Here is a 555,999-nt window from a genome sequence, read left to right as displayed (position 1 = left end):
GTAGTCTGCTTCTCTGATTGGTGGGAATCGTTGATCAATTACAGCACTAGCAACGGTTGTTACTACGACCTGGTGCACTATGCGTAATTGTAGCCGAGTGAGTATCGCTCGGGGTCACATTCCTCTGCCTTGGCTATTTAATGCGCACCTGATATTTACTGCTCATATTGCTGTTGTGTGCAAATAAACGGTTTATGTCCGGATGTCATGGCTCGGCCACGGCTAAGAATTGAATGCGTGTGCCGTGTATAAAGCTGTGACACACCGACCACACATGTAGCAAACAGTTACATCAGGTTAAACGATCCACGTTGAGGTTGACTACGGTTGGTGGTGGACAAAGTGACCGATCCTCCGTTATAGGGGTAGATATAACACACTTTTAAAAACAATGAATTATTATAGTAATACATTGTCTAGAATGTTTGGGAAAATATGTTCATAGTTTCTCAAAATTGGATCATGTTTGGACATAAACATTAATGTTTTCCTCAATTATATATGTTTTTATTGGTGTTTTTGTTAAAATGATTACCTTTCTCACTAGCTACATTTGGTTTATTTGTACATTTGTATTTTTAGATAGATAGATAGATAGAATTTTTTATTTGGAACGTACCAATGAAATCTTGAGTAAAGTCCAAAAATAACAATAACAAAACAAGACAAAACATTCAGAACAACAAAAACTTTCAGTACTAAAACATATCAAGAATATAGAAAATAAATTTTGCAAAAATGCTAAGAATGAAAAAATCATTACTTGAAAAAATAATAGGAAATAATTCATCCATGCTAAAATCTTCCAGCTTTGGGGCATAGATGTATAAAGCTGCAAGGAATCTAGATCTTTGTTCTTTGATTTGACAATTATTACAATATAAAATGTAATGTTTCTCATCCCCTACTTCATTCCATTCATGGAGATTACATAGCCTGTTTTCCTTCAAAATGCCTTTATGTCTACCGGATTCAATGGGAAGAAAATGTGCAGAAGTTCTAAATTTAGTATAAGCTATTCTATGATTTTTATTTTTAATTTTTTTCTAAATAATGTTCAAATTCAAATTTTTTTTAGCACACCTGTAAAAGTCAAGCTTACAATTGTTCAACAAATTGTTTTTCCACTTCATACGGTACAAACATTTGAGCTTCTCTTTAAAAATATCACAAAAATTATACTGATGTGGGTCTGAATTAGTTAGATCTGTTATGACTAGTAATTTTTGTATAAAGTTAAGCCATGGGTCATGCACAAGAGTTTTGGATTCTTCATAGGCTGCATCAATGATAGAATTGTTTTGTTTTTTTTTACATACTAGTCTTTGATAATATTTCATAACTGAAACACAAATATCCAATATAAGTGGATATTGACCTAATTCACCTCTACATGGGTCATTAGATGCCTTCCTGTGCACACCCAGAACTCTTTTACAGAATTTAATATGAAGTTTTTCTGGAATTAATTTATCTAAGAAAAGTTTTGTTTCAAAATTGCAATTGTCAACTGTACATTTATTTTTACCAGACCCCTTGTAGATGTTCAGCATAACCCCTCCCCACACATCAGCCCCATATAAAGCTGTGGGTTTAATAATAGAGTATATATATATATTCATATATTTATATATATTCATAGCATTATGTGGTCGCGATCTTGACTCTCCAAATATCGATGTAATCTATCACGCCAATGAACTCGACGGTGCTGTCTGTTTATCCACCTTTTCATATTCGTATTTGCTTTATTAGTACATAATTTGTTGACAGTTTAGTATCAGATTCGTTGACCCCACTGAGAACTTTCGTTGCGCGTGACCTCGACCTTGAGTCATATCGTTGACACAGGCCAATTAATTTACTCTATGAGGGTACCACTTTCGGGCATAGATGCATATTCACCGTCTTTATTACCGTGACACCAACAGGTTTCATTGTATCACTAAATTTCACGTCTGGACTGTATGACAACACGTGGGGGTAAATGTACAAATGTTAATGTTTCAGTTTCTTTAAATGTGCATGTGAAATGCCCATCAACACATTAATTTTATTGGTTTCTGTTGCCCTTGAATGGGCATTTGAAAAAAAAATATAATCAAGTAAATTTTTTCGAGCTGTTTCCCCCTTGCCTTTCCTGTCGCAATCTACTGTTTTCGGACTACCGACTTCTCCCGACGTGAACGTCAGACAAAGGCCGTACTTACTCAGATATATAAACTATAATGATATTCATATTATATCTTCATATAATAAGTGAATTTGAACATATGCTATCAAGTGTTTTACACGTATTTTAAATCTCCTTATATATTTTAATAAAATATTTATTCAGGTGCCATTTTTAAAGTATTCTGTTACAACATACATTTAATCTGACGACCCCTTTTTTGTTCAATTATTATTATACCACACCATTTGGTTCAGATTATGTTAATTATATGCATTGATGTAGAACTACAGTCAGGTTTATGCATAATGTTAATTGAGGAGAATACCATATGACTGGTACAATGACAAAATAATTTAATGATTCTGCAATTACTACTGACACAGTATGTTCAACCGTCGCACTAACTGACAAGTGATGGTACATGTTGGTCGGTTACGCAATATAGAGACACAAATAAATAAATAAATAAATAAATAAATAAATAAATAAACAAACAAACAAACAAACAAACAAACAAAAAACAACACAAAAAAAACAAAAAAACAAACAACAGACAGACAGACAGACAGACAGACAGACAGACAGACAGACAGACAGACAGACAGACGGACGGACGGACGGACGGACGGACGAAGGAATGAATGAATGAATGAATGAATGAATGGATGAATGAATGAATGAATGAATGAATGAATGACATTGACTACTCCGAGAATGGCAGCTGCAATTTTAATTTGTCTTGCTACTTTCACCGACATATGGATATGTCTTCACGTGACTTGACATTTAGCGAACATTTTCTCATTCATGCCAAAATACAGCCTATAACACTTCAATCATCTTTTTCTTTATCGATTATCATTGTTTATTATTTTATTTGAAACTGACGAAGGGCATATTCGAGTAGCGACATCCGAACGTGATGGTTATTGGTGTACTCAAGGACACCGCGCTTTATGCTCACACCGTCACTCGGTAATCGAGTTGAATGACCCCTCGAGACGCGGAAGTCAGCACTCATTCGTCTCTTTCAATGCATATTTGCATTATGTCGTTCTAATTTTAAATTTTCTACTACGTGTGTACGATTCACGCAATAATGACGTCACTGGTCATGACAAGTAAAACTAGGATGCCAAACCCCAGGCATCCAATAAGATTGGCCGCTGTACTCTGTTTAATGACGTCATTCAGTTTCCATTGATTGACAGAAGTGGTTTAAATGCCAACTTGAAGGTTTCAATCCCGAGCAATATTATCACACGGTATTGCGACTAATGATTAAATCATAATGTATTTTCATGAAAATATTGAGAGTTTTATCGTTTCAGTTTACTAAAAAGCAGTGCTATTTATTTGTTATCCACAGCACTGTCTCCGGCATCAGCAGTAAGGTCACTAAAATATACATGACAGGCACAAGATAAGGGCTAACAAAACAAGTAAACAAAAAGGAATTTTATTTATAATATATAAGTATAGTTGTCAAGGTTACTCCTTTCGTACATCTCTAACATAACTCTAAAACAATTATATAACTACAAAACCATTTTCCCAAACTAGTATCACATTGTGATACGTTAAAACATAATTGTATCTTTACTTCATTGATTTTAAGAATGTGAAATAATGAAACCAAAGTGTACCAGCTTTGAAAACCAGCATATTACACTTTCATATCAGAACATTTTGAGGTTGGAAACATTGGGCTCACAAAATCAGATAAGGAATACTTGTCATAAAAGGTGAGCAACATTTTCTCTTGAAACAGGTTAAGGGTCGGCTATTTGAAATGGAGGAGGGGAATTATGTCTCAAGGAAAGGACATTTTCATGACAAAGATTCCATATTTGACTTGAATTTTGCTCACCATTTACCCACCCTAGATAGATTATTGCCATTCCCTATTGTCTGGCGTAATCAAAGATAATTCAGTGCTCGTCTATTTGCAAACAGTCGAATCACACTTCTGGACCAAAATAGACCGAACAGTCGAATCACACTTCTGGACCAAATTAGACCGAACATTGCTAAATGCCGCTTTGACTAGACTGCTCCTCTAACTTCATGTAATTTTGAAAGTTATAAAATTCGGATTTCTCTGTGTCTTTTCTATTGGAGTCCCGAGCCCCGATGCTATTTTAATAGATTCAAACTTGAGGCGATTCTTGGAACGTGATCACAATGTTACGTTCTTCCACAGTCCCCAAACAACGTTGAGGGGATTGAGGTTCTTCTGATACCAACCACGGGCACATAGCGGGACGAGGACAAAGTCATTCGACATAAAGTTCTGTTTTAGTGCAGCATGTACAAACAAATGGATTTTCCCCGTAGTCATGTAAATACTAGTAACGTACATATGTACCAGTATTTCACCGTGTGTGCCGTCACGATAACAATAGTGTTCCTCTTCGGTCCGGATGTTTGCAAAGTATTATTAAATCGATACAGATATCTGGCATTTATGCGGAAATTGATGGAACATAAAAATGCCACATCTTCCAGATTTATTTGCCCAAACTCAGTACATATGATGGAATCAAATACAAATATAACCAGTATTACATCATTTGTATTTGGTTTCCATTCAGTCTCACCGCAAGTCCAAACCACGGTTCAGACGAGTAGTACACACTGTATAGGAGATAGAAGTCAACTAAAAACCCACGAAAAAGAATCATAATAATAGAAGCCACTATCAGGTTAATGTGTTGGTTCTTTGTCAAAGACCCTAGTCATGTATTATGTATTTGTGTGTACATCTTTTGCAGGTGTCTATGACAAGACGAACAGACAAGCCCAAACTCACAAGAATAACGCAATAAACACTAGTTTTTGAAAAATTACAAAATAATTAAGTGATTTTTTAATGAAATTAGTTCATAAACTGAAACCTGGATGTATATCTTGATATATCCGTTGTAAAATATAATCGTGGACATACTGCCATTATTTAATAAAGGGGAATTTGTCCTCCCGGTTGTCTCATGTTTTATAGTACATGCATTTATAGAGGAAATTCGTGAGGCGATAACGAGGCAAGCACGACGTTGAAATCAGTTATGTATTTGTTCTGATTTGTAGTAACACGTTACAATGCAACTTTTATTTTTGTGATAAATCTCCTGGGAGTGTAACATACAAGTTAGTTATAAGGGACATGCATGCGTGTTCTGAATTTCGCGGAGAGAGTGGCATGTCCGCTAAAACTAGAAAACTGAGAGGTAGTTTTTAAAACAAGAAAGTTTTAGGTAGTGAAGGACGTTCTTGTTTCGGTAGTTCCACCTAAACTACGGTTACTAAACGGAAAGTAGACATCAAATCCACATGCACAGAGGCGTTCGAACGGAATACGAGACAGAAAAAAAAAAGTTAGCTTAGGTAAATAGTAAAGTCAGTATTTTCTCTGAAAGACCGAATTTTATCAAAATAGAGGGGGGGGGGTAAATTTTATTTAAAAATCAGTGGAAAAGGGTTGTTTTTTTTATTTTGCACAATACTCGTATCAATACTCCTACCTATTGCCCCCGGCCCAGACCATTCGTAACTGTGTAATCACTATCGTCCATGCGGGAGCGATAATACGGTACAAATGGTGTTGGTAGAGAAACCACGAAAGTAAAAGATTATAGCTCCATGAACATCAATCTTAATAAAAAATTGCCACAAACAAATTTGTGAAACAGTATAGACCCCATCATATACTAACAATAATGACAGGGCGGCTCATAAGAAAGTTGACATTCGATATTGCGTTGGTAGTTGGAGACAATATAGCGCCACCAAGTGTCGACATTCAGAGCTTCTCAATAAGGTACCGTAACAATTACCAGTACCGGTATTGCCTTTCCATTTAGATTTTAACGGCACGTCAAACTTAGCCCGATTCGAAACGAGTTTCTCCCTCTATTTTATAAGCACCGCAGTAGATCATTTGAATTTCAGCGCCACATTGATGAGGTACCCCCCCCCCCCCCATGTCAAGAGAAACCACCAAAACAATCCTTCAAATACGACTTATGCAAACCAGGTACAAAATGTAATTAATATGCACATATTTTAATGTAAAACTTACAAGGTCTGCACAATGTCACAGCATCTACATGGATTAGAACTTGCGATATCAATGGAAAAGCTGAAAAATTATGAATTATTACACAAATTTTGTACCGGGTATTTAATATGCACCAATTTAAACAAAAACTAATCAGGTCAGTGCATTGTCCTAGAGCATCTATGTATCTAGTTTCATTGAAATGTGATGATTAGTTGATTTTACGATGCAACATCATCCACTTAGAATTTTAAACAAATATTAAACTTCAACTCAAGCCTGGAGCCCTTGTGTTTATGTGTATTTCAACATCAGAATGATTGCACTCCACTTGTGCATTCCAACATGGCCGAGTAGTTTCCACCATTCAGATCATAGCAGGATTCATGATCTCTATTCTCTGTAGAGATCATACATAGCCAAAGCCAAACTAAGCTAACCAACCAACCAACCAACCATAGTGACTGACTCGTTACCTGCAGGCAATGATAAACTACTGGCTTCATAAAATCAGTCTAGGTCTATTTAAGTTTACATATACAAAAGACACTAACACATGAATTCAATGTTTTAATTTATTATTGTACACAGTTTATATTGGAAACAATCCTGACAAGTTGGGAGTTATTACAGTGGTAATTATGAATGCAGACTACATAAATTATCATATGATTATTTACCATTGAAAGTAGCCATTATTCATATTAAATAGCATAAATAGAATAAACGCTTAATATGGATTTAGCAGACAGATGTAAAGCGGCATAATGTACTAATTGGTTTGATTTTGTTAAATGATTGGAGACTTACTTTTCTTCACAGTATACAGTATCAATACGCAGCAGACCAAAAATAGGTTAGTACAAATATTAGACTGATGGTAGGTAAAAATGTGCAACTATGAGAGTTGAACAACTTATATTACTGTATATACATATCTTTTTATTATTTATACAAATAAATGGTTGTAGTGCAAAAACATATCCAAATTAAAACTGTTGACTTTCCAAATGAAACCAAAAACTGCAAAAGCATTTTCCTAAGTTTCACAAGCAATTTTATTTTATCAAATTCATTGGTTAACGAGATTTAACAAAATCTTCTCCCTTTTTGATGTTTTTCATTAACTCTGGTAATGCTTCTTCAATGATTTTCCTCTCATAGTCTGATACTTCACCCAGACCAAGATTCCTCTCAAGTCCTTTGGGCTGTAAAGAAATAGATTTCAGTTCAAGAGTATTTCTAACACTAATACATGTCTATGTACAAACAAAGTAAGCAAATAACACCGAAAAAACGGCAAGGTAAATACTACTTCAAATTATAGTAAACATGTACTGCGTGCATGACTCAAACCGGTGTTCACGTACGGCACTTAATCGCCTAGCTTCACGCCACTACACGTCTTCCCCTTGGCCTTGCCGTTTATTCCGTGTTATCTGCATACTTTACTTTCTATGTCTACAGCAACTATGACTTTACAATTATTTTTCAGTAGTTATGTACAAACAAGCATATCCATTTCTATTATACATTGCAAAGTCCTGGAGTTGCTTGTTGCATACATTACTATTAGTGGCTTAGATGCACACATAGCACGTGTAATAGATGTACACGGTTTACTGGCTGGTTTAAAGTGTACACGTACACTATAGGATAGATAGGATAGGATAGGATAGGATAGGATAGGATGGCATAGTATGTCTTGACATAATTTAGCGAGGTACTGACTTTTCCATTATAATATCCCATAATCATTGTATATATGCAAGGTAACATGCTCAGTAGTACAAAATTTGAATTCCCCAAGCTAGCCTAGCTATTAGTGGTAAAGCAAACTTACCCCTAACAGAAGTGGTGTAGAGAAATAGGTGGCTTTTGTGACATCAGACTTGACAAATCCGCATTCGATCACTCCTTCTTTACCATTCAAAGCTTCTAACAACTGATGAAATAACATGTATCTTATTAATTTTCAATGAACTGTGCATTTCATGAAGGTATGAATTTGTTTTATGGACATTTATAAAACAGTTACCCTGGAAGATCTTCATGCTCCATTAAATTACAAAGACAATGTTGCCATTAGCTATATTCTGTAAGCCATTTAGATAATGCCCACTCATTGACTATACATCCTAAATGCGTGTTGATTGGTCTAGTGGTTAACAAACATCAGTTGTATTTTATAAAACATCTTATATCAAACAAATGCATGCCTTCATGAAATGCATAGTACAGTAGCATTACCACAGGTTATGATATCAAACTGATACACCTTCCTAATAAATTAAAGTACTGAAATGGCAGAGACAGGTTACACTACTGATACACACTAAAATACAACCATCATTTTCTTGAAAATTAAGCTGATGACACCAAGTCAATATCCTTATGCCCTAGAGTGAATAAATTCTGGGTATTTTTATTTATGAGTAGGCTACTACCTTAAGGAAAGGTGTATACTGCTCTATTACGAGTGCATCTCTGATAGCAGCACATATGAACTAACCGTTGCATGTGTTGTTTTCTGGATCATTATAATTTGCCAAATTTTGACCAAAGATGTCACTTATACTACTAATACAGTAAATAGGATACCACTTTGCCAACTTTGCTTATTATTATTAAAGCAGGGGAGTTGCTAAAAGATAATAGGCCCCTAGGGCTGGCAGCACATTGCCAAACCATACCCCTTATTGCAGGCGCACTGTAAATTTAGTATCCCCTAGAGCAGACATATTGAAAAAAACACACCCCCCTATTGCAAACATATATTAAGAACATCCTACTCCTATTGCAAGCATTCTCTGCTGTTTTTTTCCACTCAAGTGGGTCGTGATCAACTCAAGTAAGCTATGGCCAAGGGCGGTGTATGGGAGTGGTTGTTGCAAGTGTTGTTGGGCCTACAGCGGGCACAGCAACCGTGCAAGTTCATTCCTGGGGGTATATTGCAGACATTAGAACTTTATTTGCCTCCCGAGCGGGACCACTTTAGAAGGTGAAAAACACCTACTTTCACTGCAAAATTTAGGACGCACATGGGGTAGTAACAGCATATAAAATGACACCCCCCCAGGTGTCGCCTACGCATGCGTCAGGTGGCCATAGCGTGCCAGTGTTTACAAACAAGCGTCTACCCTCAAGCCTTTGCGTTCTTAGTGCGTGTATCATGCGCAGGTGACGACCCCCTCGCTTTAATGCTAGTATTAGAAAATTAACAATGCATGTAATTTCCAATGCAGAAAGGTAAAAACTATTTGTGGCTTACGAGAACCTTCATCCATGTGTGCTGTCAAATAATGTTACCATTTAAATAAATCGTATCGTCAAATGTAAACAGAATCAAAATACAACTCACCGAACAAGCAAATCTAGCTCCAGCATATGCCATAGACAAAGTAGCAGAACCCTAAAAATACAAGCATAGAATTACAAATTTAGGTATGCTATGCAGATTCACCATATGTAAAATCCTGTTGCAAGGCATAGAAATACAAAATCTGAGTTTATACAGAAGACAAACTTTTTCCAGAGCACAATTTTCCCCATCTGAGTGGTTGTCCCATTTAGCATAACGAATTTTATAACCAACAATAGTTTTGTAAAATATTATCTTTGTAATTTGCCTCCTCCTGTGGTATTTATGAACATCTACTTAACTTAAATAGCTTACTAGCCCCAGTAAATGTACACAGACATGTAACACGCAAGATACTCACCGCTCCAGCTTTAGCATTAACCACCTCAGTTCCAGCATTCTGAATACGGTTTGTTAGTTTCTCCAATTCATCTTGAGGGTAAGAAACTTTTGGGCTACACTGTAATTAAACACAGCAGATGAATCAAGAAATACACAGATCAGAGTTGCCCAGACTGATGTGAGGGGAACCAGACTGATGTGAGGGGAACCAGTGTGAAAAAGAAAGTGACATGCATCAATGGTAGAAATGCTTGCACAAGAATAGTTGCTATTTGGCAGATTTAAATCAGGAAATTTTAAGTCTCCTTTTTCAGACTTTGTCCAAATGGTGAGAGTAACAACAAGAATGAAACACTATATGGACAGAGCAGTGTGTAGCCAAAGGTACATTCCTCTGTTACCTACGGGCAAACGCTGGTAGGATCGTCTGTTGTAAACTAAACAACCTTCAAAACACAACACAGGTTTCCCAGCTCTTTATTTGCAAAATATCAAACAAACACTACAGATTTTGTTTACTGGTACCTGTAATATCAACTAAATATTAGTGATGTGTGAATAACCAACGTACCTGTGAAATAAGTGGTACTATAGTAATCCCTGAATGACCACCCACCACAGGGCATGATGTCTTTGATACATCCAGACCTTTACCCTCGGCAATAAATGTATTAGAACGAACAATATCCAGTGTTGTCACACCAAATATCTTTTTAGGATCATACACACCAGCTTTCTTGAATACTTCTGAAGTGATAGGAACAGTTGAATTGACCTGCAAAAAGGATGCATCCAGTTGTGATTTACCGAGTTTATAGACAGTACTGTATTTACTTTATTACTAGAGCATGCACTTGTATTAATTACAGAAATTGTGTTTATGCATAGAATAAGTAATATTTTAATGGTTCATGTGACAAAATTATATTGGTTGGTTTCACAATACACATGTAAACCCTAAATTACCATAGAAGGGACGCTGTTAATCTCTGGGATTGCACCATAGAACACTGTACATTACATAGTGCATTACTCCAACTGTAACACACATCTTCAACATGGACTGAGCTCCATTTTATTAGACTATTTGTACAGCAAAGTGCATACTTACAGGATTGGATATTATACATATCATGGCTTCTGGACAGTGTTTGGCACAACCTTCAGCTAATGTCTGTACAATTGAAGCATTGGTGTTGAATAAATCATCCCTAGTCATACCTTAAATACAAACATAAGAACACACACTATGAGAATCTATTAAATCTCATAGACATAAAATTTCATTATCGCTGACTACCGTAAATTCACACTACAAGGATGTACAATGTATGATAAGGATAAGCTACTGAGAATGTTGCAGTTTTGTACTTTACTATGGAGAAATGAAATGTCAGCATTTATATGCTCTTGTTTTGGTAACAATTCATGTATCAAGTTCTATACACTGAACTAAACATCTTTGACTGCAAGACCACCTAGCATGTGCAAGTCTATACTGGCAAAATGGTGAAATTTGAGATATAAGCAGAATTGGGCAAGAAATGCTGATTTTTGTTGAACAAAGTGAACCATCTTGATTGCAGATACGTTTTGGAACAAATGCAGATAGAGCCTTTTACAGAATAGTAAATTTTATTGTTTTTAGTGCTAGATAACTTCATATGAGTGTATATTTACCAGGTTTCCTTGGCACGCCAGCAGGGATAACTACAACTTCACATCCATCCAACGCAGCACCTAATTCATCATTACCAGTGTGTCCAGTCACTTTGGCTCTTGTCTCAATATGACTCAAGTCAGCAGCTACACCAGGAGTATGCACGATATCAAACAATGATAAATGACTTATAAGGGGGCTTTGTTTAAGTAGTAAGGACATTGGTTGTCCAATGCCACCAGATGCTCCCAACACAGCTACTTTACGGTTAGCCTAGAAGTGAAATAATATATTTTAGTATATCTAGCATGATAACATAAATAGAAATAACAATGTATCTGGAGTACTGAAAACTGTATGTGTCATGGAGAGTACAAGTCACTATACAGTGTGCATGCATCAGTGGCAAACCAGTGGTGACTTGTGCAAGTGCAATCTTTTTGCAAAATGTAAAAAAAACCAACATTTTTGCTAAAACTGTTGTAAATAGGTTACTTAAATTCTTCAAGGTAATCTAAATGAAAATAGCCAGAATTCATCAATTAGACTTTGGGATCACCTATTTTTACACCTATGACTCGCATTTTAATGAATGGTGGCCATTTTTGTCAGTATTTTCACACAATGCCATAATAGTACTGAACTCATTCGACAGAGCGTAAATGCTTGACTGAGCCCCCCCCCCCCCACACTTTTGGGGTATTCCTATTTTTTGAATCACGTTCATCTAAGCACCCTTCCCTACAAAATGCCCCAAAGTCTAGTCATAAAACCTGTTCTTTGAGCAGTGATTGATTTTTTCCAAATAACAATATCAAAACTTATATATTACAGTGTATATATCAACCATGAATACCATACGAATATGTAACCATGTGCAAACTACGCTTTGACAATGACCTGTTAACAAGCGTGAAAAATGGTAATTACTTCATTTTATATTCAGTTTACCTTTCAAAAGTGTTTGTATGTAATGAAATATGAATAAATGAATACAGTTGTTCAATGCACACAGGGCCTACAAAATCTTTTGAAAGTAGTTTTCATGGAGCTCCTTATTTAGTTCTATGGTTGCACTAAAAAGCGGGTCGTCATTATTGTGCTTTTTTGAATGACCTACACAATGTAGTTATCGCACAATACAACATGAAAAAAAGGTGCCAACAAATTAAAAAACAAAACAAAAACTTTGTGATACGATAATTGTTGTATCATAGCTACTTGGAACTACCCTAATTATTGCTTGTAGTTATATTTTTATATACTGTATTTGCTCTATTGGAAGCACGTTAGAAGTGCTTCTTGTAAAAATATAGGACAAAGACAAGTCTATGGACAAAATAAAAACTATTTGAATGATTTGGCATGCAATAGACAATTTTATCTTTACATGTACTTGTATTGAAGAAATGAAATGGCTGCTATTTTCACGCCTAAAATTATCCATTGATACATAAATATTATTAATTTTTATGTTTCTAAGTATAAATAATTATTTTAAGTGAAAAAATGTGTTTTTAACTCAGTCTACGGAAACTTTATTTTTGTGTATTTTAATACGAGGCTCCTCATTAGCTTCTCAATTGCATACAGAAATTCCCCTTATGACGTCAGAAGGGGAAGTCGCTGGGCAGCTTGCATTGCCGATACGTGTAAATAAGGCAAATTTCTTGTGCTGTTTTCTCGTCTTTGACTAAATTGCCACTTATGTACTTGTTCGTCGAGGAAGAATGGACCATAATGAACACATAGTATCAAGTTTGTTGCATGGGGTTGAGTCAGATGCGAAATATGTCCGGTCTGGTGTCGCTAGTCACCGTGGTCGTCACCGTCACCGGAGCACGTTTGTACACTGTCGCTGGACAAAATAGAATTTGACGTCGGAATTATCTCGTTATTTAGCAGGTTACTAGGCACGTCACTACACTGTTTTATTTCATCGATCGTCTGAGTAAAACTTTCAAAATTTATCATAAAAGAGAACATATTTTGACATTCTAAACATTAGACTATAGTGAAAAACGACAAATCACAGTTACTAAATAACTGACAGCCGCGTGGAAATAAATTGACATTTTGTTGAAATAGGTGAACGCGTCGGGTCATGACGAGGGCAAGTGCGTTAAAAACAACGTTTAATTGGATAAAAAAAATATTCGAGATCGACACACATACAGATAAATTCAGAGTGGATTCGAGTTAGCGTGATCCATGGCATGATTGTCATAATTATAACATCATATTAAAACTTTATTTGGTGGAAACACATTGACCAAGCCCGGATTCTTATTTCATAAATTATTACACAGATCAAGCTGCAAGCATGGAGGTAAAAAGAAAACAGATGTGAATTCGACATTCAACACCAATCACCAAACAATTCAGAAACTTTTAGCCAGTCCCTTTATAGATAGAGGGACTGTGCTTTAGCCTTCGAATATGAAAACAATTAGCAGTGTGTAAGGCTGTGTAATTTCCTGTTTGTTCGACGCTTCGTTTTCGTGTCACTGTCAAAATTATTGCTACCTTTTTACTTAACAGGGACTAAATGGTCTCTATAAAACGATCGCAAAAAAAGTCAACTCATTTGAAACACTTGCCGGACGTCTCTCTCTCTTCTGAAATCCGCCTCGGTGATCATGGGCTGGTCCGTAATCTATTTCTTTCAAAAGTGTTGTGCCAGGTTTACGTTGTTGGCGTTTCCCTTTAAACCTAGTTGTTTTTTTCATGGACGAGGACAGTTTTTCCAAAAAAAAAAAGAATCTTAGGCTAAGTGGCTTTCGTCCACTGATGTCGCACCTTCGGATCGATTAGAAACGTGTGAATACTTGCACTATGACTTGATACGTTTCACTGCAATTGCCCACAACACAACATCTAAAAACTCCCTCTCAAAAAAATAAAATAGACAAAAAAATAGAAAAAACACCGACCGAAAAATGTATATCGTTTAAAAGTATACTGAATGACCAGTGTTATTACAGCTCAGGGATATGACTTCCTCTCACATTTTGTCATTTGGTGGCGCACTTTCGGCGAGAGTCTGAAATCCGGAAACAGTTGACCGTTTCAGGATAGGTGGGCTTGGCTACAACACGTGAAATATCCCAAATTTACTTGGATACGAGTAATCATTTTCAGCAAAAAAATCAATAACTGTCCATTTCAGTGGAACACAGATCTAAAATAGGAAACGTGAGGATGGGCATTGCACCGGCACTTTACCTTTAAGCCACTAATATCCTCAGCACATGGGAGTTCTTTCTAAGCTTTCTTTGATTTATAAGTGTTCTAATTTTAAGCTCGCATTTCTGTAGTGATGCATTTCACTGTATTGTAGCAGGATTTTTTTATTTTGTGCTAGTGCTAAGTGGGCATGTTCTGTATAATGTATTGAGTCTTCTTGTTCAGTATAACCATTTTGAGATTTACAGCAATTCCAGGCACTGATTTGACGCTGGAGTAGTGCTAGATGTTGATAACTTACTACATTAGGTTACACACTTTGTTTTCAAATTTACAGAAGTTGTTAGAAATAATGCAGACAGCACGTCTGCAATTTGAAGCACACCGGAAGAAAGCTCCGCCCATAAAAGTGGCGGTACATTAGTTTTGAATTTCTCCTCCAATAAACGATCGAGACTCTCAACTTAGTTTCGTACTTTAATTTGAGTCGCATGTTATTTCAGTGAGAGGGGCGCATAAAGTGGTGGCACTGTAAAGAACGTTATTTTACGGAACCAGCTGATCGACTGATCATGACAGAATTATTGATCAAGGTGCATTATTCCTATTATGCCAAAGAAATATCAGTTATTCAATTATTAGTTCTCGACGATGAGAACCAAAAGGTTGATGTGCCACCAAATAATCGCTTTAAAAAGCTTATCACTGGCAACACACGATCACACGTCCGGGGAGGGTGGCCGCCGTACACAAGTAATTTTTGTTGAATTTCCTGTCTGTAAATGCGCGGTCGCAATATGTTATAATATTCGACATAGTCTATAACGTTGTCAGTTTCCTTAGGATACTCTCGGTGGTAACAAACCGTTTGACGATATTATAAGCTGTCTGTTTTGAATCATCATTTCGATCTCCAATCTCAGCAAATGACAGTCCACGAAAAATCGACAACTCTTGTTCTCACTTCAACTGTTATTTTTTAACTCCTTGCTTCTCCATCTTAGACAAATATAGATTTGTAGACACGCAATCGACACGATGACTGACCGTAACCAAAAATGAATGAAAGACAGACGCGTATCAAACTCTAGGTGTACCTGACTTTGTAGCAAAAATAGAAAACATTGTGGCACAGATCTAGAAGCCGTACCTACACATGAATTGGTGACGTCACAAAATACACGACCTTCAATCGGGGTAGTTTCTTCGGTATATACGAATTGGTATATACAAATTACAATAAAGATACTTAAGACATTACACATAAGGTAAAACAAATCACATGACAATATAATGATAATAACCGTAATAAATCCTAGCTTAACAGTTGAACAGAACGCTCATATAGTCGGTCGGGTCACGCCGAGGGTCACGCACTGTGCTGCAAAATGGCCGTGTGGTTGAAACTGGGTCATGGCGTGATGGGTGAGGAAGACATCATTAAACACTCTCAAAATCACAATAAAACGGGGAAGTGGTTGCATATTACGGTGTAGCCAACATGGGAAATAAAAAAACGCCCAATACAAACGACATGGGTTCGAATCACACTAGATACACACTCACCAGAACTGAAGCAATCAGAAGCCAGCAATCGTTTTGGCTTTTCCGTTCAACTCATCGGAACACTGGCGTAGTTAGAAAAATGAACACAACTTAACGACCAACGTCGTGGCATGGTACACAAGCGTGCCATCAAAATAAAACAAAATTAGCTTGAAAAGACAGTGGGTTTGAGTCCCGCTCAGAGCTACCGTAAAAACGTAAATCAAATAAACTGAAATCTCTTAAACCGTAAACAAGTAAACAAAGAACGTCGCGAAAAAATAATAAACCTCACAAAACTCCACCATACAAAACTGAATGAATAAATAAAATAATTACGCCTTAAACTGGACGACGCGCAATTTGTTCAACAGTTTCCAGATTGTGACAAGAGATAAACAAGACCCAAGTCAAGGTAAGTTTTGTTAAAGTGTTGATGGCGTTCCCTATATTATGAAAACAATTCAGGCAACAGACGAATATCTTCTGTGGTGTTGTGGAATTTATACTGTGTCTGCGGAATTGTTGATTGAGGGTTCGAAGCCAGCAGTTAACATTTTGTTAGAAAGTTTCACAATTGAATCAAATATCCAATGATACCAGTATATTTATTTCATTATTTTAACAACTTGCAATGGTGGAAGTTGGTCAAACACGAGTTCTTACACCTAAATAAATACCAAATATTTGTCAACACATTTATTTTCTCAATTTAACAACCTTGTACATGTAGTTGTAGAGATGGAAATTAATTAAACAACAGGTATTTACTCACAAGTATAATGGTCAATATTTGTCCATACATTCATTCTGTCAATTTAAGAACTTGTCATTGTTGGAATTAATCAAATGAGAGTTGTCTACACCAAAATAAGTTTCAAATACTTGTCCATACATTTATTCTCTCAATTTAACAACTTGTAATGGTGTAAAATAATTAAACGAGAGTTGTCTACACCAAAATAAATCTCAAATATTTGTCCACACATTTATTCTCTCAATTTAACAATTTGTAATTTGTGGAAGTAAATTAAATGCGACTTTTCTACACTAAAATAAGTCTAAAATATTTGTCCACACATTTAGTCTCAATTTAACAACTTATAATGGTGTAAAATAACAACGAGAGTTGTTTAATCAGTTGACATCAATGCAACTTACCTGCAGACAGTGCACAACACAGTATCATTATTGACCAATTATAAACGGGAACGTGTCTTGGCATTAGGGTTAGGGTCGGGTCAGGTATGGGCAACACAAATGGCAAACACCCAATTGGCAAGATGTACACCAACGGGTTATGGCATGCATATAGTTTACACAAGTAAAAACACAAAATTGGCAATTTTTTTGACAATTGTAACTTAATAATAGGAATATGTTGTATTTCTATATATAGACACACTATATAGTCTTATCAAATGCAAACACATCCAGTCAATCAATTGTGGTCTTGTCTCAGGAGGACCCGGGTTCAATTCTCATGCCAGCCAGTTTTTTTTCGCAAACACTAATTTGCAATAAAGCTAAATATGAAAACAAATCATTCATTTGCATGACTACCCATATGGTTCAGTGGATATGTACAGTGTAGGCAATGTGAGAGATCGCTGGTTCGAATCCAGTACGGTTAGTACGATTTTTGAATGCTAGTGAAAACATTGATCCTATAAGCAGGACTTAAATCCTATCATTTGTGTTAAGACACTTGTGGTACAGTGGACAAGTTCGAATCACAGACAGGACACTCCTACAAGACAAGATATGAAAGAAAAAAAAAACATAAACAGCAACTTCTGTATATCAAGAACTCAAGTCAGAAAAACAGAACACAAGAAACTACCTCACATGGAAGCCAGTAGAAGTCGTCGAAGTACGAACACAGTTGAAAAAATTGCATAAAGTGTAGGTACTCGTTCTGGAGTCCTGCCAACATTGTGGGCAATATCTGTCAATCATTCCTCTGATTTATAGCCGATGTTTATATTTCTAGTTACAACTTCTGTAAATTTGAAAACAAAGTGTGTAACCTATTGTAGTAAGTTATCAACATCTAGCACTACTTCAGCGTCAAATCAGTGCCTGGAATTGCTGAAATAAATGAATGCAATAAAACTTCCGACACAAATTTGTCCCTAGTTGCTGTTATAAAAAAAAATAACTATTTCAGTACAGGAAAAATGTGCTAGTATACTCGTTTAACTTCCGCTCCCCACACAAACCCCTCTTTCTCTGCACCAGAGCATCTCATGTTGGTTAACCCTTTGCCAAAGCCCCTCAACTATGCCCTAGTTTAGTTTAGCTTAGCCTGGATTAGCCTGGCTTAGCAGTCGGTAAAGGAAGGTAATAGTGATATAAGTATCTTAAACCCTCGAGAAACATGTATGGTGATCGTAAATTAAAATATTACTCGCTGCCGACATAACAGACATGTGATGTGGTATGCGACGCGAGAACCGGCGTCTGCTCATGTCAGACAGTGCACGTGCACGAATAGTCGATTACTCCGTATTTTCACTCACCCTGGCAGTCGACGAAAAGTTCCTGGCAACAATACATAACGCAGAAATGTTGTTTGGTTTCGCCACTCGTGAAAACATTATGATTAATCTTGAAATGGCAGATTTACTACACGTTGCATAAAAACTCAAAGACAGTCCCAGAGAAAAGTAGCGACCTTTCGACCTCAGTGTACAGTTACTGACATGCGCAGTTTCGTCGGCTGCTGTACCCAGGGTGCAATGCGCAAGACGTCGTCTCCAGGAACTACATCACTTTGGCGGATGCTTACAAAAAATAAGGAAATTGTTTCAATTAGTAATATAAGCTATGGACTCAAATTGTTAACCCATTTTTCCACTTATTGTTTTTTTATTCAACAAGGGCATCATGAAATATGGTTTGATTTTTACAGGTATTCAAATATTTGTCTGCAAAGTACTACATCTTTTTTGATGGGGAAGGATATTGTATTTAGGAAATGTGTTGCTCGGCACTGTTGCTGATCACAACCTGCATCGAGGGAGAGAGGGTTGTTTATTGCGTGTATAAGGCCGAAAGGCGTTGTTATTCTACTCACGGGGTTTTAATATAGCTAATATTATAATCCAGGAAATTCTTTAAAAATGGCCGGGATAATTATGTGTGAACCGACCGAACTGTACAACATTTTACAGCAACAGACAACATATCCGAACCTCAGCGATCCAAACTACCTGTTATTGATCGGTATGTGTGTACTTATATATCTCCTTACCATAATAAAGACACGTCTTCTCGTATGTCTGTAATATTATTGTATAGATATTGATAACGTGTCCACCCGCTAGTATGATCTTCCCCAAATGTACAGATAAATTAATAAATATTGCGTCAGTTCATTGATTGATGTGACATACACCGGTGTTTTATCATTTGAGAAAACACGTTTGTGACTGCAATTATTGATCGCACCATTCCATGATCGCACGTCTGTAATTTGAATGGGCATGTTTGTTTTGTGTATAAAGGTTTTGATGTTGTGGAAAACAGAGTGTATATTCATCACAATGAGCGATGAACTCGAAGTCATTAGGTTTTGCAATATGTGACTTTTGTGTACAGCCCAGATAGCATGCAAAGACATTTGCACTGACCTTCGAAAACTGACCCTTCTGTCAGTGGTGGCTGGATGGTCGTATATTGAATAAGAAGGCCAAGCAACAGGACTCTACTCAAGACTAGCTTTTGTGATATTGTTCTTGCACAATCATGAGTGGATCATTTTCCACTAACTAAATATGACATAAAATATTACTGTCCATAATAACTTTGGTCCACATTCAGATAAATGTTTATAAATCACAAATGACAGTTGAAAACTATTTGACCAATCAGAGTGATAAATTTCATGTCACCTTGTTGTCTGCCATCAGGTATCTGCACGCTATATGGAATGAAACACCATGAGGGAAAATTTGATTGTAGCTAATTCATAACACGAGACAGTCGGGATAAATACATTATAACCAGCTTGAGCTTTTAAAAACAAATTGTTAATTATATATGAAATTGTTTAAAATGTAATTGCATGGGTTTCTATGTATTATGTTTTTCATCATATCTATAAAATTTGGCTGGTGTCATAAGCTGAAAATATGATATAATGTCATTACATGGTGTCTATTGTTGTTGCAAATTTGAATGAATTGACATATTACATGTAATACTGTGTTTTAAATGAGATGGTATTTTTCCCATTAATGCATCACATTTTAGTCAAATTGTGTTAAAAGTATATACAGTAGATGCCAAAATTGTGCTCGAACTTTTTTAAAAAACGTTTTAATATTGTGAGAATCTGAATATTATTATTATACAATCTAGAGCACAAATGAATTAAATTAAAAATTTGCTATCATGTGATGCTTCTTTCTTATTGGTAATAATATTAGAATTATTGTCATATAACGAGTACCGGGTATGTCATATATTTGCTCTGCAACTTCTAAAAAGGAACATAGATTAAAGTGGGAGGGTTGTCACCTGCGCTCGCGTGGGAATTGAGTCCCATGTGACGATAACAACACAAGCTAAAAATGCAAAGGCTCATGGGTAGATGCTTGTTTGTAAACAATGATACGCTATGACCATCTGAAGCATGCGCAGGCGACGACTCCCCCGCTTTAATTTACAAAGAAAAAGCATGAGATCCATTTTGATAACAATTTATTTACAATGAATCAAACATAATGTATATATACATGGTTGTATTTCAGATTCAAGGAAAGTAAACGAGTACAATGAAAGTCATGTTATAACATCAAAAAATGCACCAACAGTAAGTGTACATATTATTTTAACCTTAAATTGCATTTGTCACATGCCAAGTGCATTTTTTAAAATTTGTTTATTTCATTATTTATTTTCTGTATCTCTGTTACAACATGGATAAATGATTTCTACATTCTTTTCTAAATTCAAAATTGTTTTATATCTCTTGCCCCTGCTAAGGATAAAATAGGTGTAGCCACATTGACTAATGCTAATTATTTTTTATTTTAATATCGAATTTCAAATTAGATTAGACATTTCGCAAATGAGGCAAAATGGAAAAATCATGAATCATGTCAGAAAAAATTGTGCTACTGAAACATATAATTTATAGCAAGCAATGTTTTTCTTACGTTTAATTTATTTTCTGTGGATGATGACATGCTTTTAAATGATGCCAATTTTTCAGTATATTTTGTGTACAGTCCAGAGAACCACAGAGACCTTTGCACTGTCCTTTGCAAACTGATCATTCTGTCGAAGCCAACTCTAGTATCCAGTGGTGTATTTATTTGCCTATTCTAGTAGAAATCAACCGAATGCATGTGTTTGCTTTGGTTTTATTTTGGGGGTTTTATGTAATTTAACATGCATTTGTTTTTTAATATTTCTTTTGTATCACTGTATTTTTGAATAATATTCAAGAATCTATCTTAGCAATTCATTTAGAGATTGCAACATTGTGTGTGTATTAAATCCCACAATGAATGAAGGTTGATTTATCAGAATACAGCGTATTTATTTATTTCATAATCACAGACAAAGGATGGTGAATTCCTCGTACCATATGATGCAGAGTTAGAGTGTAAAACCCATGTGGTAGTAATTGATAATAACACTAGAAGTTTGAGAGAAGATGGTAAGTATGCATTTTGACTGTAGGAGTATAAACAATATGTATACTGGATTTGCTCTATTAGAAATGCTTCTCTCATTGAAACACAAATAAAGTAATAATTAAAAAAGACTTAAGTTTTACCATAAGCAAAGCATAGACCATCTACCCAGTACGTAATAAAGCAAATACGGTAAGCCAAAAATGTCTGTCTACACAGATTGTACTGTAGAATACTTTATTTTATGATTGGAATTTATTTTCGCTGAAGGGATGATTCCGTGAAAATAAAATCCAGCGAATATACTTTTTTTCCTATATTTCACATTAAACTCATCAAAAATCAGTGAAAATAAATTCCATACACAACGCCCAAAAAGCCTTTTCAGCGAAAATTAATTCCAGCGAAAATAAAGTATTCCACAGTATGAAATGCGGATACTAGTATACTGTAAAACATGTTGAAATAGCTGGATACAAATTTAGGGAATTTGACTCCATGCATGAATTACATGTAACTGAATCTTATAAATTTAGCTAAAGTGCCAACTATCTCATTGTGAGAATATACTTTCTTTAAAATCAGCAATATTACAGATTTGTTAAATTAGGTAAAGTAACATGCTAGCTAAAAACACATGTTTTACAGTATGCACAATATATTAACGTCACATTTAAATACTCTGATATGGAAGTGATCGATGACATTACTGGTATATGTATTGACAGCTTACACTCCAGAATGTCAACTAAACCCAATTTCATCGCCACAACTGTACTTAAGAAATATGAGGAAAAATATATGGAAAGAATATAAATTTTATTTAGATTCTTCTATGAATTTCAAACTGCAAACTCAGCACATTTGTAACATTTCGTATCTGAGAGCATACTTTTCACCAGAGGCAACCAATGCTGTATTTTTTCCAAAATTGTATTGTGACTTCCAATAGCATATTGATTCATGCTTTTAACGAGGCTTTTGCTCTCAACCAGACAGACTTAAAACATCTCTTTAATCGATTCCCTGATTACAATTTTTTCCTACAATGCAAGTACCAGTATATATGGCTTTTGTATTAATTAAATGAACCAGAAATACATTAAATATAACAGTTTCTGTCTGCTGTTCTTTCTCATTCCTAGGACTTGCCTTAGATTGTGGACACATCATGTCTGAAATGGGCAGTAAAAATCCAGTCAAGGTCCTTCGAGGAGGATATGAAGATTTCTCAGCACTCTATCCATTCCTCAGAACTCAGAAAATCATTTATATGCCGCAAGAACTAGATGCACTGAAAACATACCCCATTGAAGTACTTCCGGGTCAAGTGTACCTTGGCAATCTAGAACAGTCATGCAGTGCTGTTGTACAGAAAGACTTAAAGATCAAAGCAAGGATTAACGTTACATTACAAAATGACCAATTGTAAGTTAAAAGTGTTCCTTAGTTTTTTATGTTCATCAATGTAGTGTATGGGCTGCATATAATGTTAGATAAACATAAAAACAGAAGACCAGGGAATTTTTTTAATCGGTTAATATATTTTTTTATTCGTTAAATTATTATTTCTAAGTGTAATTAATTGTAATTGTGAAGTGTGGAATTTATACAAAAAAATAGACCAGCAGATTTAACCTGTGACAGGTAATTGCAGAAGTTACAAGACCCACCTGTTCTAGACCGCCAGTTTTAACTTGTGACAGGTAGTTGCAGAAATTACCATACCCACCTGTCCTAGACCAGCAGATTTTACCTGTGACAGGTGGTTGCAGACATTACCAAACCCACCTGTCCTAGACCAGCAGATTTTACCTGGGACAGGTGGTTGCAGAAATTACCATACCCCACCTGTCCTAGACCAGCAGATTTTACCTGTGACAGGTGGTTGCAGAAATTACCAGACCCACCTGTCCTAGACCAGCTGATTTTACTTGTGACAGGTAGTTGCATAAATTACCAGACCCACCTGTCCTAGACCAGCAGATTTTACCTGTGACAGATGGTTGCAGAAATTACCATACCCACCTGTCCTAGACCAGCAGATTTTACCTGTGACAGGTAGTTGCAGAAATTACCAGACCCACCTGTCCTAGACCAGCAGATTTTACCTGTGATAGATGGTTGCAGAAATTACCAGACCCACCTGTCCTAGACCAGCAGATTTTACCTGTGATAGGTGGTTGCAGAAATTACCAGACCCACCTGTCCTAGACCAGCAGATTTTACCTGTGACAGGTAGTTGCAGAAATTACCATACCCACCTGTCCTAGACCAGCAGATTTTACCTGTGACAGGTAGTTGCAGAAATTACCAAACCCATCTGTCCTAGACCACTAGATTTTACCTGTGACAGGTAGTTGCAGAAATTACCATACCCACCTGTCCTAGACCAGCAGATTTTACCTGTGACAGGTGGTTGCAGACATTACCAGATCCACCTGTCCTAGACCAGCAGATTTTACCTGTGACAGATGGTTGCAGAAATTACCATACCCACCTGTCCTAGACCAGCAGATTTTACCTGTGACAGGTGGTTGCAGACATTACCAAACCCACCTGTCCTAGACCAGCAGATTTTACCTGGGACAGGTGGTTGCAGAAATTACCATACCCCACCTGTCCTAGACCAGCAGATTTTACCTGTGACAGGTGGTTGCAGAAATTACCAGACCCACCTGTCCTAGACCAGCAGATTTTACCTGTGACAGATGGTTGCAGAAATTACCAGACCCACCTGTCCTAGACCAGCAGATTTTACCTGTGACAGATGGTTGCAGAAATTACCAGACCCACCTGTCCTAGACCACCAGATTTTACCTGTGACAGGTGGTTGCAGAAATTACCAGACCCACCTGTCCTAGACCAGCAGATTTTACCTGTGACAGGTAGTTGCAGAAATTACCATACCCACCTGTCCTAGACCAGCAGATTTTACCTGTGACAGGTAGTTGCAGAAATTACCAAACCCATCTGTCCTAGACCACTAGATTTTACCTGTGACAGCTAGTTGCAGAAATTATCATACCCACCTGTCCTAGACCAGCAGATTTTACCTGTGACAGGTAGTTGCAGACATTACCAGATCCACCTGTCCTGGACCAGCAGATTTTACCAGTGACAGGTGGTTGCAGACATTATGAGATCCACCTGTCCTAGACCAGCAGATTTTACCTGTGACAGGTAGTTGCATACATTACCAGATCCACCTCTCCTAGACCAGCAGATTTTACCTGTGACAGGTAGTTGCAGAAATTACCATACCCACCTGTCATAGAACAGCAGATTTTACTTGTGATAGGTAGTTGCAGAAATTACCAGACCCACCTGTTCTAGACCAGCAGATTTTACCTGTGACAGGTAGTTGCAGAAATTACCAGACCCACCTGTCCTAGACCACTAGATTTTACCTGTGACAGGTAGTTGCAGAAATTACCATACCCACCTGTCCTAGACCAGCAGATTTTACCTGTGACAGGTAGTTGCATACATTACCAGATCCACCTCTCATAGAACAGCAGATTTTACCTGTGACAGGTAGCTGCAGAAATTACCATACCCACCTGTCCTAGACCAGCAGATTTTACCTGTGACAGGTGGTTGCAGAAATTACCAGACCCACCTGTCCTAGACCAGCAGATTTTACCTGTGACAGGTAGTTGCAGAAATTACCAGATCCACCTGTCCTAGACCAGCAGATTTTACCTGTGACAGATGGTTGCAGAAATTACCATACCCACCTGTCCTAGACCAGCAGATTTTACCTGTGACAGGTGGTTGCAGACATTACCAGATCCACCTGTCCTAGCCCAGCAGATTTTACCTGTGACAGGTGGTTGCAGACATTACCAGATCCACCTGTCCTAGACCAGCAGATTTTACCTGTGACAGGTGGTTGCAGACATTACCAGATCCACCTGTCCTAGACCAGCAGATTTTACCTGTGACAGGTAGTTGCAGACATTACCAGATCCACCTGTCCTAGACCAGCAGATTTTACCTGTGACAGGTGGTTGCAGACATTACCAGATCCACCTGTCCTAGACCAGCAGATTTTACCTGTGACAGATGGTTGCAGAAATTACCAGACCCACCTGTCTTAGGCCAGCAGATTTTACCTGTGACAGGTAGTTGCAGAAATTACCAGATCCACCTGTCCTAGACCAGCAGATTTTACCTGTGACAGGTAGTTGCAGACATTACCAGATCCACCTGTCCTAGACCAGCAGATTTTATCTGTGACAGGTAGTTGCAGAAATTACCAGACCCACCTGTCCTAGACCAGCAGATTTTACCTGTGACAGGTAGCTGCAGAAATTACCATACCCACCTGTCCTAGACCAGCAGATTTTACCTGTGACAGGTACCAGTTGCAGAAATTACCAGACCCACCTGTCCTAAACCAGCAGATTTTACCTGTGACAGGTAGCTGCAGAAATTACCATACCCACCTGTCCTAGACCAGCAGATTTTACCTATGACAGGTACCAGTTGCAGAAATTACCATACCCACCTGTCCTAGACCAGCAGATTTTACCTATGACAGGTACCAGTTGCAGAAATTACCAGACCCACCTGTCCTAGACCAGCAGATTTTACCTGTGACAGGTGGTTGCAGAAATTACCAAACCCACCTGTCCTAGAACAGCAGATTTTACCTGTGACAGGTGGTTGAAGAAATTACCGGACCCACCTGTCTTAGGCCAGCAGATTTTACCTGTGACAGGTAGTTGCAGAAATTACCAGACCCACCTGTCCTAGACCAGCAGATTTTACCTGTGACAGATGGTTGCAGGTGTGTCACTGACATGACAATGTGAATTACCGACTGTCACTTGTACATTTACTAATCTGCGTTGTTTTCCTTTATTACAGTTTTTCACCAGAAGACACTGACAATTTATTGCACATACCAGTCCCTGATGACGATGAATCAGACCTTTTTTCAAAATTTGAAGCGGCTTGTCAGTTCATTGGTAAGAAATGTGCTCGAATTTACAAAACATCCCTGTTGTTTCACATGATTAATATTTCAAGGAGATAATGCCCCATGTTTTATTAGCAACAATCCAACTATGATAAACTGTAGGTTTACTGGCATAAGCCAAAAGAGTTTGTATCAAGGGGCAAATGTACCGGTAATTCTATTTTTTTTTTTTACATCATCTGTATATCAAAGAAAGCTTAGAAAGAACTCCCATGTGCTGAGAGTATTGGAGACACATTAAATATAATTCGAAATTACTTAGCTGAAAACTAATTATGCAAATCAGAAAATTAATATGACCAGATTTGAGTGTAAAACTAATGAGGTCTGCGCAATGTAACAGAAAATCTATGTCTCCAAGTTTAATTGAAATGTGATTAGAACCAAAAAATTATGAATTATTATGCTTATTAGGGAATTAATATGAACAGATTTTTACCCCAAACTAATTAGGTTTGTACATTGTCCTAGAGCATCTTTGTACTTAGTTTCATTGAAATGGAATAATTAGCACCGTGAAAACTCCAAAATTTCGACCCCTCTAAAAATTTGACCGCCTATTTATTTGCCGGGTTTCGGTGTTTTATTTACCTCCAAATTTTCGACTCCACTAAAAATTGCCGACTCATTCTTATTCGAAAATTGCGACCAGTTTTAGTTTTCCCCCAAACGAAAAAAAAAACAGATGTGAGCGTTCAAACGGGACCTTCCTCAAAGGCATGAATCCGGGTTTCTGATTGACTGAGAGATTTTTATTTTATTGGTAACGAAAATATATTCTAAATAAACGAAGTTTCAAATAAAAACGAACACAAAAATCTCGGCATGCTGCGTTTCTGAATTGTTGATTATTACTGTACTCAGTAGTGATTATAATAATGTACACAAAATAAATTTGTTGAATGGTTATGAAATACAAATAAAAGTCAACTTAGTTTCATCGTAAGCGAATGATTCCGGTCTCCTATAAACGTTTGATGCTGTAGGATATCCGCCATGTTCTCTTAGGTCAAATAGGTCAAATCGCTAATTAACCAATCAAAAAGCTGGATGATGCGAAAACGGCATGATTTTTTTTAAATAAAAAAATTAGTTGTTTTTAAAAAATAAACTGGTCATCTGAAGAATAATTTAACATTGTTCACAGTGATAACAGCTCATTGTCGAAAGGAAGCTTACCCGCTCACGCTAGTCACGATAAAAATCATACACGTGTACTCTTGAATAGACAGACGTCAATGACTACGGTAAAACTTAGACTCTATTTTAGCCGGCAGGATTGATTGAAATGTCCGAAAAATGACGCCAAAATACACCTTAAAAGTCCCATTTTATTTTCTTAAATCCCATTATATTTTTTAATCCAAGGGCGAATTTACGGCAGAATTTGGTCCCTCAAATCACCGGTACGGTGCTCAAATAAGGGACACGTGAGCTTTGATTCTAACCGGATACATTGCACTGGGTCGGGGAGATCGTTTGCTAAACTTCCATGTATCTTTTGTCCAATGGGTACCTGTACTTCGAACATTCGCAAGTTTTCCTAGGTAGTGCGAGACAGCTTTGTCTTTTGACCTATTAGTTTTGTGCTGACCTCTTCTCCGCGTCTTGATGTTTTGTTTTGCTTGTCATAATACTCACTGATTGATGACTTTGTTTAGATTTTGAGTTACAACTCGGCCACGACCTTTGCTTTTACCGTGAAACATGAGGAAGTTTACGTCAATTGACGGACATTGCATTTTTTAAAAACTAATGAAGCACACTGTCTATCATCCCCATTTTTTTTTGCTGATTTCTATTCTGAAAAATTCGACCGTCCGAAAATGCACCTTAATTTTGACTCTAAAAACACGTCACATTTCTAACACAAATTATTTAAAACCAGTCGAAATTTTGGAGTTTTTACGGTACTTTAGATATCAGTGTGAAAGATTAAAATTGGTTAATTATGCAAATTAGGTAATTAATATGTACAGATTTTAACCCACAATTATTCAGGTCTGTCTATTGTCCTACAGCATCCATGTACATTCATTGATATGTGATGTATAGTACCTGAGATATCAGTGTGAAAGTTGGTTAATTATGCAAATTAGGTGATTAATATGCACAAATATTTACCGGAAACTAATTGGGTCTGCATAATTCTAGATTCATTGAAATATGATGATTAGTACTTTAGATATCAGTAGAAAAGCTGAAAATTAATTATGCAAATTAGGTAATTAATATGCACAATTATTTACCCTAAAACTAATCAGGTCTCTGCATAGTCCTAAAGGATCTATGTACCAAGTAGTACTTGAGATACCCGTGGAAAAGCTGAAAATTAACTAATTATGCAAATTAGGTGATTAATATGCACAAATATTTATCGAAAACAATCAATCTCTGCATAGTCATTGAGTATGTAAGTACCAAGTTTCATTGAAATGTAATGCTAACTACTTATATCAAATGCTGAAAATTAATTAATTATGCAAATTAGGTAATTAATATGTACTGATATTACCATAAAAACTATCAGGTCTGTGCAGTGTCGTATGACATCTATGTACCAAGTTTCATTGAAATGTGATGATTAGTACTTGAGATATCAGTGGAAAAACCGAAAATTGACTAATCATTATGCAAATTAGGTAATTAGTATCCACGGATTATTACCAAAAACTAATCAAAACCTAGCATTAGTTCAGAGCATCTATGTACCAAGTTTCATCAAAATCCAATGAGTGGTTGTTTAGATATCAGTGGAACAGCCATGGAACCACTAAAAAATAGCTAATTATCATGCAAATTAGGTAATTAATATGCACGGATTTTTACCAAAAATTAATAAAATCTGCGCATATGTTCAGAGCATCTATGTACCAAGTTTCATCAAAATCCAATGAGTGGTTCTTTAGATATCAGTGGAACAGTCATAGAACAGCTAAAAATTAGCTAATTATCATGCAAATTAGGTAATTAACGAGCATGGATTTTTACCAAAACCTAATCAAATCTGCGCATTGGCCCAGAGCATCTATGCACCAAGTTTCATCAAAAACCGATGTATGGTTCTTGAGATAGCAGTGGAACAGTCGGACACACATACACACATACACACACACTAACTGCAAAGACTCCCATTTTGTGCTTCGCACATGGGAGTCAAAAATGAAATTGCTGCCAGCAAATGCTTAGTTGACAGCTTTGTAGTATTCTAGGAGTTTTCAGAAGCTGTAGTAGTTCATCATCTGTATAATAACACCCAAAGTCAATAACAAATAGACCATTTACTGTTTACTGTGAGATCCCACATAAAATCAAATGTAAAATCTGGACAAAGGTCACAGCGTTGTAGTGATGTCAAAACATGAGATTCAACAACGCGAGTATTTTGGTGGTATCTTCATGCTTAATAATGTGCTATCCACTTGATGCTAGATTTTGATGAATTAAGGGTATCTCAATGCAAGATTCCCCCACCAACAATCATCATTTCAATACTGAAAAGAAATTCGAAATCAAATTGTTTGATTTTTGACAGATGTTCGGTCCGCATCTTTCACACAGTATGCAAGAACAGAAAAGTGAACAGTGAATGGAAAATCATCCATTATATCCCGTGAAAAGCAAGCATCGTATTCAGATCGCGAAAATAACTGTAATTTCAATTCATCTAAATTTGTAATGTTTCCTTTCTTATTTCAGAATCGCATACAAAGGCAAATCGAGTGGTGTTTGTGTACAGTGATTTGGGAATCAGTCGAAGTGTCACCATAGTATTAGCACATCTCATGTATCTTTACAAATGGTCTCTCAAGGTACGACTAAACCCTCTCCTCATTAAATTTATTTTGTCCCTTCAATTCAAGGTACCAGAATTCAGGTTCACCCTCCCCTTCATTATTAATTACCCATACTCACTACAATTGCCAATCACCTTCATTACCATCACTGTGATTACAAGAACTCTTGCACAAACCAACTACCATGCTATTTACTTTTTCATTCGCAGGACGCTTACAGCCATGTTGAAGAATGCAAATTTAATATTCGTCCTAACAGAGGTTTTGTCAGTCAGCTTTCTCAATGGGAATCACAACTTTACGGTGAAAGTACAACAGATATAGCAGATCCTAATTACTAAATTGAGACAATTTATTAAGAGTACTACTTATAATAACTTTCAAATTTAAACATTTTAATATTATCTCTATATTTTTTTTTTTTTTAAGATTCAAGATTTATAATTAACGCTTATTATCTTTTTTAGTCCGAAATTGGATACTATTAGTTTGGGACTTGTACATGCTTTGACTGATCTCATTAAAACTCAACACAGACCATGTATGATGACTTTTAGCATTTATAGCATTTGATATAATATGGTTGACTGGCAGCCATTTTTGTCCTCAACTTTGCTTAAACACGTCTTGAATTGTTTCTCAGAGATGAACTGGTTGATTTCATTGAAACTTTGTATCATGATCATGTTACATGACTAGTGGCAATTTAGTTTGCATTCAAGTCTGAGCCGACTCTTCCCTAATATATCACCTGATTCAGTTGAAAGTTTGCACACGAGTTCTATACTCACAAATACCATAGGTTGTGTTTTGTGATTTTATTCAGTTTGTTAAATTGATGGCCATTTTATCTAAAATTGTAAAATCGCAGTCTGTAAATGTGTCCGGGCAACACCATTTTTTGGAGATGTAGGCACAACACTTCTGTGTAGAGATGTGAATTGTACGGAACATTGAGATCGAATACCAATAATACCAAACAGGAACTGTGTTTGTTTAGTAGACAACAAAATGTTCCAGGTTCCTGATTGAGTAGTTACTTGTATTTTTCTGCGTCTGTAGAACAGCATTAGTTAAAACAAAATAGACACTAGTTGTTTCATTTTGAATCTAATCTGCTAATCAAAGAGGCCTCCTCATATTGACGAATGCATGTACCAAATTTGAGTGTCCAAGATACAGGTGCAGACAGACGTACACGTAAAACTGCAAGTCCCGGTTTTCAGACTACATGCAAACAAGGACTTATTAACACACAGGAGCATTTATAGTTCAGGTCTGTTATAACTTTCAGGGTTACCAGCCTATTTTCCGAGAAAACGATTATATTTTGATGAGTGGTGGTCATTTTGTCAGTTATAACTGCAGTTTTGATCATATGCCATATTTTACTATGAAAACAATGTATATTGTTACTATACGCCAGAAAATTCATTGAAATTAACACATGTGCACCAGAGACCAGTTTAGCAGGTAAATTTTAAAATAGACCAGTTTTAAAAACTCCTTTTCATTCGCAGTTGACATAAACACAAACCCCGCCACAGTTTGGAAGTTTCAGTATCTGCGCTCCAAAGTATATGGTGAAGCTGCAAAGTATCAAAAGCTTACAGCTAAGTAATTGACTAAGTATGTTTACTCAATTTACTCGACAAACAATATTGGCAAAACCACAGGAAATAGCCTACATGAAATCACTATACGAATTACCAAAACCTGCAGATACACAAGTTTCCGAAACTTTTACGATAATTTAGAAAGCAGTATACGCATACCAGAAGCACTAGGAAAAAAAAAGTGATTATGGATAAATCGCTGGAAAGTTTTTAAGACTTATTTTATGTTGTGCTTCAAGAATCCTGCACTCTGGTTTTAAAAAGTGATTATAAATACAGTTTTGCTTTGTTCTCAAAATGTAAATTGTACACAAATTGATATGTAATCATACTTGCCTAACCAAATTCCAATGTAAAGCATAGATTAAGACAAAATAGGCACTGGTCAACAATTTTGAATCTGATTTTCAAACCAATACATCTGTATATCTATTACATAATGTACTGAATACATCAAATTTGAACATCAGTCATAGCATGTCAGAGATACAACAGTCAGCCATTTTGAATTTGATCGGGGGAAAAACAAAATGACGTGCATCGAAGTCCCATAATGTCCAATGCATGTACCAAGCTTGAACAAAAACTATCTGTAAACGGCAGAGATACAGAATGCAAAAAATTCTTGATTACAATGAAATCTTGAATCGGATCATGAAACAAATTGATTAATATATATAATATTAAGCATGATGTAGGAATCAAGTTTGAATGTAATCGGTCCAGAGTACGAGTACTCCCAGTTAGCGACTGTCAACATTACCGGTAGCACCAAATAATTATTTACACTTTCAAAAGAAACAAAGTGGAGCCAGTTTATTAGCGTGAATCCTTACTTTATTTGCCCATGACATTCATAATCCATTTTTAGCATAAAACAGATGCATGTATATAGATTGTATAAATATAATAACACGATCAATCCAGCTATGTTAGCCATAAGGTTCCAAAAACGGCATTTGTTAACAATAAAATGCATGATCAAGATTCAGTACTGGAATGACAGAAATACTCAACTTTGATGAATTTTTAGCACTAAAATGACTGCCATCTTGAATTAGCTGTGCATATTTACAAGATGTGATGTGAAGTTTGAATGAAATTGGCCCAGGCATGTCCGATGAGATGCACGCCAGTTTCAGGCTGCCGTAACTACACTATATTTCACTGCTACTAAAATGATTCAACATTTTATAAATGCAAAATAGTCGTCTTATACATGTACTATCGACTCAACAAACCCACTCCCTAGTATTTGATAAATATTCATAGATTTCAATTGCATTTGAATCCCACCAGCCAATCACTGAGCAGCAACGTATTTTGACAAATTTATGCTATTCCAGTGGACAATATGATCTTTTCCTTTTAGTTTGAATTGTGTTCTATATTTATAAAAATGAAAAGAATGGGTTTGTGGTGGTGATAGTAGACAAACAAAAACGATTTTTCTTTTATAACAGTTTTATTGAACATCAACATAATATCATGGCAACATAGCCATTCATATGACAACAGATAAATATAAGATATTGTACCATGGTGAGGTGAGGTGAGGTGAGGTGAGGTGAGGTGAGGTGAGGTGAGGTGACACTTTGGTTAATTCATAGATCTACTGCATAAGTCTGTTCTATAAAAAAACAATCAAGGCTTGGTACAACGAATTCATAAAACAATCAGCAATAAAGATGTACATGTTAGATTCTTCTAAGCATGCTTTCAAAAATCAAAACTGAAATAAAAAACAATCTGCAACATTCAGTTTTGACGAATAGGAATGATCCCAGAATACAATCTTTTTTGTCTGGAACTGCAGGCATAAAAATCTAATCTACATAACAATAAATATATGTAAGTAACTTTAAGTGAACCAATATCAAGCATATTTGTGTCCAAAATTAGAACTGAATATTTTTTCAACAGTAACAACAAGATAAAGCATCAGTCTGTTCACATACTTCTGTTATCCCAGTTTACAAATGTTCTATATGTATGTCCACAGCGATACTTAAAAACTAATCTATATAATAGTAAAAAATATATAGAATAAAAATAAATTGCCAGCATTTTCTTTTTCTCAAGAGTTAGTTTTTACTTCTCAGAGAGGCACTTTGTAACTGAACTATCATCAAAATTAAACAGCCATAAAAAATCAAGCCAACATGATAATCTTAATTTTTTTGTCATTGGAAAATAAATTTAAGGCAAAGAATTTGACATCATGATTTCTATATCTGTCAATATAAAGTTACTCTTGCTAAATAAAAAGTTTCAGCATCAATTCATCTTGTCTCCACGTTTCTCTCATCTTCCTAACAATAATTAGGTTGCCTCCTGCTTCTTACAAGAAGTACAGACGATCAGACAACTCAGCATGAGGTTCTTTGTGTAAACTCTGACCAACCAGGAAAGCCAATTTGTGAGCATACTGACAAGGAGCTGGCACACGAATAGTACCCTACAATAGAGTGGCACATGTTAGTTATGGTAATGTACTGAAGTATGACAACATTGTACCTTTGTCTTGGCACATAATATGATAGCAAGTCTACTTCAAGGCAGGGACACGATTTCTAAAAATAATTCAGCGACAAGATTGCTGAAAAATAAATTGATAAATATAGCTGCTGAGCCACCATTGAAGCTGAAAAGTAAAAAGTATTTTTGTGAGTTACTTACTGGCCAATTGAAGTACAGGTGACACATTTTGTAAGTCAATCTCTGGATATGTTCAGGTTTTAAGCCAGTAGTCTCCCATGCAACGTGGTAATGTGTAGGTGTTACTGTGCCTTGGCGTACAGACTGAGATACCAAGTAGAAGTCAAACCTAGAATATAGAATCATAGAATAAGATGATATTGACTTGAGTGATCATTTATAACAGTAGATATGTTAATTATAAATATGCAAATTATGTAAAGTAAACTTTATTGACATTGTACCCTCTTTAGGGCATTAAACAATTAACAATAAAGGAAAGTAAAATACAGTAATTACTAAAATAGCTAAATAATAGAAAAAAAATTAAAATCACTGGTGTGGTAAGTTTCATGTTTTCTTCTCTCAAGTTAAAGCACTGATAAATGAATTTACCTAGTTTGATCAATGTGTTTTCATTTTTGCTTTCTAGAATTTATATAAACAAATCTGATCAATGTTTGTGTTGCCAGTTTGTTGGAAAAATTCATGTATTTATAATGTTTGAACATGGATGGTCAGAGCATGTTGGAGATATAGCCCTGGAACAGCACTTGTTTAAACAAAATGGCACCACCTTGAATCTGATCTGAAATACAAAGTGATGTGCACCAAGTTTAAACAAAACCCATCTATGGGCTTGAACGGTTTCAGCACACAAAAATGGCCACCATTTGGCCATCTTGAATCAAATAAGGGAACTGGATGTGCATTAATATCCCAGTATGTATAATGTATGTATGAAGTTTGAATTTGATCAGTTCAGATATGTCCAAGATGTTAGTAGAGACATACGCATACATACACAAATGGAGGTCAAATCTTGGTTCTCAGTATTCAAAATATATGGGATCAGGACTAATTAGATACTATATGTTTGGACCTTTCTTTAGCTGAAGAACACTAAATATGGTATCCACAAGCAGCAGATACAATATTTCAAATAATTCAAGTGCAATAAATGTTTCCATCTTACCATTCAGGTCTTGTTACTTCACTGTCCACAACTGTGCCTGGAGGAGGATTGCTCAGATCTTGTCTAGCCATGTGGAAGAATCTAGCATTGACACGCTTCTTGACAATCACAACAGCCACCTTGGGACTTGAAAACACACTACATGTCAGACACTGTCCCCAAATTCATTCAATTTTTTTTTAGTAAAAACTGAAAATTGACTCAAATTTTGTCTGTTGGCTCCAAAATTAGGGTTAATTTACAAGAAAACAAAGAAAGCTTAGAAAGAACTCCCGTGTGCTTAGAGTACTGAAGACACATTAAAAATTAATTAAAAATTACTTGTACTTGAGATATTGATGGAATAGCTGAAAACTAATTATGTAAATCAGGTAACTGATATGAACAGATTTGAGTGTAAAACTAATAACGCCTGTGTAATGCAATATCTATGTACCAAGTTTCATTGAAATGTGATTAGAACAAAAAAACTATGAATTATTATTAGAGAATTAATATGAACAAATTTCAACCCAAAATTAATCGGACCTGTTTATTGTTCTAGAGCATTTACGTACCAAATTTTATTCAAATGTGATGATCAGTAATTGAGATATCAGTGTTAATTAATTATTTTAATTAGGTGAATAATAAGCATAAATATTTACCAAAAACTAATTGGGTCTCTGCATAGTCCTAGGTTAATTGAAATGAGATGATGAATACTCTATAAAAGTTTCAATAAAATCCAATTAGTGGTTCTTTATATATCAGTGGAACATTCATGGAAAAAATTAACTAATTATGTGAATTAGGTAATTAATATCCACAACTATTTACCCTAAAACTAAGCAGGTTTCTGCATAGTCCTAGAGGATCTATGTAGCAAGTCTCATTGAAATATGATGATCAGTACTTGAGTTATCAGGCAAAAAGCTGAAAATTAACTAGGGTGATTAATATGCACAAATATTTACCCCAATACTTATCAGGTCTCTGCAGTCTTTAAGTAACTATGTACCAAGTTTCATTGAAATGTGATGATTACTACTTGAAATATCAAAAGCTGCAAATTAATATGTACTGATATTACCCTAAAAACTATCAGGTCTATGCAGTGTCACGTGACATCTATGTACCAAGTTTCATTGAAATGTGATGATTACTACTTGAAATATCAAAAGCTGAAAATTAATTAATTAATATGCAAATTAAGTACCGTAATTAATATGTACTGATATTACCCTAAAAACTATCAGGTCTATGCAGTGTCACATGACATCTATGTACCAAGTTTCATTGATATGTGATGATTACTACTTGAAATAACAAAAGCTGAAAATTAATTAATTATGCAAATTAGGTAATTAATATGTACTGATATTACCCTAAAAACTATCAGGTCTGTGCAGTGTCCTATGATATCTACGTACCAAGTTTTATTGAAATGTGATGATTACTACTTAAAATATCAAAAGCTGAAAATTAATTATGCAAATTAGGTAATTAATATGTACTGATATTACTTTAAAAACTATCAGGTCTGTGCAGTGTCCTATGATATATATGTGCCAAGTTTTATTGAAATGTGATGTAGATATCAGTGGAACAATCATGGAACAGCTAAAAATCAGCTAATTATCATGCAAATTAGGTAATTAATATGCATGGATTTTTACCAAAACCTAATCAAATTTGCACATTAGTTCAGAGCATCTATGTGCCAAGTTTCATCAAAATCCAATGAGTGGTTCTTTAGATATCAGCGGAACAATCATGGAACAGCTAAAAATCAGCTAATTATCATGCAAATTAGGTAATTAATATGCATGGATTTTTACCAAAACCTAATCAAATCTGCGCATTGGCCCAGTGCATCTATGCACCAAGTTTCATCAAAAATCAATGTATGGTTCTTGAGATATCAGTGGAACAGACACAGACAGACACACACACTAACTGCAAAGACTCCCTTTTTGTGCTTCGCACACGGGATTCAAAAAGTGCAGAAAAATTTGAATGAAAAAGTCGGGTAGTGAAAAGGTTAAGCAGTTTGACCAATTTAAATTACTGTCATCACAAAAAAGAAATGCCAGCAAATCTGGGGTTATGAACGTGCAAGTGTAAACATCTGTAGGACTTGAGGAGCAGTTATTGTAATATTGCTAGCAAAAGTGTTGCAATGTGTTCCATTTTTTTGCAGCGACAGTTGTCAGGGTAACCATTTGAAGATTGAGATTTTCATACTTGGGTCAGTGTCACAGATGCCAGCAAAATAGAGGAGAGATTCTTGGGACTTCATGTGTACAATAAAATAAAAGTAATATACTGTGATTATTCACTTACTTGTAATCAGATCCAAGTTGTTTGAAGCAGTCCAACAGCTGGGGGATCTCGTGTTCAACGACAGCTGGCAATTGACCATCTCCAACACCATCACGGTAGACAAATATTCTCTCTGGCAGTGTTTTATTGATTTCATGGTATTTCTTCAAAGAAGCTAGAACAATTCAAACCAAGTCAGTTGCTCAGAGGAATGAAACGAGAACACATAATGATTACAACCAGAATGGGTGCAGCTTAGATCAGTGGTCATAACCACTTGTGCCAGGTAAACACATCACTGGTCATAACCACTTGTGCCAGGTAAACACATCAGTGGTCATAACCACTTGTGCCAGGTAAACACATCACTGGTCATAACCACTTGTGCCAGGTAAACACATCAGTGGTCATACATAACCACTTGTGCCAGGTAAACACAGTGGTCATAACCACTTGTGCCAGGTAAACACAGTGGTCATAACCACTTGTGCCAGGTTAACACATCACTGGTCATAACCACTTGTGCCAGGTTAACACATCACTGGTCATAACCACTTGTGCCAGGTAAACACACATCAGTGGTCATAACCACTTGGGCCAGGTCAATACATAGTGGGTCATGACCACAATACTAAAACAATCTGATATATCGTATCTTACCTTGCAAGCACACTTTGAGTCCATCAATCAACTCCTGTCCAGTATGCTGGAATGTGACACGGGAATAGAATCTACAGAAATACAAAGTGATACTGAGCATTACTGTTTAATCATATCAAACAAGGTATAACATTGATTTGATTCTGTTTACATAGATATGCTTCACAAACGTGTTTCAGCATAAGATTACTTATACACCAAATACCTGGTTATTGTCCTGTTAGTACTTGCAATAAATGCTCCAATAGACTGTCCCTTTGTTGCACTGTCATGATAGCAATCGATGCCAACAATCATCATATTCTTGATCTGCATAATAATCACATGAACAAATTTACTATCAGCTGCTTGAACTGAACTGGCGACCAACCAGAGGGTATGCGGGTAAGTTTTGTGAAGACAATAATACAACAGCACGGTGTTCAACAATCTCCCTTGTGCAAAATTTCAAATACAGATCCTAAGCTACACACAATAAGATCTGCTCAGTAATTTAATTATTTTTGTTCTTGTCCAGGGACATTAAATGTGGCAAACATTTATTGGTTTCAGTAAAATGTACTTACTGGTATTTCTAGTGCCCACAACTCACCACCAAGCTTGCAGTTCAACTGCATGGCTATTTTGGTGGCTACAGACATCAACATTGGTTTCTTGCTTATGGTACGTCCAAGTATGACTTGGCTCGGCACAGGATGGTCAATGCAACAGAACTTCTTAATGGCATCATAGCGGTCTTTTCTATTATTAGGCAAAATGCACACAACCTATGAACAGATAATTAAGATATCAAATATGAGAAGACAATATACTACTGTGAACCATTTAATTTCCACTGCTAGAAACACTTGTGATTTGTGGCATTAGTTTTGACAAAATTTTGCAAGCCAGTAACACTCGTAGGGAGGGCGCCAGATATATTTTTTCTACTGCTACAAAATGTCAGGATTTTATTTAACTCACAAAAATAAAGTGGTTACAATTTTAGTAAATGAAACTCGGCCAATGGATTTTGCCTTCCTATTGAGTCTGTGGCACCCTCACACAGGGTAATCCTTTTCAGTTAACCCAAGGGAGGATTGGACGCACACAGGGCAAAACATAAGTCCCCGTTTTCGGACTACGTCCGAACGGGGACTAACAAAGACAACTAACCATCTGGGTGTTGGAACTCATGGTTTGCCGAATGGTCTGTATGTAAGTTTCAGTACGATCATCTTGTAGTTCAATCCTGTGCAGAGAAGGAATAGAATATTTACTGTCATGTTTCAACCATGTACTTTTAGAAAGTCGCAAAACATATGTACGCCACTCGTTTCTCCTGGCCAGAGGTCCTTCAAAATTTGAAGCTGCTAATATTTTAATATTATTATTGTTTCACCCAGGAGTAAAATAACATGGTCAAGTTCAATTTCTTAAGTGTTGAAATGTCTTCTACACGAGAATAAAAACGCAGCCTTGTCATTACTATAACATTTGGAAACACAACTGTCAATTGGTAAATGAAGTATTCAAGTGAGTTAACTATGTGCAGGCATGGCTTTGTTAAATACGTACATTTGAGGGTTTTCAACCTGCATACCCATAGGACCTGCAACACGGATTAATGCCTGCAAGAAGTCTTGTGCTTTTGGACCATCTCTACGTGAAAACAGTAACATCCAACTGTGCATACCCACACATGATATCAGTGTATTACCACGCATTTCACGGGACCAATCAGCTGAAGCAGGGTTGTAGTTGTACTACAGAAGTTGAAAACAAAAGATGTAATTAATCTCAGTGATATATTGTGCATATGAGAGTGTACATATGGGTGTGAATTTTACTTTTGTCAACTGGATCGGCACGAAATTTACAGCATTGCAGATAATGTGTAATTATAAATAACATCTATTGTTTAAAGAGTATATGGATCATGGATGCAGTTGAGAAACTGTTCAAAAAAAAAAAAAAAAAAAAACTTGTGTGTATGAGAATTTAATTTTAAAAGGTCTTACATTGGTTGATTTCTGGTATATCTTCTCAGAGGGAAGAACTCTGCCATTGAAACGTAGTAATTTCTCATCAAATTGCAAACCCCAATTCAGAAGCTCTTCGGAAGCCTCTTTGTTAGACTGTATGGTCTGCATAAAACGTTGCAAGGTACCCTCACGTTGACTTGGTGAAACGCGCGTGTGTACAGCAATGTCCCTCATGATACTGAAGTCAGAACGTACATCGTCTGTTAAACCGGTTAATGTACACAACTCTGGAATCAGATGAATAGGTCCCATACCACGTTTTGCATCCTATAAAATATAAAGAAATACACAAACTCGATGCAGTCAGATACTCAGAGATTTCATATTGTATCAAGAAAAGAAATCTTTTGATACAGAGGTACTTAAGTCTATTGCTGTCCACTTTGTCTAAATTCACGTCTAATTGCACCACCAATTTCCTCTTTTCCTCACAAATTCACGAAATAGTCTCGTTTATAGTCTGCACTTTCCTTCAGGAGATTTGAACAAAAACTTAATATTGACTCAAATTTTGTCTGTTGGCTCCAAAATTAGGGTTCATTTTCAGAAATATTGTAGAAAATGTGAAAAAAGTGCAGAAAACATTGGGCGGGCGGAAAAGTCTGGTGGTGAAAAGTTAAATAATGTTCAATTCTGTGTTAACAACTTTGTAACTACTGGGATTAATTAATTCACATGTTTTACGTGTTCTACTATGAAAAATACTCAGTTTTACGACAAAAGGATTTCAAAAATGCACAAAAGTAATAAGTCATCATACAAGTGATGTAGTCATATGCCTATGGTATAGTTTTACTTTCCACAATATGGGCAGCAGTGGCAATGTATTAAAATGTGCCAAATATCATCTCCAGTGTTAGGTAAAAAGTGTAAATGTTATAGCTGCAGACTTTACAATGAATGAAATGAGATCACCTCCAGAGTTAATTAAGTGAATGTTATTTATAAAATTTAAAGGTCTTGCACTAAACTAACCCTCTTCTTTGGTAAGCTTATTAACAAAGGTTGATCCAGGTCCCTGATGTTCTTTTCGTAAGCCTTTGCATAGTACTCCACGTAAGTCAACTCATTGCCGTCAGAAGTAGAGAATTTGAAATTAGGGTTTCTGTTCCAGTCAATATCATCAATACGGTAAGTCTTGTTATTGTATCTGAGAAATAGAATTGTGAATTAATTGTTGGATTACAATTCGTGAATCAAATTAGATCCAGTTTGAAGTCTTCTAACTCATTGATAAATAGTAATGTTCACCTTGTCAGCACTATTTCACCAACCAACTTTTTAGAAGCATCGTCATGGAAATTACGTTGTCCTCGTTCATATAATTCATAGAGTAGATCCAATACAGTGTCTTGTCTGAGAATTTTGTGAGATACGTCAGCACACAGCATTACATTGGTTTCATACTGCAGGATGGATGTAATGAAACCAGGCCACAACTCCAGTCTGTAAATAACAATGTCATCTATGAGAAGACATGCACATGGTGGCTTGCCACTAACAAGTTAAGTAAAATTCAACAAATTCACTCTCTTTCACATGAATTGTCTTCGTGCCTTAAAATTTCAATCAAGTTTTAGATAAGACAGCACAAGTTTTCAAAACTGACCATCAGGGGATTGTTGATTAAAATACGAAAAACAAATGGACAATATTTAGTCTAAGAGTGCACTCGGATGGCATGGCACATAACCCTACTCCCAAGTCCTTGATTCTGAACTTGCACTAAAACGCAGTTTGTGGGAAGCGGAAAACAACAAGCAGGCTGAGAAAGCTCAACTGTTAGCAATGCACATTTCAATTATAGAATTGAAAATATCATTGCAAATCAACAAATCTGAAATCGGTTCACATGAGGTATCTATATGTATAATATCAAAGCAATCAGACTTGTGGTTTTTAACAAGAAGTCAAAAATATAAACTTTTACCAAAAATGACAAAAATATTCATTAATATTAGAGAATTGAAGATATCATCATGAAATGAACAAATCTAAGTGAGTTCTACGCAATGTACATATACACAAAGTATCAAACACGGACACAGACAATGTCAGACAGTCACTCATATTATAAGCTCCGCTCAACAAAGTCGACAGCCGAGCTAAAAAGAGACAGGGCATTTGAGATTTAAATTACTAAAGCACTTGATAATTATTTTACATTTGATGTGAAAGAATACTGAAGAAAACACAATAATTGCAGCTACTTACTTATGCTTTGGAATCCTTGCAGGATCCAAGGGATTGTAGTAATTACGTCCTATCTGTTTCATATCAATCTTGTACAGAATCCTAAAATAAACAAGTTACATGACAAATAAATAGTAAACAAAACAGAACATTTGATGTATAGTGTAGTTGTAAAGCGACTGCAATCAGTCAATGTACATCAGAGACATGGCTCTTAAACAGCATTGTATGATGTATGTGTGAAGTTTGAGTGTGATCGGCCAAAGCATGTCCAAGTGGGAGACTTATGCCCCAAAGGTCAACCCACAAGTCCTCATTGTTGGACTTGGTCTGATCGAGTATTAAGATTATCAATTTATACAAAGCTTAGCTTGATTAATTACCAAATCAAAGTACTCTACACGGGTCACACTTCATCACAAAAGGTCCATACAGGATGTGAAAAAAAATTTGAAAATTATAAATATCTCAATAATTGTTCATAGGGTTAGAAAGATTCTCGCCATCACAGAATTTTCCACTACACTCCAAACATACACCAACAAAAACCTGCATTTGGATTTGAATATTCAGAAACAAACGTCATAAAAACCAAATGACCAGTCAGTTTGCTTTTACCAGTAGACTGATTTTTCTCCCCACCTGCAATGAAAGGTAGGTATTCTCTTTGGCATATTTTCTACTGTTAACTATAATGTTGGTGTAATTTACCATTGCTTTCTAGTCAAAGTAATTGTAGTATGCGTTCATGTACTGTAAAATACTTTATTTTCGCTTGGAATTAATTTTCGCTAAAGAAATGATTCAGTGAAAATAAAACCCAGCGAATATACCTTTCTATATTTTACATTCCATTTGTCAAAGATAAGTGAAAATAAATTCCGTATAAAACACCCAAAAAGTCTTTTTAGCGAAAATTAATTCCAGCTAAAATAAAGTATTTCTTACTATGAATGAATCCCAAGTGTTTTGAAACGTGTCAGCAATTGGTGAAAGGTCCTTCACCAGCAACTGTCAAGGATTCAGAGAAATCACAGCAAAGTTTAGAATAGAATAGACAATGATGTGACATTTCTTTTTTGGTTAAGTAGTTAAAATAAAGTTTTTATATAGTTGAGCAATCATAAAACTATCCGTGAATATTAAAGGTGTGACAATTCACATACCTGGTACGTAAGAATATGGCAGAAGTACCGGTAGTTTATATTGTATTCCTTATGTTGTAAGGGAAGAGTAGGAAATCAAACTCGCGGTTTACTGCGGTCATTACCGCGGTGGTGGTGGGTGCTCGCCGGTCGACCGCATTTTATGCAAATTTATGCATAGATTCCATGACCCCGGTTTACCGCGGTCGTGTGCGGTCGGCTCGCATGGCAATTTACACCCTATTGTTAAGACTATGAATGGACACAATAGACTGGGAAACTAAAGGTTACTTGCCGCCAAGTTCAAATAATAAAATCGAGTGGTACCAGAAGATTGGAAAAATCGTCTATATTAGTTCGCAGAAGAACACTATTTTATTTTCACGAGTCTTGGTATAACATCGCAAAGCAACCCAGAATAATGTAGACCCCACATAATGTAAAATATTATCACATTATTTTGAATTTACATCATGTATAGTCTCAGGATTTATTTTAAAAGATTAATGTTTCGCGTATACCAATATAATCGGGCGAAGTATAAATTCCGAGTGTAAAACACTCTATGAGAGGCCGCAGTTTACGTTACCTCGAGACCATGCACTAAGTAGGAAAAGCAAGCCGAAGTCGAAGAGGGAGTGTCACACACTTGGTGCTACAATAAATACTACAACAACTGGGTGATCAGCGAAAAAAATAGCGCACTTCTTGGCGAAACTGACTAATCTAATAAACCTTGGCCCAAGTTTAACCCCAAGTCACGCGCTGAACAAGTGGGTTGTTACCTTGGTGACCATTCGCGCTCCGCGCGTTGACCTTTTTATTATACACATCCCATTACGCAAATTTTTACTGGCTCTGCGTTGCCTACGTAAATTTTTTTACCGTTCTGGTTGTGAATATTTCACCATTGATGACGTGATAATGCGTTGCCTTCGTAATAATTACGCAAACTTATTTTCCATTGCTTACGTACTGGCTGTGAATATTTCAACTTTGCCGACTTGATAATGCATTGCCTTTGCAATAATTACGCAAACTTATTTTTCGAGTCAGGCTGCTATCACCCTTTCTATTTCAGTAATTGACGGTCTGTAGGTGTTAAGTTGTCACCTCCAACTGATTGAGCGGGCAATTAAATACGCGATAATACCAGACTTAGTTTTTCTACTTTAAAACTGACGGCAAAACACAATACAATCGTCCGGAGCCATCGAACTACGTGACTTAGTCGAAACCGCGACTTACTGCCTCAGAGACGGGGCCACTGAATAACTGTTGTTGATAATGATATTGTAAACAAACACGCACACACAAAACATTAAAGCCAGAAAAGTCAAGTCAAGAAACAACATTTCAAATAATAATTATGGTTTGACATCTATATCATTTTGAAATAAACTAAATTTCATGTAAATAAAATCCATGCGTTACAATTTACTGTAATTTCAAACTCGGGGCAGCGTACTTTGAACGCAGAGTATTCGATAGCTTACATTTCCAGTGAAAAAAAACAAAACAACGTCAGGTGCTTTTGAACTACGTGCGGTTGGCACAGTAACGGGCAATGACCTCAGCGGTTCACACGCAATGAAATTCTAATCAAGCCAGCTAGCGTTATCGTACGGTATCATAAACTCAATAATTATTCATTCAAAATGCCTTTCACACTCACGAGTACCATGGAACACGAACATGTAACAGAAAAATAACATCTTTTGTTTAAAAAAGATTCTGTCAACCAAGAATACATGCGCAAGGCAAGATTTGTGAAACGAAACAGAAAATAAATAATCATGTCATTGTCAGTGCAATGCAGACAGCCTGACCTGTTTTGATTAGTTCGCCCGTTTCTCGTTTGCTGGCCATTTTTTCTGGAGTGTGACACAAATGGTGAACATGATACTGCCAAATCAATCAAGAACCAGGATACGGCTTGGATACGCTGAAACTTTGTAAATCGTCCTCTTTTCAATTGTAAACTTTATTCCAGTGTTACGCTAAATACATGTACTAAATACTAAACAAGCGCACATATCGTATTCATTTACAGCATCGGATTTTAAAACAATGACTCATGGAATCACAAAGAAACTGTTAAGTACGTATTTCACACATTACCGAGGACCGCGTAGAGACCGGTACAGCGGTAGAGACCCCTAATTATAAGCAGTCCGCGGCTCTCCCCGGCGTTCTGCGGTACACCGCGGTAATGACCGCGGTGCACCGCCCATTTGATTTCCTACTCTTCCCTAACACTGTTCAATATACTTTGTTTTTTTTTATTAATTAAGTGTTTTGATTACTTCATTATTTGTATGATTTTTTCATAGTTTCATAGTCGTATCTTGGAATCCATCTATACAGAATATGGCTGTTGCATATAGAATGTCTCTGTTTGCATATGTGCATTCTGTTGTAAAATGTTTCAATTTTGGCACAGTTTTAACAAGTTCTATCTTAAATGATGTCATTTACACCGCACTTACAGTAGAAATATTGCGACACACTCTTTGTCAATAATCTAGCTACTATTCATGGACAACCCCAAGTATAGGAGACTTACTTGCGAAATATCAAATTGTATAAATGCAGACATGTGGGCGATGTTGGTGGGAGCTCATTTCTCAATGACACTGTTATCTTGATATCCGCATTATCGCTTCGACGACGTGAAATAAATTCAGTATCCTAAAATGTGAAATATAGGAATAGTGGTCAGTATGTGTTGACCATGAAAAGTTAATGAAAAATGGTTATATCACAAAAAACATGTGGCAAAGGGGTTGTTGATCATAAAACTGAGGCACAAGAAACAAAGACATCTAATTGGGAGGGGGTAATTACAATACTCAACTGCGTCAGCGCCCTCAACTCAAGAAATCATGATTTTTTAGGGGTTGGTGCTTTACCCGAGCACCCCCCTCGGAATAGAGAACAAATGACAATATTAGTTTTTAATGTGACAGATTGAGGGGAATATTACATATTACGCCTTTGGGGGGAAAATAAAATTACTTGCGTCGCCATTGACTTTTACAATGAAGAAACAAATTGTCTAAAACAGATATGCACATTTTATTGCAATATTAATTACGTACCACCCAAATTTACAAGGTTAAAATTTTCATCATTATCTTCATTTTCGAATGTGTTGGATCGTACACAAACTCTTGATAAAAAGCACTTTCTGCCATGTTTTCTTGCATGATTTTACCTGCAACAATGTCAGAATGCTGTGTTGTATCAACGCAATTCGGAAGTGAATTATTGATGTTGAAGTACGATCTGTTGGATTTGAATTTGGCAAATAAATGGCATGATTTTTTCCGCCAAATTTTACTTTTTGTTTTGTTAACAGGTCATTGTCGAAGCGTAGTTCTCGCACGATTACCGTGGCCTACACATTCACAATATCAATGCTGTATCATATAAAAATGATTACCAGTATTCGGGAAAAGTTAAACAATGATCAAAGACCAAGTTTTATGATTAGTCAAATTTGGGGCATTTTGAAGGGGATGGGCGCTTAGCCAAATGTGAACCCGGAAACAGAAATGTCCCAATAATAGGCGCTTAGCAAAGCATGGGCACTAATGCAGTCGAGTATGGTATATTAGCACCAGATAAGATTGACTTACCATTTTAAAGAACAAAGCAAAACAAATAAGGCGCAAAAAAACTTTCTGTATTACATTAAACAAGTGAAATTTACCAGTGTATCATGCCAGTGTCTGATATTTTACGTTCACAACTTTCAGCAATACTTTTTGAAAATATGAATCGTACCTTTTTTTCCAGTTTTCTAGGAAGGAACAACATCATTCCATCAAATGCTCTTGGCCGCTGTAACACATCGTCATGCTCACGGAGCAAGCTGAATCTCAGATTCTTACTGTCTATTTCAGGGTTGAAGTCAACATGATACTGATACAAACACCATTCTTGACGAGTTTTTAGTCTAAAGAAGTTGGTCATCAAAGGAAGAGATGTACCAGCTTTTCCTGCACATAGAAAGAAACAAGCAATTTTTATACCATAACAACAAGATCAGACCATACTCACAAAAGATTAAAATTCCATTGACAAATGTAACACAAGACTAATGGCCAGAAAGCTAATTTGCACAACGAAAATGACATTCAGTCATCTTGTATCTGATCGTCAACAGGAATGTTTATTGGCTTAAAGTTGGATTTAGATTGTGTTATAAACCAAAATCCCCCTGGAAGAGTTGTAAGCAGAAATTTTCATATGATTATGTGTCACTGGAAAAATACATCTCACAGGATTCAGCTCACGTCGTGGTAATTGCGCTAGTGCATTTTAGTGTGATCACCAAGGTAACCTAATTATTTGACTATGATCATGGCTAACACACTTTTGGGAAAGCAATTTCTTGAAACAATGCTTTGAATTATTTTTTTTAAATTGAGAAAAAATAGGGGTTAACAACTTTTTTTGAATTATAAACCTTGAAAGATTCCTTTTGCCCATTTTCAAATCCAATATTTTAACACCACAGGAAGTACCAAGTCATACCTGTCTTATCTACTACATGAGCTGGTCTTGTCTTAACTTCTGGGCCTGTAACATCATTATCACGAAAACTTCCCCGGGTTGGCCCACCAATAGAGAGATTAGCCAACTGGTACATTATTCCAGCCACTCCTGAGGCAGCTTGAGCAGCAGCGCCATCTGAGAAGATCAAGAAAGATATTAACATGGGTAAGACAAATAGAAATGTATCACTGATCAGCTAAATAACAAGTAAACAGAAACAAAGCTGAAATTGAATCAAAGAAAGCTTAGAAAGAACTCCTGTGTGCTGAGGGAATAGGGATCATGATGTAATATTCGGGAATATTTGAAAATGATAAACAAATTATGAATAATCTATTAAATAAGGAGCCACCAGTAGTCATCTACACACAGACATCATATACCTACAATAAGCCTACTTAAAAATATGCATAAAAAGAAAACTGAAATAATTCATAAAACATTGGGGAAAATGAAATGCAACGAAAAAAGTAAACAAATAAATGTCCAAAATAAACTTATAGGGCATTTAAAAATATTTTAGAAATTTAGTTAACACGGAAAACGTAAAGTAGCAAGAACTATGTAAATTTCTGACAAACAATCACAATCTAAATATCTAAAATTCAAACCACTATCTTAATATCAATATGTGTGTCAATGAATATTAAATTTATTTATTTTCAGTTACGTATATTAATAAGGAAGGCATCACAATCTTTTCGATTGATTCGTATATCCCGAAAATCGACATGGTAAAATTACAACCATCGTACAGCTCAGTACCATAACAAATATTAATAATTTACGACAGACGTACTTCTCAGTACATAAAATTCAAAGTAATCCCCAACGCGTCTCATTTGTTACTGCGTATAAATTGACACTATCTGGGGCACGTCGCACGCGATGAGCAGTGTTTTCTCCAGCTTTGTATTCATGAGGGGAATTGTCGCCGCTTCAGATCAAAATAGAGGGGGATTTTCTGTAACAAGGGGGGAATTTCTAATAAGCATAAATTTTCTTAATAAAAACATTGGCAGTAATTTTTCATTATTTTCTTCACTTGTTACCAATTGTTATGTTTTTCATTTTGTGTTCTAAAATGTATGTAATTTTGCAAATATAATAATTATAGTCCACACAATAATTTCATTATTTGTTATTTATTTAATGTTAATAACATTCTGCACATGTTACCATACAATCAGAGAAATCCTGTCAACACAACGTGCAATATGTTTCATGAACAATTGTAGTAATAATTGCCAAAACACAAAAAGCTGCAAGGGAAAGCTGAAACATGTATTTAGTATTCTATTTTTATTTTCTCTAAACCTGGAAAATACGTCTAGATTTTCTGATTTGCCATAATTTGAGAGCTTCACTGGCATCAAATTTCGCAAGAGGAGGACCTTCTACTAGGATGGTGAGCAGACGATTCAAAGAAGCCTCTAATCGATTTCGGAGGAACGTTTTCACCTTGTTTTGGGCAGAGAATCCCCTCTCACAGATTGCTGTATTCACAGGCAAAACAACAGCTGCCTTTGCCAAAGTTATTAAATTTGGTACCGTGGCCTTATGATTCGTGTTTATCAATTTCCATAGTAAAGTAAAATTGTCACGAGGGTAAGCTTGCTGCATCACTAGTGTTTTTAATAAACACCACTCATGTCGGGTTTCGTCTGGATCGATAAGAGCTTTGTAAACTTGGCTCTCCTTGTTTACTTTATCAACACCGTAATGTGCGATCAGAGTCTCCAATTTCTCATTGCCGTGATCTCATAATTGGTCGGTGGGTACGAAGGAGAGATGACGCATTGCCAATACATCGAATGCCGAAATGACGCTGGTACTGTCTTCCGGGAAGCGTGTATTTATATTGTCTATCAAATTATTGATAAACTCATTTTTCACGTTGTTAATGACGCCAATTTGTTTCGATCTATTCTTCAAATTATGGCTGACTTTGACCTCGTCTTGGAACTTAGTTGTGTAAAATCCCTTCACGTTTCCCTCTTTGTACTGCTTCAATTGCTCGATGGTTGCTCTGATGCATGGCTTCACGGCGGCGATGTCAATCTCATCTTTCTGAAACACGAGGTTAAGACGAGTAACGATAGGAATAATGTCCATCAAAATATGGGTAACTGCGACAAATTTATATTGTGTTAATTTGTCGTATAGGCCGACTGCCTTCGGGTCTTTGGATTTGTTCTACGCGTCGAAAAATGTGACCAATGCATTCCACGAACGGTACACTGTCTGCAACGCATCATAAAAAGCAAACCATCGTATTTCGTGAATTTCCTTTACTTTGAGTTGTGGGCTTTCCAGCATTATTTCCACCTCTCGTAGTCGCGATGAACGAAGAGAAGATGCCTTAAAGTAGTAGAAAAGATTGGTTAGAATATTTTTGTATTCTTTCAAATAATCCAGCGTTGACGCAGCCTGGCTTGTACATAGAGCGAGCCAATGTGCAACACAGTGTACGTTCAGAATGTATGTTAATGTCTTTTAATTTAGCACTCACACCGTTTTTCCTCCCTACCATTACGGACGCACCGTCACTTCCCAGGCCAAGCATTTTCGTTGTTTCGAGACAGTTTTCTTTTACGGAATTGCAGAGTGTTTCTGTTACAGAAGTCGCGTCTTTTCCGACAAGGTGAAGGTTTCCAACGAAGTTAGATTGAACGTCAAAGTCCGGGGTAACGCTACGAGTATACAAAACAAGTCGGCCGGTAACTGATATATCGGTACTTTCATCGGTTAAGAGGCTGAAGAACTCGCTTTTCTGGATATCTTCACTATTTTGGCTTTTATCGAATCCGCACAAGCCTGTTGCAATTCCTCGGCTGTTGTGTGTGATCGATAAGATGCGTTGCGGGCAATATTAAGGCTCTTTACAGGCTCACAGCCGCTGGTGTCTAACAAGTCGAATAAACTTGAATACTTATCAGTTGCTATGGCTTCTTTAGCTAGCCAGTAAACAGATTTGATTGCAACAACCACTGCATCTTGTTTTTGCATATCAGAACGCATCGTGATGTCCCGCAAGGCTTCCCGGTGTTTGGCGCTGGCAGCATGTCGCATTAGAGTCGATGTCTTGTAATTACTGCATCCTCTATCGCTTGAGAATGGCGTAGTTTTGCCAGTTTCTCTGCAGATTCGACAGCCCATTCCAAACTTGTCATGTGGTTTATCCAACCATGAATATAATGCCAACCAGTTATCTTTCCAAACATCGATTTTCTTTTTTTTTGGCTGCCGTGGTGTCACCGTCATCACATTTCGTGCTGCCCAGGCTCGGATCGGGATCGGGCGATGTGCTTGGCAAATCCTGAATGGCATCTTCGGGTTCAGATGAAGTGCTTGGCAAATTCTGAATGACATCATCTCTGTTAGTACTGTAAGCACCACTCATAATTAATTCATTGTTTTGGCTGTTACATACGCGTAAGGGAACTGATCATTACCACCCAGCCGGTTTCCTGTGAGTTTGACTCGGTTTACCGTACCGGTCGTTGCTTTCCCGTACCGGTCATTGCTTTACCGTACCGACCGTTGCGTTACCGTACCGACCGTTGCGTTACCGTACCGGCCGGTGCTTTACTGTACCGGCTGGACAATTACCGTACTGATAGTACCAATACCGACTATTTATCACCTTCGATTAATGAATGCATGGTAAACAAAGCCCCGGTAACTGATCGGCGCCCTGCCGGTAACCGCGAGTCATGCATGAATTAATTGGGCATTTTGCAAAGAATAAGAATTTTTTTTTAGGACTTGTACAACAGAGTGTTACGTCCCAGTCGACTAGAGGACTCGATGGTTTAATTATTTGTTTATATTTGTCAGTAGCTCACACAGTGGAAAGAAAGTCGGACAACCGTCGAAATACAAATAAATAAATAAATTAAATAAAAAAGTCTTTCTGAAATTCTTCGCATGTGTTTTTTTCAATATATGTGTGTTATTCACATATTCATGATCGCCTGTAACGCTATAAAACGACAGTCCTAAATCGTAGCTTACCCACAACGTTGAATAAAACGTCTCAACCTGTCGCATGAATTCGATGATACTTGCATAATCTGTCAGCGTGACTCTCTTGGCCGAGCTCACATGTATTTAAATTCGGGCTTGGGCGTTCGAAAATCTGTTTTGATACTTTGACAATAACACGCGCAACGCGTGCACGTAGTCCAGATAAAATTCAAGTGCGTAAAACGGAATTTGACCTTGCTCTAGGTCAACATTTTTCCATTGCTTTTCGACCTCATTTTGTGATTTTGCTTATGGAATTGACCAAACATATTTACACATCCCTTCCAACAATCCCCAATGTAACTTTATTATAACAAAACAGAGTGTGCAAGTGTGCCGGTACATCTCTTTTTGGAACATGTGATTGGCCCTGAAAAGGGCTGTTTGGTTTGGGGCAGAATACGTTTTAGACTGGAAAGGTCGGGACTTTTTTTTGTTTTACAAAAAAAAAATATAATTACAGCCAATACAAAGTCAGCTTGGACATTCAGTTGTGAGACATAACAAAATAAACGGTGCCAGCGATAGATTTTGCGAATGAAAGAACAAACTAAACGCAATCAAAGGCGCCGACCACTCGCGTTGGAAATAAACTAATAAAACGCGTGGCGACGAGAAATCTCGTCTGCATCTATCATTCACGCACACGCACACACATGCTATTTTCGTATGTTGAATACGTTGGCAACGTCGTCAAATATTTAGCCCAATCACTGAATAAAAAACATCCAAGCACACGTGCACTGGCGCCAGATAAAGTGAAAAAATGAAAACAAAATTACGTCTGCACTGTGCATTTGTAACAATAACCAAAACCATTAGGTTACATGCCAAAACTACCGACTCAGGATTCATCATACACAAATATAGCCACTTTCATGGAACTGTTATTTTTGTAATCCACTTTGTCGGCTCAGTTGATTTGGGAGCACTGATCCCAATTTAAAAAAAAAAAAATATCGTATAAAATAAAGATGCAGTTCCGTCTGTAGTCATATCCAACAGTTCACATGGACGTACTGGGAGCTCCATGGTCTCACAAAAATCATGTGTAGCATTATCACGCGCAACTTGAATGTAAATATTATGCAATAATAATGGTAAAGTTAAATCTCTGACAAATAAAAAGACGCAACAAATTGCCCTGGTGGTGTATTTGACCTCGAAAGCTACCGCATAGCAAACATGAACAAAATGATTTATAAACAGACTATAACTACAAACTAAACAAATTCTACTCAAATTAATTCTACAGTTTTGCTTTCTCTGGCGATCCTGTGCATAAAACTGAAATTTAAACAGGTCGGCATTTTACCGGTAAACCGGAAAATCAATGCATAAATTAACTTGTCAGAAGTGTGAATTGCCTCCTGCCAGTACGGTAACGGCCTTGCCGGTACGGCTAATGACCTTCGGGTACGGCAAAGAACCGACCGGTACGGTAAAGCAGCGGCCGGTACGGTAAAGCAGCGGCCGGTACGGTAAAGAAACGCATGCCGCAGGAGACTCACAGGAAACCGGCTTGGTGGTAATGATCAGTTCCCTAAGTTGGGGGGGTGGGGGGGGTGGGGGTGTTAACTAGTTCGCCATAGTAAAAATATTATTTTTTCAAGGCCGCTAATTAATAGATTACAAATGGGAATATTTTTTGGTATTGTGTGTGAATTAATGGAATCTTTTTTTAGTCGATTCATTAAATAGTGATTTGTTTTTTTACGGGTGAAAACAGTCATTTGTTATGATTTGATCTAGCATGGGTAGGTTCAGCGAGAACTTCACAGTACAACACTTTCGTTCCATACAGCTTTGTATAAATTACGCAAATCAGCCAAAAAATAACAGTGACCCTGTTACGCCAAAGATGGAAATTCCAAAAAACTGGGTACACACTCCCCCCCCCCCCTCCCCCAAAAAAACGTAATGCAAGCTCATTGTTTAATTAATTTAGTTGCAATCGGAAATTCTAAACTACGCACAACAGAGAGCTGTGCCGATCTGGCGGGCTTGACAGCGTGTCAAGCAGTTATCCAATTAAAAACGTGAATTCACGCATCAGGTCACTTGTTGCTTCCATATATGGTAGCGATGAACTTTCAAACTTTCAACAACATGGCGCCTTAGTCTCTCGCGCTGGGGTGCTTTCTGCGTTGACTGAGCAAGTGTTACGATCTGCATGCATTGTTTTAAAGCACTTTTCTTGCCATATGCCTGTAGTTACGTTTATTTCTTGAGTAAACATGATTAAAGTTGGTCTTCAATCGAAATCATCGCTGGCACGATGAGTTTCCTGTTGGTATCACCGGAGATGTCAACCGAGAAACAACGGTGCATCATGAGCTCCATGGGTGAATCGAAAACCCGACGTAATTTATTAAACGTGACGTGTACATCAAGTGGTGTTTTGTTACATATAACACTGCAAATTCATATAATAATAAATATTTTTTAAATGATTTGGACACGCAAAATAATTAATTAAATCACGCAACAAGCGGGAAGGACAATTTATTGTTGCCTCGCCAAGTTGCTTAACGCGTCGCCCTGTCACACACGCACTCCAGAAACTCAATGCGGGCTATCCCAACTTACGTACGCATAACAGAAAAAGGTTACAATGTAATGTTTTTCAATGTAAGGACGCACAATTTTAAACGAAATATGCGGGAGGATGATTGTTATTTGTATCAGCAAGCTACTAGGCGCGTCGCAGTCCAATACACGCACAGACCGTGGAGGTACATGCACAGACCATCATTAAAAGAATTCAATGGGCAGTGAAGAAAGGGGCAATTTTCGTCCCTGGAGTATTTTTTTAAGGGCGCACAAAGTGTAGTAGGCGGGGAATCGCGCAATCGCGCATCCTAGAGTAAACACTGGATGAGAACCAACCAAAAATACACACAGAACATTTTAAGTGGCTCGAAACAAAACCTATTCGCTAATTTTCGTTTCGAAAACATCTATGACTGCTTAAAACCCTGCAGCCTGTCCCACATGTTTGTTTTTTACCAGGCAGGAGACGCCGGTCAGCGTGGCGTTGCCCCAGTGGTTTCCACTGTGCATCCAGTAGTTAATGCCGACATCACGGTCTATACATTCCACATGAAGCATGGTATTCAGCTTAACCATATTTTCTTTTTTGCTCCATGGCTTTTCTTAATAGGAACAGTAACTCGAGCAATAAATGTGCCTTCTGATTTGAGGGATAACGTGCCGTGTAATATTCAATGAAAAAAATAGTGAAACACGAGGCCCACGCTGGGGACCCACATAAAGTGTTGCAATAGTGTAAATATAACAAAGCCAGACACCGATTGTTTCCTTTGCTAGGTAAAATAAATGTACAGAATAATCGGATGAAACAACTAAAGTAAACTAGGATATATTAGAGCCAATGAATTTGTAATTACCGACGAAAAGGACCGGGAAAAAATACCCCTCATAACAAATCACCATGTTGAGGGGGCGGTGAACAAATGAGACACCGATTGTCAAATTGTTTTGGTAATCATCGCATGTCGATTCATGTCATTTGTACAGGGTACTCTGACACAAAAATAAGGTACACCAGTCTACTTAGTGCTAATGATTTTGTGATTTCCCACACGAAGAACGTTCTCAGAAATAATCCAACATGCTGATCAGCCCACCAACAATCGGCACCAAAATTGATCACTGCTGTCACGGTAAATTCGGTATGTTTTACGAGTTTTTTTCCCTCCAAATCCCAACATATATTTACACATGTACAGTACTCATTTCGCCCAACCTCTCGCCCGCTTCCGGATTTCGATCGCTTTTTTTTTGCTCGCTTTGTTCGACCGGACAATTTCCGCTTTTTTTCCCGACCGCGCAAATCCAAAAGTATCCGGTCGCTCGCCTGACAGCACAACCGCCCGCATTTACAGTTCATTACCTACAGTTTCATGTACAAGTGTATCATTTTTGTTTTTATGATGTTAAAATAAGAAATTTCACACAGCCATATAAAATTGGTAATAATACATACGCATAGTAATAATGTCCACCATAAACAAGATCGAACCAAACATGCGAAATCAAATACGGCACTGACACAACTAATATGAAATAAAACCATTCTATTTGGTATTCGTTGAGTAACCGTGTGTAGGGTGATGGTTGCCTTGCACGCATGGTTTGGGTTTAACACGGGTCAAGTTGTAGTTATGTTAAAATCCGTGGCACCTATAACAATTGAAGAATATCTGCAGGAATAGTAAGACTGTGAAAAAAAACGACCAATCGATTGTTATAGAATGACCATAGTGTACAATTTGTCAAACAAATACAATACTTGCAAATGTAATGTCGGCCAGCGCCCATCTTACTTGTTCGAAGTTGTCGAAGCCGACATCAATGGAGATCGCGTTTTTTAACTAGGCGGCTGGCAAGCGGACTAACACGTTACATAAACTTGTTTAATTACAATTATGGTTTTTATTTTTGCACCCAATGTCTCGTTATAAAATAAAGGGTTCAAATTTTGCAGGGTATTTCGTTTTGCGAACTCTGGGCAAAATACTTCCATGAGCTGTACGTAGTTCACTTACAGCCAAAACAAAGTCAGCTTGGACAACTTGTGAGACGCGACAAAACAAACGCTGCCAGTGATAGATTACGTGAATAAAAGAACAAAATAAACGCAATCAAAGGCACCGACCGCACGCTTTGGAAATAAATAGAACGCGTTGCTAAGAGGAATCGCACCTGCATCTCGACAACGTCTCCGGTCATGAGCAGGGTTTACCAAGTCTTAAAAAAATTTAAATTTAAAAAGGAATCAGTGTCGGGGAACCATTCACAATGTTTGCATGAAAAATCCCACGCGAAAGTTTTTTTTTTTTTTCTGTTACAAACACTATGGTACCTGAATCCCGATCATCTTTCTAATGATGACCTGGAATATTGCCATGATTGAGTGCCACAATTTCTGTGATTTAAGATTTATTCAGTATAATAATACAAATGTTCATCCCAACAGAGCTCATTGTCAACCGAGGCGAAGCACTACGATAAAGACTTCCCGTTCCCAATAAATAATTCCTGACATTATGAAATTCTTTCGTTTTGAGGGAAAAACCCTGAAAAAAACCTCATTTAGAAATTGATATTAAGAATAATTCATAATGAAATGTATTCCATATACCCATAATGTTTTTTCATAATTACTGATTACACACGAATATTACAGAAAAAAAAAAATTTGCTATATTATCTATATTTGTGCCTTTTATTTGTCTTGAATCATGAGCTGGATGAAATTACAAACTATGTAGTGTGTTCGACAACTTATGTATGAACAACAATTTTAATAAATATGATTTTACTTGGTAAAATTACCGTAATTTTCTTCATAAAAACAAAAGAGTTTCACAATGTCTTTATTATAATGTTGTTAATAATAGTTGAAAATGATACATCCACGTGAACCTGCTTATATGAGATCGAAAGAGTTTACATCTAACTGTACCATCGATAAGTTTCCTTGGTGGACCACAAGCTCTGTTCCTTGTTTGCACGTTATCATGTTCACACAATCGCAGACATTATTTGTAAGGGTGCCCTTTGAAATGGCACATTTCCTCGATGTTTTAGCGAGTATTCCACGGGGTATATAGCTTGTTCTCACATTAGCACAATTTTCCTGCAGTTCACTCATCGCTTTCCCACATGCACTTCTCGTTCTTTGCTGCTAACATATTTGCACTCTAATGTTGTTGTTTTTGTCTTTCTAAACATCAAGTTTATTTTTGACATTGAACGAGATCGCTTGAATTTTGAACTTGATGACGGTTCGAATTTATACACTTTTACAGTGATCAACATTGCGTTCGAGTAGAGTTATTGGTAATTACAAGCCTGATATACATTTTTCTTGCAGTGAATTTTTCGTCAATGTATTAAAATACAAGTCATTGTCAATGACACGTCCCCGTTCGGTTCATAATTGAGTGACATATACATTCAAAGCAGATCATGACCGAAATGCACCTGCATATGTACAACACATTGTACTAAATCTGAACAAAATCCATCCATGCATGACTGAGATCCGGTTCCGGAATTGTGAAAATACGTGATTTTGATGCATTTTCGGCCTTAAAATGGCCATCATTCAGCTATTGTTAAGCGGATCATGAAACAAATGCACATATCTATTTGTGACGTGATGTACCATGTGTGTGTGAAGTTTGAACTTGATCAATCCAGACATGTCTTGGATACAGATCCAGAACTGAATTCTTTAACAAAATGGCCGCCAGTCAGCCATTTCGAACTTGATCCGAGAAAAAAATAACGTGCATCAAGGTCCTATTATGTCTAATGTATGTACCAAATTTGAACAAAATCCGTCCATGCATAACTGAGATCCGGGTCCGGAATGGTGAAAATGTGCGATTTCAATGCATTTTCGTCCTTAAAGCGGCCGCCATTTGGCTATCGTTAATGAGATCATGAAACAAATGCACATACATACTTTTGACATGATGTACCTTGTGTGTGTGAAGTTTGAACTTGATCAATCCAGACATGTCTTGGATACGGATCCAGAACTGAATTCTTTAAAACAAAATGGCCGCCAGTCGGCCATTTCAAACCCGATCCAAAAAAAAAAATGACGTGCATCAAGGTCCTATTATGTTTAATGTATGTACCAAATTTGAACAAAATCTGTCCATGCATAACTGAGATCCGGGTCCGGAATGGTGAAAATGTGCGATTTTGATGCATTTCGACCTTAAAATGGCCGCTATTCGGCTATCGTTAATCGGATCATGAAAAAAATTTATGTACACATGTCCCATATAATGTGTGATGTATGAGTGAAGTTTGAACTTAATCGGTCCATGCATGTTCGAGATACAGGTGATCACGGACGCACACAGGGCAAAACATAAGTCCCCGTTTTTGGACTACGTTCGAACGGGGACTAATAAGTGCTTTGGGAAATAACATAATTATATTGCGCGAGTGAAAGTTTGGTGAGACTGTCACAACACGTTTTATTTATTTCCAACGCGCGTGGTCAGCGCCTCTGATTGAGTTTATTTTGTATTTTTGTTTTCAAAATGTATCACTGGCTGCGTTTGTTTTGTTTTCCTCAACAATTAAATGTTCCGAGATCTTTCATTTTTCGTCCGGCTGCTGCCAAACCAATAATTCGTCGCCGCATGTACTCAGACAAGCGATTAATTGCCACAGTCATTATACAAGTAGTTTAAGTCCAATTGATTTGTAGAAATTCAGCTATGCGATAATTATATGTGCAGTTTTGTTTTGCGCACCCAGACACAAGCAAAAGTTAACCGACAGATTTTCTGAACTACAGCATTCGTATTACTTATGCAAATTGAGTAAGGGTCATAGTGTGAGTTGCGTTCGCAAATAACAAAGTGTCAAATTATTTTGAGCACCGTTCGGAATAAATTTAGTCAAAATCACACACAGAAACACACACACAACACACAAATACTAGTACTCAATACATATCGCGATTGACCAGTTATATAGCTGCTTGAACTACACACACAAGAACGTAAATATGTAAATACAGGTCACAGTTCGACTTGCGTAGCAAGCAATACAATGTGTCAAGTGATTTGAATGCGTCTATGTCCCCCTTCCCAAAACAGAGAAGCAATAGGCGTTGTGTTTTGAATTGTCATTAAAACCTAAATTTATTACGAATAAAAACATTAGTTTATACATACAATGTACAATCATTGTTATTCCAGCGGGCGGTTGGCAAGCGAACGATATTTCTGAAGCCAGCCATAGCAGGAGCGAGCGAGCGAACAAAAGCGAATGCGAGCAAGCGAGAAAAAACGGTCAGTTTCCGGTCGGAAAGCAGCAAGCGATCGGAAATTAAGTGATCGGGAAAAAAAGCGATAAAAGCGGGTTGGGCGGAATGAGTACTGTAGGCGAATTTTGTCAGCTTTGTGTAAATAGATATTTTTACTGGGAATGTGCCCCATTTTACGTACGAGAAGCCCTTACACAACGCAGTAGTCATCAACACACATAGACATCCTATACCTACTAATCGACTTCATAGCTTCGTAATTTGGGGAAGGTGGGGGTGAAAGTGCACCATGCAAGTTTTCCAAATGTGTAAAGGAAAATAAAGGAAAGAAGTACAATACAATGTTGGTAAGCGATACAAATATCTCCTTACGGCAGCGACTTGATACAACTACATTGATGCTGGAGGTCACCATATTTGTTCTCGCGTTCAATAATACGGTGATAAATCAGGATTCACAAGTACAACGAATTTACACAACATTTTACCATGAAATCGAACCTACCAACCATTTTCATATCTTCAACACTGCCATGGTTTTGGCGATGATGAATCTCACATTCATTATTTTGTTGACTGGGCTCACACAGGGTTCAATGTTCCGTGGTTTGAATGTAAATGTATACCACACGTGAATGTAAACTAGCTTGCACAGTAATTCGTTTCACAGTCATTGAGGTTATACATTTGGTCAATTACTTATTTATTTATTTACTTATACGATAATAAACAATCATACATGTAATTTCTTAGACCTTTTCATAATGTAAACTGATACATGTCATCTCCCGGGCGTTTGCTTCGTTTTTGTACAACACACTGGAAATAACAAAATGGCCGACACCATCATAAATTGCTGGTCATAAAAAATAGAATATGCATGCGCATCATTATTCAAATTAGACCACTCACCGATTCCTATTAGTTGTATTCATGCAATTGGGCAGAATATAATTTAAAAAAAAAATAATAAAAAAATACATAAAAATGCTAAATTTTAATTCAAATGTAAAATAAAACAATGAATTGCAGCAGCCAATCATTAGTAACATTTTTACCAAGTTACATAAATATCGTTTTAATGCTTCTTGAGATATAACTGAAATAGCTTAAAATTCACACATTATTATGCAGATGAGCTCATTAATATGTATGGATGTCAACCAAAAACTAATCAAATCTGCGCATTGCCCCAGACAAGTTATATACCAAGTTTCATTGAAATCCGAACGATGGTTCTTGAGATATCGATGGAACAGACACACACACACACACACAGACACAGACAGACAGACAGACAGACAGACAGACACTAACCGCAAACTGCTTTGCACACGGGAGTCAAAAATAAAAACAATTCTTAAGAATGCTCCTTTATCAGAGGTTTGTGCCAAGTTTTGAGGTAGGCCACCAGATTTAGAAACTAGAATAAAATTCAGTTTTCTATAGGTTGCTCATCTTGAAATACAAAATAGAAGACCGAAATAGCCAAAGAGACAGATTTAACAATTTCCATTTTTTTTATATTACTTTTCCTTCTCTAAATATTAAATTTTTCATCAGTTTATGTAGTCCGCCATGTTGATTCTTCAGCAGAAGATTATGGGTAAAGCATGACATATCCCCATGTTGTGAAGAACTTGAGAAAATAATTTCATCTGTAACTTCAAATTGGTTGAAAGTTTAGAACATGATAGCGTACACGTACAGGTGCCAAACATGCATATAAAATAGTTGACATGGCAATAGAACTGAAAATATTCATTTTTGTGTTTTTCTTATTGATGCGAGTAGCTTATGCAAGTGATAAATAACCTGTTGACAACAAACAGAAGACAAAAAGAATTGTCAATTCTATTTTCAACGACCAAAATAATGATTTTTATTTATTTAGCATTTTGGTAATATTTTTACTTTCTATGTAATTGTAACATTTTTATTTCCATTATTATAATTCTATAAATAATAATATGCGCTGAAAATTTGAACTAATTCCCTCAGTATTTCTCACATTATAGATGAAAGTATTTACTCAATTTTTCACAACAGTGGATATGATGTCACACTTTACCCACAATCCTTTGATGGAAAATCAAGATGGCAGACCACATAATATTAATGAAAATTTTATTATCTAGAGAATTAGAAGTGCTAGAAAAAAACTGAAAATTGCATTCTCCTACATTTGTAGAGCTCTTTCATCTTTCATGTTGTTTGCCTTAATTTTTCCTTTAATGAACTCGCACAGTATATGAAATTGCAATGAAAAAATGGAAACATAATCACTGAAAACCTTAGGCAAAACCTTGCATAATAATTACTGACTGATATTACTAACCTGCTCCAGGTGCTGGAGCTTGGGCTAAGCCTCCTCTAGAACGTCCTCTCCCAGGTGCCGGTGGTGCCAGTGGTTCTGCTGGTGGAGGACGAAGGGCTCCAGCCATAGTTGGAGGTGGTGCAGCAGCAACAGGTACTAGAGGCTGTGTAGGCTTTGGAACGGCTGCTTTAGGTGGACCAACAGGCTCACCAGGACGGCGGGCCTGACCGGGTTCATCAGCTCCGCGAGCACGACCCCGTGCACGGCCACGAGCTCGTCCAGTAGACATTATGAGTTAAGTGATTGACTCTACAATTATTAGCAATTTCTGTATCTGAGAAATAGAAACATGCCAGTAATTACTTATATTTCAAAACCTCAAAGATTTTAACTGCTTCACTTCAGTCCATCAACAGTAACAGACTGTAAACTACATTGAGTGAGCTCTTGTGCTTTATTCCAATTACAACTGCCAGGTAACAGTTATATAGTATACTATACAACTGTTACCTGGCAGTTGTAGTAGTTATAGTATACAGCCGGCGATCATAAAATTTTACCTTTATACGACTGCTTCTGTCAGGATCCAAAGCCAAAATGGAATCCCCAAAATCAAGTTGCGTTAGCTTGTTGCTTGCTAACCGCTGAAATCACTAAATTACATTTTTTCTAAAGTACTAATTATGTACCAGGGAATTAGCATAATGTCTGTGATTAGTCAAATTGGTTTTGAGAGCGATTTTAAAAGAACAGCTTCCTTGAATTACTTGCATTATTTTCCAGGAGACCATTTCCAGCATTTAAACCAATTTAAAGCAAACATTGTGACTTCTACTGAATGTTGAAAAGTGGTGATGTGATGGATGCAATTTCAAAAATACATTTCCTCATTGTTTCCTATGACAAGGATACATCTCAAAATATTGGTCTTTGACATATGGTGAAAAAAATGATATATAATGTCTTTCAATGTATTTAAAATATTATTACATAGTAAGTATGAAATTGCATGAATTCGGGGTACCCTGCACCAATGATAGGAGCACATACAAAACTTGTTAAGGTAATATCTTTTTAAGACCAATGATTTTAAAAGGGCCGTTATGTCACTCCAGAATTTATTCCCGCCTTTATTCACACAACAGAGTACACAGTAAATAGTAAATATTATGCATAATTATTAAAATATTAGTATTTTTGGAAAAACCTCGCAACATCTTTTCTAGCAAGCAGTGCGCGATGGTGTCGACCACGCATGTGCTTCATGCAAAAAATGTGAACGGCCAATGTGAACGGCCCAACAAGGGAACATGGCGTGATCGGTCATTTTCTCAAAAACATCAGTGGCCATAGGAGGGTAAGTAAGGCATTAACATCACGTCTGGAAATTATCAACACACAGGAATATAGACATTCGATTTGTTGATCTCTGAAAAAATTAAAAAGTCATACGAGGGAAAATCCAATCCCACGATGACCTCGATACACTCATCATAAATTGTCAAAGTCGAACTTTCAATTAAATTGTCATTTACAAAACTGATAATAAATCCACTTAACTAAAATATCGCCAAACTTATTTTCCAGGATCGCCAATAATCCCTTGGCAGAAAACTCTCAGATAAACTAGTAAAACACGTAAGCACACAATCTACCCACCTTTGATTTTCTTCTTTATGTCGACATTATCCGAAGTGAATATTCCCCCGAAGTGTTCACGAATGCTCCCGAACCTATCAGATTCTTCGTTTTATTCGCTTAAATGGTTGTTGTGAGTAACAGATACTGCTATTGGTTCAATCAATACACATGCCAGTCAGAGAACTTGTCGAACTAATCCGGACAACTAATTCGTTAAAGTATATTAAAAGATCGTTAACCTATACAAAAGCTGCATAAATTTGTTTTAAATGACACATATTGATATCAGTTACTATTAATTTTAGTGTGATTCGAATCGAGAATGAGTCGCTGGTTGAGTAGATTGACCTCGAAATCTGAAAACAAGATGTGCGCCCTCGGTAAAGTCTTACAGTGCTTACTTTGTTTTGCCCCGCGGTGTTAAAAAGTGGCAAATAAACTAGGAATACGTTCACACAATACAGAACGCAGTACTTACAAATACACCGATATTCACACTCTTTCATGGCTAATATAAAAACACTAAAACATGGTTTTCTGACTAAACTACCTACGAGTATAATCATGAAACAGGTTGGCGATCGATGATGATGATGAGAATGAGATGAGAAATAAAGGGTCTGTGGTCTAGTATGAGGGCGATCGACTAACTCCTATCTCCTTACTTTGAACTGTGCACGTTTTGAAACCATAATAAGCTTGACTGATATTCAATTATTAATTTAGTACACATTCACCGTGATTGGTTGACCCCCGTCTGCGTGGAAAACGCCGTAATGTTTTATTTTTATAATATGAGGTTATTGCGAGGATACCTCAAAGTATGCACTCAGACAGTGCGCTGCGCATCATCTACCTCCGCTGCGCGTTGGTCGATACTCCAGCTAGTACAGTAGTCTTCGTGCATACTTTGAGATATCCTCGTAAATAACCTTATTATTTATTATACATCTTTTCCTTCCACCATGGGAATGCCGAAATTCAAAATATTTAGAACAGAATCAGCGAACTCTGTGGTAGCAGCCATGTTTGTTTTTATTATTAGAGGACGCTTACGCGCGTAATCATTCCATGTTTGGAATTCACATTTCCTAATATGGTAGGATGAAAATACCCCGTAAAATACCGCAAACTTACGGCACGCTGAAACTTATGGCGTTATGGTGACAGATGTATATTAATTAATAACCATTATGCTTTAACGTAAGGTTATATTTTGACGGTCGTGAGTTCGATCAGTCACTGAATTATTCTTGTCCGCTCAAGTATCCATCATTTAACCTGACACTAAAATAATTATGAAAATAGAGGGAATGTGTTTGTTATTGGAATGTCTGAGTTTAGCTAGCTAGCCTTTACTTAGCGTCAGAAAACTCAGACATTCCAATAACAAACACATTCCCTCCATTTTCATAATTTTTAATAAATTGCAAAAGCGGTTGGATCCAACCAGCCAATTTACGAACGTCATTTGAAAATACCCCGACGTTATTCCATCGGGGCATTGTAAGCCTTTCGTTTTGGTTTGAATTGTGAAACTTATAAAAATGAAGGTGTAATGATTTGAGGCTATGACGTTTTGTTTTGTTATTTGCATAATGATATTGATACATATATTGTATGGAACATCTCGTGAGTCTAAACTCAGTTCCAGAAATTCAAAACTCTTCATAACATTTTGTATACGAATAAGAGGTAGTCTCTTATTCGTATACATAGAATCAACCCACATAAATATCCCTATCCCACTACTGTGCACCTTCTGCCAGAACAGAGAACTATGAGCATCTCTTCCATGACTGTAATTATACAATGTTCCTATGAAAGGATTTGCTATTCTGGTGGGGTAGGTCTGTCTCGCTGCAACTGAGTTCACCTCCCAGCAGGCTTTGTATGATTTTATCAGACCCAGATGAAACATTATTGTTGAATTTTATTTGTCTTCTTGTTAGGAAACATGTATATTTTTCAAAAATGAATGGCGGAAAGCTCCAATTTAGAGGATTATTGTCTTTCATTATGCGAATATACTTGTGAAAATTTTATCGCAAAATGAAATGACAGGATGATACTATTTTAAAAAAAATTGACTCCAATAACATGTGTTAGATAAATTAATGGAAAAACAGAACACTACAGAAATGTAATTTTTCAAGTAAATCTGTATACTTGGTTCACTCTACTTTGAGAAGTCTGTTCTCAGTTTACATATGGTGGCAGCGGTTAAAGAAAAAGTTTTTTTTTCGGATACCACCAGAAACCCACACTAGTCCTCGAGGTCGACCAGATAAATTATACATGCTCATCATGCCCAATGTTTCAGGCGGGAAAACTTTCGATGAGTTAACTAAGCAAATAACACCGAATAAACGGCAAGGTAAAGACTATGTCTAATTATAGTAAATACGTACTGCGTGCGTGACTCGAACCGGCGCTCGCGTACGGCACCTAATCGCCTAGCTTCACGCCACTACACGTCTTCCCCTCGGCCACCGGGCATCCCCAAAAAAGGATGCTTAATAACCGAGCTTATTACGTGCAGAGAACGTGAAACCCGTCCACGCGATACGCGCCACACAGCATGGCCAGAATGCGGCAAAGGCCTTCAGATCTGGCTGTAGTAGGATGGTGAAAGTAATGGTACAGCATTTTAACAGTGAATAAGTACTGAGAAATAATTTTTAAACTCATAGTTGCTGTCGACATAGGAAGTAAAGTAAGCAAATAACACCGAATAAACGGCAAGGTAAAGACTATGTCTAATTATAGTAAATACGTACTGCGTGCGTGACTCGAACCGGCGCTCGCGTACGGCACCTAATCGCCTAGCTTCACGCCACTACACGTCTTCCCCTCGGCCACCGGGCATCCCCAAAAAAGGATGCTTAATAACCGAGCTTATTACGTGCAGAGAACGTGAAACCCGTCCACGCGATACGCGCCACACAGCATGGCCTGATCGGTCTACTCGGAATGTCACATCGTACATTTTGACTCAAAGTACTCGAACTAACAAGATGGTGGTGATCTCCAATTTCCCGATAACTGTTATCCAACTGTTATACTGTTATGAAATGTCATGAACCCAATATTTATATGCGTTTTTGGCTATTCTATCATTTGACAACCGCGTCAGCCGCATCCAATGTGTATCAAACATGATGCACATAACAACAAAATGTCGATGAATGTCATTCACATCCTCCCAAGGGCTTAGCAAATTGTAAACTGAATAGACTTTTCAAGGTAGAGTGAACCAAGTGAGTATTGATTGGTCACAAAATTCGGAGGAGAATAACGCACTGGAGAGGAACACTTGTAGCCAGGTGTTTATTGCTCAACTGCTAGGCCTGGAACTGAGTCTAAATACTCACGAGATGTTCCATAAAATGTATCAATATCATTATGCTTATTTGCATAATTACTAAACTAAACGTCATAGCCTCAAATCATTACACAAATACATTTAGCAAAATAATGCCCTGGACATTATTTTGATTGTATTAACACCGGTAGGTACTTTCATCGAGTTTGAATAAAGTTACTGTGTCGATTCAATGACGTCATTCGAAAACATGGCGGCAGTAAATATAATCACACATCGAAAAAGATGCAAAAACGAAACATTGTGCACATAATTGCGTTTCAAATCATTTTTAATCACATAACCATATATGGTTTATACACATCATTTCTCAAATTATAGTTGATGATGCAGCTCCCAGTAGAAAATGGAAAATCCAGCAGCAGCGGCAAATAATAACATCATGAATATGACGTAGAAACAACGACAAGATCTCCTAGCAACGACACCATCATCATCGTAGAGATCGGGATGGTTCAACACTGCCTTGCCTCGTCTACTGCGTACAACTGTTTTGAGAGCGCCCTTCCAGCGGGTATCACGGCCCTGAAACACACACAATGCATACAAATATTTCTTTTCTCCACATTAACATACAATGTAATATATAGAAAATGGTATAAAGTATATATCATAGTTAGTCAAATCATTATGACTCTTATATTACCTTGACGTTATCGGTGAAAGTTCTTAAACTCCAGTTCAAAGCCTGTGTAATGAAAACAAAATCACAAACTTTATCATGAGAACAATAAATCTCCATATAGTAGTTCTTTTTATATGAAAACGGTATTAGGAAGGGCGACTCAGCCATATACTAAGAGTTGGTCCGAGGTGTCTATAACTTTTAAGATATACGAAAGGCTTTAATAAATTAACTTTTGTAAATCTCATACTCGGAATACATAGTTTGTGCATATCTCGTACTTTCCGAAATATTGAAATCATTTTATTTCAGTGTTAGCTGTAATCGTAGAATTATATAGTATGACATCACTCACCAAATTAAGAAGATCGTCGATGTAAGCTAACTGTTCTCTGGAAGGATTTAGATTCTTTGCTTGTGCCAAGTATGATATAGCCTGTAAAAAAACAACGTTATAACATTACTAACAACATTAGCTAGACTGACTGCCTTCTGCACTGAGTGAAATTATAAAAAAAACAAAAGTACACGTCTCAATAGCAAAGTGTCACCATCTTGTCGTAAAAACAAACCGATTAAGTATAATTTTACCGGGGTCACCCCGCCCTCAATCTTAAAAAAGAAGCCCATTTATATAGCGACTTGTAACTCTCACCTGCATATTGTGGCCTGTGCTGATTGCGATGGAACCTGCTTTTATGAGGTAGTGCCTAGTTTTTGAGTTGCTGCCAGCAGCCCGCCAATGGCGTATCAATTGAGGATACACCGTCACTAATTCTTCCTCCTCGCTTTTCTCGGTTATCAAACTGCAATAAAAAATGACGTTAGAAATGCCGATGTGAAAGATTAGATTATATAATTCGTTATTGTTTGGACTTGTGACTGGTGTGGAGGGCAAACTGTAATGTTGAGTTGCCAAGGTAAGCACTATGAGATAATACGTCTCATTGCGCTTAATATAGTGGCGAACATTAGCAAGAAATTGAAATACGAATGTAAGGTTTACATGGAAACATGACATACCTTGTTGTGCTCGGCGAGCAACTCAGTTTTGATGGCGTGCCGCGTGATTTGTTGAACTTCATTTTCTTGAAAAATGAAAGAGGCTTGTACCCAGTTCCTATTAAGAAAAAAAAAATACGCAGTACTGTCAGAACTTTGTGGCAGCATTGCTAATAAACTGACGACGTTTGACTAAATTGATTCAAACATGTTGGAAAATGTAATAAACATACTCCTTGCATTGTGTTGTCAAGAAAAGGAAGACAAACGTCGTACACAGTACATGTTTACTTTGACTTGACATACTACTGTAAAACATGCTAGCATGTTATTTTAGCTACTTTAGCTAATCTGTTATTTCGCTAATTTAAAGTAAAGTATATTCTCACAATGAGATTATTGGCATTTTAGCTAAATTAAGAATCAGTTAATTCATGTATTGAGTCAAATTCGCTAAAATGGCAAGTAGTTATTTAAACATATTTTACAGTATTTCCCACACCGTTTATTCGGTGTTTTTTACTTGCTTTACTTTCTACGTCACCAGCTACTATGAGCTTACAATTATTTACCAGTATTTGTTCAAAAAAAAAGATATTTTGTGATCAATACTTAGTATATAATTAATATTCTTAGAAAATCCGACCCACCACCCTGACAAATGTCAGAAGTAAATTAATTGTTAGCATAGTATTTGTGTGGTAAATCCATTATAAAAAACACATTTATCGCAATAAAGTTATGTAATCACCTTGATCGTCACGTTGGGAGTTGATGAAGTTTTCATCTAAGTAGTTAGCAACCTTGCCGTGGAGCTTCTTGCGTTGACTTTCGAGTAAGGTAGAGTAGGCACATTCTTGGACAATGGCGGTGCGGAATCGAAGAGTCTCTTTGAAGCTATCGCTGCTGAACGACACATCTAATAGTGCTGCTTTTGATAGAATAGCTAAAGACGATTCGAATTTCTTTGCATTGGCATTTGGCAATATCCGTAACAGGGTATCTTTTTCCATTGACATGCCGATGACTGAGGCACACTTGATTACCATGCGTTCAGTGGCTGACAAGCGATCGATCTTAGCCAAGATCATACCTGAAACGAAATCACATGATTACACATGATGATGATGGCGATGATCAACAATGAACAATTTCCCATTATGTTTAATTTGTTCCAAATTATCATTCAAATTTGAGAAAATTAAACTAAATCTTTGCATCAAGAATTCAATGGGATAACTGCACGTCATTTTATAGGACCGACTGATGTTATACACACCTGATAGAGATGCCGGTATGGGCAGCATGTGAAGTTTCAAGCCTGGCGTCACGATGCAAACGTTATGGCCTTCCTGATTGTGGACTACGTGTATCTTGTTTGTTGCCATCAGATCATTAACAAGTGCTTCTACCCAAGAAGGCAATCCATGGCTGCGAGTTTCCAAAATCCTAGAACGCGAAAACAAGGAATGAAATTCTTTGCAATCATGTGGTGGCGTACTTTGGGTCTCAGCTCCATTGCATGGAGGGCGCCACCATGTTCAGATTACTAGTATTCATTCAATCTATCGTGTTTAAAATGAGTTGAATAGTAACACGAATCTTTGATATTTGCGCAAAATTCTACCAAAACTAAAATTGAAAGTAAAATTGCATACATACCTAAGCAGTTCTTCTGCTACCTTCACACAATCAAGAAACTGACACGCTAGAGGGCCCATGAACTGCGGCTCGAGGCCCTTCAGTTTGATACGTAAAGTGTACTCATTGTTGAGCGCGACAGTTGCTGCTGGGCACTGTTCTTTGTTTGTCGGGCAAGGTCGCATCGCTAAAACGCAAACTGCTTTGGAATCAGAAGCCAGATCAGTTAAAAATTCCCATGATTCATTGTCCATGAAGTGTGCGTCATCGATCGCAAAAATCAGACAGGTTTTGTTGGCGAACTAGAGAACACAAAAGAAGATGAATATCAATAAATATGTACTTTTTCAATAATGTGCATAATTCTCATAATGCAACATGACTATGGCGAACATAATCAGGCATGCTTTAAATGACGTAAGTTGTTAAGTATGACAAGTCACCTGATGAATAATTTGGTTCAATAGTTTCCTCATTTCCAGATCTCGTTTTGAAGTACTCATGTGAGTCAGTTCTTCATCGCATGTAATCTGCAAACAGACAAATACAACAATTATAAAAAGTTTACAGTAACTAACATACTACTCGTATAATATCTATAAATAGCGCCCTCTAGTGATATAATGCTTCTGTGACGACAACATGACGTATATGGGTGAAGGCAATGTGGTTCAAATCGGCCACTGTGTTTGGAGTGTAGTTGTTTGTCATCTAGAATACAGTAAAATCTTTCCAACAACTTTCGTGTCATCCTTTTTATTGTTATTACCGTGTTTAACGTGATCGGTAATATTGTAAAAAGATCACAGTGCATGCTTACCTGTAGCCCAAGCAGATCGTTGAGAAGGCAGAGGTACCCCGTGATACCATCTGAGCATTTATACAGAGCCTCCTCGCGTTCGATGTGGGTACTGCAACCGTCCATGCTGAACAATGTCTTGAGTAGTCTCTTCACAGTGTAGTAGGGGTTGGTAGAATCGTTCAAATACAGTGGACATGAAACAACCCTGAAAATGCATTTTACCCAACATTAGTTTATATAGCTGTACTGTGAACGCAACACGAATTCGGTAGAAAGTGTCCGTATATGCCCACGTTGTAAAATATAAGCACACGTAACTGAGTTTAAATCTGTTTGGAGCGTATACTAATGCAATCTTGGATAGATATCATACATATAAGCATATATTTTAATTCATATTCGTAATGTCTCTCGCCAGCGCCTATTTAAGTGCGATAATGAATGGTATTCTGTTCTCTTAATTTGTTGAAGGAAGTACATGTATTATGCATATATCTATAACGTTTTTTGTATGTCGGTATAAGAAGTTGTCGTTAGTTGTTTTACTATGAACCCTTGCGTTTCCATAAACATTAATAATAATTTCAAAGGAATGATGAAACAAGTCGATAAGAATTTATATTTCGCAATGATGTAATTTACATATGTTGGTTTCCATGGTGATGTCAGTTTTTACCTGTGACCTTGTTGCGTCGCCAAGTCTGTTGCTGCTTGCAGGACGCGTGACTTTCCGACACCAGCTTCACCCTCAAAGACCACCAATCGGCGATGGCTTTTCTCCCGGTGCTCGGTGATAAGATTTAGAGCCGAAGTGAACTGTGCCATTTCATTGGTATAACCTGTAAAACGAACATAGTACCAATGGTTCATGAATATAATACTATACTTGTGTGTTCCACTTGTCATTTCCTAACGTTTTCCTTCGTTTCATCACAACAATAGTCTCGTTCATAGTCTGTACTTTCCTTCAGAAGATTGGAACAAAAATAGCAAAAGTTTTGAATAAAAACTGAAAATTGACTCAAATTTTGTCTGCTGACTCCAAAATTGGGGCTCATTTCCAGAAATATTAAGGAATATAAAAAAGAAGCGCGGACAAATTTGAGCGAGAAAGTTTGGTTGAAATGGTCAACATGAAGGAGAAATGCATTGACTTTCGTCCCATGTGGCAGAAGACGTATCATTATACGGTATATACTGGTTATTGATAATTAGTGAAAACGACATTAACAAGAAAAACAACAATGTCGATACTCAAAAACATACATACCCAGTAACGGGAATTTAGAGTCCGATGGTTGAATCATTTTCTCAATGGAACTAAAGGAAAAAATAACAAAATAAAGAATGAATACAAATTTCAAACATGATAAGCAAAATTAATGATGTCCTTGTCTGGTCGTCTGTCCATCCGTCTGTCAGTTGTATTGTATATTCGTGTAATGTTCGTGGCGAGAAGGTTTTTAGAAGGTTAAACATAGTATTGCACTGTTGTTTTGAGTCAACGGCAAAATCACGCCGCCAGCTGCATTTTGTTCATGAATTCCTGGTTTTCAGTTACGCCCCCAGCGACAGACTACTTTACATCGATGCTGAACTTACCAGTGATTGTCCTCCAAATACTGCCTGATCGGACCAGCTTGTCTCAGACCTTTCATTTCCTTACTCGGTAGAAGTTTAAAGCAAGGAAGGCCAAGTTTAGACAATTCATATGTCGCTTCGTCGCAGGAAATGATGCCAGCATAATGCATCATCAAACGAGCTGCCATATTGGCTTTGCGTCCAATAACTAGTAATTGAAAGAAAACAGATATGTTGTTACCAGGCGACATATGGTGATTGGATGTGAATACAATATGATATAGTCTTATTGTCTTCTCAGACTATTAATGTTTGAGATTGTTTTACATCATTTCCTGTTACTAGTACTGTATAAGTTGTGTTAGGATTGACATACCAGTGTACTCATGCCTGTCCGGGTGACCAACCACACCACAAAACACGTTGCCAGTAGTAACGCCAATTGAAGCACGTCTATAATAAAAAAAAACACATTTATTTCATGATATGTCAATTTTAAAATTTCTAACGAATGTTAATTAATAAATGATAATTGTATGTTGCGTCACGTGAGTTGTAACGCGGACCAATGACAAGGCTGCATCAGTTGGCGCAGTTAATATATACGAATGTATGGTATAATTATTGAATATAACCTGGACAACGCGAAAAACATATTAAACATTTCCTTACATGATTTTGTCGATGGATTCAATACGCTCTCTGATTCTGTGAGAACATTGAAGCGCATGCGCACACTCGTTCTCGTGTTTGTAACCAGGGAGACCAAAGATGACGAGGAATGTACATCCCTGAAATATAAATAAGAGGTGTTAGAATGACGTCACATACTATCATTTAAATTTATTAATTCAACGTCTTATTCATAGGTGTTAACAAATATGTAAATATTAATAACGGAAGTACCCACCTTATCGAACATGAATACTTTGTTCAAGCATCCTGCGAATTAAAGAAAATGTAATGTGTCAGTTGTTGGGTTGTGACACGATATTGAAGCAGAGACAACCGATGAACTCCGATCTCCCGACAACAAGGTGTAATAAGTATAGTATTGACCTTTTCACCGCTAGTTTCCTGTTTTCATCAAAAAATTAACAAAATACCCTTGTTTATAGTCTGCACTTTCCTACAGAAGATTTGACAAAAATATTCGATATTTTTTAGTAAAAACTGACAATTTTGTCTGTTGGCTCCAATATTAGGGTTAATTTCCAGAAATATTAAAGAATATGAAACAAAAAGTGCAGACAAATTTAGGCGAGAAAGTCTGCTGGTGAAAAGGCTAAGGCATAGCGTTTGTCACAAGAATTGCGATGTCCTGTGAATACTCAATATTTCTAAAACATATGTTACAATAATTGTGTGGTGTGTACCTTGAAACTGAACCACTGTCTCATTGATAGCATCGAAAGCGTCTTGAAGAATAAAACACTCGACTTCTTTAGGAACGCTAGTTAAAGTGAGATTGATGAAGACGATGGAGACTTGTCGAAGTTCACACAGATATTCCAGTGGCTGATTTTCCTCTATCTGTAAAAGATTGAACACGATACATTAAATCTATATCTATAGAATAATATCTACATCACTTAAAATATAGTATACTGTTACAATCAGCTACAATATACTTCAAGAAACAATATATTGGTCCAAAGACTATAAAATATTTTCTATAACGGTACAACGTCACGGTAAAAGAAACCAAAGTTTATCGATCGCATTGGTAAACTTTGACTTACTAAATATTATACGTTGTTTTGTGTTTACGCCCAACCAGTTGGTTCGGTGGTTCTGATATCACTTTGAAATTGAAATGAATATAATTCTCGAATAAGGGAATAAGATTTCTATGTTGACTTACCTTGTTAATTACAGGCGCCGCTACGTAAGGTTCCAGCATTCCTTTACGCACTGTGAACGGGAAATACACAGAAATAAATACAAAGTATACCGTATGCAATCACATATGTTTTAATGATCGGAAAACTATAACAATGTTACACGTCGGTGATAACTGAATTTTATACTTACCAATAGTATCGATGTGCTGTCGTTTCCGTGGCAACGCGTTGTTAAAATTTGAGTTACTTTTCTTCGTGAAGTAACTGACGGCTGTAAATAAGAACAAAATATGACGATTTCGAAGCAACAACTTTTGAGAAACCCAACGCTGCACTTTGTGTATATTGCCATGGTTACACAATGTGCGACATCATCACCAAAGTATGCTAGTTTGTGGCATTGTTCAGATAAATTATACTTACCGGAAACGACCTTTGACTTCGACGGGTCGTATTCCTTTCCCCAGTCCTTGGTAATGTTCAGAACCTGAAACAAACAAATATATAATTGATCATGATCAAATGTGTATGGCACATTATTGAGCGCTGAAATAAATTTAGTTTCGCGTTTTTCGAATCCCACACAATGTTTTGACGTCACGTCACTACGACGTTATTTGTTCGTCTCATTGTTATGTTCGCTTTCACGCATAGCGCAGGATCTCGCAGTGAACGAAAAATGGTCTACTGGTTTGACATCGACTTTGACATAGGATACACTGGCACTACAATGTATGTCATAGTCATTACTGTAAACTTGAAAGGGTGCCACTAATGGACACTAAAACAGTAGTTGGTCCAAGCCGTAGTTGGTCCGGAAGGCAATCAAGCAATGTAAATAACCTTACATGTTACGTAACGTGGTAACAGACATTGTGTCTGTCTATTCCCGACAATATACTGATCACCAGTGAGTAAGGCTGCATACAAGCTTTTGTCATTTTTTTGTATGCGACCGTACACAAGTTGCAATTACTAGTAAACCAAGTTGCTGGATCGATATATAAGTTCCCACAATTATTCCTTGATTTTCTTGAACGTTATAGCTCATTCTGGCATTTTAGAATTAAAATCAGGCGCATGTCATTAACAATAGTCTCCCACACTTTTAGAGAAAATATGCTACTATGTAAGACATGGTGTTACCTTTACATGTTCCGAATCTCTCATCAATGCATACGTCATTCTTTTCTTATCGGGACAAACTTTCCAAGTCTTGGGTGACAAGACAAGCAGTCCTGCACTTGCCGCGTTCTCCGCGTCTCGTACATTATTGATACATGGACCTGACATCACAAACTGTTGACTGTCTTTGTTCCCTATGAACGTTGCGTACAGTGGTCCAACTGCCACTCCTATAATATATTTTACAATGAAAATGATTCCTGTACTGTGACTGAAGTCGAGACGTGAAGTACTAACATTTCAGATGTTAACATTGAAATGTTTTCGTGCCCTCGCTGCAAAGTCTTATTATTTCTGCAACGGTCGCCATCGTCCAACATGGCGGAAAGTTTGGTTCATATTACGACTGATATTTAAAATAAAATTCACACATTTTCATTTTCATACTGTTTCAGGATAGGTCCGTCTCTTGTGGATTTTAAACTTAAATAATTTAACGGTTTCTCCGACTTATAAAACGGCAAAACATGAATGTATCCATTTTCCATTTCCGCGTAGTCAGAAAATATTCTTGTTTTTACTATCCTTTGTCAATTTAGTACTCGTTGGTTTTATCGTGTCTGTATAATATTTGAAATAAACATATGTACTTTTCAACTCACCTATCTTAACTCGTAGTTTCACTCCAACCTCCGTGTCCCAATTGTCGCATTTTTTTTGTATTTTCATTCCACATTTTAAAGCACTGACTAGACCGTTGAGGGCTGTCTTCGTTGTTGTTTCCCAGAAAGAGAGAATAGCGTCTCCTGTGGTATATATTGAGACAAAATCTTTATTTATGATATGTGAGTTGATAAACAAACAAATACACAACAATGCATACTTACATACAAACAAACATTTTAGTTGCCTGGCCAACCGACCATGTGTTTACTGAAACTTTACATATTTTGACAAATTTAATTTTATCGTCTTCACTGAAATAAAAATGCCGTCATAGATTCTATTTCCGGTACGCGTTAAAGGAAGTAGTAATGGAAAGTAGTACATGTACAAGATTACAACAACTGAACTGTAGAAATGCACCGGAACCACATGCTAAATGCACCGGAAACAAGTACTTCACAATAAATATTAATTTTATGATATCAAATCGTTGACCAGAAAACTGCGCAAGTTGAAAACTCAATAAATTAATCAACGGAAATATTCTGTAATGTTGGGCTACTGACGAGAAAATTGATAGTCGAGGCAATTTAATAATCCTTTTTTAAAATCTTGGTCTGGCGCGAAATTACCACGACTTAAGCGATATATCTACAAACTCTTTCGTGGCAGGTATAAAACAATAGAATTGCCACGAATGGACAGTCCAGCAAGAAAGTTCTGACCATATATTTTGCGAAGGCCGTAACTGTATGTTCCCTCAAAAACAAACAATACCAGAAATTATAAATGTTATAGAGGCAAATATACAACAAATTATAACAATTAATTAGTCAATATGATTTTTTTACAATTTATTTTTGCCTGCAATAATAGCTCTCATTTTGCACACTGTACCTGCAAACTTGATGACGTCACCATTAGAGTCCAGTATATTCTCAACTATAGCACCCATGTACTCATTTAGAGTTTTAGTCAAGGCGTCGGAGCCACAACCTTTTTTAGCCTCCATGCCATACTTCTCACATAGGGCAGTGAAACCTGACAACAGTCAAGAAATAAACATGAATTGTCAAACAAGCCAATACTTAGAATAAGTATTAATCGAAGTAACATTCATCTTTGGACAGACTTCGCGTTCCACTGTCCGTGACTAGAATTTGACGATGAGAAAACACAATCACAGGCTCGTGATCGCTGCACTGCAAGACACGTCTTCTAAATAACGCATCTGATGTTGAAAACAAATCTTACCTGAGACATCTACAAACATGAGTACGCCAAACATAGGACGAGTGTAAGGTATCTTCTTCTGAAGACCCTGCTTAATAACTATGTCCGGAACATGAGTGATCAATTTACTAGCGGTTTCTGAAAAACAAACAAACAAAGAAATATATCGTGTCACCATGTAACTACGACTTGGCACTGCCCACTGACTGTATTTAACAAGAAAAAAACTATGTATTTTTTTTTACAGTAACATTCGTTCAGATGTGTTTGTCATGAAAATTTCCCATAGAAAACTACCTATATTCTAACTGCGGCTTATAACAGTATGCCTGCTCGAACCTACCGTCTTTAAAATTGTCCTTAATATGCAAAAAGTGTTTCCCGCTCAAACTGGAAAACGACATTTTGCCGTTTGTGCTCTTAACCAACACAGGTGTCTTACGCCTCACTGCCGCTGACTGTAATGTGAATGTTCTCGTACCGTGGCCACTATATGTTCTTATTGTTCCATTATTCAACGTTGTCAAACCATTGTTCATTCCACGCTGCGCACAAGTACGCGCCATGACGCGCACATTGTTCTTAAACGTCAACAGTGCGTATTGTTGTGTGTTGAGGCGCGTTTTCGATTATTCGCCGGGCGGCCAAGTGACGTAGAACTTTTCCTTTGTGATCGGTTCAAACAGTGGCTAATTGTGAATTATTAAAACTATGGCGACCGCTATGATAATTGCGACTAGCAGGTTGGAGAACTGTTACTGAAAGCTTCTAACTAAACCTGACAAAACAACATCCCGACGCGATACGCGTTGCTATGCTATACAATCAATAAAGGGTGATATTACGATTACCTACGACCATGAATGTAGACGTAAATTCTTTTCATTTTCTCGACAACTAGCGACTTTTTTTGTAAAGCAGAAGACATGTATACTTTCTTATTTGCCAGTTTATAGGTGTAGATTACTTCACGGATTGTAGAATCCGTGAAGTATCTAGTCTGGTTGCCGCTACTAGAGGTCGCCATCGCCGACCTCTACAGGCGGAAACCAGGCTAGTTCATCATCTCACAAATCTGGTCCATGATTCCTATTTGTTTCACACACTTTCATGAACTTCAATTATAACATTACACAAAATTGCTCTGAATTGTTCCGATACTACGAATGAAACGTTCAGTACTGCAGTATGACTGTGATGAATTAGTTGATACATAGCTGGGTAGGGAGGTGTCCCTGGGATCTCAAAACAGTGACCATTTTTATACCTGGATACCCATATTTATACCAAAGTACCATTTCTGTCGTCACTGTTTAGTCCAAATAAAACAGTTACCATATTTGCTCTATTTAGAAGAGTATCTCCAATATAAGCACATGTAAACCAACAGTTGCATTGTATATTGATTTATTAAAATATGTATTTTGACCATAGAAACACCTCATCACCGTGTTAAATCTCCGTTTAAATTTGATAGTTGATTGCCTTAGTTCTATGTATTGCCCCCGGGACTTCAACTTGTAATAATTGTCCCTATTTATCAAACACAGAGCCTGTGACATTAAAATTAGTAACCTGTTTTCCGAACCTTGAAAATAAGTTTCAATTTTCAGTCCTAAGCACGTTAGGTTACCTTTATGTAACATAACAATCCTTGTCTTTGTCGGTAAACCATAAGGGGAATACCAAATACCAGAAAAGAGTTTAGCAAGCAATGTACTCATCAACGTTTGGGTTTCGGGACAATCATCAAATACACAAATGGGTACATTTTATAGCAACATGTTATTTTTCGCCCGGACACAATTTTGAGATATGACGTCAACTTGTTACCATGGGAGGAAATACTAAATGGTTGTTCTTTGATCATACGATTGATATTTTTCTGGATTTTGTGAATAATGTAAAATAAAACCATATAAGTAGAGGACGTTTTGTGGTATGTTTTAATGGTAGCCAATGAGTTTAATGGCTAAACTGTGGTTGAAAAACCAATAGTGAACATTATGTGATATAATAATGTTTATAATAACATATGTTACATGTATTACGTTTTTTTAATATGTACATGTTTTTTTCTCGTTTTCTTTTTTTGTGCTCGGTCATTTCATTTGATATTGAATGCAGCTCCATGGTTGGTTTTAATAAAGAAGTAATTTACCCCTACATTATTATTTATTTTTTTATTGGCGAAAAACTGCGAACTCGGCAAATTTGGTTGCACAACTTCCCTTTATCATATACAGCCAGCGACACCAATGCCAGCTGACTGTGACTGTAGCTTTCAAAAAAGGCTCTAAACACATACTTATTTTTGTGAAATTTTGCCCCTTTTCAAGTGCAGAAACATAAAATAGATACCCTATATACATACTAAATCACACTGTTTCCGAGTTGAGATAACATTAATTCACGAGATTCCTTTTTTCACTATTTATTCTACGTTATTTGACCCTAAACACGGTACAAGCGTATACGTGTCAAATAACTAAATAACACTCCTCTTACGCGTTTTTTTTTTTTACTTCAGCTTGCGTACGGTATTTTATTCAGAGACAACACGTCCCCCCCCCCCCGTGATCGGCGCAAAGTCAATGTTACCATCTTTGTTTATAGGAGTATATCTCACACATGTACGCGACTATCACGTGAGTGAGACTACAGTTTCCATATAACAGAATAACAAAATAATAGGAAAATAATTCAAGACAAAAACTACCGTGTTAGTCGAAAATACCAATATTTCAATATGTTTAAATTTTCAGCTATAAGTATTTTTAAAATTTCGCCAAGCATACACCACGAACTGAGATTTTCAACACTTACCTAGGGAGCCATAATTTTAAAATGGCTGCCTCCATGCTTTCACGCGTTTTTATTTTTACTCGTCCATTGCGTATCAAAACTACACACCGGCATGGAATAATTAAATACCCTATATGCAGTAAGTATTGTAAAATAGTTTGAGTTTCCTTTTCATCACAATGTTGATATGATGTGAACGATTGGACATCATCACCGTGTTTGTAATCGGACATTTATGATTTCATCGATGACGTCTACAGACGAGTCGACTGGTATCAGTGTTGATCAGTGAGATCGGTGTGTATCACTGTATATTAACTGTGCCAAAGTGAACATTGTTGTTCCAGGAAACTAGTTAAGTGATTAGGGCATACTTCCAAATGGCTGAGTCTGTATCAGAGTATGCATTGTAAAAACACGCTGATATTGCAGTGTAAATTAGCCCTGCGTATTAGTGCTGTGTGTACAGGGACGCGTTCGGGGTACCACAGGGAGCCCAGGAACTATAATCAACTGTAATACGCAGTCTCTATGAGCGGGGGGGGGGGTATCGGCTGGTATCTAGTGTAAGAAATAGACAAGGGATGAAGGCTCCAGCCAGCTCACATTTTTTAAACTCGAAAAAACAGACGACAAAAATAAAAAATAAAATCTAAAAAAAATACCAGGTTGAAGAATATTAGTTGCTTCTTCAACGCACGGCACAGTTGGAGACGTGGCCTGTTCAGCATTTGTCAACAACCAATCACAAGACTGGTTACGAACCACATCGAGGTCACGACTCGGTTAGCCTTGCTCAACTGGCTGGAGCCTTCATCCCTTGTCTATTTCTTACACTAGATACCAGCCGATACCCCCCCCCCCTCATAGAGACTGCGTATTACAGTTGATTATAGTTCCTGGGCTCCCTGTGGGGGTACAGTCACTTCGCCCGAACTCCTTCGCCTGATTACCAGTTCGCCCAATTACCGGTTCGCCCAATTACCAGTTCGCCCGTTTTCCTTTTCGCCCGATTTATCGATGTTACACAGTAGGCCTACTAGGGGTTTCGATACGAAATGTACATCTGGTAAAATGCATAAAATCTATCATATGATCGCATTTTAGTCAGGGTTTTCTTGCCGATGCGAACACTGCAACTGATGTCCGCCATTGCGGGTAGTCATCCCATTCATAATAGAGGGGTGGCCGACAGGCATAGGGACAGGTATGCATCGGCCGTCATACACAGATTTTTCACTTGTTTCACCATCGGTGTTTGAATAAAATACTTTCACAGTGATGTCGTTGGCAGAATAATTTCAATCCGCGCATTTTATGCAAAGATTGACCATTGACGGAAGCTTTGTACGCCCTCCGGTGTTGGGAACTTGAAACACATTATATACAACAATGTATACAAGTAGTATAGTATTAGGGCCAGAATTACACTAATTTATTTTAAATTTCGACTATACTTTTAAATTGAAATAGAAACACAACATTGTATATAATTAATATAGTATTAGAGCCTGATTTAACTTAGGTGTCCTGATGTGATTGGAAGTATATTAAAATTTTGCTAAAGCAGTTTTAATTTATTCGCCATAACTATTTTCAAATATTTTGTCTGGAAGTTTGTTTCTAGGTTGAGTTTTATTTTTTTCAATACATTTTATCACTGAATAATAAAATTATTATTACATTATAAATTACATCTTTGATTCTTTTTTTAAATATAATGTAATAAACATTATATTTAAAAAAAGAATCAAAGATGTAATTTTTCAATTTGTATTTCAATTTCTACGTAGACATTCCATATGTAATACATGTACTAATATATATATTTTTGGTATTTGTGATTTTTTATATTGCTCGATTGTATTAGCACCTGGTGTGCTACTTTATTTTTATTCGAGGGTAAGTAAATAAATGTAATGTAAATGTAAATTATGCATTATATCTTTACTTTCATTGCTCCCCCTTCCAGGAAACAAAAAGTTCATGCAATATTGGAAGTGAAACTGGGGAAAACAAACACAATACTAGTAAAATATTTCAAAAGTTTTTCCTCAACTCAATTTGTTGAATTGTTGTAGCTCTGTGTTTTACTGTGTCAAGTTACCAAAAAATGCTAATATTAAAGGAAAAATAAAGTTTTATCAGATTGGAATTACATTAAAAACAGAGGTTTACATTCTTATACAAATAATTGTGTTTTTAAAGGGTCACAGTGCATTTAACTAAAGGAACTACCACCATCAAACAAAAAGGTGTGACTGTCCCTCAACTCATTGTTTCCTCCCGATACACAAATGGTATGACCCACACAAGATAGCCACAACGGCATAAAATTACGTTACAACCCCGTTATAAACTTCACGTTCGTCACCTTATAAAAACAAATTTTGACTTCTACGTTATCTTGTTTTGACTACACGCAAATACCAAACATACGAGGAATCAGGCGAAATGGCAATTGGGTGAAATGGCAATCGGGCGAAATGGCAACCGGGCGAAATGGTAATCGGGCGAAACCGTTCGGGCGAAGTGGTAATTGGGCGAAATGCCCCCAATTCACACGTTCGAATGATAGATGCCCCACCGAACGCGTCCCCGTACACACAGCACTGTACCCCACTGTACCCCACTGTACGCAGGGCTTAGCCCTGAGTACAGTCCTGTAGGTTGGTCCATTTTGTCATTTACCACATTCATGGCACTCAAATATTCATTTGCATCTTCTAATTATCATGCTTGCGCCACATACAGCAAATCGTACTTGGAATCAGACGGGCTCAACTATGTAATTGGATTTTTTAGTACCCGTTCAGACGCAGTCCGAAAACAGGGACTTATGTTTTGACCTCCGTGTGTCAGTGCGTGCGTGTATGCATGAGTGCATGAGTGCGTGTGACCGGACCTGTATCTTAGAAATGCCTGGACAAATCACAATCAAACTTCACACATATATCATACATGATATTATACATATGCACGTCAATTTGTTTCACGATCTGATTCAAGATGGCCGAATGGCGGCCATTTTTGTGCTAAAAATCATCATAATCAAGCATTTCTCGGCTGTTTACAGATGGATTTTGTTCAAACTTGGTATATACATTAGACATTATGGGATTTTTATTTTGTTTTTCAGATAAGATTTAAAAGGGTCGACTGGCAGCCATTTTGTTTGAATTAATGTGGTTCACATGCCATATCTTTGACTTGCTTTCACTGATTATGTTCAAATTTTAAATATTCATTATACATCATGTCATAGATAAACAGATATATTGGTTTGACGATCCTATTCAAAATGGCCAAATGGTGGCTATTTTTGGGGGCCAAATGATTAGTGGAAGGAGGCCAACCTACAAGACTGTACTCAGGGCTAAGTGTAAATATGCTAATGAGTGGCATTACTGTGGATAGCTTGTAATCCAATCACATTATTGTATTAACAGGTGTACTGTTCGTTATATTAGATACAAGTTGTGCATTTATATTGACTTGTTATTTAATAAAAAAAATCCAATTACATAGTTGAGCCTGTCTGATTCCAAGTACGATTTGCTGTATGTGGCAAGCATGATAATTAGAAGATGCAAATGAATATTTGAGTGCCATGAATGTGGTAAATGACAAAATGGATGCATGGTTAGGCAACGTCTGTACTATTTAGTCTACATGTGTGATTGCAGACAGTTCATTCACATATATTACTCCTTAATCTTGAAATGAACATGCACACTTAGTCATTGTTTATTCATTATTTTCTATTACAGGAACATTCATCATCTCATCTCACCACAGAGGGCAGTATAATTCAGTTGCACCTGTTGTTGATATCAGGAGTAAAATAAAAGAGCAAGGGAAATACCATGAATTGGAGCTATATGGTGAACCACTGAAACCCATGTCAGCTACTAAATGTAATGTACTAGTAGCTCTTGTTTCTATTTACATTGACATAATAGTGAAGGGCATAGATCACACATCCTGCTATTTTTGGGGGTATACATTATTTATGACAGGATATCTTATTGTATTCCTGAAATTATAAACTATTTTATTAAACAAGAAATTTATTCAAAGAAAAACAATCTCAAATAGTTCAAAAAGTAGCAGGAATTTTCAGTTCCATGATTTGATAGAGGAAGATCTTTAGGTGTGTTTCTGGTTTAAATCTATCTGATGTGTGCACAGGAATTACCTCAAATTTCAAAAAGATATTTATATTCTTTTGGTTATTTGAAAGTACATGTAGAAAGAAACTAATGTGTGTTATTGAACTAGTTGTATTTTTTTGGACCAATATTAAATTCAAAATGGCTGCCAAGGTAGGGTTAACTCACATCATCAACATGCTTTATTTGTTGTCATCTGGCTAAAAAATTAACAAAACCAATACACAAAAATCTCAAAATGACAAATTTGTGTTGTTGACTTGGAAACAATCTTTTATACCATCTATTTTTATTTGCATTTTGACCTTGTAAATGCTGCATTGTAGCACATCCCACTGTAATGACTTGATAGTATGTCACCATGGTGATTGTTTATTTTATTTATCAGTTCATCATGATTTGTTATGTGCACAACACCCTGACCAACCAGAGAATGCCGAGGTATTAAAAGTTGCTGTGATTGGTACACCCAACTGTGGCAAATCCACACTAACCAATCAGTTGATGGGAAGATGGGTAAGATGCAAATTTTTCTCTCATCTTCGTTAATTGTCACATTCAGATTAGCATTTGATGATTTAAGTTAGTCTGATCTATACATGTCAATTAAAAGAATGTGATTCCATTTTACAGTCACAAATTGTTCTTTTTTTTGGGGGGGGGGGGTAAATTTGAATGTCTTTTGCTCCCATGAACTTGTAACGAGCCATACAAGTATAAATAATGTTATATTGTTCCAATATTAGCAGTTTTATCATTGTGAACAAGTTTTTATTTGTACACTCAAATGTAGGATTTGTTGTCACAAGGGAAATGTATAAAAATAATTTCCTGTAGAAGCGCTGTCACATCAGAATTGTAAAAGATTGCAGTCTACATCATACTCCCTAGTCTGTTCACAATTTATCTTGAATCCAGTACTCTTGATGTCTTCCATATTGTACTAACAACTGTACTGGAATCAGCCAATTAAAATAGGCCTTCTCTGATTGGTTGAAAACATCACTACTTGTTCTGGATAGGTTAAAAATTAGTTGAGTTACTTTGTAGATTTTCAATTTGCATATTTTAAATTGATTTATTTCAGCAGAGACAATTTTTCACAAATCTCAATAATTGTAAAATTTTGTAATGGTGAACATTTCTCTGGGGTCATACAGCGAGTTTTGCGATTTTTTTTACGAATGACATGAAATGCTCAATCGTGTACATTTCCAGCCACAAAAATTAAATGATTTATACTTCAGAACATACTAACTACCATAAGTACTTCTATTATAGGTATCATCAGTATCCAGTAAAGCCCATACAACAAGACAAAGAACCACTGCTATATTAACAGAGAACAATACACAGATAGTAAGATATTAAAATCATTGCTTTTGAAATTTTTACTTTACGCAATTCACAGCTTTTCTCCCATTTTGTCAAATGAAAAGACGATTGGTTTAGAGCAAATGTATTTTTCATTTTCAATAAAAATATGCAAATGAATTATGACTGACTGCATTGTCGTCTCTTGTTTTGCAGATATTTCTGGATACTCCTGGAATGGTGAATGTTAGAAAAGCTAAACGGTAATAACATGTTTCCAATGTAAATAAAAGAGTGTTAGTTTCTATGTAAATTAGAAACATACATGCAATATGTATCAAAATATAACTTGATAATACTTTAGAGGGGAAAACATTTACCGGATTTAATTTCAGAGAATTTGAGATTGCAGAGATTTTCACTGGGTTTTAAATTCCCATGTTTGTGGAGAAAAGAGAACATTCTCTTGTTTAATTTTAATATTCACTGCATTTTAATTTACTGCATTCAGCGAAATAAGTGAAAATAAAACCCAGCGAATAATTAAGCCCTATAAAGTATTGAAGTTCAAAGAGGATTGGATCATATTTGAGTTAACACAACTCACACGACCTTGTCAGGCTGTATGACACAACACCATGGCCTCACTCATTTTATCTCATTTGCATATCATTTGTAGACAATACTAATATTTCTCCATGGCAAATGATTGTGTATTCTGCAATTAATATGAAATGATATGGTAAAAACAACTTAATGGGATCTTTTAATTTTATTCATTGGCTACATCCACAAAATGATTATCAAATATTGATTAAAATTGAACAAACCCTTTGATTAAAAACTAAAAAGAATATATGAAACAGTCTGTATGGTCCAAAATGATGACGAAATTCAGTGACTACCGGTATTTTACAAAATATTTGTACTGAATTTTGGTGGATAAAATATCTGCCTCTAAAGAGGTTTGCTTGCATATTTGTAACTTAGTAACTCTTTTGATTTGTCAATTAAATACTGTTTATCAAGAAGTCTGCAAACGGGTCATCAACTTTTTAGTCCCTGTTCGGATGAAGTCCGAAAACGGGGACTTATAATTCGGTCTCCATCCATCCGTGCGTCCGTGTGTGCATCTGTGAGTCTGTTCGTCCGACCGGATTCATATCTCAGAATCCCTTGGACCAATTCCGTTCATTCTTTGCATGTGCCTAGTACTTTATGTGGGACATATGCACATGCAGTGGTTTAGTGATTTGATTCAAAATGGCCGACTGCAGCCATCTTGTTTTTTGAAAATGTTGTATTTTGGACATGCTTTGTCGGTTTTCATTCAATTTTAGTACATAGATCATACATGTTAGGATACATGTCCCAACCGTCTGTGAGTTCCTGAGTCTGTCCGTCCATCCATCCGTGTGTCCAGAGTCATATTGCAGAATCCTGTTGACCGATTCCGTTCATTCTTTGCATGTGCCTAGTACCTCATGTGGAACTTATGCACATGCAGTGGTTTAGCAATTCAATTCAAAATGGCCGACTGGCAGCCATCTTGTTTTTTGAAAATGTTGTATTTTGGACATGCTTTGTCGGTTTTCATTCAATTTTAGTACATAGATCATACATGTTAGGATACATGTCCCAACCGTCCGTGAGTTCCTCAGTCTGTCCGTCCATCCATCCGTGTGCCCAGAGTCATATTGCAGAATCCTGTTGACCGATTCCGTTCATTCTTTGCATGTGCCTAGTACCTCATGTGGAACTTATGCACATGCAGTGGTTTAGCAATTCAATTCAAAATGGCCGACTGGCAGCCATCTTGTTTTTTGAAAATGTTGTATTTTGGACATGTTTTGTCAGTTGTCATTCAAACTTGGTACATAAATTATACATGTTTGGATACATGTCCATGACGATTTATTTCGCAATTGGATCAAAGATGGTCGAAAGCAGGCATCTTGTTTTGTTTTTTTATGCGGTATCTTGGACATGCTCTGTCAGTTTTCATTCAAATTTGCCACATACATGTACTTTATACATATTAGGATGCATGTCCATGACAATTTGTTCAAGGATGGCCGATTGACAGCCATCTGACTTTTTGACCTTACTACTATATTTCCACAATTTATGTACCATTTTCATTCGTATTTGGCACATATATCATACATATCACTTTGTTTTATAATCAGATCAAAGATGGCCGAATAACAGCTGTTTTTATTTTTGGCCATATTACTACTACATGAAACACGTGTTTTGATGTAAATAAACAATCTGTTGTATACGCCAATTGGAACTCAAGTTTCAAGGACAAGCTCGCGACAACCCCTCCGCTTTAATATGACGAGCACAAAGAGAACTTTCAAAAATTCAACGGGGACTGTGTCATTTTCAATGACTTTTGTTATTTTATCATGTAACGAAATTCATGACATAGTTGAAATTATTTCTATGTTAAAGCATCAGACATTCATAAGTATCCATCTATAATTACATACGATTTTCTCACCATGTGTAATTAAACACAATTTTGAGATGTTTTTATCTGAGTTTTGTGTACAACAGCATAAAATATAAACCACAGTATAAATGAAGGAAATCTGTTATATTACCATGCCTGTAATGATAACAGATTGGATAGGTATAGAGGTTACCATGCCTGTAATGATAACAGATTGGATAGGTATAGAGGTTACCATGTCAGTAATGATAACAGATTGGATAGGTATAGAGGTTACCATGCCTGTAATGATAACAGATTGGATAGGTATAGAGGTTACCATGCCTGTAATGATAACAGATTGGATAGGTATAGAGGTTACCATGTCAGTAATGATAACAGATTGGATAGGTATAGAGGTTACCATGCCTGTAATGATAACAGATTGGATAGGTATAGAGGTTACCATGCCTGTAATGATAACAGATTGGATAGGTATAGAGGTTACCATGCCTGTAATGATAACAGATTGGATAGGTATAGAGGTTACCATGCCAGTAATGATAACAGATTGGATAGGTATAGAGGTTACCATGCCTGTAATGATAACAGATTGGATAGGTATAGAGGTTACCATGCCTGTAATGATAACAGATTGGATAGGTATAGAGGTTACCATGCCTGTAATGATAACAGATTGGATAGGTATAGAGGTTACCATGCCAGTAATGATAACAGATTGGATAGGTATAGAGGTTACCATGCCTGTAATGATAACAGATTGGATAGGTATAGAGGTTACCATGCCTGTAATGATAACAGATTGGATAGGTATAGAGGTTACCATGCCTGTAATGATAACAGATTGGATAGGTATAGAGGTTACCATGCCTGTAATGATAACAGATTGGATAGGTATAGAGGTTACCATGCCTGTAATGATAACAGATTGGATAGGTATAGAGGTTACCATGCCTGTAATGATAACAGATTGGATAGGTATAGAGGTTACCATGTCAGTAATGATAACAGATTGGATAGGTATAGAGGTTACCATGCCTGTAATGATAACAGATTGGATAGGTATAGAGGTTACCATGCCTGTAATGATAACAGATTGGATAGGTATAGAGGTTACCATGCCTGTAATGATAACAGATTGGATAGGTATAGAGGTTACCATGCCTGTAATGATAACAGATTGGATAGGTATAGAGGTTACCATGCCTGTAATGATAACAGATTGGATAGGTATAGAGGTTACCATGACTGTAATGATAACAGATTGGATAGGTATAGAGGTTACCATGTCTGTAATGATAACAGATTGGATAGGTATAGAGGTTACCATGCCTGTAATGATAACAGATTGGATAGGTATAGAGGTTACCATGCCTGTAATGATAACAGATTGGATAGGTATAGAGGTTACCATGTCAGTAATGATAACAGATTGGATAGGTATAGAGGTTACCATGCCTGTAATGATAACAGATTGGATAGGTATAGAGGTTACCATGCCTGTAATGATAACAGATTGGATAGGTATAGAGGTTACCATGCCTGTAATGATAACAGATTGGATAGGTATAGAGGTTACCATGCCTGTAATGATAACAGATTGGATAGGTATAGAGGTTACCATGCCTGTAATGATAACAGATTGGATAGGTATAGAGGTTACCATGCCTGTAATGATAACAGATTGGATAGGTATAGAGGTTACCATGCCAGTAATGATAACAGATTGGATAGGTATAGAGGTTACCATGCCAGTAATGATAACAGATTGGATAGGTATAGAGGTTACCATGCCTGTAATGATAACAGATTGGATAGGTATAGAGGTTACCATGTCAGTAATGATAACAGATTGGATAGGTATAGAGGTTACCATGCCTGTAATGATAACAGATTGGATAGGTATAGAGGTTACCATGCCTGTAATGATAACAGATTGGATAGGTATAGAGGTTACCATGCCTGTAATGATAACAGATTGGATAGGTATAGAGGTTACCATGCCTGTAATGATAACAGATTGGATAGGTATAGAGGTTACCATGCCTGTAATGATAACAGATTGGATAGGTATAGAGGTTACCATGTCAGTAATGATAACAGATTGGATAGGTATAGAGGTTACCATGTCAGTAATGATAACAGATTGGATAGGTATAGAGGTTACCATGCCTGTAATGATAACAGATTGGATAGGTATAGAGGTTACCATGCCTGTAATGATAACAGATTGGATAGGTATAGAGGTTACCATGCCTGTAATGATAACAGATTGGATAGGTATAGAGGTTACCATGTCAGTAATGATAACAGATTGGATAGGTATAGAGGTTACCATGACTGTAATGATAACAGATTGGATAGGTATAGAGGTTACCATGCCTGTAATGATAACAGATTGGATAGGTATAGAGGTTACCATGCCTGTAATGATAACAGATTGGATAGGTATAGAGGTTACCATGCCTGTAATGATAACAGATTGGATAGGTATAGAGGTTACCATGCCTGTAATGATAACAGATTGGATAGGTATAGAGGTTACCATGTCAGTAATGATAACAGATTGGATAGGTATAGAGGTTACCATGACTGTAATGATAACAGATTGGATAGGTATAGAGGTTACCATGCCTGTAATGATAACAGATTGGATAGGTATAGAGGTTACCATGCCTGTAATGATAACAGATTGGATAGGTATAGAGGTTACCATGCCTGTAATGATAACAGATTGGATAGGTATAGAGGTTACCATGTCAGTAATGATAACAGATTGGATAGGTATAGAGGTTACCATGCCTGTAATGATAACAGATTGGATAGGTATAGAGGTTACCATGCCTGTAATGATAACAGATTGGATAGGTATAGAGGTTACCATGCCTGTAATGATAACAGATTGGATATGTATAGAGGTTACCATGCCTGTAATGATAACAGATTGGATAGGTATAGAGGTTACCATGTCAGTAATGATAACAGATTGGATAGGTATAGAGGTTACCATGCCTGTAATGATAACAGATTGGATAGGTATAGAGGTTACCATGCCTGTAATGATAACAGATTGGATAGGTATAGAGGTTACCATGCCTGTAATGATAACAGATTGGATAGGTATAGAGGTTACCATGTCAGTAATGATAACAGATTGGATAGGTATAGAGGTTACCATGTCAGTAATGATAACAGATTGGATAGGTATAGAGGTTACCATGTCTGTAATGATAACAGATTGGATAGGTATAGAGGTTACCATGCCTGTAATGATAACAGATTGGATAGGTATAGAGGTTACCATGCCTGTAATGATAACAGATTGGATAGGTATAGAGGTTACCATGCCTGTAATGATAACAGATTGGATAGGTATAGAGGTTACCATGCCTGTAATGATAACAGATTGGATAGGTATAGAGGTTACCATGCCAGTAATGATAACAGATTGGATAGGTATAGAGGTTACCATGCCTGTAATGATAACAGATTGGATAGGTATAGAGGTTACCATGCCTGTAATGATAACAGATTGGATAGGTATAGAGGTTACCATGCCTGTAATGATAACAGATTGGATAGGTATAGAGGTTACCATGCCAGTAATGATAACAGATTGGATAGGTATAGAGGTTACCATGCCAGTAATGATAACAGATTGGATAGGTATAGAGGTTACCATGCCTGTAATGATAACAGATTGGATAGGTATAGAGGTTACCATGCCTGTAATGATAACAGATTGGATAGGTATAGAGGTTACCATGCCTGTAATGATAACAGATTGGATAGGTATAGAGGTTACCATGCCTGTAATGATAACAGATTGGATAGGTATAGAGGTTACCATGCCTGTAATGATAACAGATTGGATAGGTATAGAGGTTACCATGCCTGTAATGATAACAGATTGGATAGGTATAGAGGTTACCATGCCAGTAATGATAACAGATTGGATAGGTATAGAGGTTACCATGCCAGTAATGATAACAGATTGGATAGGTATAGAGGTTACCATGCCTGTAATGATAACAGATTGGATAGGTATAGAGGTTACCATGTCAGTAATGATAACAGATTGGATAGGTATAGAGGTTACCATGCCTGTAATGATAACAGATTGGATAGGTATAGAGGTTACCATGCCTGTAATGATAACAGATTGGATAGGTATAGAGGTTACCATGCCTGTAATGATAACAGATTGGATAGGTATAGAGGTTACCATGCCTGTAATGATAACAGATTGGATAGGTATAGAGGTTACCATGCCTGTAATGATAACAGATTGGATAGGTATAGAGGTTACCATGCCTGTAATGATAACAGATTGGATAGGTATAGAGGTTACCATGCCTGTAATGATAACAGATTGGATAGGTATAGAGGTTACCATGTCAGTAATGATAACAGATTGGATAGGTATAGAGGTTACCATGACTGTAATGATAACAGATTGGATAGGTATAGAGGTTACCATGCCTGTAATGATAACAGATTGGATAGGTATAGAGGTTACCATGCCTGTAATGATAACAGATTGGATAGGTATAGAGGTTACCATGCCTGTAATGATAACAGATTGGATAGGTATAGAGGTTACCATGCCTGTAATGATAACAGATTGGATAGGTATAGAGGTTACCATGTCAGTAATGATAACAGATTGGATAGGTATAGAGGTTACCATGACTGTAATGATAACAGATTGGATAGGTATAGAGGTTACCATGCCTGTAATGATAACAGATTGGATAGGTATAGAGGTTACCATGCCTGTAATGATAACAGATTGGATAGGTATAGAGGTTACCATGCCTGTAATGATAACAGATTGGATAGGTATAGAGGTTACCATGCCTGTAATGATAACAGATTGGATAGGTATAGAGGTTACCATGCCTGTAATGATAACAGATTGGATAGGTATAGAGGTTACCATGTCAGTAATGATAACAGATTGGATAGGTATAGAGGTTACCATGCCTGTAATGATAACAGATTGGATAGGTATAGAGGTTACCATGCCTGTAATGATAACAGATTGGATAGGTATAGAGGTTACCATGCCTGTAATGATAACAGATTGGATAGGTATAGAGGTTACCATGCCTGTAATGATAACAGATTGGATAGGTATAGAGGTTACCATGTCAGTAATGATAACAGATTGGATAGGTATAGAGGTTACCATGCCTGTAATGATAACAGATTGGATAGGTATAGAGGTTACCATGCCTGTAATGATAACAGATTGGATAGGTATAGAGGTTACCATGCCTGTAATGATAACAGATTGGATAGGTATAGAGGTTACCATGTCAGTAATGATAACAGATTGGATAGGTATAGAGGTTACCATGTCAGTAATGATAACAGATTGGATAGGTATAGAGGTTACCATGTCTGTAATGATAACAGATTGGATAGGTATAGAGGTTACCATGCCTGTAATGATAACAGATTGGATAGGTATAGAGGTTACCATGCCTGTAATGATAACAGATTGGATAGGTATAGAGGTTACCATGCCTGTAATGATAACAGATTGGATAGGTATAGAGGTTACCATGCCTGTAATGATAACAGATTGGATAGGTATAGAGGTTACCATGCCAGTAATGATAACAGATTGGATAGGTATAGAGGTTACCATGCCTGTAATGATAACAGATTGGATAGGTATAGAGGTTACCATGCCTGTAATGATAACAGATTGGATAGGTATAGAGGTTACCATGCCTGTAATGATAACAGATTGGATAGGTATAGAGGTTACCATGCCTGTAATGATAACAGATTGGATAGGTATAGAGGTTACCATGCCTGTAATGATAACAGATTGGATAGGTATAGAGGTTACCATGCCTGTAATGATAACAGATTGGATAGGTATAGAGGTTACCATGTCTGTTGTTTTGATTGTTGTACATTGTCTCTTAGTTTACATCTAATCATGGGCAAGGTATTCATGGGTTATCTGTGTTTTCAAATATTAGCCAATAACCTTAAGAATTAGGTTTCTAAAAGCTTCTTAGTCCAGGCATGCCAAAGCATATGATCCTATTTTTAGTTCCGTATCTTTGAATACTGGTAAATATACACATGTAGAAGAAAATATATCATCATGTTACCATGGTTACCTATTTCTGTTGCAGACATCAGTTAGGACGATCTATGGTGGTTGATCCAAGAAATGTTTTTGAAGAAGCTGACATAGGTAAGTCATCTACTTTGTCTAGGTGACCTGGGTAAGTTGTCTATTTTGTCTAGGTGACCTAGTACAAATAGAATATAAATAACGATTTTGAACTAAAAGTTTCTTAATAAATATAAAGTAGTGTTTGTAGGAAAAAATATAGTATCCAGTAATTTCATTTGTACCCGTAGTCATGGTGCTGGTTGATGTCTCTAATAAATGGACACGGTTTAAACTGGATTCTGATATCATAATGACTCTCAATTCTTATCCTAATGTCAAATCACTTCTAGTTCTTAACAAGGTGAGTGAGTGTCTTTGTTATGACAATGAATTTTTTATGAGCATTATATGCCAGCTGCATTTTGTTCAATTAACCTTTTCACCACCAGTTCGCTCTTTTCATCACAAATTCACATAATAGTCTTGTTTATAGTCTGCACTTTCCTTCAGAAACAAAAAAATAGACACATTTTTGGAGTAAAAATCTGAAAATTGACTCAAATTTTGTCTGTTGGGTCTAAAATTAGGATTATTTTTAAATATATTGAAGAATGTAAGAAAAAAATGCAGAAAAAATTGGGGCAAGAAAGTCTAGTGGTGAAAAGGTTAAAGATACACCACTGAATTCTTGGCATCAAAAGTTGTAAGACAGAAAAATTGGGTTGGGTGGATGAACAATAAAAGAGTTGTTTCATCTGTAATTATTTCCATTTTATGAAAAGTGTAAAATAAATATTTATGGCCATTACTGAGAGTTTATTGCATTCATACGGGTCATTTAATGAATTTATGTTGTGATAAAGACAGTTGGAATAAAATGCTGCCTCAGATTAAGATTAGAGTGGAGTCAAAGATGCAATGCTGTCTTCAACTAAATAACCCAGGGTAATCACATCCATTTTGTTTTAATTACATCCAGATTGACACAGTACAAAAAAAGAATTTATTACTTAGTATAACAGCTCAGCTCACTGAAGGAATTGTGAATGGTAAAAGTTTTGAGATTGATGCTGTTATTGCCAAGCGTCTTGGCTCTGTGGAGTCCGGCAGCAGCATGAAAGCAGATTACGTATCAGTTATGCACAAAATGATCAACAGACTTGAAAAAGACCGCAAACGAAAACTTGAACTTGAGAAAATAAGTCAAAGTGGCATAGACAAAAGAAGGATTGAGGCAATTGTAGAGCAGTGGAAGAAGAGACAAGAGTTGCAGGATTCTGATGGGCAACCCAATGAGGTGATAAGTCATGATAAGTCTACTGAAATTAAGGATCTGTGGATGCAGAATTTTAGTACTAAAAAAACAAATCAAATGTCACCTTCTGTTGACAGCAAACTAAATCGTGGTGAGGACATGGTGGGATATGAGAGTCAAGGATTGTTTACTGGCGAGGCCGTTTTGGAAGACAAAACACAAAAACAAGCTAGCGTGATTGTGAAATCAGGGGACAGGCTGTCTGAATCACATGAAAACGTCAGGGACACAGAGCATTCAAATATGGGGGGAGAAATGTTTGATGAAAATACAGACTGCAAATTACACGATTCTTTTGCTGATGAATCTGTGGACTGTAAAGATGCAAATGATTTCCAAGGAGTTGAGGCCATTCTTAGACACTCTGATTTAAGTGACGATGTTTTGCGTTCCAAGGGATTAAGTGATAAAGATTTAAAGTGGATTAAACATCAACTAAAATTGGAACAGAAACGAAGGACAAAGAAGCAGCTTTTACGAAAGACTGGATGGCCAAATTTTGATGGTGTGTTTATGATATCTGCCCTGTTCAATGATGGTATCGATGATTTACAGGTATTTATTCCCCTTTCTAGCCACTAGAGGGCAGGCCATATGTAAATAGAATATTGATTTTTTTATATGTGTTCTAAGAAGAAATTTCATGATTATTATGGAAGCATTCATTCCTGTTGGTGAAAGAATTGTTAAATTCCAATATTAAGTGTGTTCGCAACCAGTTCAAATGACTGGACAAATTTTCATTGAAACTTGCTATGGTGACCATATATTTTGCATGCTGATCCATTTCAAGATGGCCATCTGGTGGCCATTTTGTTCCTGTTCTTCTGAATCAACATTACTGTCTTGATGCTTTATTTTTAAAATTAATCTCAGAGATTGTAGGTGGTTCTTAAAACATCAAGTACTTGAATTATTGACAGGGACTATGTCATCTAATGAGTGCAGATTGATTGATTCAATTGTTTTCATTTTAACTCTGAATAAGTTTTGTCCAATGTCTCCATTGTCCATCATAATGAATTCATTTGCTACTACACAAAGTAGTATTTATTTTTTTACATCCAAGAAAATTCTTGTGATGTATTCATTGATTCATCTTAACCAATCAGGTAGTATTTTAACTTAATCTGCATATTGCAAACAAATAATAAACATGACACAAACTTGTTCATTTTCCAGGACTATTTATTTACACAAGCCAGACCTGGTGAGTGGGAATATCACCCGGATCTCTTTACAGACCAAGGACCGGAAACGGTCATCTATGAAATTGTCCGTTCCAAACTATTGGAATATTTACCAGAAGAAGTTCCATATCAACTTGAACAGGTTTGATATCAAAATATTTATTCATATGTTTCCAGAGACACAATGATTTCTGTGGGAAACGAGTAGAGGGGTTCGGGATATTTGGATGATGACAGAGGGTGCTGTGTCAGACTAAACAATATAGTGTAATTTGGATGAGTATACTAACTACATATTGTATTTCACAACAAAAGATGAACACAGATTGGAATGGTAAAGAAGTATCAAGCAACATGATACAAGTTGGCCTTATATAGCCTTGGTAGGATTCATGTGAACTTGACAAAATAAGCGTTCATTGGTCGAAATTTTGTATACTTGTATCAAGGTTGAACATGTCTTCTCATAGGTTCGCATATATGTACAAGGCAGAGTTCTGACCGTTGATCCTCACCCCCATCCATCCTCATCCCATTGACATTCCTATAGTTTGTACTCACAATCTGACAACAGAATATACAAATCTATTCCCAGCATCAGTTCTTGTCATTGTCTATTGTAAACCTAAAAATATGAAGTGAATTTCGGCCAAGAATTAGGTCACATGCCTATTGTTTGTAGCCATGGTGTAATGTGGTTTACCTTGAACTACAGTCACTGCATTGTTATTGATTATTGCAATGTAAACACATCTCATTTCTCAAATATTGTGTCAGCCTTAACCTTTACAGTCCCTGTTCGAACAAACTTTGAAAACAGGGACTTATAATTCGGTCTTCGTCCGTTCGCAGTCATATTTCAGAATCCTTTGGACTGATTCCATTCATGCTTTGCATGTGCCTATAAGTACTTTATGTGTGACTTATCATCACCAGACTTTCTGGCCCAAATTTTCTGTACTTTTTTCTTACATTCTTCGATCTGAGTCAATTTTCAGTTTTTATTTAAAAAAATTGGCTATTTTTGTCCTACTTTTCTGACGGAAATGCAGAATATAAATGGGACTATTTTGTGAAATGTGAAAGGTTAACACAGAGGTGTGTTGAATTCATCAAGTATATTCTGAACTCCAAAGATTCAAGGGGGATGGTATTTTAAACTCATAGTTGCTGTCGACATAGGAAGTAAAGTAAGCAAATAACACCGAATAAACGGCAAGGTTCTTTAAAGACTATGTCTAATTATAGTAAATACGTACTGCGTGCGTGACTCGAACCAGCGCTCGCGTACGGCACCAAATCGCCTAGCTTCACGCCACTACACGTCTTCCCCTCGGCCACCGGGCATCCCCAAAAAAGGATGCTTAATAACCGAGCTTATTACGTGCAGAGAACATGAAACCCGTCCACGCGATACGCGCCACACAGCATGGCCAGAATGCGGCAAAGGCCTTCAGATCTGACTGTAGTAGGATGGTGAAAGTAATGGTACAGCATTGTAACAGTGAATAAGTACTGAGAAATAATTTTAAACTCATAGTTGCTGTCGACATAGGAAGTAAAGTAAGCAAATAACACCGAATAAATGGCAAGGTAAAGACTATGTCTAATTATAGTAAATACGTACTGTGTGCGTGACTCGAACCAGCGCTCGCGTACGGCACCAAATCGCCTAGCTTCACGCCACTACACGTCTTCCCCTCGGCCACCGGGCATCCCAAAAAAAGGATGCTTAATAACCGAGCTTATTACGTGCAGAGAACATGAAACCCGTCCACGCGATAAGGGGGATGGTGTCCATTATAGAATAGCACTACATTGAAACTAAATGCAATATTAATGGTTTGAAAAGTGATTTCTATTATGTTGTTTATATATATATTGTATAGCATAAGTTGGTCCATGTAATAGTGAAATAAGTGTAAACAGATCAGCCCCAGTGTCTTGTAGTGTGGTAGTATAACAGGTAAAATATGAAAACAATCATGTCACTATGATAAAACAACCACACGTAATGATGGTATTTGTTCGTATTTTACCTACCGGTAATAGTATATATCTATAGGGGATAATATATGTGAATGGTACCATTGTTTTTGTTTCACAAAATATTCAAAACAAGAAAACTCATCCATGGAAAAACATCTTCAGAAATAGTAGTCAGTCATTTCTTACAGTCTTAGCTGCCTGTTAATTGTTATTTACCAAAATTTATATATTTTTTCATCTAACAGAGTACTGAACTTTTAGAAAAAGGAGAAAATAATGAACTACAGATTGTACAGAAGATTATATGCAGGAAAAGAAGTCATACTGTGAGTTTATTTGCACCCATAGACATTATTTTCTGACTACACTTTCGACTAAAAGTAATTCCACTTAAAAAATGTACTTTCTGCTCAACTTAACTCATAAGAGGTCAATTATCTATCTGCTGCACAACACGGTTAATGATAGGTCAATTATCTATCTGCTGCACAACACGGTTAATGATAGGTCAATTATCTATCTGCTGCACAACACGGTTAATGATAGGTCAATTATCTATCTGCTGCACAACACGGTTAATGATAGGTCAATTATCTATCTGCTGCACAACACGGTTAATGATAGGTCAATTATCTATCTGCTGCACAACACGGTTAATGATAGGTCAATTATCTATCTGCTGCACAACATGGTTAATGATAGGTCAATTATCTATCTGCTGCACAACACGGTTAATGATAGGTCAATTATCTATCTGCTGCACAACACGGTTAATGATAGGTCAATTATCTATCTGCTGCACAACACGGTTAATGATAGGTCAATTATCTATCTGCTGCACAACACGGTTAATGATAGGTCAATTATCTATCTGCTGCACAACACGGTTAATGATAGGTCAATTATCTATCTGCTGCACAACACGGTTAATGATAGGTTAATTATCTATCTGCTGCACAACACGGTTAATGATAGGTCAATTATCTATCTGCTGCACAACACGGTTAATGATAGGTCAATTATCTATCTGCTGCACAACACGGTTAATGATAGGTCAATTATCTATCTGCTGCACAACACGGTTAATGATAGGTCAATTATCTATCTGCTGCACAACACGGTTAATGATAGGTCAATTATCTATCTGCTGCACAACACGGTTAATGATAGGTCAATTATCTATCTGCTGCACAACACGGTTAATGATAGGTCAATTATCTATCTGCTGCACAACACGGTTAATGATAGGTCAATTATCTATCTGCTGCACAACACGGTTAATGATAGGTCAATTATCTATCTGCTGCACAACACGGTTAATGATAGGTCAATTATCTATCTGCTGCACAACACGGTTAATGATAGGTCAATTATCTATCTGCTGCACAACACGGTTAATGATAGGTCAATTATCTATCTGCTGCACAACACGGTTAATGATAGGTCAATTATCTATCTGCTGCACAACACGGTTAATGATAGGTCAATTATCTATCTGCTGCACAACACGGTTAATGATAGGTCAATTATCTATCTGCTGCACAACACGGTTAATGATAGGTCAATTATCTATCTGCTGCACAACACGGTTAATGATAGGTCAATTATCTATTTGCTGCACAACACGGTTAATGATAGGTCAATTATCTATCTGCTGCACAACACGGTTAATGATAGGTCAATTATCTATCTGCTGCACAACACGGTTAATGATAGGTCAATTATCTATCTACTGCACAACACGGTTAATGATAGGTCAATTATCTATCTGCTGCACAACACGGTTAATGATAGGTCAATTATCTATCTGCTGCACAACACGGTTAATGATAGGTCAATTATCTATCTGCTGCATAACACGGTTAATGATAGGTCAATTATCTATCTGCTGCACAACACGGTTAATGATAGGTCAATTATCTATCTGCTGCACAACACGGTTAATGATAGGTCAATTATCTATCTGCTGCACAACACGGTTAATGATAGGTCAATTATCTATCTGCTGCACAACACGGTTAATGATAGGTCAATTATCTATCTGCTGCACAACACGGTTAATGATAGGTCAATTATCTATCTGCTGCACAACACGGTTAATGATAGGTCAATTATCTATCTGCTGCACAACACGGTTAATGATAGGTCAATTATCTATCTGCTGCACAACACGGTTAATGATAGGTCAATTATCTATCTGCTGCACAACACGGTTAATGATAGGTCAATTATCTATCTGCTGCACAACACGGTTAATGATAGGTCAATTATCTATCTGCTGCACAACACGGTTAATGATAGGTCAATTATCTATCTGCTGCACAACACGGTTAATGATAGGTCAATTATCTATCTGCTGCACAACACGGTTAATGATAGGTCAATTATCTATCTGCTGCACAACACGGTTAATGATAGGTCAATTATCTATCTGCTGCACAACACGGTTAATGATAGGTCAATTATCTATCTGCTGCACAACACGGTTAATGATAGGTCAATTATCTATCTGCTGCACAACACGGTTAATGATAGGTCAATTATCTATCTGCTGCACAACACGGTTAATGATAAGTCAATTATCTATCTGCTGCACAACACGGTTAATGATAGGTCAATTATCTATCTGCTGCACAACACGGTTAATGATAGGTCAATTATCTATCTGCTGCACAACACGGTTAATGATAGGTCAATTATCTATCTGCTGCACAACACGGTTAATGATAGGTCAATTATCTATCTGCTGCACAACACGGTTAATGATAGGTCAATTATCTATCTGCTGCACAACACGGTTAATGATAGGTCAATTATCTATCTGCTGCACAACACGGTTAATGATAGGTCAATTATCTATCTGCTGCACAACACGGTTAATGATAGGTCAATTATCTATCTGCTGCACAACACGGTTAATGATAGGTCAATTATCTATCTGCTGCACAACACGGTTAATGATAGGTCAATTATCTATCTGCTGCACAACACGGTTAATGATAGGTCAATTATCTATCTGCTGCACAACACGGTTAATGATAGGTCAATTATCTATCTGCTGCACAACACGGTTAATGATAGGTCAATTATCTATCTGCTGCACAACACGGTTAATGATAGGTCAATTATCTATCTGCTGCACAACACGGTTAATGGTAGGTCAATTATCTATCTGCTGCACAACACGGTTAATGATAGGTCAATTATAAACTTTCCATACATCATGCTAATGTGAGGTCAATTAAGTACTTCCTGTTGAACATATATGTGAAGTGTTACGGCCGAGTTTGGGTCTAAAGTCGGATGACGGACAGACCTGAATCTTTCCGTTGACCCAAACCCAAACAAGGGGTTCGCAACAAGAAACGACACGAACACAGGATATTGTCAAATTCTTTTATTGTATTCGTGTAAATAAATATAGTGCACTCACGAGGTATCAAATGACATTAACTCAAATGAACAATAAATTCATAAATTCAGCATAATACAATAACAGTGTGGGAAGACGCACGAAATTAGACAACGCAAGGAAAATACATTTACAGTCGCCTGGAGTCATAAAATGATATGGACACTAAAATACTTAGTTTCAAAAGTCAATCTTTTCGACGCAAACAACACGTGGCCTAATCTTCGGCTGGCTTCGGCTTGAACAATTGTGACGTGATTGTTGGACGGCAGTGAGTTCTTGTAAATCTTGCTGAGAGAGAGAGACGATGCAGTTCTTGCAAACATCCGTGGAATGGCATAGTGAAACTGTACATTGTCTTCAATTCGGCTTGACGTGAAACAATCTGTCTTTGGAAACTCGTAACGAAGCAACTGCATGCCACCACGTGGCAAGGTGTTGGTGATTAGCCATGTGTCCAGACTCGGTGATAATAGACGACTAATTTAAATTGACCTGTGACCTACATTTATAGTGGACAGAGACTCCTTAAGCTCCAGTAAATTCGATCATTATTAACGCCCTCTCGTGAGCCTCTATTGGCATACAAATAATACACACGTCTATAAATATCAGATTACACAAAATGCGTCACAGAAGTCATTTATATACTTCCTGTACAACTTATTATATACTTCCTGTACAACTTATCACATTAGCTTGATGCATGAGGTCAATTAAGTACTTCCCATACAACTTATCACCTGTGAGGGCAATTAAGTACTTCCTGTACAACTTATCACCTGTGAGGTCAATTAAGTACTTCCTGTACAACTTATCACCTGTGAGGGCAATTAAATACTTCCTGTACAACTTATCACCTGTGAGGGCAATTACGTACTTCCTGTACAACTTATCACCTGTGAGGTCAATTAAGTACTTCCCATACAACTTATCACCTGTGAGGTCAATTAAGTACTTCCTGTACAACTTATCACCTGTGAGGGCAATTAAGTACTTCCTGTATATCATTCTCATGAGGTCAATTATGTATTTCCTAATACATGTAACATTTAATTAAAAAACATATTTTTGCAAACCATTCTAATAGAAAATATTCTATATTTTTTCCCTTTAGAGAATGTTAATTGGTACAAAAGGGAAACGAGTAATTCAGATCTCGGCGGAGGCAGCTGAAGATTTGATGAATGCATTCCAGTGTAATGTAAAACTTTACCTGGATGTAAAATTAAAGAAGTAAAATATGTTATTAAGTGTAAATTCTATAGGAATTCTACGATAGCATGTCCAAGAGCTGGTCTACCACTTCTATAAATGCCTATGCAAGATGTCATTAAGTACCAGCTGTTTATCATGGTCATATAAGGTAGAAGGTTCGTGAGTCTGTTTGCATCAGTTTTTAGGAAGTAGAATATACATACTTGTATGTTATCTTCCAAAGATATTTTAGAAATGCATGTATGGATACCATAGAAATATAAATGATACTCTGTCTTTATTCATTTTGAGTGTATGAATGTAAAACATGTTTTTATGAAAAGTTTGTGAGCTTTCAAAGGTAACGTTGGTACAAAACTGCATAAAATAACTACCTAAAATTATGTATTTCTGGAAGTTAATCCATGTTCATTCAACCTCCCCTTCCTCAATTTGGTAGCTAAGCAACCAGGGTTGTTTGGGAATCCCAAACAAGTCTATTGTCTGCAGAGGGCACTTTCCCTTCTGATTTTGATCATGGTTTTTTCAACAAATGTTCATATTGTTATATTAATTAATTAATTTTATATACTGGGTGTATGTAATGTTTATCAGTTACTGTTTTATTATATTTTTTAGTCCCTGCCAGACGTAGTCCAAAACAAGGTATTATGTTTTGGGTTTCGTCCATGCATTTGTCCATCCTCATTTCTCAGAGACGTCTGGTACAAAGACAAGTCATAATGGGAGACATGTGCACATTGATTTATTTTTGATTACCTTGCCCGTAACATCAAAGATGGAAGGGAAAAGTATATTAAGGGAAAAATTTCTGTCCGGCGTTGTCATTGTCAATAATTTTTATTGTGTGCACAATAACTTTACAAAACTTTATCAAACTTGGTCACCTTATTCCCTGAGTAATAACGACAGATGTCCTGTATGAAAATATGCAAAAATTGAGAAAATCTGATAAAATATTTTGACTGTTTCTACTACTTCTCAGTGAAAATATGCATTGTTGTCTGTGTTCAATAAAGTAAATAATTTATCTTGTAATAATATACTTGGTAATGTATCTTTCAAATCCCATGGGAGTACTAGACTGGGTTTCAAAACCAACTCATGGAGAGAGTTTTTGCACAGTCTGATACACATTTGCAAACCTAAAATCTTTACAGAAAACAAGATGTCAGAAAATCAATATAAGCACTCCTTCGAACTGGGTGCCAAACTTTGATCAAGATCTGAAGCTAATAGAAAATCTGTTTAGTTCAAAGTTATCAAATCAAAAACAATACATAAGAAATACATAAAAAGCAAAACGTTGCATCCACATTTTGAAAAAAAAATTGTACTCAAAAATTTATATTCTGTATTTGACAAACAGTTCATTCGACAAATGAAAATTCACAGGAATATGTTTCAGCTATTAGAACAGAATGATAGAGCTTTTATTATAATAATTTTATAATGCACTTTAAAAACAAAGATTGCAGTATTTGAAGATGTAGATTCTCAGGAGGCAACAGTAATGTTGACTTCTCTCTCCACTGGACACCAACTAGATTTGCATACAAAGCAGAGCTTGCAACATGATAGCTATTCATAGAGGGCGTTTTTTTTTACTTTTCAAATAAAACAGTAGTCATACAATGAATATAATAAGGCAGTTCATATTTGTCTCAGTGAATCATTAATTTTTGACAGACACTTGTACAAAATACTTGGGCAAAAGCCAGTTAAGATTTTCTGTTATCTTGCATGATTTATGAATCTATTCAGGTCTAAATGCAGCACTTTTTTTCTGAGATGAGGCATTTGTTTTTATAATAAAAAATCTGAATTACTTTGAATAAAGCTGAATATTATTTCCCTAAAAATAATTAAACAATTAGGCACCAATGTTTTTGTAAGATATTTACATCTATAAAGGACATTTGGTAAACTGCTTTCCCATTGTTGTTTCAACCCCAAAACTTGTTTGTATTCAAAATTAATTATGACAATGCATTTTTATATTGAAACAAACTATGATAAAGGGAATAATATTATATAACAAAGGGCAAGCTCAACTATGTTTTGGTTGACCTTTGACCGACTGGTGGCCATTTTTGTCCCAAAAAAACACCTGAAATCAACATTTGGACATGATTTGGATATTTCTCGGACATGTCTTGACCGATTTCATTCAAATCTACACATTGGCAAGCATGGCCGACATTTGCCTTTAAAGGTAAAAGTTTATTAGTGAATAGAAAAAGTTGCTTCTGCTCGTTTATTAAGTTCTGTGTAAAATATACTCAGTAGATGCAATGCATTGTGAATGCAAGTACATGGCCATTATAGCCATTGGATTGGACAATGTAATGAGAACTTATGTCCAGGGTCTTGTCTGTCAATATCGTTTCTCTGATATGCCAAAATCAAGTGTTAGACCTTGCACTAAAATGAGCCATTAAACTGTTGTGCATATTCACATCCATTTGTTTGTCAACAGCCTTTGGCAAAGTTTAAACCAATTTTGTCTTCAAAACTGTTGCTGTCTGTATCATTTCTTGAGCACGTTTACTAAGCATATGAATATCACATCTGATGCATAACTGCTGCAAATCAGTTTTGCAAGTTGATAAAATTTTGCTGATTTTTTGACTTTCTTGTGCATTCTTCTGTCCATCATTTCTTGTGCATGCCTGGACCGATTTGTTTAAAGTTGGTACATCACAAGTCGTAATACATGTCGCTTTGTTATATTTTGTTGACCTTCAACTGACAGCCATTAATTGTCCCAAAAGTCAACATTTGGACATGTCATAAACACTTTCTGGGGCATGCCTTGACAAATTTCATTCAAACTTAGTCTTTATGATTGTTTCATGCACATTTGTAGTTAATATGCTAAATGCTATCCCAATATTTAAACACAATCTGACTAGCATTTCATCGTTAGACAAAGTCACTAAAACATGACTGGGACTGTGTCATTGACAATGACTTGTTGACCTTTGAAATAAAGGAAAATAAACAATTATTTCAAACATCTAGTAAGAGATTGAAAGCCACGACCTTCAGTATGCAAGTCTACTGGCTGTAAAGCAAACACTGATATTGCAAGGGTTTGTCATGATGGTCATAGGTTCACATATATGGCTATTTGTAACTTTTGACTTTAATTCTGACTGTACTTTAATTTTATAATACATCTGTGCATATGTTTATGTTCATATTCACTTGTTTAATTCTACTAAAATGTAAAGTATTCTTGACAGATTCTCAGTTAATATGTAAAAATAATGATATCAATATTGTGTGTGAAATTATTCGATTCTAGCTGGGTGCATCATTATAAAAATGTAAGCTAGCTGGTCATGTGACATTAATTATTTGCAAATCAAATTTCCACAGATATAATATAGATACTAACATGAATAAAGATACTTTAACTTATCTGGTCATGAGATCTCATTAATCATGCATATATCTAATTCCTAGAGAAATGAAAAAAATTGAAAAAAGGGTGTGTTCCTAGTAATTATTAACATATTAACATCCATAGCAATATGTCAGCTGTAAATTTGTTTGAACACATCCGCCTTCTGGTATTCTTAGTGATCTGATGTTGTAGCACAATTGACATATGTACTACATGTACCAATGTCATGCATATATACATTTAGTTTTTCTCATTTCTCTTGGCACAATAATATACATTTAGCTTTTCTCATTTCTCTTGGCACAACAATATACATGTAGTTTTTCTCATTTCTCTTGGCACAACAATTTACATTTAGTTTTTCTCATTTCTCTTGGCACAACAATTATTTTACATGAAAATATAACGCTTATTAGTTTTCTTAATCGAGTGTTCGAAGCGTATTTAATTTTGGGAATAAAAAACAATTGGTCGAATTGTAAGATTTGGAACTTGTGGTCGATTTACCGTCATTTAGTCAATCACGCAGGATTTAAAGGGCGGCGGCAGTCGTCGTGCCGCGTCCTGTTCGATATGGGACTCATAGCAACGTATACAACGCATGTAAAATACATTGTTCACATGAAATTGGAACACGCGCTGCGCGACGACCACCGCGCTTTAACCAACAGCAGGATACAGGTTAATCATTTATTTCTGGACGATAAGAACATCGACTACTTAGTATACATTAAGTCTAAACTAAATCACAGGAAGTATAACAGCAGTCGACATTGTGATACCATAGTACGTCCATGGTAATAATTAGTTCTATAGATCAAGTAACTTTTTGAGAGGCTCTTTTGTAATAAAATCGCTGAATTTTGCGAAACAATTGTTTATCCTGAAATTATTCATAAATATTGTAAGGTGACTGAATTTTGATAAAATATTATGACTATGCTTTAAGTTAACGAACTAAAATTTGTGAACTATTCCGTGCGTCTTTAAAAGTTCCCGTGTTACTCGAAGAACCATGATCACACGCTGTGACCATCGAGAACTGCATATAAGTGTGTATATAAGTGTGTATTGTCAAGTTGTTCGTTTACTCATGGACGTACGTCTATGGTTTACTTCAGTTTAGATTCACCGTGCCGTAACTTATAAACCGGCATTCGGCTTATATACCTGGGTTTTTTGTGGTTTGTGTTATATTATCATTTGGTATTTGGGGTATTTTACCCGTCCAAACCTGAGTTACGTACGCAAGTAACTGCATCTGGAGCATTTATATGACAGAGAACGTCTCTTTTATCAAAACAAATGTTTAGGTATTGGTCATACGATTCCCCTCTGTGAATTTCTCACCGTGATGATTTGTTATATGTTGAATAACCACCTGTCTGTCCGGTTCTGACCCGGGGTTCAGACTGCCTGTCATGTACCACTGGTAAGTACATCGCGCAATCGGTCGTACTTTGTTGAGAGTGTTGCTTATTTAAAGTTCCGTGAGATCGTTATTTCATCTGTCTTCTATTCTAAGTTCACTATAGCGCCTGGTCTGATTCAACAGAATTAAAAATATCCGTAGTAATAGTTCTCGTATTGTACATTGTATATTGTATATTTATTCTGATGTTACAGCCATTGCGATTTTGACCATTTTACCTTATTTCAAGTCACAGTATTGAACGGCATCGATTGCATCATATATGTTTGACGTCACACACGCCCTTGTGGTTACGTGGTTCAACAAAAGTATCAATCTGATAACAATCTTACTGTGACGTCACTACCTGTATCCCCCTGCTAAAATTAACCTGTCACGGGTATATTAATAATGGGACCACTTCAATGATATTGAATTATTACCCAGGCATATGTTAATATTAATATTTTTATTGATCTTAGGCAACGACGATTTTTATATTAAAATTATGGCTGGTAGCATTGTTTAAAACATTTCTATACATCTGAGACTCCTAATAATTTCACTAAAACAATTGACTAAAATACTGACTAAAAAACAAGATATAATAGTTTTAATTAACGGAGCTAGCTGGTCTATAAAGGAACCACTTTTTGAAGTTCATCATGTCTGTTCTCGGAGTTTTCCCTGACCTGCAGGAAGCTCGCTACAAGCTCTGAAACTATACGCACCGAGGCAAACTGTTACTCCCCCCCCCCACACACACACACACTCGTCCAAAGGTGTCAGTGAGGGTTATTTTCTGTAACAATATCAACAACACCGTATAGTTTTATTTAAATAAAGGACTGATTAAATATTATGTACTGTACAACGTGTATTTTATTTTATTATTTGTTTATGTTTTTGTAATTTATTTTATTTTGCATTATTTTAACAACGTGGGCTTTCGCAATTGCCAAAACTGTCAGCAAATAAAAAAAATTAAGTACATGAAAAATAAATAATTGAATACATATTTAAGAAAAATCAAAAAAAAAATCGGACCTTGTTTTAATTAGCCAGTTGCGTGGTGTTCTCGTTCTTATCACGTCAATATAATAACAGCGAATTCGTTTAGTAAATGTTTATACCATGACATCGCGTGATTTTACGTGCATTTGTACATACACTATGGTTTGAAATGTAACTATGTTTTCTGCGTGTGGTTAAGTATTTAATGTTGTCGCGTCTGTCAGTTTATCAAAACACAATGTTGCTATTTTACTGTACACATGTACTGATAAGAAGTTGCCATGGTAGCAATGCCCGTTAGTGGGCGTATATGTTCTCTAATGGGACTAATGAACTGATAAATAATACGGAAACGTAATTTACTACCCCCATTACTCTGAAGTTCACTAGAATTCAACTTATAGCAGTATATTCAATGTGATGCTGCTTAGAATGAGTTTGAAAATAACTGAACAATATTATTTTAGCTCCTTACGTATATTATGAATCTCCCCGTTCTAGAACAATGTTACTAATAATTTCAAACTCAAATATTATATTATTCAATTCCGTCGGGAAATTTTGCAAAAAGTTGAGATTATTGCAGACAGATAAAACATGCAATAAAATAATAACGTTGTCTCTGTTTGGTTTTTGAGGTACCCAAACTAGAACCAGACTAATGAAATAACTAAGGAAATAATGTGCGCGTCTGAAATCGCGGTGATATTTAAATTATGTATTTCCCGTGAAATGTGTTATCGTCTTCCTCATGCACTTCCTTAACGTGATTACAAGCATGCCAACACACATGTAAACGAAACGGGAAATCGTTCGAACCGCTTATCGATTTTCTCCATTCGACCTTTTAGCTTGTCAGTGTTTCGAGAGTCTCATTGTTTTAATCGAGTTCACGCGAGCTCCATCGCCTACGCGACGTGATCAGCCGATTCGTCAGTGCACCTGTACCTAGCCCCCGGAGATAAACGCGCATAATTCTTGTGACTATCGCTCTGGTACCATTGTACGTAATCAGCTCCGTTTTATGCGTCATCTGAGGGACCCACGTAACAAGTTAATTGCCACTACCCTTTAGTTTGACGCAATTTCAGTAAGAAGGGTGTATTTTGTTGTAACCATGGTTCTCATTCCGCTGCAAAGACGTATTCAGGTGATACGAGGGGTAAGTACATCGAGACATCATCCGTAATCCATGTAGGGAGAATGTACGCATCGTTATTCCTCCAGTTTTGTGAAGATCACATAAAGGTTATATTATGTTTATTTTACGTTATTTGTTATTTATCTAAATATCGACATTTAAAAGGAGGGGTCATTTTTTCGTAGTTATATTTGTGACACCAAGTCCAAATTCCACGTCCTTCAGTACGGTCAACCTACAAACCTTGACCTTGATCCAAAACGACCGGTGTGTGTTTATTTACCAACAATGTAAACTGTGAGTGGATAATTGGTAATATCAATTTTTAAAATAAGGTTAATAATTCACTTTTTCCGTAAACACACATTTCACAAGTCAATTAAAAGTCGGTGCAACTGTATTCTGTAATTTATTTTTACAAATTGAGACGCTGATTTATATTTTATTTTACGATACGCAAATTACAACCTGAATTTAAGTGCTGCCTAACAACGAACACAATTTGTACAAGTCATATCTTGTTTTTAACTTCGCGCAACTCGCCAACGTATGTTATTCGAATAACCGTCCCATACCTGCGTAGCTCCGATGATCAGCCTGAGCCCAACATATGTGCTTGTGCACAATACAGTATAGTACCGTTCCAATGTTTTGTTCTGTGCTTTTTCCATCATTAAAAAATTCACACATAGCATGAAATTACTTCTTTGAATATAGTAATTAAGAGAGGTTATTCAGAATCTTGTCGGATCCTGTGACGTATTTTTCAGCTGACTTCCTGGTAATATTATGAACTCCAGATTTCACCCACAGACAAATTGCAGTTGTCAGGTTGGGTGACAAAAAAACGGATGCACAGTGAGCCTTTTACTTCTTGCTTTATCTCGACCAAATATACAACTCGGAAGCTACACGCACGTAATTTTCAGTTTTTTTTGTTTGTTTTGTTGCTGAATTAAAAATATTACCGTGACAATTATTCATGATGTGTGCCTAAAATACAGTATTTTGTAAAACACAGATAACAGGATAAATCAAATGTCACCATTCTTTTTTCATAATAAATCGAAAAATAGATCGAAACTAAACCTCCGATGACGTCATTGTATCATAACAAATAAAACACCTGGTGGGCGTCATATTGGTTTACTTGGTTTCATTTACGCGTGTAAAATACAATGTTTGTTTATATTAAATTCGAACACGCGCTGCGCGACGACCGCCGACCTTTAATGGGCGGTGGTCGTCGCGCCACGCATGCGCGGGATATGAGAATCATGTGAACAAAGATGGCGACTGTGCCTGTTGCGCATACCAACGAGAACAACCTGGGACGTTACCAAGCTGTAACCAGGTAAGTAGGTAACTTGGTGTTTGAAAGGATCACCGGCAGTAATTAGTGTACGTTACACCCAGGTCAAAATTCGTACTCGTGATTTTCATTAGAAGAACGCATTAGGTTGTGGGAAAATCAATCAACACAAATGTCACACATGCGCGGCGCGACGAGCACCGCCCTTTAACCGAACTAGGCGGGCGGGGAGGTGGTGGCGCCTTTTGAAAAGGTGAAATTAAAAAATGTGTACCGCCATTGTTATAGTCTGTGTGAGCAAATAATATCATATCTATCATAGTATAACTCCCATCTATTATAATAAGTCTAGCGGCACAGTCTTAACAGTGTTCCACACTCTTGGACTAGACTCATGGGCTTGTTTTGACTCATAAAAAAAGAAATAAGACACTACTTGCGTTCATTTTAGCGGCCCGAACTCAGACACGTGACTTGGAAAACATAGACATTGTTTTGTTAGATGTTTTTGTTTCAAACATAGCCTCATGTTTTGGGTTTAGTTTATGACCATTATTATGTTTACTGCTGGCCTGAAAAGGTGGGGGTGTAATAACATCCGTCCTTGAATATTGTAGAATGCTCCCCAATACCAAAGAATTTCAACATCACATGTCACGCTTGTACCATTGTCATGAATTTGTTTTCGCGTATCTGTTGACCGACTTAATTAGTTGATTAATAGCTGAATTGCTGTGTTATGTCTGTCATCGTTTAGGCCTATTTGAAGTTTTGGACGGAACTTGGCTCAGTGATTTGGAACTAATTACCAGCTAACCGTCGCGATTCTGACAGTTTATATTCATAGTTATTAATGTAGTGAACGATTAATCAAAAGATATGACGTATTCAGTACTTAGTGTGATTGGCTTTATGATTGAAGGTTACGCCTTAGAGTCGTTTTACTGTTTTGTAATTGGTTAGAGTTTTGAAAATGAATAAAGAGAGTTTGAGTTGGTCTTGGCGAATACTCCACGACAGACGCAGTCCTGGGCAGTCGAGAGTCCAGTCCAGGGGCGAGCCTTGAGGCAGTCCAGTCTTGGGCGAGTCTTGGTTCAGCCTTGTGAGAGTCTTGGGGATTTTTTCCCCAGGGCGCTGTGTCTTATATAGAGTGCTCGATTGACCGACTAAGACGAGAGCTGAAACGTATTTCGTTGTGTGTGCCTTATTTGACTGTAAAGTATAAATGACTTTCCCGATCCCGTACCTCAAGGGGACGAGAGAGAGACGAGACGAGATTCCCCCCTGACAAGTATGGAGAACCCCGAGAGAGAGAATTTTACCCCCTGATACCATAAAAACTATGGTACATTCTGTTGCTGAATAAATGAAATGGACGGAATGAGTGTGTATTTTTTCAAAATTGAACGCAGACTGACAAACGCATGTGTTTGAAATAGAATGCAAAGAACTTGAAATCAGGCGTATTTGCATGACGTCAGCAAAGGCATGATGACATCATAAATTATATATAAACATCGATTTTGTTAATTTGATCAGCCATATTCAAACGAACGAGATTGGTTTCAAATGAAAACAGTTGGGTTTATAATTTTGTATCCACTGTATGACCTAACAATATACTAGTAAATTAAATCGCGCATTGAATAAAATGTTATTATTATTACGTCCAGGGTTCTTAGTGTGTTAACTTTTCCATGTACACCACGCCTACTGTTACCATGCATGCCTAGCATTCCTTATTTGGCAAGTTATAAAGTTCAATCATACGTTATGGTTTCGTCACAATGGACTTAGACACAAAGGAGATGAGATTCGTGCCTGGTTGAGTAGGCATTTGACCATTTTCTCGGGGATTAGCTCCTTGGCTGACGCCCAAAGAACAAAATATGCTATCCGTCATCTTCCGAATAAAGTAACAACATGCGTGACATTTGATGTTTATATTGGGGAGCAATCCGCAATACTCAGTGACGGGTGGTGTGCAAGAAGTCTTATAAGAGAGTGCTGATGTTATAATGTATATTATTATAGTATACTATTTTAGTAAATTATTATAGCTGTGGGTTTCTGGCAAAATGTTTTTTCACTGTAGCTATGCAAATCGAATAAAATTGTGAGCCTATTATTTTACAGTCTCTCAGGCTCTCACAGGTGTAGCACTGTAACGAGCACTTATTAGAGACGTAATATTCATCTGCATAACGACAGGAGATCGAGCATACCCACCCTGAAGAAATAATACGTATTATTATTATAATACGTATAAGATTAACAATAGACAGATATTAACACGGACTAGTACCACCTCCGTGTATGCTTTAAATTATACGCACATACATGATAGTAATAACTGGGTCAGTTAACAATGCAATTGTACATTACCATCTTTGTTTTCTTAATTGTGTATGCAAAAAGTAATTACAATGTGCACTTTTTATTTTATAGCTAGTTTACATATTAATAAATTGGATAACTCGGCTAAGACGCACGGTGGTCCCCTTGTGGTCAGTTTCATATACCGCACGCTATATTCCGCTGTAATATTAGAAGAAGCAATGTGTCCCTTTTATTCAATCATTAAATGGGTATGGCTGAATATATACATTTGTTAAATGTTAAATGTCACCTGTTTTCATATTTATCTCTGTACATTATCGCAGTTTTCAAAGCAAAGCTAACTACGTAACTAAAATAGAATTTGTTTTCCAAACTCACCGCTGGTGGCAGTATTCAGTACACTCATACAGATGACAAGAAATAAACTCTACTTAGATTAATACTTAGAAAAACCCCAGATCAATGAGTCGTGTATTTAAGAATGACAATAATTAAGGGTCGCTTATTTTGGTATAAATTTGAAACAAAGTCGGAATCACAGTCACGGTCACAGGCAATTTAGTGTGCGAAGGAAACTGCGCTATATCCATTTCTTATTTGTGCACAGGCCCTAAACCTCTCCTGGTCTTTAAGGGCGGTAGTCGTCGTGTCACGCATGCGCGAGATATATTGGTCTCATATAACAAAGATGGCGACTTTGACTGTTGCGCAGATCAACGAGTACAAACTGGGACGTTACCAAGCTTTAATTAGGTATTTTTTTAGGTGATTCGAAGATATAGAAGTCACCGGCGGTAATTAGTGTAAGTCGCGCCCAGGTCGAACCTTATATTTGTGATTCCAATTAGAAGAGCGCATTGGATTATTGGAAAATCAATGTTTATCAACAGAATGTCAAACTCCTCACCATAACACTCGCAGATCTCAACGAGCTTTTTCAATGATTTGACAGAAGGTGAAACTAACAAAATATCATCAGCATAAAAAAGATGATTCATTATTTTACCAGCTAAATGACATCCAACACCCGCTTGTTGCAGCCTAGTACTGAGATCATCAATATAAATTGAAAATAACGTCGGCGAAAGAATGCTTCCTTGTCGAACTTCATTGGTCACTCTAAAGGACGCAGATATTTCTGAAGCCCATCGGATACATAAAGTTTGACCTCGATACCAATGCAATAGACAACGCACAATGAATACAGGCATTCCCCTATCAAGTAATTTTTTGAATAACTTCCAATGGTTTACCCTGTCAAACGCTTTTGTTGCGTCCATAAAACAAGCAAAAACGGGCGAGTTGTGACTTTTATAGAAGTCGACAATTTCCTTCACTACGAAGATACACATTTCTGTTGAATGCTTGCGTTTAAACCCAAACTGAAAATCACTAGTCTCGATAAATTTTTCAATTCGATTTAAAATGCACAACTCAAATAATTTCGATAAAACGGTTACTATAGCAACAGGTCTATAGTTATTCACTCTTGTGATATCTTTAGTCTTATCTTTAACAATTGGGACAATCATTGTATCCATAAAATAGTCTGGCAGGTGTCCATGAACAAAGAATGCAGTAAAGCACAAGGCTAGTAGAACATACAGTATTTGATCCGCAAATATGATATGTTCCGAGCACAGTCTGTCTTTTCCAATACATTTTCCCTTTTCCAATTTATTAATGGCTACTTTGATTTCATTACAGGTGACCATCATATCTTCGTGGTAATTCACGACATTCATAGCAGATATCACATGATTTAGGTTTTGACAATTTGTTACAGACTGAAGAAGCGATTCATAATGTTTTTTCCACATATTGCAAATGCTTGTTTGCCCATCACAACCCTCTATAGTAGATGGTATAGGGCCAACATTGTTAGTCATATTATTAACTGAATTCCAAAAGTCTTGAATTTCCCCTGTGATAACTTATAAGCTAATGCATCAGCTCTCGCTTGTTCATCGTTTCGTCTACACATTCGAATCATTAGCTTAAATTTTGCCCGCGTTTTACGCATCAATTCATATATTGGTCCAGTACGAGGTCTTCCATTACTTACCCATACCATGAATGCGTCCCTAGCAATGTTATGAAAGTCACGAACTTGTTCATTCCATCCTGGAATTTCATGATGTCGTTTAGGTTTGACAGTTGGTATAGTATCCTCAGCCGCTATCCGCAATGATTGAACAATGTCAGCATAATAACTGTTAAGAGCGATCACATGGTCTTGATTTTTACAATTAGGATCACGACAACTCAGTACGTTATTTGATGTATTAATGGTACACAGAAGCTGAGCAGTCCTAGATTGGTACCTTCTAATTTGATGTTGGGTCACATTAGACCATTTCGTCACAATTCTATGGTAATTTCCAAATCGATGCTGGCGCTCAAATTGTGTCAGACCCGCACACTCTATCTCAACGCTGAGAGGAAAGTGATCCGACGACATAAAATCATTCATAATACGTATTTTCTTAATTGCGTTGTGAGCAGAGGGTGTACTAAGGCAGTGATCTAACCACCCAGTACTACCATGAGCCTCGCTGTAATATGTAAAGTTTACAGTGGAACGACCAAGGAAACATATATCCGAAACATATACATGTATATTATTTTCTGAGCAAAAATGTTCAAGTTCGCGCCCAAATAGCGATCCTAGAATAATAGCATTCGTAGCGTTGCAATCCTGAACAATACAATAGATTTTAGCCAAATAGCTAAGAAAATCATCAAAATTATCATCTGAACAAGTGGGCAAATATGCACACAGTATGAGTATATGACTATGTTCAGTACGCAGTTCCACGCCAATAAGTCTGTTATCATTTAAATATCGTATTTTAATTTTATTGCCAAGAGATTTGCGCCACAAGATGGCAACGCCTCCGTACGGCCGTCCCACGCGGATTCCCGTCTCTTCATTCATTGCCGAAACTCCACATGTATTAAAGCCATTATGTATACTCCCCAGAAGTGTTAATTCAGAGTTACTAAGCCAGTGCTCTTGAATTAACACTATGTCATGAGAGTCACAGAGAGCGTGAATATCGTTAATAGAGGATTTTGCTCCACGACAGTTGAATAAAACTATTCGTACAGACATTGTTATTAGTAATACTTGCGAATAAGAATTCCAGTTGGCCACACAGTGGGGTCCATAATCTGCTAAGAGAACTCTCGCGTGGTTTCAATAAGAAATGAAGATTATGTGTCGAACTTAGTTTTGAGTTTTTCGCAGTTAACTTGCACGTTAAGCGACTTTTTAACAAAGCTTTGAATATCTTCCGTTGATGTCAAAGGTGAAAGCCTGGTAATAAACACCCTAAATGGTGGATTGTAATGAACAACTTTAATGGCACAGTCTCTGTCTGGATCAGCAATACCCACTCTGGGGCCTCGTTGATTTTTACGTTTACGGTTCACGGTGGTAAAACCAGACTGACGTTCGCATTTTTTCTTTTATTCTAGATTACGATTTTAGCAATCATATCAATGAAGCTTCAAATACATGTACAATAAGACAATAAAATAAAATGATTTCAAGTACTAAGCGTGCTCATTGAATATACACGCTCATCTAGCTGTCACGACCTCTCATTAACCCGAGCAGTGGCCGTCAGAGGGCGCAATACATTACTGAGTAGTGAATCTAAGCGATGGCGTCGTTCAGCACACGACAACAATTAGCTAATTTTGAAGTTTTGGACCACTGGGTACAGTAGTATAATATATGACAGACATTGTGTTTTCCTCACAAAAACTGATTATAGTTAGTGATAATGCTGCCGATTACAAACATTAACAAAAATTTAAGTTGTCTTGATCAGTTCATGGAACTAGGGGTTTATAGTTCCATGATCAGTTGTATTATGTAATGTACCAGTATTGTTTTAGTTCACGTGCGGGCATGACACTAACAACGCAATCTATAATACAGTTCAATATTTGTTTAGCTAGAATTAATTTTCGCTAAAAAGACATTGGCTTTATGAACTTTATTTTCACTGATTTTTGATGAGTTGAATGTAAGATATAGAAAAAATATATTTCCACTGATTCATCCTTTCAGCGAAAATAAAGTAGTTTACACACAGTCCTGTGGTTTACAGAAGTCCAGGTATTACTCGAATACACAGTGATTCACGCGAACTTCACACATCCGGTCAGTGGTTTACTCAGTCCACGGCGTAGGCGTGAAAGCATGCAGTGCCCAGCAGGCATGGATGGATGGATGTGTAGCAGCCTAGCTACGATGACTTGACTGCCGATCCGTGCAGTTAATGCCTGTTTAGCTGCCTACGTTGATCTGCAAACAGTCGACTCAAATCTGTCTTTTCTATTTCATCAAAACATCAGTGATAATGGCAGTCGGCTCATATTATAAGCCGATATTTATTTTATTAATGTTTTAAATCATAATTCGTTTAAGGAGGGAATATATTTTTATTATATTTAGTTAGTTTCAGAAGATATATAACCTCGTATTTTCTGTCAGTTTGTAAATATTAAGCGGAAATGAAACGGACATCCCCATATTCATCTACACAGGCGTTGGCGGTGTACATCACATGACCATGTCACGTGACACCGGCGGGTAGATATTTATACCTAACAAACGATCACCTTACATTGAGAGCTCTTATACCTGGTCAGTGAGTGAGTCAGTAGTGACGAATAGTCGACATAGGGAACACCGAATTTATCGTGCGGGCGCACATCGAGACAGCGTAGAGACTCCGATTATAAGGTTTGTAGATTATGTATCGCTAGTGTAGGTGCCACGATGTGATCGTTGTAAAATTGTATGTTTAGTTCGGCACCGGTGGACTTACGTTTTGCCTGCACCCACCCACCACCTTTGGAGACCATGGTATCGGGTCATGGGTGTCTTTTCACTCAGTTAACAGCAGTTATCATTATCATTGCAGTGTGTCGTTTCAAATCCATTTGTGCCGCTATTTTAATTCCTGGCAATTGCCTCAGAAACCTTGAGTGTATTGTCAGTATTCAAACAGCGTCCATGCAATGCAGCCTTTCCAAACACATCAAGCTCGCTGGCAATCATGCCGTCCTGCGTTTTCTGTAAAAGACACTACACGCTTGATTACCCCACTGTTGAAACTATTAAGGCCAATTCAGTGGCGGGGAACTTCCGCGTTTTCGTCAAAATCGTTTTCAAACTGCATTTCTCGTTTTGTTGTATTGTAACGTGTTTCTTTTAATCGCTGTTACGTAATCTAACCAAGGCCATAGCAACAGTTGGCGGGTTGGATGTTATCGGGGAATTTCACGGAATATGAACTTCACTGTGACGTGTGTTCTAAGCAGAAGCGATACGTCATATCGCATTTTACACACAGGGCTTGTTCATGTTCAAACCAAGAAATATTCCTCGAGGGAACGGCCTTTTAAAATAATCGGAGGTGGCTGGAGGATTTGTTGCGAACAAATTGTAGGCTGGATACAGAGAAGAAAAAAGAATGTTCGCACGTTCAAGAAAAATATGCATTTAAAAAATGCACTGGTCACACTTTTCCCACTCACCTATAATTTTTAATGGCTGGCCCCTTAAAATAGCGGAACTTTGGTCAAGGTATGCACGATCCCCTGTCGTTATGCACATCAATATTACATCTCCAATAAATACTTGCTACTGCGCTACACCTGCGGTCAAAGTTCACATTCTATATTTGGCTAATTGTTTATCAAAGGTCACCATACCTTGACTCAATAACAGATAATACATATCCGTATTAGCGCAACGTATTGTCATGTGTCGTTATGTTTTACTGGTATGCACTAAAACTCGTTTGTATCTTTGGGCGAGGCCACATACATGATTAACTCGACGTAGAACCAGTCACTTTTATGTCCTGCAATGACTTACACGATTTACGACAGTATAAATTGTACCATGGGGTGTGTAGCTCCGTGTTGGTACCATGCAAAGAGTTAGTATTCATTCGTGTGTATGCAAGGGCATATCGCTGGCTATATGTATGCCCTTGGCCGAAATCTGCAGATTTAGATTTTAGTTCCTAACTAAATAAATAAATAAATACGCCAGTAAAAAGTGTCCCGTAAACAGACTGCAGTTTTATTTCACGAGAATAACAGTAGGGAAAACCGCCACACGGTGTAAGCACGTGTTAAAAGTGCCATATTATTTATTTGTAGTGTTTTGTTGACATTGTCTTTTTTTCGATTCTTGTTACAGGAAACTTCCTCCTGTGAACTTCTCAGTATGGTTGTGTGTGTGAAACCCGGCCAGCCATGTGACTACACGGTGGAACACACCAATGGACACATTGTTCCGTACGTGTATAGTGAGACCATATCGCTAGCCAAGTCACCGGCATCAGAGGAGTACACTTTTGGGCAGTCCTGTAAGTACGAGCAACACCAACGTTACAAAGAGAGCGTACAGTGCACGCCTAAATTGGTTCCCACGTCGTACAGCACAACTGTAGCATGCGAAGACGGAACACGCTACCACAAAACGGAGATACTTATGACACCTTCTATGAAAGGAAGACGATTCCAGTCTACCGTGTACATATTTCCAAAATACCCCGTCATAAGTTACTTGAGTACAGTGAACCATCACATGGAAGGCACTAGGAAGTGGTACAAAAGTGCCTTGGAATTGGAGGCAAAGGATTACGCTACCATGAAAATACTATACCGCGCCTGAAATTTACGACCCTCTACATTACCATGGCTACTCGCCGCGTTGAAGCAGGGACCAGTTCCTGTAGCTGTATTTCCACTGGATTCCACATGGATGCATTTTAAACAGTTTCTCTTTATAATGTGAATAGAATTTTTTTAACTGTGTGGACAATCGAAGTCTGTGCATATAGTAACGTCTTGATCTGGTCACCATGTGTGAACACAATACTTCATTAGATACACTTTATGACATACTAGTATATAGCAGTAAGACAACATATATCATTCTGTGCATTTATTTATTTAGGGACCAGTATATCTGTATTATGACGAACCCATGTTTGTAGACAGACCGCGTTTCTATTTTTAGCTGCAGGGCGTTGGCTGGCAAGCACGAAACTCTTCTCAGAGTTTGCACTTTCTCCAACGTACACTCAAAAGCGATCTCTTCATTCGTCACTCATTGTTCTCTGTTTTTTACATAACAAGTGAAGGGTCGTTCTTTTTATTCTATAGTTATGTGCTCTGTTACGTCTACGGCTCATTTGCGATATAGTGTGTTTATATTTAGTATGTACACAGAACCGCCATAGGTTTCTATAGCCCATGATGCTGACAACATTGGGATTTTATTTACCGGTTTATCTCAACTAATGTATTGTTTTAAAGAAAAATAACATTGTTGGTGGCGGTAAATAACACGTACTTTACAAACCAGTACGGTTGTGATATATCTGCTAGTGTGATAGCACTCTAACAATCGAGCAATATTTCATATATAATTCGTTTTGGTGAACACGACATTTGAAATACAGCTATTTGTATATTGTTGTTCATGGATGGTCTATCATTTGTCGAGACGCCGTGATTGTTCACGTCCTATTATACCCGATAGTGTTTGAATAGTCTGGGTCTCTAGAACCGGGTGTGGACCTACCTCCCACCCTCACATGAGGGGTCATATATCGCACGTGTTGGGCATACAGAATCACTCGCAAGAAGTCAGAGTTGTTGTTTTTTATCGATGATCGTTCTTTCTAGGTGTCCCCATTTTGAATGGAAAGGGACATGGGGCTTGACCTCGTCACCTATACTTATCTCGCACTCTTGTGCCATACTGGAACGCCCGTAATTAAATCTCCAAACAAAACCATGATCTAAACTACCTACTCCAACTTTTCCCTGCATTTTTTGTTGTTGTAGGAATGCGCGCTGTCGTATTGCATCTCTATTTTTACAGATATGCTTTCGAAATTTCTTCAATTATTTGGGCGGGGGAGGCAAAACCCAAGTCTCCGTTCTCGGGCGTTCCATGGATGCCAATGTCAGTACAAATTGAGCTATTATCGCTGTCTTTATTTTTGGTGTAAGTTGATATCACTCGACTTCTGTCTTAACGTAATGCTACAGACTAGGCCACAGACGCTGTGTAACTACCTCCAGGCTATACTAATGTTTACGTTAAATGGAGTATTCGCTTACTCCTGTTTCTGTCACTGAAACCGACGTTCTCCTGGCAGGATCTTAAAGTGCACATCGTCTCGTGCACTCTTTCGTTGTTCCTATGGAAACGCCCGACCTCCGGGTTAAATACAACTAGTCTTATATTAAAGATGTAATTCTGCTCACCATGAACCGAATTCTGATGTCGATATTTGTTTCTATTACGTGACGGTATTCAGTTTTCGACCACTCACCCACCCAAAAAACAACTTCGTACTGGTGGCATTATACTCCGCGACAATGGTGTATAGATCCGAAACACACGCAGCACAAATTATTGTCAGTTAAAAAAAGCTACGTAATTGCCGGCAATTCCCCTCAAATATCGTACCCGTGAATAATTTTGGAGTTTATAACACTGTTATGTATGTTATATATACATATGTGTAATCGCAGTGTGCGTAGATCCGGTTGAAAAAAATAATATCCCGTACCCCAGCTGTGTGTATATACCCGGGTTCAGTCACCTGTGTCTACCAAATGTGTTAATGGGCGGCACAATGTAGCGTAAAAATTGAAATTACATTTGTTAGTGCTCTGACGAATTATTTATGTTTTTAAATAGTTTTAAAAATTGCAGGAGATTATTTGGTCCTAAATGAAATACCTAACTGAGTTTTATATCCAGTGTTATATCCAAAGAGCTTCTGCTATATGCGGTATCTATGCGACGACAAATACCCGGATGTTAAGATTAAATTGTGTACCCTGGGTTTTATGGCATACTTGTCAATCTTCTGTTTTTGTGCATATTTAATTCAGTTTAATCTTTTAAATATTTGAGTAGGTTAAAGTGGGTTACATTTTCTATAACAATTACATCGAAAATACAGTCATGGCGAGTAATACTGAAATTAATCACCAGACAACACAAGCGGTTGAACTTATTAATCTGATGGATATTAATATTGGAAGTCAGTTGAACTTGTGACTCATTTTCTACTTAGCGTGAAACTCTGCATGCACGTCTCGTCTGTATAGGAAAACGCAGAGCCACGGAAGTGTCTCAACCGTACAAAGACTTTTTGAAGGTCTGCATTCTAAATGACAATACAAAATTAGTTTGGAATTGGAATTGAACATGGATTTTACAGTTTTGTGACAAAAATATAAATTGTGTCTAAACTATACACTACACCTTCAAATACGGGAAACTCCCCAGGATAGTGAAAATGTTAACACAAGCAAATATGAATGCCCCTTTAGATAATAAAAGTTAGTAGATTTACTGAATTCCACTAACTGCACGAGAACTTTACATTTGTTTTCAATTTATCATTTTTTGTTTGGGTGGTTGGGTGTTGTGATGACGAAATTCCGCGTCCTTTTGTATCAAAATATGTCGTTTATTTGTTTAAGTGTCACGGGACAAAAATAGCAGTCTTGTGAATTTTAACAATTTTCTTTAATTATTCATTAAATAATCATTTCTGTGGGATGCATTTTACACTTCTTATTCTCAGGGGCATTGGAGCTGCGTGTGTAAACGATTCAAATTATTTTGTAATCGTTTAAATATTTTACTTGTATGACAATGTTGCGGATTTCTATATGTAATTGTTAAGGATTTCGGAATAAAATCAAGGTTATTTTCACATTTGTATCCGATGTTTGTTACAGGTGGGTGTGTTTATTCAAAACTCGTGTTCATATTTTGGTTCTTATGTATACCCTTAATAGCAAAGTACTTTGTAATATCCAAAACCAAATTGTGGTGGGTCATCGACCGTTTTACTTAAGTTTGCGTTTCAAAAATGTGTCCGATTTCAAAATTGTTGCTGAAAAAATAGGCGAACAACAAATTGTGACATAACTTCTCGTGAGTTATGCGGATTTCATGAAATGTCCGTGGATCGTATTAACAAATAGTAATTATTCTATTTCATGTAATGTCTGTTTTATTATATTTCGGCCAATAGGCATGCCAATTAGAGGACAAATTATTATATAGGATCTTGAATACAGACTATGTACGTAATCTTGTACGGCATACGACAATATGATGTAATATGACACATACCACTCCGGTAGTTGTCACCGCGATGACACTAAATGAATGCACGTACCGAGTCTGAATAGTGTATTTATTGCGTCAAGTTGTGGTCGGTTTGGTTATGCACCCGTTCCATGACCGTTGATAGACCCGGACGACATCGGACATGGGTCGACGACGACTTACGTCATGTCACTGTATGATTTACACACAGCATGTTACGATTTATTGTACCGCTTTATATCATGGCTATTCAACTCCTTTACCTCTGTTGCCCAGCTCTGTATAGAGAACACACCGCATAAACCAATGTCTATAGCGTCAATAACAAAATAACAATCTCAAGTGAGAAGTTGTTTTGGAAATACAACGGGTCTCAAGAAGGTGTGAATTTGTTTTATGGACAGTTATTTTGTAAAACATTTATCCTGAAAGATCCTCGCGCTTCTTTCAACTTCAAAGTAGATGTTTTCATAGAGTGTAGACAACATTTGGTAACGCCCATTTCTTTGCATGGTTTTAGTCTTCAATTTGAATCATTGGTTGATTTACTGCCATGAATGCAAAGGATAGATTCCATAAAATTTGTTTAAAATGCTTGAAATTGCAGTGATTTGTTCGTGTAAACAAATATATAAGAACTAGGACAAGTCGCACCGTTATCGTTTGACACGCCGAACGTTAAATTGCGAAAACAAACAGTGTTTCAATGTTTTAATGTGATCCTTTGTATTCCAACTAAATTTTATATATTAGCTCCGAGCCCGGTAACATTTTCTCAACTTTTCTTTTTTATTTATATATTTTTGTTTACTGTTCATGGCTGCTTATGTTAACATTGTTTACCCGCCACAACCCGTCAGTGTTCTTTCTATCACACATAGACATTTACAGAGCACATCGTTGACCCTGTCTGTGTTCACAGGTCATCTCACAGCGGCGACCTTGGCAAATTTACCGCCAGACACTTTGGTGTTAATATTATAGGTCTCCCGCGCTTCCTTGGCTTTGACATTGAACAGCCCAGGCAATTAAAGAACAGAAAGCAGTGCAATGTGATCAGCTTAACAGAAGAGTCAAATGCCCTAGAAAGTAAGCCATTCTTGTCGTTATGAAAAGAGTAGACCCTCTCGTTTTCTGAAAGGAACAATGATACTATTATTGCCTTTACGCGTAAGGAGATGACTGGCATAGTCACCGTGACGTCAGAATATTCACCGGTAAATAATGGACGCACAACCACGTCGAGTGTCATCTCCCAGGTGGCGCACCTTACTGGCTGACCATTAAACCACACGTGAGTAAATGACCAATTCTAAATCCAGGAGTGGTGGATCCCGAAGTGTTTTTGACCTATCCCATAATATTTCAATAGCAATAGTTGTAGTAGTCAATTTCTCTGTTAATGTAGGAAGCCTACTCATATTGTTTAAAATCATAAAGCTATTGTTCTATAGCACCATAAAATAACATTTGTTGATTTTTTTTAAAACCCAGATTTTGAATAATTGAGGACAACAACAACTTACCAGGCTATAATTTGAGATATTGCATAATATATTCACACAGGAACCTATGGTAAAAGCGATATTATACTGCCAAAATGGCCACTACCCATTAAAATACAACTATAATTTTTTCGAAAATTAAGCTAGTGATCCCAACATTTTTAAGTCCTTGTATTGCTCGGAAAATGAATAAATTCTGGGTATTTGCATTCATGAGTAGGCTTCAGTTTAATCACTTTGCAGTACTAAGATTCAAGGTAAGACCACCCATATGACACGGCCTTGGCGTAGTAATACCACGTCATGTATGATACATTACATCGACACTGACAAACATTCCAATTCCCGCGAGAATATATGCGAGAAACACACATTCTTGCGAGATCAACCATTTCTACGCCAAGACATATTAGGCATAAGCTTGCCATAATCTCCGGAATGTAAGTAAACAGTGAATTGAGTAAAAAGTCTTGATATTTCATGAATATTTCATTCATAAACTAGTTTGTAACAACAAGTTTATTTTTAAAAAAAGGTACAGACGACAATATTGAAGAACAAAATAAATATTACGCTTGAAATCCCGTGTATCGTTTTCGCAGGTTGTATCGGTCCTTCAAATCGTTTAGCTGGGAACGCCATCTACGGTCAACTTTCAGAGAGGTAGTCGTGAATTGATTATCCGTATACGTAATACAGAGAACAGAGTGTTTGCGGCTGAGGAGTCTCAAGTGAGATCACGTATTGGAGACTGGCATTTATTGAGGATTTCTTTTGTGTACAGTGTTACTGATTGCCAATTTTCTTGAACAAAGCGGTGACTATGTGTGATTAATGTAGTACCTCGTCAATCTACAACGACGATATTTTCTTCAGTACACGGGACCGTCGCCCAGCAATGGTCGTCATGTTACGCATGTGTGAGATTTGTGTTGGATGAACAGTGTTTTCCCACAATCCAATGCGACCAGATCAAAAACCCATGTGTTGCGCATTGTTTTCAGAGTGCACGCCATTTACCACCCGTTAAAGGGCGGTAGTCATCGCATCACGCATGTTCGACATTTGTTTTGATGAACATTCAAGTTGATTTTCCCACAATCCATTGCACTCTTTTAATGGAGATCACAATGATGTTTGACCTGGGCGCGACTTGCACTAATTACCGCCGGTGACTCCTTCGATACCTTCCAATCACCTAAAAATACCTAGCTTGGTAACGTCTTAGTTTGTATTCGTCGTTGATCTGTTGCCATCTTTGTTTATATGTAATATTTTATTAGACGCATACAATTCTTAGGAAAAGATATAAAAGGTCTTACACTAAGAAATTTAAAAAAAACTATAATCTACAAAAATCAAAAACAAATATGAATAAAGACAATTTGCAACCAATGGTAAATACAGAATATAGAATGAACACAAATTGTAACCTAATACACTGATAGTTGTTGCTGTTTTGTTCCATAGCTGTTTTTTAGGAAGACTGCTAAGGCTGGTGCTAGAGTATGGTTCCCCATAATCAATATGAATTTATTCTGGCTGTTTTCTTTATCAAAATTTGGAACTTTATTTTGTGCAGTCAGGAATAATTTGTCCCTATGATGACTGTAAGCTGGACATTTCATTACAAAATGTTGCTCATCCTCAATTATATTTTGGCTGCACATATCACATATTCTTTTATCCAGTGGCACATTATTATGTCTGCCTTTCTCAATTTTACGGATTGCCTGTCCTGAATTTTGCAATTAACCTTCTAAGAACATGGTTCTGCATATTAATTAGGTAATTTTCAATTTTTAAATCTTGTTTAAAAAGTTTGTATGTTCTTAGTTTGTTTTTAGCCAAGGTTTTTTTTTCTATTATCATTATGCATGTCTAAAATTCATTGGTTCTCAAATGATTTTTTAATGAATAAAGTCTAAATTTTTCTTATTTATTATTTCACTTGAGTTTACAATGGTAATAACATCAATATCTTGCATGAGGGTTTCTACACTTGTAAACCATTATTTACCAAGTAGGCTTCTCTTAATAATGTGTTATCAGAGTTTGTTACTCGGTTGAAATACTTAAGTCGTTGTTTCTTGATAAAACAGTCAATGGGGTACCTTTCTAGCTCACCTTAAACATCCATTTTTGGTGTGAATTTGGAGAGACAAGGATGAACCGACAAAATGAAGGATTGACATCCTCAATTGCAGACTTAGTTGTGCTTTCATCACCCCAAACATCACTACCATATACAGTTTGTCAAATATAGATAGTTGGAGGGGTATGTTTAGTGTGTTGCCATAACCGAGTTTGCATTTCTAAGCAAAGAGAGCTTTCATCCCTTTATTTTTTAAATTATTGATACCCTCTTTATGTTTGCCATTAGCACTTATATTAATACCCAGGTAATTGACTTGCTCAACAATGGCAATTTCTTTTTCAGCGAAGAAGAATATATTATTGCTCAGGGTTCTGTTTGATTTATTATACGAGACCCATATATCTTGCGCATGCGTGGCGAAACGACTACCGCCCTTTAAAATAAAAATGCTTACACGTCCATTCTGGATAACTGTAATTGTTTTCATGCAAAGACGTGTCAAGTAGCGTGTCTTGTAGGAGCCGATTGGCGAATTCTTTAAAAACTCTTTTCCTACCTTGGCCCCATTTTTAAACATCATTTTTAACCAAATATTTGAATCAAGAAAAAATCCCAAACGTCTGGCCAAGAGCAATTGTCATTCCAATATATAAAAAAGGGTCCGCCGGTGACCCGGGGAATTATAGAGCAATATCCTTGCTCAGTATATTTGGTAACATTTTTACTTCGGTACTAAATAGATGGCGAACCTAAATGCCTACAGATGGCTGTAGAAGCACTTCAGAAAGGGTTACTCAACGTTTGATAACATTTTAATTATGTAGTCAATTATTCAAAAGTACATTACCAGAAAACGGGGAAAATGTTCGATTTTTCGAAGGCTTTTGACACTGTTGATAGACAAAGGTTGTGGTATATTCTGTTAAAGGAGCGGGGTATAAACGGAAAAATGTTTAAAATATTGTCCAGCATATATTCAAACGTGAAATCTTGTGTCCGCACCCCAAATGGAAAGACCGAATATTTTGACTGTCCTGTAGGCGTTCGGCAAGGCTGCATGCTAAGCCTTTTTTATTTTCCTTTTTAAAAAACGAACTGTCCCTGAATTGCTGCAACGCAATGATCATGGCATACAGCTATCCCCGACCCCGTTGAACTGTTCTGCTTATTATTTGCAAATGATGTAGCAATGTTTTCAGATACGGTGATCGGGTTGCAAAGATCTCTTAAAATATTAGGTAGTTACTGTGACAGGTGGAAAATGAAAGTGAATAAGGAAAAAAACAAAAGTTGTGTTTTTTAAAGTTGATGGTCACTTGTCTAAGAATGAAAAATGGTTTTATAAATGTGAAGAAATCGAGGCAGTTTCCTACTATAAATATCTTGGGGTTGTATTTTCTTGTCGACTTCTATGGTCGACAGCGTTTTAGCACAACAAGCCAAAAAGACCATGTTTGCCATTATGAAAATAAGTGACAAATCAGGTCCCTTTAATTATGATGTATTTTTTAAACTTTTTGACTCCAAAATTTTGCCAATTTTAACATATGGTGCTGAAATTTGGGGGTTTCGACAGTATGATTGCATCGAACGAATCCAGTTTCTTGCTTGTAGGTATTACCTTGGTGTCTCACAAAAATCCCCAAACAGTTGTTTATTAGGTAAGTGTGGGAGGTATCCCATTTTTCTATATACCGCGAAACGCTGTTCAAAATATTGGGCAAAATTAATTAACATGCCCCATAATAGATATCCCCGTAAATGTTATGCTTTACAGTATAGAAGTCAGGAGCTAGAAATAAGCATACATGGATCACTGATATAAAGAATTTGTTGTTTATTTGTAATATGCACAATTTTTGGTACAGTTAGGAAGTTAACAATACAAGCACGTTTTTGGAAACATTTACTGTTAGATTTAAATGTTACTTGCAGCATAACTGGCTAAGTGACATATGTACGTTTGAGAAACTCGTGACATATCGCGAATTTAAAACAGCGCTACAGCGGAACAAATATCTCACTTCGGTCACTATAAACCCCCACAGAAAAACCTTGGCAGGTTTTCGTTGCTCTTCGCATTGCCTGGGCATCGAAGCTGACAGGGGAACTTTTGAGAGAGACCAGCGGCTTTGTAAAGTATGTGATGCAAATCAAATTGAAAACAAATATCACTTCCTATGCCCATTTTATTCTGAATTTCGTCAATTGTATCTTCCAAAATATTATTTCCACCTTTCACCTTTTCATAAATTTGTAGAATTATTAACTTCACAAGAAACCAATATAATTAAACGTTTGGCAGCCTATTTGGCACACATTGAAACTTAGAAGCGATATTGCTGATGTTTTGTAATTTAAGAATATTTATGTATATACTTTTATGAGCCATGGCCTTGAACTTGTAAATAAAGACCATATAAATACATGTATATATGGTGGAGTGGCTGGGGTTGAATTTCTCCATGTCAGGTAATCCGCTCCTTGGTTACACTTGTCCAGCACTCTACGATTACCTGACATGGAGAAATTTAACCCCAGCTACTCCACCAAGAACATCCCTATACCTTCGCAAAAAGACAACCTACATCGTCTAATCGAGAAAACGGAACACTTCCTAGGTAGAATGCGATGGAAAGCTCACTTCTTTCTGAACCCGACTCGATCCTCGTCCAGTAAACAGACCTATGGTTTTAATTCAACAAATAACCCGCCGCATATAGAAGAGTTAAATAAATTCGAAGATGGAATGCTAAGCATCATAACATCCACCAAGTTTAAACCCGTGAGTAATGTTTTTCTCAAAAAACTTAACAACGATGTTGACGCTATTTCAAATGAAAACAAACTGGTAATTCCAGCTGATAAAACCACGAACGTTTATAGAATGAAAACGTCCGCTTATCGTAAACTCCTAGAAAAGAACGTAACTAAATCGTACAAAATGTCTACCGACGCTACCGCTGCTAACATCACACAAATTGATAAGAAAATTGCCCAGTCATTGGAAATTGACGACCGAATAGACGTCAGCGCGAAGAAGAAGGCTTACATAACCCTAAAAGATCACAAACCGAACTTCGCAAATAACCCATCTTGCAGACTAATCAACCCAACCAAATCTGAAATAGGGAAAATAAGCAAACAAATCATGGGTAGAATAAACAAGAAAATCATCAAAGCTACTGATATCCACCAGTGGAAAAATACGTTTTCTGTGATAAAATGGTTCGACAACATCGATAACAAGTCGCTCTATAACTTTGTTTTGACGTTGTGGAATTCTACTCATCCATAATCGAGAATCTATTAAGCAAAGCGTTACGTTTTGCCTCAGCTTACGATAATATCCCGGATGAGGAAATAAACATCACTCACGCCAAGCAAACATTGTTGATCCACAATCAATCGCCGTGGCAAAAGATAATGGCACTTTTTTTGGTCAGAGCGCCCTCTAGTATTTGTGGGAATCATGTTTATTTGGAATGCTCTGATTAGAAGATTAGAAGTTTGAGCCTAGCAAGGTGTGATAGAATTGGCCTGTTATGTGAGATTCAAATAAGTATGAACCACTAATTTGACAGGGAAATGATACTTATAATGCAGCAAGCTGTTCTAATTGCTGTTGTGGTCGAGTTTTTCTATTTTCCTGTCAAATCCATTTTTTGATCCACTGAAAAATCAAAATAACGTTTCCCTGTAACTTACTCTTATTGATCAAGGCATTTTTAAAATCATGGGTGTTAACTCCCTTCAAGTTATGACCCGTTGTCCCCTATAAAGCATATCATTCACTTTCACATGATGTCGAAAATAAACCGAACCCCACGTGTTCAAATAATGACTCAAACTATAACATAATGGCCCATTCGAACATCATGTCACTATGTAAGTTTCTTTTCTCCACGGGGCAGGATAACATTTAAAAAAAAATTCTCACAACAGAAGGCAAAACGAGATTATTGCGTTGCAAGATTCCAATCTACCATTGGCAATACTAATAAAACCTGGCAAATTATCAATAGCATATTACATAATAGTCCTACATTCACTAAGCAAGTAAATTGCAATGAGAACGATACAGTGTTGTCTGAAAATATCGACATTGCTACTATGTTTAATGATTTTTTCATCAATATCGGCCCTAATTTGGCTTCCCAATCCAATCATCAAAACATTTTACCCATTACCCTTCCGCCAAAAATCTCTCCAACTCATTTTTTTTCACCCTGTCAATGAAATTGACGTGCTAAAAGAAATTGCAAAACTTGACCCAAACAAAACAATAGGTCCAGATCAAATACATTCCAGGTTAATTGTTAACGCAGCCCATAATATGTGTAGTCCTTTAGCTTACATTATAAACCTCTCCCTCACCACAGGCATATTTCCAGATACACTTAAAGTAGCCCAAATTACTCCAATTTATAAAATAGGGTCCCTTCTTGAAGTCAGTAATTATAGACCTATCTCACTCTTGCTCGTCATTAGCAAAAGTATAGAATCCACTGTAAAGTCTCAGCTACTAATATTTCTTGATACATTTAATATTCTCTTATCCACACAATATGGTTTCGTAAGCACTATAGCACTAAACTTGCACGTGCTGATCTTGTTTCAGACATTATGGAAAATATGGACAAAGGCTATGCCACATTTGGCATCTTCATTGACTTAAACAAAGCATTTGAAACCATAGACCATGTTATTTTGCTTCGCAAACTTTAACATTATGGGGTTAGGGGTCTCCCACTTCAGTGGTTTCAAAGTTACTTAAATAGTCGGTACCAAAAAGTCAATGTAAACGGCACTTCGTCATCTCTAAGACAAATTAAGTGTAGGATTGCCCAGGGGCCAGTTCTCGGTTCATTGTTATTCCCACTTTGTACCCAGTATTAACACATGTACTAATGTCTTCAATTTCCGACTGTTTGCTGATGATACTAATTTATTTAACTTCACGAAAACTGACATAATTAACCTTAACAATATTAATCCAGAGTTTGATAAAGTTGTAGAGTGGTGTAAAGCAAATAAATCACAATTATCAGCGAGAAAACTAATTACATGATAATAAAATATGCTCAAAAACACGTCCAAGTTGATGGCTGCCTAGAAATCGACAACTCGCCGATAGAGGGCGTTTCCAATGTAATCTATCAGGGAGTCAAAATTAATCCTTCAATGTCATGGAAATCACACATTAACAAAATTACAAACACCGTCAGTTTCAAGGTTGGCATCATCTCACATATCAGACACTATGTTCCATGGTATATTCTTGTTCTCTTATATAATACTCTAATTCTTCCTCATTTAACATACTGCATTGAAATTTGGGGTAACACTTATTGCGCCTACAAAAAAATTAGTCCGTCTCATTACTTTAGTTTTTCTGCAAACTCTAGCCCATTGTTTCGTTCTCTTAAAATTCTTGAATAATTGCGCACTCTCTTAAGTCATTACTTTGACAGCCCTTTTCGCCTTCTAGTGGTAATCTCTGTCTTCCTACAGCCAATCTAACTATTTCTCGGCATAAGTGGTACCTGAAATATGCTTCTGTGAAACACTCGAATATACACAACTATAAATTAAGGCCGCATTTAGGTTCGCTTTAAGTTTACAATTAAAAAATCTTGCATTTGAAAGATACGAGTTTAAATCAAAATTAAAAGTTTATTCTTTCAGACTTATTTATTTATATTTTTGATAATATGTGTATGTAATTTAATTGATTTCTTTCTTCGATCATTACAAATTATAGTGTTAATATTGTGTACATATTTAATGCTACCTGCCTTGATACATATTTCTTTAATATACCTCATTGAAATAACTTATTTTATCAAGTCACAGTCACAGACTAGACGAGCTCCTCAGAGCTATTTCTGTGACCGACACCAGACAAACTGCTACCTACATTTGTTTCTAATTCTATATTGTACAATTTCATTTATATTATCCAGTGTAAATAATTACAAATACAAATAACCTGTGATTTCATGATATGATATGATATGATATGATATGATATGATATGATATGATATGATATGATATGATATGATATGATATATGTATATATTAGATAATTGTTCGGATACGAGTAGGTTTACAATTCTAAACTTCACGGTAGAATGTTATAAACCCCATTCTCCAGAAAACAGTGAGATTTGGAATTGTAAACCTACGAGAACTTGTATAATTACCGACTTATACCACGATAAGGAGATAAAAATTACAATTTTAAAATCAACATTGTTTTTTTCCCGGAAACTATAATTTGCATATGAACTACTGTAAAATACGTTATTTTCGTTTGGAATTTATTTTTTCGCTGAAGGGATGATTCAATGAAAATAAAATCCAATATTGAATATACATTCAACTCATCAAAAATCATTGAAAATAAATTCCATAAAAAAATACCAAAAACTAATTTCAGCTAATATAAAGTATTTATTTCTGATTGTGTACTGTATAGTAGATTCAATGCACAGCTTCTATTGGCTAATACGGTGACTGCATACTGACAGGTACGTCGATTTCCCATGTGCTGCTATTAATGTCTTATCCTTATTATAAATAAAATATTAATTCCTTGTAGTATGACAAGATTTTGCAAATTGCAATTGTACGTATTAAAACGCATGTGATTTGTACAAAATAATTTGTGTGTGTTGTGCATATAAATGAAGTATGCAAATTAGTAAACATTAGAGTTTTATACATATGCTAATTAGGTTTACTAATTTGCATACGAAGAATATGCGTTAGGGACTGGTCATTTTTCTAGTCCGGGGTGCCTGTGAAACTGATTTCGCAAAAGCAAAAAAGACCCCCCATAGAAAAACCCAAACAGGGTAACCCCTTCATAATATCTGAAAATCCAGTGACCCCGAATAAACTTCTGGTATTTTACTAAGGTTAATGTAATGTGACTTGTCTCCAGGTTTCTGCTCTCCTCCCTGATCTGGTGATATAGACATCCTCAATTGTCTCAGTTTCTTCATCTTCAGAATCATCACAATGTTATCAATCTCTAAATAATATTCTGTAGAATATGTTGTATATCCATCAATGGTATGTGAATTCTGAATACGCTCCACTACTTTTTTTCTGCACATCATCTGTCAGCTTTTCTTAGAACATCATATGTGCAGCTCTATCTTTATCTTGCTTCTTACCATTCTGGACAAACTGTGATGTTGCAAGTATTTGTCCAGCTCAGATATCTTATACTTTACCATATACAACAAGGTCCAACCAGTTATATATGTTTTCTCCTTCGTTTGTTGCGATTGTGATAACAGTGTATACTATAGCCTTAACACTTTTTAGGTTGTGTCTTCAGAGAAGACGTCCAGGCAACAGTGTATACTATAGCCCTTATGCTTCTCGGTTTGTGTTTTCAGAGAAGACGTCCAGGCAACGGTGTATACTATAGCCCTAACGCTTCTTAGTTTGTGTTTTCAGAGAAGACGCCCAGGCAACAGTGTATACTATAATCCTAACGCTTCTCAGTTTGTGTTTTCAGAGAAGACGTCCAGGCAACAGTGTATACTATAGCCCTAACGCTTCTCAGTTTGTGTTTTCAGAGGAGACGTCCAGGCAACAGTGTATACTATAGTCCTAACGCTTCTCAGTTTGTGTTTTCAGAGAAGACGTCCAGGCAACAGTGTATACTATAGCCCTAATGCTTCTCAGTTTGTGTTTTCAGAGAAGACGTCCAGGCAACAGTGTATACTATAGCCCTAATGCTTCTCAGTTTGTGTTTTCAGAGAAGACGTCCAGGCAACAGTGTATACTATAGCCCTAATGCTTCTCAGTTTGTGTTTTCAGAGAAGACGTCCAGGCAACATTGTATACTATAGCCCTAACGCTTCTCAGTTTGTGTTTTCAGAGAAGACGTCCAGGCAACAGTGTTTACTATAGTCCTAACGCTTCTCAATTTGTGTTTTCAGAGAAGACGTCCAGGCAACAGTGTATACTATAGTCCTAACGCATCTCAGTTTGTGTTTTCAGAGAAGACGTCCAGACAACAGTGTATACTATAGCCCTAATGCTTCTCAGTTTGTGTTTTCAGAGAAGACGTCCAGGCAACAGTGTATACTATAGTCCTAACGCTTCTCAGTTTGTGTTTTCAGAGAAGACGTCCAGGCAACAGTGTATACTATAGTCGTAACGCTTCTCAGTTTGTGTTTTCAGAGAAGACGTCCAGGCAACAATGTATACTATAGTCCTAACGCTTCTCAGTTTGTGTTTTCAGAGAAGACGTCCAGGCAACAGTGTATACTATAGCCCTAACGCTTCTCAGTTTGTGTTTTCAGAGGAGACGTCCAGGCAACAGTGTATACTATAGCCCTAACGCTTCTCAGTTTGTGTTTTCAGAGAAGACGTCCAGGCAACAGTGTATACTATAGCCCTAATGCTTCTCAGTTTGTGTTTTCAGAGAAGACGTCCAGGCAACAGTGTATACTATAGTCCTTACGCTTCTCAGTTTGTGTTTTCAGAGAAGACGTCCAGGCAACAGTGTATACTATAGTCCTAACGCTTCTCAGTTTGTGTTTTCAGAGAAGACATCCAGGCAACAGTGTATACTATAGCCCTAATGCTTCTCAGTTTGTGTTTTCAGAGAAGACGTCCAGGCAACAGTGTATACTATAGTCCTTACGCTTCTCAGTTTGTGTTTTCAGAGAAGACGTCCAGGCAACAGTGTATACTATAGTCCTAACGCTTCTCAGTTTGTGTTTTCAGAGAAGACGTCCAGGCAACAGTGTATACTATAGCCCTTATGCTTCTCAGTTTGTGTTTTCAGAGGAGACGTCCAGGCAACAGTGTATACTATAGCCCTAACGCTTCTCAGTTTGTGTTTTCAGAGAAGACGTCCAGGCAACAGTGTATACTATAGCCCTAATGCTTCTCAGTTTGTGTTTTCAGAGAAGACGTCCAGGCAACAGTGTATACTATAGTCCTTACGCTTCTCAGTTTGTGTTTTCAGAGAAGACGTCCAGGCAACAGTGTATACTATAGTCCTAACGCTTCTCAGTTTGTGTTTTCAGAGAAGACGTCCAAGCAACAGTGTATACTATAGCCCTAACGCTTCTCAGTTTGTGTTTTCAGAGAAGACGTCCAGGCAACAGTGTATACTATAGTCCTAACGCTTCTCAGTTTGTGTTTTCAGAGAAGACGTCCAGGCAACAGTGTATACTATAGTCCTAACGCTTCTCAGTTTGTGTTTTCAGAGGAGACATAACGACAACAGTAAGTACTACGGCCCTAACGATTTCCAGTTTGTGTTTTCAGAGACCCCCAGGCAACAGTGTATACTATAGTGTAGGAATCACGTAACATGAATTGCCGCACCATTTTCTCCTAATTACACGTCTTTTGAGTGTGGTCCAGGACTTACTAATACAGCAATGTAGTGTCTGGGTAGTGTTTGGGTATGTGTGTGATCGACAGACTGCTTTGTAGATTTTGACGCAATGCTGTCAGTACACTCTAAAACATGAAAGCTGTTTTCCTACATTGTATGATCCGTAAAAAAAACTCTCGCTGACTAATAAGGGAATTGGGTTATGTACAGTTATAATCAATCTTATCACACACAATCGTGAATTCGAAGTGGCATTGACTGATTACAACGAGGAAAAGCATATTTAATTTGGTGAATAAACACCACGGCCTTCATTGCTGGTTAGATTCAGTGTTTCGATATCGCAAGGTATCACAATAATTCTGCATATGATACAAATTTAAGTCGGAATGTAGACCAAAATCAACATTGCACATTATCTTCGACATCAAAATTGTACATTTATTGTAAATATGTGCTAATAAATCGTGAATATTGTTTATCGATATGAATCAAATAGTCTATGCAGAGAATAACAATTGTAATAATAATGATAATGTTTATTTGCCATAGATTATATAAAAGAAAATAATAACTAATAAATAATAATATTAATCTATGGCTGGGAAACAGAAATTAGCTCATGCAGAGCTAGTCTAGTCTGTTTCCCATCAAAATATATTTTTAAATAGCTATTAATTAAAAAGGCCCATCAAGTAGACAGAATAAACTTATTTACAATGGTTTGTTTACACACAGATACATATTTGTATACGGTATATAGTCTGTCTAACACGAGCGTGGATATCCCAGTGAAATGATATCTTTCAAAGTCATTCTTCTATCCGGTATTCCCATAGTTGATGGAATCAGATACTACAGCACGGAACTATGGATTTTGGGTTACTTGGTCACCGGTATTATACTGTAAGTACTTTATTTCCACTCAGAAGCGGAAGGGACGAATCCTAGAAAATAAAAGCTAGCTAAAATACCGTGTATTTTACATTCAACTCATCACAAATCAGTGAAAATATACTTGAAACAAAACAGGCAAAATGTATTTTCAGCGAAAATTAATTCCAGCTAAAATAAAGTATTTTAAAGTAGTACAAGAATTGAACCTATAATCCTGATTGGACAGGCTGGTTTATGTTACCAAAGATATACCAGTGTATTTACTTGAAAAGTACTAAAGCAATGACTCGTATAAACATGGATACGTGGCCTTTCAGATCAAACGACTCGTATGACACGGTTCGATTTCAATCCCCTTCACTTCAACATAAACACACTAGATATTTGATGATCCGTTTGGCAATACACCATCACTAAAAATCGCCCTCTAGTGACTGGGTTATTTTTTGACGTTAAAATGACTTGTATGGATGGAAGCGACATAGTAAAATCTCACAAAAACATGATCTTCGTTCGTAGACGAATACAGATCAAAACGACATCAAAGATTTAGATTTATTGACGGCCTTCATGTCACCCATAGACCACTTTCCCGGAAGTAGCAAAACTGGGGTGCAATATACTACTGCTTTGTCATGGCGAAAAATACAAACAAGTCAGTTTGCTGATAGTCGATAGAAAAGAATTTTATTTTTGTTACGTCAATTGGTATACCCAGAAGCACAATATCACGCGTGCAAGTTTACGTTACACCCCAATTTCGCATGCCCATGCATGTGAAAAGCCGTATCTTCGACTTCTGAGAAAGTAGTCTATTGACGTCATAGAAGCGTTTTATCTCTAGAGGGCGCGAATTATAGAAATATGTATAGAAGTTCCGGTGAACAAACACTATATACAGTAGATAGAAAAACGTGTGTACACGATCACTGCTGGGAAAACTGCCTGGACAATCTCAAATAATGATCACGACAATGTTATAAACTTCATTACTAATTTAAAATCAACGTGGATTCTTCGCAAAAACTTGGATCAAACACAGATTCATTGGGGCAACATTTCAATAACATCTACAGGTACTAAGTTGCATGTAAATTTTGAAACAAATTCTTGATATGAATTTATAAGTTCGGGAATCGAACATGAATAAGACTTGAATATATTAAAATGATCCACTACTTGCATTACGCTGTACGTATATTTCATTGCCAAATACACCTCTTTAGTGCGCGTAACCCTCTTCTATACCGTAGACAGAACAACTGGAACAAGATACTTTTCCATCTGTTTTCAAAGCTCGCCCTCTGTTGATCGGCATGTATAATGTTGTTTTAGCAGCATCATTAAAGAACAACTGTGAACATACACATACACATCATGCAACACAAGAGCATTTTCCCATACCCCGTGAGTATTCAGAATAAATTCTGTTGTACCACGGCTGTATCAATTGGCCAAAGGAGGTTCTGCAATGTCTCTGGGTAAACTGACGTAACATTAAATGACGAATATTCAGCCTACCGCCAAACCATTGCATAATACACCAGTTCTCGTCCAATCACGAAAGTTAAGCTGCATCGGCGTGGTTAGTACTTGCATGAGAGACCGGCTGGGAATATCACGTGCCGTGGGCACATCGACATTTTTATTTCAACGTACACACTATTTCCAGGAATGTTTTGCCTTGCCGAAGCATTAAATTGCATCCAATTCCGACGAATGTTCAGCCATACCATTGCAGAATACACCAGTTTTCGTCCGATCACTGAAGTTAAGCTGCATTGGGCATTGTCTCTACTTGAATGGGAGACCGTCTGAGAATACCACGTTCAGTAATAATAATAATAATAATAATAATAATAATAATAATAATAATAATAATAATAATAATAATAATAATAATAATAATAATAATAATAATAATAATAATAATAATAATTCATTAATTGTATTGCGCTATTCACTACACCAAAGAAAGAATAATTACAAATTATATGCTTTCTTAAACAAATAAGTTTTCAAAAGTACCTTAAAATCATTAATATTGTTCCATTTTTTATATGTTTTGGTAGAGCATTCCACAAACTCATACAGCAAATGCCCTACCACCACATGTTACTAAACGTGAAAATGGTACTGTAAGTAAGTATAAAGATGCCCTTAGGTTGTACAAAAGTGTCACATGTGAATGGAACATTTCGCAAATATATTTGGGGGACTGGCCGTTGAGGGCTTTGTATACTAACAGCATTAATTTATATACAATACGACCCTTTATTGGAAGCCAGTGAAGAGAATCAAAGCAGGTGTAATATACAAACATTAAATTTATTTATTCCGCTATACATTCTAACTATTTTAAATGGCATACTTGTATGAGAGACCGGCTGGGAATATCACGTGCAGTAAGCAACAGTTTTTATTCCACCATACATACTATTTCCCTCGATGTTTTACCAAGCCGAAGCATTAAATGGCATCCAGTTGCGACGAATATTCAGCCTGCTGCCATACCATTGCAGAATACACCAGTTCCCGTCCAAGATGGACGCTTCAGACCGGTGCTCCTGAAATCCGTTGTCATCCAGCGTTTTGTAGGACATTCATTCGCAATTTATTCCGTATAGGAAGCTCATTTGTCTAGCTTTTAGGCTAGACGTCTATTTTTGTTTGAATTTTTGCTGATTACTGTTGTTTATGTACTTTTCACACTGGGTGTGAGACCATCGCCTTGAAAAGAAAACAGTTACAGTTACAGTTACAGTATAAATGGAATATGACAAGTTTCGTTACAATCTCAGGAGAAGGCCTACCTACTACTACAGCAGGGCCTGACTATCAACGACAAGAACTATGTTCGTGGCGTGAGTAGAAACCTTGTAACCGTGTCACTGTTTCAGCCTTCCCGCCTATATAAGCGATGAGGATGTTAAGACAAAGCTTGAACACTTTGGATGTAAAATCCGAAGTGCTGTTATTCGCAAATATGATAAGATTACTACATAATAATCAATAACAAGTTTGCAAACACTGTCTAAAAGACTCGCATACTATTCATGACTGTCCTGATTACGAATGTAAAATTTGCAAGGGATAGGTCATAGTGAAAAACATTGTCAGACCTGTAAATGCTTCAGTTGTGGACAGTTTGGACACACAGCAAGAGACTGTCCTTCCATTGTTCAAGCTAAACAACGCACCCGTCCACAACCCAATGAAGACACGACCCCAATCACGGAAACTGAAAATGATACGCAAAATATGACAACCGATGATTGCAAAGAAGATGATGAGTCCAAAATTACTGAGCCAAACCCCACTCCGGAAATCAGTAATATTATTACCACCGAAAATACAGCTGACGTGCCCATTTTGACAGACCTTGAAAAAGAATAATCAAAAAGCTACACAGAGACAGCTGATATGGATACCAACTCATCAACACCTTCAAAGCGCCAGCATGAATCCACAAATAGCAACACTGAAACCGAACGTGACGACAAATCCCCTCAACGACGTAAAAGAAAGTCAACAAAACCAAACGTTAAACACTCTCGTAGTAACTTTACTCCAAAATCTATGAACAAAAAGAAGAAATCTGAGGACACATGTGACGACGCAACAGACATATCTAAGTAAGCTTAATGGCTCTGTTATGTAACTTCTTTTATTGTTTTATTGTAGTGATGGTTTCCCTGATCTCCCGATAAATGCGAATGGCTTACGTAATTATGACAAGATATCCAACATCCTGCCATAAAGATGATATAGTCGCCATTCATTTTGGCAAAACTCGTTTCAAATATTAAAAACTATTGGGATAGATAGAGGAATGCGAGGGTTGCTCTTCTACTCTCTAAAAATTCGGGTATTTCCGTATCATCCTTCTCCGATTGCCGTAGATATCCCGGAAAGTTGATACAAGCTACTGTTGAGGTTGATGATAAGACTATAAATATAATTAACATATATGCACCAAATAATATTAATGAGCGCCGCCTGTTTTTTCGGCTTATTGACGACTACTTAGACCCCAATAACATGAATTTAATTATTGGCGATTTTAATTGTGGTGTTAGACATTGACCTTGATAAATCTCATAGTGTGGTTCACTATAGAGACCATTCAAGAAACTACCTTAACGAATTTATTAACCACAATTCCCTAATTGATATTTGGCGTTCCCAACACTCGTCTAATCGTGAATTCACCTGGCGACGCCCAGTCAGCAGTCGACTGTTACATAGTCGCATCAACTATTGCTTATCAATAGGATATGCACACTACTGTACTGATAGCTCGATCCAAAATTTTCCTTTTAGTGATCACGACGCTATATTTTTTAAGTTCGATTTCTCTCAGGTTATACGGGGAACAAAAATCTAGAAATCTTACAATAACATGTTGAAAGATCCCAGTTACACATTAGAAATTAAAACGTTGATTAATAGCGCTCACGAGCAACCGATTCACATAGAAAATAAATTTACCTGATGGGGACAATTAAAGACTGATATTAAAAATGTTAGTATACGTATTTCGAAACGCAAGTCTAAAATTATGCGAAAGAGGAAAAAAAAAACACTAGAAAAAAAATATGAATATGAAAAAGCCGCAAAATTTACAGATTACTTTTGTTCAAACCTCCAAAAACGTAAGGACTAATACCGAGAAGAGGGAAGCCGCAACCCACAGTAAAATTCAATTTATTGGAGAAGGAGAAAAACATACAAAATACCTCTCAAACCTTGAAAAAACTAAACAAAATAATAAAACCTTGAAGAAAATAATAAATGACTACGGCGAAACTTTAGACACACCTGAAAAGATAATTCCTAGCATAACTGGATATTAGTATACATCTGTCACCGTAACGCCATAGGTTACAGCGTGCCGTAATTTTGCGGTATTTTACGGGGTATGTTCATCCTACCATATTAGGAAATGCGAATTCCAAATATGGAATTATTACGCGCGTAAGCGCCCTCTAATAATACAAACAAACATGGCTGCCACCAGAATTTAACCGGACTCCATACAAAGAAGTTCGCTGATTCTGTTCTAAACTTTTAGATTTCGGCATTCCCATGATGTATCCTTGGTAGGAAAAGATGTATAATAATAAGGTTATTACGAAGATACCTCAAAGTATGCACTCAGACAGTACGCTATCGCATCGACCTCCGCTGCGCGTCGGTCGGTACTGCCGCTGTACTGTCTTCGTGCATACTTTTAGGTATCTTCGTAATAACCTCATATTATTTCAACTTATTTTCTAATGAGCCGACTAACGGCAATCCAGACATGTTCAACACTTAGTGGAAACAAAATTATCAGATGATGATAAAAGCTATCTGGAGAAGAAACCCACGAAGGACAAATTGAATAACGTGCTCTCTGAAATGGTGAACGGCAAATCACCTGACTCGGATGGACCGACAGTCGAGTGGTATAACTATTTGTGGATGTCGTATCTTACACAAATGAAACAAATCAAACTGGCGTAATATTGAAATTGGACCAAATGAAGGCATTCGACAGGGTTGATCACAATTATTTATTCTGTTATGTTATATGTATAATCGATAGAACCTCTGAAGAACGCTATCAAAGCCAATCCACAAATACAAGGTATTCCGCTACCAAATAAGGAAGAAACGTCTCTTATTTACCAACATGCGGATGAAACAACTCTTACCTTGTCCGATGATAACTCAATACAAGAATGTATCACAACTTTTAACAATTACGGAAACATATCAGGTGCAAAAATAAGTATAAACAAAACGAAAATGTTATGGATTGGAAGCAACCAAGGTCGACGTGACACTTCAATTGTAGCAAAATATCACAATGACCATATTAGTATTATTGGCGTAACTGTTAACTTAACCAATGGAGACGCAGGAAAACTTTCATTCAAATGTAAAGTTGCTGTTGTAAATCATTGGTTTCTGCCCACAATATTATCTCCTCTCAGTCACACTAATTTCTGAAAATATTATAAACAGATTTAAACGCATTGTCACATCGTTTTTTGGGGACGACCGTAAACATCTTGTGAATTACGATACTATCACCAGTGCAGTCAACATGAGTGGTATCAACCCCAGTGATCTAAAAACAAAAAGAAACACTTTTAGACTAAAATGGATGAAAAATTGTTAGATACAACTTTTAATCACAGGCTCAAATACATGGTGTTATACTTTATTAATAAATATTGCTGTCTTAATTTGTGGACAGATACATTTAAAATAGAAATTGATGCCCGGAGAATATTGCAAGTACCATGTTTTTACACTGAGTTGTTAATGTCCTGAGCCAAATCTCACCAGTACTGGACACTACACCACAGGCATTACGTAACATTTACAATCTACCAGCCTTTATTCTGTAACAAACTTAGAAATGGTAAGCTTTCGTAATTTCATAGATGCTGTCATTATACGGGGTACTTCAAGGTGTCCTTTCCCGACATGTCATTGCTGAAATACTGAGTACCGGTAATGTGTCTGAATAGTCAAATTGATACTCTATTTCACTATACACCTAACGATTGGCTATCTGAATGCAAATTACGAATCCCAGAAAACGAAGAAAATGAAAGCTCAACAATAAAAGTACAAATCAATGACGCGACATTCACTATTACTAGCCTCAGCACGAAACAATTAACACAACTCGTAAGTTCCATAAAAAAAAAGCCTTCATGCATGGCATATTGGGGGCACTATTTCTCCGGTTTGGACTTCAATGCAATCTGTACATATGTTAACACTTTGCAGTACAGTCAAACCGCTCTGGGACTTTGTCTTCAACTTTATATGTAAGATTTTAATCGAGTCTCCAGTACACGATACTGACAAGCCTGTGTGCATGATATTTGTAAATTACGAGCATACTTGAGAGAGATAAAAAGAAACTGATTAATTATTTACTTTCATAAGCACATTTTATTATAATACATCGCCGCAGATTATATCAAAATGAAAAACAACACGTAAATATTGTTTTCACATTTAAAAAAAAATTTAAAAGTGAAATTGCAATAGATTTTAATATTACCGCAATACTGTATATTTATTGAAAGAACGTTACCTTTGTCTTGTAATCGTAACTAATGATAATAATATTTGTAATCTGTTAAAAAAATAATTACATTTTATATCAAAACTCGCAATGAATACATATTTTAGACAGAGACATGTAAACTTTTATATTTGTACGATTATTTTGAAAGCTTTGTATATATTTCCTGCTAATAAGGTGGGCCAGTGGGCATCGTCTTTTAATAAAAGAGAAAACAAAAAACAGTTCTCGTCTGATCACTGAAGTTAATTAAGCTGCATCGGGTTTGGTTAGTACATGCATTGGACACTGGCTGGGAATACCACATCATCATTTTTAGTCCGCTGTACAAACTAACTATTTTCTAGGATGTTCAGCCGAATCATACAATAACATCTAATTCCGACGAATATTCAGCCTACTGCCATACCATTGCAGAATACACCAGTTCTCGTCTGGTCTAGACGTGTTTGCTCCTGCAATCCATAAATATCAGGCTAATTTTCAGCCATCCCTAGCTCATCGTAGCAGTTTTCTGCTTCGAATTACTTTGGCAATCTTTTAGTATTGCCGTATTTTGTTTTTTAGACTTTTTTGCCAAGCCACCTCGTATTGTGGGCTGGCCATGATGGCCGCTCACAATACTCGGCCTTCTGCCTGCAAGGACAATACTGTCGTCGTAGTGGACGACATACCTCGGTCACCAAGGGAAGACTGCTTCTACATGTGCTATCCAGGAGGAGTGCAGGAATGGGGACAAAGGTTTTGTCAATCCTTTGTTTCAGTAGTCAGGTCAGTGACCTCATCTATCCAGTCTGGCAGTTTTTCAACCAAGTTTCCTATACAATTTGGCAATGATTCACAATGTCCTTCAGCCAAGTCAATGATACGATTTGGTAGTAATTCTTACATTTTTGCAAATACGCTGTTTTCCATAAACACATATTTATATAAACTACAATGTTCTGCCAGGAGCATGCCTAGGTGGCATCATGACGTTCTGATCGCGAAGTGTACGTATGTACAAAAATCTTCCTACCTGGCTGTATAAACACACAGTTCAGATACGTACTGGACATGTATAAACAAAATCAACATGTTTCTTCCATTGTACATCAAAACTATTTCCCGGGATGTTTTGCCCAGCCAAAGAATTAAATGGCATAAAATTCTGACGAATATTCAGCTTACTGCCATACTGTTGCAGAATACACCAGTTCTCATTCGATCACTGAAGTTAAGCTCCAATGGGCGTGGTTAGTACTTGCATGGCAGACCGGCTGGGAATACCACGTGCAGCATCGTACATCCAAACTATTTACCTTTATGTTTTACCAAGCCAAAGTATTAAATAGTATCCAATTCCGACGAATTCCGAGTGATATAATAGTGTGGAAAGTGTGGAACTGTAGTGCGAAATAGGGGAATAGTGGTGCAAAGGGTGACATTAAAATGCCAGGTTGTGAAATAGTGGTGCAAACTGTTAAAATAGAGAGCGAATGGGGGAATAGTGGTGCAAAGGGTGACATTAGAGTGCAAAGTGGTAAAGTAGTGGTACAAAGTGTGAAACCAGAGTGCAATGTAGCGGTATAGTAGTGCAAAGTGTGAAATTGAAGTGCAAAACAGTGGAATATTAGTACACAATGAAGAATTATAGTATAATTCTTACGGAATAGTAGTGCACAGAGACGAATTGGAGTTCAAAACGATGATGGAGTAGTGGTATAAAGTGCGGATTTAGAGTACAGTGTAGTGGAGTGGAGTAGTGGTGCAAAGTTTGAAACCATAGTTCAAAGTAAAACGTATGGAATTGGAATGAAAAATATATGAATAGTAGTGCAAAGTGTGAAAATAGAGGGCAAAGCAATAGGAATAGTGGTGTAAAGTGAAGAATTTAGAGTGCAGAGTAGTGGAGTCGTGGTGCAACACGGAATAGATGTGCAAAGTTTGAAACTAGAGTGCAAAAGTAATAGTATACAGTAGATAAAAGTGAGTAACTAGTGTGCAAAGTGGTGGACTAGTGGTACAAAGTGCAAAACTACAGAGCAGCGCAGTGGAATATTAGTGCAAAGTGTGGAATTAAAGAGCAAAGTGGAGGAGTAGTGGTGCAAAGTCTGAAATTAGAGTGAAAAGTTGTGGAGTAGAGATGCAAAATGAGTAACTAGAGTTCATAGTAGTTGAATTGTGATTCAAAGTGTGGAAATAGAAGCAGTGTATTATTAGTGCAAAGTAAGGAATTAGAGTGCAAAGTAGTTGGAAATTAGTGCAAAATGTGGAATTAGAGTGGTAAGTTGTGAAGTAGTGGTTCAAAGTGTGAAACTACAGTCCAAAGTAGTTAAATAGTGGTGCAAAGTGTGAAACTAGAGTGCAAACCAGGGCAAATCTATGTAACCAGACTGTTAATCACTTCCAACAAATTTAAATAAAAGATATCAGAGTCAAAACCACATATAGAGTTATGGTTTGGCAGCTTATAGACCAACATAGGGAACCAGAAAACATTGAAGCACTACCGTAAAGCTGAAGTATTACTGAATGAACTTTCCAGAAGTTTGTAAGTAGTCCAACCAAGTACAGCATTGAAGTTCCTGGCTCATGTAGTTCAGCACTGAAGTTCCGGGTTTATCTAGCTCATCACTAGGCTGAGTAGGATGACCCATTGAATAGTAGTTCAGATCTGGTGGGTAACCAAGCTCTCATTTCCTCATGCAGTAATTTACCCCATCTCCTGAACAAGAGTGGAAAGTGGTGGAGTAGTGGTGCAAAGCTGTGGAATATTAGTGCAAAGTGAGGAATTAGAGTGAAAAGTTGTGGAATGGTAATGCAAAGTACGTAATTGTAGTGCAAATTAGTGGAATCGTGGTGCAAAATGCGAAACTTGAGTGCAAAGTAGTGGGATAGAAGTGCAAAGTGAGGAATTAGAGTGTAGAGTGGTGGAATAGTGATGCAAAGTTAGTAACTAGAGTGCATAGTAGTTGACCAGTGGTGCAAAAGGTGCAAAAGTGTAGAAAAGTGATGCAAAGTGCAAATTTGTTGGGTAGTGTTGCAAAGTGTGAAACACGAGAGCAAAGTAGTGAAAAAGTGTTGAAGGAGTGAAACTAGAGTGCAAAATAGTGAGACGTGGTGCAAAGTGCGAATCTTAGGTGCAAAGTTGTGGGAAAGTTTTGCAAAGAGTGAAACTATTGTGCAAAGTAGTGAAAAAGTGTTGAAAGAGTGAAACTAGAGTGCAAAATAGTGAAAAGTGGTGCAAAGTGTGAAATTAGAGTGCAAAATAGTGAGACGTGGTGCAAAGTGCGAATCTTAGGTGCAAAGTTTGTGGAAAAGTTTTGCAAAGTGTGAAACCGGAGTGCAACATATGGTAAAAGTTGTGCAAAGTGCAATTCTAAAGTGCAAAGTTGTGGGAAAGTTTTGCAAAGAGTGAAACTATTGTGCAAAGTAGTGAAAAAGTGTTGAAAGAGTGAAACTAGAGTGCAAAATAGTGAAAAGTGGTGCAAAGTGTGAAATTAGAGTGCATGGTAGAAGAAGTGGTGCAAAGTGTACAAAATAGAGTGAAAAGTAGTAGATATGCGGGGCAAAGTGTGATTCGAGAGTGCAAAATAGAGGAAAAGTGACGCAAAGTGTGAATCTTTGGTGCAAAGTAGTGGGAAACTTGTGTAAAGTGTGAAACTAGAGTGAAAAATAGTAGAAACGTGGCGCAAAGTGTAAAACTGGAGTGCAAAGTAGTGGAAAAGTTGTACAAATGCTATGCTTACGGGAAAATTCGTGCAAAGTTGTGCAAAGTGTGAAAGTGGGAAATTAAAGTGCGAAGTAGTTGAATAAAGGAACACAGTGCGAAAATAAAGTGCAAAGTGGTGGAGAGTGGTGCAAAGTGTGAAACTTGAGAGGAAAGTTGTTGAAAAGTGGTGCAAAGTGCGATATAAGTTGCAAAGTGGTGGAAAAGTTGTGAAAAGCTAATGTGCAAAGTTGTGGACAGGTGGTGAAAAGAGCGATTCTATGGCGCAACATTATGGGAAAGGTGTGCAAAGTGTGAAACTAGAGTGTAAAATAGTGGAAAAGTGTTGCAAAGTGTAAAAGTAGAGTGCAAAGTAGTGGAAAAGTGGTGCAAAGAGTGAAACTAGAGTGCAAAGTAGTTGAAAAGTGGTGCAAAGAGTGAAACTAGAGTGCAAAATAGAAATGTGGTGCATAGCGCGAATCTAAGGTGCAAAATAGTGGGAAAGTAGTGCAAAAATCGAATCTGGAGTGCAATGTAGTGGAAAAGTGGTACAAAGAGTGAAACTAGAGTGCAAAATAGTGGAAATGTAGTGCATAGCGCGAATCTAAGGTGCAAAATAGTGGAAAAGTAGTGCAAAAATCGAATCTGGGGTGCAATGTAGTGTAAAAGTGGTGCAAAGTGTGCAAAATATAGTGAAAATATTCGTAGAAAAGTTGTGCAAATAGTGAAACTAGATTGTAAAATAGTGGAAACGTGGTGCAAAGTACAAATCTAAGGTGCAAAGTTGTCGTAAAGTGGCGCAAAGAGTGAAACTAGAGAGCAAAATAGTGGAAATGTAGTGCGAATCTAAATTGAAAAGTATGGAGAAGTTGTGCGAAGTTTGAAACAAGGGTGCGAAGTAATGAAAAAGTTGTGCAAAAATCGAATGTAAAGTAGTAGAAACGCGATGCAAAGTGTGAATCTAGAGGGCAAAATAGTGGAAAAGTGGTGCAAAGTGCGAATGTAAGGTGCAAAGTTGTTGAAGAGTGATTCAAAGAGCGAATCTAAGGTGCAAAGTAGTGGAATGGTGGTGCAAAGTGTGGACGAGAGTGCAAAGTAGTGGAAAAGTGGTGAAAAGTGTAAAACTAGAGTGCATAGTAGTAGAAAGGTAGTGCAAAGTGTGAAAATTGCATGTAAAGTTGTGGAAAAGTGATGCAAATTGTGAAACAAGGGTGCAAAATAATGGAAATGTGGTGAAAAATGCGAATCTAGAGAGCAAATTAGTGGAAAAGTGGTACAAAGTGTGAAACTCGTGGGCAAACTAGAGTGCAAAGTAGTGAAAAAGCTGTGCAAAGTGCAATTCTAAGGTGCAAAGTTGTAGAAAAGTGGTGCAAATAAAGTAACCGGAGTGCAAGATAGTGGAAAAGTGGTGCAAAGTTGCGGAGGGGTGGTGAAAAGTGGGAATCTAAGGTGCAACGTTATGGGAAAGTTGTGCAAAGTGTGAAACTAGAGTGTAAAGTAGCGAGGCAAAAATCGAATTTGGAGTGCAAAGTATTGGAAAAGAGGTGCAAAGAGTGTAACTGGAGTGCAAAATAGTGGAAATGTAGTGCATATTGCGAGTATGCAGTAAAATGTAGTGGACAAATGGTGCAAAGTGTGAATCTATTAGCCTGCATAACATTGTTTTACCAGTGGACGCCTTTGGTCGTACGCATGTTAACTGTCAGAATACTGACCATAAAAGAACTATTCATGATTATTACGAGAATATTCTCAACTCTCTTAAAAATCGCGACAGACTTAACATTTGTGCGCAAGAAGGCCTTTGCGTCTTTTAAACCAGTCCCCGGATGGAATGACATTGTTAAGGATGCGCATAGCTTTGCACGTGAGTGCTTTTGGTTGTGACGTCTTGCTGGCAAACCAAGAGAGGGCGCTGTTCATGACATGATGAGGTCGGCGAGGGACAAATTCAAACTTACACTGCGCAACTACAAATCTGCACATTCTCGTATGACTGCAGACAAATTAGCCACTCACCTTTTAAATAAAGATGACCACTCGTTCTGGAAAGAAGTCACAAAATCCTGCGCCACTTTCATTCCATCTTTTGTTGGGAATGCGTCTGGTGAGACGAACATTACAAAAATGTGGGCGAAATATTTTGAATCATCTCTGAACTCCATCACGAATGACACATATAAGTCTAAAGTGCTAAATAATATTACTGAAATTCACGAAAATGATCATCCTGTGTCCTCTGTGGAAATTGATGAGATTATTAAAAACCGCCGCTAGAGAAATCTAGTGGTATGGATGGTTTATTTGCAGAACACTTGAAGTATGCGGCTCCCAGTGTTAGTTCGCATTTGTCAATGTGTATGTCGTCATTCTGTGTGCACGGCACACTCCCTCGCTCTATGATGGAAGTCGATATAGTACCACTCTTGAAAAATAAAGCTGGAGATATTACCAGCACAGACAATTATCGTCCTATTGCAATATCATCTGTTTTGTCCGTGTCAAAAGTTTTTTAACATATATTACTCAAGAGATGTGATAAGTTTTTTAAAACTACAGACAACCAGTTTGGTTTTAAAAAGAAACATTCCACAGATCTCTGTATTCTGCTCTTAAAAGAAACCATTCGCCAGTATAATAGCCTTGGTAGCAGTGTATTTGTGTGCTTTCTTGACGCGTCCAAGGCTTTCAACAAAGTTATTTAACAAGTGTATTGAACGTAATGTTCCAGCGTATATCATTCGTGTTCTTGTAAATTGGTATTGCAACCAGTTGTGCTGTGTTAGATGGAGAAGTACCATCTCACAATTTGTTTATGTTTCTAATGGAGTTCGACAGGGAGGAGTAATGTCTTCAGCGCTGTTTAGTATTTATATAGATAATCTCAGTGTATCACTCAATAGCATGCCGTGTGGCTGTCTTATTGGTGATAAACTTGAAGTTATAAACAATTTGAGCTACGCAGATGATATGTGGGTAATTGCGCCCTCTGTTAAAGGTTTGCGCAAAATGTTACATATTTGTGAGTTATACGCTGAAGAGCATGACATTACCTACAACTCAACCAAGTCTAAATCTATGCATTTCTATAGTCGTAATTGCATGAACATTGTATTTATATAAAAATTATGTTGACTTTGTTGACTAGTTTAATTACCTAAGACATAAAATTGCTCGTGACCTGAAAGACGATGCGGACATTGATTGTCAGAAACGTTTATTCTGTGTGAGGGCAAACATCATGCTACTTAAATTTAAGAACTGTAGCCCCGAAGTCTAACCTTTGCTGTTTAAAACATTCTGTTCTAGTTTGTATTGCTGCCAATTATGTATAGAAAATCTACTGTTAATGCTCTTCGGGTCAGTTATGATAATGCTTTTCGTAAACTGTTGGGGTACGCCCGTGACTGTAGCGCAAGCACTATGTTCGTTGAAACCGCAAACAAACTTTTACCAGTTTATATAGAAAGCTAATTTATGCTTTTATGGATCGATTACGAACATCAAACATTACGCTTGTGTGTGCCTTACTCAATAGTGATGTGAGATGGAAGTCTACTTTAGTGCAGCATTGGACAAAGGTAGTCTACTCAGTTTACTATAGTTTTCAAATCTGTATGGTTTGTAATTTTATCTTATTACATATTTGTTTGTATCTTTTTCTTTATATATGAACTATGTCTGAAATAAAAACATATTAGTAATAATAATAATAATATGGCGTAAAGACGTAGAAAGGTGGTGCAAATAGTGGAAAAGTAGTACAAAGTGCGGATCTAGGTGCAAAGTTGTGGGAAAGTGGTGCAAAGAGTGAAACTTGCATGTGAAGTAGTAGAAACGTGGTGCAAAGTGTGAATCCAGAGTGCGAATCTAAGGTGCAAAGTTGTGGGAAAGTGGTGCAAAGTCCGAATCTAAGGCAAAGTTATGGGAAAATGGTGCAAAATGTGGAACTAGAGAGCAAAGTAATAGAAATGAGAAGTAGGAGAAAAGTGATGCAAAGTGCGAATCTACAGTGCAAAATATTCGGAAAGTGAAGTGCAAAGTGCAAATAGTTGTAGAAAAGTGGTGCAAACAGTGGAAAAGTTGTACAAAGTACGAATCTAAGGTGCAAAATTGTGGGAGAGTTGTGCAAAGTGTGAAACTAGAGTGCATGGCAGTAGAAAAGTGTTGCAAAGTGTGAAACTACAGTGCACGGTAGTAGAAAAGTGGTGCAAAGTGTGAAACTTGAATGCAAAGTAGTGGAAAAGTGGTGAAAAGAGCGAATCTAAGGTGCAACGGTGTGGGAAAGTGGTGCAAAGTATGAAACTCGAGTGTAAAGGAGTTGGAAAGTGGTTCAAAATGTGAAACTAAAGTGCATGGTAGTAGAAAAATTATGAAAAGTGTGAAACTTGCGTGCAAAGTAGTGGTAAAGAGGTGCAAAGTGTGAAACTAAAGTGCAAAGTTGTAGACAGATGGTAAAAAGAGCGAATCTAAGGTGCAAAGTAGTGGAAAAGTGGCGCAAAGTGTAAAACTAGAGTACAAAGTAGTGGAAAAGTGGTGCAAAAATCGAATCTAAAGTGCAAAGTTGTGGACAGTTGGTGAAAAGAGCGAATCTAAGGTGCAACGGTGTGGGAAAGTGGTGCAAAGTGTGAAACTAGAATGCAAAGTAGTGAGAAAGTGGTGCAAAGTATAAAACTCGAGTGTAAAGAAGTTGGAAAGTGGTGCAAAGTGTGAAACTAAAGTGCATGGTAGTAGAAAAGCGTGAAACGTGCGTGCGAAGTAATGGAATAGTGGTGCAAAGTGTAAAACTAGAGTGCAAAATAGTGGAAATGTGGTGCAAAGTGCGAATCTAGGGTGCAAAGTAGTGAAAAAGTGGTGTAAAATCGAATGTGTAGTGCAATGTAGTGGAAAAGTGGTGGAAAATGTGCAAAATAGAGTGAAAAGCAGTAGAAAAGTGGTGCAAAGTGTGAATTTAAGGTGCAAAGTTATGGGAAATTTTTAAAGTGGTGCAAAGTGTGAACTAGAGTGCAAAGTAGTGGAATAGTGGTGCAAAGTGTGAACTAGAGTGCAAAGTAGTGGAATAGTGGTGTAAAGTGTGAACTAGAGTGCAAAGTAGTGGAATAGTGGTGCAAAGTGTGAACTAGAGTGCAAAGTAGTGGAATAGTGGTGCAAAGTGTGAACTAGAGTGCAAAGTAGTGGAATAGTGGTGCAAAGTGTAGAACTAGAGTGCAAAGCAGTGAAATAGTGGTGCAAAGTGTAGAACTAGAGTGCAAAGTAGTGGAATAGTGGTGTAAAGTGTAGAACTAGAGTGCAAAGTAGTGGAATAGTGGTGCAAAGTGTAGAACTAGAGTGCAAAGTAGTGGAATAGTGGTGCAAAGTGTAGAACTAGAGTGCAAAGTAGTGGAATAGTGGTGCAAAGTGTAGAACTAGATTGCAAAGTAGTGGAATAGTGGTGCAAAGTGTAGAACTAGAGTGCAAAGTAGTGGAATAGTGGTGCAAAGTGTAGAACTAGAGTGCAAAGTAGTGGAATAGTGGTGCAAAGTGTAGAACTAGAGTGCAAAGTAGTGGAATAGTGGTGTAAAGTGTAGAACTAGAGTGCAAAGTAGTGGAATAGTGGTGCAAAGTGTAGAACTAGAGTGCAAAGTAGTGGAATAGTGGTGTAAAGTGTAGAACTAGAGTGCAAAGTAGTGGAATAGTGGTGCAAAGTGTAGAACTAGAGTGCAAAGTAGTGGAATAGTGGTGTAAAGTGTAGAACTAGAGTGCAAAGTAGTGGAATAGTGGTGCAAAGTGTAGAACTAGAGTGCAAAGTAGTGGAATAGTGGTGCAACGTGTAGAACTAGAGTGGAATAGTGGTGCAAAGTGTAGAACTAGAGTGCAAAGTAGTGGAATAGTGGTGTAAAGTGTAGAACTAGAGTGCAAAGTAGTGGAATAGTGGTGCAACGTGTAGAACTAGAGTGCAAAGTAGTGGAATAGTGGTGTAAAATGTAGAACTAGAGTGCAAAATAGTGGAATAGTGGTGAAAAGAGTGAAACTGGAGAGCAAAATAGTACTAAAGTGGTGCAGAGTGTGATATTATAGTGCAAAGTAGGGGGAAAATGCTGCTAAGTGTGCCCCTATGGTAAAAAATTGTAAAAAAATGGTGCAAAGTGTAAAATAAGAATGCAACTTACTACTAAAGTGGTGCAAAAAGCAAATCTAAGGTGCAACGTTGTAGAATGGTGCAAAGTGCGAATCTAAGGGCAAAGTGAAATGTGGTGCAAATCTAAGGTGCAAAGTTTTCGGAAAGTGGTGCAAATGTCAAACTAGAATGCAATGTACAGTGGCCCCTCGCTAAGTTGCGAGTGTCGGGATCCAAGCAAAAACCGCGACTTATCGAGGGCCGCGACTTACCGAGGGACGTCGTGAAAGAGGGAGGTCGTGCATTGAAAAACATATAAAAAGCACATATAAACCCTCGGTTTAGTTAATTGATGTATCATCACATGTGTCAGACAGTATTTGAATAAAATCATGACTATGTTTGCTGTAAACATTGCGTTGTAAATTTTGTATGTGTTCGATATTATGTGGGTCGTTTGCTGTTGCTTGCGACTTCGACGGTAACAGCTTCCAAAATAAACCAGTTTCATCGCAATTATAAACTTTTTCGTCAAAATAACCACCTTCATCGATAATTTCTCTCAGTTTTTCGGGAAAAGTTCTGACAGCGTCCATATTCGCAGATCGAGCTTAGCCTTGGATTGAGACTGTGTGTATCGATAGCGTGTCTTCTTTGCCATCGCAAGAACCACCATGAACTGGCCTCAAATTCAAAGTTGTCTTATCCGAGTTGTGTGCTTTGCATTGGGTGATGGGACCAGAGAGTGAAGTTCCGGCAGACCGTTCTTGAAGAAACGTAACAGCTTTATCGATGTCACCATTGTCGAACAATTTCGAACGTTTTTCTGTTCAGTCCCGACTCTTGGTCAACTTTGAAAACAAATTTACTTTTCATTTTTTACCCACCCACGAATAGTGGGCTCAACCACAGCTAGATCACGTGCAACCCTTAACTTGGTTTCACCTCTTCTTGACTTGGTCGAGCGCTGTGAGTTTATGGCGTACGAACAAGCTGGATAGCTTTCGCTTTGACATGCTCAATCGAGAAATAGAAATCAGATAATGAATTCAACTCATTGTAGCGAGTTTTTTAGAGGTATACCAAAATGGGACCGGCCGAGAAGTACGTACGGACACTACTCGACACCCCTGTTGACACCTTGAATAAGGCTGCCATCACCCAATGCATCTCAGCAATTGACGGACAGTAGGTGTTAAGTTAGTCTTTGTACTTCAAAACTGCTGTCAAAACACAATAGAAATTTTGGGAGCCATCCAAGTACCCGCGACTTAGCCGAATCGCGACTTACCGAGGCGCGACTTAGCGAGGGGTCACTGTAGTATTAAAGTGGTGCAAAGTGTGAATCTAAGGTGCAAAGTTGTAGAATGGTACAAAGTGCGAATCTAAGGTACAAAGTAATGAAAATATGATGTAAAGTGCGAATCTAAGGGCAAAGTGGGGGAAATGTGGTGCAAATCTAAGGTGCAAAGTTGTGGGAAAGCGGTGCAAATCTAAGGTGCAAAGTTTTCGGAAAGTGGTGCAAAGTGCGAATCTAAGCCTACTGCCATACCATTGCAGAATACATCAGTTCTTGTCCGATCACTGAGGTTAAGCTGCATCGGGCTTGGTTTGTACATGCATGGGAGACGAGCATGTGCCACGTGCAGTAGGCAACATTTTTTCCCGCTGTACATACTAACTAGTTTCCGGGATGTTTTGCCTAGCCAAAGCATTAAATGGCAACCAATTCCGACAAATATTCAACCTACTGCCATTGCACCATAGTATATGAGATCAAATTACCCGTAACTCAAGATTATGTGACAAATTGACTATAAATTAGAATGAGTCAATTTAATAATTACTGTATATACCACATCCAATGTCTCTGAAGTGTTTGCTGAGTAGTTTTCATTTGACTGCTCATTTTGTCAAATTAGAACAAATATATCTACTAATTTGCGTATCGATAAATGAATAGTGGAGTTGCTGCATTGATGATTTAAATGGTTTTTGAATCTTCTATGACCAATACATTGATGTACAGTAAAGTGTATAAGACTGGTAAGCATCTATAGATGTTCTAAAATTCATATTACACTTGACTGTGTGATTTATTAATTATTTGAAATACAAGTTTTATTTATGACAGAGCTATGAAATTGTCTTAGAATAATTAGCGATAGATTCAATAAAGTATAACAAATTCAATGTAAATCTACTAAATCCTTAAATCATGACCACTTTATAGTTGTTTGATAGCCAGTACAGTCAAGAAATTATATCAAAGAAAGCTTAGAAAGAACTCCCGTGTGCTGAGAATATTGGAGACACATTGAAAATTAATTCAAAATTACTTGAACTTGAGATGTTGATGGAAACGCAGAAAACTAATTATGCAAATTAGGTAACTAATATGAACAGATTTAAGCGTAAAACTAATAAGGTATGCACAATGTACCAAGTTTCATTGAAATGTGATTAGAACCAAAATAATATTAATTATTATGCTAATTAGAGAATTAATATGAACAGATTTTAACCCAAAATTAATCAGGCTGTCTATTGTTATAGAGCACTTATATGTACCAAGTTTTATTCAAATGTGATGATCAATACTTGAGATAACAGTATTAATTAATTATATTAATAAGGTGATTAAGAAGCATAAATATTTACCAAAAACTAATATGGCGTATAGTCCTAGGTTCATTGAAATTATGATGGGTACTCTTTGAAAGTTTCACTGAAATCCAATGAGTGGCTTTTAGACATCAGTGCAACAGCCATAGAACAGCAAAAAATTAATTAATTATGCAAATTAGGTAATTAATAGGCACAATTATTTATCCCAAAATTAATCAGGTCTCTGCACAGTCCTAGAATATCTATGTCGCAAGACTGATTGAAATGTGATGATTATAGTACTTGAGATATCAGGTGAAAAGCTGAAAATTAACTAATTATGCTAATAAGGTGATTAATATGCACAAATATTTACCCAAAAACTAATTAGGTCTCTGCACAGTCCTCAAGTAACTATGTATCAAGTTTCATTGAAACATGATCATTACTACTTGAAATATCAAAAGCTGAAAATTAATTAATTATGCAAATTAGGTAATTAATATGTACTGATATTACCCTAAAAACTATCAGGTCTGTGCAGTGTCATATGACATACATGTACCAAGTTTTATTGACATGTTATGATTAGTACTTGAGATATGAGTGGAAAAGCCGAAAATTGATTAATCATTATGTAAATTAGGTAATTAATAATATTAACAGATTTTTACCCAAAAATAATCAAATCTGCGCATTAGTTCAGAGCATCCATGTGCCAAGTTTCATTGAAATCCAATGAGTGGTTCTTCAAAAATCAGTGAAACAGTCATAGAACAGCTTAAATCAGTTAATTATCATGCAAATTAGGTAATTAATATTCATAGATTTTTACCCAAAACTAATCAAATCTGCACACTAGTTCAGAGCATCCATGTGCCAAGTTTCATCAAAATCCAATGAGTGGTTCTTCAGATATCAGTGGAACAGTCTTGGAACAGCTAAAAATCAGCTAATTATCATGCAAATTAGGTAATTAATATTCATAGATTTTTACCAAAACCTAATCAACTCTGCGCATCATCCCAGAGCATCTATGTACCAAGTTTCACAAAAATTTGATTAGTGGTACTTGAGATAACGGTGGAACAAAAAAAGTGACATACATACATACATACATACATACATACATACAGACAGGCTACCTGCAAAGACTCCCTTTTGTGCTTCGCACACGGGAGTCAAAAATAGGAGTACACTCTGAATTTCGTGAAGCAAGGCATGCGTATTAAATAAATGAACGAAAGCTGGTGATCGGTATTTACAATATGTTTACAAACTAAATTACAGATTTCTGTCGTTCACTGTATACAGTATTTTTTATTTGAAAAACAAAAATCATTAAAAAAATCATGTGAATGCTGATCATCAGCTTTTATTTCATCAGCTTTTATTCAAATTCACATAATTATTAGTGATTTGTTCAGAAGTTCTAATCATGGCACCACATTGCATAGAAACTAAAACTGTCAATCAATGTTGATATCAGAACTGACGATGTTGGCACAATACCATTTCCGGATTGTTCAATTTGAAATTTAACTACCATTTTGATTTGTAAAAACATCTGTTTATAACGTCCCAGGTTTCTGTCCTTTACTGTATTCATTATATCATTCATATTGTTATACATTGATTCTGGTCTGCCAAATGAGTAAAAACATTTACGTATTTTCACTGTACATGATTAATGTATTCGTCTCGTCTAATTTATTCATTGGACAACAATCACAATTTTTATACTGGTGTATTTGGTTTAGTATCCCGCCGTCTCGAGTTGGGGACCACGACAAATTTATTCGCGTCACATAATTATTTGTCATCATTTGTATATCTTGTGAACGCTGCCACCAGATGGCGTACTTTGTCTTGAATGAACGTGTAGTGTAGCGTCTATAAACCCATATTCCAGAGCCCTGTGTCTTCTACTGGTAGCTCATGAAAATGTCTATAGATACGTATGCCGATTAGCTGGGTCACTCCGTCGTCAATGCGTCTTCCTCACAATAATGAAACAAATGTCCGTAATGATTGATGACAGTTTATTTCCTTTAAGTATAGCTCAGTACAACCAAACTTTGCAATGAAGTACGAGTACACATATGATGAACGATTGACTGAAATAGCAAATAAATAAAAGAAACAATAAATATCATTGCTCATCTCTACACTAACACATTTTGGCAATTATAAATTGACAATGAGTGGTAGACTGACAGCGCCATCTAGTGGCGAAACAACTGACGTAATGCAGCAAAAAAAATGTATGCAAGAAATCTATCACTAACATATCAAATAATCACTTAGAAATCACTAGGCATGCGTAATCTATGAAAATATCATGAGCAAGAATAATGTGAAATCATCAAAGTAAAGTACTAAGTGAACAGGGTTTAAAAGCACATGTTATTGCATCATCGGTAAATAAACATTTCATGCCCTCACGCAAATACATGAATTATCACTCAAAAACCAATCAAATGTTTCATACCGTATTTGTAGATCTTCCCAAGCACAATCGACCTCAGTATAGTCGTATTTCGGTAGTTTCTGTGTTCATTGAATACGATTTGACGTAAAAGTATTTGAAGATCAATAACTTTACCAGCTCTCAGGCAGCAGATAGCGTCTGTGAGTTCGTTATCTACTACCTCCAAAACAAAGTAATAAACGTAACTCGAACTGTAGGTGGCGCTATACCGTCAGCTAACAAAAGGCACATTTAAGTGAAATATAAGATAGGGCTATAGAGCCTAAAATAATATTTCGGTGACAATGACTAAGTAAAAATAATAAAGCAGAACTTTGGCCATAACATGTAGTACCTACTGTAAACGGTTTATAATTTCGCTATTTTCGTTGATAATTATAATTTGCGAAGTTAAATCCACGTGAATATTTAAAATAAAAATAGAACTTCTTGTTTTTTTCGTGAACATCAAATAGTGAAATTAAATAGTTTTACAGTACTTTTGCATTGCTGTGGTCTTGATATTTCAGACTGCTTGCAGTAACATGTATATCGATTCAACTGGGATGTCGATGCTTTATAATCAATGTTACCCCAGACCATTCGTCCCGGTGTTATCGCTATCGCCACACGAGACTCCAGCTTGTCTCCTATACAATTTTCCTTCCGCCCACTTAATTTTAATATTCATATGACCTTTGCACTGACATCGATAGCCAATCGCATTCGACCGCGGACGTCACTCTAAATAAACAACTGAATAAATTAATATACCATATTTGGAAGATAGCGGGTAAATTCAACGTTGTTGGTGTGTTCCTTCGGGTTCCGAAGTCGCACGAAACGAGTTCATGTTCCGTTATCTTTCGCAAGTAAAATAGGTCGATATGTATTAAACATGGCATTTGTTTTCTTGTTTTAACCCCTTATTACGCAAGCTTCCGTCGAAGTGGTGTTTTTTCGACGATTTGTGGCATGTTGCAAAACGAACGAAACATTGCGGCATTCTTAGCGGTGGATAAGGGATCGACTATGTCGTCACATTTATGTCTCGTTTGAAAGAGAATAAACAACCGCTCAGAAAAATATGTTGCTAATATTTAAGTGCGGTGCCTTGAAATCGCCTGCCCGACGTCCAAATTTCAAAAGGATGTTCGATTTGCAATGACGACCGTTCATATGTACTAGGCGATGTTACTAATTACTACTAGGGTCGGTGTTTGCATTAAGAATTATAGAACAAAAGATCAGCAAAGCGGTGCTTTTGTCGGCGATTTTGTCAAAGGGAATATTGATAAAATTTTGCAAAACAGAATCGCGAGTTGGGTGAAAAATTGCGCCGGCGGCATTCTCAGCGATGGCGACACCCGAGAAACACCGTGTCATGGTGCATTCGTGCATCAGTACACCGAAGAAATACATACATATTGTTGCGGACGACTATTGTAGACTGTGTTCGTGTAGTCTTCGAGTTTGTGGACAGTTAAAGTCGTGTGTGAATTTATTCAAGCCAGGAAAAGCAGGAGGGATAACTTATGGAAATCGTCTTTCCAATTTGATCCAGTGCGACGTTGTGAAAGGAGCGACTCTGTCATCTCATCTATGTCTAGTTTGTAAGAGAAAGATTGATAGCGCAGAAAAATCCGCCAATAATGTAAAACAGTGGCGTGAAATTGTCAGTCATTCTAATATCTCCCAACCTGTGAACGAAATGGTTAAGCGTGCTGCCTTGAAATCGCCTGCCCGACCACGTTCAAGTTCAAAACGACGTTCCATAACTTTCTCACATTCAATTTGCAATGATGACCGCAGTTCAAATGTACTTAGCGACGTGACGGACATTAACAACCATGATGTTGAAAAGGAGTTTGATGAAAATATGCCATTTCCAATTAGAAATCATTTTGATTTGATTTATGGATGGCGAGCACCGACACTCCGATCCGATGAACTAATCAAAACTAAAATGGCGCGTGTCACGTGACTTTGTTTACTAAAGATAGCGTGGGCGTTTGATTGACACTCAACTCATTAGTATTCCACCAATCACAGCTACATCTACTTTCTGGATGTGCGCAGTCAAATTGTATAGGAGACAAGCTGGAGTCTCGTGTGGCGATAGCGATAACACCGGGACGAATGGTCTGGGGTAAATCAATGTTTCCGTGAGGCTTCCTTAGGCCCTTAGCATCAAATCTGGAAGGGGTGCCAAAATATCTAATGATTCGGCGGCCAGATAGAGGGCGTTATTCAAAATGGCCGCCAAAATCTTGGAAAATCGCTTAATAGTGGCTAAAACTTCTGAGTTCTTATCAAGGAAGTATTCATCAGTAAAGATGGTTTTCTAGGGTTATTAACATATCTGTGGCTTGCAAGAAAAAAACGACAGAGGGCGCTTTTCAAAATGGCTGCTAAAATAAATAAATAATGAATTCTGAGTTATGCTGCGCTAGACAGAAAATGTCAATCAAAACTTGAGTAAACCTTAAAACAGGTAATAAATTTTAAATAAAATATTTTAAAAATTAAGATGTATATTTGTTTGTGCTGTTGTGTGTAATTGAAGGAATCATGGGGAGGTCATGCACTTTCAAAACTGATAATAATGTTTTTATTTTGTTTACAGGAATTCTGCGGTCATCATGGACTGGAACAAATGTGTAACAGACAGTGGTGAAAGTCTTAAATGTACAGTAAATGCAAAAGGCTCAAACAACAGCTTAGAACCATATAAATCATTCCTGGATAATGTAGGTGCTTTTAGAGAGCTTCACAGACTTCTAGTCCCCTTGGCGTTTGGAAAGGAACTTACAGTACATGAGTTATTCAGAAATCGAGCTTCTTATAGGTATAAATCCTGCCATTTAAAATATTCAGCAGGAAAGTTAAAGAGGGCCACACGAAAGAGAGAGAATAGTGTATCATGTATCTTCTGCCAAAAAAATGTAGGACTTCTTCATGAGTTTGCAACTTTAAAAGCAGATGCAAATGTCAGATCAATGGCTGCAGCTTTACAAGACACATCCTCACTAACTAGAATAGGAAGTGTAGACTTAATTGCACTTGATGCTAAATACCACTTATCTTGTTTGACAGATTTACTGTCACTACAGAGGCAAAGCCAAGAGTCCACGATAAAAACCAATGAAGAAAAAAAATTGCAAGCAAGAGCATTTGCTGAACTTATAGCATACATTGAGAACAATGTAGAAGATGGCACCTTCTTCTTCAAGTTTTCAGAGCTGCGGCAATTGTATGAAAATCGGCTGCGAGATATTGGCATCCAGAAGGAGATCAATAGGGTCCGTTTCAAACAACAAGTACTTGAACAATTCCCCACGGCTCAAGAACAAACAGATGGGAAGAATACCATTCTTGTTTTTCAGCAAGGAATGCAGCAGTTACTAAAGGGGGCTGATTGTGATTATGACGGTGATGCACTTATTCTTGTGAAAGCCGCCAGAATCGTTCGCAATAACATCTTGAATTTCAAGGGATTTCACTTCGATGGTTCATTTCCCTTAGAGTGCCAGCAAGAATCAACACCTGTAAACCTAAAGTTTTTTGTGTCCATGATGTTTAGTGGAGCCAATTTAAAGGATCAACAAGTAGTAGATTCACAGGCATGTCTTTCTATAGCACAGCTGATCTTTTTCAGCTGCAAACAAAGACCATCACGCCATTCCACAAGCTATGAGCCACCACTTCCTTTGTATATAGGGAATAATATTCACACACTCGCCAGATCAAAGAATTTGATCACCAACTGTATAAATTGGGCCTATGTGTGAGTTATGATATGGTTCTCCAGCTTGAATCCAAACTGGCGACAGCTGTCTGCAATCAGTTTGAGGAACAGGGTGTTGTGTCCCTTCTCAGTTGCGTCACAGTCTTTTCACTGTTGGTGCCTTGAACAACATTGGCCACAACCCCTCAAGTACTACAGCCAAAGATTATTTTCATGGTACTGCTACAGAGGCTTTGGTCCACACTATTAGTGACATGAGTAATCCATTCTTAGATAATGCCCCGGAACAGCTTGTCATGGACACTCGCAATGTTATGGATACAACAGTAGTTGAGACAGTTCACTGTATTGAAGCATTAGGCAAGGAGCAATACAATAATTACCGCAAGAGTGTCATCGTAGACCGAACGCAATTGATTCATGACCCAATTAGGAAAAACTCTCTCCCTCTCTTCAAGTGCCCTTCCCGCAAGAAGTCACCAAAGCAAACGGAAAAAATGCTAAAGAACAAAGTAGCTCTTTTCTCAAGACTTTACATCGTAATGCAGCATAGAGAAGGTGATATGAGTATATTCTTCCAGCATGATAATCACTCTTACCCTACCTCATTATCTATCAGGAGCAAAATGCGGTTTTCCAACAAGGCTGACCTTCTCAAGAAGTTGGAACTGAAGAATTAGAAAGACCTGCCCACTAACTTTGATGTTAAAGTACTGGATGGTGCTGCAGTCTGTGGTACATCTTCTTTCCATGGGTAATGTTGCCACCTTTGACGAATACGCTGATAATGTATTTGTACCCCACATTTTGCGTCATTTAGAGAATGCTGACAGAGTGGATGTGGTATGGAATACCTATGTTGATAGCAGCATGCAGCATTAAAGAGTCAACTCGAGAAAAGCGTGGTATGGGGATTCGTCGGAAAGTGGAAGGTCGGTATAAGATACCAGGAAACTGGAAAGACTATTTGCGGGACTCTAAAAACAAAGTTTCAATGACAGAATGTCCAAGAGGAAAAGAGATCTTCATTACATCTGGCAGGTCAGTGGTGGGCATAGGTATTAGCCACCAAATGCCAGAGTGTGATCATGAAGAAGCAGACACAAGGCTACTTATTCATCTCTTAGATGCATTACAAATTGGTTCCACTACATGCCAAGTACGCACTGTGGATATTGATGTACTGGTGATTCTTATTGGCAAATTGCAACATCTACATAGCCTAAATTCAGCTGTAGACATATGGCATGCTTTCGGTAGTAGAAAACATTTTAGATACTTCCATGTTAACGCCATCTGCACAGCTCTTGGTAAAGACAGGTCTCTAGCACTTCCTGTATTCAACAGTTTCATCGCTGTGACACTACATCAGTCTTCTTCCGAAAAGGAAAGACATTAGCATGGGACGCCTGGAATTCCTTCTCCGATGTGACTCAAGCTTCAACCTACATGGCACTCTATCCCTTTGCATCTGTACATCTACAATCTCCCCCATTTCCAGCTTTTGGAGCGCTATGTGGTTGTGCTATATGACAAGTACAGTAACCTTGAGTCAGTCAATGAGTAAAAAAGAGAGTTATTCTGCCACAAGAGGATGGCATTCCACCTACACAGGACGCTCTGTTGCAACACACAAAACGTGCTGCATACCAGGCTGGTATTTGGACAACCAGCGAATTGCACGAGCAACACGTTCCTTCACAAGATGGATGGGGATGGACACAAAACAATCCATCTTGGATTCCTATTTTGATCACCCTTCCCATTTCCTCCAAAGCCTGTAGTGAACTTGTGAAGTGCAGTTGCAAAAGCCAACGTGGTTGTAGTGGCAGGTGTGGATGCTAAAAGACAAACTGGAAGTGCACAGAACTTTGTAATTGTAACTGCGAGATAAAGTAACCGATTACATAATACTCTCCAACATGATATTCTTAGGTTCCAGATGAGATTTGACTATTGACTATTGTACAATTTGTATCTAGTGCTTTGAACATGACTAGAAAGAACATTAAATCACCTTTGAACTTAAGTCATACTACAAAATGGAAAGTTAACATTTTGAAAGTAATATTTTAAGATATGTATGTGTTACACAAATTGCGTAACGCACTTGAGCGACATTTTGTGAATAAAACTTCTTTAGAAGTACATAATATTGATCATTATTAGGCCATTGAAATGTTTGTTCCATCAGAAGTATACTACCACCTTATAACACCCATCAATTACTAAAATAATGTTGTTTTCACAGCTAAAAGCCATTTTATGGTATTTTGGCGGCCATTTTGAATTACAGCACTCACTGGAAATATGTCTTTGGATGTCATTAACATGGTCATGGTTTTAATATACTTATATGATTAGGAAACCTTCAAAATATTGTCCATTATGCCTTTTAAGGGACTATGTTACCCCATAATGAGCCATTTTCAAGTATTTTTTGTGGCCATTTTGAAAACCGCCCTCTATCTGCTTACAGAATTTACCGATATTTTGGCACCCCTTCCAGATTCAAAACTTATCACCTAAGGAAGTACCCCTACAAATTTGGCGCTTTTGTCCAGTGTGTCCACATCATTTTGTTAAGCCACTACACCGGAATAATATAAACATGTGTTTATGCTTATACTCAATGTAGCAAACCAGGGCTTAGTCCAACCTCCATGATCTAATCCAGATTTTACATTTGCAAGCTTTGCAAAATTCCAGTCTTTGCCTTGTCTTTTTTTTAATTTAACTTCATTTTTGGCTTTAAATTTCTATGAGTATCCCTTAGTTTATGCTAAATTTTGGAATATTTCATTAACTAAACTGAAATGAATAACTGTACAGGAAGTGCTCTGCACGCTACCAAGCTTCAAATAATGACATCACATATTTAATCAATTGTTTATCAGTATTGTCTATCACCAATATTAAATCACTGAATTATTAGATATATGAGTGAAAAAAATATTTTTTTTGGTTTATTTAAATATAAATTTAAGACTGTATAAAATTTAATTGTAATATAAACATGTCTAAAAACTAATATAAAATATATTATCGTGGAATAATATTGAATTCAAACCATAATGACGCAACATCCAAATTTAGTAAAATAAATATTAATATAACATATTTTTATAATGTCGACCCATCCTCCTTATTTACCATGCAACTAGATGTCAGAAATGTATTAACGACCACGTTTTAGGGGGTTCGTCCGACCCACCTAAAAAAACTACGTGCCTGATATCAATAAATAAATAAATATATTCTGCGTGCGTGTCAATAAAATATATTTTTCCATGTGTGTTTATCATTCGATTTTGTAATCATCTCGCAATTTTTACAAATCTCGCGAGTTCTTCTTCCCATAACAGTTTACACACACTTGCATTCCCTCACCTTATAAATTCATGGCCTTATTATTTTTGAATAGTATATTCATGAGAACCATTGCCAGGAAGCTCAGATAACATCAAAATCTACGGTTCAGTTAAAAAAATAATTAAACAAAATGTCAATTTTGAATATTAATAAAAATATTTGTCGAAGGCTGTGTGTAATGCCTAGGTATTATTCTCATTTGTATGATACTCGTGTTGGCTACATTCCTTTACATTACGACGTTTCTACTCAGTAAGGGGTTAACCATTTGAAATCAGGGTGGGCCTGGAAGAGTATTATGACCAGTTTAACATTTTGTTTTGCTTTGTCATATCTGTACATTTTTAATTGTTTTTCAATGTGCAAGTATTTTTTCCCTGCAACACCTTGCACTCAATTTATTTCTTAACAAATCTTACAGCCATCCCAAAATGACGCAAATGCTCAATCCCTAATGTTTATTTTATTTTGTTTTTTATTTATACTTTATTTACAAAGGTCCATAGAGAAATTACAATAGAAATAGCATTATTTATAAAGAAGGGCGTGTATAATTATGCCAAAAACTTGACCTTAGGAATAAACCACTGTTTATACAACTACCAATTACATATATTATGTTTACTATTGTCACTCAATAGTAATCGCTGTTGTACACAAATTTTCTATGATTTCCTAATAACTAACTGTCACGTGCACGTGTACCAAGAACGGTACATTATGATCAAACGTAGGGACGAGACAAACCGGACCAACTACGCCAATGTAACACTAGTCTGTTCATTATATTTAAAAAACGAAACATTTCCTGAAGATTCTGAAATACGAACGTGGGTCTTACACATGGTCTCACGAGACTTACTTACAAGTTATAATGTTTTTTCGAATTGAAAAGAATGCCTGAAAATAAAAATAAAAATAAATAAATAGAACTGAATGATCACGAAAACTCTCCATTTTCGCAAACATTGTCGTATTTTTGCCATTCTTATCTGTTTTTCGAAAAGATATGTTACTAGTAAGCAAATCAAGGATCTTTTCAACACATCTCTGAATTGCGCCCTCGTGCGACACAAGACTGTGAAGATAAAGCCGCGACGAAGACGACGTTTGGCACACTGCTCAACAGATATCGTCGCTACACATTATGTCTGCATCGCATTAGTGAATTGACTGAACCATATGGTTAAATCCGTCACGACAATCGCATTGTATTTTTCGCAGTATTCAGAATTGGAGATTTGACCGAGTCTGTCACGCGCAACGAAAACAGTCACTTTCGCTGAGGACAGCGAGCGGAGTTGATAAGTCGAGGCAGTGCCGGAGAACGTGGTTACAATGAGGCTCTCTCCGACAATCGCCGCAGCGTTGCTGCTTATTCTCGCCTCATCGCTATCTTCAGTAACTTCATATATCAATATTCGAGATCTTGAAGAAGAATTGACGTCTCTGATGGATGCTGATGATGATAATAGCAAAGAAGAGACAGGAAACCATGGTAACGCTATGGACAAGCACGGAGGTGTTCCGATGGGGATCCCATCGTTTAGACACGGAAGATGTGATGATGGACATGTAAGTAATAACAACAACAACAACAACAACATCTATTTATTTATTGTAATATGCTATAAAAAATTTAATATTCATTGACTGAATTGATGTAGTATTCATTCAATCGTATTTACAATTACAATTACATTTTAAAACTTTATTTTCCGAAAATAGGCCATATAAAACTTAAAATGTTTTTTTCACTTAAAGGGTGGTGGTTGTCATGCCATGTCCTGTTCCATGTGAGTCCCATACAACATGTGCAAAACATGTAGAATACATTGTTTGATAACAAAATGTTAATGTGTGCTGTGATATACCGGTGCATTAACAGGTGGGGAAAAATAAAATGATTGTCATTAGTAATAACAAATCTATCCTGTTTTCAGATCATTGTCAAATCATAGGGCAATTTATATAATAATAATAATATTTATTGCATCTTTAGAAATACAGTAGCAATAAAAGTATAACAAAGTATAATAATAATATTGAAATAATAAAGAAAGAGAAAATATTTGTTAAAAGTAAAATGTAATGTGTTAAATTTTTTTTACTAACACTAATAAGTTTAATAATAATAAAACTAAGACTAATAATAATAAAATTCAAAACTATCAACTATCTATTCTTTCTTGAAAGGCTTTGTAAATAAACTGTGAAACTTTTTTTATAATTTCACATTCTTCTGCACTGAGCAATCGAATGAATGTATTGTGTGAATCATGTGGTAGAAAATTAAATTCAGACAAAAGTTGTTGGCGCAAGTTTCCATATTTTGGACAAATCAATTCATCCTCAATGACATTCATCTTTCACTGTTTGCACTTTTATCATTTACTGGTGTTTTAGGTCGTGTGTACCTGTCCTTTTCAATTTCAAGCTTGTGTGTGCTTGTTCTCAATTTTAGTAATGCATTTCTATGATTAATGTTTTGTAGTGTCAAATACGGCTCAAAAGAGTATTTAAATTTTTGCAAATGTTCTAAGTTTACTATTATCTTTTGAGATTTGTGACTTCCACTGGTTTACATATTTTTGTTTTATATTTGCTTCAATGTTATTTATAATCTTATGAATGTTTCTTTTTGGAATACCTGTTTGTAAAATTTATTAATGATGTGTAATAACAGAGGTACATTACTTGGGGTTTGCAACTACGGTGACATGATACCAAGATCCCGTTTCAATCTCGCTCTCGCATAAGCATTCCAACTCAGAAAAATGCGAATGCGCATGCCCGAGGTAACTTGGATACTGGAATGTCCAGGTGGACCAAAATATCTGCTCACGATATGACGGATTACGATAACTTTATTTTCTGTATATTTTCGATGTATTAATTTGTTTCACTATGAATGTGGTAATACATGTTTTATTGATTATTACAAACTGCCTATGTCATGTCAGAAGGTCGTCGCATCAGTCTCGCTATCTACGAGATGAGACTTGAATGTGATCTTGACATGATGTCACCATACAGTACTATGCGCGTTGCAAACCCCAAGTATTGTACCTCTGGTAATACCGGTAATTAGCTTTTAATATTTTATTTACTGATGATAACCATGTATGTTGCTGTGATTTTCGTTGTTCATAGTATGCTTGTTTTGTAAGGTATCCTCTGGCATATCTTTTAATCTTAACCAGTATTTTATTACCGATAGCATTTTTAAAATTTCTATTAATTGTGGTAGTTCGCCTATTTCGCTCCTACATGCTGCGTTGCTTGTATATCTATTTAAACATAGTGTTCTCTTACAAAATTTCAAGTGTGTTTTTTCAATTGTACATTTCTCCCATTTTCAAAAATCCAAAATATCTGATCCCCAGATATCTGCACCATAGAGTAAAATGGGTTTAATGTTTGAATGAAATAATTTCAGAAAGAGTTTGATGTCAGTGTTCCCTTCCAGTATAAACATAGCTTTGCATGCTTTCTCTGATAATTTTTTCTTCGCTTCGATAAAATTTCTAGATGATGAGATTATTATCCCAAGATAAGTATAACTTGTCACACAGCTAATAATCGTATTTTTGTAATAGAAGTATTCAGATGTTTTTAATGATTTATTCCTAAAAATTAAGATTTTTGTTTTAGATAAATTTATTTATCTCCAAAATATTTATTAAATTTTGCAAACCGGGTGCTGTTTGAGACATAAGAACTAAATCATCTGCATATAATAATGATGTTACAGTTTTATCATTCAGTATGGCTGGATTGAATTGTTCATGACAGGAATTAAATGATGAGTTTTACTACTGTTTTAATTTCAAACATACAGGTGATTTTGTGCCCTGATTTAATGGTTGTGTCTGGAGATACATATTTTTTATAACTAAATATAGTTTACTATATATAAATATAGATTGTAGTGATTATTCTTTTTAAAGGGCAATGGTTCTGCGACAGCCTGTTCGATATGGGCCTCATAGTGATGTACACAAAGTGTGTGAAATACTTGTTTGTTTACATGAAATTGGAACACATGCTGCGTGACGACCACCGTCCTTTAAGATGTTGATCATGTTGTATTGACAGTATATATTTTTTGAATATTTGTAATGTGAAAGCATCTTATCTTCCCTATATCATTCGCAAAACTAGAATTCTTCTCTCATTTTGAATTACCCATGTAGTTATTACCTAATTTTGTTGTAAATATTTATAAATGCAGATTTAAATGTGAATGAGAGATTGTGATTTGCTATCAGGGCGCCCTCTATGTATGAGGCTGATTGCTGATTGGACAATGCTAAATATTATTGAAATTATATTCAACTGCACCAGATCAAGATCACAATAATGCTGTGATTGGTTGAACAGTTTTTATTTGCCATAATGAGTTATTAAATGTTGTTTAAATAATTAAAAAAATATTTGGAAACCATGTCCATGGGTAATCCAAGATGAGAGTACTCAACAAGAATGAAGAAAATGAAATAAAAGTATGAGGTCATCATACTCAGTTCAGAAAAAATTGATTTACAAAACTTCGTGAAAAAAGCATATTTTGTCTGTTTTAGAACACGATTGTTTTCCATGGCAAATGTTGGTGGGTCATCTCAAATATAATCTGAAATAAAGTTTTAGCATAGACACACCTCTGTTATTTACATAAGCATGTGTGCTACTTACAGAACAAATATGATGTAAAAGATACTATTGAAATTATTTAAATATGCATAAGATCATAGCTGATGATAACCATGTATGTTGCTGTGATTTTCGTTGTTCATAGTATGCTTGTTTTATCCTCTCAATTTGACTGATTTTTCCATTATATTTGATTACATAATGAAATAATAATATGTGGTGGATTGGTTATTTGATATACTATATAAATTCACAATATTGGTGTATTGATATTCTCTCAGACAATACCTGCATATCGTGCATATACTACAAATATAGCTGCTATTGTCAAATTCAGAGTTTTTTCAAGAAAACTAATTAACTAATTTTGATGAAAACTAGGAAAAAATGTGAAAATGATACAAATTTTTGATATTTTGCTGAGCAAAAAGTGAAAAGAGTAAATAAAATAAGGGTAAACAAACTTGTTTCTGCAAAATGACAGAATTGAAAATTGTTTAAAATAGATACCGCTGAGGTTCATATTGCAAGTGTTTTTTTTCAGGCTTTCAAATTTCGCAAAGTCCCAAAGCTCTGAGTTATTTCAATATTTTCAAGCATTTCATTTTTACTGAAAGTCTTTGTTGTTTAAGCTTAACATCAGCCATAGCTGTCTAGATTTGGGGATATAAAAAACAAAACATATGTTTTTTGACAATTTAATATCAATCACTTTTTTAAATACCTGCATTAGAATTTAATGACTTTATTATAAAAGAGTTTTTAAGACATGTGTAATTCATGTAAATATGGTTCATTGAGCGATTAAAAAAACATATCATAACTATTACAACCTTGCTCATTGAGAATCTACATGTTAAATAAACTTATAAAATAAATAATGTGAAGCCATCATTTGTACAACCAGGTCATCAGCCAGTAACTACAAGTGGGAACATAGTGTGATTTCCCGCAGATGAACATCTACTGATCGAGATATCTAGCATTACACTGTCTAGTGTACTCCCAGTATGTCAGTCCCGGGACTACCTGACCCAAATAAAAATAGTCACTGTGCCACTTTCTGAAACTGTTGTAGTACCATTTACTTGCCAATTATAATGAAAATTTGAGTATGACAACACAGAAAGACATACAGACACTGTACATTGCAACAGAATGTGTACATGCAAACTGGGTATAAACCATTCCCCACACTACACTACATTCAATCATAAAATTATAATTTAAAAAAAAAAAAAATATATGTCCCAATATCATAATCCTTGTCTAGTTAAAGAGACACAATATCAGTCGATATAGTTCCCATGAGAGATGTACCTTGTTTGTTCACATTATTCTAACCATGTGCCGCATTAAAATGATTACACAATCTCAGAATTATTCACAAGATGGAAGTATAGGTCAATATGTTGCGTAAACTCTTTGTGATATATCAATTGTAATTGTGACAAAAACAGATGTCTAGAGAATCTATTCACTGACAAAGATGATTGATGTCATGTTGTCATGGTGATCAGAATTGGTTGGGTATTATCATGTTCTGATTATTTGAGAGTTGTTTACAGATTATTGCTTCTCATCCCTGATGGAGGTTGTGATGTAGCGAAGAATTCAATTAATTTGACATCCAGGTTATTGAATGTCAACATTGGATATCCATTTCAGAATATCTTTGACAATTTTATATGACCTTCTTATCTTCCCAGATGAGGAGATGCTGTTGACATCTACCAATTGATTCTAATTTGTGCATATTAATCAGCTAATTTGCATGACAAATTACATTATGAGGTATCTCATGATATCACTTGTTTATATGACGTCACAACTATCCATCGACCATACAAAAGAGTATATCATGTATTAATCATAGGACAGTATGCTAATTTATGCTAATAAGGCATTGGTGGATGCTCATCTGTAGTTAGACTACTGATAGTAATTGGCAAAAAAATGACCCTTCTATCAATATCTATGTGAAATAAAGTTTCAGTCGATATTATAAGTTAGTTTCATTGCACCATTCAAGTAATTGTTATCCAATCTGAAATTCTTGTATCGCTGCAATAGAAATGGTACTGTCGCACACTGTTAGCACATTCATAAAATGATGACATTTAACAACGTGAATATTGTGATATTTACTATACCGTATTATTTAGCAATATTTCACAGTTTTGAATGATATGCAGATGTTTAACAACGTGAATATTGTGATATTTACTACACTGTATTATTTAGTGATATTTCACAGCTTTGAATGATATGTAGATGGTCATGTGATAAATGAAATTATTGCTGTAATATTTTTACCTGATAGGATCAGAACAATGTCAATAAAATTAATTAAATGGAGCACCTATTACTGTAAAATACTTTATTTTCACTTGGAATTAACTTTCTCTATTTTCTTATGATTCAGCAAAAATAATCCAAATCCAACGAATACACCTTTTTACCTATACCGGTATTTTACATTCAACTTGTCAAAAGTCAGTGAAAATAAATCATATACAAAACACCCACAAAGTCTTTTCATTGAAAAATTAATTCCAGCTAAAATAAAGTATTTTACAGTACTTCATTTAGATTCAGTTAATCTCAATTATTTTTGATACAGTACATGTGACGCCAACACTTCAACAGGTGGTTGTTCCGCATCTGTCATGATTATGTAAAAGCGATTCATATATACCAATGCATTATATTTATTATTTCAGAAAGCATCAATGAAAAGCGCCGATGAATTTATGTTTTTTTTATGTTTGTGTAGATAGATGGTACCATATGGCTATGTTGAGTACGTCTCGTTATCTTTTGTTGTAAAAATGCAATAATATTTTATGTACATTGTTGATTGCATGTTAGATGAAGACAACAATTCTGAGTCATTTCTAGACAGGTCAAGGATATGACAATGATTGTGTCATCAATAATGAAAATGTCTTCTCAATTAGAAATAATTGTCTACTCTGTATTGTAGCCATACATAGAAGAAGGAGCCATATTGCTGTTTCCGGTCTTTCATGTATATTTTAACTTCCATTGTGGCAGCTTATGTAATTGTGGCAGTGTTTATGTCTACATGATTGTCTGACCATATTAGGATGGCATATTGCTGTACCCAAATTATTCTCTGCAAACAACCAATAATTTCTGTAAATTTAGTTATGAGTGAGTTTTCAGCATCTTATGATGTCATCAAGTCAAATGATTACTGGCTAACAAGACTCAACAAAATAGTGAATGAACATCAAATCCATATGGATATTACAAAACTAAACTTCAACAAAATCAAACAAATGGAATATAGACATACAAAGGACAGAATCTAAACTGAGGACTTACCGTACAGTTTATTCAAAAAAGACACTAAACGAGAATATTATTTACAACAGTTAACTGATAGGCAAGCGGTTCTAACAATGAGCAAATTTAGAATTAGCTGCCATCAACTGTACATAGAAGTGGGTAGACACACAAAACCAAAAACAAAAATTCAGGACAGGAAATGTGACAAATGTAACGTCATTGAGGATGAAATCCATTTCATCACTGAGTGTGATCTCTATACAGAAAATAGACAAGATTTATAAAGTCTATTCTCCAATCCAAATTTCAAAAATTAAAACAAAGATAAATTTATACACATTTTAAACACAACTAACAAACAATGTCTACTCAGTTTATTAAATTACATACAGAAAGCCTACAAAATAAGAAAAGTAAAGGTGAAAATAAATTAATGTATTGTTGTGCTATATTTTCAGCGGATTTAGTTGTAGTTTATTTGAAATCTCTTAAATCCCTTAAAGCATTATTGTATTATTATGTGTTTTCTTGTGCCTAACCTTTTTAGACCATTCCCTTTAAAATGTACTGGTATATCTTTGCCATTGCATCCAAGCAAACTTCTAGCATGGAACATTTCTTGCCTCAATGCAAACCTTGATGTAGTTGGTGCTATCAATATATAATTCAAGGGTTCTTGAGACCAAAACCCGCAGTCACTGTAGCAGTTGATTCTAGGGGTCCCTGAGGCCAAAACTCACAGTCACTGTAGCAGTTGATTCTAGGGGTCCCCGAGGCCAGAACTCACAGTCACTGTAGCAGTTGATTCTAGGGGTCCCTGAGGCCAGAACTCACAGTCACTGTAGCAGTTGATTCTAGGGGTCCCTGAGGCCAAAACTCACAGTCACTGTAGCAGTTGATTCTAGGGGTCCCTGAGGCCAGAACTCACAGTCACTGTAGCAGTTGATTCTAGGGGTCCCTGAGGCCAGAACTCACAGTCACTGTAGCAGTTGATTCTAGGGGTCCCTGAGGCCAGAACTCACAGTCACTGTAGCAGTTGATTCTAGGGGTCCCTGAGGCCAGAACTCACAGTCACTGTAGCAATTGATTCTAGGGGTCCCTGAGGCCAGAACTCACAGTCACTGTAGCAGTTGATTCTAGGGGTCCCTGAGGCCAGAACTCACAGTCACTGTAGCAGTTGATTCTAGGGGTCCCTGAGGCCAGAACTCACAGTCACTGTAGCAGTTGATTCTAGGGGTCCCTGAGGCCAGAACTCACAGTCACTGTAGCAGTTGATTCTAGGGGTCCCCGAGGCCAGAACTCACAGTCACTGTAGCAGTTGATTCTAGGGGTCCCCGAGGCCAGAACTCACAGTCACTGTAGCAGTTGATTCTAGGGGTCCCTGAGGCCAGAACTCACAGTCACTGTAGCAGTTGATTCTAGGGGTCCCTGAGGCCAAAACTCACAGTCACTGTAGCAGTTGATTCTAGGGGTCCCTGAGGCCAGAACTCACAGTCACTGTAGCAGTTGATTCTAGGGGTCCCTGAGGCCAGAACTCACAGTCGTTTCCATAACAGTCTTTCTTTATGAACATTTCTCATAGTTTAGGGAAATTATTTCCCACTACGATAAATTTACACTAATGTAACACTTTATATTTTCATATAAAATTTTTTAGATAAAAGTTTTAATTAGTAATGGATTAACCCTAGGAATGGATTTACTTGAAAAATACGTGTACAAACATGTATTTTCAGTAAATTGAATATTTTGCTATGCATTCATTTCTTTTTGTCTGGAGTTGTTAGTTTTCATATAAGACACCCCCCTCCCCACAAACACACTCACAAATGAACAAACCATAGACATTAGTGAGAGAAGTTAAATTGTACAAAATTAAATATACTTTGTACAATATGGTATTCAGTTATAAGTACTTTTGTCAGCTGTCAATTAATCTATTTTAACAGGGATTTAGTACTTTTAACTATTCAATGTCACTTTCCTGTAATAGTCAGTAATCATGTAAGGTATTTCCGGTTGTTTTGTCTCTACTTCCATGCAGTGAAATCTCCATATGGTATAACCAGTCAAAATGCAAGCTATATCTATTAATATGTCTTGTAGAATCCAGGATTAATTTTATAACCCCATAATATTTATAATTCCAAGTCAACGACATTCTATAGCACAGTGTATCAATCTAAGGCTGTGTCACTGAAAACAATTTCTATATATGTCAGAAGAATGTCACCATGGAAACCAATGCAACAACTGCCATATTCTAAAGAAATTTAGATCTTTGTTTCACAAAAACATGTTGATTAATATTTTATTTGTATATGCCTGATGACAGTTTTGTAGCACCTGCCAATGCAGCCTAAAATAGGGTCTAGTGTGAATAATGTCAGCTTATCTACGTCACGTACATAGCCTCATGGTTAGCATTTACCAAGTATAAGACATTGGTCTAGTGTGAATAATGTCAGCTTATCTACGTCACGTACATAGCCTCATGGTTAGCATTTACCAAGTATAAGACATTGGTCTAGTGTGAATAATGTCAGCTTATCTACGTCACGTACATAGCCTCATGGTTGGCATTTACCAAGTATAAGACATTGGTCTAGTGTGAATAATGTCAGCTTATCTACGTCACGTACATAGCCTCATGGTTAGCATTTACCAAGTATAAGACATTGGTCTAGTGTGAATAATGTCAGCTTATCTACGTCACGTACATAGCCTCATGGTTGGCATTTACCAAGTATAAGACATTGTACAAACTAAGCTATTTATCAGTGCTGATTGCTCCCATATGTGTTTACAAACTTATAATTGGCAAATATCCTTATATTATTATCTTATGTTTTATTTTATTAGCTCAATTTAATGTAGTATGAGACTGAATTAATTACATGTAATTCTACGATACCAGCGTACATGTGGACATTCATCGTATAGTAGCTTTTCTAATACATGATAAAATGGACGTGATAAAATATTTATATGAATATTTTTGACTGTAATAATAAAAAGATATAGCGTGATATTTTTAAAATTTTTCATGTTTTGACATATTCTAGTTGTTTGTAATATAGTTAATAGTAAAATGAAATTTGAGTTTCCACTGCTCGTTCTAAAACTAGTATTCTAGTTTGAATGTGATACTAGAGTCTTAGAAATATCCATTTGTGACGCTAATGTATATATATGATGTCTGCAACACAATTGGAATAAATATTCAACTAGAAGTGTATGTGACTACATAAATAAGAAAGCCATGTCTATGATCAAAATAAGTGATATTTGAATTGTGCAGTATAGGGCATCGTACTGTGACGTCATAAGTTTACATTTTTGTCAACCAGCATTTAAATGTCATCACTAGCTGATGATGTGCTATGATAACATTGCCCATACATGTAAGATGTTTTATTACCAGGAATACATACATTGTATATTTAATAAAAACAGAAGTGCAGAACAACGTTATTTTATCTTTGGGTGCGAATGACCAATTCTTGCCACTGTTATTTACATGTGATTCTCTTGAAGATGGTAATCTAATAGAAAAAATACAGTATTCATCACAATAGGAATCCATCCACAAAGGATTAAACTAATACCGGTACATATTACATATATACCGGTATAAGTTTAATCTTTTGTATATATATATATTTATATTCATGTGTTTAATATTAAATGACCTCTCTAGACTAATAACCAAAAATGTTTCTTGACAGATTGAATGAAGCCAATAGTCAGCTATTAAATTAAAGCTGTTATTGTTTCCTGGCATTTATAATCGCACTAAGAGAAAAAGTAAGACTAAAAATGGAACCCAGTAAATACTCGTATCACAAATCTGCCAATTAAATATTTGAAATTCTTTATAGCTATCAAATTGAAGACCATTTATGAATAAATAATAATAATTAATTCCTGTAATAACAATAACATGTAAATTATTAAACCTAGGTACCAAAAATTCACATATATATACATTGTATACTCATACTCCAAGCTTGCAATTGGAAACTAGCCAAACACAAGATGCCATTTTAGCTTAACCCAGACACAAGTATTTACTTTAATAACAATGTAAACTATTATAAACCAAAAATCAGCATACATATATATTCATCAAGCCTGCAACTTAGAATTAGCCAAACACTCAAACTGCCATTTTAGGGTGTCATCCCCAAGTTTGATTCAGGATTTAGAAGATCCCATCGAAACAAGTAGTGGAGATATGTAATAGCATACCGATATAATGACTTAACATCAGATCCAGTCTGTCAAACAGCTCACAATAACCTTTATCAATAATTTTGTTCATTTTCAGACAGATTTATGGCAAGATTGGAATGGTTCCAAGGATGACTACACTTGTATGCAGACAAACCATTGGAAAAGTCAACGCGTATGTATAAACTCTTTTTTTATGTTGTCATTATTTGTGACATTGGTTTGAATTATTATAAGATATGGATCAAATTAAAGAGAGTGCAAAATGTAATTAAATATTTTATGAATTCTAAAATACTTTGTGAAGTGTTTGAAATTTCTCAATATTTGACAGGGTGGGTAACTTTCAAATTTCACCAGTCCTGCCAGAAAGTTTTCAGCTCTGTATTAAAGATTATTTTAAATTATTTTTGTTCCCATTCTCAACACAAAACTAATAAGTTTCCCATTTTAAATTGTTACGTTCTTTGTATCAACCATCAGAGGTTGATATCTTAATATTTTTATTCAGTAAAATTGCATTTTAAAAATTTGCATTTAAACAGGCAACATACAAGGGTATGTAATTTTTAACAAATATAAACAGATTTAAAAAGGCTGTAGAGATTACTTTAAATGCTTAGATCTTTTGCTCAGTTTTCTTATTTAAATATCACAACACAGTATACAAAGTTGGTCAGTTTATTCAAACAATTAAAACCTGTCTACATCAAACACCTTTTCAGTAACCTCTGTAACACAACTTATTTCTGAGCCTTATTGGTGTCAGTTTATATGTTTCAATTGTGGGAACATCTAACACCCCCCCCCCCCAATGGTGCATTTAGTATTCTCATCATGAGTTAATTATTCTTGTGTTATGTTTTTGCAGAATGATAACATACAATGGGATAAGACACCTGAGCTAAAGAAGTATGAACCAGTAAGACATCATAAATATTGTCAATGTATAATCTTTTTGTATCTTAAACATAATTGAAATAACAACCGATACAAGATTGTTATTCCCAATTCAGACAAAGTAAAGATTAATTGTTAATTTTGAAATTCTTACAAGATGTGTATGACTATTAAATTAAAATTACGGTCGGATATAACAATTACTCCATATGAGATATACTTTTTTAACCACACCTAATAATGATGAAGATGACATTCAAGACAAGTCATGTTATGTAAATTCAGAAAGCCAATGGTAGCTTATCAACAATGTGATTTAATTCCCTGATTCATTGAAATGGGCATGATTTTTGGAAAACACTTTGAAGAAATTTATTTGTTATCACTTTTAAACTTCCTGATTCATGAAATAATCCTGTATAAAAAAACACACACCAGTCTTATTATGTAATTGTTGTTTCCTATGTCACCAACTGGCCAACTATTTAAATTGTGAAATTAGTGGTAGATCATTGTCTTTTTGTTTTTACAGCCAACACATGTCTGTATGCAACAAAAAATATACTATAGTGACAAAATCCCAACTGTAGGACCACACCGCCCTCTATGGCCAAAGTATGGAGAGTATTTATATTTGCCACCTCAGCGATATCTTCATACACTGGAGGTGAGAATTAACTTACAATTATACTATAATTTCTCATTTATGCTTTCCATTTCATGAATGCTTTTTTTTTCAAGATAATTTTGAGAATTGAAATGAATTTCCAGCTGTGTGTTTTTTAAATCAATTGGAACCATTACCGGTAATTGCCAAACTATTGGTTACCGTTATATTTTCAGATCATGTGGACTGGGTTTAGAGTTAATAGGTTTTCAATACGGAGCAAATGTACAATGCAGTATGTGAGAGTTTCCATTTAATAGAAATTGTCACTTTATTTATCATTTCAGCATGGTGCCATAGTGGCCATGTTCCACCCATGTACAGATAAAAATGAAGTGGACATATTAAGAGATGTTGTTATTGGATGCCTTGGTAGATACATCATTACACCTAATAAACATCTTACAAAGGACAGGGTAAGGCATATTTATTGGCAATATTGGTGAATGACTTAAGGGTCAAAGTTAGCATTAGTGGTGACAATGATGGGGGAAGGGTTAAGGTTGACACTGGTGGTGGCAGGGTTAAGGGTCAAAGTTCACAATGATGGTTGAGGGTCAAAGTTCACAATGGTGGAGAAAGGGTTTATGGTTAAAGTTCACAACGATGGTGGAAGGGTTTATGGTTAAAGCGCGGTAGTCGTCGCGCTGCGCATGTGCGAGATATATGGGTCTCATATAAACAAAGATGGCGACTTTGACTGTTGCGCAGAACAACGAGTACGAACTCGAGACGTTTTCAAGCTTTAATTAGGTGATTTTCATGTGATTGGAAGGTATCAAAAGAGTCACCTGTGGTAATCAGTGCAAATCGCGCCCAGGTCAAATCTCATACTTGTGATTTCCATTTGAAGAGCGCATTGGATTGTGGGAAAATCAATGTTTATCAATACAAATGTTGACACTGGTGGAGGAAGGGTTAAGGTTGACACTGGTGGAGGAAGGGTTAAGGGTCAAAGTTAACAACAATGGTGGAAGGGTTAAGGTTGACACTGGTGGAGGAAGGGTTGAGGGTCAAAGTTAACAACAATGGTGGAAGGGTTAAGGATCAAAGTTCACAACGATGGTGGAAGGGTTTATGGTTAAGGTTGACACTGGTGGAGGAAGGGTTGAGGGTCAAAGTTAACAACAATGTGGAAGGGTTTATGGTTAAATTTGACACTGGTGGTGGAAGGGTTAAGGGTCAAAGTTGAAAACAACGGTCGAGAGGTTCAAAGTTCACAATGATGGTGGAAAGGTTAAGAGTCAAAGTTGAAATAATTTAGCATTATCATAGCAGTGAGAGTAGTGTTCTAATTATTATGTCTGTCTTTTTCAGCCAATAGCATTGATTGCATGGCGACAGATCTTACGTTTACCTTATGCTGATAAAGATGTCATACAAACCTTTATTAAAGAACATGCGTTCAGAGGACCAGAACAGAATGCATATGATGGACAATTTGATGACAACTTGATTGTACATTCTAAGATCAATCTAAAAGAAATACAAGCCACATTGTGTACTTAGTAATTTCAAGCGTACATTCAAATGACAACACTCAAGGGAAACGGAAAGATTCTTATTTAGGCTTACCTTACAATACAAAGCAGTGTTATAATCCTTAAAGTTACATTTCCATTTCCAAACCGAGGTACCATCAAATATTGAGATTGTGGGAATAATGGAGAAATTAAATACAAAATATACATTTAAGCAATCCTCATAAAACCTTCCAGTGCTAACGTTGTTTTCTCCCAATTCATTTTGGCTGTCAGTGGAGTCTTTTAGCAGGTGATGTGATAAGCTGAAACAGCATCATTTTAAACACATATTTTATGTTTTTATTTTATTCTGGAAGTGATATTTACATATTTGCAATGTAGGAATGTAACTTTAACTCACTGTTAGAATACAATTCTATTGAGACTCTGAATCACTTAAAACAAGTTCTTGTAATCTGATATTTAAAAGGTGTTGGTCGTCGTGATGAGTCAATGTATGACATGGGTCCCATGAATGCAATGTACACATGTCATACATACATGCTGCATGATTCCCAATGCAGGGCTTGATGTTAACTTCTCAACTTGTCTGAAATCTGTATTGTATAGTAGTACTAGTATAGTCTGTAAAGGCACGCGAGTTAATTTTCAGTTGTCTGAATGGCAATTTAACTATATGACTGCCCTCAGTGTCAAGCTCTGCACTGTCATTATACATCTTTCCATGGAAGTACCTGTGTGCCTTGACCTTTCCAGGTACGATTAGATAAATTCTAGTTGTTTTTGGTGATGAATAATATTGTGCACGTCTTCTAAATATAAATTACTCGTGGCATCATAGGTTGTATTTTTCACCTACCTTTATTTATGGAGATATTACTAGCCAATCTCGTCACTTGTATTCTGTCAACATGGAATATAAGGTGATAACTTTTGTTATCACATGACCTACTCAGTTTCAAAATAGAGAAATTGTAATTTTACATATCATATGCTAATTAGGGGTGACGTCTAATTGTGTCGGTGGTTCTGCATTTGCAGTTACGGTTACGGTTGCTGATGGTTTGGGAAATATAAAGTTAAATTATATTAATGAAATAACTTAAAGCGATAATTTTTTTTTAAATTAAATTTAGTCATTATTTTTAATTTCACCATGCAAGTAATTGTTATTCAGTTTGAAATTCTTGTATTGCAGAGATAAAAATGATACCATTGCTTGATTCTGTTACCTTCACAGACTGCTGACTTTGGTGTGAAATATCTGATATTCTACACTGTATGTCACTACTGTGAATAATATACACTGTGGTCATGTGATAAATACCATATTACTTCTATTAGTACATTTGAATGTGAAAAGCATATTTTAGCATTCTTTGAATTATACTAAACTTAATCAGTCATCTGATATGTAAACTGCACGACTAGTCAGGTACGTAAAAGCGTACATTCTTCTAATAGAAGAAAAAATGTTATAATTAATTAGTATTTTTGATGCCATATGTATATTTTAAGATGTAGAGGGAAAGATCTTGCATTGGTGTTGTCTGAACATTTGTTGTAGCAGTACATTTAAATTGATGCCCACTTAATTCAATAACATTAATGGAAAGTTATTTGAAAACTCATATATACCAAAAACCACTTGTATTCTGTTTTATTTCTCCAATTCTGATTTAATGGAGAACAAGTGTTCTATGGATTTTAATCAAAAACACACGTTTTGACAATTATCTCTAATTTGGGACTCAAAGTCACTAATTGGTTTTCCGCATTGGCAACATTCGTAAATGTAACTATGGCAACAATCATCAAAATACATTCTGTAATTAAATTTCAGGGATGAGGTATCTATTTACCTGTTGTAGATCATTTAATTGTAAAACTTCTAGAAATTGATACCATTTGAATATTTATGGGAGTATTTGAGTACTAGACTCCAGTGTAATGTCCACTACTGCAGAATCTTATGATTTTCCTGACTTGTATTTATGGGGTTTTAATTTCAATATTACATTTACAGGAAGAAAAAGTGAATTTGTGTTCCTACGCCTGTATTGCAGGCAATTAATACTGTGCAGTGTTCTAGCATTGTGGTCTCCTCATGTAGGAATTATTATATTACCAGTATACCATGATGAATCCTTGTAACAAGAGACCATTTTCCATTCACAGTGAAAATTGAACGTAAAAGCAGGACAAACAAAGGTCAAACCATGTGGGATTCGACAAACGCAAAACAATTTTTTTTGGTATTTCCACGTTTTGATAATAGTGTGCTATACACATCTGCTGATGGTCATTTTTGATGCAGTAATGATAGGCATTTTGGTGTATAAAATAAAGTGTGCAGACATTTGATGCAAGACCTCACAGTGAATGGAAAATCACCAATTACTAATGTTCACATTCATCTGTTTCAACTATAAAATAAAAGGTAACAAGAAAAATTTGCGACTAGATCGCTCAAGTCAGGACACTGTATATGAATACACAATTCACTATTTCGCCTCAGATTTATTTTACATTAATAGTTCAGGACTTGAAATTCAGATACCATGGCAATAATTGCCTCATAGTGAAACAGTCACATCCTTTATACAATATTGGTGATGGTATATCTTAGGATTGTGTTGTGATTCTGATGTCAGCAAAGCTTACCATACTTTGTATACCTGACGGAGATATTAACATTAATGTTAAACTCTATACATATCATACATGTACTTCGCATCTCGATCATAAACTTTAGTTGTCATTTACAGTAATAAAATGTAATGTATAAGCAAAGTATCGTCTTTTCTTTTTAACTTGTTTTGCTCTCACTTTACATTATGCCTTCAATAATGTGGTTCACACATAAACATTCCAAACGGCAAATTAACCAATACAATTTCAAGTCTACCATGTGGACAACAGTGTCAATATCATTCTACCAGCTTTCGTATATGTTGTCTTAGAATATGTTTGAATGGTCGGAAAATGCGAGAAATACTTTTTCGTGTACACAATGGAGGATAATAAAATGCCTGTCATCTTGGTGTTCATATGTATATTGTAAAGGAGTCTGGGAAATCTATTGACCTTGTGATTAAAATGCAGCAACTGTCTTACAAATGATGGATTATCAAATTAATCTCATTCCTATCGTGGAATAGACAAGCTCAGGTAACAGCAACTATCTATTAGAACAGAACAGTCACAATTATAGTCTGTGTTGTCATCAAATAAAGGATCACATCAATGCATTTTCACAGTATTAGATTAATATACTTTCTTTAGATTATGTTTTAATTTCCCTAATTTAGATTCTGCAAGCTGTTCATTATGTTAAAAATGTACCACTGAGGGCGCTGCCTCCAAATGTGGCAAACAACACTGAGGGCGGGCGCCTTTGCACGATTCGAGTGCTTGTTGGAGGCGGTCATGTTGAGACCTGTAATACCGGTACTTACAATTGATACACTGATATGCATAGTGTTCATATTCAATAGTATTTATTACATTGTTACAAAACAACTTTTGAAAAATATTCACAGCTTTTGTTACATTTAATGAAATTGTACTCTAGATTTGTTTGTTGTACATAAAAAAAAACATCCATAGGTGTCTTTGGATTCCATATAATACAAGTGCCAAATAAATACATCATACATTTCAAACACAACAACTAAGAAAAGGTCCAGAAAAAAGAAAAGAAAAACAATTTTCTTCCAAAATTGATTTTTTTTTTTCTTCTGGACTTTGATAATTGAATGACACAAATGTTGCCATATAAGCCTGCATACGAAGTACAATAATGGTATGGAGTAAACAGCAACTCAGAGCTGATATATGGTGTATAAGCCTGCATACGAAGTACAATAATGGTATGGAGTAAACAGCAACTCAGAGCTGATATATGGTGTATAAGCCTGCATATAAAGTACAATAATGGCATGGAGTAAACAGCAACTCAGAGCTGATATATGGTGTGTAAGCCTGCCTATAAAGTACAATAATGGTATGGAGTAAACAGCAACTCAGAGCTGATATATGGTGTATAAGCCTGCATATAAAGTACAATAATGGCATGGAGTAAACAGCAACTCAGAGCTGATATATGGTGTATAAGCCTGCATATAAAGTACAATAATGGCATGGAGTAAACAGCAACTCAGAGCTGACATATGGTGTATAAGCCTGCATACGAAGTACAATAATGGCACAGAGTAAACAGCAACTCAGAGCTGATATATGGTGTATAAGCCTGCATACGAAGTACAATAATGGCATGGAGTAAACAGCAACTCAGAGCTGATATATGGTGTATAAGCCTGCATATAAAGTACAATAATGGCATGGAGTAAACAGCAACTCAGAGCTGACATATGGTGTATAAGCCTGCATACGAAGTACAATAATGGCACAGAGTAAACAGCAACTCAGAGCTGATATATGGTGTATAAGCCTGCATACGAAGTACAATAATGGCATGGAGTAAACAGCAACTCAGAGCTGACATATGGTGTATAAGCCTGCATACGAAGTACAATAATGGCACAGAGTAAACAGCAACTCAGAGCTGATATATGGTGTATAAGCCTGCATATAAAGTACAATAATGGCACAGAGTAAACAGCAACTCAGAGCTGATATATGGTGTATAAGCCTGCATACGAAGTACAATAATGGCATGGAGTAAACAGCAACTCAGAGCTGATATATGGTGTACAAGCCTGCATATAAAGTACAATAATGGTATGGAGTAAACAGCAACTCAGAGCTGATATATGGTGTGTAAGCCTGCCTATAAAGTACAATAATGGTATGGAGTAAACAGCAACTCAGAGCTGATATATGGTGTATAAGCCTGCATACGAAGTACAATAATGGCATGGAGTAAACAGCAACTCAGAGCTGATATATGGTGTACAAGCCTGCATATAAAGTACAATAATGGTATGGAGTAAACAGCAACTCAGAGCTGATATATGGTGTGTAAGCCTGCATACGAAGTACAATAATGGCACAGAGTAAACAGCAACTCAGAGCTGATATATGGTGTATAAGCCTGCATATAAAGTACAATATCGGTATGGAGTAAACAGCAACTCAAAGCTGATATATGGTGTGTAAGCCTGCATACGAAGTACAATAATGGCATGGAGTAAACAGCAACTCAGAGCTGATATATGGTGTATAAGCCTACATATAAAGTACAATAATGGTATGGAGTAAACAGCAACTCAGAGCTGATATATGGTGTATAAGCCTGCATATAAAGTACAATAATGGCATGGAGTAAACAGCAACTCAGAGCTGATACATGGTGTATAAGCCTGCATATAAAGTACAATAATGGTATGGAGTAAACAGCAACTCAGAGCTGATATATGGTGTGTAAGCCTGCATATAAAGTACAATAATGGCATGGAGTAAACAGCAACTCAGAGCTGATATATGGTGTATAAGCCTGCATATAAAGTACAATAATGGCACAGAGTAAACAGCAACTCAGAGCTGATATATGGTGTATAAGCCTGCATATAAAGTACAATAATGGCATGGAGTAAACAGCAACTCAGAGCTGATATATGGTGTGTAAGCCTGCATATAAAGTACAATAATGGCACGGAGTAAACAGCAACTCAGAGCTGATATATGGTGTGTAAACCTGCATATAAAGTACAATAATGGCATGGAGTAAACAGCAACTCAGAGCTGATATATGGTGTGTAAGCCTGTCTATAAAGTACAATAATGGTATGGAGTAAACAGCAACTCAGAGCTGATATATGGTGTGTAAGCCTGCCTATAAAGTACAATAATGGCAGCAATGCACAAGTTTTCTATGAAGCACACGCCTGTCTAACACTCATTTCCCAGGCATCTAATACTTGTGATAAAGAGTATCTGTCTGGCATTCTTAATAGTTGAGAAGTAAAAGTCCTTTGTACTGACTGTAGGAATGGCGTAGCACCTGTAGGGAAAATACACAACTTATTTTTTAGTCATGGTCATGGTGTCGTTCTCTCATAAGGCTGGGCCACTTTTTGAATGTTAGGAAATCACAGATTAGTTTTGCTCAAACCAAACATTGGTGGTGCTGTTGTGAGATATGGAACCATACAAGATCTGGTGTTTTGTTGCATTAAACAATTAAATTGTTGCATTAAACAAATTTAATTTTGTGTTTTTGTGGAATTTCTTTGCATACAAATTCACACTTTTGGAGAAGAAATAGAAACCTGCTGACCTAGTTTTTTGAGAGAATTGGACTAATTTAAATTAATTACTTGGGACTAATTTAAATTAATTACTTGGGACTAATTTAAATTAATTACTTGGGACTAATTTAAATTAATTACTTGGTAAAGTGAAATCAAGATATGTCAGTTACTGACAGCTCATGTGGAAAGAACAAATACCTCACAGTATTAAAATTCAGACATGATACTTACCATATTCCGGTGAATTGGGTTCACACTGTGGACTTGAATGAGGATAATTAGCTGGTAATACTATGCTAATCGGTGGTACACTCGGTAGATATTTATCATCTGTGGAGAACAGTGAGTACAAAATGAATATCACAAACTAAAAGCTTGTGTCACGGGTTCTGTGACAGATGAAAGATTTGTGTAATGATTCCTTTGATATAATAATTGATATAATCTTTTATCACATGACAGTCTGTGTGACACAGGTAACATGTCACATGACACTCTTGCGTCACATTTCCTTAGCATAATGCCATAGGCTGAAAATTCAGACTTATTCTTACCTAATTTGCATATCAAGTGAATGACTTTGCTGCCAGTATGGTGGGCTGGATCCAGGTTGACTTTGAATTTGTGATTTAATCTGGCTACTTCCCCCTGTACTACATGTGGTATACTTGGTTCCTCCTTCTCAACCTTTAACCTTTTGGGAGGTGGCATTGGACAGCTATAAACAACCATACAATAATATAGGTCACACACTACAATTAGAAAGTCTTTCTGTGTTCACGAGTCATGTGTTTCCACACAAGTATAATTCTGTGTTCATAAATCTACATGGGGACATAGGTCATAATATAACAGTATAAAGACATTTCTTTTTTTGTTCAAATAATGTACACTGCTTTAATTTCACAAGAGTTGATCAAAATTTCAAAATTCGGTTGGAGTTAAAAAATTTCAGCAAATTTTTGTTTTCACAAATACTGTAATTTCATCAAATTTCAAATCAAAGAAAGCTTAGAAAGAACTCCCTTGTGCTGAGAGTTTTGGAGACGCATTAAAAATTAATTCAAAATTACTTATACTTGAGATATTGATGGAATAGCTGAAAACTAATTATGCAAATAAGGTAACTAATATGAACAGATTTAAGTGTAAAACTAATAAGGTCTGCACAATGTACCAAGTTTCATTGAAATGTGATTAGAACCAAAAAAATATTAATTATTATACTAATTAATATGAACAGATTTTAACCCCAAATTAATCAGGCTGTCTATTGTCCTAGAGCATTTATGTACCAAGTTTTATTCAAATGTGATGATCAATACTTGAGATATCAGTATTAATTAATTATGTTAATTAGGTGATTAAGAAGCATAAATATTTACCAAAAACTAATATGGTGCATAGTCTTAGGTTCATTGAAATGTGATGGGTACTCTTTAAAAGTTTCATTGAAATTCAATGAGTGGTTTTTAGACATCAGTGCAACAGCCATAGAACAGCAAAAAATTTACTAATTATGCAAATTAGGTAATTAATAGGCACAATAATTTATCCCAAAATTAATCAGGTCTCTGCATAGTCCTAGAATATTTATGTCACAAGTCTCATTGAAATGTGATGATTAGTACTTGAGATATCAGGTGAAAAGCTGAAATTAACTAATTATGCTAATAAGGTGATTAATAAGCACAAATATTTACCCAAAAACTAATTAGGTCTCTGCACAGTCCTCAAGTAACTATGCACCAAGTTTCATTGAAACGTGATCATTACTACTCGAAATATCAAAAGCTGAAAATTAATTAATTATGCAAATTAGGTAATTAATATGTACTGATATTACCCTAAAAACTATCGGGTCTGTGCAGTGTCATATGACACCTATGTACCATGTTTTATTGAAATGTTATGATTAGTACTTGAGATATCAGTGGAAAAGCCGAAAATTGATTAATCATTATGTAAATTAGGTAATTAAGAATATTAACAGATTTTTACCCAACACTAATCAAATCTGCGTATTAGTTCAGAGCATCCATGTGCCAAGTTTCATTGAAATCCAATGAGTGGTTCTTCAAAAATCAGTGGAACAGTCATAGAACAGCTAAAAATCAGTTAATTATCATGCAAATTAGGTAATTAATATTCATAGATTTTTACCCAAAACTAATCAAATCTGTGCACTAGTTCAGAGCATCCATGTGCCAAATTTCATCAAAATCCAATGAGTAGTTCTTCAGATATCAGTGGAACAGTCTTGGAACAGCACAAAATCAGCTAATTATCATGCAAATTAGGTAATTAATATTCATAGATTTTTACCAAAACCTAATTAACTCTGCGCATTATCCCAGAGCATCTATGTACCAAGTTTCACCAAAATTTGATTAGTGGTTCTTGAGATAACGGTGGAACAATAAAAGTGACATACATACATACATACATACATACATACATACATACATACATACATGGTAACTGCAAAGACTCCCTTTTGTGCTTCGCACACGGGAGTCAAAAATCCTTGCAATGAAAATTAAGCAATTTAAATATATGTATGTATTGTTTAAACTAAATATAATCTTTTTTCCAAGTTAGTTAGTCCTTTAGTTCAGAATATATTTGGTTCAAAAAAAGTTTTAAAGCTTTTCCCCCATTACGGTTCAGGCGCCCTCAACTTCATGGCACAGGTAGTACGACATTGAGCTTACCTAATTGGTGTACCATGTATTGCTTGTAAAGGTGGTCCAAATGTTCTTTGTAATGTATGGTTCAACATTGGTGATTTGAGATGTTGGTATATGACTTCTAGCAATGGCTGACACATATATTGTTGTTTGACCTGTGTGGTTGTAGTGACAGTAGGCGCAGTTGCTGTTGTAGTGGTTGTCGATGTCGTTGATGTAGGTTGACTCTGTAAAAAAAACAGTGTTTTGAGGATGGTTGATAGATGTATTAGGAAAATAATTTTATAAAAATATTGAAACACATCAAAATAGATGTTGCCATGTTGGAATATGTGTTTTGTATGTGGATGCCCAGTGTATTTAAAGTGCCTGTGAAATGGCTGCTATTTTCACGCCTAAAATTATCCATTGATACATAAATATTATTATTTTTTTATGTTTCTAAGCATGAATTATTTTTTTAAGTGAAAAAATGTGTTTTAAACTCAATCTGCGGCAACTTTATTTTTGTGTATTTTAAAACGAGGCTCCTCATTAGCTTCTTATTTGCATACAGAAATTCCCCTATGTGACGTCAGAAGGGGAAGTCGCATGGCAGCTTGCATTGCCGATACGTGTAAATAAGGCAAATTTCTTCTGCAGTTTTCTCGTCTTTGACTAAATTTTCACTTATGTACTTGTTCGTCGAGGAGGAATGAACCATAATGAACACATACTATCAATTTTTGTTGCATGGGGTTGAGTTAGATGCAAAATATGTTCGTTCTGGTGTAGCTGGTCACCGTGATCGTCAGCGGCTCACATTTGTACACTGTCGCTGGACAAAATAGAATTTGACGTCGGAATTATCTTGTTATTTAGCAGGTTACTAGGCACGTCACTACACTGTTTTATTTCATCGATCGTCTGAGTAAAACTTTCAAAATTAAAATAAAAGAGAACATATTTTGACATTCTAAACATTAGACCATAGTGATCACTATAAAATAATTAAAAAAAACCCGACAAATCACAGTTACTAAATAAATGACAGTCGCGTGGAAATAAGTTGAAATTTTGTTGAAATAGGTGAACGCGTCGGGTCATGACGAGGGCAAGTGCGTTAAAAACGACGTTTAATTGGATAAAAAAAATAATCAAGATCGACACACATACAGATAAATTCAGAGTGGATTCGAGTTAGCGTGGTCCATGGCATGATTGTCATAATTATAACATCATATTAAAACTTTATTTGGTGGAAACACATTGACCAAGCCCAGATTCTTATTTCATAAATTATTACACAGATCATGCTGCAAGCATGGAAGTAAAAAAAGTGGGGTGTATCGGCTGGAATCTGGTGTAAGAACACTAGATACCAGCCGATAGTATTTCACGTCAGAATATTGTTCAAAATAAAATATTCAGTCCAAGCCAAATCTAGGTCAAAGGGTCAGATTGCGTGCATATAAAGATAGTTAAAACAAAAAGTATTTGAACTTTTGTCATAAAAACCAGAAAGACAATTATAAGACAATGTGAAATGCGCGCGAGCGAGTGGGCGTTGATATTTCGGGGTTTGCGCGGTCGAAAATAAAGCGGCAATTGTTCGGTCGAATTCAACAAGCGGTCGCAAAAGCGAGTGAAAAAGGTGATTGGAAAGCGGAAGCGGGTGACAGGTTGTGCGAAATAAGTTCTGTAACTTTGCGCAACTTTCTTTTAAATTGTTTTATTTTTCAAGTTAATATTCTTAGTAATACCATTTTTTCTAACGCAATGGCGAAGAAAAGAAAGCATTGACAGACGAGGCAAAGAAAAATCTGCCACTCAGTGTCGCAATCTGAAACGGCAATTTTTTTTCAAACATCAGCCATTTTGTTTCGCCATGAAAACCGTTTTATTAGATCTCTTATCAGAGACACTTGAAGGATTAGCTTGTTTGTAAACTGTCAGCGTGTACAGCGGGAAAGTAATGTTTGTCAGAGGATTATCCCTCGTTGTGCGTTTTCATAACAATGGAAACCCGAACGTTCCTGGAGTACGGACTCAAATGGCAGCAGTTTTCTTCATTTTTCACGCTCGAGCTTGAAATTATTCATTATCTGACACTCTTTATGAGTTCTATGATATCAGAGGTTAATATTTTGGGCCATTTTTAGTGTATATGTATAATAATGCAGCAAATCTACAGTGTTTTATTAACCAAAACAGTTTTTCGCGTTTTTCTCGAGTTGAGATTTTGACTGAGTACAATTCATTGGGACCGCCGCCAAATCAAGTGCGTTCGAACTAAGACATTCAAACTCGCAGTTATCGTTTAAAAGATAATGATGGTGCGAAATATGTCTGGGTTTTTAAAGAAAATGCTTTGTCACAGAATAATAATCTGTTAAAGGTGGCAAGTATGAAATAATTTGGAGACAAAAAAACAAACCTGCATAGAAATCGGAATAATAGGTCTTTTGATTACCGGGGACACATTTCAATGGACTTGATTACGAACAGTGCATGACGTAAATTTCACCAGAAATTCCGCAGTGTGCTCTCGCAATCGCGGACTTAGTCATTTTTACAAGGTTCGCCATTTTTGACATCACGTGATAATTATGTAAACAATGACTGTCCAGTTTATGCGAACTTGTACCTCTATACTTAGTCTTTTGAAATATATAAGCTAAATTATTGTTCTGAACGAGACAACAGACAGAGAATTTTTCATTCGAAAACGTCACAAAACCCTTCTCGCTACCTTAAAGCATCAAAATAGTGAAATTAAATGGTCTTACTGTATATGTTTATATGATACTTCGCAAACAAATTGAATCAGTTTGAGCAAGCCAAAATGACTGTGTAAATAAAATAAAATACTGACTTGGGAGGAGTTGGAGTTGCTTATGTGATATAAAAGTAGACAATACTGACACCTTTCTTTCACAAACCTGTCCTGATTAACCTTTCACCACCAGACTTTCTTACCCAAATTTTTGCCCAAATGTACTTTTTTTCCTATAGTTTTCAACTTTTTTGAAAATGAATCTTAATTTTGAAGCCAACAGACAAAATTTGAGTAAATTTTTAGATTTTACTCAAAAAATTGGCAATTTTTATGACACTATAAACAGAACTATTTTGTAACTTTGGGATGAAAGAGGGAACCTGTGGTGAAAAGGTTAAACATAATATGTTTTCTAAAGTCTATGATATAACCGAGTTCTTGCAATCCAGACAGAGTTTCAGCAACAACTGTAAATATAGATATCCAAAAGTATTTGTATGCATTTCAGTGATAAGGCTTGTGATGTACTGATACAATATGTGAAATTACCGGTCTTATCTGCAGCTCTAGTTTCTCTAACACTTGCTCACATTTCAGTAGTGTCTGTATGGGTAACCTCTTGTTTGGATCTTGTAAGATATCTAACAAGTTTTTCATTTTACTTAGATCATTCTTACGATCTGCAAAAAAAAACAAAATAACACAAAATGTATAAATGACTTGTGACCAGTGCCCCACATGGCATTACAAATTAGATTTTGATACATGATTAAGGTACAAGCATGTAGCATTATTTTAACACCAACAACTTTTGCTTCACTAGACTTCAAGTTCACGTCCTGACTTTGTCATACTGTATTTTTGCCTTTTATTTGAAGTGCATTATCCATCAAATATTAAACCTCATTTATAAAGAATGCGGTTTTTCAATTACACTAATCTAGGATAATCTGACTTTCAATTACCACTACAAACTCACTCTATCTTTAATTTCACTAATACAGGATAATCTGAGTTTCAATTACCGGTTTACGACAAACTAACCATCATCCAGTGATCACCAGTAACACAGGTACCAGACCCATAGTAGACCCTTTTGAAGATAGCACACATGCACCCAATTTTCTATTGGGTATTTTTCAGTGAAAAGTTGCATGTGAAATAGCAAAATACCTTATTATAGAACAGTTTGATTGTACATGACACTACCCTCATAAGGGCCTGTTGGTGTACTCAAGTTCAAATTATACCTGGAGGTAACCCTTTCCCTGGCCATGATGAAGTACACCCGAGACTCAATGGGAAACCAAAGCTGCATGCAAATTCATTCACTAATGCTTAGAATGGAAGGTGACCTGTGTTTGACTGGGCCTGTCTATCCGGCATATACAGTATATTGAATAGAAACTGTACAACATAAAATATGGTGTTTGCAATATGCACTGGCAAATACTCTCATATATATGCAGTTTACACATAACAAGTCATGAGAGATAACAGTGACATTATGGTAGAGAAATGTTTTAAAAGAAACTGACCTTCATCTTTATTTATTTTATTTATCATCCTTGTGAGTGGATCAATGTACTTAGATAACTGTTTCCATTTTTCCATGTATGCAAGATCTTCAGCCGGATTTCTACCTCTGTCTGGACTTGGTGCCGCACCAACTGAACCAGGATTCCCTGTAAAAGATTACCACCAAAACATCAGACTATAGTGTTACTATTCAACTGTAATTTGATAATCTAATGGTTCTATTAATCAGCCCTCGCAGTGTGTGAAATGATCCTATAGAAATCTACTCCTGGATAATAGAGATATGCTGGACCAATAATCCTATACTAGTCAACCCTCACATTGTGTGTATTGGTCCTATACAAATCCAATTCTGGATAATAGAGATATTCTGGACCAATAATCCTATACTAGTCAACCCTCACATTGTGTGTATTGGTCCTATACAAATCCAATTCTGGATAATAGAGATATTCTGGACCAATAATTCTATACTAGTCAACCCTCACATTGTGTGTATTGGTCCTATAGAAATCCAATTCTGGATAATAGAGCTATTCTGGACCAATAATTCTATACTAGTCAACCCTCACATTGTGTGTATTGGTCCTATAGAAATCCAATTCTGGATAATAGAGATATTCTGGACCAATAATCCTATACTAGTCAACCCTCACATTGTGTGTATTGGTCCTATAGAAATCCAATTCTGGATAATAGAGCTATTCTGGACCAATAATTCTATACTAGTCAACCCTCACATTGTGTATATTGGTCCTATAGAAATCCAATTCTGGATAATAGAGCTATTCTGGACCAATAATCCTATACTAGTCAACCCTCACATTGTGTGTATTGGACCTATAGAAATCCAATTCTGGATAATAGAGCTATTCTGGACCAATAATCCTATACTAGTCAACCCTCACATTGTGTGTATTGGTCCTATAGAAATCCAATTCTGGATAATAGAGCTATTCTGGACCAATAATTCTATACTAGTCAACCCTCACATTGTGTATATTGGTCCTATAGAAATCCAATTCTGGATAATAGAGCTATTCTGGACCAATAATCCTATACTAGTCAACCCTCACATTGTGTGTATTGGACCTATAGAAATCCAATTCTGGATAATAGAGCTATTCTGGACTAATAATTCTATACTAGTCAACCCTCACATTGTGTGTATTGGTCCTATAGAAATCCAATTCTGGATAATAGAGCTATTCTGGACCAATAATCCTACACTAGTCAACCCTCACATTGTGTGTATTGGTCCTATAGAAATCCAATTCTGGATAATAGAGCTATTCTGGACTAATAATCCTACACTAGTCAACCCTCACATTGTGTGTATTGGTCCTATAGAAATCCAATTCTGAATAATAGAGATATGCTGGACCAATAATCCTATACTAGTCAACCCTCACATTGTGTGTATTGGTCCTATAGAAATCCAATTCTGGATAATAGAGCTATTCTGGACCAATAATCCTATACTAGTCAACCCTCACATTGTGTGTATTGGTCCTATAGAAATCCAATTCTGGATAATAGAGCTATTCTGGACCAATAATCCTATACTAGTCAACCCTCACATTGTGTGTATTGGTCCTATAGAAATCCAATTCTGAATAATAGAGATATTCTGGACCAATAATCCTACACTAGTCAACCCTCACATTGTGTGTATTGGTCCTATAGAAATCCAATTCTGGATAATAGAGCTATTCTGGACCAATAATCCTATACTAGTCAACCCTCACATTGTGTGTATTGGACCTATAGAAATCCAATTCTGGATAATAGAGCTATTCTGGACCAATAATTCTATACTAGTCAACCCTCACATTGTGTGTATTGGTCCTATAGAAATCCAATTCTGGATAATAGAGCTATTCTGGACCAATAATCCTATACTAGTCAACCCTCACATTGTGTGTATTGGTCCTATAGAAATCCAATTCTGGATAATAGAGCTATTCTGGACCAATAATCCTATACTAGTCAACCCTCACATTGTGTGTATTGGTCCTATAGAAATCCAATTCTGGATAATAGAGCTATTCTGGACCAATAATCCTATACTAGTCAACCCTCACATTGTGTGTATTGGTCCTATAGAAATCCAATTCTGAATAATAGAGATATTCTGGACCAATAATCCTACACTAGTCAACCCTCACATTGTGTGTATTGGTCCTATAGAAATCCAATTCTGGATAATAGAGCTATTCTGGACCAATAATCCTATACTAGTCAACCCTCACATTGTGTGTATTGGACCTATAGAAATCCAATTCTGGATAATAGAGCTATTCTGGACCAATAATTCTATACTAGTCAACCCTCACATTGTGTGTATTGGTCCTATAGAAATCCAATTCTGGATAATAGAGCTATTCTGGACCAATAATCCTATACTAGTCAACCCTCACATTGTGTGTATTGGTCCTATAGAAATCCAATTCTGAATAATAGAGCTATTCTGGACAATAATCCTACACTAGTCAACCCTCACATTGTGTGTATTGGACCTATAGAAATCCAATTCTGAATAATAGAGCTATTCTGGACAATAATCCTACACTAGTCAACCCTCACATTGTGTGTATTGGTCCTATAGAAATCCAATTCTGGATAATAGAGCTATTCTGGACCAATAATTCTATACTAGTCAACCCTCACATTGTGTGTATTGGTCCTATAGAAATCCAATTCTGGATAATAGAGCTATTCTGGACCAATAATCCTATACTAGTCAACCCTCACATTGTGTGTATTGGTCCTATAGAAATCCAATTCTGAATAATAGAGCTATTCTGGACAATAATCCTACACTAGTCAACCCTCACATTGTGTGTATTGGTCCTATAGAAATCCAATTCTGGATAATAGAGCTATTCTGGACCAATAATTCTATACTAGTCAACCCTCACATTGTGTGTATTGGTCCTATAGAAATCCAATTCTGGATAATAGAGCTATTCTGGACCAATAATTCTATACTAGTCAACCCTCACATTGTGTGTATTGGTCCTATAGAAATCCAATTCTGGATAATAGAGCTATTCTGGACCAATAATCCTATACTAGTCAACCCTCACATTGTGTGTATTGGTCCTATAGAAATCCAATTCTGGATAATAGAGCTATTCTGGACCAATAATCCTATACTAGTCAACCCTCACATTGTGTGTATTGGACCTATAGAAATCCAATTCTGGATAATAGAGCTATTCTGGACCAATAATTCTATACTAGTCAACCCTCACATTGTGTGTATTGGTCCTATAGAAATCCAATTCTGGATAATAGAGCTATTCTGGACCAATAATCCTATACTAGTCAACCCTCACATTGTGTGTATTGGTCCTATAGAAATCCAATTCTGGATAATAGAGCTATTCTGGACCAATAATCCTACACTAGTCAACCCTCACATTGTGTGTATTGGTCCTATAGAAATCCAATTCTGAATAATAGAGATATTCTGGACCAATAATCCTACACTAGTCAACCCTCACATTGTGTGTATTGGTCCTATAGAAATCCAATTCTGGATAATAGAGCTATTCTGGACCAATTAACCATACACTAGTCAACCCTCACATTGTGTGTATTGGTCCTATAGAAATCCAATTCTGGATAATAGAGATATTCTGGACCAATAATCCTACACTAGTCAACCCTCACATTGTGTGTATTGGACCTATAGAAATCCAATTCTGAATAATAGAGATATTCTGGACTAATAATCCTACACTAGTCAACCCTCACATTGTGTGTATTGGTCCTATAGAAATCCAATTCTGGATAATAGAGATATTCTGGACCAATAATCCTATACTAGTCAACCCTCACATTGTGTGTATTGGTCCTATAGAAATCCAATTCTGGATAATAGAGCTATTCTGGACCAATAATCCTATACTAGTCAACCCTCACATTGTGTGTATTGGTCCTATAGAAATCCAATTCTGGATAATAGAGCTATTCTGGACCAATAATCCTATACTAGTCAACCCTCACATTGTGTGTATTGGTCCTATAGAAATCCAATTCTGGATAATAGAGCTATTCTGGACCAATAATCCTATACTAGTCAACCCTCACATTGTGTGTATTGGTCCTATAGAAATCCAATTCTGAATAATAGAGATATTCTGGACCAATAATCCTACACTAGTCAACCCTCACATTGTGTGTATTGGTCCTATAGAAATCCAATTCTGGATAATAGAGCTATTCTGGACCAATAATCCTACACTAGTCAACCCTCACATTGTGTGTATTGGACCTATAGAAATCCAATTCTGGATAATAGAGCTATTCTGGACCAATAATTCTATACTAGTCAACCCTCACATTGTGTGTATTGGTCCTATAGAAATCCAATTCTGGATAATAGAGCTATTCTGGACCAATAATCCTATACTAGTCAACCCTCACATTGTGTGTATTGGTCCTATAGAAATCCAATTCTGGATAATAGAGCTATTCTGGACCAATAATCCTATACTAGTCAACCCTCACATTGTGTGTATTGGTCCTATAGAAATCCAATTCTGGATAATAGAGCTATTCTGGACCAATAATCCTATACTAGTCAACCCTCACATTGTGTGTATTGGTCCTATAGAAATCCAATTCTGGATAATAGAGCTATTCTGGACCAATAATTCTATACTAGTCAACCCTCACATTGTGTGTATTGGTCCTATAGAAATCCAATTCTGGATAATAGAGCTATTCTGGACCAATAATCCTATACTAGTCAACCCTCACATTGTGTGTATTGGTCCTATAGAAATCCAATTCTGAATAATAGAGCTATTCTGGACAATAATCCTACACTAGTCAACCCTCACATTGTGTGTATTGGACCTATAGAAATCCAATTCTGAATAATAGAGCTATTCTGGACAATAATCCTACACTAGTCAACCCTCACATTGTGTGTATTGGTCCTATAGAAATCCAATTCTGGATAATAGAGCTATTCTGGACCAATAATTCTATACTAGTCAACCCTCACATTGTGTGTATTGGTCCTATAGAAATCCAATTCTGGATAATAGAGCTATTCTGGACCAATAATCCTATACTAGTCAACCCTCACATTGTGTGTATTGGTCCTATAGAAATCCAATTCTGAATAATAGAGCTATTCTGGACAATAATCCTACACTAGTCAACCCTCACATTGTGTGTATTGGTCCTATAGAAATCCAATTCTGGATAATAGAGCTATTCTGGACCAATAATTCTATACTAGTCAACCCTCACATTGTGTGTATTGGTCCTATAGAAATCCAATTCTGGATAATAGAGCTATTCTGGACCAATAATTCTATACTAGTCAACCCTCACATTGTGTGTATTGGTCCTATAGAAATCCAATTCTGGATAATAGAGCTATTCTGGACCAATAATCCTATACTAGTCAACCCTCACATTGTGTGTATTGGTCCTATAGAAATCCAATTCTGGATAATAGAGCTATTCTGGACCAATAATCCTATACTAGTCAACCCTCACATTGTGTGTATTGGACCTATAGAAATCCAATTCTGGATAATAGAGCTATTCTGGACCAATAATTCTATACTAGTCAACCCTCACATTGTGTGTATTGGTCCTATAGAAATCCAATTCTGGATAATAGAGCTATTCTGGACCAATAATCCTATACTAGTCAACCCTCACATTGTGTGTATTGGTCCTATAGAAATCCAATTCTGGATAATAGAGCTATTCTGGACCAATAATCCTACACTAGTCAACCCTCACATTGTGTGTATTGGTCCTATAGAAATCCAATTCTGGATAATAGAGCTATTCTGGACCAATAATTCTATACTAGTCAACCCTCACATTGTGTGTATTGGTCCTATAGAAATCCAATTCTGGATAATAGAGATATTCTGGACCAATAATCCTATACTAGTCAACCCTCACATTGTGTGTATTGGTCCTATAGAAATCCAATTCTGGATAATAGAGCTATTCTGGACCAATAATTCTATACTAGTCAACCCTCACATTGTGTGTATTGGTCCTATAGAAATCCAATTCTGAATAATAGAGATATTCTGGACCAATAATCCTATACTAGTCAACCCTCACATTGTGTGTATTGGTCCTATAGAAATCCAATTCTGGATAATAGAGATATTCTGGACCAATAATCCTATACTAGTCAACCCTCACATTGTGTGTATTGGTCCTATAGAAATCCAATTCTGGATAATAGAGCTATTCTGGACTAATAATTCTATACTAGTCAACCCTCACATTGTGTGTATTGGTCCTATAGAAATCCAATTCTGGATAATAGAGATATTCTGGACCAATAATCCTACACTAGTCAACCCTCACATTGTGTGTATTGGTCCTATAGAAATCCAATTCTGGATAATAGAGCTATTCTGGACCAATAATCCTACACTAGTCAACCCTCACATTGTGTGTATTGGTCCTATAGAAATCCAATTCTGGATAATAGAGCTATTCTGGACCAATAATCCTACACTAGTCAACCCTCACATTGTGTGTATTGGTCCTATAGAAATCCAATTCTGGATAATAGAGCTATTCTGGACCAATAATTCTATACTAGTCAACCCTCACATTGTGTGTATTGGTCCTATAGAAATCCAATTCTGGATAATAGAGATATTCTGGACCAATAATCCTATACTAGTCAACCCTCACATTGTGTGTATTGGACCTATAGAAATCCAATTCTGGATAATAGAGATATTCTGGACCAATAATCCTATACTAGTCAACCCTCACATTGTGTGTATTGGACCTATAGAAATCCAATTCTGGATAATATAGATATTCTGGACAATAATCCTACACTAGTCAACCCTCACATTGTGTGTATTGGACCTATAGAAATCCAATTCTGGATAATAGAGCTATTCTGGACAATAATCCTATACTAGTCAACCCTCACATTGTGTGTATTGGTCCTATAGAAATCCAATTCTGGATAATAGAGCTATTCTGGACAATAATCCTACACTAGTCAACCCTCACATTGTGTGTATTGGTCCTATAGAAATCCAATTCTGGATAATAGAGCTATTCTGGACCAATAATCCTATACTAGTCAACCCTCACATTGTGTGTATTGGTCCTATAGAAATCCAATTCTGGATAATAGAGCTATTCTGGACCAATAATCCTACACTAGTCAACCCTCGCATTGTGTGTATTGGACCTATAGAAATCCAATTCTGGATAATAGAGCTATTCTGGACCAATAATCCTACACTAGTCAACCCTCACATTGTGTGTATTGGACCTATAGAAATCCAATTCTGGATAATAGAGCTATTCTGGACTAATAATCCTACACTAGTCAACCCTCACATTGTGTGTATTGGTCCTATAGAAATCCAATTCTGGATAATAGAGCTATTCTGGACCAATAATCCTATACTAGTCAACCCTCACATTGTGTGTATTGGTCCTATAGAAATCCAATTCTGGATAATAGAGCTATTCTGGACCAATAATCCTACACTAGTCAACCCTCACATTGTGTGTATTGGACCTATAGAAATCCAATTCTGGATAATAGAGATATTCTGGACCAATAATCCTACACTAGTCAACCCTCACATTGTGTGTATTGGTCCTATAGAAATCCAATTCTGGATAGTAGAGCTATTCTGGACCAATAATCCTACACTAGTCAACCCTCACATTGTGTGTATTGGTCCTATAGAAATCCAATTCTGGATAATAGAGCTATTCTGGACCAATAATCCTATACTAGTCAACCCTCACATTGTGTGTATTGGTCCTATAGAAATCCAATTCTGGATAATAGAGCTATTCTGGACCAATAATCCTACACTAGTCAATCCTCACATTGTGTGTATTGGACCTATAGAAATCCAATTCTGGATAATAGAGCTATTCTGGACCAATAATCCTATACTAGTCAACCCTCACATTGTGTGTATTGGTCCTATAGAAATCCAATTCTGGATAATAGAGCTATTCTGGACCAATAATCCTACACTAGTCAACCCTCACATTGTGTGTATTGGACCTATAGAAATCCAATTTTGGATAATAGAGATATTCTGGACCAATAATCCTACACTAGTCAACCCTCACATTGTGTGTATTGGTCCTATAGAAATCCAATTCTGGATAATAGAGCTATTCTGGACCAATAATCCTACACTAGTCAACCCTCACATTGTGTGTATTGGACCTATAGAAATCCAATTCTGGATAATAGAGCTATTCTGGACCAATAATTCTATACTAGTCAACCCTCACAGTGTGTGTATTGGTCCTATAGAAATCCAATTCTGGATAATAGAGATATTCTGGACCAATAATCCTATACTAGTCAACCCTCACATTGTGTGTATTGGACCTATAGAAATCCAATTCTGAATAATAGAGATATTCTGGAGCAATAATCCTATACTAGTCAACCCTCACATTGTGTGTATTGGTCCTATAGAAATCCAATTCTGGATAATAGAGCTATTCTGGACAATAATCCTATACTAGTCAACCCTCACATTGTGTGTATTGGTCCTATAGAAATCCAATTCTGGATAATAGAGATATTCTGGACCAATAATCCTACACTCGTCAACCCTCACATTGTGTGTATTGGTCCTATAGAAATCCAATTCTGGATAATATAGATATTCTGGACAATAATCCTATACTAGTCAACCCTCACATTGTGTGTATTGGTCCTATAGAAATCCAATTCTGGATAATAGAGCTATTCTGGACCAATAATCCTACACTAGTCAACCCTCACATTGTGTGTATTGGTCCTATAGAAATCCAATTCTGAATAATAGAGCTATTCTGGACCAATAATCCTATACTAGTCAACCCTCACATTGTGTGTATTGGTCCTATAGAAATCCAATTCTGAATAATATAGATATTCTATACAATAATCCTATACTAGTCAACCCTCACATTGTGTGTATTGGTCCTATAGAAATCCAATTCTGAATAATAGAGCTATTCTGGACCAATAATCCTACACTAGTCAACCCTCACATTGTGTGTATTGGTCCTATAGAAATCCAATTCTGGATAATAAAGATATTCTGGACCAATAATTCTATAGTACGGTAGTCAACCCTCACATTGTGTGTATTGGTCCTATAGAAATCCAATTCTGGATAATAGAGATATTCTGGACAATAATCCTATACTAGTCAACCCTCACATTGTGTGTATTGGTCCTATAGAAATCCAATTCTGGATAATAGAGATATTCTGGACCAATAATTCTATACTAGTCAACCCTCACATTGTGTGTATTGGTCCTATAGAAATCCAATTCTGGATAATAGAGATATTCTGGACCAATAATCCTACACTAGTCAACCCTCACATTGTGTGTATTGGTCCTATAGAAATCCAATTCTGGATAATAGAGATATTCTGGACCAATAATCCTATACTAGTCAACCCTCACATTGTGTGTATTGGTCCTATAGAAATCCAATTCTGGATAATAGAGATATTCTGGACCAATAATCCTATACTAGTCAACCCTCACATTGTGTGCATTGGTCCTATAGAAATCCGGAGAACCAGAGTACCGATAATGTATAATTGTTTAACTAAACCAATTATTTACCAGAAAGCAAAAGTGTTTAATTTAATGTTTTGTGTCATCCAAGTTTGGGAAATATCACATAAAAATTATAGAATTAGGTGGATGAAAAACATCCCTTTTATTGTGTTGTTCAGAATTCATGTCAGTAATAATACCAGTTACATTTCCAAACTATGACATGAAACAAAACACAGAACACTCCTGCTTTAGGTATAATGCCCATGCATGCATAGCTTACATTGAATTGCACTAGGGACACCCCCTCCCCCCTCCCACATGCAGAGCATAATATCTTGCATGCACAATGATAGCTATGGGCACTGCAGCTATTGTCTAGTGGTGCATACAATACAAGCAGCAAGGCAGCTTAAAAAAATAAATAAAAACTATTATGAAATAAATGCTGATCTAGCTATAGAATAAATCAATCCTTCTACAAATCAAATTAGAATATATTTGAATAATCACGATGGAACATATTATCATCATATTATTCCTCATTTCATTGGGAAATCGCAGTACTTATTCATGACCCCAAAATCCAAACATTTTTAGCCAAAATTTGTTTTGAAATCCTCATCCAATCTGATGGAAGTTGTTGTTTGTTTGCTTGCTTTTAATCTACGATCATCAGTTTACGGCAGCTGGTACACATGCTTTCAACTACTTGTGACCAACAACTTATTTGACAGCTTTCTTCTGAGAGGATTTTTCAACCAATTAGTGCACATTTTACTAAAAAAAATCTATGTCATTCAAGTAAGCAACCTGTAACACAAGCTCTGATTGGCTGCTGAACATAATTTGGATAGGTAGTTGGAGGCATGTACACCAAAGACCATCCGTAAACCAGCGGCCGTATATTTGAATGAAAATTTTAATTTTAAACCTGATCTGCAAAATAAAGTAGCCTACCCCAAGTTTGAATGAATTCCGTCAGTTCGCAATTAGATCTGGTTCCTGAATAGCAAATTTAAAGTGTTTGATTTTAATGACTAAATTTGATTGCAATTTGGCTATCTTGAATTGGATCACAAGACAAATGTATGTGCATACATGTATTCCAAGATGTATAATGTATGTGTAAATTTACATGTGATCAGATCATGAATAGCCGAGATACAGATGCCGACCAATGCATGGACGAAGTCAAAGTCTTCGTTTTTAGACTTCAATGAACAAAACTAATGATGTTATCTATGATTTTATTTATCACGAAAACACTGTTTTGTTTTCGTGGCTAAACGAACAATATCCCAAGCAGGGTTGTAGTAATGTTTCATGAAATACAAGCACACTGCTATTTATTTCTTTATATCTTTAAATTAAAATCAATAATTACATTTCAGGTAATGCCAACACAACAATGGTGTTAGCTTAGTTGGAAGGTGGTTGCCATGGAAATATAGATGTAAAATTATCCCTTTGAACACCAACGACAATTTTTGTCACAATTAAAACAAAAAAAACGTGCATAATTTTTTCCATATTTGTTTAAATTTTTAGAATAAGCAGCCTATCGGCTGAGATAGCTCCGCTGTTAGCAATGCACATTTCAATTAAAGAACTGAAGACATCATTAGAAAATGAACAATATGTATAGTATCAAAGCAATCGGACTTACAGTTTTAAACAGGAAGTCGAAAATATCACTTTCTACCAAAAATGACAAAAATATTCACCAAAATTAGAGAATTGAAGATATCATCACGAAATGAACAAATCTGAGAGAGGTCCACATGTAGTACCTATATATGTAATATCAAAGCAATCGGATTTACAGTTTTTAACAATTAGTCGAAAATATCACTTTTTACCAAAAATGACAAAAATATTCACCAAAATTAGAGAATTGAAGATATCAACATGAAATGAACAAACAAAGAGAGGTCTACCCAAGGTACATATACACAAAGTATCAAAGCATTCAGGCTTGTAGTTTTCAAGAAGAAGTCGAAAAAGTAAAACATTGACACGGACGACGACGGACAATCACTCATATGATAAGCTCCGCTCGACAAAGTCAACAGCGAAGCTAATAAAAACTGAAAATTGACTCAAATTTGCTCGTTTTGTGTTGCAAATATTTTTAACGTCATTGTCTATATACGACGCACCTCTATTGTATTTCACAAAACACATGAGCTCACATCATTACAAAATTCACATCTGATAGAGGCATTATTAACTAATCATCACTATGGATACCACATAGGACATGAAAGTCTTAATTTAATGATAAACAGCGAGACTAAAAATCATTTGGTGTACAACATTTCTATCATTTGATTTTTACTAGTTTAGAAGCGCATCTCTAAGAAAAAGCACATATAAACAAAAAATTGCATTTATTGCATTGTATTAAAATATGATAATATTTGGTAAGTACACATGTTACTATATGACATATTTAGCCCATATTTGGTAAGTACACATGTTACTATATGACATATTTAGCCCATATTTGGTAAGTACACATGTTACTATATGACATATTTAGCCCATATTTGGTAAGTACACTTTACCAATAGTGCACATAAAGCAATATGTCTGATTAGTTTTGTAAGGATTGATTACAGCTAGAGCTAGTACAGCATTAGATATTGTAAGCACACACTTACATGATAATAAGCTTGATAGTCCTGCATTGAAATGTGACAGCAAGGCGTATTAATACCAGCAACAAATGTGCAGTGAGGTTACAGCAATGGACTACACACAATAGCTTATTAAAATTACAGTGCAGTCATATGTAAGTAAATGCCAGTATTTCAAATCAGTGTCAATAAATTTATTCCCAGCAATAAAAAATTATTGAGAATACAAGACATGTATTTACACATTGACCTACAGTCCCAAGAAACATTTATCAATCCTTGAAATCATTGGTATCAATCAATGTTCAATACATTTAATTAACCTTCTCACCACCAGTTCCCTCTTTTCATCACAAAATAGTTCCATTTTTGTCTGCACTTTCCTTCAGAAGATTGGGACAAAAATAGCCAATAAATCTTTTTGAGTAAAACTGAAAATTGACTCAAATTTTGGGTATTATTGAAGAATATAAGAAAAAAGTACACAAAAATTTGGATGAGAAAGTCTAGTGGTGAAAAGGTTAAACAATGAATAAAGAATATCTAAAGATTTGAAGAACGTTGAATGAGTTATACGGGTTATAAATATAGTGTTTCCATTGATACACAACTGCAGGACTGTCATGGACTTACAAGGCAGAGTTCAATAGCAAACAAAACTGAAATAAGTCAGCCATTTTGAATCAGAACTTGACACAATTGTATGTTAATACGTGTGTGATGATGTATAACAGTTGTTTAATTGCAATCAGTCAAGGAATCTCACAGGTATGGCTCTAGAACAGCATGTGTATAGTTAACATTTGGTAATCTTGAATTGGACCATCAAAAACTGGGCAATTTTAATCTGATCTGAAAATAAATTGATGTGTCCCAAATCCAATAATGGCCAATGTATGTACTACGTTTTAATGAAATCCGTCCATAAATGACCAATATCTGGTTCTGGAATGGCAAAAGTGCTTGATTTTGATGACTTTTAAAATTAAAATGGCTGCCATTTGGTTATCTTGAATCAGACAGTGAAATAAATGTATATGCGTATGTATCCATACACACACACACTGGGAAGTCAATCCACAAGTCCCATTATCCAAATGACTAATAATAGAATTGTACTCACCAGGTGTATTAAGAGCACTCCCTGGTGATTGGACAGGAGCAGGAGTTCTAACTGAACCTGCTGCTGAAGATCCAAGTGCAGGAGACGGTACCATACTACCCTGTGATTGTGGTTGTGGAGACGGAGATGGCTGAAGATGACTGGCAGGAGACTGCAGTTGCTGAGAACTGTCAGAAAAAAATGTTTCCTCTGTAAACCTAACGTGTTTGTTATTCTGCCACATGACAGTGTGGGGACTCAGATATATACAGGTACTTTACAGATCAGAGACAGTTTATATTCAACCTTTTACATCTCAGTGTTATGTCATATGTTTTGCATGAATGCTTTAGTATTGTGCACACAGCATCCCCTGCATCAAAACTTAAAGTAGTTATAGCAATAGAATTTGCATGTTAGCAGCCAGAGGATTATTAACAACAGTGTAATTTGTCTTTCACTGTGCATAAACTGCAAGCTTCATGAACAAATATAGCAAATATAAAACTTACTTACAGCGAATAATTGTAGTGATATTTGACAAGCCACTTTAGTGGCATATTAACTATCACATTGTTTAGGCTTAGATGATTGAATTTTAATACAATATTGACATGTTTTTGTAGAGTGGGTATCTTTTGTTCAAGTTTTAAAATTAAATGAAAATTTAACAAGAGAACTGTTTTTAGAGGTCTTATTGTATATAAACAAGTTCATGGTGAAGGGGAAAAAGTAATAAAAGTATTTTGATTTATATTCTCTTCAGATTAGACAGGATTTATATCACAGTTTTTCTTGAAATTATTTACATTAATTATGGATCAATCATCGCAATGTAAGAAACCCTGGAAAATATGAGTCAAGGTCAAAGCAATTTAGTAATTAATGCATGCAAACAGGAAATGAACTTAGTTATGTTAATTGTAAGGTTACTAACATGTGATGTGGCTGGCTTGGTGAGGGTTGATGCATGTAACCAACTGGAGATGGCATAGCCTGTGAGCTGTAAAATCAAAATGAAGCAAACACAAATGGATTAAATTGTTAAATAATCTAGCAAGCAATACTATGAGCTTATCACAAAAATAATGTAAAATATTTATGAAGGCATGGTAATTGCAGTGTATATATTGATGCATAAGTTGAAGTTCATGTGACTGCCCCAAGGCCATACTTTTCCATATTCTTGTAACCTTAATATTATACATCTTTTTCCTACTGCAGTTATAATAGTGAAACATAAAAAACAAGCGAAAAAACAATATTTGTGCTTGTGACACAGTTTGTGTTCAGTAGCATTATTTTATTTCAGCTATGTTTTGATGAAAAAAAGTGTTCAAATCATACATAAATTATCTTGAACATGTTCACTGTTGGTGACATACATGTACATGTAATCTATAACATTTTATCAGCCCCAAACAGATTTTATTTTTTTGTCTCTTCTGATTTTTTTATGTTCCAATTGCAAGTGTATGAAATGATATTCATGTTTGCGACTACATTACAGGGCTGTATGGGGACATCTCCCTGTCAAAAGATGTGCTAATCCTGGTGTCAGGCTGGGTCGATCAGGAGCACCTGTGGACGTAGACTAATGTTTCCGTTGTGAAATTACCATTACTGCTCTATTCTGAGGTGTATTTATTGCTATGAATTATTCATGATATGCAGTGATGTATTGGAACACTTCCAAAAAATTAAAGTAGACGTGTGATTGCACAAATGATTCTATGCATCAGATCACGTGTGTGTTATAGTTGTATATCAGATCAAAAGCGCCAGAACAGACCAGTTGAGGAAATTTCACATCAACTCAAGAGATTTTACAAACTTGTTCCTTAAAGAATTATCGTATAAAATTGTCATGACTGGGCCAGTCTACAGTGGATCTTATCCAAAGTCGTTTCAGTTAGTGAATGAATCTTGGCTAGTGGATTTATCCTTCCCATTGAATCTGTGGCACACTCATCCAGGGGTGTGGGGAAACCATAGATAGAATTTGAGCCTGGGTCTACTACACTACCAGATAATATTATGCCATGTTAAAGGGCAGTGGTAGTCATGCAACACAAGCACGAGATATGGATCTTGTATGAACAAAGATGGCGACTTGGACTGTTGCGCAGACCAATAAGTACAAACTTTAACTAGGTAATTTTTTAGTGATTGGGAGGCATTGAGGGAGTTATAGACAGTACTCAGTGAACATCGTGCCTAGGTCAAAATTCATACGTGTATTTCCATTAGAAGAGCGCATTGAATTGTGGGAAAATCAATGTTTATCAAGACAAATATGTCGCACATGCACGGCATGATGACCACTGCCCTTTAAAACTGTTATTGTTTAACATGCATAAGTTCCAGTGTTAGAGCATTGAAGAAGTTAATTAAAAACACGATAATCTGAAATTAACATATAAACTTTTTCTGCATACAGCACATTGTACGCTAGACATTGTTGCTTTTTATACATCAATAAAACTGTAGCATTACACACATATTGATTGCAATTTATAACAGATCTGTCATTTATTGACTTGTGGCGCTGTGTGAACTCACTATTGTTAAGGGCAGTCTCTCTTTATAACTGACGCATAAGAAACATTAATTCATTCGGAACAATTGTTTTGACTCCTCCCTCCCCTCCAAAACAAAAGCTTCCTAATGCAAAATTTGGAAAAGTACACACCCTGATAGCAGATCAGTTTGCATTTTGATAGATCTTTCTGTACATTTCCACTTTGTTTGTTGCCTAGTTTTGTATCACTTTCTGATTTAGTAATCAGAAGTTAATCACGATTTTGACGCACACATTAAAAAATTAACTTTCACAGCCCCCAAATCAAACGACTTACTTTTCTTGTACGTCAGTTTTAACTTACTATCCCCTTCCCTCTTATGCTGTATTCTCTTTTGTCCCTCATCATCTTTTCTCTATTTATTCATTCTTCCCCTCTCATTCTCATTCTCATTCTCTACCTCAATAACTATCAAGGCAACCCCTTTGACATCATGCAAAAATTTGGTATAAACAAAAAAATACTAACATATGATGTGGTTGGCTGGGCGATGGTTGCATGTATCCAGCAGGAGAAGCCATGGGTTGTGAACTGCATAAGGAAATGCTTGATTAGTACTAATGTGCACTATTTAAAACATCATGCATCAACACTATTAGTTTACTGTACAACTATACGAGGGACATATTAAATTTTATTGGGAAGTGCTGGAGGGTATGGGAGGGCTGCAAAAGGAACTGTTTTCTAAGTTCATGTATTTTCCAGTGAAATAACGAGTTTGTTGTTATTTTAAATTTTCACATGAATTTAATTTAATAAAAATTAAAATTCATTTAATAATTAATTCATTTACAGTATGTGAATATGGACATAATATACAACTACTGCCCATTTGGTTCAAAATTAAAGAAACACCTTGAAAAAATTATGCTAGTCAATTTTTTTGGCACAAGACGTAACAAAACTGTGCAGCAATATTTCAAATAAATCACCGAATTTACAAGTTTTTAAATGTTTTATCTGCCAAAACAATGAACAGTCCAGCTCTCTCTACTTCCAGATGAAATAAATTAGCTGACCTGCAAAAAAAGAACTACCCTCTATAGGTGAAAAGAAGGAATTCGCACCCAACATTAGTCATAACTTATTCATAACTTATATCTTAAAATTAAGAAACATAAAGACAGCATGCAGAATGTGTTAGTGATGACATACACTAAAAAGGCAAAGAAATTAAAATATATGTAAACTAATGAAATGAGCAGAGGAAATGAAGTTTTTTTTTTTACTAGAAAGTGACAGTGAACAATGTGTATTATGGGTGATATATTGATACTAACATGTGGTGAGTTGTCTGACTGGGTGATGGCTGTATGTATCCAGCTGGGGACGCCATTGGTTGAGAACTGAAAAAACAAATAGGGATAAAATAAAGACCTATGACCATGCAGAGAAATTATAAATGAACAACTGAAAATATGCATCTATTTTGCTTAACAAACAGGTAGGTCGTTTCAGAGTTTGTTGATTAGTATTACTCAGTAAACTCTGAGCTCTGATGCCCAACAAGTTTAAGTTGCCAAGTTGGTGCCTTTTGATATTCCTGATATATTATTCCCTATATAGTGCACAAGCAATTTTTTTTATCAATTTTAGCCACTCAAAAGTTGAAGCCCTGTTTGCATGTACATACAAGTGCAAGGGGAGTTGGATGGACAACATACTTGGATTGGCAGGCAGGTGGGTAAAACGCATATTATGGGAGTCGGATTGGCAGGTAGGTGGGTAGAACACGTACTATGGGAGTCGGATTGGTAGGCAGGTGGGTAAAACACATACTATGGGAGTCGGATTGGCAGGTGGGTAAAACATACTATGGGAGTCGGATTGGCAGGCAGATGGGTATAACACGTACTATGGGAGTCGGATTGGCAGGCAGGTGGGTAAAACACATACTATGGGAGTCGGATTGGCAGGTGGGTAAAACATACTATGGGAGTCAGATTGGCAGGTAGGTGGGTAGAACACGTACTATGGGAGTCGGATTGGCAGGCAGGTGGGTAAAACACATACTATGGGAGTCGGATTGGCAGGCAGGTGGGTAGAACACATACTATGGGAGTCGGATTGGCAGGTAGGTGGGTAAAACATATACTATGGGAGTTGGATTGGCAGGCAGGTGGGTAAAACACATACTATGGGAGTCGGATTGGCGGGCAGGTGGGTAAAACATACTATGGGAGTCGGATTGGCAGGCAGGTGGGTAAAACACATGCTATGGGAGTCGGATTGGCAGGCAGGTGGGTAGAACACATACTATGGCAGTCAGATTGGCAGGTAGGTGGGTAGAACACATACTTTGGGAGTCAGATTGGCAGGTAGGTGGGTAGAACACATACTTTGGGAGTCAGATTGGCAGGTAGGTGGGTAGAACACATACTTTGGGAGTCGGATTGGCAGGCAGGTGGGTAGAACACATACTATGGGAGTCGGATTGGCAGGTAGGTGGGTAGAACATGTACTATGGGAGTCGGATTGGCAGGCAGGTGGGTAAAACACATACTATGGCAGTCAGGTGGGTAGAACACGTACTATGGCAGTCAGATTGGCAGGCAGGTGGGTAGAACACATACTTTGAGAGTTGGATTGGCAGGCAGGTGGGTAGAACACATACTTTGGGAGTCAGATTGGCAGGCAGGTGGGTAGAACACATACTTTGAGAGTTGGATTGGCAGGCAGGTGGGTAGAACACATACTTTGGGAGTCAGATTGGCAGGCAGGTGGGTAGAACACATACTTTGGGAGTCAGATTGGCAGGCAGGTGGGTAGAACACATACTTTGGGAGTCAGATTGGCAGGCAGGTGGGTAGAACACATACTTTGGGGGTTGGATTGGCAGGCAGGTGGGTAGAACACATACTATGGGAGTCAGATTGGCAGGTAGGTGGGTAGAACACATACTTTGGGAGTCAGATTGGCAGGTAGGTGGGTAGAACACATACTTTGGGAGTCGGATTGGCAGGCAGGTGGGTAGAACACGTACTATGGCAGTCAGATTGGCAGGTAGGTGGGTAGAACACATACTTTGGGAGTCGGATTGGCAGGCAGGTGGGTAGAACACGTACTATGGCAGTCAGATTGGCAGGTAGGTGGGTAGAACACATACTTTGGGAGTCAGATTGGCAGGCAGGCGGGTAGAACACATACTTTGGGGGTTGGATTGGCAGGCAGGTGGGTAGAACACATACTTTGGGAGTCAGATTGGCAGGTAGGTGGGTAGAACACATACTTTGGGAGTCGGATTGGCAGGTAGGTGGGTACAGCACATACTTTGGGAGTTGGATTGGCAGGTGGGTGGGTGAGTGTCTAGAACACATAAATTTTTGGAATTATTATTTAAGTACCTCCATAAAAATTGGTTGAAATAAAAAAAATCCTAGCGAATGGGAGCAAATATTACTAACAAGCAGAATCGCCACATAGTGTGGACAAGGTGCTTGTGTAAAACAGAACATGATGGTGCTAACAAAATGAGCATACAAGGCACATGCAATAGTATATATTTTGATTGGTGTTATAATAGTTCTACTTTCAACACTTCTCTGTTTCACTTTGTCGAGCTGTGATAAATATATAATCCCAGAATACTCTCTTAGGTTGACATAAGCAGACATTCATGATTACAGACTGAGTAGCATCAATTCTCACCGCATACATGTATTATGCTTCCCAGACCCCCCCCCCCCCAATATTAGAGGGAACCCCCCTATTTAAGTTTTAAAAGGGGTCCCCTTATGAGTATATTGTTATTTCCAGTTTTCCCATCGACATTCGCTACGTGAAAATATTAATGCAATCACTCATGGGATGATTTATAAATATCAAATTTTGAAAATCCAATTTAGTACTAACATGTGATGCGGCTGATTAGGTTGTAATTGTTGCATGTAGCCAGCAGCGGGGGAAGTTGTTGGCTGTGAGCTGAAAGACACAAGCAATGGACAGCGTTACTTAAACCAATCCAAGTTGTATCATCTTACAATATGCTAATGAGGATTCTGAAAATTCTGTGATAAGATTGTTCGCAAGTATTTCAACCCTTTTGTTGTAAAAGTGCTACTTAATTACAGATTTAGTCATAGGAAATTTCTTTTGAGTATTTTCTTCTAGAGTGAATCATGCAACAAAATTCCAGAAAATCAGGATTTTCAGAACATGTCATATAAAGGTATTATTTCATGGAAAGTGAATAATATTCCTCGAAATCTCCTAATAATTTGTTATAATCTGAATCACCTTATAACATACTATTTTTTCACTATACGTTACGGAACAATATTCTCAGATACGATGTATGACCAGAGATCCCTACAGAGATCCAACATTGCAGTTTTCATGGTTTTTTTAATGCAAAAAGTAGTTCTAATACCATATAACATAAAACCATCGTTTAAAAATCATGCAAATCTGAATTTCGATTCTCTTTAAATAGACACGAAAAATCCTTAATAGCTAAGGATATGTCAAGTGCTTGGGTGACTTCACAACCACAGAATACACTTATCACTGATGGTACATGCAAGATGGTGATGAGAATTTGTCATGGTGTTCTTTTTATTACTTATACAGATGAGCCAGCCAGCCAGCAGATGGTTTGTTAGTTATTAAATATGGGTAACACCACCATACATGAAATCTACAAAATGTTGATGATGCTTACAAATTTGCAAACATACACAACTTTCAAAGGTATACCTTTGAGCACATCGATGAAAACGCAGCGATATTAACACTAAATGTATATATAAGCAGCATCCCTTACCTGTGTGTCTGTTGTTGTGTCGCTGCTTGCTGGAGTGATCCCGGAGCCGGTGATCTCTGCTGTGCCTGAATTGACATCGCAGGTGGCATACTGGACTGGATCGGGGCACCTGGCTGCTACAAGAACATACAACAATGTGCACAGTTGGTGTGTGTCCAAAAATACATGAATTGGTTTTAATGCATGGTATATTAAAGTGGGTTTACTGAAACAAGACACTCAAATAAGCAATTCAGTATTTTTAAGGCAACATTGATATTGTATTCCTGTCATAAGTCATGACATATAATTCAAACAGGAGAAGAACACTATGACATGCAAATTCTGGAAAATACAAAATAACACAACAAACAAAAGACTGAAATCCATAGAATTGACACAACAACATAACAGACACATATCCTCACATTCTGGACAGGAAGAGACCTGAAAAACAATTACAGTTAATTTAAACTTAGTAACACTGACAGATAAGGTAACAAAATACAACAAAGATACACGCATACACATATGTATTAATTTGTGTTAAGATGAATACAGTAGTGCATGAATTTGTTTAAGTGGTTCATCATGATACAACAACATATGCAACAACTTGTGACTTCATCTAGTATAGGAGGGAGTATACATATTTCATTGTCAATACTTGTTCTGTTCTCACTGTAATGTTGATTATTTTCTCATGCACTCACATTTTTGACATCAAAATAATTTCTGGAATATAAGCTATTACAAAGTAATGTTTATTAGTTCATATAACCAATCATTTACATTTTTCATGTGCATGCAGGGGCTGATTAACAACCATACACATTTGCATCAGTTGTAAATATAAATGTATGTGTCCCAGCTAATCACATAAACACATGGGCAATGATGTCTTGAACCAAAACATTCACATGCTGTTTGGCAAAATGGTAAACAAATGCTGTCAGTTTTTAAATAATTCAAAAGTAATTTTACTAGATAAGACATTTCACTTGCAAGACTCGTGAAAAACGTGCACATATTGAAATGTGGAAAAGTTCAAGTGATGTGGTAAACCATAGATCCTATTAAGTCAGAGTAAACATGAGCTGGACAAGTGCATCATGCATGTACATCTATGTACATCTATCTACATCTGAGAAAACAAACACAAAACAAGTTCCAGTCACTTTATTAGTAAGAAGCAAGCTTCTGGAGAAAGACTTCTCATCCGCTGAACAGCAATGCAATTTATACAGAGATTTCAAGTACTTATTATTCACATTAGACATTTAACAATACTGGGAACATAGTGACCAAGGTGTAACGTGGTGAACAGACGTAATGCGGTGGCCGAGACGTACACAACTGCAATTCACAATTCTGAAAAACAACCGTAAAATGAGTACATACAAGATAAGACGATAACCAAGAGATGGTGTCTGTGAGGAAATAAGATTAAAAGAACATTTTGCTCTCTAATGCATTGTGGGTGAGAGGTGTATGTTCTTACACTCACAACACTGCTCAAACAACGATGCAATGACATGCAGGGCACACATGCCACATGTAATCCGAGGCCACCTTTTTATACGAGCCACAACATCAGATGAGCAGATTGCAAAGTGAAGGAAGATATAAAAGAAAATAAGTTGGTTATAAATGAGATGTGAAAGAAGACAGACCTGCATTTCTACCATCCCATGTTGGTAATATCCAGGTTCATAGCTGGGAGGTGGTACAGTAAACCTGTGTATCTGAGTATCAAAAGTAGTTTAGTGTCTGTACAGCAGGCCCTTCCCAGGAGATGTAAATTCACCACTTGAATCATATGTTCTTTTATTCTCTTATATCATTAGATCCAACAAACTCATGTAACATATGTTGTTTTTTATCTACATAACATATCCTGTCAGTATGACCGGGGTGTGGCAGTTTAAATAATAATACTAAAGCATGGTATTGAGACATACCATGCAACTGTGAGAACAATTTTAGTACAAATATATCAAAAATGGGTAAACAGGGTAATCATTTTTATGAAAATGTCAAAATCTGAAATACTTTTGATCAGTATAAAAAAATTTCATTATTTTTGAATGATAACGCATTCATATAAGATTACATGTAAGTCTTGATCAAAACAGATTCATTGAAACGAAATAGCTCAACTTATTATTTATATACAACAAAATAATAGTATTAATATAGATATACATGTATTTGACCATTATCATCACATCACCACGTGTGAATAAAAACAACTTTAACCATGTGTGGGGCAAGACATGTAAATATTGAATTTCCGACACTTGCACATATATAGAGAAGATTACCGGTGAAAAGAAATGAACTACTTATAACAATATCTCAACTTTTAAACTAGATTGAGTTTAATTCATTTCCGATGTATGTTAATTATTTACAATTTATAAATGAGGCCAAGGTACTGAATAAAGTATTATATACTTGTATTACTATTATATATATATATATATATATATATGTACAGATGGTTGAGTTTATATGGTGAATTGTATATTGTCATGGGCAAGACCTGCTGAATCTAAAGCATACAATCACCATGCATCATTCGGAAAATAAAGAGTTACTAAAACACCGCTAATCTCTCAAAATTTATTACAATGGGAGCTGAAAGAAGGTGACCAAGAAAACAGTTTCTCTTGCAACAATAATAATTCCTGAGAACATTGCTAGCGATGTTTGTTTTGATTTTGGTGGTGAAATGGTGAAATATCAATGTCTTGGGCCTATCAATCACGATAATGGGGGTGAAACACTACAACAATGTTTGAAACAATTACATTTATACAGTGTACCCTCAGTATTTCTATTTTCTTTTTACACAAATAACGCATATATTATGTAGTGAAAGAAAATCCAATTACGGCGGATGGTGTTGAATAATATCTGACGATGTTTGAATGGACTTTACATATTCAGATATCACCAAAATATGCTCATTTTGAAGTAGTCTGCCAAACTCGTGTTTGACCAGTAAAAATGTAGTGTGAATGTTTCAGATTCAGGTTAGAAAACAAACCGATCATTGAAATATTGAATGCTGCCTGTGCTCTTAAACAATTTAAATTATTATTTGATCACAAGCATAACAGTTAAAATTTTTTAGCACCCCCTGTAAAACTACATCTCTACATGAATCTCTAGATTCTTAATTTTTGGCAAAAGCAAAGTCATAATAAACACTGCTGACAATGTTCCTAGGAGTGTTGCTATGGAAACTTTGATGGAGATAACAGTTTTCCTGATCACCTGTTTCCGGCACCTACTGAAGTTCCAGAAAAGAACATCTCATTTTGAAGTTAGCAGAATCCCAATGATCCTTAGTAGAGATCATATTTACTCCCAAACGGAGAAACGAGACACGTTTACATATCTCCATCGGAAACTCCATGATGTATTTTGAATACATGTTTTCATTTAAGTGTCACTTCTTACTAATGTTTTTTCACTGAACTTTGAGCTAAATTCAAAATTTGCATCTAATGAGTGTGTTACTGAGCATATGCACAAATATCAATATCAATTTTTAATATCTGAGCTAATAGAATAATAAATCACTGTAAAACAGCTAAACTTAGAAGTATTGCCATCATGTGACTCAAATGTCAGAATAGAGTGACTTAAATAGAGTGACATACTGTATATAAGCCATACATTTTTGTATTATGTACTGTTTTGTTGCTTGCCAGGTAGACAGACAGAGGCTAATCTGCCCTATTTTGCTGACTAAGTCTGAAACACAAAAGTTATGCTTTCTTTCAGCATTCCACCAATAGCTTCAAAAATGAACATTCAATATTTGGTTGAAGCACAATTGGTGATGTGAACACAAGGTTGTCATGAATTACTGATTTTTAATTAATATTTACTTTTCATGAAATAATGCTTTAATATGGATTTCTGTGGATTCGAAACAGTTTCAAACAGATTTACTCAAACAACACTTTTTTTGTACTAAGTAAAAAAAGAAAACGAGGAGATGCTGATGAAAATTTTCTTTTCAATTATTGGCTTATGTTTTGATTGAATGTCTAAACATAATCTAAAGTTAAAAATTTTTTTTAACAAAGTGACAGTTACATGAAACATCCATCAATAATCTCTTTATTGATCAAAGAGCACTGGGGAAAAAGAAATTATAAATTTATTGGATATATTTGCAATAGGAATGAATAAATAGAAATATTATTGACCACCACCACCATTACCACTACTACTACTACTATAACCTTCACCCAAACTACCACCATTATATCTGCATTCTGAGTCCATCCATCCTAGCAGGCGAGCAGGCAGAAAGAGTGTACCTAAATAGCAACATTGACAGAGGTGAGTATTTGGGACATGCCAAACTGGGACGCATGCAACTGAAGAGGAACACAAAATGGTGGTGCATTCAGAGATCAAAAATACAGTTTTCTTTACTTGAATCTGTAAAATTAAAGCAGTCACATATACACACTTTGTTTTATTTGCACTTATCTGAGTAGCACGTGTTACCATATAAGGCAATTGGAATTGTTGGGTGAATTAATCCTGGCATAAGATGTTATCTTCAGCTTTGCACTCTGGGATCATTTCTATAGCTTTCTTTTGGTATGTGATATATTTGATGGTGTGAATATGTGTAAATTGTGAGATATATTTGTCTGGATTCACCATTGAGTGGACTGCATTTTGGGGATTTGTCTGGATTCACCATTGAGTGGGCTGCATTTAAGGATTTGTCTGGATTCACCATTGAGTGGGCTGCATTTAAGAATTCCTCTGGATTCACCATTGAGTGAGCTGCATTTAAGAATTCCTCTGGATTCACCATTGAGTGAGCTGCATTTAAGGATTTGTCTGGATTCACCATTGAGTGGGCTGCATTCAAGGATTTGTCTGGATTCACCATTGAGTGGACTGCATTCAAGGATTTGTCTGGATTCACCATTGAGTGGGCTGCATTAAAGGATTTGTCTGCATTCACCATTGAGTGGGCTGCATTCAAGGATTTATCTGGATTCACAATTGAGTGAGCTGCATTTAAGGATTTGTCTGGATTCACCATTGAGTGAGCTGCATTTAAGGATTTGTCTGGATTCACCATTGAGTGGGCTGCATTCAAGGATTTGTCTGGATTCACCATTGAGTGGGCTGCATTCAAGGATTTGTCTGGATTCACCATTGAGTGGGCTGCATTCAAGGATTTGTCTGGATTCACCATTGAGTGGGCTGCATTTAAGGATTTATCTGGATTCACCATTGAGTGGGCTGCATTCAAGGATTTGCCTGGATTCACCATTGAGTGGGCTGCATTTAAGGATTTGCCTGGATTCACCATTGAGTGGGCTGCATTTAAGGATTTGTCTGGATTCACCATTGAGTGGGCTGCATTAAAGGATTTGTCTGCATTCACCATTGAGTGGGCTGCATTCAAGGATTTATCTGGATTCACCATTGAGTGGGCTGTATTTGAGGATTTGTCTGCATTCACCATTGAGTGGGCTGCATTTAAGGATTTGCCTCGATTCACCATTGAGTGGGCTGCATTTGAGGATTTATCTGGATTCACCATTGAGTGGGCTGCATTTGAGGATTTGTCTGGATTCACCATTGAGTGGGCTGCATTTAAGGATTTGACTGGATTCACCATTGAGTGGGCTGCATTCAAGGATTTGTCTGGATTCACCATTGAGTGAGCTGCATTCAAGGATTTGTCTGGATTCACCGTTGAGTGGGCTGCATTTAAGGATTTGTCTGGATTCACCATTGAGTGGGCTGCATTCAAGGATTTGTCTGGATTCACCATTGAGTGGGCTGCATTTAAGGATTTGACTGGATTCACCATTGAGTGGGCTGCATTCAAGGATTTGTCTAGATTCACCATTGAGTGGGCTGCATTTAAGGATTTGACTGGATTCACCATTGAGTGGGCTGCATTCAAGGATTTGTCTGGATTCACCATTGAGTGAGCTGCATTCAAGGATTTGTCTGGATTCACCATTGAGTGAGCTGGATTCAAGGATTTGTCTGGATTCACCATTGAGTGGGCTGCATTTAAGGATTTGCCTGGATTCACCATTGAGTGGGCTGCATTTAAGGATTTGACTGGATTCACCATTGAGTGGGCTGCATTCAAGGATTTGTCTGGATTCACCATTGAGTGAGCTGCATTCAAGGATTTGTCTGGATTCACCGTTGAGTGGGCTGCATTTAAGGATTTGTCTGGATTCACCATTGAGTGGGCTGCATTCAAGGATTTGTCTGGATTCACCATTGAGTGGGCTGCATTTAAGGATTGGACTGGATTCACCATTGAGTGGGCTGCATTCAAGGATTTGTCTAGATTCACCATTGAGTGGGCTGCATTTAAGGATTTGACTGGATTCACCATTGAGTGGGCTGCATTCAAGGATTTGTCTGGATTCACCATTGAGTGAGCTGCATTCAAGGATTTGTCTGGATTCACCATTGAGTGAGCTGGATTCAAGGATTTGTCTGGATTCACCATTGAGTGGGCTGCATTCAAGGATTTGTCTGGATTCACCATTGAGTGGGCTGCATTTAAGGATTTATCTGGATTCACCATTGAGTGGGCTGCATTTAAGGATTTGTCTGGATTCACCATTGAGTGGGCTGCATTTAAGGATTTATCTGGATTCACCATTGAGTGGGCTGCATTTGAGGATTTGTCTGGATTCACCATTGAGTGGGCTGCATTTAAGGATTTGACTGGATTCACCATTGAGTGGGCTGCATTCAAGGATTTGTCTGGATTCACCATTGAGTGAGCTGCATTCAAGGATTTGTCTGGATTCACCGTTGAGTGGGCTGCATTTAAGGATTTGTCTGGATTCACCATTGAGTGGGCTGCATTCAAGGATTTGTCTGGATTCACCATTGAGTGGGCTGCATTTAAGGATTTGACTGGATTCACCATTGAGTGGGCTGCATTCAAGGATTTGTCTGGATTCACCATTGAGTGGGCTGCATTTAAGGATTTGACTGGATTCACCATTGAGTGGGCTGCATTCAAGGATTTGTCTGGATTCACCATTGAGTGAGCTGCATTCAAGGATTTGTCTGGATTCACCATTGAGTGAGCTGGATTCAAGGATTTGTCTGGATTCACCATTGAGTGGGCTGCATTCAAGGATTTGTCTGGATTCACCATTGAGTGGGCTGCATTTAAGGATTTATCTGGATTCACCATTGAGTGGGCTGCATTTAAGGATTTGTCTGGATTCACCATTGAGTGGGCTGCATTTAAGGATTTATCTGGATTCACCATTGAGTGGGCTGCATTTGAGGATTTGTCTGGATTCACCATTGAGTGGGCTGCATTTAAGGATTTATCTGGATTCACCATTGAGTGGGCTGCATTTAAGGATTTGTCTGGATTCACCATTGAGTGGGCTGCATTTAAGGATTTATCTGGATTCACCATTGAGTGGGCTGCATTTGAGGATTTGTCTGGATTCACCATTGAGTGAGCTGCATTCAAGGATTTGTCTGGATTAACCATTGAGTGGGCTGTATTTAAGAATTTTCCTAGATTCCAACCATTTAATATTTCACATCACATGATGTCAATAAATCGTTGATGTTAGGCGCTCAAGATCCACTTGGAGACTGCAGCACAAGATCGCACAAGCTGGAGAACTGTCATCGATGGCCTATGTTCCAGGAGGGGCGACAGGTGACGTGATGTCAATAAATGATCCCAGAATGAACCTTTAACTTTTCAAATTGATGTAATTACAGTAACTAATTAATCACTGCTAGACTTACAAGAAGATCTAAAGGAAATAGGTTGATACAGAAACCTGTACTGTGATACATGGTACATGTATGCCATGAGATACTAAAAAAATCTGTTATACAAAACAAACACATGTTCTCAGAGAAACTTCAGCATTTTATTAGTTATTAAACTAAAAGTTATGTGACTGCTTCTTTGGAGACCAAGGAAAGATGACTGTTATAAAATATGGTAAGACATGGGGGTGTGTGTTTAAATAAACAGATCTGTATTCAAAAGTAATTATTTTCACCTGTTGGGAAGGCATCCCACGTTGTTGTTGTTGCTGCTGCATTTGTTGTTGCTGTTGTTGTTGTAGTTGTTGTAGTTGTTGCTGCTGTAGCTGTTGATTCATCTGTAACTGTTGTTGCTGTTGCAATTGTTGTTGGTGAGTTGGGCCCATAGATTTCTGTTGAGGCAACCCTGACATAAGGGTTTGTGACATCATAGGCTGCAATGTAGAATACATCATCAATGGATTACGATTAGGCACTGTAATGGCAAATGGCCAGGTAGTGCCAGTATTCATTGTATAACATGTTTTTTAAATATTGTTGTGCCTGGCAGTTATTTATCACAAAAGTTAAACAAGCAGCTTCTCGGCTGAGATAACTCTGTGATTAGCAATGCACATTTCAATTAAAGAACTGATGATATCATTAGAAACCATGCATGGCACAGTCCCTGTTAGTTATCCAATTTAAGATATATAGTTTTGTTTATAGTAATATAGCTGGAACATAAACATGTCAGGAATATGATTATGATGATTGTTTAACATTAAAATGATTGACGTTTGTATCTGATCGTCAAACGAGTATTGAGAGATATTGCTCTGGAACAGCATTAATTAAAACAAAATCAGCCATTTTGAATAAATATATAAAATTTGAACATAGTCAGTCAAAGCATGTCAGAGATATGGCACTAGAGCTGCATTCATTAAATCAAAATGGCCACCAGTCGGCCATTTTAAAAAATAAAATGACGTGCATCAGGAACCCATGATGTCTAATGTACAGTACAGTTCTCACGAAAACTTTGGCTTCACTTCAGCGTCAGCTTCGCTTCAGCATCGCATCATTAAGGCATTGTTATGGCTTCATGGTCGCATCAATGTCGCAACATTAAAAAGTTAGGCGGTTATCGCTTCGCTTCATTGTAGCCTCATTATGGCGACATGTGGCATCAGCATCGCTTCATCAAACTACAGTCCCTCTATCTGATCAAACAAAGAAGTACAGTAACTCATTTCGCCCAACCTCTCGCCCGTTTCCGCTTTTCAATCGCTCGCTTTTGCAATCGCTTCTTGAATTTGACCGGACAATTTCCGTTTTATTTTCGACCGTCGATGGAACTTCAACTATCCATTTCTCACCTTGAAATAAAAAAAAATCGAAGAGCATCGGGGGAAATATTATTAACCAGTCTTACCAATCGCTAGCATTATTTTTGACATTAGTTGGCAACTTCTGCGCTAAAAATGATTGAAAATGTGGGTGTGGTTCTCTCGCAAAGTCCTGTTGATAATACAGACAAATATAGTTCTGTGACCCAGGTCGTGCTCTGATCAGGTGACTCTCAGCCAGTCAATGATGTTGTAACAAAGCATATTTGACGCATATTGAAGGGTCGTCGTACCATCCAGCCTCCGGCGTAAATTCACGCCTGATTTTTTTTGTGATGTGACAGGCTTCACAATTATTCACTGAAAAACGTCGATATATTTTGACAAACGGATGGGATTTGACCTCAGTTCAAAAAAAAAAAAAAACTTGGCTCAGATACAAATCAGTTTTGCAAGTTGGGAAATAAGGTAAACCAGACTGGGGGTCAATGATTTTCAGTATCGAAGGACTTCCGTGTGAATCATCATCATGATTTTTCAAATTGTTCATCGACTGGTCACTAAATATTTACGGCTACAACTAAATGAACATGTTTTTTTCTGAAGCCCAATTAATTATTTCTGCATGTCAAGCGCTATTCAATTTTTTACAGAGCATGTGGCTCGTTTTTATTCGAAAATATTTTTTGTGAGAATACTTTTAAAGTACGTATAGATCGAGTTCAGTTCACGGATCGTGACTTAATTTTGAAAATTGGATGTCAAATTTTACCAGACTGACGCCACCACAACCATCCAATCATATGTTGGAAATGTACGCACTTGTTTTGGAACTTTGTATCAAGATGACTGGCGACAACGCCAACGTAACAGGCGGCGTACATGTGTTTTGCATGTATTAGTAGTCTGGGAATGGGATCGGACTCGGCTAAAACTAAATGAAATACAGAAAAATACAAAGCTGATGCCACAATGATGCGATGCTGAGGCGACAATGATGCCACAAAAGCCAAAGCTTTGCGGGAATTGTACTGTATGTACCAAGTTTGAACAAAATCCATCTATAAATGCTTGATTTTGATGATTTTTCAGCACAAAAATGACCACCATTCGGCCATTTTGAATAGAATCGTCAAACCAATATATCTGTATATCTATGACATGATCTATAATGAATATGTAAAATTTGAACATAATCAGTCAAAGCAAGTCAGAGATATGGCGCAAGAACCACATGCATTAAAACAAAACGGTCGTCAGTTAGCCATTTTGAATCTTATCTGAAAAACAAAATGATGTGCATCAAGGTCCTATAATGTCTAACGTATATACCAATTTTGAACAAAATCCATCTGTAAACAGCCGAAAAATGCTTGATTTTGATGATTTTTAGCACAAAAATGGCCACTATTCAGCCATCTAGAATTAAATCGTGGAACAAATTGATGTGCATATGTATAATATCATGTATGATGTATGTGTGAAGTTTGATTGTGATTGGTCCAGGCATTTCTAAGATACAGGTCACTCGCTCGCTCGCACGCACACACGCACGCACGTACGCACGCACCCACGGAGGTCAAAACATAAGTCCCCATTTTCGGACTCCGTCCGAACAGGGACTAATGAACAATAGGAGGGCTATTTATCACAAAAGCTAATGTTATTTTTTATTGTTTTGTTTCTCACTTGTCATCATTTTAGGGCCACAGAGGGTTAAGAGAATACCTTTTGTTGCATATTCTGCTGCTGTTGTTGTTGTTGCTGTTGTTGTTGTTGTTGTTGTTGTTGTTGTTGCTGTTGCTGCTGCTGCTGCTGCTGCTGCTGCTGCTGCTGTTGTTGTTGTTGCTGCTGCTGCTGCTGCATTTGTTGCAACAATGTTGCTCTTTGGACAGGTCCTTGATTTACATGCTGTTGCTGCTGGAGTTGTTGCTGTTGAAGCTGTTGTTGTTGTTGTTGTTGCTGCTGCTGTTGTTGTTGTAACTTCTGTCTCTGCAGTTGAGCTGAGTAACCAAGAAATAATTAAAGTTTCAATAGGAATTCAACAAAATAATAATTAGACACTGAAAAAAGGTATGTAAATGTTCGGTAAAACAGCCATTGCGGTCGTCGCTGCAAATTCGCAATGACAAAAAAACAGGCGATTGCGAGTTCGCAATGGCAAAAAATGTTATCTTTAAACAATGATCTGCCGTCATTGTTTGAAATTTTGCGTATAAAGTACGAGAAGTAAGCCGTGCATTTAACAAGGTGACAAAGCGAGGCATCTTGCTACATTGTTACATTCCGACTTCTGTTATTAATTTATTCACGCAATTCCCCGTGGAAACACATTCAAACGAACCACAAAAATACATACCCTGAGCATTTGAGCATTTGTAAAAATATGTTCAAGCAGCAATTTTATAGCTCAGTAACAATGAAAAAAATCTATTTTGAAATGCAGAGGGAGATTTTCACCTGCTTACTCAGAGAGTATCTAATATGTATAATATTTTAACCTTTATTTTAAAAAGTTACTGCCATGACCGTAGACTACATCGTTTTGTAATTTGGAAGACCATGTTTCAATGTGTGTCAATTCTGTGGTAATTATTCTTTTGAAAATGCCTGTTGTCACAAATAGAAACTTTGTTGCCTGGCCCATTTATTTTATGTCACACATGATACAAATTGCAAGCTCGAACGAACTGTAAACGAACTACTGTAAATATTAAGGCAGCTGGTGTAACAAATTGAGGAGAGTGTCCTCTCGCTGATAAAGACGTCAGGTCCTAAAACTGAATACAGCACCGTAGACCACGTCACTCTAGACGGAACTGTGAATATACCTGACTTGAATTCGGATTCTCACAAGTTGCCTTGTCGCCAGAAATTACTTGTTTATTTTACTTCACGCAGTTTATACACACAAACAATAAGCGCGCATGCTGACTATCTGTGCACAGAGAACGTTTGCTGTACTTGAATAATCAGTCGAATTAAAAAAAAACTAAGCTCCGCCCATACCACGGGAGGTAAATGTAGGTCAATTCCAAAGGTACATGTAGCTTCGATGTTTCCTGTTTAGTTTTTGTGTCATGACGATTGCACATAGTGCTATATGATCTGTTTCTGAAACTTGAAGTATGTAGTTGGTATACACCCAACAACTATCTCATCGAAAAAAGATCGATCGCGGGCCATATGCAGAAAACAATCGTTGAAAAAAAACTATATGCTAAAAAAAAAACTAATCAACTGGGCATGGGATCTTGCCAACGCGTCAAGTGATAATCCAATCACAGACGTGAATTCACGTAGCAGGCGATGAACTCCCGATGAACTCAACTTGGTTTTTTGATGTGTAGCTTTCTAACCGTATTTTTCACGAAACATCGTCTCAAATATATATTATCTTTACTATTTCTACGCATCAGTAGTAGCATTTATGTCGCCAGTCAGTAATGTTACAATTTCGCTGTTGTGACCGAGAGTGAAGAGTTTGCTTATTGTTTACCGTAGCGAACGCACCAGCGCCATGTAGAGCATGCGTGCATATATTACCGGTCATCGCCGAGGCATCGTAGTTCAACAGTACGAGGATGGCAAATATATATGATACGTAACAGGATACGTATTAGCTCCGTTATAAGTTCTGTCGTTATGGAGTGTCTCGTAGCTCTGATCAATATGTTATTTAAGCATCCCTGACTGGACCGCTATACACATTGACGCTTCTGGCGATTAGTGTTAGCTTGTAAATTAATAAACTACGAGGATTTCTGCAACATATACAAGTGATTAGTAACACCTGAAATAAACAACTACCCCGGGAACTGAATTGACTCAATTTTTCGCGACAATCGTAGATTAGACCATGGAACAACGGGACAACAAAAATAAAATCACGTCCAGGTTTTTATATTTGTGATGATTCAGATTCAGATGATTCACAACGTTTTTTCCTCAAATAATTCACCAAATGAAACGTCCTCACATGCTGTGTCAAGTCTCTCTGCTTCATGTTTGGTACAATGTAACAACAGAGTTGCGTGAATCCACATCTATGTCGGCATACCTTTGATGGTTCACACGACGTTTCAAAACTGTTTTCTATTTTCCACTGTGGCAACGCTCAACAATATAAATCAGCCTTTTGTTTTATATGTTACTGTGAACTCTCAGTCGACTGTTTTTGTGGCATTGCGAACTCTCAATCGTCAGTTTTTTTGCCATTGCGAACTCTCAATCGTCAGTTTTTTTGCCATTGCGAACTCTCAATCGTCAGTTTTTTTGCCATTGCGGACTCTCAATCGTCAGTTTTTTTGCCATTGCGAACTCGCAATCGCCTGTTTTTTCGCCATTGCGAATTCGCAGCGACGCTCGCAATGGCTGTTTTACCATACATTTACATACCTGCTGAAAAGGGTAATTGCATTTAACCTCAGCGATTAATACCAAGACGCAATTCTGGATATAATGAAAAAGCTGTCTCCAATATTATTACATGTTTGTAATTGGTTTCTAACTTTTTAGTCATTTTTTAATCTTCCTGATTGATAGCAGTTTGCAACATTGTAGACAAAACTTTGATTTGGTGTGGCAAGAATAGACCCATTGACACAAGCACATGGATACAGTTTACATGCTGCCCTCAATATTACAAAGTGATATGGGGAAAAGGTCACAGATTGTTATTGATATGTAATTTAGTGGGTTTTCAGCGTGAATATTATTTGTCTACAGGCGAAGCACCACAAAAACTGGATTTACCTTGTTGGGCCATTCTAAGTTGTTGTTGTTGTTGCTGCTGCTGCTGTTGTTGTTGTTGTTGTTGTTGTTGCTGGAACTGTTGTTGTTGCATCTGATGCTGTGCCAATTGCTGTAGATGTTGAGTGGAACCAGGTACCGATGAAGGAGGCATAGATGCCTGCTGCATTTGGGGTCTAGTCTGTTGTTGGGCCATAGCAGTCAGTCCCTGCAGAGCACTCATGGGATCTGAGAAAAAGTATACATTATTAAAGATAACTTACTTACTTAATTGATTATCTTCAGAAACAAAAATTTGTTATTAGTAAAACAACACTCGGTCAAGGCAGGTCTGAGATATGGCTCCATAACAGCATTTGTTAACACATACACGGTTGATGCCATTATTTACTGTGAAATACTTTATTTTAGTTGGAATTAATTTTCGCTGAAAAAGCATTTTGGGTGCTTTTTTGTATGGAATTTATTTTCACTGATTTTTGATGAGTTGAATGTAAAAATATGGGAATAATGATATATTCACTGGATTTTATATTCACTGAATCATTTCTTCAGCGAAATTAGCAAAAATTACTTTTAAGGGGAAAAAAGTATTCTATAGTACTCTTCATATTGGCTATCAGTGGAGGTTATCAGCAGGCAATGTGTTAATTCAAAATGCCTGTCAGTTAGCCATTTTGAAATCAATTTGGAAAACAAAATGATGTGCATCAAGCACATATTAATATTAATCCTATTAATGTGTGCACTAAATACGGTCAAATTGTGACAGAGAACTGGAATTGGAATGGAAGAAATGCTTGTATGCAAGTTTCAGCACAAAAGTAGCCATCTTGAATTGAATAGTGAAAACAAACAGGTGTGCACATGTAGGACATAATGTATAAGCATGTCAGAGACGAGGCTCTTGAGCCATCACATTCATTAAAACAAAATGAGCGCCAGTTGGCTATTGTAAATTCTGATCTGAAAAGAAAACTGACGCGCATCAAGATCCAATAATGTTCAATGTATGAACTAAGTTTGAACTGATGGTAACAAAATTCAAATGGTTTTTAAGAAGTTGAGAATGGGAGAGAAGGGGTCAATCATTAGGTTTTACAATACAATATAAATAAATGGTAATAATCAATTCAATCACATTGAAAAACAAGAATACCTATGGAGAATTTGTATTGATTTTGGAACAATGAGCAAAATAAAAATAATTTTTTCTATTATTTTATTAAATAAATGCAACAATGTATTATTTCTAAGGGAGAAGCGATGAAAAAATCATGTACGGGGAAACGTAGCCGGGGAAAAAAAAAATTGCATGACTGGAGATATTGATCAAGCATGACCTATAAACAGACAAATAATCTACACAAGTAGTCTGTGACTTTTAGAAATCTGAGCATGCATTTAAAGTGCCTGTGAAATGGCTGCTATTTTCACGCCTAAAATTATCCATTGATACATAAATATTATTAATTTTTATGTTTCTAAGTATAAATAATTTTTTTAAGTGAAAAAATGTGTTTTTAACTCAGTCTACGGAAACTTTATTTTTGTGTATTTTAAAACGAGGCTCCTCATTAGCTTCTCATTTGCATACAGAAATTCCCCTTGTGACGTCAGAAGGGGAAGTCGCTGGGCAGCTTGCATTGCCGATACGTGTAAATAAGGCAAATTTCTTGTGCTGTTTTCTCGTCTTTGACTAAATTGCCACTTATGTACTTGTTCGTCGAGGAAGAATGGACCATAATGAACACATAGTATCAAGTTGCATGGGGTTGAGTCAGATGCGAAATATATCCGGTCTGGTGTCGCTAGTCACCGTGGTCGTCACCGTCACCGGAGCACGTTTGTACACTGTCGCTGGACTCCGGCATTGGACAAAATCGAATTTGACGGCTGAATCGTCTTGTTATTTAGCAGGTTACTAGACACTATTGATTTATAAAATAGAGAAATAATTTTAAAAAAACGACAAAACACAGTTACTGAATAAATGACTGCCGCGTTGTAATGGGTGAACGCGTCGGGTCATGAGGGGGACAAGTGCGTGAATGGCGGCGTTTAAGTCATGAGGGGGACAAGTGCGTGAATGGCGGCGTTTAATTGGATAACAAAGATTATTGAGAGCGACTCACATACAGACAAATTCAGAGTGGATTTAGCGTGATTTTCATGATTATGACATCATATTAAAAAAATACATTGACAGCTCAAGCCCGGATTCTTATTCCGTGAATTATTACGCTGATCAAGCTGCAAGTAAAGGCAACAAAGGTGTGAATTCGACATTCAACACCATTAACCGAACAATTCAGACACTTTTAGCCTGCGAAAATGAAAACAGCCTGAGGGCTGCGTAATTTCCTGTTTGTCCAACGCTTCGTTTTCGTGTCATTATCAAAATTACTGCTACCTTTTTAAATAACAAGGGTGGTCTCTATAAAGCGATAACCAGGATCGCAAAAAAATCAAATCATTTGAAACACATACTCGACGTCTCTCTTCCTTCTGAAATCCGTCTCAGTGATCATGGGCTGGTCCGGAATCTATTTTTTCGAAAACGTTTTGTATTGTCGGCGTTTCTCGTTAAAACCTAGTTGTTTTGTCATGGACAAGGACAGTTTTTCAAAAAAAAAAAAAAAAGAATCTGAGGTGAAGTGGACACTGCATATGACGCTGTTACGAGGAAGTCCACCCCAACCTTTTCTCGTTATTTTCACGGCTTTCGTCCACCGATTTCGCACCTTCGGATCGATTGGAAATGTGGAAATACTTACACTATGACTATACGCATTACTGCAACCGCCCACAACACAACGTTTAACCATCATAAAAGTTTGTTGTGAAAACAACTTCTAAAAATTCGTTCTCTCAAAAATAAAATTAAATAGACAAAAGAAACGCCGATTAAAAATTGTATATCGTTTAAAAGTACAGTTGTACGTTGAATGACACAGTGATATAAAAGTACGGCCCAGGGGTATGGATTCCTCTCATATTTTTGCATTTGGTGGCGCACTTTCGGCGCGAGTCGGAAATCCGGAAACAGTCGACCGTTTCAGGATAGGTGGGCGTGGCTACAGCATGGGAAATATCTCAAATTTACTTGGATACGAGTAATCATTTTCAGCAAAAAAATCAATAATTGCCCACTTCAGTGGGGCACAGATCTAAAATGGGAAGCGTGTGGGTGGGCATTGCACAGGCACTTTAAATCATTTCAGGAGACTAATTTTCAATTTCAACAATGTATAATCAAAGAAAGTTTAGAAATAACTACTGTATTAAAAATTAATTCAAATTTAAGATTAGCCTTTCAAACAAGAAGTGAGGCAACTAATATGTCTGCTGTTTCAGCTGAACGATTTGAAAACAATGTTTCATTATACTGTGATATTATTTCTTTTAAAAAAAAAAAATTGGTAGTAGTATTATGCAAATTAGGTAATTACTGTGGATGTATATAAACCCCAACTACCGTACTCATCTGGCATGTAATTTAGGGAAGTAGGCACTTACCCGAGCACCCCTTCGAAAAAGTGTGGAAATGACAGTTTTTGTTCACCATGTGATACAGGGAAAATATTATATTAGTCTTTTAGGAGAAAATAAATTTGCAAAATTAGTGGCATCGTCAGTGATTTCAATAACACTTTTACAATGAAACAGAAATGGTCACAAAAAATATTTTATTACAATTTTTAATTATGTACCACCAGAAGGTACGATTATTATTCTGTAGGTACACAGTCAAAATTAAAATATTCAACATTGTCGAATGTGTTCGATCATACGCAAACTCTTGATGAAAAGCATTTCCTGCCATGTTTCCATGCATGACTCGACCTGCAACAACGTCCTTTGACCTGATAGGTCAAGTCTGTCATTAACTAATCAGATTGCTGCATTGGACCAACTCAATTCTCTAGGAATTCCCAATAGCAAGTACAAGTGTGGATAATATACTGGACTTATTGTGATGAATTTAAAGTCACCCTATAATACAAATAGGCTGATTATTTGTGTAATATGATATGAAGTCTAGACACAGTGAACAAGGTGTTACAGAGGTCAGGAATAAAATTATAATGTTAATGATAAAATGTACAATATAAATAATTACCTGTTGCAGCCACTGCAGCTGCAGCGGCAGCTTGTTGCCTCACTTTGCCCTCAGCTTCTTTCTTAGAATCTGTCACAAAATAAAGAAATATATATCAATAACCACAATGCGGAAATGCTGGTTTCTTACAAAAAGAACATAATATTATCAAAGTACCACATATATACTTGAATATTCTAAATCCTTCCAAGTAATAGAAATGACTTTTGGTATACTACGTAGTGAGCCACTTGTCATGCACACATGGGACTTCATTGTTTGTTGTGTCTGAGGCAACTGTAGTTAAAACCTTGTAGACTAATTCCTATATACATTTACATGTAGAACACAAAGACGGTAATTGGTTAAATTGATTGAATGTATTATATGCTTCAGCCTCAGCAAACACATTCTGTCCTAAGCTTTGTTGTACACCAGATTTGTACTGTGACATGGCTTAAACTTCGGAATTGCATGGGCAATCATTTTCAAGGCAAATACCTTGGTCTTATTGAAACCAAGGCAATCAGATAGGGAATTAAGGCTATTGCCTTCCCAGCCTCTGTGAATACTGAGCCATGCTATAATAAAAGTGGTCATTGCTTGTACATCTATCTTCAGTCTGAATCATGATTTGTGTATTCCATTTATCAGACAGATGGAAGGACACAAATATATTTGAAATCCAATCAAATTATTTCAGACTGCCTTGATGACTAGGTATATGAACACATTATTAGAGCTTAAATAGGAATTGTGAGAGCACTCAGTTTCAAGGCCTAACATTTTTAAATGCCCTAGGGAACATTACGGGTACCAAGGCAGTCAGGTAGAGGTAGAACATGAGTGCATCAAAGCAATTGCCTTTATGGCCTCCGATAATTAAGAGCACACCACAGGAATGACAATTCTCATGCAAAGCAACATATCCTTTACAAAGTACTAGTTATTTAAACAAGGAAACGTAACACATTAATTTGTCAACTTGGATCCTAACTCAATATATCGGTACACAGTTTCCAATAATACAAGACAGAATAATAAAAACACTAAGAATACCTACAGCAATATAAGGAATACATCATCCAAACCATTCAACAAGGATAAAATTAACTGATAAAACAGGTCTTAGAGATGCTTCTGGCAGGAATGTACCAGTAACTTGCTTTTAAAATACACACTACATAGCACACACACACATTTGATTAATAGGGTTAGACACATTAGAAAAGCAAAATGAACCTAACTTGAACCAACTTCCTGCGGTGTACAATGGGGAAGCTATCTCAAGTTGCATTGCATATAATATTAATGTCACAGTCTACTGCCTCTGAGTGCAATTCCGGTTCTCAAATATCAACTACAAAGGATTACTTTCATGGCTTAAATAACTGACTCTCTCTTTCCGCTATGACTCAATGGTGTCACAAGAGTTGAAAGAGAGTAGACATATACAATCACAGGGGTGAGAATAAAGATCGATGTTCCAGACATCGATCATCAACTTTATGTTACAGCTTTACATATACAAAATGAATCAATTAAAATGAATCAATTGTATTCATTCAACTACATGTATAGGTCATGTGACACTTAAAGTTCAACATATATGACCTTTTGACATACATGTGTGCTCCTCAATGAAATTCCACATGTTGAGATTAACAATTTTACAAGATAATAAACTAAAGTTACATGGAATATCAACAGACTGGAATAAATGAATAATTGGAACAAATCTAAGAGAAGTATACCCAAGGTACATATACACCAAAGCAATAATGCTTGTAGTTTTCAACAAGAAGTTGAAAATATCACTTTTTGCCAAAAATATTCATCAAAATTAGAAAATTGAAGACATCATCACGAAATAAACAAATCTGAGAGAGGTCCGTCTGGAGTACCTATATGTATAATATCAAAGCAATTAGACTTGCTGTTAGCAACAAGAAGTCAAAAATATCACGTTTTACCAAAAATGTTGATAAATTATGAAGTGAACCTCACAATCTATAGAAAAGTGATCTATAGTAGTAATTATGTGTTTCATATCATCTCTATTAAATACAAATATTGCATTTTATCAACTTCAGATTTACAAATCTTGTAGCCTGACTGAAACCACAGATGATGATAATTATAAAATATGGTTAATTTCACTGTACAGACTTTATTTTCCAGACAGTATTGATGATTAGGCAAGCAATAGAACGAAATGTCAAAGCAAAGTCAGAAAGAGACATTTACAAGTGACTTCTACATGTACTTAGCAATCAACAACATCATTTTCCATTCTCATTCAATTCTAATGACATCTCAATGATTCCTCCCAAGGCAGCAGAAGAGATGCGAATGTTTAGTAAAGAGCGCCCTCACAGGTATGACCCTTATACAACAACAGATACATGTAGAGGTCACCAAGAAAGCAAATCTATGAATACAGACAGACCGGCAACATTAATTAATTCACTAGAAGCTCCACTCAGGCAGAAATTCTAATAATAGCAAAATTCGAGTTAATGAAGTGGAAAACGTCACTCCTACTATTTTTTTCACTAGGTAATGAACAGACAATTACTGTAGAATACTTTATTTTCACTTGGAATTTATTTTTGCTGAAAGGATGATTCCGTGAAAATAAAATCCAGCGATTATACTTTTTTTCCTATATTTCACATTAAACTCATCAAAAATCAGTGAAAATAAATTCCATACAAAACGCTTAAAAAGCCTTTTCAGCGAAAATTAATTCTAGCGACAATAAAGTATTCCACATTAATTTGGACATAATTTAGTCTTAATTTAGACATAATTTGGACTTAATTTGTAAGTACTTTTAAGTGCTTTAATTTTAATTTTCATTCAAAACTTGAGTTTTGCCACTTTCGTGAAATAATGTTTTAATTATACTATTATTGTACAAACCACTTCCATCAGATCTTTGCATAATTAATTGAATATTTAATTTTAAAAAAATCAGTATGGATAAATATTACTGAATGATTTCACATCTAAAAAGGTTCATCCATTGCAGGACAAAAACAGGATTGAATAATAACTGAGAAGATTACTGTCGAACCATTAAATAATTACTTGTTTTGAATTTTAGGATTTTTTGCAAATATGAAATATAAACATTGTGTTGCCCAATTTGAGTTCAATGGTCAGGTCTTGAGAGCGACACATATCTAGTCATAGATATAATTAGAAAATGAACAATATGTATAGTATCAATCAGACTGTTTTAACAAGAAGTCGAAAATATCACTTTTACCAAAAATAACAAAAATATTCACCAAAATTAGAGAATTGAAAATCACGAAATGAACAAATCTGAGAGAGGTCCACATGTAGTACCTATATATGTAATATCAAAGCAATCGGGCTTACGGTTTTTAACAAGAAGTCGAAAATATATCACTTTTTACCAAAAATATTCACCAAAATTAGAGAATTGAAGATATCATCACGAAATGAACAAATCTGAGAGAGGTCCACGTGTAGTACCTATATATATTATATATCAAAGCAATCGGACTTGTGGTTTTTAACAAGAAGTCGAACATATTACTTTTTACCAAAAATCACAATAATATTCACCAAAATTAGAAAATTGAAAATATCATCATGAAATGAATAAATCTAAGAGAGGTCTACCCCAGGTACATATACACCAAGTATCAAAAGCGTTCAGACTTGTAGTTTTCAAGAAGAAGTAGAGAAAGTAAAAAGTTGACGTGTACAACGGACAATCACTCATATGATAAGCTCTGCTTGACAAAGTCCTCATTAGAGCTAAAAACATGAAATATGATACCTGATAAATTATGCAAAATTGCTCAAATTAAAGATTCTTTGGTAGGTTCTTGGAGGAGTGAGTGATATTGATAATGATGACAATATCAAGTCACGACTCCACATGCTTTCTGCTCTCTACGTTCGGCTCCCCATTGCTTCCCCCCAAGTAGTAAAGTTTTTCCATGAGTATAACTATATTGAGAAAATGAAGTAGTTCGAACCTGGTCTTTAGGCAACTATACAATAAATTTTCCCAGTTGAATTAATGTCCTACAGACAATGTCTATGCTGTGCTATTAATTTGAATCTTAAAACTGGCTAAAAACATTTGATTAAAATTAATTTTAGCGTTGAAAATCAAGTATGCAAATAACAATTTTATTACACCATGTGAAAGATTAAGGAGAAAATTACATCTTTTGGGGAAAAATAAAATTGTGAAATTAGTTGCATCGTCATTGATTTCAACAACACTTTACAATGACGAAACAGAAAGTCACAAAAGTATGCACATTTTATTACAAAAAAATACATACATGTACCACCAGAATTTACAAAGTTAAAATTATCTGTCTGTTGGAACACATTAAACGTCAAAATCTTATGCAAACTCTTGATGAAAATCATTTTCCGCCATGATGTTTTGTTGCACAATTTAACCTGCAACAACGTCCTCTGACCTGATAAGTCAAGTCTGTTACAGACCAATCAGAATGCTGTATTGTACAGATGCATTCTCCAGGAATTCTCAAAGGCATTCTTGGTAATGCAATGCGGAACTAAATTAATGATGTCGAAGTACGACCTGTTTGAAAATGTTGATAATTAGAACCAATGATAAAAGGAATGAAATCACATCCTAGCCCTTTTTGTGAGACAAATATAACCAATCCTCAATTAATTAAGCATGTATAAACCTCACATTATTTGTCTTGATTAATAATTAACATAATAAAATTAAATATGATAAATTGTGGTATTATGAGAATATCACAAGAACACCGCAAAGTATCCATTAAAGCAGAGCAGCGAATGTATTAAACGATGTAAAGCAGAAGTGGATGCAACCCTGTACTGCCTGAGTTCATACTCGCATGACAACTTTTTTTATCATACATTGTACAGATCATAGCCTAATATGGCAGCCAAATTGTCTTTTGCTGTGCAAAAGTTACTATTTCTGTCATGTACTATATACTTCTGTGTCCAAAGGGAAGTGTTCAAATGTGATGACAATAACCTTGAAGGCGTCAATAAATGTTGGTGAAGCAGTTTACCACATGTTATAACAAATTTCAAAGTTCAAACAAGTGTGATACATTTTGGAATTAATACTGATGCAGCTTTTTATGGAATGGTAAATTCAATTGTTTTCAGTGCTACAATGTAGATGTAAAATAATGCATATTATTCTACTGTAAGCCAACTCACGTCTGTGATGATAGAATTAACGTCATGGTAATTGATTTCAGTTGACAGCATTAAGTAGGCGTTAGTGATCACTTGCACCACATACAGGCAGAGAAATTACTTTATACCATGCTGTGTAGTATCATTGTATACATGCAACCAATAACAAAGATACAGAAAACAGGGAGATAATGCCAAAATAATTATTGTCATGAGTGAATATTAATATTCAGAATGTTATATCTCAATATACCTAAAGAGATGCCATAAATGGCACAATGGTTCAAATATGCCACTGAAACATACCCACTAAGCATGTCAATATTCAATGCCATGTGGTCATTTCAGTACAAGACATTATTCAATGTCATGTGGTCACTTGAACACAATGAGTCAATATTCAATGTCATGAGGTCATTTAAGTTCTAGAAGACATTATTCAATGTCATGTGGTCAATTCAGCACAAAGTGTCAATATTCAATGTCATGTGGTCATTTCAGAAAAAGAAGACATTATTCAATGTCATGTGGTCACTTCAGTACAAGACATTATTCAATGTCATGTGGTCAATTCAGCAAAAAGAGTCAATATTCAATGTCATGTGGTCATTTCAGCAAAAGGAGTCAATATTCAATGTCATGTGGTCACTTCAGTACAAGAAGACATTCAATGTCATGAGGTCATTTAAGTTCTAGAAGACATTATTCAATGTCATGTGGTCAATTCAGCACAAAGTGTCAATATTCAATGTCATGTGGTCATTTCAGAAAAAGAAGACATTATTCAATGTCATGTGGTCACTTCAGTACAAGACATTATTCAATGTCATGTGGTCAATTCAGCAAAAAGAGTCAATATTCAATGTCATGTGGTCATTTCAGCAAAAGGAGTCAATATTCAATGTCATGTGGTCATTTCAGCACAAGACATTATTCAATGTCATGTGGTCATTTCAGCACAAGAAAACATTCAATGCCATGTGGTCATTTCAGTACGAGAAGACATTCAATGTCATGTGATCATTTCAGTACGAGAAGACATTATTCAATGACATGTGGTCATTTCAGTGCAAGGAGTCAATATTCAATGTCATGTGGTCATTTCAGTACGAGAAGACATTATTCAATGTCATGTGGTCACTTCAGTACAAAACATTATTCAATGTCATGTGGTCACTTCAACACAAGGAGTCAATATTCAATGTCATGTGGTCACTTTAGTACAAGAAGGCATTCAATGTCATGTGGTGACTTCAGCACAAGGAGTCAATATTCAATGTCATGTGGTCATTTCAGCACAAGACATTATTCAATGTCATGTGGTCATTTCAGTGCAAGGAGTCAATATTCAATGTCATGTGGTAATTTCAGCAAAAGGAGTCAATATTCAATGTCATGTGGTCACTTCAGTACAAGAAGATATTCAATGTCATGTGGTCAATTCAGTACAAGACATTCAATGCCATGTGGTCATTTCAGCAAAAGAAGTCAATATTCAATGTCATGTGGTAATTTCAGCAAAAGGAGTCAATATTCAATGTCATGTGGTCATTTCAGTACGAGAAGACATTATTCAATGTCATGTGGTCATTTCAGCAAAAGGAGTCAATAATAATAATAATAATAATAATATTTTATTAGCCTTTGGAGCGGCAAACAAAGAGAAGAAAACAACCAAATCATACATATTTGAAAAAGGAAAGAAGAAAAATCACATTAAATTCAAACTTTCTTTTCTATACTTATACAATTGAGTAATAAATACTCTAACTTCCTTGGATACAATATTCCCCAAATTATTGTTGACTTTCCACAATATGTCGCTAAAAAGTACATTAAACTTAAAATTAATTCCTCCAGAAAGAAAGTTATTAATAAGTGTTGGGTCTACTTCAAGGTTTTGAACTTTGTACATGAAATCTCCATAAAATTTGTGTCTTAAATGATAAGTTGCTTTGCATAAAAATAGAAAATGATAAATATCTTCTTTGTCGTCATTACATAGCTTGCACATTCCATTCCCTTTATATTTGTCCCATGTTATTTTATTACCCTCTAAATCCAGTGAGTTAGATCTGACTTTAAAATACAGTGATATGCCATGATGATCAAGGGGATCATTTATATAGTTTTCTTTTTCCTTATTTCTTTTAACCCAACTGTAATGTTCCAGTGATTTCATATTAGATATTTGATCTGCAAACGTTTTTACTTCATTTTGTTCACTTATTTTATAAAAGCTTTTGAGCCAGTTTATATTGTTAGGTATGTTTAACCCATAGACATGGTCTAATCCGTTAGTTTCAAGTACTTTGTGCACATATGTTGGCCATTTCAAAGTAAGCTTACGGTTGTTTACATACGACTTGTGCAATTCTGTGAAAACAATTTTGGTCCATCTGGTGTTATTCATTTCTTGTAATCTGTTCAAATATTTAATTCGAAAAGTATCAAGGGTGTAGCTCAAATCAGCCCATCCTAAATCCCCTAATACAGCAGAGCAAGCAACATTTCTGTTGATTTTAAAAAGGAATTTGCCAAACTGATATTGCAGACTTTTTAACTTTTTCCTATCATCGTTATTTTCTAAAAACCATACACCACATCCATAGCTAATAGATGGTAAAATTATACTCTTCCACAATACATCACCATACTCAAACCTATTGTAACTATTGTGTTGATTGATGATGGCTTTACAATATGCTATTAATTTCATCCCCTTCTTGTAAATTTCAGTAAATTGTGCATGGTCCTTTATAGTTTTAGAAATAACTATTTCCAAGTATTTATATGTGTTAGTCTCTTCTAGTAACAGATTTCCTAATTTCCAGAGTGTGCCTTTTCTATGCAATTTTTTGCCAAAATATTCAATGCCATGTGGTCACTTTAGTACAAGACATTATTCAATGTCATGTGGTCACTTCAGCACAAGGAGTCAATATTCAATGTCATGTGGTCATTTCAGTACGAGAAGACATTATTCAATGTCATGTGGTCATTTCAGCAAAAGGAGTCAATATTCAATGTCATGTGGTCACTTTAGTACAAGACATTATTCAATGTCATGTGGTCACTTCAGCACAAGGAGTCAATATTCAATGTCATGTGGTCATTTCAGCACAAGACATTATTCAATGTCATGTGGTCATTTCAGTGCAAGGAGTCAATATTCAATGCCATGTGGTCATTTCAGCAAAAGGAGTCAATATTCAATGTCATGTGGTAATTTTAGCAAAAGGAGTCAATATTCAATGTCATGTGGTCACTTCAGTACAAGAAGACATCCAATGTCATGTGGTCAATTCAGTACAAGACATTATTCAATGCATGTGGTCATTTCAGCAAAAGAAGTCAATATTCAATGTCATGTGGTAATTTCAGCAAAAGGAGTCAATATTCAATGCCATGTGGTCACTTCAGTACAAGAAGACATTCAATGTCATGTGGTCAATTCAGTACAAGACATTATTCAATGTCATGTGGTCATTTCAGCAAAAGGAGTCAATATTCAATGTCATGTGGTCATTTCAGTACGAGAAGACATTATTCAATGTCATGTGGTCAATTCAGTACAAGACATTATTCAATGTCATGTGGTCAATTCAGTACAAGACATTATTCAATGCCATGTGGTCATTTCAGCAAAAGAAGTCAATATTCAATGTCATGTGGTAATTTCAGCAAAAGGAGTCAATATTCAATGCCATGTGGTCACTTCAGTACAAGAAGACATTCAATGTCATGTGGTCAATTCAGTACAAGACATTATTCAATGTCATGTGGTCATTTCAGCAAAAGAAGTCAATATTCAATGTCATGTGGTAATTTCAGCAAAAGGAGTCAATATTCAATGTCATGTGGTCACTTCAGTACAAGAAGACATTCAATGTCATGTGGTCAATTCAGTACAAGACATTATTCAATGTCATGTGGTCATTTCAGCAAAAGGAGTCAATATTCAATGTCATGTGGTCATTTCAGTACAAGAAGACATTATTCAATGTCATGTGGTCATTTCAGCGCAAAGAGTCAATAATCAATGCCATGCGAATCAGTACATCATGCGTGTAGTTGAAGCACATGAAAACATCTGACATACAAAGCAATTTTTTTCACATCTGTGATGGATAACATCAGAGATGGATGAGCAAGGAAATAAAGATACTTCTTTTCTCAATCAGAGGAATGCCTGTGGCTATCACAGGTTACAAGAACTCAATTTTAAAGAATTCCTTAATCTCAATTAGGTATTCATCCAATTTTCTTGGAGGAAAATCTAAACAGAGTGAGTCTGGAACTGATTAGGAATCAGTGAACATATCATTTTGTGAAAAGGTTCATTATATATTCCACTCACACACACAGAGGCGGAAAAAGGTTTTTTACGACAGACAGAAGGATAGAGAGAGTGGAATAAGGCATTTGTTTGTTATTGTATAAGAGAGATTAATTTATATTTATTCCGACAGACAGAGAAACAGATGTGAAAAATGTTCAGATGGACAGAAACTTGCATGAAGTGTTCAGATGCACAGAAACACGCATGAAGTGTTCAGATGCACAGAAACACGCATGAAGTGTTCAGATGCACAGAAACACGCATGAAGTGTTCAGATGCACAGGAAACTTGCATGAAGTATTCAGATGGACAGAAACATGCATGAAGTGTTCAGATGCACAGAAACATGCATGAAATGTTCAGACAGATGAACAGATTCTTGCATGAAGTGTTCAGACAGATGGACAGATACATGCATGAAGTGTTCAGACAGATGGACAGATACATGCATGAAGTGTTCAGACAGATGGACAGAAACATGCATTAAGTGTTCAGATGGACAGAGACATGCACGATGTGTTCAGATGCACAGAAACACGCATGAAGTGTTCAGATGCACAGAAACACGCATGAACGGTTCAGATGCACAGAAACATGCATGAAGGGTTCAGATGCACAGAAACATGCATGAAGGGTTCAGATGCACAGAAACATGCATGAAAGGTTCAGATGCACAGAAACATGCATGAAGGGTTCAGATGCACAGAAACATGCATGAAGGGTTCAGATGCACAGAAACATGCATGAAGGGTTCAGATGCACAGAAACATGCATGAAGGGTTCAGATGCACAGAAACATGCATGAAGAGTTCAGATGCACAGAAACATGCATGAAATATTCAGATGCACAGATATAAGCATAAAGTGTTCAGATGCACAGATATAAGCATGAAGTGTTCAGATGCACAGATATAAGCATGAAGTGTTCAGATGCACAGATATAAGTATGAAGTGTTCAGATAGACAGATGCACAGACACAGGCATGAGTATATTGTGAATGGAAAGTTGTTAGAGCACATCTCAGATAGTGGAGGTTGTTTGAGCCATCGTTTTATTTTATGAAAACAAAACTCCGTTGCATTGAATTCTGAAGAGCAGGTAGATATAAATATCACTTGAATGCCTTGCTCGTGCAGCCAGAGTATGGTTGGTGGATGGCTAAAACAATAAAATCCCCTTGTGGTAAAGCAGGTTTCTCAAATACACAGTATCAATGCACTGGCGTAAGCAAATATTATTGAATTGGATGTGCCTTCGATTTAAATAAACTAAAAGTTTGGGCGCTAGTGATGATGTATACTATAATACAGTATTGGCCAATTAGTGAGTGTACATGGATCAGATTGCATGCGTCATTCGCTTGAAACCACTTTCATCCATAAAGTCTAGACGTCTGAAACACATTCAAATATGCCTGGTCATATCATAAATTTTCAAAAAAATATCACTGACTTACTGTTTTAACAGTACTCTTGCAAGCCCACGGCCCCACCTGTAAAACGATGTCTTATATCTCTGCCAATGGTATGATCAAACAAGTTTGTTGGCATCAAGCCATCATATGATCACCAATAATCAACATTGCAAGATCATTGTTCATCTTTCAAATAATCTACAGGGTTTTTCTGTATAAAAAACTGCAAGAGGGAACACTGCAATTCAGCGGACCCACCAAGTGGGAGAGATAGGGTTCTCCCTACCATGGTGTGGAGTTTTTGATAATTCTAAGTTAAAATGGAGCATTCTATGGCTTCCTTTGGGCCAAAATTACTATCAGACAGGTCACAGTTGAAGACTGTGGCCACACGCGATACCTGGTCAATCAGAATTTTATGTTTGCCAGAGGATCTGCTCCCCAGGGTAAGGGAGTGCATGGCCATGGCATGAGAGTGCTGCACCCCTGTTCCCTACCTTCACTGCTATGATTCATAGTAAACATGCTGAACGAAAACATTTACATCATCAAAGAGAAGTTGGAATCTGTGTGGATCTATTAAATTCAATTCTGCAAAGTACCAATGAGGATGCATGTAGCGGAGATTTTGAATAAATTACTGTTTTCACACTGAGCACCAAGATTGTTTAGATAGTACATGCACTAGTAAAATCAATTGCAGAAATGTAATTGTCGATCGTTGTAATCTGATAACGACGTTTAGTATGTGCAAGTTTTACAAGGAAGAGACTGCAATTACCAACCACTGTGAGCGAGCAACACAATTATAACACTGGTTGTATTCACCACAACTGCATGCATCTCTGATTTTATTGTCTGACCTCAATTAAAAATGAACACTTCACCTTCATACCAAAATTGTTTTCTTTTCATAAGCAACCAGCTCATATGCTTTTGTTGGGAATATTGATAAAAAGATTGAATTGGATAGGAATTATCTATATGTGGAGGAACATAAAAGTACAGGTAATGGGTTTACCATGAAAGAGCACATAGTGACTTGTAATTACTGGTGTCATTTATCTGAAGTGTGGGTTCAAATTGTAATTCAAGTTGCTTTAATCAAAATGATAACCATGTGTCATTTTTTACAATACAAATATTGTCAATTTTCGTGAGTCAGGCAAAATTGTGACATAATGGAATGAAGATTACACTTGATCCTGAAAGGGCAGTTTGGTCATCATTCCATATCATATTTGTCTTCCCATAGTTATGTACACAACAAGTGTAAATTTCATAGATAACTTAATTCGTCACATACTGCACAATGATCACGGCCCTTCAAGACAGTCGCAACAACTTGTATAGAATCTTAATTCATGCAAATTTGGGTAATTAAAATGCATGGATTTCAACACTAAACTTAACTGGTATTTTTGGATTACAAAATAGCATATATAGACAAAGTTTTATTAAAATCTGATGGCATCTGATGGCTAATTTATGTAAATTGAGTAATTAATATGCATGGATTTCAACACTAAACTTAACTGGTATCTTTGGATTACAAAATAGCATATATAGACAAAGTTTTATTAAAATCTGATGGCATCTGATGGCTAATTTATGTAAATTGAGTAATTAACATGCATGGATTTCAACACTAAACTTAACTGGTATCTTTGGATTACAAAATAGCATATATAGACAAAGTTTAATTAAAATCCGATGGCATCTGATGGCTAATTTATGTAAATTGAGTAATTAATATGCATGGATTTCAACACTAAACTTAACTGGTATCTTTGGATTACAAAATAGCATATATAGACAAAGTTTTATTAAAATCTGATGGCATCTGATGGCTAATTTATGTAAATTGAGTAATTAATATGCATGGTTTTAATAGTGAGGTAATTACCTCTGAAACAGGTTATTGAGATATTTGTAGAAAACAAAAGGATGTGCATGAAGTTCAATGTACATACAAAGATTGGGTAAAATCTGTACAGCTGAGATCCAGACCCGGAATTGCAGAAATGCTCGTTTTTGAACAGCTGCAATTTGACAATCTTAAATCGAATTGCCAAAAATATGTGACAAGATGTACAGTATATATTTTAGGAAATGTTCAAGATATAGCCCTGGAACTGCATTCATTTAAACAAAATGGCAACCAGTTAGCCATTTTGAATCTGATCAGAAAAACAAAAAATTATGTACATCAAGGTTCCATAATGTCTTGCATTTGTACCAAGTTTGAAGATAATTCGTTTATACGCGATCCAATACCGTCATAGCAATAGAGTTTAATTTTGATGAACTGAAACGTCTTACAAAATCCAAAATATGATTGAGATATCAGTGCATACTGACTAACTGCAAAGACTCCCATTGTGTGCTGGGCATACAGAAGTAAAACAAGCAGCCTATCGGCTGAGATAGCTCCGCTGTTAGCAATGCACATTTCAATTAAAGAACTGAAGACATCATTAGAAAATGAACAATATGAATAGTATCAAAGCAATCGGACGTACAGTTTTTAACAAGAAGTCGAAAATATCACTTTTTACCAAAAATTACAAAAATATTCACCAAAATAAATTAATTAGAGAATTGAAGATATCATCACAAAACGAACAAATCTGAGAGAGGTCCACATGTAGTACCTATATATGTAATATCAAAGCAATCGGACTTACAGTTTTCAACAAGAAGTCGAAAATAACACTTTTTACCAAAAATGACAAAAATATTCACCAAAACTAGAGAATTGAAGATATCATCACAAAATGAACAAATCTGAGAGAGGTCCACATGTAGTACCTATATATGTAATATCAAAGCAATTGGACTTGCGGTTTTTAACAAGAAGTCAAAAATATCACTTTTTACCAAAAATGACAAAAATATTCACCAAAATTAGAGAATTAAAGATATCATTACAAAATGAACAAATCTGAGAGAGGTTCACATGTAGTACCTATATATGTAATATGAAAGCAATTGCACTTGCGGTTTTTAACAAGAAGTCGAAAATATCAGTTTTTACCAAAAATGACAAAAATATTCACCAAAATTAGAGAATTAAAGATATCATTACAAAATGAACAAAACTGAGAGAGGTCCACATGTAGTACCTATATATGTAATATCAAAGCAATTGCACTTGCGGTTTTTAACAAGAAGTCGAAAATATAAGTTTTTACCAAAAATGACAAAAATATTCACCAAAATTAGAGAATTGAAGATATCATCACGAAATGAACAAATCTGAGAGAGGTCCACATGTAGTACCTATATATGTAGTATCAAAGCAATTGGACTTGCGGTTTTTAACAAGAAGTCGAAAATATCAGTTTTTACCAAAAATGACAAAAATATTCACCAAAATTAAAGAATTAAAGATATCATTACAAAATTAACAAATCTGAGAGAGGTCCACATGTAGTACCTATAAATGTAATATCAAAGCAATTGCACTTGCAGTTTTTAACAAGAAGTCGAAAATATCAGTTTTTACCAAAAATGACAAAAATATTCACCAAAATTAGAGAATTAAAGATATCAACATGAAATGAACAAACCTAAGAGAGGTCTACCCAAGGTACATATACACCAAGTATCAAAGCATTTAGGCTTGTAGTTTTCAAGAAGAAGTCGAAAAAGTAAAACATTGACACGGACGACGACGACGACGGACAATCACTCATATGATAAGCTCCGCTCGACAAAGTCGACAGCGGAGCTAAAAACAGTCGTATGAGAGTTCATCTCAAACAAATGAAAATGAAAAGCAAATGAATGTTACAATATGAAGCCATCAATGACCTCTACAATTATCACTCATTTTCCTTTACAGCAAATTTGCATTGAAAGGTCAATTTAAAATTACCAGCTAGCTAATTTTAGCCTCAGTAATGATGTACATTTTGTGCATCTCGGCCTACTGTAATGATTTGTCACTGTATTCATTAGAAAAACAGAATAAAGAGAGGTGTACTAAGTGGAAGAATTCTCCAGAGTCAAATCTGCCATTTCTAAACCTTTAAGCACACGGTTTCAACATCAGATAATTCTTTTTAATACTGTGACAGAAAAAGTAATTATTCTACGTCAGTTGCTATAGAAACGCCTTTCAGAAATACAAGCATCACTACCTGATCAAAGAGTCATTAAAAGTAACCTGATTTCATGCATAATAACCTGTTTCATGTCATTCAGATAAAGTTCATGTCATCACACTATACTTGAAAGCTTTCAATGGAGAAGATTCTAGAATATCATCTATTAAATGTTTTCTACAAGCTACATTGTTTATGATTGCTTGTAGATACATAGACAAACATAGCTAATATTTGTTTGTAATCACAAAATGGATGTTATCATAAATTTATTAGCATTTAGAATTCCTAAAATGTGGTCCTTTTGCACATTTCACAGAAAAACAAGTCATTGAAAATGTCTTGCATTTGTACCAAGTTTGAAGATAATTCGTTCCTACGCGATCCAATACCGTCATAGCAATAGAGTTTAATTTTGATGAACTGAAAAGTCTTACAAAATCCAAAATATGATTGAGATATCAGTGCATACTGACTGACTGCAAAGATTCCCATTGTGTGCTGGGCATACAGAAGTAAAAAAAACAGTCGTATGAGAGTTCATCTCAAACAAATGAAAATGAAAAGCAAATGAATGTTACAATATGAAGCCATCAATGGCCTCTACAATTATCACTCATTTTCCTCATTTTAGCTAATATTTGTTTGTAATCACAAAATGGCTGTTATCATAAATTTATTAGCATTTAGAATTCCTAAAATGTGGTCCTTTTGCACATTTCACAGAAAAACAAGTCATTGAAAATGACACAGTCCCTGTTAAATTTTTGAAAATTCTCTTTGTGCTCGTCATATTAAAGCGAAGAGGCTGTCACGACCATGTCCTTGAAACTTGAGTCCCTAGTGGCGTATACAGATTGATTATTTACATTAAATTTGAACATGTGTTGCGCGACGACCCTCCGGTTTAAGACATAGCAAAGAAAAACATAGATCAAAAGTGAAAGCATGTCCAAGTTATCACATTTTAAACAAACAAGATGGCCGCCAGTCGGCCATATTTGATCAAATTGCAAATTGAATTGACATGTACATGTATCCATTTATGACATGCTAAATATCAATGAAAATGATACATGGGTTTCAGAGAGGTCAAAAATAAAAACAGCCGTTATTCGGCCACCTTTGATCTGATTATGAAACAAACTGACATGTATGATGTACATGTATGTGCCAAATACGAATGAAAATAATAAATAAATCTTGGAAATATAGTAGTAACAGGGTTTTTTCTAAACCTGGGAACAGGAGAGCAGCGCCATGATACTCTTAGCAGGCACCCTCTTACCGAATTGCGATTGAACTTTAAAGTCATAAATATATTTCTTGAGCCACACACTTTTTTCTCCGTGAAAACTTCCTAGCAACACCAGCTCACAATGTGTCTGGACACCAAGTACACTGAAATTACTCCAAAAATTTTTCAATGGTGATAGATACATCATTAAAATGGTGGAGAAACCTTCCGATGTGGCGTTACCAGGTTGATCAGCCATATTGTTTCTGTGCTAGCTTGGTCTCTCCACTCCCTCGCCTGTGTGTGCTCTTGTTCATTTTTTCGAGAAAAACCCTATAGTAAGGCCAAAAAGTCAGATGGCTGTCATCGGCCATTCTTGATCCGATTTTGAAACACTGGACATGTATCCTAACATGTATAAAGTATGTGCCAAATTTGAAAGAAAACTGACAAAGCATGTCCAAGATACCACATTTAAAAAAAATTAAGATGCCTGCCAGTTGGCCATCTTTGATCCAATTGCCAACGAAATTGTCATGGACATGTATCCTAACATGTATAATCTATGTACCAGGTTTGGTTAAAAACTGACTGAGCATGTCAAAATACAACATTTACAAAAAACAAGATGGCTGTCAGTTGGCCATTTTAAATTGAATCGCTAAACCACTGCATGTGCATATGTCCCACATAAAGTAATAGGCACATGTAAAGAATGAACAAAATCGGTCCAAAGGATTCTGAAATATGACTCTGTATGGACGGGCACATGGACAAACACACGGACGAACGGACGGACAGACAGACGGGTGCACGGATGGTTGGAGGACATGTATCCTAACATGTATAATCTATGTACCAAATTTGATTGAAAACTGACAAAGCATGTCCAAGATGGCTGCCAGTTGGCCATTTTGAATCGAGTCGCTAAACCACTGCATGTGCATATGTCCCATATAAAGTACTAGACACATGCAAAGAATGAATGGAATCAGTCCAGAGGATTCTGAAATATGACTCCGAACGGACGGAGACTGAATTTTAAGTCCCCGTTTTCGGACTTCGACTATCAAGGATAGGGTTTTATCTCTGCAGACTTCACCTTAATCACATGACAGACTTGCATTGCTATCAAGGTTAGGGTTTTATCTCTGCAGACTTCACTTTAATCACATGAAAGACTTACATTGCTATCAAGGTTAGGGTTTTATCTCTGCAGACTTCACCTTAATCACATGACAGACTTACATTGCTATCAAGGTTAGGGTTTTATCTCTGCAGACTTCACTTTAATCACATGACAGACTTGCATTGCTATCAAGGTTAGGGTTTTATCTCTGCAGACTTCACCTTAATCACATGACAGACTTACATTGCTATCAAGGTTAGGGTTTTATCTCTGCAGACTTCACCTTAATCACATGACAGACTTACATTGCTATCAAGGTTAGGGTTTTATCTCTGCAGACTTCACCTTAATCACATGACAGACTCACAATACTATCAAGGTTAGGGTTTTATCTATGCAGACTTCACCTTAATCACATGACAGACTTACATTGCTATCAAGGTTAGGGTTTTATCTCTGCAGACTTCATTTTAATCACATGACAGACTTACATGTACATTGCTATCAAGGATAGGGTTTTATCTCTGCAGACTTCACCTTAATCACATGACAGACTTACACTGCTATCAAGGTTAGGGTTTTATCTCCGCAGACTTCACCTTAATCACATGACAGACTCACAATACTATCAAGGTTAGGGTTTTATCTCTGCAGACTTCACTTTAATCACATGACAGACTTACATTGCTATCAAGGTTAGGGTTTTATCTCTGCAGACTTCACCTTAATCACATGACAGACTTACATTGCTATCAAGGACAGGGTTTTATCTCTGCAGACTTCACTTTAATCACATGACAGACTTACATTGCTATCAAGGATAGGGTTTTATCTCTGCAGACTTCACTTTAATCACATGACAGACTCACAATACTGTCAAGGTTAGGGTTTTATCTCTGCAGACTTCACCTTAATCACATGACAGACTTACATTACTATCAAGGTTAGGGTTTTATCTCTGCAGACTTCACCTTAATCACATGACAGACTCACAATACTATCAAGGATAGGGTTTTATCTCTGCAGACTTCACTTTAATCACATGACAGACTTACATTGCTATCTAAGGTTAGGGTTTTATCTCTGCAGACTTCACTTTAATCACATGACAGACTTACATTGCTATCAAGGTTAGGGTTTTATCTCTGCAGACTTCACCTTAATCACATGACAGACTCACAATACTATCAAGGTTAGGGTTTTATCTCTGCAGACTTCACTTTAATCACATGACAGACTTACATTGCTATCTAAGGTTAGGGTTTTATCTCTGCAGACTTCACTGTAATCACATGACAGACTTACATTGCTTTCCAGAGGTAGGCCCTTTGAGAAGAAAGGAGTACCAATCTGGTATACATGACCAAGGGAGCTAGTTACTGTACCAGTGCAAAACATACCGGTACCCTTTGAAAGGCAGAATATTTCCATCAAAATTGGTTGTAACATTATCAGCATTTTGATGTATTTTTCTATACATTTTTAGGGTTCAAAATTAGCAGTAACGGCTACCTATTTTCAAATGCCCAATTTGACTACTAGAAATTTAAAGAAAAATTACAATTTGTTTTTACATTCAAAGTTATACATGTCTTACACAAATTGAGCAATGTGACACTTATTTATTTTGGTTTAAGCTTTCTGGCATGGCTTTAGGTACCAATACTAAATGTCATGGACTGCCCAATATTTTCATGGGACTATCGAGCCTTCACCTTTTTACCACCAGTTCCCTTTTTTCATCAGAAATTCACAAAATAGTGTCATTTATACAATGTACATGTAGGCTGCCCTGTCTTTCAGAAGATTAGAAGAACAATAATAGCCAAATTTTTTGAGTAAAAACTGAAAATTGATTCAATTTTGTCCATTGGCTTTAAAATTAGAATTAAATTTCCAGAAATATTAAAGAATATAAGAAAAAGTGCCGAAAAATGTGGGCGAGAAAGTCTAGTGGTGAAAATGATAAAATTGGTAGCCTACCCACCTTTCAAGAAATGTAAATTTTGGGCCTTGATCTTACTTTTGTACAAAATGCACATAGAGTATTATCCAATTGCAGAGGACTTTATCAACATTTTTGAAAAAAAAAAAAAAAAACATAGAAAACTGGAAGGCAACAGAAGTTTACTTACATCTGCATCTGTATTAATTTGTGTCGTTCAAAGAAACAAAGTCACCTTAACTATAAGCAGACCTCTCAAATTTTCAATGCCAATTTTTATTATTTTCTAATTTTAATTAGAACTAAGACAATAAGAATATTATGTATTATTGAAGCATGCAAGTAAACAAGTACCGGTAATGTTTTACACAAGCATTGTATGTGTGTTATCATTCTCTATAGACTGAATACAGTTTTTGCTGCCCAAGGTCGCAAGAGCGTGTAAGCTGTTCGACCGAGGACAGCAAAAGTCGAATGCAGTCCATAAAGGTTTTATCATATACTGTACTTTTAGGTGTAATTACAATATTACAACAACGTGACCGCAAACACAAGACATAATTTAGAATGACGTGTTTTGTTTTTAATGCTGGGCCAGGTGTGATATGGGAAATTACTGCCTTGATGTGAGGGCACACTTCCCATAGCACTACAAGGTCGGGCAATACAAGGTATATGATAATGTTATAATACAAAACCATAAATTCATAGTATTTGGTGCATACTATGTATATATACTAGTATATCAAGACTTGGCTATTGTTTAAATAACCCACTAAGAAGTGGAGAATTATAGGAAATAACCAGGATGTGAGGCTGAGCTGTTGTTTATTGTTTCCCAGAATGAAGTGAAAAATTATGACCAAGATGTGAGAATGCCCAGAGCGACTATACTGTTGTTTATTATTATATATCTAGCTCCATAAACAGTAAAAAGCTGCATCATTCACACAAACGTTCCCACATTTCGGGCTATATTCTCTCAATAAATTACCACTGCAAGCAGAAAAAAGATGTACCGGTATAATAATTTGGTTATTGCAGAATACTGCAAAGTATACACTCATGTAATCATGTACTGCCTTTGAGCATACTTTGCGGTATTCTTATGATATACACAAATAGAGATTGAAAAATTATGGGGATGCCCAGGGAGGCTTAGGTTTATTTAATGTATGCCAGTACTAAGTGAGGAATTATGGGGAAAGACGAAGTTGTGCAAATGCCCAGGGAAACTATTCTATATGTACATGTATTGTTTAATGTATTTATATTTTCAAGGGGTACTACAAGTAGCTAGCATCGTTTTTGAAATAGTCTCTATAAGTACAGAAAGGTTATATGTACAATGTATAAGCACAACCACCAAATAGCTAGTAGCTGGGTGAGCCAGCAATGGGCATATATTTCGAGGAGACCAGAATTTACACCCCCAATTAAGTGTTCTCTACATTGAGCTATATCGGACACCAGGCCAAATAACTTTCAAGTTTCACCAGCATTGCCAGATACAGACCCGCCAGAAAGTATTTACGCACCTGTCATTTGATCGTTTTCGTAACTAAAAATAACAATTCCGGGTAACATGATGTGTTGACTTTAAAATATACTAAATTTAAGAAGAACTAGTGCATTTTAGTCAAAATAAAATGGTTGATTTGTGTTTAGTTTTTTTGTATGTAGACATTTTTTCAGTGAGCGAAAATTGCCATGGTTAACTCTATGGGAGAGCGCTCATTTGCATATCATTTGCATCTCATTAAAACTTCGCGCCATAAAACATGTGCGATGGTCATGTCCTTTCTCATGCAAATTTGAACCAATTGGGAAGCTGAAATTATTTCAACACGCGCTTCTGGGCGGGAATACCTGTCAGTTGTAGTTCATGAATATTCCTATCGAGGTCATAGTGTCAGATACGTAATTTTTATTTACAAACATTGAGCCATGCCGAAAGTTGGGGAATTGTCAGAATTTACTAAAGGGAACATTGAAGCACTGTATACAGAAGGAGTGTCTAATAGGGAAATTGCAAGAAGACTGGGAATTTCTGAAGGCTCCATACGTTTCAACCTGCGAAAACTTCGTCTGCGAGGTAGTATGGGCAATCGTCGTCGATCAGGTCGACCAAGGCGTACAACGCAACGCGAAGACCGGCTACTCATCAGGTCTAGTTTAGCGAATCGGTTTCACACCGCCCGTGATTTGCGTGCCAATTTTAATCAACTCACTGGGAAAAGATTGAGTTTGAGCACTATAAAATCAAGACTATACATATAAGGATGGTAATCTTCGCGGCTGTGTTGCAAAAAAGAAACCTAAACTACAACCTCGACACATCGCAGCGCGGTTGCAATTTGCCAGACAACACATCGACTGGACTCCGGCGCAGTGGGCTCAAGTTATCTGGTCGGACGAATCAAAGTTTACGGTGTTTCGTAGCCGTGGAAGATTATTTGTACGTCGGAGACCAGGTGAAGAGTACGAGCTGAAATGCATTAAACCTACAATAAAATTTGGTGGTGGTAGCGTCATGGTGTGGGGATGTTTTTCGGCTACCGGCTTAGAGTCACTGGTCCGTGTACCGACGACCATGAACCGATGGAAATATTTGGATATCCTGCAAAACGAAATGATACCGTCGGCACTAAGACTCGTTGGACCCAATTTTCATTTCCAACAGGATAATGCCCCCGTTCACACAGCATTGGCAGTGAGGGATTTTCTAAATAATCCACAAGAGTACGGATATTTTTTCGACAACTTTACCACTTTGAATTGGCCTGCACAGTCTCCAGATTTGAATCCCATTGAGAACCTCTGGGAGTTGATCGATTTAGAGGTGCATTCCCGACCAGTTGCTAACATCGAGGATTTATACACGAGTATAATGGAAGCTTGGGGACAGTTCCAAGTGAACATGTGTCGGAAACTCGTCGATACCATGCCAAAACGGCTCAGAGAAGTCATCCAGCGAAGAGGTGGACACACGCATTATTGACAATCGCCGCGTTCTATGTCTTCATGAATATTCATGAGCTTGCGTTTACACGGTATTCTCCATAGAGAATTCAAACGTTTTTTCACTGTTTCGTTCAGACTGCCGTTTTTATTCAATCCTGCATGACAATGACAATTTTGTTGTTTTTATTGTGTGTAAAAACGCATATTTTATTAGATATATAAATATATTTATTCAAACCGTTATTGAGTTTATTTTATTGTATGATATCGTAGGTAGTAGCTGCCTGTAGTGTGGTGCGTAAATACTTTCTGGCTGGTCTGTAGTTACCAGCCATGCATTAAAGATATTCAAAATATTTCTGTTCCCATTATAAGCAAGCCCAACACAAGCACAATATTCTGCTGACACACAGAACAAAAAATGAATTTGTTACATTCTTTGTTTCAGAATCTTTCTAACAGTCATCAGAGGAGAATGGTGTTCAACTTTGTTCGCTATTAATATTTAGTAAAACTTTCAAACTTTTTATTGAAGCTGACTTTCACCTGAACAATGGTCAAACAACTTTCAATTTTTACCACTCAGGCTAAAAATTTACTAGTCTTGGGTATGCAGGTGGGCACTAATTTCAAATACAGCTCAATTAGAAGTAAGCCTGGAGTATGCCCTGAGTTTGTAAATACTTCAACAAAATGTTTTGTTTTTTTTTATAATTGAGCATAGTAGATATTCAGCTCTCATCACTCCCTATTTCCAAGACTGTGCTTTCATTGGAAATAGTGTATTATTAGCATAGAGAGAGATTTGCATCTCTTTAAAGATGTATGAAAGTGCCCTTTCATAGTCACAGATGTCATTTCATTATGATACAGGTATTGTATCAGGTATACTTCAAAGGTTGATTCACAGATGTCAGAATCAGTCTGTAATCCAGACATGACAGAAATAATTTAACAGACAGAAATTCATAAAAGCTACAATGTACATGAAACTGCCACTACTACACATCTAATGAGAAATAAAACTGTTTATTTTCGTACCAGGTAACAGTTTTTGATTAGTGTAATTTTTTTTTGGAGGATATCACAGGGCTGTGTGATAGGGCTGTGTGACAGGGCTATGTGATGTGTATGACGGGCTAAGTTACAGGGCTGGATGGTAGGGCCGAGTTAGAGGGCTGGATGGTAGGGCCGAGTTACAGGGCTGGATGGTAGGGCCGAGTTACAGGGCTGGATGGTAGGGCCGAGTTACAGGGCTGGATGGTAGGGCCGAGTTACAGGGCTGGATGGTAGGGCCGAGTTACAGGGCTGGATGGTAGGGCCGAGTTACATGGCTGGATGGTAGGGCCGAGTTACAGGGCTGGATGCTAGGGGCGAGTTACAGGGCTGGATGGTAGAGCCGAGTTACAGGGCTGGATGGTAGAGCCGAGTTACAGGGCTGGATGGTAGGGCCGAGTTACATGGCTGGATGGTAGGGCCGAGTTACATGGCTGGATGGTAGGGCCAAGTTACATGGCTGGATGGTAGGGCCGAGTTACATGGCTGGATGGTAGGGCCGAGTTACATGGCTGGATGGTAGGGCCGAGTTACATGGCTGGATGGTAGGGCCGAGTTACATGGCTGGATGGTAGGGCCGAGTTACAGGGCTGGATGGTAGGGCCGAGTTACAGGGCTGGATGGTAGGGCCGAGTTACAGGGCTGGATGGTAGGGCCGAGTTACATGGCTGGATGGTAGGGCCGAGTTACATGGCTGGATGGTAGGGCCGAGTTACAGGGCTGGATGGTAGGGCCGAGTTACAGGGCTGGATGGTAGGGCCGAGTTACAGGGCTGGATGGTAGGGCCGAGTTACAGGGCTGGATGGTAGGGCCGAGTTACAGGGCTGGATGGTAGAGCCGAGTTACATGGCTGGATGGTAGGGCCGAGTTACAGGGCTGGATGGTAGAGCCGAGTTACATGGCTGGATGGTAGGGCCGAGTTACAGGGCTGGATGGTAGGGCCGAGTTACATGGCTGGATGCTAGGGCCGAGTTACAGGGCTGGATGGTAGAGCCGAGTTACATGGCTGGATGGTAGAGCCAAGTTACAGGGCTGGATGGTAGGGCCGAGTTACATGGCTGGATGGTAGGGCCGAGTTACATGGCTGGATGGTAGGGCCGAGTTACAGGGCTGGATGGTAGGGCCGAGTTACATGGCTGGATGGTAGAGCCGAGTTACAGGGCTGGATGGTAGGGCCGAGTTACATGGCTGGATGGTAGGGCCGAGTTACATGGCTGGATGGTAGAGCCGAGTTACAGGGCTGGATGGTAGGGCCGAGTTACATGGCTGGATGGTAGGGCCAAGTTACATGGCTGGATGGTAGGGCCGAGTTACATGGCTGGATGGTAGGGCCGAGTTACAGGGCTGGATGGTAGGGCCGAGTTGCATGGCTGGATGGTAGGGCCGAGTTGCATGGCTGGATGGTAGGGCCGAGTTACAGGGCTGGATGGTAGGGCCGAGTTACAGGGCTGGATGGTAGGGCCGAGTTACATGGCTGGATAGTAGGGCCGAGTTACATGGCTGGATAGTAGGGCCGAGTTACAGGGCTGGATGGTAGGGCCGAGTTACAGGGCTGGATGGTAGAGCCGAGTTACAGGGCTGGATGGTAGGGCCGAGTTACATGGCTGGATAGTAGGGCCGAGTTACATGGCTGGATAGTAGGGCCGAGTTACAGGGCTGGATGGTAGAGCCGAGTTACATGGCTGGATGGTAGAGCCGAGTTACAGGGCTGGATGGTAGGGCCGAGTTACATGGCTGGATAGTAGGGCCGAGTTACAGGGCTGGATGGTAGGGCCGAGTTACAGGGCTGGATGGTAGGGCCGAGTTACATGGCTGGATGGTAGGGCCGAGTTACATGGCTGGATGGTAGGGCCGAGTTACATGGCTGGATGGTAGGGCCGAGTTACATGGCTGGATGGTAGGGCCGAGTTACATGGCTGGATGGTAGGGCCGAGTTACATGGCTGGATGGTAGGGCCGAGTTACATGGCTGGATGGTAGGGCCGAGTTACATGGCTGGCTGATAGACCTGTCTGACGGGGCTGAGTTACTGACAGGTCTGACAGAGGTGAGTTACTGGCTGGGGGGAGAATGTGTGATGGGGATGAGTTACTGTCTGTTAAGGCTGTCTAACAGTGTTGAGTTACATGGCTGGCTGGTAGAGCTGTGTAATAGGACAGAGTGAAGAGGCTGTGTGACAGCCCAGGGCTGGCTAATAGAGCTGTCTAATGAGGCCGAGTTACAGGGCTGGCTGACGTAGCTGTGTCACAGGGCTGAGTTACAGGGCTGGCTGATGCAGCTGTGTCACAGGGCAGAGTTACAGGGCTGGCTGACGTAGCTGTGTGACAGGGCAGAGTTACAGGACTGGCTGACGTAGCTGTGTCACAGGGCTGAGTTACAGGGCTGGCTGACGTAGCTGTGTCACAGGGCTGAGTTACGGGACTGGCTGACGTAGCTGTGTCACAGGGCTGAGTTACAGGGCTGGCTGACGTAGCTGTGTCACAGGGCTGAGTTACAGGGCTGGCTGACGTAGCTGTGTCACAGGGCTGAGTTACAGGGCTGGCTGACGTAGCTGTGTCACAGGGCTGAGTTACAGGGCTGGCTGACGTAGCTGTGTGATGGGGATGAGTTACATGGCTGGCTGACGTAGCTGTGTCACAGGGCTAAGTTACAGGGCTGGCTTACGTAGCTATGTGACAGGGCTGAGTGACAGCGCTGGCTGACGTACAATGTAGCTGTGTCACAGGGCTGAGTTACAGGGCTGGCTTACGTAGCTGTGTGACGGGATGAGTTACAGAGCCGGCTGACATGGCTGTGTGACAGGGCTGAGTTACAGGGCTGGCTGACGTAGCTGTGTGATGGGGATGAGTTACATGGCTGGCTGACGTAGCTGTGTCACAGGGCTGAGATACAGGGCTGGCTGACGTAGCTGTGTGATGGGGATGAGTTACAGGGCTGGCTGACATTACTGTGTGACAGGGCTGGCTTACGTAGCTGTGTGACAGGGCTGAGTTACAGGGCTGGCTGATGTAGCTGTGTCACAGGGCTGAGTTACAGGGCTGGCTGATGTAGCTGTGTGATAGGGCTGAGTTACAGGGCTGGCTGACGTAGCTGTGTGACGGGGATGAGTTACAGAGCTGGCTGACGTGGCTGTGTGATGGGGATGAGTTACATGGCTGGCTGACGTAGCTGTGTCACAGGGCTGAGATACAGGGCTGGCTGACGTAGCTGTGTGATGGGGATGAGTTACATGCCTGGCTGACGTAGCTGTGTCACAGGGCTGAGTTACAGGGCTGGCTGACGTAGCTGTGTCACAGGGCTGAGTTACAGGGCTGGCTGACGTAGCTGTGTGATGGGGATGAGTTACTGTCTGTTAAGGCTGTCTAACAGTGTTGAGTTACATGGCTGGCTGGTAGAGCTGTGTAATAGGACAGAGTGAAGAGGCTGTGTGACAGCCCAGGGCTGGCTAATAGAGCTGTCTAATGAGGCCGAGTTACAGGGCTGGCTGACGTAGCTGTGTCACAGGGCTGAGTTACAGGGCTGGCTGATGCAGCTGTGTCACAGGGCAGAGTTACAGGGCTGGCTGACGTAGCTGTGTGACAGGGCAGAGTTACAGGACTGGCTGACGTAGCTGTGTCACAGGGCTGAGTTACAGGGCTGGCTGACGTAGCTGTGTCACAGGGCTGAGTTACGGGACTGGCTGACGTAGCTGTGTCACAGGGCTGAGTTACAGGGCTGGCTGACGTAGCTGTGTCACAGGGCTGAGTTACAGGGCTGGCTGACGTAGCTGTGTCACAGGGCTGAGTTACAGGGCTGGCTGACGTAGCTGTGTCACAGGGCTGAGTTACAGGGCTGGCTGACGTAGCTGTGTGATGGGGATGAGTTACATGGCTGGCTGACGTAGCTGTGTCACAGGGCTAAGTTACAGGGCTGGCTTACGTAGCTATGTGACAGGGCTGAGTGACAGCGCTGGCTGACGTACAATGTAGCTGTGTCACAGGGCTGAGTTACAGGGCTGGCTTACGTAGCTGTGTGACGGGATGAGTTACAGAGCCGGCTGACATGGCTGTGTGACAGGGCTGAGTTACAGGGCTGGCTGACGTAGCTGTGTGATGGGGATGAGTTACATGGCTGGCTGACGTAGCTGTGTCACAGGGCTGAGATACAGGGCTGGCTGACGTAGCTGTGTGATGGGGATGAGTTACAGGGCTGGCTGACATTACTGTGTGACAGGGCTGGCTTACGTAGCTGTGTGACAGGGCTGAGTTACAGGGCTGGCTGATGTAGCTGTGTCACAGGGCTGAGTTACAGGGCTGGCTGATGTAGCTGTGTGATAGGGCTGAGTTACAGGGCTGGCTGACGTAGCTGTGTGACGGGGATGAGTTACAGAGCTGGCTGACGTGGCTGTGTGATGGGGATGAGTTACATGGCTGGCTGACGTAGCTGTGTCACAGGGCTGAGATACAGGGCTGGCTGACGTAGCTGTGTGATGGGGATGAGTTACATGCCTGGCTGACGTAGCTGTGTCACAGGGCTGAGATACAGGGCTGGCTGACGTAGCTGTGTGACGGGGATGAGTTACAGAGCCGGCTGACGTGGCTGTGTCACAGGGCTGAGGTACAGGGCTAGTTGACGTAGCTGTGTCACAGGGCTGAGGTACAGGGCTGGCTGACGTAGCTGTGTCACAGGGCTGAGTTACAGGGGTGAGGTACAAGGCTGGCTGGTAGGGCTAAGTTACATGGCTGGCTGGTAGAGCTGTGCGATAGGGCAGAGTGAAGAGACTGTGTGACAGCGCAGGGCTGGCTGACGTAGCTGTCTGATGAGGCCCAGTTACAGGGCTGGCTTTTTGTAGTTTGATAAGAGTGACAGTAATATCTAGTAAAAAGTCAACAAATCATTGTAAAAATTGTTTTTATGACACTAAAGGGATTTATCATGCTTTTTTTTTTCTTATCTTGGACTGACCTTTGCGCCTGGAGGTCAAGATGAGAGGTGTTGCTCTGTATACTTTACTAATACACCACAGAATAAAAACGTTATTTGAAGTATGTATACATGCCTAAATAATGGAATCCATTCTCATTTCACACAATCATTTTGTAATAAGCCATACTTAGTCTAATGATAATATGCAAGAGCAACATTTTTTTTTATTCAAATTTGAATTACCCGGTTAATTAGTTTGAGGCTGTCACAGTAAATATTATATGAAATGATTGTGATTCATTCTGGCATACAGAGTAGAAATGCTGAACAAAAATAATTTATATTTGACTACGATATTTCGCATCCTATCACAGCGTTAATTAAAAATAAATTACTTATACAGAAAATTTTACAAAAATCCATGTACAACAATCACATGATTTTCAGGTTATTGACACTGCACAGATATCATATACTGATGGTTTGAGGTACTGTTAATTCCCGCATAAAAAATACAGTGGAATTATGACGTAACATTCCATAATTTGCTCTCAGTCATGAAAAGTATTTGTGATTTACAGAAGAAGCTGAACAGTTACAAATGAAGAACTCAGGTAGTTGGTTACAATTTAAAACAGAAATTGTATGATCAGATTTTCTTGAATTTTACAATACAGTATTATTTTATGCTGTTGTTGTTCACAAATGCAAGACACGCAGTCACATTGAACTACTTTATGCGCAAAACACAGGTTAAACAAATGAAAATGGTGCTTTTTAGCCATTCATCATAATTCATCAATGCACATTTTTTACGCCTATATTAAGAAATTGGATGCCAATGAACAACCTGATGAAATGAAGAGTAATGTGGAATTTAGAAAAAAAAAAATTATCGCAATTCATTTATTACAAAAAAAAATTGTTAATTGAGCACCAGTATGCTAGAGATATTTAACTGTAATGCAGATTTGGGGCGGGCTGGTTTGTTTCTCCTGCTCTACTGAATAATCCTATTATTGTATTGTAAAAATATAAGCATGTAGATCTGCTTTATTCCAAAGTTAGATGTTAAAGCAGGGGGGTTGTCATATGCGCATGCATTGTTTATAAACAAGCATCTACCCTTGAGCCTTTGCGTTTTAGTGTGTTGTTATCGCCGCTTGGGACTCAATTTCCACATGTGTGCAGGTGACGCTTTAATAATGGACATGATTCTAATTCCATGTTCAATTGTCAATCAACTTTTTCAGTCAGTAATTTTTTTTTTAAATTTGAGATAGAAGACTACATACAATGGATTTCACATTCATTTCATTCATATTATCCCAGCTTAACGAATTGGAGAATCAGAATTATTAGCCACATTTCTAATTATATCTCCCAAATACTTATCCTTGTTGATATTTTAAATAGATTTATGAAATATCCAAGCTAAAAACAATTGGGTACACATATTGTGCAAGTTGCCCCCCCCCCCACCACCACCAAAAACAAAACAAAACAACCTTTGCCTTTACTTTGTTTATCAATTATAGCAATAGAATCTGACATGAAAACTGTACAAGGAAAATTGAACATTACACCTCAATTTGGTTTGACATCTAATATTGTCAATTGTGACAGTTTTGTGATTTCAAGACTCAAAATGCTATTGTTTGTATTACAATGAATGACAGATAAAAAGTGGGTAATTAGATCACTAGAAAATGTCACTTTCGTGCACATGTCTTGCATAATGACTTTGTACCAACTTTTGTTTAAGTTGTTTCTTTTTGGAATGGGCCTTGATTGGCATGGGAGTATGGTAAGTTGTTTCTTTTTGGGTGGGCCTTGATTGGCATGGAAGTAGGGCAAGTTATTTCTTTTTGGGATGGGCCTTGATTGGCGGGAGTAGGGTAAGTTATTTCTTTTTGGGATGGGCCTTGATTGGCGGGAGTAGGGTAAGTTGTTTCTTTTGGGGATGGGCCATGGTTGGCATGGTAGTAGAGTAAGTTGTTTCTTTTTGGGTGGGCCTCAATTGGCATGGAAGCAGGGTAAGTTGTTTCTTTTTGGGTGGGCCTTGATTGGCATGGAAGTAGGGTAAGTTATTTCTTTTTGGGATGGGCCTTGATTGGCGGGAGTAGGGTAAGTTATTTCTTTTTGGGATGGGCCTTGATTGGCGGGAGTAGGGTAAGTTGTTTCTTTTTGGGATGGGCCTTGATTGGCGGGAGTAGGGTAAGTTGTTTCTTTTTGGGATGGGCCTTGATTTTGGATGCAGTAGGATAATTTCTTTTTTAAGAGGTCCTTAATTTGTTAATTTGATATCAGAAATTGTTAACTTTTTCTCCCTTCAGGCACATAATGTTTACTCTAATGTTTTTGCAATAACATCCCATAATATTAAATATAGCAAGAGACACAAATTATTTCAGAATGCTATCCTGTGATAATCACAACTATTTTAGTGTGAGGCTAAGCTGTCAACAAGTACTCATGGGAAATAAACAAATTTGTGAGAACCCTTCTTATGTGGAATGTTAAACCACACGAGTTCCTTTCTGCTTCCACTTTAGACTACTAATTAACTAACTACAATCCAGGTTTATTGATTCAGGAAGAACAAGGTTATTTTTATATTTTTATGTGCTATATGTTGACATAGAAGCCAACAAGCTATACAGCAAATATGTTTTCATTGTAGGAAATAGATAGTTTTTTTAAGTGCAGGAAGTTTTTTTCTACTTGCATAGAAATTTATTACATATGTACAAGAACCAACACATACCAAAAATAATATCTCAAAAGTGAATATTTGTGGTGTATTTTAAGTCTAACCGGACCGGAAGTGGAAATTTGTCACTACTCTAAATATCCAAATATATTTTAGTGTAAGGTAGTACTGTAACCAGAGAATGTATTTCCCACTTCTCAATCGAAGAGTGTCCGGTTACAGAGCAGTGAAACTGGTAATTTAGAAATCAATATATCTTTAAAGATCCTATCAACATAACCAAATTCCAATTGTGAGATCAGAACCACAAATGGTTCCAACAAATAGAATGCTGAATTTATTAATGGCCGACTGTTTTCAACCCACAACCTGGTAGGCTGCATTTTTATTTTTATTTATTGAGCTTAAGCTTTATATCCAAGGCATCCAATCCTTGATAAATGTTTTTTTTTTTATCTCTGATTGATTGTAGCAAAAAAATTAACAAAGAATCTCGTCAATTCAATCTGGATATTCATTCACTTATCTTTAGAGCAGATATCCTAGAGATACCATGAAATTTTGTTATTTCTGCCTGCCATATGTTACGCTCACTCGGTAAAGAATTGATACCATTCATATTAAGAGGCAGGCAATTTACATCGCATGTAAATAAATTGGGGGGAACATTGTGGGGAATTTTAAGAGTTCAGCGTTAGCGAGGAGGGTGGTGCTGACAGGAACAAATAAGTGATGTATTGAATACTAGGAAATAGAAATAATATGCCTAATCAGCACAACATATGGTGACAATTCATTTATTCCCACAGCCACATATTTATTATAATATCCATCAAAAATGAGTATACATGCAAATGCCAACTGCAAATCATGAAGTATTTTGTATTATAGTAGATATGCCATTAAAGATTGATCAGGGGATTAATTAGCATATTGACATCCTGCATCAAATACTGAATTTTAAATAAGTTAAATTTAGCACGTACACAAACAGAAAATGCGCTGACTGGAAACCTTTTTATCACTAATGTACCTATTCATCCTTGTACAGTTTATTATACAATAAAAAAAAAATAATTAATATTAAAATGTAATCGACGTATTTTAAGCTATGTATACAAGACATCACGGCTGATAGATGGTACATGTACCATGATGTAACCACGGTTACGAAACAGGTCAGGTGGAAACAGCATATTGTCAATGAACAAACCTACGCCAGATGTTAACTGATGATTGACCAAGCATGTAAGCACAGGTTGTTTTCACTGAATGATAGTAAACTTGAACATTTATGTACAAAGGCAGTAACAATAAGCTTTATCGATATACATGTACGGTACGGTACTCATTTCCAAAACTGATATGCCAGTGTTAGTACACATATACATCAACTTTAATTAATTTATTAATTAAATATTTTGCAAATTAAAGAAAATACCGGGTAATCAGAAATTGAAACATTTAAATTCAGTAAACGAAGCTACCAAATATCATGATACAACAGATCATATTTGATAAATTCTCTAGTAAAATATTACAATGACGTTAAATTTAGGTTTATGCATATCAAGGATGGGAAAAACAACTTTTTTTTCTAGGGAGGTCCTTACAAACTTTCCATTAAATTATCATGGCTATTTGAAAACTGTTTCAGAATTTTAAAACACAAAATGGCAATTTTCTGCATTCAGGTTTTCAGCTTGTTAACATTTTTCATATGATTTATAGAGAAAATGTTGAGTAATAATGTATTTGTGTAAATATAATAGTAAATTATTTTTTGATTGGGGACTTTTCATTTCTAGCACAGTAAAAACACAGATTTTTGCTTAAATGTTAACACCTTCTTCCTTTTTTTAAATATACATTTTTTGTTCAATAAAAAGCTCTGACCAAACATTGATAGTGTGTTTTACACAGACTGCAAATTTTAGACTGTTAGACTGATTTTAATAAACATTTTTAATAATTTGACATTTTCAGAAATATACATGTATTATGAAGCAGATAATTTTTTTTTTAAAACACTGATTTGGTTGTTATTTATTAACTTGTATTCAAAGGTTCATTTTAATCGGACATTTAATTTTTTTTTACTAAGGTTTTCTGTAAGTCAACGATGTGTATTGGTACTGTCAGCAGTCGCTGATCACGTACCTTCATTAGGCACTAAATGATACCAATATAAACAATATTTCACAATCCACCAATTCCAAACAGAGAAAATAAATTCGTTAATATTTGTATGAAGCATGAGGAATTAAAATTAAATAATATTATTTACTAGAAAATATTAATGTGAAAATTTACAAATTCATATCTGGTTGAAAATGATTAACAGCTAATTTAAAAAATTAAGAGTATTAATTAGTTGTAATTAAAATCAATGGAAGGAAACAAACGTATGGGATAATATAAAATACATTGCTGAAAGGGAAGAATTCAATGCGATCAAAGATGGAGATGGTTTTAACAAAACTGTGTCCTGAAAAGCAGAACAAAGCCAATAAAGCCAAACAGGAAATGAAAGATAGGGGTAGGTAGACATAGTGGTGATAAAATATGCCAACAGCAGGTTCTTTTACAGCAATGATAAATTAAGAATGAACAGCTCAGGCGAATTAATTAATTAATTAAACAAGTTTTCTGGGAGCAATTTATAGAGATTGAAAGAAAAATTAAAATAAAATATACATGTATACAGTGAGAAAGCCAGCACACGGTGGTTATAATAAGACTATAGACACACAGAGCAGGGCTGTGGAGGTCACGACTATTATGTTTTGTATACAAGAATGCGAGAGTATAACTTACAGTAATATGGATAAAACATAGCGCTGGGTTGGTTTACATATGGGGACAGTCACAACGTCTAGAATAGGTTATCCTCCGTTACATTTCCAGTGATCCATTCAATCCTGACTGCACCGTATGATAACAGTTCCCAGCAATCAAGCAATTTAGGAGTGTTATTAAGTTTCACCCAGCTACACCATATATCTAAATAAGTGCACTGCAATGTAAATGTTCCCGCTGACTGACTGACTGACGCTAACACTAGAGACACATTTATATATAGACACAAACACAATAGTGATTCAGTCACTCTGATGCATATTTGCATTCATTGCAGGCTTATTATATATATTTTTTTTTTAAAGGGGGTTTGACTAGTGTATATTGCTCTGTGGAGATTTCCTTGTCATATCCCTCCCTATCACATTAAAAGGTCATGAACTCTGACGTTTCTCTGTTACAATTCTTCCAAAGCAACCTCGTTCCAGCTGTGAATTCTTTTTATCTTCAAAGGGCAGTGTGTTTATGCATACGCTTGCATTTTATTTTTCATCTAATTATAGTTCCTTTTCATTTAAAATTTTGTGTTGCTAGAGAATATTGCTAATGTGGATATTTTCAGTATGGAGGCCATCATAAACCAGAGCACATGATGTGTGTCTGATCACCATCTATTATAATTCAGGATGCATTTAATTAATTTCAACCAATTGGAGATGGGAGACAGCTGACCAATCAATGAGTCAGACAGTTGGGGGTATGCCTTACAGCCAGTTATAAAAAATGATTGGCAGAAGTTGGATAATAAATCAACCTATAAACTGGTTAATTATCTCATGCACATGTACAGTGATGTTTTTCAGGTCACATCTTTCATGATTATACCATGCCTATTACTCTCCTGTTTCACATACACGTTTAATTTTACTAAATCAGAAATAATGAAAACGTGATGGGCATTGCATACACTTCCCATGAAGAAAGAATTATAGCTTGATTCGCTACTTAAAATTATAAAAGACCATGGCTCTGAAAAGCACAATGTTTGACATTTTGTGAAATTAGCATGCAGATTTCATCATCTGTGAAGCTGATGATTGAATAACACACGACTGTGGTGACGCTGACACACCTGTAATATGTTATTTACGACACAACTGCATGCATCGATGCTCTCTGTCTACTCTAAGCAACTACATTGTATATGTAGGTGTCTGTTACAGGAAGTATCATAGTAAACAGAGAACGAAGGTTGAGGGAATGATAGAATGGGATAAAAGTGATGGAGTAGCTAGGCGAGTCTATAGAGCATCAAAGAATATTTTTCAGGCAGAATGAGGAGAACTCCCTACCCAAACATTTACATGTATTTGTTCCCATCACATATTCACATGGATGTAAGGCCTGCTTTTCAATACTAGAGTTAAAAAAATTAACCATATTCAACATTTACTCAACGTAAGGATGAACAAAAGAATAATTAACTAAGGAATAAACACTAAATGTAGAACAACAAAAATGATATATTCCTTTCACTGAAAAGGACTTATGCAACATAAAATAAAAACCAACTCTGGTTGGTTGGACACCCCCACTAAGTTGCCGTGCATGTATGATACAAGAGTGATTAGGCTTGGAGACAGACTGATAACATATGGTAAAGGGAGAAATCACATTAACAATGAGAAACATATAAACCACCTAATAATATGAACAGATTATTTTACGACAGATTAATGAAATATTATTGAGGCTGGACAGTCTCTAAAACAGTTATTTTTTCCAACTCTGACTACATGCAAAATATATTCAAGAAATCACGATCATCAGATCTACTGTAAAAAAAGCATTACCATTTGTACTTAAGTACAAAATGTATATACACAAGTCAAAATATTCTAATAAGTGCCATTTGTACATGTATTTATTAAACTGTTTGGCTAAAAAATTGTTATACTCAATATCATTCCCAAATATTTAACAATTAATTTAAAAAAAAAATCATTTTCTTTTTGCTATTTCAGTATGTTTTCACAAAAAAATATGAACATTCTGTCACAAGACACTGTCTCACTGTGTTCATAACTAGTGTTATTATGACACTGTCTCACTGTGTTCATAACTAGTGTTATTATGACACTGTCTCACTGTGTTCATAACTAGTGTTATTATGACACTGTCTCACTGTGTTCATAACTAGTGTTATTATGACACTGTCTCACTGTGTTCATAACTAGTGTTATTATGACACTGTCTCACTGTGTTCATAACTAGTGTTATTATGACACTGTCTCACTGTGTTCATAACTAGTGTTATTATGACACTGTCTCACTGTGTTCATAACTAGTGTTATTATGACACTGTCTCACCGTGTTCATAACTAGTGTTATTATGACACTGTCTCACTGTGTTCATAACTAGTGTTATTATGACACTGTCTCACTGTGTTCATAACTAGTGTTATTATGACACTGTCTCACTGTGTTCATAACTAGTGTTATTATGACACTGTCTCACTGTGTTCATAACTAGTGTTATTATGAAAATAACACCGAATAAACGGCAAGGTAAAGACTATGTCTAATTATAGTAAATACGTACTGCGTGCGTGACTCGAACCGGCGCTCGCGTACGGCACCTAATCGCCTAGCTTCACGCCACTACACGTCTTCCCCTCGGCCACCGGGCATCCCCAAAAAAAGGATGCTTAATAACCGAGCTTATTACGTGCAGAGAACGTGAAACCCGTCCACGCGATACGCGCCACACAGCATGGCCAGAATGCGGCAAAGGCCTTCAGATCTGGCTGTAGTAGGATGGTGAAAGTAACGGTACAGCATTTTAACAGTGAATAAGTACTGAGAAATAATTTTTAAACTCATAGTTGCTGTCGACATAGGAAGTAAAGTAAGCAAATAACACCGAATAAACGGCAAGGTAAAGACTATGTCTAATTATAGTAAATACGTACTGCGTGCGTGACTCGAACCGGCGCTCGCGTACGGCACCTAATCGCCTAGCTTCACGCCACTACACGTCTTCCCCTCGGCCACCGGGCATCCCCAAAAAAAGGATGCTTAATAACCGAGCTTATTACGTGCAGAGAACGTGAAACCCGTCCACGCGATACGCGCCACACAGCATGGCCAGAATGCGGCAAAGGCCTTCAGATCTGGCTGTAGTAGGATGGTGAAAGTAACGGTACAGCATTTTAACAGTGAATAAGTACTGAGAAATAATTTTTAAACTCATAGTTGCTGTCGACATAGGAAGTAAAGTAAGCAAATAACACCGAATAAACGGCAAGGTAAAGACTATGTCTAATTATAGTAAATACGTACTGCGTGCGTGACTCGAACCGGCGCTCGCGTACGGCACCTAATTGCCTAGCTTCACGCCACTACACGTCTTCCCCTCGGCCACCGGGCATCCCCAAAAAAAGGATGCTTAATAACCGAGCTTATTACGTGCAGAGAACGTGAAACCCGTCCACGCGATACGCGCCACACAGCATGGCCAGAATGCGGCAAAGGCCTTCAGATCTGGCTGTAGTAGGATGGTGAAAGTAACGGTACAGCATTTTAACAGTGAATAAGTACTGAGAAATAATTTTTAAACTCATAGTTGCTGTCGACATAGGAAGTAAAGTAAGCAAATAACACCGAATAAACGGCAAGGTAAAGACTATGTCTAATTATAGTAAATACGTACTGCGTGCGTGACTCGAACCGGCGCTCGCGTACGGCACCTAATCGCCTAGCTTCACGCCACTACACGTCTTCCCCTCGGCCACCGGGCATCCCCAAAAAAAGGATGCTTAATAACCGAGCTTATTACGTGCAGAGAACGTGAAACCCGTCCACGCGATACGCGCCACACAGCATGGCCAGAATGCGGCAAAGGCCTTCAGATCTGGCTGTAGTAGGATGGTGAAAGTAACGGTACAGCATTTTAACAGTGAATAAGTACTGAGAAATAATTTTTAAACTCATAGTTGCTGTCGACATAGGAAGTAAAGTAAGCAAATAACACCGAATAAACGGCAAGGTAAAGACTATGTCTAATTATAGTAAATACGTACTGCGTGCGTGACTCGAACCGGCGCTCGCGTACGGCACCTAATCGCCTAGCTTCACGCCACTACACGTCTTCCCCTCGGCCACCGGGCATCCCCAAAAAAAGGATGCTTAATAACCGAGCTTATTACGTGCAGAGAACGTGAAACCCGTCCACGCGATACGCGCCACACAGCATGGCCAGAATGCGGCAAAGGCCTTCAGATCTGGCTGTAGTAGGATGGTGAAAGTAACGGTACAGCATTTTAACAGTGAATAAGTACTGAGAAATAATTTTTAAACTCATAGTTGCTGTCGACATAGGAAGTAAAGTAAGCAAATAACACCGAATAAACGGCAAGGTAAAGACTATGTCTAATTATAGTAAATACGTACTGCGTGCGTGACTCGAACCGGCGCTCGCGTACGGCACCTAATCGCCTAGCTTCACGCCACTACACGTTTTCCCCTCGGCCACCGGGCATCCCCAAAAAAAGGATGCTTAATAACCGAGCTTATTACGTGCAGAGAACGTGAAACCCGTCCACGCGATACGCGCCACACAGCATGGCCAGAATGCGGCAAAGGCCTTCAGATCTGGCTGTAGTAGGATGGTGAAAGTAACGGTACAGCATTTTAACAGTGAATAAGTACTGAGAAATAATTTTTAAACTCATAGTTGCTGTCGACATAGGAAGTAAAGTAAGCAAATAACACCGAATAAACGGCAAGGTAAAGACTATGTCTAATTATAGTAAATACGTACTGCGTGCGTGACTCGAACCGGCGCTCGCGTACGGCACCTAATCGCCTAGCTTCACGCCACTACACGTCTTCCCCTCGGCCACCGGGCATCCCCAAAAAAAGGATGCTTAATAACCGAGCTTATTACGTGCAGAGAACGTGAAACCCGTCCACGCGATACGCGCCACACAGCATGGCCAGAATGCGGCAAAGGCCTTCAGATCTGGCTGTAGTAGGATGGTGAAAGTAACGGTACAGCATTTTAACAGTGAATAAGTACTGAGAAATAATTTTTAAACTCATAGTTGCTGTCGACATAGGAAGTAAAGTAAGCAAATAACACCGAATAAACGGCAAGGTAAAGACTATGTCTAATTATAGTAAATACGTACTGCGTGCGTGACTCGAACCGGCGCTCGCGTACGGCACCTAATCGCCTAGCTTCACGCCACTACACGTCTTCCCCTCGGCCACCGGGCATCCCCAAAAAAAGGATGCTTAATAACCGAGCTTATTACGTGCAGAGAACGTGAAACCCGTCCACGCGATACGCGCCACACAGCATGGCCAGAACGCGGCAAAGGCCTTCAGATCTGGCTGTAGTAGGATGGTGAAAGTAACGGTACAGCATTTTAACAGTGAATAAGTACTGAGAAATAATTTTTAAACTCATAGTTGCTGTCGACATAGGAAGTAAAGTAAGCAAATAACACCGAATAAACGGCAAGGTAAAGACTATATCTAATTATTATTAATTAACATAATAACATTCATTATTATTATTATTATAATTATTATAATAATTATTATGGGGATGCCCGGTGGCCGAGGGGAAGACGTGTAGTGGCGTGAAGCTAGGCGATTAGGTGCCGTACGCGAGCGCCGGTTCGAGTCACGCACGCAGTACGTATTTACTATAATTAGACATAGTCTTTACCTTGCCGTTTATTCGGTGTTATTTGCTTACTTTACTTCCTATGTCGACAGCAACTATGAGTGTTATTATGACACTGTCTCACTGTGTTCATAACTAGTGTTATTATGACACTGTCTCACTGTGTTCATAACTAGTGTTATTATGACACTGTCTCACTGTGTTCATAACTAGTGTTATTATGACACTGTCTCACTGTGTTCATAACTAGTGTTATTATGACACTGTCTCACTGTGTTCATAACTAGTGTTATTATGACACTGTCTCACTGTGTTCATAACTAGTGTTATTATGACACTGTCTCACTGTGTTCATAACTAGTGTTATTATGACACTGTCTCACTGGGTTCATAACTAGTGTTATTATGACACTGTCTCACTGGGTTCATAACTAGTGTTATTATGACACTGTCTCACTGGGTTCATAACTAGTGTTATTATGACACTGTCTCACTGTGTTCATAACTAGTGTTATTATGACACTGTCTCACTGTGTTCATAACTAGTGTTATTATGACACTGTCTCACTGTGTTCATAACTAGTGTTATTATGACACTGTCTCACTGTGTTCATAACTAGTGTTATTATGACACTGTCTAACTGTGTTCATAACTAGTGTTATTATGACACTGTCTCACTGGGTTCATAACTAGTGTTATTATGACACTGTCTCACTGGGTTCATAACTAGTGTTATTATGACACTGTCTCACTGGGTTCATAACTAGTGTTATTATGACACTGTCTCACTGTGTTCATAACTAGTGTTATTATGACACTGTCTCACTGTGTTCATAACTAGTGTTATTATGACACTGTCTCACTGTGTTCATAACTAGTGTTATTATGACACTGTCTCACTGTGTTCATAACTAGTGTTATTATGACACTGTCTCACTGGGTTCATAACTAGTGTTATTATGACACTGTCTCACTGTGTTCATAACTAGTGTTATTATGACACTGTCCATAATAAACAATTATCAACTGCAACTGAGGGGTATATTGTCTTCCCAATGTAACAATTATTCACCAAGGTGCAGCAGAGGACCTTGGTCTCAGTAGCGATACTGCAGCGTCAAACAACCTAAATCAAGTTTGTTGTGGGACCCACATGTAAACAAAGCGTTAGAATGTGACACCATGCTTGCTCTTCACAAATAGAACATATCTTGCATCTCTCAGGTTCAGAATATTCCACTTAGTGAGTAATATTGTTCCAAGAAATCAATATATTATCTCAAGAGTGTTCCAAGGAGGGCAACAATAGTTGTGTTCACGTTACACGAAGTATGGGCTAAGATTTAAGAAGCTGATTTAGGCTTATCTAGCATATTTGCATTTCGGCTAGACCCAATTGCGTCCACGCACAGGGAGGGCCAGTCGTTAGCACGGGCTAAGGGCTGCCATCAGTTGGTGACCTTTGGTAAGCCGCTATTTACGAACGAAAAATGGATGACACGCGCAAGGTTCTATTTCTGCTGCTGGCATGTTTCGATCTAATTTTGAAGCGACGTGCACAGGAATGCGAGAGAAGACGGATCCAACTTATTTGGATGCACATAAACAGTATACAACGGGCGTAACAGAATACAGAGTTTTATTAATGCATGTCGTAGACAGCGAACCAAATATATTTTGTCTAGGATTGGAGCTGCTGTACGCTTTACTACAGTGACCCGATTAGTGTGGAAGCGAGCGCGGAGTCATGACTGGTGAAATAGTGTCGTTATACGAACATGGGACAATTTTCACACCCAAAGATCGCCGCAGAGGGCGCTTAGCCCTGGGCTAAGCGTTCGCGCATACTTCGTTAGCCCGTGCTAAGGTCTAGGCCGCGTCTTAAATTCGGATCAGATTTAACCCGTACTTAGCATTCCTTAGCCCGTGCTAAGCGTTCACGCACGTTTTCTTAGCACGGGCTAAGGAATTTGACCTCTTAGCCCGTGCTAAGGAGCTGTGCGTGAACGCAACTAATATACACTATAAAACATGTATTTTAAGCTCACTTGTTATTTTAGATTATCTGGCTAAATTAGGATTATGTTAATTCAAACAATGAGACAAATTACCTAAAATAGCACATAACTAGTTTAACATATTTTACAATGATCTAGGCTATGATCTTGATTACATGCGTTGCATGTACATTTTGTACCTGTCAAATAGTTTGACATTCATTTATATGCAGAACATTTTTGATTGTGTTTTTATTTAAATATAATTCGTGGTGAATGCAGTATAACGATAACATACAAGAGCATGCTAAAAGAAAGAAACAATTCACAAAATATTTTGCTGTCAGACAATATTAAACTTACACCCCCCCCCACTGAGTGTCACTTTTTATAAAAGTCATAGGTACATTGTATTACCTGCCAATAGCCTCCACTGACAGCCGACAGGCAATGTGTTAAACAAATGATACTGATCTTTTTTACAATAATTTTATATGGATGTTTCAAACAGTTGGCATAACCAATGAACTGTACAAAATCTTGCATAATTATTTTACTTATTATGTTTGCAATTAAATTTATTTTTAATACTTTTCTGTATATGGAAGGTTGCTGCATTGTACAAGTGCTGAATACCCTGCCTGACCTTCTCACATCAAACATTGATACATACAATGATTATGATTTCATTATTCAGTTTTAACCTTATATTATGTCTGATTCAATAGCAATTTTTATATCACAGTAATATGCAGATTCAGGGCCAAGGAAACACAATAGGTACAAATCACCTGAAAATGTAGTCATGATATCATACAATTTCCAAATATGGACACCCTAGGGTACCTTCAAGAATATGCAAATTAGTAAACCTGCAGTGTTGATGGATTGAGACTTTCAAAAATCATTATAAACAATTAGATAATTTTAGATTTTTCCACAAACTATTATAATAATTTCTTATTTAATCAGTGCCCCCTCCCCAATCATAAGATGAGAACACAACATTAATAACCAATATAGCGATAGGAATGGCAGGTCATTTCATTCACCTAAAGGTAACTGCATAATCTCATGAATAAACAAGTCTTAGATACGTGTACATGTATGGAAACTATAAAAAGCTAGATCATGCATGAGATTACAGATTCATCAAATTTACACCACTTGAAAAAACCTGCTCTACGGTGTAGCTGATCCCAAGCATGTCGTAGATGTATATCTCATTATTATGTCCTGTATAAACCAGGCGGTAATAACCTAACTAGACAACATATTCACCTGAAGTTATTTCCTCAACATGTGACGCCAGATTGTGTCTGAGAGAGATGACACTAGACATATTACAATCAAAACATAATAGAAATTGACAAGATGAAGTAAATGTTCATAAATATTCTCTTTCCAGTGTAACGAATGTATTAAATATTATTTGAATACAATAATTTTACCCGCCAACAATTTGGGTGCAACATTTTGTTCATTTTTAGGTATATTTATTGAATTATTTTGTTCATTTTTTGACCAAATGAACATAATGGAACATTTCGTACAGGTCTTGATGGAAAAATTGTTATCAATGGGAACAAAAGCCGACATTGGCGCTAACAATGAGGAAGTGATATGCATTATCAGAGTCTGAAAAGCATATATTAAAAAAATGTTTCTGTTTTTTCTCCAGACATCTTTGATGATCACAGTAAAATACTGATTTGTTTTGCAAAGCTGCGTCAATGAACACTGTGTCTTGACTACAAACTACACCTCTGAGATTTGGTAATCAGAAAATAAATCACAAGATACACCATGGTATTTCCAATGAAGAACTTGAGTATTACACTTCTAAATAGCAGTGCAGCAAGCTCACTTACATTATGACTCACTGAATGTGACACACATGAATACGCTAAGGAAGAACTCATCTGCATAGCATGACAAAAGTGTTTATTTTTTTGCCAGGCGACAGTTCTGGACATTGAGTGTCACTGTTGTCTCTCCTGACTTTTTTTAGTATGTGCAAATTGCAAGTGCTAGGGCTGACACATAGTGCATTTTGCCACAGAAGTAATATTCATGTTTGGGACTACATGACAGGGCTGTGTGGCAATCTCTCTGTCAAATAGCAATTTTTATGCACTATCCTGGCGTCAACCAGGCTCGGTCGAACACAAGTACCTGCGGATCTTAACCAAGGTTCCCCCAAAGTCGCATTCGTTGAATGAATCTCGGCCAGTGGAATTGGCCTTTCCATCGAGTCTGTGGCACACTCACCCAGGGTAGGGGTCGACCCTTTGATGTTCAGCCTAAAGTAAGATTGAACTTGTGTCTATCAATCATGAGTCTGATGCGACAACCACTATGCTACCAGTGACCAGTTGAGTTTAAAGAGTTTAACCCTAACTTTTGACACCATTTACAAATTTTAAACCCATACAATTTTCCTCAAATTGTAATCATGAATTGCAACCTATTTTGGAGGGTGGAGTTACATCACAGAACATTCTAAGTTGCTTGGACATGTCACTGTACAATGTAATCCTGGGCTATGTGGGAGCTTCAGCTATTGTTTTCACCTGTGATGGTTGCCAGGCAATGAAAATGACTGGATGTCTGCCGAGAATAGAAAATTATCACAATCTTGCTTGGAAAAATGGTGCTCAAAGAGTTAATAAAACTCAATATCAACTTCAATTATTTGGATGGTCACTTTATTTGAAGATTACTCACTTCGATCAGGAAAAAATATGGCAAATTAAGTCACTTAGCTGCAGCATGTGTCCTGTCCAGAGAGGAAGGAATATGGCGAATTTAGTCACTTGGCTGCAGCATGTGTCCTGTTCAGACAGGAAGGAATATGGCAGATTTAGTCCAGACAGGAAAGAATATGGCAAATTTAGTCACTTAGCTGCAGCATGTGTCCTGTCCAGACAGGAAGGAATATGGCAAATTTAGTCACTCAGCTGCAGCACGTGTCCTGTCCAGACAGGAAGGAATATGGCAGATTTAGTCACTTAGCTGCAGCATGTGTCCTGTCCAGAGAGGAAGGAATATGGCAAATTTAGTCACTTGGCCACAGCATGTGTCCTGTCCAGACAGGAAGGAATATGGCAAATTTAGTTACTTAGCTGCAGCATATGTCCTGTCCAGACAGGAAGGAATATGGCGAATTTAGTTACTCAGCTGCAGCATGTGTCCTGTCCAGAGAGGAAGGAATATGGCAAATTTAGTTACTTAGCTGCTGCATGTGTCCTGTCCAGACAGGAAGGAATATGGCAGATTTAGTTACTCAGCTGCAGCATGTGTCCTGTCCAGAGAGGAAGGAATATGGCAGATTTAGTTACTCAGCTGCAGCATGTGTCCTGTCCAGACAGGAAGGAATATGGCAGATTTAGTTACTCAGCTGCAGCATGTGTCCTGTCCAGACAGGAAAGAATATGGCAGATTTAGTTACTCAGCTGCAGCATGTGTCCTGTCCAGAGAGGAAAGAATATGGCAGATTTAGTTACTCAGCTGCAGCATGTGTCCTGTCCAGACAGGAAAGAATATGGCAAATTTAGTCACTTAGCTGCAGCATGTGTCCTGTCCAGAGAGGAAGGAATATGGCAGATTTAGTTACTCAGCTGCAGCATGTGTCCTCTCCAGAGAGGAAAGAATATGGCAGATTTAGTTACTCAGCTGCAGCATGTGTCCTGTCCAGAGAGGAAAGAATATGGCAGATTTAGTTACTCAGCTGCAGCATGTGTCCTGTCCAGACAGGAAGGAATATGGCAGATTTAGTTACTTAGCTGCAGCATGTGTCTTTTCTGAAGAGGAAGGAATATGGCAGATTTAGTTACTTAGCTGCAGCATGTGTCTTTTCTGAAGAGGAAGGAATGTGTTTAGTAAAACCATGAGCTAAATGTTAAATGTCACCAGTGCATTAGCAAGAAGTTACATAATCCAAGCAAGACACTGTTTGTTGATAACAAAAGACGAGATGGGGATATAACCTAATAAAGCAGATAACCCCTAGCTTTCTACATTTATACCCTTCTGGGCTATTACTCTAAACAAACACATCAGAGGAAACGTTATATTATTTCCAATTAATATTGGAGGATGGAATTAACTACAAAACCTGAGTACACAGAAAATTCCTGTTTTAATAGAAAGTTTAATACTCATGAAAATAAGTAAAATCATTCAAACAAATAAAATCACCCATGTATTCATTTGGTGAGTTGTTAATTCACTATATTCTGAATGAGCATTAATTTTGTTTAAATATAATATCAAATTGATTAGACCCCCTAGCTTGGTAACCACAAGCCACATGTACTCCCTAGTTTAATTAATTATAAGTCAAAACGAATTAGCTACAATTTTCAATTTGTATTGAATGCAGTGAAATAATAGGGATATTACTTAGACACAAATGGCATTAGATTCACAAATGGAAATTAATCACCTAAAAATATCCAACTAATTCTTGTACTTTGTTCATCTGCATATTACTTGAATGTTGCCCTAAGGTATAGAATTTGCTATGTGCATATATTGAAATTGGAGGCATGCTCATAAAATTACAAACTGCCAGCAAAACAGAATAATCAGCAAAACATTTGGGAATTCAATGGATGTACACTAAAGTAAACAAGGGCAATAATTATGGAAACCCAAAATCCAGTATATATTGGTAGAGTATTCCGGGAACAAAATCATTTATGACTGGTTAAGTAACAAATTACATTTCCATTCATTTTTTACATTCCAGTCAAGCACCAGATTAAAATAAAACAAGAACAAAGATAAAGTATTAGATCGCTTGCCTGTTATAGCTACAATGTAGTGTACTATTAATGATAAAAAGAGGTGTGTTAATGAAACCAAAAAACTGAAGCTGTAACTGAAATGTGATCACAGTTGAGTGAATCACATTTTGTGATTTGATCTGCAAAACAAAGTGACATGTATCAAGATCCCATGTTTAGTTGATGTATGTACCAAGTTAAAACAAAACAAGTCATTGTTAATGACATAGTCTCTGTTGGAATTAGGGGAAATGTTATTCATGCCAAAAAAGTTATATGGACGAAAAGACTAGTAATTGCAAGTGACTAAACGGCTGGTCTAGTATCAACAGAAATTAGATGTACTAAATGACTCTGATGTACAAAATCGAAATATATGGTCAGAAATTAAAAAAGATAAACTATTCATGCATTCATGGATATTTCGTATCCAAATCAGGCTCATGTACAAAGATATAGTAGTATGGTCAAAAAGCAAGATTGAAGGCAGTCAACAATCTTTGACAAACCTTGTCAAATATAACACATTTTTCAAGATGAATGCCAGTCGGCCATCTTTTATCTAATTTTTAAACAAACTGAAATGGACAAGTATTCCAATATGTGGGATGTATGTGCCAATAGCAGGATGACCGCCATCTTTGATCTGACTGAAAAACAAATTTTCATGGACAAATTTGAATGAAAATGGCAAACCATGTCCATGAAAAACATTTCCAAAAAACAAGATGGCTACCGGTCGACCATCTTCATAGAAATTTGTCCTAACATGTATAATGTACAATGTATGTACCGAATTCAAACAAAAACATGCATAAGATGACATTTGCATTGTATTTTAATGTCAAGAAATGGCTAAAAAAAAAAAAGAGGTATGATAAACAAGACATTTCTAAAATGAGCCAACCCTGGGCAACCCTGTGCTGCATAAACGTGGGAAATTCATCGTGATTCTAGTCGATTACTAAACAAATACAGTAAATTTGGGAAGTCAGTGTGATGAAAAGCAACAAGACATGTAATTGGCAGTTCAAACAATAGCACGATCGTGGATCACATTTGAGGGCAAATGGCTAGCAGAAATATAGAACAAATCAGAAACGGGGTGTCTATGCAAAGGGGGTGTGCATCAATACTTGGAGTCGGCCCTAGACTTGCGCCCGACTCAAAAACGTACGACAAAATCATGACTAATAATTCAGATGTTGCGTATGAGCCATATTTACAAAAGTATTCTTAGACTAGTCTTTTTTTGTTAAACAGCTACACAAATGGAGATATGTAAACGATTTTGAATTAATATTATTTCAGCTTACATAGTTTTTCAAAAAGGATGATAATGTGAGATGCATCATGGGGATAACAATTTACAAATAAATTACAAAAAGTGCTGGGTGGTACATATAAATACATAAATTTCGTCCATCTGTGAAAGAAACTCAATTTATGTGACGTGAAATATTCCCAGTAGCTAGCAACAAATAATGAAAATGCTGTCATCTGTGGTGAAAGAAGGAACGAAAGAATACAAGATCAGATAAACCAACCAGATCTATCAATCAATCAAAATAATTGGATACTATAGTAGAAGAATTCATTAAAGTGAAAACATGTGCAGGTATGAATACATTTGGCATCACAGACAGTTGTGTTCAAGTCAGTGATCATGATGGATAATTACATTTCACTAATTTTCACATACACACACATCAAATTGCCATACGGCACCATGCCATGGTCCTGCACTTTAACACGTTAGTGTCCGTTGCATGTTTTGTAATGTACTAATATGTTAAAAAATCAGAATCTGAATGTCAACAACCATTATTTTAAATGAGTCAATTTGAGCAATCCATAGGACACTAAAGATTAGTAGTTTCCAGGCAAACAGTGACAGTGCATTATTTTGGTATTGGTGTGATGAATGGGAAGGCCAAAGCCACTGCATACTGGGTAAGTGTATTGAATGGGAAGGCCAAAGCCACTGTACACTGGGTAAGTGAATTGAATGGGAAGGCCAAAGCCACTGGGTGAGTGTATTGAATGGGAAGGCTAAAGCCACTATACACTGGGTGAGTGTATTGAATGGGAGGTCAAAGCCATTGTACACTGGGTGGGTGTATTGAATGGGAAGGCTAAAGCCACTGTACACTGGGTGAGTGTATTGAATGGGAAGGCCAAAGCCACTGTACACTGGGTGAGTGTATTGAATGGGAGGTCAAAGCCATTGTACACTGGGTGGGTGTATTGAATGGGAAGGCTAAAGCCACTGTACACTGGGTGAGTGTATTGAATGGGAAGGCCAAAGCCAATGTACACTGGGTAAGTGTATTGAATGGGAAGGCCAAAGCCACTGTATACTGGGTGGGTGTATTGAATGGGAGGCAAAAGCCACTATACAATAGGTAAGTGTATTGAATGGGAAGGCTAAAGCCACTGTATACTGGGTGGTCAAAGCCACTGTACACTGGGTGAGTGTATTGAATGGGAAGGCCAAAGCCATTGTACACTGGGTGAGTGTATTGGATGAGAAGGCCAAAGCCACTGTATACTGGGTGAGTGTATTGAATGGGAGGTCAAAGCCATTGTACACTGGGGTGAGTGTATTGAATGGGAAGGCCAAAGCCACTGTATACTGGGTGAGTGTATTGAATGGGAAGGCCAAAGGCACTGCACACTGGGTGAGTGTATTGAATGGGAAGGCCAAAGCCACTGTACACTGGGTGAGTGTATTGAATAAGAAGGCCAAAGTGTGGGTAAGTGTATTGAATGGGAGGCCAAAGCCACTGTACACTGGGTAAGTGTATTGAATGGGAAGGCCAAAGCCTGGGTGAGTGTATTGAATGGAAAGGCCAAAGCCACTGTACACTGGGCGAGTGTATTGAATAGGAAGGCCAAAGCCTGGGTAAGTGTATTGAATGGGAGGCCAAAGCCACTGTATACTGGGTGAGTGTATTGAATAGGAAGGCAAAAGCCACTGTACACTGGGTAAGTGTATTGAATGGGAAGGCCAAAGCCACTGTACACTGGGTGAGTGTATTGAATAGGAAGGCCAAAGCAACTGTATACTGGGTGAGTGTATTGAATGGAAAGGCCAAAGCCACTGTACACTGGGTGAGTGTATTGAATAGGAAGGCCAAAGCCTGGGTAAGTGTATTGAATGGGAGGCCAAAGCCACTGTACACTGGGTGAGTGTATTGAATGGGAAGGCCAAAGCCACTGTACACTGGGTGAGTGTATTGAATGGGAAGGCCAAAGCCACTGTACACTGGGTGAGTGTATTGAATGGGAAGGCCAAAGCCACTGTATACTGGGTGAGTGTATTGTATTGAATGGAAAGGCCAAAGCCACTGTACACTGGGCGAGTGTATTGAATAGGAAGGCAAAAGCCACTGTACACTGGGTGAGTGTATTGAATGGGAGGCCACTGTACACTGGGTGAGTGTATTGAAAGGGAAGGCCAAAGCCACTGTACACTGGGTAAGTGTATTGAAAGGGAAGGCCAAAGCCACTGTACACTGGGTAAGTGTATTGAATGGGAAGGCCAAAGCCATTGTACACTGGGTGGGTGTATTGAATGGGAAGGCTAAAGCCACTGTACACTGGGTGAGTGTATTGAATGGGAAGGCCAAAGCCACTGTACACTGGGTAAGTGTATTGAATGGGAAGGCCAAAGCCACTGTACACTGGGTGGGTGTATTGAATGGGAGGCAAAGGCCACTATACAATGGGTAAGTGTATTGAATGGGAAGGCTAAAGCCACTGTATACTGGGTGAGTGTATTGAATGGGAGGCCAAAGCCACTGTACACTGGGTGAATGTATTGAATGGGAGGTCAAAGCCATTGTACACTGGGTGAGTGTATTGAATGGGAAGGCCAAAGCCACTGTATACTGGGTGAGTGTATTGAATGGGAAGGCCAAAGCCACTGTATACTGGGTGAGTGTATTGAATGAGAAGGCCAAAGCCACTGTACACTGGGTGAGTGTATTGAATGGGAAGGCCAAAGCCACTGTACACTGGGCGAGTGTATTGAATGGGAGGCCAAAGCCACTGTATACTGGGTAAGTGTATTGAATGGGAAGGCCAAAGCCACTGTATACTGGGTGAGTGTATTGAATGGGAAGGCCAAAGGCACTGCACACTGGGTGAGTGTATTGAATGGGAAGGCCAAAGCCACTGTACACTGGGTGAGTGTATTGAATAGGAAAGCCAAAGCGTGGGTAAGTGTATTGAATGGGAGGCCAAAGCCACTGTACACTGGGTAAGTGTATTGAATGGGAAGGCCAAAGCCTGGGTGAGTGTATTGAATGGAAAGGCCAAAGCCACTGTACACTGGGTGAGTGTATTGAATGGGAAGGCCAAAGCCACTGTACACTGGGTGAGTGTATTGAATGGGAAGGCCAAAGCCACTGTACACTGGGTGAGTGTATTGAATAGGAAGGCCAAAGCCTGGGTAAGTGTATTGAATGGGAGGCCAAAGCCACTGTACACTGGGTGAGTGTATTGAATAGGAAGGCAAAAGCCACTGTACACTGGGTAAGTGTATTGAATGGGAAGGCTAAAGCCACTGTACACTGGGTGAATGTATTGAATGGGAGGCCTCTGTACACTGGGTGAGTGTATTGAAAGGGAATGCCAAAGCCACTGTACACTGGGTAAGTGTATTGAATGGGAAGGCCAAAGCCATTGTACACTGGGTGGGTGTATTGAATGGGAAGGCCAAAACCACTGTATACTGGGTGAGTGTATTGAATGGGAAGGCCAAAGGCACTGCACACTGGGTAAGTGTATTGAATGGGAGGCCAAAGCCATTGTACACTGGGTGGGTGTATTGAATGGGAAGGCTAAAGCCAATGTACACTGGGTGAGTGTATTGAATGGGAGGTCAAAGCCATTGTACACTGGGTGGGTGTATTGAATGGGAAGGCTAAAGCCACTGTACACTGGGTGAGTGTATTGAATGGGAAGGCCAAAGCCACTGTACACTGGGTGAGTGTATTGAATGGGAGGTCAAAGCCATTGTACACTGGGTGGGTGTATTGAATGGGAAGGCTAAAGCCACTGTACACTGGGTGAGTGTATTGAATGGGAAGGCCGAAGCCAATGTACACTGGGTAAGTGTATTGAATGGGAAGGCCAAAGCCACTGTATACTGGGTGGGTGTATTGAATGGGAGGCAAAAGCCACTATACAATAGGTAAGTGTATTGAATGGGAAGGCTAAAGCCACTGTATACTGGGTGGTCAAAGCCACTGTACACTGGGTGAGTGTATTGAATGGGAAGGCCAAAGCCATTGTACACTGGGTGAGTGTATTGGATGAGAAGGCCAAAGCCACTGTATACTGGGTGAGTGTATTGAATGGGAAGGCCAAAGCCACTGTACACTGGGTAAGTGTATTGAATGGGAAGACCAAAGCCACTGTACACTGGGTGAGTGTATTGAATGGGAAGGCCAAAGCCACTGTACACTGGGTGAGTGTATTGAATGGGAGGTCAAAGCCATTGTGCACTGGGTGAGTGTATTGAATGGGAGGTCAAAGCCATTGTACACTGGGTGGGTGTATTGAATGGGAAGGCTAAAGCCGCTGTACACTGGGTAAGTGTATTGAATGGGAAGGCCAAAGCCACTGTACACTGGGTGAGTGTATTGAATGGGAGGTCAAAGCCATTGTACACTGGGTGAGTGTATTGAATGGGAGGTCAAAGCCATTGTACACTGGGTGAGTGTATTGAATGGGAAGGCCAAAGCCACTGTACACTGGGTGAGTGTATTGAATGGGAAGGCCAAAGCCACTGTACACTGGGTGAGTGTATTGAATGGGAAGGCCAAAGCCACTGTACACTGGGTGAGTGTATTGAATGGGAAGGCTAAAGCCACTATACACTGGGTGAGTGTATTGAATGGGAGGTCAAAGCCATTGTACACTGGGTGAGTGTATTGAATAGGAAGGCTAAAGCCGCTGAACACTGGGTGAGTGTATTGAATGGGAAGGCTAAAGCCGCTGTACACTGGGTGGGTGTATTGAATGGGAAGGCCAAAGCCACTATACACTGGGTGGGTGTATTGAATGGGAAGGCCAAAGCCACTATACATTGGGTGGGTGTATTGAATGGGAGGCTAAAGCCGCTGTACACTGGGTGGGTGCATATGCATGACAAGTATCTAATGGAAGCCAGGAGCACTTACTTAACAAGTGACAAACAGAAGAGGATGCAGATATAAAGCATAATAAAATATATTCAAAAATATTCTTCAAGTTACTTACTTATATCACGAACATGAAGAATGAGCCGTGCGACCAGTGCAAGGTATTCTTCCTAGAAAAGAAATCAAAGAAAGCTTAGAAAGAACTCCCATGTGCTGAGAGTATTGGAGACACATTAAATATAATTCGAAATTACTTAGCTGAAAACTAATTATGCAAATCAGAAAATTAATATGACCAGATTTGAGTGTAAAACTAATGAGGTCTGCGCAATGTAACAGAAAATCTATGTCTCCAAGTTTAATTGAAATGTGATTAGAACCAAAAAATTATGAATTATTATGCTTATTAGGGAATTAATATGAACAGATTTTTACCCCAAACTAATTAGGTTTGTACATTGTCCTAGAGCATCTTTGTACTAAGTTTCATTGAAATGGAATAATTAGTACCGTGAAAACTCCAAAATTTCGACCCCTCTAAAAATTCGACCGCCTGTTTATTTGCCGGGTTTCGGAGTTTTATTTACCTCCAAATTTTCGACTCCACTAAAAATTGACGACTCATTCTTATTCGAAAATTTCGACCAGTTTTAGTTTTCCCCCAAACGAAAAAAAAACCGATGTGAGCGTTCAAACGGGACCTTCCTCGAAGGCATGAATCCGGGTTTCTGATTGACTGAGAGATTTTTATTTTATTGGTAACGAAAATATATTCTAAATAAACAAAGTTTCAAATAAAAACGAACACAAAAATCTCGGCATGCTGCGTTTCTGAATTGTTGATTATTACTGTACTCAGTAGTGATTATAATAATGTACACAAAATAAATTTGTTGAATGGTTATGAAATACAAATAAAAGTCAACTTAGTTTCATCGTAAGCGAATGATTCCGGTCTCGTATAAACGTTTGATGCTGTAGGATATCCGCCATGTTCTCTTAGGTCAAATAGGTCAAATCGCTAATTAACCAATCAAAAAGCTGGATGATGCCAACGTGTTCAAATTACCATAGCTTATTTAAATATGTTAATGTTATTGAACGCAATGTGGAAGAGATTGATGTTGTAGTATGATATTTTGGCTTGGATTTTGATGCGAAAACGGCATGATTTTTTTTAAATAAAAAAATTAGTTGTTTTTAAAAAATAAACTGGTCATCTGAAGAATAATTTAACATTGTTCACAGTGATAACAGCTCATTCTCGAAAGGAAGCTTACCCGCTCACGCTAGTCACGATAAAAATCATACACGTGTACTCTTGAATAGACAGACGTCAATGACTACGGTAAAACTTACTCTATTTTAGCCGGCAGGATTGATTGAAATGTCCGAAAAATGACGCCAAAATACACCTTAAAAGTCCCATTTTATTTTTTAATCCAAGGGCGAATTTACGGCAGAATTTGGTCCTTCAAATAAGGGACACGCGAGCTTTGATTTTAACCGGATACATTGCACTGGGTCGGGGAGATAGTTTGCTAAACTTCCATGTATCTTTTGTCCAATGGGTACCTGTACTTCGAACATTCGCAAGTTTTCCTAGGTAGTGCGAGACAGCTTTGTCTTTTGACCTATTAGTTTTGTGCTGACCTCTTCTCCGCGTCTTGATGTTTTGTTTTGCTTGTCATAATACTCACTGATTGATGACTTTGTTTAGATTTTGAGTTACAACTCGGCCACGACCTTTGCTTTTACCGTGAAACATGAGGAAGTTTACGTCAATTGACGCACATTGCATTTTTTAAAAACTAATGAAACACACTGTCTATCATCCCCATTTTTTCATTTGCTGATTTCTATTCTGAAAAATTCGACCGTCCGAAAATGCACCTTAATTTTGACTCTAAAAACACATCACATTTCTAACATCAATTATTTAAAACCGGTCGAAATTTTGGAGTTTTTACGGTACTTTAGATATCAGTGTGAAAGCTTAAAATTGGTTAAATATGCAAATTAGGTAATTAATATGTACAGATTTTAACCCACAATTATTCAGGTCTGTCTATTGTCCTACAGCATCCATGTACATTCATTGATATGTGATGTTTAGTACCTGAGATATCAGTGTGAAAGTTGGTTAATTATGCAAATTAGGTGATTAATATGCACAAATATTTACTGGAAACTAATTGGGTCTGCATAATTCTAGATTCATTGAAATGTGATGATTAGTACTTTAGATATCAGTAGAAAAGCTGAAAATTAATTATGCAAATTAGGTAATTAATATGCACAATTAATTACCCTAAAACTAATCAGGTCTCTGCATAGTCCTAAAGGATCTATGTACCAAGTTTCATTGAAATGCGATGATTAGTACTTGAGATACCAGTGGAAAAGCTGAAAATTAACTAATTATGCAAATTAGGTGATTAATATGCACAAATATTTATCGAAAACAATCAATCTCTGCATAGTCCTTGAGTATGTAAGTACCAAGTTTCATTTAAATGTAATGCTAACTACTTATATCAAATGCTGAAAATTAATTAATTATGCAAATTAGGTAATTAATATGTACTGATATTCCCATAAAAACTATCAGGTCTGTGCAGTGTCGTATGACATCTATGTACCAAGTTTCATTGAAATGTGATGATTAGTACTCGAGATATCAGTGGAAAAACCGAAAATTGACTAATCATTATGCAAATTAGGTAAATAGTATCCACGGATTATTACCAAAAACTAATCAAAACCTAGCATTAGTTCAGAGCATGTATGTACCAAGTTTCATCAAAATCCAACGAGTGGTTGTTTAGATATCAGTGGAACAGTCATGGAACCACTAAAAAATAGCTAATTATCATGCAAATTAGGTAATTAATATGCACGGATTTTTACCAAAAATTAATCAAATCTGCGCATATGTTCAGAGCATCTATGTACCAAGTTTCATCAAAATCCAATGAGTGGTTCTTTAGATATCAGTGGAACAGTCATAGAACAGCTAAAAATTAGCTAATTATCATGCAAATTAGGTAATTAACGAGCATGGATTTTTACCAAAACCTAATCAAATCTGCGCATTGGCCCAGAGCATCTATGCACCAAGTTTCATCAAAAACCGATGTATGGTTCTTGAGATAGCAGTGGAACAGTCGGACACACATACACACACACATACACACATACACACATACACACACACATACACACATACAGACACACTAACTGCAAAGACTCCCATTTTGTGCTTCGCACATGGGAGTCAAAAACAAAATTATTTAAATTTACAGTTTAGAAAAATTAATACTTAATTCATAATAGTAAATTTATCAACAGGAAAGAAGATCAAGAAAAACAAGTCATAGATAGTCTACTTATACATGTATACTGTGAAGTCACTTGCTATTTTATATGTTTTGGTATTTGTAGCTTTCAACAGGCAATGTGTAGTACAGAAAATTTTAAAAACTCAGAATTATGAATAAATGGTCTATTACCGTACTTCCTCGAGTATAAGCCCAGGGGCCTGAACATGTAAAATCGGAAAAAACAAGGCATTGTCAATGACACGTCCCCGTTCCGTTCATATTGAGTGACATATACATTCAAAGCAGATCATGACCGAAATGCACCTGCATATGTACAACACATTGTGCTAAATCTGAACAAAATCCATCCATGCATGACTGAGATCCGGTTCTGGAATTGTGAAAATACGTGATTTTGATGCATTTTCGGCCTTAAAATGGCCATCATTCCGCTATTGTTAAGCAGATCATGAAACAAATGCACATATCTATTTGTGACATGATGTACCATGTGTGTGTGAAGTTTGAACTTGATCAATCCAGACATGTCTTGGATACGGATCCAGAACTGAGTTTATTAAAACAAAATGGCCGCCAGTCGGCCATTTCGAACTTGATCCGAAAAAAAAAAATGACATGCATCAAGGTCCTATTATGTTTAATGTATGTACCAAATTTGAACAAAATCCATCCATGCATAACTGAGATCCGGGTAAGGATTGGTGAAAATGTGTGATTTTGATGCATTTTCGGCCTTAAAATGGCCGCTATTCGGCTATCGTTAATCGGATCATGAAAAAAATGCATGTGCATATGTCCAATATAATGTGTAATGTATGAGTGAAGTTTGAACTTAATCGGTCCATGTATGTTCGAGATACAGGTGATCACGGACGCACACAGGGCAAAACATATGTGCCCGTTTTCGGACCACGTCCGAACGGGGACTAATAAGGGGTGGGTTTATACTAGAGGACCACCTCAGAAAAAATAATGTTTTGGTGTGTTTAAAACTGTAACCATCTTCCCAGCCTCGAAAAATTATCCAAATTACATTTTTCGTTCACAGTGCCGGTCTCGGGGGAATATTACGTCTTTTTGAGAAACAAAAACGCGAAACGAGCCGTCATTGATTTTAACAACGCTTTTTACAATGAAGAAACTAATATGAACAAAAAATAATACGGTTGATATACCGTCTAAATTTACGGTGCAAAAATGGGTAGGGTCTGTGGGAAACGGTCGAAGGCAAGATCGTACGCAAACTCTCGATACAAAGCTTCCATTTCCGCCATGGTTTCATCATAATTTGACCTGAACAACTTCCTTTGACCTAACAGGTCACGTCTTTCGTTAACCAATGAAAATGCTCTATCATACAGTCAAAGTTTTCCGATTATTGACAGAATAGAAAACGTGCCAACTATGTACGTTCGCCGGCCGTGCACTCTCAAATAATGTGAGTTTTCTCGTAAAAGCTGGAACCAAACTACCGTACCAATCATGATTTTTAAGCAATGAAATATACTTTTTACATGCATATTTTAATAAATGTCGTCGACGCCTGGTAAAACACCCTGGGCCTATACTCGGGGATGCCCTCAACTCATTAAATGTCCAAAAACAGAGGGGTTGGCTTATACTCGGGAAGGGGTTTATACTCAGGGGAGTACGGTAGATTCGCAGTGATTATGTTTGTAAACACATGGTTTGTGTTCTAAACAATGCAAAAAAGCTCCTCATTTTGGTTTGAAAAAAATTGCAGAAATACAGAGAAGCTAATAATCAGCTACATTAGAAGAGGTCCACATGTAGTACCTATATATGTAATATAAAAACAATCAGACTTGCAATTTTCAACAAGAAGTCGAAAATATCACTTTTTACCAAAAATTGCAAAAATATTCACCGAATTCAGAGAATTAAAGATATCATCACAAAATGAACAAATCTGAGATGTCCACATGTAGCATCTATATATGTAATATCAAAGCGATGGGATTTGTCGTTTTTAACAAGAAGTCGAAAATATCACTTTTTACCAAAAATGACAAAAATATACACAAAAAATAGAGAATCTGAGATTTTGACATGAAATGAACAAATCTGAGTGAGAACAATCCAAGGTACTTGCATATCAAATTTGAAAACATTCTGACTTGCGGTTTTGAAGAAGAAGTTGAAATTGTAAAATTGATGACGAAGGACAATCAGTAATATGAACAGCTCCGCTGTGTCGACTTTGTGTCGACAAAACATGTAAAAAATAGAACATTTTCAAAAAACAAAATGGCTGCCAGTCCCACATGCAAAGAATGAACGAAATTAGTCCAAAAGATTCTGAACTATGACTCCGCATGTATGGATGCACGCACAGACAAACGAACGGACAGATGCACACACGGTTGGACGCACACACAGACAGTAGGAGGACATGTATTATAACATGTATATTCTATGTATCAAATTTGAATGAAAACTGACAAAGCATGTCCAAAATACAACATTTTCAAAAAACAAGATGGCTGCCAGTAGACCATTTTGAATCGAATCGCTAAACCACTACATGTGCATACGTCCCACATAAAGTACTAGACACATGCAAAAAATGAACTGAATTGGTCCAAAGGATTCTGAAATACGACTCTGGATGAACTGATGCACGGACGGACTGACTCACGACGCACGGACTCACAGACGGTCGGGGACATGTATCATAACATGTATAATCTATGTACCAAACTTGAATGAAAACTGACAAAGCATGTCCAAAATACAACATTTTCAAAAAACAAGATGGCTGCCAGTCTGCCATTTTGAATCGAATCGCTAAAACCACTGCATGGACATATGTCCCATATAAAGTACTAGGCACATGTAAAGAATGAACGGAATCGGTTCAAAGGATTCTGAGATATGACTCCGAGACGCACGGACGCACTGACGGACACACGGAGACCGAATTATAAGTCCACGTTTTCGGACTTCGTCCGAACGGAGACTAAAAACAAACACAACCCATTCTAATTTTAGCTTGGCCACACCCCATTCTAATTCCAGCTTGGCCACACCCCATTCTAATGTTAGCTTGGCCACAACCCATTCTAATGTTAGCTTGGCCACATCCCATTCTAATTTTAGCTTGGCCACACCCCATTCCAAATTTTAGCTTGGCCACACCCCATTCTAATTTCAGCTTGGCCACACCCCATTCTAATTTCAGCTTGGCCACACCCCATTCTAATTTCAGCTTGGCCACACCCCGTTCCAATTTTAGCTTGGCCACACCCCATTCTAATTTTAGCTTGACCACACCCCATTTCAAATTTTAGCTTGGCCACACCCCATTCTAATTTCAGCTTGGCCACACCCCATTCTAATTTCAGCTTGGCCACACCCCATTCTAATTTCAGCTTGGCCACACCCCGTTCCAATTTTAGCTTGGCCACACCCCATTCTAATTTTAGCTTGACCACACCCCATTCCAAATTTTAGCTTGGCCACACCCCATTCTAATTTTAGCTTGGCCACACCCCATTCTAATTTTAGCTTGGCCACACCCCATTCTAATTTTAGCTTGGCCACATCCCATTCCAAATTTTTGCTCGGCCACACCCCATTCTAATTTTAGCTTGGCCACACCCCATTCCAAATTTTAGCTTGGCCACACCCCATTCCAAATTTTAGCTTGGCCACACCCCATTCCAAATTTTAGCTTGGCCACACCCCATTCCAAATTTTAGCTTGGCCACACCCCATTCTAATTTTAGCTTGGCCACACCCCACTCCAAATTTTAGCTTGGCCACACCCCATTTTAATTTTAGCTTGCCACACCCCATTCTAATTTTAGCTTGGCCACACCCCATTCCAAATTTTAGCTCAGGCACACCCCATTCTAATTTTAGCTTGGCCACACCCCATTCCAAATTTCAGCTTGGCCACACCCCATTCTAAATTTTAGCTTGGCCACACCCCATTCTAAATTTTAGCTTGGCCACACCCCATTCCAAATTTTAGCTTGGCCACACCCCATTCTAATTTTAGCTTGGCCACACCCCATTCTAATTTTAGCTTGGCCACACCCATTCTAATTTTAGCTTGGCCACACCCCATTCCAAATTTTAGCTTGGCCACACCCCATTCCAAATTTTAGCTTGGCCACACCCCATTCCAATTTCAGCTTGGCCACACCCCATTCTGGCATTGCCACGCCCTATTCCAACCCCTACATGTATGATGGCTTTCATTGTCTAAAGCAAACAAACAAATTATTAATAATAGCCGGCAACACACAAATGTTTAGTTGATACATACAGGTATGATGAATTCCACGATGAATGCTGTATAAAATTGTTATACAGCCCATGCACAAAACAATTGTATGGTATACTCTGTACAAAACTAAAATAAATACTGACACCATTATAATATTTGATGGTAATGAAAACAAGGTATATGTATATCCATCTATTACTACTGGGTACAGTGAATATGGCATGCCATGTGATGACCTCATTCAAGATACAATATCCATCTATGACTACTAGGTACAGAGAATATGGCATGACATGTGATGACCTCACTCAAATTACAATATCCATCTATGACTACTGGGTACAGTGAATATGGCATGCCATGTAATGACCTCACTCAAATTACAATATCCATCTATGACTACTGGGTACAGTGAATATGGCATGATATGTGGTGACCTCACTCAAATTACAATATCCATCTATGACTACTAGGTACAGAGAATATGGCATGACATGTGATGACCTCACTCAAATTACAATATCCATCTATGACTACTGGGTACAGTGAATATGGCATGACATGTGATGACCTCATTCAAAATACAATATCCATCTATGACTACTGGGTACAGTGAATATGGCATGACATGTGATGACCTCATTCAAATTACAATATCCATCTATGACTACTGGGTACAGTGAATATGGCATGACATGTGATGACCTCACTCAAATTACAATATCCATCTATGACTACTAGGTACAGTGAATATGGCATGACATGTGATGACCTCATTCAAATTACAATATCCATCTATGACTACTGGGTACAGTGAATATGGCATGACATGTGATGACCTCACTCAAATTACAATATCCATCTATGACTACTGGGTACAGTGAATATGCATGACATGCGATGACCTCACTCAAATTACAATATCCATCTATGACTACTAGGTACAGAGAATATGGCATGCCATGCGATGACCTCACTCAAATTACAATATCCATCTACATGTATGACTACTGGGTACAGTGAATATGGCATGACATGTGATGACCTCATTCAAATTACAATATCCATCTATGACTACTGGGTACAGTGAATATGGCATGACATGAGATGACCTCATTCAAATTACAATATCCATCTATGACTACTGGGTACAGTGAATATGGCATGACATGTGATGACCTCACTCAAATTACAATATCCATCTATGACTACTGGGTACAGTGAATATGCATGACATGCGATGACCTCACTCAAATTACAATATCCATCTATGACTACTAGGTACAGAGAATATGGCATGCCATGCGATGACCTCACTCAAATTACAATATCCATCTACATGTATGACTACTGGGTACAGTGAATATGGCATGACATGTGATGACCTCATTCAAAATACAATATCCATCTATGACTACTAGGTACAGAGAATATGGCATGACATGTGATGACCTCACTCAAATTACAATATCCATCTATGACTACTGGGTACAGTGAATATGGCATGACATGTGATGACCTCACTCAAATTACAATATCCATCTATGACTACTGGGTACAGTGAATATGCATGACATGCGATGACCTCACTCAAATTACAATATCCATCTATGACTACTAGGTACAGAGAATATGGCATGCCATGCGATGACCTCAGTCAAATTACAATATCCATCTACATGTATGACTACTGGGTACAGTGAATATGGCATGACATGTGATGACCTCATTCAAAATACAATATCCATCTATGACTACTGGGTACAGTGAATATGGCATGACATGAGATGACCTCATTCAAATTACAATATCCATCTATGACTACTGGGTACAGTGAATATGGCATGACATGTGATGACCTCACTCAAATTACAATATCCATCTATGACTACTGGGTACAGTGAATATGCATGACATGCGATGACCTCACTCAAATTACAATATCCATCTATGACTACTAGGTACAGAGAATATGGCATGCCATGCGATGACCTCACTCTAATTACAATATCCATCTATGACTACTGGGTACAGTGAATATGCATGACATGCGATGACCTCACTCAAATTACAATATCCATCTATGACTACTGGGTACAGTGAATATGGCATGACATGTGATGACCTCATTCAAATTACAATATCCATCTATGACTACTGGGTACAGTGAATATGGCATGACATGTGATGACCTCACTCAAATTACAATATCCATCTATGACTACTGGGTACAGTGAATATGCATGACATGCGATGACCTCACTCAAATTACAATATCCATCTATGACTACTAGGTACAGAGAATATGGCATGCCATGCGATGACCTCACTCAAATTACAATATCCATCTACATGTATGACTACTGGGTACAGTGAATATGGCATGACATGTGATGACCTCATTCAAAATACAATATCCATCTATGACTACTAGGTACAGAGAATATGGCATGACATGTGATGACCTCACTCAAATTACAATATCCATCTATGACTACTGGGTACAGTGAATATGGCATGACATGTGATGACCTCACTCAAATTACAATATCCATCTATGACTACTGGGTACAGTGAATATGCATGACATGTGGTGACCTCACTCAAATTACAATATCCATCTATGACTACTGGGTATGGTGAATATGGCATGACATGCGATGACCTCATTCAAATTACAATATCCATCTATGACTACTGGGTACAGTGAATATGGCATGACATGTGATGACCTCATTCAAATTACAATATCAATCTATGACTACTGGGTACAGAGAATATGGCATGACATGTGATGACCTCACTCAAATTAGAATATCCATCTATGACTACTGGATACAGCAAATATGGCATGACATGTGGTGACCTCACTCAAATTACAATATCCATCTATGACTACTGGGTACAGTGAATATGGCATGACATGTGATGACCTCATTCAAATTACAATATCCATCTATGACTACTGGGTACAGTGAATATGGCATGACATGTGGTGACCTCATTCAAAATACAATATCCATCTATGACTACTAGGTACAGAGAATATGGCATGACATGTGATGACCTCACTCAAATTACAATATCCATCAATGACTACTGGATACAGTGAATATGGCATGACATGTGATGACCTCATTCAAATTACAATATCCATCTATGACTACTGGGTACAGAGAATATGGCATGACATGTGGTGACCTCACTCAAATTACAATATCCATCTATGACTCCTGGGTACAGTGAATACAGCATGCCATGCGATGACCTCATTCAAATTACAATATCCATCTATGACTACTGGGTGTTTATGCAAATGTTTTATCAATAAGTAACTCAAAAATGACTTTATCCATGCCTGTAATGTCAATAACATCAGAATACACAATTCCAAAATCAGCCGAGACTGAATAGATCTAATTTGAAGACAACTGATTAGTCAAGGGTGGTGACATTTCATTTGAACCATCAAACAATCAGGATGTGAATCTCAAGTGATCAGCAAATCCATTGAATTCCTATTCCTAGGTATTATAACTCAGGATTCTTATTAAAATATATATTACACACCATGTGATCAAATGTCAAAGGTACAGCATATACGTACAGGGCTTAAAAATAGCATTACTTGAAATTTGTGTAATCAGGTGACTTAAGAAGGCTGATATTTATTTTGACTGTTATCAATTATTAAAAACACTTCTTCCTTGAGGCTCTAACGAAAATGTGAAGCCTCTGATTGTCTTTTTTTTTTAATAAAATGTTTTAGCAGATTATTATTTTTGAAATTACTATATTAATGTACAGTGTCAATGACGCACCAATGAATTAGCATAACTAGTTGCCTAACAGCAAATCTCTGCTTCAGTGGCATACCATAATGGCTTACTGCTCTACATAGTCACATCAACAACCAATGAGAACGCACCACATACAGTCACATCAACAACCAATGAGAACGCACCACATACAGTCACATCAACAACCAATGAGAACGCACCACATACAGTCACATCAACAACCAATGAGAACGCACCACATACAGTCACATAAACAACCAATGAGAACGCACCACATACAGTCAAATCAACAACCAATGAGACTGCACCACAAACAGTCACATCAACAACCAATGAGACTGCACCACATATAGTCACATCAACAATCAATGAGACTGCACCACATATAGTCACATCAACAATCAATGAGACTGCACCACATACAGTCACATCAACAACCAATAAGACTGCACCACATACAGTCACATCAACAACCAATGAGACTGCACCACATGCAGTCACATCAACAATCAATGAGACTGCACCACATACAGTCACATTAACAACCAATGAGACTGCACCACATACAGTCACATCAACAATCAATAAGACTGCACCACATAGTCACATCAACAACCAATGAGACTGCACCACATATAGTCACATCAACAACCAATGAGACTGCACCACATACAGTCACATCAACAATCAATGAGACTGCACCACATACAGTCACATTAACAACCAATGAGACTGTACTACATATAGTCAGACCAACAATCAATGAGACTGTACTACATACAGTCACACCAACAACCAATGAGACTGCACCACATACAGTCACATCAACAATCAATGAGACTGCACCACATACAGTCACATCAACAACCAATGGGACTGTACTACATATAGTCAGACCAACAATTAATGAGACTGTACTACATATAGTCTGACCAACAATCAATGAGACTGTACCACATACAGTCACATCAACAATCAATGAGACTGTACTACATATAGTCAGACCAACAATCAATGAGACTGCACCACATATAGTCACATCAACAACCAATGAGACTGCACCACATACAGTCACATTAACAACCAATGAGACTGTACTACATATAGTCAGACCAACAATCAATGAGGCTGCACCACATAGTCACATCAACAATCAATGAGACTGCACCACATACAGTCACATCAACAACCAATAAGACTGCACCACATACAGTCACATCAACAACCAATGAGACTGCACCACATGCAGTCACATCAACAATCAATGAGACTGCACCACATACAGTCACATTAACAACCAATGAGACTGCACCACATACAGTCACATCAACAATCAATAAGACTGCACCACATAGTCACATCAACAACCAATGAGACTGCACCACATATAGTCACATCAACAACCAATGAGACTGCACCACATACAGTCACATCAACAATCAATGAGACTGCACCACATACAGTCACATTAACAACCAATGAGACTGTACTACATATAGTCAGACCAACAATCAATGAGACTGCACCACATTAACAACCGATGAGACTGCACCACATTAACAACCGATGAGACTGCACCACATTAACAACCGATGAGACTGTACCACATTAACAACCGATGAGACTGCACCATATTAACAACCGATGAGACTGCACCACATTAACAACCGATGAGACTGCACCACATTAACAACCGATGAGACTGCACCACATTAACAACCGATGAGACTGCACCACATTAACAACCGATGAGACTGCACCACATTAACAACTGATGAGACTGCACCACATTAACAACCGATGAGACTGCACCACATAGTCACATCAATAACCAATGAGACACACCATAAGGATATTAAAACATACAGTCAGAGTGACAGTGTATTTTTAATTAAGGATGCTGTACACCTTTTTTTGCTTTGAAACCCAAAATTCTACTTTTTTGTATTTTTCAATGCTGGACTACAAGGAGCAAACACTCAGTAGGAAAAAAAGTGAATAGGATGTTTTTATAGGGTGTAAAAATCAATTTTTGTTAATTAAAAACAAAAGCACATGTCATTGTTTTGAAAGCTATGTTTTAATTAATCAGCCAAAGACATAATAGACAGATAATTTGCATAATAGTCACCACCCATAGCAAATATAAACAGTCTCTTGCATTCAGTACAAGCTCAGACTAGTAATACAAGTATTAGTAGTCCAAGGTACAAGTTACACGCATTCCATTTACGATCGTCCACAAATTTAATTTCGTTGAATTTCTCGCTCTTCAAGCAGTCGACTATGAAACCGTCTTGGGGTCGACTATGACAGCGACGAAAGAAAACGAATGCAAGGAAATTTGGAGAAGAACGTTGACAGTATGTATAGCGATTATTATGAAAATTTAATCATGGAAGGTACCTTCCACGATTTAATTGATCAGACCATGGAGGTATTAAACAGAAGGTAGAAAATTTGAGCACATGGCAGACTTAGTTTTTGTGACCAAATTACGTGTCATGGACTCGGACCACAATGAGTCGGAAGTGAAACACTTGGGCCCAGACTTGGCTACACCATGGCTACACGTAAAGCACGAGACAAGCAGCTGTAAAAGCGTGTGTGTGAGCATCCTTGTTTTACCTGTTTTTTTCTCTTTATTTTCACATTCTCAATAAATAATTTGACGGATTCAATGAAGTTAGATTTGTTATACATGATATAGAAAGTGAACTGAATGTAAGATACCGGCAGTAGTCCCCGCCAGCAGTTGTTCCGGTACTATGTATTACGCATTGAAGATGGAAAAAAAATCATCACACTAATTTTGTCACGCCAGTTTTGGGAACTAAAAAACGGAAAACACGATTTATGGCGAACAGGTTATTTTACAAATCAACAAAATAATAACGGAGCAAACAAACTGAAAATTTACCGCCCGATCGACAGACAACTTTAAACCTAAGCGATCGCATCTCCCGATTCAGTTCAGCACTCGCTGTGACTTCTCTCCCTCTCATTGTCATTCTAATCAGATAATACAGATCTTCGTCAAGACATATCGCGTAGTAAAACAAATATCTTGGAAAGAAAACTACATGTCGTTGACTCTGGTGGTGCATTCAGCCACGGTTATTGGTTCAGCAGCTGAGCAAGAGAATGACCTTTCATGGAGGGCAATGTATGGTAATGAGTCTTCCAGAAAAGGAGTGTCTCCTCCCACAACGTATTAATGAATATGTAAATCATGACGTCATTATGGCGCGGCTTTGTCACGCCGTGAAACAGTGTTTCCTATTGGATTCGGGAGCATAATTTTGTAGTTTATAACCAATTGCGACCACGCATATCCACACATCTGCGTGATTATGACAGACAGATACCATGACTAATCGTTATGAGTTTGTTTTGATCCATGGGACAAACGGATTTTGAGTTAGCTGATACGTTGCTGCTAAGTTGTTTTTGCCGTTTTCTCGGTTAAACAAAACAACGATTCACGGCAACTGCAGGCCTTTGATCTCGAGTTTTAGTGGACGCATTACACTAATTTTTCGCACAGACACTCCTCGATATGTTCCCTCTCAAGCGGCGCTGGGATTTTTCTATTTTCCTATTTGTTTCGAAATTACGTTATAATTTCTGGAAAGAAAAGATCGCATTGTTTTTTCAAGATAGCTAAATTATTATTTCTTCTCCAACGATCATGTAGATTATATCTCAATTAACGCGGAATGGTGGTGTGCGTCGTCTGAAAAACTGTTTTGTTGCCAATGTTCCACTAAATTCGTTTATTCATTGGTTCAATTATTTTTTTACCGAAAATTGCTTTCTGTGTTTACACAGAGATCACGTGACTATACACGTCCATACACACACTATCTTGTTGATTTCATATCCAGTGTGAAATAAGCTTTCCATCAATATATAGCTTTGTGTGGTTCAGTAAATATTTTATATGAAAATATCAGTTTAGAAAATCAATACCAAAAACGTGTACAGCATCCTTAATAAAAGAAAAGTGTCCAGACGGATTTCTCTTTGATATCAGGCAAATAGATTAAGCAAATTGCAAACTGAGCTGCTGTGAGATGCAGACAGCCACATGTCCTGTCCTTCACCCCATGTCTCTTAATGCCATGTACATGTAACCTTTATTTTTATTACCTTAATAAAGAAGCTACAGTTTGGAAAGCCAAGACATTCAACATTATAGCTACATGCAGGACTCATCAATAAAATAAACTCTATATTAAACTCATTTTGCATTATGCTACCTATAAAGGTTAATTTGTTCCTTTATGTGCAAATCTAGTAATAAACTGGAAAGTAAGCAGGAAAAAATATTTTGCTGTTAGAAACATTTCCAATTTTAGAGCATAACAGGGATGCAGAAAATCCATGTACATCCAAATTGTATGGTGGCGTAGGAATTTCCTCCTTGTACAGTGTATGTCCTAATTTGATCGCGTCACTGGGAATCACTGTACGTCCCAATTTGATGGCGTCACAGGGAATCACTGTGCGTCCCAATTTGATGGCATGACAGAATCACTGTGTGTTCCTATTTGATGGCGTCAATGGGAATCACTGTGTGTCCCCATTTGATGGCGTCAATGGGAATCACTGTACGTCCCAATTTGATGGCATGACAGGGAATCACTGTGTGTCCCCATTTGATGGCGTCAATGGGAATCACTGTGTCCCTATTTGATGGCATCAATGGGAATCACTGTACGTCCCAATTTGATGGCATCAATGGGAATCACTGTACGTCCCAATTTGATGGTGTCACAGGGAATCACTCTACATCCCAATTTGATGGCGTCACAGGGAATCACTGTACGTTCCAATTTGATGGCGTCACAGGGAATCACTGTACGTTCCAATTTGATGATGTCATAGGGAATCACTGTACGTCCCAATTTGATGGCGTCACAGGGAATCACTGTGCGTCCCAATTTGATGGTGTCACAGGGAATCACTGTGCGTCCCAATTTGATGGTGTCACAGGGAATCACTCTACATCCCAATTTGATGGCGTCACAGGGAATCACTCTACATCCCAATTTGATGGCGTCACAGGGAATCACTATACGTCCCAATTTGATGGCGTCACAGGGAATCACTGTACGTTCCAATTTGATGACGTCACAGGGAATCACTGTACGTCCCAATTTGATGGCGTCACAGGGAATCACTGTGCGTCCCAATTTGATGGTGTCACAGGGAATCACTGTGCGTCCCAATTTGATGGCGTCACAGGGAATCACTGTGCGTCCCAATTTGATGGCGTCGCAGGGAATCAATGTGCGTCCTAATTTGATGGCGTCACAGGGAATCACTGTGCGTCCTAATTTGATGGCGTCACAGGGAATCACTGTGCGTCCCAATTTGATGGCGTCACAGGGAATCACTGTACATCCCAATTTGATGGCGTCACAGGGAATCACTGTACATCCCAATTTGATGGTGTCACAGGGAATCACTGCATGTCCCAATTTGATGGTGTCACAGGGAATCACTGCATGTCCCAATTTGATGGGGTCACAGGGAATCACTGTGCGTCCCAATTTGATGGCATGGCAGAGAATCGCTGTGCGTCCTAATTTGATGGCGTCATAGGGAATCACTGTACGTCCCAATTTGATGGTGTCACAGGGAATCACTCTACATCCCAATTTGATGGTGTCACAGGGAATCACTCTACATCCCAATTTGATGGCGTCACAGGGAATCACTATACGTCCCAATTTGATGGCGTCACAGGGAATCACTGTACGTTCCAATTTGATGACGTCATAGGGAATCACTGTACGTCCCAATTTGATGGCATTACAGGGAATCACTGCACGTCCCAATTTGATGGCGTCACAGGGAATCGCTGTGTGTCCCAATTTGATGGCATCACAGGGAATCACTGTACATTTTAATTTGATGGCGTCACTGGGAATCACTGTACATCTTAATTTGATGGCGTCACTGGGAATCACTTTGCGTTCCAATTTGATGGCATCACAGGGAATCACTTTGCGTTCCAATTTGATGGCATCACAGGGAATCACTTTGCGTTCCAATTTGATGGCGTCACAGGGAATCACTTTGCGTTCCAATTTGATGGTGTTACAGGGAATCACTGTACGTCCCAATTTGATGGCGTCACAGGGAATCACTGTGCGTCCCAATTTGATGGTGTCACAGGGAATCACTGTGCGTCCCAATTTGATGGCGTCACAGGGAATCACTGTGCGTCCCAATTTGATGGCGTCGCAGGGAATCAATGTGCGTCCTAATTTGATGGCGTCACAGGGAATCACTGTGCGTCCCAATTTGATGGCGTCACAGGGAATCACTGTACATCCCAATTTGATGGCGTCACAGGGAATCACTGTACATCCCAATTTGATGGTGTCACAGGGAATCACTGCATGTCCCAATTTGATGGTGTCACAGGGAATCACTGCATGTCCCAATTTGATGGGGTCACAGGGAATCACTGTGCGTCCCAATTTGATGGCATGGCAGAGAATCGCTGTGCGTCCTAATTTGATGGCGTCATAGGGAATCACTGTACGTCCCAATTTGATGGTGTCACAGGGAATCACTCTACATCCCAATTTGATGGTGTCACAGGGAATCACTCTACATCCCAATTTGATGGCGTCACAGGGAATCACTATACGTCCCAATTTGATGGCGTCACAGGGAATCACTGTACGTTCCAATTTGATGACGTCATAGGGAATCACTGTACGTCCCAATTTGATGGCATCACAGGGAATCACTGCACGTCCCAATTTGATGGCGTCACAGGGAATCGCTGTGTGTCCCAATTTGATGGCATCACAGGGAATCACTGTACATCTTAATTTGATGGCGTCACTGGGAATCACTGTACATCTTAATTTGATGGCGTCACTGGGAATCACTTTGCGTTCCAATTTGATGGCATCACAGGGAATCACTTTGCGTTCCAATTTGATGGCGTCACAGGGAATCACTTTGCGTTCCAATTTGATGGCGTTACAGGGAATCACTGTACGTCCCAATTTGATGGCGTCACAGGGAATCACTGTGCGTCCCAATTTGATGGTGTCACAGGGAATCACTGTGCGTCCCAATTTGATGGCGTCACAGGGAATCACTGTGCGTCCCAATTTGATGGCGTTGCAGGGAATCAATGTGCGTCCTAATTTGATGGCGTCACAGGGAATCACTGTGCGTCCCAATTTGATGGCGTCACAGGGAATCACTGTACATCCCAATTTGATGGTGTCACAGGGAATCACTGCATGTCCCAATTTGATGGTGTCACAGGGAATCACTGCATGTCCCAATTTGATGGGGTCACAGGGAATCACTGTGCGTCCCAATTTGATGGCATGGCAGAGAATCGCTGTGCGTCCTAATTTGATGGCGTCATAGGGAATCGCTGTACGTCCTAATTTGATGGCGTCACAGGGAATCACTGTGCTTCCCTATTTGATGGCGTCAATGGGAATCACTGTACGTCCCAATTTGAAGGCGTCATTGGGAATCACTGTATGTCCTAATTTGATGGCGTCACAGGGAATCACTGTATGTCCTAATTTGATGGCGTCACAGGGAATCACTGTACGTCCCAATTTGATGGCGTCACAGGGAATCACTGTACGTCCAAATTTGATGGCATCACAGGGAATCACTGTGCGTCCCAATTGGATGGCGTCACAGGCACTTCAACGAGAAACCTGGGGGCACCTCAACGAAAAACCTGGGGGCTTCTCAATGAAACGTCGGTGCTACTCAAAGAGAAACGTGGGTGCTACTCAAAGAGAAACGTGGGTGCTACTCTACTCAAAGAGAAACGTGGGTGCTACTCAATGAGAAACATCGGTGCTACTCAATGAAAAACGTGGGTGCTACTCGATGAAAAACGTGGGAGCTACTTGATGAGAAACCTGAGCTTATCACAGAGAAACTGGCATCTTTAAAAGAAATTACTATAGACATATCTACATAAGCACATGATTTACTAATAAAGTCCGTTTACAAATTTGGGTCAAAAGTTACACATTATTTTGGAACATTTTTTATGAAAACATTTTGTAGACCATAACAGCAGTTGACCTAAGGCCAAAAAAAAATGGTTTTGTTGCCCTCAGCGACCGATCGAAAAATATGAAATATCGGGTCGCGTTTTTTTTCCCCCATATACCTCGGCTATTTACAATACCCTTAGTTTTCACGAGTTTAAAAAAAAAAATCCGACCGACCGACCCAATTTTCCGACTTGAGGGCAACATAAGTTGTTTTTTTTTTGGCCTAATGGAGGTGTAAGGGTTGAGACAGATTACAAACATAAGAGTTTACAGAGAGATACAACATATCCAACACTAGCTTACATGATCACTCGTAAAGACTAATGTGAGAGCTCACTAATTTCTTGCCAAAAATGACTAACTGCCTTAATTTCACAAAAGGTTGGTTGAAAGAAATTTTATGAGACTTCAGGAAATATTGTATAATTTTTAATTCAGCTTGAACATAATTAATACCCGTTTTAAGGATGAACACACAAATAATTTAAGGAAAAATTCAGAAACTTCATAATTATATTGAGCTACATGTTCTGAAGTAATACCATCAACAAAGCAACATTTTCAAATTGCAGATATTTCTGGTTAATCTGTGTTTCTCAAAATAAAATGTTGAAATAGATGACATCATTAAATTACAAACATGTGAATATTACTATAAAATAAAACCACAGGTGAAAACCATAAATGGTTTCAACTACATTGTATATATTACTGAACAAATAAATTGATAAAGAAATTCCACTACAGAATTCATAATTACGGCCATTAGACCATCTTGATCATGAAATGAATGCACGTGCAAATGCATCTCAAGAGATTTATTGTATGATGTATGTGTGACCTTTAAACATGTCAGAGATATGGCCTCTGAACAGCATTTATTAACACATCACCTGCTTAACAGAATGCAGAAAATTGCATCAACAAATGAGGTGTTAAAACACCATCAGATCTTCAAAACAAAGTGACATGCGTCAAAGTCTTATAATCTCCCAAGTTTAAATGATTTCCGTCCATTGTGACCAAAATTCGGTTGCAAAATGGCTTGATTTTGATTAATTTTAGCACTAAAATCAACCATCCTAAATGAGATCTAGAAATAAATGCGTATGTATCTCAATATGTTCATGTACAAGTTTGAATGTTATTGGTTCAGACATGTCAGAGATACGGTTGTGGGTGCACGTAGATGCAAAAATTACAAGTCATTTTCAGACTTTATCCGAACTGGAACTAATGAGCTCAATGTATCAAATAAATTTACATGTCTATTTTCTTGGGACATATCTTTTCCAATTACTGAAAGACTAATCAATTGAGAGAAATGCAACTATAAATATTTCATATTTTAAGCAGTATGATGCAAGTCTACCTCCACTCTCTTATGACAAGCAGGGTTCTAAATGCACACAATAACTGTTGGGTTTATGATTAGGTTTACTGTGTTGTGACCTGACCACAAGATAATCCCTGTTGTCTGTCTTGGGTGCTGACATTTGGTTTCTACAGTTGGCTATTCTTAGGATTGCAGCATGGGCCTTTAATTAGCAAGTTGTCTAATCCTAGAAATGGAGCATGGGCCATTAAATGGCAAGTTGTCTATTCCTGGGAATGCAGCATGGGCCTTTATATGGCAAGTCGTCTAATCCTAAGTTTGCAGCATGGGCCTTTAAATGGCAAGTCGTCTAATCCTAAGTTTGCAGCATGAGCCTTTAAATGGCAAGTCGTCTAATCCTAAGTTTGCAGCATGGGCCTTTAAATGGCAAGTCGTCTAATCCTAAATTTGCAGCATGAGCCTTTAAATGGCAAGTCGTCTAATCCTAAGTTTGCAGCATGGGCCTTTAAATAGCAAGTCGTCTAATCCTAAGTTTACAGCATGGGCCTTTAAATGGCAAGTTGTATATTCCTATTATTGCAGCATAGGCCTTTAAATGGCAAGTTGTCTATTCCTATGATTACAGCATGGGCCTTTAAATGGCAAGTTGTCTATTCCCAGGATTGCAGGATGGGCCTTTAAATGGCAAGTTGTCTATTCCTATTATTACAGCATGGGCCTTTAAATGGCAAGTTGTCTAATCCCAAGTTTGCAGCATGAGCCTTTAAATGGCAAGTTGTCTAATCCTAAGTTTGCAGCATGAGCCTTTAAATGGCAAGTCGTCTAATCCTAGGTTTGCAGCATGGGCCTTTAAATGGCAAGTCGTCGTCAATTGAGAGAAATGCAACTATAAATATTTCATATTTTAAGCAGTATGATGCAAGTCTACCTCCACTCTCTTATGACAAGCAGGGTTCTAAATGCACACAATAACTGTTGGGTTTATGATTAGGTTTACTGTGTTGTGACCTGACCACAAGATAATCCCTGTTGTCTGTCTTGGGTGCTGACATTTGGTTTCTACAGTTGGCTATTCTTAGGATTGCAGCATGGGCCTTTAATTAGCAAGTTGTCTAATCCTAGAAATGGAGCATGGGCCATTAAATGGCAAGTTGTCTATTCCTGGGAATGCAGCATGGGCCTTTATATGGCAAGTCGTCTAATCCTAAGTTTACAGCATGGGCCTTTAAATGGCAAGTTGTCTATTCCTAGGAATGCAGCATGGGCCTTCAAATGGCAAGTTGTATATTCCTATTATTGCAGCATAGGCCTTTAAATGGCAAGTTGTCTATTCCTATGATTACAGCATGGGCCTTTAAATGGCAAGTTGTCTAATCCCAAGTTTGCAGCATGAGCCTTTAAATGGCAAGTTGTCTAATCCTAAGTTTGCAGCATGAGCCTTTAAATGGCAAGTCGTCTAATCCTAGGTTTGCAGCATGGGCCTTTAAATGGCAAGTCGTCTAATCCTAAGTTTACAGCATGGGCCTTTAGATGGCAAGTCGTCTAATCCTAAGTTTACAGCATGAGCCTTTAAATGGCAAGTCGTCTAATCCTAGGTTTGCAGCATGGGCCTTTAAATGGCAAGTTGTCTAATCCTAGGTTTGCAGCATGGGCCTTTAAATGGCAAGTGATCTAATCCTAGGTTTGCAGCGTGGGCCTTTAAATGGCAAGTTGTCTATTCCCGGGATTGCAGCATGGGCCTTTATATGGCAAGTTGTCTATGCCTATTATTGCAGCATGGGCCTTTAAATGGCAAGTTGTCTAATCCTAAATTTGCAGCATGTGCCTTTAAATGGCAAGTCGTCTAATCCTAGGTTTGCAGCATGGGCCTTTAAATGGCAAGTCGTCTAATCCTAGGTTTGCAGCATGAGCCTTTAAATGGCAAGTTGTCTATTCCTAGGAATGCAGCATGGGCCTTTAAATGGCAAGTTGTCTATTCCTAGGAATGCAGCATGGGCCTTTAAATGGCAAGTTGTCTATTCCTATGATTGCAGCAAGGGCCTTTAAATGGCAAGTTGTCTATTCCCAGAATGGCAAGCTACTTATGCGTGGATTGCAGCATGGTAAACTTGCTTGTCTCATTTTTCTCCTAGTAATTTTAATCTTCAGTATGTCAAAGACTGATTCCGTTGAACTTCTGTCTAGGGGTTGATATATATGCACCACCTCCTCTTCCTATCTCCCTCCCTAAATTCACTTCTGATATATACCAGTATACCAGGAATTCATTGCTGTTTTTTTTTTAAAAAAGACTATTTGACAATGAAATTTACTAATTGCATAAATTAAATGGTTGCATTTACTGTGAATAGCACAATGTAATCTGCATTGACTTCAAGCATTGTATAGTAATACTTGTAACACTAAAAGATGAACACCTTTAAGATGCCTCAATGATTTTCTTTTTAAATCAAGCCAACTATAGTTTCACCATGCATTATAGTTAGCATGAATTTGAATCCCCTGATAGATACAACACAAAATCAATTTTAGTTGACAGAAGAGTACTGCATAGAAATCAGGTGTGAATACACTCATAAAAGATGCCTTGCATCAAATTGCAAATACGCTTTTGTAAAAAAATTAATTGACAGAAAGATGGAGAAAATCCGTCACGAAAGATTTTTTTTTCCATAAAAAGATTTCTATCGTCTTTGTGAAGGATATCGTCTAGTCAGGAATTAAATTTGCAATGCTCACAGAGAAGAACATGTCTTTTATGCAGATTCCTGCAAAGCCTTAAATCACAATCACACAATTCAGCATTATTTGTATTCACCTTCCAGCCTTCCTGGACATATGTTTTCATCTTATCCAATTTAGGTGGCTTTATTATATTGATATTGCTTGGGTTAACAGGTTGCTATAGCAACCATATTGCATACAATCTGACGAATGCATACAAAGTGTATGTAAAACTGGTAACAGATTTTTTAATTGGGCAGACTACTGAAAGTGGTAAGCAAAAACTAAATAAAAATTAGAATAAGTAGGATCATAGAATTAAAGAAGTACACACCGTCCATTATTAACAAGGTTTTTTATGATATTGTATGCAATAATGAAAGAGACATAGTCAAACCAATTATTTAAGAGAGCATCCCTGCCCTTTATTAACAACCATACATAGTTACGTCGTCAGTTATAACAACCTAAGAGTCCTCTAAGGATATGATAATGGTCAGTACAAGAATCAACAATGAGTCAAACTAGTCATGCTCATTGTAGAAACAATTCATTACCATTAATGGTTAAAATGAAATTTAGTCCATACCACAAAGCAGACTAAAACAATGTTTTAAAACATCAGCCATATGCTGGGATATAGTCTTTGACTCAGATAACAATGCAGGCATTCTTGGAAGGCCAATTCAGCATGTTATTCAATGAACTAACATGCATCAGAAAAGTATATGAATGATGATCGTGGTCAATCAAACAAGTGAAATTTTTTATTGCTAGTCGATTACAGGTTGCCATCAAATTGTTTGATTATAGCTCGCGCAAATTAAAGCATCTCTAAAATTCAAGTAAAATACACTTTTATTTGAGCTGTAAAATCATCAGCAAATTTGAATACTTATACATACAAGTCATGTACATTTGTATAATATATGTTATGCTCTCTCTGTCATTAGTAAATGTTGTAAATTGTTTTTTTTTCTATTTACTAAAAATCTTGAAATAAATCAGAAAAAATTGATGATGAACATGTACAGTGTATTTAGAAAATGGTGCGTTTTTTTGTTTTCTGTTTTCAACCTCACGTTTCTTCGGTAAACTTCTATAATTCTGAGACTGATAGATATATGTGATTTCAGCAGAGGGGAAGATTTCACTGGGGTTCATAAGACAGGGGACTTGTGTCTATTAGCCACAAGTTATCAAGGCAAACAATTTCATCTATATATTGATTTATCACTTATGTAACGGTTTTATTAAGCTTGTTCAAAGGTATTCAAATTACCAAATAAGGTCAACACAATTATCCCATTTATTTGTTTTACATAATTATTGATTCAGATTAAGTCACAAACTTTTAGGATTTCTTTTACCCAGTACAAAATACTTTTTTTGGAGTAAACATTCTAAAATAGGATGTCTTGGAAGTATTGAATTTATGTTGCAACATTATTTTATAAAAAATAAATAATATTCGTTGAAATTTCCCAATAATTCGGGAAAACTACAAGGATCAATCCTATAACTGTATATTATTTCTTCACTATATAATGTTTATTGTCTTTTAGGCCACCGGCCCATACGACTATACATAACAGAAAAACAAAAGAATACACAAGCACTGGAGAATGTACAGAAATTGTAAAATACATATATATATATATATATATATATATATATATATATATAACAAAATTCTTTCTAAGATTGAATGCTTTATGTAGAAATTTACCAAGATTACATAGTACCGTTTGCGGATTTTGAGCGCATTAGACTGTAATATTTTTCTGAATTGGGAAGATGCCAAAAATACTCAGGAATTTACTGTTTCCTCATAGTGAAATAATGGGCAAATAAGAACAAAATGGTATTCGTCCTCTACATTAGATAAACAAAACTCGCATATTCTTTCATCAATTTCCAACCCTGTATAGCGCCCCTCTTCAATGCGCAATCTATGACTAGAACAGCGAATACGTGCTAGAGCATGTCTGTGTTTAGCCTCTGTGACTACAAAAAGATATCTTTCTGGTTCAAGCATGGTTTTAAAACTACAATATGACCTTAGTTTGGCAGTGCAACATATTTCACTGTACCAATCCTGCCTATGAATATCAATTACCCGCTGCTTGAACTGTACCAAAAACAGGTTTACATCCCCCACGCCTTGGGATATCCAAACCATACCAAAGCCGTACATATAAAGTATATTTTTAATTTCAGTGGCCCACGATGTCCTTCCATTTTCATCTATTTTATACACAAGTCTGTAAGCATGCTTTACAACCCTCCCTTCAGGAAGTTCTGTGACTCGTAACCAGTATTTTATACATTTTAACAAGGAGTTTACAAAAATGGGTAATCGCCCACATTCCCTAAGTACGGCTTCAGTACATGTTTTATCACCAACCCCAAGAAAATGTTTACAAAATTTCAACTGCACTCTTTCAGCCTGAATATATTGCTTAAACCCCCAAATTTCTGCCCCGTACAAAAGAATTGGTAAAATTAAAGCATCGAATAGTCTGAAATAAACATCATAATTAAGTATACTGATGATTTTTTAACATTAAAATGATTGACATTCATTCATCTTGTATCTGATCATCAAACGAGTACTTATCCATATTGAGAAATATTGCTTGAATCGGATCGTCAAACCAATACATCTGTATATCTATGATTCGGCCATCTTGAATCAGATCGTGAAACAAATTGATGTGCAGGTACTATGTATGATGTGTGTGTGAAGTTTAAATGTAATCAATTCAGGCATGTCGAAGATATAGGTCTGGACGCACACACGCATGCATGCACACACAAAAGTCAATCTATCTGAATACAGGGACTAAAAAGTACAGGGCAGGTGAAAAAGTTATACCCACTATTTCATATCTAAATTCATGGGTGAAAAAAGAAATCCCAGCACTGTACATGTTAACATGTATAATCAGTGATATATAATATTATGTTATCAATACATATATTGTATTACTGCTGTATTTTTAACTTTAAACTATACCTAAATGGCAGACCAACACATCAACAGTGCACACAAAGCTAGATCAACTTTTTCAGCAGTGTGTTGTCCACAGAATGTTTTTAGTACACGCACCTAACAGGCTATATAGACCCAAAAAAATATAACGAAATTTGCTGCGAATAAACATATATCAGTGATATCAATCCATATCAACAAATGAAAAATATATCTCATTTCAAGCTATAGAGGGAGACATACACAGAACAGAACAGAAACACTTCACAAAACAAAACTTCAAATGCAGAGGGCGCTATAACTAGAAGAAAAATTCAAAACAAAAACAATTACAGGTAAGCAGTAATAACTTACTGTAAAATACTTTATTTTAGCTGCAAATAATTTTTGCTGAAAATACTTTTTGAGTGTTTTTTGTATGGAATTTATTTTCACTGATTTTTGATGAGTTGAATGTAAATATTGGAAAAAAGATATATTCACTGGATTTTATTTTCACTGAATCATCCCTTCAGTGAATATAGCAAAAAATAATTCCAAGCAAAAATAAAGTATTTTACAGTACCAGCCTACTGTAATGCAACCTGAGCAAATGATTGTGTCGGTATTATATCATCTAAGACCTTGACAGTCAATAATTAGTACAATGCCAACAGAACCAGTCTGAGTATTTTCAAATAGTTCTAAACATCAAGTTCAAATTATACTATGATGTATTTGTCAAATTTAAATGGCATAGTGGTAAAACTTTTCAAGCATAAGTAAAAGATGGTGGTGATCGCGCAGCATCCTGTTTGATATATGGGACTTGTAGCGATGTACACAACATATGAAAAATACACTGTTTACATGAAATTTAACAAACACCCTTTAATATTAGAAGTTACATTTGGAGATTGTTTTATACACTCAGCCGGGGTACAGTCCCATCAGTGCGCTCCGTCTATTAGATTCTGATCATAAGAAATTGGTAATGATAATTTGAGTGACTCACCCTTGTCTTTGCCTTCTGAAACACATGGTTTTCCATTTCCACACTAGACTTGGTAGTAGGATTACCAGCTGCCCGTACTGCATCCTCTCTGTGGAGGAAAAACAAATTCTGAATATATTTTGTTTCGATATATTCATTATAACAGTATTTATGGCTGTCAAATAGTTTACCTACCGTATTACCTCGGGCACGCGCCCAGGGGCCTGAACATACAAAATCAGGAAAAATTGGGGGTGGGCTTACCAGAGGACCACCCCAAAAAAGATTTTAAAAAGTTGTTTATGTGATCGTATGATAAGGTCAAATAAAGGAATGCTTTCGTACACTTTGTACACGTACTTATTTCTTGATTTATGCGAGGTTTCAATAAACGTGAGCACTCGATCAAGAACTGTGGGAACACTAAGACACGGGGTCGAATTTCAAGAATAAAACTTGTTTTATATCAGCGAATGAAGTTGTATTACTCACTGAAATTGGCTACAAAGTATTGTAATCAATGCACGGTTACTTTTTTAGTACCTGTAACCGTGATCAGTGCAAGTCGAAACGGCCGGGAAAAACTACCGCTTGTAATCCAAGATGGCGATGACCTCATTAGCATAATTTTGTTCACGCACGTATTGATACATCGCATCGTAATTACTGAAGAATAGCAGACAGGGTTATGAAACAAATAAACCTTTTATTACTGATGTGAAATGTTTACAAACTATTGTGAATATATAAACATATCCAAATGGCAATACATAAAAAACAGACTGAAAATAAACTCTGGTCGACCTCATTAACATGATTTATTCACGCACCCACACACGTGACAAAATTACAAAAATAACAATGATGCAACAAGTTCCCATCGTCGGCATGCCTCATTATGGTTATCGTAATGGACTTGAGGTCGGCAAAATGTTTTTTCTTCAATGACAGAAATATAATCCACATGCTGTGATAAAGGATGGAAAGAAAGTAGCAAGTTTACGACGTGATGTCTCAAAAGTGCTAGCTCCCGTTATGGATTCACAGTCAGCGAAATGCTACGTTTTGAAACCAAAGCTAAGTGCTTCAAACCACTCACCAAGGTATGGAATATTGCAATATTGGATTCATCGTGAATGAAGAGAAAGCAGAATATGTGCGCCACATGCTGCGTGGTTCATCTTACGTCGTTAAGTTCCAATGAGTTTTTACGTAAAAACACAAACAAAGCTCCAAAAAGAGAACTACCGTAACAAACACACTTTTTAAATAAATCGAACACGTACGTTTTTGACAAATAAAACTTTATTGTTGACCCCGTTCTTGGCTAAAAATCACCCTGGGCGTTTAACCGAGGATGTCCCCAACATGTAACTTTTGTGAAAACAGGGGTTGGGCACTTGCCCAGGGAGGGGCGCGTGCCCGGTGTAATACGGTATATACCGTTAAACTCCGATTACTTACCCTGATTTGTGTTACAATGTCACAACTCCAAAAAATTAGTTCAAAGCAACAGCATTTGGGTAGGGTTTGCATGTGAAAATTTCCATACAAAAAAAAGTCAACAAGTACTGTCAAAAACACTGTATCACTTAATTTATGGCATTCGGCCACGTTTAGCCCAATCTTAAGAACATTATGGTTCCTTCACTTCCTTCCATGTACTGTAAAAGTAATGTAATTTAGGCACCGCTTTTGCAACATTTCAATCCCACCTGATGCCTAAATTAGAATACAATTTGGTTTATTTGTGATTTCAGAGCACTATGTAAATCAAAGGACAAACAGGGGGAAGGTTTCATTTTGATACAATGTTGTATCATCATATCATTAACAAGGGTTTTTCTAGAAAAAAAACTACAAGAGAGAACACTGCAATCAGTGGCGCCACCAAGTGGTAGAGATAGGGTACTCCCTACCAGAGTGTGAAGTTTTTGATAATTCTAAGTTCAAATGGAGCATTCCATGGCTTCCTTGATGCCAAAATTACTATCAGACATGTCACAGTTGACGACTGTGGCCACATGTGATCCCATGTCAATCAGAATTTTATGGTTGCCAGAGGATCTGCTTCCCAGGGTAAGGGGGTGCATGGCCATGGCATGAGGGTGCTGCACCCCTGTTCCCTTGTTTAAAAAAATCCCTGATTAACATATCAAGTTACTGGGAACAAAGAAAATTGAAGAAATGGTTGTCGGGAAAAATAAGAAAATTCTGCTGTGAAGGCAAAGAAAAAAAATTAACCAACACAGTATAACAGTGAAGAAAGACCAGATGTTTTTTTATCGCACAATATAATAAACTCATTTAAAAGTAGTGACCAATTATTTATGTGAAAAAATAATATGTTTTGCTGAGGCATCATAAAAGTAAAAGTAAAATATAGACAAGCAGCCTGTCGGCTGAGATAGCTCCGCTGTTACCAATGCAGATTTCAATTAAAGAACTGAAGATATCACAAAATGAACAAATCTGAGACAGGTCCGCCTATAGTACCAAAATTACTAAAATATTCATCAATTTGAAGATATTGTCACAAATTGAAATAAATCTGAGAGAGGTCCAACGGAGGTACCTACTGTAGAAGTAGAAAATATTCATGCGGTTTTAATTTCGCGAAATTTTGCGGCAAGTCGGAAAACATGAAATCAAAACTACACAAAAATGTTCTGTTTTATGTTGGAATGTAAAACACAATAGCCCAGTCGAAACAACACTCACTCCTGACCCACGATCATACAATCAATAATAAAGTACAATGACTGATTTCTGTAAAATCTCTAATTTAGGCATCATTTTTCGAACATTTTGATCTTTCCTGATGTCTAAATTTGATTCTAAATCAGGTTTTACCATAGCCATTGACACCTATTCAAGTGTATGATGTTTATTGTGACTAGCGTGAATGGGCAAGCTTCGTTTTGATAATGAGCTGTTATCACCATACTCAATGTTAAATTATTCTTTATCTTCTGAAAACAACTAATGCCGTCTTCCCATCAAAATCAAAGCCAAAAAATCGTACTACAACATCAGCGAATCACTTACATGTTGCGTCATTAACATGAACTATGGTAATTTGAACACGTTGGCATCATCCAGCATTTTGATTGGGTAATTAGTGACTTGACCTATTAGGTCAAAGACCACCGTTTCAGGTCAACTTGTGTATGGGAAAAAACATGGCAGATATCGTATCGCATCAAGTATTTACAGGCTATTAGAATCATTCGCTTACAATGAAGCTAAATTGAATTTGAATTGCATTTCATAACAATTCAACAAATATATTTTTTGTACGTTACTTTTGTACAGAATGTGCTACCGTGATCATTTGCTACTAAGCAATGGATTCATGTTTGTTTTTATTTGAAACTTCTTTTAGAATATACTTTCGTTCCCAATAAAATAAAAAAATAAATGCACATTACATTAAATATACTGAGTATTTTTTTGGTGAACATTATTTTTTTGATGAAGCATGCATCGAGTAGGATGAGCAAAATGGTGTTGGTTATAGGGACATTTTTCCTGTGATCGTACAGCAAGCTGTGAAAACATTTGTTTTCTAAAGATATATAACTGTCTGGTCATTTAAAATTATTTACTTAAAATAAAGGATACAGTGATTAAATGTCAGACTGTAATGAGCTGCAAATAGTTTTTATTTTTCAACGATCCGCGAAATGAAACACCATGAAAACCTTGGGCAGCTCAAAACTGCAAAATTAAACACATATCAAAGCAAAGCAATTGGCCTTGCAGTTTTAAACAAGTACCACTTTTTACCAAAAATATTCATCTACATTAGAGAGTTGAAGATATAATTCTGAGAGGTTCTATCAGACTTGCCGTTTTTAACAAGAAGTTCACTTTTCACCAAAAGAGATCATAGTATCATAGAAAATAAATTTGTAGTTTTCAGGTGGCAACAAACAATTACTCATATGCCAACAACAGAGCTAAAAACAGAGGAAAAAATTATTAGATTGAATTGATCTAATTACCGTACTTATCCAGAGCCCATGCCTGGACAAACGCCCACACCCCCACTTTTGACAAAATAAAAAAGTTGAGGTCATATCCGGGCACACGCCCAGGGGATCTTTTTCTACACAAAAAATAACAAAAAACTATTTTTTATTCGTTGACTGTGGTTATATTAACAGTTGACTTTCTTGAAGTCTGTTGTGATGCTTACAAAAATTCTTTAAATATAATTGTTAATTGCGTAAAACAAGGGGTGAACGCGAAATAGCTGTGACAGCTTTCTGCCTTCAGGGCAGCGCATTCACCGCTGATTTTTTTTTCAGAATCATAACAGACAGCAAGTCTATAAAAATATATATTAAAGCAGAAACAGTAGTTCTCTTTTTGAAATATGTCGTGGCCATGAATAGGGCCGGCCGTTTGGTTTGTCGTGCTTCCTTACATACGATTAAAGCAAATCATATAAGGAGAGCCGCTAAGCAAGTGTCGGCTTTAACGTCGTCGACAATGAAACCAATGTTGCAATATTGTAGCAACCTGAACCTGGGAGAGTGGTTGAAATCACATTATTTGGGCTTCATAAAATATTTGCTAGCAGCTTGCAAATCCATAACTGGGGGCAGCAATTTTTACCATCTTTTATCACCGTTATTGCATTTCTGTCATGAAAACTATTCTTCTGTCGTTGGATAAAAAAAAAACTTCCTATTTCAAGTCCACCGCGATATCCATATAGTGAGACATTCCAACCACCGGAACTTGCTGAATGATAACTTTCACCGTGGCTGATAAGCGTCAAGTCTGATAAGAAAGTGTCACACGCAACGTAATATTACCGTAATTGGTATAGTACAGGTATGATGGTTCAAATACCAAAATGGCAACAGTAACAAAAAGACTTCCCTGGCGGTGATGATAAAATACGAACACGGAGCCAACAGATGAGGTTTCAACTGGTACTGGTATTATTATACTCTGCAAACATCAAGTACAATAACGCGGTAAAACTCCACTACTCCAATAACTAGATACTTAAACTCCAATACAATTCAACGAGATCTCCAATCTGATCTCCGATCTGAACAACTCCCCTATATATACCCACACTGTCTATAAATAGACCATTACATCAGCATACATAATGAGTCTGGAATTTACTACAAATTCTAGAATGTTCCATTACCTTCTATTGCCTTCTACAGTGTCCTATTACCTATTCAACCAGCTTCTAAAAATTCCACCCAGACACAGTACGGTTCTAGAACATTCTCAGTCACACGGAAGTGGTAAACAAGTCGTATGCGACAGAAAGCAATGTCACGATTTGACCTTTATAATGAAATACTAGTAGTGATGTCATTCTTAGCCAATCAGTAAAGCAGATGCATAAAGGTCAAAGATGATTGCCAGACTGTAAACAAAAGCATCGTGTGCCATCGCAGCAGAGCGTCCCCATTTTTCTTGTCTCTTTATTGTGATTAGACATGAATGAAAAGTGCTAAGCTGACAGACTGCGAAATCCGTGGATTAATAAAAATGCTAAGTACAAATTGTGTGGGATGATATCGACGAACTTCAGGAATAAGTTGTAGGGATTTTGTTCGACGGCTACAGTGACGCCGACTTGGACTTTGAGGGTTTTGAGTTTGACGAAAATAGCAATGAACGTACAAATAAAGATCTGAGAAGTTTTTCCAAACAGCTATGAATTTTTATAATTTTCACTGTGTAAATTTGTAAATTATTATTGATCTTGTATGACAGTTAATTCGTAATTTGTCGAGACCGGAAATAATTTTACGCAGTTTAACCCCTGACATTTTAATTCATTTTGAGTTCACGCGTATTGGGCGTGTTTGTCGGCGAGAAAATCCTAATTCAAATGATTCCTCACTGTTGAGTTTTATTATTTCTGGTCTATTTGTCACATTATAAGCAATACATTATTTTTGTTTTACTTCTAGTGTTGCATATTGTTCATTTATTGTCGTTGCATGTTTTCATTTGCAGTTCTATTCCCTGCCGCAGTTCGATCTGCGTGTTGTCAATTTACGCGAATTTTCTTTTTTTTTGCCGGGGATCTCCTGGCAAACGCCCACCCCTATTTTTTGGCAATTTTCCATGTTCAGGACCCTGGGCTTATACCCGGATAAATACAGTAGGTAAGTTTTTAGCCCGTATGTAAAAGATATAAAATGTCAGCTCAATCTCTGACTGGAAAAAAAATCTTCTACTGTACAATTTTGTCTGTGATGCAGCTATAACGAGCAATTTGACTGTTTTGACAAAAATAAGAGGTCTCTTATTAATGTCGTCGGGATATCTTCTGGGACTCGTGAAACAGCTGTTCACCGAAAACAAAAGAGAGCGCTGAAGATAAATAGAGGGGCACTACAAATTGATGGGCGCTTTGCCTCTCTTAAGGTAGCGAGACTATTATTTGTGTTGAAAATTACGATTTTCACATTTATTTATTAATTGATGAAATGCACTATAAACTTTCATGTGATAAAGTCAACATAACATAGAATGTCATGTAAGTTGGTTAAAATGTAGATTTTCTGAAGGGAAGCAAGGCAGCCTCAGTAGTGTTTTCCAAAATCAACAACACAGGTTTAATCTGTGTGCCTATAAGTTTCAAAGATAAACTCAAGACAAAGCAATGTTAGGATGTGTTATCAGTAGCTATCTGACACACAATGAGTGTTTCCAAACATTTGAGTGGTTTGTCTCCGCCCCTGTTTGTTTCACAGATTAGTCATTTGCATATGAATGTGTCAGACACAAGGTCATACAGCCACTGAAAAGAAAATCATTGATTTTGGTGTTTTCATATGCCGAATTTATCCAATTATCGCTATCCCATTCCTTTATTTTTTTGGTTTCCAATAGCCTTACACATTTGGATGTCCCTACACATGTTAAAACAGACCTTGATAGGAAAACAAATTGATTGTGCCGATAAACAAGTTTGAAAATCTTTGCTGTTACTTCATGGACGTTTTCTAGGAGTTTATGTTTTTCAAAATACAAGGTCTTTAACAAAAAATAACGTATACTTATTGTCGTCGGATTAACACCAAATTTTCACAGCTTTAAGGTGACAGTGAGAGGAACTTGAATGTATCCCGACAAACTATTTCATCGATTATTTACCAACGAGTTGTGGTTTGAGTTGGGGGCAATGCGACTAAAACAGCAATTGAAATTCAGCACACTATTTTTTAAAACGCGTTGCTTGAATAAAACTGACCAGACACATTAAATTTACCAGACTATTGAACAACTAGGAAAAGTGAAAAAAATACTTCTTATCGCCAGCATAAATGCGTGATTATTTTTTTTACAGAAAAAGTAATTTTTCACCTTTGATTGAGTAACACGTCGTAGAATGCAGATACCGGCATGCAAAATACATTTGTGAAAAGCTTGAAATCTGGCGATTCTAAAAATATATACTTTCCCGGGTCTATTTGTAGTTATTTAGTCACAATTAGAAGATGAAAACAAGTATGCAAATAATAGTCCCGCTACCTTAAGGTAGCAAGACTATTATTTGTGTTCAAAATTACGATTTCCACATTTATTTATTAACTGATGAAATGCACTATAAACTTTCATCTGACAAAGTCAACGTAACCTAGAATGCCATGTAAGTTGGTTAAAATGTAGATTTTCTGAAGGGAAGCAAGGCAGCTTCAGTAGTGTTTTCTAAAATCAACAACACAGGTTTAATTTGTGTGCCTATAAGTTTCAAAGATTAACTCAAGACAAAGCAATGTTAGGATGTGTTATTAGTAGCTATCTGACACACAATGAGTGTTTCCAAACATTTGAGTGGTTTGTCTCCGCCCCTGTTTATTTCACAGATTAGTCATTTGCATATGAATGTGTCAGACACAAGGTCACACAGCCACTGAAAAAATCATTGATTTTAGTGTTTTCATTTGCCGATTTTATCGAACTATAGCTATCCCATTCCTTTATTTGTTTGGTTTCCAATAGCTTTACACATTTGGATGCCCCTACACATGTTAAAACAGACATTGATCGGAAAACAAATCACTTGTGCAGATAAACAAGCTTGAAAATCTTTGCTGTGACTTCATCGACGTTTTCTAGGAGTTTATGTTTTTCAAAATACAAGGTCTTTAACAAAAAATAACGTATATTTATTGTCGTCGGATTAACACCAAATTTTCACAGCTTTAAGGTAACAATGAGAGGAACTTGAATGTGTCCAGACAAACTATTTCATGGATTATTTACCAATGTGTTGTGGTTTGAGTTGGGGTCAATGCGACTAAAACAGAAATTAAAATTCAGGACACTACTTTTCAAAACGCATTGCTTGAATAAAACTGCCCAGACACATTCAATTTACCAGACTATTGAACAACTAGGAAAAGTGAAAACAAAACTTCTTATCACCAGCATAAATGCGAAATTATTTTTTTTACAAAAAAAGTAATTTTTCACTTTTGATTGAGTAACGCAACATAGAATGCAGATATGGGCATGGCAAACACACCTTTGAAAAGCTTGAAGTCTGGCGATTTTAAAAATATATACTTTTCTGGGTCTATTTGTAGTCGTTTCGTCCCAATTAGAAGATGAAAACAAGTATGGAAATAATAGTCCCGCTACCTTAAACCCTGCTATATACATTGTACATGTAGGATCTGCCAAGGTGTAGTGGTAAGGCAATGGCCAAATAAACAAGCCATGCATGGCACAGTCACCATTAGTTATCCAATTTAAGGATATATAGTTTTGTTCATACATAGTAATATAGTTAGAAAGTAAACATGTCAGGAATGTGATTATAATTTTTTAACATTAAAATGATTGACATCTTGTATCTGATAGGACATGATTGGTCAAAGCTTGTTGAAGATACATGTATGGCTCTGAAACAGTATTCAATAAAACAAAATAGCCACTTGACTAGCCAACCATTTTGAATTTGATCTGAAAACAAAATCACTTGCATCAAGGTCCCATAATGCCCAACAAACGTATGTACAAATTCCATCAATATGGGAGATTCAGTTTTCTGGCAAAAATACCTATGGTGCATGTTGTGTGGTACCTAAGGTGCACTAGGCCTGGTTCACACTGTGGAAGCTTAATGCCTATTATTAGGTTTATTTTTTGGATCACCTATACAGCAGTTCATAGAAGGTAATGTTATTTTTATTTTGGTAGAAAAAGTGCACCTCCATTTGATGTCAAGTCTTTCCCAGGTTATGACAAACTGACTGAAGCTGAGAAAGAGATAACTATATTGGGATTACTGCTGCTGCATGTAGCATTTCGAACACCAGTGTAGCACGTTAGTGAGCTAATTTACTAGTCAGTTAGCAATGTTGCTTTTATACTGGCATCTAACACTTTGATTGTGGCACTAACAAGATTGTGTATGAACACAATAAACCAGCTTTTAGTAATGAAGGGAAGAAATTATGTAGCTACTATTTTGGTGTGTGATGCAGAATATAGCATTATATAATGGGGTCGAGCATTTGAAATATACAAAAAAAAGGATGAATTCGCTGGATTTTATTTTCACTGATTCATCCCTTCAGGAAAAAAAGTGAAAATAAAGTATTTTACAGTATTACATTTTCCTCAAATATTTGCAATTTTTTATTTTTTCTTCACCTATGGGGTCAAATGATGCAGTTTATGCATGAAACAAACATTTGTACACCGACAACGTTCACTTGTGTTTTGTTGTTTTTGTGGTAGTTTTGAATGAACATCCTATACCCACACAAAACAATTTTTCATTTGTGTTTCCAGTTCTGATTGCCAGATGATGATTGGCATGTGTTTAATTATTTCCTCATATATTTTAATTTCAGAAAAATGGAAAGTATACACAAGTTAAACTTATCAATGTTTTGGCAAAGTTGTGACTTTGTGATATAAAACACAACAAACTTAGAGAACTATGACCTCTTGTGAATAACTTCTGGTAATGTATCTCGGGAATGTTGACCACATCAACTTTGTATCAATGTTAGGAACCTGTCTCATAATCTTAAACTATGACTGCTGCAAAACAAATGAATGCCGATCACATCAACTATAGATTTATAACAAACAATGTTATGAACCAGTGTCTCATAATCCAGTAATCAACAATGACTGCAGCAAAACAAATAAATGCCGATCACATCAATTACAGATTTATAACAAACAATGTTATGAACCAGTGTCTCATAAGTTGCGTTCACGCGCAGCTCCTTAGCACGGGCTAAGAGGTCAAATTCCTTAGCCCGTGCTAAGAAAACGTGCGTGAACGCTTAGCACGGGCTAAGGAATGCTAAGTACAGGTTAAATCCGAATTTAAGACGCGGTCTAGACCTTAGCACGGGCTAACGAAGTATGCGCGAACGCTTAGCCCAGGGCTAAGCGCCCTCTGCGGCGACCTTTGGGTGTGAAAATTGTCCCATGTTCGTATAACGACACTATTCCACCAGTCATTACTTCGCGCTCACTTCCACACTAATCGGGTCACTGTAGTAGAGCGTACAGCAGCTCCAATCGTAGACAAAATAAATTTGGTTCGCTGTCTACGACATGCATTAATAAAACGCTGTATTGTGTTACGCCGGTTATATACTGTTTATGTGCATCCAAATAAGTGGTCCAACTTCTCTTGCGTTCCTGTGCACGTCGCTTCAAAATTAGAACGAAACATGCCAGCAGCAGAAATAGAACCTCGCGCGTGTCATCCATTTTTCGTTCGTAAATAGCGGCTTACCAAAGGTCACCAACTAATGGCAGCCCTTAGCCCGTGCTAACGACTGGCCCTCCCTGTGCGTGGACGCAATTGGGTCTAGCCGAAATGCAAATATGCTAGATAAGCCTAAATCAGCTTAAATCTTAGCCTGTACTTCGTGTAACATGAACACAACTATAATCCAGAAATGAACAATGACTGCATCAAAACAAATAAATGCCAATCACATCAAATACAGATTTATAACAATGTTATGAAACCGTGTGTCATAAATCCAGAAATGAACAATGACTGCATCAAAACAAATGAATGACGATCACATCAATTACAGATTTGTAACTATTTTATGATCCTGTGTCTCGTATTCCCGAAGTGAACAATAACAGTGACTGCTGCAAAACAGATGAAAGCCAATCAAAACGCTACATGTATAATTTTATTCGGGTTACAAGTTCAATGACAACTCAACCTTCAATTTATAGATCAAAATATTTGTATTTACTTACTTACTCATGTACGATTTAAAGGCTGTCTTAATTCGTGGGCCAAATTATATTCAGAAGAACCAAAAGTAAATTTTGATAACAACAAAAATGAATCATGGTAATAGTAGTGACCGGCGCACCAGAAAACTAAAATAGCCTAAATTGTCACTCAAATTGCCAAAATAAGGAATCAATTGGAAGCAGTCTCGTCGTGTTTTGAAAAAGCAGTGAACACCAAACTTGGACAGATGATTTCTACGTGTCTTATGGTTATTTGAATGGCATTTATCAACGTTTTAGAATAGGTACTCACATCTGGGCCATTACTTTCTTACGAAAGGCCAAGGTGCGCCATTCTTCTGCCGCCATCTTGATACTCGTTTGCAGACAGTATCTACTGCGCATGTCATGTTTCTGACAGGAAAAAATAATTGACTCAAAAATAATCTTGTTAATTAAGAATTTCGGTTTAAAAATCATATTTAACAATTGTTTAACTTATTTGTACTAAAAATATCGACTGTAGAACGCTACTTCGATTTTTTTGCGTCATTACAGAACGTTTTGCGATATAGTGACCTCGTTTTCATTTCAAAATGTCAGCCTCCATTAACAAATGTGGGGAAACGTTTTCTTTAATTTTCATATTTTAACCGAAACGATTGTGAATTTATTAGGCTAGCTGGCGATCAGAGGCTTGAGTGCAACTGTTGACGACAAGTCTGGCCACCTAAGTGGTATACTACGGAAGGAATCGCCAAGAACATCGTCTAACACGTCGTGATTTGAATAATTGCGTCACTTGTTTGTAAACATACGCGGTGGATAAGCGAACGCATCCACGGTAACGAACCCGGTTCATCAAAACACAATGGCTCACAAGATCTTGGTATTTTCCCTATTGATCGCCACAGCTGCTATTATCGGCGGTGTATACTTTTCGAAAAACCCCGCGGCTTACGAAACATGCTTGGTAACCGCCAGGGACATTCTAAAAAAGACTTTCGGTTTCGCGATTAATGGAGTAGACACTGTAAAGATAATGACATATGACGAGTTGAAACGCTACGATGGTTCACCTGACGGCGATGGTTTATATCTAGCAGTATATGGGAAAATATATGACGTATCTAAAGGTGCCAAACACTATGGACCAGGAGGTGGTTATGAATTTTTTTCAGGTATTTCTGTCTTTAATTAATTTTCGGAACATTAATTAATCTACTATAGCTTCGGAAAGTTATTTTTTGGTGTGTCTCGCTGTATGTGTGATATTTCACTAAAAGATAATCCAAAGATATATTCGAAAACATACTAACATTAATTAATGGTGGTGACTTTTTTTAATCCGAAGGTTCAAGTTTATTGTCATTATTCCAACGACTTTAAACAATATGTAGAGCATATTGCACAGTGTTGATAATTATCTAGATTATCACATCTTTTTGTGGATATCTTCAATAAACAAAATACAGATCTCACTACATATTTCACCTACATGTATTTATTTATTTATTTATTGCTTCCCTTTTGTAACAGGGGCTCACTTATGTAAATTAGGAGCTGCACCAAATAAAAATACATTTCTCTCAAAGACTAATGAAAAAACTTTTGATAGACAAAAAAAAAGAAACTATTAAAGTCACATGAACTAAGATAACAAAATATAACAACAACAAAAACATCTAAAAGTAGCAAAAAAAATTTGCAAACTAAAATATAAGAAGTACACTGGAAAAATATTAAATATTATCTGTATACTTCTTTCTACTCTCCATGGCATCAACTAAGAAATTGTTTGTAAAAGTATCAATTTCATCACACAGGACTGAATTATACTGCCTTGTACTGTCACCCAGGATTAAACATAGCACTTCTTTGTTTGCTATGAAGTCTTTATGTAAATTTATTTCATTTTTGTTACATAGGAGCATTTCAATCCCTTCCATTAGGGTTTTTCTCTGTGCTGAGAAACATTCACAATGTAATATGAAATGCTCTAGTGTTTCAGGTTCCTTTTTGCAACATGGACAGATACAATCATTATTATCCAAGTTTTCTCATATGCCAAGCCAAGAGTGCAGGATCTTGCCTTGAATTTTAATTGGGTGCCCTTGAAGTTAGATAAAGAATTTAAATATTTCTCACAATAATTTGTTTTAAATTTTCTATAATGAATGAGACTTGATTTCTCTGCCATTTTTTGTTTTCATTGAATCTCGTCACTTTTTACAATCAAATTTTTAAAATTTCTTTCAGACAGGTTAGTGAATTGACTTTTGTTTATCTTTATATTTCTTTCTATATCTTCAATGTTATTTAGCCATGGCCAGGTCTTAATCAGATTATTCTCTTTAACTGCAGTTAGTTTATTAAAAATAACTTTTGACCATCTTGTTGATTCCATTAAACGCAACCTCTTGTAATAATTCAGTTTTAATAAACTGACTCTACTTTTCATAGTTATCCACCCCAGGTCCCCTAGAACGGCTTCGTTTGCTGTGTATCGACATGCTCCTAAAATAAACTTTCCCACTGTACGTTGCATTCTTTCTAATTTTCCATATCTTATGAACTAAATATTAGTAACTCACAGGCATACTCTAAGGCAGGTCTAATAATGTGGTTCCACAGGGACATACCATAATCTACTCTATTTACATTGCCATGGTTACCAAGAATTGATTTCATAATGGGGAATAACTTGTTAAATACTGTAGAAAACTTTATTTTCGCTTGGAATTTATTTTCGCTATTTTCGCTGAAGGGATGATTCCGTGAAAATAAAATCCAGCGAATATACTTTATTTCCTATATTTCACATTCAACTCATCAAAAATCAGTGAAAATAAATTCCATAAAGAATGCCCAAAAAGCCTTTTCAGCGAAAATTAATTCCAGCGAAAATAAAGTATTCCACAGTATTTCAGACGTTTTTGTACATTGTGTATGATCTCACAAGTTATGTGTAATCCAATAACCCAAATATTTATACTCAGAAGCTTCTTTTATCTTTGAGTTCCCAATCTGCCAGTCTTTGTTTTTGTTAACTTTCTTGTTAATGATCAACACATTTGACTTTTCCTCATTAATTGTCATCTTCCATAGCCTGCAGAAATGGTTTGTGACATTTAACATGGATTTTAGTTGGACCTCATTTGGTGCAATAAGCACCACATCATCAGCAAAAAACAATCCATTTATACAAATTTCATCCAATTTAACACCATGTATATAATTATAAAACATAATTCTCATCTACCAGCATTTCTGATGTACATATACAAAGTAAATATTTGTCCATGTGACTAGCATACATATCTTTATATGTATTCAGCCATTTAGTGTCCCTGTATTCATTATACTAATATCCCATTGCACGAATGGATTATAATTTCTGAAAGGCACAAGTCAATACAGCAATGAAGAAACAACCTCTTATTTTTCATCCTGTATTTCTTCTCTTGTTTTCTCGTCAAAAGAAAAAATCAAATGTTGACATTGCAGCATACAACAGTTTTGCAAGCACTATTGCAATACTGCTTCCGAAGAATTCTGAAAAAAAGAAAAGATCTGCAATGCAAAGTAATTGTTTGAAATAAACACATATTTAAAAGTCGATTTTAAAATTTTTAATTTTCAATGCAAATATGTGCCATAGATAAAATGTCTAAGCCAAGTTTCATCGAGACACAAATTTATTTTTCATGATAAAGTTTTTGGGATAATCTCGTTATTTAATCAGTCTGTTTCCTGCTCACAGTTAGTAGGTTATTGTAATAAAGAAAGCCTGTATACAATATAATAATTATAATTAATAATAATGAATCTATTGCATCCTTAGAAATAGTTTCCATTGGTTGACAGCAATGAAATGTTAGTAATAAAGTACAATACATATAAAACTGAAGTAAAATGTCAGTTATTGTTATTTCTGATTTCAAAGTATTCACCAGTTTATCTTATTATTATGTCTTCTCTTGAACTCATAATATATTTAAATATCTGAACATCACATTTTAATTCTTTTGGAATGTAGACATTATTCAATAACTTTTGTCTTTCTAAAAACTTCCATGAAGAGATATTCTTTATTTTCAATTTTGATCTGTGAATATTGCTTACAGATTCTGTCTTCTAGAGGTGTGTTGAGTTGGGTGTGTCTATCATTCTCTATTTCTAATTCATGAGTACTTATTCTGAATCAAGTCATTATGATTTTATTTAAGTTTCAGATTACAAAGGAGCAAATATGGTTCAAAACTGTACGAGTTGTTGATCCATATAACAAAATTGGCTTAATACATATATACATGTATCTGAAAATGATGCATAAATGGTTCTACAGTCAGTCAGTCAGTCTGTCTGTCTTGGCATTGCAGTGGGTATATGAGAATGTAATTGCAATGCCAGCTTGCATAACAGTTCTTTTATTGTGAAAATAAATCATTTTATTACACCAAACCCCCAAAAATAATTATAATATCTTGAAATATCACAAACTCCCCATTTCTTAGGTTGCTGTCTTTGTGTCTCGCCTGTGAAAGAGTGTGCAATATTTCAGGAAAAACAGGAATGCAGGCTAAATGTATATAGTGATTCATAGCTGTTTCAGTTTACACATGAGTAATATTAATATTAATGCTTATTTTTTCATAGGAAAAGATGCTTCTAGGGCCTATGTGACTGGTGAATTCAATGAAAAGGGTTTGATTGATGACCTGACTGGTTTCACACCACAGCAAGCAATGGAAGTGAAAAAGTGGGTTGAATTTTATGAAAACACGTATACGTTTGTAGGTATGTATTTAAGATTTTATTTTTAATGCCAATGCATTACTCATATTGCTATGAGGTTAGTATGAAAATACTGCAACTGACGCGTAACGAAGGTCGATGTGACATGCAGTGTGCATGCTTTGTGGTATTGTTGGCATAACCTTATAATTACCGGTATACATATTTTTCCTTCTTGTAGTAAGAATTTAATGAAAAATTACAGCCCGAAAAACGTTTTGCACTGACAGGCTTCTACTTCATTTGTGCACTTCTGCATCAAATGTAAACAAAGGAAAGTGTTTGAATCTGACGTCAATATCCTAGAATGTGTCAAGACGTCAATATCCTAGAATGTGTCAAGACGTCAATATCCTAGAATGTGTCAAGACGTCAATATCCTGAAAAAGTGATGATATGTTTTTTACGGAACAACAAATTTTCGGTGCTAGATGTATAGTAGTCTGACATGTAGGTGTGAGTGATGCCCTCGCCAGACCGAACGGCATCAAACACTACTAATGCCTGACAGAATAGTGTATGTCTCGTCGGAAAGATCAATACAGCGAATTCACAAAGTTCACGTCTTCTTGCAATGAGTTCGATGAATATTCATTTTGGTGGTTATGGTAACACCATCAATCAAAGTCGTGTTTGCAGTGTCTGTAAAAATCACAGACTGTTTTCTACAAGATGATAAACATTGGGCTGAAATTTGCCCGCACCTTATCACACATTATGTCAACAAACAAATGAACTCTGCCGTGAATGGTTACTCTTTGATGGCTGTCACTACCTGACGTTCCTGCAATTTGATTGGTACAGACAAAAAATCGTCAGGATTAGGGAAAAACTACTCTCAGTCATGTGTTGGGTTTGGAGCACCACGGAGGGTGCAACCACACAATCTTGTCAGGCTAAATGTATAATAAGGTCTTAGATTAGCGATTGATTAATTGATTGATTTTTTGGCGTGATAGTGTTGCAATAACGAATACTGGCAGTGTGCATAATGGTATAATGCAATGTTAATGTATGGATAATTTTTTTGTTTGTACAACATACGGTAGAATAAGAGATTTTGCTTATGTCGAACCTGTATTAAAAAATGCATGTATTTTTTAAAGGTTAAACATAGATTGTTCTTCAATTTTCCCAGGAACAAGAGGCCTTATTTTGGTATTTGTAGCTTACTAGTACCTCCCGTTTTTCAGATGTTACTAAGGAAATATTATTATTTTTCTATTTATTGTAAAAAATTATCTTTGCAGTGGTTTTGACAGAAATGACAGGTATGCTTTGTTTTTGACAGGTAAACTGAACGGTCGATACTATGATGAGAATGGAAATCCAACTCCTGAACATGCCAAAGTGGAAGATATGATAGCAGAAGGGATTAAACTGAAAGAAGTTGATAAAGCGGAAAAGGAGAAATTTCCCACCTGCAATTCTGAATGGAGACAGAATGAGGGAGGGAAAGTATGGTGTTCAACTAAAAGGTAGTGTACATGTATAAGCATCAGTTCACTAGTAGAAATGTATCTGCATTTGATATTTCTGTAAATCACCATAAAGTAAGTGAAGGGTGTTGTTTTTGTCTTGTGGTCATAATAACTGATTATTTTCAGATTTAATATATAAGTAATTGTTTTCAAATTGAATATATTTTCAATATCCAGTTTGTTTATGAGCTTCACTGTCAACTTTAATAGTCAAAAGAGTGGAGCTGTTCAGACTGATTTCCCGTGATCGTTGAGTACACAAAAAAATGTTTTGCTCTGTGCTGTGCATTTTGTGTTCAGTTATGGAAGTTAGTTCAGTTCTATTTTTGTCACACACTGCAGAACTTCCAGTCCAGTGTTACAAAAGAAAGTACCCAAGTATGGTGCTATAAATAAGGGAGCAATCTGATTCGTCAGTCATTGTCATCTTAAAATCAACTTGTGTACCGTGAAAATTTCAGTTGCCAGGCACCATAATGTTTTGTAAATGTACATTGCAAAACAGTCAGCAAATCAACTATTCGTTCAGCTGTATGAATCATACCATTATCATATGGGTCATTGATTACTCACATAAGATTTAGCAAAGAGAGTAGTTTCTAGACTGTTAAAATCGTCTGTCATTATTGTAATATTGTTTTTTGTTATAATGTAAATGATGACGTCACATCTTTGGTATGTCTTGTCTGCAAAAGAAAGGAGCTATGACTGAAAACAAGACAATAATTCGTTTCAAGCACTTTGCAGTTGAAGTTAAACTTCTGAAATTATGCATTTGCTCATCTTGATCAGCCAAGGCTTATTTATTTGGCCATTGCCTCACCATTATATCTTAGCTGAATTCCTACTATAAACCTATATTCACTGTTGACAAAATCACAGTGGTGCGTGCTCTGGTGCATTTCCATGAAGACAAGCGTTGTGACGCATGGGAAATTAAATATCGCTTGTTTTTGTAATTTAAGCTATGATGTGATATTAGTCAAAGTCTATTGGTTTAAATTTAAAATTGATTTGAGTTTTTGTTACAAGAACACTGATTGATGGAATCAGCTCCTTGGCATGCCCAATCAAATCATTCAATTTAACTGAAGTCAAATACAACTTTTTCTAACTCAATCATGCACTGGTTCGCAGCCATGGAAGGTCGTCAGCAAAACCTTATGAATCAGACGATGACATTTGCTTTGTCATACTTGAGTGTATAAAATCCTTGCTTTAAAGTTATTTGACAAATTACGTTTTCTTTTTATCTACAGTGGTGGCATTGCAAGAGATTGGGTTGGTGTTCCGAGAAAGTTCTTTAAACCTGGCTCCACCCAATCCCGCTGTGCTTGTATAAGAACAACAGGTCCACCATCAGACCAACCAGATGCTAAAGACCATGCAAACAGAGGAGATTTAGATAACCCCAATATCCGAGAATATGAAGATTGCGAACCAACCTCTGTATCATGTGCATTGCTTCTATGATCTTAGTTTTATCTAGTCATTCAAGTACATCCTTACAATGTTTCTATGCATCAATGAGATGTTTTTAGATAAAATTATCACACGAAAAGACTTCCACAAAACACAATTTGTGGGCTATACTATACTATATAAGTATACTATACTGTGCATAGTGTAGATTTAACCCTATCACTAGTATAGTATCAATATCCTTCTGCTCCTGCAAAGTAGTCCTGTTTGATTTCTATTTATTTGTGTCTAACAAACCTAAATTATGTCTGTCTGAAAATTGAAGTAGATTATAAAAATAAAACCATATTTAACACAAGTCACATTAGATAATTATCCGATCACTGCGAGATCCTGCGTTATGTGTGAAATCTAATGTCAAAACAGGACAAACAAAGGTAGATATTTCCACGCATAATAATGTGCTGTACACATTTGAAGATGGTCAATTTTGATGAAATAAGGGTATCTAAACGCAATATTCTCCTGTCAAAGATCAGCTTTTCGTCTCACAATAAAATCGTTCGATTTTTGCGGCAGATGTTCGGTCCTTGTTTTTCATGCAATACGCAAGATCTCGCAGTTGAACCGAAAATCACCTATTGCAGCACCTATGTTGAAAAATTGTAAACCAAGAACTTGTTGCTTATTTAGTAGAATATTATCAAGTAGTCCAAGTTTGAAGACCATATTTGATATATAATGTTATGTGGTATTTGTAGTTTATGGTCAACAATAACATCAGGTCTTAATTAAAGTCAAAGTATTTTATAATACATAATTTATATATTTCTGGTTCAAAATAACTCTATGCAAATTTTCTTAACTTTATGAACTATGCAGTCTTTCTTATCTCTCATCTTTATTACAATAAATGAAATTATCAAATGAGAAAGTCACATGTTATATTTGGTACACAGCAAATACATGTACACCCTCCCCACACACACCCCCCAATCCCCACTCCCCATTGACATACCCACCCAAGCAACCAACTTACTTTAAAAAAAAAACAGTTCTGTGCAATAAAATCTGCTAACCAATGACAAATTCAATTCAGATTTGTCTTCAATAAATATTCTCTTCATCGTCACGAGGTAAGACAAATGACAAACAATGAATTTGTCATAGTACATAAGTCATCACACACAGAAAAAGGTAAATTAAAAATTAATTTTGTTTGGTTTTTTTGGATGTAAAATATACTTAACTCTTATACATGAAATTGACTGGGCCAATCACATACTGATACATCATAGATGCACCATAGATATTTCTAAAGTTTATGGTTGTATGTGAAACCTTATCTAGTGCATGTAATGGTCATTTTTTTAATTGTTTTCTGTAATGGAAAAATATGCAAGGTACAGTGGTTACCATGTAGTGGTATGCCTTGTGTTAGTGAAGGTAATTCCTGTTTGCAAAGTGACTAAACTACTTGGTTATTGGATATGAAAAACATTATACAGTATTTTCCAGCCTGGCTAAAACAACTGTTTGTTGTCCATGATTGTTTTATGAAATGCATTGGCCAAGATATATGTTTTACAGGATGATGTATTGTACATGTAAAACAGCTCACCTCACAAATCAGACTTCCATGTAGCAAGGCTTGGATAGTTTTGCTATGTTTTATTTATTTAGACACAGAAATTATTGACAAGTTTTAATATGGCTTTATTGTTTTTACAAATGCAGAGCACATGTACTCATGATCTAAACAGATACCAAAAACTGATAGTATACAAGTTTCTTTGAAATCAAAATCAAAACATTTCATTTTTAGTCCATTAAAGAAGAGTCTCCCTACTTCATTTGCGGTTGCTGTATTCGATCGTTTCAGACAGTTATAAAATTTCCTGTCACAGGAACAGTGGGACATTCTCCATAGCAATGGGTTTGTCATGTAGTAGCGATATTCAAATGGTTTTATACTTGGACGACAGTGATCATGTGCTCTGCAACATTCATCTGCTTCCCATTCTGTTCCTGGAAGATAGAACCAGCCATGATTGGTCAGTTATAACCATGTGATACGACCATATTTAAAAAGTTTATTTGCATACTACTCTTTCCTACATGCACATTGCAATTATAGGTCCATGGAAATCGAAACCTGTTGTGTTTGTATCTTAAATTTCCATGGTGATATTGCAATCCAAGTTCAGAAATAATAACTGGTCTTGATACTGAGAGGAATTTGGGCTCATCTGCAATGGCTTGAAACATTGGTAATCCTTAGCTCATATCGCCTGACCTTGACCCTAACACCTGGTATAGGATTATCAATCATTACCCAATCTCATTAAAATCTTATGTATTGTACGATGTGTATTTTATTTTATATATTTATTTTACTTTCACTATTTTTTTAATTATTTTGTTTGTTTTTTATGTTTTTTGTTACATACTTGTGATATGATATGTTGGCTTTCGACATTACCAAAATTCTTAACAAACTGCCAGCAAAAAATTAATAAAATAAAATAAAATAAAATAAAAAAAAATGTATAATAAAAATAAATAATTAAACACAAATTTGAAAAAAAAGCCCAAACTAGGATCTTATTTTAATCAGATTGAATCACTACCCTGAACCAATCAAAACTTTCCAAACAACTCTGTAATTTGTCTGACAATTTGTCATTTATTTTACTATGCTCAGTTATACTTACTTTGTCACCGTTCAGTATAGAGAGTATCAAAAACTCGAGAGAGAAATTCAATTTCAAAATCAAATCATTTGATTTTTGCTGCAGATGTTTGATCAGCGTCTTTGATGCATTACTCAAGATATCGCATTGAACAGAAAATAACCTGTTGATACTTTATATATCAAATTGTGGTAATGTAAGTTAGACTTTACTATGTAACATTTCAAATTGTCCCCAGGTGGAATTGGTTGTTAAAAGGTTATGCAAATGAGGTGCTAATGAAACAAATGGTTGGGCTTGGTTCCTAAATAAAGAATCACCATGGTGGGTTGAGTAGTAATTAGTTACTGTCAGTTAAAAGTCTTCTTAGTGATTTTAGACTAACAGTATGTAAGTATAAAACACTTAAAGTGGGGTAGTCGTCACCTGCGCATGCGTCAGATGGCCATAGCGTGTCATTGTTTACAAACAAGCATCAACCCATGAGCCTTTGCGTTATTAGCATGAGTTGTTATCATCACTTGGAACTCAATTCCCGCTCGCGTGCACAGGTGACGACCCTCCCGCTTTAACAAATGAGTTATACTTTGTTGCCATGTGGTGGCGCTATATAGCATACTTACCTAGTTTACTGTAAATATCACCTGCTATATTATCAACTCCACACCACAGTGTACCTGGATAGATTCCATTAAGTATAGTCTTAGCTGTGTTTTGTGAGTTGTCCTGAGGTGTCGTATTAATGGACTCCTTAACTCTGCAATGTAAATTAATGTTATTCTATTGCAAACTAACTTTCCCACAAAAGATTTTTTTCTAAATTCATTTAAATCTGGTTACAATAAATGCATACTTTTGAGCAATTTATGAATTTTCATTTTGTTGTTCTGATCAAAGATAAACTCTAAAGTTATTGTATGAAAGAAGGTGATTTGAAACCATTAATACCATTAATGTCAAGAGATTGATGGCTTAGAGGGCCTACGAGCTGTTGGCCCTGCTTGAATGCTGCACACTGAGGTAAGGTGTGGTTTCATGACCCACAGAAAAATTTATCACCATCAATGTTTGTCATATTGAATGGTTTTAGATTTGATTATTTTTACAGTCATCAAAAACTCCAATCTGATTAAAATCTGATGTAGTGTACGGGCTTGAATTATTTTGGCTATAAACTTAATTAAACTTTAATTTTATTTTATTATTTTACTTTGATTTTGATTTTGTGATTTTTTTAATTCTGTCCTACATACACAAAAATCAAAGTAAAATAATAAAATAAAATAAAACAGCAGTAATAACAAAAGTAATAACAAATAAAATTAAAATAAGTTTATAGCCAAAATAATTAAAGGCCGTACACTACATCGGATTTTAATCAGATTGCAAAAACCCAAGGCTTGTAGGCTTGCAGCTAGGCCAGCATGATTTTAAAACTTCTTAGCCCAACTGTGAAGTTCTCGTTTCAGACTCAAAGGTTTGAACACTGTTACAAGCAAGTGCACAGTATTCTATTGTACTCATAAGTTGTAAATGATTGAACAAATAGAACCACACAATAACACAAGAAAAACAACCATATCATTATAAACTCACTTAGCAAGAAAATATTTATTCTGCTTTCTGCTGTTCATCTTAAAGCGGGGGAGTCGTCACCTGCGCATGCGTCAGATGGCAATAGCTTGGGACTCAATTCCTGCGCATGTGCAAGTGACGACCCTCTCGCTTTAAAACTTTGGTCAATTTTTTTGGTATATAGCCTATTCACGAAATATCACTAATTGCTTAAAAATTTGCTTTCCTTTTTGTAAATTTGAGAGGTACCATCCCCTGTACCAACATAAACACTTTCAAATTGTAAATGAGTATTAAATGAAAAATTAACTGTAGATTTAAACACTCACTGAGTTAGGCGGCTTTGTTTATCTTTGAAGGTCAGTTACCTGTGTGTAGATATGTTTGTCCATTGAAATAAGGCCCTCCAGTATACTCTAAATAAAATGCGCAGGTATCTACTTTCAATATATCATATTTTATGTTTTTAGCTTGTTCTGAGAGTGATATTTTCCATTTGCAAAGTTGGAATGTAACTTCGAGACTTTCATGAAACTATTTATATACTTTACACTGCAGTAGTCTTGATAACGTAAATGTAATAGCTATAGGCTGAGTACTGATATTCGGATATAAATGTACATATTAAATAAAACTAAACAACATCACTACCGGCAAAAATGTGATATGTGATATTGTTGAATAATAACATTTGGATAAAATTGATGAACATTAATTAAACGAAACAATACTCACCTCACTTTCTCTTCTACTTTGCGTTCTATGCCGGGTTCTTCGTTAGACATACTAGTATTTGAAACCAAGGTTTGTGCGACCTCTTCTTCAGAATCTTCCAAATATGTGACTTTCTGGCACACTGATAGCAACTCTTGCATCTCAGTCGTTGTGTTCACAAACTGTAAGTTTGAACTTTTCATGAAACCTGTCTTTACCAGGATACTTAGCCAATTTATTTTTGCGGACGCGTCTACGCCATTCAAAATTTCACAACTCACAAGTTTCGTTTCCCTGGAGTCAGACTTCAGCAATGCCTTGACCAGTTTGCTACCGTCTGTTATTTGATAGATGGTGAAGTTGCTACCGCACTCGAATCCAGGCAATTTGTTCAGATATGCGACGACTTCTTTTTTTTCGTCGGACGGATACTGACGAAAAAACTTCATGGTTACAACAAGATACGCGAAAAAGAGGAAGCTCTTCTTTAATGAGAAAACACACATCGGCATTGTGTTAGTCTATCGGACACGCAGATCGCGATACTTTATTCTGTAAAAACATCAGTATATGCGTATGATAACATCTTGTAGTCACTGCCTATCGCCTTGGTCGTCGAAGGAGCGTCATTGTGCGCGTGCGCGTTTATCCGCATCGCGTCGGGACGCTATGGTTCATTCAATGTGTTCGAACTATCCTCGTGCGGGTTAAAAATGTACTCGTATTATTTAATGATTTAAAACTCATTTACCTCATTTTAATAACTTTTTCCATGACAGATAATTGAAATATAATTGATATTAATGCATTATTTGTCATACACGCATTATCTAATGTGATTTGTATTTATTTTATATGTATGCGTGCGAACGAGGCAATAAACAATGCATGGTTATCATGACGATATGACGCGCATCTTCGAGTTATGGAACACTTCACTTCGCTTGTTTCTCCAACACAACAAGGCGTGTTTTGAGTTTTTCGAAAGAAAACGTTTTTGAAATTACTGAAAACTGCTATAAAAGACGAACAAGTGTCACCATGCGTGTACCAGAGCACATCACACCGGCAGAGGCGAAACTGAGAAGACAACTTGGCTGGATTGATCTGCGGACTGCAATAGCAGCCAAGACGATGGACGACATCGAAACACGAATCGAGCGGCTTCAGAAACAATACGAGAAGCGAGAAGAGGATCTTAAAGACATTGAAGCAAAGAGAAAGGAGAGGCGAGACCAGATGGATAGAATCGAAAAGTCATTGAATGAACTGACAGAAATGCGAAAGGAGTTGGCGGGAGAATCGAACACAAAGGAAACATCAAACACGTGCAAATCATCCGTAGATGGAGACAACGAATTGCTGAATAAGACTGAACACAGTGTCAAAGACGATGAGCAGTGCAATAAAATTGAAAACCGTATACAATTAGAAGAGTTTGCTTGAACGGATGCCGTTCACTTAATATGTATGGGATGAAATGAAGCATGTGTCAAATATTTACACTCTAGATAATAAACCAATTTACATTTTCCAATCAAACAATAATGGTTTTGCTTGATATGTTCACTGTGTCAAAGAAGTGTGTTCCCATCCCCAATGTCATGTTGTCGTGTCAAGTGAGCAATGGTATAAGCTTAGTATAAACGCCATCAGAGTGTTTAAAAACTATCTTTTAACAACAGGTAGAAAAAATATATGTTTGTCCCCTTGACCCCTGCCTTTGGAAGAGGAAAACATACGTACCTGTTTTAATACTAGTATGCTGTAATAAAGTGTACCAACGCGATTTAAGGCAAAATATCTCAATCGGGAATACAAAACAATATCTCAATCGGGATTACAAAACAATATCTCAATCGGGATTACAAAACAATATCTCAATCGGGATTACAAAACAATATCTCAATCGGGAATAAAAAACAATATCTCAATCGGGAATACAAAACAATATCTCAATCGGGATTACAAAACAATATCTCAATCGGGATTACAAAACAATATCTAAATCGGGATTACAAAACAATATCTCAATCGGGAATACAAAACAGTATCTCGATCGGGAATACAAAACAATATCTCAATCGGGAATACAAAACAATATCTCGATCGGGAATACAAAACAATATCTCGATCGGGAATACAAAACAATATCTCAATCGGGAATACAAAACAATATCTCGATCGGAAATACAAAACAATATCTCAATCGGGAATACAAAACAATATCTCAATCGGGAATACAAAACAGTATCTCGATCGGGAATACAAAACAGTATCTCGATCGGGAATACAAAACAATATCTCAATCGGGAATACAAAACAGTATCTCGATCTGGAATACAAAACAATATCTCGATCGGGAATACAAAACAATATCTCGATCGGAAATACAAAACAATATCTCGATCGGGAATACAAAACAATATCTCAATCGGGAATACAAAACAGTATCTCGATCGGGAATACAAAACAGTATCTCGATCGGGAATACAAAACAATATCTCAATCGGGAATACAAAACAATATCTCAATCGGGAATACAAAACAATATCTCGATCGGAAATACAAAACAATATCTCGATCGGGAATACAAATCAATATCTCAATCGGGAATACAAAACAGTATCTCGATCGGGAATACAAAACAGTATCTCGATCGGGAATACAAAACAGTATCTCGATCGGGAATACAAAACAATATCTCAATCGGGAATACAAAACAGTATCTCGATCGGGAATACAAAACAATATCTCAATCGGGAATACAAAACAGTATCTCGATCAGGAATACAAAACAATATCTCAATCGGGAATACAAAACAGTATCTCGATCGGGAATACAAAACAGTATCTCGATCGGGAATACAAAACAGTATCTCGATCGGGAATACAAAACAGTATCTCAATCGGGAATACAAAACAGTATCTCAATCGGGAATACAAAACAGTATCTCAATCGGGAATACAAAACAATATCTCAATCAGGAATACAAAACAGTATCTCGATCGGGAATACAAAACAATATCTCAATCGGGAATACAAAACAGTATCTCAATCGGGAATACAAAACAGTATCTCGATCGGGAATACAAAACAATATCTCAATCGGGAATACAAAATAGTATCTCGATCTGGAATACAAAACAATATCTCAATCGGGAATACAAAACAATATCTCGATCGGAAATACAAAACAATATCTCGATCGGGAATACAAATCAATATCTCAATCGGGAATACAAAACAGTATCTCGATCGGGAATACAAAACAGTATCTCGATCGGGAATACAAAACAGTATCTCGATCGGGAATACAAAACAATATCTCAATCGGGAATACAAAACAGTATCTCGATCGGGAATACAAAACAGTATCTCGATCGGGAATACAAAACAATATCTCAATCGGGAATACAAAACAGTATCTCTATCGGGAATACAAAACAGTATCTCGATCGGGAATACAAAACAGTATCTCAATCGGGAATACAAAACAATATCTCAATTGGGAATACAAAACAGTATCTCGATCGGGAATACAAAACAGTATCTCGATCTGGATATGCTTATATCACAATCGAGATATATATTCCGTTCGGCAGATAGTCCTGAGTCACTGGAATACCAAAAACGCACAGAAAGATATAGTAGTAATACAAACCATGATGTTAAAGAAATTATGTTAAATAAAGATAATGATTCATAATTTTAATGTTTATTTTGGCTACGTACCAAGATTGTTCACTTTTTTTCGTTACATTTCAAAATATTTATTTGACAACTATAAGACAGTAAGCTTTGTGACTTGTGGAAAACCGCTGCAAAGGAACCACTTTCGGATGAAACAAGTAAATAACTTTGAATATACGGCGTGGTAATTATTATGTTAAATAAACACAGGTTCCATAGGAGCGCATAAAAACGAACGCCTTTGGCCGGTGGTGAGTTTCAAATGCTATCACTAATTCTTAAACAATAGGGGGCGCTATAACTAGTGTGTCCTAGGTGCGACATCTACCACATACCTACATCCTATCACTGTAAACGCAACGTTCCTGTCCGTAGCTGTGCCTGTCTTATAATACGCCATGTTTTCAAACAAGGCTTCACTGAGTTTATTCCTTATGATTTCCGTCTACTGTAGATCATGTAAGTAGGCTCAACTGATAAGACAGTGACCCGTAAATGTTTAATGTACAAATGTACTATAGTCACGCGTGATGTGGCGCGTGTTAATATCAGTAACATGTATATGTTTGTTTCGGAAATGTACCCGCTCGGTTTAGACAACAAAGACACTTGTCTAGAGTGTATACTGTACTAACACTGTATGAAAGTATGTAACTCTGCAAGTAAGCGGTAACTAGTTCCCGGGGCTACTTCACGCATAACTGACATTTGAAAATCCAGGGATGGTCTTAATAATTTTAACAGGTTGTTAAAGATGTAAGCTAGATACCAAAAAAAAAACAAAAACATGCCAAGTGTTGCTGGAAAAGTTTTGACACATTCAAGAACTACTAAATGTGCAGGACACCGCGAAAAATATACACTGGTCAGACTTTTCCAAGCCACCTCATTATTTCCATTGTTTGACCCCTTAATTTGTGAAAGTGATTGTACGTCATCAAGGCTTGATATGGGCACGCTTCGCTATCTCTTATTGAGTTACAACAGATTGGTGGTAGCATGTCTGTAGTTACTTGGTCATATCTAGACTACAAAGTAGATGAAGAAAACCAAAACACGATCGTCTAGCATATAGCGCTACGAACACCGTGTGCAATTCACAGGCTATTCGCGTGACTGAGAATTTTTTTTTTAGAAAAATACAACAGTGTTTCAATAGGCCATTAGACAAACATTGGTATATGCACTGCGGTATTCACCTATATCATGGAGCTAGCCCATGCCAATATCTAAGCTTTCAGGTGATAGATTGTAAAAGTAAATTGCTTAGTAACTTTTATACAATTTCTGAGTCGCAGATCAATGTTTCTTTTTGCTACTGTTTCTTGTAATCATTATGTTTGCGTATAACAACATGGAACACAAATAAAGGTTGTTATTTCGCAAGCAGATACCGATATTAAATATCTACTCTTCTAAACATGGTACTAGCTATCATGTTACGTGAATGTTCTATCTAATATATCGTAGCCGCTACATAGAATTCATTGTAGAGTGCACGGTCTTGGGTTGTATTCCAATTCTTGGGAACATTTGAGACAATCACCTACCTGTTCCACAGATGTTTTGTTGTACAGTCTATTGTGTAAGACCATAAATCTTCAGACTGTATACTAGTATTATGTTTTGTGGCACCCTTTCAAAGAAGCTATAATTGGTCGCTCGTTGCCATAGTCGGTGCCTTGTGCCGGCATGCACGTCCTAACAACCGCCTTTTCAACAAAGTTTTATGTTTACGCCATTCTTGACAATGTGGTAGTGTGTATAGTGTTTTTTTTATCTGTCAGGACATGTAAGTCTAGATAAACTTACATTCAAACAAGCCAAAAACTCACGAAAAAACATTTATTTTAGAATTCGATATTATCTATATGACATGACAACCAGCTTGACAGAAAAAGATTTTTTTTTTCTCATGAATACAGTCAAATATATTCAACTTTCTGTTTCATCAGCATTCTTTAGCTCGCACTGGCGGATCCAGAAATTCGGTAGAGGGCGCGCTCCTATTGACGTCGCCAAAGTAGACCTCCGGTGGGCTGGGCTTGTCAACTGATTTGTAATTTTTCTGCGGGCTGAAGGAGGGGCGCCTCTCCCTAAATCCGCACGTGGCATGCCTGACACTATAGTGGAACAATGTCATGGCATACTCGTATATTTGAAATTATCATCCTGCATTTCAGTTTAACTGAAGAACTGCCGAAGAACTATCTCAGACAAATACAAATTGTAAATATTAATTAATATTGAAACCCAACAGTAACGACATTATGCTGTCCCGTGAATGATTTCCATTGATTTTAAGATAACTGAATGATGAGCGTTAATTACTATTTGTCTAGGGTCAGGTCGACCGTTGTGTGCGCTCAAAAAAGCTTCCTGTATGAGTTTCTAAATTCGAACCCAGCTATGGTCCTTTCTTTTTAACGAAGCTAAACTTGGAGTATTTTGTCAAAGTCAAAACAGTTACATGACCGATACAAAAGTCTTAAGCGTTTATATCTGGATAATTACACTTTATTAAACGCCTTGGAACATGACATGATTTCAGTAAGACGGAGGGTTCTGGTTGGCTGGGTATTCTACTCGATAATTCCAGTATTTCCGTGAATCTCCTACATTAACTTGCTTATTATATACATATAAAAATGCATTGCAAGTAGCGTTGTTGGTTGGATTAGCGTGTTTTTGTAATTAAAGTGACTATCAGAATTATTTTACATATACATGTTGAAACCAATTATATGTGATACTTTCTTTCACAGCTGTGAGCAATTGTCCCAGTGAATGCACGGCGTCTGGAGTCACGATCAGGTAACCAATACACTCCGTAACAGTTCACTTCTCCCTGTTCCACTAGTGTTGTTGTGTAGTGCAACATACCAACATCACACGGAAATGTTTTGTCTGGTCTTTACTAAGTTTGCCGGTGATGGCGCTATGAACAACATTCCAACTTGGAACATATGTGTGATACTATGAATTTTACCGGTTTACCGTGTTTTCCAGTTACACAGAGTCCAGTGCTGATTTGATAAATCCAGAACGAGGCTATTACGTCCAGTTAACCGGGACAACCAGCAGTTTCAATCAGCTGAGTGTAAGTCTGTAAACACATAGTACTGTAAAATACTTTATTTTACCTGGAATTAATTTTCTAAAAAGGCTTTTTGAATGTTTTGTGTAAAATTTATTTTCACCGATTTTTGATTAGTTGAATGTGTAATATAGGAAAAAATATTCGTTGGATTTTATTTTTCACTGAAGCACCCCTTCAGCGAAAATAAATTCCATATAAAGTATTCTACAGTATACCAATAGTTTCCTAATGATGGTGTAATTACAAGATTTCTCCACCGTTTTCGGATGCGAAGAATGGTTTTGTCAAAATCCGAATTGAACACGGAAACTGTAACGTCACGTGATGTGTTATTTGCATTCACAAAAGTTCATCCTGAACCTCGCATCTCGCCTCTCTTTTTTGCATTAATTTTTTATTTTTTTTATTTTATAGGTTTCTGAACTGAAAAGTGTTCGAAGCAATAATGGTATCGACTTAGTGCTGCGTCTTTATGTTTTAGACAATTTCGTTTCAGCGGAGTTAAGTGAATCATTCTTAGCGCAGATCAGCGCTGATTTCACTGCACTGAGAACTGCCGGGTTTAAGGCGATAATACGGTTTTGCTACACCGTCGATTATGTAAGTCTAACAACGTTATGCAGCATGCAGTTCCAACCAAGTGAAAAATAACAAATAATGTTGTTTTGGTTCGGTCCCGTAATGAAATACCGAGCACAAATCACATAGTGTGTTATATGTTGCCATAATGTGTTCGTATAATACAATACTAATCATACTCTCAGCTATTCTGACTTTGGTGCTTTCATGGCGATCCCACCATCTTCTACCGAATAGTACATTTCGTATTAAATGCGCGTTTTGTTTTCACGCAGACGAATGGACAGTCAGCTCCATACGGGGATGCCGATAAACCAACCATTTTGAACCAAATTCAACAATTATCACCAGTTCTGAAAGATAATAGTGACGTCATCGCCGCGGTCCAGACTGGTTTCATAGGAATATGGGGTATGATTACACTTTTGGACACAGTAACATTTTGCTGCCCCGATCTTTAGTTCATGATTGAGCAAATTCGTTCGCTTCACAGCGACTTTGAGTACTTTGGTCAACACAAACCAAAATGTATACAATTCAAATATTTTCAGGGCGTCATGAGCAAAGATTAGATATCTTATAAGATAGAATTTGCGGAGATATTTTTTATTTTTTTACGGCATAGTACGTAATCAAAATGAAGTTACTCCAAACTATCTAAACGTGTTCCCCTATTAATCCTTCTTTGAAGATGGTCTACGTCGTCAATATGATATTTATGTAACATTGTACAAACAGCACTTTTCATGAAAATGAGCACTGTAACCCCACTTTTACCGTATTTTGCAGATTAATAGACCGCCATTCCTGTCTAAACCGGAGTTTTGTTTTGTCCCCTACCCCGTCCATTTCAGTCATATTCATGTAAAGCGATTTTATTTAGGTGAGTGGTACTATACAACACATTTCGGTGACCCGGACAATGGCGCTCCAACCAAGCAGCAATGGGATGACAGACGAAAGGTGGTAGAATCATTGCTACAGGCGCTGCCCACCACAAGGTAAGTACACGTAGACGTAGACTGGCCAGCTAGCCGTGGCAATATTACTGTTTTATAATTTATTCGTTACCATTTATCTTATCACCCCCGGGGGTACGTCAATAGGCCATGGTGTCTAAATATATATTTGCAAACAATAACTTCAATGTAATGCCATATGTTTGTAATTATCACCCTACACTTCAGTTTACAAATGGAATATCTGAGACTAGTGTTTCATTCTTAGACATGTGGATCATCATACAGGATGACCTCCTAACTACGTGACATTATATTTTTTATATAAAAATTTTATTAAAATAATTTCGCAATTTTGACCAGTGTTATTGTGTTGTTGATTTTAGTATCTTGTGGATAAATATGGTACTTCACATTATTACTCTTTCAGAATCATTCAACTACGAACACCAAATCAAAAGATTGTAATTACTGGTCGGACCATTGGTTCTCCTCTCACAAAGAATGAAGCTCACACTGGATCAAATGTGTCGAGAATAGGTATTTAAAACTCAGACTGTCCGAGTTTAAACACATCGCTGTTGTGATAGTTCGTCAATACTTAGTAAAACGAATGATACCGGTGATCGGGTTTGTTTCTTTATTTTCAGGACATCACAATGACTGTTTTTTGGCTAGTGACACGGACTACGGCACGTACATCGATGAAACACAAACCGAATATCCATATTTAGAAGAGGAGACATTGTATACTCTCATGGGCGGCGAGACGTGTAATCCAAACCCACCAAGGTAGAACCCGGATGTTCATTTGCATTAGCCTCGTATGGTCCATACCTCAGACCACTTTAGTGGTCTGAGCTCAGACTAAGTACTTCAGACCACCGTCCCTCAACACAGGTGTTGATGGACGGTGTTTAGACATAATAGCAACGGTCAGAATATTCATATATTCTGGGAAAATTCAAAATAATGAGAAATACTACTATAAAGTAGCTCATTATATATTTATCAATCTGGTAGACGAAAGTGGGAGATAATATCAAATGCTGTAACCCACTTAAAAATGGCCGACTTGAACAGAAACAACGACGATCGAAAGGTCAAAACCAACAGATTTCACTTGAATCTAGAATGATATTACAAAAACCCACGTAGCAGGTAAATGCGAGTGCGTTCGGAAATCTTTGATTTAACGCGTGTCATTAAACTACCAGCAAGGTCTGCCAAGGCACGCATCCCACAGGCGCAGACCCCAATACACACCTAAAACAATAGGCGTTGCTAGTCCGTCTATAGTAGTCTGAGGCCATACACAAAACCGAGCCACCCTTTGGCTTAAATAAACTGTCTTCTTGTTGTTTCGCAATTCAATACAAATTACCGAGATTGTGACAGTGAATCTTCACTTATGAATATTGACAAAAAAAATAACTGAATAAAACCAATTTAGGATTTTTTTGCAGGCATCCGGTACTGTTGGTATATAGGATGTACCATGCTAATATAAATTAGTTCAAAATAAACACTTTGAATGGAAATAGCGAATCTCTGAAATCGATGAGCATGTTAGCTACATTTGCCTTGTTAAATTCATTTTATTTAAAAAAGCTTGACAAAAAAGGTTCATAAGAATAATGTGATTATACGTCGAAAACCAGAAAATTATATTGAGAATGCAGTAGACTGAAGGTTAATGCTATTGCAATTGCATAGCGCATTTCTTTGAAAGTTATATATTTTTATAAAGCTTATTTTTCAAATAATATAAAATAAATATTTTAACAAAAAATGGAACCATTTAATCACGTGATCACAGTGGAAATATAGAGGTGATAGTTCCGAAGAAACCGAAATAAGGCAACAACTTGAAAAATGATATTCGCGGTACTTAGAAAAGGTTTGAATTCAATTCCCCGGTTCGACCACTGTTGTGTGACCTAGATTTTGACCTCATAACACTTTTTAAAAACATCGTCAACGTTTTTTTTAATTATGATACCTCAAAGAGGAGAGTGGTGTCGTATTTTGTTAAGTCAAAGTGGTAGGCAAACTATCTTCGCCAGATTTCATGAGCAGCTATCAGAGAATACCTATGTCAAAAATCAGTCGAGTCGAGATCAACTCTCTATACTATCCCCAAATACCGATGTTTTCTTATGCGTGAAAAATAAAAACAACAACATAAAACACACTGTATCTCAAATTTACTGTGTATTACCCTCTTAAACCATCGCTACAATTGTTTTTCTAGTTCAATGCATGTTTCGTATATTTGTATAAGAGAAAGTGAAAAAAAAGTAAATTTTATATTTTCAAAGAAAAAGACTCCACTACATCCTTAACGGTAGACTGGCAAAATCTTGACTTCATTTTAGTTTTACAAAAATAATTAATTAATTGCTTTTAGTTTTCGGGCTAAATTGACAAATACTTATATTTTTTCTTTTTTTTTCAAAAAGGAAGTCCTGACTTTGCCAGTCTACCTTAAAGCACGGTGGTCGTCGTGCAACGCGTGTTCGAATTACATGTAAATAAATAATGTATTTTACACGCGTTGTATACGTCGTTATGAGTCCCATATCGAACAGGACACGGTACGACGACTGTCACCCTTTAACGGTTGCCATGTGGGGTCTGATGGCGTTCGGCCGGCGAGGGCGCCACTCACGTCTACATGTCAGGCTACCTGAAAAAGACAGACACCCTGATGTTAGTATTCGATGTGTGCAGTTCAAGTGCACCAAATTTTAAGTTTTATAAGTTTTGTGTTTTTCTGGTTAAATTGTACTGTATCCATAATAGGCAGGTGTGGAATTTAAAGGCACAATTTGTAAATACCCGGGTAATATAATGTAATGTTACTTACGGGAGTTCAAATTTATACGCGAGCATACCCGACCTCCGAATCGGGGACAAGCGGTATTTTATAGTTAGTGGTTCATTGAATTGCAGCTGCTATCACGAGAACAAATTTAGTGCGCAAATTTGTATATTTTAGGTGAAAAAAAAAATTGAAGTTTGCTCTTCTGGGTACCATAGTTCGGATAGACACATTTGGGTCTATGTAGCTTAAGGCGGGATTCGCCACCTGCGCATGCGTCAGAAGGCCATAACGTGTCATTGTTTTCAAACAAGCGTCTACCCACGTGCCTTTGCGTTTGTTGTTATTATCGCTTGGAACTCAATTCCCGCGCGTCCCGCTTTAAAGCATACACAGAAATGTACGAGCTTTGATTGCGGTAACCCGGCTTTTTATACATACATCATAGCTTTTTGAAAAAAAAAGAAGAAAAAAAAACGACTTTATGTGAGCATGATACATTCAATATGATAAGAAGTTACTAAAATAAAAAGTTTAGTTTCTAATATTTATTTTAAAATGAACCTCCGGAGAGGTTAGCAAAAATTGCATCGACCGACGGTATTTCACGTCGTTTCGTGCGGGGTATTGGTAAAAGTTTTCAACTAGCAATAATCGCGCCTCGGTTGGACCTCATTGGCTACGATATCGCCTCTGCGCAAAGATACTCATCGATCGTTAATACTGCCTATCACATTCAAAGCACGCATATCTCTGTGTACGGTTTATAAACCACATACAATACAATTAATTATCAAAAATAATACAATTATACTGTGTATGCAGAATAAAAACATTGTTATATTGAATAAATTAATATTTCTCGATATTTATATTCACAAAATTATACTTTCCTAATACTGCTATCTAAAATATCTACTGAGTGGTCAAATCTAGCTATGGCTCTAGTTTCATTGTTATGCAAATTATTCTTAACATAACAGACAGTATGGTCCTGGAACAGAATGTTTTTTAATTGTTGTTATCAGATCATCTTGTGCAACCGCACAGCAAGAAATGGAGTTATTCCACTGGTCTTATTTAAATACAGAGTACCACGAAGACGTCATAAATGGATGGAAAGACGAAGGATGTTATGAAAAAACTCGTCTGAACTTGGGATATCGATTCGTCTTGGAGAGCGCCACCATACCATCTACTGCCAGGACTCAAAGTGATGTATGTATGGAGATTCGTGTCAAGAACGTAGGTTGGGCGACGCCATTCAACCCGAGGGATGTTGCGATAATTTTGAGAGGATCTGACGGAAGGTACTACTCATACTGATGATATGCAAATTAATCACTCATCCGCAATGAGAAATATGTGTACCTTTAATATTCTGAGTGACATCTGAAAACGAATAAGAGCGGAGAAAGCGCTCTCAATAAAGCAGTTTTGTGTAATTTAACAATTTTATTTTTCGTTTCAAGTTTGCAAGCAGCTTATTTACCGGACATCGACCTTAGAACGTGGTACCCGTCATCCTCTGCGTATTCCATTCATGCATCTATTTACATATCTAATGACGTGTTACCTGGTTCGTATGAGGTAGGTCCCAGTCACCATGATTACACTATGGTGTTGCTAAATGCTGAAATGGGCTGTCCGCATTATTTGGGAAATTTCGAAACCCGGATCGAAAACGCAGTCGCCACACATTGTTTTAACTTAACTTTTTTTTTTTTAATTTAGAAAGTCGAAATTGACCCTGTCATTACATTTCTAAATATGTCATGTACTCTTCACTATACAGGTGTTGCTATGGTTACCCGATCCTGAATCTTGCCTCAGTAAGAATCCTGACTACAGTATCTTATTGGCCAACGCCGATGTACCTGAAACGAACACAGGATTTAATCGTCTGCTACTTTCTATGACGGTAAGTTACTGCCTGCAACCTTAAATCAGAGATTACGACAAGTTCACGTGTTTTCATTCTGCTTATCAATTATGTCATACTGATTTAAATAATCCTAAATAAGATGCATGTAATAAAAAAATGTCGAAATAATAGAAAATATATATAGTGAAAAATAAACTCGGATGGTCGAGATGTTTATCTCGTAATTGTAATACAACAGTGACGGATCTAGGTAGTGGGGATCCGGACCCCCTCGTTGAAAAATTTATTCAATTTGTTTTTGTATAATATAAACAAATCATTAACTTAGTCTAGCGATTTTAAAGTTTGAACCCCCCCCCCAATAAAAAAATCCTGTATCCGCCCCTGTACTAGGAGCATTGGGGCATTATAGTTTGTGTTGTACTGAGGCAGATATTTTCGTTATTACACTATCATACCCTACACAGGTAGAGTGTGGGACTGAATCGACCACGTCAAACTGTCCCGAATTTGAAGAACTCATTGATTATACATCAACTACCACGCTGAGATGCTTCGCGGGGTGTGACGGTAATATTTTATTTTATTCAATCATAGTGACACGCAGGTGATGAATTGATATCATGCTCTTACAATGCTTATCAAAAGTGAGAATTTGCTGTAACCAGTTGCATTCAAAGCAGACTTAAGAAGGGACAGTTATTAAAGCATCTCATGTAAACAATGTTATTTGAACTTGAACACTATTTAATCAACTGTAGTAAACAACTTACAATTCAAACTCTTGAATCAGCTATTCCTCCGGTGTTTTTTGTTCTCAATTTCATTTGATTGGTTTTACTCACCAAGGAAGATATGGACAATTTTCTTTAGGGTTTCAATAAAGCTCTGCTCTACTCTATTCTGATTCTCATTTTATATATAGTAATCATATAGTTGCGTCAACGTCCTGGGTATTACATATTTGGTAGCAATGTCCAACAGACTAAATCTCAGATTTGAAATGTTCGTTTCACCACTAGACATACCTGATATACCAACCGATGATGAGGAGTGTCTTGAAATCGAGAATGGGTCTTTTGAGACGAATGCAGGTGGTACAGGTAAAGGATAAACAATCCAAAACACGTTGATTTCTCAAGTCTGTACGCATTGTGTAAAAAAATAAGTGTTTGAAAAGTTCGAAATGAGTAATTATATAATACATCAATGTTTAACTTATTTTTTGCATATGCAATGTTTGCTAACATAATTTCCTAACATTGATACTTGTACAGCTATCGGGTGGAATGTTTTCGGTAATGGTTATGACGTTACGGACGAACAAAGTCACAGTGGAAGCTGGTCAATTAAAGTAATTGCACCAGGAACCAACACAGGCGCAGGCGCACAACAGACTATGACTATGGAGAGTGGGTATGTACGTTTGTAGTTATATCGTGGTACATTCAACATGTATGTGAGAATATGACAACCGAAGATATGACAGAATAGACGTTAGTGATTTTGTACCGTGACGTACTGACTTGTATGACCGGGCTGTAGAAACAGTTGTTATGTCCGCTTGTCAAGCTTTTGAGGAATACTGGATGTAATTCTAGAGCAGTTAAAGAACGAGTTACGCGTCATAGAGCGATTGGCGCATAATCTACTAACTGCAAACAAGGCGATACACGGGAGCATGGTAAATAAATTAGGATTGTACTAATATGTAGGGATAGTTATAATAATATATGGCTGAGATATATATATATATATGTATATATATATTTATATTAGTATTATTTTGCATATAGAGTGCGTACAGTGAAGGCGTATGTGTTCAGTAAAGCTGTTGATGTGCCAGGAAATGCAGATGATCAGTCTTATAGCATTTATTGTGACGTCACAGTAAGTACAACTGCAGTGTTCTATATTGAACCAAGACTGCAAAACTGACAGAAAATTAATTAAATAATTACCATTCCTGTTTACAATTAAATGAATACTCACTTACAGTGTTTTCCATATTTATGCTGGTTTATTTACAATACCATTGTGCTCAGACTTCAAGTTGTACTGTTGCGTCTTCTTGATAAATATTAAAATCTCACAATTGGGTCGACCAATTGTATAGGTGAACAATTACACACTTAAGTGGTGTGAGAACTGTGCACATTAAAGGGCGGCAGTCGTCGTACCGTGTCCTGTTCGATATAGAACTCATAGCGACGTATACAACGCGTGTAAAATACATTGTTTATTTACATGAAATTCGAACACGCGCTGCGCGACGACCACCGCGCTTTAACGTTTCCGTCATTAAGTGTTGACTATCGGGATAAGGTGTTGCTGCAATTTTGTTTTGCTTCCTCAGATGTATGTAGTTTATTTTTACATAAAGATATTCTAGCCCCGCTGCATTATATTATTAATTGTTTCCGCGAAATATCTCCCCCTCGAAGTAATTGTCGAGCCATTTAAAACGTATCTTAACAAAACGATCGAAATCGAACATACATGCAGAGCTACCTACGTTTTGCATTGCAGCTGGGAGATGGTAGCAACATATGGGGTCTTGCAACCGCTTTTAACACCGGAAGCCATGACTGGGAGGAGCAAAGCGTTGTCATAGAAACTGAGAAGGATATTGACTCTATCTCCTTTTATGTTCTGTATCGTTATAAAGAAACTGGCTTTGTATATTTTGACGACTTCCGAGTTACTGTTGGCGAAGAATGTCAATCTGGTAGGTTGGCATAACAGTTCACAACACATCACAAATATGACAGTTGTTGAGATGCATGTAGTCCCGTCTAAGACCAAAAGATTTGATGCTTATGCTTAGCTTTCCCAACAGCTCCTGAGTTCAGATCAAAAAATGATTATGTGTTTCTGACTGGCCAAACGTTTTAAATGAATTATGCTATAACAAATTCATTAATAATTGTCTACACACAGCCGCATCTCACGCTCATTTCATTGATTATATTTTATATAGAGTGATTCAAGCCGTCATACTGTATAACTTTTATTTTATGGAACTCCAGCAAGGTGTTCATATTGTTATTTCAGTTGTTACTACAGTGTCGACTGTAACACAGCAAAGGCCATGCGCGGATGATGGTACTAATGTAGTCGCATCTAGACTTGGATTCATTCTGGTAGCTCTACTATCACACATGGCATATCTGACGTTGCTGTAGGTGAGTAGTACATGTATTGTGTGGATAAGACTGTGATTCCAAAATATGGAATATTCTGTCACCAAAATGTACAAAATATATATTACAAAATGCGACAATTTTATAAATTTTGAATGTCTTTTCCATGCAGTCAATAATCAGCAGGCGTGATGGCATTCGCATACTACTGATAAAGGCCAGGACCCAAACCACTGGTTATATTGAATAATTACCGAGGACTACGATACCTGCTACTTTTTTTCTATTTGATCAGTCCCTATTGTTTCGATGTAGAATTTGTTCTGAATTTTTGTATTCCAGAATTGTAGTGGAACTGTCGTTTACACTTTAAACATATTCATAATTACGTCATTTTAATCGGAAGAGGGAGATGTGATTGGTTATAATACTGACCATTTGGTACCGCCTTCTATTCAATCATACGCGTATGGCCAATTGAAATTTACACGGCGACGTCAAAATGCGAACATTTATATGTTATTGTATTGCAGCTGGTACTTTGTGACTGCTTTTAATAATGGAAGTTGGGAGGAGAAAAGCGTTGTCTTAGAAACTGAGAAAGATACTGTTAAACCATTTTTTTTATTGATATTTAATTCAATTATCACTTTGTTTTTTGTGTGCTCAGCGTCCTATGGGATAACATTGCGTTTCTCATTCAATCTTTAGTTCCTGTCTAGAAACCCCACCACCTGTCTTTCCACACCGTTCTGCAATTTCGCCTTAGGTGGCGCTCTGCTTTTGAGTGTATTTCATTTTATATATTTACTTTACTTTTACTATTTAAAAAAAATATTTTGTATTTTTATGCTTTAGTATAATACAACTATCACCACATACAATTGGCAATTACCAACAATCAACAAATAAATAATAGATCAAAATAAAATAACATTGTACTATATTATTACATACATTTAAATAAACATTTCATTTTGAAAAAAAAAATAAAAGTGTTACTAGTGAAAATAATGAAATTAAAACCCAGTGAATGTTTAATACATTCATAATAAGTCATATGCACAGTACATGTTTACTTTGATTTAATACAGTATTTACCCTATGTATTGCTGTGTAGTATTCAGTCTTTATATTTACTTACTTCATTGTCAGGACACAAAATATAATTATGGTTACATCTATATGTTTGATTATGCCTGCCTGGATCATTCATTCACTTCAAATTCATTTCATTGATTGATTGGTAAATAGTGTATATATTATTTGGGGGGGGTATTTTAGTTGAATTACGGGAAATGACTAGTATAGTATTTTAATTATGTAGCTGGATGTGAACTAGTGTGAATAATACTAATATAATCATTCTTTACATTACTGTAAAATACTTTATTATCACTGAAAGGAAGAAGCAGTGAAAATAAAATCAAGTGAATATACCTTTTTTCCTATATTTTACTTTCAACTCATCAAAAATCAGTGGAAATTAATTCAAGCTAAAATAAAGTATTTTACAGTATTGTGTAAATATTTGCCAAGTGACTGCTTATATCACAGTTCAAGGGAAGTCAGTAAATAAGATTTACTTCTATTGTTGGATACCCATGTAAAGTTAGCCTGACAAGGTCGCGTGAATTGTGCCCTTCGCGATGCTCCGAATGATGCCGTTCAGTCTGCGAAGGTGCTACTCACACCTGCATGTCAAGCTACTTGTAAGTCGTATCTGATTACACTCAGATGCAGGTAAATGTTTTAGTCATTCATAATTCTAGTCAACGGCCGTATATGAAAAACAATAGGAGCCTTTTTATCCAATTCAAATATCCCCCAGAATTACACCAATTTTCTTTTTTTTGGCTACCTGTAGTAAGATCTTTTGTTCTAACATTAACTTTTTGTGTATTTTAGGGTACCATACTGTATCCATGGTGATTCTGTTGTGAAATAAAGTTATTTTTGTATTTCACCATTAACATTTTACTTCAGTGTCTCAAGGTTATTGGGATGTGTGTTCGTGTATGTGTATTACCTGTACGTGCCTGTTCCATTGATATCTCATGAGTTGTTCATTAGTACTCAATGGAACTTGACACATCATCTGCATACAAATCAGCCAAGTTTAAGCTTTCTCTATGATACCTCAAACAAAGAGCCACTCAAGAAATGTTAATGAAACATGGTAAATAGGTGCTCTGAGACACTTCCCATATAAGTATAAGGTTGATTTCCATGCAATTACCTAATTTTATAAATAAATACAAAATGGAAGCCAATTTTTTTCTATTTCACAAGTATCTCCAGATCCCTTCATCAGATTTCAATGAAACTTGTTGCATATGTGCCAGAAGTAGTCTACAGACCTGATTAGTTTAAAGTTGAAATCCCTGCACATAATTATCAAATTAACCAATTTTAGCTGTTCCATAGGTGCCTCACAACCACTCATAGTTCAATGAAACTTGGTGCATAAATGCTCTACGGTAATCCCCAGACCTGATTATTTTAGAATTGAAATCCAATGCTCATTAATTACCTAATCTGCATAATGTAGTAAATTTTCTAATTTCTTAATAATCTCTCAGATTTTAAAAAATCTTGGTACACATTAATTACCTATTTTGCATAAACTAGGAAATCTCTGAAAAAGATTTAAATGAAATTTGGGGTATATACCGTCTGTAGTTTCTCTGAAATAAACAGTAGATGCACAATCAAGTTTATTTATTTTGTTTTTATATTTCTAGAGTATTATAAACTTCAATACTGTGGACCAGATCAATATTTGCTCTATTTGAAGAACATATCTAATAAAAGTGCATATAACCCAAAAATTACATATTAGATTATGTGACCATATAAAAATCTATAATTTATGCAAGCGTATGTGCGACAAATTGCACATGGTACTTTCACATTTTGTATCACATTGTGTATAGCCATTAGGTTTAAATTAGGGTACAAAAAATGTACAAGTATGGTATAATTTTGTAGCTACCTAGGTATAAAATATAGTCACACTTTTCAGAGCACAGTGGCATTGGGGTACTCTGCTATAAATTGAAAATCCTGGGTATGTGGGAAAGGAACAACATGTAACACACTTCACTAATTTGCTACAATGGCATGTAGCCATTTCGTATTATTCAACTCCTGGAGTCTGCAGCACAATAGGGTAGGGTCAACCAATTTGACAAGTCCACTGCATGAATCACTACCCCTCCAAGTTTCTGTTAAACATCTTTCAGCTGCATGCTTCTAGTCAAAAACAGATTTGCATTATTAACATCAAATTTGAAAAAAATCAATGCTGTATTAGCAGTATTTATTTTCTCCACACCTTTGTAACAAGACTCGTTTCTCACATTTCTCACAGGGACATGTCTGGTATGTCATACCATGTCAGCTATTATTGTGTAACTTCATTGTGTTCTACTCATGTAATATATCTCTGGTGGAGTGGGTGTCACATCACACTGGTATTAAAACCAAGCACTTCATCACATTTTGTATTCTATCTAGTCAGCAACTTGCATAGTTTATTGAAGGTGGAGGAAATACATGTATATCATTCATCTTCAGATTTAATTAGATTTGTAAAGTCTCACTTTGCTTTAAAATACACAAGCACTGTTGCTTGACAGTGAGGTATTTGTGTGTGTGTGATAAATGTAATTTCTGGCATGTACCCAACCTGTATAAATTCTACAATATCAGGATTCCCAATGATTCAATTAATCCTAATTCTGCTGCATAAAATGTAACAGCCCAAAACATGATTTTCTTGCGGTGTTGCCATCATCAGTGATGTATACAATTAAGCTGATTTCTCATATCACTCAGGGTTTATATGGATTCCCATTTAGAGAAGAGCTCTCATTTCAGCAGAAATTGGGTTTCCTTTGCGATCAACATAAAAGGAATAAATTTTCAATTTCTCTGCAATCTGATAGGGACTTACATAAGTTATATGCACTGGAGGGTGCCAGACACAATAACAAAGTCAAAACAAAACACTGACACTGATATGAATCATCAAACACAGCAATTATTTTAATTACTGACAATAAGTAGAGTAAACATTGTCCTGCTTGGCAGTTTTCATCACTATGCATAGATTAAAAATAAACAGCACCAACTCTTACTCTCTCACACTCAATACATTACACCGATTACAAAAACACAGATAGCCATGATCCATATTTGAAATGCTAGTAGAAAAGCACACACGAAAAATAAAGTATTATATGTTTAAAGAAATATGTAAACCAGGTAAAGCATTTAATGCACAAGCCCAAAGTACACACATCATCTAAAAAAATCTTTGACTTTTAAAACTTTCAGGGTTTTTTTTTAATTGGAGTGTTGAATAAAGTGGATAAAGTTAGCTACAGTCTGTTGGTGATTTTTCATAGCTGCGATGCTCTTGGTCAGTGATCTGATCCACGGCGAGTCTGTTCGGTACTCTGAATTTCCTCCTGCTCAATGTGTGCTTGGCCTCTGCATCATCAAGGGCAGTGATAGGTGGCAGTACTGGAGGACTAGGTTTCATTTCGATGCATACACTGCCATTGGTGGGTTCACTGGCAACCAGGAATGGCCTGGGATCAGGAGCATCTCCCAAAATAGACGGAGAGTCTGACCTTACAGGTTGAGTGGGTAGCCTGCGACCCCCACTTCCAATACGACCATTAGATACATAACTAGTACCTTTGGCTGAAGATGGTGGAGTAATTTTAAAAGTTCCAGTTTTGCTATCAACAGGCACGGGTGAAGTTGTACTCCTCATCAGTCTCCGCCTCCCGCTACCTGGTGCTGCCTCTCTTGGAGGTAATGGTTTTTTGGTGTCCTTATTTTCAGACCTTTCAACTGAGCGATCATCACGGTTCTTGCGTCTCAGTTTTTCCTGATGTAACTGTGTTGTCAAGTAAGCAATATGTGCTGACTTTTGTTCTAATTCACCAGTGATTGAAGCAATGTACTGTTTTTGTCCCTTCAGCTCATCAACAAATTTCTTCTCCTGAGCTTTCAGTTTTTGTTCCAATAAATTCATTCTTTTGTCTTTTTTCTCAAGATCTTTTTCCTGCTCTTCATTCCTAATATTCCTATCTCTAAGAACCATTTCAAGTGATTTTATTTTCTTCATATAATAATCTGTCATGGAAAAATAACAATAAACGTTATATTAAAACAAGCATAAACACCCAATTCTGCCGTCTTTTGTTCTTGAGAGGGTGTTAATGGTTTAAGGTTCAGGCATCAATCACCACTACAGCTGAATTTTGAGATAAGATGTTAAATAATTGATAGCCTAAATATGTGTGAAATGTAAGTGTCAATGATGATTTTGGCCTCCCTTTGTTTGAACAGTATTTCGATGCAACATGATTCACAAAGAAATGGCTCAAATCTTTCCAAATTGTGTGTATTTTTACCATTAAATATTGCAAATAATAGTCCTAAGACCACTCAGTAAAGCTACAGAAATTATTTCAGAATGGATTCTAGCAGTAATAACTACATAGAATGAAATGTTCACCTCATGAGGTGATACATCAAGAAACTATTAGTAAAAATAAACTGCAACCTAATTATACAACATACTTAATTATTCATACCATGTAGGAGACAGGAAATGAAATTTGTGTGTTGTACTTTTCTTATAGACATTACCTATATAATGGCTTCTGCCAGAGGTTTTGCTAAGTTCTGAAGCCGATATGTGAAACTTTTATATATTTTGCCAGTTATTTATTTGAGAAATTATTTGACTTTCACCTATCAACAAGTTCATTTGTTCCAACAGATCTGGTGGAGAGATGTATTTGTATGTTTTCAAGACACAACAAACAAATTACATTGACTTAGACAACAATTTACAGTATAACAGAATTAAAAAAAAAATTTAAATCAAAATATTTAAAAACACAAAATTCATCTTATACTACATATAAGTCAATTTTAAGGACTTTGTTAATAAAGAACACAACACAAATTTTACTCCATGTATTAGAGGTGGCAAATAGCACTAAGGTCTTAGTGTTACACAATGTACATGTTATATTTGCATACAATCTTACAAAATTATATCCTATGACATATCTGTGTACAACGTATTACATGTATTATGAAATTATCTACCTTTTAATGAGGCCCAATAAAACAGTGGTGCATACCTACAATTAACACATCAGTGGTCATTTTTACCCATAAAACACATTTACATTAATTATATTGGGTTGTCAGAGACAATGCATGTCAATGGCAATTAAGCAATTACAGCAGTGGCACCTTTTGTTTAGTTTTATGTGTGAATCACCACTGTCAGAAGTAAAGTTTTTTATAACATCATAACTTTACATTATCACATGATAATTTCAACAAAAATGCCTTGATGATGGTGATTCATAACAACAATAATGAATCATATGTGATTTGGTGTGGGAGATTAGTATTTATTATTGTAAAACAATACTGAATAAGCTGGGCTTGAAATATATTACCTGTGCCAATTTTTAGCTACTGCGAAATTATTGTATTAATTATCTGCTAACTAAAACTGAAAACTGTAACAAATGTGAGTGACTTAGGATAAAGATCAGGAATTCTAGAGTGTTTGTATTCACACTGTGACTTTTATCCACTATTATTAGGTTGTTACTTAGGATAAAGAACAGGAATTCTAGAGTATTTGTATTCACACTGTGACTTTTATCCACTATTATTACGTTGTTACTTAGGATAAAGATCAGGAATTCTAGAGTATTTGTATTCACACTGTGACTTTTATCCACTATTATTACGTTGTTACTTAGGATAAAGATCAGGAATTCTAGAGTATTTGTATTCACACTGTGACTTTTATCCACTATTATTACGTTGTTACTTAGGATAAAGATCAGGAATTCTAGAGTGTTTGTATTCACACTGTGACTTTTATCCACTATTATTATGTTGTTACTTAGGATAAAGATCAGGAATTCTAGAGTATTTGTATTCACACTGACTTTTATCCACTATTATTACGTTGTTACTTAGGATTAAGATCAGGAATTCTAGAGTGTTTGTATTCACACTGTGACTTTTATCCACTATTATTACGTTGTTACTTAGGATAAAGATCAGGAATTCTAGAGTGTTTGTATTCACACTGTGACTTTTATCCACTATTATTACGTTGTTACTTAGGATAAAGATCAGGAATTCTAGAGTGTTTGTATTCACACTGTGACTTTTATCCACTATTATTATGTTGTTACTTAGGATAAAGATCAGGAATTCTAGAGTGTTTGTATTCACACTGACTTTTATCCACTATTATTACGTTGTTACTTAGGATTAAGATCAGGAATTCTAGAGTGTTTGTATTCACACTGACTTTTATCCACTATTATTACGTCGTTACTTAGGATAAAGATCAGGAATTCTAGAGTGTTTGTATTCACACTGACTTTTATCCACTATTATTACGTTGTTACTTAGGATTAAGATCAGGAATTCTAGAGTGTTTGTATTCACACTGACTTTTATCTACTATTATTACGTCGTTACTTAGGATAAAGATCAGAAATTCTAGAGTGTTCGTATTCACACTGTGACTTTTATCCACTATTATTACGTTGCTACTTAGGATAAAGATCAGGAATTCTAGAGTGTTTGTATTCACACTGTGACTTTTATCCACTATTATTACGTCGTTACTTAGGATAAAGATCAGGAATTCTAGAGTGTTTGTATTCACACTGTGACTTTTATCCACTATTATTAGGTTGTTACTTATTATAGTGCTCAAACTTTTATTTAATTTGGACATTGATTTGTTAGAATTTGACAGAATTTTCACAGGACTGCCCATTCAAAAGTTGTCCAAGTTGCCCCTCTACCATGTATTCTTCCACACCCCTCAAATTTCACATCCTTGAAAGTGGTGCATCCCATGGTGGTACACATGAAGGTGTTATGGGATGGATAGGGGTAAAGTGTACTAGACTTAATTAACTAGTATTAACATAACAATAACTACTCACACTGGGATGACAATAGTGTCTGGATCTAACAAGGACATTATGAAAGCTGTCACATAAAAAATACCAGGATTTTTATGTATATAAATATACAACATCACAGTTAATAATGAATAATTCATTATGGCATGGTAATGTATAGTTACATTTCTCTGCAAAAATTTAGTATAAATATACACCTCCCTGATACTGCAAAGGATAAATCTGAGTGGATTTGTAATCAAACAGGAGAACAACTGTCAATAGATCCTGGACTTTATTTCAATTTTAACAATTATCTAAAAAAATATCAAAAATTAAAATCATACATAAGCCTTCCCAATAAAAAAAAATTGTGTTTCAGTCCATCACATGCATCACTAAAAAAATGTGTTTTTTTTAAAAGAAATAGAAAAAGTAATTTCTTCTTTCTGGGAGTTTTTGTTAACAGAAAAGATTATGAAATGAAAGCAAACATAGAATGAGATTTAATTACTCACCTTCATCCACAGTTGTTGTGGTTTTCATGGCCAACTCAAATGTCAGGTCTGAACATTTCTTCTGTAATTTTTGTATCTCAACATGGAGACCTTGTAGTGTCTTTGAATGTTCCTGTTGCATGAACAGGATAGAACTTTGCGCATTGTGTAGTTGTGTCTCTGTTGTCGACATCATGGCCATTTTAGATATCACAATATAACAAGAGGAACAACTCAAATCCAGTAACGACACTACTGGAATACATTCATATTCTGTGAAAGCAACAAAAGATTGTTCACATTTACAATATTAGCATAATCAATTATTAATCAACAACCATTTGCATAGTTATCAATGGTTGGAAAGATTAAACTATTAAGAACAGCAAACAAAGGACAGTGTATATAATTTGAATAATTGCAGTTATGACAGGTGCAGGGTCCAGTATTAGGGCAAAATCTAAAGAACAGTAGAAATGCAAGGTCGCTGGTATAAATTGTATGTACATGTACTACTAGTAGCAAATCTCTTTCCCAGAACATCAAAAATACAAAAGCTAACATTACAACTGACAATAATAATACTGAATGTGGGGTCTTTATCATTATGCAAGCTCAGAACTGGTATTTTAATTTTGAAAATATAATTAGCCAATGCTTTAGAAATGAGGTTTTTGTGTGACAGCTGCAATTTTAACAGTGACCATGATAATGACACAGGAACTAAACATACACCATTATTAAAAATAACAACTAGAAAGACATGTTTATGGAGGCTCCATTCTTCTACTGTACCACAGATATTCTGAGATGCCTGTTATATACAAATGTTGTAACAATACTGAAAACAGAGATCCCAATCATGCCTAAGATTGGTGTTTGCCAGAACATTTACAATTTTATAAAACTAAGCTTTAATCATGAGTTATGGAGGTAAAGGGAATGTGTCTGTACAGTGCAAGGGTTTGGGTTAGTTAGCACAAAAAATGAGTCAAACATCCAAGAAAAGAGTGATTTTTTAGCAATTTACCATATTATATTGTGAAAAATTCTCATATCGCAAAATTTTGTTTGGTTACCTATAGTGAAGATGAGTACTTATGGTTGTCACAAATTATCAGAGATTTGGATGGTTCATAATTATTTTTTACAGAATAAAATATTACATATGCCATAGAAACAGTTTCACAATGTTCATTTTTGCATTTTCCGGACAGTTTTTTTTAAAATAAATTATGCTGAACTTGGTAAAACCTCAAAAGTTGATGTCTGTTTAAATCAATAATTATTTAACAATTTTGAAAAAAAAATTGTGGTACATTTTTTTACCTCTTCCCAAATACCTGTAATCAAACTATAAAAATGATGGCTACAGCAGTCTACAAATTCTACACCAATATCTATAAATCATATACTATATGGTGAATACCAATGTGACAGAAGTACACCCAGTGCAATGATTTATATGCATAACGAAAACAAATGAAGAACAATTCATAACTGAGTCATGTGTACACCCAAAGAATCAAAGTCGGAAACAAATTATGCATATTAGTTTACGAGCTGTTAATCTAATTACAGAAACAAATAGTGTAAATGAACATTTTATTTAAAGGTCATGCATGTTGTTCACACTTTCAGGACAGAATGTATTTACGGTAACTTCCCAGTATTCGTAATTTGGTGGACAGCGAAAATTGGCGTTACGTATATATTCTTATTGACAAGATTCCCAGGTATGTAGTATGTAGATATCACGCACACCACAAAACCGGACCACAAAAACACTTCAGTTGCACCTACGGACACGGACTGCCCGACTGCAACAAACCATGGGGTTAAAAAGAGCTGCATATACCAACTTGGATCATTAAAATAAAATAAAATGTGTTGCCTTTGGTAAAAACTGATAATAAGCCAACAAAAAAATGAAAACGAAAATCAGATCATGGTCGACGCATTCTGTTGAATTGAATTTGATAAGCAGAAAGCAGGGGGTCAGGGTACGGGTATAAGAGCAAAGGCCATGATATACAAAGCTGACGGCCACATTCACAGAGGCTGCAGATAGAACGACAGAAACACAAGTTCGTACGATCTTCTTACCTTAGAATTGGCAGGATCAAAACATAGTTCTGACCAGTTTACTCCTGCAGTAACGACATTAATCCGTAATATGATAATATTGTGGTCGTAACAATGGCGAATATGAATAAATTAGTATGGCAACTATCCCGATGGAAAGGAATGTAGTACGCCTTCTATAACTCACATCACCTTCACAACCGGCCACAGGAACAAATATTACAATGCATTGTGGGACTTCGTTCTATGTTCTTCTGGATCGTAAAGTTATTTGACATAAACTAACGTAACTTTAAAAGTTTATAATATCACACCATTTACTTAAATGCACAAGAATATATTTTACTGTAAAAGATATGTCAATTTATTTCAATAAAAGTCGAGGAATTAAATTTGAACTATATTGTTTCTTAGTTAAGACTGACACACTTGCGAACGAGGTTATAAAAGGGCCCTATATGTAACTATATATTCGCCTAATTTTTTATATGGGTACTATTTTGCTATTGTGATAAACTCACCAAATACTTTTTCATCACGTTGAGAAATTAATTTGGAATATATATAAAGCAATAAACGGTAGAGATATTAAGTGTTTTATGAATTTTATTACATGGGTTTCACATGTACGCATTTATTCTCAGCACCCTAGGTAGCTTTATTGTCAGACGTCGGGCTCACGCTTGTTCGCCATTTTGTTTTCCGCGTTGATGAAAATAAATTGTTATCAATCCAATTTCCGCCGTTAGCTCTTGCATCTTGCACCCAAGGTAAGTGTGCCTACACTTTTTGATATTTTAACACTGGATTAAAACAATATATACAATGCATAGCGTTGATTCTATAATGTTGCAAAACAGCACTGCAAGTAGTTTTTATGTGCGACTGTTGGAAGCATGGCATCGTGTCTTGTCTGCTATTTGTAGTTTTACTCAAAGATTTCTTTTGTATGACAATTACTGTTCGTAAATTCATATGCCTATTTACTTAAACACACCGTCACGGTATTTATTAGTTCAGCAAAATCGCGTGTGAAATGAGCTCAAGCGAATTATATCCAGGTAAAACCACAGCGTTGGAGAAGGGGGGGGGGGTCTGGTCAAAGGTCGTTACAGTTGTAACAGGGAGAAAAAAAAATATTTGAAACGAAGATTATAAGAAAGAAGTATGCAACTGTTGTAAAACTAATGAAGGATCTCATTGAAGTCGCACGTAATACTGGATGGTAACAGATTAGCAAGACAAATATTCAATGTGACTCTATAGGGCACTAAAAGAACCTGTTAGGTGTTTAAGGTAGCAGAATAGTTTTTTGAGCACTTTTCACGTTTTTTTTGGAAAATCACACGAATAGCTCCCTAAGGCATGCTACATACATTGGTGTTTTTATTTTATTGAAAAAAAAATATCTTGTACAAGTAAACTGATTTTTTCTTGTGTGCAAACAAATGGCCAAGTTTTTGTTTATCCAGTGTACACCCAACTAGTGCATCTCATTAATATGCATGGTTTACAAACATAACTGAACTGAGGGTAAATAGTTTTAAGTTGAGCCACTTTCTTTATTTGCTATTTACAAACAACTGATAAGATATCTGTTTGTAGTTTACACACAGCTGAAGTACAGCAAAGACAAAATCGCTTTTGAACAACAAATTTTGAATAAACAAAAAAGTACATGAATGTACCACTTCAATGTAATTATGTTAACAGAATAAAAACTTACAATAAATTTCTGTAATATTTTTCTTGGCTTTGTCATTGAAAGGTGTCTGACCACGGGGTTACTTTCCTAGTCCAGAAGTAATGCAGTTACATTGGAGGAGGGGGCTCCCTTTTACAAAATATGGTTGCAAACAATAAAATACGGTCATCTGTGGTGGCTATGCATTGCATGAAAATTCTGGTAACAGGCCACAAACTACATGTAAAGGTTGATCAATGATAAGAGTATGCTTGGACCTGGTTTATATAATCCATTTTTCAGAGGAGTTTTCACCAAGTAGGCATACTTGCATGCTTAGGTTTTTCTAAATTCGTAAATTATGTTACATGTAATAAATCCGTCTGATAAATACTTGGTTGTTTTATCTAATGTGCTCATGCGAACAAAATGCACGGCAACGAAATAGTAGCGTCCCCCCCCCCCCGAGCCGACGGATAGTGGGCCAGTGTTTCACGCAAGGCAAGGGTTGACTTTTTCGTACGACTTCGGTAAAAAATAAAAGTATCATCTAAAATCTAGGTAGTTTTTATAGATGATAACAGTGAGTCCGGTTACAATTAAATTTTGAAGAGATTCATCTACAAGTATAAGACCAGAGGTTACTGCGACGGTAAAACTCTGTTTTGCGGGATTTGATTTTTAATAGCACAGGAAATGCTACATGCCGGCATGCATCACTGGGTCACATTTTACAATTATTCTATTCACACCAATTAAGAAACAGGGAAGCTTCCTTCATTAATGTGCGAAATATGCAAAGAAGGAGAGGGTTGTCAGTAATTCTTTAGTTTAGTTGTCATTCACTAATTATGGACGAGATAGTAAGCATGCGAAAATTTCCAAGAAAAAGAAAGCGAGGAAGAAAGAAGAAAAACGTCAAAAGAATGATCACTCCTGTCAAAAAAGATGTTGAAAGAGACGATGTTGGGTTCGTACAGAACAAATTTCCCCGTCGAAACCAGCGTCAGCCATGAAGTGGGCGAAGAAAGTTTTACCGTGACACTGAGAGTCCTGTTCAAAACGTTCGAGAGATGTCTGTATCTCGCAGGAAAATATTGTTACCTTCCGACGTAGAAGAAGAAAGTGAGAGTGAATGTCACGGTCGATCGTTTGAAGACGGCGAGATTCGACTCGTTGACATGTCACTGTTGAATGGCGCCCTAGAGAAAGAGATTTGTCAATTTTGCAAAGTAGGCAATATCTCAATAGTGGAGCGCAGGCGTCACGATCTAAGCAGTTAGTTTGAATTTCTTTGCACGCAAGGAGATTGTATTCGATCGCAACTGAGCCAGCCTAGCTTCCCGTCATCCCGAAAGAAGGGGTCAGTTTTCGAAATAAATAGAAAGGCTGCCATTGGAATGCGAGCGACTGGAAAGGGACGGCGCGCTCTGGTGAAACTGTCAAGCTATTAGGGGTTACCTCAACCAGTAACGGGTACACCCTTTCGCCAGTATGTACGAGCTGCCTCCAGGAGACTTCGACTCGTGGCATCATGCTTGAACTAATAAGTTTACAAACACAACGGCCCAAAAATAAATACACTGTGTTTGCAAACACTTCAACTGCCAAGTGTAGTCTCTGTATTGTTGGTTACTCGCAAACAGAACCGCCCACTTTGCATAATCCAAGCTTTAATGAATGACGTCACCGTTCGTTATCAGCACAGACGGTCACAAAACTCCATAGCGTGACAGAAAACGGCCAAAAAACAAAGTTTTTCACAGATATAAATGTCGGTTCATGATTTTTCCCGAAAACAACTTTCAAAGCATTTCATTTACAATTAGCCCATGTAAATTTTGCTCCTAAAACGGGAGTTAACGTTGATTGAAGTTTGAAATCATAAAAGTGCCGATTTCTCGGTGTTCGGTTTTTGGCAATTACTGTTGACCTAATTTTAAATGGCGTTTCAGTGAATAGCGCTACGATGTCGCCGTTTACCTTTTCTTACTCTTGGATATGTTGGCTTCATATCCGTATTTGCATATTTGCAAAATTCTATTGCGTTTTTTCACAAACCTCGTGCAAACCACCGGTATACTCTAACTTTAACACCAAAAAACGTGCTTGAAATTTGTGATTTTCGGAAAGAAGAAAAAAACTTAATGCAAAAAATAGAAATACGGATTTAAACTTCATGACCTTTGCTTCAAAACAGTGTAAAGTTTTTGATCGCATGAATGACTGTAGAGATGACAATTAAAATTCTATTCACGTTAGTTAAATTATCAGTCCCGCTGATTTTCAGAATCACGTGACGCTAAAACAAACACAATGTTCGCAAAATATTAATAGTAGGAAAATACAAGTCAAGAGCTTTCTAAATATATATAGATTGTATGGTTTCTTGTAAAATTTATTCCGATTATAGGTGTTTACATTTTTCATGCAAAAAAACTATCCTGCTACCTTAAGCCGTTTTGAATACGATAACATCTCTCATTTCTGTACTTTTGCGAGTGTTTTCTTCGTCTTCTGATACCATTGCTAGATACAAGTTTGATTGACATGCTCACAAATGAGATCTTCATATTATAGTACCCCATACATATCCGGTAGTTGCATGCTCTCCTAAATTCTGGATGTAAGGAACTCTCGTAAAAATGATTTATCATACTTTTTCTTGTTCCAGGTGGTAATTGGTGTTGGCCGCAATGGCTGCTCAGTTTATGATGCAGCCTGGTCCGCCATTTGGTATGATGCCAGGACTGATGCCGCAGCAACAGCAGCAGCAGCAACAACAGCATCATCATCAGCCACCACATATTAGTGAAGAGAAACTGCAGGAAAAGGGCAAGTTTTATATTGACATCCAATTTTTTGTTATCATACCTAAACTGTATACTGTTTGTGACTTAAAAATACAAAGGCATTCATATTCAGGTTTATTTTAATGCTACAAAAAAATTCAAGCTTTGTTCTGCAAAATTAATAATAATAAACTTTATTTAACAAGGGTAACATAGTTTACTTTATCTTCCCAATGACCCTCAAATAAGTGCATTGGTAATGAAAGTAGTTTACTTGTGTTTAATAATTTTGCTTTTATTTGCACAGCACGCAAATGGCAACAACTGCAGTCAAAACGTTATGCAGAGAAACGAAAGTTTGGTTTCGTAGATGCACAGAAGGAAGACATGCCACCTGAACATGTCAGAAAAATAATCAGAGATCATGGTGATATGACAAACAGAAAATTTAGGCATGATAAAAGAGTTTATCTTGGGTAAGAATACTCGCTTCTGTGTGGAAATAAATGAATAATTTATTTGCAACAAAACTACTGTAAAGGAGTTAATTATTCACTGGGTTTTAATTTTGCTTATTTCGCTGACTGGAAAATGCGCTAAATTAAACCCCAGTGAATATGTTTAGCATACCCCGGTAGTACACATTATCTAAATGATAAAACCGTGAATTTAAAGACCACTGAATATGCCTGAAACTGTAAATCAGCGAAATTTTAATTTTACAGTAACATTTGAAAATGCATTTTGAAATTTTTTTCTTACTTTTAATTTGTTGTCTGATTAACAATTATGTTTGTTTAAGCGCTTTGAAGTACATGCCTCATGCTGTTATGAAATTGATGGAGAACATGCCGATGCCATGGGAACAGATCCGTGATGTTAAAGTTATATATCACATCACTGGTGCCATTACATTTGTTAATGAAATCCCTTGGGTCATTGAACCGCTGTATATTGCACAATGGGGGTAAGAGATGCATTTGTTGTCTTTTTAGTCCCTGTTCGGACGCAGTCCGAAAACGGGGACTTATGTTTTGCCCTGTGTGCGTCCGTCCGTCCGTGCGTCCGTGATCACCTGTATCTCGAACATGCATGGACCGATTAAGTTCAAACTTCACTCATACATCGCACATTATATGGGACATATGCACATGCATTTTTTTCATGATCCGATTAACGATAGCCGAATAGTGGCCATTTTAAGGCCGAAATTGCATCAAAAATCGCACATTTTCACCATTCCGGACCCGGATCTCAGTTATGCATGGACGGATTTTGTTCAAATTTGGTACATACATTAAACATAATAAGACCTTGATGCACGTCATTTTTTTTTTTTGGATCGGGTTCGAAAAGGCCGACTGGCGGCCATTTTGTTTTAAAGAATTCAGTTCTGGATCCGTATCTGAGATATGCTTGGATTGATCGAGTTCAAACTTCACACACACAAGGTACATCATGTCACAAATATGTATGTGCATTTGTTTCATGATCTCATTAACGATAGCCAAATGGCGGCCGCTTTAAGGCCGAAAATGCATTGAAATCGCACATTTTCACCATTCCGGACCCGGATCTCAGTTATGCATGGACGGATTTCATTCAAATTTGGTACATACATTAAACATAATAGGACCTTGATGCACGTCTTTTTTTTTTTCGGATCAAGTTCGAAATGGCAGACTGGCGGCCATTTTGTTGAAGAATTCAGTTCTGGATCCGTATCCAAGACATGTCTGGATTGATCAAGTTCAAACTTCACACACACATGGTACATCATGTCACAAATAGATATGTGCATATGTTTCATGATCTGCTTAACAATAGCGGAATGATGGCCATTTTAAGGCCGAAAATGCATCAAAATCACGTATTTTCACAATTCCAGAACCGGATCTCAGTCATGCATGGATGGATTTTGTTCAGATTTAGCACAATGTGTTGTACATATGCAGGTGCATTTCGGTCATGATCTGCTTTGAATGTATATGTCACTCAAATATGAACGGAACGGGGACGTGTCATTGACAATGACTTGTTTGAATATTTCCCTGTTGAATGTGAATGAAAGATTTAAAGTTTTCACTACTCGCAAATAGCAAAGAAGGTCCCACAGAAAACTGGTAGAAACAAAATCACTCATCTGACAGTGCTTCATTCTCATTCGGGATATGTGGTGATGGTTGTCCACAAACTCTATGGTGATTGCATTCAGTCTTCAGTTGCATTTTTATTGGCACATAGCAGCCAGAAATTCATAGCATAGCATCTGCATCAAACTTCTCAGTCACTCAAGACCATTGTGTTCATATACAAATAACTTTTGTTTTGAACAGAACAATGTGGATTATGATGCGTCGTGAGAAGAGAGATCGTCGTCATTTTAAAAGGATGAGATTTCCACCATTTGATGATGAAGAACCTCCCTTGGATTATTCTGATAACATATTAGATGTTGAACCGTTAGAACCGATACAGATGGAACTAGATAATGATGAAGATGAAGCGGTATTTGAATGGTTTTATGACCATCGGCCACTGCAAGATACAAAGTAAGTCAGAAACAGTTGTTTGTGAATAGACCATTTTTCGTTCACTGCTAGATCCCTTTCTGTACGTGAAATTGAACATAAAAACAGGACGAACAAATGAAACTTAATTATGCCTAATTATGTAATATACGCATTTGATGGTCAATTTTGATGCAGTAAGATGATCTCAAAGTCAAATATCCCTCTGAGAGTAAAGTTTTTGGTCAGTCCTCTACATGCATTATGGGAGATCTTGCAGTGAACTGAAATTCTTCTATTTTTTCACATCTACGTAAAGTGTTGATTCACAGACAGTATTCAGTAGCATATCACAGTGTATACCTTATTTGATCTACAGTCAGTCCTTAATAATTCAGGCCAAGACCTTGTTTTGTTCTCCTTGATTAATAGTAGTCATGAATAAAAGTTGATTAACATATTATAGCCACAATCTTCACATATTTTCTTTCGAGATCAATACAGTTGCTCCATACTTTCAATTGCCCACTTCTATTATTGTTGTGCATTACACAAGAACAAATAACTTTGCCTACGAAATGGCCGATTTTCTTCCAGTGCTTTTAACCATTGTAATCTCTCTGTTTACAGGTTTGTAAATGGCACAAGTTACAGGCGATGGGCCTTGAGTCTCCCTATTATGTCTACATTGTATCGTCTGGCTAACCAGCTACTAACAGACTTGGTGGATGATAATTACTTCTATCTCTTTGATTTGAAATCCTTCTTTACATCAAAGGCTCTTAACATGGCTATTCCAGGAGGACCCAAGTTTGAACCACTCGTCAGAGATGCTACTTTGCAGTAAGTACTGGGGGTTTTTTTACTTGCAAGTTTACTGATTATTTTGTATTTGTTGTGATGATACCTGTTGGACTAGAGTCTCTGAATATACTGTGTGTATTGAAGATAACATACACCAAATCTGAACAAATACAAATAAAGATAGTGTTTTGGTTCTGTTAGCTTTCTTTTTCTTAATAAAAAATGGGAAGGAATTTCGTTTTTTGACATGACCCCTCCTTGTTAGGTTCTGGAGGGGTAGGGTGCTAAATTTTTGAAATTCAAGAAGCAGAGTTTTACGTTAAGGTAGCGGGACTATTATTTGCATACTTGTTTTCATCTTCTAATTGTGACTAAATGACTACAAATAGACCCGGGAAAGTATATATTTTTAGAATCGCCAGACTTCAAGCTTTTCACAAGTGTATTTTGCATGCCCGTATCTGCATTCTACGACGCGTTACTCAATCAAAGGTGAACAATTACTTTTTCTGTAAAAAAAAAAATTACGCATTTATGCTGGCAATAAGAAGTATTTTTTTCACTTTTCCTAGTTGTTCAATAGTCTGGTAAATTGAATGTGTCTGGTTAGTTTTATTCAAGCAACGCGTTTTAAAAAATAGTGTGCTGAATTTCAATTACTGTTTTAGTCGCATTGCCCCAAACTCAAACCACAACTCGTTGGTAAATAATCGATGAAATAGTTTGTCTGGACACATTCAAGTTCCTCTCATTGTCACCTTAAAGCTGTGAAAATTTGGTGTTAATCCGACGACAATAAGTATACGTTATTTTTTGTTAAAGACCTTGTATTTTGAAAAACTTAAACTCCTAGAAAACGTCCATGAAGTAACAGCAAAGATTTTCAAGCTTGTTTATCGGCACAATCAATTTTTTTTCCCATCAAGGTCTGTTTTACCATGTGTAGGGACATCCAAATGTGTAAGGCTATTGGAAACCAAAAAAATAAAGGAATGGGATAGCTATATTGGATAAATTCGGCATATGAATACACCAAAATCAATGATTTGTTTTCAGTGGCTGTGTGACCTTGTGTCTGAAACATTCATATGCAAATGACTAATCTGTGAAACAAACAGGGGCAGAGACAAACCACTCAAATGTTTGGAAACACTCATTGTGTATCAGATAGCTACTGATAACACATCCTAACATTGCTTTGTCTTGAGTTTATCTTTGAAACTTATAGGCACACAGATTAAACCTGTGTTGATTTTGGAAAACACTACTGAGGCTGCTTGCTTCCCTTCAGAAAATCTACATTTTAACCAACTTACATGACATTCTATGTTATATTGACTTTATCATATGAAAGTTTATGGTGCATTTCATCAATTAGAAAATAAATGTGAAAATCGTAATTTTCAACACAAATAATAGTCTCGCTACCTTAAATTACTGTTAGTAATAAAGCCTAGATAATTGTTAATGTTTTCCCAACTATTTTAACTAATGTGCAATGGTTTCTATTAACAGAGATGAAGATTGGAATGAGTTTAATGATGTCAACAAGATCATCATTCGTCAACAGATTCGTACAGAGTACAAAATAGCCTTTCCATATCTGTACAATAATCTGCCACACTATGTGCATCTCATATGGTATGTATATTTTCATGTTGTAGTAATCTATATAGTGCCCTCTATTGCAGCTCAGTTAGATTTGCTTGTGGCATTGTGTTCTGACAATGTCTCACAGTCACAAAGCATTGTGAAATACTGATCATTATTATAAAACTTGCCTTGTTAGGAAATGCAAATTCCAAATATGGAATGAGTATGAAGTATTTAAAAAAAATCACTATTTTGCTAAATTCTGGGTTTTCTACATAGTTGTTAGATAAAAAAGATCGATAATAATATGATTACTAACCGCAAACTATGTATAAAGACAGTATAGTAGGGGTATTGAACAACGCATAGTAATAGTCGGTACCACTGTGTGTACTATATCTGAGTGCATACTTTGCAGCAATAAAAGATCAAAGTTTACCAAATATTATATTTTTACAGGTATCATACACCCAATGTAGTATTCATCAAAACAGAGGATCCTGATTTACCAGCTTTCTATTTTGATCCACTTATCAACCCTATCTCACATAGACATGCTGTCACTGTAAGTAAGCCTTTCTATATAGACATGTGTGTGTTGCATGTATTTTTTTAAATACCTAAATCAAGAAAAACTGTCAGTCACATTTACATTATTTTGAACTATTGGTGACTGAATGCATATACAGTAGAACATCGATTATCTGTACTGTTAGGGGGACATGCTTTTTGTTCGGATATGCGATCTTGTGTGGGCGTGCTCAAATTTACAGGCTCACGTACACACAAATTCTAATGCACATGACTAATAAAATCAAACAATAGTACCGTAAAATACCTCATATAAGCGCCACTTTGATACATTTTCATTTCTGTCTGGCGCTAATTTGAGGTCACATTTTGGCAACTTTGTTGCAAATGGCGCTTAATTGAGGTCAGTAATTTTTTCACACACTCGGAACTACGGTAACGTCACCTTACAATCAGAGGGATCCTGTCTATACAATGTACCATACTCTGCCGTAAATTCACCCTTGGCCGTTAAACGGCAGTTTCGTTTTTAAAATAAAATGAGATCAAGAAATCGCGGTTTTTTTTGTTTTTGTTTTTTGTTTTTTTAATATTTCGGCTTCTGTTTTCGGACATTTAAATAATTCTGGACTCCTATTCAAGTGAATGATTTTTATCGTGACTAACGTGAATGGGTAAGCTTCGTTTCGACAATGAGCTGTTATCACTGTAAACAATGTTAAATTATTCTTCAAATGCTCAGTTTATCTCTCTAAAACAAATAATTTCTTGATTTAAAAAAAAAATCATGCCGTTTTCCCATGGAAATCGAAGCCAAAAGATCGCATTACATTATCGGTAAATCTCTTCCGCGTTGCGTTTACCATGAGGTCGCTGAACTGTCATTAACATATTAAATGAGCTATGGTAATTCAGACACGTGGGCACCATCCAGCATTTTGATTGGTTAATTAGCGACTTGACCTATCCGGTTAATAAACAAGTCTCGTGTGCGTTCAAAGATATGGCGGATATCGTATCGGCCGTTTACATGTGACTGAAATCATTCGCTTACGGTGAAACTAAGTTGAATTTTACTTGCATTTCATAAAATTTCAACTGATTTATTTTTCGTGCGTTACTATAATCACCACTGAATAATAATCACCAATTTCAACACTTTAAAAACAAGTAAGTTATTCACTTGTGAACCGCAGCATGGCCGGATTGCACTACCGTACAGTGATCATTTGCTACTAAGCAGTGCATTCGTGTTTGTTTTTGTTTTTATTTAAAACGTCTTTTAGAATATACTTTTCGTTACCAAGAAAATTAAAAAAATAAATGCATATTACATTAAATATACTGAGTATTTTTTTTATCATGTGAACAGTTTTTTTTTGATTGACCGTAATTTTTCAACATTTCGTAACGTCTATTTTAGAACCAAAGTAAGGCATTTTACTCTTCTCTGACGCCTATTCAAGAGATTGTACGGTGTATTGTTAGTTTTGTGCATGTGTTGTGGGGGAAAAAAGATTAGCTCAAGTGTTAGGCGGACGTCGGCCAGATGGGGAATTCACGGTTTTACACAAACATTCAACTTTGACTGGCGCCTAATTGGTGTGAAAATTATCACCTTTTCTATTGTACTGGCGCCTAATCTAGGGTGGCGCTTATATGAGGTATTATACTACATGTAGAGTACGTCATTAAAAACATTTTTATTTAATCAGTAATACATTGTAATAAAAATGTTGCATGCTGGAATTTTAAAAATTGTTTCAAAATGTCCGTAAAATGTAGCGATAATAAAGTTCCGTTGCTTCTTTATTGGAAAAACCAAGTCCCGGATCCAAGTGAAGACGGATTTTTCTAAACGATCGTCATTGGCTGTTTTCATTATCTTTCGTTTCAGTCCTGCACTTGAATCCGTTTTACTGGAAAAATCCAACAGCTTTTGTTTTGCCTTGATATCGGATATCGTCGATTTACCAACACATTCTCGGTAGATAGATTGCTTGCGGTTTCGCCAAGTTCTAGTCTATTTATAATTGACACCTTCACGTTCAAATCAAGCACACAGCGTTTACGTTTCACTGGGGTAGCCATGTCAACGCTAGATAAAAGACGCTGATAAAGTAAACACGTGAAAGGTCGCTTTGTATATGCTGTGTATAGATCAGCTCGATGTTACCAGATTGCTCGTGGATTTTCGAATGGTAAACTGCTACAAGATGTCCCTATTTTATTGGATTCAGCAAAGTTTTTAACACCTAGAACGATTGACATAATAAATTGTTGTAAAAATCCAGGTTGGCTTCTGTGATCATCGGACGTAAACACTTCGACGCTGTGAACCATCAAACGGCCCGCCGACTGTGATCATTGGTTGCCGTTGTCTGCTGATAAACCATCAAAGAGGCACACCAAGGTTTTGTCGTTTCGTCACTCTTTTTCACTGCACTATTAAACTGGCGTTGCTTCTGTGGCAAGATATCCCGGAAGTTATTTTCTTTCTTTTTTTATTTCGAAAAGGATGTGACTTCTGATACTGGACATTAAAATTAAAAATAAAAAAAAAAACCATGGGGTCGGCTCATTGCCGCATTTCTTTGATGGCAGTGGAACCCCGTAGAATTTTCCCGGGAAACGTATCTGAACTGCGGTGACTTACAACTTGGTAAAGTTAAGGATCTGACTGTAAACAGTGGAGAAGACATTTGATGAAGTTTGTGTTTTTAGGACATTTGTTATTTACAGTGGAACACTGGAGTTGCATAATAGGCTTGTCTGAATTTAGGAAATTATTGGAGACAGTAATTTGTTTCATTGTTTGCGCAGACACTGTAAACAATGAACGTACACGTGAAAGACGTCTGATTACATGTTGATAATAGCTTTATTGAAAGTGTTGCACCAGGAAATCACACAAGACGACTGTAGTATTTATTGTTACAGTTGACTTTTGTATAATACGGAACACAGCCAGACCTGCATACAAACTTTGGGGGACACACAGTAGGTTTGGATAACCAAACATTTCGGATAATCAACGTTCTACTGTATACGCAACAGAATAATCAAACTCAATGACCGACACTCCCCACCAAGTAGTCCCATTCAATTCTGTGAACTTGCCATCATGTAATTCCAATATGCCAGTTTTACGTAGTCCTATGTAAGTTGATCAGTGTATGAAAAACAGATTGGAAGTATTACAGCAAGTCTCAGAAGTATTTGGGGCAGCCAATTTGCAAACTCGCTAGCGAATTGGCTAACTGCTTGGGTTTTGACTAAACGGTTGGCTTTTGAATCTCACTGGTGCCAGTTTGTGATCGCGTCCACTCTTGGCGAGTCTATATTGCATTAGGGGACATGCAATGTTTTTACGCATTCTCAGGCTGGTACATGTCTGGATTCCCCTGAATGATTTGAGCTGAAAATGGCCACATTCAGCTGGCGTGTTAATATTATAAATGCGAATAATCTACCGATATTTATTATGAGATTAACCTTCTTGAATACTGCTTGACACTAAATAGACAAGTTGAGAAACAGTTTCCTACAAACCAGGGAGAAAATAACAAACTTTCACACTCAAACGATCTGTTGGGGTAACATTAAGCCAACCGCTGAAAAAATCAACCTCATTCGTCGTTTTTGTGTGGACACTGAAGAGCATAGAGCACTTTCCCTGGTATATTTGAAAGCGAAATCGCCATCCAACTGTAAGACCGTTGCCGAATCTCTCCTAAAGTATGAGGATCATCCCCTACTGTTATATAGATTCGCCTTAAGTGGGCGTGACCACAAGACGATGCCAGCCAGATTCGAAAGCCAACCGTTTAGTCAAAACCTAAGCAGTTAGCCAATTCGCTAGCGAGTTTGCAAATTGGCTGCCCCAATACTTCTGAGACTTGCTGTAAAAGAAAGATTTGATATGATAATTCAAGAAATATCTACTAAAACAACATATTTGAGGTGCATGTATCACACGATCTGTATCAAAGTCCTGTAACTTTTCTTAATGTGCAGACTGCTGAGCCACTTCCTGATGATGTGGAGGAGTTTGAACTACCAGACTTTGTGGAGCCGTTCTTACAGGAACATCCATTATATACAGATAATACAGCTAATGGTATAGCTTTGTTATGGGCTCCCAGACCATTCAATTTAAGATCCGGTATACAACGTAGAGCTGTGGATATTCCACTTGTTAAAACATGGTGAGTATAACCCGTACCTACAACTCCATTTGTTCTATTAAAAGAATATGTGCTTATCTGAAATTTCACCGTAACTAATATTTATCTACCTAGTGTTAGACATACTAATAATTTAACAAATCATGATTTAAATCAAATAACAGTCATGCAAACTTTAGATAACTTTTCTATCTAATAGTAGTTGATGATGTGATCATCATAAGGGTTTTGATGTGAACTTGATGCAATCACATTTGCAATTCACGCTTTCACCACCAGTTCTCCCTTTTCATCACAAATTAACAATATAGTCCTGTTTATAGTCTGCAAATTTCTTCAGAAGATTGGAACAAAAATTGACTCAATTTTGTCTGTCGGCTCCAAAATTAGGGTTCATTTCCAAATATATTGAAGAATACCAGCGTAAAGAAAAGGTACAGAAAAATGTGGGTGATTAAAAGGCTAAGCAGATGTAAAATATATTTTTCTCAAAACTTGCAGTTTCTTTTTGCAAACACCTGCTTAGCTCATCTGGTGCAGTGAACATCAATACAACTTAGTTGATGGGAAGATTTAGGGTTTAAATCCCGGTGTTTCCTCGCTGAACAAAAAAATAGAAGAAAGTAGGGTAGAAACTTTGTTCTGGGAAGTGGTATAAAGTTGCATTGTGTACTAACTTGTGATCATTTCCATTCAGGTATCGTGAGCATTGTCCTGCTGGTCAGCCAGTCAAAGTGCGTGTATCCTACCAGAAACTATTGAAGTATTACGTACTGAATGCACTGAAACAGAGACCACCAAAGTCACAGAAAAAAAGGTGAGAAATGTAGTGTTAAGAATGGTTCAGATGAAAGGCAGAAAAGGGGGTCTAAGGATTCTCTTCTCTCCATCAGGTTTATTCTCAGTTATACCTAGATTGATTTCATGACATTACTTGGTTAGTCATCAAAGATGTCATCAGTCAACGATAACCATTCAGTCATTTTTGTTTTGAACTGGATTTCAGGAGTGCATCATGCATTGAAACTCAGTACAATGACCATATTAACTCCAACAATATGATGACATTAGCTAACTTCAATATTAATATTTTGGTACATGACTTATTTGTTTAATATTTCTCATCTATCAAAATGCCAATTAATATTTTGATTAATAAACAAGAGATTTGAAATTCCTTTCAGGGAATAATGGAATCCAAAAATACATTCATTTAATTTAAAATAATTTGTATTTGTTTTTCAGATATCTTTTCCGGTCTTTTAAAGCCACAAAGTTTTTCCAGTCAACAACGTTAGACTGGGTAGAGACTGGTTTACAGGTCTGCAGACAGGGATACAACATGTTGAATCTGTTGATTCACAGAAAAAACCTCAACTATTTACATTTAGATTATAACTTTAACCTGAAACCTGTCAAAACTCTCACTACTAAGGTACGATACTTTATGGATTAAAACTGTTTGCATCTCCCTCTATTGGTTTCCCTTTCACTGTCGTATTTCTAAAAAAATTGTATCCATTTTGGGTTCCTTACATCAGTCACATTATTTTTACAACTTTCTTGAATCAATTTTATTTGTAGTTGGTACGAAGACAAAACATAGTATTTAGATGTACATGTGCATGTTGATTTTGTTTTTTAGCTTCGCTGTCATCACAGATGACCCAGCGGAGCTGTTGGTATGGGGGTCTCTCCGGCGGCATCCGTCCCATGTGAAGTTTTCCTTTGAATGACTTCTTCTTCAAAAGTACTTGACCAATTACATTCATATTTGTACCAAAGGTGCAATTTGCTAAATTTGTGTCAAAATGTGCAAATTTGGATTTTTAGTAAATATTTTTGTCATTTTTGGTAACAAATTTTATTTTCGACAATTAGTCAAAAACCGTAAGTCCAAATGCTTTGATATTTGCAGCAATGGTACTTGGGGTGGTCCTCTGTCAGATTTGTTAAATTTGTGTCAAAATATGCAAATTTAGATTTTTAGTGAATATTTGTCATTTTTTCGTAAAAAATGTTATTTTCGACAACTAGTCCGAAACCGTCAACCACAATGCCACTTTACTGATTCTTGTTCCGTGATAATGAAGACAGTGGAGCTATTTCGACCGTCAGGTCGCTTGTTTTACTTTGACGACCTTTTGCCAACGAGAGGTTATTTTCTTCACAAAAAAATGTTAATTGTTTTGTGAAAATGAACGTACCTTGACAGACTTTGTTCAATTGATGTTTAATAACAAGACACAATTGTGTGTACAAACTAGGATTCATTCATATTGAGTTGTCGCAACTGAAAGTAACAAATGCAACTGGCTGTGTTGCATTGTATGGTATCTACAGCTACAAGTCATTTCATATCTTGTGGTTTGTTCGTATAATCAATGCTATAATAAATTCAGTGATTTCCATTATTGCTTAGTTACTTGTCATCTAGGTAACTACAAAGGATTTATCCTGAAACATTTCCAGTTGTCACTGTTCTGTAATAGATGAAATCCAATACAGTGTCAAATAACAAGACAACCATTATTGTAAACATACAACTGTTTACTATGTTCTTTACAATCTTTTCACCAGGAACGAAAGAAATCCAGATTTGGTAATGCTTTCCACTTGTGTCGAGAGATTCTTCGTCTTACAAAACTAGTAGTTGACAGTCATGTACAGTATCGCCTTGGCAACGTTGACGCCTTCCAGGTAGGTGTATTATGTAACCCTACTAGTAGTAATAACATACTTCAGTTGAAAGTGGGAGTTGTCAGCTGCATATGTGGCTGACGACCATAGCGTGTCATTGTTTACAAATATCTACCCATGAACCTTTACGTTTTTAGTGTGTGTTATGGTCAATTGGGACTTGATTCCCACGAGTGTGCAGGTGACTACACCTTTGCTTTGTCGAATATGCTGTTTATTTAATACTTTCACTTGAATATAAAATATACCATTGTTTTGTAGCTTTCTGACGGCTTACAGTACATGTTCTCCCATGTTGGTCAGTTAACCGGTATGTACAGATATAAATACAAACTTATGAAGCAGATAAGGATGTGTAAAGATATCAAACATCTCATCTACTATAGATTCAACACGGTAAGTAAATACTTTACTCATTTCGGTTGCCATGACAACAAATCTTGAATTATTGGAGCCTTGTTAGAACCATCACGTTACGGACGTAGCCTCCGAGATTAATCTTTTTCATTGCAGTAATCACTGTTTGCATAACTTTATTCAGGAGATTCTTTTGAAATAAATTTCAGGATTCTGCTTGATAAGCTTTCTCATGTACAGAACCTAAAATAAATACATGTTATGCTTGAAAGGATTAGTGAAGGGATGCATGTAACTTTAATAATAAATAGCAATTAAATTATTTACATATACCATCTCATTAAATTCAGGGTTCTCCCCAGGGCTTTTTAGCGCCGAGGTCCGCGGCGCTATACCTGTGAATCTCGGCGCTTCACTTGGGACCTCGGCGCTATGTGTTCCCACCTCGGCGCTTGATTTCATATTTGACATGCCAATATCAGATGTGAAAAAGCTTTGTTCGCCACGCCGGTCGGCCCCGACCGTCACTCAAAATTAGTGACCACCACGGAAATGCTTCCGACGTGGACTATTTTCTGATTGTTGGTATAATTACGTACCGACCGACATGCATCCTGCCAGTCGTGGATTATAATTTATAAACAATAGACCTAGTCGCACGATACGTAGCGGCTAGTCAAATTTGTGGAATTAGCACCTCTTTGTTTGTAAGTAAATACTTTCTGCGATAGACACAGTCTTTAGATTGAACGCTAAAATTATTTCAAAATCAATTCCACCTCGATATAACATGGTCAAATCGGAGTTCACGATCAGTTCACGCTACTCAAGAAAAAAACGTGTTTATTGCGTGATTAGGTAAAATACATTTGAACTGTTATCATTGCGAATCATGTAAAAACTCTTCTTTCAAGACCTAATTTACCTTTTAAAAATTGCAAATCACCTCTTTCGAAAGCTGTCATGCAGTTTTCAATTGAAATCGATGCCAACACATCGTGCTACGACATCGCTTTACTTCCGCAATGTAATTTTTATGATCACTACCATTCGGAAAACTTCGGGTTCTACCAGCATTACCATGCGGCATTTTGATTGGTTAATGGAATTCTTGACCCATCGGGTCAAAAGACACATGCTAATGTTTCACAAACATCATGGCGGGTCTGTTTTTTTTTACCGAAGCGATAAAATGATCAAAAATAATCGCTCCCGATAAAAATAAGTCGGATTTTACTTACATTTCATATCAAAAAAAAAAAAGAAGTAAAATTTGTTGAGGAATTATTGCTATAACTGGTGTATAACATGGCCAAGTAAGTTATGTCACGTCGTAACTTTGATGATCGTTTTGAAGCTTTATTTGTTCGCTCATTACTGTAATTGTAAACGTTTTAGAAGTTGATGGTACGAATAATAAATTACAACAATACGTCAATTAATTACGTGATCGATTTTTTGAAGGAGAATGTTTTTGGAGTGAATAAAATTATGAGATTCGTGAACATAAATCTGGCTTAACGTTTTGAATGCGTTTCCTTCAACGTTTTACAAAACAAATTAAATTGCAACAATAATGTATTTGTGTTTGTTTTTAGTCTGCAGCATTTGTATTTCGAGAATGTTTCAAACTCTTCTAAATTGTGAAACATAATGTGTTGATTCCATTAAAAAAAATATTTGCCCTGTGACTGAGCTCACTAATATTCATAATTGTAAATAAGTTCTGTTAATCAATGAAGGAAAGATATGTAAATGATATGCAAATTATTATGCAAATTAGCCCCGGCGCTATGCATTTTTTCTGGGGAGAACCCTGAAATTATTTACATATACCATCTCTTAAATTGCATTTTGTGACAAAGGAAAAAAATAGTTAGTAAAAAGATACTTTGATTTATAAATATTTGTTATAATATTTGTGTTATTGTTTTGTAGGGTCCAGTAGGTAAAGGTCCTGGTTGTGGTATCTGGGCATCTGGATGGCGTGTCTGGATCTTCTTCATGCGAGGTATCACTCCTCTTCTTGAAAGATGGTTAGGTAATCTCTTGTCACGTCAATTTGAGGGACGTCACTCTAAAGGAGTTGCTAAGACTGTCACCAAACAACGAGTTGAAAGCCATTACGATTTAGAATTGCGCGCATCTGTAAGTATTGTGTTCCTATGTCAGTTTCATAAAGTGGAATTGTTGAACAAATTTGTTGAAAGCTAGTTTGCTGGATTAAATGGTATATTGTATATTACTTTACAATGAAAACAACTGTTGATTAACTTGTACCAAGAAAATATAACTTATCAAAACTAGTTTAATGGTATATTTGCTGGTTGCCATTAGATTGAGTGTAATGTCAGAAATGATACAAGCAGTGAAAATCAAGAATTTAGACAAAGTGTGGCACTGTCAATTTGAATAGCACATGGCCTGCGTCATGAAATAAAACAAGTTTATTGACAATGCTCCAGTGGCATGAGGAAAATTTTTAGGTCAGTATTGACTTCCCTTGCTGTTACATATTTTTCCCTTTTAGGTAATGCATGACATTGTGGATATGATGCCAGAAGGAATAAAACAGAATAAAGCCAGGACTATTCTGCAGCATCTGAGTGAAGCTTGGAGATGTTGGAAAGCTAACATTCCATGGAAGGTATTGGCATTTGTATTGTTTTCACCAAATGACATTTTCTCAAACATTCCGTGGCTCCCCCCAATATACCGTAAAAGCTCAATCAATTCGGCCACTCAAATAGTTCGGCCACCTATTTTTTGCGTCATGGTTAATTTTAAAATGTGTCCGTTTAGTTCGGCCATCTGTCCAGTCAGTCTATTGTTTGTATTCAATTAGTTCGCCCGGTGATGACACCGCCCGATTTTTACGTCACTCTCTCAACAAAGGTATATTTTCACACATCTATCACGTAAATACAATGTACATGTATAAGCATTTACATCCATGGTATAAGCAATCGGGATATCCGCCAGATGTGCAGTCATGGTGTCAACCGTGGTTGTACAAAAGATGTGTGAAATCTCTAGTACGTCCATGGTGAAATATACTCTGTTGATTGTCATTACAAATTACCCAGTACACCAGTAAATAATCGCTAAGAAAATTCTCATCACGACGCCAAAAATATCGACAACGAACAAATACTTTAAGTCATTGCTAGCAATCACTGACGAAACGAAGCTCCATGGTTTAGGGACAACAAAATTCAGGCCGACACTTGACTCTCGTCTTTGGAATTTCAAGCAAGTCATACAAAGTCGCAAATGTGTTACGTGAAAGCGTCATTATTATTGGACGTTGTTTTGTTTACACAGTCACGCAGCACGTCAAAATATCTTCTTTTTTTCGGTTGACCCAAATAAAATTATCTGCTGGATTGTTTCAGCACAGTCGTTTCAGTAATGTTCGAAACATTGTCCTGCAGAGTTGTTTGTTTAAAAGTCAAGTAGATTATTAATGTTAACGGGGTAAAAAATTATTTAATGCCGACTTGCAAATTGTATCGTCTTCGGCATTTCCAGTAAGTCGATACAAAGTCGCCAATGTGTAACGTGAAAGCGTCATTTTTATTGGACATGGTTTTGTTTACACAGTCACGCAGCACGTCAAAATATCTTCTTTTTTTTTTGGTTGACCCAAATAAAATCACCGGCTGGATTGTTTCGACACAGTCGTCCCAGTTATGTTCTAAACTTCCTCTTGCAACGTTGTTCGTTTAAAAGTCGGGTGGATTTTTTGTTAACTGTGGGTAAAAAAACATGACCGTGAAGTGAAGACTACGCTCTCATAGAAGCGGTTTCAGTAGCGGTGCGTGGTTACGGTAAAGTGGCAGACGAGACGACGTGAGGTGTGAGTCCTGGGCCTATCATTTCGACATTGTACGTCAGACTGAGTACTGACTGATGTACATCCTTTACGGTAATTTCAAAAGAATATGCGATAATGTTGTGGCTGGTCAGAGTATCATGCTATAAATGTGGCGATTTCTCTGGGGAAAGACACTCACTTTTAGTTTTCCCACAAGCTATTAGTACTTATTTTGTCGCTCGCTAGCCATGTCTCGAATCGATTCATTTTTTACTAAGGCAACTGCCGAGGTCCCAGCTGTACCTGCTTCTATGTACCGGACAACACCACCCGCCCCGCCCCGCCACCACATCCTCCAAAAAGAGATACCGTAACAAAATATCAGTGTGTCGTCTCGTATTATGTTTTCAGTGTTATTTATTGTAGTTTATTTAAAATATATTATTGTATTGTATGTATAGTTTAATTGTAGATAATTTCAAAAAAATAGTACAGCAATTAGCAATAAAGCATAATTCTATTCTACTCTATTCCAGTGAGTTTTTCACGTTACCATGTTTGTTTACATTTACGGGAGCGTGACATAAAACTGTCGTCTCTACGGCAACAAAACAGCAGGTGGCCTGGTTGCGTCAGATTTCTTGAACGCACTTGTAGTTTGTTTTAAAATTGGGTCAAGTCTCAGACTAGTACTACCAGTACACCTTTACTCCAATCCCGCAAAAGATATATTTATTCAGTTTTTCACGTTACCATGTTTGTTTACATTTACGGGAGCGTGACATAAAACTGTCGTCTCCACGGCAACAAAACAGCAGGTGGCCTGGTTGCGTCAGATTTCTTGAACGCGCTCGTAGTTTGTTTTAAAATTGGGTCAAGTCTCAGACTAGTACTACACCTTTACTCTAATCTCGGGAAAACGATATATTTATTCAGTTACCGGTGATACACACTTCGAACCCAGTTTTAAAACGTTGAAAAATTATTCAAACAAATCGACCACTTCGGAAACATATTTTCTATATTAATTCAATCAATTGGCCCACCCCCAAAAATATTTATTTTTACATGGCCGAATTGATTGAGTTTTTACGGTACAGTGTGATAATCACTAATTACTGTTTAACAATTGACATTTAATAGGTTCCTGGCCTTCCCACACCAATTGAGAACATGATCTTGCGATATGTGAAGGCAAGAGCTGATTGGTGGACCAACACAGCACATTATAACAGAGAACGTATCCGTAGAGGTGCCACGGTAGATAAGACAGTCTGTAAGAAAAATCTGGGAAGACTAACGAGGTTGTATCTTAAAGCAGAACAAGAAAGACAACACAACTATTTGAAGGTAAGTCCTGATTCATAACTTCCATTGTAGTAATACTCGTCTGTATCCTTCCTCGTATGTTGCTGAGTACCAAGAAAGTCTGAAAATGGCAGCTCACTAATAATACTTCAGGGTTAAAACTTTGGAGTTAAGGGGGACAGTCATTTTCAAAGCCAAAATTGTCTTACTTGTAGAAATACCATTATTTGGTATCAAGGCAATTGTCTTCATTGCCTCTGAAGTTCAATCTCTGTTGCATTCTAACCCTTGGGACGCGATAATTTGTCGGCATAATTTGGACATTTATAAAAAATAATTTTTACTTTACCTGCTACGCAAGAATTTCAACAAATTACAAAAATGATTTTACTGAATTGTAATTTATATGAGTTGACTTTGACTTAGGCATTTCCATGACCTTAGCTAGCTACATTATGACTAGAAAAGTTGACATTGAGTGAATATTGTAAACTGCTTTAAGTTTACAAAATCACAAAATTTTGAGAAGTAAAAATGAAATGGTTCACAGTATACTGATGGTTTGATGTAGTGATGCACACTGTATATGGTAGAACTAGTTTGTAGTGCTACAATTGCACTTTGATAGTACCAAAAAAAATTACTCTTTTTATAATTTTATGACCATGATTTCTATAATAGGATGGTCCTTACATCTCAGCAGAAGAAGCAGTCGCCGTCTACACAACGACTGTACATTGGCTTGAAAGTCGACGATTCTCCCCAATTCCGTTCCCACCACTGTCCTACAAACATGACACTAAATTACTGATTCTGGCATTGGAACGACTCAAAGAAGCTTACAGTGTAAAAAGTCGTCTTAATCAATCACAGCGTGAAGAACTTGGACTTGTTGAACAAGCATATGATAATCCCCATGAAGCTCTTAGTAGAATTAAGCGTCACTTGTTGACGCAGAGAGCTTTTAAAGAGGTAAGTTCACTGTTATCTGTTACTGTCAAAGCTAGTCGGTAGTTTCAACACTAGATTATGTTTCTCCTTTATTTCGTGATCAGGGATCCGGTAATATTTGTGATAAAAATGCACAGGGTAAATTATGAATATCTCGGCAATTTTCATTTATTATTTCTCACTCAAAATGAGAACACTTTACACTATATTATTGATATAATAGAGTTCAGTCATCCCAAAGCTTCTGTACTGATATTTGTTTGACTTGTACACCTATGTAGGTTGGTATAGAGTTCATGGATCTCTACAGTCATCTCATACCTGTATACGATGTGGAACCATTAGAGAAGATCACTGATGCTTATTTAGATCAATATCTGTGGTATGAAGCTGATAAAAGGAGATTATTTCCACCGTGGATTAAGCCATCAGACAGTGAACCTCCACCGTTGTTGGTCTACAAGTGGTGCCAAGGTGAGTAGAGAACAACCTTATCACTAGTCTTTTCTGTTTACCTTTTGAACACAGAAATATTGAAATTTGTTATATTGTTACAATATGCAAAATATATTGCATTATATTAATTCACCCTCATTTCTATGCATTTTTATTTGGATAGACAAAGCACTTCTTTTCATCTGTCATTCATCTATAATGTTATTGTGCATGCATGCATGCATTAGGTTCGGATTTAAAGGAATAAATATTTTGAAATCAATAATTTAAATTGTCTCAGAAGTCATAAATTTCACATTCTCTATATAAAACTGAATTTCTACTTTATTTCATTAATGCTCCTGAATTTAAAGCAATATGTATGTGTAATTTATTTTCACTGATTTCTGTCCAGTTGAATGTAAAATATAGGGAAAAGGTATATTTGCTGGATTTTATTTTCTCTAAATCTTTCGTTGAGTGAAAATTGCAAATTAATTCCAAGTTTTCACTGTTTCTCAGTGGTAAATAATGTTGGTTGTCACCAATGAAAAGGATTAACCATGTATCATAACTTTATTTGTTTAGGTATCAACAACTTGCAGGATGTGTGGGATACAGGGGAAGGTGAATGTAATGTCATGATAGAATCCAAATTTGAAAAGATGTACGAGAAGATAGATTTGACTTTACTCAACAGATTACTTCGTCTCATTGTGGATCATAATATTGCTGATTACATGACAGCAAAAAACAATGTTGTTATCAACTACAAGGTAGGATTCTGGCTGTTACTTTGTGTGCAAGAGAATTTTAGTTTTAATTAATTAACGTCAACACAAACTCCAAACGTTATGGGCAGCATACTGTGCTATGGATGTCAATATGTTTTCATTGCATCGCTGTAGATAATGCCATTTCAGTTGGATGTACCTCCAGATTGTCTGGATTCTGTGTCCCGTCCAATATAACTTCTTTGATATATTATTGGGGAGTAGCCATGCAAATTTATTTAAACATCACAAAGCTTCCTGTTTAATTCAACTACAAAAAAAAAAGTTAGTTTGTTAGTGGGTCCTTTCTCAAAGATAGACTTACATCATAGTTACATGAATGTTGCTATGACTAATCAAAAACAAGTCCAGACAATGGTTTTTCTTATTATCTTATTTTCTTATCTTTTCAAAACACTATCCAACTTTTCCTCACTAACGCCAACAATTTGTGTTCTCTATTGACTTCCTGTTCTGCTTTATCTTTGAGAATGGATAGAATTTTGTATTTCAATCTTTCCACTCATTGAGAATTCGTTTTATACTTAACTACTGTATTTTACACACAGGATATGAACCATACTAATTCCTATGGTATTATTAGAGGTCTGCAGTTTGCATCATTCATTGCACAATACTATGGTTTAGTATTAGATTTACTTGTACTGGGTTTGCATAGAGCAAGTGAAATGTGTGGACCACCACAGATGCCAAATGACTTCCTTACGTATCAGGTAAACAAAAGAACTTGTCTACAGCTTTGTTGGTTTCTTAGAAATATAATAATAAGAGGGTTATGTGAACAGAATGCCATCATTGTAATTTCTTTACTTGTGGTTACAATTTTCATGTTGTCTGCTTCAAACTTGTGTTTTTGCCATGTTTGATAAGGCTAAACATATTTGAAATATAATAATGTTTGCATCCATATCTTGATGGTGCATGTCAAATGATAGAAACAAACGTTGCACTGCTTTTTTCTGCTACAGTTCTTCTGTATTCTCTGAAGCTAATCATATTAACATGTCTTTCTTGTAACAGGATGTTGTCTCGGAAACTGCTCATCCAATCAGGCTGTTTTCTAGATACATTGATAAAGTGCATATATACTTCAGGTTGGTGTTTATTTATTAGAGAACATTTCTTAATTTACTATGCAAAGCTATTTGCTTAATCATTCAATAAAATGCAAATCATTTTCTTAATAGCTAATCATGATGAATATGGAGAGTGGGCAAATAGTTACAAACACTGATTTTTGATGACAATTAGTTCATTTGTTACACAAGGACAGTTTCCTTTGTGGTCACCAAATCCTTTTTTCTTGTGGATATTGTCATTCTCAAACATTGCTGTTTTCAGCCAATGTAACGTTGTTTTAGCTTTCTTGAAACAGTTTGTAGTAGTTAAATGGTGGTCACTGTTGCCTTTAATGTTTAAATTTCGCTGATTTATCATTTTAGGGCATATTCAGTGGGTTTTAAATTCACGGTTTTATCATTTAGATAATGTGTTCTATGCTAAATTTGACATATTCACCGAGTTATGATTTAGTGTACTTTTCCAGTCAGCGAAATAAGCAAAATTAAAACCTAGTGAACAATTAACCCTTTTACAGTATTTCATGACGTTACCATAACTGATTTACATCAAAGTTGTCTGTGTATTGCAGGTTTACGGCAGAGGAGGCAAGAGATCTGATTCAGAGATATCTAACAGAGCATCCTGACCCTAATAATGAGAATATTGTCGGCTATAATAATAAGAAATGCTGGCCCAGAGATGCAAGAATGAGACTTATGAAACATGATGTCAACCTGTAAGTAAATAGCTGCTCATACCTTCTTGTCCAAATTTATCTCCACTTTTTTTCTTATATTCTTCAATATTTCTGGAAATGACCCCCCAATTATGGAGCAAACAGACAACATTTGAGTAAATTTTCAGTTTCTACTCAAAAAATTGGCAGACTATAAACTATAAACAGGACTATTTTGTGAATTTGTGATGAAAAGAAGGAACTTGTAGTAAAAAGGTTAAGTATTGCAAAGATGCATAATAAAGTTTGCTTTCTGGACATAGAATCATTTGGGGCCCAAGCAATGGTGTGGGACATAGACTGATTCAGGGTCATGTGTATTCTCCCACAGGATTCTCTACTTGAAAATCAGATTCAGCCCTGGCAAAGAATACCTGAATAATTACTCCTGCTGTACTTTTAAACACTATTGTTGATTACAGGGGGAGGGCTGTTTTCTGGGATATGAAGAATCGTCTACCTCGCTCCGTTACAACGTTCACATGGGAAAACAGCTTTGTGTCCGTGTACAGTAAAGACAATCCTAATTTACTATTCAATATGAGTGGTTTTGAGTGCCGTATATTACCCAAGTGTAGGACAACACATGAAGAGTTTACTCACAGGGATGGTGTGTGGAACTTACAGAATGAAGTAAGTATATGGGTATCAGTTACTACAAATTTGTGTTCACCCATCATCAGATCTGACTTAGACTCTTGTGGTTCTCTCAACACATGTGTGCTTGAGTTGTGCTGTATTTCATTTCAGTGTCTAATAGGGCCCACCCAGAAATGATAGTACTTGTAAGTGAAAAGTATCAAAGTACTAGTATCAAAGCTGGGAGAATATCACCACAGCAGTGACTCGTTCTAGTCTCTGGACAATCCTATTTTAACTTGTTGTATGTGCTGTTTTATTTTCTATAGTTACTGTAAACATATAAATTATTTAATGGGTTTTAAATTTGAGTGAAATCTGCTAAATTAAGGCTATGTGTGCGAGTCGATTTACAATTGAACTTAAACATCGTTAAAGTGAAAAATTTATATTGTATATTGCTGCTTTTATAACAAATGTGATTGTTCTTTAAGTTGCATTCCTGTAAGCATCGTAAGATTTTGTACAGTTCATGAGAAATGTTATCGTACAGAATCTTGTAATCACATTAAAACTCTCCTAAAACAAGTCACTGAAAATGACACAATCCCTGTTAAATTTTCGAAAGTTCTCTTTGATCTCGTCATATTAAAGCGGAGGGGTTGTCGTGAGCGTGTCCTTGAAACTTTAGTTCCAAGTGGCGTATACAACAGATTGTTTATTTACATCAAAACACGTGTTCCGTGTAGTAGTAATATGGCCAAAAATAATAACAGCCGTTATTCGGCAATCTTTGATCTGATTATGATACACACTTGATATGTATGATGTATGCCAAATACGAATGAAAATGGTACATACATTGTGGAAGTAGTAAGGCCAAAAAGTCAGATGGCTGTCAATCGGCCATTCTTTACCAGATTTTGAAACAAATTGTCATGGACATGCATCCTAACATGTATAAAGTACATGTATGTGCCAAATTTGAATGAAAACTGACAGAGCACGTCCAAGATACCGCATAAAAAAAAACTACAAGATGCCTACCAGTCGACCATCTTTGATCCAATTGCGAAATAAATCGTCATGGACATGTATCCTAACACATATAATCTATGTACCAAGTTTGAATGACAACTGACAAAGCATGTCCAAAATGCAACATTTTCAAAAAAACAAGATGGCTGTTAGTCATTTTGAATCGAATCGCTAAACCACTGCATGTGCATATGTCCCACATAAAGTACTAGGCACATGCAAAGAATGAACGGAATCGGTCCAAGGGATTCTGAGATATGACTATGGACGGACGCACAGATGCACGGACGGAGACCGAATTATAAGTCCCCGTTTTCGGACTTCGTCTGAACGGGGACTAATAAAGCAATTTAAGCCATGCAAACTTCAAAATGTGAAAATTGTGTTTTATTTGGTGATCAGTCACCACAACCTAGCTATCATTACTCCAGTATTTCAGGATTTGTTGCCATACCAACTAATTTTATCATTTTTCATAGTGATCACAATAATCAGTGGGAGGTGTTCTGCATATAATACAGAGTGGGAATACAACTTTATTGTACCTGTGCATTGTATGGTATCTACAGCTACAAGTCATTTTATATCTTGTGGTTTGTTCGTATAATCAATGCTATAATAAATTCAGTGATTTTCTACTATGGGATACTTTTTTCATTTAAGCTATCCTGAATATGACCTGAAACAATTATTATAACAATTTATTATATTTAGACAAAATAACTGATAACCCTTGTCCTACCAGCCACATGTACTTTTACATTGACTTGACTGGGTTAAAAATGACTCCTTTCTATAATATTAACAATCTGGTAATTGTTTCCTAGGTGACCAAGGAGCGTACTGCACAATGTTTTCTGAGAGTTGACGACGAAGCCATGCAAAGATTTCATAACAGAGTTCGACAGATTCTGATGGCTTCCGGATCTACAACGTTTACCAAGGTTTGTACTCTACAGTGAATTTTGGAAGCATATTTACCAAACCAAATTTTAAAAATCTGTGCATCTGTTTTTCTTTTAAAAAACCTGCATTGTTTCTTTCAGATTGTAAATAAATGGAACACTGCCCTGATTGGATTAATGACGTATTTCCGTGAAGCTGTTGTCAACACACAAGAACTGCTTGATCTACTTGTTAAATGTGAAAATAAAATACAGACTCGTATCAAGATTGGTTTGAATTCCAAAATGCCAAGTCGTTTTCCACCTGTTGTGTTTTATACACCTAAAGAGCTGGGTGGACTTGGTATGTTGTCTATGGGACATGTGCTGATACCACAGTCAGATTTGAGGTAAATATATTTATTAATGTGTTTATGCTTTTAACTATACTCGGAGCTTGAACTTTGAAATTGAGAGAGCATCCAATTTCAATTTTATAAAATGGTCTTGGTGTATATGAATAAGACCAGGAAAAGTCTATTTTTTTCAAAGGGTGTCAAGGCAAACTTTCTGGGCATCTGTTGAAAAATAAAAATTGTCTTGCACTGCTCTCTTGATTGTCTATAAACAGAATTGTTGTGTTCATTACAGATGGTCTAAGCAGACAGATGTTGGGATAACTCATTTCCGTTCCGGTATGAGTCATGATGAAGATCAACTGATCCCTAACTTGTATCGTTACATCCAGCCATGGGAAAGTGAGTTTATTGATTCACAGCGTGTATGGGCTGAATATGCACTCAAGAGACAAGAAGCGCTGGCCCAAAACAGGTATGCTGTCATCACTTGTCAAAACTGATAGTAGTTTGTGTGTGAAGATGCTAAGTATTGATTGTGTAAATCAACATTTTTCTTGACTATTACTTGAGGTTCAAGCCAAATTAAGTATATGTCATGTTCATCATATTTAAATTATAAGAGTTCCTGCCATTGAGATACCAAAAATATATATGTAACAAAAATTACGGTCACCAGACAATTTTTTGAAATATGGTATGGTATGAAAATGTTGTATATTATTATTGATATGAATCCTAATATTGTAAAAAAAAAAAAGTTACGTATAACTTAGCAAGTTTCGAGGGTGATGATAGTTTTTTTTATCTCCCATAATGCATTGCGTGAATTTGCAGTAACTTCCTCAGGAGTGCAAAATATGAATTCCCCACAAACTGCCTTTTAAGACTTGCTCACCATAAGGTAACTGTAAATGTAAATTTTTCTCAGGCGGTTAACGCTGGAAGATTTAGAAGATTCATGGGATCGTGGGATACCACGTATCAATACATTGTTCCAGAAAGACAGACATACACTGGCATATGATAAAGGATGGAGAGTCAGAACAGACTTCAAACAATATCAGGTAAGTAATTGTACATGTGATATGACCTGATGTGTGGCACAGTGGTTAGCATATTCACTCAGTATCATGGAGATTGTGGGTTTATAACCTCATGTGTGGTAGAATGCTTTGTATAGCTATCTGCATTTACTATTTCGTCCTTAATAAGTAGCCATAGCTTGAACTTTGTCTTTCACAGCAACTAAACTAATGTGTTTGCAATCACATTGCTGCATATAAATAAATGAACAAATAATCCTGGTAGATTCTTACTGTGTGTACTCAGCTGGTTGGCATTGTCTTTGTTCTTTCTGAGTGGCTTAGGTACTCTTTATTGTCATGATCTTGTTAAAATAACAATTGTATTATGAGGCCTTGTTGGTATTGCATGCATTGTATGGTATCTACAGCTACAAGTCATTTCATATCTTGTGGTTTGTTCGTATAATCAATGCTATATTAAATTCAGTGATTTCCATTATTGCTTAGTTACTTGTCATCTAGGTAACTACAAAGGATTTATCCTGAAACATTTCCTTCTGTATAAATTACAAATAGGTACTGGAAAATTCTGTTCTCAAGAAATATTGACTATGGACTGACCAATTAGTCATTTAACTTCAGGGCAATTTCTTTGTTTTATTTACTACCGGATTCGGCTGATACCCCGCCCTGGGCGATCTTATGGAGGATTCGATTTTTAGTCCCCGTTCGGACGCAGTCCGAAAACGGGGACTTATGTTTTGACCTCCGTGTGTGTGCGTGCGTCTGTGCGTGCGTCCGGACCTGTATCTTAGAAATGCCTGGACCAATCACAATCAAACTTCACACATACATCATACATGATAGTATACATATGCACGTCAATTTGTTTCACGATCTGATTCCAGATGGCTGAATGGCGGCCATTTTTGTGCTGAAAATCATCAAGAACAAGCATTTCTCTGCTGTTAACAGATGGATTTCGTTCAAACTTGGTATATACATTAGACATTATAGGACCTTGATGCACATCATTTTGTTTTACGATCTGATTCAAGATGGCCGAATGGCGGCCATTTTTGTGTCAAAAAATCATCAAAATTAAGCATTTCTCGGCTGTTTACAGATGGATTTTCTTCAAACTTGGTATATACATTAGACATTATGGGACCTTGATGCAAACCAGCGGCCATTTTGTTTTAATGAATGTGGTTCTTGTGCCATATCTCTGACTTGTTTTTTAGAAAAATGTGGACCAAAAGATCGCCCGGGCGATGTTATGGCAGATATTACGAAGCCCGTCTTGTCCGGAGAAATAACCCTGCACTGATAAAAATGGTCTCAGAAAATGTTTAGAAAAAATAATGTTTCGCGTTGACTAAATATAATCATGCAGAGTATAAATTCAAAGTGTTTTAATACATTGGTGAGAGATCGCATTACGTGAACAAGAAGGGTAAGCAAGCCAAAGTCGAAACTGGGTGCATCATGGACATGACACAACACACGCTGTGACAACTGAGTAATCAGCGAAATCATTTTGGGCGCAATTGAACTTCAAGTACTTCTTGACAAACTGTTGCTGCGCGGCGATACTGCTGACATCAAGTGTGTGTTGACTGAAGTTTGACCCCAAGTCACGCACTGAACTGGCGCGTTACCGTAGCAACCTTTTTCTTTCGTGCTCCGCGCGTCGGCCTAGTAAAATTTTTATCATATCCGACGATACTGTAATCACATAACTAGTCTGCAACTCTGGCTTTGAATATATCAACATAGTTTACTTAGTGCACTGCTTTTCTAATGACGCAAATTTGTTTACAATATTGTACCGGCTCTGAATATTTCAACTTTGTAATGCTTTCATAATAATTACGCAAACTCAAGTAATTTATATTACAGACTTTATAATGCGTTGCACTCGTAATAATTACGCAAACATAAACATGGGTGCATTTAAATCATAGTAGTCAGGTGTCTTGTGGTTCATCGATGATGATGATGATTGGGCAATGACTTCCAGAATTCACGCGCTGATTTTTAAATTCGTCCACCCAGCTTCACCCAAATTAATATAGTTACCTATCATTTGTTCAAAAAACATGTCAACTCTCACAAATACCACGAATGCGAAGAAAGGGAACGTCTTTTTTGGACAAAAAAAAATAAAAAAATAAGTCAAATACAAGATTATGTGTGCAAGGTTAGATTTCTAGAACGTACACGACCGCTTAACTCAGTGTTTTTTAATAATCATGTCGCATGTGAAACGCAGGAGACATTTTAGTTCGCCAATTTCCTGTTTACCGATCTTGAACTTTTTGTCAGGAATGCGATACAGACAAATTATTTTTAGCGTCATATTTGAAATAGTGCGCTCAATGCAAGATGTCGAACGGGAAAATTGGGGTCTGTAAAAATGTTTGTTGGTTCAGTCAGGCAATGTGTGAACCAAAACATCGCCCACTATTTGAAACATCGCCCATGGGCGGGGTTTAGGATGGGCGGGGTATCAACCGAATCCGGTAGTATTTCAACTCTCATGTGTTTATTTATTCAATGTGTGTTTCTTGATTCAGGTATTGAAACAGAATCCATTCTGGTGGACTCATCAGCGGCATGATGGGAAGCTGTGGAACCTTAATAACTACAGAACTGACATGATACAAGCATTGGGTGGTGTGGAAGGCATATTAGAACATACACTATTCAAGGGTACATACTTTCCTACATGGGAAGGTCTCTTCTGGTAAGTAAAACTTATCAATTACTTTTCAGGCCATAGCAATGCAAGTTAGATTCATAACTTAGTTTTGGTAAACATAGTCTTACTTGGTGTTTTCCACAAATTTTAAATTCTATCAAGTGCTGCTAGTTCGCATATATTTGGTTATTATTGCCAAGTATTTTAACATCTAACCACAGTCCTGACATTTTGTTGATCACATGTTAATTACTAAATGTTTTTCAATCAGATCTCAGAGAGACAGGTGGCTGGCCCCTCTAAAACCCTCCATAGAACACTGCTACTGTTTTCTAATTAATGTATTTGTTGTGATGATACCTTTTGGACTAGAGTCTCTGACTTTATTCTATTAACTGAAGATAACATACACCATTTCTGAACAAATACAGTGAAGAAATAGACAATAGTAAAATGATCTCACTTGAGATGATTGCAATATAACTGTATGCGTCTCTATTGCCACAGGGAGAAAGCCAGTGGTTTTGAAGAATCCATGAAATACAAGAAATTAACAAATGCTCAAAGGTCTGGTTTGAATCAGATCCCCAACAGAAGATTTACATTATGGTGGTCACCAACAATTAACAGAGCTAATGTAAGTGTTTTGTACTTACCATGTGTTTTCACACTGCCACAATGTGTACATTTCTTACGGAGTCAAATTTTACAGTTGTACATTTTATGTACTGCTCAAATCACATCAACAAGAAGTCCATCATTACAAACTCGGTATATCCTTCATCTTCAAATTTTGGCTTGGTCTGTGTTACCATCTGAAGGAACTCGTCATTTTGAAGCCTTTCCCAGTTTTTCTGTTTATTTTTGTTTAACATATGATAAAATGTAAATGAATGAACAGGGAGAGAAGAATCTCTAACAGAAATTCAAATACATCACAAATAATCAATTTATCCTAAATCAACAATTTTTGATGAGGTCTGTGTTGCCTTCTAAACGAATTTTCATAAAAAATAAATTTACAAGATTGGAAGAACCACAATCCAACAGAATGTAATTTAGATTAAGTACCCTAGGAAACCCTGGACATCGTCCCAGTTTCTCAAAGAGATCATTCCAGTGTGTATTTGTTGTGATGATACTATTTGGACTAGAGTCTCTGATTACATTCTGTATGTAGTGAAGATACCATACACCAATTCTGAACAAATACACACTAATGAGAAATGTTGCAATTAAAATTTTGCACAAATAAGATTGAATTCTTGATCACATTGTCATGGTTAACTGCCTTAAAGGCCCATGACTTGCGGCCGGGCTGCAAGATAATCCTTGTTTATTGGGGAGTGGCTATGCATAATGTCCAGTGTTAATTAGTTTCTCGTTATCAGCACCTGGCACAGAGTGTGTTTACAGAACATTGTAATCCTCTGGGTATATTTAAAAACAGATTATTCAACATAGCGAACTGAGATCAATTACATCAAGGTTTAGTCACTGTGATTACATTGAAAACGTATAGTTCCGGCACGGTCTTTTTTAGTGACCGTGGTTCCGGGTTATATTCGCCTGTTACAGAAATCGCCCGGAGCATAAAGTCATAAATTGAGTGACATTGTAGTGTCAGGTACGATGAAATAATTTATATCATGCGTTACTCAGGCCAGAAAGCAGATTAAACTGTATTTAAATTCGTATTTCGACGAGTCCCTCAAGTCCGAACGTACGCTTCCGTTGTTTATTTTCTGGCATAGACAAAAACAAAAAAATGATGGAAATAGAACATAAACTCCCTCAAAAATCATCGACTTACTTGTCGGCAAAAAGAACATGTCGGCATGATAACAATTGTGTCCGTGGTTGGTGTTGTCAAGAAATAAGTATATTAACTAACATGGTGTGGTTTCTTTGCGAATGACAAGCATATAAATTCACAATGAGTGCGGCCGAGAGACGTACACGCAGCTGAATAAGCTAATCGGTTACATTGTATCATTGTTGTTTTTCACCATAGAAGACGCAGTACACATTCAAACACGATAACAAATATTTAAAAAATGGAGCATATTTAGTACATGAACTGCGTAAAAACTACAAGTTGAAAACTTTTTGTGAGGGAATTCGCAATATATCGTCACTCTCATTGTGATATTGACAATAAACTGCTTTCAAACAATACATGGTAAAGTGACAAACGGACGAAATGGCGGTTAGAACCGAAAGGGAAATGGCCCAAATAAAAAAAACACAAATACCTACGATCATATTATTTTATATAGTCCGGATCGGGGTAATGGTAGTCAGTAAAAAGTAGAAATGGTAATAAATCGATCACCACGATAAAGACGAATAATGCCCTTGTCGACATCTTGTGCGTTCATCAAAAGTTGGCGCAACCGCAAATTTCAGCCAATAGAAATATTCGTACTATATCTCATATGATAGCAAAACCGATACCGGACGTCATTTTCAAAGTTTTACAGAATATCGGTTCTTGTAATTTGTTCACTAATAAAATAGCGATCGATATAAGAGTATGACTTTCGTTGTTTTTTATAGTACCGGAACGGATTATATCACAGTCACGCGTATCCCAAATTGTTTGGGGTTATTTAGTCACTTGATGATATTTACGTACGCCCAACAAGTAACTAATATTTTTTCGAGGGCGTACGTAAATATCATCAAGTGATCCCCGAACAATTCGGGATACGCGGGACTGTATATACATATACATCACCCATTTATTATTTCGACTGTCTGTGGATAGGTTATAAATTGTGTGCAAGTTTTTTCTCGGCTGTACGACTCATTTTTAGCAGTATAAAAGAGCCTAGAATTTTTGATTACTAGTATATCGAAACACTTCATTTCGATTCCAGTCGCGTCTTGATCAATATGTACCCAATTACTCTGAATGTCACTGAAGAGCAAGAAGCTGCTATACAAGCATTATTTATGCACTCGGAATGAGAGTTGGATATAAATGATCGCTGCCAGAACAAAACTACCCACGAAGAAGCAAACGTAGACGGGGGGTTAGATGACAGCGGATTTGGACCAAACATGGCAATTTCCAGGGAGTTTGGCGAAAACGAGTGTCATTCGTGCTTGTGCCAACCGTGTGTAACAGCGAACAGGCAGGATTGGTTGGGAAACGGTCAGGGTCCGTGTGATAATAATGCTGCGATCAGGCGTAAAATGTATAAAAAATACTGGAACATGCTGAGCCGGAGAAATGCTTGGATTGATGAAAGATATATCCAACGCAAAGTTCAGCTAATGAGGTCTGATAACGTTGTTATCACTCACAGAGAAGTAATCCCAGATTGCGTTGTCCAACAGGTTCGGTACTTGTACCCCAATTTACCAGAGGTGGAATATATGGGGCATAGATGGGAATGATCAACGTGTATGTAATTTACACACAAACCAAACGGCCCTTTTCAGGGCCACTAAATCCTCCAAAAAGAGCCTACCGTACTTGTATGAACGAGTTATAATAAAATCATGCATGAGTGATGACATTTTTGTGATTATAAACCAAACCTAAGTGCAGTTTGCAGTAAACAGTGCCACGCCGTGAAAAAAAGTTACCATTTTCTAAATTTTTTCTAACACGTTTATTATTATCTTTCAAAACATCCTCATGTATTTGAGAAAAAAAACATGCGTTCAAGGGGTAGTCTGTCGTAACTAACTGCCAACTTAATCGGTTTGACTTTTGATGGATTTATTTGTTTGTCCGAATGTCACTTAGTCAGATTTTTTTTCAACATGGGTGTCACAATGCCTCATTACGTATGCACGCAATTTGACATGGAAACGCATTTCAGTGCAATCACAAGTATGTCAGACAGGAAGTCGACGAGACGACAAATGGCTTGCCCCGGGAGAAACAAAACCACGGGTAATGCGCCAAAATAAAAGTTGAAACGTATATTGTCACTACATGTTATGATATCCACGGTAAAGAGTCATACAGTTGAAACATTTGTTTTTACACCAGAATGCTATAGGCAAAGGTTTATGCAGACACTCTCATGAATAAAATACAATGTTAAAAAGCTGGTTTCAAATAATCTACGACTCCAAGGAGGGATTCTCCAGAGGATTTCGTGGTACTTTTATCGAATTGTTTTCCAGGAAGGTGATCAGCATCTCGTTCGAAATAGGGGTCCGGGCCAAGCATTATTAGCTAGTCAATAAACATGAAAATATAACGGACCATATACCAGCACCACCACAGAGTCCATGGCTAGTATATTAATAGTCACAAATATTCCAGTACGGTGTAGACTGGTATCAAATAAATAAATAATACGATTTGTGATATTTTATTATGGATTTAAATAACTGAACTCGCCAAAATATCTCGCCACCATTTTGTTTGGCACACCAAACATACGGAAGGCTTATATGACGAGTATAATAGAAAACAAAATCATATCATTCATATTCGAATTCAATGAGCATATGACAGTGATACTGACACAGCGCAGACCCGCCGTAAATCTACCCAAAAGGTTGTCGATCGACCGGAACCCAGTACTCACCACTGTAAACAAGCCCTCATTTTGTTTCAAAACAAATTTAAATCGAACATAAAAAACTACATGCTAATTTATGACACGGAGAACTCTTGTTTTTATTTTCAATGCAAATAAAAGTAACGCTGAGTGGAAAATCAAAATGGCCGCCAATATTCCGGACACGTGAATATTTCCAGTGTTTTACAGGCTGTGGAAATAAATGTATTTTCTTGCTCCCGGAGTCTTGTCGGGACTGCGACTCCATTGTTTTCACTGAATCCGCTACATGGATAAGCAGATTTGGATTATAAACTAACTAAATGTTTGGATAAGTTAGCCAGCTCATCATGGGGTACGTTGACTATGTCACATGACTTTGATTGACAGTCTTGCATTTAGTAACACGTTGGTTGATCCGTGGTCATTTCTGTCATTACTTGATCGAAATCTCAACGTACACGCTATTTGTGACCACAATCGTAACGTCACACCAAGGCTAGTATATTCATAGTCACACCTATCCATTTTTGGTACGACATAGTGGCCGAAAGTACACTCAAAAACGCAATTTACTGAAAAATTACCGGAGCTGTGTACAGCAGCAGGACGCGTAACGAACTAATCCCTATTGTTTAGGGTTCCATTTATAGTCTACATGTGGGTTTAATCATTTTCCCAAGATGCTCGTGCAAAAGTAAAACATTTTATAGTAACATGTAATTTACTGTTAACATTTTATTGTATCGAATCAATAATTGAATGCAGTAGCTGACTGCTGTTTTCAAAACTTGTCTTAATTTTTGGTATTATTCAATTTAACTTAACCACAATAGTAAAAACCAATGCTTCATTAATCATGTGTGTGTACATAGTTATATCTAATATATGTTTAATTATAGGTGTATGTTGGTTTCCAAGTACAGTTAGATTTGACTGGTATATTCATGCACGGTAAAATCCCAACATTGAAGATATCTTTAATCCAGATATTCAGAGCTCATTTATGGCAGAAGATCCATGAAAGTGTTGTCATGGATTTGTGTCAGGTAAAAAAATATCTTGCTCTAACCACTTCACGTATTCACGTGTTATAGCTTTTCCAGGATGTAAACCGCTAAATTTGTGCTACTAGAAATTTGTTAATTTTAATGCATCTCTAAAGACAATATTTTGTAAATGTCATAAAAGTTTTTACTGTTTTGCAAAAAACTTTTATGAAAGTAAAATGGTTTATGTAATCTACTTTTAAAGGAATGTCATTCCTGACAATTCATTGTATTTGTTGTGATGATACTTTTGGACTAGAGTCTCTGACTGTACTGTGTGTGTACTGAAGATATTATACACCAATTCTGAACAAATACAATGAATATGTACAAGATCTTACCGACAACATAGACTTCTATAGACACTGGCTACAAACACCACATGTAACATGAACCGACTTACCAATGCACTCTATTTCAGTCAAAACTATTAAAAAAATGTATTTTGTGGGACTACTGTAAAATTTTGAAGGGCGGCTATACAATCACTCTGGGTATGATTGCCCCTGTGTATTTCAAGCTCAGGCAGATGTTAGAGGAAATGTATTACAAAAATTATATTTCTGTACTCGCCAACTTATCTAGTACAAATTTACAAACTAGAAAACCTTGGTTGAAATGCATGCATGCATGCATGCATGTAGTAATAACAAACATTGTCATTCCCTGTTGGTGATGGTGCTTTAGCTGGCAATGTATTAACACCTACTCTGTGTTTATTGCAGGTTTTTGATCAAGAGTTAGATGCACTGGAAATTGATACTGTGCAGAAAGAGACAATTCATCCCAGAAAGTCGTACAAAATGAATAGTTCTTGTGCTGATATATTATTATTTGCAAATCATAGATGGCTTGTATCAAGACCATCATTACTGGCTGACTCAAAGTAAGTCAATATCTACTCTGTTAATTCTTCAGTGTATTTGTTGTGATGATACCTTTTGGACTAGAGTCTCTGAATATTTTCAGTGTAAGATAACATACACCAAATCTGAACAAATACAATGAAGACTGACCTCCCCAGCTGTCAAGCTTACTCGACTTGATTTAAGGGATTTCATTTTAACCCAAGATCCCTACAAATTCATTTCTGTTCAAGATCATGTGGTTTCCCAATATTATTTGTCATACCACTGACTTCTTCCATTTTGTTTTGCCAGAGACACCATGGATAACACAACAACCCAGAAATACTGGATTGATGTGCAACTAAGATGGGGAGACTATGACTCGCATGATATTGAACGTTACGCTCGAGCTAAGTTTCTGGATTACACTACGGATAACATGAGTATTTATCCATCCCCCACTGGTGTATTGATTGCATTAGATTTGGCTTACAACCTGCATAGGTAAGATATCCATAACAATATTTGAATCATTGTTATTCAAATACTATAACTAGAACTAATACTAGAACACCTCGTCGCTATGGCTCATATTCTCATGTTTTTGCTACAAATTTTTATTCCAAACATAAAAAACAGCAAATCAGAATTACTTGAATAATTGTATGCATTTACCTTGGATGGAATACAATCAATATTTTTTCTTTTAATAATTATTTTTTGTAGTGTTCATCTGTCAACTGGCTTCTTCATTTTGTATTGCTTTACTTTTAATTTTGTTACATAGTGCATTTGGTAACTGGTTCCCTGGTGGCAAGCCGTTGATCCAGTCAGCCATGGCAAAGATCATGAAAGCTAACCCAGCACTGTATGTGTTACGTGAACGTATCCGTAAAGGTCTACAACTGTATTCTTCAGAACCTACTGAGCCATACTTGTCATCACAAAACTATGGTGAACTCTTCTCTAATCAAATTATCTGGTTTGTGGATGATACTAATGTCTACAGAGTAACTATCCATAAGGTATGTTGTGACTCTTCACTGGCCAATAACATTTAAATGTTAAACGGTAAAATCAGCAATAAATTTAACCCTGCCATTTATAACTTCATCCACAGAAACTACTCTTTCTATTCATGTGTGCTTAATACTATAAATTGTAGCATGTATTTTTTATAAATTTTGGATACCATGTTTTCATTGCAACACCGGCTAAAATACTGCATTACTACCTGTCTTGTAAGACAATCACATATTTACTAAAATCCTTTTTTTGCAGACGTTTGAAGGTAATTTAACAACCAAGCCAATCAATGGAGCTATCTTTATTTTCAATCCACGTACTGGTCAGCTTTTCTTGAAGATTATTCACACATCTGTATGGGCTGGACAGAAACGTCTCGGACAGGTAATAATTTCATTGATATAGGTCTTCTCCCTGTGATGCCAAAACAAATGATGCATGCTTCGGATAACTGCCACCTGTTTTTGAAGTGCATGTTGCCACAACCAAACAGTTTTTTTTTTGTCTGATTTAATAACAGTGAACAGCAATGTTAATTTCATCTTCTGGTGGGAATGACAGATACTTGATACGTCCCAAAACATTTGTATTATAATGAACTTAACATTCTGTATAATGTTGATTTGATTTGAATTCAATTTGTTTCCCTCTGTTAGCTTGCCAAGTGGAAGACTGCTGAGGAGGTTGCTGCATTGATCCGATCTCTACCAGTTGAAGAACAACCTAAACAGATTATTGTAACAAGAAAGGGCATGCTTGATCCATTGGAGGTAAGAATTCAGACATGTGGCCATGAATTTAAAACACTGTCAAGCAGTTCAGGCAAGTATGGTGAATGAAGTGTGATGCTTAAATCAGACATAGACGTTACTGTCCCACCAGATTGGTACAACAATAAAGAGCTTTTTGATTTAATCAGACATAGTCGTTACTGTCCCACCAGATTGGTACAACAATAAAGAGCTTTTTGATTTAATCAGACATAGACGTTACTGTCCCACCAGATTGGTACAACAATAAAGAGCTTTTTGGTTTAAAACTACAGCTGTTACATGCAATTTGTGGGTTACTTTGTGACATTTCTTTCTTTTCTAATTACTTTTTTCACTTCCTTTAGGTACATTTATTGGATTTTCCCAACATTGTCATCAAAGGTAGTGAATTACAGTTGCCGTTCCAAGCATGTCTCAAAGTAGAGAAGTTGGGAGATTTAATATTGAAAGCAACTGAGCCTCAGATGGTGTTATTCAACTTATACGATGACTGGTTGAAGAGTATATCATCCTATACCGTATGTTGTATTAATTTTATCAATCATATTCAGTTCTTGTGAATAAAACATTATACATGCCATGATGTAAAGCTAGGTGATTAGGTGCCATACGTAGGCGTTGGTTAAAGTCATACAATACCTGTTTATTTTGACTTAACATGGTATTTACCATGCTGTTTATTTACTTTCCATATCAGTAGCTACTATGAGTTTAGAATTATTTCTCAGTACTTATTCAATTGATACTTTTGTGTGTATTGCTTTCAATAATGTGAAACTGCTTTGCTTCCTTGCTATATGTAATTTTAACAGAATTTCACTTATTCCACAGGCCTTTTCCAGATTGATCTTAATCTTGCGAGCCCTTCATGTGAACACTGACCGTACTAAAGTGATTCTCAAACCGGACAAGACCACCATCACTGAACCACATCATATCTGGCCATCTCTGACAGATGACGAGTGGATCAAAGTTGAACTGTCACTCAAAGATCTCATCTTAGCAGATTACGGAAAAAGAAACAAGTATGCTGCTATTTTACATTTATTCATTCATTTGACTTAACTAAGGGCGTACATGAAGAGTTTATTTGTTCCAGGTTTTAAACGGAGGTAATTGTAGATTTTCTTTCAAATATTAACCCTATCTTGTTTATGTTTTTGTATCTAGTGTGAATGTCGCTTCTTTAACACAGTCTGAAATCCGTGATATAATTTTGGGAATGGAGATCTCGGCACCATCGCAACAAAGGCAGCAGATTGCAGAGATTGAAAAACAAACTAAGGAACAGTCGCAGTTAACAGCAACGACAACGAGAACAGTTAACAAACATGGTGAGTCGCTGTGTTTCACATATCTTACCTTGATTATCCCAAGTTATGTTGGTGACAAATGCATGGTTCCATGAAAGGCTGATATGGTATTCAGCTGCATTTTTCATCATTTTTGAGATTTTTCTGATGTTAATTAAATTAATTCGTATACTGTTTTCAGTTGCAAGATTTTTAGATGTACTGTGCATTTATCAGTGTTTTCCCATTTCATAATTTAGCAAAAAAAAATGTAGAAAATAACCCTATCTGGCCCTGGATCTGCGACATTGTCTGTCATGGTGGGCAATATTTATGTTCATTTGTCGACTGCCTACTCAACACAGCCCTGGAATATGCTATAGTAAAATGAGGTGGATGTGCAGCAAATTGATGTGTACTGTTTTGAATCAAACAGATGAACCAATCAAAAACTAATAACTGCTAGAACTTTGATTTATCTGTGACTATCTCAATTACACTTCGAATGTGATGCATTTTGATTAAAATATTGTATAAGGGGGATCAAGTTATTGCTGGTGTATGCATACACATTCAGTGTATTGTTTTGTGCATCTACCTCATTTTGTTATGGCAGGATTCACTGGTGTTGAGTGGGCAGATGACAACCAAATATAAATTACACCCACTGTAACAATGTCATAGATCAAGGTCTAGGCCCAGCCCCAGCCCAGCCTCCTTTAATCCTCCACCTTATTTATATTGTGCCTGTAAAATTATGAATTGAATTTAACAACAAATCTGGTCTTAATAATAATACTTATAATGCATCTTTGCAGGTGATGAGATTATTACATCCACAACCAGTAATTATGAAACAGCTACATTCTCATCTAAAACTGAATGGAGGGTCAGGGCTATATCTGCTACAAATCTACATCTCCGAACCAATCATATTTATGTCTCATCTGATGACATCAAAGAAACTGGCTACACATACATCCTACCCAAGAATATCCTAAAGAAGTTTATTATAATTTCAGATCTGCGTGCACAGGCAAGTATATCATTGTATTCCATTGTGTGCAAGAATGTCTCTATATTATTGCAGAGTCCTTTCTCTATTCTATTTGTCACATCTAAGTACTGTAAAATCTGTATTAGAAGCCGCAGCTTCTATTAAAATTGTAGAATGCAAGAAGGGGATGCGGCTTCTAATAGAGCATCTACACATATGAGAAATGGTGAAATTTTGATTCTTAATTATTCAAAAATAATGGGTGCGACTTCTATTAGGGATGCGGCTTCTAATACAGATTTTACAGTATTATGCTAAATGGCAACATAGCCTTGTGAAATGTTTTAGCAGATGTATATAACATACCGTAGACACCATTGTTCAGCTGTGCTAATGTACGTATTTCAAGTTTGCACTTCAAAATTTTGAATCAAAAAAATAATTGTATTTGACACCATTTATAACGGGCCGAAAAACAAAGTAACTTTTCTTGAATTATTTTCACTGAAAGTGCCCGTCTTTTTACAGATTGCTGGTTACCTATATGGTGTTAGCCCGCCAGATAATCCCCAGGTGAAGGAGATCCGCTGTATTGTGATGGTCCCACAGTGGGGCACACATCAAACTGTACATCTACCAAACCAACTACCACAACATGAATATCTCAAGGTATCTTTGTTTGCTCCATTTTACCAAGCTCATTTGTACCATTCAATAAATTGATGAGAATTGGTTGTGGGTGTGAGTGGGGTTTCTTAAGAGGATAAAATGGAAAGGTTCCTAAAGAACTGCAACTTTATACTGTGGATAGTCAAGTCTGGTGTGACAATATATATATGGCATTTTGCTAGTTCAGTTAAACCAGTCTGAACTTAATTAAACTTTTTTCTATTCCATAGCAATATTTATTTACAATCTCTTTTAATCCAACAGTTACCATTTATGCTCTATTAAAAGCACATTCCCAATAAAAGAAAAAACATATAAACAGAAAAATGCATTAGCTTTATACTAAATCATTGAAATAATATTTATTCGGACCACAGAATAATCTTTAATTCATGTAAGCCCATAGAGCAAATACAGCATGTCAGTTTGGTTGAGAACACTGTACATAAGATAACATAGCAATATAAAAATAGCTGCATTGGTATGAAAGCATGTACAAGTCTAGGAAATGCATATTTTTTAGATCAATCCTTACATGTATATATTTTTGCTGCAGGAGATGGAACCGTTAGGATGGGTACATACACAACCCAATGAAACACCACAATTATCACCACAAGATATCACAACACATGCTAAGATAATGGCAGATAATCCATCTTGGGACGGTGAAAAGACTGTGGTTATTACATGCAGGTAAGTCTCACAAACTACTTTTCCCTAAACTGGGCTTGCTTAAATAAAAAATCCTTTGGCTTGTGGATATTTAAGGACTTCTTAAAGTTGTATCACATCTTTGTTCAGTGTGATGCATAGTAGACTTTGTCCATGGTGTGCTGAAGCCATAGGCAAAAATAAGCAATGCTACCTGATAAATACACAAGCTAACAAACCACACCAACCCGGCGACTACTCAGATTCCAAAAGAATTTGTACACACACCCACCATGCCATACTCTGTAATATGCAATTACAATTCTGGTTCCCAAATAACTCATAATTGTTCATTATGTATGGAGTATGATTTGATCCAAATATGTACTTTTGTCTTACTCCAGCTGTATGAGTGAACACTGTCATAATATAATCATATCAAAACTTGCCTTACAGTTTTACCCCTGGGTCATGTTCACTGACTGCTTATAAGTTAACACCTAGTGGTTATGAATGGGGAAGACAGAATACAGATAAAGGCAACAATCCTAAAGGCTATCTACCATCTCATTATGAGAGAGTACAAATGTTGTTATCAGATCGATTCCTTGGCTTCTTTATGGTGCCTGGACAAGGATCATGGAATTACAACTTTATGGGTAAGTAAATAAACCCACGCTTTCCAGTATTCGTGCCTGTTAGTTTGAAAGATGACATGCATGTCATTCAACTGTATTCCATTGGGGCAAAACCCTTATTATAGCTTTATCGTTTGTATTGAATTCATTTTTCTGATATACCCTAACAATGTAAAAATCAAAGAATTAACATGATATTGTTTAGTCTTAACAATTATTCACTGCATAACAACCGATCTGAAGTAGCCTGTCTTCGTACAAGCTTCACTGGACCACAAACATGTGTTGAGTGGAAGCAAGAAATAAATTATGTGCAGTTTCCATTGATATTCACATGAATGTATTATTATTTTTCAGGTGTTCGACATGACCCTAATATGAGGTATGAATTACAGCTAGCCAATCCAAAAGAATTTTACCATGAAGTACACAGACCATCACATTTCCTGAATTTCAGTTCAATAGAAGAGGGTGATGCTATTGGAACAGATAGAGAAGATCTCTATGTATAGAAGAGGGTGTGGTTACCCAAACCAATAGTGAAGTCTGTAGTATTTGTGTTAACCATCAACTTAATCTAAACCAAACAATTCAGAAATATTTAAATGAATATGGTCACTCACTCTCATCAATAATAGATGAAACACTAAATCAGGTTTCTTGATAGCTATAAATTGGCTAACCATAATACAGCCACACATTGAGATGTGAATTGATATTGGGTCATGTGATTCTCAAAAGGAGATGTGGGAGGGACACAATTGCGTTTTAAAACTTTTTTATGAGCTACACACTTTACAGAGTAATGTTTTAGTAGTGATGGCAATTAATTAAAATTAGGAGTTATCACTCAGGGTCTCCCTGTGTGAAATGGTATATTCCTGATTTAATACCAACTGCTCACTCATCTTGCAATATGGGAAAATAAAGAAACCAGGGATGAGAATGAGAATTTTAATTTTCAGCTGAAAGTGTAAAGTAGCCGGGGTCTGAGAACCAATAGCCTTTCCCAGGACCTCTCGCGTACCGATGAAGTAACTCAATTTTTCAGTTACCACTTCATCTTTCTTCCTGATTCGCATGGTCAAAGTCACTTTCTTGTCAAGCCATGCCCAACAAAATTTGGTCCTAATGTCTTTATTGATCTCTCGCACAGCTGACCCGTTGTCTTTCTTAACCAATTTCACCATTATTGCTTCATGAAACTTGTAAACAACGATTGAAACAATAAAATGGTGTCGTTGGTGAAAAGCAAAATGAAAACTCTTCACTGATTGACTCAGCCAATCATGTTAATAGTTACATATTACTTTAAAACTTCAAAACCACTTCGGATTTTTCAATTACACTGATGAAAAGTCGCGAACATTCAGCATTGGAGACACCGCGAGCTGTCTCCCTTCGACCATTCACTGATACAGTCCTCTTGCAGCCGACAACAATGATCCAACAGCGTGTTCACTTCTGGTGAATGAACAAGATTTGTATTCTCACCCCTCTAAAATTTTCTCTTCAAATTTATACGTTTCAGAAAATCGGTCCCTGGAGCTTAGAAATCTGCGGAAAATTCTCATCCCGGAGAAACTTGCCCATTTAGGTTGGATGGTTCATTATTTCGATCAGCAGCAAAGCTAACCACTTACCATGATTTGGGATACTAAGATGGAATCTCTATCATCAACTTGTAATAGCACACGCAATTCATTGTGAAATTAAAGAAAAGAAAAAGTAAATTAATATCAAATTCCAGGTATGAAATTAGAGTGTCCGTTCTTCAATATGGTGTGACCTGCAATCAATTCACATTACAATGTGTAGCTGTATGGTTAGGTAATTAGCTGACATTATTGCTTATTTGGTGTACAATCTATTATTGCCATGAGATATCATTCCGTTCTTAGTTTTAAAAAAAAAGTTTCATTACTACTCTAAAGACCCTGTACAGTCTGCCTCATGTCAGGCTCGAAGTGAGGATGTGATGTCAAGTCAATTCAAGTCTAGGGGTATAATTTCCCTGAATTCTAACCTTCAATAAGTTCCATAAAACAATTTTAATGATATTCAACAGGCTGATAATGTGATGACTATTTGTGGCGTATGTAATGTAATTCAAGCGCATGATATTTTGATGTGATGGGGCGGGACGGGACGAGGAATGGGAGTGAGCAATACTGAAGGAAAGTGTGGGACAAATATCACTTCAGATTAAAGAGTGGTTATATAAATAATTTTTAAACTATTACATCTGGTGTGTTTTATGTCAAGTTGTATTTTTTCTGGATTGGCTATAGCAAGCCATACAGCCAATTTAAAAAAAAAAAAAAAAAATCATGTACTTTTAACTTTATATTCTTTAATAAAAGCCTCAGTGTTGAAGTAATTTTGTTTTTGTCTGTCTGTGCAGATTTATCTTTATAGACCTGTACATGTGTTATGTTGTGAGAAAACGCATGTATAGGCTGCCACCATCACACTGCGCAAATATACAAGGGCTTCTGTGGTATGTGAAGGGTTGGTGTTATCTACCATCCTGAGTCATGTAAATAGATATGCTAGGGCATTACAGCAAGTCTCAGAAGTATTGGGGCAGCCAATTTGCAAACTCGCTAGAGAATTGGCTAACTGCTTGGGTTTTGACTAAACGGTTGGCTTTCGAATCTCGCTGGTGCCGGTTTGTGATCACGTCCACTCTTAGCGAGTCTATATTGCATTAGGATGCAATGTTTTTACGCATTCTCAGGCTGGTACATGTCTGGATTCCCCTGAATGATTTGAGCTGAAAATGGCCACATTCAGCTGGCGTGATAACATTATAAATGTGAATAATCTACCGATATTTATTATATGAGGTTAACCTTCTTGAACACTGCTTGACACTCAAACGATCCGTTGGGGTAACACTAAGCCAACCGCTGAAAAAATCGACCTCATTCGTCGTTTTTGTGTGGACACGAAAGAGCATAGAACACTTTCCCTGGTATATTTGAAAGCGAAATCGCCATCCAACTGTAAGACCGTTGCCGAATCGCTCCTAAAGTATGAGGATCGTCCCCTACTGTTGTATAGATTCGCCTTAAGTGGGCGTGACCACAAGACGGCGCCGGCGAGATTCGAAAGCCAACCGTTTAGTCAAAACCCAAGCAGTTAGCCAATTCGCTAGTGAGTTTGCAAATTGGCTGCCCCAATACTTCTGAGACTTGCTGTAATTCACTTGCTCACAAGTTTTCAGTCTAGTCAAAGCCATATGCACATGGCAGAATTTGATGCATTGAAAAAAACTAGCATATCAGGCATAATTTGCCCCATTACACCCCCCCCCCCCCCAATTTTTAAATAGAATATTGTAAAATGCTTTATTTTGCTGAAAACACTTTGGGTGTTTTGTATGGAATTTGTGTTTTTGAATGTATATTACAAGAAGAAAAAAAGTATATTTGCTGAAATCAAACTTATGAAGCAAAAATAAATTATTTTACAGTATGCTATCAGTCGAGCTCTTTAGTGTTGGTGCCAAATGCAATGTGGTGCAAGTTTTGGGGAAAATGGGTAACTTCGCACATGTCCATCTGGAACATGTACAGAAAAACGTGAGATCTTTGCTCTGATGATGGTTGTTGTGCATTTAGCAATTTTCATTCAGGTTTTTTTAAGATATCAAATGAAATTCATTAAGTTTTCAAGATCATTGTATTATCTAATAAAGCAATGCTAGAAGTTGAAATTGACCAATTACATACTTATGTTCGTATGTTTAGAGTTCAAATCCTTGAGGTGTTTCTAAACCAGGTGTTTTCTATTATATATAAAAACTTGAAGGTCATTGGAAGTGATCAGTTGGTATCTATCTACCTGCTGCTAAATTAATGTTGACATAGAAAATCTCTACCAATTGCAGCATTGTCACTGGACAGAATGTGAAGTAAACAAATTAAATTTTTATTGCTATTATGAGGTATTTTGAAATGAAATAACATTTCAGTTTGGTACAGTGAGTGTAAAAACTATACTCCATTGTTTTTCATTTTCTGAAACTTGGTAAGAACCAACAATCAGTTTAAAAGCTTCAATCGTTCATCTTAAACAAGGTTTTCAAGACTTTCTTCTCCAGCTCAGTCACATCTGGGTGCCATAAATCTACCATAAATACAACTCTTGGTCCATCGCTTTGTTTCCCATCATGCCTTGCTTCATGAAGGAAAGAGTCATCAAATGTGAAACATTCTCCTTGTACCCAACATCTGGTTTCCCCAGCAACAGTAAGATGACATTTTGGTGGAACAATTAGACCTACAAAAGAAATGAGGGTCATATTTCAAGAAATTATTGGATTTGCAGCTTTCACCGTCACTGAATAAAATGTTTCTATCTCGTTCAAGCATCATTCACTAAGATAAGCTGAAACGGGAAATAAGGCTGACTACTCATTTTGTTTGGTTTTGCCACAGTCCCTCTATCCCCGGTCTGAAAACGGCTATTGTCTAAGGTGTGAATTACCCGCTGTGCTCAGACTGCTGGGTATGGCTTTCCGCGAAGCATAGTCTCTTGATAGCAGAGAATGCTATTTACACGCAACCAGTCGTGGGACAATAGACTGCGAAGCGTTTCCAGACCAGGGATAGAGGGACTGTGGTTTTGCCAATCATGATGTAGGTCAGTCTTTGAGAATGTACAAATTGCTGCCAAAGGCAATTAAACTAAGCTAAAAATAGTATGCAAAATAGCTAATTCTTATGCATGAATCTTAACTTTCTAGACATCCACCAAACCTGCTTTGAGCAAGCACCAGTATTCAGTTGATTTAAGCAAGTTGTAGTTAGAATACCAGTATATATACTGTAAACCACAGTTGGTGAAAATTTGTGAAATTATGTAGCAATGGAGTTAAACTAGGGATGCTGATTGTCGATGACTTTCTTAAAATTTGTAGCAGTGTAGACCATCTGGCTATTGACACACCCTGAAATTATTCATCGTCTTTGGGTTGTTTAGCCTCATTTTTCAAAGAAATCCATTTACAGCCTTAAGATTGAAGCTCTGATCGATGCTTATGTGTTTATATTTCAATGCCATCTATCAAGACAGTGATTTCACATTAAAACTTCTAACCTTATAACTGGAATTGGAAAGTATCCCAATTGGACTGGTGTCGTATTCTACCACAATCAGGCTCCTGAGATTAGATTTCGAATGAATCTTTTGAGCAACAGTGTACTGGGACATCTCAACCATGGAGTTAAGAAAGTGGTACGAGTTCCTTAGGGCCCCTTCACTAATAATCATTCCCTTTCAGTGCCCTCAACCCTATACACATACACCTACCATGGCGGAGCATATACATTGGGGGGCTGGAGTGTTAGGGTCAGGGGTCGGGGATGTTAAGTCTTTCCAAAAAAGCTATATGATTTCAAAATGTCTGATAAAACACAAGGCATTGACATAAACTAAGGGCTATGATAGATTAAAGGCACAATGCATTGCTTAGAGCATGTCAAAAGCCATTTTGCATAGTGCTATTCATAGACACACAGTGTGTCAATCGTCACTCTAAAAATAGAAAGGCAATGCTAAAGTGGTGATACATTTGTTAGTTGCCAAGCTTCAATACTTTACAGTCAAAACCCAATCTCATTAAGATTACCACTGTTATGTTGATTTGCTGTATATTATCAGTTTATCTATGAGCTACAAGACTCTTATATTCACCTAAATGGCAGCGTATTCTTAGGTTACATGGTCCATAGTGTTCTGTAATATGAGAGCCCGGTTGTAGAACTGAGAACACTACATTTCCAAATACCGTGTCTTCCATGATGGATTCCAACTGATCGATAATATGTGCCGTTTTGGGACATTTACGACAATTATCCGCGTTTCTGATCCCTTGATTGATTAAATAAAAAACACTCCATTCTCCAGTAGGCACATTGTTAACAGTCCAACCCTGCGTATTACCAGATTGGTGTTCTCTATATATGCTTTCAAAGTCTCTTAAAATCACAGGGAACTCTCCTTTAATTCTTCGGACGTCCCTCTTTTGAACATTTTCGTGCCAGGGGGAAGCAAACAGACCCGGAAGAAAGAACACATTTGGCTGCTGCAACGTCACTTCCTGTGCTTTGCGATGAATTTCAGCTTCCTCACACCCGCTTAGAATTCTTTCCAAACCATGCCAAGAATGCATTTTTGCAAATTCTTCTAATCTGGGTAGAAGGTTTCTATGTAACTCTCTGTACTTCTGACAACGAATACAACTCGGAGACTCGCAATTTGAATATTCTTCTGTTGTTGTGATAATGTCCTTGATAATATCATTGACGTTCGCGTCTACTGGAAGAAACCACTTAACTCTTTTTAACAGCAACGCCCCGACAATTATCGCCAGCAATGTCCCTATTTGGATGCTCAACTCACACAGGACGCTTAACGGAGAATCCTCGCCAGATTCCATAATGTTTTGCGCCAAGATGTGGACAAACCAAATAATTTTACTTTGTATTAACGCGAATCCCACTTCCAACTACGGGCGCGGCCATCTTTGAACTGCAATGTATCACGGGAAAACATATGAGCGTCTGTAAAAACAGTTCCTTCCCCAAGTTGCTTTTGGTAGAATATGATTAATGGCATTTCGAACCTCGGTAATTTTTGTTGATTACGTGACCACACCAACAACAGAAACTATATATATGTATATAGCGATATAATTTTTCTGTAAATTGTAACTTATTCTGTTACATATCGGGCCAGTGCTTGTAGTAGTGACGAGCCGCAATACCCAGACAATGCATGCACTTTTCCATTAAGCAGCGTATACATACATAAATATCTGGAATGAAAGAGAGAATAGAGCATAATTTCAATTTTGCTGAGAATAATCTATTTCAAGTTAGTTCTTCGCAAAATATTGATCCAAAATGCCACAAAATTCATTACTGTATCCGAATCTTCTATTCAGCCTAATTGGTAGCCTTGTGCCTGTCACAAAAACATACATGGAGGCCAAAATCCCCATTTAGATATTACAAGAAGTGTAGATTTGGTGAAAATAGGATCACGGAAAGTTTTTCGCGTGAATTATAGATGAGATGCGTCTTTTTTAGGGCACTTTTTAATTAAAACTTAGGTTTTTACGATGCTGTGCGAATTTTAATTCTCTATTTACTGTGCATCACACTCGACAAACCGGCCAAGACTTTCTTTTTGGAGAATTGTTGGATGAAATATTTTGGACGAGCCACAACTAGCTAGTAGTTGACATCATCGATTTTCGTGCTATAAAGACAATAAAACAACCGAATATTAACTTCAAATAAAATTGGTATGCATTACATTCTACATGTTGCATTTTTGGCAAATTACATGTCGTGAAAAGTGGTTGGAAAGTTGCAAAACTTGGTTCAAAGTTGCCGAAGTCAGTTGGAAGTTGAGTGGAATGCCGAAAAATTGGTAGCAAAAAGGCAAAACAGTTTGGCGGAAGTCAAAGAATTTGTTTCAAAGTTGTAGAAATTAGTTGGGAAGATGAAAAACTTGGATGGAATGTTGAACTTGACATTTTTGTAGCTTTATTAGAACATTTAGCTAGAGCAGAGAAACAGTGTTGTGGTAAGTTGAAGAATGGTTGCAAAGTTGCCGCAGTGAGTTGGTGAGTCAACATAAATTAGGTGCCAAGTCAAAAGATTGATTGCCAAATGGTATAGTTAGCTGGGAAGTGAAAAACATTGGGTGTAAAGAAGGGATGTAAGGATGTAGTAGAGGTTATTGCAATTGCATAGCACATTTCTGAAGTAACATTTTCTTTGAATCTCATCAAGTTATATATTTTTAGAAAGCTTATTTTTCAAATAATATTGAATAAATATTCTAACGAAATAATGGAACCGTATAATCACGTGATCACGGTGCAAATAAAGAGGTGTTATTTTCGGAGAAACGAAATATGGCCACAGAAATGATGCTCGCGGTACAGAGATGCCTTAAAAGGTTTGAATTCAATTTCCCAGTTCGTCTACTTTTGCGTGACCTAGATTTTGACCTCATAACACTTTTTAAAAAACATCGTCAACGTTGTTTTGAAATATGATACCCCATGTCAGAGTTCACAAAGGGGAGAGTTGTGTCGTATTTTCTAAAATCAAGGTGATAAACAAACTATCTTTGCCAGATTTCATTAACAGCTATCAGAGGCAAGGCTCCAGAAGGAGTACACTTTATGCAAATTTTTAAAAAATATGCTAATTTATTCATGACGTAGCAGTTTCTGTGCTCATGAATATTCATTAATTTGTGGATCAATACATTCTAAAAGGGGCGATATATTATTTTTGGGGGAAGAGTTAGAAAGGGGGATTAGCAATCCTTAGGGGGTCAATACAAAAGAAGGTACCCATTTGGAGAGCAGCATTGATCCTCGTGTCTGTTGCACGTGACCTGCAGCTGTCAACTGTGTTCGTACGTCGACTGGCTTCCATGTCTGGAGAATTCCAGTCTGGCTTCAAGCATGGCCATTCTGATAACCAATGTATATACGCTATGAAGACAAGTATTAATTTCTTATCTCGGATTTAATAGTCCAGTATATTTATATGTGTGTTTTCGATGCCAGTGAAGTAGAGTAAATATATTGATAGAGTAAATAGTCGGATGTTATTTAAAATACATATTGACAGATGTGTTCCATAGCACAATGTGAGCCAAATAATGGGTTGTGATTCTTCCACCATCTTGAATTTTCACAAGCATGCGCAGGTGTTCCATTCCGCGATGTCTGTGTGCATATATATTTCCCCATATATTTCATACTACGCAATTATCTACCACCGCTGGTATCTCTCAATGGACACAATCTGAATGTTGTGCTCACTTATACTTTTCTTAGATATGTCATTTACAATGATTTGTTAGATGGCGAATTTCGATATCAAACTTACCGTTTTATGCATATGCTAATTTACTAATTAGAACAGTTGCTGCAATGTCAAAGCTAAGTCTCTTTCGCACTTTGCGTACACATGTGTATTATCTATCAGTATTGTCACAGTGCATCAACACCCCTAGGATTGCATTTGAAGTATAAAACCATTCATTCTCAGTATTTATTAGATCATGAATTGGATCTCATACAACAGATCACCTATCCAGGTCAATTGACCTTTGACTTGAAGGACAACGCAACGCAGATATTGTTTACCAGACAATTGTTCTGTATTCGAGCTAACATTATGATCCGCACATTTTCAAATTGCAGTTATCTGGTTAAGCTTATTTTGTTTAAAACTTTACTTTCCAATATATATTACTCACAGTTGTCTTCAATCAGCGCCCTCATAGTCTGCTATAACCATGCCTTTCGAAAATGATTTGGCTAAAAGTTTGAGTGCAGGCTCTACGTTTGTTTCTAACAAACAACATTATCACTTTATTATGTTTGCTCAGATCAATTATTCATAAGTTTACTGAACGTGTGTGAATGTCATTTAAGTAGCATCTCTGTGTAATAGTGCTTTGTTTGGTCATCTAATTTGGAGAAATGATTTATTATTCACTTTTTCATTGTATGATGTTGTCATTTATTGTACATATGGACTTTGTCTGAAATAAATGTCATGTAATCACTCTAGTCACGTCAATCAAAGAAAACTCATCCCAATACCTCATTGAATCTATGGTCCATTGAGCTACGAGTTGGCTAATAATTATACATAATAAGTAATCACAGACATCGACCCAAACTATCTCAGAACACACATGTACCAAGTTGTATTTTTGATGTGCACAAATGTAAACCAAGAATCAGACAGGTGTGTTGATTACCCCCCCCCCCCCATGAATAAAATATGGTATGCAAGCTGAAGTAAAAAAAACGCATAAAAGGGGTGTTATTTGACATGTATACGCGTTTACTGTGTTTAGGGTTAAATATTTTAGATGTAACTTAGAATATAGTAATAAAGTGTGAACAAAAAAATCTCATGAATTCATGTTACCTCAACTTGAAAACAGTACGATTTAAGTATGTATATAGGGTATCTATTTTAAGTTTCTGCACTTGAATAGGGGTATAAGTTCACAAAAAGAAGTACGTGTTTACAGGCTTTTTTGAAAAGCTTTTATAGTACTTCAGCATGGGTACCAGGTCTGACTTGGAGTACCCCCCCCCCCACCCCGATTAGCCCTCAAGCTCCTAGGTGCCAAGTTTCATTGGTATTTGTTGATTTCTGATAAGAGCAAATTAGATCATTATTCATGGATAAAAACCATGAACCAATCAGGTTAATGGATAATCCCAGAGAATCTTTGTTTCATTGAATTTGTTGAATGATTCTAAAGATATAAGATAAACAGCTGAAAATTGGCTAATTTATGCCATCCTTGACTATCAAGATATGGAATGGAGACACACACACACACATACATACATACTGACAGGGTGACAGCAAAGGCTCCCATTGCATGCTTTGTATAGCACTGGTAGTTTCAGGATGCATTGATGGAATACAGCAACTCTCAGTTCTATTCTTGACTAATATATTTATTTGGCATAAGTGGAGGGTAGCAAAGCACAACAATTCAGAATAACACAATTGTAAACATACATAATAAATAAAATGTAAGAGTGGTGTTCACAGAACTACAGAATCATTAATTCAACAGGCATTATGTTCATATGCTTTTAATTCGTGATTTTTGCTTACCGATATTCAAGGAAATTACAAAAATACTGTCACTGCCATATTGTTCTGAACACCAAAATTGCCAGCTACTAGTAAGATGCTAACTGGGTTGCTATGCACTTGTAAATTTTGTGCAGAACGGTGCACCCACATATTTCTTTAATATACCTCATTGAAATCATTTATTTTATCAAGTCACGGTCACAGACTAGACAAGCTCCTCAGAGCTATTTATGTGATCGACACCAGAAAAACTGCTACCTTAATTTGTTTCTCTTTACATGAATAATGTACTTTTATATTGTACAATTTTATTATCTAGTGTAAATAAATACAAATACAAAAAATACAAAATGATTTGATCTAACCAGTTCTAATCACATAATAGTCTCACACAGATGCACATAGCAAACCAGTCAGATGGCAATGTAGCTGTTTAGAACAAAATGACAGCGACAGTAAAAAACATGCAAATATTTAGTTATACACATACTACGTATTGTAAGCATAACACACCAAGGGACAAGTCCTCATTTTATTCTTACAATGTCGGTTATAATCTCCACTGATGGGTAGGGGTCTGTCTGTGTAGATATAATAAACACTGAGATATGAAAAACTAAAAGATATGAAATATTGACAATGGTGGGTGGACAAAGTACAAATTAAGTACACAAATGCATAAATTAACCAGTACACAAGATGTATAACACCTAAGAAGTGTATGCAAGTGAACATTGAATGATAAATCTGGATATCTCTTAGCAGTGCACAAGTACACAGTGTTTTTAGCTACACCACCACGGTTACTAGCCATGGCTACACCTAGTAATTATATAGCCTGCTGGGACTAATATGTTTCTATGCTGGGAATTTTAGAAGAATGCGTATCACACTATCCATCAATTAACACAACTGAAATTCATCCACTTATGAAAGGCTATAATTTTGCTGTAAATTGATATCAATTCATAAGATAATTTACCACAGAATGGGAAAATCTGTCTGCACTTTCCTTCAGAAGATTGGGATCAAAAAAGCCAAATTTTTTGAGTAAAAAATGAAAATTGACTCAAATTGTCTGTTGGCTCCAAAATTAGAGTTCATTTCCAGAAATATTGAAGAATGTAAGAAAAACGTGCAGACAAGGTTTGGCGAGAAAGTCTGGAGGTGAAAAGGTTAATAGAGAGGCATGCAGCCATATAAAGTAATACTGAGGACAGGGTAAAAAATTTGCTTGCCATACATGGGCACTAGAATAGAATATTACAGCTTCTCAATAAAAAACTCAGATTACATAGAAAGAAATTCTAATTTAAGCAGTAGAAAAATAAAACAAATTATTTTTAAGAGATTTTGAATGAATATTTCAAAGTGCCATATTTTCTCCATTAAAATCATGTGCATTAAAATACCATTGCTGTTTATGTCAAATAAGCTACAAGTTTTTCCAGTGTAGAAAACTTACAGCATTCTGACATCTTCTTTTCTAATGGAAGGAATATGGTGTTCAAAAAAATCAATAAAATTCAACTTAGCAAACGTACGTAATCACAATAGCAGAATCTTGCCTTGTGAGGGCAGTATTTTGTCTAAATACTGTCCAATCAATGAAACAAAAGAAATGTGAATATTAAATCAGAAAGATGTCTGTACAGAAACTGTTCCAGTATACAAGTTTTAGTACACACTATAACTACCAGTAGTTATACCACAAAACAACACATCACGAAATACAGACTAGGAATACATGCAGATATGTACATGTATATAACACAATTCAACAACAATCTATTTAAAAAATAAAAATGATTGAAACTACATGCACCTTGTTGTAGTATAACACATAATTATATACTGCATTAACAAAATGCATTCCCTTTTCTATATGCAGCATTCTTTTGTCTATATGCCACTCCATTAATGCTGAGGTGCCACGCTGAGTAACGATGCAGTTAGCTATTCACTGTACAGTTGATTGGTTGAATGAAAATTCTGGCTTCTAGGCTATCTCTCCTTTAATGTTTCATAGAAGTAACAAATCGTCTTGCAGTGATTAAACCTCTGGTTCATAGAATAATGATAGGATGTTAATATCAATTTGAAACAAACATTGACACAGTGGCTGATGAAATACGTAGAATTAAAATTCTGTATATCTAAAAACTCAGATAACATTAAATGAAATGCTATATTTGTCTACATTATTACGCCGTAATAGTTTTCAATTTACTGTCTATAGATGGTACCATGCATGATACAAACTGCTATTATCAGCAGTTATGCAAATGAGCCGAAAAAAAATTGCACAATGTTTTACATTATCACACACGATGTTGCCAAGATGGTTTCTTTATTATTTGTTTCATAGAAGTGGGTGACTTCTAGTTTCCACACACATGTCCCATAAAAGCTGCAGGAATTCCACACTGACTACTCCAAGAACAGGTTCCTGGTGTTTACGTATGATTTGCAGATAACAGTTACACATGTTTTTTTATAAGTCTGCCTCAGTAACTCCCTGTGTGCCTAATTCCATGAGTAAATTATCCAAGTACTGGGGATCTGGATAACCATGACCAGTTAAATTAGATCCAAATTCTGTCTTGTGGTGTATTTCATTCCAAGTCACAGTGTTGGGTTCACTGGTAGTGGCTGATGTTCCAATGGTGAAGAGAAGACGTCGGTCCCATGCAATGATCAATAAACGCAGGGCCTGCAAAAAAACAAAACAATGTCAGCTTAACAATGAATCTGCTTTCATAACTTCTGATGCATACAAGAACCAAAGTCTACTACATTTGATACCACAATTCTTCAAATGATATTACCGGTATTTATGTAAATGTTGATACACTTGTGGTAGTTATTACCAAATTGAAATGCTACAACACCTTATAAAGTCGTCAGTAAAATCAAAATAAAGAATCATAATAATGTTGTAAATCCAAACTTCCTTTTGTCTCTAGTACCAATATGCACGAAGACAGTACAGCGTAATAACTTTATTATTATACATTTTTTCCTCCCAAGGATACATCATGGGAATGCCGAAATCCAAAAAGTTTAGAACAGATTCAGCGAACTTCTTTGTGTGGAGTCCGGTCAAACCCTGGGGGCTGCCATATTTGTTTTTATTATTAGAGAATGCTCCCGCATGTAATCGCTCCATATTTGGAATTCTCATTTCCTAACATGGTAGGATGAAAATACCCACCCAGTGCAATACCGTAAAATTACGACACGCCGTAACTTACAGTGTTATGGTGACAGATGCATAATAGAAGTTTTTATTTCAAGAACCAGCTCATAACAAAAAATAAAGTTACTAAAGAGCAGGAAAGCATAAAAGAAATTAACAAGCAGTCTCTCGGCTGAGATAGCTCCGCTGTTAGCAATGCACATTTCAATTAAAGAACAGAAGATATCATTAGAAAATGAACAATGTGTATAGTATCAAAACAATCAGACTTGCGGTTTTCAACAACAACATTTACAATCTGATTTACAGAAATACTCAAGTTGCAACTACAGGTAATATAAAATAGAATGTGAAAAGTGTTGTTATAAGCAACACGCAAAGCATTAGCTTTAGAAAATACTTTGTTTTATCAGTATTGAATTTGATATTATGGGTGTGATAAATATTTACCTTTCTGCCTTCATCATTATTTGGTAGATAACAATGACGTGGAAATCCTCGAGCAGAGTATCTTTTACCTGGATGAGGATGTTCTGGACCCTGGAAAGACAAAATACCAAACAAATCATATACCGGTATATAAGTACTCGACTGCCACGTGTCAAAGTTCAGATAAATACTGAACAAGCAGTTTATCGGCTGAAATAGCTCCGCTGCTAGCAATGCACATTTCAATTAAAGAACTGAAGACATCAAAGCAATCGGACTTACAGTTTTTAACAAGAAGTCGAAAATATCACTTTCTACCAAAAATGACAATAATATTCACCAAAATTACAGAATTGAAGATATCAACATGAAATGAACAAACCTAAGAGATGTCTACCCAAGGTACATATACACCAAGTATCAAAGCATTCAGGCTTGTAGTTTTCAAGAAGAAGTCGATAAAGTAAAACATTGACATGGACAACGACGAACAATCACTCATATGATAAACTCCGCTCGACAAAGTCGACAGCGGAGCTAAAAATAGTTGGAATCAATTAAATATAGGAAAAAAAGGTATAATCACTGAATTTTATTTTCATTGAGCCATATCTTTCAGCTAAAATAAGGTACTTAACAATAGGTGAAAAAATAGTTTCATCATCAATCTTTTTGAGAAGGATTTTGAAACAAAGGCGTGCTATTTGGCAGATTATTGATAATAAAAGTACCACATGTCATGGTAGCTACATGTCCTCTTGGTTACACTGGATGAGTGAACATAGGCACTTGTTTCACTATTAACAACTCATCAATGGTAATCAATAATAGCAAAATATAATGCTGATTTAGAAACCAGGACAGATTATTAAAATATTGGTGCTTATTTGGAAGATTTTATAGTAACTCAGGCTTCTTCCAAGTACATTATAGATTAGTAGCCCACTATTCTATAAATGTGGATAAACGATAGAACACAATTACCATAGCAATGAAATATATTACCATAATAATGAAGTAAATAAAGTATTAATACACTGGCAGTGTTACATTAGAACTAAGATATTTTCTGTAATTTTAGCGAATTTGTCTCAGTGCATGAATTAGCAGAATCCTGATTTAGCTAAAGTGCCAACAATCTCATTGTGAGTATTTATTTTATTTTAAATTAATGAAATTAGTTGACATAACAAGCTAGCTAAAAAGACATTTTAGAGTTTGATATACATGTGTATACATGTACATGTTATACTTGCCTGTGTTCCTGGTGGAATATTGTAAATAATTCTAATTGTCTCTGATTCTCTGTATCCTGGTAATGAATATGGTATAACATGATAGTCCATACTACCAGCTGGCTGGTTACCATGCTTTACACCATAGATTGCTTTGCATGTAGGACACTGTAAACTACCATCCTACAAAAGAACACACACAAATTCATCAAATAAATCTACTAGCAGCCTGCCTTACAGCTGAGTAATCTCAGCTCATGTCATGTGTTTAATAATGAACATAACAAGATTGTATATAATGACATCAAGTACATGCTGTACCATTCCTTAATTGGCACCAATACTCCAATGTTTCACCCTGTGATTAAGACAATTACCCTCACTACTGTAAAATCTATAATATGAGAAGCCATAATGGCACAATGCCACAAAGGGATTGAAGCTTCATTTAGAGCGTCTGCACATATGAGAAATGGTGAATTAGTCAAAAAGAATGGGTGCAACTTCTATTAGGGATGTGGCTTCTAATACTGGAAATTATGTTGTTCATGTGCACTTATTTTATTATCAGTTATCATACATTTGTACTTGCTTTATTAAAAGCCAATCTTTAATAAAAAAAAAAAGGCACCAGTTAGTATCTACCAGTCTATTGCATTTTGCTGAGTTCATTAATAAAATTCAGTTTGTTTTTGAAGTGTATATAAATGCATTTACAAATACGTGGTTTGTTACTACCGGTATGCATCAATTATGACAGCGGACATACTGTAAATCCTTCAGTTTTGAAGGACAAATTTCCACAAACTCTGCGGATCAGAGAAAAAATCAAAAGGGTTTAAAAGACCTACACCAATGAAATGCTGTCATCACAAAAATTCCCAGCAAAGATAATTTATGGTTTACAGTATTTCTGGCTATGTGTGAATATTTGACACAATCACAAATGTATTGTAAATAATTGCAATATTGCAGATATGAATATTTAAGATTACCTTTGGTCCACTGTTATACATTGCAGCCAGACAACTCTTATGAAATACATGTCCACACTTATCAAGTTTATAAACAACACTGCTGGCTTTATTTTCTTCATAACCAGAATTGGAACATAACTCTTCAAAACAGATTGGACAATCCTGTATTGACAGAAAAATAATTGAATTACACATACTAATAGAAACTGTTCTTAGTTAACAAGGTATCACATGGATATACTGCCCTCTGTGACTGATGAGTGCCTTCTTGTGGGCCAACAAATTGGTTGTTGATTAAAAAAAAGTACATTCCAGAAAGAACAATAAAATGAATGGGAATTAGTCAAATGATCACTTTCCGTTTCAATACCTAGTTTCAATAAGACCCTGTAACCATAGTGTGCTATCTTTAAAAAAAGAAAGACTGTTCACAACATTGATGTTTGTTGAAGCTATTTATACATGAAAACACCTAGTAATTAACTATTGTGCAGTCAATTTTACTTCTAGTCATTGCAAGGATTTGATTAATAAAAAGTTTAGCGGCACCAGTGTATTTTTCGAATAAATGATGGTTGTATTTTAGTGAATCAGGCAGACATTTTGTCAGTATTTTAGAATATTTACCATTACAAGTGGTTCCAATAACATGAGAGAAATTGTAGACTGATGATATATATATGTATCTTAATTGGCGGGGTACCTTTTGTTAACCTGAATTATTCAAACAATCTGAGTTTTGAAAAATGATGAATATTGCAATTTTTCTTGAACATTGTATTCTATAGAATTGTGCTAAAAATAGCAATATTGTCACGGTAACACACAAAATATTGCTATTTTATGTTACCATTGAATTATAGCTATTATAACTATGGTTGCACTTAATAAACCAATCAACATTGTCACATGATTTATTCTTAACTTTTTCAAAAATTATGAGTACTACCTTAAATGACATTTGCCGACACTATCCCAACATTAATATTGTGTTTTGTGGTATGTCAGTATATAAATCACATTATTACCTCAGTTGGTGGCTTTTTGACTTTATTAACATATCTTTTCAATACATCATCAGGGTCTGTCACTGAAATAAAACAAAGATTAGTGAGACTTTAATACAAATCTGAATTGAACTCTATTGAAATCCAATTAAACACTATTAGAATATATATGTATTGTGGAAACTCCTAGGACTTAACAATTACATGTACATACAATATGTCATGATGGCTCATTTCTGGATTGATTTGATTTGGGGACCAAAACAAGAACAATATAAAGAAATATAAAATCAAAAATATGTTTTGTTCCTAGAAACATTTGGTTTATAGAATGATATTTGTACATGCATATGCAGGCTATATGGATAAAAAAAATGAATAAGGTTTTCAGTTTACATATATTTTTCAGACAAGTTTCTGGTTTGTTATGGTCTATACATGATTTGGTTTACATAGGGTTTGGTGTACACAGGGTATGGTTTCTATAGGGTTTGGTGTACATAGGGTATGGTTTACATAGGGTTTGGTGTACACAGGGTATGGTTTCTATAGGATTTGGTGTACACATGGTATGGTTTACATAGGGTTTGGTGTACACAGGGTATGGTTTACACATGGTATGGTTTACATAGGGTTTGGTGTACACAGGGTATGGTTTCTTTAGGGTTTGGTGTACACAGGGTATGGTTTCTATAGGGTTTGGTGTACACAGGGTATGGTTTCTATATGGTTTGATGTACACAGGGTTTGGTTTACATAGGCTTTGGTGTACACAGGGTATGGTTTCTATAGGGTTTGGTGTACACAGGGTATGGTTTCTATAGGGTTTGGTGTACACAGGGTTTGGTTTACATAGGGTTTGGTGTACACAGGGTATGGTTTCTATAGGGTTTGGTGTACACGGGGTATGGTTTCTATAGGGTTTGGTGTACACAGGGTATGGTTTCTATAGGGTTTGGTGTACACAGGGTTTGGTTTACATAGGGTTTGGTGTACATAGGGTTTGGTTTACATAGGGTTTGGTGTACACAGGTATGGTTTCTATAGGGTTTGGTGTACACAGGGTATGGTTTCTATCGGGTTTGGTGTACACAGGATATGGTTTCTATAGGGTTTGGTGTACACAGGGTATGGTTTACATAGGGTTTGGTGTACACAGGGTTTGGTTTACATAGGGTTTGGTGTACACATGGTATGGTTTACATAGGGTTTGGTGTACACAGGGTATGGTTTCTATAGGGTTTGGTGTACACAGGGTATGGTTTCTATAGGGTTTAGTGTACACAGGGTATGGTTTACATAGGGTTTGGTGTACACAGGATATGGTTTACATAGGGTTTGGTGTACACAGGGTATGGTTTCTATAGGGTTTGGTGTACACAGGGTATGGTTTACATAGGGTTTGGTTTACACAGAGTATGGCTTACATAGGGTTTGGTGTACACAGGGTATGGTTTCTATAGGGTTTGGTGTACACAGGGTATGGTTTACATATGGTTTGGTGTACACAGGGTATGGTTTCTATAGGGTTTGGTGTACACAGGGTATGGTTTACATATGGTTTGGTGTACACAGGGTATGGTTTCTATAGGGTTTGGTGTACACAGGGTATGGTTTACATATGGTTTGGTGTACACAGGTATGGTTTCTATAGGGTTTGGTGTACACAGGGTATGGTTTCTATAGGGTTTAGTGTACACAGGGTATGGTTTACATAGGGTTTGGTGTACACAGGGTATGGTTTCTATAGGGTTTAGTGTACACAGGGTATGGTTTACATAGGGTTTGGTGTACACAGGGTATGGTTTAAATAGGGTTTGGTGTACAAAGGGTATGGTTTACATAGGGTTTAGTGTACACAGGGTATGGTTTCTATAGGGTTTGGTGTACACAGGGTATGGTTTCTATAGGGTTTAGTGTACACAGGGTATGGTTTATATAGGGTTTGGTGTACACAGGGTATGGTTTCTATAGGGTTTGGTGTACACAGGGTATGGTTTACATAGGGTTTGGTGTACACAGGGTATGGTTTACATAGGGTTTGGTGTACACAGGGTATGGTTTCTATAGGGTTTGGTGTACACAGGGTATGGTTTCTATAGGGTTTAGTGTACACAGGGTATGGTTTCAATAGGGTTTGGTGTACCATGGAGCATAAAATGATCTTATTTTTAGCTCCATGGTTGTATGTAGGGTTGGGTTCACTTAGGGTTTGATTTATACAAAGTTTGGTTCACAAAGTGTTTGTTTTGTTTACATTAGTTTGTGTATCTTACCTTTAATAAGAGATAATCGTCTTCGTTTCTTGGGTGGTTTAATACCAGGTACAGGTTTACAATCATTCCTAGAAGTTGGTGGAGGTGTCATTCTTAATACAGGCGGATGAGAGAGCACAATGGGAACAGCTGGTGACATTAACATACTAGTCATACCTGAAGAGTGTGTCATGTGAGTATGAATTAAGGATAAGTAAATGAACACAGATTAGCTTACAATATAACACAATATTATTTACAATATATTATTATTTTAGGATTGGTGAAAATTATGCTATGCTAGTAGTACAATGTATATCACCAATGTAAGTTTAATTGAGCAGCAAAGATCACCGAGTCTGATCAGGCTGGATCATTGATAGTGAATATTCTGAATGGAATGGTATAATTTAAGCAGTATGGAACAAACATCCAACTACTCAAGATAAAATTTGTTACCGTATGTGCATTGTATTATTATAATAACAGCCAGAAATGTTTACAAAACACATAATACTGTTTGTATAAAATTACTGTTAGGAAATACCCCCAGAATGAAGGTCCCTATACAGTCATGAGATGTCAAATGAGACAATAGATATTTATACAAGAGTTAAATGGGAGAGAAGCAGTGGCTGCAGAGTTGAACTGACCTGTCATTACAGGACTCAGATTTGAAGTGTGAGCTCGGCTTGTTGATATGGTACATGGTGTGGACACTGATCTGCTATTAGAAATAGGAATATTAGTAACACTGGACAGTGGTGATACATAGAATATGAAGATCTCACAGAAACCATAAAACATACTGTGTGCATCTAATGCTCAAAGGTATTAGATAAATCTTTAAGTATACAATAAATTTAAATCCCGAAATCTGAAAAACCAAATTAAATGGATTAATAAGAATGAAGACACTAACTCCACATAGTTGCCTAGTTCATTCATGTTCAGTAACCATGGAAACCAACTCACATAATCTAAATCAGAACCAACTGAAAGCTAGCTTTAAAATTCTGGATACTGTAAACAGATTAATTTTTGCTGCCAGGAATTTTTATGATTTGAAGATTAAATGGCCTGTGTAAAGAAAAAATGTTGTGAAAGTCACTGGCATTTCATGTTGTAGGACCCTTGAGAACATTTTGTGAAAGTCAATGGCATTTCATGTTGTAGGACCCTTGAGAACATTTTGTGAAAGTCAATGGCATTTCATGTTGTAGGATCCTTGGGAACATTTTGTGAAAGTCACTGGCATTTCATGTTGTAGGACCCTTCAGAACATTTTGTGAAAGTCACTGGCATTTCATGTTGTAGGATCCTTGGGAACATTTTGTGAAAGTCACTGGCATTTCATGTTGTAGGACCCTTGAGAACATTTTGTGAAAGTCACTGGCATTTCATGTTGTAGGACCCTTGAGAACATTTTGTGAAAGTCACTGGCATTTCATGTTGTAGGACCCTTGAGAACATTTTGTGAAAGTCACTGGCATTTCATGTTGTAGGACCCTTGAGAACATTTTGTGAAAGTCAATGGCATTTCATGTTGTAGGATCCTTGGGAACATTTTGTGAAAGTCACTGGCATTTCATGTTGTAGGACCCTTGAGAACATTTTGTGAAAGTCACTGGCATTTCATGTTGTAGGATCCTTGGGAACATTTTGTGAAAGTCACTGGCATTTGATGTTGTAGGACCCTTCAGAACATTTTGTGAAAGTCACTGGCATTTCATGTTGTAGGACCCTTGAGAACATTTTGTGAAAGTCACTGGCATTTCATGTTGTAGGACCCTTGAAAACATTTTGTGAAAGTCACTGGCATTTCATGTTGTAGGACCCTTGAGAACATTTTGTGAAAGTCACTGGCATTTCATGTTGTAGGACCCTTGAGAACATTTTGTGAAAGTCACTGGCATTTCATGTTGTAGGACCCTTGAGAACATTTTGTGAAAGTCACTGGCATTTCATGTTGTAGGACCCTTGAGAACATTTTTTGAAAGTCACTGGCATTTCATGTTGTAGGACCCTTGAGAACATTTTGTGAAAGTCACTGGCATTTCATGTTGTAGGACCCGTGACAAAATTTACACTGACTCATGAAAATGTGCCTGTCACAAAATTTAGGAAGTTTACAGCAAATGTGATAGACCTTTATTGGACTTCATACGAGATCTGCATTTCCTATTGTTATAAAATACCTTATATCCAACACACCAACATGTAGTTAGTAATAATAATGATAATGAAATTTAGCATTAATTATAATATAATTGAGAAATTAGTGGAATAGATAATGATAGTAATGTAGTAATGTACAATGTTTTATTTTGGAGTGTTCATGCAGCTCTATTCAGCAATGGGTAGGGAAATACAGTGCAGTATACTGATGTTCTGGTTGTATACTAGTAGCAATGCTTTCTGGCTTGCTGTAAAAAATGCACATTCCTACTGTGAAAGCAATGTTTATCATGCCAAAAATGGAATATTGTTAACAGACATCCAGATTTCTATCCATGTAATACAAAACTGCACGTGTACAAACAATTATTATCTTTAATGCACTGAATTACTTTCAGATGCAGACTGTGAACTCATTTCTAGGTTTAACAAAAATAATGATTGGTAGTGTATTTATTTGACATCATGATTTCTGGACATAATTTATTCATCAAATTTTATGCCATCTATGCTTACTGACAGGTATGTACATTGTTGTCCTGGTGAATCAATGTGTTCTATTGAATCAATGTGTCCTGGTGAATCAATGTGTTCTGGTGAGTAAGACACTGTAAAGAACCCCTTTGTAAAGAAAAAGGGGCAGGAAGTAATACTGTAAAACCATTTAATTTCACTTATTTGATGTTTTGAGCATATTGACTGTGTTTTAATTTCACGATTTTGTCAAGGAAAGCTTTTTAGCACCATTTCCTTCTTTCTATCACAATTTCACAAAATAGTCCTGTTTATAGACTGCACCTTCTTTCAGAAGATTGGGACAAAAATGCCCAAATTCTTTGAATAAAAACTCAAAAATTATTAAAATTAGTTTATTTCTAAAAATATTGAAGAATATATTAAATAAAAGCTGAAAAATATTGGCGAGAAAGTCGGATTATACTTGTCAGCAAAAATAGCAAAATTAAAACCCAGTGAATGATTAATGTATTTACAGTATTTACTTTCTGTGTTGTCTTTTATTTTCCAGTGAATTTGAAATACTAAAGGTATTTTTGATTCATATTAAATATAGGAAATGAAACATGAAATAGATAAATAGAAATGAAAAATTTGTCACAATTTGTTGTTTAAAATTGTCACATAATTACTGATTTTGATTTATATCATCAACTATTAATTGTTATGAATAGAAACTGCCCACAAAGATGTAAAAATAAACATTTCTGCACTAATCTGTATAGAAAGACAAAAAGATGTAAAAATAAACATTTCTGCACTAATCTGTATAGAAAGACAAAAAGATGTAAAAATAAACATTTTTGGACTAATCTGTATAGAAAGACAAAAAGATGTAAAAATAAACATTTCTGCACTAATCTGTATAGAAAGACAAAAAGATGTAAAAATAAACATTTCTGCACTAATCTGTATAGAAAGACAAAAAGATGTAAAAATAAACATTTCTGCACTAATCTGTATAGAAAGACAAAAAGATGTAAAAATAAACATTTTTGCACTAATCTGTATAGAAAGACAAAAAGATGTAAAAATAAACATTTCTGCACTAATCTGTATAGAAAGACAAAAAGATGTAAAAATAAACATTTCTGCACTAATCTGTATAGAAAGACAAAAAGATGTAAAAATAAACATTTCTGCACTAATCTGTATAGAAAGACAAAAAGATGTAAAAATAAACATTTTTGGACTAATCTGTATAGAAAGACAAAAAGATGTAAAAATAAACATTTCTGCACTAATCTGTATAGAAAGACAAAAAGATGTAAAAATAAACATTTCTGCACTAATCTGTATAGAAAGACAAAAAGATGTAAAAATAAACATTTCTGCACTAATCTGTATAGAAAGACAAAAAGATGTAAAAATAAACATTTTTGCACTAATCTGTATAGAAAGACAAAAAGATGTAAAAATAAACATTTCTGCACTAATCTGTATAGAAAGACAAAAAGATGTAAAAATAAACATTTCTGCACTAATCTGTATAGAAAGACAAAAAGATGTAAAAATAAACATTTCTGCACTAATCTGTATAGAAAGACAAAAAGATGTAAAAATAAACATTTTTGCACTAATCTGTATAGAAAGACAAAAAGATGTAAAAATAAACATTTTTGGACTAATCTGTATAGAAAGACAAAAAGATGTAAAAATAAACATTTTTGCACTAATCTGTATAGAAAGACAAAAAGATGTAAAAATAAACATTTCTGCACTAATCTGTATAGAAAGACAAAAAGATGTAAAAATAAACATTTTTGCACTAATCTGTATAGAAAGACAAAAAGATGTAAAAATAAACATTTCTGCACTAATCTGTATAGAAAGACAAAAAGATGTAAAAATAAACATTTTTGCACTAATCTGTATAGAAAGACAAAAAGATGTAAAAATAAACATTTTTGCACTAATCTGTATAGAAAGACAAAAAGATGTAAAAATAAACATTTCTGCACTAATCTGTATAGAAAGACAAAAAGATGTAAAAATAAACATTTCTGCACTAATCTGTATAGAAAGACAAAAAGATGTAAAAATAAACATTTTTGCACTAATCTGTATAGAAAGACAAAAAGATGTAAAAATAAACATTTCTGCACTAATCTGTATAGAAAGACAAAAAGATGTAAAAATAAACATTTTTGCACTAATCTGTATAGAAAGACAAAAAGATGTAAAAATAAACATTTCTGCACTAATCTGTATAGAAAGACAAAAAGATGTAAAAATAAACATTTTTGCACTAATCTGTATAGAAAGACAAAAAGATGTAAAAATAAACATTTTTGCACTAATCTGTATAGAAAGACAAAAAGATGTAAAAATAAACATTTTTGCACTAATCTGTATAGAAAGACAAAAAGATGTAAAAATAAACATTTTTGCACTAATCTGTATAGAAAGACAAAAAGATGTAAAAATAAACATTTTTGCACTAATCTGTATAGAAAGACAAAAAGATGTAAAAATAAACATTTCTGCACTAATCTGTATAGAAAGACAAAAAGATGTAAAAATAAACATTTTTGCACTAATCTGTATAGAAAGACAAAAAGATGTAAAAATAAACATTTTTGCACTAATCTGTATAGAAAGACAAAAAGATGTAAAAATAAACATTTTTGCACTAATCTGTATAGAAAGACAAAAAGATGTAAAAATAAACATTTTTGCACTAATCTGTATAGAAAGACAAAAAGATGTAAAAATAAACATTTTTGCACTAATCTGTATAGAAAGACAAAAAGATGTAAAAATAAACATTTCTGCACTAATCTGTATAGAAAGACAAAAAGATGTAAAAATAAACATTTTTGCACTAATCTGTATAGAAAGACAAAAAGATGTAAAAATAAACATTTCTGCACTAATCTGTATAGAAAGACAAAAAGATGTAAAAATAAACATTTTTGCACTAATCTGTATAGAAAGACAAAAAGATGTAAAAATAAACATTTTTGCACTAATCTGTATAGAAAGACAAAAAGATGTAAAAATAAACATTTTTGGACTAATCTGTATAGAAAGACAAAAAGATGTAAAAATAAACATTTTTGCACTAATCTGTATAGAAAGACAAAAAGATGTAAAAATAAACATTTTTGCACTAATCTGTATAGAAAGACAAAAAGATGTAAAAATAAACATTTTTGCACTAATCTGTATAGAAAGACAAAAAGATGTAAAAATAAACATTTTTGCACTAATCTGTATAGAAAGACAAAAAGATGTAAAAATAAACATTTTTGCACTAATCTGTATAGAAAGACAAAAAGATGTAAAAATAAACATTTTTGCACTAATCTGTATAGAAAGACAAAAAGATGTAAAAATAAACATTTTTGGACTAATCTGTATAGAAAGACAAAAAGATGTAAAAATAAACATTTTTGGACTAATCTGTATAGAAAGACAAAAAGATGTAAAAATAAACATTTTTGCACTAATCTGTATAGAAAGACAAAAAGATGTAAAAATAAACATTTTTGGACTAATCTGTATAGAAAGACAAAAAGATGTAAAAATAAACATTTTTGCACTAATCTGTATAGAAAGACAAAAAGATGTAAAAATAAACATTTTTGCACTAATCTGTATAGAAAGACAAAAAGATGTAAAAATAAACATTTCTGCACTAATCTGTATAGAAAGACAAAAAGATGTAAAAATAAACATTTCTGCACTAATCTGTATAGAAAGACAAAAAGATGTAAAAATAAACATTTTTGCACTAATCTGTATAGAAAGACAAAAAGATGTAAAAATAAACATTTTTGCACTAATCTGTATAGAAAGACAAAAAGATGTAAAAATAAACATTTTTGCACTAATCTGTATAGAAAGACAAAAAGATGTAAAAATAAACATTTTTGCACTAATCTGTATAGAAAGACAAAAAGATGTAAAAATAAACATTTTTGCACTAATCTGTATAGAAAGACAAAAAGATGTAAAAATAAACATTTCTGCACTAATCTGTATAGAAAGACAAAAAGATGTAAAAATAAACATTTTTGCACTAATCTGTATAGAAAGACAAAAAGATGTAAAAATAAACATTTTTGCACTAATCTGTATAGAAAGACAAAAAGATGTAAAAATAAACATTTTTGCACTAATCTGTATAGAAAGACAAAAAGATGTAAAAATAAACATTTTTGCACTAATCTGTATAGAAAGACAAAAAGATGTAAAAATAAACATTTCTGCACTAATCTGTATAGAAAGACAAAAAGATGTAAAAATAAACATTTCTGCACTAATCTGTATAGAAAGACAAAAAGATGTAAAAATAAACATTTTTGCACTAATCTGTATAGAAAGACAAAAAGATGTAAAAATAAACATTTTTGCACTAATCTGTATAGAAAGACAAAAAGATGTAAAAATAAACATTTCTGCACTAATCTGTATAGAAAGACAAAAAGATGTAAAAATAAACATTTCTGCACTAATCTGTATAGAAAGACAAAAAGATGTAAAAATAAACATTTCTGCACTAATCTGTATAGAAAGACAAAAAGATGTAAAAATAAACATTTTTGCACTAATCTGTATAGAAAGACAAAAAGATGTAAAAATAAACATTTTTGCACTAATCTGTATAGAAAGACAAAAAGATGTAAAAATAAACATTTTTGCACTAATCTGTATAGAAAGACAAAAAGATGTAAAAATAAACATTTTTGCACTAATCTGTATAGAAAGACAAAAAGATGTAAAAATAAACATTTTTGGACTAATCTGTATAGAAAGACAAAAAGATGTAAAAATAAACATTTTTGCACTAATCTGTATAGAAAGACAAAAAGATGTAAAAATAAACATTTTTGCACTAATCTGTATAGAAAGACAAAAAGATGTAAAAATAAACATTTTTGCACTAATCTGTATAGAAAGACAAAAAGATGTAAAAATAAACATTTTTGCACTAATCTGTATAGAAAGACAAAAAGATGTAAAAATAAACATTTTTGCACTAATCTGTATAGAAAGACAAAAAGATGTAAAAATAAACATTTTTGCACTAATCTGTATAGAAAGACAAAAAGATGTAAAAATAAACATTTCTGCACTAATCTGTATAGAAAGACAAAAAGATGTAAAAATAAACATTTTTGCACTAATCTGTATAGAAAGACAAAAAGATGTAAAAATAAACATTTTTGGACTAATCTGTATAGAAAGACAAAAAGCAGAATTTCATAAAAATGAATCATCAGAATGTCCTAATAATTCTTGACAACAATAAGCACCCATCTCATAACTACCGGTACATACTTAATTTGCATAATAAGAAACCAAACGTATTATTGGGATATGGTGAGAACTTTTTACCATATAAACCAATGGTAAATGGCTCAAAATCACAATTTTTATGGATGTTTGATCTGTATCTTGTGCGAGAAGTACCGTATTTGTCTTCAATTAGGCGCCACTTTGTTACACTTTCATGTCATGGTGGCGCTTATTTGTGGTTAAATTTGAGCAACTTTGTTTCAAATGGCGCTTATTTCAAGCACTTCAAGTTCTAGTACCGGTAATTGTGTTACAAGCCATTGTTTTTGCTCCATTCTGGTGATAGATTATTGACAATATTTTACATTACATTCTGACGCTTAGTCACTGTAGCCTTTATTTTAAATACTGAGTAAATGACCCGTTTTCAGACAGTTTAGAAAGTTATACAAAAAATATCATTCTTTAGAAAACATTCACAGTTTGCCGTACAATCAACAGAAAAATAAAACAAACACAAATTCAACGCTTAGTAGTCAATGATCACAGTAGCAAAATCCGGTCATGCTGCATTCCACGGTTACGATTATTACTCAGTAGTAGTTATAATAACGTACAAAAAATAAAATGCAAGTAAAATTCAACTTAATTTCATTGTAAGCGAATGATTCTGGTCGCATGTAAACGCTCGGCGCGATTCGATGTCTGCCATGCTTCCTGTCTAGGACTTGACCTCGAACGCGTTTTTTGACCTGATAGGTCAAGTCGTTAATTAACCAATCAAAATGCTGGATGATGCCAACGTGATCAAATTACCATATCTCATTTAAATAATGTATGAACGCAATGCGGAAGTGATTTGCCGATGTTTGCGATATTTTGGCTTTGATTTTGGTGGGAAAAACGGCATGATTTTTTTTCAAATCAAGAAATTAGTTATTTTTGGAAAGTAAACTGAGCATTTAAAGAATAATTTAACACTGTTTACTGTGACAACAGCGCATTTGAAACAGAACATTTTTGTTTTAATTTCGTTTTTATGGACTTACTGCGAAATTAAAAACCACGCTGATATTTTCTACAGTAGACTAAAAAGACATGTTTCAAGAGATTATAGACCGATTTCTTAAAAATTGTTAGAAACAAAACCATTTTTTTTTACACAAAAGCCATTCGTACAGTAACAGCGAGGGACTTCCGCGATCGCGTCCATCGCTACGAACCGGTAGTCGATCCGCCGGCGCCCAATTCACGATCATTACGTGCCAAAATTTCAACTTTGTCTGGCGCTTAATTGAGGTGTAAAATACAAAGTTTTTGTGGCACTGGCGCCAAATTGAAGGTGGCGCTTAACTGAAGACAAATACGGTAGTTTGGTGACCATATATTTTTTTATCTGTGATTTAGAACAATAGCATAAAAGATCACTTGCTTTAAAGTAGTAGCCACTCTACCCACCTTTGAGCTCTAAAGCCAACTTTTGTCATGTTTCACAAAATAAAAACCAACTTAATTTTTTGCATATTTTTTTTCAAAAAAGTTTCAGCAGAAAAGATTCTGGTGCACAGAGGTTAACAGCAACAACTATGTATATAGACAGACCAATTACAGGTGATGGTCATTGCAACCATGTGGATTTCTGTTAAAATTTTGGGTGACCAAGCATTTTGCAACGCACAGTTCCTTTTTTGCATTTAAAGTTGTAGTCACACTTAATGCTTAGAGATGAAATTTGAACAAAAACATATATTTTTAAATATTGTTGTTTGATTCTTACCAAAAACTAAAAATGTTGCGTTTACAGGACACACAACAGTATTCATAAGATCAAAACCACTAATACAAATGTGCAGTTATTGTTATTGTATATGTATAAAAACAATCAGTGCACAACTAAAATGGTCGGCAGGTGGCCATCTTTGGTCAGCTGATAATATTATCATAAGCCATCCCTTAATGATGTACTGTCTACGGATAATGTGAATCATTCAAAGCATGTACAAGTTAGAATTGCTGTGCATCAACTACCCACAATAGTTAATTCTCCCACATAGTTTGAAAGTAAATTGTTCAAAACATGCTCAAGTTCTGGACATACCAAAATATACCTAACTTTAATGTATTTAAAAAACAAAAATGTCCACCAGTCGGCCACCATGATCCAATCACAAAATCAACACACATGCATATGTATCAGACTAGGTGCTGAGTATGTGCAAGGTTTGAAGAGAATTGGTCTAAGTATATCTTACATACAGCGTTAAATGCCCAGAAACACCTACACATGTAGTCATTATTAGTCTCCAGTACCAATATATCAAACACACATCGGCCTTCAACTGACTCACGGTGACAGTACTAAGGTCACATATTAACACATGTACATGTATAAATTTACTATTATTTGATTGATTTAGGTTTGAATTATATATTAATGTCACCATATATGACAATGTGTCATCCCTAGAAGTCAAACTGATGTGTAATAACTTGTGACAATATTTAACAATTTACCCAGTAATATCAGCACAATTATCAAATTGAAGGTACTATCTGTGACCATAAATTACCAAACTTGTTATAATTTTATAATTATACTAAACTTCATGAAAAAGATGTCATGTAATCTGAATATTAAATTTAAAATCTACTATGGCAGCTCATTTGTATAAATAGTCTTTTATTTCTATTTATTTGGTAGTTTAATGTTGCATGGTAGTATTAATACTTATCACAAGATTTCCCTGACTTTTACCATATGGTTTTGTTTTATGTTAGTTCAGATACAATTCAGACAAAGAACTTGGTCACCAAACTATTTTTTCATCAAAAAAATGTGTCATTCACCCAGGAAATGGAGATTGCTGAGCCATTTACCGTTGGCTTGTACGGTAAAAAGACATTGTATACAAGTACATAGAGTATGTAGTTACATTTATTAGACTGGTGCTCATAAATAAACTTGTTACAAATCTCTGAAAAATTCTGATAGTTGCTTTAACCTTTTCACTACCAGACTTTCTCGCCCAAATTTGTCTGTACCTTTAACTTATATTCTGAACCAGCCAAAATTTAGTAAATTTTCAGTTTTTACTCAAAAACTATAAACAAGGACTATTTTGTGATGGATTTTACTTATCAGCGAAAATAGCAAAATTAAAACCAAGTGAATAATTAATGCATTCACAGTAGATGAAAAACAAAAATTATGAAATCAACAATTTTGACACAAAAAAACATGATAATATTTTTGTGTTCATTTAATAAGATGAATGCCTGCAAACAACCTTCACTACAGTTTTTTATTTAGAAGCATGTTGGTAGTAAAATGCCAAGTTGGAATTAACATGATGATTATATGCGAGCATCCGATATCATTAAAATACAGCTCTGATACAAATGAAGCCTACTGACATTACTACTCAGCTAAAACAAGTAATATGATCATCTTATTCCCCTTTTTTCTTTACAAAAAGCTCCCTTGTAAAAAAATTTCAAAACAGGTTTCATAAATGTGATAGAATCTTTCACTTATTGTAGGCAATGTGCTTACCTGACCATTCTGCTGACAGGTACAGACATTGTCATCGCTGATGACGAAGACAGAGCACTACTAGATGATCCTGACGAAGATGGTAATGGAGAGGCAGTTACCATGCCAACAGACGAATTTGAAGCTGAAGCCACAATGCCACTATCACTATTTGGTGAAACGATACCACTGGTCGATGGTGTAACATTATTCATATCAGTACTACTGATAGAGCTGACAGATCCCACATCAGACAAGGATGGCTTACTATCAGATGGAGACAATTTTGTAGAACTGGATCTCCCGATTTTACTTTTTATGCCACTGAGAGGGGAATCACCCACTCCACATGGAGCCGAAATAGAATGTTTCAGTTTCCTATCTGGATTGTTATTGCTTGTAGAGTGGGGATCATTGTCATCAGCTACTGGGTATCCCACCGACATTTGGATCCTTCTGATCTCACGGGTAAATCCAGTACCATTGCGTATCTGAATCATATTTGTTAAGTCAATGATGTATGGAAGTCCACATGCAGTTTGCGTCAAATTAATTTGTTCTTGTTTTTTTTCAAATGCTGTTTCCAAAATACAGCATATGTCTAAGTCATAGGTGTTCCAACTGCCTGGGACATCACCAATCCACTGCCAAAGTACCCCTTTAGCTGGAGCAGACTCAGCTGGGTAAATTTGTCTTCTTACTGATCTAGCTGTATCTGAAACAATAAATTTATGAAAATGCATTAATTTTAAGAATAGCAGTTGAAAAAAAATGTATTACGTAATGATTAATATAACTTTCTTGAAAGTACATGCACATGACTCTGAGATGAGAGCATATTGGGAAATATGTAAATGAATACAAAGCGGTAGCAACAATATCAAATGAAGTTAATTTCATCAATGTTTTTTTTTAAAAATATTTATCTGCCAGGTGAACTTTCTGGGTATTAATTAAAGTCACTGCTATCTCTCCTAAGTTTTTTGGTTTAGGTGCATGTGTTCAAACCAAACTTAACACTCCATGTTTGGGAGTGACAGTGCTCTGATTCATACTGCTGAGTAAACAGTCAGCTTTGAGAGTTGAACATCCCTGATGCAAGGCTAACAGACTAACCACTGTACAAATGCCAAGGTTTCATCAACGTATTATCATCAACACTGATACAGTTTCAAACCTCATGACGACCCATCTCATGAAACGTTTGACGTCAAATTGATCAGAGATAAAGATACAACATGGTGAAAAGGTTACAACGATTTCATCTGAGACATGTTAAGAATATAATTAAACAAGTCATGTTCAAAAGTAAACGAAACTAAAATAAATCTCAAGATCATTTTGAATCAGAACTTGAAATACCGTTGTAAATGTAAATACAGGTGATGTATAATGTGATAATAAAGTCTGAATGCAAACAGTCAATGCATGTCAGAGAAATAGCCTACATAATACAAAATTTGAATCTGATCTGAAAAAATCAAATGACATGTGGTTAGGTCACATTATGTATTTCTAGTTTGATGACCAAGATCTGGAATGGCAGAAATGCTTGATTTTGATGCATTTTTAACATTAAAAGAGTCACCATTTGACCAGCTTGGATGTACATATATGTGATATGATGTATGATGTATATATAAAGTTTGAATATGATCAGTCAAGGTGTGTCAGAGATATAGCCTTGAAGCGCATTCATTAAAACAAAATGGCCACCAGTTGGCCATTTTGAATATAACCACAAAAATTTGTATATGTTACCAGTTTGAATTTTGCGACACAAAGTGTATGTCAGCTGATACATTACACTGTAAATACTTATTTTAATGTTCAAATTTAGTTAGCAGCTGATTTAGATTACCGAGTACATGTCGCCTATTATTGTGAGACTTTGAAAAATCTATGAATAACAGACTAGTGAATAGGTGGGGCAGTGGACAGGCCTTACATATATATGGGTCAGTCTGCACATACAAGTTTCTATAGTTATGTACTTGTACTGAAGTCATGGAGACAGCCAATCAGTGATGACACAGAATAATGTGTTGTCTCCGTATTTACATAGCAATTCACCAGACCATGTCACTCTAAATGGCTGAATTCCAGGATACAGCTGATTACCCTTTTAACAGATGTACTGATATCAAATACACTATGTTCGATTTGGTGATGTTCACAAACTGCCAGAATAAACAGTCTCTCATACAAATTTTAGCTTTATGCCCAGCTGGAATTTTAGGGCTTGGATAAAATCAGCGAAAATAATAATCATAAAATGTACAAGTTTATTTTTGTCTGAAATTCTGTGTATACATGTATGATTTAGCTGACAATATGCTGTAAAAGAATATTTAGATCGTGTAACCTGTTCATCACCAGACTTTTTCACCTAAATTTTTCTGTACTTTTTTCTCATATTCTTCAATATTACGAGAAATGAACCCTAATTTTGGAACCAACAGACAAAATTTGAGTCAATTATCAGTTTTTACTTAAAAATTTGTCCATTTTTGTCCTAATTTTCTGAAGAAAAGTGCAGCCTATAAACAGGACTATTTTGTGAGGGAACTGGTGGTGAAAAGGTTAATATCAGCGGAATATTTACTTGTTTGTTAAGGAAACAGTACATGTAATTGTGCAAGTATCAGTGAATCACACACTAATAAAACCCAGGTAAAAATTAAGATTTATAAAGTATAGAATTTATTTTTCGATAAAAAGACTTTTATGGTGTTCTGTATAGAATTTATTTTCACTCATTTTTGACAAGTTGAATGTAAAATATAGGAAAAAGATATATTGGCTACAGGGTACGAATTACATTTTCAAATTTAATTTATCTGCTTCAAACTTAATAACAGTGTTCAATCAAGATGAAAATAAATTGATTGTGAGAATTTACAGTTGTGTTTTGTAAACCATATGATACAGTTGGTAAATGCAATTAACATACTGCCATAGCTTTAAGGATTTCTGTCTGCTTTCTATTTTCTATTACTTCCCCTTACATAGCCTTTAAACCCACCTTTGTCATTTTTCTGTTACTCAAAGCCATGTCACTACTATACAAGCAATGATTTGATGAATATAAACCATTTTAATGTGACACGCAGCTATATTTTAATTTATTTTCTTCTATTCACACTAGATAGGGTTAACAAATGGAAATCAAATTGTCCTCTTATTAATTTTTACTTTAGTAAATCAGTAAAATTATTGTCCTTAATTAACTTAAATGAGTGCCAAAGTCAACTTCAGAAACCATCCACAAAATAATGTAGTTTCATTTATAGTCTGCTCTTTTTTCACATGAAATGTGGTGAAAATTTCAAATTTTTGATCAAAAGCTAAAAGTATTGTCAAATTTTGTCTGTTTGGTTCAATTTAGTAAAATTGTAATTTAGTAAAAATTACAGAAAATTTATCCAAGTTTGAGCGGGAAAACATTTGGTACTGAAAGGTAAACAGTGCATGACTACCAAAAAAGTCTGTCTGCATACTGGTGAGAGACTAATATCTCTCTTTGCAATACGCAGTATTATATATATAACAATATCTAAAAATTATCTCTGGATTGTTACTCTGTGTGTCATTGGTATTTAATACAGTTGTCAAAATATACATGTATCACATGGTGTGGATCAACTACCATAGAATATTATTGCAGCTAAAACAATACAAACACATATACATCATAGTTGCTTATATGATAAAGATATTTATTAAGGTACATGTAGCACCAGAAAAAACAAGTTAAACGGATATGAGATTCAGACATTCTCTAAAATTCTAAAAATTAAAAGTATTTTACTATATTGAGCTACACTTCATCTGTGTAGGTGAATAAAGAATATGCCATTTAATGTTTATATCTAGGGGATTACATGATGGCCTATTTCACTATTATGCTTTTTCAACCATTGTGACTATTGAAAATTATTGAATTTTAATAACACTGTAGGCTAGATGATCATACCCCATTTTTTTTTCTACAACCAAAAAACATGCCCGCCATGATCTTGGATTACATCAGCAAATACTGTTTATCTGGAAGTACTTTTTGAACACTTAACCCATGGAATGCTTACATGTAGGTACCATATGTGATAAAATCATGTGATTACATTTTGCAGGAAATAGTGCTGTATTTTGACATTATTATAGACATGCCATTTATCTGCTGTCTGTTTAATGTGATCCATGTGTTGTTAACATGTGATCCATGTGTTGTTAACATGTGATCCATGTGCTGTTAACATGTGATCCATGTGCTGTTAACATCTGATCCACGTGCTTTTATATGTGATCCATGTGCTGTTTACATGTGATCCATGTGCTGTTTACATGTGATCCATGTGCTGTTTACATGTGATCCATGTGCTGTTTACATGTGATCCATGTGCTGTTTACATGTGATCCATGTGCTGTTTACATGTGATCCATGTGCTGTTTACATGTGATCCATGTGCTGTTTACATGTGATCTATGTGCAGTTTACATGTAATCTATATGCCGTTTACATGTGGTCTATGTGCTGTTTACATGTGATCTATATGCAGTTTACATGTGATCTATGTGCCGTTTACATGTGATCTATGTGCCGTTTACATGTAATCTATATGCCGTTTACATGTGATCTATGTGCCGTTTACATGTAATCTATGTGCCGTTTACATATAATCTATATGCCGTTTACATGTAATCTATGTGCCGTTTACATGTGATCTATGTGCCGTTTACATGTGATCTATGTGCCGTTTACATGTAATCTATATGCCGTTTACATGTGATCTATGTGCAGTTTACATGTAATCTATATGCCGTTTACATGTGATCTATGTGCCGTTTACATGTAATCTATATGCCGTTTACATGTGATCTATGTGCAGTTTACATGTGATCTATATGCCGTTTACATGTGGTCTATGTGCTGTTTACATGTGATCTATATGCCGTTTACATGTGACTATGTGCTGTTTACATGTGATCTATATGCCGTTTACATGTGATCTATGTGCCGTTTACATGTGATCTATATGCCGTTTACATGTGGTCTATGTGCTGTTTACATGTGATCTATATGCCGTTTACATGTGGTCTATGTGCTGTTTACATGTGGTCTATGTGCTGTTCACATGTGGTCTATGTGCTGTTTACATCTGATTCATACAGCATTGAGATATCATCAGATCACACATTTACAGGGTTTTCAATCGATTTCAAAGATTACATGTACTTGTAAATTTAGAGAGAACATATCCTAGTAATCACAATTTTCATGCATGACAGCACCTTTGACAAGTATGGCATTTCATCAAATTGTCAATAAGACTTAGTGACAGCTTAAAAGATCCAAAACAATAGTCAACATTTTTGACACAGCACACTAATATCTGTGCTACTACATGTACATGTACTACTCTGGCAATATGTCATAAGATATTGTGAGATATGGAGTTTTCTTAGTTTATAAAAGTAATGCAAGTCATATACATATAGCATACACAAATTACAGTGAAACACTGAACTTTCACAACAAGCAATTTTAAAGATTTGATAATTTAAAAGTGTAAAAGTAAATTGTTTACTGGTCCAAAATTATTGAAAATCATTCTCTTGGTAAATCAAAGTTTTTATACTATGATAAACCGTGAACCATACTACTGGGTGCAAAGTATTATTTGAACTATAGTGAGTTGGACAATAAATATCTGAGGATTGTGCATGTTATATGCATGGTACTATGTATGTCATTTCAGAGCATCTAATTTATTTATTTTCGCTTGGAATTCTTTTGACCTATTTTCACTGAAGGAATGATTAAATCCAATGAATATACCTTTTTTCATATACTTTACATTCAACTCGCCAAAAATCAGTGAAAATTAATTCCAGCAAAAATAAAGTTTTTTACAATATTTGATTTCCAAAAGGAACACAAAAATGTGAACACAAGCCTAGCAAATTTATTTTGTGGTTATTCTCGAGCGCAGAGCTACGTCACGAATGTTCTATGTTGCTAAGATGCATACCACTGTACCATGCATTACTATGGGCTCTGTGAGGGCTGCTGTGGAATGCTGGTCGAGGAGCCGATGAAAACAGCAAAAGTCAAGGAAACTGCATAAACTCAACTTTGAGACAATCCTGAACAACCAAATATATATATGTTGCAAATGTACATGTAGGATAATTTTGTTACACTGTTCAGGAGAGTCTCAACAACCCAATGTTTTCTGAGAGTTGTTGGCTTTTGTTTTCACCCTTTGCCGGGCAGTGAAAATGCCTGGAATAAGTCCACAAGAATAATAAGCAAACAATGCATGACCATGTTTTATCCACAGTGATTTAATATATAAAAACATACTACTGTTACATACATTTATTGTGTACATCCATGTAGCTCCATATACATGTACAATAATGATCAAACGACCAACAGCGCCATAATGAATGAGAAGTTAATTCTATGTAAGATAGTATGCGAGATGCAGTGATGTGGGTTTTTTGAGTTCATTTGTAATAACATGCTCTTGTTTTTACATCACAATCCCTACTGAATTGGAATGCAGGAGATTAATATGTACTTGATCTATAGCAATGACATACATAGCACAATGTTCCAATATAGGAAATGGTACAATAAAGTGTGAAATGCACGTAATGTAATTGCACTGATTATAAGAGTAATCTCTTTTTGTTAAAACACAGTACAATTCTGTAATCAATTAATTATACAAATTAGAACTTCTTTTGTGAGTGTAAAATCTCAGAAAGGCATAAACCTTTGTGAGCACAATAATTGTCACAGTCAATTTATACTAGCGAAATCAATCACTTAAGGATATACATTTTCAGACATAGTTAGGCTCACTGGAATCATTTTATTACGGAACCACAAATATGGAGTTTTGATTGGAGAGTCCATAATACTAGTTCACATCACTATAGCTGAGAATCTGCAGCACAATTAATTTAATTATGTAGTATGTAGTAGCTTAGTTTGATGACTGCGGTACCAGAATGGGTCCTACATGGCATATATTGACTATTATGGCAGCTGTATGGGACCCAAACAACCCAGTGAAACTATGGCAGTTGTATGGGAACCCATACAGCAAGGTGAGACGACTGTGCCACTTGTATACTTTCCACACAACATGGTTTAATGACTTTGACAGTTGTACAAATATGGGACCCACACTGTGTGGTAAGATGACTATGGCAGTTGTACTAATATGGGACCCACACTGTGTGGTTAGACGACTATGACAGTTTTACAAATATGGGACCCACACTGTGTGGTTAGACGACTATGGCAGTTGTACAAATATGGGACCCACACTGTGTGGTTAGACGACTATGGCTGTTGTACAAATATGGGACCCACACTGTGTGGTTAGGTGACAATGGCAGTTGTACAAATATGGGACCCACATTGTGTGGTTAGACGACTATGGCAGTTGTACAAATATGGGACCCACACTGTGTGGTTAGACGACTATGGCAGTTGTACAAATATGGGATCCACACAGTGAGGTTAGACGACTATGGCAGTTGTACAAATATGGGACCCACACTGTGTGGTTAGACGACTATGGCAGTTGTACAAATATGGGACCCACACTGTGTGGTTAGACGACTATGGCAGTTGTACAAATATGGGATCCACACAGTGAGGTTAGACGACTATGGCAGTTGTACAAATATGGGACCCACACTGTGTGGTTAGACGACTATGGCAGTTGTACAAATATGGGATCCACACAGTGAGGTTAGACGACTATGGCAGTTGTACAAATATGGGACCCACACTGTGTGGTTAGACGACTATGGCAGTTGTACAAATATGGGATCCACACAGTGTGGTTAGACGACTATGGCAGTTGTACAAATATGGGACCCACACTGTGTGGTTAGACGACTATGGCAGTTGTACAAATATGGGATCCACACAGTGAGGTTAGACAACTATGGCAGTTGTACAAATATGGGACCCACACTGTGTAGTTAGACGACTATGGCAGTTGTACAAATATGGGACCCACACTGTGTGGTTAGACGACTATGGCAGTTGTACAAATATGGGACACACACTGTGTAGTTAGACGACTATGGCAGTTGTACAAATATGGGACCCACACTGTGTGGTTAGACGACTATGGCAGTTGTACAAATATGGGATCCACACAGTGAGGTTAGACGACTATGGCAGTTGTACAGATATGGGACCCACACTGTGTGGTTAGACGACTATGGCAGTTGTACAAATATGGGACCCACACTGTGTAGTTAGACGACTATGGCAGTTGTACAAATATGGGACCCACACTGTGTGGTTAGACGACTATGGCAGTTGTACAAATATGGGATCCACACAGTGAGGTTAGACGACTATGGCAGTTGTACAGATATGGGACCCACACTGTGTGGTTAGACGACTATGGCAGTTGTACAAATATGGGACCCACACTGTGTGGTTAGACGACTATGGCAGTTGTACAAATACTGTAAAATGACTAATTTTCACTGGGTTTAAATTTCACTGATTTACCATTTCGGGCATATTCAGTGGGTTTTAAATTCACGGTTTCGTCATTTAGATAATGTGTTCTATGCTAAATTTTACATATTCACTGTGTTTTAATTTAGCGCATTTTTCCAGTCAGCGAAATAAGCTAAATTAAAACCCAGTGAATAATTACCCCCTTTACAGTATGGGATCCACACAGTGAGGTTAGACGACTATGGCAGTTGTACAAATATGGGACCCACACTGTGTGGTTAGACGACTATGGCAGTTGTACAAATATGGGATCCACACAGTGAGGTTAGACGACTATGGCAGTTGTACAAATATGGGACCCACACTGTGTGGTTAGACGACTATGGCAGTTGTACAAATATGGGACCCACACTGTGTGGTTAGACGACTATGGCAGTTGTACAAATATGGGATCCACACAGTGAGGTTAGACGACTATGGCAGTTGTACAAATATGGGACCCACACTGTGTGGTTAGACGACTATGGCAGTTGTACAAATATGGGACCCACACAGTGAGGTTAGACGACTATGGCAGTTGTACAAATATGGGACCCACACTGTGTGGTTAGACGACTATGGCAGTTGTACAAATATGGGACCCACACTGTGTGGTTAGACGACTATGGCAGTTGTACAAATATGGGATCCACACAGTGAGGTTAGACAACTATGGCAGTTGTACAAATATGGGACCCACACTGTGTAGTTAGACGACTATGGCAGTTGTACAAATATGGGACCCACACTGTGTGGTTAGACGACTATGGCAGTTGTACAAATATGGGACACACACTGTGTAGTTAGACGACTATGGCAGTTGTACAAATATGGGACCCACACTGTGTGGTTAGACGACTATGGCAGTTGTACAAATATGGGATCCACACAGTGAGGTTAGACGACTATGGCAGTTGTACAGATATGGGACCCACACTGTGTGGTTAGACGACTATGGCAGTTGTACAAATATGGGACCCACACTGTGTAGTTAGACGACTATGGCAGTTGTACAAATATGGGACCCACACTGTGTGGTTAGACGACTATGGCAGTTGTACAAATATGGGATCCACACAGTGAGGTTAGACGACTATGGCAGTTGTACAGATATGGGACCCACACTGTGTGGTTAGACGACTATGGCAGTTGTACAAATATGGGACCCACACTGTGTGGTTAGACGACTATGGCAGTTGTACAAATACTGTAAAATGACTAATTTTCACTGGGTTTAAATTTCACTGATTTACCATTTCGGGCATATTCAGTGGGTTTTAAATTCACGGTTTCGTCATTTAGATAATGTGTTCTATGCTAAATTTTACATATTCACTGTGTTTTAATTTAGCGCATTTTTCCAGTCAGCGAAATAAGCTAAATTAAAACCCAGTGAATAATTACCCCCTTTACAGTATGGGATCCACACAGTGAGGTTAGACGACTATGGCAGTTGTACAAATATGGGACCCACACTGTGTGGTTAGACGACTATGGCAGTTGTACAAATATGGGATCCACACAGTGAGGTTAGACGACTATGGCAGTTGTACAAATATGGGACCCACACTGTGTGGTTAGACGACTATGGCAGTTGTACAAATATGGGACCCACACTGTGGTTAGACGACTATGGCAGTTGTACAAATATGGGATCCACACAGTGAGGTTAGACGACTATGGCAGTTGTACAAATATGGGACCCACACTGTGTAGTTAGACGACTATGGCAGTTGTACAAATATGGGACCCACACTGTGTGGTTAGACGACTATGGCAGTTGTACAAATATGGGACCCACACTGTGTGGTTAGACGACTATGGCAGTTGTACAAATATGGGATCCACACAGTGAGGTTAGACGACTATGGCAGTTGTACAGATATGGGACCCACACTGTGGTTAGACGACTATGGCAGTTGTACAAATATGGGACCCACACTGTGGTTAGACGACTATGGCAGTTGTACAAATATGGGATCCACACAGTGAGGTTAGACGACTATGGCAGTTGTACAAATATGGGACCCACACTGTGTAGTTAGACGACTATGGCAGTTGTACAAATATGGGACCCACACTGTGTGGTTAGACGACTATGGCAGTTGTACAAATATGGGACCCACACTGTGTGGTTAGACGACTATGGCAGTTGTACAAATATGGGATCCACACAGTGAGGTTAGACGACTATGGCAGTTGTACAGATATGGGACCCACACTGTGTGGTTAGACGACTATGGCAGTTGTACAGATATGGGACCCACACTGTGTGGTTAGACGACTATGGCAGTTGTACAGATATGGGACCCACACTGTGTGGATCAATGACTATGGCAGTTGTACAGATATGGGACCCACACTGTGTGGATCAATGACTATGGCAGTTGTACAAATATGGGATCCACACAGTGAGGTTAGACGACTATGGCAGTTGTACAAATATGGCACCCACACTTTGTGGATCAATGACTGGCAGTTTTACAAATATGGCACCCACACTTTGTGGATCAATGACTGGCAGTTTTACAAATATGGGACCCACACTGTGTGGTTAGACGACTATGGCAGTTGTACAAATATGGGATCCACACAGTGAGGTTAGACGACTATGGCAGTTGTACAAATATGGCACCCACACTTTGTGGATCAATGACTGGCAGTTTTACAAATATGGCACCCACACTTTGTGGATCAATGACTGGCAGTTTTACAAATATGGGACCCACACTGTGTGGTTAGACGACTATGGCAGTTGTACAAATATGGGATCCACACAGTGAGGTTAGACGACTATGGCAGTTGTACAAATATGGCACCCACACTTTGTGGATCAATGACTGGCAGTTTTACAAATATGGCACCCACACTTTGTGGATCAATGACTGGCAGTTTTACAAATATGGGACCCACACTGTGTGGTTAGACGACTATGGCAGTTGTACAAATATGGGATCCACACAGTGAGGTTAGACGACTATGGCAGTTGTACAAATATGGGACCCACACTGTGTGGTTAGACGACTATGGCAGTTGTACAAATATGGGATCCACACAGTGAGGTTAGACGACTATGGCAGTTGTACAAATATGGGACCCACACTGTGTGGTTAGACGACTATGGCAGTTGTACAAATATGGGACCCACACTGTGTGGTTAGACGACTATGGCAGTTGTACAAATATGGGACCCACACTGTAGTTAGACGACTATGGCAGTTGTACAAATATGGGACCCACACTGTGTGGTTAGACGACTATGGCAGTTGTACAAATATGGGACCCACACTGTGTGGTTAGACGACTATGGCAGTTGTACAAATATGGGATCCACACAGTGAGGTTAGACGACTATGGCAGTTGTACAGATATGGGACCCACACTGTGTGGTTAGACGACTATGGCAGTTGTACAGATATGGGACCCACACTGTGTGGTTAGACGACTATGGCAGTTGTACAGATATGGGACCCACACTGTGTGGATCAATGACTATGGCAGTTGTACAGATATGGGACCCACACTGTGTGGATCAATGACTATGGCAGTTGTACAAATATGGGATCCACACAGTGAGGTTAGACGACTATGGCAGTTGTACAAATATGGCACCCACACTTTGTGGATCAATGACTGGCAGTTTTACAAATATGGCACCCACACTTTGTGGATCAATGACTGGCAGTTTTACAAATATGGGACCCACACTGTGTGGTTAGACGACTATGGCAGTTGTACAGATATGGGATCCACACAGTGAGGTTAGACGACTATGGCAGTTGTACAGATATGGGACCCACACTGTGTGGTTAGACGACTATGGCAGTTGTACAGATATGGGACCCACACTTTGTGGATCAATGACTATGGCACATATTACAAAATTTGCATGGTTAACCAAAACTGCATATAACATTATTTCACTAAGACACAAGTAAAACTATTTCATTAAGACATTTTGCATCAGTAATTTTCCAAAATGTAATTGTCTGGTGATTTTATGATCAATCATGGTGTGTAGCACGTCATAGGGCTTGCCACGAAGAGTAGTCATATTTTATATTTTTACTATTTGATCATTGTAGATTGTTTGCTAGGAACAATGATTGAATATTCTCATTAAAACTGGTTTTAATTTCCTTTTCATTACCATCTAAGCAAGTTAGATAGAATCTATAATTATAAGGTCTATTAGCATTTATTATCATGTGGAGAGAACTGTAACAAGTATACGAGATAATTATCTCAATAATAAGATTCTAAGTGAAAATAATACATTATTCCACAGTAGTAGTTGAAGTGTTAATTTTTACTGCCTGTAATGATGACGAAATTGTGCGTGAATAATTTATACACTACATGTTGAAGACAATCGATGTAATCATGGCGTGACCACATCAATACACAACGATTAAAATAACATCTTCCTCTACTCTTTCTCACTCTGCAAATATTAAAATTTATATAATGATTTTGATTGTGACAAACTATTCTGGAGATATAACTTGTAGGATGTCTACCGGGTATATATATTTTTTGCCACTATACTAAGAACACTGTATTATAATTTATCAAGATCTATTTTTACAGTGTATAGGGGATATTTCCTATGCTTGATAGATCTACACACCTATACGACAGTGTGGATATGGCTTGAGACCAATTTATGAAGGCAGCTGTGTCACATTGATTTCTGCCTACCTAGGTTATACATTAAGTCTGACAGGCATGTAAAATTGCCGTGTGTGTACAAAGCGACTAATAGAAATCATAACATAATCACCTTATCGTTCAGAATGCATCCAGCCAGGATAAAAGTCTGTTTTTTGAGCTATGTATTAGATAAGACAGCAATCATGGATTCAAAATGCTCCCCAGATTGATGGCAAGAAGACAGACGACCTTTCATGACCCATGATTACATGATTAGAATAAGAATGAGGAAATTACAAAATATGTGGACAATGAAATAAATAACTTTATTTTTGTTTTGACTTTAAATTGAATTGGGGATTTGGTTAAGGCACTCAGTCCTTATCGCAATACAGCTGTCGACTAAAGAAACGCATGTACACACGTGCAGATGCATGCAGAATCAATTCATAATCTTGAATGGTTTAGAGCACTGGTCTAGATTGACAGAAAGCTTTCGTTGATACAACGATAAGTCAGCTTGTTTTATCAATCTAAATGGCCTCAATAAAACGACTGAATAAAATGTGAGAATTGTTCATGATGCAATGAGACAGTATCATTGTTAGACTCATCACCAGTCATGTCATGTTGCAGCTAACGATTTGAAAGTCTCACATTGTGTTTTATGTTTCACATTGCCTTCAATTAACAGTCATAAACAGAAGTTTTAATAAAGTGTTTTTAAATCAAAATCAGGATATGCATTAAAAAGTGCACTTTCACCTAAAAATGCATGATTTTAACTTCAAAATACAGTATTCATAGTACATTATTGTAAACCATAGAACTTGAAAGTTTAAATAAAAATCTTTCAAATGATATATAACTTGATGGGTAAAAGTTATATTTTACTTGTGTAATTACAGTAATTAGAGCCAACTAAAAATAATGTCTCCCAACCTACATCTCTACCTAAATTATTGTAACAGTGAAAATTTGACATGGTGAGTGTCAGCAACTTTTGCAAAATTTTGTTTTTATAAAATCCTAATATTACAAAAATTTCTAGCAGTGAAAATGAAACAATTGACTGTATGTAAAAATTCCATGTGGCTGTCTGTTACTGTAGAATCTTTTATTTTGGTTGAAATTAATTTTCGCTGAAAAGACATTTTGGGTATTTTGTATGGAATTTATTTTCACTGATTTGAATGTAAATTATAGGAAAAAAGGTATAGTTGCTGGATTTTATTTTCAATGACTCATTCCTTCAGCGAAAATAAAGTATTTTACAGTATATTTTACCATGTTATATTAAAATAAGAAGAGAAGCAACTCACTCTTATATTAATCAGTACCAGCATGTTTGAATACAAGGAAGATAATTTAATCAGAGATTAGACATGTTCTTGTAACCGCCCATTTTCTAAACACACCAGATAACAATCATAATCATTATGTTAAGTTGTATCTCACTATTGCTACATGCATTAAGCATTGTGTTCAAATTTTAAACAATGTTTTTACACGTGTAAAATGTGTTCTACACTTTGTTTGAGATCCATATATTGAACAACTATGTGCAACTACATGTATGTAAATATTATTAATAAATCACAGATTCTTATTTTCATGATAAAAATTGTTTTCTATGTCTTAAACAGTTGTTACTAAATTGACTTACCTAGTCTCTAGTAATACATATATACCTCAATTAATAATCCCCTGGTTAATTTCGTTATTTCCACTAATAAGTAAAATTCGCTAAAGTAAACCAAAGTGAACTTGTAGAATAACAAAATGACTCATTGTTTCTCTGCAAAGTTTGTGAAATTGCTCCAAACATCAAAATAGTGAAATTAAATGCTTTTACAGGCTACGTACGGTTTGTTTTTAAGAGGACAAAACAACTGGACCAAGAATTATCAAAATAATTATAGTAAAGCGCATAAAAGCAGATGTTACAGCAAAATTTTGCTGGGAAAAATTATATCTCAGCCACGGTTAAGGCAAAACCATGAGTGAGGGTTATCAATACTTTAGACAATAATTGAAATTGTATTTAATTTATGTAAGTAAATTATAGTAATGCCAACTTATTATTTTATCACAGGCATATTTTGAACTGTATAGTTGAGGTCTAAATATATTTCCAATTTACAGATATTGCATCATATTAATACTATGCTCCAATTATCTTATCTCTAATGCTGTGTTATTTATGTTGCCATAAATTAAGCCTTAAAATGCCAGTTGCTATTTCTTGATTTCCATGTTTCTTATTACTGTATCTTGCATTTCTTACTTGTTTTATAAATTCAATAATTCTTAAACAAAAATGTTTTGAGTTTTAGTTACCAATAAATTATTTATTGCAAAGACATGTTGAAAATCATAAATTTCTTATTATATGTTAAAACCATACATTTCAGGTTGTGTGATTTTTGCAGTGATCTTGAGCAATTTTACATGTTTCAATAAATCACTGCAATAATTCAGCAACTGAGTATTTTAAAAACAAATCTCAATTTAGGTTTAGGGTTAAGTCTACCACAGTTCACTAAACTAGAATAACAATTATTTGATGGCGAAGTAAAAAATAGGTTTTTATTTCATAACATTGTTACATGTATAGCATGCAATAACTATCAGTCTCTATAGCGAAGGGTTATTTGTCAAATAGAACAGAATTTGAATACACCTCAGTTTTACTGTATGTGAAACAGCACCCTCTATCATCTATAGTGGGAGAGTGTTACATGCAGCTGTGCTGGGGGGGGGGGGGGGTAAATAAACATCTATCAATACCAGTACATTTACTAATGAGCAAAGATGAAGATATGTAGTATTTGTATCTCTATTGAAAGAGAATATGTATTGTCTGGAGAAATGGTGACATTGTCACTAAAAAAACATATCTGATTGGGGTCTACCCAATGGATCTACATATCAGTTATATATACCTGTTATCAAAGATCTAGCAGATTTAACTGATTTGACTGCCAGTTCAAGAGTTGGCTGTTATAATTATATTTACTCATGACATAGTGTTTGAATCTGTTTGTATATTGTGACCTATCAGCAAATTATCGGTGTGAAATAATACACTGCTTCTGTACCAAGTTTGGTGGTTGCATCATTTTTGATTTTTCAAAATGGCTGCCAGTCGGCTAATTTCAAACAAATTCTAAAAAATATTAGAAGTGCCCCAGTAAGCCAACATGTGTTATTATATTTCAAGTTTGAACAGAATAAGTTGATGTAACTTGGCGGTAATATTCTACAAATATAGGTTTTTAAAGCTACAAGTTGGCCTTAATACATAATAAAAGGAATAAAAAATTGGAAACATATGTATACATGTATCACATTACATTGACTACACCTCTAAAAGAAAGCAACGAACAGATGGATGAATGGACAGACAAACAAACTGACAGGACCCAGTGCACAGGCCACACCCGTAGCTATAAATAGGCTAATGATCACAAATGTTTTTTTCAGTTAACTAGCTTACATTGGCTAGGAGAACAATATATTGATAAATAAATAATATTTATTGAAATTGTTGTTTTGAAAATGCACTAATATATAATTAACATTTTAAACTAACCATGTGTACCTGGTAAATACTGTAAAGTTCAAATATAGAATTTATTTTCGCTTTTTTCACCGAAGGAATGAATCAGTGAAAACAAAATCCAGCGAAGAAAAGATTCATTTTTTCTATATTTCATATTCAACTTACCAAAAATCAATAAAGTAAACTTTACACAAAACAGCAAAATTGTCTATTCAGCGACAATTAATTCCAGCTAAAAAATAAAGTATTTTGCAGTATGGGAATCCAGTTTCAATACAATACACCAGTACATGTACGGTGTGTGTAAATTAATTCATTGGATCATATGAGACTAGGGGTAGTTCATTTGTAGATAACGCGTATCATTTCCCCCTACATCATCAGGAGTAAAAAGTGTATCATATCCACAGGGCATTCAGGATATTAGAAATTACTAATCAACTGAGAACTACAAGATAGAGACAATTTAATACCTTTAAGGCTTGCCTGTAATGCACATGAATAACTACAATGTGAACTCTGTGTCACTAGGATTTGACATGCTCTACCTGAGTAGTGTATGTAACACAGCCAAAATAAGGCATATTTTAAACATCCTGGATATAATAAAAACAATTTCCAATTTATATGCGCTTCTAATAGAGCAAATATGGCATACATGTACTATATCTATAGATTAACTCTGCATATGAATAGAAGTAACCAATTCTGGCTCTGCATGTAGGAAATCCATCCATATACATGTAGATAGATATTTTATTTGACACTAAATTATGTATGTAATATATACATAATTTATGGTAAAAAAGTCTAACGTTTAACATAACATCAATATGTATACCAAACAGATTAGTAGTATACATACCAGTAATACCCAGAGCAATGTTATGGTGTTCACTAACACAGGGCTGCGCATGAACAGATTAACCTGGTCAGACCATGCCAGGGCTACAAATGAACAGATTAACCTGGTCAAACCATGCCATGGCTACACATGAACAGATTAATCTGGTTAGACCATACCAGGGCTGCGCATGAACAGATTAACCTGGTCAGACCATGCCAGGGCTACAAATGAACAGATTAACCTGGTCAAACCATGCCATGGCTACACATGAACAGATTAACCTGGTCAGACCATGCCAGGGCTGCACATGAACAGATTAACCTGGTCAGACCATGCCAGGGTTGCACATGAACAGATTAACCTGGTCAGACCATGCCAGGGCTGCACATGAACAGATTAACCTGGTCAGACCATGCCAGGGCTGCACATGAACAGATTAACCTGGTCAGACCATGCCAGGGCTGCACATGAACAGATTAACCTGGTCAAGCCATGCCAGCACATGAAAAGATTAATCTGGTTAGACCATGCCATGGCTACACATGAACAGATTAATCTGGTCAGACCATGCCATGGCTACACATGAACAGATTAATCTGGTCAGACCATGCCATGGCTACACATGAACAGATTAACCTGGTCAGACCATGCCATGGCTACACATGAACAGATTAACCTGGTCAGACCATGCCACGGCTACACATGAACAGATTAACCTGGTCAGACCATGCCAGGGCTGCACATGAACAGATTAACCTGGTCAGACCATGCCAGGGCTGCACATGAACAGATTAACCTGGTCAAGCCATGCCAGCACATGAAAAGATTAATCTGGTTAGACCATGCCATGGCTACACATGAACAGATTAATCTGGTCAGACCATGCCACGGCTACACATGAACAGATTAACCTGGTCAGACCATGCCAGGGCTGCACATGAACAGATTAACCTGGTCAGACCATGCCAGGGCTGCACATGAACAGATTAACCTGGTCAAGCCATGCCAGCACATGAAAAGATTAATCTGGTTAGACCATGCCATGGCTACACATGAACAGATTAATCTGGTCAGACCATGCTATGGCTACACATGAACAGATTAACCTGGTCAGACCATGCCATGGCTACACATGAACAGATTAACCTGGTCAGACCATGCCATGGCTACACATGAACAGATTAACCTGGTCAGACCATGCCAGGGCTGCACATGAACAGATTAACCTGGTTAGACCATAACAGGGCTGCACATGAACAGATTAAACTGGTTAGACCATACCAGAGCTGCACATGAACAGATTAATCTGGTTAGACCATGCCAGGGCTGCACATGAACAGATTAACCTGGTTAGACCATGCCAGGGCTGCACATGAACAGATTAACCTGGTCAGACCATGCCAGGGCTACACATGAACAGATTAATCTGGTCAGACCATGCCATGGCTACACATGAACAGATTAATCTGGTCAGACCATGCCATGGCTACACATGAACAGATTAACCTGGTCAGACCATGCCATGGCTACACATGAACAGATTAACCTGGTCAAACCATGCCAGCACATGAACAGATTAATCTGGTTAGACCATGCCATGGCTACACATAAACAGATTAATCTGGTCAGACCATGCCATGGCTACACATGAACAGATTAACCTGGTCAGACCATGCCATGGCTACACATGAACAGATTAACCTGATCAGACCATGCTATGGCTACACATGAACAGATTAACCTGGTCAGACCATGCTATGGCTACACATGAACAGATTAACCTGGTCAAACCATGCCAGCACATGAACAGATTAATCTGGTTAGACCATGCCATGGCTACACATAAACAGATTAATCTGGTCAGACCATGCCATGGCTACACATGAACAGATTAACCTGGTCAGACCATGCCATGGCTACACATGAACAGATTAACCTGGTCAGACCATGCCATGGCTACACATGAACAGATTAACCTGGTCAAACCATGCCAGCACATGAACAGATTAATCTGGTTAGACCATGCCATGGCTATACATAAACAGATTAATCTGGTCAGACCATGCCATGGCTACACATGAACAGATTAACCTGGTCAGACCATGCCATGGCTACACATGAACAGATTAACCTGATCAGACCATGCTATGGCTACACATGAACAGATTAACCTGGTCAGACCATGCTATGGCTACACATGAACAGATTAATCTGGTCAGACCATGCCAGGACTGCACATGAACAGATTAACCTGGTCAGACCATGCCATGGCTACACATGAACAGATTAACCTGGTCAGACCATGCCTTGGCTACACATGAACAGATTAACCTGGTCAGACCATGCCAGGGCTGCACATGAACAGATTAACCTGGTTAGACCATACCAGGGCTGCACATGAACAGATTAAACTGGTTAGACCATACCAGGGCTGCACATGAACAGATTAATCTGGTTAGATCATGCCAGGGCTGCACATGAACAGATTAATCTGGTTAGACCATGCCAGGGCTGCACATGAACAGATTAACCTGGTTAGACCATGCCAGGGCTGCACATGAACAGATTAACCTGGTCAGACCATGCCATGGCTACACATGAACAGATTAACCTGGTTAGACCATACCAGGGCTGCACATGAACAGATTAACCTGGCTAGACCATACCAGGGCTGCACATGAACAGATTAATCTGGTTAGACCATGCCAGGGCTGCACATGAACAGATTAACCTGGTTAGACCATACCAGGGCTGCACATGAACAGATTAACCTGGTTAAACCATGCCATTCCAAAGTTTGTGTTGTGAGACTGATATTTTATTGAGATTAGTCTTTTACACACTTCTCAGTTCTGGATGTTTCGATTTAGGAATTAAAGAAAAATGTATGGTGTACCAAATGATTAAAATGAATTGATAATTTGTAATATTTGTTGAAGTGACCAATGTGTTCTCTCACAGAACTGATTTGTGGAGATCCTGAGTTAAAATGCAAAAAAAAAAAAAAATTAAAACTTCTGAATGCGTGTACAAAAATTTTGTGATCTTCGTTTTCTTCCTTTTTGTTTATAAAATGTGAATGTTTTTAACCAAATTTCAAATTCCTCCATTATAGTAAGATATTTTTCGAGGAGAGTTTTAAATGTACGAGTCAATGATGTGTCAGGGAAGGAGTTTAACTACTGACGTCATGAAAATCCTGCGCATCAGTGAATCTGTCATATCAGCTTAGAGGACACACTGGTTGTGATATTGTCAATAATCAACACAATTTAACAATGAGTGTTACAGTTGTACAAGTCAATAAATACCACATACTGTTTTGCTTGATTGATTTTTCTCACGCAAAAAGAAATGTAACATTTTCATTACTGTTTCAATAAAGCTCTACTGTAAAATACTTTATTTTCACTGGAATTAATTTTTGCTGAAAAGACTTTTTGTATGTTTTGTATGGACTTTATTTCCACTGATTTTTGATCAGTTGAATAGAAAAAAAGTAAATTCGCTGGATTTTATCCTTTAACACTGAATCAGCCCTTCAGCGAAAATAGCTATTCTATTCTATATAATGTCATGACGTAACTAGAAATAAAATGTACCATTTTCCAACAGTAAATTATCAATTTCTTTCTTTTTATAAGATTCTTATCATTTTAGAAGTGAAACCTGATCATCTCATTTCCATTGCAATGACTCAGCAATTATTCTTCCATGACTCAACCACTACTGAAATGATAATATATTGTGTATACACTGTAGTAACATTCACTGAAAATTAGCTACTTTGTACCATTACAAAATGATACATTGAACCATCACACTTTATAAATGACACTTAACCCCAAGAACTTGCACAGCAACTAATCAAAGCAATTCACCGAAAACCACAAAGAGATACTCAATGTTACCATTAAGTACAAGCATACATGTATGTACCTGCACAAGATTATCAAGAATTCTAGTATACATGAAAACATACATGGGTTGGATTTGTCTGAAGAGCTCAATGGGATACAGAGCTGTGAGACTGCACACCATGATACAATAGTGGGTACCGGTAATATACAGGATACGTAAAGGTCTGATGTGTGAGTTATGCTTTTACGACGTCCATGTCATGGGAATGCTAACATCCGCAAGATACTTGTCAAAAGAAGTACCATCAGAGAGTGTTTGGAAATGAGAATATCAGATAACATACATGTAAGTGATACAGTCATTATACATATACATCAAATAATTCCACTGGATATCAGGTATAGCATGATAGATCAAATGTGACATGTGACTATACTCTTACACAGAGCTCACCTCATTTATACATAATGCTACACTTGACATGAAAAACTAAGGAATAATTATGCACTCCCTGATGTGATACAAGATTTTTATGGTCAGTTAATGTTGGTCAGTGTGGGTAAGCCAGCGCTGATGTGCGTAAGCCAGCGCTGATGTGGGAAGGCCAACGCTGATGTGGGGAGGCCAACGCTGATGTGGGTAGGCCAACGCTGATGTGGGGAGGCCAATGCCGATGTGGGGAGGCCAATGCCGATGTGGTTAGGCCAACGCTGATGTGGGGAGGCCAACGCTGACGTGGGTAGGCCAACGCTGATGTGGGTAGGCCAACGCTGATGTGGGTAGGCCAACGCTGATGTGGGTAGGCCAACGCCAGTGTGGGTAGGCCAACGCCAGTGTGGGTAGGCCAATGCCAGTGTGGGTAGGCCAACGCCAGTGTGGGTAGGCCAACACCAGTGTAGTGGGTAGGCCAACGCCAGTGTGGTGGGTAGGCCAACGCCAGTGTGGGTAAGCCAATGCCGATGTGGGTAGGCCAAGGCCAGTGTGGGTAGGCCAATGTCAGCGTGGGTAGGCCAATGTCAGCGTGGGTAGGCCAATGCCAGTGTGGGTAATCCAATGCCAGTGTGGGTAATCCAATGCCAGTGTGGGTAGACCAATGCCAGTGTGGGTAATCCAATGCCAGTGTGGGTAGACCAATGCCAGTGTGGGTAGGCCAATCTCAGCGTGGGTAGGCCAATGCCAGTGTGGGTAGGCCAACACCAGTGTGGGGAGGCCAACACCAGTGTGGTGGGTAGGCCAACACCAGTGTGGTGGGTAGGCCAACGCTGATGTGGGTAGGCCAACGCTGATGTGGGTAGGCCAATGCTGATGTGGGTAGGCCAACGCCAGTGTGGGTAGGCCAACGCTGATGTGGGTAGGCCAACGCTGATGTGGGTAGGCCAACGCCAGTGTGGGTAGGCCAACGCCAGTGTGGGTAGGCCAATGCCAGTGTGGATAGGCCAATGCCAGTGTGGATAGGCCAATGCCAGTGTGGGTAGGCCAACGCCAGTGTGGGTAGGCCAACGCCAGTGTGGGTAGGCCAACGCCAGTGTGGGTAGGTCAACGCCAGTGTGGGTAGGCAAATTTCAATGTAGGTAGGCCAATGCCAGTGTGGGTAAGCCAATGTCGATGTGGGTAGGCCAAGGCCAGTGTGGGTAGGCCAATGTCAGCGTGGGTAGGCCAATGTCAGCGTGGGTAGGCCAATGCCAGCGTGGGTAGGCCAATGCCAGCGTGGGTAATCCAATGCCAGTGTGGGTAATCCAACGCCAGTGTGGGTAGGCCAACGTCAGCGTGGGTAGGCCAATGCCAGTGTGGGGAGGCCAACACCAGTGTGGTGGGTAGGCCAACGCCAGTGTGGTGGGTAGGCCAACGCCAGGGTGGGTAGGCCAACGCCAGTGTGGGTAGGCCAACGCTGATGTGGGTAGGCCAACGCTGATGTGGGTAGGCCAATGCCAGTGTGGGTAGGCCAACACCAGTGTGGGTAGGCCAACACCAGTGTGGGTAGGCCAACGCCAGTGTGGGTAGGCCAACGCCAGTGTGGTGGGTAGGCCAACGCCAGTGTGGGTAGGCCAACACCAGTGTGAGTAAGCCAATAACCAGTGTGAGTAAGCCAATAACCAGTGTGGGTAAAGCCAATGCCAGTGTGAGTAAGCCAATAGCCAGTGTGAGTAAGCCTATGCCAGTGTGGGTAGGCCAATGTCAGCGTGGGTAGGCCAATGTCAGTGTGGGTAGGCCAATGCCAGTGTGGGTAGGCCAACGCCAGTGTGGGTAGGCCAACGCCAGTGTGGGTAGGCAAATTTCAGTGTAGGTAGGCCAATGTCAGTGTGGGTAGGCCAATGCCAGTGTGGGTAGGCCAACGCCAGTGTGGGTAGGCCAATGTCAGCGTGGGTAGGCCAATGCCAGTGTGAGTAAGCCATTGCCAGTGTGAGTAGGCCAATGTCAGCGTGGATAGGCCAACACCAGTGTGAGTAAGCCTATAACCAGTGTGAGTAAGCCAATAACCAGTGTGAGTAAGCCAATGCCAGTGTGGGTAAAGCCAATGCCAGTGTGAGTAAGCCAATAGCCAGTGTGAGTAAGCCTATGCCAGTGTGGGTAGGCCAATGTCAGTGTGGGTAGGCCAACGCCAGTGTGGGTAGGCCAACGCCAGTGTGGGTAGGCCAACGCCAGTGTGGGTAGGCAAATTTCAGTGTAGGTAGGCCAATGTCAGTGTGGGTAGGCCAACGCCAGTGTGGGTAGGCCAATGTCAGCGTGGGTAGGCCAATGCCAGTGTGAGTAAGCCATTGCCAGTGTGAGTAAGCCAACGCCAGTGTGGATAGGCCAATGTCAGCGTGGGTAGGCCAACACCAGTGTGAGTAAGCCAATAGCCAGTGTGAGTAAGCCAATGCCAGTGTGGGTAAAGCCAATGCCAGTGTGAGTAAGCCAATAGCCAGTGTGAGTAAGCCTATGCCAGTGTGAGTAAGCCTATGCCAGTGTGAGTAAGCCAATGCCAGTGTGGATAGGCCAATGTCAGTGTGGGTAGGCCAACACCAGTGTGAGTAAGCCAATAGCCAGTGTGAGTAAGCCAATGCCAGTGTGAGTAAGCCAATGCCAGTGTGAGTAAGCCAATGCCAGTGTGAGTAAGCCAATGCCAGTGTGAGTAAGCCAATGCCAGTGTGAGTAAGCCAATGTCAGTATGAATAAGCCAATGCCTGTGTGGGTAAAGCCAATGCCAGTATGAGTAAACCAATGTGAGTAAACCAATGTGAGTAAACCAATGCCAGTGTGAATAAGCCAATGCCAATGTGGGTAGGCCAATGCCAATGTGGGTAGGCCAACGCAGGTGTGGGTAGGGCAATGTCAGCGTGGGTAGGCCAACACCAGTGTGAGCAAGCCAATGAATGCCAGTGTGAGTAATTCAATGCCAGTGTGGGTAAAGCCAATACCAGTGTGAGTAAGCCAATGCCAGTGGGAGTAAGCCAATGCCAGTGTGAGTAAGCCAATGCCCGTGTGGGTAAAGCCAATGCCAGTGTGGGTAAAGCCAATGCCAGTGTGAGTAAGCCATTGCCAGTGTGAGTAAGCCAATAGCCAGTGTGGGTAAAGCCAATAGCCAGTGTGGGTAAAGCCAATAGCCAGTGTGGGTAAAGCCAATAGCCAGTGTGAGTAAGCCTATGCCAGAGTGAGTAAGCCTATGCCAGTGTGAGTAAGCCTATGCCAGTGTGAGTAGGCCAATGCCAGTGTGGGTAAGCCAACGCCAGTGTGGGTAAGGCAATGCCAGTGTGGGTAAGGCAATGCCAGTGTGAGTAAGCCAACGCCAGTGTGAGTAAGCCAATGCTAGTACATGTATGAGTAAGCCTATGCCAGTGTGAGTAAGCCTATGCCAGTGTGAGTAAGCCAATGCCAGTGTTGGTAAAGCCAATGTCAGTGTGGGTAAAGCAATGTCAGTGTGAGTAGGCTAATGCCAGCATGGGTAGGCCAACACCAGTGTGAGTAAGCCAATAGCCAGTGTGAGTAAGCCAATAGCCAGTGTGAGTAAGCCAATAGCCAGTGTGAGTAAGCCAATGCCAGTGTGAGTAAGCCAATGCCAGTGTGAGTAAGCCAATGCCAGTGTGAGTAAGCCAATGCCAGTGTGAGTAAGCCAATGCTAGTATGAGGAAGCCAATGCTAGTATGAGGAAGCCAATGCCAGTGTGAGGAAGCCAATGTCAGTATGAGTAAGCCAATGCCAGTGTGGGTAAAGCCAATGCCAGTATGAGTAAGCCAATGTGAGTAAACCAATGCCAGTGTGAATAAGCCAATGCCAATGTCGGTAGGCCAACGCAGGTGTGGGTAGGCCAATGTCAGCGTGGATAGGCCAACACCAGTGTGAGCAAGCCAATGAATGCCAGTGTGAGTAAGCCAATGCCAGTGTGGGTAGGCCAATGTCAGTGTGGGTAGGCCAATGTCAGTGTGAGTAAGCCATTGCCAGTGTGAGTAAGCCATTGCCAGTGTGAGTAAGCCAATGTCAGCGTGGATAGGCCAACACCAGTGTGAGTAAGCCAATAACCAGTGTGAGTAAGCCAATGCCAGTGTGGGTAGGCCAATGTCAGTGTGGGTAGGCCAATGTCAGTGTGGGTAGGCCAATGCCAATGTGGGTAGGCCAATGCCAATGTGGGTAGGCCAATGCCAGTGTGGGTAGGCCAATGCCAGTGTGGGTAGGCCAACGCCAGTGTGGGTAAAGCCAATGCCAGTGTGGGTAAAGCCAATGCCAGTGTGAGTAAGCCAATAGCCAGTGTGAGTAAGCCTATGCCAGCGTGAGTAAGCCTATGCCAGTGTGAGTAAGCCAATGCCAGTGTGGATAGGCCAATGTCAGTGTGAGTAAGCCAATGCCAGTGTGAGTAAGCCAATGCCAGTGTGAGTAAGCCAATGTCAGTATGAATAAGCCAATGCCAATATGAGTAAACCAATGTGAGTAAACCAATGCCAGTGTGAATAAGCCAATGCCAATGCGGGTAGGCCAACGCAGGTGTGGGTAGGGCAATGTCAGCGTGGGTAGGCCAACACCAGTGTGAGCAAGCCAATGAATGCCAGTGTGAGTAATTCAATGCCAGTGTGGGTAAAGCCAATACCAGTGTGAGTAAGCCAATGCCAGTGGGAGTAAGCCAATGCCAGTGTGAGTAAGCCAATGCCTGTGTGGGTAAAGCCAATGCCAGTGTGGGTAAAGCCAATGCCAGTGTGAGTAAGCCAATGCCAGTGTGAGTAAGCCAATAGCCAGTGTGAGTAAGCCTATGCCAGTGTGAGTAAGCCAATAGCCAGTGTGGGTAAAGCCAATAGCCAGTGTGAGTAAGCCTATGCCAGTGTGAGTAAGCCTATGCCAGTGTGAGTAGGCCAATGCCAGTGTGGGTAAGCCAACGACAGTGTGGGTAAGCCAACGCCAGTGTGGGTAAGGCAATGCCAGTGTGGGTAAGGCAACGCCAGTGTGAGTAAGCCAATGCTAGTATGAGTAAGCCTATGCCAGTGTGAGTAAGCCTATGCCAGTGTGAGTAAGCCTATGCCAGTGTGAGTAAGCCTATGCCAGTGTGAGTAAGCCTATGCCAGTGTGAGTAAGCCTATGCCAGTGTGAGTAAGCCAATGCCAGTGTGAGTAAGCCTATGCCAGTGTGAGTAAGCCAATGCCAGTGTGTGTTATCCAATGCCAGTGTTGGTAAAGCCAATGCCAGTGTGGGTAAAGCAATGTCAGTGTGAGTAGGCTAATGCCAGCATGGGTAGGCCAACACCAGTGTGAGTAAGCCAATAGCCAGTGTGAGTAAGCCAATAGCCAGTGTGAGTAAGCCAATGCCAGTGTGAGTAAGCCAATGCCAGTGTGAGTGTGAGTAATCCAATGCTAGTATGAGGAAGCCAATGCCAGTGTGAGGAAGCCAATGTCAGTATGAGTAAGCCAATGCCAGTGTGGGTAAAGCCAATGCCAGTATGAGTAAGCCAATGTGAGTAAACCAATGTGAGTAAACCAATGCCAGTGTGAATAAGCCAATGCCAATGTGGGTAGGCCAACGCAGGTGTGGGTAGGCAAATGTCAGCGTGGGTAGGCCAACACCAGTGTGGCAAACCAATGAATGCCAGTGTGGGTAAGCCAATGCCAGTGTGGGTAGGCCAATGGCAGTGTGGGTAGGCCAATGTCAGTGTGGGTAGGCCAATGCCAGTGTGGGTAGGCCAATGCCAGTGTGGGTAGGCCAATGCCAGTGTGGGTAGGCCAACGCCAGTGTGGGTAGGCAAATTTCAGTGTAGGTAGGCCAATGTCAGCGTGGGTAGGCCAATGCCAGCGTGGGTAGGCCAATGCCAGTGTGGGTAGGCCAACGCCAGTGTGGGTAGGCCAACACCAGTGTGGGTAGGCCAATGTCAGCGTGGGTAGGCCAATGCCAGTGTAGGTAGGCCAATGCCAGTGTGGGTAAAGCCAATGCCAGTGTGAGTAAGCCAATAGCCAGTGTGAGTAAGCCATTGCCAGTGTGAGTAAGCCATTGCCAGTGTGAGTAAGCCATTGCCAGTGTGGATAGGCCAACACCAGCGTGGGTAGGCCAACACCAGTGTGAGTAAGCCAATAGCCAGTGTGAGTAAGCCAATGCCAGTGTGAGTAAGCCAATGCCAGTATGAGGAAGCCAATGCCAGTGTGAGTAAGCCAATGTCAGTATGAATAAGCCAATGCCAGTGTGGGTAAAGCCAATGCCAGTATGAGTAAACCAATGTGAGTAAACCAATGTGAGTAAACCAATGCCAGTGTGAATAAGCCAATGCCAATGTGGGTAGGCCAACGCAGGTGTGGGTAGGGCAATGTCAGCGTGGGTAGGCCAACACCAGTGTGAGCAAGCCAATGAATGCCAGTGTGAGTAATTCAATGCCAGTGTGGGTAAAGCCAATACCAGTGTGAGTAAGCCAATGCCAGTGGGAGTAAGCCAATGTCAGTGTGAGTAAGCCAATGCCCGTGTGGGTAAAGCCAATGCCAGTGTGAGTAAGCCAATGCCAGTGTGAGTAAGCCAATGCCAGTGTGAGTTAGCCAATGCCAGTGTGAGTAAGCCAATGCCAGTGTGAGTAAGCCAATGCCAGTGTGAGTAAGCCAATGCCAGTGTGAGTAAGCCAATGCCAGTGTGAGTACCGGTAATTCAAAGCCAGTGCAGGTAAAGCCAATAATAGTACCGGTGCAATAACAGTATGAGGTGCATCACCAGTCCAGTCAGCTAAAAAATATGTTTACCGTTTTGTATTTTTAAGTACAAATGTGACTAAACCATTCAGGCTAAGTGATTGAGGCAATTTATTTGAAGTATGTACTTCTCATAATGTAAATATGGTGCCTTGGATTTAAAATTGTGATTTTTGTGAGTCAAAAATGAAAAATAGAAATTTGAATGAATCTGTATACATATAACAGACAGTGATATTAAGGCACATGTCATTGAGAGGCTTAGATACAATTTACCTCATATGTATCTGTAAAGAGACAGATAAATGTAATTGAAAAAAAAAATGACTTTATGGCATAGAATAGCTTCCAAAGAAACTGCATTTTTTTTTTACTTCTCCAATCTGCAGTGGAACCTTGAGGCAGTCTCATTTAAATAGAAAAAGAAGCCCACATCAAGACAACTGACGTAAACAAGTGAGAGAACTGAATGTCAGACGATCAAAGTGTCACAGAAACTGGTAAAAAGCTTGTCAAATTACTCATTACTGTTGGTTCAACAGTGGCATCCTCCTGCCATTATCAACAATGTAACATTGTATCAATATTATATTAACACTTCTTTGACTTCAAAGTTTATTAGTTAAGGTCGAGTTTGAAAAAAATTACTAAAAACAAGACTAGCAGCCCGTCGACTGAAATAGCTCTGCTGTTATCAATGCACATTTCAATTAAAGAACTGAAGATATGATCAGAAAATGAACAATGTGTATAGTATTAATTTTAAAGCAATCAGACTTGCTGTTTTCAACAAAAACTTGAAAATACAACTTTTTATCAAAAATATTCATTAAAATTAGATAATTGAAGAACAAAATCATCACGAAATGAACAAATCTGAGAGAGGTCTACCTGTAGTACCTACGGTATGTAGTATATACAAGATGTCGAAAATATCACTTTTTACCAAAAATGTCAAAAATATTCATGAAAATTAGAGAATTAAAGATATCATCACAAGATGAACAAATATGAGAGGTCCACATGTAGTACCTACATGTAGATATGTAATATAAAAGCAATTGGACTTTTGGTTTTTAACAAGAAGTCGAAAATATCACTTTTTTACCAAAAATGACAAAAATATTCACCAAAATTAGAGAATTGAAGATATCATCATGAAATGCACAAATCTGAGAGCGGTCTACCCAAGGTACATATACACCAAGTATCAAAGCATTCAGGCTTGTAGTTTTCAAGAAGAAGACGAAAAAGTAAAACATTGACACGGACGACAGACAATCACTCATGTCGACAGCGGAGCTAAAAAAGTCAGTTATTGTAATAATCTCTTCATACAAAAATAACTGTAACTGGACTCTACATTACTACAGATTCTTTTCTATAATTGCTATAAAAATCGCTGAAGCAGTCACAATCATAATCAGCATTCTCCACTATGCTTGAATTTTCAAAAAAACAAAATCATTATGGTAATTTTCGCTGGTATTTGATTTCACTATACTTGTATTTGATCACTGAGTTCATAGTTTTGCCAGTTAATCAATGAATTCTATCATAATTTTACCTTTTCACATGGATGACGTAATTTAGTAGATTTTATTTATCAGCAAAATTAAAACTCAGTTGATATACAGTAGAACATTATCATTATTATGAGCATGTTTAAACAATATGAAATGAGAAACACTGCGACAGGCAGGATTACAGCAATTATTATGTCTCTTACATACATACAAGATGCATTGACATGAAATAATTACCTAGTAAGGGGCTGACCATTTGAAACTCTGGGCAGCGGGGGTGGGGGTGGCAAATTATTTTTTCCTTCACTTGTGGCGTAGTTTTGAGCTAGGTCTTGATGCTAATATTTTTTTCTGCATTTCTCTATTCATACCAGTTGAAACTGGGAGACATTCAGGGATTAAGAGAGAAGAAAGACATGATTGTAACAAGATTGGAGATGAAAAACATTACCTATTTCATTGTCAAAATAGCATTATCAAAGAATGTAGACAAATTTTTATCAGCTCTTTATTTATGAGCCACTTTTTTAAAATTGAGTATTGAAATTCTCGCCAGTTGTGACAAGTTTATCTTTCCAGCTTTGCTTTGTTCTGTATTTTAGATCAGTTTTAGTCTCGTAGTGATGTCTTTTACTTTTGTTTGTGTACATTGCAAATAAAATAAAATATATCATACATAATGTAATGTGTTTATCTATAATAAGTATTCCTAATAAAATACAACTGTCCCGCATATTTAAGCCTAATTGGGAGAGGAGGCAGCCTCCAGATGTATTTTCTTTATTAGAAGCGCAAATCCAATAGAAGCATACATACATTTTGTATGTATGTTGTATATTGAATTATTGATATTGCTTATTTATATTACTTACTGTCACCATGGAAACACCTTTGTAATTTATAACATGAGTGTATGCTCTACTAACAAAGCAAATTCAGTACATGTATTTATAACCCAGATACAAATACATAACAGGAAGTTAGGAACAGTATAAAGAATGCACAGGTTTAATATTCCAAACATAGAACATTGCTACAAAGATTTTGACTTTGGTTAACATTACAGAGAATTGAACAACAACAATTTGCTTACTAAATGCTGCATCATTCCAACATGATAATGAGTTATTATACATCTGTCACTGTTACACCATAGGTTACAGCGTGCCGTAATTTCGCTGTATTTCTCAGGGTATTTTCATCCTACCATATTAGGAAATGCGAATTCCAAATATGGAATGATAATGCATGTAAGCATCCTCTAATAATAAAAATAAACATGGCTGTCACCAGGGTTTGACCGGATTCCACACAAAGAAGTTCGCTGATTCTGTTCTAAACTTTTTGCATTGCGGCTGTGCGTCAGTTGTTACTCCTGCTGTACTGTCTTCGTGCATACTTTGAGGTATCCTCGTAATAAGCTTATATTATTATTATTATGATGCACTAGCAAATCAACAAAAAAATCTCTACAAAAATTCCTGTCTATAGAAATGATTAATTCAACAAATAACAACCAAGCCAAGAATCAAAATTGAGGACTCACAAACTACACGTCTGAAAAGACAAAATAGAATTTTCACCATTATTTATATTGAAGCAATGGACAGACATTATCTATTTTATCTCCATACTCAGATTGATTTTACCTTCATGATTTACCTCAATGATTGAGTTTACACAGGCTGCATATTGAAAATGGATGACATCTGAGACCAAAATTAGATAAGAATTAGAGAAAATGCACAGAATGTGATACAATTGACGATGAGATTCATTTTATCACGCAATGCAATCTATTGCTGATCTTAGAACTTTGTATTAATTTTTATATACATGTATATAAGCAAACTAAAAAGCGACAATATAAATGGCAACTTATACAAGTTAATTGAAAGTATGTACCGGTACAACAATAAGAAATACAAACTAAAGTTGGGTGACAGAATAACACCATTCCATATACACAATGGAATGAAACAAGGCTGTCCACTAAGCCCAACACTGTTCAATATTTACATCAATGACCTTATCGATGAACTAAACAAACAACCATTAAATCAACCATCATTGAACAAGAAGTCAATCCCATGCCTACTATATGCAGATGATATTGTACTTATGTCTGAGAGTGCACCAGGACTACAACAATTGATGGATACTACCCACAACTACCTGAATAAATGGGGATTACAAATCAACATTAAAAAGACCAAATCAATTATATTTGCCAAAAATGGACACCACACAGAAGGGATGCATATCAAAGTTGGGAATGAGGAACTAGAAAAAACAACACATTATACATATCTTGGAGTGACTTTTAATACAAATGGCTCAATGGATGCAACAATGGACAGGTTATCTGACAATGCTAGGAAAACTGAAAGGGCTCAACTCCATCTTTTCAGTGGTACCATGGAACTATAAACCCCAGGAAGAACAACGAAACTAAGAGGATTAAAAAAACCTTTGTCTTAGTTTATCTTACAGTGCTTTCGCTTTTGTTTCCACGACATTAGTCATACTCCATGTTAGTTGCCGCCGATACGCTCGTTTCAACCGCTTTGCTGGAAACGGAAAACTTGAAAAAAAAATTTCATATCTGCGCAGTAAAATATTTCGTTCACTACGCATGCGCAAACAAGTCGGTCTGCAGGGTGACCTTCAGTGTACCGGAAATCATGCAACGGGTCGGAGTTTTAGCGAGTTTTCATAATTTTTAATGTCGTTTTTAGATTACTTCTTGTTTTTTTCAACCCTCGAAAAAATAAGGTTGCGAAAGTTTGCGAAACATGGGGTTTGGTGAGCTGTTTGTTGTTGAGATATCCCGACTAATTCCGTGTTTCCCTTCGATCGCCAGAAGTGGCAATGTGTTTTTTTTCCCCGTTGAATGTCGATCATTTATCAGTGTTTTTGTCTTGGCGCCATTGTTTTTTTATGCTATAACCGGAACAACTCGGTCACGTGATCTCCCGGAGTCGTCCGATTGACTCCGAAAATGACCGATAGTCGGAGATAAACGTTCATTTGCGTAAATCGGCTTATTTTTTAATGCGACAAAATAAACAGTCAAAATAAACATTCGACATCGCGGCAACTATCATAGTTCAAAGGAAACGAAGTGGTTGTTCTTCCTGGGGTTTTATAGTTCCATGGTGGTACTAATTAACAACCATGTAAAATTGAAAACAAAATTACTTGAAACAACTCAACTACCAATTTTAACATATGCTGGAGAAATATGGGGACTATGCACAAACTGAAGTAGATGGGATAAAACTAGCACAGAAAAATACCACCTAAATTTTTGTAGACATATAGTAAATGTAAATAACACTACCAGTAACATAGCTGTTAGAATGGATACAGGGCGACTACCACTGTTATGTAACATTCAATACAAAGCTCTCAGATACTATAAACACCTAAAATCCATTGATGAAAACAACATAGCATATTATGCACTTAAAGAGATGGAGAATACAGTGTTGAAAAACAGTTGGTTATCAAAACTACATGATTTGAAAAAAAACATACAACAAACCTGTTGACATACAAACAACAAAACAGCACTTTCAAGAATTATGTAAGGAACACTATATAAATACATGGATGTCTAACATGAACAGTACTGATTCAAAACTAAGGACTTTTAAATTATTCAAAAATAACATCCAACAGGAAACCTATTTACAAAAACTAAATGACAGAAAAGCAATAGGGACACTTGCAAGATTTAGAATGAGTGGCCACAAACTGAAAATTGAAACTGGTCACCATCAAAAACCTAAAATACCGCTACAAAGCAGAATTTGTCAAAACTGTCTCAAAATTGAAGATGAACAACATTTCACAACAGAATGCACCTTATATGCAAACAACAGAGACATTCTATATTCAACAGCCAAATCCTGTATATATGGGTTCCAAGATATGACAAACAATACTATATTCATACAAATAATGAGTAATAAGAACACTTCGTTCACTAATCAAAGAAACCATAAAGTACATCGAACAGTGTTACAACATAAGAAATACATTACCGGCATAAATAAACAACATATGCCATATTCTTACATATGGTAAATTGTCTTACTATTCACGGATAGTTTTATGTCCGCTCAACTATGTAAAAACTTTATTAACTCGTTAACCAAAAAAGAAATGTCACATTATCTTTACGGTATTAATAAAGAATTCTATTCTATATATATATATATATATTTGAATCCTGGCACATGTTGGAACCTATGTGGTTGTAGCTGATTCGGCCCATGCCCAGTTTGTCAACTGGCCGTGAGATTATTTGCAATTTTACAACTGGCCTTGAGATTATTTGCAATTTTACAATCATATCTGGATTATGTACATACATGTATCCAGCACAGGCTGAATACTAATTTCACTGCTCAAATAACGTTTTGCGGTCATAATTCAGCAATTTCAAGTTGATTTTCATAAAAAGTCAACTGACTTTTAATAATTTCTAATGGCATTTGTCAACTTTTTTAATAGTGCCATGTTCATGAAAATATCTGTCCTACTTTCTGTTAGGAAACATGACTGTTGTTGTTGGAGGGGGGGGGGGTATGTTACTACAGTACTTCAACAAATGAGAATATGATTTTGGCACATTCTGATTGGGTCTCTTCTCTGATATGAACATGGCATCATTAATTCCTCCTCAAACATCAAAGATTAAAGAATGAGTTCAAAATCAAATCATACGATTTTTGCATCTTTCATGCAGTACGCAAGATCTTGCAGCGGAATGGAAAATAACCAATTGAATTGTGCATGAATGCTTTTCAAGTATTACTATTAGTGGACAAAACTTTCTCCTAGGACAGAAATGAGACTGACCATTAACTTGTTAATAGAAATAGCTCATATGTGCTTTGAGAAAAAAGACACTAAACTAACAATATAATTATACCAAACTGACTATAGAGAATAATTCCAAAAAATAAATAAAATATTTAAAATTAAAATATAAATATTATTTTTACTATAATATATTACAACTTTAATGCACGATGTGATGATATTCAACTAATTTTGGATTTTAGACCATGTTACATTTCTATAAACACTGCTTTATTGGAATATACAATTTACCTACGGACCAGCATGGAGCTGAGAATATTCTCAGTTCCATTGTGATAGGGACTTTAAAACATTTCTGATTATTGTATGAAAACGCGAGTTCCTTGGCGGCGGCTGGCTCGCTTCCTGTTACCCGAATTTATTGTTTGAAAAAAATTATTTTATTTTATTCAGTATGGAAACAACGTGTGATTGTCCAGCTCCGTAAAGTCGCTACAATTGTTGCCTTTGACCCAAATTTCAGAGAATGACTACAGTGTACTTACTTGTGGTTTTGCTTATTTGCTGCATACTGCTGAAACTAACAACATAACACGAAAGCTTTGACTCAACATCTCCCAGAGTGAAGTTACCGCCTTTAAGAAATCTTTTTTCTAATTCCAGTACGATTATCGGTTCGTATGGTCTCCATCTGCCGTGGTCGTTGAACCATTCCCAGACAACTATGGGAGGAAAGGCCGGTTCAACGACGACAGTGCTTGTCGCCATCTTTCTGTACAAAAATCGATACACTGAGGGGATTCCTTGCGACAGGTCAGGAATTGACTATTAATGTATAGGGAGGTGGCCTTGCACATCCCAATTATTACTTTGTCTTGATTGTGTTGTCGTGACCTACAAATCATATTTACAAAACTTTAATTAAATAATACATTTTTAATAAAATATTCATTATATCAGAAGAGAAATAATGACATGTCCAACGTCGTGTGTATCATTCATACTCATGCACCCCTTTTTAAAATGACAAATGCCTGAAAATAAACAAAGATCTACCGACAAACCACGTGACTTTGAGGTAAATAAATAAAGGCAAAGGACCCTGGGAAAATGGAAAAAATAATAGTAATAACCACAAATCTAGAAATAAATATCACTATGATCATCAATAACAAAATATAATCAAATAACCAATATACTTCAGATACTAAAAACATATAACTTACCGAAATCGTCCCCTAGCAACACGTCCCTGTCGCGAACACTAACCGAGGCCTTATCATTTGATATTGTCAGTGTATCACTACGCCAAAACACCAATATTTAATAAGTTGAAGCGCACATTCAATATAATTTCACTGAATAAATTTTATTAGTTGCTCTCAAACAATTATATACTTTATTCGGTATGATATAATTATTTTTTTTGGAAAAAGAACTATTTTCTTTATATGTGTTATGTGGATGTAGAAAAAGGTTAGCAGTTGTGTGGCCGTGCAGCTGAACGATATCGTGCATTCTTGGATTGGCTCACTTTCTGTATATGTTGAACCTGTAAATTTTTTTTTGGCATTCATAATATTATGTTATAATAGCAGTTCCAAGAGCAAACATGGATGACGTGAGGATCGAATGGATGCGTGACAGAGTCTACACAGCACTGAATATTGAAGACAGCGATGTATTCGAGGAGCTGCTCAACGACGAAGACGGAGAACACGAGCGAGAGCTTGCAAAATATCTGAACGAAACGTGTGCAGACGGGGAGTCAACAGTCCTTTTCTACAAGTGTTTAAAAGAAGAAGAAATTGAAGTAGAAGTTGAAATAGGTGAGCAAGCTAAATCTGTGGGGGCCTTAAGGAACTCTTTCCCAAAACTTAATTATAACAGTAACACACAAAACAAACACCATGCACTGGTACAGTAATATTCCTAGAAATATTTCAATTTTGCCAGGCAAAATGATTGGAAGATAGCAGTTTTCCTAATCACTTTAATTTGGTACTTTTACAATTTTTACATGTTACAAATCATAAAGTATGAATTGTTCCAACTGTGAGTCTATCCCCTGTTGTATCCATAAATTGCTATGGCAGGTGTACATGAACACCATGATCATGGGTATTTTGTGTATACAGTTACGTTATGTAATTTAATGGGGAAGAAAATACAGCTGTACACAATATACACTTCTAAAGTTATTAGGGTGATGATCATCGCTACATGCATTCAATGTGGGTCCAATACAGCAGCAATATACTCTTGTGGGTACATTTTAATTCACATGGCTACAACAATAACAACCATCCTTTAAATTGAAACATACACCAACTAATTTCTAAATCACTTACTGCCATAAATTTAAAAATTTAAACACAATTTGTTGATTTCAATTTCTAAGATTAATACGTCCTTGTAAGTAACATGTATTTATTTCTATCTGACATAGAACCTTCTGAGTTAGAAGATGAACTTCTAGAAGAAGACAATAAAGCAGAAGGTGAACAGGCATCAATTGAAGGTGGAGAAGAACATCCACCAGATGCACCATCAGAGGCTGCTGCTAGTGTAGACCAACCACCCGAGACACCATCAGAAACACCAGTTGAAGATGGAGATAAACCAAGTAAGTGACTTTAATAACTGTCTGAAACATGCTGTTATTGCTGCATTGTGACCATCACCTATGATAAACAATAGTATTTTACAATGTTTTCCTTCTTTGTACGGTACTCAGAAAAGGGCAAGAAGGGTAAAAAAGGAAAAAAAGGAGCTCCGACTGAAGATGACAAGGGTTCAGAAACTGCAAGGGACGAGGAGAAAAAAGAAGAGGAAAATAAACCTGAAGAAGGTGAAGTAGCAGAAGATGGAGAAGGATCACAGGCTGGTACTGTAGACAACATGCCAAGAACAGTAAGTTGTATATCGCCAGTCACAATTTATATGACTTTTATATATATTTCTATCTTTGCATTTACTGTTGTTTATGTTTGTTTAAAACTGCTGAATACATATAATTTCATAATTTGGCAGACATGCAGTGTTCATTTCTACCACCTCGCAATTCCAAATTGTACATGCAACAGACAATTTGTTTTATATAGTGCTTTCATAAAAAGTGCAAATACTGTAGTACAACTTGTTAATGAATTATCTTTCCGACAAAACTTCAGTCTGTGCCTACAGCTGCTTCAGCTGAGTTTTCCCAACATACTGTTTATTTAATGCAGAGATTTGAATTGCTTGATTGTTATTACGTACTAGTTTCTTTATTGATACAATGAGCCACTATTTATATGTACTAATTGTTTTCTTTCTATAGAAAATCATAAAGCAAAAAATTTTGCGAACCATACTTCACTTTTGCCATGGTCATTTACCAGAAGAAGTTGCTGACGAGAATTGTGTGTACTTCATTCGTAACACACCTGGGATGGTAGAATTACCTAACACTATCGAGGAAGCCAATGAAATGATGCCGAAGTTTTTTGAGTTTGGTATTCTCAGTGGGCATTCTTTGGTAATGTTGGAGCAGATTATCACCCAGGTTTGTAGCATTTTACAATCTTAACCTGTATTGTTATATTAATACACATACATGTACATACAGTTACCAAATACATGTATTGTTCTGAATTTGAAAGCAAGTATGTAAGCTAAATTTGAAATTTATTGACATTTGTATACATAATTTGTTTTCAGGTGTATATGCCATTATTGTCATTCAATAGTCACAAGAATGGTGGAGACACATCTCCGTCCCAGCAAATATCTGCAACCCCACGGGAAGAAGTGAGTGCACAAGATGATAATTCCTCTGAAACATCAGAGTTTAATGTTGCAGAGTCAGCAAATAAAGCTCTGTTGAGAGACGAATTTCTCATAAACATGCAGAAGTTTGCATCACACATTTCCCGCACATTCCAACAAATTGAAGGTGAAGTAAGACTGGATATTCCAGAACTAAACTTGGAAGGGGATGTTAATGAACTTGCAAAGGATGATGATCTGGTTGGGAAAATTGAAAATGCTTGTTTAGAGTGGACCAAACAGATTTTTTCAGCCGTGGAAACTCAGCTCAAGAAAACCCCTCAGGGAAATGGACCCTTAGCTGAAATTGACTTCTGGCGTGAGCGTAATGCTGCATTGAGTGCATTGAGTGAGCAGCTGAAATTACCCACTGTTAAAAAGATGCTGGACATCTTATCTAAGAAAGAAGGTTCAGATCAAGCCGTCCTACAAAGTTTTGAACTTAATCGATCAGAACTGAATAAATATTACACAGAAGCAAAGGATAATGTGAGATTTCTCTCCACATTAGAGCGACACTTTAAGAACCTCACACACGGTGCTGGTTTTGGCATTGTGCTAGACACTATTCCGTCCATGATGAATGCTCTTCGAATGGTGTGGATTATCTCCAGACATTACAACAGGGATGAGAGAATGGTACCTCTCATGGAAAGAATTGCATGGGAATTAGCTGAGAGAGTTGTCAGAGTCATCAACATTAGAACAATATTCAAGTAAGACTACTGGATTTGTAAAACTCTTCATACACTTATTGTTATATATTAGTAAATTACATAAAAATTGTATACCCGTCTCCCAAAAAAACAGATTAAAAAGGCAATGAAGCAAATCATAAGGAGTACCAAGAATTTGTATATAAATCATCAACATCTTTTGGATAGGAATTTTGATCAATCTGTTGGTTGATGTAATGTGGAAGCAACTGTGTAACATTTTAAAGAAACTATATATTCATTCATAACTTTAATATTTTTCTACCAAGTTTACAAGTTATTGAGTGTTATTATAGATGTTATATTTTAACAAAATTTCCAGAGAGAGCCCTCAGCAGATCAAATCCAAGACATCAGAAGCTAAGAAGACATTAGAATTGTGGAAAGAATCTTACTTTGAAGTGAGAGCAAAGATTGAAGCTTCTGGTAGAGACTCCAGATGGGAATTTGATAGAAAGAAATTATTTGAAAGAACAGATTACATGGCTACTATCTGTCAAGATATTTATGATGTAGCTCAGGTATGCAACTTGTTTCATTTCTTTTGGAGTTTGGAAAGTTGTTAAGGATTAGTTTTTGATTGTACTCTTTACTTTGCACAGGCGTGATATGTCGTAATTATTATGTATACCGGTACATTACTACATAAATTACTGTGGCAGAAAAATTATATACCAGTATTATCAATTTTTCTATCAAATTGTAGGTATTGGAGGAGTTTTACAACATTTTTGGACCTGAACTGAAATCAGTTACTGGTGATCCCAAGAAAATTGAAGAAGTTTTAAAGAGAGTGGATGGTTTGGTAGTGCCTTTGGAAGAAGTGAGTATAGGGTTGTGTTTTCATTATTATAATTTTTAATCACTGTTTTAAAATAATCTCTAAAAACTTGAAAAAGTTATTAAACTTTAATGTAGTTAACTTGATGTCTCTAAGGGATGCATTATAAAATTCATTGTAAACCAGCTTCAGAAATAGGAATACATGCTCACATCTATACACATCTATGGATAGAATAGAATAGAGCTCTATTAAAACCTTAAAGAAAATTTTACATATCTATTGGGGTAAGTAAAGTCAATCAAGGGAAATTAGGAACAAAAGACACTAGGGAATGGCTGATTCAAGCTTGAACTGTATGTTGTTTACTACAGCTGACTAAAAGGTAATAGTATTTTTATATATATATATATGTATGCTCTGTGAAATAACTAGCAAATTCTGTGTCTATTTTAGGTGAACTTTGACCCCTTTGCCTTAAAACACTTTCATCAGTGGAGGAATGTAATGGATTGGTTTCACAAGGAAGTGGTCAATATTGAAAGTGAAGCCAAACATTTTATTGATGAGTCATTCAAGACACTGAGATCAGCTGAGGGCGCTTTTGATATGTTACTGAAATTCAAACACATTAGATCACGTGAAGCAATCAACAACCAAATGATGAAGAAATTCAATGACATTCTGAACCAGTATGGCAAGGAGGTAATTTATGATGACAATTTTTCAATGGAATGTAGTTATTCTTGTCAAGTACCGGTAGCCATGTCACACAGTCCCAAACATTGAATATTGAACATTGAAAAAAGTTCATGTCATGAGTAATAACTATGAGTTGTGAATGCCATGGAAAGAAATATGATCACATCACATTGTGTCCATGTGAAATATATTGTTTGTTTACACATATTTTTTTCTCATGTATGCAGGTGGATACTGTAAATGCCTTGTTTAAACAAGGTATGTCCTCTCCACCACTATCCAAGAATCAGCCACCAGTAGCTGGTGCCATTGCATGGGAGAGGTCTCTGTTCCATCGAATAAAGCATACTATTATCAGATTTCAATCAGTTGAAGAAATGGTAGTGAGTGAACAAGGCAAGCAGGTATGTATTGTCCCACTCTTGACTCTTTTAATTCCTTTAACATGAATTTTTTATTCCATTTTGCATGTAATATGGATTTGTAGTGAATTGCATTAGCTTATTATACTACAACATTCAGACTTTTACCTAGTTTAATTTTTCTGCAGAAACCACTAATTTGTGTTTCAGTCATTGAGTCTTCTTCATTTGTGCAACTGCAATCGATTGGTTGTCATATAAAACTAATCACTATAGCTGTCCAAATGAAAAGTCAAAGCAGCAAAAAAGTATGAGCAAACCATGCCCTCCTATGTTATCCACCTAGTCAATGAGTCAATAAAACATTTGTTCTCAAACATGACCTGTCTTGAATGACTGATATTCATAGTTGTGTTTGGTTTGTAGAACATGTTGGGTCATTGGGCTTATGGCAGGTGTGGTTTGGTACTTTTCGTTTGAAAAGTTTCATGAGAGAGACTGATTAGTTGTGAGACAGCTAACTGATTCATCAGGCGCCGTAGTTGCACAGGGGGGGGGGGGAGATTCTCCAACTGAAAAACAGATTAGTGGTTAAATAAACAATTGATTCGTTTCTGCAGTAAATGCAGTGAATTTTATCCTCCACCCCTAAAAATGTGTCTCAGTGTAATCATTGTTCATCCATACAGTATCATCCTTGTTATTCTATCTAGGCTCGTGCCAAGTATCTCAGTGTTGCAAAACAAATGAAGGAATATGAAGATAGGAAATATGAGGAATGGAGAGAATATGTAGAGGGTATACTTCCTGGTCTCTTGAAGCACAATCTGTTGACTAAACCTGTTGTAGGTATCTCTACTAGTCAGGTCCATGTTACTGAAGTTGTTAATCCAGAAGATGGGGACGAAGGTGCAGGCACTGCATCCCATCATTCTCACATAGCAGGTATGTTTTTAATGTGAATGTAAGTATTCTTGTAATGCCACTTCGTCCTATGTTTTTTTTGTATAATTTTTATTTAACTTCAAGGCAATGAATTCTCTGTGTACAGCAGTAAAATGCTTGACTTTCTGAAAGATAACTGAGGTATTGAATTGTCCTGTACTTAACATTACATAGTTGCCCCCCCCTCTCATTGTGGGCTGATATTGTAAACATGGATTCATTATGTGTCTGATCTCATATTAACACATATAGCAGCATTTGCCATATCAATGAATATTATTTTTAAAAATATAAATGGTGACAAAAACAAAAAATAATTATGATATTAAAGAACACACAATAGCACAATGTTTTAAAAAAAACACTCATGGTAGATAGTCACGCAAACTGTGATTGACCAATAGTATTTTAAAGCCCCCAAGGATAGCCAATATGAATGTTATATAGCAGTGTCAGCTGGAGACATGGAGCTGGAGTTAGAAGTTTACACCCATTACCTTGAGCTTTATGGTCTATTTACGTCTCACTATGGTGACTATATACTACCAGTGGTTTTGTATTCTCAGTATCCAGCCTGTCATATAATAATCCGTTACCTGTCTTGTTTCTATATCATGACTGTGTTTGTTTCACACCATGTTTGCTAATCTTTATAATGCTTTTATAACATCATACACTACAGTGTACCATACTTTATATCATTCTCTTAAAAGTGCTCTACATGGACCATATGAGTGTTTTTGGTGCTCATGACCCATGACTTCGACGGCAACTTGAAAGCTTGCTGGCTTTATTCACCAGATTGTGTACAGGTTGTTAACTCCAAGTGACTACAAATTTTGCAATACTTCAAACAAACATTAACCTACAAAGCTGTTGTGCCATAGATACCTATTATAAACATGTTTGCTTTATCAGTAGTGCATATGCTTGAGGGCTTCCATGGTCAAAATAAGTTGTATTTTAATGTTTCAGTTTACTACAAATGCAATTCTGGGTTTATTTTATTGGAGATGCACTTCTCATAGAGCAAATACAATTGTTATGAATTAGAATGAACTAAAATGGTAGATTGGATAAGTTTCTTGCTATCACTTGACACTGAAACTGGCTAATGATCTGTTAATATCATACAGTTACTGCATTCTACAAACAATGACAATGTTTGCATAAAAATTGTATGTAATTTGTCTGTTATATGTTGCATGTCATTTCTTACCTTATTCCTCCACTTACTCTGTCATCCTTTTCACCGCAATCATACTATCATACTTTTCTGTTATTCATCATTTTAACATTATCAATTCATTTGTTTTTCTTTCTCTCTCATTTGTAACTTCTTTGCATGTATTTGTTGTATAGAAAACCCTACTGATCATGAGCAGCCAGTACACGAAGGTAAAGTCTTTCGTCCATCTTTAACTACTTCCTTTTTACTTTATCATCTGTCATTTAGTGTATGTTTGTATCATCAGTATCGTTATATAGCTTTGCATTAATACAGCACTGCAAATTGCTTAGCACACATTAATAACTACTTGTCATAAACATTTCCACAACTTAGATGTGTAACATTCACAATCAGTGTTTTCCTGGTGGCGGTTTTGCTGTGCTTGGTCACTGAAATGCCTTACATTAGCTTTCAGGATTTATTTCTATTGCAACAAAATGAAGTAGTATTATGCAAACTAGCCACTGTGCTTGAGCATTTACCTGGCTAGTAAAACACCATTATGCCTATTTGATGGAAAAGGATATAAAACAAAAAAATTGAGAATTTGAGAGCAACTGAATGCTTTCCCAGTTTCTTAAAATTAGGCGGGCTAAAAAAATATCCTAGTTCCGGCTACTATGCTGTGCAGTACATAAATGTTCTGTTGTTTTCAGAAGTTAATCCAAAGACATTTTCTAATGTCTTTGGTTAATCCAACTAGTTTTAATATTTCCAGTCAGGCTTGCACAACTATTGATTTTTGTTTTAAGATCACAACAGTTGCATGTCTTACTATACAGTCTATGATTTTATATTGTTTAAAGTTGATATTCCTACATGATTTGTACAATAAATAACAAACAGTGCAACTTGAAGTTACAATGTATTTAAAGATTTGATGATAATTAGCTTGGTGCATGTACATTGTACCAAGTATGCCAGGTGCTGTCATTGCTCTCTTACAGTAACAATAGTTGAGGTATTAATTATAAGACATATTTTTGCAAATATTAAGGTAGTTTGCTACAGTTTACAAAAATACTCTGTAAAACACTTTAAATATGAATGTGCATGTATGTGAATCATCACAACAATTTTTGAATGATTTACTGTGATCATTTTTGTTCATGTTTTAATGGCAGCGAACTACCTTAACAATGTAGGTATTTCTTAGGATTGCTGGGTGTTCCAGCCATAAGACATACCTGCTTTCTTTTCAGTGTGGTTTTATTTGAGGCACATGCTTTTCACATAGCATCCAAAAGCGTTTGCATACCACATTCTCTCTTAATATGTCTTAATGTCATATTTATTTCTGTGTTTACATTGTATGGAATGTAATAGCAATATATTTTTACTGTTTCAGCTCCACAAGTGAAATATGTTGTTGACTTTGCCCCAGAGTTGTCAGAGATAATTGTAGAGACCAAATACATGGAGCAGCTTGGATTCTCTGTTCCAGAACTAGCAAGAAATGTGGCCCTACAGGTTAGTTATGAGTGATAATGTTGTTATAGTTAACTGAACAGTTTTCTTTGACTTTCATAATGTGATTTTAATAAGCCAAGATAAAAAAGTGTGATAACTGATTAATCATGAAAATGACAATTTCTTGATTGTGAAAATGTCATATGTAGTTATAAGATGGATACATATGGTTGCCAAGAATTAGTATGATGTTTTTAGAAACAAGATTACTATATTTTACGAAATAATAGTTTTAACATGGATTCCAAAGTAGGGAGTCTTATTTTGTTTTGTTTTAAATAACAAACCTTATTTTAATATTATAGGAAGACAAATATATCAAATACAATGATGGGCTGAAACACATGTTAAACAAGTATCATACTGTTATTGCTTCTCTCAACCAAGCAGAGGTGAGTAGGAAACACACCTTTTTAAGTGTCTTAGCTGCCGTAATGTACAACTGTCTTTCTTTGGTGGCTTTATGTCAAAGCATTCTTAGTTCCTATATTTTTCTGATTGTGTTTTTATATTTTACAGACCCAGGTGCTGGAAGAACACACTCGGGATCTACGTCGCACAATGAAACCTGGCTATAAGCGTCTCAATTGGAACTCTTTGGGTATCAGTGATTATATTGGCAGATGTGAACAGGTTTGTTGATAAGCAACTCTCAAAGTGAGCTGAGATATGGTATATAATAAAATAAAGGATTATCAGTCATCTGATTCTTTAGTAACTCTTCTTACTACAGGGCTTTAATCAAAACTTGACAAAACCACTAGGCTCCAATAACGCTTTAACCCTTTGACTGCCATAATATTTCTTCCCCCAATTTTTTTTTTGCATGTTTTTATGTATTTTCTCTCTAATTTCATTTCACTTTTAGACAAAATGAACATAATTTCCTATATTTTTTTTTAAATCTGAAGAAAATTAAATGTTTTTTTTTTTTGTGTGGAAGGTGACAAAAGTGGAGTTCAGCACTCAAAAGGTTAACAATTTGCTTTCCGAAAGCCTTACAAATTGCCTATACAAATTTATAAATTAAATTCCTATATACTTTTTACTGTCATTCTGAAACCAACTAACAGAGTACACTTATAATATTGAACATGCCTGATTTTAGGGCCAATCCAATGTTCAGGATGAAAATTAAACTGAGAGGTGGGACATTAATATCAATATAGCATTTTCTTATCATTCTCTGATTGTACATGTAGCTTAGGTCCTTGATATGGTTTTGTTTTATGCTGTTGATCACAAAAAATTGCCAGTAAAAATGGGTCAAATATCTATGATAATGGTTCCAGTATGTATTCTCACTAACTTAATAATATGATTATTTGTTCAGAACAAGTTGAAAACATTTATGGGAGAAAATTGTAACTCAGCTGAGTACTTCAAGTAAAAATAAAACATAACATGAATAACTATGTTACTGTATATATCAAATGCTGATGACAAAAATAGGTGAAGATTTTTTATTCTAGTCTCTACTATATATAAATCCTGATGAGTCAACTCTTTTATTTTTTGCAAAAGCATCTCTATAAAATACTACTTCTGTAGAGGACTGATAATTGTATTGAACATTATATACACTTAGTTTACAATGTCTGTCCGTTGCATACCAGAGTTCCTTGAGACCTTTGTAGAACCAGCTGGTACAGGGTGGTAAGTGCATGTGGAACGGAAGAGTGTAAAACACTCTATGTGACAGTTGCTGTTTTATCCTTCTTTTCTAGACATATTACATATTATTATACATCTGTCACTGTAATGCCATAAGTTACAACATGCCGCAATTTTGCTGTAATGCACTGGGTATATGCAACGATTGCATAAGTGTCCTCTAACAATAAAAACATGGAAGCCTCCAGGGTTTGACCGGACTCCACGCAAAGAAGTTCACTAAATCTGATCTAAACTTTTTGGATTTCGGCATTCCCATGATGTATCCTTAGCAGGAAAAGATGTAATAATAAGGTTATTAAGAGGATACCGCAAAGTATGCACTCAGACAGTATATTATTGCATCAACATCTGCTGTGCGTAGGTCTATACTCCTGCTGTACTGTCGTTGTGCATACTTTGCGGTAACCTCATATTATTGGTGTGACTTGTTATAACTATATAGTGTTATTTTTCTGCTAATCTAGGCATTAGGAAAGTTTGAGTCACTTGTGAATCAGATTCAGAAGAATGCCGCAGACATTGATCAGAGATTAATAGTGATGAATAATGCTGATTTATTCAGAGGACCATCAGTCAAGTTTACAGATGTGCTGCCAAGTGCTAAGGTATGGTCTACCAAAGGTTTTGAATTATGATATTTTGTCTGATACACTACATGTAAATCTGTCTTTACAGATTTACTCCATTGCAACAAGGCCTATAGTATTTGTTTATAAAATTTCAAAACTGGTCTAAACTTTATTATATTGCCAAAATACGTCACAAAAAGAGATTCAGATCAATTTAATGATGTATAATACAAGATTATTGCAAAGTTTGCACTCGAACAGTACTGCATTTTACCTCCACTACAAGTCAGTCAATGCACTAACATATACCGGGTACATCCTTTAATCATTGTTTGTATGTACCGGTAGTATTTGCTCAATTAGTAGAACATGCACTTACGTATTTTAAAGATCCAGTAACTGCAAATGTTAGTTTACATACACTTCTAATAGAGAAAATACAAAACCAGATATAAGCTTTTTTCTTTTGCATCTTCTGATCCAGGAATTCTTTGAGCATATAGAAAAAGAAAGAGCTCACACATTTGAATTATTAGCTAGGAAGTACCGTGCTATTGGTCCCTTATTAACTAAAATGGAAGGTTTAGTGGTTCATACCAACACTGGCAAATCACCAAGACTAGCTTCATATTATTCATACTGGGAGAGAAGAGTCTATGAATCACTCACAAAGGTAAGCAATCCTACAGTTATAAGACACTATGCAAACTTAATGCAACATACAATAACTTCAACTAGGAGGCTGTGGACTGAGTTGTTACCGTGTATTTGGCTTGAGAGTATGACTTCAGGTTGATGTCAACGATATCTTCAACACATTTAATAGTTTCTGCCTCAATTTCCAGATTTCAATCATTTTTGCATACTGACATCTAGGTGCATATAGATGTATGATTACTGTTGAAAAAATATTAATGCATACATATTCTCTGTATTACAGCTCATAACTAGAAATCTTAGTATCTTTAATGATGCCATAACATCAGAGAAACCCTTATTCCAAATAGAGGCAATGTTGACATCACCAGAACTCATCTTGTCACCGGCAGCTAATGAAATATACAAGTTATCTATGCAATGTGTTAGAGACTGTGTGGAAGGGTAAGTTATGAAATGCTAACCATATAATAGTCCTATATCGTATTTAGAAATACAATACGTAATCAGATACTGAATTTTCTGTATGAAAAGTGTATGTGCTTACGTAAATGGCAGAGGTGTCATAAATTCATATTTTAATGTTTCAGCATACAATACATTTGGTTTGTATGTACTTCTAATTGATCAAATTTGAAAAATCCACATCTACGAAATTTTTTCATAATGTTGGGAGCTCAATTATTTTCAATTGCATATTGTCAACATAAAACTCTAAATTACGATGTGTTTACCCCAGTTCATAATAAAGTATCATAGAAAATATTTAGTAATCTTTGTCCTCAGTAACTACTGTACAAATGTAAATAGCAAGATGTTTTAGGGAATGACCCTTTCATTGGTAGCATAACATTTTCTCATACATGTGTATAAGAAAGTTGACTTGGAAAATATTGGAATCACAAGTGAAGGTGAACAACTTCTTGTAAATGAATTTTGAAGAACTTTTACATTGTGTTTCTGTTCTACAGAACTAAGAATTTTATCCGATGGATGAATGGTACATGTATTGAAACATTACCACAGAATGTGGAAGGCGAGGACGAACCTATTCTCTTCACATTCTTCAGCGATATTTCTGCTGATCCATCAATTGTAGACCTAGTCGTAGGTATCTCTAGTAACATACAAAAGACATTGTCCACTCTCACCAAGTACCTTAACCGATGGAAGAGATACAGGCCACTTTGGAAACTAGACAAGACAATTATGCTAGAGAAGTTTGCAGTTAAAAAACCATCATGTGTGTCTTATGATGAGAAACTACAGTTCTACAGTAATCTTGCCAAAGAGGTAAATAAAATGAATTTGGTCTTACTTTACGCAGAACTTTGAAGAGGTTTGTTGTCATTTACAGTATTCCCTATGACTTCAGTAGTTGATATACTCCTTAGCTGTAAGAATAATGTTAATGTACCAGTACCTCTTCACTGCTGAAATAATAATCAATAGGTGTGAAATAAGTTCATGATGTTCCTTCAGCAGTAGATGGTAGCACAGATACTGTAAAAGCATTAATTAATCACTGGTTTTTAATTCTGTCATTTTCACTGATAAGTAAAATCCGCTAAATTAAATCTATGTGAACATATAAATAAACTCATTGTTTCCCTGCCAAATTTATGAACTTAAACCCATTGAAATTGCTTAGAGCATCAAAATAGTGAAATTAAATGCCAGTGAAAATAAATGGTTTTAGAGTATTGTCTTTGTATTTTTGAACTAAATTGAATTCCAAAGACAGCAATCTCATATGCAGGTGACCTGACTATGTAAAATTTATATTGCAATCATTATTTAATATCAAATGTACTCAAGTATTTAATTATTATTTAATATTTATTTCAGGTTGGTAACCAACAAATGATCAAAGATCAAGAGTGTGTTCGTTTACATCTATCACCGTTAGCAAAGACTGTACAGGAACATGCACAGAAATGGGTAGAATCACTGGGACAATTACTTAATGATTCCGCTAAAGAAGAACTATTCAGTCTTAAATCTGAATTAGAGGTATATGAAGTTAAACATTTTTTTATATAATGTGTTACCAGTATATGTTCTAACATAAGAGCTTTTTCCTCATTTCTTCAGTCCAACAGACAGTCCATTGTTAATATCATTGCTTCAATTCATTGTCATTTCATGAGATAAATTCTGTCTGGAGATAATTCAGATTCACTTTGTATCACTCAACTCATCAGCCTTCATTATTTGACTATTTCTGTGAGATATCATTATAATACTAAGGTCAAACAGAGATGTATTAGTTTTTTCTTACTAATATGTTCAAAACATTTTCATCCGATCTTTTAACATTTCTCTTTTATCTCTGCGTAATTGCTAATATTCAAAGGAGTTGGAAACAAATGTCAAGGATACCCTACCTCCTCAAACGACACCTGCCGCAGTCAAGGTGACCAAACACAAAACACAGGGTGTGAACATTCAAAGTGTTGTGTGACATCCCTTCCTGTTTGCATTCAGCCTTTTTCCTATTTGAAAAAATTATTTATTTTCAGTACTAGGCTTAAGATATTCACATTATTTAGCATGCTTTATTTTGTGATTTGATTATCTGGCTGATTTGCTTGACAGTCTGCAAGGTGTTCTACTATTTTTTTTTTTTAATTTCTGATTTTCTAAAATGGATTTGTTTTCACTTTCTTAGCAATTATCACAAGACTTAAAGAAGTCACCCGACACATTGGAAGATCTGAAGTTTGTGCTGAGGGTTATTGCAGATATCAAGGACATGTCACTCAAAGTTGAACTGAGAATTACTGACATTAAGGAGCGGTATAGAACACTGGCCATGTATAATATAGAAGTGACAGAAGAAGAGAACACACTCACCAACAATATTAGACAGAAATGGGAAGATCTTTTTATGGAGTCAAAACATGTGGATGCCAGCCTCATTGTAGTCAAGAAAAAATTCACAGAGGTAAACTAGGATTTATTTAGTTGTCAGTAATGTCATTTCTTAAAATACCTATGCCTGCACCTACTGGATCTAGAGTAGGTACTGGTACATCTAAGGTATTTTGTGGTTCAATGATACTTGCACAAGCCAATACCATCAGAAGAATTAGGCCCATCATTCCCTTGGGCACAACTTATCTATAATATCCGGGGGTTAAATTAAAATTTGCCTGTATTCTATAAAAGCAATGTAGTAAACGTAATAACATGATTTGTTATCTTTATTCATTTGCTCACAAGTCATCTGTCCCAGCTAAAATTGGACAGACCTCAAATTTGATCCCTCAATATCAGTTTCTGTAGCTTGAAGCCAATATTGCTGTTACACCAAAACAGCATCATTGTTCGTTAAGTTGCTAACTGGTGTGTCATGAAATTGTTACACTGTTAAAACATTTTTACCATGGTGAGTCCTGCTTTATGAGCCTAAAGATATGCACTAGAAACATCAGTGATTGTGTCCTGATATTCATTTTGTTTGATAACTTAGACAATATCATATAGCAATTTTTATGATTGAAATAAATAAATTCAAAGACAATTGCTTTGTGATCTTCTGTTTATATTCAACGTGTCTGAATCCCCCACTATTAGTTTGACATCTACTGTTTAGGTTGGTTTGGACAAACTTATTCTAAACAATCTTTAGATGCTCATATCAAACCAAACAACAACTTAGCTGACATTATGTCTCTTTTGACAGTAATCGGTATATTGAATATTTACTATATATCAATAATTTGACAGGTTTCTTGGGTGTATTATGTCTCGCTTCCAACTATATTGCACAGTTGTGACAAAGACAAACAATCTCTATGTTAGATTAATTTGAATTTTCTGTTATAGATCACTCTTGATCAAATCAAAGGTTTTGGAACTGAACTGTCTACATTTCAAGAAAAATTTAAACTTGAAGGTCCTGGAGCTTGTGGTGCAGACCTGGATAAAGGTGCGTATCTCTTCAGCTATATTTTGAAACTTATCTTTCCTCCTATTTCTCCTGTCAGATTTAAAGGTGGCTTTAATGAAAAATATGAATTTTGGTAAACACTTAATCAAAATGTGTAAACATCTTACAAAATATTAAGCAGCATTTCTTGGTGTGTGGATTCACCAGAAGCTGCAATAGACAGAACAGATTTTACAACAGGTCATCTAGCCCATTTGTCTCAGTTTTCAAAAGCTGAAAGTCATTATATGGCTATTTACCATGGACACCAAAATGATATAAATTATATTATGTCAATTTTTCTTGTGTGTGTATAAATTGTAAACTTGTTTCTTTATTTTTTATGGAATGTTCATAAAATTTCAAAGGTAACATGGATGACTACAAGAGAGAATCAACATGTTCAAAACAAAACTGAATCTGCAATAGTGAAATATTTGCCTAATACTGCAACCAGAGAATCCAAAATTTGTCTATTGAATGTCACATGATACTAAATTTCAAGTAACAATTTCAATATATATTTTTTTACAGGACTTGAACTTCTTACTATTTATCAGAAGGAGCTTGATGACTACGAGGCAGATAGACAGGAACTAGCCAATGCAGAGAGATTATTTGATCTTCCAATCACTATGTATCCTGACTTGCTAGCCGTTCAGAAAGAAATGAAAGGACTAGAATCTATTTATAGTATTTATAAACAACAAAAGGTGAGTATATGGACTAATTGGGACTGTTTTGTCTAATATATTGAATGTACCTTTCACGATGGTTTTAATTTTTGTCTCACTGCATCTGTATTTAAATCTCTTCTTACCTACTAGTTCATTTTCAAAATGTGCAGTACCAGACAAATACAAAAATTATCACATAGATTGGCAGAATGTAATAGTATGATTGTATCATTATCACTAATTACAGGCTGCCAGAGAGGAATGGGCCCAGACATTGTGGGCAAATCTGAATGTAAATCAACTACAAGATGGTATCGACGGCTTCATTAAACAGCTCAAGAAACTGCCAAGAGAATTTAAAACTACACCATCTGCACATTTCTTAGACTCAAAACTAAGAGAATTCAAAGATTCACTGCCATTATTGCTTGATCTCAAACATGAGGCTCTCCGTGAGCGGTAAGTATTTAATTAGCCAGGTTGTTAGTTTCTAAATGCAGTTTCTACATGTCTATGGGCAAACATAAATGCAACTACCTATCATACCCAGTATATGTTTTTAACACATTGAATGCTGAAAGCCTCCATGATTGGGAAAAATTTGATTTGATTTGATACCCCAGTAATGCTTTTGTTTCTTCATAGCCATTGGAAGGACCTGATGACAAAGACTGGTAAAGACTTTGATATGAATCCAGAAACACTGACATTAGAGAAATTATTTGCTATGGAATTACACAACTATGCTGAGTCCATTGGTGAGATTGTCAACAGCGCATCCAAAGAATTAAGTATTGAAAAGGTAATATACACAGTTTCAACTTGTTGTGCTTGTTAATAAGTAAATATATTTTTTGGCAAAAACACTTAACTGGGTCTTGGTAGATCTTGAGAATTTACTTCAAGATGACACACATTATTAACATATTTGTGGAGTAAAAATGTAAAGAAGTTGGATAATATTAAATTATGTTAGTCTCTTTAGACTGGTTTAGATTATTCAACAGTACTCTTGTTTGGCTTGTTCATTGTTGCTTCTTTTATGTGTGAACATTCCTACATGATTGATCTGCATAATAATTGTATTTATTCACACAGGGAATCAAAGAAGTACAGGACACGTGGGACGGAATGAAATTCCAGGTGCAGAAATACATGAAAGGAACTCAGGAAAGAGGGTTTATCCTGGGATCTGTGGATGAAGTGTTGCAAATATTAGATGACAATGCTATGAATCTTCAGTCTATGTCTGCATCTAGGTTCATTGGTCCTTTTCTTGCCAATGTACAAAATTGGGAAAAAAGTTTGTCCCTTATTGCTGAAGTTTTGGAGGTATGTATTATATATGTTGACATCAGAATCAGTATTGATTTATACATGTATAGTGGCTTACTTTAGTTAAGTGTTGTAGTATTGGATTATAATTTTAGAGAATGTTTTTGTATTTGCAAACATTAAGAAGCTCTCCACTCATCCTGTTCACCATATAATGTTTTTTAGCTCATTCTCAGACTATCATTGTAGTAATTGCCAATTGTTTTTTTTTCTGATTATAGATCTGGATGGTAGTACAACGTAAATGGATGTATCTTGAAAGTATCTTCATTGGTGGTGATATTAGATCACAGCTGCCTGAAGAAGCAAAGAAATTTGATGGTATTGATAAAATGTTCAAAAAGGTAGGTTATTTTGATAGCAGAGCATCTGCCAAGTGCATTGAACTCTATCATTACTTGGGTGTAACATGCTTCTTCTATATTTTGCTGAAATGGTAATAAGAATAGTTTATGATGTTCTGGTGTCTGTCATACAGACTGACAGAGATCCAACTTCCAATGAACAGCTACATCAATCCAAGTACTGATGAATTTTTATTTTTATTTTTTTTCAGATTATGCAAGATACCCAAAAGAATCCCAAAATCAAAGATTCCTGCCATGTTGAAAATCGTCTACAGGACCTTGAGAGTATTAGTCTAGGATTAGAGAAATGTCAGAAAAGTTTGAATGATTACTTGGATTCCAAACGTAATGCATTCCCCCGATTCTTCTTTATCTCAGATGATGAACTGCTGTCTATTCTAGGTAGCAGTGATCCAACATGTGTACAAGAACACATAATTAAGGTAACAATTTCCTGGCTTCAGAATATTCTGTTTGTATTTGACTTGAAATGATATTGATTTATTTTTGTTGTGTTTGTTGTACATTGTTGTATAAACAAATTTGTATTAGAGCTTTAAACATGGGTACAAAATTCAGTGAGTTTGTTGGTCATACTTTAACACTAAAAAATGTACTAGATGTATTCAGCTTGATCAAGCATCTTTTTTCTTGAAGACTGCACCCACAAAGAGGAACATACATAAACTTTAACTGTGTTTTTCCTGTTTCTAGATGTATGATAACATTGCTTCTTTGAGATTTGAAGAAACCAGTAGTTCTAGTGAGCTGAATGCTGCCGCTATGATTTCTGCAGAGGGTGAAGTGATGGAATTCCGACAGAAAATACCAGCTGAAGGTAGAGTGGAAGACTGGATGACCAATGTGCTGCATGAAATGAGACGCACAAACAGATTAATAACAAAGGAAGCTATCTTTAAATATTGTGCTGATGGTGTCACAAGGTGTGTTATATAATAGTTTTACAACACCATGCATTCTTGATACTACAACAAGTTTATTGTAGCTAGGAGTGTCTTTCAAAATTCTAGTTATTGCAAAAATTGGCCGGGTAATATACTGGGTACATTATTTTTAAAGAAATAATGAACACCTACATTTTGGCTTGTGATCACTGTAAGTTTGTAATCTTGTTTTCTTGTGGTTACAATATATTTCAAACAATTCTTATCTGATCATTGCTGTTACTTTTTATTATTATTGTAAAATTACAATTTCACAACTGACAAGATAGTAAAACTATGCCGTGTTTTCTTGTATCAGAGTGGAATGGATGTATTTATACCAAGGTATGGTTGTATTAGCTGGCAATCAAGTATGGTGGACTTGGGAAGTTGAGGATGTCTTCATGAAATTTAAGAAAGGTGACAAAGGTGCAATGAAGAACTATGCTAAGAAGATGCACAAGCAGATTGACTCACTTGTAGTTCAGGTAAAGTCAGTAATAAATTCAAAATATTCCAGTTAACACTTTCTGTACTGCTTGCTTTGTTTTAATCATTATTTTATCCAATGTTTAAAAGTTTTGTTGTTGTTGAGAAAAGTATATAATTCTATAAAATGATTAGATTGTAGGTATTGCCTAATATTTGTAAATTTTGTACTTGGAGAAAGCAATATTTTTACTGCACAGTACTTATCTACACTCATACTTTACTAAATTGAAATTATGCTCTTTGGAATACCGAAAAATGTAAAAAAAAAAAAATGTTGGTGTCACAAACTAGACTAGAGTCTGAAATTTCTTTAAAAAATGACAAATTTTCACTTTATCCTTGTTTATGCATTTGTGTCTGTGGTGAAAGTATTTCTTTATATCAAGAAATTTTACTAGTGGTATGGCCTAAAAAAATTGGTCAAGAGATCAAATATCAAGAACTTGCACCACTTTCTGAATCTTGTAATTTTGAGGATATTAGTAACACGCTCAGTACTGAAAAAAATTGTGATTTTCATTGTCTAACATTTCAATAATTTATCTGTTGTGTAGGTGCGTTCACCATTGTCTAAGAATGATCGTTCAAAGTTCAATACAGTACTGATTATTGATGTACATGCAAGAGATATTATTGATGGCTTTGTCAGAGACAGGTAAATATATTCATTTGTTTATAGATTGTGTAGAGTATGATTTGTCAAAGCAAACAAAAATTTGATATTATGAATTTCTGCTTGAAATTACAGTATTATGGATTACCGTGAATTTGAATGGGAGAGTCAGCTAAGATTTTACTGGGACAAGGAACCAGATGAACTGAATGTTAGACAGTGCACTGGTACATTTGGATATGGTTATGAATACATGGGTCTTAATGGTAGACTGGTTATTACTCCACTCACTGATAGAATCTATCTCACACTCACACAGGTCAGCAGATTTCTAGTGTGGTTCATGTATCTTGTAATGTGGTGTATCCACACCTATGTTACTGTAAATGACACTTTGATTAGGAACATATCTACGTCACACGAATTGATGCTTTCAGTGTTTGTTCATGTACTGCTATGAGCTTTAACACAAGGGAGTGCAACAACTTTGTGAAAGCATGGCAAAAGAATGCAAAGCTTGGATTAACATCAATTTTAGTTGTAAAACACTTTTGTGTTTAATATCCTGTAGGCATTATCTATGCAACTTGGTGGGGCTCCAGCTGGACCTGCTGGTACTGGGAAAACTGAAACAACTAAAGATTTAGCCAAAGCACTGGGTCTTCTATGTGTGGTGACCAACTGTGGTGAGGGTATGGATTACAAAGTAAGTAACTATACTTGGTCAAAAGACAAGGAATTAAATACAATAGGATATATATGACGTAAATTCATTACTAACCATTACATGTGCATTATCCTTCATAGGCGGTTGGTAAGATCTTTTCAGGTCTCTGTCAGTGTGGTGCCTGGGGTTGTTTTGATGAGTTCAATCGTATCGATGTCTCTGTACTCTCAGTTATTTCATCACAAATCCAAACCATCAGGAATGCACTTATCCATCACCTCAAGAAATTCCAGGTAAGTTTTATTATACAAACTTATTACAAGGATGTCGTAAAGTATGCACAAAGACAGTACAGCAAAAAAGTAAAAACTGTAACTTCTCTCTACTGATGCAATATACCATCATACTAACCACACCACTTTCAATTGACACACTCAAATAGGTCATTGCTTTCTTCTCCAACTATGTGAAATTGTTTTCTTTTGTAATCAACCTTTTAGGTGGATATCTGGTTTTTAGTCCCCGTTCGGACAAAGTCCGAAAATGGGGACTTATATTATAATTCGGTCTCTGTCCGTCCGTGCGTCCGTGTGTCCATGCGTCAGTCCGGAGTCATATCTCAGAATCCCTTGGACCGATTCCGTTCATTCTTTGCATGTGCCTAGTACTTTATGTGGGACATATGCACATGCAGTGGTTTAGCGATTTGATTCAAAATGGCCGACTTGCAGCCATCTTGTTTTTTGAAAATGTCGTATTTTGGATATGCTTTGTCAGTTTTCATTCAAACTTGGTACATATATTATACATGTTAGGATACATGACTTCCAACTGTCCGTGTGTCTGTCTACTGATGCAATATACCATTATACTAACCACACCACTTTCAATTGACACACTCAAATAGGTCATAGCTTTCTTCTCCAACTATGTGAAATTGTTTTCTTTTGTAATCAACCTTTTAGGCGGATATCTGGTTTTTAGTCCCCGTTGGAACGAAGTCCGAAAACGGGGATTTATAATTCGGTCTCTGTCCGTCCGTGCGTCCGTGTGTCCGTGTGTTCGTCCGTCCGTCCGTGCGTGCGTCAGTCTGTCCAGAGTCATATTTCAGAATCCTGTGGACTGATTCCGTTCATTCTTTGCATGTACCTAGTACCTTATGTGGGACATATGCACATGCAGTGGTTTAGAGATTCGATTCAAAATGGCCGACTGGCAGCCATCTTGTTTTTTGTAAAATGTTGTATTTTGGACATGCTTTGTCAGTTGTCATTTAAACTTGGTACATAGATTATTCATGTTAGGATACATGTCCATGACGATTTATTTCGCAATTGGATCAAAGATTTTATGCAGTATCTTGGATGTGCTCTGTCAGTTTTCATTCAAATTTGGCACATACATGTACGTTATACATGTTAGGAAGCATGTCCATGACAATTTGTTTCAAAATCTAGTCAAGGATGGCAGCCACCTGACTTTTTGGCCTTACTACTATATTTCCACAATTTATGTACCATTTTCATTCGAATTTGGCACATACATCATATACATGTACATATCAGTGTGTTTCATAATCAGATCAAATATGGCCGAATAATTTTTTTTTTTGGGGCCATATTACTACTACACGGAACACGTGTTTTGATGTAAATAAACAATCTGTTGTATACGCCACTTGGAACTCAAGTTTTAAGGACACGCTTGCGACAACCCCTCCGCTTTAATATGACGAGCACAAAGAGAACTTTCAAACATTTAACGGGGACTGTGTCATTTTCAATGACTTGTAGGTTATATTATAACTCATTGTTATTGTTTTTTAAGTTTGCATGGTTATATTATTTGAAACTAGATTGGATCTTACAGATCACTTCAAATTGATTGCTATTATATCTGAGCTATCTTTCTATATTATTTGATTAGTTTGAAGGAAGTGAGATTGCTATGGATGATCGTATGGGTATTTTTATCACCATGAATCCTGGTTATGCTGGTCGTACTGAGTTACCAGAGAGTGTGAAAGCTCTATTTAGACCTGTTGTAGTAATTGTACCAGATTTGCAACAGATCTGTGAAATCATGTTGTTCTCAGAGGGTTTCCTTCTAGCCAAGGTGAGTTCATTTTTTTCCAGTCTTCTTGTGAAAAGATAAATGACTGTACAGTAGTTCTGAAACGACATGAACAAACTAAGACATTTTTTGAGTTAACACATTTGCCATGACATAAAATTTTACAGACAGTCCTTACTTTGTAATCTGTTTCTTGATTATAAACGGATGTTCCTGCATGTTGTGGATTGACAATATTATTGTGAACAATCCCATTTACCACTGTGAAATCAAAACAATAACATGTCTTTTTTTTTCATGAATAGGTTTTGGCCAAGAAGATGACAGTACTGTACAAGTTAGCAAAAGAACAACTGTCTAAACAACATCATTATGACTTTGGTCTTCGTGCTTTGAAATCTGTATTGGTAATGGCTGGTGAGCTTAAGAGAAGCTCAGCTGAGTTACCTGAGGTAGGTAAAAATGCAGAATAAACTTCACTATTGATAAATTGATAGCACTGTTTTCCCTCAGCATCTCATCTTTTTTCTGCCCTTCTTCTTTTTCAGGATGTGGTACTTATGAGAGCACTGAGAGATATGAATCTACCTAAATTTGTCTATGAGGATGTGCCTTTGTTCTTGGGCTTGATATCAGATTTGTTCCCAGGCTTGGATGTGCCTCGTGTACGGTATCCTAACTTCAATGATGCAGTGGAACAGGGTCTTCTAGATAACAACTATGTTATGCTACCCCAACAGGTGAGCTTATTTAGATTGTTAGCACCTATACAGGGCTGAAAATCATGGAAGCCATAGAGGTGATTGCCTTAGAATACCCTACCTGAATGCCTTGATTCCCTTCAAAATAATAAAATATTCACAATTTTAATCAGTCTATAGCATTTTTAGAAAATTTGACCTTGAAAACATGCTGTTGTTGACCCCACATGTAGCAAAACCAATGCATACAAAATACCAAAGGTGATGAGAGAGTTGTCATGGAAAGGACCTGAGAATAATATTCAGTAAAGACTGTTTTTACTCTCCGTAATTCTGCATTTTATAGTTCATTGATTTCTTGTTGTTATAAATCAGTAAAGTGAGAAAGTTTACCTCCTGTATCATAATTTGAATACAACCATCAAGTTGAATGACTTTGTCTGTTTTTTCAATAGGTTGACAAAGTTGTACAGTTATATGAAACAATGTTGACCAGGCATACCACTATGGTTGTTGGGCCAACTGGTGGTGGCAAATCTGTCGTTATTAATGGATTATCACAGGCGCAGACAAGGTAAGACACTGTTTTAGTCTTTCACTACTTGTGTCAAATTTTTCTCTCATGTACTTTTCAGCTAACATTCTATTATATGATTGTATTTGTACGCTGTGTGATGTTCATATAGTGCTGGGGGCCTTGTACTTTTCCAATTATTTTTTTAGGATATATACTTGAAACCAGCTATACAAGCATATTTAGTTATTTGCTCATTTTTCATGTGCAATATTTTATAATTACAGTAGTTATTAAAATTTTGTTATAATTTTTTTGTTTTTCAGACTCGGACTTCTTACTAAATTGTACATCTTGAATCCTAAAGCTATGTCTGTCATTGAACTGTATGGTATCCTTGATCCAATGACTCGTGATTGGACAGATGGTCTTCTGTCTAACATCTTCCGTGACATCAACAAACCTACAGACAAGAATGAAAGGAAATACATCTTGTTTGATGGAGATGTGGATGCCCTCTGGGTGGAAAACATGAACTCTGTCATGGATGATAACAAACTGCTGACTTTAGCCAATGGTGAACGTATTCGTTTGCAGAAACACTGTGCTATGCTCTTTGAGGTGAGGACAATGCATTTTTAATATATTTGGTATACTGTATTTCTGCCTGTGATTAACAAATAACCAATGGTTATCTTTTGTCTCATTCTCTAGGTGGCTGATTTACAGTATGCTTCTCCAGCCACAGTGTCACGTTGTGGTATGGTGTATGTGGATCCAAAGAACTTGGGATACAGGCCATACTGGCAAAAATGGATCAGTGCTAGACAGAGTAAAAATGAACAACAAGATCTTGATAGGTTTTTTGAAAAATACGTACCAGCCAGTATTGATATGATAATTGAAGGTATTGTGGATGGAAGACAAGGACAGAGGATGAAAACTATTATTCCACTCACCAATCTCAATTTGGTAAGTCATCTCTGAAATTCAGAAATACCAATTTGGTTTTAAATAGGTCATATTATGTGTGACCCTGTAAAGGTTTATTCTGTTCTGTTCTGTTCTATTCTATTCTGAAATTAATATTATTTTACTTTTTGCTTTTATACAGGTGACTCAGCTTAGTTATATGCTTGACTCACTTCTGACTAAGGAATTTGGAGAATCAGATGTATTGGAGTGTATCTTCCTACAAGCACTCTACTGGTCACTAGGGGCATGCTTACTTGAAGATGGACGCATCAAATTTGATGGTTTCATCAAGTATCTGGCATCCATGTCAGCAGTCTCGGATGATGAAAAAACCCTTGCTGGTCCTGGTGAGCTTCCAAGCTCCCATGCAACATTGTACGAGTACTTCTTTGATCCTGATGAATTGAAATGGAAACCATGGAGTATGCTAGTGGCTCAATATATACATGACCCCGAAAAGAAATACAATGAGATTTTGGTTCCTACCATTGATACTACCAGAAACACATGGTTATTGGAACAACAGATTCGTATCAGAAGACCAGTTTTATTTATTGGTGAGACTGGTACTTCTAAAACAGCTACAATCCAAGACTTCCTGAGGAAGATTGACCAAGAATCTCATGTAAGTATTTATGCATTTTGAATTTGAACTAAACTTTGCTTATGTTGGTAGTGATGATCTGTATGTGATACAAAATATCACAAAAATATAACGATGTTATACTGTAACATATTTACATTAATTTCACTATTTTGATGCTTTCAACAATTTCATTGCATTTTTACAAACTTGGCAGTGAAACAACAAATTCTATTGTTATTTTACATGTTAATATGGAATTTATTTAGCGAATTTTATTTATTGGAAAAATAATGGAATTAAAAACTAGCAAATAATTAATGCATTTATAGTAGTTGTTTTATTCTCTTTTAAAATAACTCCTAAAAACGTGAAGATATATTTGGACTTATAATTGCCTTATACTAAAATAGATTTAAAAAAATGTATGTGATGATCAAGTAAAGAATTTTTTTCTGTTTGCAGCTGATTCTGAACATCAACTTCTCTTCCCGTACTACATCTATGGATCTACAACGTAACTTGGAAGCTAATGTGGAAAAGAGAACCAAAGACACTTATGGTCCCCCACCAGGAAAGAGACTATTAGTGTTTATGGATGATATGAACATGCCACAAGTAAGTATTAAAGCAGTATCTGGTGCTCTTTCTTTTGTCAACAGATGAAAATATTGTGCTGCTGTCTAGAAATTATATAAAATGTGTATTTGATTATCAATCATTTATTGGATGTGTAAATCAATAAATTTTATGAACGAATAACAAAGAACACCACTCTTATAAAATACACCTGTTGTTTAACAATGTTATGTTATTTTCCTAGGTTGATGAGTATGGTACCCAACAGCCAATTGCTTTACTAAAGTTACTGTTGGAGAAAGGAGGCATGTATGACAGAAGCAAAGACTTGTCATTCAAATACATCAAAGATATTGGTTTCTTGGCATCTATGGGTAAACCTGGTGGAGGCCGTAATGAGGTGGATCCTCGCTTTATTTCACTCTTCTCCTGCTTCAACATCACATTCCCATCGGAGGAATCACTGAAACTAATTTATGGCTCAATTTTGAAAGGCCATACTCAGCCATTTGATGAATGTATTCAGGAAATATCAGAGAAAATTATGATGTCTACCCTTGAGCTCTATAACCGAATCATCATTGAATTGCCCCCAACACCTTCCAAGTTCCATTATATCTTCAACCTGCGTGACTTGTCTCGTGTAACTCAAGGCATGTTGTTAACAACTCCGGACCGATTTGAAAGTAAACAATCATTTGTTAGAGTGTGGCGTAATGAATGTATGAGAGTCTTCTATGATAGGTTGATCAGTGATAAAGATAAAAATGTTGTTGATGTAAGTATACCTCCCTTCATTTATATTAAGTGTGTATACACTGAAGTCAGCAAAAGCATGTTGTACATATAAACATAGCTATACAAATTTATAAAACCAATAGCTCTTGGCCTCATTCAAAGCCAAACATGACAGGTGACATTTGCACATCAATTAGACACAAACTAGAACCTTCCAAGTCACTGCACAAGTTCATTCAACGTATAACTGCAATTAGTTTATAAATATTTAGGTTTTTAAAATAATTTTAACATACGAACCTTTGCTGACTTCAGTGTAAAGTTTGAATACCCGTAACAGTGCCATAGTTGTGTTTTGACCCAAAGAATTTATCCTTGTCTTAGTGTCTGCATTGTATTCATGGACTTTGCAAAATGGTGTTGTGTGTATTTCTACTTTTCTTTTTTGTAGGTTTTTTATGCAGTTTCAATTATTTTACTTGTTACACCTATTCCCATTTGAACATCTCCTCTTGCCATTTCCAAGTTGAAAGTTCAGTGTTTGCACTAACACTAGTCACAGCTAATAGGTTGTGCCTATAATTGTGCAGAGAACCAAGCTGCAGTTATTGTACTACAATAATACATTGACTTATACCAATATAGACTATCCATGAGATTCAATGTCATATAGTATTTTACTTTCTAGTTTATAACTGGTTGCATTAATGTTATAAACATCAAATCTGTCCTCCAAATATCTATTCATCCCACCATAGTTTGACATATGAATTTAAGGTAACTGTCACTGCCATATTGTTCCAAACACCAAAACAGCAACATTGCCAGCTAAGTTGCAGACTGCTTTGCTATGCAAACCTGGAGATTGTTACATGATTAGAATAAGTTGGGTCAAACCAACCTCAACAGGATACATCACACTAATTGTGGGGGACTGGGCCATGTTGAATATAAATAGAAAATTATGATGCTATTGTCTTTCAATTTATTTTATTCAATCATATAAATTTGTATATAATAAATGGCAAAGTTATCCAAACAAAATGTATGTACTGACACAGTGTGAAATGTCAGGACACAGTTAATGGTATATCTGGTGAATATCATAATGCATTTAGCTGAATGGTGCACGCTTGTAAAAGTGGTTTGAACTAACCTGTTCTTATCATCTAACAATCTTGAAATGCCATGGCAAACCACTCAGCAACTAAGCTGGCAATGTTGCTTGCTGCTTTAGTGTTCGGAACACACCTGCAAATTAACTCAAATATATGTACAGTACTAAATGTATTTGTTCAGTTTGAAATCATGAGAAAGTACATTTTAAATTGATGGTTGTATAATGATAATGGAAAATACGTTGTCAGCAGGCAAAGTGTTAACATTCAATGATCGTGACTAATGACTTACTATCTTACCAATGAATAAACCAGGAAGAAGACTATGATGATTCCAGGGTGAGTTCTTTAGATGAATACCAGATGTCAATCAATTTAAAATTAACATCTTAGCATGTGTACATTTTGCAGAGCAAAATACAAAACATATCAATTAACAGTGATTTGTAAATTACATGTGCAGTTATACTACTCAAAGGCCCATGTTTTTTCGACTCTATAGACTTTATAGAATTTAACTCTTTTTTCAAACAAATTTCGCCAGATCTTTGTTTTCTAAAATTCTCATCAGCTGTGGTTGTTCATTTTTTAGTTTGTTAATTAATGATTGAACTTTGAGATGGTTCTTTTAGATTCAGTGATGTTTTTGTGATTATTTTTATTATATGCAACATTGCAGGAACTGTCAAGATGGTTCACAATTCTGCTGATTGTTTTGGCTTCCCATTTGATATCTTTCTAAACTTTACTAGGTTCTATTTTTATCAATAACTGATAAACTGTTGAAAGAGAAATAGGTTTAATAACTTGGTTAAATTTTACCACATTTGATATTGCTTGAACATTGTCTAGGTTTGTGAAGAAAACAATACTTTCTTTTGCTGTTTGTATATACCGCTACAATAGATTTAAATTAAGAACATTAGTTAGTATTAGTGAAATAAGCACACAAAGCCTATACAGAACTATTATCATCCAAATTAACTTGCAATGCAAAATATAGAGTAGAAAATATCAGTTATACCAACTTGGAAAACGACAAAATATTTACGTAAATAATAACTTATTTTCAAATATATATATATTATGGATAATATTGCAAATGTAGCCCAAAATGGTGGTCATTTTGAATACAGAATTTGTGAAATTTTGCACATATATGTGAAACTCCAATTTACGAACATCTTACCTTGCAAATGTTATGCAAGATTAATCTGTTCTGAGGGTAATAGAGTCACTGATGAAGTTGAAGATAAACAACCAATAACAATTTTGACCACTTATTGATTGCAGGGCAAGGACATAAATTGGGTAAGAGTTGTAGTGCAAGATGAGCAGTATTTTGATTGTTTCATGATTATTTTTTTCAAAATCAACAAGTATGAAATTGCTGATGGAATTTATTATTATTTATTTATTTATTTATTAATTAAGTTGATTATTGGCGTGCTTGTTCTGCATGTTTCTTGGGGTGTTAAATGGCATACAAGAAAAAACAACTTGCATGATTTTATCTAAAACACATTGAACTTTTATGAATTATTGAAGGTTTTTCTTACTGCTCTAGTGTGATTACCATATTTTACACAATCGTATAATTATATAGTCTATAACAAAAAAATGTATTGTTTAAAACGCTGTTCAATCTGTATGTATCATAGAAACCAGAGAATTAACTCCAACTACATAGACAATGTACAGAGAGGCTGTTATCTGACTTTAATATAATGTTCAAAGATGTTGCTTTGAGTTTAGAATACCGGTTGAATAGAATCAAATGTCATATTGTGCTTCTGATAAACTGTAAACTGAGTATGGTACCACTTCACACTATGCAGATGATAGTTGTTTCAATTACTGATTGTACAGATATTAACATTCCATCTATGCCAGTTAGTATGAATCTGGTGTGAATCACTCGTCACTGGCACAATGTTTGCGATATATAACCATGTTGTGTTGGATATGCAGGTCCCATGCTATGTACACAAATAAATTGAATCGCACTGTGTGGCCCTTCAATTACCGATATATAAATATAAAAAAAATATTAATTATTTCAAATTTCAACAACACAGGACAAGCTAAAGGTGGAGGTAAGTTGCAGAAGATAAACCATATATTGGTACACCTGTCAATCTCTTGATTGTCAATACGTGTGAAACAAGCATGCTATTGAAAATAGTCTTTGAACAGCAGAATTATAAATGATCAAAATACATTGTTAGTAGTCCCATTGTGAGTATTTACTACTACATTGTTCCTTCCTTGACTAGTTTATCCTGTTTGAGATAAGTATAAAATTGTCTGATTCCAGGATTTCAGTTCTTACATTAACGGGCGGTAGTTGTCGCGATATCTGGGTCGCATATAAACAAACATGGCGATTTTATGTGATTGGAAGCTATCAAAGTAGTCACCGGTGGTGATTAGTACAAGTTGCGCCCAGGTCAAAATTCATACTTGTGATTTCCATTACAAGAGTGCATTGGATTGTGGGAAAATCAATGTTTATCAACACAAATGTCACACATGTGTGGTGCCATGGTGCTGTGGTAAATACATTTTTAACACTCATTAATAGACATTATTTATTTTATTTTTTTCTCCCACCCTCTCCCAACTCCATGTTTCAGTTTTATTTCAGATAGAAGACAAAAGCAGTTGATTGTTTTAAGTTTATTCAATAATTCCTGTTATTTTTCTTTTACATGTTACTGTGTTATTATAAATTATCATTATTTTGTTAGCCTTGTACAATTTTTTTTTATTCATGACCATCCATCCACTTCCAATTATCTAGGTTTTGAAGACAAAACATCCATGACTGTTTGGATTTTGACTAATAATAAATATTGCTTGTTAATATTGTCTTGTAGGGTTTTATCAGATCTATTGTAGAGGAGAATTTTAAGGAACACGTAGAGGAAGTTATGAAAAACCCAGTTTTGTATGGTGATTATCGCAATGCACTTGAAGATGGTGAAGCAAGACTCTATGAAGACATACAAGATTATGAAGCGGCTAAAGCTTTATTTCAAGAGGTGAGTTGTTACTGCTCAAGCTAAAGGCAATTATGAATGACAGAGTGACACATAAGTGTAGTTCAGTATCAAACACAGTATTGGTTTATTATGATACTGAGGCATCTGGTATTACATAAAATATAACAGCAATTAGTGGTACAAACATTCAGTCTCAAAATATTTTTCAAATATAGGTGACAAAACAAGGTCGAACTGTGTTTGTTTGAAATTAAACTACTGTGATAGACTGCCAACTTTACTATCAGAATCCATATGTCGGTATAGAAAGGGAGAATGATTCACAATTATAATTTTAATGGATTGACTTTGTTAAAAAGTTTAATTGTGTGTCTGTTTCATCAATTGTCTTATAGACTAACCCCTTCTCACCACCATGTTTACAAACAAATATTAAACACACATTCTGTTGTATTTTAGAAATATTCAAAGAAAACACTTCATGTGATGTGAATTGTTCAATTAAGTGCATGAGGACATGTCATGTAATATTCAATCAATGATATGATAATTTTTGGCAGTCAGAAAATTCATAATATTTTTGTTTTCTTACTTTGCAGATTTTAGAAGAATACAATGATAATAACACTGCTATGAATCTTGTTCTTTTTGATGATGCTTTAGAGCATGTAACAAGAGTACACAGAGTAATTCGTATGGATCAAGGACATGCTTTGCTAGTTGGTGTTGGTAAGTTCTGCTACAATATTATCAGCCATCATTGCTGGTACTGTCACTCAAAACCCACACATTATGTTGTTCTACTCTTTTTAGGGATCTTGTGCTTTATTAATAAGGTGAAACTAACCTTTCAAAAATATTTTTAATTTTTGTGATGTCGACATACATGTCCAAGCTCATGTTCAGAACACAAGAAAGGGTCCAATTCATGATAAGATTTGAATTCTGTTCTTTACAACTATATCATTGACAAAATGGTTAAATAACAAAGAAATTTGTTTTGGTTTACATAATAATAATAATAATAATAATGTAATAATAACATAACCATTCAGATGATACACCTTATGGTTTGTATACAAGTACACCCTATGGTTTGTATATTGTCACAACAATTCTCATCAAACTCTGATTAGTTCACAAGATCTACAGTGTTTGTGAGTATACTTACTGGAATTATTCATTTTATACAGGTGGCAGTGGTAAACAAAGTTTAACTAAATTAGCTGCTTTCACTGCTGGCTGTGGAGTCTTTGAAATTGTTTTGAGTAGAGGTTATGATGAGAGCAGTTTCCGTGAAGATCTGAAGATCCTCTACAACAAACTGGGTTTAGAAAGAAAGAAAATGGTGTTCCTTTTCACTGACCAACATGTTGCCCAAGAAGGTGATTATAGTCTTATCCCTCATAGTAATAATATACTTATTTGCATGTGAATACAGTACTGGGTGGTTCCCAGAACTGTGCAGCAACACTGTACAACAAGTCTTGCAGTGTTTTGGCTTTCAAAATTATCTATTATTACTACCAGCAACCTAATAACATTCAAGCTTTAATGTTTTGTGTTCATTTCTATAGCATTAAGCATATTTGCTCTAATAAAATGTTTACAATGTAATTGTGTCCAGTGTAGTATTACTGGTAATTCAATGACTTTTATGAATGACATTTTATGAATGAAAGATGTTTTCATTAATGGATCTATTATTCATTTCATTTATCAGTTAATGTTTAAATCTTACTTTAATTACTATTTTTTAAGGTTTTCTGGAGTTGATTAATAACATGTTAACATCTGGTATAGTTCCTGCCCTGTTTCCAGATGATGAAAAAGAAGCTATTGTTGGACAGGTATGATTTAATAACTTTTATAACTGATTCCGGAAATTCAAAAAAGGTTTTTTACTATTTTAAGAAATAACAACAAATAAATGCTTGACTTTACAGATTCGTGATGAAGCTAAGAAATTTGGTGTGGGTCCAGCTAAGGAAAGTATTTGGCAATACTATGTCAATAAATGTGCTAGCAATCTGCACATAGTTTTAGCAATGTCACCGGTTGGTGATACACTACGTACACGATGTCGTAACTTCCCTGGCCTTGTGAATAACTGCAGTATTGATTGGTATATGGCATGGCCACAGCAAGCCTTGGAAGCCGTTGCCAGCACTTTCTTAGCCGGAGATGATGTAAGTTTTATTATTTTGTTTGTATTGCTCATTTTTATGAAGGCCATTGGAAAATGTTATGCTCACTCTGTAGACCAGAAGGTGGCCCATATTATCTAATTTTGAATATTTCATCAGATTAAAATCCCTTCTGCCTGTCATCTGTTAAAATGAACTAGAACTTCTCAACAGTCATTTATCCTAATACACCTTTGTGATACTGGTAATGTTTTTGTTTATGTATACCGGTAGCATTATATTTCTCAACTTACACACTGTTTCAGATCAAGAGTATCCCAGATGAACACAAACAATCTATTGTAGATCATGTGGTATTTGTGCATCAATCTGTGGGAGAGAAAAGTAAACTATTTTTGCGTAAGCTGCGACGTAACAACTATGTGACACCCAAGAACTACCTTGATTTTGTTAGCACTTACCTTGGTCTATTGGATGAAAAAGACGAGTATATTTTGTCTCAGGTTAGTATACCTAATATCAACACTTCAATTATTTTCAGTTTTTCTTCATTTAAGTCAAGTATTACTTCTTGCAACATGGATTTGGTATGTCCCAAAGATACAGCAGCTAGATGACTGATAATGTAACTATTCTAAATTATCAGCCTTTTTCGATCTTTCTTTCCTAGTGCAAACGTTTGGAGAGTGGTATGTTGAAACTGGAGGAGGCCAGTGTTCAGTTGAATGAGCTAAATGAAAAACTGGCTGTCCAGAAAGTTGCTGTGACTGAAAAAACTGAAGCTTGTGAACAGCTTTTAGAAGAGATTTCTAGTGGTACTGCTCTGGCAACTGAGAAAAAAGGTATAGCTGTGGCAAAAAGTAAAGAGATAGAAGTACAGAGCAAAGTCATCGCTGTAGAAAAGGTAGGTACAAGTAGCTATAAATTTGGTCTTGATGTGCCTTCATTTGAAAATACAGAAAAGGCTGTTACACTCCCACCATCACAAGAATATCTCCTTAAATGGATGACAACTTATTTTCGTTCAGCAGGATATCATGGAGTTTATTGTATAATTTACATGTTAGACCCCCCCCCCCCATTCAGACTTAATCCAAAAACAGGGACATATGCTTTGACTGTGTGTGAGTGTGAGATCTTCATCTGTATCTTGTACATGATTTGACCGTTTACATTCAAATTTCTCATTTACGTCATGCATCTTGGGATACACATATACTTCCATTATTATACAACCTTGATGCACTTTATTTCAAATTTGCTAACTGGGTGCCATTTTGTTTTGCTTGAGTGTTGTATATCTCTGACATGTCTCAATGAATCATGATCAAACTTTATATATACATCATTTTGCACATATGTATATGTATTTATTTCTCTATTTAATTCAAGATAGCATAATGGTGAATATTCATTATTAATAAATCAAAATCAAATATTCCTGGCATTCTGGAACTGGGTCTCAGTCATGTATGGATTGTATTGGTCATAATAGTGCATTCAACTTGAATCACCTTAAACCCATTATAGAGATAACAAATATTCCTTATCAAGACATGTTTAAAACTTCTGTTAATAATTATTTAATTTAGAAAATTTAGTTTTCTTTTAAATTCTTTTTACATGTGTTACATTAATTCTTGGCAAAACATGTAATTTTATTTAATATTATTAAGTTTTTTTAGACAGGAAACATTTAAATTTTCCATGCATGGTGTTTACTAGCTGTACAAAAGCTATTTATTCAATGTATTTATTTTATATCATATTTAGATAATTAAGATTTATTGTATTTAGCTTGGTGTAATGGATACATGACATTATTTCTTATTTGTTTTTACTTGTATTCTCTAATCTTACAGAAAGAAGCAGAAGACGCATTGCAGGAAGCTTTACCAGCTCTGGAAGCTGCCCGAATTGCCTTACAGGACTTAGATAAATCTGATGTAACAGAGATCAGGTACAAACATGCAAATCTGTGTCTGACAATATGGTACATACGTGTAGGCATGTATAATGATGACAAATCTGGGTCTGTTTCCCAGGTTTTTGCTACTATAAAATTGAGAGGGAATCTGCACTTTAACTTTCATCATTTGAGTGCCTGTTTAAAATTGTGAAAGATCATCATTGACAGAACAAATCCCCTGGTGGTTCTGCCAGAATCACCTGGTAGTTTTGCCAAAATCACCTGGTTGTTCAGCCAGAATTCCTTAGTTATGTCAGAATCACCTGTTGGTTCTGCCACAATTACTTGGTGGTTCTGCCTGAATTGCCTGGTGGTTCTGCCAGAATCCCCTGGTGGTTCTGCCAGCATTGCCTGGTGGTTCTGCCAGAATTGCCTGTAAGTTCTGCCAGAATTGCCTGTAAGTTCTGCCAGAATCCCCTGGTGGTTCTGCCAGCATTGCCTGGTGGTTCTGCCAGAATTGCCTGTAAGTTCTGCCAGAGTCCCCTGGTGGTTCTGCCAGAATTGCCTGTAAGTTCTGCCAGAATCTCCTGGTGGTTCTGCCAGAATCCCCTGGTGGTTCTGCCAGCATTGCCTGGTGGTTCTGCCAGAATTGCCTGTAAGTTCTGCCAGAATCCCCTGGTGGTTCTGCCAGAATTGCCTGTAAGTTTTGCCAGAATCCCCTGGTGGTTCTGCCAGAATTGCCTGTAAGTTCTGCCAGAATCCCCTGGTGGTTCTGCCAGAATTGCCTGTAAGTTCTGCCAGAATCCCCTGGTGGTTCTGCCAGCATTGCCTGGTGGTTCTGCCAGAATTGCCTGTAAGTTCTGCCAGAATCCCCTGGTGGTTCTGCCAGAATCCCCTGCTGGTTCTGCCAGCATTACCTGGTGGTTCTGCCAGAATTGCCTGTAAGTTCTGCCAGAATCCCCTGGTGGTTCTGCCAGCATTGCCTGGTGGTTCTGCCAGAATTGCCTGTAAGTTCTGCCAGAATCCCCTGGTGGTTCTGCCAGCATTGCCTGGTGGTTCTGCCAGAATTGCCTGTAAGTTCTGCCAGAATCCCCTGGTGGTTTTGCCAGAATTGCCTGTAAGTTCTGCCAGAATCCCCTGGTGGTTCTGCCAGCATTGCCTGGTAGTTCTGCCAGAATTGCCTGGTAGTTCTGCCAGAATTGCCTGGTAGTTCTGCCAGAATTGCCTGTAAGTTCTGCCAGAATCCCCTGGTGGTTCTGCCAGCATTGCCTGGTAGTTCTGCCAGAATCCCCTGGTGGTTCTGCCAGCATTGCCTGGTAGTTCTGCCAGCATTGCCTGGTAGTTCTGCCAGCATTGCCTGGTGGTTCTGCCAGAATTGCCTGTAAGCTCTGCCAGAATCCCCTGGTGGTTCTGCCAGCATTGCCTGGTGGTTCTGCCAGAATTGCCTGTAAGTTCTGCCAGAATCCCCTGGTGGTTCTGCCAGAATTGCCTGTAAGTTCTGCCAGAATCCCCTGGTGGTTCTGCCAGCATTGCCTGGTGGTTCTGCCAGAATTGCCTGTAAGTTCTGCCAGATTCCCCTGGTGGTTCTGCCAGAATCCCCTGGTGGTTCTGCCAGCATTGCCTGGTGGTTCTGCCAGAATTGCCTGGTAGTTCTGCCAGAATTGCCTGGTAGTTCTGCCAGCATTGCTTGCAAGGTAGTTCTGTGAAATAAATACTGCTAGGGACAATAGTGTGACATCACAAGTGTGGTTTAAACATCGAATATGCATGTAACTCATTTTTAGATCATTTGCTAAACCACCAAAACCTGTACAGACAGTCTGTGAGTGTATTGTTGTCTTGCGTGGCATTAAAGAAGTCTCCTGGAAGTCAGCAAAAGCAATGATGGCAGAGTCAAGCTTCTTGAAATCTCTGACTGAAATGGATGTGGATAATATCACCAGTTCACAGGTACAGAATACTTGATCAGATTACAATAGTATTGTACAGAAAAACATATATGATGAATGATTTTAAGACAAAATGTGTTGCACCATTGAAGTAAAATGGAAGCATTACCAAACCTGCTCGAAAAATAAATTTTTGCAAATTTGTTTTTTATCCAATCAAACTTACATTTTACGTATAGGATTTATACCACATTTATAATTGTTATCAAGTAGATTCCCACAAATGTAATTCTTGCTATTTTGAATACAATTGTTGGCAAGGAATGGCAAGCTTGTATTTCAAACTGTTATATGTTACCAGAATAACCAAACCCTAAATTTGTGAGTGGAAGCAAATACCGATAGTAGACAGATGATACATTTAGCTGGCTCAACATTTTCAATACTGCTAGTGAACTTTCAACATCTCTACTGTTTACTAAAACAAATTTTGGGTAGTTGATTATTGGTTCTGTATGTAAAATAGCCCTACTTTTCAAGTTTTTAATTTGTCATCTATGGGGAGTTTTGTTGCAACATGTGACCTATATATAGATAGTAAGAAATGATTGTGTTTTTTTTTTCTTTTCTAATATAGACTCGAACTGTGAAAGGATTTGTGAAAGAAATGAACATTTCTCAGCAAGAAATGAGAGACGTAAGTAAAGCTGGTTCAGGTCTTCTGAAATTTGTTACAGCTGTAATGGGTTACTGTGACGTTGCCCGTGAAGTTAAGCCAAAAAGAGAAAAAGTAGCTCGTCTTGAAAGGTCCTTCCACCAGGCCAAGCGTGACCTAGAGAAAATCAACAATGAGGTGGGTAAGCTGGAGTCTGAGTTGAAACGACTTGGAGAGAAATATGAAACAGCAATGAGGGAAAGGCAACAATTACAAGAAGAGACAGAGATAATGGAAAGACGACTTATTGCAGCTGATAAACTCATATCTGGTCTTAGTTCAGAGAATGTGAGATGGACAAAAGATTTAGAAGACTTGCGACAGCGTCGTATACGATTGCTGGGAGACTGTTTGCTGGCATCAGGCTTCTTAAGTTATGTAGGAGCATTCACATGGGAATTTCGTAGTGAATTGATGCATGAACTGTGGTTGCAAGATGTCAAGGCACGTGGTATTCCATACAGTGAACCTTACAAATTAGAAAACCTGTTGACTGATGATGTAGAAATCAGCAGGTATGTATGCCATTTTTAATTGTAACCCCAATCATGAAATGTGTCGTTGAATGTAGACAATGCTTGACCTTGACTGCATGTATGTCAGCAGGGTGTGTCTTCATGTATACTTTGAGGTACTCTTGATTAACCCATATAATATATAGCATCTGTGTGTAATACTTAATTTCTAGGTGGGGATCTGAAGGTTTACCTCCTGATGAACTCTCGGTTCAGAATGGTATTTTGACAACAAGAGCCAGTCGATTTCCCCTCTGTATTGATCCACAACAACAGGCATTGAATTGGATCAGAAAGAAAGAAGAAGCCAACAATTTGAAAGTATGTTTACTGGGTACTATAGGGAATGAAAAAACACTTCATATAACATGCTGAATTGTTCAAGTTAGGAACATTGAGTTATTAAAACTTACTTTAAATCAATAAATAGTTAAATCAAACCAAACAAAATCTGTGTTGTCTGTAAGTTCAGTTAACTATTAATTGAACATTGCATTTGGGCACGGTTTTGCAAACGTGGACTTGGTTTCTAAAATATGGGTGTGGCTATTTTTGTAACTTGATGTTTTTCTAATTAGAACAATTGAGCATCTGTAATTGCCGCCTAATTGAATATTAAGCGCTGTTTACAAAATACTAGGCTTTGCTTTGTTTTTGAATGACACAACTATGTAAAATTAATCATGAAGTTCTTAGATTCAGACGAGAGTATTAAAACACTGATGAAGTTCTATTAATATTAGAAGCATTCAAAACTGAACTATGCTATTGGTTGATGATCAAGTATAATCCTTTCACCGCTATTGTAAGCTTATGTAACATTTCAAGAAGTATTCCAAAAAGTAGTGAAGTAGTACCAAAAAATGAATTGAAAACTGTTCAGTTTTAGTTCTAGCTGAGAAAAAAGCCCTAACATTTTTCTGTGTATTTCAGACATGTACATTCAATGATCCTGACTTCCTGAAGCAGCTGGAGATGGCCATTAAATATGGCTTCCCATTCCTATTCAAAGATGTAGATGAGTACATTGACCCTGTTATTGACAATGTACTGGAGAAGAATATAAAAGGTATGTGAGTCAGTGATTTACCGCTGTGTCACCTGAAAGGTTATTTTATGTTGAGGATTATTTTAGGGATAATGTTTTGGAATAGTGGTCATCACTATAAATTAAGACTATGATGTGATGATGTTTTAAGTGTTTCCAATATATATAGCCCTGTAAAACTTTGCTACTGTAAACTTAATGATGTCACTGTAAAGTGTTATATTTGTATACAGTAATGATATCTGAATGTTTCTGTTCTAGGTCAACAAGGTAGACAGTTCATCATGCTTGGTGACAAAGAAGTTGACTATGATCCCAATTTCCGCCTCTACTTGAATACCAAACTTTCTAATCCTAAGTATACACCAGCTGTTTTTGGTAAAGCCATGGTTATTAATTATACAGTCACTTTGAAGGTAAGTTAAAGAAACTCTACTAAATCACCACCAATTGCCATTGTATTTGCTGATAGCTCTAAGTCACATGGCACTGGAGACCAATATTTGGCAATTGACTTTTTATTGCTATAAAATGTGTCAGGGTATGATGTCACAATGACAATTATCACTATGGGGTATGTTTTGGGCATATGTCGTCTTCTCTATAACATTTTTAGAAACCTACTCTTCTCGATGATATTTGGTTAACTTGATTAAGTCTCTCACTTTGAAACTGTATTACAGGGTTTAGAGGACCAGTTACTTAGTGTCATTGTTGGTTTTGAGAGAAAAGAGTTAGAAGAACAGAGAGAGCGTTTGATCCAGGAAACTAGCACCAACAAGAGATTGTTGAAAGACTTAGAGGACTCTTTATTGAGGGAGTTGGCCACATCTACTGGTAACATGTTGGATAATGTTGAACTGATTCAGACATTAGAAGATACAAAGACTAAAGCAACTGAGGTAAGTGATCACATAGTGGAATTATGTTATAAAATTAAGTTGCCTAATAGTGTTTTACTGGTTATTGGCATAATTAACCTCTAGTAAATCTTGAAAACAATATTTGTGAGGGAATGCAAGATTTGTTTGCTGGATTAATGTTTTGTATTTTGCATACTTATTTTAAGTTGTAAGCTTGTTGCCTTAGTTTATGTCATGGTAATCATGGTTTCTTAGTTGTGGCAACTGAAAGACATGTTTTTTTATAAATGACATTGAATCATACCTCACTGTCTCTAATGATGTATTTCTTAATTATGTAGGTTTCAGACAAGTTGGCACTTGCTGCTAAGACTGCTATTGATATTGACAGACTTCGTGATGGTTACCGCCCAGCAGCTAAACGTGGAGCCATCCTGTTCTTTGTGTTGGCTGAAATGGCACTCATCAATTCCATGTACCAGTATTCCTTGGCTTCCTACCTTGATGTCTTCCAGCACTCCCTTCGTAAGAGTCTGCCAGATTCAATACTCCTTAAGAGATTACGCAATATCATGGACACCCTAACTCATAATATATACAATTATGCTTGTACAGGTAGGAATCCCTTTTCTAATTTTAAATATTTTGCTAGCTTAAATCAGTGTATGCTTCTTTTGTTATTTCACATTTCATGCATTCCAGTTGACTGCTTGTTATTATACCCAAAGTGTCACAATTACAACATATCATTGACTTATTTTAGGTCTGTTTGAGAAGCATAAACTGCTGTTCTCATTCCAAATGACTGCCAAGCTAGAGCAGGCTGAAGGCAACATGCCTCAGGAAGAATTAGACTTCTTTATCAAGGGTAACATCTCTCTTGACAAGAGTAAGAAAAGCAAACCGGCTAAGTGGATTCCTGATCAAGGATGGGAAGATATTATGCGACTGAGTGAAGTCAGTGATGAGGTGTTTGGTAGTCTTCCCAGTGATATTGAAAGAGATGACAGAGATTGGAAAGCGGTAAGTCAATTGTACAGTCAAATCTGTGTATTCCAACCATTCAAGGTACTTAAATAAATTTATAGACAGCTGATCTTTCTATACAGGTCACTTTGTATGTAAATTGCTTTGAGACTGCCCAAATGTGGTCTTTATGGGTTGCTGATTTTTATATAAAGATCGTTCCTATGGGTTTCTGGTTACTAACACAGACTGTATCACAATCTTCTCAAAATTGAAAATAATTGTATTTTATCATTCTGAATCTATATATATACATGTATAACTTTTATTTCATTCTCGTACCTTTCAGTGGTTTGACTTGGATGCACCTGAATCAGGCAAGATACCTGGAAAATATGAGAACAATCTTTCAGAATTTCAGCGGCTGTGCTTACTACGTTGCTTTCGCATTGACCGTGTCTACAGATCTGTTACAGACTTTGTCTGTTCACGAATGGGAGAAAAATATGTTACACCACCTGTTATAAGCTTTGAGGCTATCTTTGAACAAAGCAACCCTTTCTCACCAATTGTCTTTATTCTGAGTCCTGGTTCTGACCCAGCAAGTGATCTGTCAAAACTGGCTGAGAGGTCTGGGTTTGGAGGCAACCGATTGAAATTTCTCTCTATGGGTCAGGGACAAGAAAAGGTGAGTTACTGAGTTATTTTTTCTTGCTACGGTACAAATTGATCGCAGCATCTTTTGTGTGTGAATGAAATTGTTCTCTGCACTTCACAGTACATGTACTCACAATACTGCAATTACATATACAATGCATAGTAAAACCTTTGCAGTTCAAACACCTTACCTTTGACTGTTGTTTCTATAGAGGATCTAAAACCAAGGGCCCAAGTCAGTTAATATTCTCAATCCTAGTGGTGTTCATATTGCACCTATTTCTCTAGGTTTTTGTTAACAATAACATAGTATGAATTTCAGAGTCTAGAGAGCATTTATGGTTTGAGGCGATAATATAATGGTAGTAATATTATTTTGAAGATTTGAAGTTGCCTTTGCTGCTGCTTTGAATTTCTTGTATTGCACTAAGTGATATAATAAAGCAAAGGCAAACATTAACATGTACACTATTGTCATACATTTTTTACAACTTGACAGTATACACCTGTATAGTGCATACTTATTTACTGGCTGTTCCATTGTTTGTTCTGTAAGTGCTGTACTAGCTAGAACATGGATCTTCATGGTAGTAGGAGTTTTACAGTTTTTTTCTTGTTACTCATGTTAATACAAAATTTGTATATGTGAATTTTCAGATTGCTTTGCAACTTTTGGAGACTGCCATAGCACGTGGTCAGTGGTTGATGCTGCAGAATTGTCATCTATTGGTCAAATGGCTGAAAGAACTGGAAAAAGCCCTAGAGAAACTAGTGAAACCCCATCCTGATTTCCGTTTATGGCTAACAACAGATCCAACTCCAGACTTTCCAATTGGTATTCTACAGAAATCATTCAAGGTATATTCAGATAGTGCATTTTGCTTTCTGACAATAATTGTTTTCTGATAGTAATCTATGTCATGTGTTTTAGTTCCACTCACCTCCATTTATTTGTTTATTAAATAAACTGACACCAGTCTACACAAAGCAATAGCCAGATTATTTTTAGTCATTTTTTAGTATTATAGTGTAAGTAATGATTAATTAATAGCTACATGTTCTGAAAACTTGACTCTGAATTTGTAATTTGCATTTCAATGGCAAATAAAAGAACATGTCTTTAGAATATTACTCTACTTTTTTTTCCAGGACACACACCATGCAGTACTGTTTAGAATTCAAGACACAAACAAATCAATGAATAAATTATAACAATTACAATGTGTTTTTTATTCTTGTGTTACAGGTGGTAACAGAGCCACCTAATGGTCTCAAATTGAACTTGCGTAGTACCTACCACAAGATATCAGCCCCTGCACTGGAGGAATGTCCCCACTCTGCTTTCAAGCCACTTGTATTCACACTTGCCTTCTTCCATGCTGTGGTACAAGAGAGACGAAAATACGGAAAAATAGGATGGAACATCCCATATGATTTTAATGAATCTGATTTCTCTGTATGTATGAATATTATGAATACATATCTGACGAAATCATATGAAAACAATGATCCAAAGGTGCCATGGAACAGTTTGAAGTACCTTATTGGTGAGGTAAGTAATAATTCTATAATGATCTAACCAACATATACTGTATGCATATGGTCTTCTTACTTGCTTTCCTGTCTTCATGTAAATTTCAATAACTGATTTCTTACCGGTATTTAAATTATTGCTATACATGTATATACTTCTCATTTACACCAGCCACTTTGCATATTTGCCTTCAGACTAACCTAATTTGAATACAGAGCCAAAACATATATTCCAGCTGGTGACCAATTTTAACAAAGTTTTAGAAGAACAGTAGTAGTCCTTGATACTAGTTTACTTTATTTAATACAAGATTTGTGATCAGTTGTGGTTTAATCAATGCGATATTCATTAATTTTTATGACACTTTTAATGATATTATATCACAGGTGATGTATGGTGGACGTGCGATTGACGTTTTTGATCGTCGTGTTTTGAATACATATATGGATGAATATATGGGTGACTTCATCTTTGACACTTTCCAACCATTCCATTTCTATGTCAACGATCAAGTTGATTACTGCATTCCTGAACTTGGTCCACGTGAGGTTTATATGGGTAAGAAGTACTTGGAATTGAAAAGCTTTTCAAATTTGCTGTACAAATCATTATTTGTCCAAACTTGGTACAATCATTGAACTTCATTTGTTTTGAGAAATGGCATACTGATTAATATATCATATGTTTTGATTGAATGCACCTTTCACCTTTACTAAACACAGATCATTTAACATATGCGGCAATACATCAACTACTGCACAATATTATACTAAAAACTTTATGGGGACTGTGTCGTGTCATTACTTGTTCACAATTAAATTAGAATTTCAAAGTTATGAAATAGATGAATTGGAATTGCCTGGATACAAGGTCTTATTTTATTCATAGCAGATCAGGAATTAATGCTTTCTGTGTAATAATGTAATATGGTCTGATATTAATTTTTTGTATCTTTTTGTATATATACTACAGACTATATTGAAGAGTTACCCTTAGCAAATACTCCTGAAGTGTTTGGTTTGCATCCAAATGCTGAAATTGGCTACTATACCCAGGCTGCCAGAGATATGTGGGCCCAACTAATAGAACTACAACCACAAACAGGTAAGAGGTTACTTATAATATCTTATAGAATGAAATGTGTAGATTTTCAGCTTCTTCTTGAAAACTACCATCCTGATTGCTGATATGTAGGTCATTCCTCAGGGAGACCTTGATCCGATTTGGTCATTCCATGATGGAGATCATCAGTAGAACTTATTCTCAATTTGTTGTGATGGTAGCAGAGGATGGAACACTACAAGTTGTGTGGCCTTCTTGCTTTTAACAAGATCCCGCTGGCCATTTAATAATGGTTTATTTTCAGCTTTTATTAGTCCCCGTTCGGACGCAGTCTGAAAACTGACACTTATGTTTTGACCCTTGTGCGTTCGTGCGTCTGTGCTTCCGTGCGTTTGTGTGTGCGTCTAGACCTGTATCTTTGAAATGCCTGGACGAATCATAATCAAACTTTACACATACATCATACATGTTATTATACATATGCACATCAATTTGTTTCAGGATCTGATTCAAGATGGCCGAATGGCAGCCATTTTTGGGCTAAAAAATCATCAAAATCAAGCATTTCTCGGTTGTTTACATATGGATTTTGTTCAAACCTGGTATATACATTAAACATTATGGGACCTTGATGCAAACAATTTTATTTTTCAGATCGGATTTACACATACATCATACATGTTATTATACATATGCACATCAATTTGTTTCAGGATCTGATTCAAGATGGCCGAATGGCAGCCATTTTTGGGCAAAAAAATCATCAAAATCAAGCATTTCTCGGTTGTTTACATATGGATTTTGTTCAAACCTGGTATATACATTAAACATTATGGGACCTTGATGCAAACAATTTTATTTTTCAGATCGGATTCAAAATGGCTGACTGGCGGCCATTTTGTTTTAATGAATGGGCTTCTAGACCCATATCTCTGACTTGCTTTGACTGATTATGTTCAAATTTTTAATATTCATTATACATCATGTCATAGATATACAGATATATTGGTTTTACGATTCTATTCAAATTGGCCGAATGGTGGCCATTTTTGTGCTAAAAAAATCATCAAATATCAAGCATTTCTGGATGGATTTCATTCAAACTTGGTACATTCATTAGACATTACGGGTTCCTGATGTACGTCATTTTATTTCTCAGATTAGATTCAAAATGGCTGACTGGTGGCCATTTTGTTTTAATGAATGCTGTTCCAGAGTAATATCTCCCAATATGGACAAGTACTTGTTCGACGATCAGATACAAATGTCAATCATTTTAATGTTAAACAATCATCATAATCATATTTCTGACATGGTTATATTCCAGCTATATTACTATAAACAAAACTATACATCTTAAATTTGATAACTACGGGGGGACTGTGCCATGCATGGCTTGTTTCCTTTTCAATATATGCCATATACCAGACATTTTTATCTTGTTCATATTCTAGATTAAAGAAAAAGAAATTGAGCTGAAAAACAATACAATTTTCTTTTCTTCATTGACCTTGTTTATTTTTGATCAGAAATGATACTTACTCTATCACTATAGATGATAGAGTGTGCTGTTTTGTGTTCAATAGAAATGATGATGGGTATTCAAATCCGATGGTTGAGCAGGTTTTTTTTGTAACATAAATGATTGCTGTAATTAATATCATCTACATTACTAGAACCATGTTTAAAGCTGTTAGTTATATTTGAGATTATAGTAACCAGTGCATGTGCAAAAAGGTTGTCATGCAAGCACTTCTTAAACTTGTTAAACTTTATCTGTGTAATGCAATTACTTGTTGTAGGTGAATCAAGCAGCGGTATAAGCCGGGATGATTTCATTGCAAATATTGCCACTGATATACAAAGCAAGTTACCAGAACAGTTTGATATGGACAAGATACGAAAGAAGTTTGGATTAGAAATCACACCAACAACAGTAGTGTTGCTACAAGAACTAGAAAGATACAATAAATTGATTTACAGAATATTTAGGTCACTCACAGAGCTTCAGAGGGTAAGTTTAGTACTTGATGTCTGGTCATGGAATGCGGACAAGCTATTAATAATTGCACTACTGAAACTTATTTTTTGTAGTTAGATGAATTGATTTCATTGATATCATAACTGCTATATCTCATGTTTCAAAGTGAAATGTGTGGTTATAATTTTTTAAAGGCAAACAAAGGTCCAGTTATCTGTAAATTCAATCTGATCTTGAACCAAAAATGTTCATTATATCAATATTCTATTGACAGGCTCTGAAAGGAGAGGTTGGTATGAGCAAAGAGCTTGATGATGTATCCCGTGCATTATTCAATGGTTTTATTCCGAGTATATGGAGACGACTTGCTCCTGATACATTGAAATCTCTGGGTAACTGGATGGTTCATTTCTTGAGGAGATATCAGCAGTATACCACTTGGGTAAGTATACTGTGTTCATAAGTAAATTTTGTTTCCTTTCAAATTTACTACAAAGTAGATCTGTAGAAGAAAATGTCAGTACTAAGTTTAATTGAATCACATGAAAATTAACATGAATATTACTCAGAATTCACTTGGACACATACATGGCTTGTGAGTGTATTTGCACGAATATTGCATTGTGACAAAAACACTTGTTGTAGTATGAATGCCATTAAATCACAAATTGACAACTGAGTAAGTCAAATCTTAATCTGAATTGTAATTTATTTGATTAGGTGAATGAGAGTGAACCAGCTGTCATGTGGCTGTCAGGTCTGCATATCCCAGAATCTTACTTGACTGCCTTAGTGCAAGCTACTTGTCGTAAGAATGGATGGCCACTGGATCGTTCTACACTCTACACAACTGTTACATCATATCTCAATCCAGATGAAGTCAATGAAAGAGCACATCAAGGTTTGTAATACACTCATCACATTCTTGTATTCTATAAAACAACATCATTGTTTCCTAAAATCTAATGTACGTATACATATCTCTATAGGTTGCTTTGTGACTGGTCTGTATTTGGAAGGAGCTGCTTGGGACAGGGAAGATTCCTGTTTAATAAGACAGAAACCAAAGCAGCTGATTCAGGAGTTACCAATTCTAAAAGTGATTCCAATTGAAGCACACAGATTGAAATTACAGGTATGTGAATATTTTATTTTTTATTTTAACTAGTTTAACTACTAACTTGGTAGTTCTTGATACTTGTCTAAACATTATGGTTACATACATATATGGCAGAATTAAAAAGTGATGGTACCCTTGATTGTTGTCATTTCTCCATACATTACTATATTGCTTCTTAATTTGTTAATTACCAGGGGTACCACCTTACTGATGTAATCAAAATCATTTGAAATGACTTCTAACAGATGGATGGAACATTCCATCTAAATGTTTCAAATTTCATAATTGTTTCAATGGAAAGTGACTTCAGTACTACTAGTTAAAACAAATGGCCTGACGTATGGCCATCTCACCACACAACATTCAGAGTAATCAGTGGCTTACCTGTCAATATTTATCATATGAAGTTGGGTTTTGCTTTTTGCTTGACACTAGGGCCAATCGTTGTTGATCGTAACATTAATTGTTGTATTGTGAATGTGATATCCATCCATTTTATGCTAGCTCAGCTGTGTCAAATTTACATATAGTTGGTCATACCAAGGCTTGTTATACACTTCTTGAGCTGTAGTTTCATGTCTAATCAGCGGTAACCCTTGCTGATATATTCTGTGCCTAATTTGCCAGTAAAATCTGTTGGTGGTAACATGTAACAATACCCTCTTAAAACAACCTATCAAAAATCTAGCAAAGTAGGGGTAGGTGAAAGTTGTTACAGCAAGTCATACAAGTACTAAGGCAGCAAGTTATCAAACTTGCTGCCCTAATTTGCCAACTACTTTGGTTTTGACTAATACACATGACCTAAAATTTGAATATTAACCTCAATTCTGTCACATTCAAATGCTAGTAATATCTAACGGTATTTTAAATAAGTTTATGATCTTTTTCTGGACTGAAAAGTATGCAAAATTGTTTGCAATGGTAAAATCTGTTTTGTCAAAACCAAATTGCTAGCGAATTAGTGAGCAGGTTTGCTAACTTGCCGTCTCGATACTTCTGAGACTTGCTGTAAATAAAATCATCTAATTTCTGAGCAGTTGCATCAAAGCAAAGGATTCTTCTAGTCAGTGGTTATGAAAGTACTTGAGCAGATTAACTAACTTTTGATTTTCACTGTAATTTGCATCTAATGTTTTTACTGTATTCAGTACTTCATACTTAGAAGTTGAAAAAAAATGTTCATTGCCCCAAAACACTAACTACATGGAGAATATTCAAGTTTGACATTTCTAATAACATTATTTTAAAAATAAATAAATATAGTATGAAAAAGTAGCAAATACAAAATAAAAATATAATTCGATACAAATTACATTAAAAATCAAAAGTTGGATAACCTGCTCCACATAAGTATGACTCAAGAAAGCTAGGAAGCTGATACATTTGTTTTACATTTGCTGTAGCTATATAAATATGCATCATGTGCACAAGAATATAATATTAACACAAGCCAGCACATGGGCTGTCATTCATTAAAATTGCAGTTGAATGCCTGTTACATAACTTCTGACAGGAATAAAAACCTTGCCTTGGAGCAAATAGTGAATATCTAACAACTTACCCCTATTTAGATTTTATTAGATTTTTGATATATTGTTTAGGATGTGTTTCTGTCTCTAAATGCATATTAACTTGACTATTTCTAGAATTTAGAATATTTGATCAATACAGTAATGACCTGTCATAACCACAAATTAACTAACCCTATATGAAAAAAGGGACTGCCCAGTTTATAGTTGTCTTACAGGAGTGTATGACCATGTGAGAACAGGCAACCAACCTTACCTGGTGTGACCTTAAAAAACATCATATTATATGTATATATATTTTTTTTCAGAATACTATTCGTACCCCTGTGTACACAACATCACAGAGAAGAAATGCCATGGGTGTTGGATTAGTGTTTGAAGCTGATCTCTCAACCCATGAGCATATTTCCCACTGGGTTCTCCAGGGAGTTGATCTTATCCTCAACACTGATTAAACTCACATAACACATTTTTACAAGTGAATAATCTTATAAAGATTATTTCCCATTTCCCTTCCGTCCTTTGAAACATTTACCTATTAACAAATAAGACTTTTGCAAACATATTTAAACCAGAAAAATATTTCCTAAACAAGGAAAATCAAGTACAATTTTGTTGTGACATATTTCTTGAGTGCTGATGAAATGTAACTTGCAAGTTTATTTTAAATAATATTCATGTTATGCTACTCTATTCATTTTGTGTGAACACTGTCATCCCTAGATGAGATATTGTAAAAAAAGGCAATCATTGACTTGAGAGAGTGCAAAATGTGCACTTGTTTTCATAGTTGGAGGCTACATTATGTACCTTTTATTGCTTTACATCTTTTTTATGACAATATTTTCCTCCCGTAAAACATAATGGCTTCTTCACCAATGTATAATTGTTTTTTCAGCTCAATTTATTTTTGTTGTAGTAGTAAATGAATGGAGATAAATCTCTCAAAAATTTGTTAATTTTCCCTTTGGTTTACTTGTATTCAACAAAAAATAAGTGAAAATAAATTACATGTGTAAAGAACCCATTCTGTGATTTTTATTAAAAGTGAGACAAATCAGTCATTGCATAAATAGCTTGACATTATACAAGTTTTATATGAACCTTCATATCAGTATCTTGAATACAGCACATCTGTATTATTTGGCAGACACGTTTGATGTTTGGCAATAGAAATTGTTATTTGATTTTCAAAATTTGTATTGTTGAATGGAAATATAATTTTACTTGACTGGATTGCTGAAACAGAATACAAATATTCATGGTAGGGATATGTGATAAGATTTGTATATTTTATTCATGTCTTTTTTATTATCTTTATAAGTCAACATATTTCCGTCCTACAGTATTATATAATACTTGTATAAATCAGTCAATTGCTTTAAATTGTTTCACTATGTAATTATTACCATGCAGTAGAATACATTTTGCACCTTTTCTGCGTTTGTTTATAAATATGTATAAATTGAATATTTTTGTATTGTATTGTTTGAAATGCATGAATTTGTAAGAACTATTTATAAAAATCTATCAGAGTATTCCCTTTTACATAGATTGCAATAAAAAATATATTACTATGTTTGATTGTGTGGCAGTATGTTTTTGTGTGCAACTGATGACTGACATGGGATATTGGCTTAAACCTAGAAACATGTAAATACATTCTCTAAGATAAGTTCAGTTTGTAAACTATGATAATATACAAGTGTGTGGATTACAGTCTCCACATGAATACAAGTATGTGGATTACAGTCTCAACCCGAATACAAGTGTGCAGAAAACAGATTCACACAGTACAATTGTGTGGATTACAGTCTCCATACGAATACAAGTGTGTGGATTACAGATTCACACAGTACAATTGTGTGGATTACAGTCTCCATACGAATATAAGTGTGTGGATTACAGATTCACACAGTACAATTGTGTGGATTACAGTCTCCATACGAATACAAGTGTGTGGATTACAGATTCACACAGTACAATTGTGTGGATTACAGTCTCCATACGAATATAAGTGTGTGGATTACAGATTCACACAGTACAATTGTGTGGATTACAGTCTCCATATGAATACAAGTGTGTGGATTACAGTCTCCACACGAATACAAGTATGTGAATTACAGTCTCCACATGAATACAAGTGTGTGGATTACAGAGTCACGCGAATACAATTGTGTGGATTACAGTCTCCATATGAATACAAGTGTGTGGATTTCAGTCTCCACACGAATACAATTGTGTGGATTACAGTCTGCACATGAATACAAGTGTGTGGATTACAGTCTGCACATGAATACAAGTGTGTGGATTACAGTGTCCAGACGAATACAAGTGTGTAGATTACAGTGTCCAGACGAATACAAGTGTGTAGATTACAGTCTCCACATGAATACAAGTGTGTGGATTACAGTCTGCACATGAATACAGGTGTGTGGATTACATTGTCCAGACGAATACAAGTATGTGGATTACAGTCTCCACATGCATACAAGTGTATGGATTACAATCTTCACATGAATACAAGGTGTAGATTACAGTCGTCACGTGAATACAAATGAGTGGTTTACAGTCCACATGAATACAAGTATGTGGATTACAGTCTCCACATGAATACAAGTGTGTGGATTACAGAGTCACGCGAATACAATTCTGTGGATTACAGTCTCCACATGAATACAAGTGTGTGGATTAGTCTCCACACGAATACAAGTATGTGGATTACAGTCTCCACATGAATACAAGTGTGTGGATTACTGAGTCACGCGAATACAATTGTGTGGATTACAGTCTCCACATGAATACAAGTGTGTGGATTACTGAGTCACGCGAATACAATTGTGTGGATTACAGTTTCCACATGAATACAAGTGTGTAAATTACAGTCTCCACACGAATCCAATTGTGTGGATTACAGTCTCCATATGAATACAAGTGTGTGGATTACAGTCTCCACACGAATACAAGTATGTGAATTACAGTCTCCACATGAATACAAGTGTGTGGATTACAGAGTCACGCGAATACAATTGTGTGGATTACAGTCTCCATATGAATACAAGTGTGTGGATAACAGTCTCCACACGAATACAATTGTGTGGATTGCAGTCTGCACATGAATACAAGTGTGTGGATTACAGTCTGCACATGAATACAAGTGTGTGGATTACAGTGTCCAGACGAATACAAGTGTGTAGATTACAGTCTCCACATGAATACAAGTGTGTGGATTACAGTCTGCACATGAATACAGGTGTGTGGATTATATTGTAAAATTGAATTTAATTGTCAAAGAAATTAGAAAATTTGGCGTTAATTTAACTAAAATATTCTTGATTGTGGACAACAATAATAGGTATATGTTAGAACATGGTACAAAATTGTAAAAAGCGATTCAAATGTTGGTAGATATGTTTGCAAGCTTGACCTAAGTGGTTGTCCACAGTTAAAAGTAAGACAAATTAATCAAAATTCGAGTGAAAGCCCTACAAAGTTGTGCGTAGTGATTGCAAAGTTGTGCAAAGTGACAGCAAAGTTGGTAAATGTATTTGTACATATGATCTACGTTGTCGGCATATAGAAACCCGGAGTAGTAAAGTCAAAAAAATGAATGAAAGCCAGTTGAAAGCAACCTATATTAGCAGATTGTCACATATCTCATGTCTATAAAAGGTTAAAAAACAGTGTACAAAGTTGGAAAAAGCGAATGAAAAGTTGGCAAAGTTGCTTGTATATTTAAATTGCAAAAACATTAAGTAAATGTCCAGAAAATGCCCCATACATAAGCAGATTATCACAATAGCGAACCGAAAAATCGAAGACAAACTGCTTACAAAGTCGTGAAAAGCGATTGCAAACTTGGTAGATTCATTTGGGATTGTTACCTGTGATATCATATTAACAAGTCCCATTCTTAAAAGATCGAATATATGAACAAATATCTCGTAAATTGCTGTTAAATTACCGTAGTGTTAGTCCAAGTATGTAGAGGTGATAGGTCAATTCTTGAAAGTACTTTTGCAAGCGATTCTAAGACATCCAAAAACATGAAGTAGCCGCCAATTTGGCTTAATTTCTAATATTCCAGGCAGTTGTGTGGTTAGATGAACGAAACATATTTAAAGTAAAGCACAATCTGGCGTGGGTAGTACTTGCATGGGACACTCTCTGAGTAAACGAGCTGTAAATTTTTTTTTGTTTCATTACGCACATGGAAAAGATCTAAGGCAACATTCCTTTACTATTTCTTACTGTGATGTCAAACATTTATAGTACAAAATCGTGGAATTTTGGTAACTTTTTTAATCAATGGGAAGCTTTCAAATTCGTTCTAATTTTCAATAACAAATTGTTTATTCTGTCGAACCGAAGTGTGATTTAAGCTGTTAACGCAACGTGCAAAGTTGTTCATAGTTATTGCAAAGTTCTGCAAAGTTATTGCAAAGGTGGTAGATGTATATATGACCTAAGTTTGCATATAAAACGATGACGTTGTAAAGTCGACAAATGTAATAAAAGCCAATTGAAAACAGCCTATAGATGTTCGCATCAGTTGACTGTGAAATGTTAGAAAACAGCGTGCAAAGTTGGAAAAAAACGAAGGAAATGTTGGCGGAGTTGTTTGTATGTTTAGCCTATGTCATTATCATGACAGCCCCGCAGTTAAATTCGTAAATATTAAGTAAATGTTCCGAGAATGCCATATATATAACCAGACTATCACAACAGACATCTGAAAAAATTGACAACAAACTGCTTACAAAGTTGTGAAAAGCGACTGCGAAGTTGCTAGTTTTATTCGGGATTGTTAACGTGAAATAATATAAACAAGTCCCATACTTAAAAATTCAAATATATGAACAAATATCTCATAAAGTCCTGTTAAATTACCGTAGTGTTAGTCCAAGTATGTAGAGGTCATAGGTCAATTCTTGAAAGCACTTGTGCGAGCGATTTTGAAACATCAAAAAAACATGAAATAGCCAATAATTTGGCTTAATTTTAAATATTCCAGGCGCTGTGTGGTTAGATTAGCGGGACATATTTAAAGTAAAGCACAATCGGACGTGGTGAGTACTTGTATGGGAGACTCCCTGAGTAAACGAGCTGTTATTTTTTTGTTTTTGTTTCATTACGCTCATGGAAAAGATCTAAGGCAACGTTCCTTTACTATTTCTTACTGTGATGTCAAACATCTATAGTACAAAATCGTGCAATTTTCGTAACTTTTTTAATGAATGGGAAGTTTTCAAATCCCTTCTAGTTTTCTATAACATGTTGTTTATTCTGTCGGAACGTAGTGTGATTTAAGCTGTTAACGCAACGTGCAAAGTTGTTCAAAGTTATTGCAAAGTTGTGGAAAGTTATTGCAAAGTTGGTAGATGTATTTGTATATATGACCTGAGTTGTTTGCATATAAAACTGTGCCGGTGTAAAGTCGACAAATTTAATAAAAGTCAATTGAAAGCAGCCTATAGATGTTCGCATCAGTTGACTGTGAAATGTTAGAAAACAGCGTGCAAAGTTGGAAAAAAACGAAGGAAATGTTGGCGGAGTTGTTTGTATGTTTAGCCTATGTCATTATCATGACTGCCCCGCAGTTAAATTCGTAAATATTAAGTAAATGTTCCGAGAATGCCATATATATAACCAGACTATCACAACAGACATCTGAAAAAATTGACAACAAACTGCTTACAAAGTTGTGAAAAGCGACTGCGAAGTTGCTAGTTTTATTCGGGATTGTTAACGTGAAATAATATAAACAAGTCCCATACTTAAAAATTCAAATATATGAACAAATATCTCATAAAGTCCTGTTAAATTACCGTAGTGTTAGTCCAATTATGTAGAGGTCATAGGTCAATTCTTGAAAGTACTTGTGCGAGCGATTTTGAAACATCAAAAAAACATGAAATAGCCAATAATTTGGCTTAATTATAAATATTCGAAGCAGCTGTGTGGTTAGATGAACGGGACATATTTAAAGTAAAGCACAATCGGGCGTGGTGAGTACTTGCATGGGAGACTTTCTGAGTAAACGAGCTGTTACATTTTTGTTTTTGTTTCATTACGCTCATGGAAAATATCTAAGGCAACGTTCCTTTACTATTTCTTACTGTGATGTCAAACATTTATAGTACAAAATCGTGCAATTTTCGTAACTTTTTTAATGAATGGGAAGTTTTCAAATCCCTTCTAGTTTTCTATAACATGTTGTTTATTCTGTCGGAACGTAGTGTGATTTAAGCTGTTAACGCAACGTGCAAAGTTGTTCAAAGTTATTGCAAAGTTGTGGAAAGTTATTGCAAAGTTGGTAGATGTATTTGTATATATGACATGAGTTGTTTGCATATAAAACGGTGCCGGTGTAAAGTCGACAAATTTAATAAAAGTCAATTGAAAGCAGCCTATAGATGTTCGCATCAGTTGACTGTGAAATGTTAGAAAACAGCGTGCAAAGTTGGAAAAAAACGAAGGAAATGTTGGCGGAGTTGTTTGTATGTTTAGCCTATGTCATTATCATGACTGCCCCGCAGTTAAATTCGTAAATATTAAGTAAATGTTCCGAGAATGCCATATATATAACCAGACTATCACAACAGACATCTGAAAAAATTGACAACAAACTGCTTACAAAGTTGTGAAAAGCGACTGCGAAGTTGCTAGTTTTATTCGGGATTGTTAACGTGAAATAATATAAACAAGTCCCATACTTAAAAATTCAAATATATGAACAAATATCTCATAAAGTCCTGTTAAATTACCGTAGTGTTAGTCCAAGTATGTAGAGGTCATAGGTCAATTCTTGAAAGCACTTGTGCGAGCGATTTTGAAACATCAAAAAAACATGAAATAGCCAATAATTTGGCTTAATTTTAAATATTCCAGGCGCTGTGTGGTTAGATTAGCGGGACATATTTAAAGTAAAGCACAATCGGACGTGGTGAGTACTTGTATGGGAGACTCCCTGAGTAAACGAGCTGTTATTTTTTTGTTTTTGTTTCATTACGCTCATGGAAAAGATCTAAGGCAACGTTCCTTTACTATTTCTTACTGTGATGTCAAACATCTATAGTACAAAATCGTGCAATTTTCGTAACTTTTTTAATGAATGGGAAGTTTTCAAATCCCTTCTAGTTTTCTATAACATGTTGTTTATTCTGTCGGAACGTAGTGTGATTTAAGCTGTTAACGCAACGTGCAAAGTTGTTCAAAGTTATTGCAAAGTTGTGGAAAGTTATTGCAAAGTTGGTAGATGTATTTGTATATATGACCTGAGTTGTTTGCATATAAAACGGTGCCGGTGTAAAGTCGACAAATTTAATAAAAGTCAATTGAAAGCAGCCTATAGATGTTCGCATCAGTTGACTGTGAAATGTTAGAAAACAGCGTGCAAAGTTGGAAAAAAACGAAGGAAATGTTGGCGGAGTTGTTTGTATGTTTAGCCTATGTCATTATCATGACTGCCCCGCAGTTAAATTCGTAAATATTAAGTAAATGTTCCGAGAATGCCATATATATAACCAGACTATCACAACAGACATCTGAAAAAATTGACAACAAACTGCTTACAAAGTTGTGAAAAGCGACTGCGAAGTTGCTAGTTTTATTCGGGATTGTTAACGTGAAATAATATAAACAAGTCCCATACTTAAAAATTCAAATATATGAACAAATATCTCATAAAGTCCTGTTAAATTACCGTAGTGTTAGTCCAATTATGTAGAGGTCATAGGTCAATTCTTGAAAGTACTTGTGCGAGCGATTTTGAAACATCAAAAAAACATGAAATAGCCAATAATTTGGCTTAATTATAAATATTCGAAGCAGCTGTGTGGTTAGATGAACGGGACATATTTAAAGTAAAGCACAATCGGGCGTGGTGAGTACTTGCATGGGAGACTTTCTGAGTAAACGAGCTGTTACATTTTTGTTTTTGTTTCATTACGCTCATGGAAAATATCTAAGGCAACGTTCCTTTACTATTTCTTACTGTGATGTCAAACATTTATAGTACAAAATCGTGCAATTTTCGTAACTTTTTTAATGAATGGGAAGTTTTCAAATCCCTTCTAGTTTTCTATAACATGTTGTTTATTCTGTCGGAACGTAGTGTGATTTAAGCTGTTAACGCAACGTGCAAAGTTGTTCAAAGTTATTGCAAAGTTGTGGAAAGTTATTGCAAAGTTGGTAGATGTATTTGTATATATGACATGAGTTGTTTGCATATAAAACGGTGCCGGTGTAAAGTCGACAAATTTAATAAAAGTCAATTGAAAGCAGCCTATAGATGTTCGCATCAGTTGACTGTGAAATGTTAGAAAACAGCGTGCAAAGTTGGAAAAAAACGAAGGAAATGTTGGCGGAGTTGTTTGTATGTTTAGCCTATGTCATTATCATGACTGCCCCGCAGTTAAATTCGTAAATATTAAGTAAATGTTCCGAGAATGCCATATATATAACCAGACTATCACAACAGACATCTGAAAAAATTGACAACAAACTGCTTACAAAGTTGTGAAAAGCGACTGCGAAGTTGCTAGTTTTATTCGGGATTGTTAACGTGAAATAATATAAACAAGTCCCATACTTAAAAATTCAAATATATGAACAAATATCTCATAAAGTCCTGTTAAATTACCGTAGTGTTAGTCCAAGTATGTAGAGGTCATAGGTCAATTCTTGAAAGCACTTGTGCGAGCGATTTTGAAACATCAAAAAAACATGAAATAGCCAATAATTTGGCTTAATTTTAAATATTCCAGGCGCTGTGTGGTTAGATTAGCGGGACATATTTAAAGTAAAGCACAATCGGACGTGGTGAGTACTTGTATGGGAGACTCCCTGAGTAAACGAGCTGTTATTTTTTTGTTTTTGTTTCATTACGCTCATGGAAAAGATCTAAGGCAACGTTCCTTTACTATTTCTTACTGTGATGTCAAACATCTATAGTACAAAATCGTGCAATTTTCGTAACTTTTTTAATGAATGGGAAGTTTTCAAATCCCTTCTAGTTTTCTATAACATGTTGTTTATTCTGTCGGAACGTAGTGTGATTTAAGCTGTTAACGCAACGTGCAAAGTTGTTCAAAGTTATTGCAAAGTTGTGGAAAGTTATTGCAAAGTTGGTAGATGTATTTGTATATATGACCTGAGTTGTTTGCATATAAAACGGTGCCGGTGTAAAGTCGACAAATTTAATAAAAGTCAATTGAAAGCAGCCTATAGATGTTCGCATCAGTTGACTGTGAAATGTTAGAAAACAGCGTGCAAAGTTGGAAAAAAACGAAGGAAATGTTGGCGGAGTTGTTTGTATGTTTAGCCTATGTCATTATCATGACTGCCCCGCAGTTAAATTCGTAAATATTAAGTAAATGTTCCGAGAATGCCATATATATAACCAGACTATCACAACAGACATCTGAAAAAATTGACAACAAACTGCTTACAAAGTTGTGAAAAGCGACTGCGAAGTTGCTAGTTTTATTCGGGATTGTTAACGTGAAATAATATAAACAAGTCCCATACTTAAAAATTCAAATATATGAACAAATATCTCATAAAGTCCTGTTAAATTACCGTAGTGTTAGTCCAATTATGTAGAGGTCATAGGTCAATTCTTGAAAGTACTTGTGCGAGCGATTTTGAAACATCAAAAAAACATGAAATAGCCAATAATTTGGCTTAATTATAAATATTCGAAGCAGCTGTGTGGTTAGATGAACGGGACATATTTAAAGTAAAGCACAATCGGGCGTGGTGAGTACTTGCATGGGAGACTTTCTGAGTAAACGAGCTGTTACATTTTTGTTTTTGTTTCATTACGCTCATGGAAAATATCTAAGGCAACGTTCCTTTACTATTTCTTACTGTGATGTCAAACATTTATAGTACAAAATCGTGCAATTTTCGTAACTTTTTTAATGAATGGGAAGTTTTCAAATCCCTTCTAGTTTTCTATAACATGTTGTTTATTCTGTCGGAACGTAGTGTGATTTAAGCTGTTAACGCAACGTGCAAAGTTGTTCAAAGTTATTGCAAAGTTGTGGAAAGTTATTGCAAAGTTGGTAGATGTATTTGTATATATGACATGAGTTGTTTGCATATAAAACGGTGCCGGTGTAAAGTCGACAAATTTAATAAAAGTCAATTGAAAGCAGCCTATAGATGTTCGCATCAGTTGACTGTGAAATGTTAGAAAACAGCGTGCAAAGTTGGAAAAAAACGAAGGAAATGTTGGCGGAGTTGTTTGTATGTTTAGCCTATGTCATTATCATGACTGCCCCGCAGTTAAATTCGTAAATATTAAGTAAATGTTCCGAGAATGCCATATATATAACCAGACTATCACAACAGACATCTGAAAAAATTGACAACAAACTGCTTACAAAGTTGTGAAAAGCGACTGCGAAGTTGCTAGTTTTATTCGGGATTGTTAACGTGAAATAATATAAACAAGTCCCATACTTAAAAATTCAAATATATGAACAAATATCTCATAAAGTCCTGTTAAATTACCGTAGTGTTAGTCCAATTATGTAGAGGTCATAGGTCAATTCTTGAAAGTACTTGTGCGAGCGATTTTGAAACATCAAAAAAACATGAAATAGCCAATAATTTGGCTTAATTATAAATATTCGAAGCAGCTGTGTGGTTAGATGAACGGGACATATTTAAAGTAAAGCACAATCGGGCGTGGTGAGTACTTGCATGGGAGACTTTCTGAGTAAACGAGCTGTTACGTTTTTGTTTCATTACGCTCATGGAAAATATCTAAGGCAACGTTCCTTTACTATTTCTTACTGTGATGTCAAACATTTATAGTACAAAATCGTGCAATTTTCGTAACTTTTTTAATGAATGGGAAGTTTTCAAATCCCTTCTAGTTTTCTATAACATGTTGTTTATTCTGTCGGAACGTAGTGTGATTTAAGCTGTTAACGCAACGTGCAAAGTTGTTCAAAGTTATTGCAAAGTTGTGGAAAGTTATTGCAAAGTTGGTAGATGTATTTGTATATATGACATGAGTTGTTTGCATATAAAACGGTGCCGGTGTAAAGTCGACAAATTTAATAAAAGTCAATTGAAAGCAGCCTATAGATGTTTGTATCAGTTGACTGTGAAATGTTAGAAAACAGCGTGCAAAGTTGGAAAGAAACGAAGGAAATGTTGGCGGAGTTGTTTGTATGTTTAGCCTATGTCATTATCATGACTGCCCCGCAGTTAAATTCGTAAATATTAAGTAAATGTTCCGAGAATGCCATATATATAACCAGACTATCACAACAGACATCTGAAAAAATTGACAACAAACTGCTTACAAAGTTGTGAAAAGCGACTGCGAAGTTGCTAGTTTTATTCGGGATTGTTAACGTGAAATAATATAAACAAGTCCCATACTTAAAAATTCAAATATATGAACAAATATCTCATAAAGTCCTGTTAAATTACCGTAGTGTTAGTCCAAGTATGTAGAGGTCATAGGTCAATTCTTGAAAGTACTTGTGCGAGCGATTTTGAAACATCAAAAAAACATGAAATAGCCAATAATTTGGCTTAATTTTAAATATTCCAGGCAGCTGTGTGGTTAGATGAACGGGACATATTTAAAGTAAAGCACTATCGGGCGTGGTGAGTACTTGTATGGGAGACTCCCTGAGTAAACGAGCTGTTACATTTTTGTTTTTGTTTCATTACGCTCATGGAAAATATCTAAGGCAACGTTCCTTTACTATTTCTTACTGTGATGTCAAACATTTATAGTACAAAATCGTGGAATTTTGGTAACTTTTTTAATCAATGGGAAGTTTTCAAATCCCTTCGAGTTTTCTATAACATGTTGTTTATTCTGTCGGAACGTAGTGTGATTTAAGCTGTTAACGCAACGTGCAAAGTTGTTCAAAGTTATTGCAAAGTTGTGGAAAGTTATTGCAAAGTTGGTAGATGTATTTGTATATATGACATGAGTTGTTTGCATATAAAACGGTGCCGGTGTAAAGTCGACAAATTTAATAAAAGTCAATTGAAAGCAGCCTATAGATGTTTGTATCAGTTGACTGTGAAATGTTAGAAAACAGCGTGCAAAGTTGGAAAGAAACAAAGGAAATGTTGGCGGAGTTGTTTGTATGTTTAGCCTATGTCATTATCATGACTGCCCCGCAGTTAAATTCGTAAATATTAAGTAAATGTTCCGAGAATGCCATATATATAACCAGACTATCACAACAGACATCTGAAAAAATTGACAACAAACTGCTTACAAAGTTGTGAAAAGCGACTGCGAAGTTGCTAGTTTTATTCGGGATTGTTAACGTGAAATAATATAAACAAGTCCCATACTTAAAAATTCAAATATATGAACAAATATCTCATAAAGTCCTGTTAAATTACCGTAGTGTTAGTCCAAGTATGTAGAGGTCATAGGTCAATTCTTGAAAGTACTTGTGCGAGCGATTTTGAAACATCAAAAAAACATGAAATAGCCAATAATTTGGCTTAATTTTAAATATTCCAGGCAGCTGTGTGGTTAGATGAACGGGACATATTTAAAGTAAAGCACTATCGGGCGTGGTGAGTACTTGTATGGGAGACTCCCTGAGTAAACGAGCTGTTATTTTTTTGTTTTTGTTTCATTACGCTCATGGAAAATATCTAAGGCAACGTTCCTTTACTATTTCTTACTGTGATGTCAAACATTTATAGTACAAAATCGTGCAATTTTCGTAACTTTTTTAATGAATGGGAAGTTTTCAAATCCCTTCGAGTTTTCTATAACATGTTGTTTATTCTGTCGGAACGTAGTGTGATTTAAGCTGTTAACGCAAAGTGCAAAGTTGTTCAAAGTTATTGCAAAGTTGTGGAAAGTTATTGCAAAGTTGGTAGATGTATTTGTATATATGACATGAGTTGTTTGCATATAAAACGGTGCCGGTGTAAAGTCGACAAATTTAATAAAAGTCAATTGAAAGCAGCCTATAGATGTTCGCATCAGTTGACTGTGAAATGTTAGAAAACAGCGTGCAAAGTTGGAAAAAAACGAAGGAAATGTTGGCGGAGTTGTTTGTATGTTTAGCCTATGTCATTATCATGACTGCCCCGCAGTTAAATTCGTAAATATTAAGTAAATGTTCCGAGAATGCCATATATATAACCAGACTATCACAACAGACATCTGAAAAAATTGACAACAAACTGCTTACAAAGTTGTGAAAAGCGACTGCGAAGTTGCTAGTTTTATTCGGGATTGTTAACGTGAAATAATATAAACAAGTCCCATACTTAAAAATTCAAATATATGAACAAATATCTCATAAAGTCCTGTTAAATTACCGTAGTGTTAGTCCAAGTATGTAGAGGTCATAGGTCAATTCTTGAAAGCACTTGTGCGAGCGATTTTGAAACATCAAAAAAACATGAAATAGCCAATAATTTGGCTTAATTTTAAATATTCCAGGCGCTGTGTGGTTAGATTAGCGGGACATATTTAAAGTAAAGCACAATCGGACGTGGTGAGTACTTGTATGGGAGACTCCCTGAGTAAACGAGCTGTTATTTTTTTGTTTTTGTTTCATTACGCTCATGGAAAAGATCTAAGGCAACGTTCCTTTACTATTTCTTACTGTGATGTCAAACATCTATAGTACAAAATCGTGCAATTTTCGTAACTTTTTTAATGAATGGGAAGTTTTCAAATCCCTTCTAGTTTTCTATAACATGTTGTTTATTCTGTCGGAACGTAGTGTGATTTAAGCTGTTAACGCAACGTGCAAAGTTGTTCAAAGTTATTGCAAAGTTGTGGAAAGTTATTGCAAAGTTGGTAGATGTATTTGTATATATGACCTGAGTTGTTTGCATATAAAACGGTGCCGGTGTAAAGTCGACAAATTTAATAAAAGTCAATTGAAAGCAGCCTATAGATGTTCGCATCAGTTGACTGTGAAATGTTAGAAAACAGCGTGCAAAGTTGGAAAAAAACGAAGGAAATGTTGGCGGAGTTGTTTGTATGTTTAGCCTATGTCATTATCATGACTGCCCCGCAGTTAAATTCGTAAATATTAAGTAAATGTTCCGAGAATGCCATATATATAACCAGACTATCACAACAGACATCTGAAAAAATTGACAACAAACTGCTTACAAAGTTGTGAAAAGCGACTGCGAAGTTGCTAGTTTTATTCGGGATTGTTAACGTGAAATAATATAAACAAGTCCCATACTTAAAAATTCAAATATATGAACAAATATCTCATAAAGTCCTGTTAAATTACCGTAGTGTTAGTCCAATTATGTAGAGGTCATAGGTCAATTCTTGAAAGTACTTGTGCGAGCGATTTTGAAACATCAAAAAAACATGAAATAGCCAATAATTTGGCTTAATTATAAATATTCGAAGCAGCTGTGTGGTTAGATGAACGGGACATATTTAAAGTAAAGCACAATCGGGCGTGGTGAGTACTTGCATGGGAGACTTTCTGAGTAAACGAGCTGTTACATTTTTGTTTTTGTTTCATTACGCTCATGGAAAATATCTAAGGCAACGTTCCTTTACTATTTCTTACTGTGATGTCAAACATTTATAGTACAAAATCGTGCAATTTTCGTAACTTTTTTAATGAATGGGAAGTTTTCAAATCCCTTCTAGTTTTCTATAACATGTTGTTTATTCTGTCGGAACGTAGTGTGATTTAAGCTGTTAACGCAACGTGCAAAGTTGTTCAAAGTTATTGCAAAGTTGTGGAAAGTTATTGCAAAGTTGGTAGATGTATTTGTATATATGACATGAGTTGTTTGCATATAAAACGGTGCCGGTGTAAAGTCGACAAATTTAATAAAAGTCAATTGAAAGCAGCCTATAGATGTTCGCATCAGTTGACTGTGAAATGTTAGAAAACAGCGTGCAAAGTTGGAAAAAAACGAAGGAAATGTTGGCGGAGTTGTTTGTATGTTTAGCCTATGTCATTATCATGACTGCCCCGCAGTTAAATTCGTAAATATTAAGTAAATGTTCCGAGAATGCCATATATATAACCAGACTATCACAACAGACATCTGAAAAAATTGACAACAAACTGCTTACAAAGTTGTGAAAAGCGACTGCGAAGTTGCTAGTTTTATTCGGGATTGTTAACGTGAAATAATATAAACAAGTCCCATACTTAAAAATTCAAATATATGAACAAATATCTCATAAAGTCCTGTTAAATTACCGTAGTGTTAGTCCAATTATGTAGAGGTCATAGGTCAATTCTTGAAAGTACTTGTGCGAGCGATTTTGAAACATCAAAAAAACATGAAATAGCCAATAATTTGGCTTAATTATAAATATTCGAAGCAGCTGTGTGGTTAGATGAACGGGACATATTTAAAGTAAAGCACAATCGGGCGTGGTGAGTTCTTGCATGGGAGACTTTCTGAGTAAACGAGCTGTTACGTTTTTGTTTCATTACGCTCATGGAAAATATCTAAGGCAACGTTCCTTTACTATTTCTTACTGTGATGTCAAACATTTATAGTACAAAATCGTGCAATTTTCGTAACTTTTTTAATGAATGGGAAGTTTTCAAATCCCTTCTAGTTTTCTATAACATGTTGTTTATTCTGTCGGAACGTAGTGTGATTTAAGCTGTTAACGCAACGTGCAAAGTTGTTCAAAGTTATTGCAAAGTTGTGGAAAGTTATTGCAAAGTTGGTAGATGTATTTGTATATATGACATGAGTTGTTTGCATATAAAACGGTGCCGGTGTAAAGTCGACAAATTTAATAAAAGTCAATTGAAAGCAGCCTATAGATGTTTGTATCAGTTGACTGTGAAATGTTAGAAAACAGCGTGCAAAGTTGGAAAGAAACGAAGGAAATGTTGGCGGAGTTGTTTGTATGTTTAGCCTATGTCATTATCATGACTGCCCCGCAGTTAAATTCGTAAATATTAAGTAAATGTTCCGAGAATGCCATATATATAACCAGACTATCACAACAGACATCTGAAAAAATTGACAACAAACTGCTTACAAAGTTGTGAAAAGCGACTGCGAAGTTGCTAGTTTTATTCGGGATTGTTAACGTGAAATAATATAAACAAGTCCCATACTTAAAAATTCAAATATATGAACAAATATCTCATAAAGTCCTGTTAAATTACCGTAGTGTTAGTCCAAGTATGTAGAGGTCATAGGTCAATTCTTGAAAGTACTTGTGCGAGCGATTTTGAAACATCAAAAAAACATGAAATAGCCAATAATTTGGCTTAATTTTAAATATTCCAGGCAGCTGTGTGGTTAGATGAACGGGACATATTTAAAGTAAAGCACTATCGGGCGTGGTGAGTACTTGTATGGGAGACTCCCTGAGTAAACGAGCTGTTACATTTTTGTTTTTGTTTCATTACGCTCATGGAAAATATCTAAGGCAACGTTCCTTTACTATTTCTTACTGTGATGTCAAACATTTATAGTACAAAATCGTGGAATTTTGGTAACTTTTTTAATCAATGGGAAGTTTTCAAATCCCTTCGAGTTTTCTATAACATGTTGTTTATTCTGTCGGAACGTAGTGTGATTTAAGCTGTTAACGCAACGTGCAAAGTTGTTCAAAGTTATTGCAAAGTTGTGGAAAGTTATTGCAAAGTTGGTAGATGTATTTGTATATATGACATGAGTTGTTTGCATATAAAACGGTGCCGGTGTAAAGTCGACAAATTTAATAAAAGTCAATTGAAAGCAGCCTATAGATGTTTGTATCAGTTGACTGTGAAATGTTAGAAAACAGCGTGCAAAGTTGGAAAGAAACGAAGGAAATGTTGGCGGAGTTGTTTGTATGTTTAGCCTATGTCATTATCATGACTGCCCCGCAGTTAAATTCGTAAATATTAAGTAAATGTTCCGAGAATGCCATATATATAACCAGACTATCACAACAGACATCTGAAAAAATTGACAACAAACTGCTTACAAAGTTGTGAAAAGCGACTGCGAAGTTGCTAGTTTTATTCGGGATTGTTAACGTGAAATAATATAAACAAGTCCCATACTTAAAAATTCAAATATATGAACAAATATCTCATAAAGTCCTGTTAAATTACCGTAGTGTTAGTCCAAGTATGTAGAGGTCATAGGTCAATTCTTGAAAGTACTTGTGCGAGCGATTTTGAAACATCAAAAAAACATGAAATAGCCAATAATTTGGCTTAATTTTAAATATTCCAGGCAGCTGTGTGGTTAGATGAACGGGACATATTTAAAGTAAAGCACTATCGGGCGTGGTGAGTACTTGTATGGGAGACTCCCTGAGTAAACGAGCTGTTATTTTTTTGTTTTTGTTTCATTACGCTCATGGAAAATATCTAAGGCAACGTTCCTTTACTATTTCTTACTGTGATGTCAAACATTTATAGTACAAAATCGTGCAATTTTCGTAACTTTTTTAATGAATGGGAAGTTTTCAAATCCCTTCGAGTTTTCTATAACATGTTGTTTATTCTGTCGGAACGTAGTGTGATTTAAGCTGTTAACGCAAAGTGCAAAGTTGTTCAAAGTTATTGCAAAGTTGTGGAAAGTTATTGCAAAGTTGGTAGATGTATTTGTATATATGACCTGAGTTGTTTGCATATAAAACGGTGCCGGTGTAAAGTCGACAAATTTAATAAAAGTCAATTGAAAGCAGCCTATAGATGTTCGCATCAGTTGACTGTGAAATGTTAGAAAACAGCGTGCAAAGTTGGAAAAAAACGAAGGAAATGTTGGCGGAGTTGTTTGTATGTTTAGCATATGTCATTATCATGACTGCCCTGCAGTTAAATTCTAAATATTAAGTAAATGTTCCGAGAATGCCATATATATAACCAGACTATCACAACAGACATCTGAAAAAATTGACAACAAACTGCTTACAAAGTTGTGAAAAGCGACTGCGAAGTTGCTAGTTTTATTCGGGATTGTTAACGTGAAATAATATAAACAAGTCCCATACTTAAAAATTCAAATATATGAACAAATATCTCATAAAGTCCTGTTAAATTACCGTAGTGTTAGTCCAAGTATGTAGAGGTCATAGGTCAATTCTTGAAAGTACTTGTTCGAGCGATTTTGAAACATCAAAAAAACATGAAATAGCCAATAATTTGGCTTAATTATAAATATTCCAGGCAGCTGTGTGGTTAGATGAACGGGACATATTTAAAGTAAAGCACAATCGGGCGTGGTGAGTACTTGCATGGGAGACTCCCTGAGTAAAGGAGATGTTAATTTTTTTGTTTTTGTTTCATTACACACATGGAAAAGATCTAATGCATTGTTCCTTTACTATTTCTTTCTGTGATGTCAAACATTTATAGTACAAAATCGTGGAATTGTGGTAACTGTTTTAATCAATGGGAAGTTTTCAAATCCCTTCTAGTTTTCTATAACATGTTGTTTATTCTGTCGGAACGTTTGTGTGATTTAAGCTGTTTACGCAACGTGCAAAGTTGTTCAAAGTTATTGCAAAGTTGTGGAAAGTTATTGCAAAGTTGGTAGATGTATTTGTATATATGACATGAGTTGTTTGCATATAAAACGGTGCCGGTGTAAAGTCGACAAATTTAATAAAAGTCAATTGAAAGCAGCCTACAGATGTTTGCATCAGTTGACTGTGAAATGTTAGAAAACAGCGTGCAAAGTTGGAAAAAAACGAAGGAAATGTTGGCGGAGTTGTTTGTATGTTTAGCCTATGTCATTATCATGACTGCCCTGCAGTTAAATTCTAAATATTAAGTAAATGTTCCGAGAATGCCATATATATAACCAGACTATCACAACAGACATCTGAAAAAATTGACAACAAACTGCTTACAAAGTTGTGAAAAGCGACTGCGAAGTTGCTAGTTTTATTCGGGATTGTTAACGTGAAATAATTTAAACAAGTCCCATACTTAAAAATTCAAATATATGAACAAATATCTCATAAAGTCCTGTTAAATTACCGTAGTGTTAGTCCAAGTATGTAGAGGTCATAGGTCAATTCTTGAAAGTACTTGTGCGAGCGATTTTGAAACATCAAAAAAACATGAAATAGCCAATAATTTGGCTTAATTTTAAATATTCCAGGCAGCTGTGTGGTTAGATGAACGGGACATATTTAAAGTAAAGCACAATCGGGCGTGGTGAGTACTTGCATGGGAGACTCCCTGAGTAAAGGAGATGTTAATTTTTTTGTTTTTGTTTCATTACACACATGGAAAAGATCTAATGCATTGTTCCTTTACTATTTCTTTCTGTGATGTCAAACATTTATAGTACAAAATCGTGGAATTGTGGTAACTGTTTTAATCAATGGGAAGTTTTCAAATCCCTTCTAGTTTTCTATAACATGTTGTTTATTCTGTCGGAACGTTTGTGTGATTTAAGCTGTTAACGCAACGTGCAAAGTTGTTCAAAGTTATTGCAAAGTTGTGGAAAGTTATTGCAAAGTTGGTAGATGTATTTGTATATATGACATGAGTTGTTTGCATATAAAACGGTGCCGGTGTAAAGTCGACAAATTTAATAAAAGTCAATTGAAAGCAGCCTACAGATGTTTGCATCAGTTGACTGTGAAATGTTAGAAAACAGCGTCCAAAGTTGGAAAAAAACGAAGGAAATGTTGGCGGAGTTGTTTGTATGTTTAGCCTATGTCATTATCATGACAGCCCCGCAGTTAAATTCGTAAATATTAAGTAAATGTTCCGAGAATGCCATATATATAACCAGACTATCACAACAGACATCTGAAAAAATTGACAACAAACTGCTTACAAAGTTGTGAAAAGCGACTTCGAAGTTGCTAGTTTTATTCAGGATTGTTAACGTGAAATAATATAAACAAGTCCCATACTTAAAAATTCAAGTATATGAACAAATATCTCATAAAGTCCTGTTAAATTACCGTAGTGTTAGTCCAAGTATGTGGAGGTCATAGGTCAATTCTTGAAAGTACTTGTTCGAGCGATTTTGAAACATCAAAAAAACATGAAATAGCCAATAATTTGGCTTAATTTTGAATATTCGAAGCAGCTGTGTGGTTAGATGAACGGGACATATTTAAAGTAAAGCACAATCGGGCGTGGTGAGTACTTGCATGGGAGACTCCCTGAGTAAACGAGCTGTTACATTTTTGTTTTTGTTTCATTACGCTCATGGAAAATATCTAAGGCAACGTTCCTTTACTATTTCTTACTGTGATGTCAAACATTTATAGTACAAAATCGTGCAATTGTCGTAACTTTTTTAATGAATGGGAAGTTTTCAAATCCCTTCTAGTTTTCTATAACATGTTGTTTATTCTGTCGGAACGTAGTGTGATTTAAGCTGTTAACGCAACGTGCAAAGTTGTTCAAAGTTATTGCAAAGTTGTGGAAAGTTATTGCAAAGTTGGTAGATGTATTTGTATATATGACCTGAGTTGTTTGCATATAAAACGGTGCCGGTGTAAAGTCGACAAATTTAATAAAAGTCAATTGAAAGCAGCCTATAGATGTTCGCATCAGTTGACTGTGAAATGTTAGAAAACAGCGTGCAAAGTTGGAAAAAAACGAAGGAAATGTTGGCGGAGTTGTTTGTATGTTTAGCCTATGTCATTATCATGACTGCCCCGCAGTTAAATTCGTAAATATTAAGTAAATGTTCCGAGAATGCCATATATATAAACAGACTATCACAACAGACATCTGAAAAAATTGACAACAAACTGCTTACAAAGTTGTGAAAAGCGACTGCGAAGTTGCTAGTTTTATTCGGGATTGTTAACGTGAAATAATATAAACAAGTCCCATACTTAAAAATTCAAATATATGAACAAATATCTCATAAAGTCCTGTTAAATTACCGTAGTGTTAGTCCAAGTATGTAGAGGTCATAGGTCAATTCTTGAAAGTACTTGTGCGAGCGATTTTGAAACATCAAAAAAACATGAAATAGCCAATAATTTGGCTTAATTTTGAATATTCGAAGCAGCTGTGTGGTTAGATGAACGGGACATATTTAAAGTAAAGCACAATCGGGCGTGGTGAGTACTTGCATGGGAGACTCCCTGAGTAAACGAGCTGTTACATTTTTGTTTTTGTTTCATTACGCTCATGGAAAATATCTAAGGCAACGTTCCTTTACTATTTCTTACTGTGATGTCAAACATTTATAGTACAAAATCGTGCAATTGTCGTAACTTTTTTAATGAATGGGAAGTTTTCAAATCCCTTCTAGTTTTCTATAACATGTTGTTTATTCTGTCGGAACGTAGTGTGATTTAAGCTGTTAACGCAACGTGCAAAGTTGTTCAAAGTTATTGCAAAGTTGTGGAAAGTTATTGCAAAGTTGGTAGATGTATTTGTATATATGACCTGAGTTGTTTGCATATAAAACGGTGCCGGTGTAAAGTCGACAAATTTAATAAAAGTCAATTGAAAGCAGCCTATAGATGTTCGCATCAGTTGACTGTGAAATGTTAGAAAACAGCGTGCAAAGTTGGAAAAAAACGAAGGAAATGTTGGCGGAGTTGTTTGTATGTTTAGCCTATGTCATTATCATGACTGCCCCGCAGTTAAATTCGTAAATATTAAGTAAATGTTCCGAGAATGCCATATATATAAACAGACTATCACAACAGACATCTGAAAAAATTGACAACAAACTGCTTACAAAGTTGTGAAAAGCGACTGCGAAGTTGCTAGTTTTATTCGGGATTGTTAACGTGAAATAATATAAACAAGTCCCATACTTAAAAATTCAAATATATGAACAAATATCTCATAAAGTCCTGTTAAATTACCGTAGTGTTAGTCCAAGTATGTAGAGGTCATAGGTCAATTCTTGAAAGTACTTGTGCGAGCGATTTTGAAACATCAAAAAAACATGAAATAGCCAATAATTTGGCTTAATTTTAAATATTCCAGGCAGCTGTGTGGTTAGATGAACGGGACATATTTAAAGTAAAGCACTATCGGGCGTGGTGAGTACTTGTATGGGAGACTCCCTGAGTAAACGAGCTGTTATTTTTTTGTTTTTGTTTCATTACGCTCATGGAAAAGATCTAATGCATTGTTCCTTTACTATTTCTTTCTGTGATGTCAAACATTTATAGTACAAAATCGTGGAATTGTGGTAACTGTTTTAATCAATGGGAAGTTTTCAAATCCCTTCTAGTTTTCAATAACAAGTTGTTTATTCTGTCGGAACGTAGTGTGATTTAAGCTGTTAACGCAACGTGCAAAGTTGTTCAAAGTTATTGCAAAGTTGTGGAAAGTTATTGCAAAGTTGGTAGATGTATTTGTATATATGACCTGAGTTGTTTGCATATAAAACGGTGCCGGTGTAAAGTCGACAAATTTAATAAAAGTCAATTGAAAGCAGCCTATAGATGTTCGCATCAGTTGACTGTGAAATGTTAGAAAACAGCGTGCAAAGTTGGAAAAAAACGAAGGAAATGTTGGCGGAGTTGTTTGTATGTTTAGCCTATGTCATTATCATGACTGCCCCGCAGTTAAATTCGTAAATATTAAGTAAATGTTCCGAGAATGCCATATATATAAACAGACTATCACAACAGACATCTGAAAAAATTGACAACAAACTGCTTACAAAGTTGTGAAAAGCGACTGCGAAGTTGCTAGTTTTATTCGGGATTGTTAACGTGAAATAATATAAACAAGTCCCATACTTAAAAATTCAAATATATGAACAAATATCTCATAAAGTCCTGTTAAATTACCGTAGTGTTAGTCCAAGTATGTAGAGGTCATAGGTCAATTCTTGAAAGTACTTGTGCGAGCGATTTTGAAACATCAAAAAAACATGAAATAGCCAATAATTTGGCTTAATTTTAAATATTCCAGGCAGCTGTGTGGTTAGATGAACGGGACATATTTAAAGTAAAGCACTATCGGGCGTGGTGAGTACTTGTATGGGAGACTCCCTGAGTAAACGAGCTGTTATTTTTTTGTTTTTGTTTCATTACGCTCATGGAAAAGATCTAATGCATTGTTCCTTTACTATTTCTTTCTGTGATGTCAAACATTTATAGTACAAAATCGTGGAATTGTGGTAACTGTTTTAATCAATGGGAAGTTTTCAAATCCCTTCTAGTTTTCAATAACAAGTTGTTTATTCTGTCGGAACGTAGTGTGATTTAAGCTGTTAACGCAACGTGCAAAGTTGTTCAAAGTTATTGCAAAGTTGTGGAAAGTTATTGCAAAGTTGGTAGATGTATTTGTATATATGACCTGAGTTGTTTGCATATAAAACGGTGCCGGTGTAAAGTCGACAAATTTAATAAAAGTCAATTGAAAGCAGCCTATAGATGTTCGCATCAGTTGACTGTGAAATGTTAGAAAACAGCGTGCAAAGTTGGAAAAAAACGAAGGAAATGTTGGCGGAGTTGTTTGTATGTTTAGCCTATGTCATTATCATGACTGCCCCGCAGTTAAATTCGTAAATATTAAGTAAATGTTCCGAGAATGCCATATATATAACCAGACTATCACAACAGACATCTGAAAAAATTGACAACAAACTGCTTACAAAGTTGTGAAAAGCGACTGCGAAGTTGCTAGTTTTATTCGGGATTGTTAACGTGAAATAATATAAACAAGTCCCATACTTAAAAATTCAAATATATGAACAAATATCTCATAAAGTCCTGTTAAATTACCGTAGTGTTAGTCCAAGTATGTAGAGGTCATAGGTCAATTCTTGAAAGCACTTGTGCGAGCGATTTTGAAACATCAAAAAAACATGAAATAGCCAATAATTTGGCTTAATTTTAAATATTCCAGGCAGCTGTGTGGTTAGATGAACGGGACATATTTAAAGTAAAGCACAATCGGGCGTGGTGAGTACTTGCATGGGAGACTCCTTGAGTAAACGAGCTGTTAGTTTTTTGTTTTTGTTTCATTACGCTCATGGAAAATATCTAAGGCAACGTTTCTTTACTATTTCTTACTGTGATGTCAAACATTTATAGTACAAAATCGTGCAATTTTCGTAACTTTTTTAATGAATGGGAAGTTTTCAAATCCCTTCTAGTTTTCTATAACATGTTGTTTATTCTGTCGGAACGTAGTGTGATTTAAGCTGTTAACGCAACGTGCAAAGTTGTTCAAAGTTATTGCAAAGTTGTGGAAAGTTATTGCAAAGTTGGTAGATGTATTTGTATATATGACCTGAGTTGTTTGCATATAAAACGGTGCCGGTGTAAAGTCGACAAATTTAATAAAAGTCAATTGAAAGCAGCCTATAGATGTTCGCATCAGTTGACTGTGAAATGTTAGAAAACAGCGTGCAAAATTGGAAAAAAACGAAGGAAATGTTGGCGGAGTTGTTTGTATGTTTAGCCTATGTCATTATCATGACAGCCCCGCAGTTAAATTCGTAAATATTAAGTAAATGTTCCGAGAATGCCATATATATAACCAGACTATCACAACAGACATCTGAAAAAATTGACAACAAACTGCTTACAAAGTTGTGAAAAGCGACTGCGAAGTTGCTAGTTTTATTCGGGATTGTTAACGTGAAATAATATAAACAAGTCCAATACTTAAAAATTCAAGTATATGAACAAATATCTCGTAAAGTTCTATTAAATTACCGTAGTGTTAGTCCAATTATGTAGAGGTCATAGGTCAATTCTTGAAAGTACTTGTGCGAGCGATTTTGAAACATCAAAAAAACATGAAATAGCCAATAATTTGGCTTAATTTTAAATATTCGAAGCAGCTGTGTGGTTAGATGAACGGGACATATTTAAAGTAAAGCACAATCGGGCGTGGTGAGTACTTGCATGGGAGACTCCCTGAGTAAACGAGCTGTTACATTTTTGTTTTTGTTTCATTACGCTCATGGAAAATATCTAAGGCAACGTTCCTTTACTATTTCTTACTGTGATGTCAAACATTTATAGTACAAAATCGTGCAATTTTCGTAACTTTTTTAATGAATGGGAAGTTTTCAAATCCCTTCTAGTTTTCTATAACAAGTTGTTTATTCTGTCGGAACGTAGTGTGATTTAAGCTGTTAACGCAACGTGCAAAGTTGTTCAAAGTTATTGCAAAGTTGTGGAAAGTTATTGCAAAGTTGGTAGATGTATTTGTATATATGACCTGAGTTGTTTGCATATAAAACGGTGCCGGTGTAAAGTCGACAAATTTAATAAAAGTCAATTGAAAGCAGCCTATAGATGTTCGCATCAGTTGACTGTGAAATGTTAGAAAACAGCGTGCAAAGTTGGAAAAAAACGAAGGAAATGTTGGCGGAGTTGTTTGTATGTTTAGCCTATGTCATTATCATGACTGCCCCGCAGTTAAATTCGTAAATATTAAGTAAATGTTCCGAGAATGCCATATATATAACCAGACTATCACAACAGACATCTGAAAAAATTGACAACAAACTGCTTACAAAGTTGTGAAAAGCGACTGCGAAGTTGCTAGTTTTATTCGGGATTGTTAACGTGAAATAATATAAACAAGTCCCATACTTAAAAATTCAAATATATGAACAAATATCTCATAAAGTCCTGTTAAATTACCGTAGTGTTAGTCCAAGTATGTAGAGGTCATAGGTCAATTCTTGAAAGCACTTGTGCGAGCGATTTTGAAACATCAAAAAAACATGAAATAGCCAATAATTTGGCTTAATTTTAAATATTCCAGGCAGCTGTGTGGTTAGATGAACGGGACATATTTAAAGTAAAGCACAATCGGGCGTGGTGAGTACTTGCATGGGAGACTCCTTGAGTAAACGAGCTGTTAGTTTTTTGTTTTTGTTTCATTACGCTCATGGAAAATATCTAAGGCAACGTTTCTTTACTATTTCTTACTGTGATGTCAAACATTTATAGTACAAAATCGTGCAATTTTCGTAACTTTTTTAATGAATGGGAAGTTTTCAAATCCCTTCTAGTTTTCTATAACATGTTGTTTATTCTGTCGGAACGTAGTGTGATTTAAGCTGTTAACGCAACGTGCAAAGTTGTTCAAAGTTATTGCAAAGTTGTGGAAAGTTATTGCAAAGTTGGTAGATGTATTTGTATATATGACCTGAGTTGTTTGCATATAAAACGGTGCCGGTGTAAAGTCGACAAATTTAATAAAAGTCAATTGAAAGCAGCCTATAGATGTTCGCATCAGTTGACTGTGAAATGTTAGAAAACAGCGTGCAAAGTTGGAAAAAAACGAAGGAAATGTTGGCGGAGTTGTTTGTATGTTTAGCCTATGTCATTATCATGACAGCCCCGCAGTTAAATTCGTAAATATTAAGTAAATGTTCCGAGAATGCCATATATATAACCAGACTATCACAACAGACATCTGAAAAAATTGACAACAAACTGCTTACAAAGTTGTGAAAAGCGACTGCGAAGTTGCTAGTTTTATTCGGGATTGTTAACGTGAAATAATATAAACAAGTCCAATACTTAAAAATTCAAGTATATGAACAAATATCTCGTAAAGTTCTATTAAATTACCGTAGTGTTAGTCCAATTATGTAGAGGTCATAGGTCAATTCTTGAAAGTACTTGTGCGAGCGATTTTGAAACATCAAAAAAACATGAAATAGCCAATAATTTGGCTTAATTTTAAATATTCGAAGCAGCTGTGTGGTTAGATGAACGGGACATATTTAAAGTAAAGCACAATCGGGCGTGGTGAGTACTTGCATGGGAGACTCCCTGAGTAAACGAGCTGTTACATTTTTGTTTTTGTTTCATTACGCTCATGGAAAATATCTAAGGCAACGTTCCTTTACTATTTCTTACTGTGATGTCAAACATTTATAGTACAAAATCGTGCAATTTTCGTAACTTTTTTAATGAATGGGAAGTTTTCAAATCCCTTCTAGTTTTCTATAACATGTTGTTTATTCTGTCGGAACGTAGTGTGATTTAAGCTGTTAACGCAACGTGCAAAGTTGTTCAAAGTTATTGCAAAGTTGTGGAAAGTTATTGCAAAGTTGGTAGATGTATTTGTATATATGACCTGAGTTGTTTGCATATAAAACGGTGCCGGTGTAAAGTCGACAAATTTAATAAAAGTCAATTGAAAGCAGCCTATAGATGTTCGCATCAGTTGACTGTGAAATGTTAGAAAACAGCGTGCAAAGTTGGAAAAAAACGAAGGAAATGTTGGCGGAGTTGTTTGTATGTTTAGCCTATGTCATTATCATGACTGCCCCGCAGTTAAAGTCGTAAATATTAAGTAAATGTTCCGAGAATGCCATATATATAACCAGACTATCACAACAGACATCTGAAAAAATTGACAACAAACTGCTTACAAAGTTGTGAAAAGCGACTGCGAAGTTGCTAGTTTTATTCGGGATTGTTAACGTGAAATAATATAAACAAGTCCCATACTTAAAAATTCAAATATATGAACAAATATCTCATAAAGTCCTGTTAAATTACCGTAGTGTTAGTCCAATTATGTAGAGGTCATAGGTCAATTCTTGAAAGTACTTGTGCGAGCGATTTTGAAACATCAAAAAAACATGAAATAGCCAATAATTTGGCTTAATTATAAATATTCGAAGCAGCTGTGTGGTTAGATGAACGGGACATATTTAAAGTAAAGCACAATCGGGCGTGGTGAGTACTTGCATGGGAGACTTTCTGAGTAAACGAGCTGTTACATTTTTGTTTTTGTTTCATTACGCTCATGGAAAATATCTAAGGCAACGTTCCTTTACTATTTCTTACTGTGATGTCAAACATTTATAGTACAAAATCGTGCAATTTTCGTAACTTTTTTAATGAATGGGAAGTTTTCAAATCCCTTCTAGTTTTCTATAACATGTTGTTTATTCTGTCGGAACGTAGTGTGATTTAAGCTGTTAACGCAACGTGCAAAGTTGTTCAAAGTTATTGCAAAGTTGTGGAAAGTTATTGCAAAGTTGGTAGATGTATTTGTATATATGACATGAGTTGTTTGCATATAAAACGGTGCCGGTGTAAAGTCGACAAATTTAATAAAAGTCAATTGAAAGCAGCCTATAGATGTTTGCATCAGTTGACTGTGAAATGTTAGAAAACAGCGTGCAAAGTTGGAAAGAAACGAAGGAAATGTTGGCGGAGTTGTTTGTATGTTTAGCCTATGTCATTATCATGACTGCCCCGCAGTTAAATTCGTAAATATTAAGTAAATGTTCCGAGAATGCCATATA

The 555,999-nt window shown here is 36.4% G+C and overlaps 15 protein-coding genes, 1 long non-coding RNA gene, 1 other non-coding gene and 1 pseudogene across 32 annotated transcripts; 9 read left to right on the top strand and 9 right to left on the bottom strand.

Annotated features, from left to right (window-relative positions):
• Positions 1-6,794: 6,794 nt before the first annotated feature.
• On the bottom strand, positions 6,795-19,034 carry LOC100374306 (malate dehydrogenase, mitochondrial-like). The gene is made up of 8 exons (XM_002732183.4): positions 18,850-19,034; positions 11,617-11,869; positions 11,048-11,157; positions 10,508-10,711; positions 9,956-10,054; positions 9,595-9,645; positions 8,077-8,178; positions 6,795-7,441 (listed from the first exon to the last, which is right to left on the bottom strand). The coding sequence occupies exons 1-8, from the start codon at positions 18,925-18,927 to the stop codon at positions 7,313-7,315; spliced, it is 1,026 nt and encodes a 341-aa protein (XP_002732229.1). The 5' UTR covers positions 18,928-19,034; the 3' UTR covers positions 6,795-7,312.
• A 299-nt stretch (positions 19,035-19,333) lies between these two features.
• Positions 19,334-31,301, top strand: LOC100374459 (serine/threonine/tyrosine-interacting-like protein 1). Its single transcript, XM_085491653.1, has 7 exons — positions 19,334-19,555; positions 21,085-21,146; positions 21,899-21,998; positions 23,121-23,403; positions 26,851-26,951; positions 30,662-30,774; positions 30,969-31,301. The coding sequence occupies exons 1-7, from the start codon at positions 19,453-19,455 to the stop codon at positions 31,098-31,100; spliced, it is 894 nt and encodes a 297-aa protein (XP_085347779.1). The 5' UTR covers positions 19,334-19,452; the 3' UTR covers positions 31,101-31,301.
• A 1,889-nt stretch (positions 31,302-33,190) lies between these two features.
• On the bottom strand, positions 33,191-64,874 carry LOC100313705 (piwi-like protein). 2 transcript variants are annotated; one of them, XM_085490842.1, is made up of 18 exons: positions 64,768-64,874; positions 63,130-63,442; positions 48,917-49,072; positions 48,164-48,378; positions 46,941-47,065; positions 43,251-43,331; positions 42,288-42,482; positions 42,012-42,186; positions 41,013-41,303; positions 40,570-40,757; positions 40,168-40,243; positions 39,579-39,779; positions 39,218-39,321; positions 39,013-39,083; positions 38,374-38,527; positions 36,049-36,174; positions 35,055-35,202; positions 33,191-34,833 (listed from the first exon to the last, which is right to left on the bottom strand). In XM_085490842.1, the coding sequence occupies exons 2-18, from the start codon at positions 63,395-63,397 to the stop codon at positions 34,717-34,719; spliced, it is 2,691 nt and encodes an 896-aa protein (XP_085346968.1). In that variant the 5' UTR covers positions 63,398-63,442; positions 64,768-64,874; the 3' UTR covers positions 33,191-34,716.
• A 3,513-nt stretch (positions 64,875-68,387) lies between these two features.
• On the bottom strand, positions 68,388-79,680 carry LOC102806222 (adenylate cyclase type 10-like). The gene is made up of 24 exons (XM_006812047.2): positions 79,509-79,680; positions 78,675-78,791; positions 78,318-78,461; positions 77,417-77,560; positions 76,776-76,984; positions 76,053-76,116; positions 75,820-75,900; positions 75,650-75,699; positions 75,162-75,318; positions 74,696-74,727; positions 74,458-74,576; positions 74,162-74,238; positions 73,807-73,993; positions 72,881-73,102; positions 72,223-72,409; positions 71,846-71,932; positions 71,424-71,704; positions 71,041-71,210; positions 70,513-70,854; positions 69,783-69,879; positions 69,415-69,565; positions 69,115-69,195; positions 68,781-68,822; positions 68,388-68,659 (listed from the first exon to the last, which is right to left on the bottom strand). Exons 1-24 carry the CDS (start codon positions 79,678-79,680, stop codon positions 68,450-68,452), a joined length of 3,423 nt encoding a protein of 1,140 aa, XP_006812110.2. The 3' UTR covers positions 68,388-68,449.
• A 1,823-nt stretch (positions 79,681-81,503) lies between these two features.
• Positions 81,504-108,097, top strand: LOC102807525 (GTPase Era, mitochondrial-like). Its single transcript, XM_085491651.1, has 11 exons — positions 81,504-81,597; positions 85,229-85,375; positions 86,019-86,146; positions 86,912-86,989; positions 87,161-87,207; positions 95,564-95,625; positions 95,796-95,908; positions 96,527-97,417; positions 98,045-98,194; positions 100,287-100,367; positions 104,571-108,097. Exons 1-11 carry the CDS (start codon positions 81,513-81,515, stop codon positions 104,691-104,693), a joined length of 1,905 nt encoding a protein of 634 aa, XP_085347777.1. The 5' UTR covers positions 81,504-81,512; the 3' UTR covers positions 104,694-108,097.
• Positions 108,098-119,930: 11,833 nt separating this feature from the next.
• LOC144357532 (refilin-B-like) lies at positions 119,931-122,265 on the top strand. The gene is made up of 2 exons (XM_078011670.2): positions 119,931-120,060; positions 121,531-122,265. Exon 2 carries the CDS (start codon positions 121,558-121,560, stop codon positions 122,005-122,007), a length of 450 nt encoding a protein of 149 aa, XP_077867796.1. The 5' UTR covers positions 119,931-120,060; positions 121,531-121,557; the 3' UTR covers positions 122,008-122,265.
• A 25,354-nt stretch (positions 122,266-147,619) lies between these two features.
• Positions 147,620-147,739, top strand: LOC146733613 (5S ribosomal RNA; annotated as a pseudogene).
• A 10,561-nt stretch (positions 147,740-158,300) lies between these two features.
• On the bottom strand, positions 158,301-161,477 carry LOC144348541 (uncharacterized). Its single transcript, XR_013419847.2, has 2 exons — positions 161,342-161,477; positions 158,301-160,967 (listed from the first exon to the last, which is right to left on the bottom strand). It is a non-coding gene; the product is annotated as an uncharacterized LOC144348541 (long non-coding RNA).
• Positions 161,478-169,580: 8,103 nt separating this feature from the next.
• On the top strand, positions 169,581-186,485 carry LOC100371551 (uncharacterized). The gene is made up of 6 exons (XM_002731186.3): positions 169,581-170,015; positions 180,739-180,816; positions 181,513-181,563; positions 182,074-182,208; positions 182,496-182,624; positions 183,526-186,485. The coding sequence occupies exons 1-6, from the start codon at positions 169,779-169,781 to the stop codon at positions 183,715-183,717; spliced, it is 822 nt and encodes a 273-aa protein (XP_002731232.2). The 5' UTR covers positions 169,581-169,778; the 3' UTR covers positions 183,718-186,485.
• A 690-nt stretch (positions 186,486-187,175) lies between these two features.
• Positions 187,176-327,120, bottom strand: LOC100371395 (uncharacterized). 14 transcript variants are annotated; one of them, XM_085491636.1, is made up of 21 exons: positions 327,039-327,120; positions 315,521-315,608; positions 288,125-288,176; positions 235,572-235,640; positions 231,452-231,676; positions 228,425-228,699; positions 225,602-225,799; positions 219,203-219,274; positions 217,551-217,666; positions 216,641-216,709; positions 214,069-214,134; positions 213,257-213,319; positions 211,144-211,209; positions 210,228-210,394; positions 209,129-209,149; positions 196,894-197,040; positions 195,905-196,035; positions 192,622-192,824; positions 190,462-190,625; positions 190,139-190,237; positions 187,176-189,657 (listed from the first exon to the last, which is right to left on the bottom strand). In XM_085491636.1, the coding sequence occupies exons 1-21, from the start codon at positions 327,092-327,094 to the stop codon at positions 189,527-189,529; spliced, it is 2,478 nt and encodes an 825-aa protein (XP_085347762.1). In that variant the 5' UTR covers positions 327,095-327,120; the 3' UTR covers positions 187,176-189,526. The 14 variants fall into 14 exon arrangements, with proteins under 14 accessions (XP_085347762.1, XP_085347763.1, XP_085347764.1 ...); XM_085491637.1 differs by having other exon boundaries at positions 217,551-217,663; XM_085491638.1 differs by lacking the exon at positions 209,129-209,149.
• Positions 327,121-327,323: 203 nt separating this feature from the next.
• Positions 327,324-335,359, top strand: LOC100371243 (neuferricin-like). The gene is made up of 4 exons (XM_002731184.4): positions 327,324-327,906; positions 331,385-331,525; positions 332,814-333,000; positions 334,263-335,359. Exons 1-4 carry the CDS (start codon positions 327,597-327,599, stop codon positions 334,474-334,476), a joined length of 852 nt encoding a protein of 283 aa, XP_002731230.1. The 5' UTR covers positions 327,324-327,596; the 3' UTR covers positions 334,477-335,359.
• A 9,434-nt stretch (positions 335,360-344,793) lies between these two features.
• LOC146733612 (uncharacterized) lies at positions 344,794-348,287 on the top strand. The gene is made up of 7 exons (XM_085491479.1): positions 344,794-344,893; positions 345,867-345,915; positions 346,111-346,201; positions 346,616-346,801; positions 347,056-347,191; positions 347,664-347,781; positions 348,170-348,287. The coding sequence occupies exons 1-7, from the start codon at positions 344,794-344,796 to the stop codon at positions 348,285-348,287; spliced, it is 798 nt and encodes a 265-aa protein (XP_085347605.1).
• A 2,839-nt stretch (positions 348,288-351,126) lies between these two features.
• LOC144357551 (U4 spliceosomal RNA) lies at positions 351,127-351,268 on the bottom strand. Its single transcript, XR_013421669.1, has one exon. It is a non-coding gene; the product is annotated as a U4 spliceosomal RNA (small nuclear RNA).
• Positions 351,269-359,616: 8,348 nt separating this feature from the next.
• LOC100370792 (coiled-coil domain-containing protein 92-like) lies at positions 359,617-366,385 on the bottom strand. The gene is made up of 3 exons (XM_002731182.3): positions 366,177-366,385; positions 364,092-364,343; positions 359,617-360,742 (listed from the first exon to the last, which is right to left on the bottom strand). Exons 2-3 carry the CDS (start codon positions 364,270-364,272, stop codon positions 359,973-359,975), a joined length of 951 nt encoding a protein of 316 aa, XP_002731228.1. The 5' UTR covers positions 364,273-364,343; positions 366,177-366,385; the 3' UTR covers positions 359,617-359,972.
• A 426-nt stretch (positions 366,386-366,811) lies between these two features.
• On the top strand, positions 366,812-413,860 carry LOC100371091 (pre-mRNA-processing-splicing factor 8). Its single transcript, XM_006812043.3, has 43 exons — positions 366,812-366,925; positions 370,514-370,674; positions 370,939-371,107; positions 371,434-371,598; positions 372,968-373,183; positions 373,772-373,984; positions 375,461-375,586; positions 375,998-376,103; positions 380,087-380,277; positions 380,954-381,073; positions 381,502-381,691; positions 382,837-382,956; positions 383,218-383,352; positions 385,252-385,461; positions 385,844-385,960; positions 388,274-388,480; positions 389,120-389,410; positions 389,671-389,863; positions 390,413-390,600; positions 391,167-391,331; positions 391,639-391,712; positions 392,270-392,416; positions 392,839-393,049; positions 394,861-394,977; positions 395,080-395,327; positions 395,569-395,748; positions 396,205-396,340; positions 398,881-399,050; positions 399,513-399,642; positions 404,437-404,583; positions 405,309-405,469; positions 405,744-405,935; positions 406,219-406,456; positions 406,713-406,841; positions 407,114-407,227; positions 407,575-407,748; positions 408,062-408,255; positions 408,401-408,564; positions 409,341-409,558; positions 410,048-410,188; positions 410,745-410,884; positions 411,299-411,501; positions 411,838-413,860. The coding sequence occupies exons 2-43, from the start codon at positions 370,536-370,538 to the stop codon at positions 411,990-411,992; spliced, it is 7,044 nt and encodes a 2,347-aa protein (XP_006812106.3). The 5' UTR covers positions 366,812-366,925; positions 370,514-370,535; the 3' UTR covers positions 411,993-413,860.
• A 1,535-nt stretch (positions 413,861-415,395) lies between these two features.
• On the bottom strand, positions 415,396-418,010 carry LOC100370642 (aspartate beta-hydroxylase domain-containing protein 2-like). The gene is made up of 2 exons (XM_002731181.4): positions 417,184-418,010; positions 415,396-415,767 (listed from the first exon to the last, which is right to left on the bottom strand). Exons 1-2 carry the CDS (start codon positions 417,926-417,928, stop codon positions 415,544-415,546), a joined length of 969 nt encoding a protein of 322 aa, XP_002731227.2. The 5' UTR covers positions 417,929-418,010; the 3' UTR covers positions 415,396-415,543.
• A 3,977-nt stretch (positions 418,011-421,987) lies between these two features.
• On the bottom strand, positions 421,988-478,471 carry LOC102805869 (E3 ubiquitin-protein ligase DTX4-like). Of its 2 annotated transcripts, none has more exons than XM_085491629.1 (9): positions 478,225-478,471; positions 442,747-443,440; positions 431,909-431,982; positions 431,277-431,432; positions 429,022-429,083; positions 428,012-428,155; positions 427,038-427,199; positions 425,803-425,892; positions 421,988-424,866 (listed from the first exon to the last, which is right to left on the bottom strand). In XM_085491629.1, the coding sequence occupies exons 1-9, from the start codon at positions 478,445-478,447 to the stop codon at positions 424,648-424,650; spliced, it is 1,824 nt and encodes a 607-aa protein (XP_085347755.1). In that variant the 5' UTR covers positions 478,448-478,471; the 3' UTR covers positions 421,988-424,647. The 2 variants fall into 2 exon arrangements, with proteins under 2 accessions (XP_085347755.1, XP_085347757.1); XM_085491631.1 differs by having other exon boundaries at positions 431,909-431,979.
• A 669-nt stretch (positions 478,472-479,140) lies between these two features.
• LOC100374422 (dynein axonemal heavy chain 10-like) lies at positions 479,141-529,411 on the top strand. Its single transcript, XM_085491628.1, has 68 exons — positions 479,141-479,508; positions 480,129-480,305; positions 480,417-480,592; positions 481,002-481,226; positions 481,382-482,205; positions 482,528-482,726; positions 482,912-483,028; positions 483,443-483,691; positions 483,916-484,092; positions 484,764-484,995; positions 486,358-486,393; positions 487,575-487,696; positions 488,002-488,088; positions 488,216-488,329; positions 489,838-489,978; positions 490,427-490,615; positions 490,883-491,043; positions 491,571-491,892; positions 492,448-492,612; positions 493,271-493,546; positions 494,431-494,533; positions 495,068-495,246; positions 495,458-495,669; positions 495,856-496,012; positions 496,309-496,542; positions 496,767-496,889; positions 497,102-497,335; positions 497,607-497,836; positions 498,156-498,324; positions 498,883-498,983; positions 499,077-499,260; positions 499,513-499,647; positions 499,749-499,901; positions 501,535-501,723; positions 501,987-502,133; positions 502,230-502,421; positions 502,838-502,956; positions 503,223-503,517; positions 503,611-503,868; positions 504,011-504,496; positions 504,920-505,072; positions 505,278-505,811; positions 509,769-509,933; positions 510,494-510,623; positions 511,088-511,279; positions 511,656-511,744; positions 511,841-512,083; positions 512,347-512,544; positions 512,712-512,945; positions 513,904-514,001; positions 515,735-515,900; positions 516,477-517,069; positions 517,243-517,390; positions 518,003-518,138; positions 518,379-518,533; positions 518,801-519,019; positions 519,322-519,595; positions 519,744-520,003; positions 520,296-520,634; positions 521,261-521,461; positions 521,850-522,155; positions 522,524-522,695; positions 523,110-523,241; positions 525,002-525,213; positions 525,455-525,622; positions 525,901-526,081; positions 526,170-526,315; positions 528,141-529,411. The coding sequence occupies exons 1-68, from the start codon at positions 479,292-479,294 to the stop codon at positions 528,285-528,287; spliced, it is 14,097 nt and encodes a 4,698-aa protein (XP_085347754.1). The 5' UTR covers positions 479,141-479,291; the 3' UTR covers positions 528,288-529,411.
• The last annotated feature ends 26,588 nt before the right edge of the window (positions 529,412-555,999 follow it).

The sequence above is a fragment of the Saccoglossus kowalevskii genome, chromosome 16 (genome assembly GCF_978046115.1).
Source record: "Saccoglossus kowalevskii chromosome 16, keSacKowa6.1, whole genome shotgun sequence".
Classification (NCBI taxonomy): domain Eukaryota; kingdom Metazoa; phylum Hemichordata; class Enteropneusta; family Harrimaniidae; genus Saccoglossus; species Saccoglossus kowalevskii.
Note: the sequence above shows the minus strand (reverse complement) of the source record. Positions and strands in the feature narration are given on the sequence as shown.

What these genes read in the sequence shown, in the direction of transcription:
- LOC100374306 (XM_002732183.4), bottom strand. Translation starts at nt 18,927, where the DNA reads ATGTTTTCACGAGTGGCGAAACCAAACAACATTTCTGCGTTATGTATT. An exon ending in TAGTACCACTTATTTCACAG is followed by an intron (nt 10,055 to 10,507) that starts GTACGTTGGTTA and finishes GTTTAATTACAG; the next exon opens with TGTAGCCCAAAAGTTTCTTA. An exon ending in GAGCTAGATTTGCTTGTTCG is followed by an intron (nt 8,179 to 9,594) that starts GTGAGTTGTATT and finishes TTATTTCATCAG; the next exon opens with TTGTTAGAAGCTTTGAATGG.
- LOC100374459 (XM_085491653.1), top strand. Translation starts at nt 19,453, where the DNA reads ATGGCCGGGATAATTATGTGTGAACCGACCGAACTGTACAACATTTTA. An exon ending in AAACTACCTGTTATTGATCG is followed by an intron (nt 19,556 to 21,084) that starts GTATGTGTGTAC and finishes GTTGTATTTCAG; the next exon opens with ATTCAAGGAAAGTAAACGAG. An exon ending in TAGAAGTTTGAGAGAAGATG is followed by an intron (nt 21,999 to 23,120) that starts GTAAGTATGCAT and finishes TCTCATTCCTAG; the next exon opens with GACTTGCCTTAGATTGTGGA.
- LOC100313705 (XM_085490842.1), bottom strand. Translation starts at nt 63,397, where the DNA reads ATGTCTACTGGACGAGCTCGTGGCCGTGCACGGGGTCGTGCTCGCGGA. An exon ending in GGTGAAATAGTGCTGACAAG is followed by an intron (nt 42,187 to 42,287) that starts GTGAACATTACT and finishes TCTATTTCTCAG; the next exon opens with ATACAATAACAAGACTTACC. An exon ending in ACCTGTACTTCAATTGGCCA is followed by an intron (nt 34,834 to 35,054) that starts GTAAGTAACTCA and finishes ACTCTATTGTAG; the next exon opens with GGTACTATTCGTGTGCCAGC.
- LOC102806222 (XM_006812047.2), bottom strand. Translation starts at nt 79,680, where the DNA reads ATGGCGACCTCTAGTAGCGGCAACCAGACTAGATACTTCACGGATTCT. An exon ending in ACAGCACATCGATACTATTG is followed by an intron (nt 75,700 to 75,819) that starts GTAAGTATAAAA and finishes TCCCGTTCACAG; the next exon opens with TGCGTAAAGGAATGCTGGAA. An exon ending in TCGACGATCTTCTTAATTTG is followed by an intron (nt 68,823 to 69,114) that starts GTGAGTGATGTC and finishes TTCATTACACAG; the next exon opens with GCTTTGAACTGGAGTTTAAG.
- LOC102807525 (XM_085491651.1), top strand. Translation starts at nt 81,513, where the DNA reads ATGCTTTCACGCGTTTTTATTTTTACTCGTCCATTGCGTATCAAAACT. An exon ending in AATTAAATACCCTATATGCA is followed by an intron (nt 81,598 to 85,228) that starts GTAAGTATTGTA and finishes TTTCTATTACAG; the next exon opens with GAACATTCATCATCTCATCT. An exon ending in ATCAGTTGATGGGAAGATGG is followed by an intron (nt 86,147 to 86,911) that starts GTAAGATGCAAA and finishes CTTCTATTATAG; the next exon opens with GTATCATCAGTATCCAGTAA.
- LOC144357532 (XM_078011670.2), top strand. Translation starts at nt 121,558, where the DNA reads ATGGTTGTGTGTGTGAAACCCGGCCAGCCATGTGACTACACGGTGGAA.
- LOC100371551 (XM_002731186.3), top strand. Translation starts at nt 169,779, where the DNA reads ATGAGGCTCTCTCCGACAATCGCCGCAGCGTTGCTGCTTATTCTCGCC. An exon ending in GAAGATGTGATGATGGACAT is followed by an intron (nt 170,016 to 180,738) that starts GTAAGTAATAAC and finishes GTTCATTTTCAG; the next exon opens with ACAGATTTATGGCAAGATTG. An exon ending in GATATCTTCATACACTGGAG is followed by an intron (nt 182,209 to 182,495) that starts GTGAGAATTAAC and finishes TTATCATTTCAG; the next exon opens with CATGGTGCCATAGTGGCCAT.
- LOC100371395 (XM_085491636.1), bottom strand. Translation starts at nt 327,094, where the DNA reads ATGGCGGCAGAAGAATGGCGCACCTTGGCCTTTCGTAAGAAAGTAATG. An exon ending in CCAAGCCAGCCACATCACAT is followed by an intron (nt 210,395 to 211,143) that starts GTTAGTAACCTT and finishes TTTTTCTGACAG; the next exon opens with TTCTCAGCAACTGCAGTCTC. An exon ending in TAAAATAAATAAAGATGAAG is followed by an intron (nt 196,036 to 196,893) that starts GTCAGTTTCTTT and finishes TTTTTTTTGCAG; the next exon opens with ATCGTAAGAATGATCTAAGT.
- LOC100371243 (XM_002731184.4), top strand. Translation starts at nt 327,597, where the DNA reads ATGGCTCACAAGATCTTGGTATTTTCCCTATTGATCGCCACAGCTGCT. An exon ending in TGGTTATGAATTTTTTTCAG is followed by an intron (nt 327,907 to 331,384) that starts GTATTTCTGTCT and finishes ATTTTTTCATAG; the next exon opens with GAAAAGATGCTTCTAGGGCC. An exon ending in AAACACGTATACGTTTGTAG is followed by an intron (nt 331,526 to 332,813) that starts GTATGTATTTAA and finishes TGTTTTTGACAG; the next exon opens with GTAAACTGAACGGTCGATAC.
- LOC146733612 (XM_085491479.1), top strand. Translation starts at nt 344,794, where the DNA reads ATGCACGTCCTAACAACCGCCTTTTCAACAAAGTTTTATGTTTACGCC. An exon ending in GCGTCTGGAGTCACGATCAG is followed by an intron (nt 345,916 to 346,110) that starts GTAACCAATACA and finishes CGTGTTTTCCAG; the next exon opens with TTACACAGAGTCCAGTGCTG. An exon ending in TGGTTTCATAGGAATATGGG is followed by an intron (nt 347,192 to 347,663) that starts GTATGATTACAC and finishes GATTTTATTTAG; the next exon opens with GTGAGTGGTACTATACAACA.
- LOC100370792 (XM_002731182.3), bottom strand. Translation starts at nt 364,272, where the DNA reads ATGGCCATGATGTCGACAACAGAGACACAACTACACAATGCGCAAAGT. An exon ending in CACAACAACTGTGGATGAAG is followed by an intron (nt 360,743 to 364,091) that starts GTGAGTAATTAA and finishes TTTCCATGACAG; the next exon opens with ATTATTATATGAAGAAAATA.
- LOC100371091 (XM_006812043.3), top strand. Translation starts at nt 370,536, where the DNA reads ATGGCTGCTCAGTTTATGATGCAGCCTGGTCCGCCATTTGGTATGATG. An exon ending in GATAAAAGAGTTTATCTTGG is followed by an intron (nt 371,108 to 371,433) that starts GTAAGAATACTC and finishes TGTTTGTTTAAG; the next exon opens with CGCTTTGAAGTACATGCCTC. An exon ending in CGGCCACTGCAAGATACAAA is followed by an intron (nt 373,184 to 373,771) that starts GTAAGTCAGAAA and finishes CTCTGTTTACAG; the next exon opens with GTTTGTAAATGGCACAAGTT.
- LOC100370642 (XM_002731181.4), bottom strand. Translation starts at nt 417,928, where the DNA reads ATGGAATCTGGCGAGGATTCTCCGTTAAGCGTCCTGTGTGAGTTGAGC. An exon ending in AAGAATACGCTGCCATTTAG is followed by an intron (nt 415,768 to 417,183) that starts GTGAATATAAGA and finishes TTTCTTTTGTAG; the next exon opens with GTCTAATTGTTCCACCAAAA.
- LOC102805869 (XM_085491629.1), bottom strand. Translation starts at nt 478,447, where the DNA reads ATGGCGACAAGCACTGTCGTCGTTGAACCGGCCTTTCCTCCCATAGTT. An exon ending in CCTGTCAGCAGAATGGTCAG is followed by an intron (nt 431,983 to 442,746) that starts GTAAGCACATTG and finishes TATTTCTAATAG; the next exon opens with CAGATCAGTGTCCACACCAT. An exon ending in ACGATTATCTCTTATTAAAG is followed by an intron (nt 429,084 to 431,276) that starts GTAAGATACACA and finishes GTTTTATTTCAG; the next exon opens with TGACAGACCCTGATGATGTA.
- LOC100374422 (XM_085491628.1), top strand. Translation starts at nt 479,292, where the DNA reads ATGGATGACGTGAGGATCGAATGGATGCGTGACAGAGTCTACACAGCA. An exon ending in GTATTTATAAACAACAAAAG is followed by an intron (nt 495,247 to 495,457) that starts GTGAGTATATGG and finishes CACTAATTACAG; the next exon opens with GCTGCCAGAGAGGAATGGGC. An exon ending in ATGTTATGCTACCCCAACAG is followed by an intron (nt 502,422 to 502,837) that starts GTGAGCTTATTT and finishes TTTTTTCAATAG; the next exon opens with GTTGACAAAGTTGTACAGTT.